The 551087-nt window shown below is 43.1% G+C and overlaps 13 protein-coding genes and 1 long non-coding RNA gene across 57 annotated transcripts; 7 read left to right on the forward strand and 7 right to left on the reverse strand.

Annotated features, from left to right (window-relative positions):
• Positions 1 to 35473: 35473 nt before the first annotated feature.
• On the forward strand, positions 35474 to 59614 carry AK2 (adenylate kinase 2). 6 transcript variants are annotated; one of them, XM_081305414.1, is made up of 7 exons: positions 35474 to 35644; positions 45017 to 45142; positions 47115 to 47225; positions 47353 to 47447; positions 52498 to 52570; positions 53702 to 53897; positions 56172 to 59614. In XM_081305414.1, the coding sequence occupies exons 1-7, from the start codon at positions 35552 to 35554 to the stop codon at positions 56174 to 56176; spliced, it is 699 nt and encodes a 232-aa protein (XP_081161540.1). In that variant the 5' UTR covers positions 35474 to 35551; the 3' UTR covers positions 56177 to 59614. The 6 variants fall into 6 exon arrangements, with proteins under 6 accessions (XP_081161540.1, XP_081161544.1, XP_081161539.1 ...); XM_081305415.1 differs by lacking the exon at positions 56172 to 59614 and adding an exon at positions 40338 to 40382 and having other exon boundaries at positions 35563 to 35644; positions 53702 to 54066; XM_081305413.1 differs by lacking the exon at positions 56172 to 59614 and having other exon boundaries at positions 35476 to 35644; positions 53702 to 54066.
• A 34866-nt stretch (positions 59615 to 94480) lies between these two features.
• Positions 94481 to 118697, forward strand: RNF19B (ring finger protein 19B). Of its 4 annotated transcripts, XR_014023417.1 has the most exons (11): positions 94482 to 95288; positions 105257 to 105462; positions 107404 to 107548; positions 109093 to 109255; positions 109703 to 109817; positions 111672 to 111812; positions 112725 to 112932; positions 115233 to 115364; positions 116054 to 116582; positions 117292 to 117406; positions 117851 to 118697. XR_014023417.1 is itself a non-coding variant. In XM_081305101.1 (9 exons), the coding sequence occupies exons 1-9, from the start codon at positions 94663 to 94665 to the stop codon at positions 116541 to 116543; spliced, it is 2226 nt and encodes a 741-aa protein (XP_081161227.1). In that variant the 5' UTR covers positions 94482 to 94662; the 3' UTR covers positions 116544 to 117237. The 4 variants fall into 4 exon arrangements, 3 of the variants coding, with proteins under 3 accessions (XP_081161229.1, XP_081161227.1, XP_081161228.1); XM_081305101.1 differs by lacking the exons at positions 117292 to 117406; positions 117851 to 118697 and having other exon boundaries at positions 116054 to 117237; XM_081305102.1 differs by lacking the exons at positions 117292 to 117406; positions 117851 to 118697 and having other exon boundaries at positions 94483 to 95288; positions 107407 to 107548; positions 116054 to 117236.
• A 25320-nt stretch (positions 118698 to 144017) lies between these two features.
• TMEM54 (transmembrane protein 54) lies at positions 144018 to 149767 on the forward strand. 2 transcript variants are annotated; one of them, XM_081307819.1, is made up of 7 exons: positions 144018 to 144188; positions 144326 to 144365; positions 146374 to 146567; positions 148559 to 148618; positions 148740 to 148928; positions 149029 to 149163; positions 149550 to 149767. In XM_081307819.1, the coding sequence occupies exons 2-7, from the start codon at positions 144344 to 144346 to the stop codon at positions 149622 to 149624; spliced, it is 675 nt and encodes a 224-aa protein (XP_081163945.1). In that variant the 5' UTR covers positions 144018 to 144188; positions 144326 to 144343; the 3' UTR covers positions 149625 to 149767. The 2 variants fall into 2 exon arrangements, with proteins under 2 accessions (XP_081163945.1, XP_081163946.1); XM_081307820.1 differs by lacking the exon at positions 144326 to 144365.
• An 818-nt stretch (positions 149768 to 150585) lies between these two features.
• HPCA (hippocalcin) lies at positions 150586 to 155612 on the reverse strand. Its single transcript, XM_081307851.1, has 3 exons — positions 155227 to 155612; positions 150849 to 150954; positions 150586 to 150725 (listed from the first exon to the last, which is right to left on the reverse strand). Exons 1-3 carry the CDS (start codon positions 155602 to 155604, stop codon positions 150628 to 150630), a joined length of 582 nt encoding a protein of 193 aa, XP_081163977.1. The 5' UTR covers positions 155605 to 155612; the 3' UTR covers positions 150586 to 150627.
• Positions 155613 to 168173: 12561 nt separating this feature from the next.
• On the forward strand, positions 168174 to 177713 carry FNDC5 (fibronectin type III domain containing 5). Of its 3 annotated transcripts, XM_081306217.1 has the most exons (7): positions 168174 to 168304; positions 169966 to 170280; positions 171806 to 171921; positions 172410 to 172608; positions 172961 to 173050; positions 175088 to 175221; positions 176144 to 177713. In XM_081306217.1, exons 2-7 carry the CDS (start codon positions 170058 to 170060, stop codon positions 176180 to 176182), a joined length of 801 nt encoding a protein of 266 aa, XP_081162343.1. In that variant the 5' UTR covers positions 168174 to 168304; positions 169966 to 170057; the 3' UTR covers positions 176183 to 177713. The 3 variants fall into 3 exon arrangements, with proteins under 3 accessions (XP_081162343.1, XP_081162344.1, XP_081162345.1); XM_081306218.1 differs by lacking the exons at positions 168174 to 168304; positions 176144 to 177713 and adding an exon at positions 175812 to 176137; XM_081306219.1 differs by lacking the exons at positions 168174 to 168304; positions 176144 to 177713 and adding an exon at positions 175588 to 176137 and having other exon boundaries at positions 169990 to 170280.
• A 5115-nt stretch (positions 177714 to 182828) lies between these two features.
• Positions 182829 to 222835, reverse strand: S100PBP (S100P binding protein). 5 transcript variants are annotated; one of them, XR_014023611.1, is made up of 8 exons: positions 222705 to 222835; positions 215266 to 215382; positions 213697 to 214550; positions 212542 to 212627; positions 211199 to 211302; positions 207345 to 207372; positions 186116 to 186176; positions 183872 to 183916 (listed from the first exon to the last, which is right to left on the reverse strand). XR_014023611.1 is itself a non-coding variant. In XM_081306909.1 (7 exons), exons 3-7 carry the CDS (start codon positions 214546 to 214548, stop codon positions 183778 to 183780), a joined length of 1242 nt encoding a protein of 413 aa, XP_081163035.1. In that variant the 5' UTR covers positions 214549 to 214550; positions 215266 to 215382; positions 222705 to 222835; the 3' UTR covers positions 182829 to 183777. The 5 variants fall into 5 exon arrangements, 4 of the variants coding, with proteins under 4 accessions (XP_081163035.1, XP_081163036.1, XP_081163038.1 ...); XM_081306909.1 differs by lacking the exon at positions 207345 to 207372 and having other exon boundaries at positions 182829 to 183916; XM_081306910.1 differs by lacking the exons at positions 207345 to 207372; positions 222705 to 222835 and adding an exon at positions 220399 to 220625 and having other exon boundaries at positions 182829 to 183916.
• On the reverse strand, positions 187743 to 188683 carry LOC308656159. Its single transcript, XR_014023612.1, has 2 exons — positions 188139 to 188683; positions 187743 to 187936 (listed from the first exon to the last, which is right to left on the reverse strand). It is a non-coding gene; the product is annotated as an uncharacterized lncRNA (long non-coding RNA).
• Positions 222836 to 223001: 166 nt separating the features above from the next.
• YARS1 (tyrosyl-tRNA synthetase 1) lies at positions 223002 to 253618 on the forward strand. The gene is made up of 13 exons (XM_081305100.1): positions 223002 to 223210; positions 226589 to 226735; positions 226884 to 227059; positions 233241 to 233370; positions 236765 to 236845; positions 239261 to 239353; positions 241789 to 241924; positions 242449 to 242534; positions 247589 to 247724; positions 248708 to 248805; positions 249688 to 249881; positions 250409 to 250550; positions 252753 to 253618. The coding sequence occupies exons 1-13, from the start codon at positions 223046 to 223048 to the stop codon at positions 252861 to 252863; spliced, it is 1695 nt and encodes a 564-aa protein (XP_081161226.1). The 5' UTR covers positions 223002 to 223045; the 3' UTR covers positions 252864 to 253618.
• On the reverse strand, positions 253085 to 295044 carry NHSL3 (NHS like 3). 5 transcript variants are annotated; one of them, XR_014023416.1, is made up of 10 exons: positions 294825 to 295044; positions 291873 to 291989; positions 283531 to 284184; positions 260670 to 260840; positions 260532 to 260587; positions 260140 to 260263; positions 259182 to 259298; positions 256550 to 259090; positions 256208 to 256287; positions 253085 to 256108 (listed from the first exon to the last, which is right to left on the reverse strand). XR_014023416.1 is itself a non-coding variant. In XM_081305096.1 (9 exons), exons 3-9 carry the CDS (start codon positions 283754 to 283756, stop codon positions 256086 to 256088), a joined length of 3258 nt encoding a protein of 1085 aa, XP_081161222.1. In that variant the 5' UTR covers positions 283757 to 284184; positions 291873 to 291989; positions 294825 to 295043; the 3' UTR covers positions 253085 to 256085. The 5 variants fall into 5 exon arrangements, 4 of the variants coding, with proteins under 4 accessions (XP_081161222.1, XP_081161223.1, XP_081161224.1 ...); XM_081305096.1 differs by lacking the exon at positions 256208 to 256287 and having other exon boundaries at positions 294825 to 295043; XM_081305097.1 differs by lacking the exons at positions 256208 to 256287; positions 291873 to 291989 and having other exon boundaries at positions 294825 to 295043.
• A 16075-nt stretch (positions 295045 to 311119) lies between these two features.
• SYNC (syncoilin, intermediate filament protein) lies at positions 311120 to 332023 on the forward strand. Of its 2 annotated transcripts, XM_081305105.1 has the most exons (5): positions 311121 to 311275; positions 316697 to 317876; positions 328960 to 329084; positions 329250 to 329326; positions 330434 to 332023. In XM_081305105.1, the coding sequence occupies exons 1-5, from the start codon at positions 311223 to 311225 to the stop codon at positions 330442 to 330444; spliced, it is 1446 nt and encodes a 481-aa protein (XP_081161231.1). In that variant the 5' UTR covers positions 311121 to 311222; the 3' UTR covers positions 330445 to 332023. The 2 variants fall into 2 exon arrangements, with proteins under 2 accessions (XP_081161230.1, XP_081161231.1); XM_081305104.1 differs by lacking the exon at positions 330434 to 332023 and having other exon boundaries at positions 311120 to 311275; positions 329250 to 329358.
• On the reverse strand, positions 330953 to 351756 carry RBBP4 (RB binding protein 4, chromatin remodeling factor). 2 transcript variants are annotated; one of them, XM_081305127.1, is made up of 12 exons: positions 351586 to 351756; positions 350858 to 351005; positions 346399 to 346544; positions 342199 to 342372; positions 341745 to 341860; positions 341473 to 341633; positions 341222 to 341348; positions 340666 to 340743; positions 338941 to 339017; positions 338658 to 338715; positions 338335 to 338445; positions 330953 to 332709 (listed from the first exon to the last, which is right to left on the reverse strand). In XM_081305127.1, exons 1-12 carry the CDS (start codon positions 351599 to 351601, stop codon positions 332644 to 332646), a joined length of 1278 nt encoding a protein of 425 aa, XP_081161253.1. In that variant the 5' UTR covers positions 351602 to 351756; the 3' UTR covers positions 330953 to 332643. The 2 variants fall into 2 exon arrangements, with proteins under 2 accessions (XP_081161253.1, XP_081161254.1); XM_081305128.1 differs by lacking the exon at positions 330953 to 332709 and adding an exon at positions 338115 to 338156.
• ZBTB8OS (zinc finger and BTB domain containing 8 opposite strand) lies at positions 351064 to 391728 on the forward strand. Of its 4 annotated transcripts, XM_081305129.1 has the most exons (8): positions 351079 to 351292; positions 352373 to 352595; positions 357931 to 357955; positions 358227 to 358348; positions 358895 to 358977; positions 361898 to 361950; positions 363885 to 363921; positions 390447 to 391728. In XM_081305129.1, exons 2-8 carry the CDS (start codon positions 352499 to 352501, stop codon positions 390546 to 390548), a joined length of 519 nt encoding a protein of 172 aa, XP_081161255.1. In that variant the 5' UTR covers positions 351079 to 351292; positions 352373 to 352498; the 3' UTR covers positions 390549 to 391728. The 4 variants fall into 4 exon arrangements, with proteins under 4 accessions (XP_081161258.1, XP_081161255.1, XP_081161257.1 ...); XM_081305131.1 differs by lacking the exons at positions 361898 to 361950; positions 390447 to 391728 and adding an exon at positions 367249 to 367898 and having other exon boundaries at positions 351094 to 351292; XM_081305130.1 differs by lacking the exons at positions 351079 to 351292; positions 390447 to 391728 and adding an exon at positions 367249 to 367898 and having other exon boundaries at positions 352380 to 352595.
• Positions 374629 to 440690, reverse strand: ZBTB8A (zinc finger and BTB domain containing 8A). Of its 20 annotated transcripts, XM_081305111.1 has the most exons (9): positions 440671 to 440684; positions 440312 to 440410; positions 435270 to 435386; positions 430575 to 430651; positions 429628 to 429731; positions 404908 to 404977; positions 403363 to 404186; positions 399836 to 400005; positions 391789 to 393678 (listed from the first exon to the last, which is right to left on the reverse strand). In XM_081305111.1, the coding sequence occupies exons 7-9, from the start codon at positions 404183 to 404185 to the stop codon at positions 393346 to 393348; spliced, it is 1326 nt and encodes a 441-aa protein (XP_081161237.1). In that variant the 5' UTR covers position 404186; positions 404908 to 404977; positions 429628 to 429731; positions 430575 to 430651; positions 435270 to 435386; positions 440312 to 440410; positions 440671 to 440684; the 3' UTR covers positions 391789 to 393345. The 20 variants fall into 20 exon arrangements, with proteins under 20 accessions (XP_081161241.1, XP_081161240.1, XP_081161239.1 ...); XM_081305124.1 differs by lacking the exons at positions 404908 to 404977; positions 440671 to 440684 and adding an exon at positions 419295 to 419389 and having other exon boundaries at positions 440312 to 440503; XM_081305123.1 differs by lacking the exons at positions 404908 to 404977; positions 440671 to 440684 and adding an exon at positions 426777 to 426916 and having other exon boundaries at positions 440312 to 440503.
• A 65935-nt stretch (positions 440691 to 506625) lies between these two features.
• ZBTB8B (zinc finger and BTB domain containing 8B) lies at positions 506626 to 527791 on the reverse strand (the record flags this gene model as incomplete). The annotated part of the gene is made up of 4 exons (XM_081308532.1): positions 506626 to 506943; positions 509100 to 509278; positions 518280 to 519298; positions 527727 to 527791. 4 exons carry the CDS (start codon positions 527789 to 527791, stop codon positions 506626 to 506628), a joined length of 1581 nt encoding a protein of 526 aa, XP_081164658.1.
• Positions 527792 to 551087: the final 23296 nt, after the last annotated feature.

Below are 551087 nucleotides of genomic sequence, written 5' to 3' on the forward strand. Positions count from 1 at the left end.
TCTCCTTATATTACTTTCAAATAAAATCTTTTTTATTAAATTGCCTCTTCCAGAGATTTTTTCTGACTCCACCAAATCGAAACCCAAGTCAAATGTGTTCAGAAAGCCTTTTTTGTGACATTCCAGGCTCAAGTGGTCCCTCCCTCCTTCACCCTCCGAATCTAGCAAACTCGTGGTCCTCAAGTGAAATGTGTCTCCTCCAAGAAGCTTTCTCTGACTTCCTCAAAACAAAGCATTTCTTGACTTCTGTACCAACAAACTCCTGCTTATTCATCAGAGTCCAGTCCAACGTCACCTCCTCTGTTGAGCCTTCCATGACTTACCTAAGGGACAATGGAACTCCCACTACTTCTGACTACCCCGAATTCCCACTCATTTGACTCTTGTTATTCTGTAACTGAAATTCCTGTTGTTACTTTCCATTTGTCTGGCAACATTTCTCAGCTAGTTTTTGAGCCCCAAGGACAGGGATCCAGAGCTTGGTTTTGCAGAGTGCTCAGCATCTGGCATATGCAGGTGGTAACAAGATGCTCTGATAGCTCGAAGGCTAATTTCAAAAGTTCATCTGGAACAGTCATTGAAGAATAGTCAACACATTCTTGCAAAAGAAGAGAGAGAATTTTCTCTACTAGATATAAAAAAAAATATTTTTATTAGGTGACAGTCTTTAAAACAGCCTGATGCTAGAGCAGGAAGAGACAACAGTAGGATAGAACAGAGTCTAGAACAGTTCTGTATACATTGGAGAACTTGATATACAATGAATGCAGCATTTACAATCAGTAGGGAAAAGATCTGGTAGTCTACCATGTGTGATCATGTCCCCATTCAGGCTATAATTTTGTCCTGCCTCAGTATCTCCCTAGGACATTCTGTGAAACCTAATCAGAACATGCTTGGTACACAGATGAGGCAGGGTAGTGACCATGGAGACAGGGAGGGCCATTTTCTGCTCCCTACTCAACCAAGCCATACAGGACAACTGAGTATCCTTGGTGAGTCACTGCCTGGACCTAGGTCACTTCTGCATGGCTAGATTCCCCGCTGTGGATTCAGACTGATTTCTCTGGGCCTTCCTGCCTGGAAACTTGGTGCTTTCCATGCATAGGAATAACCTTCCTGGAAGCAAGCAGCTTTACCGGAGGCTCAGTTGCAGGTTCCTCCTTCAAGAGATTAGTAGTTATTTACTCTATAGTATGAGAACAAGCATCTTTTTTAAAAATATATATTTTAGTTGTAGTTGAACACAAGACCTTTATTTTATTTATTTTTATGTGGTACAGAGGGTCAAACCCAGGGTCTCGCACGTGCTGGGCAAGCGTTCTACCGCTGAGCCACAATCCCAGCCCCGAGAACATTCAGCATCTTTATCCTCTCTCAATAAGAGCAAGTTCTCATGTGCACCCACAAAAATGGTATCTTAATTTATATTCCATGTATGTGTGTTAAAAATACACTCTACTGTCATGTATATGTACACAAAAAAATTTCTAAAAAGAAGAGCAAAGTCCTCCTGAGAAGACGCATCTACTGAGACTGAGTAGAACAGAACAGCCATAGCAGAAATCTCAAAATATGATATTGAGAGGAGGGGAAGGGCACCCAAACAACTTTGCCTCTACTTTTTAATCATCCTTTGAGTTGTCTGTGTTTGGATGCTATTGTCTGGCTCACCACATTTTCTCATCACCTGTTATGTAGTAGACACATAGTAGGTACATTTAGCATGTTTACTGAATGAGTCCACATAGGTAAGAAGGAACAAACAAACTGGACAGAATCCAGTCTGTCCACTTGTAATCTGTAAGAGTAGGTAATCAGAGCAGAAAAATCTACATACTGGATTGGGTAAATATAGGATGTGTCTTTATCTTTTTTTTCTACTGGACATGTTATGTCATTAAATTGCCATGAGAACCCTATGTCATAGGAGCTATAATTGTTCCATTTTATAAATAAGGAATCCGAAGCTCAGAGTAATTCAGTAGCTTGCCCAGGATCACACAGCAAGTAAGGGTGAAGCCCAGATTTAAATGCAAGTCTGGTCTGAGGGGTATGTGGCCCAATGGTAAAGTGCTTGCCTAGTGCTATAGTTCAGATCTAGAATGTGCCCCCAAGGGCTCATGTGTTGAAGGCTTGGTCTCCAATGCAGCAAAGTTCAAAGGAAAGTGATTGGATCATGAAGGCTCTGACCTCATTACGGATTAATCCATTGATGGATTCATAATTTGATGACACTATTAGGAAATAGTGAAAACTTTTATCAGGTGGGGCTAGTAAATCTTATCCCTAGCCCTTCCTCTCCCCCCACCTTCTGTACTAGGGATTAAACCCAGGAGGCCTTTACCACCCAGTCAGTCCATTCAATTAAAAAAAATTGTAGTTATACATGGACAGATTAAACCCAGGAGGCCTTTACCACCCAGTCAGTCCATTCAATTAAAAAAAATTGTAGTTATACATGGACAGAATGCCTTTATTTTATTTGTTTATTTTCATGTGGTCCTAAGGATCAAACCCAGTGCCTCATACATGCTAGGCAAGTACTCTGTCACTGAGCTACAGACCCAGCCCTCAATTGAGACAGGGTCTGGCAAGGTTGCTTAGAGCTTCACTAAATTTGAGGCTGGCCTTAAATTTGCAATCTTCCTACCTCAGCCTCCAGAGTCAATGAGATTGCAGGTGTGTGCCACCTCTCTCTCCTTCTATCCCCACCACTCTTTCCCTCCCTCCCTCCTTCCCTCCCTCCCTTCCTCTCTCCTTGTAGGCCACAAGGTGAGCTGCTCCTTTGTTTTCCTCAGGTATATTGTCACAGGGACAAAAAGCTGACTGAGAGACTTAGCATGTGTAAGACCCTGGGTTCAATCCTCAACACAGAAAAAAAAAAAGAAAATTCAAATCTGTCCTGACCCTTAACCTTTATACCTGTGACTGCCAACCAGTAGCTGAGAATTCTGGCCCCAGCTCAATAAAAGCTACCCAGTCACCCTGATAGCATTCCTCCCAAAGGTTCCTCTCCTGAAGTCTCTCATATCACTAAAATCTGACCCTCCCTGGTTGCTCTGCAGGGCCCTCAAGAACACAGAGCTAAAGCAGAACAAAGAGCCTTTGATCGTCTCATCCAATTTCAACCCATTCCTCTTAAATCAGTCATATATGAACATTGCAATAATCAAAATGCCTAAAGATGCATTGAATTGCAAAATACTTTCCTGTTCAGTGTTTATTCAGGCTTCCTAAAATTCTGCCTGTATTAATGTCCTAGGGCTCCCAGAAAGAAAGTACCAACCACAGGTGGTGTAAACCACAGAAATGTATTGTCGAGCAGTTCTGGAGGCCAGAAGTCTGCAGTCAAAGTGTTGGCAGGCTCGTGCTCTCTCTCTGCTGGCTCTAGGGAGAATCCTTCCTTGCTTCTTCCATCCTCTGGTAGTTTGCCAGCGATCTTGCGGGTCATGGTGTGTGGGTACATCACTCCAGTCACATGGCTGTCTTTTCCGCATCTGTATTCATGTCATCCTCACTGCACATGTCTGTCTCTGAATCCAAATGTCCCCTTTAAAGAAGGGTACGAGTTGTATCCTAACCCACCCTAATTATTTTATTTTAATTTGCTTACCTCTGGAGAGGGGGAAACCTCATTTCTAAATAAGATTGTATCCTGTGGTATCGGGAGCCGTCCATGGGTTGCATGTGGGTCACTGTGCATAGAAGCCTCATGGATAGAGACATCTGGTGACTGGGAATGAGCAGTGGACATTTCCTCTGGTCAATTACCCAGGGACAATGTGAATCTCTATCCCCGCTCTGCCAATGGCCCACACAGCACCTGAGATGGGTGTGACCTGCCAAGATGTCAATCAACCTGAGGACTGCAAGACATCCGGAAGTAAGACTCCATCCTTGAAACCTTATCCCTGCCTTTGATGCACCCCCTTAAATAAACCATCAGAGCCATGTTGTCTTTTGTCTACTTCTAGAACCCATGTGGACTAGATCTAGCATGGGCTTCACTTTCTGTAAATATATTTCTGAGTATTTGTGCCTTGTTATTTACTAATTATTTGAGATTCTAAGTTTTAGGGTGGCTTGGATTATCCTAGGCAGAAAGAAAGACCCTTTAATGAGACCCCCTGGACGTTGTCCCACCTCCCATATTGTAGTACTGGGGTCAGGACTTTCAACACATCTTTTTGGGAGAGGCACAATTTAGCCCATACCACAGCTGAACACTTCTTATCGAGTCATTGCCATGAAATAGATTCATGATAACATCTGGCTTCAAGGGAAGGGAGGTGGCAAGACCTAGTCTTTAGTTGGGTATATTCCTGTGCCTCCCACATTGCAATAACGTCAAAATACTAAGGAAGTATTCTTGGGTATTGTGTGGTGACTGGTAGTCTCAGCCACAAGTAGGGAAGATTACATTTCCTTTTAAATATCAATATACCAGCCAGGCACCATGATGCATGCCTGCGATGCCAACGGCTTGGGAAACTGCCGCAGTCTGGCTGGGCACAATTCAGGAGCCACTTGTCAAAAGAAACTAACTTTATTTTTTAGAACTACAAACACCAAACAAAACCGCTCCTCAGGAAAAAACCCTCAGAGCCCAACTGCCACCACCGGCTTCCCACAAGCCTCTCACCCACACACAAACCTCCCCACCTCCCACAATCCTCCTGTTCTTGAGGCTGATTGGCTGGGTCGTGTGGGCGGAGCCAAAGAAGTCCCCCAATGAGCAGCTCCGTGGAGGAGCCAATCAGCTAGATGTTGCTGGGGCCGCTGTGAGCCAATCATCAGCTGGCAGTCTGAAGGGCAGGGAAACAGCCCAATGAACATCACCGCAGAGGAGCCAATCAACTAGATGTTGCTGGAGCCGCTGTGAGCCAATCATCAGCTGGCAGTCTGAAGGGCAGGGAAACAGCCCAATGAACATCACCGCAGAGGAGCCAATCAGCTAGATGTTACTGGGGCTGCTGTGAGCCAATCATCAGCCAGCAGCTGGAAGTTTGCTGGCAGCTGGAAGTTTGCTGGGGCCCCTTTGGCTGTGGCTCTCAACATCTCCCCCTCTCTGTTTAAACAACAAGCATGTGGCTTGGGGACCGTGCCTGCCTTAGGTTGTCCAATACTACATATGGTCCTTACCCGTCTTTGGATGAGCTGACCTCAGGGCGTCAGCCTCCTGTCTTAGGTTGGTACCATTGTAATTGGATCTTACCCGTCATTGACTACCGGTCCAGTATACAGCCACACCTGTGGAGAGGTCTTTGTCATGACAAGCAGAAGGGAGGAAGATACACCAAGCCAATTGATGGCTCTTGTTGGAAAAATTGTACCACCGATGACATCATCAGTAAAAATACTCCAACACTACCACAAGTCGCTGCACCAACAGATAGTTCACAATGCATACAAGTGAGTTCACAATGCATACAAGTGACACATAGTTTAGGCAAGTTCTGCAAGCAGTTCAGTGATGGCTATTGCAGAAACTGTAGATTAGTTTTATCTTTGTCTTCACCGGCACTGGGATGAAGATAGGAATTCTAGCAATAATGGCTAAAGAAAAAATTATGTAACATTCCAGAAGGCACTAAAAGAAAACAATTTTCTTAACAATTTACATTATCTTGAAGAGAAAAGAAAACAATTTTCTTAACAATTTATATTATCTTGAAGAGAATTATTAAATATAATGAAAAGGAAAGGTGAAAGTAAACAAACAGATCTGTTAACCTTCTTTTTTGTTTACATATTAAAACAATTCTTAACAGTTATTTACCCAATTTAAATTAAACCATTTAAATCACGTGAATAAAAAAAATATTTGGATCCATTTTTTCATGAGCGCTCATCATATATGATATATGGACATACGTACATTCAAACATATAACACAAAACACAAGTGTGCACACATAATATAATACATATAACACATAACATAATAGTAAAGGCCTTATAACTTTTTACAGGTGAAATCTCCATTGCAATGTTTAAAAGCTCTATAGTCAAAAAAAAAATAGAACTGATCAGCAAAACATTAACCTAGGTCTGTATAAGCTCAAAAAACAAAATAGAACTTCATGATATGGGAAAGGGCAATAATAAAATAGATATTGAAAAAAGCATCCTGGTTCTGTCGCAGATGTAAGGATAGCCAAATTGGAGTTTTGGATATCAGCTGTTATGGATTTGAGCCAAATCATCTTCTTTTTGGTCTGTAGAAATCGCTATAGTTAATCTCTCTGGAATCCAAATCGGCTGCTGTTCTCCCTGTGGAAACACACAAACAGGCCCCCGACTCCAGACAATCACTGGGTCAGGACTTTAGTTAATCTCTCCAGAATCCAAATCGGCTGCTGTTCTTCCTGTGGAAACACACAGACACAGACCCCCAACTCCAGACAATTACTGGGTCAGGACCTTGGTTAATCTCTCTGGAATCCAAATATCCAAATATCTGGATCCCAACTATCAACTGCGGGGGTTGGGAGCCTCCTAGCATATGGAGGTGGTGCTGTTGATTGGACACTTATGCCCTCTGGTGATAGAATGGTGTTAGTAGCAATCTCCTGTTGTAACTTTTCCCCTGATGGCTTTTTCTGCTTTACACTTTCTTCCTCTGTCTGACTAGTTCGAGAGACCTTCTCTTTTACTTGAATCTTTTCCTCTTTCTGACTAACTTGAGAGACCTTCTCTTTTACTTGAATCAATATGTCTTCTCCTTCCTCTACCTTTGTCTGAATTGAAGGCTTTGGACTAAGCAAACCAGATACGAACGTCCACAATGGCAATGTGCCAACTGGCAGAGTCCCTGGGTTGTTCTTTTCTATTCTTTTTAAATCTTCACCATGATGGTTCCATTGTGATATATCTAACAACTCCTCCTTAAAAAGCCATGGGCTACATTGTTGTATTGTATCAACGTATGCCCTGACTGTTCTTGATTTTACTGAGATGCCTCCTTCCTCTAACAATTTACTTAACAGTCTTTCGGTTTGTTTTTTACTAATTTCTGTTCCCGTATTTCTACTATAATACAACCCAACAAGATAACACCAAACAAAACCGAGACAGAATGAAATAAAAATGGAACCACACAAAATCATTATATCAGCCTTTCTATCCTCCTGACACGTGCATCCGTCCTTTCTCCCTATGTGTTCCTCAGACGCAAATAGTTTTTCCTCAGATGTGAGCGGTTTTTCTTCCGTCTCACTCATCTCCAGGGACAGACAAGTTAAAACAAAAATGAAGCAAAACAAAAGAGGAAACTTAGAATGGCTATCCATCCTCTCACCCTGCCCTCAGGGGCGAGCAGTTTACTTACCCTCAGTCGCTCCCGGTGCGAGCCACCAAATGCCGCAGTCTGGCTGGGCACAATTCAGGAGCCACTTGTCAAAAGAAACTAACTTTATTTTTAGAACTACAAACCCCAAACAAAACCGCTCCTCAGGAAAAAACCCTCAGAGCCCAACTGCCACCACCTGCTTCCCACAAGCCTCTCACCCACACACAAACCTCCCCACCTCCCACAATCCTCCTGTTCTTGAGGCTGATTGGCTGGGTCGTGTGGGCGGAGCCAAAGAAGTCCCCCAATGAGCAGCTCCGTGGAGGAGCCAATCAGCTAGATGTTGCTGGGGCCGCTGTGAGCCAATCATCAGCTGGCAGTCTGAAGGGCAGGGAAACAGCCCAATGAACATCACCGCAGAGGAGCCAATCAGCTAGATGTTGCTGGGGCTGCTGTGAGCCAATCATCAGCCGGCAGCTGGAAGTTTGCTGGCAGCTGGAAGTTTGCTGGGGCCCCTTTGGCTGTGGCTCTCAACAGGAAACTGAGGCAGGAGGATCACAAGTCCAAAGCCAATCTCAGCAATTTGGTGAGGCCCTAAGCCACTTAATGAGACCCTGGCTCAAAACAATTTTTTTTAAAAAAGGTCTGGAATGTGCCTCAGGGCTGAAGCACATTTGTCAAAAATAAGAAACAAATATCAATATACTAACTTCAGATGATTATGGAAGAAGTAGATACAAGAAAATAAGCATTTATTGAGCACCATTTATTGGGCTGAATGTTTACAAACAAATGAGTGCATATAATCTTTAAGCAACCCTGCAAGATAAGCATTTTACTAGTCCCATTTTACAGATGAGAAAAATCTATTAAATCTTTTGTTAAGATTACATGGCTACTGAGTAATAGAGCAGGCACTTGACTCTGGTCTGTGTGACTTAATGCCAGTGAGATCTGCCCTGGGAATAAGGCATGAAGCCAGAACAAAAATGCTGAGAACATGGGCTGGGGTTGTGGCTCAGCGGTAGAGCGCTCGCCTAGCATGTGCGAGGCCCTGGGTCCGATCCTCAACACCACATAAAAACAAATAAAATGAAGGTATTGTGTCCAACTACATCTAAGACATAAATATTTTTTTAAAAAATTCTGAGAACAGATCAAAAGCAAAGAGCAGAAGACCTGAGCGGCAGTTGAAACTCAAAGTCAGACACAAAATGAACTGGCAGAAAGAGCTCAAACCCAAAGCCAGGACTGCAAACTCCTTGAAGGCATCAGTGAGGTGGATTCTCTGAAGCATCTAGAAACCGGGAACAACAGCCTCATTACTTTCTGAGGTTGGGGCTTCTTGCAAGGTTAAGGATGGAAACCCATATGAGTAGCCACACTTTTTGAGCTTTGGCTGTATCCCAGGCACCGTGCTATGTGCGTAATAATAGTAGCTAACATGCATAGAGTGGTTTTTATTGTGCAGAGTCATTTTAAGATTGATGTATATTACAATTTGGACACGAGGGGTCCAAAAACTCCTGTTAATGCAAGAATGAAATGATTAGGTGATGAGAATTGTAACCTACCAGCCCATCCTAGTTTAAATGGACTATGGGTAGGATATGGCCATAGGAGGTGGGTCACTGCGGGCTGCCTTGGAAGGGTGCATCTTTCCTGCGGCCCCACCCCACTCCCCCATCTCTCTGCTCTCTGACCCTGCCATGAGCTCAGCAGCTTTCCTTCTCTGGGCTTTTCCCCCATGACAGGCTGCCTCACTTGGGGCAGCTACAGGAGAGAATTTGGAACAATAGAGGCAACTGTCTGTGGATGGGGATCTCTGAAACCAACCGTGAGCCCCAATAAATTCTCCCTCCTCTAAGTGATTTTTGTTAGATATTTTCATCATGTGATGCAAAAACTGATTAAAGCAATATGTGATGCTGGGTGCAGTGGTGCACACCTGTGATTCCAACAACTCAGGAGGTTGAAGAAGGAGGATGGCAAGTTCAAGGCCAGCCTTAGCAACTTAGCAAGACTCTACCCCAAAATAAAAAATAAAAAGGACGAGATAGGGGGTCAGTGGTAAAATACCCCTGGGTTCAACCCCCAGTACCAAAAATAATAATAATAATAATAATAAAATAATACACACCATTTAACCCCACAACAATCCCATGAGGTATGTACAGCTGGTTTCAAGAAAGGAAACAAGCCTACAGAGGCCAAGTAACTTGTTCAAATCACACTGCCAACAAGTGACAACTCTACATTGAGAACAGGAGATAGAAAGGTGTTAGGCAGACAGGGTTAAGATCCCCCTCACCTGTCCCCTGCAGGAGTTTACAAACGGAGTAGACAGCTCGTGACCAGTGACTCCACTGCAGCCTAGAGGTCTTCGTCAGAGCCCTGAGCCAGTCCCTGAGGAGAAGCAGCACATGATCAACATCCTCATTGGACCGGGGCCCATGAACACCAGTGTTCCAATAAGACTGGGCTCAAAGACCCACTTCTTTTTTTGGGTTGGAGGTGGTACCAGGGATTGAACTCAGGGGCACCTGGCCACTGAGCCACATCCCCAGTTCTATTTTGTATTTTATTTAAAAAGAGGGTCTCACTGAGTTGCTTAGCACCTCACTTTTGCTGAGGCTGGCTTTGAACTCTCCATCCTCCTGCCTCAGCCTCCCGAGCCCCTGGGATTACAGGCGTATGCCACTGTGCTCAGCAAAGACCTACTTCTTTAAAATCTCTAGCCTGTGGTCTTTGAGGCCACCTAACTCCCCTCTAACATTATCATCTGAAGCCCTAGACAACAGCCACCCAGTGGCAACTCTCCCTGGGACCCCTCCCCCTGAAGGAGCTCTGCTTTCTATTACTTTAATAAATCCTATTACTTTGCTCTCACCCTCTCCATGGATCTCATTCTTCAAATTTGCAAGACAAAGAAACAACACATATCCTTGTGTTTCAATACTACATACATTTTCCCCATCATCACAACAAGCCTGTAAGACAGGAAGTACTATTCTTATTCCACCGTGGAGGAACCAGACCCAGAGAGGCTGAGTAATTTTCCCAAGATCACACAGCAGGTAAGTGGCAGAGGTTATACACTGGCGAGAAATTTGAAATGGTGCAGCCTAGGGTTATAGTGTAGAAAAGCTAAGGCCCCAACTCTTGAAACCCCATATTCTAGTTATTAGTGAGGTGTCAGTGTTCCCTGACACAGGATCAGGCAGACAGCGGTTCTGCGCCTCAGGACCTAGCCTGGTACTTGATACTGAGAAGGCAAAGTTCAAGTTCATTGACTAAACAAGGGATTGTATTCACAACCTTCCCCTACACAGACAGCCACAGTTTGGGTTTCTTTGTGTTTATTTTCACTCTCTTTTAGGATACACACAAATGTGAAAAAATAATAATGGTGTGTGACAATTAAAGAATTCACACACTTTCCTTCAAGCCAGACCTGAGTCATTTCTAACAAATGTGATGAGAAAACAACAACAATCACACACACAAAGCCACTCAGCGGAAAATTCTCACTTTCCACAGCTGCTGTCTCCAGAGCCACCTGGGCGTGAGATGGGAAAGGCTGTGGAGCACACTCTCTCCCACATTCCCTGGTAGTTCTCAGACTTGGGCAGGCATCGGGACCACCTGGAGGATTTGCTAAGGCACAGAGCGCTGGGCCCCACCCAGGTTTCTGATTCAGTAGGGCTGCCTGAGAATGTGCATTTTGGACAAATTCCCAGGTTTTGCTGATGCTGCTGGTGTGAGAATCAAACTTTGAGATCGCCCCTCGCCAAGGGAACTTGAAGCACAGCAAGCAGAGGCCAGAGATATGCCCCTTTGAAAGAAGGTATCAGGCTCTTTCCCCAAGAAGGGAGATAGGATGGGACAAAACAACCTGAGCTGGAGGGATATCCTGTCTCAAGGAACATGAATCTCAGGGAAACATAAATCCATTTAAGGGCAATCCTCACTGGCTGTGTGAACTTGGCAAAGTTACATATCTCCTGAGACCCTCACTTTATTAATCTGTGAAATGAACATAAGAGCACCTACTTCCTAGGGTTTTTTTAAGGGGGACTCTGAGCACGTTGAACCTCTGTGTAGGCAGGCACAGTGGAGCACTCCTGTAATACCAGCGACTCAGGAGACTGAGGCAGAAGGATCCTAGGTTCAAGACCATCCAACACAATTTAGTGAGACCCTGTCTCAAAATAAAAAAGTGCTGGGGATGTGGCTCACTGATAGAGCACCCCAGTTCAATCCCTAGTACTTAAAAAAAAAATTTAAAAACTCCTGCTTAGTTCCTGGCAGCGCATTAGCAAATGCATTCCAAGTTGCTATTAGTTTTATTCCCTGTGTGAGAGAATGCAGGGAACCAGAGGAGAGAATCCAGAACCATATGAGCTGGGGCAGGACGGGAGAAGCAGCCCCATAGAGAGGCTTTGGGACCTGGGCTAAGGAACATCCAGTGGGGCTCAGAGGCTTAGGAAGTGGGTCAGCACAGTGCGGGGGGTGGGTGGCCACATTCTTTCCCATTCCCCATGGGATTTGACAGGGCAGAGGTCGAGGTGCTGAGCACTGAGTCATGGGGTTCTGACCCAAGCAGGACCTCTTTCTAGTAGACATGTTCCTTCAAAAAACTGTTCACTCTCCTCAGGGAAAAGTGGGTTCAGCCAGCCATGTCCGCCACTCAAGATGCTCTGCTCCCCTCCCCCACTGATGATCTGCCCACTCTTGGTCCTCATCCCTGTGCCTGCAGGTAACTGATCTGACACAGAGACTATGGTCAGGTGCCTTGATCAGGGCTGGAGTGACTGGAATTCACTCCAGAAGGAGCCCGAGTGTTTGCTTGCCTCTGAGGCTTCCAGCCATGCTGGTGGCCCTGAGAGAACCCGGGTCCTTTCCATAAGCCCCCTTCACAGAGGCAGCATCGCAGAGTCCTCAGTCACATGGACACAAGGAGTCAGAGTGCCCTGCCTGTGAATCCTGGCCCCCTGTAACAGGGGTCCACTTCATGCTTTAAATATTAACATTGCTGCCTGACCACCGGTGGCTTATTTATTTATTTATTTATTTATCTATACCAGGGACTGAACTCAGGGGCACTTTACCACTGAGCCACATCCCAGCCCTTTTTATTTTTTATTTCAAGATAGAGTCTCACTAAGTTGCTTAGGTTTCTTGCTAAATTGCTGAGGCTGGCTTTGAACTTGTGATCCTCCTGCCTCAGCCTCCTGAGTCACTGGAATTACAGGCATGGGCCACCACATCCTGCTGGTGGCTTATTGTAAAACTGAGATTTCCCCTGCCCCCACCTTTTTCTTCCTCTTCTCCCTCTCTCCATCCCTAACTGCAGGGAAAGCAAGATTAATATTCTTCCTGTCCTAGGCTGAGTTATCAGTCCTTCTGCTCACTGACCCCAGGAATGAAGAAATCCAGACTTGGGAGCTGGTACCAACAGATCTAAGAATGGCTATCCCTCAGGGCAGCTCTCTGGATATGAATTATGACTCCTGATGGGCATACCTGGAGCATAGCCTTTGTGTTCCCCTTTTTAAAAGTCCTCTGTTCAACCTGGCGATTCGAATCACAGCCTCTGACACTGACTCTGTATTCTCATTTACTGGCAGATCAGTAAAACTCCGGACAAAGACTGAGTTTTGTATCACCACCATTCATCTGTACCTCATTGTCCTCATCTGAAGAATGAGAATAGTAAGACTACACATGTCATGGGGTTGATGTGCGTGAGATACATAAGGGACCAGGTACTATGGACTCAATGTCAATGTTCCCCAAAATGCCTGTTAGAACCTAATCCCTGCTTTAATAGAATTAAGAAGTGAGGCCCTAGGAAATGGTCCCACATGAATGGGATGAATACCTGTATAAAAGGGACACCAGGGACTGCTTTTACACCTTCTTATCATTTGACACAGCAAGAAAATACCATCTGCAGCCTGGCACAGTGGTGCACACATGCAATCCCAGTGGCTCGTGAGGCTGAGGCAAGAGGATCAAGAGTTCAAAGCCAGCCTCAGCCAAAGCCAGGCACTAAGCAACTCAGTGAGAACCTGCCTCTAAATAAAATGCAAAATAGGGCTAGGGATGTGGCTCAGTGGTCAAGTGCCCCTGAGTTCAATTCCCAGTACACACTCTCCCCCCCAAAAAAAGAAGATGACATATGCTGGGTACAGTGGTGGACACTAATACTCCTAGCCACTTGGGAGGCAGAGGCAGAATAATCATAAGTTCAAGGCCGGCCTCAGCAACTTAGTGAGACCCTGTCTCAAACTGGAAAAAAAAAAAGGCCTGGGGATGCAGCTCTGTGGTAGGGCCCCACTGGGTTCAGTCCTCAATATCATAAAAATAAAAAATAAATAATTTTTAAAAAGCAGATGCCATCTTGTTTCCCTTTTTAACAACATAATGAGATTATATTTAATATAATACTTGGCACCATGGGGTGATGTTACTTAGGTAATTAATGCAAAAGTTTTTATGTAAATCTCCATTTCAAAAACAAGGGTTTTGTTTTGGATTTTTTTTCTTTTACATTACATCCTTTCTTCATTTCAATATCAGATACGTTCATTCATTTTTCTGAACATTTTTCCCCCAGAGATAAAAGTTTCAATTTTTGGATGTTTGATCTCTAAGTACAATAGTTTTGCTTAAACTTCAGAGATTAAACAAAAATCTAATAAAAAAAAAAAAAAAACGAAGAAAAGTTTCAGTAGTGATTCAGGAGGCAGTGACTATAACAGAACAGTGGCAATTTCCGGGGATTCAGGGCAGGACCTTCCTTTTTGCTATTTCATGTGCTTTGAGGATTCTGAAGATGTGAGTTATTACTTACACAAATTTCATCCATCTTACCTCTTTGGCTCCCTTTCTAACTAGCAAGTACAAATTATAGGCTGCATTTTTTTCATTGCATTATTTGTTTCAAATAAAACATTTTTAACAACTTAACAGATATCAATTTGTTTCCATCTAATAGGAAACAATTTAGATGGTGAAACCATCTATTTATTGTTTCTTGGAACTTTCAGAGTTTTCAAAGCTCAGTTTTAGCCTTAATAAATAGCACAAAGGTTTTCAGGACAAGATTTGAGGCCCTTCAAATTTGAGGCCCTTCAGGAGGCCCTTCAAAATTACATTTGTCCATTTCTCTTTGGTGCACATGTCCCCAAGTAAGAACAAATGCTTTCAATGCTGAGCACCAGATATAATGAGAGAGCAACCATATCTCCAGTTTCTCCTATTCCAACAACAGAGAGCAAAAAAATCAATGGATGAAGATGAAGGGCAATTTGTCTTGGAATGGAAGTCATGCTGTTGAGATCTTGAGAGCTAAAGTTTCCAAACAAAGGGCATAAATATAATTCTATGGGACTTCCTGGACTCTGGATCCTGAGACTATGGTTCAAGGTGACACTGTCTTCCAGGAAGTAGCCATTACTGGAATGGCCAGAAGGTGCCATCTTTGAAGCAGAAAGCAGCCCTCACTAAACAATGGATTTGCATTGACCTTGGTTTTCCCAGCAATAAATTTCTGTTGTTTACAAATTATCTACTCCAAGAAATTTATTACAGCAGTTCAAATGGCCTGACACTCATGTAAATGGATTAAAACAGGGATGCACACGCGTAGCACCCAGTATTACCATTGTCAATATCATTCATTTATATTGGCTTGGGTGGGCTTTTGCTCCTCATGACCTGTCTTTGTTTGAGATTAGCTCAGGATATAGCCTGTGAAAGTTGCTTCACAAAATTATTGCTATTATATCGATGATCCCAGGCACCTTGAATTCAACATGTCCAAAATCTCAATCTCCAACTTGCTCCCCTTATCATTTCCCAAATCATAACCAAGCCAGATACTTTGGCATCACCCCTAATGTCTTTTTCATTCACCCCTTATCCTTCTTTTCACTCCTTGAATAGTTCTCAAGTCTACATCAGTTAGCTAGTGCTATGGAACAAATCATCCCAAATTTCAATCGCTTAAAAATTGCTTATAATTTTTATCATAGCTAACAAGTCTATGGATTTTACAGTCTCTTATGGAAAGTTTTTCTGATGATCTCATTTAGAGTCTGCAATAGTTTCAATTCTTGTATCCTCCCAAAATTCATATGTTGAAGCTTAAGGCCTAAGGTGATAGTATTAAGAGGTGGGGTCTTGGGAGGAAATTAGGCCATAAGGTTTTGGGAGCCATGGGTAAGCCGTGTGTGAGCTGGGCCATGTTCAAGCCATTAAGACAGGGAAACCAATCTTCCAGGAACTCCAAGGTGAAATTCCCTGATTCGAGAAAGTCCAGATCATGCTGGCACCCTGACCTAGCTCACAGCTCCAAGTTCAAACACAGCCGCTGGAGATGGGCATAACCTGCCAATCCACAAACAACCTGTGTATTTCCACTCTTATCGTGTTCCCCAGAAGGAGATCCCTATCCATCCCCTTTGGTCTGTACCGATATAAATAAAGCAAGCCCAGGCTTTTTCTTTGTTAGAAATCAGAACCCTTTGGTTGGCCCAACCGGTCACACTCCTTCTTTGAAAATATATATAATTCTTACCTTTTGCTCTATTTATTTCTTGATATATTACTTTCATAGCTTTTATTTCACAGCCAACCCAACCCTCTAACTGTTACCTACTTCCTTGCTCCTGAGGGACTGGTCGGAATAATGGCTGTGTGTTCATGGATAGAATTAATGCCCACATTAGGGGCTATAGAGCACTGCCCTGCCCTGTCTATCAAGGACACCTAGATGGCACCATCGATGAGGAATGGGGTTTCAACAGACACCAAATCTGCTGGTACCTTGATCTTGGACTTCCCACCCTCCAGAACTGTGAGAAATACATTTCCGATGCTTACAAATTACTCAATCTCAGGTATTTTGTTACAGTACATAACCAGACTAGGACAGGGTCTCTTGTGTAATTGTAATCAAATGTCAGGTGGGACTAGAGTCATCTAGAGGCTCAATTGGAACACAGGAATAGGGCCCTCTGTCATTCCATGTATGTTGGGCCCTCCCTATGGGGCTTCCAGATGGCCTCACAGCCAGGGAGCTGGCCTTCTTCCCTGGTGGAGCAGGGCTCTTGAGAGCTCTAAGGCAGAGCTTCTTACGTCTTTTTAAAGCTTAAGTTCAGCCTGGCATGGTGGTGCACAACAAGACCCCATAGACTCAGGTGGCTGAGGCAGGAGACTTGTAAGTTTAAGGACAGCCTGGGCAACTTAGCAAGACCCTGACTCAGAAATATTGGATATAGCTCAGTGGTAGAGTTCAATCTGAGTTCAATCCCTAATACCACGAAAGAAAAATAAAAAACAAACAAACAGGTTCAGTGCTGGCACAGTAACACTTCCTCTTCATTCTCTGGTTAACATGGGGTCACAGGACAGGGTTCCCCTAGATTCCCTGTGGGACAGAAACGCATCCCACAAAGCATAAATATTAGGAGGCAGACTTATTGGGGACCATCTTTGGAGACTGGCTGCCATGAAATCCATCCTTTCTCATGCGTCTCCTCTCTACTTGTTCACTGCTCCCACTTTAAATCATTGTCATCTGTAGCTGGGAGGTTTGCAATTATTTTCTAAATAATTCTCCTGCACTGCTCTGACCTCTGCCAGTCTAGTCTCCACATTGTCAAAATGCAAATTAAGTTGAAGTTTTGCCTGTTTAAACCCCTACAATTAATGATTTTGCTCTTGTACAACATCTCAGATCCTTAAAGCCTCTAAGCCCTCCATCCAGAACTTCTCTCTAGCCTCATCTTTGCCATCTCCTTAGCCTCTCTGCAGCCATTTTTCCCACCTTCCTTGAGCTCCCTGAACCTGCCACACTCAATTCTCTCCTGGGGCCCTTGCACTTGCTGTTCTGTCTAGAACATTTTTCTTCATTTCTTCACCTGACCAACTGCTGCTCTCCTTTTAAGCCTGAGGCTACCCTTGACACTTTGGATCAGTCAACACATTATCTATGGCAAAAACAGCTCAAACTGACTCAAGCAAAACGCCATTTGTTCCCTCATCTAACTAAGCCATTGAGGGATAAAAGTTCAGATGCCAACTAGATCCGAGTGCTTAAAACTGTCATTGGGAATCTGTTTTGCTTCAAGCCTCAGCAATGCCTTCCTCAGACTTGGCTGCTTCTTCAGACTGGCTTCTCCAACCCTGGCCCTGCCTTCTTGGCCCCGTTCCTTGATGAGCACATTCTGACAGGCTAGGCCAGGTCTTAAGCCTCCTCCAGATGGCGGATGGGACCAGCCCCACACTTACCATGGGATGAGACCGGGGAAAGGATGTTTCCCCAAAGAAAGAATAGGGTTGGTACCTGAAGAAAGGGAAATCATTCTAGGCAGGCAAAAACACCGATGAATTCCCTTTAAATATTTGCTGATATCCAGGCACTCTTTTGCCTTAAGATCAGTGTATAGCTACTTCCTCTGCCTGGAATGCTTTAAATAATAATAATAGTAATAATAATAATAACTGGGCTTAGTGGTGCACACCTGTAATCCCAGTGACCTGAGAAGCTAACGCAGGGGGATCGCAAGTTCTAGCACAGCCTGGGTAACTTAGCAAGACTTTGTCTCAAAATAAAAAATAAAGAGGGCTGGGGATACACTTGGGCTCAAGCCTCATACTGTCCCCACAAAGAAAAAAAAGAAGGGGGAGGGAGAAGGGAGGAGAAGAGGAAGAGAAGGAGAAGAAGGTTGGTAGAACTGAAGAACACTTGGAAAAATCACTTCCCTCTCTGGGTCTCCGTTCTCTCCTGTCTGACTCATGATCTCTGAGGCTCGTGGGCTTTGATATCATCTGCCAGTCTCTCTATACATTGCCCTGTGGAATTAGGGGTGATATTTGTGGTCTTTCATCAGAAAGCAGAATATGTGGCTGTTCTCCTTGTTCTTGCAAGCATAGTTTTCAAGTCTGGGGCTACTGCCTCCCCACCTCTTAGTTTGGGAACTAGACAAATGTGAATTTCTGTCTAAAGTTGCCACAACCTAGAAGTTCTATGACTTTGGCAATTTGCTTCAGCTTTCTGAGTCTTCACCGTCAACTAGGATCTGTTAGGTCTTCTTTGGGGAATTATTGAGAAGAGTGTTCTAGAACAACCCAGTCCTAGTGTATGAAGACCGGACCCCAAGTGCCATGACACTGAAGAAAGAGAGGCAGACCGCTCCAGGATTGCACAGAGTGCCATTTATCAGGGGACTTCCTAACAAAAGCATGGTCCTGGGAGGCAGCAAGACCAGTTGGATCCCTGAAATTTGGGTTGTAAAGGGGGGCACATTTATGGGTTAGGACAAAAATGACTTCACCTAGCTGGAATATACCTGGTTTATCTTAAGTTAATATCAAAGAGACAGGGCACATCCCTAGAGCTGGGATCTAGATGCAAAGCTCCTTAGATGGTTTCATCTACCTGTACTTTACTGAAAACTATACACAAAAAACCATTTAGGGTTATTCTAGGGCAATCTTGGCAGTTCCAACTCAGATGGCTACAGTTATGTCAAGAAGAATCCATACAAAGAGAAAATAAAAACACACATGCTAAGCACTTTGCATATCACCTGGCAATATAAAGTATTCCAAAAATAGCAGAATGTTACTAGCTTCTAAGCCCTGGGTAGATTCCTGCTGCAGCTGAGGACATATGGGCAGGGGCCAGGAGCATTTCTGAAGTCCTCTCTGCCCAGCCAGTGTGTGCCCAGGCCTCATGTGCCCCTATTGTGGGGCTGTTGAGTAGGCGAGGTCTGTGTCTATTTTGGAGGCACTAGTTCCTGATGTCTAGACAGAGCTCTCAGCCCCTTGTCTCTCCATCTCAGAAACTGAGCCCAGAAGTCTGAGTCACCAAAAGCACTTGAAAAACCCTGGGAAAACCATCTGAGCAAATAGCGCTTTAAATATATTTTCCCCATATGTTTAGTCTATTAAAATATTATATTATCATTTTTTGCTACATAACATATAACCCCAAAACTTATGACTTAAAAAAAAAAACATTTTTAAAGTCATCATACTATAGTGATACATGCATATCCATATTTACAGTAGCACAATTCACAATAGCAGAACTATGGAACTAGGCTAGGTGTTCATCAGGGGATGGATGGATAAAGAACGTGTGGTATATATACGTGATGGAGTTTTACTCAGCCATAAAGAAAAATGAAATCATGTCATTTGCAGGAAAATGGATGGGACTAGAGATCATGATGTTAAGTAAAATAAGTCAAACTCAGAAGGTCAAGAAACCTCTGTTTTTTCTCACATGCAAAAGCCAGAGATGAAAAAGCAAAATAAAGGTGGGGGCAGATCTCATGATAACCAAAGGGAGATTAGGAGAAATAGGAGGCAGGAGGGAGGGGAGAAGTGCTGGGGAGTGATATTGGCCAAATTATATTGTTATATCATGTACATGTACGAATACTTAACAACAAAGCCCATCATTATTTACAAAAATAATGCACCAATTAAAAATGTGGGAAACACATTTATTATCTTCCATGGTCAGGAATCTCATGAGTTTGTGTTCAAGCAGTCAGATAGGATTGCAGACATCTGAAGTCTTCACTGAGTCTAAAGGACCCACTTACAGGATATTGGCAAGAGGCTTCATGGCCTCTTGGACCTTTCTACAGGAATGTTCAACATATGGCCTTCTCCACAGTAAGTGGAGAGACAGAGAAGTGAAGAGAGGACTGTAGTATCTTCTACAACCTAATCTCAGATGTGACACCCCATCACTTCTGCCATATCCTACAGGCCAGAGACCAACCTGATAGATTATGTCGGGAAAATGATTGATGTGGTGGGGTTTTACACAAGAGCATACAGACCAGGAGGTGGGGGCCATTGGGGAGTATTCTGAAAGCTGCCTGACACATATAATTTGCATATGATGAAATTCATCTTAGGTATACAGTTTGATCAGTTTTAACTGAATATTCTGACATAACCCACACTTGTATTGAGGCTCAGACAAACTTAATGCCCCTTCCCAGTCAATCCCCTTTTATTCCAAGAAATTACTTACTTTGTTTCTATCCAATATATCCCATAGTTTTACCTGGTCTAGAATGCAATGAAACTGGAGTCATCCACTGTGTCTTCCTTCTTTCATGTTCTGTAGGACGACTTGAGATTCATCCATGTGATAGCAGTTTCAAAGGTTCATTCCTTTTATTGTTGAATTTTGCACTCCCACATTTGTGTAATCTTAACCCTTATTAAATGTACCTTATAACATGACACTTGTAAGTTAACTCCTCATGTTTTTTTTTCCTATCAGACTGAGATCAACTCAAGGACAGAAGTTGTTTTGCTTTTATTCTGGGTCCCCAACATGAGATAGTACCAGGCAGAATGTAGGTGCTAGGAATGCTCATTCTGTACTGGGACTTGGGAAAGCAGCATGCTAGGAAAGAGTGGTCAGCAGGTCGTCAGAGGCAGGCTGAGCACCAGCAGGAGCTGAGCAGCAACAAGCCCCAGGAGCTTAGGGGGATCTCCAGAAGTTCTAGGACAACAAACAGAGCAGGTGGTGAGTCCAGGGCCTTCATCTTGGGATCAGCCTTCTGGCCACTGGAAAGCTCACTGACTGAGGACAAGTCTGAAAATAAAATAAAAATCTATTCTCCTCCTCTTGTTTCTCCTCCCCTTTCACCCAAAGTGTGCATCTGAAACTAGCCCCAACTCTCAGGCAGGGTTTTTGTTTGTTTCAGTTTTTAAATTTTTTTTTCACATTTCTAATTGGTGCATTATAGTTGTACGTAATGATGGATTCGGTTGCTATATATTCATACATGCACACAATATAACAATCTAATCTGGCCAACATAATTTGGCCAATATCACTCCCCAGCACTTCCCCTTTCCCGCCCCTTGATCCCTTTCCTATACTGATCTCCCTTTGATTACCATGAGATCCGTCCTCACCTTTCTTTTCCCCTTTCCTCTCTGGCTTCTGCATATGAGAGAAAACATATGTCTCTTGACCTTCTGAGTTTAACTTATTTTGCTTAACATAATGATCTCTAGTTTCATCCATTTTCCTACAAATGACAGAGTTTCACTTTTCTTTATGGCTGAATAAAACTCTATTGTGTATATATACCACGTTTTCTTTTTTTAATTAAGTAACTTATTTATTTTACAGTAGAATGCATTTTGACATATAGCACACAAATAGAGTACAACTTCTCATTCCTCTGGCTGTACATGGTGCAGTCACTCCAGGAGTGTAATTATATATATAATAATGTCTGTCACATTGTATTGTCCTTCCCATCCCCACAACCCCAACCCCACCCCTCTCCTCATTCCCATCTACCCAAACCAAAGTTCCTTCATTCTTCCCCTATCCCTCCACCCCACTATGGATCAGCATTGCTTATCAGAGAAAACATTCAGCTTTTGGGTTTTGGGGATTAGCTTATGTCACTTAGCATAATATTCTCTAGTTCCATCCATTTACCTGCAAATGCCATAATTTTATTTTCTTTAAGGCTGAGTAATATTCCACTGTGTATATGTACCACATTTTCTTTATCCCTTCATCTGTTGAAGGGCATCTAGGTTGGTTTCATAGTTTAGCTATTGTGAATTAAACTGCTATAAACATCTGTGTGGCTGTGTCACTGTGCATGTTGATTTTAAGTCCTTTGGGTATAAACCAAGGAGTGGGATAGCTGGGTCAAATGGTGGATCCATTGCAAGTTTTCTGAGGTATCTCCATACTGTTTTCCAGAGTGGTTGCACCCATTTGCAGTCCCATCAGCAATTATATCACATTTTCTTTATCCATTCCTCCACTGGTAGACTCCTAGGTTGGTTCCATAGTTTGGCTGATGTGAATTATGCTGCTATAATCATGGGTGTGCATGTATCCTATAGTATGATAACTTTAATTCTTTAGGATAAATACCTAAAAGAGTGGCATAGCTGGGTCATATGGTGGTTCCATGCCTAGTTTTTTGAAGAGTCTCTGTACCGATTTCTATAGTGTTGTACTAATTTATGATCCCACCAACCGTGTAATAGTGTTTCTTAATCTTCACATCCTCTCTAGCATTTATTGTTATTTGTTTTCTCAATGACTGCCAGACAGGGTTTTAAGGTCCTACCTCCAGTAAGTAGCTCCCTCCTCCCCTCTCACACTGTTCACTCTGGCCTCACCCTTGGAATAACCTGAGGAAACTAGAGCTGAAGCTCCTATACTTGCAGGCTTTCTGAAATCCCAGAAAACCTAGAAGGTTGAAAAAGAGGTCAGAACTAGCATCGATTCCCTCCTCCACCACCTGGCAGCGATGGACCTTGGTCCTCTAGATCCCCTCTGTGAAATGGACTTATAATTCCTAACTAGGAAGGTAAGTGCAGGACTCCTGGAGGTGAAGGGCTAAGTACAGTGACTGACAGAGAAAGAGTGAGGTGACTTGGTGGGGTGAGATGCCAAATGGGATCTTCTCTGTTTTTCTAGAAAGGTAGGATTTGTACCAGAGTCAATAACTGAGAACAAAAGGCAAGAAGTACCCATCTTCTAAGCCCAAAGCACTGCTGGCTCTCCTCAGGGCTTGACAGGAAGAGCCACTTCAGCAGAATGAGCCTTACTCCCAGTTCTGGAAGTGTGCAGGGCTTATGAAAAGAAGCCATCTGTCCCTCCGTTCCTGAGGGGCAATGCAGAGAGCAATGCATGGGTTTTCTTCCCAGGGCCGGGCAGGTATGGCTGTATTGTGCAAAGATGGCTCTGAAATCTTTTCCATTCCGTTTATTCTTCTGCAACTTGACCTTGTCATTCCTGCATCAAGAGAACAAGTCACATTCTCCTCCCTTGGGTATGGGCTGGCCTAAGTGACTCACTCCTGACCAAAAGCATGCTGCAGAAGTTACTCTGTTTTACTTCCAAGCCCTGTTCAAAAGAAACCTTGCTACTCCTTTGAAGCTCAGTCTTTTGGAAGGTCATTTTATGGAAGCTCCCTCTTGGAACCCAACTGCCATGACTTAAAAAAAAAAAAAATCCCAGTTACGTATTCCCACCAGGTGACAGTCCCAGCTCAAGCATCATGCATGTGTGTGAAGTAACCTTCAGGTGATTTCAGCCCTCAGCCATCTGAGTGTTTCCAACTAAGCCCCACACCACAAGGAGCAGTGGATCCTTATCTATTGCTACACAATAAATTACTTTAAAATGCAACTACTGAGCTGGGTACCGTGGCACATGCCTGTAATCCAGCAGCTCAAGAGACTGAGACAGGAGGACAAGTTCGAAGCCAGCCTCAACAAAAGCAAGGAGCTAAGTAACTCAGTGAAACCGAGTCTCTAAATAAAATACAAAATAGGGCTAGGATGTGGCTCAGTGTTCGAATTCCCCTGAGTTCAATCCCCAGTACCCACCCCCACACACACTAAATGCAACTGCTTAAAACAACAAAAAAAAAAAAAAAAAAAAAAACATGTATCAACTCACACAGTTTCTGACAGACAGGAATCCAAGAGTGGCATATCTGGGTGATTCTGACTCAGGGTCTCTCGCAAAGTTTTAGTCAAGCTGTCAGCCAAGACTACAATCATCCAAGTTTTCTCCAGGGCAGAGAATCCATTTCAAGCCCATTCACATGGATTGGCAAGACGCCTCAGTTCCTCTCCAGATGGGCCTCTCTACATGTGACCATCCTCAAATGTGACAGCTGGCCTCTCCCAGAGTGAGTGATCCAAGGGGCAGAGAGTCAGAAGCCACAATATTTTTTTATAATCTAGATTCAAAAGCAACATATAGAATAATAGAAGTTTTCTATTGTTTTAATAAAATACTTGAGGCTGGATACATTTTAAAGAAAAGAGGTTATTTAGCTCATAGTCTTAAGACTGAAAGTCCCAAATAAGGCAGCCCCATCTGTTTGACTCCTGGTGAGGGTCTTAGCAGGGTGGGAAAGAGATCACATGGTGAGACCTGAAACCAAAGGGATTGAGAGTCCAGGCTTATTCTCTATAACAACTCCTTCTTGGTAGAACTCACTCAGTCCACAAGACCAGCACTAAACCCTTCTCAGGGCAATGTCCCTGTGACCTAATTACCTTCCACTAGATCCCACCTCTTAAAGGTTCCAACACCTCCACACAGGGGCCCAAGCTTCTGGCTCATGAACTTTTAGGGGATACACTCAAATAATATCAAAGCCATAGCACATAATATTACCTCCTCCATATTCTATTGGTCACACAGACCAATACAATGTGGGAGGGGACTTCATAAGGGCATGACTATCAGGAGGCAGGAGTCCTGGGAGCTATTTTGGAAGCCACCTACTGAAAACAGAGACCAGCCATCCCCCCTATGCCTAGCTAAATTCCTGACTCAGACTCTACAAGCAGGATGAACTAGAGGTTGTGTTATGCCACAAAGTTTGGGGTATCTGCTATACATCTAGATAACTTGAACAAGTCAGGTGAATTATTTATTGGGTTTGAGGAGCCACCAGAGGGCGTCTGTCTTCTCATTCCTTGCTGATGTCTGTTGAGCAACTGACTTCACCTGCCAACCTGCCTTGGTGCTACTGAAACAGAGGAAAGGGCATTGGAGAGAATGTCAAGGATGTGACCAGGTGGCAAGAGGGCAAAGCAAATAGAAAGATGGATTTCACCAGGTCCACAGGCCCCAGGGCTGGGGCTGCAGAGTAGATGCAATAGGGGTGACTGGGCCTGCTGGGGGCAGAGGTGAGCTGTGAAGGGAGAACCAGAGGAGGCTTGCCCACCGAGGACTGCTTAGCACCACGCCCTTTTTCAGCTTGGTCTGTGGGGATATCCCACCCACACCCCGATACACACACACACATACATGCTGTGTCTATAGACAATGATCCGGCAGCTGTGATGACTCAGGTCCAGAACAGTTACCTCCAAAGCTGTGAGGAGGAAGGGGTCGACCAAGGGCCAGCCAAGGACACCTAGAGAAACAAGTCCTCTTTATTTCCTTCTAGTCCCTGCCCACCAGAGGGCAGGACAGAAAGAGCAGACCACACCTACTTCCTCTCTAGCCACAAGCCCTGCCTGCTGGACTTGGAACTAAAGGGAGACTGACCTTCAAAAATGCAAAGAGTGGTAGAAAAGTTGTCAGGCACAGAGGAGGCCCTTGGTTTGATCCCCAGGGAGGAAGGAAAATGGAAAAAAAAAGAAATATAACCTGAAATAATAAGCTCCATTAGTAACTAAAACTCACTGAAAAGCTTTAGAACCCATTGGAGATGCCATCAGGGAGCCCAATGTCCAGAAAGGGGGTCTGACAGATTACGGTGGATAGAAATCTTTCAAAAAACTCTTTGATGTTTAGTTGAAAATGTTGATATTCCTTAAACTAGTTCCCAAGAATCGTCACTATCATTGTCCTTAGCTCCTCCTCTTCCACCTCATTCGTTCATTCACTCACAAGCATTTATTATATGCTGGGCATTGTGTGTGGCACTGTCCCCAGGATTATGTGGTGAGCAATACAGACTTAATCCCTGTCTTCATGGAATTTATGGCCTACTTGGGAAGGGAGATGTTAAACAGCCAGTCACATAAGCACAGAGTTTCTGTCCATGATAAAAACAGTTAATTAGAAGTATAGTCAAATGGTAGCCATGCCCTGTACATTAATATCCAAATATCTCCTAAGCCTTTGCCATTTCTCTGCCTTTGTGTCAGCCTCGATGTCTCTCATTTGGGTTGTTTCCTTAGCTCTGATTTCTTAACATCCAGCCCACTCTCCATTTTCCCCCAGGGACGGAGTTCCAAAAGGCAACTAGAATTGTCACTCCCTGAAGCATCTCAACTCAAAACCTTTCCAATGGCACCTATATCTTCAGATTAAATCCAAGCACCTAAACCCAGCACCTAAAGTCCTTCAAGATGTAGACCCTGTCAGTCTAGTTTCTCGCCTCATCTCTTGCCCCTCTTTGGTTTACACCCTATGCTTTTGGACTACAGCATTAATCTCTTCTCAGGGATTAATAACACACTCTGACCCCCACCCCAGTGTTGCTTTCCCCTGCTAAATACTCCCTTGGCTTTTTGTGCTGACTTTTCTCGTGTCTGTTATAATCTAAATTTCATGAGGACAAAGATATTCCCCCGTCTCATTTATACTAACTGTCCAGTCCCTAGCATAAGAGGAGAGCTCAATAAATAAGCAACAGATGGAATGAATGAATGAATGATGAATTAGCCATCAGGCCTCACTTATTGCAAGGTCTTAGCACCCTGTGCTCACTTGCTTTCCTGTCCCCAGCCTTTGACTGAATTCCCTGACACAGGGACCACAGAGTTCTGACTGCCAGGCAGAGTAGGCGCTCAATAAATATTTTTCTAGGAGTGCTTCCAACCCAGTGCCCTCTGCTCTGCATTGTCATTTTCCAATAGAACTTCTGGTTCCTTCTGCAAGCGTTTTCTGACAGGCCATGGCTAATTGCAACATTTCCCAACTGAATGTGTACTTGTTGTGGCAAAGAGTCTTTGCTTGGCCACATTAGTCAGGCTTCTGAATCTCATGAGGCCACCTGTGTACTTCCCTGTAAAATCCAGTTTTATTAAAGAACCTGGCTATCAGCTTATCAAAAACTCACCAGTCCTCAGTATCTGATATGATCACTCTGGCCCATCTTCAGCAAGAACCCTGTTAGGAGGGTGTAGCCAGAATCCCACTAACTGTTGTCTCCTCTTGATAGTTTTCTGTCCACTGACCCTGACACTGATCCCTATAAATTCCTACTGGTCTCTGCTGTGTTTGGCGTGGAACTCAGTCTCTCTCCCCCACTGTACGACCTCAGTGCAGGAGTCCCTACACCTGTCACAGAGGTCCTGAATAGTCTGCCTTACTGTGCTTTAACTAGTATCACTGAATAATTTTTCATTTAAAAAGAACATATTATAATAATGTCATAAGCCTTTCTCTGGAAGGCTGGCAACTTTTTATGGAAGTGAGCATTTGGCCACAATGACCTCAAAACGAAAGTGGAAAGACTTGGCTGTTTCAGGTGACTCGGCTTAGTCAGTTCCTTAGAAAACCACATCATTTTGCTGTGGTTTGGATGGCAGATGGACAATAATCATGTTATGAAGACTGGAAAGGGGTACCAAATCAGGTGGATTTGTGAACCCCTAAAATGGCACAGAAGGAGGTGAACTGACTTCCAGGTGGTAGTGAATTGGTAGTAGTGTGGGTAACTGGAACTCCAAGTCTGCAAAGCCACTGGAACTCAAAGCCTGTATCTCTACTCATCAAAGTAAGCAGATCTTGATCCACTTGGTGGAAGGCCTTTGTCTAGTCTCTAATCTGACCCTAATGAGGGATAGATAGGATGGGACAGGTTTGGTTGCTGTAAGAAACAATTATGAAAATATCAGTTAGCTTCAAACCACAAATTAAAGTCTTTGACTATACTATATGCTCATTGGAACTGACTCTGGGGCTCTGTTCAATGAAGTTTCTCAGAGACGGAGGTTGACAGAAGTTCCATCTCAACACAGGTTTCCATGACTGCAGAGGGTAGGAAAAGAAAACACATGAATCCTCACCAGGCTCTCTAAAGCTTCTGTCCTGAAGGGGCATGCATGTCACTTGCTCATGTCCCATTGGCTAAAGCAAGCCATAAGCCCTCACCTAAGTTCAACAGGACAGGAAATATAATATCCTCCCAACCAGAGAGACAGAAAACATTAGTAGAAAGCAGCACAGTCCACCAGAAAAGAAACTGCTATGTGGTGGGAGATTTCACTAGCTGTGTGATTTTAAGCAAGCCAATTGGTCCTACAGAGCCTCATTTTCCCCATGTATAAAGCAGGAAAAACAGTATTTCTGACATAGCAAGAGCATTGGGACCACTCGGTAAAACTGTATAGTAGGCTGAACACAGGTCTGGTAAATAAAATTACGGATGAGTTGCCACAAGGCAAGAGTACATGGGAGCCCTGGAGACACTCCTTCAACTGAAATTGCTCCCTTGATGCCAACTCCAAGGGGCTTTTCTCACTCCTCACCTTTGACTCCTCCACGAAGGCAGATTGTTTTTATTCTTCAATATTCACTGCTTCTCCAGCAGAGCCCCTCCTTGTGGATGAACTATTTTACTAGCCCCCATTGATATCAGTTTAGCCATGAGACTTGCTTTGGCAAATAAAATGTGAGTACATGTGGCCTGTGCTGCATCTATGACCTGTGCCTCTTCTGGGCAGAAGCTTTAAGAACCAATGCACAATCTAATCATTCTCCTTTTCCAGTGCTGTGCTGGTAAAGGTTCAACAACCAGCTCTCTAAAGGGAAAAGTATTTGCTGATATCCATAGAATAAATACTCTCACCATGACTGATTTCAAGTCACTAATGTGACATCATTGAGCATGGAGTTGGGAAGAGCTGTACACTACCGTACACTACCAAGTATCTTTTCCTTTCTCCTGAGAACAGCATTTTTCTAGATAATTGGAAGTCGCTTCTTTGGCCTGCATCCCTGATATACAGCAGAGCCATCACTGAACAGCCCTTTCTATAAACTGAGATTTGGGTGTTATTTGTCACTGCAGCATACCTTAGCTGAAACTGACTAACATACTCCTTGAAACTCTTTCTTTGGCTTTGATGACACTTCTTCTCCATCATTTCAATTACAAATATCTATCAGCACCCACTACATAGGAAAAACAACATTAGCAGAGAGGGTACCATCCAGGACAAAGAGACATACCACTAAACCTGTAGTTTGGCTCTGGCACTTACTGGTATAATATTGGACAAGTTACTTAACCTCTCAGTTCTTAAATTTGTTCATCTATAAAATGGGACTAATAATAGACCAACCTTATCAAGTTGTCATGAGGATTGTATGATTTAATATATATAAAGCACTTAACACAGTACCTGGCATCAAATAACTTTTATTATTATTACTAGCTGTCAGGTTCCAAGCTAGGGGCAGGAGATCTAGTCAGGACACCTCTGCTCTTGGGAGTTCCTTTATAGTCTGAGGCTACACACAAATATAGAGAGCAGAAAACCACAACAAATCATGATAAATGCAAGAAAAGAAGGGTAAACTTTGAGATCCAGAGTATCAGGACAACTAACTTGGAACATGAGGCTGTGGGCCTGGTGCCCAGGAAGTTTTCACAGAGATGGGATATTTTTAAAAGACTTTAAGAAATGAATAAGTTTTCCAAATGAAAAAGGGAGTGGTGGGTAAAATGAAGTTGTAGGTTTTTCCTCATGACTCTCTAATCTTTCCCTGACTCCTGTACCAGCCACCTCTTTCCACTCAAGGTTTTAATCTTCATTCTTCTCTTGTTTTTGCTTTTCATTTTGTTTCATTTTTTGTAGGACTGGGGATTGAACCCAGGAGTACTCTATCACTGAGCTACATCCTCAGGCCTTTTATTTATTTATTTTATTTTGTGATTCTAAGGATTGAACCCAGGGGAGCTCTGCCATTGAACCACATGCCACATTTTCTTTTTTTTAAATTTTAAGACATGGATTTGCTGGCCTGGAACTTGGGATTCTCCTGCCTCAGCCTCTCAAGAGGGTAGAATTATAGGTGTGTGCCACTGCACCAGACTACTTCATGGTTTTGATACAGATAGCAATGTTAACATGTATTGAGGGCTTACCATAACTAGGGCACTATGCTAAATACTTTATGTTCACTATCTAATTCTACATTTACTATGATATTCTGAGGTAAGTACCACGAATATGACTTTGCTAAGAAACATTGAGGCCCAGCAACATTAGATGACTTGCGGTGTCACATAGGTGTTTTTAACAGCAGGTACCCAAATATTCAAATAAATGTGGCTTGAATATTAGGGATTTATCTCTCATCGCAGGAAGTCTGGAAGAACCTAGGTTAATTGAACAGTTCAGTAATATCAGATCCTGAGTCTTCTCTCTTTGAGTCTCTGGCTCTCCCTTCATGGTCCCAAGATAGCTGTTGAATTCCAGACATTGCATTCTCTCTCAGCATCCAAAAGCAGGCAAGCAGGGAGTTTTTCCTCCTCAGCATTTCTCTTTTTATTGGAAAGCAAGATCTTCCCCAAATCCCATAGGAAAAATTCCCGTGGGACTCTGCCTGCCCTCCCCCCCCCCTTTTTTTTCCCCTATCCCCTCAGGTTTTAACTCCAATTAGACTGACCCTCTCCTGGCTGTATACCAATCAGGGTTCTAGGAGGCTAACCTAGGCAGTGAATGGATTTCTTGAACAATATGTGGTTTTCATGAATTCCAAACCTGAGTAGGAACCAAGAGCAATTAGGCTGAGATCATAGCCAGAGACATGGCACAGTCAGAGTCTGGCTGAACAGCCAAGACTGGCCATTGGCCACCCACAGCTGCTGGACTCTTATTTCCAGGAGAATAGGCCCGCCCCTACACCTTTCTCCTTCAAGGGTCAAAGTCCTGGGCAGGAACATTCTGCTGGCAAGCCTGGGCCTACGTTTCCATAGAGGCAGGCAGATTCTGCTCTTTCCACTTCTGCAGGGGGAAGGGTGACTCTGTTTTCTACCAGGTCCCTAGGAGTAGAGGATTTCCACAACACAAGACCCACGTTCCTCTGCCAAGTACCACACAGTTCCCTTGGCTTTCCACAGTCTCTCTTATTTCTAGGCCTTGGCACATGCTGATGTTTTTGGAATATGCTTCTTTCTCTCCTCTAGGCAAATCCTCCTTATCTTTAAGATTCCATCTCACTTATATGAAATTTCCCTCAAATCTGAGTTAGAGGCCCTCCACCGTGTTCTCTCTGAAACCTGTTCTTTCCCCAATATTGCATCCAACAATGTTTTATTTGTATTTTTCCCCACTTGAGTGCAAGTTCTCTAAGGATGAATGCCCTCCCTTTTACTAACCACTGGATCCATGGCACTAAGCACAATACTGAGCACATAATAAATATTCCTTAGAAGTATTTTGAATTAATCAATTAATGAATGAAGGAAATGAATATCAATGGCACCATCATCCCACCAGTTACCTAGCTCCAAATTCAGACATTCTTATCACCATCTGGTCTGTCCCATTCATTGTATGTCCATAGGCTAGGCCCTCATTATCTTTCTCCTAGACCTTTGCAATAGCTCCCTGTAGAGGACATCTGTTATTTCTGCCTACCCAATAGTCCTTTCTTCTGATTTTGGAAACTGCCACCATTTACTTTGGGGGAACTACTTCTCCTATTCCCTGCAGTCTTGAGGGAAGTATCAGTCAAGGTCCCTTTTGGCTTTTACCAAGGAATAAACAAATCTAAAACAAATTGATTTTGTTTTGTTTGGGTACCCAGGATTGAACGCAGGGCCTGGCCTGATAGGCAATTGCTCTATTGTTCAGCTACATTCCCAACTCCAGAAATTTGACTCTTGAATGGAATATACAAATATAGAAAATGAGAAATGACTCACAAGAAATTCTTCATTGCATTTTGGGGGTGACTTCATCAAGTTTAGAACCAAATGAAGGGGTAGTCACAGAGGTGAGGCAGAGGAAGATCAGAATATTATCTTTATTTCTGACAAAGCTGTTTTGAGATGTGTCTTTACCAGTAGACAAGTGGGCTGACTAATAGTGGACACAAAAATTAAACTTCCTCACCCAGTCCCAGGTAGTGCTAGAAAACCATAGACTTAGGCAGTCTTAGTGATGTGTATCTATAGTCTCAGCTACTGAGGAGACTATAGGCAGGAAGATCCCTCAAGCCCCAGAGTTCAAGGATAGCCTGGACAACAGAGTGAGACCCTATCTCATTTTAAAAAAAGAAAAAGAAAAAAAATTCATAGTCTTTTGTGTAAGGTCTAGGCCCTGAGAAATTTTGAACATGCAAGAGAGCAAAAACCCTGTAGTTACTGTGGGAAGAAAGATCTAAAAGGGAAAAAGAAAAAACTGAGTTGAGCTCAAGTCATTCTTCCAAAACTCACTAATCAGATATTAATTAATTATATATATATATATATATATATATATATATATATATATATATATATATATCATTCCTCCTCCTCTGGGGAATAACAGGTAGATGAAGGGAAGAGGCTAAAGTGTTACTCTAAAGGAGGTCCCAGCTGGGTAGGTGGTGCATGCCAATCATCCCAGTGTCTCAGGAGGCTAAGGCAGGAGAGTCACAAGTTCAAGGCAGTCACAAGTTCAAGTGCAGGCAACTTATTGAGACCTTATCTAAAAATTAATTAATGTATGTCAGTGGTAGAACATTCCTGGGTTCCATCTCCAGTATTGCAGGAAGAAAGAAAGGGAGGAAGGAAGGGAGGGAGGGAGGAAGGAAGGGAAGAAGATTATCTACTCTCACATGGAAAAAGCTGGGGTTGGGACTAGATGTTTCTTCAGTGCTGCTCACTTTTATTCCTGATATCTAGATTACCCAAAGTAGCCCTGGTAATTATCATTCCTGAGGCTTACAGTTGTACAGCTATATCTTCCCAATGAATTCCCTTTTTTGCTGAATGTAGCTAGAATCTGTTTTCTATTACTTGTACCCAAAGAACTTATATTAGTTTCCTACTGCTGCTCTAGTGAAACATCACAAATTTAGTGGCTTTTAGAAGACAAATTTTTCATGATATTACAGTTTTGGAGATCAGAAGTCCCCGATGGGTCTTATTCGAAGTCAGGTGTGAGCAGGGTCACATGTCCTCAGGTGTCTAGTGGAGAATCCACTTCCTTTCTTCTCCAGTTTCATTCCTTGACTTGTGACTGCCCATTCCACAGCCAGCAATCATATCACTCTGAGCTCTGCTTGTGTCATCACCGACCCTTCTCTGACTCTCCTGCCTCCCTCCTTCCCTTATGAGGACCTTCGTGATTATATTGGGCCCACCCGGATAATCCAGGATAATCTCTCCATCTCAAAATCCTTAACTTAATCACATCTGCAAAGTCCCTTTTGCCATGTAAGGTAACATGGTCATAGGTTCCGGCGATTTGGATGTGGAATTCTTTGAAGGGCTGTTATTTCTGCCTACCACAAAATATTAACAGAAATACCTTTTAAATTGCCTTGTAGCCAACTCTTTTCTCTCAAGTCCGTCCTGTAACTAATCTTTAAATAATGTGAATCTGGTCTTTATTGTCCTACCCAAGAAACCTTCCCATTCCCCACAGCCCATTGAATAAAATCCAAGCACACCTGCTCTATCCTGTTTGTGAGGGTTTGCTCTGAGAGTTCTCTCAGTCAGAGATGTCCCTCACCCCAAAGTCAAAGCCTCTTCATCCATCAAGTGCTTTCTATTTCACAAAGACTTTCATTATCATCACTCTAGCTGGAATCCAGCTGGACTGTGAGCTCCACGTCTGTTACCTGGCAGTGCTGGATCTCTGAGCTCAAATCTTTGCTCAGCCACAGGCTAGTCATTGACCCTGAGCAAGGTACAATATTTAACGTCTCTGTGGCTTAATTTTCTCTATTTTAAAAAAATGCTGATATAAAGTAGCTACCCCATACACAGGTGGCTGTGAGATTAAATGAGATGATGCATATAAATTGCTTAGCCCACTACTTGGCACATAGAACACAATAATAGGTGGATAGTAGAAGTTATTAGTTAAAATTAAATGTACTAAATGAATGAGCTACTCCCTTCTCCTGGAATGTCAATATCCTTACTATGCCTCAAAGCCTAGAACATTTTTAATTGAATGAATAAATCTTATATTTTGTGTATTTATGTGTAGTTTCAGTTGCTTTCCCTCCTGGGGGTCCATCCCTGGTCAGAATCATTGTTGGTTGAAAGGGAAATCTGTTCCTAAAACTTTGCCTAGTGCCCTGCTCACCACACACCTTAGTTTGTCTTATTGAAGTGAATTTTGGCCACATAGAAACTTCCACCAGAGAAAATGGGCTAGTTCCCCTTAGGCACTGTGCTCCTAGGAGGGGCACCAGATTGTCAAAGTCTTTATTGTAAGAATGCTACTATGAAACTCTGAACTGGTTACTGCATATCTCTAGATGTAGGTTTCCTTTCTGAAAAATGGGCATAACAATTCCTACTTTCAAGGTCACTGGGAAGATTCAATAAGATCAAGTAGGAACCCTGTGCCTCCAGTGTGGAAATGAGAAATGAACCTTAACTTCTGTGAGGTAAAGTAGAAAAGACCATAGCTGAAAGGAGAGCAAATTCACCACTAAGATGTAGTAAACGTTTGCTCTAAATCCATGGTGGAACATAACAGTTTCCTAATCACACTGTCAATAAAGATCTCAAGGGCCCTTGGGGCTGGATCAAACTTTCACACACCAAAAAAGTGTAGAAATCATTTCTGTCCAAGAGAGGGTTGTCTCTCTTGAAAAAACAAACAACAAAAAAAGGAAACTATCTTTTTCCTGACTTAAAAGTTTTTTTCTTATAAAATTAATACCGTTTAAATAAAATTCATTATAGAATTTTTGGGAAATACAATAATGCGCAAAGAAAGGGAGACGCTCCTCTAAATGACACTGGAGGTCCCCCCCCTTGCAACTGTTAAATAAAATTGGGATTACTGTAATCGCAATTTTGTATCATTTGGGTGAATATTTATTTTCCCCATATAATTAAATACGATGGGAGAAATTCCAGTACACAAATTTGTTGCAATTTATTTAACCAATCTCGAATTGTTGGACATTTGAATTGCTGCCTTATTTATTTATTAGGGCTATTGTTAAGTGAGGCAGCATCTGTTACACAAATCTTTACCCATATCCTTGATACTATCCTTTTAATTCCTGGAAGTGGAATTGCCGGACCAAAGAGTGCGTGATGCATACTGTCGACTTACTTTCTTAGAATGATTTTACCCATTTATACACCCACCGACAAGTTCAGAGGACTAAAATGGAGTAGCGGATGTCATTAACTGTCAAATACCGAACTAGAACCCCTAGCCTCGGCTCTGGTCTTCTTTCACGTTTTCCCGCCCACTCCGTACACCAGCCTCGAGCGCCACGAGCGCCCCGCCCAACTTAGTACAAGATGGCCCGCCTCTGCCCAACTCCCCCAGCGATTATGCCCAATAAGAAGCAGCAGTTATTAGTGTCGCCACACGATTGGTAAACTGAAGGGTCAGTCGTTCTCAGGGGCGGGCTAGAGAGGTCTGACGGACGTGGCGACCGGCCAGTGTGAGCGCGAGCGGGGCGTGCGTGGCGTGCGTGGCTCACTGGCCTGGTAGTTCTGGACCTGTGAGGTGTGCGGGCGGGTGGCTGCGAGAGGCTTTGGCTGACATGGCTCCCAACGCGCCGGCAGCCGAACCCGAGTGTCCTAAAGGCATCCGGGCTGTGCTGCTGGGGCCACCTGGGGCTGGCAAGGGTACGCAGGTGAGCGTCCGGACCTGGCTGGGCAGCGGAGCCCGCCAAACTCCAAGGGCAGGGCGGCCGGAGACCCGGAAGCCCTTTTCTCGCCCAGCAGCCGGCGGTGGGCTGAGGCCTGGGGGGACCCTGGCCAGGATCTCCGGTTTTGGTGGCGTGTTTAGGAGGAGGGTCCACATAGGACATCGAGGAGTTTGGGTTAGGATTAGCGTGCTTGAAGGATCCAGAATTGGCGTGTCGTGTGGGGGGAAAGGATCTCGGGGTAGTTGGATGCCTTGTGGGTTAGAGTACAGCTTTGAGGGTTGGGGTGAGCCTGGGACTCTGAATTATAGACTCAACGGAGACAAGATTCCTTGCGAGTTGGAAGTGAATTGTCCATTAGGGTCACGTTCCAGGCACTATGGGTAGGAGAACTTTTTTGATAATGATTAACGACTGCTGGTAGAGGAGCATCTCCAACACGTGAGGCAGAATGGGAGCTGGTGTGTGATTAGGAGTGCAGCTAAGAGAATGAGGTATGATAGGTGTGAGCCACGAGTTGGGGGAGGGGGTGAACACCGAACAGCTGAAGGCTGAGCAGCTCAGGATAACTTAAATGATTTTAGATGAGAGAGAACTTAAAAATTTAGCTTCATGAATCAACAGATAGGAAAACAGGCCCAGAAAAGTCAAATGACTTTCCCAAGTTAGTGAAATTGGTTTTATGGAAACTTGGGCCTCCAAAGGATTGGAGTCTGAAGTTGGCTTTTTGGCCTAACAGACTACAGGGCCTCACTTGGCATCTGAGCCCCCTCTAGATCTGGGAAATAAAGGGGCGATTGATCAGAGTTGGGATTTATGATCTCATTTAGGTTTTGGAAGCCCTTAAGTTGATTATTAATGTCCCCTTCCTGCCAGGGTTTAGCATTGCCCCACAGCACAGACCCTGGGCCTTGGATTTCAGCCCATCATTAGGCACTAAAGAGGGAATTTCTGAAAGTCTGGGCTTCTAGGTGAATGGGGACTGTTTTATGCCCACTCTTCATAGCACAAACCAAGTTTAAAAGTTTTGGCAAGCCTGGCCTGGTGACCATGCCTATAGTCCCAGCTACTTGGGAAGCTCAGACAAGAGGATCATTTTGGCCATTAGTTTGAAAACAACCAGGGACACTTTACCCAAAAACAAAACAACAACAACAAAAAAAAAACTTGGCAAACAGACTATGTCACTCATTCTTGGGACCCCTGTGGCACTCAGCCTATTACTTGACATTTATTAGGATTACTAAAAATGGATGAATGACACAGATTAATGTGGGTGATGAGGAAAAGGGAGGTCTAGAAGGCTCAAAACATTCCTGTGACTTTGCTTTCCACCTGGGTCAGGAAGGACCAAGACCACTTTCCCTTTTCTCACCATAAACTGAGCTGATTCTTCTTGGGGCCCCACCCAGTACCTAACCCCCTTGTACTCAATGATGTTGACATCTCCTTCCTGTTACCACCTCAATTATTAGGTAACCTGTAGCCTAGAGATGTTTAATCTTAGACTTTGCAGATTTTTGCTGTGAGTGACTCAGTACTAACAGTAGCTTAAATGCATCTTTGGCTCTTTTCCTTAACTTACATTGAAATTGGTAGGTTCAATAGTTGTGAAGTGCACAACCATCCTAGTGCTGAGACAAAAGCTTTATAGTCTAGCAAGCTGTGTAACTTCAGAGTCTTAGTTTTCTCACCTGAAAAATGAAAAATTCACCAGGATGCTGAACAATTATGCTTCATATATTTATAATGTGTCCAGATGTAGCTAGTGGACAACCTAGCACACTGTAGGTGTTGCATGAATATTGACTCCCTTATCTCAGTAACATATCTCCTCTCCCCCTGACTCTAATGTATTTCAGTGTAAAAGATGACTAATTCAGGACATTTGAGGAAAATAATAGTTGATTAATGTAGGTGATGAATGGCAGAAGTTGACCATGGTAGTTGATGAATGGTAGAAGAGAAGGCTTTGTGGAGAATATTAGAACTGGGACTTGAGGAAGGATTAAGATTTACACAAGTCACAATCTCTGTACAGCTTCCTTTGCATTGTGGGAACCATAGAAATACTGGTGGTTGTAGTTTCATGGAATTAAAAAAGAGTTGAGCAGGGTGTGGTGACACACACCTGTAATCCCAGTTTACTCAGGAGGCTGAGCTAGGAGATTTGCAAGTTCAGGGCCAGCCTGTGCAACTAAATGAGACCCTGTTCAAAAATAAAAAGGGCTGGGGATATAGCTCAATGGTAAAGCACCCTGGGTTCAATGCCCAGTACTGGGAAATTTTAAAAGGTAATAAACCAAAGGAAGGTAGCCAGTGGCAGTCTGTAGCAACATTTCACCTGCAGATATACTCCACACCCATACTTTTTTATTATGTTGAGTTTTTAATACATCAAACAAGACAGGATGGTGTAATGGGTCCCAGTAACCATTAGCTGGTGGTCATTGCTTCCCCACCCACTCTCCCTTCACAAAGCATCTCCCAGGTATCATAATTTATCATTTGTAAATATTTCAACGTACATCTCTAAAAGATCAATTCTTTTTTGAAAAAATATGAATACAATATCCCCTAAAAAATTAACAATTTTAATAGTAGTTAATGTTCAAATTTCCATTTGTCTCACAAATATGATAGTCTCTTTTAATTTTTTGCTCTTTATTTTTTTTAAATCCTACATTTTTGTACGGAAAACTAGTTTGTCCTGGGAGTATTATTGCTCATTTTTGAAATTTTTTATTGTGTTCCTATGGTGTGTTTAACATTTTCTTCTGTCCTATTTCCTATAAATGTTTAGTTTAACCCATATACTTAATCAGATTTAGGATCAATTTATTGGCCCAGCTACTACAGGTGATGCTCTGCTCTCCATTAACAGGCACCTACTTGATACTTTTTTATCTCTGGGTATTCACATCCATAGCTGTTCAGTGCCTAGGTCCATTAATTCCTTATGGGTAGCAAAGTTCTAATGATGTTCTAATTATATCACTCCTTTTTCATTTCTTAGCTGAACTGTCTCTGTCCTCCTTTATTTGTACCCATTAATATGGTTCATATTGAAAAAGTAAGATAATGCTTAATTTGTTCTCTTTAATTGTCAGCTTTCAAAATATTACATACTATGGAATATTTCAGTTGGGAAATTTCTCTTTAAATTCAATTTCTCTTTAAACTCAGAGCTCCAATTTATCTTAAAAAATTAGAGAGCTGGGCTGGGGATGTGGCTCAAGCGGTAGCGCGCTCGCCTGACATGCGTGCGCCCCAGGTTCGATCCTCAGCACCATATACAAACAAAGATGTTGTGTCTGCCGAAAACTAAAAAATAAATATTAAAAAAAAAATTAGAGAGTTGGGGTTGTGGCTCAGTGGTAGAGTGCTTGCCTCACATGTGTGAAGTACTAGATTCAAGCCTCAGCCCACATTAAAAATAATAATAAGGGCTGGGGATGTGGCTCAAGTGGTAGCGCACTCGCCTGGCATGCGTGAGGCACTGGGTTCAAGTCTCAGCACCACATAAAAATTTTTTAAAAATAATAATAAATAAATAAATAAAATAAAGTTATTTTTAAAAGGGGGGCGCTGCAGCTGTGGCTCAATGGTAGAGTGCTTGCCTGGCACATGTGAGGCACTGGGTTCAATTCTCAGCAACCTATATGAATAAAATAAAGGTCCATCAACAACTAAAAACATTTTTAAAAATTAAAAAAAAATATATTAGAATGTCTGGCAGCCATGGGCCTCCATTCCAGCACAGCAGTAGTCTGTTGCAACTGAGTAATATTGTTACTTTGGATGGTCAGTGTACTCTCCTGTCCTCTGCACAGTCCCCTTTGCTGCCTATTGCTTACATTAGAATCATTTCACTCATTTACATTGCCTGACTGGCCCCTATTGACAAATATTTGCCACCTTTAGTGTTAAATCCCTAACCTGGAATTAGTGCCCAGTGCCTTCTCAGAAGTTTTCTTCCTATTACTACTTCCTGCTATATCTATTATTTTAGGTATTTTATGTTGGCATGACTTAAATCTTTTTTTTAATTCCTCAATTTAAAATGGTTAACCATTTAAAAACTGTTTTTGTGTCAGTGAAAGGTTTTAAAACATCTAGAATACTTGGGTTTGTTATTTTATTTAAATAACTTTATTTCTGTCTCCCTTCTAAAGTTGGATGTTCCTCCAGTGTGACCAAAAATAAGTGTGTTTCTTTTCTTTTCCTCTGCCAGTCCCTCCTTGTTTTTCCAATGTGTCCAGCTTTGGCCAGTTATTGGAGGCCAAGTACACTTAGGCAATCACTTGCCATCTCCCAGTTCAGGTTTATTCAATTACTCTAGTGAATTTAAATTCACAGCAACTCTAAGACCCACACTCACATCCCCTCTGTTACAGTTGGAGAAATAGAATTCAATGACTTGTTCTCTTGGCTCTGGAGCAAGTAATTGGTAGAGATTATGCCTGAATGATTCCAGAGCTCTTTCTGCTGCTGTCTGCTTCCCCAAGTTAGACTTTCTCCTATGCTGTGTGACTCAGTAGAATGTAATAATTATAGCATAGTTGTAACCCTTTACTCATTATGTGACAGACCCCAAGCTAAAGATTTTGCATTCCTTATCTGATTTAATTTTTATAACCCTAGAAGATATGTTCTGTCGTTATTCATACCTTTTTTACAGAAATTGAGGCCCTAAGGCTATATCTTGCTGCAGGATACAAACACAGTAAGTAGCAAAGGCAGGATTTGAACTCATGTCTGCCTGATTCTTCATCAGTCATCATTTTGGATATGCATACAAGAAGTACACACTAGTTATCTATAAAGCACCAATTTAAAATATATAAATGAGGGCTGGGGCTGTAGCTCAGCGGCAAACTGCCTGCCTAGCATGAGTGAGGCACTGGGTTCAATCCTCAGCACCACATAAAAATAAACAAATATAGGCATTCTGTCCATCTACAACTACAAAAAATTTTTTTAAATAATTTTAAAAAATGTATAAATGAGTGGAAGGTAGAACAATAAGAATAGAAGGAGAGTAGTGGGGAGGGGAGAGGAGGGAAGGTCACCAGGGACCGAAATGGAGTAAATTAAATTCCATGCATGTATAATGTCAAAATGAACACAACTATAATGTCCGAATAAAAGAAAAAAATAAGTAAATAGAATTTTAAAAATACGTGCTAGTAGAAGTTGCCCTGTGGGAAGCATCAGATAAGTAACACTGACAAATGCCAAGTTAGTTCAGGAATAGAACAAGAACTGTAATTTGTCACAGGCCTCCTGTATATCCTCCTACCCAACCAGTGAGGTTGGTGATGATAGCCCCAGTAAGAGGCAGAGCTGAAATCTAAACACAGTTTCTATAATTTAAAAAAAAAAACAAACAAAACTTTTACATGAAAGTATAATATGTATAGGGAAAGATGCAAATACTTTTTTAAATGATGAATTTTACAGTGTTAACACAGTTTTGTATAGCTTACACCCATTATCAAGACAGAACATTGCCAGCAGTGTGAAATCTTGTGGTTGCACACACACACGCCCCTCTCATATGTACAGCTATGCTACACTAACACTCAGTTGTTTTAAGGCCATTTAGTGTCGTGGATAAGAGCTAGGCCTTTACAGTCATGGGGCCAGCTGCCAGCTCTGCTTTTACTAGTTTTGTAATCCTAGACAACTAGCCTCTGAATTTCTTCTGTAGAGAGCAGATAGAAATAGCTCATACCTCTTGGGTTTTTTATGTATTATGCATACTAAATATTGTAAATTAATGCTTGGAAAATTGCTTGGCATTTTCTTCAGAGGAAGAAGAGGTCATTGGTAAGGTTTTTTGTTGGGAGAAATGGATGCAAAATTTTACTGTAGAGAAGGATATGGCTGAGACCAGTAGAGGAAAGGAAGAGGGCATTCCTTTGTAGAGAAGAGCCTATTTTATGTGTGGGAACCATACATAACAGCGACTTGCCTGAGTGGTGCCAGGCAGGACATACATGTAGAGTACTTTCAGAAGGAAGTTTGAAGAGCTTGCCAAATGTAGGATTGATTGTGGAGGGCATTGAGTGTCAGACTAAGATATTTGTCTCAGTACTAATGTCTTAGCACTGAGATATAGAAAGCTTCTAAGTGTGTGTGTTTGTGTGGTAGGGAGAGGGTGGTATATCCTGCAGTATTGCAGGATATGATTCTTTTGTTTTGTACTGGAGATTGAACCCAGGGTGTTTTAGCACCGAGCTACCTCCCCAGTAATTTTTACTTTTTTATTTTGAGACACGTCCCACTAAGTTGCTTAGGGCCTTGCTAAATTGCTGAGGCTGCCCTTGAACCTGCCGTCTTCCTGCCTGAGTCTCCCAAGACACTGGGATTACAGATGTGCACCACCTTGCCCTGCTATGCTGAATGATTTTGCACACATACTCTCATTAAATCCCCATGGTAATTTTGAGTGAATGATAGAACCTGGTTTCCAATCCAGATGTATACCAATACAAAACTCTTGCCACTACCCCAGAGTGTCACAAACTGTGTGTGCATCAGAATCCCAAGGCTCTACATGAGAACCCCTCAATCGTAACTGTAAGGGTGGGTCTAGCATTTATACTTTAAGCAAGTGCCTCACGTGATTGCAATGATATAGTGCTCTACTTAGGATAGGGTTACTTCCAGATAAGATCCATTGTATGTTGAAAATGCATTTAGTACATATAATCTACTAAACATAGCTTAGCAACACAGTATATTGTACATTATCAGCTGTTTCCACTCATGATCTTATGACCAACTGGGAACTGGAGTCTGAGACCCAGTGTCAATTGCCTTTGCCCAGCATCACAGAAGAGTGTCATTCCACGTTTTGCTAGCCTATTGAAAGTTCAAAGCTTCAACTGAATGTATATCTCTTTAAAACCATATAAAAGCCAGGCATTGTAGCACACTCCTGTAATCCCAGTCTCTTGGTAGACTGAGGCAGGAAGATTACAAGTTCAAGGCCAGCGAGGAAATTTAGCTCAAAATAAAAAGGACTGAGATGTAGCTTAGTGGAAAAGTGCCCCAGGCTCAATCTCCAGTATCAAAAAGAAAACTGTGATAAAACCAAAATATCCTAAGTTGAACTGGGAGAAGTCAGGATCCTTCTATACTGATGTTTGAGAACTACTACGCCCCAGCATGCTGCCTCTAGTAGTTTTAGCCATTCCCATCCACTCCTCGCAAAAAAGTTCTCCACCACCCACAAGATCCTCAAAGAGGTAATGAGTATGGTACTTGGGTTCAGAAATAGTCTGGCCAACTGCAGAGTGTGATTGTGTGAATTCTAGGCTCTTCCTCTTCACAGTGTGGCCCAGTGGCCAGCCGTCCATCCAGGCTTAGAAGCTGTTTTAAAATTAAGCACTTGCTAAGCACGTGCTCAGCGCTGGACTTTTGGAATCATAATCTGCATGTAAATAGTACCCCTCCAGACAGTTTGTAGTCTGAAAAACTACTCTAAAGCATAAATTTGAAGTATGATGGGACTACAATAGTTACTTCATTAGTCTTCAAGCCCATCCACGTTCTTTGCATGAACTCCCATTCAGCCAACAAGAAGTAGTCTTTCACCATGCCTCATCTTCCTATTAGTGTGAGTTCTTCATGCAGCTGTAGAATCCAATTACCTAGAACAGTGTAGAAGAGCCTCGAAGTTTGGGAAGGATGATAGAACAATTAGGTTCTGTGCTAACAGCTTTTCTCTGTAGTGTTTTGGTTACCTTCTTCCCATGAGCAAGCCTGACCTCCAAATGATTCACCCAAGTTAATTTCAACAACCAAGGAGAGATTGAATGTATGACCACAGTGCCAGCTTGGTTTTCCACTGCCAGCCGATTCTCACTTTCACTATTTTCCCAAAGTGCAAAGTTTTTAATGCTTTCTCATATGGGTTCCATTTCATTATAAAGTAATTTCTTTGCTCCAGTTGAATCAGTCCATGAATCAAAAACCAGAATTTCCTGCATTGAGCCCCATTTACTTTGGTTGTGTTCACCTAAGAAAACTCAGAGAACAAACTGGTTTTGAACAAGTTTCCAAACTACTTAACTTCCTAAAACAACTGAACCAGAAAGCTTAGTATTAAGTTCTTTGATCCAATTCAGTTCTGTGTGAATTCTGAATTCTTTTTTGCCACTACAAAGAGCTTAGTGGAAAAATGCCCCCTGTCTGAGATCTTTTCATGTTCTAATTCTGTTCCAATTTATAGTCCACCAAACTATTAAATCTTTGAAGACAAAGTCCAAGAGTGAATATAGATCTAAGGCAGGGGTTATGCTCACTGAGGACTTACTATGTGCCAGGCCTGCATATACAGAATTCTACAGAATCTTCTCATCAACTCAGTGATAAGTAATATTACCATCTCCATTTCACTTAGAAGAAATTTGAAACCTAGAAAGGTGAAGTAACTTCTCTTTTTTTTTTTTAAACATAATATTCTTTTTTTTAATATTTATTTTTTTAGTTTTCGGCAGACACAACATCTTTGTTTGTATGTGGTGTTGAGGATCGAACCCGGGCCGCACACATGCCAGGCAAGCGCACTACTGCTTGAGCCACATCCCCAGCCCGAAGTAACTTCTCAAGTCACATGAATGTAGTGATTGGTGGACCTGGAGTCTGAAACCCAGGCAGATTGACTTTCAAGACCATGCTTTTAACCACAAGGCTATACTGCATCCAGAGCTACCATGTGGGTGCTGTTTGCCATATGCTCTGCTTCTATATCAATATAAGCCTCACAGATACCTTCTGACATGGAGCTTTTTTTTTCTCTCTCTTTTTTGCCTTCATGTTAAACAGATAAGGAAGCCAAGTCTATGAGAAGTTAAATGATTTGACCAAGGTGATGCAGCTACCTCATGACAGGAGGGGAGGAACCCCTGCTGGGAAGCAAACGTGTTCTTCACCCTGCCCTTAGCTTCCAGGCCCAGTTGTTACAGTACATGACAATAACACGTTCATTCTTGGGCAGATACTCAGCACATTATGTGCCCAGTACTATGCCACATGCTTTATATGCATGATCTTATTTAAGCTTCACAGCAGGTATGTGAAGTATTAATAATTTTGTTCTTCCCATTTGTAATAGTGAAAGTAGTGATAATAGTAGTTTACATGTTTGTCATGTATAATTATTTTCATAATCCTGTAATTTACATTAGAATATGATATGTGGTGCTTTTATCTCTTTATAAGTAAGAAAGCAGGAACTTGACTGAATTTACACAGCCAATAAGTGGTAGGATCAGGTTTATGCCCAGGCAATCTGATACCAGGGCCTGCAGGGTTAACTGTATCTTGTTTTTTGTCTTTCTTCCACAGGCCCCCAGATTGGCAGAAAACTTCTGTGTCTGCCATTTGGCCACTGGAGATATGCTGAGGGCCATGGTGGCTTCTGGCTCAGAACTGGGAAAAAAGTTGAAAGCAACTATGGATGCTGGGAAACTGGTAGGTTTGGTCGCATTAGTGAGTTGATATTCCTGAGTCTAGATCCACACTATTCAAATATAATAGCCACCAAACACATGTGGCTCTTTATATGAATTTAAAATTCAGTTGTGTGTGGCCTGGGGATATAGCTCAGTTGGTAGAATACTTGCCTTGCATGCCCAAAGGCCTGGGTTCAAACCCCAGCACCACAATCAATCAGTCAATAAATAAATAAATAAAATTCAACTGTGCTAGCTATGTTTTGGGTATTCACCAGGCAACAAAGACACAGAACATTTCCATCATCACTGAAAGTTCTTTAGGGCAGCCCTGTACTCTATTATATTACATTATATAAATTTTTAGAATAGCAAATTACTTCATATGTTCTGAATTTGTGACTCTGAATTTATTTACAATATTCTTTGGGGTTTTTGTGTGTTTTTTTTTTTTTTTTTTTTTTTTTTTTTTGGTGATGCTGAGGATTGAACCCAGCCCACGGTAGGCAAATACTTTGCCAAATGAGCTACATCCCTTATTCACAGTATTCTTGAGGTTCCTTTATGCCTAATGCTTTATTGTAATATATTAAAATTTTAGGGCCAAGACTGAAACTGCCATCCCTAAGCCAGAACTCAGGGATATTCAAAAGAAGACTCAGAAAGTCACAGATATATTTTTTAACCTCTTGCATGGCTGTGTTCTCTGTCTCTAACAAGGGAGTTAGCAATTGGAACAAAAATAATTCTACTTGGGGAATATAATGGAATTTTCTCTTGAGTTTAGACCAGTTGGCCTGATTGGACAAATACAATGTATTAGATACTAAATCTCTAATTAATGCCAGAGCTTAATTATTACTGAGTTATTCTAGAACTTGACCTTTAGAAATCACCTTCAGAAGTCATTTTGTGCTTGGTTCTCTGGTATTTTTGTGTCTGATTATGTTGGCTGGGGAAGGTACTGAGTTTTGCTTTCACCTCTGACTTCCTTTTAGGCTTGGAGTTACCCCATAGTATATGTGCCCACCTAACCATTTCTTTTCTAGCTATTCATTTATGTTAATGAGGCTTTCAGTCAAGTCAGCAGCTAGATATTTTATTTTGGACATAAGGTCTTGGCAGAAAATTCTGTACTGAGAAATTTGGGATGTGACCATAGGATTGCTTCTCTCCAACCTTCTCTTAGTCATAGAGCTGATACTTTGTCCCCGAGTTCCTAACGAGTCCTGACAAAAGACCATTAGCTACCATAATGAGAAACCTTCACTGCAACACACAGTAGGAACTTTTGTTTCTATAAAGGCTCAGCAGAAGAACCAGATTTTGAAAGTTGAGAGGGGTCCTTATTGGAGTTTCAGAGAGGTTCAGAAATGTACAGGTCCTTCAGTTCCATATTTCTGATCCAGTCTTACCAATTCAGTGAAGTTCTCTGTTGTCTTATATTCAGGATTGCCCAGATGTGTGACCAAGCACATATCTCAGTCATTATACTGTTAGCCCAATCAAAATTGTGAATCAGGAATAGTTGGTGTCTGCCTGCATTCTAATCAATCCCTTTTCTGTCCTGGTTTTCTTGGATGATATCTTAGCCATAGACCCTCACTTGTGCCTTGAAGTCAGCTGGTTGTTGATAAGCTGTTATCTGATGGTTAGGACTCTTGACTCTAATAGCAAGAGAGGCCTTCAGGAACTACCACATGGAGTTCTGGTGATCTGACAGACTATAAAATCCCCTTCCCTCACCCAGATTTTTGGAACACAAGAGAATTTCAAAGGGAAAAGAATATGTATGGCAACTACAGGAACAATGACAAAACCAGGTCTTGCAAATGGAGCCACTTGCTCTCATTTTTGCTTCTTTGGGGTCAAGAGGACTTGCCATTTAGTAATTAAGTGAAACAAATAAAAAAACTTTTGACCCTAAAGATAGACTAATGTCACCTAGTTAACAAATTTAAACCCAAGGCTGTTTTGTTCTTTACTTCCAGGTGAGTGATGAAATGGTAGTGGAGCTTATTGAGAAGAATTTGGAGACCCCATCATGCAAAAATGGCTTTCTTCTGGACGGCTTCCCTCGGACTGTGAGACAGGCAGAAATGGTGAGTTGTTTATTATTTCTGTTACCATTTCCTGAGAGCAAACTCTGGCCCTTTATCTCTTAATCCCTTTGAAGGAGATGGGTCTGACCAAGCTCTGATAACTTAGGTGGGTCACACTCTTTCACAGCTTGATGACCTCATGGAGAAGAGGAAAGAGAAGCTTGATTCTGTGATTGAATTCCGCATTCCAGACTCCCTGCTAATCCGGAGAATCACTGGAAGGTATTTGTCCCTTGAAGGTCTCTTCTTTTCATGTTTCCTCAAATCTGTCATACTATGAGAATTGCTTTTACCTAATCCCACCCATGAAGCTTAGTGCCATTTCAACAAGGATTGATCTTATTGGTCACATCCACTGAAGTGGTGACATGAGTTGATAATATAGGAAAAAGAGCAAGGGATTTAAAGTCAGCATCTCAGTCCTATCTTTTTATCTTTTACCCTAGGCACTTTTTTTAACCTCTCTCTAAGGCTGTTACCTTTTCTGTGGTATAGGGTTGATAGTACCTGCTTCAGGTCCTATTCAGATGCATGTTAGATAACAAAGTACATAGTTCAGAGCTTTGCTTATAGTAGGTGCTTAAGAAATTCCTTACAGGTGTATCTCTATTTTAGTGCTTTCTAAATCTGATTTCAGTGGAGTTTCATTGTTTGCTGTGGGCTTTTTATTAATTATAAAAAATAATATGACCATCTACACAAAATTTAGAAAATAGAGGAAATATTCGTTCATAGTGCAGAAATATGTTAGAAGTTCTCAATCATGAATGGACCCTCCAGCTGGGCGCTGTGGCACACATCTGTAATCCCAGTGGCTCAGTAGGCTGAGGCAGGAGGATGGCAAGTTTAAAGCCAGCCTCAGCATCTTAGCAAGGCCCTAAATAGCTCAATGAGGCACTAAGAAACCCAGTGAGACGTTATCTCTAAATAAAATATAAAATAGGGCTGGAGATGTGGCTCAGTATTCAAGTGTCCCTGAGTTCAATCCCTGCTACCAAAAAAAAAAAAAGGACCCTCCGTTCTTCTCTTGAATATAGGCTATACCTTTTTTTATCTTTCTCAGTTTAATGAAGTCTCAGGAAAGTGGTCATTGCACTTTGATCTATGCAGATATCTATGATCATTATTTTTTAAAAAAACATTTATTTTTTACGTATAGATGGATACAACACAATGCCTTTATTTTTATGTGGTGCTGAGGATCGAACCCGGGTCCCGCCCATGCTAGGCGAGTGCCCTACCGCTGAGCCACAATCCCAGCCCCTACGATCATTATTTTTAATTGTCACTTGAAATTTCATGTAGTAGGTAGAACATTCCTTACTTAAGTATTCCCTTATTGCTGTACATTTGTGTTCCTTTTGATTAGCCACTGTTAAATTGTTAAGTGTGATCATTATATGACATGTAAATTTTTAATTAGGAAGAAAATGTGTTCTTGTTTTAAACTATTTTGATTTTCTGAGGTTGAACATATTTTATGTATCGTCCATACCTTCAAAGAGAAAGACAGACATATAAATAGATGGCAAAGTGATAGGAGAAATGTTTTCCTAGAAGGCTGTAGGAATTAGTCAGATCTACCTTATATTAATTTTCTTTTCAAATGTCCAAGTTTCATGTTTTCAGCTGTTCCATAGGCTCCTTCATTGCAGGGACTTTTTTGTTTCTTTGGATCCCTGTTGGGTACAGAGTAGACAAAGTTCATGCAGGCCAACAAGCAGTAGGATTGACAGTTAGAAACATCACTAGGCCTGGAGTCCCTGAGGTGCAAAGCAGATGTAAACAGAACCAGGTGACACTGGGGACCTTTGACTCAATGGGTTCAGCTTCCTGAGTACCTGCTTTCTACATAGCATAGTTATTAACCCTGCTGGTGGAGGACCAGGAGAGGCTCTACATGAGGAACAGTGTAGTGATGCCCATCTCTGACCTCAAAGAGTCATATTTTTTTTTTTTAAAGAGAGAGTGAGAGAGGAGGGAGGGAGAGAGAGAGAGAGAATTTTTAATATTTATTTTTTAGTTCTCGGCGGACACAACATCTTTGTTGGTATGTGGTGCTGAGGATCGAACCCGGGCCGCACGCATGCCAGGCAAGCGCGCTACCGCTTGAGCCACATCCCCAGCCCCCTCAAAGAGTCATATATTTGAAATCTGGGCTATTCAGTAATTTAGTACAGTAGGAGGTTCAAGAACAGTCTGGAGACAGGGAGAGAAGCTGCCTAGAGGTATGATATCAGTTCAGCCTTTCTGGATGAAGAGAATTCAGTGAGTCAGACTTCTAAGAAGGGAGTAGAAGCAGGATTGAGTATGCATTGGAGAGGAATTCTACCTATGACTAGTAGCAGACTTGTCTGCTCCATAGTTGGAGGAGTACTCTGGAAATGGGGAGCAAAGTAAGTGCTTTTGGAAAGAGAAGATGGGAGTTTGATGGGAGGTCTACCAGACTGAACAGGGTGGACTTGACAAAGAGTTCAGGAGTCATGGGATGTTCTCAAGCCACTTGATGTTGGGGCAATTCTAAGAATATTACCTTGGTGTTAGCATACAAGGTAAATTGAAGAAGAAGAGCAACAAGATAAATACCCCATCTTGGAGTTTGCACATAAGCCACATGAAATGATGGAGGCCTGCAGCTAGGTGGGTGGGGATGGAGGGAGCAGACATTCTAAAGAACTAGCTGCAGTATTACAATAAAGGGTGGAAGGGGAAGACTCGGCCCCTCTTTTTGGAAATGAGTGGTTTAGTGTGACTTCCTCACTCAAAGAAGAGGACCCATTCCCTCACAGGGCATGCAAGACTAGTAAAGATGTTTTTTCAAAATTCACTGAGTAGATGAGTGGCAGAACCAGCACCAGAAACCTGCTTTCTGCTTCCTAGAATACTGCACTGATGAAGGAAGGGAGGCAGATAGTAGACCGTTCAATGTAGCTCCTGTTTAAGTCTGAGGCGATAAGGACCTCACTATAATAGATTTCTGAATTAGTTATAGCCTCACTTATGATAATTTAGTATCTTGAATGTGACAGTTTTTATTTTTCACCTACTCAGTATTGGTTTTCTAGTATCCTAATTATCTTACGAGTTGGCTCTCTGGTGTCATTATCCTAATGTCTAGTGCTAATAAAAAGAGCTGATGCCAAATGGGGTGGTGCACACCCGTAATCCCAGCAATTTGGGAGATGAGGCAGGAGGATGCAAGTTCGAGGCCAACCTCAGTAACTTGGGCCCTAAGTAACTTAGCAATAGACTGTCTCAAAATAAAAAGGGACAGAGATATAGCTCAGTGATAAAGTACTCCTGGGTTCAATCCCCAGTACCAAAAATAAATAAATAAAAATAAACAGTGTCTGTAGAATTCCAGCCTTGGTTGCTTCTCATTTTTGCCTCTATATTCAGGCCAGCCCAGTGACTCGTGGAGCTGTTTTTGTTGATACTTGAAACTAATCCCATTTTGAGAACCTGGAGACTGGGCTTGCTTTCTTTCATTTACCTTCTGGAAAACGAGCCTTGAATTTCTCTTTAAAATCAAGTTTGTGGTAGAGCGCTTGCCGACTATGCAAAAAAAAAAAAAAATGTTTGTGGATGGGGAAAGAGCATGTTGTGTGTGAGGGAATCTGGGAATTCACAAATGGTAGTATAGAGATGAGGAAAGGAGAGAGTTGTATTTGTTGCAACATGTCTGCTATGTGCCATGTGTCTTACAGGTGAAGAATACCACTGGGCCACATCTCGTGCCCCTAGCCTTTCCCATAGACATGGCAGCTGAGCCCAGCAGCCTGTGCTCTCCCTCTCCCTGGGCCTCCCAACAGATGCCATTTCTAAATAGATGAATCAAAGGACCTCTTCTAGGGACTCAAATAATGGAGAGGCCAATCTCACTGTACATGTTGCAGTCACAGTTCTCTCCTGTCCCCTTTTCTCCTTCCATTGACCTACTATCACCTTATGCCATAAATGAATCATCTCTCCCTACCCCCTCAGATATGCTGAGATTAAAATAGTGTAGTATCACATGCTGTTAATGTATGACTTCAGTAATATAAACAGGATTAGTAGAATTTCCCAACTGATGTGCTAAGATTATTAATCCCCTCAGCCATCAGAGCAACTGGATAGGCTTGGGGTGCCCATTGCTCCCAAGGAGCAAGCCCCCTGAGTGTTGTACAAATATTATTTCTGTGTATGCCAAGATGTGGAAAGTGTTGGGAAACTCTGATCTAACAGATCTTCGTAAGGAGAGCAGCCATCACTTAAATAAGCAAATTCTTGAGAAGCAGAGAATTAGGAAAGCATACAATTTAAGCAAACCCTGGCTGCTGAGCAAAATTTGAGCTGCCTTCCTCTCTACTTCGGTTTCTAGGCTTTTGTGTAGATATTCCTGGTCAGGAACATGGGCTTGTTGCCTAAGAGGTTCAGCATAGATGCAGGTACTAGCTACATAGTCCTTACCAAATAAATACCTATTCTTGGGCTATTTTGTGACATGTTTTTGTTTTAAAACAAAACATTGTTTTGTCTGATCATAGACAGGACTCAAACCTCTGGGCTCAAGTTTCCTTTCTCCTTTAGCCTCTCAAGCAGCTGGTATTATAGGAACAAACCACTGTACCACTTGGTGACTTTTTTAATATATCATTTGTCCTGAATATTGCCCTGTAATGGTTAGGCTGTGCTTTATCTATGTGATTGTAAAGGTGTGCTGCATTATCTCGTGGTATTCTTGTGCATGGAATTCTTTTTTTTTTTTTTTTTTTTTTCTGTTAGCAGCTGTTTGGTTTTGTAACCAAACTGGTTTGGAAAATGGCATTAATCCAGGTGCAGTGGCTGTTCCTCCAGTTGAGGCAGGAGGATTGTGAGTTATATGTTCCACAGTCCTTTCCCTGACTAAGCACTGCTTATGAACAGAAATCTCAACTCATTGCTTCCAACTAGTCTGAGGCTTCAACTTAAGGCCTGAATTGGACGAGGCACTATTAATGTTCATTGAATGAACTAGTGAATAGACTAGATGACTGTGTGAGATCAACACCAGAACTCCTTCTTTCAAGTCCTGAATTAAGTAGTTATGTTAGCAGCTTGCCTCTTTAAACACTCATTGTTTTTGGTCAAAATAGAAAATACACCCACCCTGCCTTTGCACAAGTCGTTATTTTCCAAATCAATAGTTACCTTTAACTGGGTTTTCTGTTGGGTTAAAGGCTTTACATCCAGCTTTTCTGTCTTTCTTGCTCATTCAGGAGACTTTTGGTGTACATTTGCTGTCTTTCAGGCTGATTCACCCCAGAAGTGGCCGGTCCTACCATGAGGAGTTCAATCCCCCAAAGCAACCCATGAAAGATGATGTACGTAAACTCAGGACAGGAAATGTTCTTTCTTCTTCTTTCTCCCTTCATTTTTTGCTCCCTCTGTGTGTGTGTCTCTCTCTCTCTCTCTCTCTCTCTCTCTCTCTCTCTCTCTCTCTTTTGTTCTTTCCATCTTCCATTTTATCAATATTACTAACTTAACCATGAAAAATAGCACTGTTAATAAATCAGATGGCTTGTGACAAATCTGTATAGTGTCTCTCTGGGTAGTTTATTGCTTGACCTCAAAGCAGCTGCTAGTGCCAGCTGTTTCCCAGTGCCTTATAATATCTTCTGTCCCAAGTAACCCTGCTCTGATATGATATGACCATAAGTGGTCCACTAATCAGAAAAAGGTTTCAGAGAAGCCCAGAACTAGGGGCTGGATGGGTAATACCGAAGAGTCTGAAGTATACTGATCAGTTCTGCTTCACAATATCCTAGTGACTGCTCTGCTGTACCCTGGAGTTTCATACATGGTCATACATGGTCACTAGATCGTTTGCAATAAGGAGTGCATGTGATCTGTTGCGTGCAGGCAACAGTCAGAATTTCCTGGGTTTATTTTTGTCATATCAGATAAGTTCATCAGGTCATCCAAGTTCTATAAATACAAATTCCAAAGCCATCATAATTTAGGCACATTTTGAAAAACTGGTAATTCTACCATTCAGAGTTCTTTCTCACTTCACTTTACACTATTAGAATGTTGATGGGTGACACTTTAGTACTTATGCTAAATACTAAAGCAACTAGGATTATAATTACTAATGCATCCCTAATTTCAGTGTATTCTTCTTGTCTCGGGGGCCTCTATCTTTCTTGCTTCTCACCCTAGAAGTGTTCATCTTGAAAAATGAATAGCCTAAGCACAGACCTGTGAGAAAAAGGTCCTCTCTTGAAGGCCTTTTCTCATGTTTCTGACGGGTTCTCTGACTTCTCTGGACCTGCTAGTCTGCTACTGGGAGTGGGAAAATTCTTTACCAGAGAGGGTCTAGATTATCTGTCTTTGTTTCTGATGAACTATGGGATCAGACAACATCCTAGACAGAATAGTCTCATCTCACATCTGACATGGATAAAGAAACCTTGCAACTAGTCCCAGCCTTTCATTCCCCTTCTTATTCTCAGATCACTGGGGAACCCTTGATCCGCCGATCAGATGATAATGAGAAGGCCTTGAAAATACGCCTGGAAGCCTACCACTCCCAGACCACCCCACTTGTGGAGTACTACAGGAAGCGGGGGATCCACTCTGCCATCAATGCATCCCAGACCCCTGATGTCGTATTTGCAAGCATCCTAGCAGCTTTCTCCAAAGCCACATGTAAAGACTTGGTTATGTTTATCTAATGTTGGGTTCAGAAAGGAATTTCTTCTTCCTATCCCTGTTAAGGGCGTGGGTAGGAATGGCAGGGCAGGCAAAGGGAAGCGTCCTTCCTCAGGCTAAAAGAATCTCTCTTGATTTACTGATTAAAAAGCACTTGCTTGATGTACCTGGTGTGTAGGCAACTCTCATCTCATCTGTGTGTCTGTGTGTGTTATCAGTATGTGGTCACTCCTACTTTCTATGTTTGGGTCTCAGTTGCTTTACCAACTATTTATTTCTTTAGCCATACTCTTGTGGGGTTTTTTTTTTTTTTTTTTTTTTTTTTTCTTCCAGTGGTGAGGTACTGGGGATTGAATTCAGGGGCACTTGACCGCTGAGTCACATTTCCCGCCCTATTTTGTATTTTATTTAGAGACAGGGTTTTATTGAGTTGCTTAGCACCTTGCTTTTGCTGAGGCTGGCTTTGAACTCACAGTCCTCCTGCCTCAGTCTCCCGAGCTGCTGGGATGACAAGCTTTCTTTAGCCATACTCTTGATTTTATTTTTTAACCAAAATAAACCATACCAGGTATCTGCCAGGTACCCAGTTCCAAAGCCTCATAGTATTTTTCCCAGCTGATAAGAAGTCCAAGGTCACATGAAGTCAGACAGTTTCTGATATAGAGAGTTGGCAGGGAATTCCACTTTTCAGTCTACAATGAAAAGCTACAAGAGTAAGCAGCTGGATAGGGATTATTAATTTCCCCCCAAATTGGGAAAATAAAAGGCACTTATATTGCAAATTCCAGAATTTACTGGGAGAAGTTATCACTATACAAAGAGCCAAGCCAGGTTGAAATATTTTTGTGATCTGTATCATGGTGCTGCTATAAGGTATGGATCCTTTGGGACTTGGGTTTGAAAACTGAATTGTTTCAAAGAATTAAACCAGGTAAAAGGTCCTTTGGAATTCAGATTGTCTTCTGAACATCCAGACTGGACAACTGAGAGCAGCCAAATCTACTTCCCCAAAGAGAGACCAGGGTAGGTTTTTTTGCTTTGTTTTTAATGTTTGCCTTTGTTTCCAAGTATTAACAAAATAGTGATTTGGGGGGGGTGATCTGTTCTTTTATTCATTTTGGTCAGAATTTATTCAAACCCAGTCCCTCTCTAGGATATAAAACCCAAATCAAATGTGTCCTTTTTAAACCCAAACCTCTCCCTCCCATCCAGTCTTTCACCCTTTATTTCATGATGGTAATAGCTACAGAACCCAAGAAAAAAAATTACCCCAAAATAAGATCACCTATGACAGTCACAAAGTTTTTGTTTATAACATTGGCTTCCCTGCTATTAAGCATTTCCTAGGGTCCATGCTGTGCCTTTTGGTCTCTGGTTTGATTGTGGCAAACAGATGAATTAATGGGTTCCTGTGAAGAGACCACAAAACCTGCAGCCTCTGGAAAAACCATTAGAAAGTCAGTGGTACATTCAGTAAGTAATTCTGCCTGCCTCAGCATAATCTGCTGCTGACTCGTTGCAATGGACTATAAAGTGCCCAGTCCCTATCTGACCTGAGCTGTCCTACTGTCTGTGAGACTCCTGGAGGGCTTGATCTCTGCCCACGTGGAAACTGGGCATGGATGTGTGGCCACCTTGTTTTCCTCTTCGCCTAGCCAAGTGAGTGAGTGCTGCCTCTGCCCTACCTTTGCTCCCCTGCTTCTAATCTAACTCTGCCCTCTTAACGGAAACCCAGTCTGGTTTGGGGTGTTTCTGGGAAGCACATGGCTTCTGGGAATGGACAAGAAAGAAGAATGAAACTAAAACTATCAGCTATGCCTGCCAAGAGTCTGACATCCTTCTCTGAATGAGGGTGAACTCATGAATCTTGGAATTGACTCATGTTTGACCAAGGATAGTTTCAGGCATTTGGTCTCAGAGTCGGGGTTCTTGAATGTTTGCTAACTGAATGTGTGTGTTCCTTTCTTAAATATTTGACATCTGTCCACAACATTTACATGTGCATACATGCACACACGTGTGCAAGTGACATTTAAATTGCAGGTGAAAACTAAATGATCACAGGAGATAATATACCTTTCTGAGGTGGTTATGATTATATTTTCGCTTCATTTAATTAAAAAATCTTAACCTCAGCAGGCATGAGAGCTTTCATGGGAGAAAAATGTCCAGTGTTTAATGCATTTGGTTGCTGGGGCGTGCATGCCAACCTTTTCTGACATTTACTTGGTTTTTAAAAATCCATTTTGTTCTGTTTCCTTTCTATTTCAGCCTAGTAAAGAAGGCCAGGCGAGACTGCACCACTGCTCATCACCCCGCGGCATGATCCCTGCTCTTTGGTGCTGGGAAGAGGGGAAGGGTGTCAGGGGAAGCATGGAGAGGGAAAGACTATTTGGAAGACCAGCAGTGTTGTAGTGAGTGGGGTTTTTTTTACATGTAGGTGGGAGTTTTAAAAATATAAACAATTAATTTTAAAAAAAATACTGTGATTGAGGGTGTGGATACAAATAGGGTGATACAGTATTATTTCTAAGCAATCGGGTTTTCATTTACTCTGAACTGGTGACAATATATTTTAAAGCCAGTGTTCTTAGACCTCAGCTTTTATCTCAGAACCTCATGGGGTGCCAGGCCAAGAATGCAGGAAATCAAACTGTGGTCCTGTGTGTTCTGTAGCTTAGAAGAGAGAGTGTTTGATTGTTAATGCTGGTGCCCTACACCATAAGATCAAAAAATCATCTCTATAGGCTAGGGATGTACCTCAGCAATAGAGCACTTGCCTAGCATGTGCAAGGACCTGGTTCAATCCCTAGCATCAATTAAAAAAAAATCATCTCCATACCTAAAAGAGATAAGGGGTGTATCATTAGAGGTGGGGCTCCACAAATCAAGTTTTCTATTGTTGGGGAAAAAAGGGGAGGTGGGTCTCTTTCCCTTCCCCTGATTCACCACTCTCATGGCTAAGCTCACGGTCTCAGCAACCACTCAGCACGTGCCACAATCTTATGCCTTCTTTCATCTGTGGTGTGTGAAAGGACCCTTTTTAATAAATGAGCAAGGGCTGGGGATGTAGCTCAGTCGTATAATGCTTGCCTGGCATGCACAAGGCCCTGAGTTTAGTCCCCAGCACCATGAAAAATAAGTAAATAAAAATAATAAAATGAACAAGTGTCCTAAGCTATATCATCCAAAGATTACCCTTTCCATCCTCATATCCTGTGAGTGGGACACTCGACAGCACTGTGATGTATTATCTTCAATGAGGTGCCTTTCTTAATTGACCAAATGCTGCCTTGTTTGACCCTAAGTCAATAAAGTATGTTAAAAATTTGTATCCCCTGTTGTGGCTTTTTCCCCCCTCCCCTAAGGGAACCTGCGCTAGAAAAATGATGTTGAATTCTGTACCTGGCCTGGAAACTTTCTCATGGTCACTAGCAGCCTTGTAGCAGGAATGTCTAAGTATGTGGTCCTAAGATGCACCTGCAGACCCTCTTAACTATCAACTCTTAGGCCTTTTCTTGATCCCTGAGACTAGGCAGCTTGATCTAGTAGAGATATCACTGTGCTTGGAGTTAAGGAAACCAAGAACAGATCCCAATGTTGGTTTCCTCTCTTTTCCTGCTTCCTCATCTGAAAAAGGCCAGTAATGCATTTTCTGAGGCACTGGTACTAAATGAAGTTTATAAGGAGAAGCTTTGGCTGGGTGCCTGACATATAACAGACGTTGTAAAAATTGTTAGTTGGATCAGAACATACACAGAAAAATACCTGCTTCCTGCCAGGCTGTGTAATTATTGAATGGACAGCTGTCCACAGCCTAGAAAGCCGCTGCTTCTAATCCTAAGCCAGTTCTTTGTCTACCTTTAAGGCTGCTGTTTTTAACACCCTCGGTTGCTTCTTTGTGTGTCCTACTTTAAATCCATTTACTCCTCAACAAAAGTGAGCTTAACTGGTTTGTCCAAACTGAAGTTCTCATGCTTTTGGAAGGCTGCCTTCTTCACCAGTGAAGTTTCCGAGAAATTACTGCTGTTCCCAGAACCAGAGGGAGCTGGTCTAGAAGCACCGCCATTCTTTAGGCATCTTGTTACTGAGAAGCAGAGTCCTCACCAGCATACTAAATCCTGCTTCCTGAGCAGCCCCTCCCTTGTCTGCTCCTCCACTTCCTCACCTCAGCAGTCATTTTCAGGTGTCAGAATGACTGATTAGCTCTGATCGTTTCATTCCCCAAGCTATTTAAACACCCCGTGAAAACCTTTCCTTGGGCATCATGTATCCAATTGGAAGGGAATGTTTGTCAAAGCAGCCTGCAAAGCAGCGTAGATTGGTTGAAAAGAATAAGATGAAGATGGCTGAGCAAGCTGTTCTTCATTTACTCCTTTGGGCCTTGGTGTCCTTGTTGCAAATCAAGATTTAATGATATGAGAATTGCCACCACTCCTGGAGGACTGACGTCACGCCAGGTACTCTCCATACTTGACTGCACATCACTCTCCCAAAACACCCTGTGCAGTTGGAACTGTCCTATTTTACAGGTGAGGAAGGCAAGGAGTCAAGTGATGTTCCTTAAGTCACATCAAAGAGGCAGAGTTAGGGCTGGGGTTGTGGCTCAGTGGTAGAGCACTTGCCTAGCATGCACCGAAGCCCTGGGTTCGATCCTCAGCACCACATAAAAATAAATAAATAAACAAAATGAAGGTATTTTGTCTAACCAAAAAAATAAATAAAGAGGGCCGGTTTTAACAGCAGCTTCTCCACCATGAGGCCTTGGGTAACTTATCTCTCCTCATCAGTGGAATGGGAATGATCCTTACACTCTGGTGTGTTAACAACTGGTCACCAAGATGCTCATATGGGTCAGAACAGCCGATACACAGCAGGTACTCAGTAAATGCTAATGGAGTTCAGAGAGAAAATGTGGATATTGGTGAGAGCTGTTGTCTTCCTGACCAGGAGAACCAGGCTAAGGATTCTTAACCCTAGGATATCCTAGAAATCATGAACCTTCAAAAATATATGCAAAATTTTTCTTTTTATATTTTCATAATTAATAACATTGGATGCTTACTGTGTAGGAGGTTCTGCATTCATTATTCTCAGTAAACCCATGGAGGTAAGTACTGTTGTAATCTGTGTGTTATGTGTGTGCATTTTGAGTCATACATGTGTGGCTCCACATCCCAGCCTCATACCATTGTGCTGGGTGATTTGACACTTTCTAGCGGAGAGGGGAAAGATGCTCAGAGGCACTTATGTTACAGAAAAGGCCACAAGTCGTGGATCATATGAAAGGAGAAATTTACCCAGTTATGCTCTGTCACAGTGAAGGATCTGAAGGGGGAACACTGTCACAGGTAAGGTCATCTTTGATTTTATTATCTCCATGACTTCCTTGCCATTAGAAGGAAGCTCTAGGAACTACCTTATTCCAGGATGGCCAGGGGGCAGGAGAGGAGCCAGTTTCCCCCACCTCTGGTTCTAGAAAGGGTGGCAGCAGGAGGGGGTGTGTATGGACTGTACTTCACAGTCATCCCTCACAGACTGCAGCTCTGTGTAGCTGTGGTCTTGAATTATTCATAACTCCAGAGGGAGCACTGTGCTTCTGAGGTCTCCAGGATGTGGCAGCTCTGTTTAGAGTTGTCTGGAGCAGTGCGATGATGAACTTCTCTCACAGATGGCCCTTTTCAGATGCTCAGACCTGGTTGAGTTGCCCCAGCTAAGTAGGTGGGAGTGGAAAGAAAAGGTATAGTAAACAAAACCAGACTTTGATCTTGTGCAGATGACCCTCAGGCCCATAGGCCAAACATACCTGCACTTTTAGGGGTAAAGTTGCTGTGGTTCGAATCATCCCCTTGTACAGTGGCCCTTAAAGAAAGACTTTTAAGACAGATTCCTCTGGGCTTGGATCTAGGAGACAGGTACGCTGTCGATTTAGGTGGTCTTCATTCTTCTAGGTGAAAGGTGCTTCATTTTCTTGTGTTTTCCTTTTGGCCCTGGCTATGAGGAGACTCAAAATTAAGTCTTATGCTCAACCGCTGTCCTTTCCTCTGCCAGGTTTCTTAATAAAATTTCTACCCCACCTCAATCTTGGTTGTTTTATGTTTAGCATTTTGGTGTTGAATGTTTGTTTTGTAAACTGCCTATAGTGTCTGTTTTGGACCTTGAGAGCTTGTTTGGAGGTTCTAGCAGGGAAGCGCAGCTACTTGTATACCCTTGACCAAAGAACGTTTCTCTATTAGGGAAGGTCATCCTCTTTGACCGAGCATGCAGCTTCAGGAGGGATACACATGGAGCAGTGAGGGAGGAAGGGGACACCCTCCTAGCCAGCCAGATTAATCGCATCAACCCTGGCAATCAGTGGGGTGATAGATGTCCCAGCCAGATAGCCCTCACATCCTAGAGTCTGTTTTGGAAGAGAAGCAGGGTGTACAGGCAAAGTTAATGAGGCAGGGTCTATAGGTCAGGGGTCCTGTGCAGAGGGAGGACACAGGCCAGCGGAGTCCACTGTATTAGGGCTGTTCTAACCTAGTAACCCACCCCATAGAAGTCTTGGGAAATCCACATCTTGTTAGAAATAGTACTTTTCAAACAAAGTACAGGAACAATAGAAGGGAAATTTTTCAGCTCATGAATAATGTCAAGATCCCAGAACAGCAAAAGACAAGGATACATACACAGAATTGATAGCCCACTCAGGTGCCATTTTTTCTCCTTCCCCACAGATACATCATAGCCTGAGCTTTGACAATGCATCAGGCTATCCTTTGCTGTGGGACTGAAAAGGGGGGAATACTTTAATTTTGTGGTCATCTCTTGTGTTTTCAGTCATGTCCCCACTGGTGTGAGCATGGGTTCTGGGAGTGACAGAAATCATATGTGGTCAGATCTGGGCACTGACTAGTTCACTATGTGCCCTGGGGGAGATGTTTAACCTCTATGCCTCAACAAACTCATTGTAAAATGAAGATCATAGCACCCCTGTAGAAGAAAGGGTGGCAGAGTTTATATGAATTGAAAAATAGCAGCTGCCTAATATCAGAATGGGTGTCTTTACCTGTTCCTATTCTGTAGTGTCTCCTTCATCCCCTTTGGAAAATGGTACCAAACTAGAACAGGTTATTTTTCATTTTTTATTGGTGTATTTCCTGGGCTGCCAGCTGTGCCCCTGGATGGAGATGGGAATCAGTTCTCTTCCCCAGAGATGGTGATTCTCCTCCAGGTTGGCAGGAGGAATGTGGTCCTGACATGGCAGCCAGATAGTGATAGTCATTTTTTTTGTTTGTTTGTTTTTGGTGGTGCTGGGAATTGAACTCATGGCCTTGTGTATGCGAGGAAAGCACTCTACCAACTGAGCTATATTGCCAGCTCAGATAGTGTTAGTCACTGAAAGTAAGACAGTCTGTAGTTGAAGATGAGAACCGGAGCCATTGCTGAAACCATACCTGGGGCTGACAGGACCCGCTCAGATCCCACAGACCTGCTGCAATGGCTGCCTGCAGGAACTGTCATCCTTGAGGCCAGAATGGAAGGGAACAGACATGCATGATGAGACAGATCTGTATGCTTCAAAGGTACATGACACCAGGGAGGTGCTGGAGTGGGTAGAAGTCTAGTGAGAATTTGTTGGCTTCTGTTTTGAGAACCTTTGAAAACTGCCCTGAAATAAGGGAATGAGAGCAGCATCTTCCTGCTGGAGAGCAGGGCAGGATGAGCTGGCGTTTATCAGGTGCTTTTGAACAGAGGCTGCTCAGCGCTCTGGAAGCCCTCTCCAGCTGGCAGCTCCAGCTCAGCCATTCCAGTTTGTCTGTGTATCCTAAGGAAATGACTGTGCAGAAAGCATTTTTTATAGCAGGATAAGAATTGGAAACAACCTAAATTTCCAGCAACAGGGGAGATTGGCTGTGATTCATTCATAGTATGTGATCCTAAAATAATGATTTCAAGACAGAAAAAATGTCATGATAAACTATTGGGTAGATAAACAGATTCTAAAACAATACAAAATGGGTTTATTTTTTAAAGTAAACTTTTTATTTTTAAATAATTCAAAGTTTATAGAAAAGTTCCAAAGATAATATATAAAGTTTCTGCCTATACTTAGCCTAGTTTCCCCTATTATTAACATCTTACAAAACTATAGTACATTTATCACAACTAAGAAATTAACACTTGCACATTATTAGAGTCTTACTATATTTGATTTTTCACCAGTTTTTCCACTAATGTCCTTTTGTTGTTTGTTCAGAGATTTACCGTGTTATGCCACATTGCATTTAGTATTTTGAGTTCTTAAAAGTTAACTTAGAAAAACATCTGGAAGGTATAAATGAAAATATTAACTGAAATCATAGCTTAGTGATAGAACTAAGATGTTTATTTTTAAAATGTTACTATGTCTTCTAATTTTTCTGTTTATTGGGTCACATGGTTACATAACATTAAAAAATGAACGTCTTTAGGGTGAGTGGGGGCCCTCTGATTACTCCTAGTCTGAATATACTATATTGTGGTTATTTATGCCTTCTCTTTAGACTGAGCTCAAGAAGAAGGACCTAGTCTGCTTGGTTCCTCTTATCACAGCACCAGGCAAGGCACCAGAGGAAGCACTGATAATGTCTGGTTGAATTAATGGGTGAAGTCAGGCAAGTTTATTGCTATCAGCTCTCAGAAGTTAACTAGTATAACACTCTTTCAGCTTAAGGAAACTCCAGGTTTATGTTTCCTGTTCAGTGTCCCCAGCAGAAGGACAGAACCTGTTTTTGAAGTTTGCAGTCTCAGGGTTAACTTGCATGCTTGTCACTGAATGAATCACTATAGCCAGGTGCACAGAATGTGCCAACTGACCCGGTTTAGGTGAGCTGACCAGGCCTTTAGATTGCTTCCCAAAGAAAAGTTAGCATTCTACTATCCAAGGGCAGAGGGATAGATGCTGAGCAGGTGAAACACAACATCAGAGCTAGCTCCCCAAAGTAGGCATCTTATCTCAATTTCTTTTCACCAGACTATAAGCTCCCTGATGAGAATATGACCATATCAGTGTATCAGTGCTGTTCATAAAGTCCCTAGCACCCGGCATAGTGCTTGACATGTAACAGGGTCTAATTATAAGTGAATAAATTCATCTCTTGATAAAATAAAAGTATTTAGATGGTGCTTGAATTAAGATACTTTGAGTTACAAATAACAACAAAAGAAAAAACCTCACTTACCAATAAAGTACATTTGTTGGCTTATGTAACTGAAGGATCTAGTGGAGCCTGCCAATGAGTCAGGCATGGTTCGATCAGAACTTCATTTCTCTCCTAGTCTCCTAATTGTCTCCTCAGTATCTTCCTCAAGCTGGCTTCTGATATGGTAGCAAAATGGCTGCATCAATTGCAGACATCACATCTGCACTTCACACACCCAGACAAGAGAGAAAATGGAGAGAATATATTCCAGAATTCCGAGCAAAAGTCATGAGATTCATGTGGACTGAATAAGGAAGGTTACATGTCCACATTTGAAACAGCCATTAGAGGTAGTGTTTATTGGCTTAACCTAGGTCATATGGTTTATCCTTGAACTGGGGGACAGGGGAGGTGGGGAATAGCATCAACTTCCCTGAAACTATGAATATCTGTTGGGAATTGAGAATTTGAGGAAGGGGAAGCAATTTGGGTCCTGAGAAGGTGACTAACAGGAATACAGCACAGTTGAATATGCTGAATTGTGCAGCATAGACGAGGACTATAGGAATCAAGAGCAAGAGTTGAACCAGTCAGAGAAGGGAAGCTTCATGGAGGAGGATGAGAGACTACATCAAACCTGGAGGAGGAAAAATATATGGCCAGTGGGAGAAAGATAGATCCCTCAAAGAGTTTTTGAGCATTTCCCACATGCTAGACATGCTGGACAACCTGTACATTATCCCAATTAATGCATACAGTCTCCATAAGTTTGGTGTCATTTCCATTTCACAGATGAGAAACTGAAACCCAGAGCTCATGCAATAAATGTTGAAGTTGAGATTTGGACCCAGCTTGTCTGGTTCTAAAGCTTGCACGGGGAACCATTGTCACCAAGAAGTTTGTGCGCTAATAAAGTGAATTCCCTGATTTCAGAAGTCATCTTAGAGGTGAAGAGTAAATGATTCATTCTCCTGCCACCTATGAGAAGGATCACTGTTATGCCTTCTTCAAGATAAATGAAGGTATAACAGTTAAGTAATTTGCAAGACCTGTAAATTTCGGTGCCCAACTTATCACCCTGGCTTCACTCTTCAGGGCCTACACTTCTAATTACCAATCCTTGTGGGCTGTTATTGTTGTCATAGTAATTATGCAGCACTAACCAGTTTTGGTTGAGAACATGCTCCAAGCTGGATTCTGCTCTGTGCACTTCAGATACAAGTTTGTTTTTTTTTTTTTAAGAGAGAGTGAGAGAGGAGAGAGAGAGAGAGAGAATTTTTAATATTTATTTTTTAGTTCTCGGCGGACACAACATCTTTGTTGGTATGTGGTGCTGAGGATCGAACCCGGGCCGTACGCATGCCAGGCGAGCACGCTACCGCTTGAGCCACATCCCCAGCCCCAGATACAAGTTTAATCAGATTCTAATCAGGTTGATGAGAAGGACTCTGTCCCAGAGCCCATAGTCCTTTAAATACTGTTCCAAGTCTTGTGTCTGAGCTGCCTATGGGGAAGTGGCCTGGCTGCTTCCCCAAATCACTGACAGCACAACCTTTGGCAGGGGCAGCCAAAGCCCCGTGCTGCTGTTGGCTGAGAGCCTGGCCAGAGGGACTGAGCCAGTATGGATTGAGCAGCTGCAGGGCCTGGGCCTCTGGAGCCTCCAGACACCCTGGCTTAATGCCTGGACACTGTTCAAGGCTATTGCAGCCAGACCTGGGGACTAAGCATCAGGACCCCTGGGTTCCAAACTCAGCTTGTTGGCCAATATTACTGTGGAAGCTTGGAAAGATCCCTTTCCTTGCTTGGGCCTCAGTTTCCTAGAAAGTAAATGAATTAGATCACCCCTTTTAGAAGTGACCTTTCTCCTAAATATGACCTCTGATAGGCTGGACATTTGGGGTACCACAAAATAATTGTCCCTGCCTAAAAGCCTGGATCCCAGGTTATTTAGAATCTTTCCTGCTGGGCACTGGGGTCACAGAGGGAAGCTAAGCTTATCCCTACTTTTAAGTGGCTCCCAGTTGGTTGGGGGCCAGGGGAACTGATGGGAAAGCCAGCAATCAGCCCAGTGTGGTAAGTACCTTGCTGCACAGAGAGAAGGGTGACAGGGGCTGTGGGACTCCAAGAGGGAGCAACCTGCTGCCTGCAGCGGCCTGGAGAGTTTCCCAGCAGGAAAAACATGGAGCCAAATTATATCTTGCATTTTCCAGGTAGAGAAGGAGTATATCCTATTGAGGGAACAACCTGTGCAAAGGCCTAGGGGCAGAAGGGACTGTCTCCTGAGGAAAGGATGAACACCACGTGGCACAGTTGGGAGAGGAGAGTGTGTATGTGTGTGTATGAAGATAGACAGGGCGACAGGGACAGCAGCAGGGGCTGACTTGAGCACCAAGTTCCGGAGCCACAACCTGAGGCTCTAAGACTGGAAAAAGCAGCGCACAGGCCTCAGGAGTCCCAACTTGGTCCACCTCACTTGCTCTCTTCCCTGGAGGCCAAAAGCTGTATTAAGCCTTCCTGTTCAGGGCACTGTGCCCTCAATCTCAGATAAAGCTCTTCACAGAGCAACCCATTCATCCCAAACTCCTCACATTCAAGGCCACACCTTCTGTCTTCTGGGTTTCTCCAGCAGTTTAGCTAGGCAGCTAAGATACAGAGAACCCAACAGTGGTACAGAAATTGTTATGGAGCTCCAATGGGCAAGGTCCCATGTTGGCCTCTACAGAGCAGGCCAGAAATGACTGGGAGCCCACAATCTGGCAGGGAATATAAATGCTAAACATGTGATCACGCCAATAATTATTTATCATTATTTGGTTTTTAGAAAAGACTTTAGCCAAGCATGGTAGTGTTCACTTGTAATTCCAGAGACTTGGAAGGCTGAGGCAGGATGATTACAAGTTCAAGGCCAGTCTCAGCAACTTAGCAAAACCTTGTCTCAAAAAGGGAGCTGGAGAGCTGGGGATATAGGGATACAGCTCAATGTAAAGTACCCCTGAGTTCAAGTCCCTGTACCTAAATAAATAGACTTTATAATGGGGAAATACTTTATAACAGAGAGCTAACTTCCCTGGGCAGACAGGGAAAGTGTCCCTAAGGAAGTGATGTTGCAGTTTGAAACTGAGGATGCTGGACCCAGCTTACTGAAGCATCAGGAAGAAGTGTCACCAAATGCACAATGACTCTTGAGGTCATCTAGTCAATGATGGGGAGATCTGGGGCCAAAACTGGTCTGTCCTGTCTTGCTCCAGGCCTGCTGCCTCAGAGATTTCCCGTTGATGTTTTTCTCCCATTATTCAAGTGTCCACAGTAGGTGAGCACTGTGATAGAGTCCTTGCCTAGCCTGCATGAGGCCCTGAGTTCCTAAAACTGCCCCAAAAAAGTCAATGATGAAGAATTTTCATCTCTTTTTCTCTTGCTGCAACTTCTCAGGGGCAAACTGAAACCTAGGAAGTCAGTGTCCACACAGTCAAGACAGGAACCCACATCTCTGGGCTGTGAGATAACCTGGTGAGATCACAGAAGAAAATCACTACTTTTCCCAGTTTTGCCTTGGGCCAAGACATCCTTGAGATGACAGACACAGTGGAACTTTACTGAGCCGGGTGGGGGAACCTTCCTGGAGAATAGAGCAGCTATCTCCAGAGACATTTAACTTGAGGACAGCCCCATTCTGAGTCTAAGAGTACCCCAGGATGCCAACCAGCTATTTTCCCAGCCTTGCTGTAGCCCAAAGCAGACACTTGGGAATGTGGTTCTTCCTGCTCCTGAGGCAAACAGGGCTGCTTTTAAATGAAAGGGAGCATAAGCCCCACTGTGAGCAGGCAGCGTGGGCCTCTCCTTTTATCTCTGATGACACCACCATCAGAGACACTGCAGGCTATAGGAAGGTCCAAGCCCTTGAGCATTGACCCTTGAGCCTTGGAATGGAAGGAGCTGTCTTTGGGCCCTAACAGTTTCCACTCCACTCAGGGACCTCTAGGTCCCAGTGGAAGTGTATTTAGGCCCTTAGGAAGAGGAGCTTTGTATTCTGACAAAGGATCGGGATGCGTAGGATCCTAAGGAGATGGTTCCAACAATAATATAACTTTTCAGCAAGATGAAACAGTTGAAGTTTTTGAGTATATCTAGGGACACACATTTGCTATGTTCATAGTTTCTTTAGTCCCTTTTATTCCCAGAGCACTTGCCCCTTGATCATCCCCAATGTTCCACACTGACTCTCAGAGCGGCCTTTTATGCAGTTAAGGAAATTGAAGATAGAGAAAAATATAGAGTTGCCCAAGGTCCCACAGAGAGGGATTCATCTATAATCAGATCCAGCCCCTTCCTACCTCCTGAGACCTGACCCTTTCTGTAGCCCCAGATTCCCCTAACTCCTGCTGAGCCAGAGACTTGAGGTCAAAGAACCAAGCCCTACTCCCCATTAGAGCTCTTTCTGAAAAAGACCTGTCCAGGGAGGTGGGATGAACTGGATAGAGGCTTTAATCCTGGCCCTGCCTCCTTCCCTGACTGCCTATAAGTTTGAGTCCATGAACCTGAAAGTGCTTCATAAACTAAAAAGATGTTGAACCAGCACAGATAGGGAAACTACCACTCTGTTGTGTACAAAGACATGGGTGATTTGGAGCCAGGCCTTCAAAGGGCTCACAGTCTTGGGGAGGTGGACACAGACCTACAACCCCAACATGGCACGAATAATGCAACAGCCAAGGAGCGCTGGGCATTGTGAGGGTAAGAAAATTCCCCAGGCAGTCAGGGAAGGCCCTGTGAAGAGTGCATGTTGGAGATGGGCCCTGAGGGAGTGCAAGAGCTCAAGGAGAAAGAGAAGAGGTGCATTTCAAAGAAGGGAAGAGCTTATGCAAAGCCAAGGGGACTGGAAAGGGAATGGTGTCCAGCCATAGTATCCAGTCAATGAGGGAATGAGTCTCAGAGAGATTGGTTAGGGCAGGGCAGAGAAGAGCCTTGAAATGCTTACAAAGAAGACTGGGAATCCATTTCGGCAAATAGTGCAAATACTAACGCAAGAAAATGGCACTTGTACTAGGAATTGTTATTTCCATTTTTTACAGGTTTCAAAATAGAGGCTGAGTGAGCAGGCAAATTGCCCAAGGTCTCTATATTAGTCAGGGAAACAGAACCAACAGGATCTATGTATAATCATATGATTACAGTGGGCTAGCAAGTCCCAAGATCTGCAGGGTGAGTCAGCAAACTGGAGACTCCGGAGAGCCAATATTTTAATTCCAGTCCGAGTCTGAAGTTATCTGGGCACCCCACTGCATAAAATTGACACATTGAATTGTACAATGGCTAAAATTAACCCTCACAGCCTCTTAACTACCAAGTGGCAGAGCTGGGGTTTGAACCCAGGTCTGTCTGATTCAAGAGCCCTTTGCTACTGCAGCACTGGGCAGAGAGCCAGGGCTCTCCTTTTCCAGCCTGGACTCCAGGGCTGAGCCAGCTGGAGAGAAGCAGCCAGTCACCAGCCAGGTTGGGCTATGTACCAGGCAGATGACCCAGCAGGGTTGGGACAGGGAGCTAACCAGCAGCCTCTCGTTTTAGGAGACTCCACAAAAAGCTTTACACTCTCTGGGGAGAAGAGGTGAGGACAAGGGGGTGGGGCTTCAAAGGAAGTGCCTTGGCAGGAGCAGGACCTCCTCCTCAGCCAGGCATCCAGAACTCTGTAATCCCATCTCCTTCTCCACCAGCTTCCCTGCCTGGGGAGCCACTGCTTTCAAGATGGTCAGAACTGGAAAATCCCCCAACCTTCCCTTCTTCAATTTCACACCATTGGGCAGGAGGCAAAACCAGGCCAGATGCCAGAGAGGGAGAGGGCCTCCCTGTGGTCATTCAGCTGCTCTAGTTCTCCAGCTATGTTTATAGGCCCTACTTTAAAGACCTACAGGTTCTACTGTGCAGGGACTTACCACATAAAGGGAGTGAAGAGGTAAGTGAGGGTCGTAGTTAGGTTACCTTGTCCCTGCCAGCCTGGGCTCCTGAGGAAAAAGACTGACCCACCTGTGTGCCTCCAGTGTCAGCATAGGGAGGAGGTAGGTGGCCATTCAACAGTGTTCCCGAGTGTTCCTTAAGGCCTAGGGTATACACATGAGGGACACAAAGGATGGGTTCTCAGAGAGACTCTTCATGGCTTGAGGTTTGTATAAATGTGGGTGAAGAGAAAAGGAACTGAGGAAGATATCCTCCAGGTTCCAAGCATCAGCCTCTAAATACGCTTGGGTATTATCTAATTTGGAGAACAGTGGAAAAGCAGATCTGAGGGGGAAGATGACAAGTATAGGAACCTTGAACTCATGAGTAAAGTTCTGGAAGTGGAAAAGTACAAGACTGTTTGAGGAAGGTTTTTGGCACATCTTAGAGAGCAGGAGGAATAAGGTAAGTGGTAGAGGGTTTTGAACAAAAGCTGAAGTTGGTCCTTGATCTTTGGGGGCATTGTAAACCCCCCAAAAGGGCTAAGAATGTTTATACATTGTTCCTCAGGGACAATTCCAAAGTTTAATTCCAGCGGGCACTATAGGTGCAGTGAACCCCAGATTCCTCAGGGAGTGAGGTGATGAGCTTGGGTTGTGTCCACATTAGTGTCCGCTTTGTTTCCTGTTCAGAAAATGTCTATCACCCGTTTGAGCTCAGAACCCTGAGAGTGGGGAGGAGTAGAAAATTCTTCGGACAAATGGAAAAACTATAACACAGAGTCACAGCTGGGAAGCACATCACAGGGCACAAGACCATTGACCCTCACCCCCCTCTGTTTTACAGAGAAGGAAGAAGGGCCCAAAGGAGAATATCCCCATTTTGCCGATGAGGAAGTGGAAACACAGAAGGATGGGTCTTCTCTATGCCACTCGGTAAGCAATGACCAAGCCCTCCAGCTGCCCTAGATGTTTTTTTTCATCTCTCCACAGGGCGGGGCCTCTCTACTGTCCAACAGCCCAGAGTTTACAAAGTAACTTGGCATGGGCATAGTATCTTGGACTCAAGATCATGCCACTGCAGAGCTAAATGCAACTTCACTGTCACCCCTCCCCAAAGAGGAGAAAGGACCTCCCATGTCACCCAACATATCAGGAACTAACTCCAAAGGCTATTTCTCTGGCCCTGAGTTTGGAGTACCAGGATAGAAGCCCAGCTGGTTGGGACTAGACTCTGAATGAGTAAATTCTCTGGAAGAGGGAGCTGAGGCCAGAGATGGCAAGTGGCTGGTCTGAGGCTCCACAAGCTCTATCTCAGCTCCCTACTAGGAACTTCCTGGTGATAATGGGGCAGGGCTCAGTGTCTGACCCACATCCCACTGTGAGAACAGGCCAGGAGCAGGGGCTTTCCAACCAGATCTCCGGGAAGTTGCTCCATCATGCTGTCTCAACCACAACCATTTCCTTCTCTAAAAACTCCTCCCTGAGGGCCTGAGTCCAGCCAGGCTCTCAGCAGAGAATACCCAGGCTGGCTTGCTAGTTGAGACCATGCGAGGCTCAGGAATGTCCAAAGGGCCTCCCATCTGACTACAAGCTGAGGGGGTATGTGGTGGGGGGGAGGGGTTGGCACCAGGAAAGGCTGAGCCTAAAGCTATTCCTCTCCCAGAGTAAGTAAAGTGCTCCCAACCCCTGCAAAGCAGTCCAGGCACAGCAGCTCCCTTAATCCTCACAGCTATTCCTGGGGGTGGAAATAGTTGTTATCCATGGCCATTTTACAGGTAAGGACACTGAAAGGGGACTGAGCTCAGAAGAACCTCACTTTTTTCTGACTGAGCTCTCTGCTCCTCCTACTGAACTACTTATATAGGTGGACTAAAAAAAAAAAGTATTATCAGGTTTTTGTTTTTGCTTTGCCTTCAGAGTTTTTCTTTTTTCTTTTCTTTCTTTCTTTTTTTTTTTTTTTTTTTTTTTTTTGTGTGTGTGTGTGTGTTTGTGGGTTTTTTGGAGGTTGCCTGGAAGAGAGTATAAGACGATTAATCGCAGTGGGGTCTGGTGATGCACACCTGTAATCCCAGCGAGGGAGGCTAAGGGAGGTCTGCAAGTTAGCAAGACCCTGTCTCAAAATAAAAAATAAAAATAACTGGGGATGTGGCTTAGTGGTTAAACGCCTCCTGGGTTCAATCCCCCATACCACCCTCTCCCCAAAAAAGTTCTAATAGTGCCAAAGTCGGAAGAGCTCTCCCGCATGGGGAAACTGAGGCCAGGGAGCAGATATATCTTAGGTACATTAACTCATTGGCTGGGGTCAGACCCAGTAACAAGAAGCACCTGCCAGAACTGGACGGGCTGCTGTCTCCCGTCCCTGAGGCCTCAGTTTCTTTGTGTGGCTGCAGACTGAGCTTGAGCAGCCGCGGTCAGAAACTGGTTGGCTGAGTCTGTGCACGGATCCTGGCCCCAGCGAGGGCTCTTCTACAGGGCTGCAAGTCTCGCTGTCTCTCCGACCCGGCCCTGCTCCTTCCACACCCTTCGCCTACTCACCTTGAAGGGCTCCGCCTCCCGACGCGCCGCGGTGAGGGGCGGGGCCTCTCCCCAGGGCGCAGCCAGAACTCCGCCCACCACCTGGTACAGCCGGAAGTGGGGCATTCTCTCCCGGTCTAGGAAAATGAGGATTGGTCTAGCGGGTGACACCTGGTGATACTCACTCACTCATCCATTCACATAATCTCCCTGAAATTCATTCATTCCTTCAATGAATTCTTATCCAATCCTTTCTCCACAATTCTTGACACCCGCACTAGGTCACGCCCTCTGTTGGACCAGTGAAGGTTGGTATAGCAGCTTTGTCTGGCACTATAACACAAAGACAGATGCAGGACAAGCAGCAGGACAGAGGGAGCGAGTAGTGTGGGAGGAGCCAAGCAGGGGAGGCTACGAAGGAGTGGCATCTGACCCGGATCGAGAAGAGTAGCAGTTAGCCAGGTGAGGAGTTCCTAACAGTAACAACCCCAAAATAAGCTCCTTGTAGGCATTCGCTATATGCCAGCTTTATTTCCATTAATTTTCATCTTTGCCACAATTTTAAGAAATAAGTATCGTCACCCTCATTTTACAGATGAAGAAACTGAGTCTCCAAGAGGAAATTAATTGTCCAACGTGATCTAACAATTAGTAAGGAAGCCAGAATTTGAACCAGTTCTGTCTGTCTTCAAATCCAGGGCTGAGTTTAGACCTAGATTTAAGTTTTTAAAAACACAATGTTAGCTATAAAGACCCAGAGCTATACCCAAACACTAGCAATTGTAGTCTCTTGGGAATGGAATTTCATTGTATATTGATGTATGTTTGAATTATAAGATAAGAGAGATCTATTTATGTTAGTATTCACAATTTTCCCTCTGGTATTTTCATCTTCTTTTTTCCAATTCTTTTTCTTCTGCCTGAAATGGAAATTGCACAAGTGTGGTTTTTCCCCCCCTTTGGTACAATGCAATATCCTTTTTTGAAAATCAATTTTAGAATGAAAATTACCAGTGAGTTTTTTTTCTTTGCATTTTCCCAACTTACTGTATCAAGCATGTATTCGGTTTATAATTCAAAAGTAGTGTTATTTTTAAAGAAATGAACTGCACACTTCAAGGACTGGTGTGTCCTGATCAATCAGAGTGTGGGCAGTTCCTGAGAAAAAGGCTGGGGGATTTTGGTTGACCTCAGACTAGAGTGACTCAGCAGGGTGAAAAGGCTGCCAAAACACCAGGCAAACAGAATCACAGTCCAAATTAGTGAAGGAACCCTCCTCTGTGCCTCAGGGCTACTCAGCCCTATTTGAGGTTCAGCAAATAGAGAAGCTGCCTTGAAACTGGAGAGAGACCTCAGCACAGCTGAGGAACCTCAGAGAAGAGAGAAAGGTCTGCACAGTGTATGCAGTTGGCATGCAGGTGTGGGCAGGGCTTGACCAGGGGCTTAACCTGCCCAGATGAATAGTGAGCTCTCTGGTACTAGAAATGTGCAGGGAGAGGCTGGAAGATGACCTCATTAAAGGGCAGTTGTGTAGGTGATGGATTACATCATCAGGCCACCCTAAATGTACAATGTTTGTAGGATATAAAGACAGAAAGATACCCAACGCAACATCACAGGGCATGTGCTGAAACCATTATACTAAACAACAGGGTTAGCAATGAGAGACATTTGTAGAGTTTTTATTGTGTGGCAGCCTCTTTAATCTTATCCCATGACACATAAATCAGTGGTTTTGAAACCTGAGCTACAGCATAATTCTCTGGAAGATGTGTTGTAACAGATGGCTAAGCTTCATGCCCAGAGTCTCTGATTCAGTATGTCAGGGGTGGAGCTAATTCATAGGTGACATTAATGTTGTTGATCTGGAGACCACAATTGAGAACCACAGTATACATTATCTTACTTATTTGTTACAATCACCTTATGATAGAGATTCTGTTATCATCCTGTTTCACAGATTAACAAACAAAACTATCACCTGAAACTCTTCAAAGAGGTAAAATGACTGTTCACAGCACAAAGCACCAGAGTGAAGGTTTGAATGCAGGCCTTTCTTTACTCTAAAGTTTAAGCTTAACCAAAACAATCAATTCTTTTTCTCACTTCAATTAAATGATAAATAAAATCAAGATTCTAGTTGTTTGGTAGCAATAAACCTTGCAAATTGTTTTTTCAAGAAATAAACTAAGGACAAAAAATATTTCAGTGGCTCAGGCTGTCATCCCAGCTACTCAGGAGGTTGAAGCAAGAGGATTCAAATCCCAGGACAGCCTGGGCAACTTAGCCAGACCTGGGCAATTTATCTCTCAAAATAAAATAACGTGGGCTGAGGAGGAGCCCTTACCTAGCATGCATGAGATCCTGGGTTCAATCCCCAGGGCCTCAAAGGAAAAAATGAAAGAACAAAAATTTTGATCCCTGGAAGAGGCTAGAGAGGTTAGAGAGTCACCAGTGTTGCAGGAAGGGCAGAGAGACAGCAATACCTTGGAGATGTCAGCTGACCCCCATGTTGAGAAGGGCTCTGGTTATATGGTACTATGTCCACGATTTCACCACTCTTACAGTTCCAAAGTCCTCAGGTTGCAGGCTCTCTGCTAGGGCAGTAGTTTTTCCCTTTTGTTATGATGCAATTCATCAAACGTGTATTGAGCACCTTGCTCTATGGAACATGGTGTGATATGCTGCAGGAAGCTGATCAATGGCCACACCAAGATAGCAAGTCCTAGCCGGGAGCCATGAGGCACACCTATAATCCCAGCTACTCTGGAGGCAGGGGCAGGAGGATCACAGGTGAGTTGGAGACCAGCTTGGGTAACTTAGCGAGATCCTGTCTCTAATAAAATTTTAAAAGTGCTGGACATGTGGCTCAGGTAGAGCACTTGCCTAACATGCACAAGGTTATATGGGTTCAACCCCCAGTGGTCCCCCTCCCCCACAATAGACATCAGGTCCTAATTCTCAAAGCCTGTGAGAGTCACTTTAGATGGCAAAAGGGATTTCACAGATATGATTAAATTAAAGATCTTAAAATATGATCATCTGGATTATTATCCAAGTGAACCTGATGTCATCACAAGGGTTCTTACAGAAGATTTAAAGATGTCAGGCTGCTATCTCTGAAGATGGAAGAGGGGACCACGAGCCAAGGAGTGCAGTTCTAGAAGCTGGAAAGGTCCAACAACGGGGTTCTCCCCTAGAGCCTCCAAAATAAATGACCCTGCCACACCTTGGTTTTAGCCCCTAAAAGGCCCATTTCAGATTTCTGAACTCCAGAACTATAATAAACTGTCTCGTTTTTCACACAGTGTGTGGGCAAATAAATACACACACACGTCCCCGTTCCTCTTCATGCTGTCTCTCACCTTGCACATGCAGGGAAGCAGGTGCACAGAGGTGAGTATGTGCCTGTGGTCTTGAGGAGTGAGCACCTGTAGCCACCCATGTACCACTTCTGATGTTATTTTCACAAGTAGGCACATGTGATTCATTCCTTCAATAAATATGTACTGAATATCTGCTCTGTGCCTGGCATAGTGCTGGCTGTGAGAACAGAGAGATGAGCCTAACAGATTCTCGTGGCATTTCTATTCTGGCAAGGGGGCAGGGGTAGGAAGGTGTACAGAAATCCAGTACTCTTTCATGCTTTTAATCACAGTGAACCCAGGGCTGGGGATGTGGCTTAGTAGTAGAATGCTTGCCTAGCATGTACCTGGCCCTGGGTTCTATCCCCAGCACCACAAAAAGCAAAACAAAATAATCATAATCATAATCATAATCACAGTGAACCCCCTCTCTGAATAAGATTGAGTTTTAGAGGCAATAGTTAGGTAAGAAGAGCATTATCATTCAAAGTTACATTTAAAAACCTTAAATTAGATATACAGAAACTAAGGGTGTAGTTCAGTAGTAGAGCACATGTTTAGCATGCACAAAGCCCTAAATTTAATCCCTATCACCAAAAAGAAAAAGAAAGAAAGAAAGAAAGAAAGAAAGAAAGAAAGAAAGAAAGAAAATAGACTATATATACTGCAAAAGAATTCTTTTTTTTTTTTTTTTTGTACTGGGGATTAAACCCAGAGGTGCTTTTTCCACTGAGCCACTCCCCATCCCTTTTATTTTGAGAGAGGTTCTCCCTAAATTACTTGTTAAGTTGCTGAGGCTGGCCTCCAACTTGTGATCCTCCTGCCTCAGCTTCCCAAATCACCAGGATTACAGGTGTGCACCACCATACCCAGCACAATAACTCTTTTGTATGTTCATGTTTGAGAAGCAGTGATCTGGGCTGAAAGAACTAACTCCAGATAAGGCTATCTCTAGATACCTGGACACTGCAACCACTCTGCCTTTAAGAAAGCAACCCCATCTCTAGGGACAAATTGAGATTGGGCAGAGAATGGGAGTGTTCCTGGAGTCTGTAGGTCTGACTCTAATCTAGTTTTATATTAAGCATTCATCATCTTAGTGTGTGTTAAAAGATTAGTTCGGTTTTATGAGGATAATACCAAATTCTGAAGTGGCATCTTTGGAGGTCAGTGGGTGGAGGATAAATTTTAAAGCTTGTATTAGTTCAACATGCCTCCAATGTGAGTCCATAAAGCAAACTGGGCCAGTGTGTTGTCCATAGAGCAAACTGGGCCAGAGCTGGTGGGGGAACTTGGAACCTCAGAAGAGGGCTTCCCAGAGAAAGTGACATTGAACTTCAATGAGGACAGCTGGGCCGTAGCCAGGTAAAACAATTGAGGGGGAGAATATTCTGGGCATACCTGTCTTCTCAGCAAGTGCCTGGAGTCAAGACCTCATCTATGCCAAAGAGTGACACCCACATTCCCCTTGCTGTCCAGAGGTATGCTAGCTAGGACTCTCTGCTTTAACCCCAAGGACCTCTGGAAGACCTACGCGCTTCTTGACTTCCTAAGAAAGGCTGGGGATTTCTTCAGACTCAGGATTTCTTGTTCATCCACTGCTTTTGCCTCAGGCACTATTTGTGTTCTGGAATGGTGTGGTGAGGCTGTGGGGAGACCAGTCCTTTTGGGGAGACCAATCTGCTCTGGGATGGACTTGCTGTTTGACTGTGGGCCAGGCACCTCTCTCTGGGACTTGACTTGTCCATCTGTAAAGTGGGAGTCAAGCCCTTGCAGCTTGCTTTGACATGCTCTGCCAGGACTGTGCAGCACCCAGTAGTGGTTAAACCCCTGGCCCTGGGTTCGAACCCTGCTTCCACCATTTATGGGATCTTGGGCAAATCATTTCTCCTCCCTGAGGCTCCATTTCCGCATCTATATACTAGTGGCCTTTGCTCCCCCCACTCTGGATTGTATGAGGATTAAATGGGATCATGGATATGAAGCATCTGAGGCTGTGCCAGGCCCAGTTAATGACAGCTGCTGTCATAAAATTTTGTAATGGATATGAAATGGAACATGTTAGCTCTGCTGATTGCCACGAGAAACACACCACCACCCTCAGGGCTTACCATCAGCACAATCTCCACAAACAGCATCAGAAGGTTTTCTGACGGGTGGCCAGGGAAACACCCAGAGCTGTGTGGCTTCGCTTTGGCAGCAACTGAGGAAACTCCCCATAGGGAAACATCTGCCGGGTAGGCGGTAACTGTGCTAACTTGTGGGTATGAGGACGATTCCCAGACTCCGGCCTGCAAGAGTAGCCTGGGATAGAGACTGGGTGGCCAGACTCCAGGGGAGGAGTGGAACTGTCTCTTGCCTTTAACTGGCAACCAGATCCGAAACAGCCTGGGGCAGGATGGACAGAACTGAGTCTTCCCTCATTGGTCAGCTGCCTGGGAGCCTCTGGCTGTGCCCCCTGTCATTCTGACCACCTACTGTCAACTCATCTTGCAACTAATACAGTCTGATTGTTCTTCCCCTCCCCCACCCCATGCTGGGGACTGAACCCAGGGCCTCACAAACGCTGGGCAAGTGCTGTACATCCCCAGCCTGGTCTGACTGCCCTTTATCCAACTGAATCCCAGAGAGAGGCAGGGATGTGTGCATGATCACATGTCAAATCAGAGCCAGAATCTAGGTCTTCAGGCCTCAGATCCACCTATCTGTCAGCACCAGGCAGCCTCTTTGATTCTGTTAAGTGAGTGGTTGGTTGTTGCCTAGCAACCAGTCACCCCAGATGTTTTCTATCTCCACATTTCCTTGGGAATCAGACCACCCAGTGACAGTTGGGCTCAGATGTCAGAGAGAAAATGTCTCTGGTCTAAGGGGCAGTATAGAAGAGGGCTGCTTGTGTTAAGTAGTGACCCAGGCAAGACACAGTCCATTCCTCTGGGTCCTGGAGCTCTTCCAGGCAGTCCAGAACCATTTATCTTTCTGGCTTAGAGACCAGATTCACATGATCCCTCTCTCCAGGCAGAGCTATGGCCTGTCATCACAGATAGCAGCAAGTGCTGGAGGAGGAAACCCTCTCTGGGCCTTTTAGTCATCATAGGAGGCACTTTGGGAGAATAATTTGAAGTCACACCCATGGCTGAACCCTGGCTCTGTCACTCATTGGCTATGTGATTTGGTCAAGCCACCCTGACTCTGAATTGGCTCCCACATCTGTAGAATGCAATTAATATCTACAGTATGCACAGAGTTTTTTTTTTAAAGAGAGAGTGAGAGAGAATTTTTTAATATTTATTTAATATTTATTTATACATCTTTGTATGTGGTGCTGAGGATCGAACCCGGGCCGCACACATGCCAGGCAAGCACGCTACAGCTTGAGCCACATCCCCAGCCCTGCACAGTTATTGAGATAATGATATAAAGTACCAGACAGAAAAAAAGAAATTACTTTATTAATATCTGTATCAGTCAGATATTTCCATTGTAAGAGACAGACTCCACTTTAGGTTGGTTACCGAAAAGAGCCAGAGGAGAAGACTGGAAAGCTATACAGCCAGGAACCATATTTCCAAAAGGCCATCCCAGTGCTGGTCCTAGAGCCCTCACTTTCCAGCACACAGCACAGATATGGCGGCCTGCAGGCTCACTTCCACCATGATAGCCCTTGTCCTCCTCTTTTCCTTTTTGGAATCTGGCTCCCATGGCTGGGCTGCACAGGGAAAGTGCATGTACATACGGTACTGCTTGGAGTGCTTGGAGAACAATATGATTATTATGCCAATGTACAGATTTGGAAACTGAGGCACAGAGCCTTTTTTCCCCCCTAATTTGTCTAAGATCACACAGCTAGTAAGTAGAATCAGAACCGGAACCCATGCAGTCTGGCTCTGTAACCTGTACTCCTAACTACTATCTCTATTTCTAATGTCCTGGACTGGAACTCCAAATGCATCCCCCTGAGAAATAGTGTTTAACATGATGGGCAGGTACTATCATAAATATGACTAAATGGACAGACAAATATGCTTAATTCATTAATTCAACTTCAAGTGCCTTCTATGGCCCAGGCTCTGTGATCAACATGGAACAAGACTACCATGGTCTTAAAGAGCACGGACTAGAAGAGAAAACAAATAAGAAATAAGCAAACACCCAAATAAATAAAATACTTAAAAATTACAATATGGACAGAAACCATGACAGAAACACAAAGCTCGGTATGAGAAGGATGGCTGTGGAATCCCTGGGGGTCCAGGGGACTCTCCCCAGCTCATTCTGTCCAGCCACACGGGCCTTCTTGCTACTCTTTGAAACCACCAACCATACTTAGAGCTGTTCCTTCTGCTTAAAAAAAAGTCTCCCCACTTACCTGTATGGCTAATCCCCTCGAATATCACCTACTCAGGGAGACCTTCCCTGATACCACTATTTGATTGTTTTTTGTAGTGCTTGGACTCAAACCCAGGGCCTTGGGCATGCTCAGCAAGCAGCTCTACCACTGAGCAGCACCCAGCCCCCAGTACTGCTACTGGAACTGCAGCCTCCTCTTCTCCTTTCTGCATGAGCACTCCTATCTGATCACCCTGCTTTATGTTTATTTTTTTCTATAGCCTTATCACTTTCTAACATTATTCATCTATTTATTTACGATTTGTCTACTTCACCTTGTAGAATAGAAGTAAATATCCAGAGAACAGAGATCCTTGATCTGTTCACTGAATGGTGAATGTGGTGAATAGTAGGTGCTCAGAAAAACTTATTTAAATGAATGTAAATCCCTTCCCTGGGATCACACAATTGGGAAGTGGCACAGCGATGATTTGAATCCAGTGTAATTTGGCTCCAAAGATACACAATTTTCTTTCTAGAGCTACTGTGGGGCTCAAAAAGGTTCCCTTCATCCACTTAGCACAGTGCCTGGTACAAACACTAAATACTGAGATGTGGTTATTAATATTTGGGGGGAGGAGCTTCTCTCCTCCTGGGTTTTTTCCCCCTAAATTCCTTAGTTTAGTCAGCAGTCAGCTCTTTGCTGTGGGACCTCAAGCCTGACTTGGCAGGAACAGTGACATGACCCTCTGGAAGGAAGACTGCTGGTGGGACAGCACAGGTAGCAGGCAGTCCTGCCCACCCATCGCACCCTCTCCACGCCCTGCCCACTTATAACTGACCTGAGTTGATCACCCACAGGGATTGCAAACACAGACTTCCTGTGTCTTGAGAAAGGGGAAATCCAGCCAGCGATTTACGGTGAGTCATTTGTTTCATGAAGGAAGCCTCAGCAGTTGGCAGAAGGTAGCAGCAGGGGAGAGCTGCCCAAGAAGAGAAAGGAGACCGGAAGCTGCGACTTCGGCTTACTACACTGAGCAGATCGCCTTCCTGGCCTTAATTTTCTCATCTGGAAAATGGGACAAGGATCTTCACCTCACAGTCTTCTCTAGATTGTTCTACTAATATTGATGAGCACCTGTGTGTGCGGCCACGTGAGAATAAGCATCGCTCAACTGGAGGGGCTTGCAATGGCCACCAAGTCCAGGTGTTAAAAGTATAAACTATACCTGGCATGATGGTGCACACCTGTAATGCCAGCTACTCAGGAGGCTGAGGCAGGAGGACGGCGATTTTGAGTGCACTTAGTGAGATCCTGTCTCAAAAAATTGAAAGGGCTGGGGATGTGACAGAGCACCCCTGGTTTCAATCCCCAGAGCTGCCAAACATAAAAGAAAAGTACACAAGACTATGAAGTCACTCAGATCTGGATTCAAATCTTGCCTAATCACTTTCTAGCTGTGTGTCCCTGGGCAGGTAATGAAACCTCTCTGTATCTTGCTTTCTTACCTATAAAATACGTCATTGGTTACTTCTGTGAAATAATAGCTTATCATAGCTGGGATCAGATGTTCTCTCAGGAATGGTGGCTATTCTTCAATCTTTGATGACCCTAGCTTGCTCACTGTCCTGTGTGTTGTTTTGTTCAGTCCTGGCCCTGCGCAGGAGAGAGCCCCTCCTGAGAGTGCTTCTAACAGACCTACCCCCACATCTCTGGCGCCACAAATAATTATTAAAATAGAGAATGACTTTACTCATTTATTTTCACTGATGACACCAGTACCAAGTTTATGGTAGAAAAAAAATTAAGCAAATATAAGTAAAAAGAAAACAAAGATTACACATCACTTCACCACCTAGAGATAACCGCTACTGACAGCTGCACTCGCCTTCCGCAGGCATTTCTTTTTAAATGCATATGTAGCAGGGTGTAAAATGCAAGTTTCCTCTCTTTTTGGCTTGGGGGCAGAGGCTAGAAGTGCCAAGGACTTCCACATCCCAAATTAAGGTGCTAGACCACCCGGGGCATGCTGAAGGAAGCAGAAACCGGTTCTACCAGCATTGAAATGCATCACCCACCGTCGCAGGCGCCCGTGTGTGTGTGTGTGTGTGTGTGTGTGTGTGTGTGTGTGTGTGTGTGTGAGAGAGAGAGAGAGAGAGAGAGAGAGAGAGAGAGAGAGGGAGAGAGAGAAAGCACTAGCATGAGAGTGAGCAGTTGAGAGGGATTTCTTTTGGAGAGAACTGCTGATTGCAGCAGTGTCTCACTGTAACACCCCTTATACCCCACACAGTATGAGGGTATTTCAGCCTCACTTTAGGGGACTGGGACTTGGAGGGATCTGTGGACCAAGGAAATAGTTGAGTCTAAAGCAATGGCCCAGGGCTGGGGAATACTCATGGTAGAGCGTTTGCCTAGCATGTTCAAGGCCCTAGGTTCCATCCCAGCACTGCAAAAACAAAAAAAATAAAATAAAATAAATATGTATAAAATAAATTAGTCCAGTAAAGCGATGACCCACTCTTCTATCAACTGCACTTCCCCAGCAGAGAGCTTGTCATGCTGAAATGTCAAAGTCCACTGAGTTGACTGCCTCCCTGACTAAAGGAGAAGCATCTTGCTGACAAGAGTCTTGGCCATGTCTCCCCTGTCCCTTGCAGAAGGCCTGTTCCAGTGAATGAAGGGAAGACTGAAGAAGTTGTGGAGTGCAAAGCAGAAAGACCAAGGATTTCAGAACCAAACAGATCTTAGTTCAATGCCACCTTTGCCATTTTCTAGCTGGGCTCCCCTTGGGGAAGTCGCATCATGTCTCTAACCTCATTTTTTGCACTTGGAAAATGAGGACAATCTGAGCATCTGATTTGCAGAGTTGTAAATGAGAGGAGATCAAGCCAGGCATGGGGGCCCTTGCCTGTAATCCCATTTGCTCAGGAGGCTGAGGCAGGAAGATTAAAACCCAGCCTCAGCAAAAGCAAGGTGCTAAGCAACTCAATGAGACCCCGTCTCTAAATAAAATACAAAAGAGGTTTTGGGATATGGCTCAGTGGTCGAGTGTCAATCCCCTATACCCGCCCCCCCAAAAAGGAGATCAAGCAGTACATAGTAGGTGTTCCATCAGTGAAGACTGAATTATGGGCTGGGGATGTGGCTCAGAGGAAAAGCTCCTGTCTAGTATGCATAAGGCCCTGGGTTCCAACCTCAGTATGGGGCGGGCTGGGGGGGGGTGGAGAGCCAGGTGTGATTACCTACACCTATAAAAATCACAGTGACTTGGGAGGTAGAGGCAGGAGGATTTCAATTTTGAGGCCAGCCCTGTCTCAAAATAAAAACTAAAAAAAGATTGGAAATGCACTTGGTGGCAAAGAGTCTCTGATTTCCACCCAGTACCAAAAAGAAAAAAAAAAAAAAAGAATGAATGAAGAGATGACACAGTGGTCTTGGAAACTGCAGGCTGGTTGGGCCTCCTATTTCCTGTCTGAGCTGATTCGGTTCTGGCATTTCTAGATTCTAGTTTCCTTCTTTGCCCTCTCCTTAGTCTCCATCATTTTCTTTATAGCAACAAAAACAGCTGCTAGTTGTATTGCAGTGTACATAAATTTGAAAGCCCAATCTATTTAAATTTCTCAATAATCCTATGAGGTCTATATTACAATCTACATTTCACAGATAAAGGAACTGAGACCCAAAGAGGCTGAGTGACTTGCCCAAGGGTACAAAGATCTGAGAGTTGAGGGTACCTCTTTTGGCTTTCCTAACAGAATTCATTTAACATGTACTTGAATCACTGGGAGAGGCCCAAGGAGTTCCCAGAGAGGAGGAACCTCAACTCGGGACAAGTAGGGTCCTTGATGTAACTATGTGATGAGAACGAATTCAACACACTGTCAGCCAGAGACACAGAGATTTATTTAGGAAAACAGAAATACATTCCAGGGAGAATGTAGGAAACTTGGTGAGAGTTAGACGTGGGAATATATGTGGGAATGCCATAGGTCTGGTGATCACAAGACAGTTTATGTGGTCTACTCATTTTCAGAGTCCTTAAGCTGATGTGATCTCCATTATCAATCAGTAGACAATATTGGAAAGTCCCGTAAATTATAGTTTTCTTAAAATATGCTATCTCCCTTTGCTTAATCTAGTCAATGGTGGGATAATTAACAGTGCACAAGGTAATTTTCTTTTTTTTTTTTTTAAAGAGTGAGAGAGGAGAGAGAGTGAGAGAGAGAATTTTTAATATTTATTTTTTTTTAGTTCTCGGCGGACACAACATCTTTGTTGGTATGTGGTGCTGAGGATCGAACCCGGGCCGCACGCATGCCAGGTGAGCGCGCTACCGCTTGAGCCACATCCCCAGCCCAAGGTAATTTTCTTAACTGGGTATGGTAACCCTAGGACTTTTGGATTTCCTAGAAATCTGGAAGTGACCAGTCTGGGAGAAGTGTACCCTGGGGATCTTTGCACCCTTGGGGAATGAAAGGCCTAGGAAAGCATGCAGAACTTCAGATTGAAATTATATTCCCTTGTCTTTCCTTTTGTCTCCTATTTTTTTATTCCTTCTATTCTATCTCATTTGCATACCTGCAATGAGCTGGGCACTGGCAATTAGTTCCTGCCCTCCAGTAAGTACAGTAGCAGGGAGGGCAGACATGCAAATCAAAACTTTCACTCTGGGGCTGGGGATGTGGCTCAAGTGGTAGCGCGCTTGCCTGGCATGCGTGTGGCCCGGGTTCGATCCTCAGCACCACATACAAACAAAGATGTTGTGTCCGCCGAAAACTAAAAATAAATAAATAAATAAATAAATATTTAAAAAAAAAACAAAACAAAACTTTCACTCTGTATGGCAAGTGCTGTCTTTGAGTAGACAAAAAGTACAATGACAATCCCAAACAAGGTGACAGTTTCTTCTGCTAAGGGCACTCCACTAGAAAGTTGATCTAATCCATTGTTTGCTAGCTCTGTGGCCTTGAGCAAGCCATTTCATCTCTTTGGGCCTTAATTTCTTCATCTGCAAAATGGGGGTTATGATAATAGTATTTCCCTCATATGATCACTGTGGGGATAATAGAGATAATGCATATAAGACATTTGGCACAGTGTCTTACACAAACCAAGCAATAACTCAAAAAGTTGTAACTGATCCTTTATACTAGCTGGGGTCTTCTAATCCCTTGAGACTTCGGGATGAGCCCAAACACCCAGTCCAAAACCTCTTTCCAAGATTACTACAAATTCCTGGCAGGCATTATTTCTCCAGGTCCAGCTCCTGCTTCAGCCTGCACCATCTCCAATCATCACTACACCAAAACAGATGGCCCTATAGCTATCTCCACAAACTGCAGTCAGGACAGCCTCTCCAAGCAAAAAAGACTTTTCTGGAGACTTCAAAGGATGGGAGACAGAGGAGATCATATCCTAGCTAATCTCAGAGTGAAACAAAACAACAACCACCACCAAATAAACCTGGTTCCCAAGACAACACAGCTGGCTTTTGTTTCCCTTCACCTTGTCCCCAGTGCCTCAGCCACGGGCCAGCTCCTGGTAACCAACATCTACATTGTTTGGCTGTTCACCTCCTCTCTGACAGATCTCCAATTCCCCTTGCAGGCACTAACCAAGTGTGTGAAGCCTTCAGGGCAGAGGTTGTTTCCCCTCCCATTTTCCCACTACCATCAGCAAGTGAAAGCACAAAGGTCCCTTTATGACCTTCATGTGGCATGCACTAGATGGGAGAAAACATTTGCTGTCATTCCTGACAGTTGACAGGATGGACAAATAGATAGCCCTAGCTGGCTTCTTGCTACCTCCCACTCCCTAGTACCCTCTGCTCCTGCCAATTTCCCAAATCCATTCCTCCAAATTCAGGCCAACCATCTGAGCCCTCCTTAACTTCTCAATATGGAGCCTCTTATTTAAAAGGTCCTTTTCGTTTGGAACCAAGAATGGTGGCATGTTCCTGTAATCCCAGCTACTTGGAAGGCTAAGGCAGGAGGACTGCAAAGTTTGAGGCCAGCCTGGGTAACTTAGTAAGACCCTGTCTCAAAAAAAAAAAAAAAAAAAAAATAGAAAGAAAAGAAAAAGGCTAGGTAGCTTAGTGGTGGAATGCCCCTGAGTTTAACGCCCAGTACTACAGAACAAAACATAAAGAAAAGAAAGAGAAATGAAATCCAGTCATTTTTGGAAGCAAATTCAAATCCAAGTCCTCGTAGTTGCCTCCACAACTGTTGCCAGCTGCCTCTCAGAGATGGAAGGCCATTCAAGGCCACACCTTCACCCTAAATAGTTTTTCCAAAGTATTTTCCTAGTGAAAACTCCTCTTCCCTAAAGAGTAGAGGTCATGCACTAAAGATCTATGAGCTGCCTAGGGCCCACAGAGGTGAACAAACATTTAGAAATTGAGAATACCCATGAAGGGCTGGGGATGTAGCTCAGTGGGAGGGTGCTTGCTTTGCATGCATGAAGCCCTGGGTTTGATCCCTAGCACACACTCCCCCCCCAAAAAAAAAAGAGATTACACACAAAAATCTGGATTTGTGGCTTTTTCTTATAAACTTCGGGAATCTGGCATCATAAGACCCACAATTTCTCCAAGGAGCTTACTGGCCTGAATGGAGAGTAGGCTCCCTGCTGTTGAGACAGGTGTTTCTTAGGCCTTTGTCCCCTGGTCTTATTTATCTGTCCTCCTGGAACTCTGTGAGCTTTCAAGTTTATAGCCTTTGCTAAAAGGCATTTTAGTGCCAGTTTCCACCCTTTGCTGCATTATTACTACTACTACTACTACTACTACTATTATTATTATTATTATTATTAAATTGGGTCTGGGGATTTGCCAGACTCACAAAAGGGAAAATGGCACCACAGGCAGAAGTACAGCAAGAGCAGTCACTGAAGTCTGCAGGTAATGGCTATTCCTGGAAAGGCAAGGTCCAGAGGGCTGGGGTCTCCAGCGCAAGCAGAGAGGGGCTGGAAAGGGTTTGGCTGGGGTTTGATTATGAAGGACCTAAATGTTCACTAATACAGCATTGGGAGCCAGTGTGGGGTTCAGATGCTATCTATCCATTTATTTATTTTTGCAGTCCTGGGGTCTTGCTAGGATGCTGGTGCTACACTCTCAGCCCCAGCAAGGGATTTAAACTTAGAGCTGTGTATGAGAAAGGTGGCTAGGGAACTCGAGAGGAAGGATAAATTGAAACCCTCCTGTTGCCCCACCTCCCACCCCGCCTGGCCTTCGCCAGAAGCCTAGAAGAAGCTGGTGCCGCGGTCCAGGGGTACCGGAGAGGCTGCAGCCCTACGCGTGGCAGAAGACGGTGGAAACCTCTGGGAGGACTGTAGGGGAGGGATTTCAGAGGCAGCAGTGCCAACGAGTGTTATGCTCGACCTTGACAGAAAACACTGGGGCGCTGCGGCTACAACCCGCTGCTCCCTCCCCCTCCCGGTGCAGCGGACTGCGGCGGAATCCCAGCCAACCCTGGCGGCTGCGGCGCGCTGGGGACAGGGGCGGGATGGCGGGGATACCGGTCTTCCCTGGAAGGCCAGGGAGGGAGAAGAGGGGAGGCTGATCACATGGCACCGCCACCAGGCGCAGCCCGATTGGCGGGTCTCGCAGCCCAGGCAGCCAGTGTGGCTCGGGTTTCCCGGCCCTGAGCAGCCCCCTCCCCGCACTGCGGCGCCGCGGGACCTGCCAGGCGGGGTAGAGCGCGACTCGGCGCCGGAACACATCCCTTTCCCTCCTCTTCGCTTCTGCTTCTCCCCTGCCTCCCCGCACCCGCCCCTCTTTCCACCGTACCTACCCGGAGGCCAGCTCTATTGGGGCTGGTTGAAGCAGGTTTCGGTGACTTGCCATATTTTTCCAGTTTAGGGCAACTCAATTTAACTTGGCTGAAGGGGGGCGATTAGAAGGGAAGTCCCCCAGACACCTCAAATCCCACACCTTCGAACTGGACCTCAAGACTTCCCCAGTTGGCGCCTCTGTTTCAAGCAAAAACCTAAACGCCATCTCCATCTTTCTACCCCCATCAAATCTGTGACCACAATCTGTTAAATTTCTCTTTAAAATATTTCTTAAACTTCATATCCAGTGTTCTCCTTCTTAGCACTAATTCTGATTTGTAACTCTGTTTACTTGTGTGATTGTGTTTATATGGGCTTCCCCATTTGATTGTAAGCCCTTGGAGAGCCTGGACTGTTTTGTTCACCGTTGTTACACCAACACATTCTTGATGTAAGGAAATGCTGATTTTTCTTTTCCCTTTGAAGGCTCCATAACTTTAGTCTAGGAAATGAACTGAAAGACAGTAGATAGATTAAAAGGAGAAAAGCCAAACAAAACTTATGTTCATGAAACTCTGGGTTTGATCCCCAACATGGCCAAAAGGAAAAGGGTGGGGGGTTGGAAATCTGCACATAGGCACAAAGAGCACAAAGTGTAAGACTTAAGGAAAGGGCCAGATGGTTGGAGTTTATGAAATATCTTGCTTTACACAAAAGGAATAGGGGTTTGGGGTTCCTGAAGGAGGGGAAGTAGTGACTGATCCAAGCCCTGGGAGTTCAGGAGAGCTGCAGGTGACCAAAGGCTGTCTCCTCCTGCCCAGACATGGGGATTGAACCCAGGGGTGCTGTACCATTGAGCTACATCCCTAGCCCTTTTTGTTTTATTTTAAGACAGAGTGTTTGTTGCTAAATTGCCCAGGCTGCCCTCAAATTTGTAATCTTCCTTCCTTAACCTCCCCAAGTATCTGGGATTACATACATGACCACAGTCAAAGTCTGTCTTTTTTATGCAGTAAGTCTCCCTGGTAGCAGCTCTCAGACCACCTGTGGTAATCTGTCTGGGCCAGGTGTCAGACTTCTAATCTCTTCTTTCTGTGAAAAGATCTTTCCTAGGCAGATATGGGGATCTCAAAGAGAAATCCTCTTTGCATCTGTTGCTTTCTTTACTAATGTAGATAGATGTAAATTTCTTTTACTCAAGAACAGATTTTCAGAGCTATTTCTGTCTGCAGTTTCTTTGAATAACCATCTCCAAATATGCCAAAAAAATATATTTAGTAGAGACATAATCTGGGGTCCCACACAGGTACACAGTAGGTGCTTAATAAAGGCTAATTGAATGCATGAATGATATAGCAAGTAATGTGCTAGGGGAGGAGAAGAAGCACACAGATTTTAAGATAAAACACAGTTTCTATCCTCAAGAAGTCATCTATAAAACAAGCATGCATTGAGGCCTTCTTTATTAGTAAGATTCCATTTCTACCCTTCCACTTCACCCCAGGGGACCAAAAATCATTAACCTAGACAACAGGCTTCTGGTATTGGAGGAACAAGTATGGAGTCCGAAGAGTCCAGGATTTAGATATCTGACTTCCCAATCTGGTTTTGCTGCCTTCTGGCTTTGGAATCACAGGTCTCCTCTCTCTGAGACTCCATCTTCTCATTTTAAAAATGGAGATAGCAAAACCATTCTCACAGGCCTGCTGAAAGACATGAATGAGACTAACACCCAGGTTTTCAATGATGTCGATTGTAGAAAGGTGACCATACCTTCCAGTTCTTCCAGCAGAAGAGTAGACACCTATTGAACCAGAGCAATTAACAGCATTCCTTTCATTCTTAAAAGCATCCTGATTTAGACAGTAAATTATGTGGTCATCACAGTAATAGACATGACATGAGTCATCTACATTGTGCTCTGGGATACAACAGAGGGAAGGAGGTAAATCTTTAGGAAAGAGGGTGGTAATCATGAAAATGAGTCTGGAATTGTGCACCAGATTACATCAAGAAGAATAGGAAGAATAGGAAGGATTTAACTAGGAAAGGGACTAGCATTTGCAAAGAAGTAAAGAAGGCTTGCAAAAAAGGCTTGACAATTCTGGACATATGTAGGTAACATTAAGAAGGCCAAATAGCTTGAGCTCAGGAGGCATGGAAGGAGATGAGGCTTTCTACGGTGCTGGCTGTAGAATGTGTTTGAGTAGGGGTAGACAGGTCTGTGGCTTTCCAGAAGAGCCCAATGAGGAGCTGGGCATAAAGTCTATGAGGAAACATAATGAAACCTGAGCCAGAGTAGGGCCTGAGGCCCAGGGAAGTAGGAGAAGGTTCCATAAGCACTTGGGAGGTAAAATGGATTGGATAGGACTTCCGTGTGGGGGTCCAATGACAGGTGGAGGATTTCCAGGTGAATGGGGAGGCCATTAATTGCAACATGTCAGAAGACCCAGGAGATAGGAGATGAGCCAGATTAGGCTGACTAAGCATTCATCACTCCTGACCCAGAAGGAAACTCTCAACAGGTAGAGTTCATTCCTGAAGCCAAAGGAAGAAGCTAGGACTCAGTCAATATTCAGATAACATCTAATTAAAATTAGCTTCTGTAGCACCTTTGAAAGGCAAGAGAAAGCTCAAAAGTAAACTCTCAAGTAAGGAAAGACGGGGTTTTATAGTCCAACTTCATTGTATGTATGGCTCTCCTTGATCAAGATGCTGCCACAATGCCCCACTCTCTCACAAAATAAAATTCAGGGGCTGGGGATGTGGTTCAGTTGATAGAGTGCTTGGCTTGCATGCACAGGGCCCTGGGTTCAATCCCCAGCACCGCAAAAAAACAAAAAAAAAAATAAAATAAAATAAAATTCAAAGGCTCCTGGTGATCTGACTCTAATTGATCTTTGGTGATCATTTTTTTTTTTTTTTAAAGAGAGAGTGAGAGAGGAGGGAGGGAGGGAGAGAGAGAGAGAGAGAGAGAGAGAGAAAATTTTTAATATTTATTTATTTATTTTTTTTAGTTCTGGGCGGACACAACATCTTTGTTGGTATGTGGTGCTGAGGATCAAACCCAGGCCGCACGCATGCCAGACGAGCGCCCTACCGCCTGAGCCACATTCCCAGCCCCTGGTGATCATTTCTTATTTCATCTGCTTAGTGTTCCCTTTCTCTCTCTCTCTCTCTCTCTCTCTCTCTCTCTCTCTCTCTCTCTCTCTGTACCAAGGACTGCACTCAGGGCACTTAACCACTGAGGCACATCCCCAGCCCAGCCTTTTTCTTTTTTTGGCATTTTATTTAGAGACAGAGTCTCACCGAGTTGCTTAGCGCCTCACTTTTGCTGAGGCTGGCTTTGAACTCGTGTGAGCTCGTGATCTTTCTGCCATAGTCCCGAGTGGCTGGGATTACAGGCATGTGCCACAACACCTGACCCCTCTCTTGAGAGCACAGCTCAGTTCCAGTTAGGAGAGAAAAGTGGTCTACAAATAGGAAGTCAGGAGAAGAGAGAGTTCTTAATAAGAGAGTTCCAGTTTGGGAAGATGAAAAAGTTCTGGAACTAGATGGTGATGATGGTTGCAGAACAATATTAAATGTACTAAATATCATTTAATGAACTGCACCTTTAAAATTGGTTAAAAAGGTGGCTGGGACTGCAGCTCTGTGGTAGGGAGCTTGCCTAGCATGCATAAGGCCTTGGGTTTGATCCCTACCACTGAAAAAAACTTGGTTAAAATAGTGGATTTTATGTCACATATAGTTTTACCACCACCACCACAATGATAACAACACTGATGATGATGATTTTTTTTTAAAAAGAAGCTGACTTGCAAAAGAAGCAAAGATGAATGAGAAGGTACAAGAACTGGTTGGTTTCTGAGATGCAGCTGGTCCATGGGCCCAGTTGCTGTAGTACCACCAGTTCATGAGTCAAAAGTCATTCTTTGGGACTAGGCTTGTTCATGCCTGGCTTCTCTTCCTTGCATCCAAGGGAGCCATAACAGAGACTTGATTCTCACTTGACTCTGTTACATCCTTTCAGACATTCTGACCTCCTGTCTCACCCTGCTGCTCACACTTCCTCAGACTGATCCTGCCTTTGCCTTCCCTCTAAACCTTTCCTCCTGGCTTCCTGTTTTAAATATCTTTTTCAATTTTTACAATCTGGACATTGGTCACTGGGAATGGTGACCAATTGTCAACTCTTACTCGTCCTTTCAGACCCAACTCAGCGGTCTTTTCTGCAGGATAGCCATCCCTAACCACCCTGAGCAGTGCTTGCCGTGTCCTCCATTGGTCTGTTGGGTTTTTGTACATGTCCTTCTAAGTATCCTAGCAATCTGCTTTTTTGTCCGTAACCTCCATAAAACCACGTGTCTCCTACTGCCTGACAGAGGACTTTGTATGTAGTAAGTGTAATGTATGTTTACTAGATTAGTAAGAATTCTTTTCTCCCTAGTGTCATTTCTTTGAGCCACTCAATTCCTATCAAGGAAAGACTGGGGAAAAAAACAGTGGGAGGAATTACTTTTGTTTCTTTCTATGATTCAGGAAGGAAGAAATCCAGTAGAACTGAAGCTATTACAAAGACCACTGGCATTTATGAGAGGTCAGTTCTCTCCCACCCCCTCTCTTTTTTGTTTCCCCTCTATAGGGGATCAAACCCAAATGCTTTACCACTGAACCACATCCCCAGCCCCCCAGGTCAACTTTCTGCCAGAACATGGTTAGTAACAGCTTTGAACTGAGGTAGACTTTGGGAGCCAATGTCAAGTCAAACAAATATTGGGGGTGCTGAGCTTTTCAGCAAGTTGAGTTTCGGACAGCTATTTGTCAGCTGCACAGGGAGAAGTACTAAAATGCATCTGGGTCTGGCTGGAATAGGAGGTCCCCATCTCCTTCAGCAAAATCTGACAGAGAAACAAGACAGCCCTCTCTCCCACTAAGGGGCTTTGCAACTAACCCGGACATTGGTCACTGGGAATGGTCAAAGATGACTCTGGTGAGCTGGGCATAGTGGCACATACCTGTAATCCCAGCAACTCAGGAGGCTGAGGCAGGAGGGTTTAAAGTTTGAGGCCAACTTAATGAGACCCTGTCTCAAACCATCAAAAGGACTGAGATTGTAACCCAGTGGAAAAGCACTCCTGTACTAGGAAGAAAAGATGACTCTAGCGAACTGTGGCAGAGATAAACTGCTTACTAAATAGCCTATGCTTTCCCCCTACATGTCCCAGCCCCAACCCCTACAGTTAGATTGGATCCATGTGACAAGTTCTGGTTAATGGTCTGTGAGCTAAAGTAATGTATATCTTGAAGTTGAAGTATTTCATTGCTGGTGCACAACCCTCTAGCTCTCTTTGTGTTATTGAGGCAATCCTGAAAGTCCTGTGCTGATATGGTGGAGCCATATCATTTCTGAATGTACCAGTGGAATGAAGGAGAACTACTGTGAAGAGTGCCCTGACCCTAGCAGGCTTTACAAGAGAGGAAAAATAAACCTTTGTTGGTTAAGCCATTAAGATATTTGGGCAGTTTGTAACTACAGCAGACTCTAACCTATTCTGACCAAATATAGACATTAATTGTTTTAATCATCTAGCATCAAACTTGCTTCCTACTTAAGGATACCCACCCATCCCTATACAGGACTCTTTGGTATTGCCAAATCCAATGGTCACTTCTCTATTCTTATCTTTTCTTGACTTCTCAGCAGCATTTGTCACAATTGACCACTCCCTCCTGGAAATAATTTATCTTAGCATCTGTGACATCATCCTTGCTTGGTTTTCCTCTTAGGTCACTGGCCCCTGATTTTCAGGTTTTTTTTTTTTCTTCTTCTTCTTTTCTTGTTGTTACCTCAAAAGTTTGGAGATCTGGGGACCTGGTTTTAAATACTGTCCTTGAAAAAGACAGCTAGATATGTTCTAGTATTCATTATGCCTTGTGTGTGCACACGTGCTCCTGCTGAGGCTCAAACCCAGGCTGCACTAGGCAAGCACTTAGCCACAGAGTTCTACCTCCAGCTCTTATTCTATATTGTTTATTAATAACAGAGCACTAGCCCAGCATAGTGGCACAAACCTGTAATCCCAAAAACTTGGGAGGCTGAGGCAGAAGGATAGCAAATCAGAGGTTATTCTCAGCAACTGGTGAGACCCTAGCAACTTAGCAAAACCCTGTCTCAAAATAAAACATAAGGGCTGAGTTAGTAGCTCAGTGGTAGAGCACTTACCCCACACATGTGAAACACTTGGTTTGGTCCTCAGCACCCCCAAAAAATAAATTAAAGTTATGGTGTTCATATACAACTAAAAATTTTTAAAAGTCCATAAATATAAATAATTAAATACAATAAAATATGAAAAGGGTTGGGGAGGTAGTTCAGTGATAGAGCACCCCTGGGTTTCATCCTCAGTGTCAAAGAAAGAAACAAACAAACAAAAGAACACAGCACTATTTTTAGCTGGACACATTGTACCCAATTAAAAAAGCCCCTACATTTTCCAGTCCCCTGGCAGCTAAGCATGGCCGTGTAATTATGTTTTGGCCAATGAAATTTAAGCAAAAATGTGCAGGATTTGCTAGGCAGTCTTCTTTAAAAGGAAAAAGACACACCTGTCTGCTCATTTTCCTTCCCTCTGTTTGGGATGTGGACCATAATGAGGTTATCTTAAAATTGTTCACCAAATGATCAGGATGGCTAAGCAACCTTCGACTGGCTAATTCTGGACTTATTTTTCATAAAAAGAGAAAGAAATTTCTATAAGTCATTTTTTTCTTCTGTTATTTGCAACTAACTCTAATCCTGATGCATTTTTATCACGGTTGACATTGTCTCCCATTAGGAAGCCTAAGGGTCCCGTCAGAGGAGTTGGGGTAGGCACTTCCACACAAGAAATTGTTGGACCTCCTTCCACAAATGGCAAAGTAACCAAGCTATCAGGAAGACAGAAAGGTAGGTGGGTCAAGGAATATAGTTCATCAGTTCACAGACAGCACTGAATGCTACATTAAGAAATTCTGACTTTATTCGGCAGATCCCTTGCAGATAGTGGACCCTGTCTATCTTATCTAGTACTGTCTTGCACTTTGTACATGCTCAATGAATGCATACATTCTCTGGTAATTAATGCTGCTTGCTTAATATCGAGTATCAACAGAAATGTTGGAAGGTAGACCAGTTGGGGCTCACCATCTCATCAACCCCTGTCTATTTTTAACAGATGAGTTAAGTGGAGTCTCATTTTAGTGGGAGGGACAATCAGGCTATCTGTAAGTAATGGCGCGCCGCCAAGTCCCCTTTGGGGTGATGGGGGTACGGGTGATGGAACTCCGGGTGGAGGCGCGGAACAGCAGTTGGCTGGTCTCACCCCGAACCTCTACAATATGGCTGCGCTGGAACCACCTGACCCGCAGGAGGCGGGGCTCTGCCCGGGTCCCGCGGTCCCGCCCGCTCGGCCCCGCCCAGCGCCCCTCGCTAGGGCTACGCGGGTTGTGAGGTGTCTCGAGACAGGCGCCTGCGCAGTGTGTCGCGGCGCGCGGGGCGGAGGCTTTATAACCACTTCGTAGCGGCTGCTCGGTTTCTATCTCCGGGAGGGCGGCCGAGGCGGCGGCGGCCGGGGCGCCGGCTGGGGGGCCCTGAGGCGGGAGCTGTGGCGGCGCTGGGCGCCCCTGGCTCCTCGACCTCTGTGGGCCATGGGCTCCGAGAAGGACTCCGAATCGCCGCGCTCCACATCCCTACACGCGGCTGCGCCCGACCCCAAGTGCCGCAGCGGCGGCCGGCGCCGGCGCCTCACCTTCCATAGCGTCTTCTCCGCCTCGGCCCGCGGCCGCCGCGCCCGGGCCAAACCGCAGGCCGAGCCGCCGCCCCCGGCTGCGCCGCCGCCCGCCCCGGCCCCAGCCGCGGCCCAGGCCCCGCCGCCCGAGGCGTTGCCCGCCGAGCCGGTGGTCGAGGCCGAGGAGGCCGCCGCGGCCGCGGGGGCCGGACTCAACGATGAAGAGGCGGCGGAGGGCGGCGGCCCGGGCGCGGAGGAGGTGGAGTGCCCACTGTGTCTAGTGCGGCTGCCGCCGGAGCGGGCCCCGCGCCTACTCAGCTGCCCGCACCGCTCGTGCCGGGACTGCCTCCGCCACTACCTGCGCCTGGAGATCAGCGAGAGCCGGGTGCCCATCAGCTGCCCCGAGTGCAGTGAGCGACTCAACCCGCACGACATCCGCCTGCTGCTCGCCGACCCACCGCTCATGCACAAGTACGAGGAGTTCATGCTGCGCCGATACCTGGCCTCGGACCCGGACTGCCGCTGGTGCCCGGCCCCAGACTGCGGGTGAGCGCGGGGGCGTGGCCGCCAGGGGCACTGGGCTGCAGCTGAGGGGCGTGGCGGGGGCTGCGGGGCCTCTCGTGTGGCCAGCAGAGAGGGGCTGCCCTGAGAGTGTATCCCTAAGCGAGGAGGAGGGTAAGGGTGACCAGCGGCAGGGAAAGAAGGGAAGCGAGTGCTGCGGGGTGGTAACCGGTAACTAACCATCTGACAAGCCCCGACAAGTGTGTTGAAGGCACCCGGCGCCCCACCCCTGCCCAGGGGCTCGAGGTGCGGACCAAGCTGTCGGTCAGGGGAAGGGAACTGTCCATTAAGTCAGAAGACAGGAGGGTTTATTGGGGCGGGGGCAGGTGAAGGCCCCTCTGCAGAAGTGGGGATATCTTTTGGTGAGAAGGGAGGGGATATTTGGCAAAGGAGGCAGTGAGAATGTCATTCTGCAGGGGCAGCGCTTTGGAGGGGTGTGTCCATTTGGCTAGGGGCACGCTTAGCAGCATTGCAGGAGAAGGCGTGTTTTTCCTGACAATCGCTGTTGAAAGTTGGAATGGAGGTGATAGGAATGGCACTTAGGGCAGAGGACAGTTCACTAGCAGAGCTCTGGGAGCACCCTGGCACTGTGTGTTCTGTGCCAAGCTTTTGGGAGGCACCCTGTGGTTCTTACCCTGCTGCCGTGGGTGGGGTGAGGGGTGGACAAACCCTTTCTTTGTCCAGAGTGTCAATGGGTCACTGAGTGGAAGAATACCCAGAGGTTGATAAGGTAGAAAAAAAATGTTTGCCAACCGATTTGATCTTGAGATCGTGATGACAGTCTTCAATGCACTAAGAATGCTTGATTTCAAAGGTCAGTGAGTTAAAATGTTATATTTGCAGAGCTGAAATACCACTAGATTTCCCTGTCTGAAGCATTCAGTGGAGATTCTCCATCCCACACCCCTTCTTTAAAAAAAAATCTGATTATTATTTTTCAGTTCATCTCATGAATGTTAGCATTCAGCCAAGAGGGGCTCATCTAAGGGGTTGGGAGGCAGACTTCCTTTACCTGCTGTGGACCTTGGACAGATAATTTTATTCTCCTGTGTTATGTTTTGGAGGCAAAAGGATTCTAGGGTGCAGGGCATAAATGTAATGCTAGTCAAAAGCTGTGTGATCCTTTGCTTCAGAGCACTTAAGGGCTTTTAATTGTATCTCTGTATATAGGCTGTTTGAGATTTTCATGATGCTGACATTTGTTTCCTTTCAAAAGGAGCCGTTTTTGAGTGTCTAGGAGAATTAAAATAGTTAACTTCGATTTTTTATTCTGCCAAACTTATTTATTTTGTTTAATTTTTTTTTTAGTTGTAGTTGGACACAATACCTTTATTTATTTTTATGTGGTGCCGAAGATCGAACCCGGGGCCTTGCACATGGTAGGCTGGTGCTGAGCCACAACCCCAGCCCCTGCAAAATTTCTTTAGAAGTGGGTGTGTTATTTAACCTCACCAAGATGGAGTTGCCAAATTACTTTGAAGTGTGTGGTCAAAGGTACCCTGTTTATGATAGATCACTTTCACTTTTGGTTAATAAGTATCAGGAAGGATTTTGTAGGCTCTTTAAAGGGTCTCCTTGCCTCAGCATCTTAGCAAGACCCTGTCTCAAAACAAAAAGGGCTGGGGATGTGGCTTAGTGGTGGTAAGCACCTCTGGGTTCAATCACCCTTGCCAACAAAACTAAACAAAAGGGTCTGCTTGTCTTACTGGCTCTATGAAGTTAATTATTTCCCCCCTAGTACTGGGGATTGAACATAGGCCCTTGCACATGCTAGGTAAGTGCTCTACCACTGAACCATATCTCCAGCCTTTATTTTTATTTTTTTAATATTTATTTTTTTAGAAGTAGTTGGACACAATACCTTTATTTATTTACTTATTTTCATGTGGTGCTGAGGATTGAACCCAGGGCCTTGCACGTGCTAGACGAGCACTCTACCACTGTGCCACAATCCCAGCCCCAATTTTTTTATTTTATTTTGAGACAGGGTCTCATTAAGTTGCCCAGGCTGGCTTAGAACTTGCAATCCTTCTTCCTCAGCCTGGCAAGCAGCTGGGATTACAGATGTGAACCATTGCACCCAGCTCTTGTGAGGTTAATTTATAAAGTATTAAAGTTTTGCAGATACTGTTGATCTATTTTCTGAACCCAAAGAATATTAAAAGAATACTATATGGTTAATTTTGGAATAGTATATTAACTCCTTTTTTTTAAAAATGTGAGTTTCCTTGAATTTAAGAAATGTGGCACCTCTGGTCCTCTTTCTGGAAAATATGTCAAAGCATAATTAAAGAAAGGGAAGAATCAAACCTCCTATGACTAGTTTCAATCCAGCCCCATTTTACATTTTTTATTTCTCTGAAGTCAATTTTATATCTTTGCTTATATCAATAAAAATGGATAGAAACTAATTTGAAAACTTGGTGGCAACTCGAAACCACTACTGATTTGAAAGGTATTAAAGAATTGTTAAAGGTCTTTGTGTGTGTGTGTGTGTGTGTGTGTGTGTGTGTGTGTTTGTGTATTATTGGGGATTGAACCCAGGGTCTTGTGCTCTTCTGTTGCACTACAACTACAGTCCTAGGGTTTTTCTTTTCATATCTCCACTCCCTGCCCCCCCACATACCTCTCTACACACACACACCTACACCTATCTGTCTGTCTGTCTGTCTGTCTGTCTATCTTCCATTTTCTTTCAAAATACTGAGGATTGAACTCAGGACACTTTACTACTGAGCTACATCCCTAATCCTTTTTATATTTTTTATTGAGACAGGCTTTCACTAAGATAATCACTAAGTTACCGAGATTGCAAGTTCTAAGCCAGCCTGGGCAATTTAGTGAGATCCTGTCTCAAAATAAAATTGAAAAATTGGGGCTGGGATTGTGGCCTCAAACTTGTTATCCTTCTGCCTCAGCCTCCCCAGTCATTGGGAGTCAGTGTGCCACTGTGCCTAGGCCATTTCTTAATTTAGCCAAGAATTGGGTTGACAGCACCCAGGTTTTTAAATTAGCAAAAACAAGTATAGCAATCATATATTTATTTTTTTCTATGTATCTATTCACTTAAAGTAAAGGAAAACAAGCAAGCTGGCATCTGAGGACCTACATGACTGGCATACATAATTTGATCCTTACAACATTGTGAGATGGATTTGATACAGTTTTACAGATGAGGAAACTGATGTTTAAAGAAATTGATTTGTTCAGGGTTATATAACTAATAGTAGTGAACTAGGCTTGGAATGCTTGTCTTAACGTTAATGAAGGTCACTCAACCTCTGTTCTAACTAGCCTCTGTTATAAAAAAGCATTGGCTTGTAAGCCTAACTCCCATTTTTGGGAATACTATTTGGACATTTTCCTTAAGGACAACATTGAGAGAGCCAGGTATTGTAGAATCTAGTTTCTTTTCTAATTCCTGTTAACAATCACTTACTTTATTTCTCTTATCTGAAATAGGCCTAATTCTTTCCTTATAGTTGAGAGTCTTAAATAATGTTTGCAAAGAATTTTGAGATATTCAGCTAAAGGTGGTTATAAAAACAGGGATTAAGTTTAAAATTCTGTCACCTCCCAAAGGAGTGTCCTGGTTTCCTTAGGGATATGGCCGCAGTTTTACTACCCATGGGTTTTTGTTTTGTTTTGTGGTATTAGGGATTTAACTTAGGAGTGCTCTACCACTGAACTACACCCCCAGTCCTTTTTAATTTTAATTTTGAAATAGGGTCTCACTAAATTGCATAGGCTGGCCTTGAATTTACAATCCTGACTCAGCCTCCCAAATTGCTGGGATTACAGGGGTGCATCCAGCTGCTGCCTATTTTTAATGCCAGGAAGAAAATAGCTTCTATGTTCTTACTGGATATTGTGGATCTTTGTTGTTGGGGTATTTTTTAAACTTTTTTTTTAAGATATGTATTTTTTTAGTTGTAGGTAGAACACATATCTTTATTTTATTTTATGTGGTGCTGAGGATTGAAGTCAGTGCCTCACATGTGCCAGGTGAGCACTCTACCAGTGAGCCACAGCCACAGCCCCTCCATTTTGTTTTTTAAGTCAAACTGTTTTATTCTTCTGGGCCTGGGGAAAATCATGGATAATACTAGAAAAGAAGCCCTAAGCTCCAGTTCTCTCTTCCCATACCTAACCATGTTTGTAACACACTGATCAAGTTCTTGCCAGCAAAATTTATCAAATCCTCACTTGGGTTTAATATATGAGTGTGCTTACACATGGGAACATGTATATGTATTTCTCAGGGTGGGGGAACATGTGAGTGAATTTACCAAGTTCTGATCATTAGTTTTATTATGATTACTCCTTATAGAACACTATATATTAAGAGATTTCATTATTTTACAAAATATCTGTAGAACAGAAAAAGAGTTTGCATAGTCTTTAATCATTTAAATACAATATTTTACTCATAAGTAAGGGAACATTCATATTGTTATTTGATATACTAATATACTAAGTACTATATTAACAAGTGTGTGTGTGGGGGGGTGTATGTGTGTATTGGGGGGTGGTACCAGAGTTTCAGCCAAGGGGCATTTAACCACTGAGCCACATCCCCAGCCCTTTTTAATCTTTTATTTTGAGACAGGGTCTCATTAAGTTGCTTAGGGCCTCACTAAGTTACTGAAGCTGGCTTTGAACTTGTTATCCTCCTGCCGCAGCCTGAGCTGCTGGAATTACAGGTGTGCAACACAATATACTTTCACAGGCTTGGTGACACAAGTTGTGAGCCTTGGCAATTTAGCAAAATTTAAAAAAGGCAAGAGATAAAGCTTGGGAGAGCTTCCCTGATTTTGATCCCCAGTGCTACAAACATAAATAAACTTTCAAATGAGATAAAATTAGCTCAAAATACAAATAACTGACATTTATGGTTATTTATAGCATAGTATTTAAGTATAATCTTATTTACATATAATTTCATTTTAGTCTCATACAAGTTGATGGTGATAAATGGATTTTGTAAAGGAGAAACCATCTCAGAGAAGAATTTGTAATCCCAGCAACTCTAGAGGTTGAGGCCAGGGGACATACATTCAAAGCCAGCCTCAGCAACTTTGTGAGGCCCTGAGCAACTTAATGAGACCCTGTCAAAAAAACAAAAAGGGCTGGGAATATGACTCAGTGGTTAAGCACTCCTGGGTTCAATCCCTGGTATTAAAAAAAGTAAATATAAATGTGGGATCTAATGTTTTGTAGCTAATAAGTGGTACAGTTGCTCTATTATCCTTTTGAATCTCTGCCTATGCATGTCTTTTCAAAAATCCCCAAATAATGAAACTTTTATGTTTTCCTCTCAGATGCTCCATTGCCAATTTTTTTTTTATGTTCAGAACATTTTTTAAATTAATTAATTAATTTTAATTAGGTATATATAACAGCAGAATGCATTTTGATTCATTGCAGCACAACTTTTCATTTCTATGGTTGTACACGATGTAGTGTGGCACCATATGTGCATTCATACATGTAATGATGTCCTGTTACTCAGCATTAAAAGAGAATAAAATTATGGCGTTTGCAGGTAAATGATCAGAGTTGGATAATATCATGCTAAATTAAGTAAGCCAAGCCCCCCAAAACCAAAGGCCAAATGTTCTCTCTGATAAGTGGATGCTGATCCATGGGGGGTGGGGTGGGGGAGGGAATGGAGGAACTTTGGGCAAAGGGGAGACAGGGGAAGGAATGGAGGCAGGAAAGATGATGAAATGAGATGGACATCATTACTCCATTGCCAATTTTAAATCCTTTCAGAATCTCTGGGAGACTGAGGGTGAGCAAAGTAGGTAATAAAATATCCTGGTATACAAGGGCAGAACTTTTATACAGTTAAATAGGAAATAAGGTTGTCCTTACCTAAATTCTTTATGCAGGTCCCCCACTCCAGCCTCTCATTGTTGCCTCTGTATCTTGCAGAGTTCCACCTCCCATCTCACACTAGGAGATAATATCAGTATTGGTCTTCCCAGACAACTGGATAGGACCATTCCCATAAACAGGAAGCTTCTGTTCATTCCCAGCACATTTATGAGGGAAGAACAAGTTCCCTGAGTGAGACAAATTTCACAGTCAATAAAGGAGAATATTAGCCATGCATAGTGGTATGCGTCTGTAATCCCAGTGGCTCAGGAGGCTGGGACAATTTAGCAAAACCCTGTCTCAAAGTGTGGATCATTAGGGAGCATGTTTTTATTTTTTCTGTTGCATCTTTAAAATTAACTATTTGCTGTTTTCCCTGTTTGCAGTTTTTGAGACTTCTTTAATAGTTATCACTCTGGCCTGCCTTGAGTGGGTGTCTTTATTTATCAGTACATCTTGTGCACTCAGAGTAGATTAAGAATTGCTTCCTCTAGGGGCTGTGCTTGTGGCACAATGATAGAGCACTTGCCTAGCATGTGTGAGGCATTGGGTTCAATCCTCAGCACCACATAAAAATAAATAAATAAAGGTATTGTGTCTATATGTAACTTTAAAAAAAAAATACTTCATCTAGAATATTTCTACTGTTTCTACAACTTCCATGTACAAACCCTTTCATTTAGGTCCTAAAAACGTGAGATCAATAGGTGAATCTTGATGAGAAAGGTACAGAGTATGAAAGCATACCTGGTTCATAAATAAGGAACTGAGATAGGAAGTGGGAAAGAATAGGATAGGTAATCATTCAGCAGACACTTTTGAAAATGATGCAGTGTTTGTTGAACACTAATTGAGGACAGGGTATAACAGAAAGGACTTAGACGCAGTCCTCTTGATAAGAAGGTTGACCTAGTAGAGAAGACAGGATGATTGATAGATAAGAAATTATAAACATAATGTGATAAGTACTAAGGAAAATACAAGTATTCTTAGATGAAAGAATAATAGGTTTTGCATGATAATATCAAAAAAAGATCTCATGGAGAAGATGGCATTTGATGTGGGCCTTCAAGAATATGAGTAGAAATTCATTCAAGATGAGGATAGAGGGGAAAAAAAGCCTCCTAAACCTGAGTGTTAGGAGCAAATGCATGGAGATATAAAATGCCAAGATACCATCCTAAATCTGGAGTTGGATTGGTTAGCCTCTGGATGCATATTGTAGGGAGCATGATCTGGGAAGTGACTAAATATCAATCTGAAAAGGTAGACTGGATTCAAGTTGATCAATGTATTTAAGCCATGTAAATAGGTTTAGGGTTGAAGGATTTTTTTTTTTTCCTTTCTCTCTCCCTCTCCCTGTCGGTATTTCTCTCCCTTCCCCCTTCCTTCTCTATTATTGTTGGAGAGGCAAGATAATTACAATATAATGTATATAATGTGTTATGATTTTGCACTGGCACAAAATAGGCAACCAGCTGCCTAAAGAGGTTAGGTAGATTTTACAGAGAATATGACATTTGAGCTGATTTTTAAATGGGTAAGTATTTACCAGGACAAGAAGAAAGGAAGAGACTTCTAGGCAAAAGAAAGAATATGCAAAGGCCAAGAAGTGTAGGGCAAAGAATGCTATGTTTTTCTTCTCTCTTTCTGTTTCTAGCTCTCTCTTTGTGTGTGTGTGTGTTGGGGGGGGCACTGGGGATTGAACTGGGATTGAAGGATTGAACCCAAGGGTATGCTACCACTGAGCTACACCTCTAACCCTTTCTAAAATTTGAATTTTGAGGGAAGGAAGTTACCAAATTGCCCAGACTAGCCTGAAACTTATGATTTTCCTTCCTCAGCATCTTAGTATCTGAGATTGCAGGTGTATACCATCATGCCCAGCTCGTGCTGTTCTCATGCCATACTTTTCAGGGCAAGATTGCAAATACAGTTTTAGAATATGTTCAGCTACACTTGAAGGTGGGAATTATCTCCCTATACCTTGATTTGAGGGGTAGAAGCTAAGGTTTGGAGATTTTAAGTAGCTTAGTGTCATGTATAATGAATCAGAGCCCAGACCAGGCACCCCAAAACAAGAATATCAAGTCTCATGCCATGAGTAATTCTGTGTCATAATAATAGATTGGGGAGTTTGGGGTTATTTTACTTCATTAGAACCAAATTACACACCTAAAATTGGTTTTTCACTGTTTGCTGTGTAAGTCCACGTCTTCTCCCTAGTATGCCTCATTGCTGTGCCTTGAAAAATTGAGGTAATCAAAGATTTTCCACTCACAGGCAAAAGGATGCCAAGTCTGTCAAAATTAAGAAAAACAAGGATAATGTGAAGTTTAAGGTTCAAAGCAGCAGATACCTTTATACCTTGGTCATCATAGACAAAGGAAGCCAGAGAAAACTGAAGCAGTCCCTGCCCCCCAGGTTTAATAGTGAAGAAACTGAAATGAACCAGACATACTGATTTGAACTGTGTTTAATTTTTTTTTAATAAAAAAGGAATCTTATTTGGAGGTGTAGTTCAGTGGTAGAGTGTGTGGTTAATGTACAGGAGGCCCTGAGTTCAGTCCCTAGCACAAAAACAAACAGAATTTTAATAAGTATTTTCTCCTCCTCTGCAAAATGGTATCAGATTATGAAGTGTTTAAGTGTTCCTGACTGGTAGTCAATTTAATGTGTATCTTCAGAACTTGGCTTATTACTCTTCTGAGGTCATCTACTGCTTTTCCCATTTAACACAAAATAGCAAGCAAGTCACTTTCTTTAGGAGGTATATTGTTTATCTTTAGTAGCTATTTTGCAGCTAGGTGGGGTAAATTTGCTCAGAGCTCCCACAGGATATGAATCATTTGCATTCACACATTAACCTATTCTCACTTTGTTCTTTCTGAGTAAAGTTTTAATGCAGCCTGTATCATATGACATAGGAGATACTGGTCATTTATAGTTTTAGTGTCATTTGCAGGATCTATGATGAACCATAGAACTTGAGTTGGTATTATGAACATCTAATGTACATTCAAATAAATGAGAAAACTGGAATAAATCCAAGAAAACCTTATTAGCCATTCACATAAGTTATTTGAGGGCTTTGGAAATTGGGAAGAGGATGGAATAGGGGACAACAAAGCACAGATGGCAACAGCTAAGCATGCAATTATTTATCTGTTTGAAAACTGTGTGGTAAACTTTTGCAGCTTTCCATTTGTTTCTCTAAATTACTTTTTTAAAGAAAAGTCTCTGATTGTTAGGGTAGTCTGAAAATTTAGTTGACATATTTAGAATTAATAAGAAAGGCTAGTAGTTGTAAATATAGTGGATTATTTATGGGAGACTAATTCTTGGCAAATGAGCATGGATTACATGAAACGATTGATGCTAGTGCTGATAATTTCTGAATTACATTTTTAAGCATATATGTCAAAAGAGAGGAGGCAAGATATGGCCTTATGTTATATTAATTATAAGAGAGGTGGTAGTATTCTTGGCTTTTGGAAGCTATCAAGAAAGAAGACATTAAAAGGTATAGAATGGAATTGAAAAAAAGAAAGGTATAAGATAAAATGAGCTTTCAGTACAACTTCACCATCTAGGGCCATTGTCTTTCAAGCTGTTGTTAGACCAACTCCATTGTAAAACTTAAAATGAAAAAGTATACTTGCTTTAGTTTTTGCTGTAGTTCTTTATTTTATAAGTATTGTCTTTTCTTGTAAACAAACTCTAATCTCTCTAAATATAATAAACCATGGAAAGGAAATTGTTTTGTACTCTTTATTTATGAAACTGGGTGGCAAACCACTGAAGCATTTTAAACTATGATTAAACAAAGGCTAGGAATTCAGGCTAAATATGATATATACCCCCATTTTTTTCAGGAAATTATTTTTGGAATATCAAGAAATCTACTTTCTCATATGGGATTAGTTATATAGTTGGTCAGGCTCATGTATGCATGTTTTCTTTGCATCTTATGTGGCTGTGGGGTGGTGGCAAACAATGTTAGCCCTGATGAATAATGTCTGTCTTGTTAGATCAATTTTAATTTTACTGGTATCTTCCTGTTTCCTTACCAGTTATGCTGTTATTGCCTATGGCTGTGCCAGCTGCCCAAAGCTAACCTGTGAGAGGGAAGGCTGCCAGACTGAGTTCTGCTACCACTGCAAGCAGATATGGCATCCAAATCAGACCTGCGATATGGCCCGGCAGCAGAGGGCACAGACTTTGAGAGTTCGGACCAAGCATACTTCAGGTCTCAGTTATGGGCAAGAATCTGGACCAGGTATAAGTTGGCATTATCTCATTGTCTCTTTATTTGATACCTCATAAAGTGAGCCCAAATCTTGAAAAGTTATCTTACTAATATAAAACTCAAGAATTCCTTGGAATCTGAGAACAGAAACTATTATTTGACTATACTTTTTTTTTTTTGTGTGTGTGTGTGTGTGTGTGTGTGTGTGATGCTGGGGATTGAACCCAGGGCCTTATGCATGCGAGGCAAGCACTCTACCAACTGAGCTAGATCCCCACCCCTGATTATACTTTTTTTTGGCGGTGCTGGGGATCAAACCCAGGGCCTCGAGCGTGTTTGATAAGTACTCTACCTATCCCTAAGCTCCATCTCCAGCACACACACCCCCACACACACCTTTTTTATTTTGAGCTGGGATCTCCAGAGCTGATTTTGAACTCTCATGTTTACATCATGTTAGCTTCTGAAGTTGCTGGGACTACATATGCACACTACCATGCCTGGCATGGTATAATAGTATAGTGGTTATACTTTCATTAATATGTTTGATATGTACCTTTTCTTCTGACCATTTATAGGTTATCCTAGGCACATAAAATTGAAATACAACAAAATTAAAATTGTATGTGTTTATGTGTGTATGTAGGTTGAACCCAGGACCTCATATCTGCTAGGCAAGTGCTGAATCATGAACTACTTCCCAAGCCCTTATTAAATTTTTTAATTTTTAAAAAATATTTATTTTTTTTGTTTTAGGTGGACACAATATCTTTATTTTTATGTGGTGCTGAGGATCGAACCCAGTGCTTCATGCATGCCAGGGCAGTGCACTACCACTTGAGCCACATCCCCAGCACCTTAATTTTTTTATTTTGAAGCAGGGTCTCATTAAATTGCCCAAGCTGGCACGTAACTTGCGATCTTCCTGCTTCAGCCTCCCCTGTAACTGGAATTAGAGCACCAGGCCCAGCCACAAAATTGAATATTTAAGCCTCTACCTTCTTAGTGATATGTCTCACATTGGAGAACAATTAGGTACCTTTGCTAGGGTTCTGCCTCATTCTTCATTTCATTGTGAGCAGAAAGACACTTAGTGTTAAACCTGTACTTGTTTGCTTTCTAGCTTCAAGCATATCACTGCTTTTAGATAAAGATTTAAGGAAAGGAAATGATACTAATATGAATTAATCATTAACCTTAAAAAGAGGAAGATTTTCAATCTCCAGAACCTTTAAAAAAAATGTCACATTCAGTTCCAACCTTGACAAGTCAGAATAAACCTATTTTAAAATGTCAGTGAATTATGTCTCCCAAATGATGTCATTTGGGAGAGGCTAATAGGAAAGATTTTGCCATTCATTTTTCTGGCATAGCACAATCTCCTGAATTGTCAAATTTATAGGATAGCTCCTAACTTGCTGTAAATATTACCAGGTATATGTTATATAGCATATCCAATTATTTTTAGATTTTGAACTTGAAAGTATCACAGGAAGAAACTGTGGGTTATGTTGACCACAAATCTCAATAATACTTGTTGAATCTGAAAAATTAGTTTTCTGAATTAACAGTTATCCAAATTTAAAGTCAATTTTAGACTGCTGACTATTTTTGAAATAGTATTCTGCTTTTAAAACCATCAGCCTATTGGCAAGTGGAAATTCCGTTTTACTTGGAACCATTGTTCTTTCTCTAGGGAAGTCTCCTTGTTCAGACTGTGACTCAAGTGCTATATAAGATGCCAATTACTGGGATAGGCAGCTCAGTATGAAACAGAATTCATTTTCTGAAAATTCCTGAGGTCTAGACATAGCCAACCTTCCAGTAAAGTGTGTTGCACAATCTGGAATCCTCAGTCAGAAGTTCTTGACTGCCCCTTCATTTCTATGTGCATTGTTAGGAATGATGAAGTCAACTAGGTTTAACAGTGGGTATTTTTCTACCCATCCTTCCTTCCTACTCCCACTCCAGCAGATGACATCAAGCCATGCCCACGATGCAGTGCTTACATTATCAAAATGAATGATGGAAGCTGTAATCACATGACCTGTGCAGTGTGTGGCTGTGAATTCTGCTGGCTTTGTATGAAAGAGATCTCAGACTTGCATTACCTCAGGTGAGATGGGAAATATGTCCATTGCTTTTGTAGTCTTATTCCCTTACTTATTTAGAAAAAAGGATGTCAAAGAGACATAGTTGTCTTCTCACTACAGAGTGTGGAATCTGTAAAAAGTTATCTCTGATCATATTTTTTTCCAGTTCAGCAACCTCTGGGCAGCAACCTTCTAATCATGTCTTACCCCCCTAACAGCTTTCCATAGCCTGGCCCTAATCTACTCCTCTAGTTATGCTATATCCCAGATAATCTGGGTTTATTGTTCCTTATGTCTCTTCTGGGATCCTGTCCCTATACTTGTTGTTTTCTTTGCCTGACATGCTTTCCAACCACATCAGCCTCCCAGTATTCCCCTTTTGTCTCAGTTTGCTCAGTTCTTATTCATTCTTGAAGAGCCACTTGAATGCCATTTCATTGATCATACCTTCCCATTTTCTGCCTCATTCTTTGTTCTTGGTAATGGGGATTGAACCCAGGGCCTCATGCATACTAGATAAGCACTCTACCACTGAGCAACTTCCCCAGCCCTTTTTATTTATTCATTTATTTTTATTTTGAGACAGGGTCTCACTAAGTTGCCCAGGCTGGCCTTGAACTTGTGACCCTTCTGCCTCAGCCTCCTGAGTAATTGGGTTCTGCCTCATTCTTCATGACATTCCTTTATCACTTTCAGTATACTTTCACTACTTTGCACTTCATGGACATGTCTAATCTTACTAAACTATGATCTCTTTACAGCTTCTTGCATATAATGAGTTCCCAAAGCATTGAGTGAATCTTAAAATAATTGTCCTAGAGGAGCTAATATTTACAGACTTCATTGTGTAGATGAAAATACCTAATTTTCAATTTAGTGAACATTTGAATACTTGCTCTGTAACAGTCACTGGGGACACAGGGTGATTAAGACATGATTTCTGCTTTCACAATTGCTTATTAAATATCAAGAAGAGAAGGTACCACAAAGGGAATGAAGAAGAAGGACCAGGTATAGAAGGACTGAGCATAAAAGTAGCCAAAGTTATCAAACTGACATTAACGATGAACATGGTTTACAGTATCTATTAGGCGTGGTAGGACACGTGCTAAGAAACTTCACAAAATGTTAATTAACTGCAGTACACAATGCATTTGGGTGAGTTATCAAATGCACAGGCTATGCAGGATCCCAAGTAGTGTCAAGAAGCTGGATCAGTTATATAAATAAATAATTAATTAAATTTAAAAAAGAAAAAGAAGAAGAAGAAGCTGGATCAGAGTTGATGGGTCTGGGAAGAGAGAGTTCAACAGAGAGAAGAAAAGGCCTTTTGTTTCTGGAGTTCTGCCTTTACAACGTAAATGATTTAATAAATAATTGAAAGAGCTCACAGCTCTACTACTCTAGCCATGTCCTCTTTCTCTCTCTCTTGTATAATATATTGGTTTCCTGAATTCTCCTTTAACTAAATCACTCCTATTGAAAAGAAAGCTATTGTTCTTATCAAGCCTTCTTGATAAGAAGCTGTGTTTGTGATATTGACATTAACTCCATGTTTCTTCTGTAGCCCCTCTGGCTGTACATTCTGGGGCAAGAAGCCATGGAGTCGGAAGAAGAAGATTCTTTGGCAGCTGGGCACATTAATTGGTGCTCCAGTGGGGATTTCTCTCATTGCTGGTATTGCCATCCCTGCCATGGTCATTGGCATTCCTGTTTACGTTGGAAGGAAGGTAAGACATGCTGGGTTCTGTGCCTGTTCCAGCTTTAGTTTTGTTGGCAAAGGTTTGAGGGAAATGGAAAGGAGCTTATATTTCAGAGCTGCCTGGAAACCAGCTGGTTCTTAGATAAAAATAACTTTAATTTCTTAAATGGATTTTTATAAACCCCCATGGGATCTCAAAGTTCTTATTAACATCCTGGCTTGGCTTGTCTCAGAGACTTAAAGGTGAATTGCTTACTTTATTCCCCTGAGTTATTTTGTCTCCTCTTGGATTAACTTTTTCTATATTAGTTTATATTTTCCAACTCTTAAATTAGGTTAAAATTTGAGAAAGATTTTTGGGGGTAAAGGGTATATTTTAATATAGATAACTTGTAAATAAATATTCACTTATTCTTTTTCTTCCTGGCAAAATATTGGTGTCCTAACCTGCTGACCTGAATTTTCTCTTTTATAGATTCACAGCAGGTATGAGGGAAGGAAAACCTCCAAACACAAGAGGAATTTAGCCATCACAGGAGGAGTGACTTTGTCAGTCATTGCATCCCCAGTGATTGCAGCAGTTAGTGTTGGTAAGCTAATCAGGTCCACAACTCCTCTGTTAGCTATACTGTTTACCACTAAGGAGATGAGTTATACCTCCTGCCCTTTTTATTTTTTATCTTGAGACACGGTTTTGCTCAATTGCTGGCCTTGAACTTGCAGTCCTCCTGCCTCAGCCTTCCCATTCGCTGGGATTACAGGCACGTGCCACCACGCCCACTCCTCTGTTAGCTTTCTGACCTCAGCAGTTTAGTCAGCTGGCCAAACATTTTATCCTGGAGACACCACATTTTATGACAAACCTGCGTTCAAGTTAACTCTATTAGGCAATGTTGTTATGATTATTTTTCAGCTACACTAAACTATCAGAATGTGTCTTAAGTTAGTGCCTAGAACTCCGTGTGACATACAGAAAAAGTTGAATTAAAGAATATTATTTTAGGGCTGGGGATGTGGCTCAAGCGGTAGCACGATCGCCTGGCGTGCGTGCGGCCCGGGTTCGATCCTCAGCACCACATACAAAGATGTTGTGTCCGCCGATAACTGAAAAATAAATATTAAAATTCTCTCTCTCTCCTCTCTTTCTCCCTCTCTCACTCTCTCTTTAAAAAAAAAAAAAAGAATATTATTTTAAACCTAGTTTTTCACCTTTCATCTTCTTCCTTCACTTGTCATGAGATTCACAAAGTAAATCAGTTTTATTTTTGACTAATGTCACAATATTTTTGGAGATATTTAGAAAAATAATCTATAACTAATATTTCATGAGTTATAATAATTAAAGCTCTACATATTCTCAACACAAATTTATAGACTAGGACAGATATAAAGGGCCACAGAACTGGTAGCCATAAGATACAATATAAATGCTGTTCAGCTGAAAGTCAAAGGAGAACACAGCCTCAGAAATTCAATGAAAATGCTGCTCTTCCATTAGGCAAGAAGCCCAATGTGGTTAGTAGAGGAAGGATATGAAGTCAAAAGACTATTCTACATATGGAAGCAGCTATCATGTGGTGTAAGGAACTCTGAACTTCATTAGAAGCAGAAATGGATTCTACTTTTTAACAGAACAGTTCTACTAATTGTTCTCTAACTCCAAGTATGCTGGTGGTAAAACATAATTCTGAGTGCTTCACACACATTGTTTCATTTAATCCTACAGCCTCAGAAAGCACCACAATTGTGACAGAAAGGTGCAGTAATTTTGCCAAAGTCACTTTGCAGATGTATGAATCAATGCAGTATGACTTCAGATCCTGTGCTCTTAATAATTAAACCATTCTACTTCACAGAGCAGTGTGACTTTGTAATTTACACTGCTGGGATACCCTAAACCCTATAGTCACTTATTTAATGTTTGATTCTTGGGTTAGCCCTTAAACAGTGAATAGGAGGGAAATGAAAGTAATATATATTTACTCTGCTAGGCACTGCACATATGTTCTCTTCTCCCTGAGAGGACAGGTCCACAGTAAGATAGTCAGTGAATTGGAGTCAAGATTGTAATCCAGATCTTTTTATTCTCTTTTGGTGGTACTGGGGATTGAACCCAGTAGCACTCTACCAATGAGCTATATCCCTAGTTCTTTATTTTTTTTGAGACAGAGTCTTGTTTGAGGGCTGACCTTGAACTTGGATATTCCTGCCTCAACCTCCAGAGTAACAGAGTTTGCAGGCAATACACCACCATACCCAGCTAATCTAGACCTTTCTGTTTGCAAGTCTGGTCATCATTCCATTATACCAGGCATCCACTTGGGGACTGTGCACTCTTTTCTTTGGCCCTTTATAAGTGGTTTGTCCATGTCAAGACTGGGAAAGAGAATTTAGGACAATTGCACCCTGATGGCCTGCTGACATATTTTCGTTTCTTCCCCTAGGTTTTGGTGTCCCCATTATGCTGGCATATGTCTATGGGGTTGTGCCCATTTCTCTCTGTCGTGGCGGTGGCTGTGGAGTTAGCACAGCCAATGGAAAGGGAGTAAAAATTGAGTTTGATGAAGATGATGGTCCAATTACAGGTAAAGGAAAGATTTTTATTTTCATTTAAATTTATGGGACATAATATAAAAATCAATAAAATTCAGCACATTCTACAGAGATTGTCATTGGATTACTTTGGATAATGAGGTTTGTAGGGGGTAATTTATTTTTAGCTTTTCATTTCTTTGTTCCAGAATTATTAGGTTAATTCCTCTGGTGCTTGCCTCTGTGTGGCAGGTACAAACTAGTAGGATTCTAAGTAACTCCAAGTATGCTGGTGGTTGAGTGATTATAATAAAGCCTTATGTCTGCACAGTACTTTACAATTTTCAGAGGACTTTACATAGTTATTATCTTCCTTTTTACAACAGCTCTCTGAAGAAGAAGGGCAGGGGCTATTATTATCCCCTTTTAAATGGGAACATATTTAAGCTTTTACTTCAGTATCTGTTAAGAGTTTTTGCAGAGCTGGGACTAAGCAAGTTTCTGACTTCTTGAACATTGTTCCCACTTCACCATCTTAACTAACCTGGGGCACAGAGTTCACCAATGGTGAATTCAGTCTTCCTATTGAAATCCACACTGACCTAAACATATTTTGAAATCTTCAGTTTAATTAAGGAGCTACAGAGTTGTGGAAATAACTTTGGACTTAGAATTGTAGTTTGGTGTGACAGTGATCTTGGATAAGTTTTAAATTTAGTTTTAAATTCTAATTTCTTCAACTAAAGTCAGAGCTGTTGATGCCTGACAATTGGGGGGATTAAATATGAACATATGTTAAAACAGATGATGTACAATGGCTGCACATAGTAGCTTTTCATTAACTGAATACCTTAGTACTTTTCTACATAAAATCCTCCACTCTGAAAAGTCATTTTAGGAATATGCCTGTTAGACTGTTTTGATGCTTTGCTGTCCTGAATTGAGATGTTTTGTTCCACCCACAGTGGCAGATGCCTGGCGAGCCCTCAAGAATCCCAGCATTGGGGAAAGCAGCATCGAAGGCCTGACTAGTGTGTTGAGCACCAGTGGAAGCCCTACAGATGGACTCAGTGTTATGCAAGGCCCTTACAGTGAAACAGCAAGCTTTGCAGCCCTCTCAGGGGGCACGCTGAGTGGTGGCATTCTCTCCAGTGGCAAAGGAAAGTACAGCAGGTAAGCAAATAGATAATTTCTAACAGTTAGAATTATAAGAAGTGATACATTAAGCCATTTCTCTGTACTATGCATCTTTCATATATCATGTCACTTTGATTTAATTGTCAGTGGTATTTTTCTCAACTTTTAGCAAACTTCAGAGTTCTTTATGCTGCACAGTAGCTACTTCCATATTCAGAATATTCTCCCTCAACTAACCACATTGGGCTTCCTGCTTAATGGAAGAACGGGCATTTTCATTGAATTCCTGAGGTTGTGCTCTCCCTTGGCTCATTTTACTGGCTTTTGGTTGAATGGCATTTATGTTGTACCATGTACAACATAAACTGGTACTATGACCCTCATATCTGTCCTATCTATGAATTTGTGTTGAGAATGCGTAAAGCTTTATGACTTTTAAAAAGATTGTGACTTGCTTGGTCATTTCACATTCAGACAACCCAGAATATATACAGAGGCACTTTATAGATATTAGATAAGAAGCAGTTTTTTGATTCTCTGAAGAGTGGCCTGGGGAGGAGCACAGGTAGAGCACAGCAGGGTAAGGAGGTAGGGAAGCTAATCGCTTTCAGATGTCTGAAAGCCTTCAGCTGGGAAAGGGATTAGACTTCTGTGACTCACGCCAAGAGGAAGATTAAAATGACTAGGCAGAAGCTAGAGGGAAACTAATTTGAATGCAATGCATAGAATATAGGAGGAAAGCTGTATAAAAACCCAAAGAAGGAAAGGACTACCTTTGCAGATACTATGCTACTTACTTCTAAAGTGTTTAATGTGGGACCAAAGGGCCTGTTGGCTATTAAAAGGATTCAAGCAACAGATGGCAGGTAGGTCAATCACCTGGGAACCTCTTAAAAATAGATTTTAGGGCCCATTTCCACGAATAATAACTAAAGTCTCCTGGAATGAGACCTAAGGATGGACTGAGTTTAAAAACAAACTTCCAAGTTGATTTTAGCATAGCCACTAAGTAAGTAAGAAAGCTACTTTGAGAAAGCTACTGCCCACAGAAAGCGAGCCTGTGGCAGAGCTGAAGCTGGAACCCATGTCTCTGACGAGTGCACTTCCCTTGCACTCTCCTCATTTTGCCAGACCGCTTCACATCCTTGAAGGGTATTTGAGGCAGAGCAGCAGAGCCAAGGTGCAGGTGGTAGGGTGGAGGCTGCTGCTGATCCCGCTGTGTCTTGTGACTATGGTGTCTCTTGTTAGGGGATCCTGCCCCCAAATGCTGGAACATTCACTGCTGTACTCTTAAAGCCAGGTCCCCTATAAATGAGCAGACACATGTAATTGGAGAGTGACTTGCTGAAACTGCAGCTTAGCCAGTCCAGCTGTTCCAGTTCTGTGAAAGCCTTTCTTTTATAGGAAGTGAATGAGTCAGATGGGTTTGACGGTGAAACCCTTTATGAGGAAATACTCAAGAGTGCAACAAAATGGTGTTTGAGCCAAGAAGGCAAATAGTTATGGGTTCCTATCTCTGAGACATCATTGGGAAAATGCTGCTCTATCAGGAGGGAGGAGGTTGGCTCCTGTGTGTCCTTCAGTGTTATAGCCCAGGGGTGATTTGATTGCTAAGTGTTTTGAGGCCCAAAGGGTAAAGTGTGAGTGAGATGTGGTCTCTTCTTTTATGAAACTCCCAGAGGGGAGAGAGAGAGAGAGAGAGAGAAAGAGAGAGAGAGATAAATTGATAAGTAGGTAGTTGCTGTGGGAGCACTTAGTTGGAAGTGACTGGTTTTCTGGGAGAAAATTGGGAAATGGTATTTCCTTTATTAAGGACCAAATATGTTTGTTGCAGAGGAAAGGAAACTTCCAGAGAGAGAGAATAGCAGGTGCAGAGTTATGGAGGTATAAAAATCTGAACTCAAAGTGATTATGATTTTGAGCCTCTAGTGAGATGGGACTGGCTTCCTGACAGATCAGGAAGACCATAAATGCCTGTTCAGCAGGAGGCAGCCAGGAGTTAAGGAATTTTAGAGAGATCAGGTCTTCATCCACTGGCACTGGTCTTGAGGTTGTCTGACTTGGACTTAGGTGCTCCTGGAGAGAGAGCCCAGGGGTAAATCCCCAAGCAGGAGATGTTGGGGGTGTGAAAGTAGTAGTAGTGGGGATAGAAAGGAGGGGACGATATCAGTAGATATTTAAGAGGGAAAATGAGTGGGCACATATTTGATCTATTTGACAATTTGGAGATGATCAGACAGTTTGCAAGAGAATAATGGAAGAGATGTGTGCCAGGAAGTAGACTGTCTCAGAATACCCAGGTCTCGTATTAACTTGAACGTCCCCTCTTTACACAGGTTAGAAGTCCAAGCCGATGTCCAAAAGGAAATTTTCCCCAAAGACACAGCCAGTCTTGGTGCAATTAGTGACAACGCAAGCACTCGTGCTATGGCCGGTTCCATAATCAGTTCCTACAACCCACAGGACAGGTATGTGAACAGTCAGATGCCCAGGAGAGGTTGCATTTTTTTTGCCCAGTACTAGGTCTTCTGAGAAGTGCAACGCCTCATGTTAGGGTTCTTATGTACCATCTAGTGGGATGTAGAGTATGCCCTGTGAATTCATTGACCAAGTTCTTGGTCCTAGGGTGTTGGCATCTCTTGATTCTTCTTGTTAGGGCTTGATGTTTAAAGAATCCTTCTCTCATTTCCCTCCTCCTCCCCTCCCCTTGGCTACTGAAACAGTGTGTAATTATTCACATGGAACTGAAAGAGCTAGACTGGTGTTCATTGATGTCTGTGAATCTACGGTTTCTGCTCACCTTTTGCTTGATGTGGTTCCCATATGCTTTCATTTTAAGCAGTGTATCTGGCTTGGTGTGATTGCAGTACTCCTTACTGTTGGGATTCTGGCTTCTTCTAATTACAGCACAGTAGGAAAGAGTTATAAATCTTTCACATTCATGTTTTGAGAAAGATAGTGTGAAGCTCTGACCCTTAGTAGAATTTTGGAAGCTTTTTCAGATGTTTAAAAGAGTGTTTGTGTAGCAAAAAGTAAGCTCAAGTCCACTGTTTACTCGTCCTTTTAAACTTCCTAATCCTAAATCCACAAACTGCTTTTATCAACAGGTATAGCATGACCCATACATGACTCAGCACAGTGGATTTTGTCTCCACAGAGAATGCAACAATATGGAAATCCAAGTGGATATTGAGGCCAAACCAAGCCAGTATCAGCTGGTGAGTGGAAGCAGCACAGAGGATTCACTCCATGTCCATGCTCAGATGGCAGAAAATGAAGAAGAAGGTGGTGGCGGTGGTGGTGGCGGTGGCGGTGATGGTGACGGTGGCGGTGGCGGCATTGAAGAGGATCCCCCTTGCAAACACCAAAGCTGTGAACAGAAAGACTGCCTGGCCAGTAAAGCTTGGGACATCAGCCTGGCCCAGCCAGAGAGCATCCGCAGTGATCTGGAGAGTTCTGACACACAGTCAGATGACGTGCCAGACATCACCTCAGATGAGTGCGGCTCTCCCCGCTCCCATACTGCAGCCTGCCCCTCAACCCCCAGAGCCCAAGGTGCACCAAGCCCAAGTGCCCATATGAACCTCTGTGCCCCAGCCGAGGGACAGACTGTCTTGAAGCCAGAAGGTGCAGAAGCCAGAGTATGAAGTGAAATGAATGCTCCTGTTCTGAGAAGCACATTTGTTGTAACTGCATCTTTTGGATTTTTTTTGGTGGGGGGGTTGGGGGGGATTTATGTATTTTATTTCAAAGATTTTCTGGTCAGGTTTTCCCCAGGGAAATTCTGAGAAATTTGCAATTTCTTACCAGATAATACATGAAAATTTTGCCCTTAGTACCCCTCCCTTCCCCCTCTTTTTTTAGTTTTAATTTATTGGTTAAACTGATGTTGGCGATCCGTGAGGTGTGTCAAAGAGTGTACATATGTATGTGTGTATATTGTATGTATGCTAACGTATTACTGAAGGACACATTTTAATAAAGATTTCTGTCGTAATTCAACTCATCTCATTTTCCTTGGCTTGGCTAGTCCTACAGAGCCAAGTGTTTGAAACAAAACACTGCATCTTTGACAATCTCTAGACCTGAGTTTTTCTTACCCCAGGGAAGGATTTTATTCAAATCCAACTACAATGGAGTCAAGTAGAAACCACTGTCTCTTTAAGCGTGACAGGGAGCAAAGCCAGGCTCAGTTTGGACTCTATAGTCAGACTGAAGAGTTATTTAGCTGAGTCAGCTGGACAGGAAAGCCATAGTTTAGAATGAACTTTGTGTGCCACCTAGAGGCAACTGCAGTTTTCCTGTTAAAGCTTTACTTACCCTTTTCTGCATTATAGTCATTGTTAGTCCTATGCTTCAGAGGAGGACAGGGTGGCAGTCCCAGTTGCTCTCAAGAGGTCTCCATGAACGTTGCAGAGTCACAAGTTGGGAACAGTATTTCTATTGGAGGAGGAAATGTACTGATTTGCACAATCACCAGCAGTGATGGAGGCATTGGCTGTATTCTCAGGTGCGTGCCCCTGTTCCAAAAGGCTTTCTGAATTTTGCCAATGTGGTTTAAGTGGGACAAAGAAATCTTGAGATTTGTAATGAAAGAGAGGATACATGCCATCAAAATCTCTGAACATATTTAACTTTTCCTGACCCTACAAATTCATCAGAATTAAACTAAGTTAATACTACTTTGAATTTTTACACTGTCTAGAATAATGTCCTTAGAAATGAAAGCTCTTACAGAGAGTAGCAAGAAAATTGAATGAAAGACTCATGAGACCCAATGCAAGATTGGCTTAATTCAGTGATGGTATGAGAAAGTTACTCCCTTATACCCCCACATTCCCCAATTCTCAAGACTGTGTTTAAAGTGACTTCTGTCACCTTAATCCTGGGCCCAGAGGAAGAATCAAATGCATCTTTCCCTAGAGACCAGATGGCTTTCTGTTTTCCTTTGCAGATGCACCTGCTCTTTGTCTTGCTACACTGAGGATGAGGAGTCTGGACAACAGCCAGCATCTTACTTCTTGGGCACTACATTCCAACTTGGCACATTTTCTTACACCTGAAATAAGATGCCATTAGTGGACTTCAGGTCTCTGGAAGAAAGCACCCTAAAGGGTGTCCCTGTGTGACAAAAGGAACCTATTGGAAGAAGAGGCGGGCAATCTGGAGACCTGAAATGCAGATTTTCCATTCAAGACTTGGAATTCTCTTGAAGCTTCCTCAAGAGAACAGTTAACTTGGATAAAATCAAAGAAGTTTGTTGGAGGGGTGTAGTTTACAGCCAAACCTGTTTTCCCCTTTCTGGGCTCTGCTTAATGCTGTGGGACTTGGGCAGTCTACTCTTGAGTCTGCTTTCACTTAACTAAAATGGGATAATAAGCCTGATTTATGGGGTTGTAAAGATTAAGTGAGATGGTTTACTGAAAACACTGTTGGTAAAGGCCAATGTTTTTTCCTCCTGTAGAGATACATAGAAATAAGTTAAAGGAGATTCTGGATATCATCTAAGAAAGGAAGCCCAGAACTCCAGACCAGGGGTAGGAAAAACTGTTTGAATCCTTTGTAACACTCCAGTCTCATCTCCCAGAAAGGCTCATCAGTACCACCTGGAGGACAACATAAGTAATGCATTGGGAAAGTTCTCTGCTGAGAAAATGGAATCAGCTTGATTCATATTCATTTTCTCTCCCTCCTTCTCCTCTCCTCTCCTCTCCTCTCTTCTCTCTCTCTCCCTCCTCCTCCTCCTCCTCCTCCTCCTCCTCCTCCTCCTCCTCCTCCTCCTCCTCCTCCGGTTCCTTCTCCTCCTCCTCCTCCTCTTCCTTCTCTTCTTCTTCCCCTCTCTCTCTCTCTCTCTCTCTCTCTCTCTCTCTCTCTCATACTGGGGATTAAAGCCAGGGGTGTTTAATCATTGAGCTACATCCTCAGCCCTTTTTAGTTTGAGACATGGTCTCACTAAGTTGCATATGGCCTTGCTAAATTGCTGAGCCTGGATTTGAACTGGGATTACAGGCATACCCATAGCTCCTGGCTAATTTTTTCTTCATATGGCCTTCATTCATTGTGAAATAATTACGCAGGATATGGGATGCAGAAATGAGGAAAACAAAATTCCTCTCTCTATGGAATTTATACTCTAGTGGGGGAAGTCAGTTGTACATAATAAGGACAGGTATGCTGAGGTAAAAACAAAGGGAAGACAGTGGTAGGTGATGTTTTAGGTGGGCAGTATGAGACCTCTTTGATCAGAGATCTTGAGATCTGAACGGAATGAGGAAATGAACTGAATAGGGGAAGAGTACAATTGACATGAGAAAGTACAAAGGCCTTGGTGGAGCATCATTGGTTTGCTTTTTTAAAAGACACAGTATAATGACCTATGTGACTGGAACAAAATAGGTTAAGGCAGGGAGAGAAGCAGATTAGCTGGGGGCAATTTTGTGTAGATTAGCAAAACGACATAGAAAACAAGAAAACTACTTTAGTAGTTGGTCTCTGAGGCCAAGAAGGTAAATAATATGCAAAGCTAGACAGATAGAGCGCTGCAGTCAGCTTTCAAAGGGGCTGAAACTAGGAGAGGATGTGTCTGTTTACAAGTCCTACTTAGGTCAATGGAAAGAGGCTGTGCCATAGCAAATGGGTTCTCATTCGGACCTAACACACCCTCTTTTTTTTTTTTTTTTTTTTTTTAAGAGAGAGTGAGAGAGGGGAGAGAGAGAGAGAGAGAGAGAATTTTTAATATTTATTTTTTAGTTCTCGGCGGACACAACATCTTTGTTGGTATGTGGTGCTGAGGATGGAACCCGGGTCGCACGCATGCGAGGCGAGCGCGCTACCGCTTGAGCCACATCCCCAGCCCAACTAACACACCCTCTTGTACTGCAGGCTGCTAGCAAGCTAAGACTTTCAGGTCTTAGATTCCCTTGAAGCCAACACTCTGAAAGTAACTTAAATTTTGCCCATTGGATGCACAAATGAGATGTGGAAGGGAGGAGCATCTGGGGGTTGTCTTTAGCTACTTGGGCTTCAAGATGTACAGACCTAGTGTCTCGTCAGTGGTATTCTACTACCCATCAATGGCTCTCATCAGTGTTGAAGGGCATCCTGATTGACAAGTAACAGCTTGTGATACGTGTTTTTGTAGTCAACCTGTGATGACCTCCTGATTCCTCATCTCCCTGGTGTGGCAGAGGTAGCAGCTCTCAGCACTGGCCAATTCTATGAATCTCCTGGAAGCCCAGCCTACAGCCCTCTTGCCAAGGCTTCCCAACTCTTCAGTAAATACCTAGTTTGCCTATATTGAATCCTTTTCTACTTAAAGTTGGTAGACATTTGTCTGCAACTATTTTTTATTTCAAAAATGGTTATAGGCAACAGACCTACTTAGATTAGTTATGATTAAGTTGGGTTTATAGGAAATGAGGATCTTGTTTCCTTTGAATACAATGAAATTATAAGCAAAGGTTGGTATCTGTGGTCACCCAAAGAAAAATGTCTCTTAGTGGAAAAGTCTAGCAGATCAAGTGGCTGCTGTGACAGACTATCACATGAGAACTGAGGGTTTAGGGGACTACACCAGAGACGTTAAAGGAAGAAAATGTAAGCCTCAGGGGCTTTTTGAGACACGGTCTTGCTAAGTTTCTTAGGGCCTTGATAAGTGGCTGAGGCTTGCTTTGAACTTTCAATCCTCCTACATCAGCCTCCCAAGTCACTGTCATTACAGGCATGTACCACAGGAGAGCCCCAGGAGAATTTTATCTTGTGCTGAGGCTGAAGTATGTGGAAATCAGGTGGAGATTTACCAGGTCTCTTCTGTGAAAGTTAGGGCATCATTTGGGAAAGTGGGACCCTGAAATGAGAAATGGGGACATTTGAGCTCTGAACCACTAATTCCACATACACGGAGCTTCTCTTAACCAACAAAAGCAGCTCTTCTTCCCCTCACTGATGTGACTGGTTCTGTTGCTTGGAGACCCTGGGGTAGTTGCCTTGAAAGAAAATACCAGTACTTCTCATGTCCAACCCACTACCTGTCATTACTACCAGATTTGTAGCTAGAGTCGGATTTCTGGGTTTTGATTGTTTGTTTGTTTGTTTGAGGGGAGGGTGTTACAGGGCATTGAACTTAGAGAGACTCAACCACTGAGCCACATCCCCAGCCCCATTGTGTATTTTATTTAGAGACAGTTGCTTAGAGCCTCAGTAAGTTTCTGAGGCTGGCTTTGAACTCACAATGCTCCTGCCTCAGCCTCCTGAGCTGCTAGAATTACAGGCGTGTGCTCTGGTAGCGCCTGGCAGATTTCTGGGTTTTCTAGAAGAAGGCAGACAGTCTGATGTGAGAAAAGACTTACAAAAGAATTACAATATTTTGCCAATTTGTATCAGCAGGAATCTGGGGAGTATGTCGTGAACTGATTCTAAAGTTGGTAGCTAGGGAAGAAAGGAAGATAAATTGATTTTCATTTTGGTTGAATTTATCGATGTAGTGTAATGGAGATCTTTGGATTTAGTATGCTTATATTTATTGGAGTTATCCACCAAAAATGGCTTTTTTGGGGGGGAAGCACTAGAGATTTAGCCCAGGGGCACTCTACTCTGAGCTTAACCCACATTCCTTTTTATTTTTTGAGAGGGCCTCACTAAGGTGCTGAGGTTGGCTTCAAACTTGTTATCTTCCTGCCTCAGCTTCCCAAGTCACTGGGGACTACAAGCGTGGGCCACAGTGCTCGGCTCTGAGAATGACTCTTAGCTAGTTGGTTAGATGAGACCTGGACTTAAAAGTAGCCTATGGGGCTGGGGATGTGGCTCAAGCGGTAGCGCGCTCGCCTGGCATGCGTGCGTCCCGGGTTCGATCCTCAGCACCACATACCAACAAAGATGTTGTGTCCGCCGAGAACTAAAAAATAATAAATATTAAAAAAATTCTCTCTCTCTCTCTCTCTCTCTCTCTCTCTCTCTCTCCTCTTAAAAAAAAAAAGTAGCCTATGCTCAAGAAATTGTGATGTTATAAATTCCTTAGTATAATTAGAAGAACCAAAAATGATGATAGAGATGTTGATTGTAGATTTATTATGTATATGATCTGCTTATCTCCTAATTTTGTCCCCCAATTTTTTAAATTTTTTTATCTTTTGCCATGCTGGGAACCCAGGACCTTACAGATTCTGGGCAAGCACTTTACCACTGAACTACAGCCCCAAACCCCTTATTTTGAATAAAAGTGCTATAGAATATATCCTCCCTAGTCTGGGAATAAGGCTAAGAGATGTTACCATTGAATCAAAATCCTTAATATCAGAGGATGGTCAGAGTGACAGGAGGGGCCAAGGGATTATACCAGGGCAACAAAGCTGGAGTGATGAAACATATTGAGAACCTACTAATGTCCTACTTTATTTATACATCAAACAAAACCTAAGGTCTGGTAAATAGAGAACTCCTTTGAGGTCCAAAATGGAGACTTTCTGGGTACAGTGGCATATGCCTGTAATTCCAGAGAGTCCAGAGGCTGAGACAGAAGGATCTCAAGTTCAAAACCAGCCTCAGCAATTTAGTGAGGTGCCCTGAGCCACAGTGAGACCCTATTTCAAAAAATAAAAAATGAACTGAAGATGTGACTCAATGGGTAAGCACCCCTGGGTTCAATCCCTAGTACAAAAAAAAAAAAGTGGACATTCAATTCTCAGAACTAAGATCCATAAATAAAGGGATGCTGGGTATCCTGGAGGAAGCACCCAGCAATACCACATAACTACATTCTAGTTTTCTCCAGGGGAATCATAAGCCATTTACCTATGCTCCTGCGCTCAGTGAGATTGGGTATTCCCAGACCTTTAAGGATTACTTGGAGACTGGTTCTATTCTAACACAAATCTCAAGAGATCTAAAAGGTTTTTGTGGTCCACTAGTTAGAATAGAAACTTTTTTTGTATTATGGATTAAATTGTGATCACTATTTTAGAGGGACAATATGTCCTAACTCCAAGTACCTCAAAATGTGACCTTTTTAGAAACAGAGTCATTGCTGATATAATTAAAACAAAATGAGGTTGTACCGGAGCAGAGTGGCCCCCTAATCTGATAGGTGTCTGTATAAAAAGGCGGAATTGAACACAGTTACACACGTAGGCTGAATACCGTGTGAAGTTGAAAGCAGAGACTGGGGTGAGCAGTGCAACAGAAGCCAAAGGAAGCAAAATGTTGCCAGAAAACTAATTCCTCTAGGAACTAGGAGGGTCTAGAACAGATTCTCCCTCACATTCCTTCAAAGGAACCAGCCCTACCAATACCTTAATCTAGAACTCCCAGACTCCAACCTGTGAGATGATAAATTTCTATCATTTAAGCAATCCAGCTTGTAATACTTTTTTTTTCACTTGACCCCCCTACATGGGGGTCAAGTGATAAAAAGGAGTTTGGGCCTGAGTCTGTCACATATGATTATTCTGTGGCTATTTCCCAGTTTCTGTAGGCACGTTGTCATAGACATGTTTGGCAACTGGTAGAAGCTTTACCTTGTCCCACAAAATAACAGCTATTGTGATGAACAGCAAAGGAAACCCTGGAATCACCATTTTCCACCAAAATCATAAGCAAAAAATAACAGTACATCCCTGAGGGAATGAGATATTAATACCACCATCAAAAATGAGATTCAGGAGTGGTGATCCCTATTGTTCCTGTTTGGCTTATGCAGGACTCAACTCATAGCTGTAATTGCAGTTGTGATCTTGTATGGCATCTCTCTTTCCTGGAACCTGAGTCATGCAACTGAACGTGAATGTTGACCTGGAATATGCAGTTTTCTCTTGTCAGAAGAGCAGAAAATAAGCCAATTTTACCTGTTGGGTCAACAGTCTCTCTCACTGCCCAACATCTGGATTATATCACCTCCCCGTGCTGTTGAACTCTAAGCCATTGACACTTATCTCGTCTCCCAGAACATCACTGAACATGTTTCTGGACCTAGTAAGCATGAAGTAGTAGATATCAAAATGCCTCCTAAAACATGCTGTGGAGAATAGGAGAAAGCCTCTAAGAGAATTTTTGGGGGTCCAGTGCATGACAGTACTCCCTTCTAAAATGAAAGGAGGGCTCTTCACTGTACACCCCACCGAGAAAAATTCTGAGCCTCCTCTGGGTCTCATGATGTTTGGTTATGTAGCACTGACTTGTTTACCAAGTAATTGGGAAGCTACCAGCTCTGAAGGCCCAGAGAAAGAATATCCACCAATTGCTACAGGCTGCAGTGGATGCAGTTTGGGGGTTTATGATCTAGCAGATCCAGTAGTGCGTGAAGGTCCCCTGGCAGATGAGGGTGCTATACACATGCTGTGCAAGCTCTCGTATAGAGCCACAGCACAGAGCCTTAAGAATTTGGAGTCAAACCATGCTATTTCTGGCAATGGCTATTCTCCTTTAGAAGCTGCTATTGGCTTGCTACTGAGCCCTGTTCTGTGCTCTGGGAGACCAGCTGGGCACTCGGCAGCAGTTGGATTACATCAGATCCCTTTCATCACAAAGAAGGAAGGGATTTGTCCCCACTGGAAAAGACATTCAAGATATGGATTGTTTCCAAGGTAGGGATTATTTTAAGCCTACAAAACATAAAATATTCACAGAATATATTTTAAATAACAAAAATTCCAATTGTTACAAAACAAAAGATATGCACCCCCTAGTTACTCTAAATTTGATTGTATGTTCACTTTGAGAAGGATGGTGGTTAAGAGGATATTTTCCAGAGCCAGAATGCCTGGGCTGGAATTCCAGCTCTACTATTTAAGTAACTTGGACAAATCATTTAACCTCTCTGTCTCAGGTTCTTCATTTAGGGTTGTGAGGATTAAGTGAATACAGATAACAGTGCCTGGCCTAGCATCATTGCCCACTGTCATGATCATCATGGTCCTTGTCTTTATCCATGAACTTATTAAATGCCTTTTATTCATTATCTGGTATTTCATCAACACAGTCTCTCAGCAAGTAAGGCACTTGACTAAGATCCAGGGGATTGTCCCAAAGCAGCTGGCCTATTCTATAGAATAGTCAAATGGCTTAATAAAGATTTATTTATGGTTCCAGCTTGGAGACATCTTGAGAAGCTCAAGTTTTGTTCTTTAGAATGAAAAAAAAAAAATAGAGACCAAGGCCAGGGGAAGGTTTTTGTTTTGTTTTGTTTTGTTTTGTTTCTGTACTGGGATTGAACTCAGGGGCTCTCTACCACTGAGCTACATCCCCAGTCCTTTTTAAATTTTGCTTTGAGGCAAAGTCTCACTAGGTTGCCCAGAGTAGCCTCAAACTTGTGATCCTCCTGCTTCAGCCTCCCAAGTCTCTGGGATTATGTGATATGGCATGTTTTAAGGAATATAATAGAGCAAGAAAGAACATGAAATGCTCACATTTCCCTCATTTCTCAGCATTTTATGAGTTACTTATATTCATAGTTTTCTTTCTCCATGCTTCATTCTTTTCCCCCAGGCAGAACCTCAGCTGGTTGAAGTTTTTATTCCTAAAGGAACTGAGCCCTTAGTGGTCTAGACTTTTAGTACTTTTACTTTGAGTTTGGCAGTACTAGAAGTAGCCCCAGTCACTCCTTCAGGTATGTCCTTCCAGCATCCCCTACCTCCCCCCACTGAGAACAGGAACCCTATGTTCCTTGATAGAACCACTCACTCCACCTAGGATACTGGTTCAGTGGAAGAGGAGACCAAAGTGGTCAGAGAACTTCCAGTTCAATGGATTTACTCTTTGCTTTGGGGGAAGTATTTCTCCTTTAAGTACTGAGACTTCTAACAAAAGACCAAAGGTACAGGCATAAGGAGCAAAAGTTTAACCACGAGGCCCTAAATTTAATCCCCAGCGCTGCCCCCTGAAAAAAGAAAAAAAATCATTTTTTTCTTTGTTCTGTACCACCACCCTCCACTTTGGTGCTAGGGGTCAAACCCAGAGCTAAGCACATGCTCTACCACGAACCCCCAACCAATCTTTTTTGTTTGTTTGTTTAATTGAGTATAATTATATAACATAAAATTCACCATTTTAAACTATACAATGCAGTAGATGTCAGTATCTTCATGAAGTTGTACAAGTATCACATCTACTTCCAGAACATTTCCATAACTCTACAGAGAAAGCTGTTAGTAATCTGTCCCAATAACCTCTTCCCCATGGTAACTACTAATCTACTTTCTGTCTCTAGGAATTTGCCTGTTCTGGATACTTTGGGTAAATGGAATCATAGCTTTGTAGTCTTTGTAGTCTTTTGTGTCTGATTTCTTTCACTTAGCATGTTTTGGTCTTTTTTGTTTTGTTTTCTGGTCCTGGGGATTGAACTCAGGTACACTCTACCACTGAACTACAATCCAATCCCTTTTTTAAATTTTTATTTTGAAACAGGGTCTCACTAAATTGCCCAGGCTGGCCTTGAACTTGGAATTCTCCTGTGTCAGCTTCCAATCTCTAGGATGATAGGCATGCATCACCACTCCCAGCTTTAGCCTGGCTTTCAAGGCTCACCCATGTTGTAGTATGTGTCAGTACTGCATTTCTTTTTATGGCTGAATAATATTTCACTGGATATTGTATAGATATTTTTTGAATATAGCATATTGTCTTTATCCGCTGGTAGACATTGACATTGTTTCCACTTTGGCACTACTGTGAAAAATGTTGCTACTATGAATATTGGTGTACAAATATCCATTTGAATCCCTGCTTTCAATTCTTTGGGGAATATGAAATGAAATTGCTGGATCCTGCTGTAATTCTATGTTTAGTTTTTGAGGAGTTGCTGTACTGTCTTCCCCAGCAGCTGTAGCGCTTTACCCACCAACAATGCACAGGGTTCCAAATTCTCCACATTCTCATCAACACTTAGTTTTGATTATATCCCCCTAATGATGAATGTTGTTGAGCATCTTTCATGTACGTTGACCATTTGTTTTTTTGGAGAAATATTTGAATCATTTGCCCATATTTAAATTGGTTTTTTGTTTTTGTTGAATTATAAGAATTCTGGGTCTATTCTGGCGCTCGCTCTCTCTCTCTCTCTCTCTCCTCTCTCACTCCCTCACTCCCTCCCTTCCTCCCTTCCTCTTTTGTGGTGATGGGAATTGAACCAAGGGCTTTGTGCATATGAGGCAAGCACTCTACCAACTGAGCTAGATCCCCAGCCCCTGGGTGTAAGTCTTTTAATAGATAGAAATTTGATATCTCTTATCCAAAATGCCTGGGGCCAGAACTATTTTGGATTTCAGATTTTTTTTCAGGTTTTAGAGCATTTATATAAACATAATGAGATTTCCTGGAGATGGGATCCAAGTCTGAACATGAAATTATTTTTTTTATTTTACATATCCTTATACACATAGACTGAAGGAAATTTTATACGATATTTTTAATGGGCCTGCATTTTGACTGACCCATCCCACAAGACCAGCTGTGGAATTTTCCACTTGTGGTATCATGGCAATACTCAAAAACTTTTGGATTTTAGAGAATTTTGAATTTCAAAATTTTAGATTGGGGATGTTCAACCTGTATATGATTTGCAAATTTTTTTTCCTTCTGTGGCTTTTCACTTGGTCTACTTTCAAAGTAACAATTATAATTAGTAGTGGCTCTTTGCCTACTAACTCATCTAACTCGTCACCTTCCTGATTGTGCCAGAGTTTGTAGCCTTTCTGGGAATTATTTCTGGAGGCTCACTCCAACAGCTCTTGCAACTATTATTTTAAGCATCTACTTTCTCCTTTTCCTAAGCCAGCTTTCAACAAGGAGAAGGCCACGTTCAGCTCAAGTGCCATGATAGAGAGGTCCAATAAGTCTGATGAGTTGAGCACATCCAAGGTATTGCTGTTGCTAGACATGAACTTGACCTTGAGGCTCAGCCACGGGAGCTGAATAGCACCACAACCAAGGAAATTGAAGTTGGTGGTGGTTGGGAAGTGAACATAATCTTTGTTTCCATTCCTCAGCTGAAATCTTTCCGGACATCCAAGTCCAGCTAGTACAAGAATCAGAGAAAAAGTTCGGCAGGAAGTATGTGGTCTTGGTTGCTCAGAGGAGAATTTTGCTTAAGCCAGTTAAAAGAAAATCCATATGAAAAATAAGCAGAAGCATCCACAGACTGACAGCTGTGCACACCACACTCCTTAAGGACTTGGTCTTCCCAAGTAAAACTGTGGGCAAGGGCATCCAAGTGAAGCTGGAAGGCAGCTGGCTTATAAAGGTTCATGTGGACACAACCCAGAACAGTGTGCAATACAAGGGGGGAATTTTTACTAGTGTCTTTAAGAAGCTTGTGGGTAAGGATGTTAATTTTGAATTCCCTTTCTGGGGCCTGGGGATATAGCTCAGTGGAGGAGCACTTGCCTAGCTCATGCAAGGCCCTGGGTTCCACCCCCAGGAGCACCACATTAAAAAAAAAAAAAAAATCCCTTTCTGATTAAAATAACTAGAGTGATTTGTTTCCCAGGACTGATCCCTAACTGATAAGCAGAATGATTTGAATCCTTAGACTGAGTTGACAGCACATCACTTTGCCAGAGCTGAAGTACAGCCAAACTATAACAACAAATTCCTAGAAAGCCAGAACTGAAAAAGCCTTTAGATCAACTGATCCAACTCCTGCATTGGACAAAGAAATAAATTAAAGAAGACACAGAAACCATGAAGCGGAGTGTCTGCAACTCCCTCAGCCTCCTCCCGAGGCCAGTGCACCTTCACTGATCCAGCTTCATGAATCACAGTGATCTAGGTCATGTAAATGCAGTGGGGCTGCCCTGTCAACTCTGCTGGAGCCGCCTGGGTGCAGGATTGGGCCCCAGCCAAGTGCTGCCATGAATAATCCAGATGTGATGGAGGCCGACCTCTGACGGTGGGAGACTGTTTGGCAAGAGAGACACACATGCAGGGGGCACACCCAGAGGGCTCAGTGCTAGAGCACAAGCCTGTCATTGTTCCTCTGCTCCAGGCACCTGCTTGGGGCTGCTGACAGCTTCCCCTGATCACCTCACTTTGTGTCCTTACCATGGTCCCCATTACTGAAAGTCGTCTGAGCCTGGATCTTGCATACCTGAAGGAGCTCATGAACATTCTCAAAGGTGGCCAGAAATTGTCTGGAGATGACACCTAGTCAGATGGAAAAACAAGCACACCACAAACCCAGCTCTAAATTCCAGACACCTTGCTCTCTGCACTCTGACATGCTGTCTCCTGCACTGAGACAGCAGGCTCCGTGGGTGAACCGTGACAACACAAGAAGACAGCTGACACTAGAAGGTTGAGTTCTGAGGCCGCAGTTGTCATCTGAGGGAGAACAAAGCAGGGGAGCTGGCCCTCATCCCAGCCTGAGCTGGAAATGCAGCTGAAGTTTGATTTGGGGGTCTGTCTGTATGCATGGATTGGAGAAAGTTCTAGATCTGGATATGGTTCCCAATGTGCCACCCCTCAGGCACCTGCCTTTGAAGAAATTCACTTATTACCCACTGGATGCAAGCAACTGCTCTTTTCCAGGCTTCATCTCTTTGGTGTTACTATAACAGAATACTTGAGACTGGATAATTTATATAGAACAGAGATTCACTTCTTACAGTTTGGAGGCGGGAAAGTCTAAGGTGGAGGGGCCAACATCTGGCAAGAGCTTTCTTTCTTCATCATTCCATGGCAGAAGGGAGAAGGACAGAAGAACATTATCATGTACTTGCATGGGGTGGGGCAGAGAAAGAGAGATCAAACTTGCACCTCCAGCCCATTCATTATCAGAGGCCTAGGCCAGAGACCTGGTTTGGGGGTTCCAACAAAGATCTGGCCATTCACCACCGCAAAACGAGCAGCAATTATAATGGTGAAAAGCAGGAAAGGAAACAATCCATATGGCCACACTGGGAAAGCAAAGTGAAATTCAGCATCTCAGCCCTATCTACCGGTTGCTGACAGGACCTTTAGGTTTAAATAGAAGAAATGGGGCAGCGGATAAGAGATATGCATAACTAAACAATCTTGATCTAACTATGGTCTGGTTGATCATCCTCTCCATTCTGGTTCTGCAAGGTAGCTCTGGTTGATCACTTGAAGGGGCAATTTCTACTTGCTACTCGGGATGTTTATCCATCAGGCCTGTGGTCCTGCAGGGGACAATTCAGTCCCCTTGACATGATTGCTCCTGTTGGAGGAAGCAGTCTCAACAGAAGACTTCTAGGCACCGCTCCAGGGTCCGAAACAGGCTGCTGCAAGTCTGTGCAAATCTGACCTCAGTCTGAAAGGACGATGAGATAGATCAGGTAAATTTAGGGCTAATAAACTTGTATTACCAGTTTGGAGATGAGCATGCCTCAAGTGATTAATGTGCCTATCTGCAGAGCTGAGCAGGAATCTGACCCAAAGTTTAATAAAGGAGACAGATGCAAAATGAAAGCAGAGATGCCAAGCTCTATCCTGTTTTGCAGTCACTCATGTGGCATCTGCATGCCTAGGTAAAGACTCCCTGCCTAGAGAAAGGCAGCCTAAGTCTCAGTTACACTTAAAAAAATGCACCCCAGTTACATTTTTTTTAAATTGGCATAATTAATCCATTCACAAGGGTGGAACCCAGGGCTGGGGTTTTAGCTCAGTGGTAGACCATTTGCCTTGCACGTGTGAGGCACTGGTTTCGATTCTCAGCACCACATAAAAAATAAACAAATAAAATAAAGGTATTGTGTCCATCTATAACTAATAAAAATATTTTTTAAAAAGATGGTGCCCACATGCACTAACTACCTCCCACTTGCTCCCCCAACACTGCTGCATTGGAGATTAAGTTCCCAACACATGCTTTTGGGGGGACACACTTGAGCTAGGGCACAGAAATTGATACCCATAGACAGGGACCCAGGTGGAGGAGCTGGAGAAATCACCCATGAAAATAAGGCACTTGAAAGCATAGGGGTGAATATGAGAAGAAATGACTTTCTCTTCTCATCAGCCTCTAAAACTAGCAGCCAGGGAAAGGGAGAAGGAGAACCCAGAAGGACCAGAATAATGGAAGCTGAGGGGGTGAGGGCTCCGGCAGGGAGGCAGGGTCATCACGGTCAGCAGACAGGTCAAGCCACTGAGGGCTGCGTTTGTCATGTGGAAAGTCATCGGTAACTTTAGAGAAGCAATCTCAGGAGATGACAGCATAGTAAACTGATTTCCTTTTGCTGAGAAGCAAGTAGGAGGTGATGAGTGGAGACAGTGGCCAACTCTACCAGGAAGTGAGTTTTTCCTTTTAGTGGAAGAGACTTCAACATGTTCAGAGATGCAGGAAAAGATAGGAAGGGGGAGGGAGAGAGTGACAGGATAAGAGGGAGAGGAAAGCATTTGGTGGGTCTTTGTCCCTAAAATGGAGGGATGATCCAGGGCACTGCAGAGGGGTTGGCCATGGTCATAAGAAGGGGCCTCTCCCCTGTCAGCTTGGAAGGAAGTAGAGGTGGCTGTTAGTGGATTGAAAATGAGAAAATATAAAATGCCTAGCACAGAACAGACTGTAGGTAAACACCAGTCCTTTCCTCCCCTCCCTTGCTGTGCAGTTTCAGTCCTCTGAGGCCACATGTGACATCACTTTGGGACAAGGCTGAAGAACATGATGGGCTGGAAAAATTAAGATCAAACCTGAATTTTGCTTTTCTGGACTTGCAGGGGAATCAAGGCTGCTTTCTCCTGGGGTTCCCAAGCTGAGAAGATGGAGGCATGGATCTTTCAGAGATCACTAGTGGACAGAGACTGCCTGACATTAGAACAGGCACAGAGCAAAGCGGAGCTGACAGGGAGGCAAGAGGCAACTACACTCTTGGACTACACCAGGTGATTTTTTTTTTTTTTGTAGTTGTAGATGGACAGAAGCCTTTATTTGTTTATTTTTATGTGGTGCTAAGGATTGAATCCAATGCCTCCCACATGCTAGACAAACACTCTGCCACCGAGATGCAGCCTGAGCCCCAGGTGATATCGTTTTAATGCTCTGATCTAACCATGCCTGAAGCCCCTAAATTTTCAGTTTATTAATCCAACAGTTTTCTTCCCCCCACCCAAAGTCCATTTCAGTTAGGACTCTGTCCTCTCTAACTAAAGAAGTTCTGACTAACACAATGAGTAGAGTGTTGCTTGTTATATATTGTCACTATAACTAAATACCTAAGGCAATTTGTATATAAAGAGAAAAGATCTTGTTTTTGCTCATGGTTCTAGAGGTTCTGGTCCAAGATCAGGCTTCCCAATCATTCTGGGCCTCTGACCAGAGTGGCACATTGTGGAGTACATGACAGCAAACTCACATCATGAGCCAGAAGCAGAGAGAGAGGTCAGCCTAGGGTCTCATAGTCCCCTCCAAGGGCCCAGCCCCAGTGAGCTGAGAACCTCCCACTTGCCTCACCTTGCAAAGGTACCACCACCTCCCAATAGCACCCCTATGGGGCCCAATGTCCTTTGACACATGACCTTTGGGGAACACTCCTCCAAATTGTGACACTAGTGATGGTCCCTAATTCTCAGACTTGGCTACATTGAGGAGGATTGAAGATCAGTGAGGAATCCCTGGTCTTGGGCCAGGAAGATAGTGGCCCTTGAGGAGCAGCTGCATAGCCAAGGTCTCCTGAAGCTCAGATCATGTCCTAACACGAATAGAAACATTAGAAGACTTGGTAGAACTAAGTCAGGAGATAATAGTATGCTCGCCATTTTCCCAAATCTTCAGTTTAGTGTCCAGAAAATGACAAATTTTACAGAGGGAACAATAAAAGCTAACATTTATGAAATATTATATGCCAGGCACTAGTCTAAGTGCTTGACACATGTTAATTCATAATAACACAAAGAAGACAACAATTAATCTTCATAATAACATAATTTATTGATATATGTTCTTTTTTTTTTAGGGGATGGGGTCCTGGGCATTGAACTCAGGGACGCTCAACCACTGAGCCACATCCCCAGCCCTATTTTGTATTTTATTTAGAGATAGGGTCTCACTGAGTTGCTTAGCATCTTGATTTTGCTGAGGTTGGCTTTGAATTCATGATCCTCCTGTCTCAGTTCCTGAGCTACCGGGATTACAGGCGTGTGCCACCACTAACACATTTGTGTGTGTGTGTGTATGTGTGTGTGTGTGTGTGTGTGTGGTGCTGGGGATTGAACCCAGGCCTTATGCATGCAAGGCAAGCATTCTACCAACTAAGCTATATCCCCAGCCCACTAACACACTTTTAAATGAAAAATACCTTTTTCCAAATTGTAAAAATTAATAAGAATGGCTTTGTTTTTACATTTTTGCCAATCTTAATGTCTATCTTAGAGAATGGCAGCTAAATTCCCATTATCTGATTGATCATTCATTTTGTAGAGATGTGGTATTTTGCCTCAAGCACATGAAGAAAATTTACTCTCACACAGATATGTAACTAGGAAAGAGAAGAGTATTTTATTATTATCATTGTATCGGGGATTGAACCCAGGAACATGCTACCACTGAGCTATGTCCCCAGCCTTTTTAATTTTTTTATTTTGAGACAAGGTCTTGCTGACTTGTCCTAACCAGTCTCAAACTTCCAATCCTCCTGCCTCAGTCTCCCTTATTTTGCACTTTGAATGCATCTTTTATCCATGCATAACTTTGTAGCATCATGTATCGGTCACTTGGCATATATGGTTTTACGGAGTTATGCAAATTTTTACAAGTGCTGACACATTTCATAATGCAACAGAAAAAATCACATTTATTAAATCTGATAGTGTCGGAAAGTTTTTAAGTAGCGGGAAACTTTCAAAGTCATGGTGATGGATACAAATTTTCCAAAATTTTAATTTTCATTCAATAGCTTTTAGCAGAAAATATTGACATTTTTCCTCTTGAAGTAATAGACTTACTTTGCTCATGTCATCAAAAATGTTTGCACCAAGCACAATGGCATACACCTGTAATCCCAGTGGCTTAGGAAGCTGAGGCAGGAAGATTGCAAGTTCAAAATCAGCCATAGGAAAAGTAAGGCACTAAGTAGCTCAGTAAGACCCTGTCTCTAAATAAAATACAGAATAGGGCTGGGAATGTGGCTTAATGGTCAAATGCCCCTGAATTCAACCCCCTTTATCCCCCACAAAAAAATGTGTACAAAATATCTGCATTTGTACAACCATAGTATGTTTTTCCATCCTTCTTTCAACTAGAAATTATGTTCCATGAGCAAAGTGTCTAATTTAGCTTGAAACTCTAACAGCTGCCCAGGGACTTTTCCTTGAGGCAACTATGGCACATAGGTATGCAGAAGAACCCTTTCTACTCTGTCACAATATTTGAAAGACAGAACTGAGGTTGTGGCTCAGTGATAGAGCACTTGCCTAGTATGCCTGAGGCACTGAGTTCAATCCCTGGACCACATAAAAATAAACAAATAAAATAAAAGTAGTGTGTCCATCTGCAACTAAAAAAAATATTTAAAAAAATATTTAAAAGAGCTGGGTGTGGGGTGCATGACTGCAATTCCAGTTCCTTGGGAGGATGAGGCAGGAGGGCTGCAAGTTTGAGGTCATCATAGGCAACTTAGTAAGACCCTTTTTCAAAAGAAAAAATAAAAAGGGCTGGAGATGTGGCTCAGTGGTAGAGTGCCTCTGGGTTTAATCCCCAGTACTGAAACAGAAAAAAAAATTAAAATATGTTGGCACAGTGGCACAGACTGTAGTCCTAGCTACTTGGGAGGCTAATGGAGAAGGATCACCTGAGTCTAGGAGTTTGAGGCCAGCTTGGAAAAAATGGCTAGACTGTCTCAAAAAAAAAAAAAAGAAAGAAAGAAAGAAAAGAAAAATAAAGAAAGAAAGAAAAGAAAAGAGGGAAAAGAAAAAGAAATATATATAGCAAGTATACTTGGGGCTGGGGATATAGCTCGTCCTTGCCTAAGATATGAGGCCCTGGAATTAACCCAACCACTGAAACAAAAGAAAGAAGAAAGAGAGGAAAGAAAAGGAAAAAAGATAAAACAGGTATACTTAAGGTTAGAGATTTAATGAAATTAAAAATCTTTGCTGTTTCATAGAATTTTTTTCTTTTTTTCTTTCTTTCTTTCTTTTTTTTTTTTTTTTGCTGGAGATTGAACTCAGAGAGACCCTACCACTGAGCCATATCCCCAGCCCTATTTTGTATTTTCTTTAGAGACAAGGTCTCACTGAGTTACTTGGCGCCTCACTTTTGCTGAGGCTGGCTTTGAACTCTTGATCCTCCTGCCTCAGCCTCCCAAGCTGCCTGGAATCATTCTTAAATGGAACTAATATCATTCTCTCTTTTGCCATGAGCACATGGCAGAGAAGAATACAACTACCAGCATGGCTTAGGGTGCTGCTTTGTTCTTTGTTAAGTGACCAACACTTATATCCACCATTTCTTTTTCAACATCAAAAAGACAAGAAAAGGGACTGGGTTGTGACTCAGTGGTAGAGCACTTGCCTAGCATGTGTGAGGCACTGAGTTCAAGTCTCAGCACCACAGATAAGTAAATGAATAAAATAAAGGTCCATCAACAACTAAAATAAATTATATATGTATATCAATACACACACACACACACACACACACACACACACATATATATATGACAAGATCTTAGTAGTATTATGCAAATAATTTGGGGGAATAAAGAGCATAAATTTGACTTCACAGACCCTCTGAAAAGGTCCTGAGGACCAGCAAGCATTCAGAGATCACATGCTGAGAAACACTCATGTAATGCTTTATTCATCAGTTAGTATTTATTAAGTGCCTACTGTTTCTCTGATGCTCTTCTAGGCACTGAGTATTGAGTGATGAATTAAAAACAAGTTTCTTAAGGTTTCTGTTTTCATAGAACCAAAATTCTTACAGTTAGAAGCAGAAAATTAATAAATGAATACGATTATTTCACCTAAAGAAAATGCCTTGGAGAAAATAAAACAGGGTAACTGAATAGAGATTGGGAGTAATTTACCTCCACTGTTCAGTATGGTATCTACCCTCCCTATAACTATTTAATATTTATTATTATTATTTTTTCGGTACGAGGGATTAAACCCAGGAGAACTTAGCCACTGAGTCACATCCCAGCCCTTTTTAATATTTTATTTAGAGACAGGGCCTTGCTAAGTTGCTGAGGCTGGCTTTGAACTCATGTTCCTCCTGCCTCAGCATCCTGAGCCACTGGGATTACAAATGTGCGCCACGGCATTTGGCTATTTAATTTTGATTAATTAAATAAGTCCATTTCTGAGTCATACTAGCCACATTTCAAATGCTCAATAATCTGTTTATACATATATATGTACATGTTTATATATACATACATATATGTGTATGTGTGTATATAGATGACATGTATATGGTACAGATAGAGAGATAGTTCCTGATGCATTGGCAGTACAAAGCCAAGGGGCCGATTGAAATCCCTGAGAAAGAGGTTACAAACAAAGAAGAGAGGGCTTTGACTGTTGACCAAATTCTCAAGTATGCCACCATGAATGGTTAACAAAATGGAGATCTCAAAAAGTCGAATTGTTGAGATGGTATTAAAGTGAGATGGAAAGACAGGAGCTGGAGTTGAGGTATAGCTCAGTGGCAGAGTTTGTGCTTAGCACTCACAAGCCTCTCCCTCCCTGCCATTCAATCCCTCCCATTGCAAAAAGATAAGAGATTGGTGTCAGGGAGCGGGGTACTGAAGTGCAAGGTCTCAGAAGTAATCCAGTTATTGATGATAATAATTGGACCAAGGCTGGTCTCAATAAAGGTCAAAGTATTAACCTTAAAAATGGGTCATTGACACTTAACTTAGGTATCTCAAGTCCATTTCTTAAGAAACCATCTGAAGAGATCAAGAAATAATGGTTACAGAAGTAGGAGGAAAATCTGAAGTGCATGGGGTCACAGAAGCAAGAGCTACTCCCCCCACCGCAATGCACAGCACAGGCAGGGTCTTGCTGGGTTGCTCAGGCTGGTCTGAACTCCTGGGCTGCCAGCCCCCAGCCTCAGCCTCCCAAGCAGCTGGGACTACAGGTGAGCACCACCCAACCTGCTCTGTCTGGTTTTAATTGGTTTGTTTATCTTTTTGCTGTTGAGTTGGAGTGTTCTGGACACTAGATCCTTGCTAGATACTGGATTTGCAAACATCTCTTCCCTCCTGTAGGGTGTCTTTTCACTTTCTTTTTTCTTTTCCCTTCCTTTCTTTTGTTTCAGTACTGGGGATTTAACCAGGGGTGCGCTACTACCACTAAGCTCTATCCCCAGCCCTTTTTATTTTATCTATCTATCTATCTACTTATTTATTTGTGGTTCTGGGGATTGAACCCAGGGCCTTTTGCATGTGAGGCAAGCACTCTACCAACTGAGCTATATCCCCAGCCCAGCCCTTTTTATTTTTTAAGACAGGATCTCACTAAGCTGCCCAGGCAGGAGGATCACAAGTTTGAGATCAGCCCTAGTAATTTAGTGAGAACCTGTCAAATAAAAATAAAAGGACTGGGAATCTAGTTCAATGGAAGATCATCCCTGGATTCAATTTTTATTACCGAAACAAAAACCAACCAGTTTTCTCATCCTCAAAGTGAGTCATCACTTTTCCAAGTCCCTGCAAGGACCGATGGTGTATGGACAAGAAACCAGCACATCTCACTCCTTCCAAGATGGCGTGGGAGGACCCGCCTTCTGTCCCCAGGGGCTCCACTCCCGTCCTCACTCTTGTAGGCCCCGACCTGCCAGCAGCAAGCCTTCTCAGGAGAGGACGTGGTTCACTGGCAAGCTTGGCATGGAAACACAATTGTTCATGCTCCACTTGTTGAAAGACTCTTCCCTTGATTCATCTTGGCACCTTTGTTGAAATTTATGTGTGTGTGTGTGTGTGTATGTGTGTGTGTCTTTATATATATATATACACACACACATATATATATAAAATATATCCCCAATCAAATATAACATACACACACACACACGCACGCACGCACGCACGCACATACACACACTTATTTCTTGTTTATTTCTGGACTCTCAATTCTACTCTGTTCATGTCTATGGCTACCCTTATTCCACTGCCACATTGTCTTGATTACCTTGTACAATTTACTTTGGAGTAAATTGAAATTGGGATGTGTGAATCCTCCAATTTGGTTTTCTATCCCCAAGATTGTTTTGGCTATTTTGAATCTTTTGCATTTCATATAAATTTTAGGATAAGTTTATCAATTTCTGCAAAAAAAAAAAAGGCAGGTTGGATTTATTTATTTATTTGGTGCTGGGACTGAACTCAGGGCCTTGCATATGCTAGGCAAGTGCTCTACCACTGAACTAGCCACTCTCAGCCCCAGGTTGGATTTTGATAGGGATTATATTGAACCTGTAGATAAATTTGGGGAGAATGGCCATCCTAATCATATTTAGTCTTCTAATCCATGAGCTTTGGATGTCTTTCCATTTATTTAAGTCTTCTTTAATTTCTTTAATGTTACTGGTTTTAAGCAAAAGAATGACATGATCTGATTTATGCTCTAGAAAGATTGCTCAGTAGTTTGGAAAAATGTTTAGGGGCCAACAGATGCCATGTGAACAGGGCAATAGTAACAGAGGAAAAGAGGAAGGCCCTTATTAGAGGAGTATTTATAATGTAAACTGGCAGGACTTGGTGATTGCCTTCATGCAGAAACAGAAAAGAATGACTCCCAGGCTTTTGTCTTGTTTGTATGGTGATGCCACCAACTGAGGCAGTTCTGTTTGGGGAAAATGATAAAATGGACCAGTTGATACATACTGAGCTCGAGGTGACTGTGAGATGCTGTGTGGAGTGACCCACCTGCGTGGGGCAGCAAGGTGATTGGCTATTTGGGTCCAGATGCTTGGGGGAGCTGCCTAGTGTGGGTTCAGTGATTGGAAAGTCATATAAAAAGGAAACCCATGAACCAACCAATGGGAATAATAAAGAAAGCAGAAAGGACGCAAAGAAAAACATATTCAAAGGTTGAGCTGCTACTGAAATGGCGACCAAGGAGGTCCCTCCAAGGAAGAGAATGAGACCTCACCTCTGCCTGTATGGCTTCTCAACTTTCACCACTGAAAAGTATTCCAGGACATGTCAAAAGCAAGACACAAGCAAAGATTTACTAAAGGACAGAAAAGGTACACACACTCCAAAGGCAGAGTTGTGGGCACCTCTCGCCACTCAGAGAAGACATTGAGCTCTCTAATTATGTCTATGATTTTCCTGGAAAGAAACGTGCATGTTCCCAGGCAAGCTCTTTTGAAAACCAAATTCCATGATAATCGGTTGATGTTTGGGGTTCAGAATGTTTCTCTTTGGTTAAGCAGTCTACCCATAAATCATTTGTAGGCACATTGTGTAAGTCTGATGACATTTAAATTAATTATGTTTTTGTTCTAGTTGATCTGTTACAAGCATATGCTGGAGGTTTTGTTCATCTAACTAAAGGGACAAGCATGACTGGTCATCCTTGTAGATTTGGGTCTCTATCAACTTAGGGTCTCTTTTTCTCTCTCTCCCCCAGGGCCGATTTCTCTCAGGGCTGATGACAAAAATTCACAAAGGAGACTGAGAAGGAAGCCCCCAGGGATGCAGGAACAAACCCTGGAAAGAAGGCAGGAGGCACAGGGGGTGGCTAATAATAATGAGTTAAGGACCCAGTGCCTGCACTGGATTCAGCAAGGTTAGAAGTCCACTGTGACCACAGCAAGGGCTCTTCCCCAGAGGACTGAGGTCACTTTCTGTGGATGAAGGAGGAATTAGGAGCTGGGAAAGTGGAGGCAGCAAGTAAGGCTAACTCATTCCAGAAGTTCCGAGGCGTCAGGGAGAGGAGATGACAAAGCAGTAACTAGAAATGCAAAGAGGGCCAAGGGGCGGTTGTACTTTTTAGGATAGAGAGACTCGAGACTGTTATGGGCTGATGGAGGGACTCAGAAGAAAGTTAGAGGAGGAGGGACAGAGTGGGGCCTTGTGGAGCTGGGGGAGCCACTGAGAGGAGTAAGGAGGTGAGGGTTGGAGCAGCGCTTTTCAGATTTTGACATGAAATCACATTTCAAATTTCCCCTCCTCTATCTCCCCCGCCATCATCCTGGCCCAAGACATCTCACTAGGCCACCTGACCTGGCCTTCAGACACTCCACTTTTGGTTTAGGCTTGATGCTACAGAGGCCAGGAGGGCACTAAACTGACTTGAAGAAGACAGAAATGGCCAGTGGCCTCTGGAAGTTGGGGATGAGGCAGTGGGAGTCAGAATGTGGGCAGCCTGCCAGAGGCCTCTGTGCCTTGATTGAGGTTGGAACCTCAGGGAGGTGTTCAAGGTGTGGCCCTGGAGAGGACAGCTGCAGTCATGAGGAAGGCCACTGGGAGGTCAAGCAGGATACTAAAGGGTCATTCACGTGGATGAGCAGGACATTAGGACAAAAATCCAAATCCTGAATGGATGAAGGAAGGCCACAAAGATGAAGATGATGAAGAGGGTGAGAGTAGAACCAGGTGGCAGGAATCTTGGAGGAGGAAAAAGTGATAAATGATATATACACATAGGAAAAACCAAACCAAACCAAAAACCCTCCAAAAAGTGAGTGGTGGGGGCTGGGGATGTGGCTCAAGCGGTAGTGTGCTCACCTGGCATGCCCGGGGCACTGGGTTCAATCCTCAGCACCACATAAAAATAAAATAAAGATGTGTCCACCAAAAACTAAAAAATAAGTATTAAAAAAAAAGTGAGTGGTGGTTATCCATGGTGGGATAAAGGATATGGGTAACTCTGATTTCTTCTTTACACTTTCCTGAGTTTTGCCACCAAGTTATCTATAGTGAGTCTTTCTTGTTTGTTTTTTAGAAATGTAAAAGAAAGAAAACCAACATAACAAATGCCCCAATTCACACTGTCCACAACTTGTGATTGTAAACATATTAGTTTAAAAAATTAGTTTAAAGGCTGGGGGTGTGGCTCAGCAGTAGAGCACTTGCCTAGCATGTGTGAGGCCCTGGGTTCGATCCTCAGCACCACATAAAAATAAATAAACAAAATAAAAGTATTGTGTCCAACTACAACTAAAAAATAAATATTTTAAAAAATTAGTTTAACCCAGGCACAATGGCACACACCTATAATCCCAGCAGCTCAGGAAGCTGAGGCAAGAGGATCATGAGTTCAACGCCAGCCTCAGCAACTTAGTGAGGCCTGGAGCAACTCAGCAAGACCCTCTCTATATATTAAAAGGGGCTAGGGATGTGGCTCAGTGGTAAGTGCCCTGGGGTTCAGTCCCTGCCACCAATAATAAATAAATAATTAGTTTAGAGAGATAACCACCCCCTCTTATCTTGGACAAGCAGGGTTAGTTGAATTTAGTTTCATGTACATGTACATACATGCATGAAATAGAACATGGTGTGGTTATGAGATGATTTTACTTACATGGGGAAAGGGTTCTTAAAATGAGGTGGGGAACTTTTTAAAGTGAGGAGGGGTTGTACACAGACTGACAGCCTGAACCCACCTCTCCAGCACAGCTCCACTGGGAAGGCCACACCTGGAAAGACCCAGCCTCCAATTTAAGTACACTGGGCCACACCTGGTCGTTAAATGTTCCAGGAAGAGAGAGGAGTGCTACTTGTGTTTCTCTGGCTGGGTTTCAACCCACTTTCACATCGCTCAAGTTATGAATGCCCCTGAAACCCAGAAAGCCCGAAAGGCAAATCGTTATCCCCAATGGACAGTTAGGAGAACTGAGGTGGGGAAGAGCAGGGAATGACCAGAATGCCACAGTAAGTTGGTGGAGAATAAGGAACTAGAGCTCTGGCCCAGGCCAGTGCATGGACAGGTGGGGCAGAGGCAAGGGCCACGGGTGGCAGGGACTGATGGACTTTGACCACCTGGCAATAAGGAAAAGAAATGGCAATAACTTCAGACTCTGAGGTTGGCTGATGGCCGGGAAATGATGTTTTGGAGAGAATCAGGTGAAACAGTTCTTCCTCTTTAGAGGCCCCATAGAATAGGCACAGTTTTGGAGGCTCTCTGCATTTCCAACATACCCTCAGAAGTTAGGACCTGCTTCAAGATCAGGCCTGGATTCAGGTCTCAGCTCTATCATTGATATATGTCATATTATCCTGGAAAAGTTATTCACTTTTCTGGGTCTCCATTTTCTCATGGATAAAATGGGGGTGTTGTTGTTGTTTTTTGTTTTGTTTTTAACACTCTAGGTATACAAAGAGAGAACCATTATCTGTGCTTCTGGAGGCAAAAGCACTCAATGTGTCCAGATGGGCTCAACGTCAAGGGGATTGTCCAACACTGATAGAGAAGCCACCTGCATGTGTATACCTGAGGTGTGACACCAGCTTTGCAGTGACCCTGGGGAGGTGGAGTTTGCCATCAGAAAGCTGTTGGTTGAGTGGTGGCAGGGTGGTGAGAGTAAAGGGCCCATTTTTTTTTAAGAGAGAGAGAGAATTTTTTTTAATATTTATTTTTTAGTTTTCGGCAGACACAACATCTTTGTTTGTATGTGGTGCTGAGGATCGAACCCGGGACGCACGCATGCCAGTCCAGCATGCTACCGCTTGAGCCACATCCCCAGCCCATAAAGGGCCCATTTTTAAAAAATAAATAGATAAACATATATTTAAATATTTATTTATTTATTAGTTGTAGGTGGACACATACCTTTATTTTATTTTTATGGGATGCTGAGGATCAAATCCAGTGCCTCATGCATGCCAGGCAAGCACTCTACCTCTAAGCCACAATCCCAGCCCAAGGGCCCATTTTCTTAAAAAAAACAAAAGCAGCATATGAACGATTATTCATTGTAAGATTCCAACACCACCAAGTGTGAAATAAAAAAGCAAAATCCTCCCCTTTCCCCCTCCCTTGGTTGGCACTTTGGTAGTTCCTTGCTGTTAGGAACAGCTGCACTGTTCATAACATTGTTCCAGACAGATGACCTGGAAGCCCATGTACTGAGGGGCTCCTAGCCTGGCCTGATGGTGGCAGTGATCTGATGATTCTCAAGCGGGTTTCCCCAGGAAAAATGGCTCCCCTCCCCCCTTTGGTGTTCGTGTGTTTCCCAAACTCCAGAAGCTCCCTGCACTGACCCAGGTGACACACTCGGTGCACAGTAAGTGACACTACAGGTGTACAGAAAAGGAACACCTAAGACATCGGGATAGCCCCTGCCATCAAGGCCACTGACCAGTGGGTGGGGTCACAGGCAGGGAATAGATGCCATCAGGTGTCAGCAAGTGCCTCCAGAGGTCTGCCTCAAAGACCTAGGGAGTCCACATAGGCAGCCACAGTACTGCCACTTTGGAGAACTTGGGCTCTGGAGACCTGGATGGGAATCCTGGCCAGGTGGCCTAGGGTGAGTGATTAGCCCTCTGAACCCAAAGGAAGGGAATCACCTGACTAACAGGGAGTCTGAGAATAGCACAAGGACCCCTCCATCCATGCTGGCACATTAAAGGGGCTCAGTAACCCACAACCAGGATTAGTAAAGCTTCTAATATGTATCCTGTCAGATCTGTGCTTTGTTCACAAAGACACTCTAGGGAGTTTCTAAGACATTTTCTTAATTTTGTATCTCATTTTGTTTCAGACAACCTCAAGGGACAGGAATTATCATCCCTGACTTTTGAAGGAGGGCACAGGAACCTGAAGACAGATGAGGAAAGCACCTTGCTCAGCGCGAAAGACTAGACTCAAAGAACATGGCTGTTCTTCATCTGGTAAAAGTAGGTCCCAGGCAGGAAAAGTCATTTGCCTGAGGTCACACAGCAGGCCAGGGACGGACTCCGGTCCCCTAGGCTGCTCTCTTTCACCACCCTCCCCATTCCCAGCCTTCCCCCGGGCGCTTTTTCCGTCCAGGTGCCCATCGGGGCACCATAACCATAGCTGACACCACTCACGCCCTGGCAGGGGCTATAGCTGCCCCTCTGAGTCTCAGTGTCCCTCCGTCAAGGGGGCATCACCGCGGAGGCTCCGGCTGAGCGCAGGGGCATGGGGTCGCCGCAGGGCGGGGCGGGGCGGTGACTCAGCCGCGCGGCCGAAGCTGCGGAGCCGGTCGGACCGGCTGGTGCGAGCGCGCCCAGGCGGCTGGGGGTGCAGGGAAGGGAGGCCGCCGGGGGACGGAGCGCGGCTCGGGCGGGAAGTGGGCGCGGCACGGCTCCGCAGCGCGCACCGGCGGCGGCGGAGAGGATGGGAGCCGAGCGCCCCGGCTGCCGGCAGCTTCTGGATCCCCGCTGACGCCGGCCGCGACGACCCGCGCTGGAGCGACATGTGTCTGCGCCTGGGTGAGCGGCGCCGGGTGGGCGCGAGAGGCCCAGACCCTGCTGTGGGGTGGGGCTCTGTAGGGAGAGCCGAACCGGGCCAGGCCCACCGCTCCGCCTCTAACTCACTTGGCGGCGTGGGCACGTTACTTTTCTTTCAGGGCTTCAGTTTCAGCGAGATGGAGGAAGGAGGGCTGCCGGGTGTGTCTTAATGTGGCCCGAAGCACCTCGGGCCCCTTGACACCATTTTCCTTTCTGAGTGGCATGAATGCTCACAGGACACCCTGGTGGCAGAAAATACGCTGGAGAGACCAGAGAGAGGGAAAGCAGGGCCCTGGGCTCTCACTTCTATACCCTTCTGTCCCCCACCACGCTTGGAGGGAACAGTGTGACAAACCATCATCACAGAGGAGAGGACTGTGTGCCCCTCCCCCCCCCTCCCTGGGCACTGCGATGCTGCTCTTAGGCAGTCCTGGGGAGTCCCCACAGGACACCTTGTGAGCCTCTTTTTTGCCTCATCTGTAAAATAGGCCAGTAGCACCCACCTCCTAGCCTTCTATGAAGATAAACTTAGCTCCAAGAGTGAAGTGTTTAGCACTGTGGACTATCACATTGCTAAATGCTCCCAGAATGGTAACTTGGAAATAAAGCCAGGAACTGCCCTGAGACTCTCAATCCAGGGTTCCAGGCCCAGTCCCGGGCTGGCACTGTGCCTCTTGTTTAACCAAAGTCTTGGTCCTGGGATGCTGTTGTTATTGAGTGCAGCCCTGAGCTGCGTGGTGTCTGGGCTGCCAGGTAGGCAGGTGGGTGGATGGGGTGAGGTGGAGCAGGCCCCCACAGTGAAGCTGCCATGCCCCTTTCTGTTTGGCTGGCCATTCTTCTTCACCAGGTCATTCCAGTTCCACGGTGCCCAGCCAGTCCATCATCGGTTCTTTACTTCCTAGACCTGCTCCAGCCCTAGAGGACTCTACAGGCTCCAGGGGTCTCAGAGGCCAGCTAGACCACCTCTTTGTCTTATACTTGGGAAATCTGGAGCCAACAGAGGGGAGGCGCCCATGCTCGGTCACAGGAGTCTGTGACTGAATGGCCCCTGCCTCCCTGTTCCCTGGTGGAGATTGCCTCTTTGCACAGGATCCCAAGCACAGCCAGCCTAGTGGTTGCTTTTTCCTTTCTTCTTTTTCTCTTTTTTAAAATATGGTTGCAGAACTCCCATATGTGAAATATGATCAACCCTCTTTGTCACACAGATGGGGAGACTGAGGTTTAGGAAGGGTCTCAAAGTCAGATCCCATTAGGAGCAGCTAAAGGAAGGGGCTGTTTAGTTCTGGGAACTGATCATAGTCTTCCAGTCTCACAGAGGAGACTGGCAGGACCAGGGAACCAACTTTATGTGTGTCCTTTAGGGCAGCGTCAGGAGCCAAGGAGGACATTGCAGAGAGCACCTCTAGAATAGCCTAAGCTGTCTGAGGAGTGGGCTTCCTGTTCCTGGGATGTGATGATAGGAGCAGCAGCCACATGGCCAAAGAGAATTTACATTTGGTCCCACCTCCCCCACAGCCCTGCCTAGTGCTACTCTGCGCCAAGAGCTTGCTTTTCCCAGAGCCCCAGAGTTTGACCCACTTTCCATCTATCTCATGTATCTCCTGCACTGAGATACCAGGGTTCTTCTTCCCATTTTACAGATGGGGAAATGGAAATTTAGGGGCTTTAGTTATTTGCCCCAGTCACTTGACTCTAGGCAGTTCAGTTCAGCAATTGTGTTGAGTACCTACTGTCTACCAAACTGAATACCGAGCAGGGCCTGATCCCTGCCGATGGCCCATGGGCTCCATGGAACCTGGACAATGACTGTCGAGCTCACCGTGGTAGCCCAGGGCCTGGCACAGTGGATAGGATGTCAATGGAAGGGTTAGGGAGCTGGAGTTAGAGATGTGAGCTTGAGCCCTGCTGCTCATGACCTAGAGTGCTAACAAGGATAACTCTCCTTTAATAAGTGCCCCCTGGGTGCTTTTCCAGCCTTACAGTCCCAGGACTCACAAATGAATCATGAACCCCTATTACAGAGGAGGAAACTGAGGCTCAGAAATGTCAAGGTACTGCCTCCGAGTCATCCAGAAATAGATTTAGGACCCAGTGTCCATCACTCCAGGGTTAGGTTTACCCCTCTGCCTAGCAGAGTAAGTCTCACCCATGTCTCTGTCCCCCACAGGTGGCCTGAGCGTGGATGACTTCCGGAAGGTGCTAATGAAGACAGGCCTGGTGCTGGTGGTGCTGGGCCACGTCAGCTTCATCATCGCCGCTGTGCTGCACGGCACAGTGCTGCGCTATGTCGCTGCCCCCCGGGATGCTGTGGCTCTTCAGTACTGCGTGGTCAACATCCTCTCAGTCACCTCTGCCATTGTGGTACGACCAGGCCGGGAGGGTGACTGGTGGGAGGGAGGGGCTTGCAAGGTCTTTGATAAGTCCCCACCACAGCTTGCAGGGATAAGCAGGTAGCCCCAGCATAGTATGCCATTTACCAAGTCACTCAAACTCTCTTTGCCTTGGATTTCTCATCTATAAAATGGGGGTGGTAAAAGTGTCCTCCTCACAGGGTCCTGGTGAGTTTTGAATAAGATCGTTCCCAGAAAGCGCTTCGTATAATGTGCCCAGCACATGGTAAGTGTGCACCACTATGAACTAGAATTGTTATTACCACCAAGAAATATTCAAATTACCCTTGGACAGAATAAAGTAATATCAGAGCAGTTTGGGAGGATCCAGGAGGACTTCACAGAAGGGTTTTGTTGGATATGTAGGAGTTTACAGATGAAATTCAATACATAACCTAGGTGTGTGGCCTGCCTGGGGCTGGCAAGTAGGAAAGGAAGCAGGATGGCATTCCCTGTACAGAATGGAAAGACACATGCAAAGACGTGGAGGTGGGCATGTCTACGATCTGTTCTGGAGACCCTGAGAAAACCAGGCTGGCAGGAGTTTATCATTAGACCTGGTTTATAGCAACTGCTCAATAAAGGGTAGCCCTGTTATGACTCAGTGACAGCCCCTGTTTGATGAATATACAAATGAAGTGGCCTGGTATTCTCAGATTTATAGAGCTCTTCTTGGCCTGTCAGCAGAGGCACCTGCGACCTTGGAGGAACATTTACACATCCTGTGGGAGCTCATCCCTGCCACTCCTGGCCGGGACCTCACTAAACCTGTCTCTGTCTGAAAATAAAGCTCAGGCAGCCTGCTGGCCTCCACACCTAGTAGACAAGGCCCAAGCAAATCAGAAGGGCTCCATCAAGTGGGACAGGCTGGGCTATGCAAATGTGGCCAGAGTTCTTGGGATTAAATTATTGTGAGGAAGGCAGAGTGGGGAGGTAATGGGCCCAGGAATGGGCTCTGGGCAGGGCCACCTCTCCTTTGCCCTCATTTCCTCAGTTAATCCTCACCAATCCAGCAACATGGGCCGTTATCATCTCCATTTTACAGAGGAGGAGACCAAGACCAAGATTCACCCCTCCTGCTGATACAAAGATGCCAAACTGAATATGAACCTTGGTGGTTCTGATACCAAAGCCAGTGCCCTTTCTGTGAGCTCATCCTGAGAGTGGGGCTTAGCACAGAGGTTGAGGCACTTAGTTCTGGTTGCACAATGAATGAAAGCCATTGCTGAATACTCATGGTACTCTGCCATTACACTGAGTGAACAGAAGGAGGAAGATTGACTGAATGGAGCCCCAAAGATCCAGAGGGCAGCTGTCGGGGTGGACAGTGCATAGGTTGTCCTGTCTTGAGACAGAGGGTGGTTGGCAAGCCTGCACAGGGAAGGATCTGCACAGTGTGGGGAGCAGGGAGGGTGTTTTGTGAGCATCAGGAGCCTTCATGTCGGTGTCCACATCCTGGGCGATGAGGGAGGACAGTGGCTCAGGGTGGGGCTGAGGAGCTGAGAGCTGGGGCCAGGTCACTGAGACCCTGAAATAATTTCAAATACTATTAGGGATTTTGAATTTTATGCCATAAAGTGTCCTGGTTTGTTTCAATATATAATTTTGGTTTTAATTCCTTGCCAATTGAGTTACTTAGTTTCTTCCAAATCTGTTCCATTTCAGGGAATTACGTCACAGGTATCCTGTGTCGTGCATACTCCTGGGCATGCCTCCTCACATGTGAGGCAGTGGGGAGTCATGGAAGGCTATAGGCAGGGTGTGATCACTCCAGGGCTAGACAAGGAGGAAATGGCTCTGCAGATAGAGGCAGTGAGGGCAAAGCTAAGCACAAGACAAGGAGGTGGAGGTTTGGAGAGCATCTTTGGTGACATTGGTGGCATCTTTATCCAAGAACAGTCCTGACTCCCCCTGCTGTCCTCCAGCACAGGGTCAGAACTGACTTGAACCCCCCCCCACCAGGTCATCACCTCCGGCATTGCAGCCATCGTGTTGTCCCGCTACCTCCCCAGCACCCCCCTGGTATGTGGCGCCTCCTGGGATGGGGCTGTAGGGTAGGGGGTGTGCCTGACCATCATGGAGGCCAGAGCTGCCCAGGGAGGCCAAGCCTGATGTCCACTGACCAGTGGCCTCCCCCATCCAGCGCTGGACAATGTTTAGCTCGAGTGTGGCCTGTGCTCTTCTCTCTTTGATCTGTGCCCTTGGCCTCTTGGCCTCGATCGCCGTGACCTTTGCCACCCAGGGCCGGGCCCTGCTGGCTGCCTGCACTTTTGGGAGCCCTGAACTACTGGCACTCACACCCGACTGTCCCTTCGACCCCACCCGCATTTACGTGAGTGCCTGAGCCTGGGATGGGGGCACCCAGGCCCTTGACAGGGGTGGGAATGGGTCTTGGCACACATCCGGCCATCTCTGTCCCCTGTGCCCTGCAGAGCTCTAGCCTGTGCCTCTGGGGCATCTCACTGGTGTTCTGTGTAGCGGAAAGTGTGTTTGCTGTGCGCTGCACCCAGCTGGCCCACCAGTTGCTGGAACTGAGGCCCTGGTGGGGGAAAAGCAGCCACCACATGGTAAGTCCCCTCCATACTCCTGACTTCCCATATTTTCCTGGAGTTCCTGCTAGGAAGTCCAGGCTGGTGTGTCCCACTCCTCTGTATGGGGTCTCTCCAAAGAGAGAGGTTTAAAGGCTCAGAGAGGCCAGATCTCCTACTAAGTCACACAACTGACGACATCTGGCTCTCCCAGGGCTCAGGACAAATGTTGAGGCAGGCTAAGGGGCATTTGGGCTTGAGTAGGGGATGCTCCAGGGGTCTATCCTTGCTCTTGCATGGGATGATGATGCTCCTTTGCCCTCCAGAGATCTGCCCCACCCTCCCTCCTCCATCCCTAGGGTGTCCTAGAGGAGGGAACCCCAGCCTTGACCCAGTAGGCCCACCAGTGACCTGTGTCTCCACAGATGCAGGAGAGTCCAGAGTCCATGGAGGGCCATGACCTGCTGAGCTGCACCAGCTCTGTGCCCTTGACCCTCTGAGAGCAGATGCCTCGCTGGAGTCCCAGTCACTGGGGGCCTGCAACGAAGCCTGAACTGTGGCCAGTGCCCAGATGACCATCAAGGCCCAGATGACTCCAGGATTCCCAGAGCCCACCCAAGAGGGCTCAGTGGGCCCTTGGGGACCTGGGAGGGGGCTTTCACCTCCTGCCCCGGCCACCCAGCCCATTGCACTGAAACAAGACTTTATTCTGAAGTTATTAAAAAGAACAGAGATGCTCCATATGGCTGCATGCAGGAGGGGACAGGGGCTCAGCCAGGGGGCCTGCGCTTCTTTCCCACGCAGGACACGGTGGAAGGACTCTGCCCGTGGCGGGGGGGGGGGGATACAGAGGGGTAGATCTGTGGTCTGTGTGTCTAGCTGTGTCCATCCAAGAGCTCAAATGTAGCCAGGGTTTATGGGACCACAGCTGCAGCTGGAATCCTGGGAGGTGTTGAGTCCCTATCACGGCCTCCAAGAACTGGGCAGGAAGGGTTGGGGCCCTCCTGCAGGGCAGAGCAACTTAAAGAATCTTCTTCCTCAAACCCCCACAACCCTGAACCCTCAACAACCCTGGAATCCTTCTCTTCCCTCCAAACTAATAGGCTCCTCATCTGGACTTGACCCCCAACTCTACCCAGTCTGAGACCTACCAGAGGGGGAGCACTTCCCAGGTCTGGAAGGGCCTGGCCTCAGAGACATGGAGGGTGGGAGATGGTGGGGCTGTCTGGCTAAGGGCGGGCTGATTCGGAGGAGCAGACCAAGCCGGAGAAGGTATCTCTGTCATCACCAAAGGGAGCTATTTCTTGGACGGTGGAATGCTAAGGGCTTGCTTACTTGGGCCCTTACTTGCAGGCTTCCCTTTTCCAGGGGCCCCCCACAGTGCAGACCCGGGGTGGGAGTCCCCAGTCTGGCCCCCAGCCTGGATAGACACAAAGGAGAGGAAGCTGAGAGCCGGGATGGGGCCGGTGAAGGCAGGGAGGAGAGGGGCCTGGCTCCTGTCGCTCAGAACTGGGAGGCGCTGCTGGGGTCGCACTGCAGGAGGCGCACGATGGACGGGTCGCTTTTGGCCCCGCGGATGAATTCCTCCAGGGACAGCTTGCCTGCGGGGCGAGGGGAGCTGTGAGGGGGAGAAGGCTGCGGCAAGCGAGGGGAGGTGGCGCGAGGGAGGGAAGCAGGGAGCGCCGCCCGCCCGCCCCGTCCACCCGCCCCGCTCCGCCCCTCACCGTCGTTGTTTGTGTCCATTTGGCGGAAGATTTTCTCAGTCCTCTTTTCCGGGGTCGATTCGTCCTCCGGCATCTTCATCACGGACGAAACCATTTTATAGATGGCCTGGGGGCGGGGGAGAGGCGGGGAGTGAGAAGAGCTGCGGGGCCGCCACCGCAGACACAGCCCCCGCTCGCTCCCACCGGCCGCGCGGGCTGGAGAGGGGTCACCGAGACTGGGGCGCTCGGGATTTGGGGAAGGAAGATCTAGGAATCTTCCGGAAGAGAGGGCTATGGGAGCGGGCACTGCCGAACTCCCTTGGAGGGCTAGGTGGGAAAGGAATTGCTGGCACCGGGAGCCGCACGAACAAAGACACCGCAGCCCGAAAGCTCCGAGAGAGCACCAAGAATTGAGGGGTGCAAGGAGTCAGGAGAGATATTAGAGAACCTGAAGGCCCAGAGGGCGAGGGGCTAGAGGGCTTAGGCGGCAGTGCCTGGGCGCAGGTTTGGGGGTAAGTACAAGGTTAGCGGGACGGCTCAGGAACCACCAGCACCCAGCAGCGGGAAGCGGACCCGGGACCCTGGGGGTGGCAGTGGGCTGCGTTGCAGTCTGTGGCCCGCAGGGGGCGCAGGACTGCGTTGAGGCAGCTGGGGCCCAGAGGGGCGGAGAAGGTTATGCAAATGAATGCAAATGAGCATCTGCCAACAGGCAGGGACAGCCTGAGCTCTGCTGGGCCGAGGGTGGCAGCTGCCACGTGCAGGAGCTCCCGAGGCGAAGCGAAGGAGGGTTTTTGTGCTCAATGTACAGAGCACAGAGTGCGCAGCCTGTGGCATGGGCTGGGTTCCTGCGACCCAGAGCTCAAGCACCCGCTGGTCGCCTCAATCTTCTAGATTGACACCTCCTCCCATAAGCCCCCCTTCTTCTCCCATCCCATAAACTTCCCCTCAGGTTCAGCTTCAGGTTCAGCGTCTACCTCCACGCTGCTTTTCTGGCCTCTTTCCCTGGTGTCTGACCCCACATTGCCTCTGAAAGCTCTTTCCAAACACAAATCTACACTACCATGTCCTCATTCCCCAGACCACCCCCTCCGTTCCCTCACACACACAGGCCTCTCTCCAAGACCTCGGTGCACCCTGCTCCTAGTTGCTGCCCTGCCCTCCTTCTGCTGCCTCCCACTCCTTAGGGCTCAGATTATACGATGCTTTCTTAGCGAGTCCTTCTCTGACCCAGGCTGAGTTGGGGCATAAGCGTCCCAGAGCCTCCTGGGCTTTTTCCTTTGAGGACACTTCTCGGGAAGTAACTGTACCTTTGTTGGGTTGTTCCTAATTCCCTCCGTACAGATAAGGACCACCAGCATCTAGTTAGTACCCAGATCCTCTGGACCTAATGCAGTGCCTGACACCTGGCTGGCACTCCCCTGTTTAGAGACCATCAACACCTCCCACTGCCTTTTTTCCAAGTCCAAACTATTTGGCCTTTGGCATTCAAGACACTTCACAGCCTGCCTGCTGCCGACCTCTCTAGAAGGGTAACTCCACCACAGCTCCCAGCTGAACATCCCTGAGCCTCCGAGATTCCCCAGCATATTCGGACTCTGCCTTGAGCAACATACTAGCTACCATTTATTAGGCAACCACTACATGCCAAGTCCCTTACATGCATTATTCCTAGACTTCTCAATAGCCCTGAAAGACAGGAATCATCATCTCCCTTTTCCAGAAGAGAAACCAAGGCTCGAGAAGGGAATGGATGGCAGAGACCAATTGACTTGAGCCTGCCACCTCTTAGCTGCTGGGTGGATACTTGGACAGTCTGGGATGGTGACCAGCAGCAGGGCTTTGAAGTAATATCAACTCGGAAGTGGCTACTTATTTGCCGTGTAGCCTTGGACAAGGGCTTAACCTCTGTGACCCTCAGTTTCCATTTGTAAAATGGGATTAATTTTATCTCCCTCATTAGGATTGCCTAGTGGATTAAATGAGATAGAACAATCAGAAGAGTGGCTGGCTAGAGTCAGTGGTCACCAAATAGCAGCTTGCATGATAGTCATCATTCATCCACCGTGTTGCCAGGTTTTCCCCTGTAGCTCAGTCCCCTGGGATCCTAAATGTCACTTTTATACTCCTGTCACTACACTGATCCGGGTGATGTACACATTGATCTCTCCCACCAGAGTGGGATCCCTCCAGAGGAACAGTCTCTTCCCTCCCATCATGCCCATCATCTGGCACCAGGCTGAATCCTGAGGAGGACTAAGCAGTGTCTTAGAGAGTAACCACTCCCTTTGTGACGGCCCTCCTCCTGGGTCTCCTAATGAATTGGAGTTGCTGCTCATAGTTTCACTGGAGCCTATTTGTCATTAATCAGGCACCAGGGTTTCTAGATCTCTGTCTGCACCCCTGTCTGGGGCCTCTGAGCCGCTATAAAGGAAGCCAGGGCCTAGAAAGCAGAGGCCAGCCAGAAAGTTCTAATGTACAAGTGGCATTAGCTCCAGCAGGACTCAGATTTACCAGCACAGGCTGGCGTGACCACATTAAGCAGAACACGAATCCCTCTGGATTGGCTGGTTTCCAGCTGATCCCTGAGTGATTCTCCACTGCCCTGTCTACTGTGATCCTTCCATCAGGAACTCCACCACACAGAAACTGGCCCAGGAGCTGGGGACATGGAAGAACTAGGTCTCCACTGGACAGCAACACCTCCCGAGGCAGCCACTCTGCTCCAGCTAGAGAGCACAGAGCCAGACCCATAGCAAGAGAAGCCAATGAGTGGGCAGATGAGTTGGGAGGGAGAATGGTTCACAGAGCTGAGGGACCCAAAGGGAGAGTGTTCAGAGATGCTGAAGGGAAGGGGATAATGGCTTGTGCAAGTCTGTGCCACAGCATTACTCCAGGCATCTCAGAGATGTTAAAAAGGCCATTTTGACTAGAGAAGAAGATATGCAGATCCAAAAAAAAAAAAAAAATGATCGACAGTCACTAACATTTACTGAGTACTGAATATATGCAGCACCCTGTGCTAGAACCACCATCCCAATTTATCCCTGCCAGAGCCTGGGAAGCGGGGGCTTAATACCCCCCAACACACCTTTTACAGATGGAGAAAGCTGGGGGAAGTGAGCAAGGAACTGGATAGGTAAAACAGAACAGGCCCTGACCACCTTCAGTGCTGGGCTAAGGGAGTGGGTGCCGACATGGATGAGCTAACACATAACACACTTAAATTTGTACTCAGAAAGGCTCTCATATCAGATCCCTAAATCTTCTGAGGTCAGCATCACCATGCCCATTTTACAAATGAGCGACCTAAGAGTTAAGGCCGACTCCAGAACCGGAAGCCAGATCTCCTGGCTAGGAGCCCAGATCCCACACAAAGGGCAGCTCTGAGTAGTGGACAGCTGAGCTTGACTTCATTTATGTACTGTGGGACTTCAGGCAAAGCACTCTACCTCTCGGAGCCTCATGGGAGTATAGTAAGGATGCACTCAGCATATGGGTATAAGCACCTCACAGTACCACCGAGGACACACTACAGGCACACCTGTAGAAGACAGCAGAGGGCCATGATTGGGCTACAGGTGTATTTTTTAGTGGGAAGTCATGTGGGAGGCAAAAAGGGGGCAGAAGCTAGGAGGAAGGAAAAGAGGTCCAAGTACTGTGCCCTTGGTGGTCCCTCTATCAATTAGTTGGAAAATGGCCAAGTATCCAGTTAGAATGTGACTGTTGGAGTCAGGTGCCCCCTCAGGCTGTGTGGCCTCCAGAAAGTGCCTTGACCTCTCTAAGCATGTTTCCTCCCTGAGTAAATGAGGATCAATAAAATACAACTGGCCTGTACTCTACAGAAATGTCAAGTCATGAAACACAAAGAAAGGCTAAGGAACTATTCCAGACAACAGGCGACTAAAGAGACAACCAAATGCAAGGCATCTTCCTAGACCAGGGCAAAAAAAAAAAAAAAAAAAAAAAAAAAAAATGCTACAGAGAACATTATGAAGACAGTTGGCAAAATTGGAATATGGTCTGTCAATTAGATAATAGCATCGTTTCTATATTAAATGTCCTGACTTGGATAATCATATTATGGGTTATGTAAGAGAATATCCTTATTCTTAGGAAATACATCCTTTACCTACGGGTAAGGGTCAGCATTCAAAACAAGAAAATATTGCATTCATATAAAAATGAAGCAAAATATTAATTGGTGAATCTGGGCCCAGTGGACTTGGGAGTTTTCTCAGTGTTTCTTTAAATCAGCAATTCATTATTTCCTACGAGAGAATTCCATCAATGGGGTCGTAAGAATAGCACCTGTCACCACTTGCCTACCAGCTCTGTTGAGGAGCTAGGAAGGGGTGGCCAGGGCATGCCACCTGGCCTGGCATTCTCGGCCCGGGCCCACCTGCACGATCTCCAGCATCTCCTCCCGACTGATGTAGCCGTTACCATCCAGGTCGTACATGCTGAAGGCCCACATGAGCTTCTGCTCCAGGCGGCCCCTCGAGGTCACGCTCAGAGCAATGATGAACTCCCGGAAGTCGATGGTGCCATCGCTGTTGGTGTCGAAGGTACGGAAGACGTGCTCCGCGAACTTGGAGGCGTCGCCATAGGGAAAGAAGTTGGCATAGATCTTCTTGAATTCGTCCACGTTGAGGATGCCTGTGGGGCAGTCCTTGAGGAAGCCCTTGTACCACTCCTGCAGCTCCAGCTCTGAGAACTCCGTGTTCTCCCGCAGGTCCTGCAGCATCTCTGGCCGCAGCTTGCTGTTCTGCTTGCCCATGGCCAAAGAGCCAAGTCCCACCTGGGTCCCCAAGGGGGTCAAGGGGCAGAGAAGAATGGTCAGGACCTCCTGGTCACCTGTAACCATTCCAGAAGGGCCCCCAGACACCAGCCACCTCAACCCCTCCTTCGACCCAACGAGAGAGAGGAACTGGCCCAAGGTCACACAGCCTGCATCCAGGCTTGTGGCCTCTGTGACATGCTCCACACTGTTTCCCTAGACCTTACACTTCTCTAGGAACAGAGCTGGAGAGGGAGGAAGGAAAGGGGGCTCATATTGACACAGACCCTTCTTGGTGCCTTCAAGAGTGCACATCTTTTCACCCTCCTGAAGGGAAGTCAGAATTTGCCCCATTTTTCAGATGAGAAGGCAGGTTCATTGAAGGGAGGTCACCTGTTTCATGTCACACAGCCATGACACGATAGATCCAACTCTTAGACTTGCCCAGGGAGGTGCAGAAGGACCTCTGGTCCTTCCTCCTAGCCTCTGCCAGCTCTTTGCCTCCCACATGACTTCCCATCAAAAAATTACACCTGGAGCCCAATCACGGCCCTCTGCTCTCTTCTACAGGTGTGCCTGTAAGAGGCAGCACAGGATAGGTGTTCATCTGGTCTCCAACTCAGATCACCTGGGTTTGAATCCCAACTCTGCCTCTTACCAGCTATGTGACTGGGTCAATTCCTTAAACTCTCTGCCTCAAGTAAAGTGGGGGTAAGCATTTACCTCCTGGGATTGTTGGAGGGGATTAAATTAGTTAATGCACGGAAAACACTTAAAACCATGCCTGCATAGACAGGTGCTACATAAGTGTTAGATAAATAAAAATGATTTGTATTACCTAGATGTCACCAAAGTGTGCACAATAATATGCAAGTAAATGTGCACTGACACATCTTCTGCTACACGGCTCACCACCCCCTGGGGCCCATGCCACTCACATACCAGCCCACACCACCCGTGGTCATCATGCCTCCACACACAGCATTCCCTCTGCTCCACACTCGCATGCACTGACACCCAGCACCATGCACAACTCCTATGCCCTGTGCATCAACACACCAGCCCACGACCCCACATGTCTCACACATGCCATCACATGTCAACTCGAATGCCAGCACCTCTCACATGGCCAGCTGCACGTGGGACCTTCAGGCACCCTTGTTATTTTTCTTTATTTTCCCAGGGATGCTGCCAGGTCCCAGGAGATGGAGCTGCAGCCCTTCCCACGGGGGCTCCTTTCCTGGGAAACCCCTGGCCCATCCAACCTCCCCCAGCATTCACCTTTAATCTCCTGGGGGCAGGGGCTTGAGGGTGAGGCTGAAGGCAATGGAGAGGAGACAGCCAGACAGTTCAGGACAGGGATGTGTGCAGGTGACCCCCCTCCCTCTGAGCTTGGGGATGAGAGTGAGACAGGGTGAGGGAGGTTCCTTGTGTGTTCGAATGCACAAAGCTCTGTGCACATGTGGGCGGTGCATGTGTGAGAATACATGTGCTCATGCATGATGTGTGCCCTGGGTTCTGCATGCATTTATCTCCTGGTGTGTTTCCGTCCATGTCTGTGCATGTGCATTATATGTGCATGTGACCAGGTATGCACCTGTCACAATGTGAAGCGAATGTGCCTGTGTGGCCATTTAGGGAGACCTGTGTGTCTCTTCAGCAGCGTGTCACATGTATGTTTCTGTAAGTTGGTAGCCCCTCCTTTCTATATCAGTCTTTTCTGCCCCAAGCTGAGGACCCCCAAAACAAGTGTGTGGGAAGGGACTGAGGAAATGCGCAGGGCTGAGCAGGGGAATGTGTCCCTTACTCCCCTCCTGAAGGTCCAAGGAACTGGGTCACCCAGGCGGGGGCATAAAGATGCGCTGGGCAGGAGAGCTCCTTCAGTGCCCCCTCTTCCCTGACACCCTCAAAGCTGCCTCTCCCAGTTGGAAGAAGATTCCGTTGTCCCCGCAAACACCCCCAATTCCCCAAATGGGAAGAACCTTGCAGCTCGACCTGAGAAACCCACCCTGGGTCCCCTCTACAAACCTCCCCGCCGCTCTGGCCCTCGGACCACGTCTCAATCCTTACAGCACACGCGCTCGTGACCCCTCCTGGAGGGGGCGCTCCGGGGCGACCGAAACCCTACTCCTCGGGGCTGGCCGCTCGGCGGTCAGGACCCTGGAGAGCGCCGCGTGTTTCCCGGGGATCGCCGCTTTCCGCGCTCCAGGTGGGAAGAATCCCAGGAGGCACGGAGAGTCGCGGGGTTGGGGAGCCCTGGACGTGGCCCCTAACTACGGGGATCCCTCCCCGCATCCCCGGGGCCCGGCCGGAGCGCCCCCACTCACCCAGCGACGCCGAGACACCGACTGCGCAGGGAAGGCGGCGCTGCTGCGGCGCGCGGCGGCAGAGGCGGCCGGAGGGGCGGGCGGGACTGCGAGGGAGACGCCCCGCAGCGCTCGCCCCGAGCCCCTCCCCTGGGGGGTCCCCTCCAGCCCCGGGTAGGGGGAGCGGTGCGCTAGGCTCCGCCCCCGCCCCGAGAGGGAGGGGGACGCCCCCACCGCCCTGCTCCAGCTCTCGAGGGAGCACCCCTCCAGGGGAGGAGAACCGGGGTCCCCATCTCAGCATCTCGACTCAGGGAGCCTGAATGGAGGAGCGGGTCAGTGCCGAGAGCCCTCTTTCCCAAGCAGGGGACAATCCTTGGCCACGCCACCACCTTCTTCCCTCATCCCTACCTGGGCGCTGGGCTGCACGTCGCTCCGAGGGCGGAATCCGGATCCTGGGCGGTTCGCTAGGCACCCTCCCTGCTTCCTCGCCTCAACTCCAGATCCAACCGAACTAGGGTCTCTTCGGGGAACGGGGAGCGCCCATTCCTTCAGTCCCGAGGTCTTAGGAGGGTTAGACACACCCCCTGCCCACCTCCACTTTATAGAGCCCGCCCCCACTCCTGCCTACTACTCTCGATCTCATCCCCCACCCCCTCTCAGAATTAATCCCACCTCCCAACAGCGATGCCGCGTACACTCCAGCCTCTCTGCCGGTGCAGGCTCGTGACCTGTGAGAACAGGAGAACAGTCTCCAGCTCCCAGGTTCTGAGATGCACAGGCCTCTGACTGCACGGTGGACAGTTCCTCTCCGGAGTTGTTGACCACCTTACAGCTCCTCCTGCCGGTATGGGGGCTGCATCTTCCTTCCTCTGATCTTGGCAACAATTCCCACATGCTGGGAATTGTTAAATTTTGTCCTTTTCCATCTCTAGAATATGATCCTTGTTCTCCACTTTACAGATCAGGACACTGATGCTTGGTGGGGGTTAAATAGGTCAAATTTTCCAATGTCTCAGCTAGTGAGCAAGGGCTTGGGCTTGAATCCACATGCCCTCATTCATTCATTCTACAAATATTAATCAAGCCCTAGTTCTGCATCCAGCACTGTCCTAGGCAGTGAGGTTACAGGTGTGGAAAAGAAGTGATGTGTGTTATAACATACAAGTCACGTCTACAGTGTATTAGATAAGTTATTTGGGACAAGGTTGGGAGGGTGGCAGATCAAGAGCTGTGGGGTCCATATTGAAGCCTTAAGATTGATTGCATTACAGATGAAATGGGAAGTCCTTGGGACTTTGAGCAGTACAGGGTCTGACCTTCATGTCCACAGCTCACCTGGGTCATTATGTCAAGAATGGATGTTAAGGAGTGGGAGGCAAGGGAAGGAGCAGGGGGGACATTTCAGGGTAAGAGATGATCAGAGTGGCAGTGGTGAGTCTTGTTTCTGGACCTCCTTAGGAGGTGGAGCTGACAGCCCTTACCAGGTACCCAGACTCCTCCTAGCCATATTCTCTCAGTATCTGCAGATTAGACCCTCCCAGCTCCCCAGAGCTCAGACCAAAGTTCCCATCTAGGCTGCCAGGCTGAGCCTCACCGGTCATTGGATTGTGCCTTAGTCCCTCCTGCTTGGGGGTGAACTCTTCTCCACCAGAAGAGCTAGGGAATCAGACTGGGGTAGAGGGACAGCTGGGCCCTCGGGAACACTGGCTCCACTATATGCCTTGGCTCTGGTGTTGGGACCCCCAGTGGAGGCGTGAGAGACGCCAGACGTACGTGGGTGGTTCCCAGCTGCCTCCTGTATGAGGACCTGGGTGGGGGGAGCAAAGAGCTGCTCAGTCCCCACCCTAAGCCACTCCAGTGACAACCTCCCTCACCTCTCCTCGGTGGGCCAGCGGGCCTGTCATGCCTGGGACAGGGAGAGGGGCCCAATTTGCAGTCACCCTCTCAGCCTTTCCTTCCCCCAAGACTCCCTTCTCTCTCTCTCTCCTGCCTGAAGCTGGCGTCTTCTCAGCCTGGTCTGAATCCTCCTCTCCATCCTGGGGGTGGGGGGATTCAGTTTACCCTAATTTCCTGCTTCCTCTGGGTTTTCTTCTCTGTGAGAGTGACTGGAGCCTGCCCTCAGACCTTCAGTCTGCATCCTGTCTCCCCACTAGATGGGGGCTTCTGAAAGTGGGACCATGTCTTCTCTTCACCATGGGCACCCCACTTTCTTTGTTCCTGCATCTAGAATGAGTAGGGTCCCTGAGGAGGCAGGGCTCGGGCCCTAGTGGGCTCTGCTGGCTCAATCCATCAGCCACCTCTACCCTCCCAGGGGCCTAGGAAGCCCTGGGAGGCCCCCCTGAGCCGAAGGAGAAGCTGAGGTGTTCCCACACTGTGTATTTGCCCTTGAGCCAAGACTTCTGTCTTCAGGCAGAACTCAGAAAAAGCAGGGCAGAGGGCTGCAAGTCAGAAGGCCTGAGTCCCTCACTTCTGGAAGGAGCAAGTCTTTCCCCTTCCTAAACAGAGAGGCTAAACAGATGACGTGAACAGAGATGGCTGAGGCAGCAGTGACACTGGAGCCCGCAGTTTGCTTCTTTGAAGGCTAGCTTGGTGGGGGAGTGTCCTTGTTTGTGATGCCCAGTCCCCTCCCACCTAAGATTGAGGCACCCAGGAGGGAGGGAGAGGCCCAGCTGAGAGCAGAAATGCAGGTGGATGACCAAGAGGACAGAGCAGCAGGCAAGGTCCCCTGGAGAGCGAACAAGTCCCAGGATCTGAGAAGGGAGGCAAGTGGTTGAGAAAGCAGCAGCAGCTGCCCTCTCTCCCACCAAAGAGGCAGGCCAGCTTCCAGGACGCCAAGAAGCACGTGGGGACAAAGGGAAAGGGGACCACAGCTTGCAGAGTGCTCTACATGGGCCGCTTTATTTCATCCTCTGTGATTCTGACAGTTTACAGATGTGGCCCAGAGAATTGAAGTCCCCACCTGAGGTGCTACGGCAAGAAAGTGGCAGTGTCAGAAATTCAACCCCAGCTCTGTGTGACTCAGAAGCCCAGACCCTTCCTGGAAGCCTCTCAGTGAAGTAGGTGGAGCTGGCCCCTCCCCAGCCCCCTCAGAGGCCCAGCCCACCCCCACTCGGGTGCCTCTTGGGTCCCAAACGGTTTGGAAAATCCTGATGGGAGCAGATGGTGGGGACAGATGGAGGGAAAAGCATCTCGAGGCTGAATTACACAAACAAACATTGATAAAGTGATTAAAACCTCCAGCCACCCCTTTCCCAAAGCCCTGCCCACCCAGCTTGGAGCACACAGAGCTGAGAAGCGGGGGCTCGGGGGTCTCCGGAGGCCCTCCTCTCGCTGCACCCAGCCCAGCTTCTGCTTGCCTCCCTCTCCGCCAGGGACCACCCCCGGACCAGAGCCCAGGGTGGCAGAGCTGCCAGGAGCACAGCGCGGGAGGGGGCGGGGCAGGCCTGGCTGTTCCCAGGGGAGGTGGCCAGGAGGAGCAGAATGGCTGGGGAGGGAAGAAAATGTCCTGAGAGCTAGACTTGCAGACCTGAAGCCAGGGCCGTAGGGTAGCGGGGTTCGGGGGTCTCTGCAGAGGCCTCACTTTCTATGTGGGGGCTCCGAGAGCTGTCGTTCCTGTCCAGGTCCCACAGCCCCATCGCTGCCCCACGGAGCAAAGCTGAACCTGCAGTGGAAACGATGGCGCTGCCCTGGGAGGCTTCTGTGGGGACTGGGGAAGAGGGTGTCCATGAAGAGTCTGGCGCTAGGTGCCCACAGTCAGCACCCAGGCAGTGTGGGCTGGCAGGAGGCCTGCGGCTCTGGGTGGCGGATGGGGAAGCCCTGGTGTTGTGAGACCAGGGCTGGTTGGAAGGTGTCCCTTAGGGAACAGAGACGTGGGCTTGAAGAACCTGCTGGCCATGCCCCAGTGCTACTGAGCTCTGCAGCAGGTGAGTGGAGGACACGGCCGCAGTACCCCTACTCCCCGGGAAAGGCAGCTGAGCCCAAAGTCAGGACTCCAACCAACAAAGTGCTGCTATCTACCTGGCTCCTCGGACTTGAGTTCAAGTCCTCACATGGCCTTTCTCCAGCTTTGGCAAAGTTGGCAAAAACAACCTCTCTGACCTTCTGGTTCCTTCTCTGTAAAACCCGCATTTCCAGTTGCTTCCTGGACATGCTCTCAGAAGCCCACAGACACCCCCGACTCAAGCCAGCCAATAGCCAGCTCACCACCTTCCACCCCCAGCCTGCCTTGCCCCTGGGTCCTCTTCAACCACAGAACAAGCTAGAGGTGCCACCCCACCCAGGACCCACTCCTCCACCTCACCTCTGCACCCGCCCCTTCCCAGTCCAGTCCAGGCTGCCAGAGGAGGCCTCAGCCCGCCCTCCCCTCCCCTCCCCCAGGAACCGTGGTCAGATCTGCCTTCTATGTCTGCTCTGCCCTTCTTACAGCCCCCCCTGCTGGGATCAGTTTCTCTAAATCTGATGATCTTCCTCTCTGCTTAATAATCTTCCATGACTCCCCACTGCCTACCAGAGTAAATAGAAACCTGAGGCTCTCCAATAACATCCCCACTTTCGCCTCCCACCTTTTTATGCTTTTTTTTTTTTTTTGGGTACTGGCTATTGAACCCATAGGTGCTTAACCACTGAGCCACATCCCCACATCCCCAGCCTTTTTTGCATTTTATTTAGAGATAGGGTCTTGCTGAGTTGCTAGGACCTTGCTACTCAGTTGCTGAGGCTGGCTTTGAACTCGCAATCCTCCTGCCTCAGCCTCCTGAGCCACTGGGATTATAGGCATGTGCCACCACGCCCGGCTTCACCTTTCCACCTTCTGCACCCACCAGTCTGGCACCTTCTGAACCAGATGACCATGGTCCCAGCCCTAACCTCTCCACATGGGACTGGACCTAGACGGGGGGAGGGGTGTGTGCCAGAGAAATGACTCTGTCAGCTAGGGTCACATCCCAGCCAATACTTGCTCTTTCCTCTACTGGGGGAAGTGACTTTTAGCTGGAAGGGTCCCAACAGTGGGCCAGAGAGGGATAGTCACTTGCCTTAGGTAACCCAGCTAGGTCCGCCCTTTTGCCTCATACATATGAACATTCCGATCTTCCTCACGTAGTTCATGGCTGGGGAGTTCCATCTCTCAGCTCCTCTTGATTTTTCTCACCTACCTCAAACTTTGGGGTCGCTGCAAAGGCAAAGGTCACCTCTTAAGTGGAGTGTGTCAGGAGGCTGAATTAGCACTTGTAACTTGATACACAGTTCTATCCAAGTGCATCACAATCTGCACAAAGGACATTTGAGACTTGAATCAAAGTCTAAAGTGCCAAGATTTTAAAGAGAAAATCCTTCCTGAACTGGGTGAGCCTGGGTGGCCAGGCTGACTCCCTTCTTCGCCTGTTCTTCACAATCCCAAAATGTGCTTGAAATCTCCAATTGCCTCAGAGGCGTGGCCATGGGCTGAGGGACTGCACTTGTGGGACAGGGCTTGGGGGTGTAGACATGGCCCCACAACTGGCCAGCGTTACCTCCCAGAGTCTGAGTCCTTGTGAAGTGCCTCCTTTCCAGAGCTGCGAGGAGCCCATGGACACTGCTGGGTGACACTTCAGGGCCCAGAGATATATACTCAGATAGCCCTAGAGGACGGTGCCCCCAGAGAAAGAAAGGTCACACTCCATCCAGTTCTAAGCATCTGAAGTCACCTGCTATTTCCTCCATTACATAGAAGAAGAAACTGAGGCCCAAAAGGACCACAATCCCATTTGGATTTGTGCTTGGAATTAGACCAGAGCTGAGGTGGGATGAGCTCCATCTCTGAGCTCTTTGCAGTGTGTCAGGCTGCCATGGAGAAGCGAGGACTTCCTAGAGGGCCCAGGGTACCCAGAGCTCCGGAATCCACTCCCAGAGGCCGAGGTTGCTCTATCCCAGGGGACTCCCAATCTGTCTCTCTTCCTGGGAAGATCGGGCCAGCTCTCATTCCTGGCACCTCAGGTTCTCCCGAGAATGGGGATTGCCTCAGTGTTTCCATAGTAACAGTGAACACAGGGGCCTCCCGAATCGGTGCAGGGATACTGCAGCAATACCTGCAAGTATGCATGTGCCCGGAGAACCCTTGGGTACATGCACACATGCACGTTCATATCCTTGCACACACATGCACACCCAATGCTTGTGTGTGCACACCCTTGCCCCTTATGAACGCACGTGCATACCATTGCACGTGCAGGCACGTGCAGGCATATGCACAATGCTCCAGGCCCTGGCCCACTAACCCACAAGTGTGTCAAGACATCTCCCTGCCTGACCTGACCCACTCCTAGAGCCACCCTGGTCCATTTAGATGCAGAGAAGGTCTTGGGGAAAGGAGGAACTTCAACTTTATAATAACACCCACTGCAACATTTATAGATGTTTACCATGATCCAGGGACTGCATTTTCCTATTCACATGTGGCATCTCCTGCCGTCCTTGCAATGCCACTCTGCAATAGGTGCCAGATGAGGAAACAGGCTCAGAGAGGTGGAGTGATTTGCCTGAGGCTACACAGTAGACATGGGCCATGTCAAGGTTTGAGTCCAGGACTATTTGGCTCCAAGCCTTAGGCTCTTGCCCTCATCACTGGACCCCTCGATACCAGACCCAGGGGCACTCCCTTGGCACACATAGGTGGGCGTGTCTTCAGACATGGGACCAGAGCTGAGGACTCACAACCAGAATAGCAGGGTTTCTGGTCTTTAGCTTGGGGTCATCAGATTCCCTATCAGGTACCCAGCCATTCCCAGGGTGGAGGAGTAAGGAGGGGGCCAGGGGATCACAGGGACTTTCCTTCCACTGACTTCTTCCTAGTAGTCTTAAAAGGAACTTTGAATAACAAAAGCAAGACCCACTGAGAATCCGTGAGCGAGGTCGCTGGGGGCACCCATCAGCTCTCTTCTCTTCCGCAGTAAAGGCAGGAATCCAGCTGTGAGGGTCTGACTTGTGCACAGAGCCAAGGCAGCAAGACTCTGGCTCTGCCTGGCTGCTGAGTCTGTGGTCTGCTCCTCTCGGAGCAGAGCAGGAGGCAGGGCAGCTCTCCCAGCTGGGGCTCCAGCTCCCTGGGGTCTTCCTGCTCTGGCCAACTCTGGCTTCCTCCAGCCCACGGGGACGCCCTCTACTGGCAGCATCCTGTCTCTGCAAAGCCGTGTTCTGCCAGGGGGAGAGGCCCTGAGTACTTGCCTCACAGGAAGTGAGGGACCCTGTAGCCTCAGACATTCACTTGGGATCACCTCCACTTTGCCAATGAAAACAAGGCCTAAGGTCAACCAGCCAGTAAGGGACTGAGCCAAGAAGTGAGGCTAAAGGCCTTTCTCCTCTCCCTGTTAGGCAAGGGGTCTTATCCCAGGTGCCCCCAACTCAGAGCCCCAGAAAATAGCTCTACCACTCTTGAGAGATCTGTGGTGTGCAGCTGATGATCTATTTTTAAAGGCAAAGCCAGGGTCAGGAATCTGAGTATGGAGCTGCCACAGGCTGGCTTTGTGATATTGAGCAAGATTCTCAACCTCTCTGAGTGTTGTCAGATGGAAACCTTCCTTTGTAGACCAAAGAGCTGAAGATGTTGAGGAGGTCTCCTTTCCCTAATTAGAAGGCCCCCAACCTTCCACCTCCTCCTTCCTTTCCTTCTTATTCCTCTCCACCCACCCACCATCACCTCCACCACTCGGTGGTGTGGATACTATTATTATCTTTTCAAAAGGAGGCATTGAAGGATCAGAGAGGTGGAGTTACTGACCCAGGATCACTCAGCCAGGTGTTTCTGGCCTCAGAAGCTGGACTTTGGAAAGCTGACCCTGCCCTGATTCTCCCACTCTTCTCTTCTCATGCCTGTGAATCTCATCCAGATCTTCCCTCAACTTCTCTCCCTGTCTCTTGCGAGCACCTAAGTCAAGATCCCATCATTTCTGACCCTGCAGCACCAGCAGCCTCCTTGCCTCCTCCCAGGTCGCCCCCCACCCCGGTTCTCTGCAGTCTGGCTGGCACACACATAGTCAAGTGAGCCTTTTAACACGTAATGCTTCACACAAGGTCCTGCTTCTTGAGGCTTCCCTTGCCTGCGGAATCACTTGAGCCTCTCTCCCACAGCCCTGCGGCCCCTGCTGCCCGGTTCCAGCTGCTCTCCTTCCCGTCTTGCTCACAAGCTCCAGCCTCTCTGGCTTTTTTCAGTTTCCCAAACACAACAGCTTGCTGCTGCCTGGCGCTTGCTTTGCGCTTGGCTGCCCCTGCCTTCTGGGAAGTTCTACCTGCTTCCTCTTCCTTCTTCAGGCCTTGGTTCAGACGGCCTTCCTCACACCACACCACTGACCATCATCCCACCCAGCCGTCTCCTCCATTTTTCTCATTTTTCTCTCAGTCTGAAGACACTCTGTCATGTTGACCTGCTTAGGGTTTGTCTCTCCACTGGAATGGGAGGCCCTCAGGGAAACTCATCTTATTCATCTGTGTCCCCAGGTCCAGACCCAGGGCCTGGCACTTAGGATGTGCTCATATTTGTTCAATAAAAATAAGACCTTCCTAGCCCCAAGTTCTCTTGTAAACTCAGAAAGGTCTTTTAATTATTATATTCCAAAGCAAACTCCTGACTCCTGATTTCCCTGTGATTTGGAGAAGGGTGTGTATCTAGGGGTACCCTGGACATAGATCATGGCCATTCCAGATTTTTAAGAGGAGCCTTTTTGCCAGGATGGTGGAGCAGACCCACAATCCTAGCTATCCGGGAGGCTGAGGCAGGGGAGGGGGGTCACAAGTTTGAGGTCAGCCTCAGCGACTCAGTAAGACCCTATATTAAAATAAAATGGCCCGGTGTGGTGGCGCATACCTGTAATCCCAGAGGCTCATGAGGCTGAGATAGGAGGATCGCAAGTTCAAATCCAGCCTCAGCAAAAGTGAGGCACCAAGCAACTCAAGGAGACCCTGTCTCTAAATAAAACACAAAATAGGGCTGGGGATGCAGCTCAGTGGCTGAGTTCCCCTGAGTTCAATCCCCAGTACCAAAAAAAAAAAAAAAAAAAAAAGCAAGAAAGATTGGGGATGGGGATGGACTTGTGGCTCAGTGGTACAGTGCTTGCCTGGCATGTGTGAGGCCCTGGGTTTGACTCTCAACACTGCATATAAATAAATAAAAACAAGATTCCCTCAACAACTAAAAGAAATTATATATATATATATATATATATATATATATATATATATGATGTAGCTCAGTGGTAGGGAGTCTGGGTTCCCCAGAACTGCAAAACACAAAACAAAGCAAAAAGAGGGGCCTGCCTATTCTACATGGTTTCCTGGGATCTGGCTTGGGCACCTGCAGTCTGAGTTAGGTGCTAAGACTTCAGACAGCTCTTAACACCTAGAAGGTTCCAAATGCTAGTGGCCCCATCAGGTGCCAATGTGTAAGTGACCAGCCAACCCCCAGACTTCACAAATATCTGTGAAGTTCTCTAATCCAAATGGAGGTCAGTGAGTGTACCTTAGGAGGACAGAGGCCCCCCAGATTCCCATTCATGTGTTCATTCATCCTTTAACTGCTGTATTTACAGACTGTTGCCCAGAACCTGGCATATAATAGCTGCTCAGTAGATGTATGTTAGAATAATTAATTTATTCTATACAAGCAACATTTACTGAGCACCTACTGCATGTTAGGTCCTGTATTAAGAGATGGAGGACAGATGGTGTACATAAAGCAACTGGAGCTGTAAGCCCCCTTCCAGGCTCACTAGGATGCCTCTAAACCCTCCCAACTCAGCTCCCACTGGCTGCCAGGCTCCAGGCCCAGGGCTTCTTTCAGAATTGAGGTGTGGCCCAAGAACCCCATGCCCCATAAGACCTTAGATGGCTGCATCCCACAGCTACAACTCCCCAGATCCTACCAGTCCTACACACCCGCTCCTTCAGCCTCCTTTCCTCCTCCCTCCCAAACCCTCAGACACCGCCATCTCCCCCTCCCAATGCCCTACATCTGCCTGAGGTTTTACCAGGAGAAGCCAGCAGATGGCGCTGAGGCACCCCTTTCCCTAGCGCTGGACCAGAGGCCAGACCCCACCAGGACCCTCTCCCTCCCTCTTTTCTCTCCAGCAAGGCCAAGAGTGGATTCTGTGACCTCCAAATAACCCCTTTCCTCCCTGCTGGCTCCTATGATGGAGAAATGAGGAGGCTCCAGTTGCTCCTGCAGGCCCTCTGGCTTTCTGGGGGGGAAGGGAGAAAGGTCCCTAGGGGCCAAGCTGCAGCTGGTGGGGCGGGGCAGGCAGGGCAGGGCAGGCAGCAACTGGCAAGACAGAAAGAGAGAAAGAGAGAAAGGAGAGAGAAGGTGCTCTGGCTCCCAGCTTCTATCCCAAACGGGTCGACTTCCCAGCTGAGGCTTACCCCCAGGACAAGAGGTACGTGGGGGGAAGGGGGCTTGGGGTATGGAGGGACTGGGTAGTGAGATTCTACAGCTCAGTGAGAACCCCTGAGTCCCCTCCCATCTCAAAGTGACCACGTAGAAACTTGGGGGGCAAGGGAAGAAGTCCTGAGTGGGGCATCAGGAGGGGAGGGTTGTTCCATTGCTGCTCTGATTCATTGTGTGAATTTACACCAAGCTCTTCCATCTCTGAGCTTCAGTTTCTTATCTACAACCAAAAAGGTGGGGGAAAGACCCCGAAGACTTTCTGTGAGATAACTGTACGAAGAGTCCCCTTTCCAAAGAGGGTAGCTCTTCCAGGGCCTCTGGAAAACTCCTAAGATAGAGGAACGCCCTCCCAATAGTAGAAATTAGTGCGGGTAGGGAATTTGTTTGGACAGATGGGTGGTCTTTCCATGTCAGGGACCCTGGGACACTGGTCCCTAACTTGTTTTTTTGACTGGTACTTGAGGTGGAGAATGTCAGGATTGAAGGGGTGGGGGGAATCTCTTGCTGCCTGGTACTCCAGAGGTCCTCTTATTAGGGAGAGGGTCATGAGTGCAGGACAAGGACACCTCTTTGCCCCCAAGATCAGAAAAGGAGTGGGTTGGCCAGGAGGGTGTGTGCTGGCAGAAGCAGGCCTATTGATGCTCACAGGGTTATGAAGCAAGGGTCATCCAAGCCCTTTCATTAGCTGTGGCTGCCTGCTATGTCTCCAAAGCCCTGAGCACTTTAAAGCCATTAGCTCAATCACTGCTTACACATTCAGTCAGGCCAAAATGGGTGTGGGGGGCTGGCCTAGAGCTGCCCCCACCCCCACCCACACACACTGCTCTTAAAGAGAGATTGTTCCAGATGTTTCCTGGTTGCAAAGGCCCTACCACACTACCTACCACAGGAAGCTTCTAGAATATCAGGGATCCTGGGTATTACTCTGAAGTCAGTCTGGAGGGAGAGACAGTTGAGTAAAGGCCAACTTTGGGAATCAGAGCAGCCTAGTTTCAAATTCTGACTGCTGTGGAGCCTTGCAGGAGCCGAGTAGCCTGTCCAAGTTGCAGTCTCCACCTGTGCAAAAGACACACAATAGAGTAGCACCTTATGGAGCTGCAGTGAGAATTAGGCCCCCCAAATGCAAGTAAAGACCAGCACAGCAGGGTGTCTGGTACCTAGCAGATGCCCATTATTGCTCATTAGGGAGATTAAAAAGGCAAAGGACTGGTCTGGGGTTCCAGCTAGACTAGACCTCCAGTGAGCCAGAGTACTGCCTTCTGGGTCCCACAGTAAACACTTTGCACTTGCTGTGGTCACCCCCGTCCCAATTATGAGTACTCCTCTCTGCTCACTCCTGCACCAGGTAGCAAGACCGCGGGTATGGGGGGAAGCTCAGGGTGGAAACCCCAGGCCACTTTGGGGTGGGGTGGAGGCACAAAGGAGCATTTCAGTGGCTCTGTCCTCCCTTCCCCTTGGGAAAGGGCAGGGATGGGGGGCTAGGTCAGGTCTGGGCCGGGGCTGACCACCGTGTGGACACCGGGAACCCTGCTGCTCCAGCACCCGCGAGAGTGAGCCACGGGGCCGCCAGTCCGGTAAGTCCCAGGGGCGCGGGGGCAGCAGTCGGGGCGCCCTCGGCCCCTCACCCCGCCCACGCGCCTCTCCCCGCAGCGGGGGCGCCCCGCCCCCCGGGCGCCCGACGTGGACGCGGCCGCCGCCGCCGCCGCCGCCGCCGCGCGGGAGTCGCTGTCCGCGGAGCCGACATGCAGGCGGCGCGGGGCGGCGCGGGGCGGCCGGGCCGGGCGGGCCGCGGGCCAGAGCGGGAGCGCGAGCGGCCGCCGGGCACCGGAGCCGCGTCCCCCTGCGCCGCCCCGGGCCGGCCGGCCGGAGGAGCCGCTATGCACCCGGGGCCGCCGTGCGCCTGGCCGCCCCGCGCCGCGCTCCGCCTGTGGCTGGGCTGCGTCTGCTTCGCGCTGGTGCAGGCGGGTAAGGGGGCCCCGGGCGGGGGGCCGGGGGCAGGGCGGCGGGGCAGCCTCCCCTCCAGGTCCTACCACCTGGGAGTCCTCGGTTCCCTTCCTGCTCCCGAGGGACCTCCTGACTCACCTGCTCACTGCTCCCTAACCCGACCCCCGCGCTTCCCTACCTTCGTGACCCCAGACTCGTCCTTCAGCCTCCAAACCCTGCCCATGACCTCAGCCCTGGGTTTTTAGAGTCTTGTGACCCCTGATATCTTAATCCCATCCCCTGAACCCAGGTCTTTGCCTCAGGTTCTCTTTTTCTGGCCCAGGGAGCAGCTGAGGACACCAGTCCTCCCAGTTTGGGCCTCCTTCCCTGTCCTCAAAGACCTCTCAAAGCCCCACAGGACAACTCCACACATTCCTTGTGCAAGAGAATGAGTGATGGGAATGGAGACTGGCACCTGGGGGTGCAGGGTGGGTGAGGGTGGCCCCCAAGCCTGGTGCAGTGGCTGGCTCAGCCCCTGGGGCCCAGCCTCTCCTGACAGGTCTCTGTCCCTTCTGGTTGCGGCTGCCTCTGCCCATCTATCTGTCCATGGCTCAGCGCACTTGCTCTGCGGTCTCTGTCTGTTTCTAACCTTCCACTTGTCTGCTCTCTTGTTGTTCTGTGTCTGCCGCCACCTGTCTGTGTCCTTCTGTCCCTCTCCATCTTCATGTCTGGCCTAGCTCCTGGGTCTCAAGTCCGTTCATCTGTGGGGTGAAGGGTACTGCTTAGGCCCATGTCTTCCTCTTGCAGCAGCTACCTCTTCGGAGATGGACTTGTATGACTCCACTCCCCTCTTCTGGAAGGTTCTTCCTGACCTGACCCCCAATCCCCAACGTTCTCCCTCTTGCTCTCTTGACTGATAACCCATTCATCCTCTCACCCAGAAGGCCTTGCCCTGTCCTCTCTTCACTGAAGGGCTCTGCTCTGAGTGCTCCATATTCTCCAGCTCTTTCCCTCCCACCCGCTCCTTAGGGGGTTGGTGGAGTGTGGAGAAGAGACTCATGAAGACCCCTTCCCAAGTTGCATGCTGCCCAATTCATCACCACAATTCTGGGGGTTTCCTCTGTTGCCCCTCCCTCCCATCCCAGAGTTCAGGCCACCAGGCTCTTCTCAACCTCTGGGTCTTTCTCCTTCTCTCAAGGTCACTCACTTGACAGTGCAGGACTATAGAAAGAGCACTGGACTAGGAGTCCTTTTGACTGCTTTTCATCAAACTGATCTTCAGCTTCTGCAACCCTAGTCATTTGTCCCCTCCATGCCTGTCCCCCAGACTTTAACCATCCATGCATTAAATCTGACCCTGGCCCAGGCCCATTAATTTTTTAAGTGGGCCCCTAGTGGGGCTGGCCTAGGGTCAACAGGGGCTTTCATCCTATACACAAAGAGCCTGGAACTGCTTCCTTTCCCCTACGGCATGGCCTTCCCCAGGATCCCCCTTCTCACTTATGAAACTGGGACTAGGCAACACACGCAGGGGACACTCAGGCTCACGTGCCTCCCTGCCCTGCAGATAGCCCCTCAGCCCCAGTGAATGTCACCGTCAGACATCTCAAAGCCAATTCTGCAGTTGTCAGCTGGGACGTCCTGGAAGATGAGGTTGTCATCGGGTTTGCCATCTCTCAGCAGGTAACCCTTGAAGGTCCTTGGGAGGGAAGGACACATCAAGATAATGACTACTAGAAATGGAGGATGGTGGGGTAAAGAAATAGAAAGGAAAAAGAAATGCAGGGCCAGAGAGACTGGCAGCACATACGTTGCACATGTGACAGGAAGTTGGGGCCCTGAGGGAATTTGTTAGTGGAGAAGGGTTCAGGAGCTTTCAGCTGGGACATGGAATTCAGAGCATGGATCTGATCTCAGAACCACCAGTGTTTAGGACCTGGCTCCAATTTTCACTAGGTGTATGGTCTTGGGCAACTTCTCTAATCTCTCTGAAGATGTTTCCTTAAATATACAATGGATTTTGTGAGAGAAGGGGTCTGGTCAGAGCCCCCCAACGTTACCTGAAGTGACAGGATGATTGTGTTAAGTATAGGATTTGTCACTACTGGGAGGTAGACAGAAACAAGGTTGGTGTCTGGGCATTGACAGATGGCCGGTGCTCACTTTTGCAGAAGAAAGACGTGCGGATGCTGCGCTTCATCCAGGAAGTGAACACCACCACTCGCTCCTGTGCCCTTTGGGACCTAGAGGAAGATACCGAGTACATCGTGCATGTGCAGGCCATCTCCATCCAGGGCCAGAGCCCGGCTAGTGAGCCTGTGCTCTTCAAGACTCCAAGAGAGGCTGAGAAGATGGCCTCCAAGAACAAAGGCAGGCCTGGGGCATGCTGGAGGAGCAGGGTGGGGGCAACTGGGGCCAGCACAGCAAGTGGCATGAGGAAAGCACCCTCTCCCCAGTCCTCTCCTTGTCCCTGTCACCAAGTAAAGCAGCATCTGAGAGGGAGAAGGTTCACTCTAGTTCTCCAGGACACTGGGTACATAAACTCTCAGCTTTGGATAAAGCCTTATTGCTGCCAACCCAAGCAGACATCAGTGTGTCTCCAGGTCTCTCTATGTTAGGTGTGAGGGCACCTATACACATAAGCACTCATTGTCAAGGTCTTGGCCCTAGAGGAGTGATTGGGGGAGGGAGGAGCCCCAGACTAGTGTCTCTTTCTCTACAGATGAGGTGACCATGAAAGAGATGGGGAGGAACCAACAGCTGAGGACAGGCGAGGTGCTGATCATCGTCGTGGTCCTGTTCATGTGGGCAGGTAAGTCAGGCCTCCAAGCCTTTCTTATCTTTGGGATATCTGGGGGTTGTAACCAGATCCCTTCTCTCACAAAACCAGGGGTAAAGGGCTTGGAGAGATCTAAGAAAAGAGTGAAAAGTTTCTTGCATCCTGCCTGGGATAGCTCTGGGGGCCAAATCTGACCCCTTCTCTAATCCACTTACCCAAAACAGCACATTACTAGCTGCCTTCTAGCTCCTGTACATTTGGGGCATGGCTGTAGCCTCTCCTTCCTCTTCTGAGTAGTTGGGCCTCCAGGGGCTTCAGGCCTGGTCAGCACAGGGGAAGCACTGCCCAGCCTCAGGCTTGAGACCCTCTCCTCACCTGCCTGGTTGCATTAAATCTGACCCTGGCTGTCCTTCTAGACCCAGCTCTGGGCCTGCCACTATGGAAACTCCCCTATCCACCCACTGGATGGCCTCCTGCCCTTGTGCTACTGCATACTGTCCTCCCCTTTGACCCTCCTTATGTTGGGCTCAAGGCTCTCTCTTCCCCACCTGATGCTGGTCTATGAGCTCCCTAAGGGTAAAGTCCAAGTGTCCTTCATCTTTTTTTTCTCCTTTCTTCTTCTTCTTCTTCTTTTTTTTTTTTTCTTTGTGTGTGTGTGTGTGTGTGTTTGTGGTGCTGGGGAATGAACCCAGGGCCTTGTGCATGCAAGGCAAGCACTCTACCAACTGAGCCATATCCCCAGCCCAAAGTGTCCTTCATCTTTGAAATCAACTCATCTGACATTTAACTGACCGAACACCCCATTCCAAAGAGTAGTGTTACAGTCAGAACCAAGAAGAGCTCTGTGCTTGCAAAGAACTCAGTCTGGGAGAAGCCAGGCCCAAACTTAACTATAATTCAATGTGTGATGAGTGCAACAATAATACCAAGGATGGGGGCAGAGGAGAGGGTGTTAATTCTGGAGCTAGGAGTAGAAATCAAGAAAAACAGAGCGGAGATAACATTGGAGTTGAACTTTGAAGGAAGAACAGGTGCTCACCAGGCAGCCAGAAGAGAAAGGGAGTTCTGGGCATGATGTAGTCAAGAAACAAATTAAGCTCAGTCTGGCCCACTGTGGCTGTGACCTAGGAGAGAAGGCAGAGTGTGGGGGAGTAAAGCTCAGTGAGTCTTTGGAGTCTTCTGAGAAATTTGAACACATTGCTAAAGCCTGAATTACATGGTAGTTGAGAGGGCATGCTCTGTTGAGAAAGCATTGGGGGGAAAAATGATCCTCAGGGCACGTAGAGGACAGGCACTTGGGACAAAAAGCAGGAAAAACAAAGGGTCGTACAAAAGAGGAGGTTTGCTTGTAGCACATTATTAGATTTGGCACCCATAGTATTTACATAATCATAACTCCATAAGCATAGTGAATTAACCCAGAATTGTGGTGTAATTCTGTTAGGAGATGGAGAAGGAAACAGAGGGAGTTATTAGGCTTAATCTACTATGATGGGAAGTCAATGGATATTTAAAATAGATCATGAAATAACACTATAAATTCAGAGGTAAAAATGGGGAAAACATCTAGGATTAGAGTTGGTTGCCTTAATACTATCTTTCAAAAACTAGTGTTCACATATTTCTGACTTGATGAAACTAGACATTTAACAGGCCCTGGAGTTCCTCTCCCAGATGCACCGTGGTGTGATAATAATAGGTATCCTTGAGTTGTAAGGACTAAGTGAAGCTGCATGTGTCTGTACACAGCACAGGGCCAGGCACGTGCTCAACAAGTGCTGTTATTGTTTTGTTTTCCCCTAAAGGAAAAGGGAGCTACCAGAGGTTTACAGGAAGGGCGGGGAGGAGGCCAGATCAGGTACATGCTGTAGGAAGATCTGCCCAACAGCAGCGAGAGGGACGGCTGGTGAGAGAAAGGTGGAAACAGGAGCTGGAAGCTGGAGGCAGGCTCCAGCAGTGGAGCAGGGGAGGCCATCTGGAACAATGTTGGCAAGCCCTGATGAGGATGAAGCACGAGGCATGGCAAGTACTCAGCTCTGGCCTCTGACGGCTCCCGCGTGTCCTCCCTAGGTGTCATTGCCCTCTTCTGCCGCCAGTATGATATTATTAAGGACAACGAACCAAATAACAACAAAGAAAAAACCAAGAGTGCGTCAGAAACCAGCACACCAGAGCACCAGGGCGGGGGTCTCCTCCGCAGCAAGGTGAGGGCCAGTCCTGGGTGGCTGGGAGGGTGGCTCCATGCCTTGTGCGCTGGTCATCCCTGGACTGCAAAAGGGGTCAGCTCAGGGCCTGGCATGGCTGCAGCTGGGCAGAGCCAAGCTTGGCCACTGCCTGTGTGACACGGGACACTGCAAATTGATTTTGGATCCTCTCCTTTTGCAGGATGCCAGGCACCAGTAGTGATTAAAAAATAAAAAAAGAAAGAAAGAAAAGGCAGTGGCGGGTGGAGTTCCTGGTTGGTGTGGGGCCGTGAGGGTAGGAGTGCTGTACTCATTTCCATTCCTGCCATGCTACGTGTCTTGGCAGGTGTTTACCGCTGTACTTTCATTTCCTCTTCTGTAAAACAGATATGAAACCTTTTCAGTGCTTGCTCTGAGCAGCTCAGAAGAAAGACATTAGAGAATGTGAGAGGATTTCATGGTTCTGACGATGATTAGCCAACAAACATCTGGCCCTCTCTGCATCTCCTTCTTCTTCCATCTCCTTGTATCCTCGGGCTTACTGTCCTCTCTCTTGGCTTCTCTCTTTCTGGCGCCTTTTCCTGAAGCCTCTTATTAACTCCCATCTCCAGAAGCACCTCAACAATGTCCGTGGCTGAGGCTGTGCCCAGAGGCAGATCTGCAGGATGTGAGAGAACCCGCCAGAGGCATGACTCTGCTGGGGCAGACTGGGTACCAGGGCAAGAGGCCCAGGATTCAGTCTTGGCCACTCAGCTGAGTTTGAAAAGGCAGAGAAACAAGACTTACAGGCAGGGCTACTCTTTTCTTTCCACAAGGGACAAGAGCCTGATTTTTTAGGCTGTAACCCTGCTACTCCATTCCTCCTTCTGTCCTCTCTGTTTCCCACCTTTCAAGAAGTGTATTCAATCAGTTTTGGCCGCTTCTCTCATTTTTTCCCTCCCAGTTTCCAAACAAGTCCTCAGTGAACATCATCGAAGCATGACTGCCTGTCTGCAGGGAGAAGGATTTCATTTTTCTTCTCTGCTGGTCCCTGGGTCCTGGGCACAGAGAGAGAACTGACCGCAGCAAGGGAGGAGGCACAGTTCTTCCTCTTCCCCATCTTAGTCTGATGACAGAGGCTGAACTACAAACCCAAATTCTGCAAAAAAATAAATAAAATAAATAATAATAAATAAATAAATAATAAGCCACAAAACTAAAAGGCCTGGCCCCATCCTGGGAAAGGAAAAACTGCATGAGACACAGCCTTCTGCCTCCTCTCCTCTCCTGGACTGGCTTCCTCTTTGAGAAAATGCACAAAACCCTGGGAGATGACAAGTACCAAGACTGACTCAAGCTGTGTCTTTCAGACCAAGGCGCATCAGGGAAGCCATAGGGCTGCCATCAAGCCTTTTCTGGATCCAGCCATCAAGGACTTGTTTGGTGTGATGCACACCCTTGTGAGTGTGTATAAGAGGTCACCTGCTAGGTCTCTTTTGGAAAAAAAAAAAAATCAAAAAGTGGAGGGCACCACTCCAGAGGGCAGAGGTTTCTCCCAAGGTCCGAGCTCGTTGCCTGCATCCTGTTTTCTTTGACCCTTCCTTTGATGGTAAGATCATCAGCTGGGGTCTGAAGAAGACCTGGAAGGTACTTACTGACCCTGTCTTTTTTAGCAAGCATCTCTTGGGAGTTTCAGCAGTGCTGGCTTGGACAACTGAAAAAGCACATCCACGTCCTGCATCCTGGGGGCTGCTGAGCCACCCACTGTAGAATGGTAGCTGCTAGAAGACAGGCATGAGCCATTCACCACAGACAGAAAGAGCAGCCTGGCTGTCACTACTGGCCTCTGGGGTCTTCATATCTTGCCATCTCATCCAAGGTTCTGTGAAAGTTACCCAGGGTCCTCATGTCCTTCCCTAGAGCCTGAGTGGTGTAAGGTGACAGGTCTCTCCACTGCCCCTTACTGGTTTAAAAAAAAAAATGGTGCTTGATGAGGGAACCAGACTCTTCCCTGGGACTGACACATTATGGCTGCCAAATGCTTGCATAGGAAGAGGCGAACTGTGCATCTTCCGCTGGTGGCCAAGGCAGGGATGTGGAAGGTTGTGCCTAACACAAGCCTGACACACAGCAAGTACTCAGTAAAAATATGTTGCACTGACTGGTAAGAGCACTGGCCTCCTCCAAGCCAGAGAGCTGAAAGCCATCACCCAGTGACCACCTCTTCCTTTCAGTCTACAAGAGCTCTCAAGGCTGGGTCAGCCAGCACTCTGCTTTGGAGTGTGGCAGCACAGGAGTGGAGAGACAGGAGAATGGGCAGATGTCAGCAATACTAAGGGCTTCCTCCTGGGAGGGCATGGGGCTCCACTCATTGTCTTGTGACTTCCATCCCTGCTGAGTGGGGAGCAAGGCTCCTTAAGGGAGAGGTCCTTACCTCTGATCCAGTTAGAGCAATAATCACTTTTTAAATGTAAAATAAAAAGACAAATGAAAAGGCACATCCTTGTCTTCTGGTAAATGCCCAAATGTTGCCCTCTTTTTCTGGCAATTGGCAGCAAGTCAGGATGTGTGGAGGAGGGAATCAGTTCTCTCTTCCATTTTGGCCTGCAGCTTCTTAGGGACATGCCTGCCAGCCAAGCTGGAGTTGGAAGGGAATTCTTGAACAGATGGGGGTGCACGTGTAGGAGAAGAAAATAGCTGCTCTATCATCCTCTTTCTGAGGCTCCCCCAAGCCCAGCTTGGGCTGCCTCACTGCATAGGTATGCAGGCTGGTGCTCTGTTTTAAAAAACAAAGGACTTTTCTCACTGGACCAGGCTGGGTGCTTTCCCTGGCTAAAGGAATGCAGTTCTTATCTCCCCAGGGTAGGGAAGGAGGGAAGAGGATTTGCAAAGGCTGCTTTCAGAGGTTCAGTATTCACAGCTGCTGTTCTGGGCTGTTAAAGGAACATCAATGTGATCCCAACAGCAAGCTGAAAGGCAGAGAGTAATGATGCCATTAGCCAATGAGCAAACCACTAAGTGGGGCACCTCAAAAATTCCTGTTCAGAGCCAGGGAAAGCTTGGATAGAAAATGTCAGATGAGCAGGGCTTGGAGTAGGCTATTCAGAAAGTTCTGAAAGCAGAGGGAAGATAGGTCTCAGAGACTAGGCGGGGAGGGAGGACAGGAAATAAAGAGCACACAGAATTCTAAGCCAGCCTCAGAAAGGTACTCAGGCCCTCTGTACCCATCTAGTGTCAAATGATTAAAAAAAAAAAAAAGCCTCAAGTCAGTATTATGTACAGTGGGGCTCAGGGAGCTCTATTAATGGGGGCTTCCTGTCTTCAAATTCATCTGTGCCTCTGATACATAAAAAGGGTATGAGGGAAGAACAAACAAGCTCTCAGTTTAAGTAAAATTCCATCCCTTTCCATTGCCTCCCTAAACAACTACTGGTGCTTTTCCTGAATCAACTGTATTTGCATAGTCAAACCCCTGCAGGTAATGAACATGGTCCTTTCACCTCTCACATAGATCCCACACTTGGGAAAGGCTCTGACAGCCCTTTGGAGACCAAAAGACCTTATTTGCAAACCACAGTAGCCTGTAGGAGGAATGCTGGTCCCAGAGGCAGGGGACACTGCCTGGTAACCAACCAACACTTCAGGCAATCACTTTTCTGAGGATATCTTTGGTTTCCGTTTTACCAAAAATGGTTAAGAAGAGAGAGGATTCTCAGAGATTCTTACAGTAGGGACCAAGGGGGCAGTCTCCCAGAAACGAGGGGAACCCAGGGCCTCAGGGGAGGGAGACAGACTGGTGGATGTTTCTGTGGGCAGGAGTCCTTCTCTCCTCCAACTCCTCTCCTTTTAACCCCTAACTTCTTTGTATGGGCTTCCTCTAGAATCCTTTAAAAAAATTTCTAATTCAACTTTTTACAGAAATCTGCAGCATCTTGTCAATCCATTTTTGGGGGGGGGCAGGGGGTACCATTGACTGGTACTTGACCACTTGAGCCACATCCCCAGCCCTATTTTTTTTTTTTTTTGAAACAGAGTCTCCCTGAGTTGCTTAGCACCTCGCTTTTGCTGAGACTGGCTTCGAACTCCTCATCCTCCTGCCTCAGCCTCCCTAGCCGCTGGGATTAGAGGCGTGCACCATTGTGCCCAGCAGTTGCCAATGCATTTATGTTTCAGATTTCTTCTTTCTCACCCTCTTTAAACTTATTTGGCAATTTTTGAATTATGCTTTTAAGAAGTAGCCCCCAAGAACAAATTACTTCTATAAATGGACACTGCCTCCTCCAGCTCCAGCCGTACCAATAAAAAAATATTCCTAAGCATGCAAATGTGGCTTGAAGCTAAATTGAAGATCTTTGTATACAAATGGTTCCTTAGTGATAACAACATTCCAAGATTATCATTTGTACTGCATTCAAAATTACCCAAAGATCACATTCCACTTCCTTCTCAGTGGGTGCTGGGGAAGGCTAGATTATCTGTCTATGGCATGTTCCAGTTGTTATAAGAAGAGAGCAGGTGGGAAGGAATGACAAGGCAGGAGCTTGTTCATTAAGGAATTCCAAAAGTGACCAACTGACACTTCCTGGTGACAAGTGGAAATTTTTTCCTGACAGGTGCTCTAGCATACAAAGCAAGCATACCCTGGACTCAGCTTAGGAATAATTCTGTTCTCTCTTAGAAAAGAGGACAAAAACGGGAAAGAACACTATGAAAAACAGGGAATTCAGCTTCCTAGTTTTAGGTGGTTAGTTTCCCTTTCTGTGAAAGCTCAAAAGGGATCTTGTTAGAGAATGAGTCCATTCCTAAGTCTTAGACAAGGTCCATTTCTCCTTTTTCCATAACCAATGAACTGAGGGTAAGGAGCACCACCATTTCAGATAATTCATTCTGTTCTCTGAAACCTTTGCCGCCTACAGAGTAACACATTGCTAAAAAGGAAATAATTACCAAAGGATATCAACACCTGACAAGAACACAATGGGTATGTGTAGGTCCAGTACCTCAGACTGAGACAAAGAGTATCCAGTAGCTAAATACTTAACACATTTATATTAAGCCTCTTGCCTGGACTCTCTTGGTTTAGAATATATGCACTTACATAACTTACAGAACAGCATTCAAGTGAGCCTGTCCAAATATATTGCTCTCTATTTTCTAAGCATGAGTTGAGATTTTAAAAGCATTGGCTAATATAGGTGACCAGCTATTATTCCGTGATCTTTTATCTTTGCTCCTGGGGGTAAGTCTAAAATTCAGGATCTAAGGAAAACTATCTCTCCCACATCTATCCACACTCATCCAACCTTTACCACAGGTTCTTAGAGCAGAAGTTTCTAGAAAAGTTGGGTTAAGAACACTCATCAAGGGGCTAGGGTTGTGGCTTAGTGGTAGAGTGCTTGTCTGGCATGTGTGAGGCACTGGGTTTGATTCTTGGCAACACATATAAAAAAATAGATAAAGGTCCATCAATAATATATATATATATATATATATATATATGAAGAACACTCATCAATTTTGTACTATTGATTCTGGTTTCTCACATCTTCAAAGGGAGACTGTCATGGAGTAGTATGGCTTCTTCATTAACCAGTGCCAGCTCTGGAAAAGCAGAGCTATACCAGCTAGCCACACAGCCATGGGAAATGAGCAAGGCATCCTGCCTGCCTGATGAGGGCTGAGCCATCTTCCCCTTCTGCAAAAACAGCAGCACAGTGATATTTCAGGCTCTCCCTATGTCAGGCTCCTGACATGCATCATACGTAGCTGCAAATCCCAATCATTTTCAACATTTCTTAACTGCTGGGACACCTTTTTCAACACTGTAATTTACCCTCAAGAGAAAAAGGAGCAAAGCACCCTTGCCTTCCCAGAACCATATTCTATTAAATGCCACCCCCTTCCCATATCCCACTAATCTACCTACGCAAAAAAGGAAAGCAAATAACCCTCCTCCAAAGCCCGCAACAGACGGCCACAGTACATATGCCACTGACAAGAACTTTTATTTCTTTTTAATGACATTAAACACAACTGCTACAGGGAAAAAACATGATACAGAGGAGGCACCAAAACTTCAGTTTCATAATTGATCCTGACAACAATGCAAGTAAATCAGGGCCTGTATTAGATGCAGAACTACAGGTTATTTCAGGCTCCTTACTTATAAGTAAACTATTTAAACAGCACATTTTTACTCTGCTTTGTCAAGACCCCCTGTGGTGATAATGTCATCATGGATGAAGAAAGTTAGGTAGGCAGTTAAATGCACATAAAGATTACTCAAACTTAAAAATACAGCAGGAATTCCACCTGAAATACTAGACTTAGAGGGCAACACCAAATACAAGAGATTTGTAGCTCTGAAAAGATTAAAACTCCAGATTCTACCCACTACCATCTTTAAGGCAAATATGCCAGATAATGAGTTTTCTTTGGCTTTTTTTATCTTAAAGAATACCATGTTAACCACTAGAAAACAACTCTCTCCTCCCCCAGTCCAAAAGATTTAATTAAGCTGCTAAAGCTTTGGAAAAACAGAATTATATGAGCTAAGAGGAAATGTGATTGTCACATTGTCTAGTTAACCTGTCACTCATTTAATTTGGCAAAGGCAATGCTCCTATTACACATTCAGTCGTAAACCCTCCAGTACCAGGACAGGAATATGAATCTTAGAGTTCTGCCTAAGCAAAAATGCTGTCTTTTCACTCCTGGGTTGTTTGTGGGAACTAGACTGCTACAATGCTAGCTATTCCAGCTACATTTAATTTTAACTACACTTTGGTCTCAAAGGTGGGTTTGGCATGTCTCACTCCATTAGGCTAATTTAGAACATCCTGGAGAAGTGACCAGTTAAGTAAATGCCAATTATGCCAACTGAAATACAGATTTAGACTACTGCCTTTAAATGGAATTTCTTCATTGCATTTTACTTCCAGAATCTAAAACAAACATCCAAGGAAAAGAGAGTCCTTGATTGGTTAAAAACAGTAAACACTTAGGGATATCTATCCAAATTTATTGGAGGCTTGAATGACTAGTCTTCTCCCAAGTCCATTTCTAAAGTGGGTAGAATGTTTAAGATGGGTTACTCACATACAAATATAGGGCTGATAAAACAATACAACCAGAGAGGCTACAGCAACTATGAACAACTTTCACAGAGTGAACAGCAGCAGCATGAATGCCAGACTGCAAAACTTCCTAAAATAATGTCTAGAGCTGTCTGTAAAGAGAGAATAGCAAATTTCTAAGATGTTCATTAAGACAGATGCACAAAGTCTGTCAGCTTTGGTTAGAACACCAAACCTTATGATCAGGTAATGCTTTTGTGCACATGCTCAATCACAATACCATTAGACCCACTTGAATAGTTATGTGAAGGTATACATCCAGGCCTGAAAAAAGAGGAGATGGTAATATTCAGGGTCTAAAGGCACCTGTTAACCAATAATGGAAACGAGTAATAATTCCAAAGTATCTCCCACAGGAGGAAGGCTCCTTGGCTAGTACTCATAAAGTTAGGATTCAGCAGATGAAACTAAAGACCAACTGACATCTCAATGACATTGGGCAGCTCTTCAATAAAGAGAGCAAGGAGGCCGTTCAAAAGAGGCATAACCATGTCAAAAAGGATATATAAATACTGCTTTAAGAACCCTAGAGAGCAGAGTGGCCACTGGGGGTGGGGGACAAAAAAAAAAAAAAAATCCTTGAAGGAGGACAGAAGACAGTCACAAGACCACAAGGTATTTAACAGAGGTTAGTCAGCAGTATTCTGTCAGAGTTAAGATGTATAAGATTTGTAAACACTATGTGCAAAATAAGTTTAACAGAATGAAAAATCAAAAAATAATAATAAAAACTGGGCTGGGGCTGTAGCTCAGTGGTAGAGTGCTTGCCTAGCATGTGCAAAGCCCTGGGTTCTATCCCCGACACCCCAACATGGGAAGGAGAAGAGTAGCTAATAGGTACAGAAAGGAAAGGATTTACATTTTCAATTTATCCTTTAACAGGATTTTTCTCCTATTCTATTCTACTTAGAATGTCCTGAATTGCCAACTTTAAAATACTGACAGGTATTCAGAGATTCAAATTTAAAAAGAGGGATTGTAAAAAGTGACATATATCCATTCACAAGTCATCAACAATAATTAACACTGGCACATAGCCTGGTAAAGAACCTATTCCTTACAGTAGATTAAAAGATTGACTTCTTTGGGGCACCAGAAGTAGACTTCACCTCTGCCTGTATACAGGTGGGTGTTTTATTGAGCCTGGGTATTTTAGCTTCATGTTGGCTTTCAGGAGGCAGCCACCTTCAACTTAAATAAAAAATTAAAAAAATATATATCACCTTAACACTGCTTATACACAATACACAGACAGGCACACAAAATCAGGAGTGTCTTCATACCAAAAAAAAAAAAAAAAAAAAAAAAAAAAAAAAAAAATTCAAGTCAGCAACAAGTATTTCCGAAAGGTGACAAGTTCTTTAAATAAAAATCTTGTGAAAAATAAATTCAAAATATATGAAGCAAAAAACAGCAGAAGAAAATGAGATGCTGCTCTGGACAGGACCCTGGATAGGGACTTTCATTGCTGATGTGATGAGACAAATGGACTGTACAAGTCAGGGAGACGTTGGAACCGATGGTGGCTTCGTTTGTTCCTGTCAACCCACTGATTCAGACTGTATCTTTGCAGAGGTTTCTGTCGGAACCGGGCGTAATTTCTACCAAGAGAGAATAAAAACAGGAAGAATATTTTAGCTGAAATGGCTACATATAAAAAAAGCCAGCACAACTATTTTAAGAATATTTTAACTTCATCAGAAATTAATTTTATATTTTGATTCTCATAATTTTAGAGATTTTATACTATTTTAATTATATAAAAGCCACATCATAAGTACTATTTCCTTCCAACTTTCAAAGCTACCTAATTCCCACATAGGTATTGTGGTGGGATGTGCCACATACATAATGTTCCAAGGAAAACTAATATATAATAGTGTTTAAAAAATTTACTTCCTTCAGAAGTATTTCATTGCTTACATCAGACCTGTACCTCTAACAGGATCTCACTGTCACATAGCTCAAGGTTGCAAGGTTGCTCAGGACACAGCAGTTAAAATTAGAATAAAATTCCCAGAGAAGGTAAGTCATAATGTGAGTTTTACATCTCAAGTTTAGAGACTGAATAACTACAAGCACAGACTCAAAATTTCTTTCTTTCTTCTTCCAGTACTGGAGACTGAATCCAGTGGCACTTTACCATTTAGCCACATCCTCAACCCTTTTAATTTTTATTTTTAGACAGGGACTTGTTAAATTGTTGAGGCTGGCCTCAAACTTGCAATCCTTTTGTCTCAGCCTACAAAGGGAGATTGGAGCCACTACACCCACTTCACAGTAAAGTTTTCTGAGAGTCTCCTTTAGTCATGTGCTGGGTGAGGATTCTAAGACTGAGATAATCTGACCCCAATCTCAACTCCAAAACTGTACTAATAACCACCTAGCAAATGATTTAAAAAGATGTAAATTCTTAACCCTTCTTTCCTCAACTTAATGACTTAGAATCCTTGGAGTCATGACCTAAACATCTATACCTGATGTTTACCTGTCACTATATGCAAGTACTTGCTGAATTCTTTAAATACCTCATTTCACTGAATGCTACTGAAATCCTCTGGGAAAGTATTCTCATTTAATTCCCGTACAAGTAAGGAAATTAAGCCTCATGTTAAGTTGTGCAAGGTCATATAGCACGGTAAAGAAAAGAGCTTGGATCTGAATTCACATCTGACTCCAAAATTTATTTAGTAACAAGTACACTGCATATATTTTTGGTGTTGTTGTTTTGCCCCAGCACATGCTAAGCAAGGCCCTGCACATGCTAAGCAAGCACTCTATCACTTGAGCTACACCTTGAGCCCAACACTGCCTTGATTTTTGAGAAACGCTATGATTTTGACAACTATAGAGGAAACATGAGTATAAAGGCCCTGAAGGGAAAACATTTCTGACATTTAAAAACAAAAAGGAAGCAGTGTAATCAGAACAGAGTGAGCAACAGCAAGAGTAGTAGGTGATGAGGTTGGAGAGCTTAGGCCAAAGCACACAGGCCTTTGGAGAGGACTGTGAGGATGGGAAGATAGAATACGAGAAGTTATCAAGCAAAGCAGAGAATTTTATTCATACTCTCTGGCTGCTGAGTTTGAGAACAGTAGACAGGCAAGGGCAGAAGAAGGGAAATTTTATTTTATCTTATTTGGGTACCAGGGATTGAACTCAGGGACCTCTGAGCCACATCCCTAGCTCGATTTTGTATTTTATTAGAGACAGGGTCTCACTGAGTTGCTTATGCCTCACTAAATTGCTGAGGTTGGCTTTGAACTCAGTGATCCTCCTGCCTCAGCCTCCGAGCCACTGAGATTACAGATGTGTTGCTACTGTGCCCGGGTAAAAAGGGAAATATTTAGGATTCTTGCAATAATCCAGGTGAAATGGTCAGATTTTCGATATGTACATAGAGCCAATAGGATTTGCTAATGGATTTAATATGGGAAGAAATAGGAGTCAAAGATGACTCTAAGGTTTGTGAGTGACTGAAATCAATCTGTAAAGCTGCACTGCATCAAGAATCCAGATTTTGGAACTAGAAAGATCTTTTGACATCAATTAGTCCAACATCTACTGATGACTAAAGAAGTGAAGTGACTTGTTCAAAATCACACGGCTAGTTAAATATTGCTAAGCTAGTATTAGAACCCAGGTTCCCTGAAATTCAGTATAGTTCTTATTTCATTCTACTGCAAGGTTTCATTTTCCACCTCTGAAATTACAACCCCAACAATTACAACCCCAGCTCCCCACCACATTCCCCTTGCAGCCAAGTTTTACCCTTTTCTTCCCTCTAATTACCCACTCACCGCATGGTGAGATCCGAAGGATGCTGCCGATTCATCAAAGCATACAGCTCCCCCGAGGTACCTGTGATACAGAGGGATCATGGTTAGGAACTACTATGTCAGCCTAGGTCAAAGTAATTATTTTTAGGGAGAGAAAACAGGCACCAGTCCCAATAATATCTCCTTGTGATTATCACAAGCAGTTGGCACAAAAGCTACAAGCCAGAGTAGGGAGCTTGCTCTTAGATGATGATGGTGAAGCAGCAATGGCAGCCACTATTCATTCATTCAATACTTATTACCTCCTGCAATACATAAGGAATTGGTCCATAGGAATATGGCATGAACAAGACACTGTACCTGCCTTCAGTGAAGTTTATACAGGAGACAGGTGATTCTAAAACAGTGTGATAAATAAAATGATAGAAGAAATATAGGCTGCTACTGAGACTGGGAAGTGGGGATAAGGGAAAGCCTATCCAAGGGAAGTAAACCGTAACAGGGATCTGAAGGATGTATAGAAATTAGTGAGGTAAAGAGTAGGAGGTTGGGTATCAAAAGAAAGAGCTAATACAAGGTCCAGAGACAAAAAGATAGCAAAAAACATTCAAGTAACAAGAGGAGTTTAGAACAGATGGAGGTGGGTGCTCCTTGCTAACAAGAAAAATTGCTAGAGACAATTTCTAAAATACCTGGGAGTCTGGCATGTACTAGGCACATTTATAAACTTATTATATTAAAATTAAAAATGTAAAAAAAATCTTACATAGAGATGTTATTAACATCATTTCAGAGATGGGAAGTTGTGGTTCAGGGAGATATATTAGCCATAAATGCTTACTCATTCGACTAGCTCCCATGTGACATCGTGTTCTTGCCAATATGTGATAATGCTAGTTTTGCACTTAAGGGCTAAGACTTAGTATTTTATTTCTGCTTGTTGAGATTTTAGCCTAATTTCTCTAGACCAATGACTCTCAAATTTTAATATGACTTATATCAAATTGGATGGATTTTAAGACAGATTGATGGTATATATCCATTTTTGATTATGTAGATCTGGGATAGGGCCTAAGGATACACATTCCTGAAATATTCTCAGAGTTGCTGATACTACTGGTCTGAGAACCCCACTCTGAAAACCACCATCCTAGACAATGAAGACCTTCTTTCAACTAGTTTACATATTTCTCATTATCTTTGCTATTACTCTTTCAGGTACCAAGAGCAATTTAGGCTACAGACTATCTTCTCAAATTCTAGTAAAGATAAAATTTAACTTTTAGGATCAGTATATTTGAAATTTCAAGCAAAGCTCTGTAGAAAAAATATATACTTTGAAATTAGGCAGACTTGAGTTAAAAAATTCTTTTTTTTTTTTTTTTGGTACGAGGGATTGAACTCAGGGGCGCTTGACTTGACCACTGAGCAACATCATCCCCAGCCATATTTTGTATTTAGAGACGGGGTCTCACTGAGTTTCTTAGAACCTCACTTTTTGCTGAGGCTGGTTTTGAGCTATAGATCCTCCTGTCTCGGCCTCCAGAGCTACTGGGGATCACAGGTGTGCACCACCGCACCAGCTTGAGTTAAAATTCTAATCCAACCACTAACTAGCTTTGTGACTCTAAGCAAATCATTTTATTTCTTCTTCTTCTTTTATTTTTGGTGGTGCTAGGGATTGAACCAGGGCCTTGTGAATGCTAGGCAAGCACTCAACCAACGGAATTATACCCCAGAACCATTTTACTTCTTTGAGCCTCACTTTACTCATTTACCAAAAGCAGACAATAATACTATTTAGTTTGAAGTTGAGTACTGAGAATACTGTACATAAAAGACCTAGCACAGGGCTGGGGATGTGGCTCAAGTGGTAGCGCGCTCGCCTGGCATGCGTGCGGCCCGGGTTCGATCCTCAGCACCACATACCAACAAAGATGTTGTGTCCGCCGAGAACTAAAAAATAAATAAATATTTAAAAAATTCTCTCTCTCTCTCTCTCTCTCTTCTCTCACTCTCTCTTTAAAAAAAAAAAAAAAAAGACCTAGCACAGCTGGGGATGTAGCTTAGTGGTAAAGAACTTGACTGGCTTGCCAACTATTGTTATGGAGTTAGAACCTCAGGCTTATGTTAACTTGCACAGATTCTTCAAACCCTTTGATAATCATCTTCTATTTATAAGGAAAAATGTTTATTAAATGGACCCATCTACATGTGAACTATATGATATGCTTTATAACACCAGAAATTTTTTCTAACCATATGAGATAGTATTTTTCAGAAAAAAAATTTATAAACTTATTACATTAAAATTAAAAGTTTCTGTGCAGCAATGTAGTAAAACATTACCATGGTACCTCACTAATATGTAAAATTTTATTTATTTATATGCAGTGCTAAGAATCGAACCAGTGCCTCACACATGCTAGGCAAGTACGCCCCTACTGAGCTACAACCCCAGTCCTGTAATTTTTATGTGTCAGGTGGGCCTGATGGCATACACCTGTAATCCTCATGACTGGGGAGGCTGAGTAGGAGGATCTTAAGTTGGAGTCCAGCTTATGTAACTTAGTAAAACCCTCTCTCAAAAAAAAAAAAAATTTTTTTTTGGTGCTTGGGGATTTGAACCCAGGGCCTCAAGCATACTAGGCAAGCACTTTACACTGAGCCACATCCCCAGCCTCCTTCTCTCAAAAAAAAAAAAAAGGAACTGGGGATGTAGCTCAGTGGTAGAGTGCTCCTGGTACAAGGAAAAAATAAATAAAGTTTCTGTGGTGCTTAAAAAAAAAAAGCATAATCAATGGTGAAAGATAATTTACAAAATGAAAAATACTGGGAAGAAAACATTTGGTTCAAGTTTAGTGTCCTTTCTATTCAAAGATAAGTCTTCACTAAAAAAAGAGATTTAAGGGCTGGGGATATAGCTCAGTTGGTAGAGTGTTTGTCTTGCATGCACAAGGCCCTGAGTTCAATCCCCAGTAACACACACACACACACACACACACACACACACACACACACACACACACACAAAAGATTTAGGACATGAATAGACTTCTCAAGTAATGCAAATAATCAATAAACACACTGACAAGACTATTTAACCTAAAAATGGAAAGAAAACATTACTCTTACTCCTTAAAGGAATATAAATCCAAAATGAGTTTTCCCTTTAAAAGAAGTGACAGATTAGGAAATGCCTTGCCAGAGCTCGGGGCAGTGGGGCATGCCTATAGTTTTACTAGGAAAGCTGAGACAAGATCACTTGAGCCTGGGATTCCAGGCCAGCTTCAACAAACAGCAAGACTCTCTTCAAAACTTTTAAAATTTCCTTGCCTGCTGGATTTGTTGAGCTAAAACCCAAAGTCTCAATTCAAATTGCCTTTCTTATACCCTACTCTCACATTGCTAGCACCTCTAATCTTCCAAAAAGGACATTTCAGTGGGAATGGGAAAAAATCAGTTTTGTAAAAATTTCAAGACATTTTTCCTGTCAAAGCACCACCAAATGAGGGCTGGCAACAGAAATTCTGTGTCCATCAAAATGAAAACACAGATTATTTGTAGACCATGTCCTTCAGCTCACTCATCTCTAACATCTGGATTCTACAAGACTGCCCAGGCAGTGGAGACAAGGTATACTATAAACTTGCTATAAAGAAACAAATTTATATTCAACAATGAAAAGACTAGCCCATTTGGCCACAGGAGTCTGCTATTTAAATATTCAACTGCTAGGAGTCAATGTCAAGCAATAGCAATTTATACCTATTTACCACATATCAGGCATTTTCCTGTGTGCTTTACATATTTTTTTTCATTAACTTTTTTTTCCCAACAATCTTGTTTCCCCATCTCACAGACAAAACTGTTAAAAATTATAAATAGAGGGCTTGGGCTGGGGCTCTACGGTAGAGCGTCTGCCTCACATGCGTGAGGCATTGGGTTCAATCCCCAGCATCACAAAAACAAACAAACAAATAAATAGATAATAGGCAGAGAAAAAGGAGGCTGAGGCTGGAAGACTGCAAGTTCAAAGCCAGCCTCAGCAATTTAACAAGGTTCTAAAAGCAACTTAACAAGACCTAGTCTCAAATTAAAAAGGATTGGATGTGGCTCTGTGGCTAAGCACCCCTGGTACCGAAGAAAGAAAAAGAAACTGGGGATGTAATTCAGTGGTTAGTGAAGTACTCCTGGGTTCAATTCCCAATTAAAAAAAAAAAAAAAAAAGAAAAAGAAAAAGAAATGTTAGGTTTTTTTTTTTTTCATTTGCACTAAGAGCTTACTGTTAAGACTATAGTAACCCTTATATTAATAAGACATAATGATCTAGAGATGATGGGCTAATATATTAAGTACTTCTTATATGTCAGGCTCTGCTAAATGCTTTACAGATATTCTATTACTGAATTCTAACAACCATAGTGTTTTTTTAAAAATATTTTTTTAGTTCTAGGTGGACACAATATCTTTATTTTGTTTTTATGTGGTGCTGAGAATCGAAGCCAGTGGCTCATGCATGCTAGGCGAGCGCACTACCACTTGAGCCACATCCCCCCATAGTGATTTTAAAAAATACAATTTTATTGTTGTTGTTTTAGTTGTAGTTGGACACAATACCTTTATTTTATTTATTTATTTTTATATGGTGCTGAGGATCGAACCCATAGAGCAAGTGCTCTACTGCTGGGGCACAACCGCACCTCCATCCATGGTGTTTTTTTTTTTTTTTAATTTTTTTCCTATTCATGAGTAAACCATAAAGTTTAGAAAACATAATCATCTATCACTAGGAAATGGTAAAGCCAGAATTCAAACCCAGGTAGGGGTGAAAATCCAAAAGCCTCATTTAAGCTCATAGCTTCAACCTCTTCTTCCTCCAAATTTAGAGATGCTAACAAGAATGGGAACATTTAAATTTTCTCTTCACAGTCTCTTAACAGATGGGCTTTCTTGGACCAACAATCAGTATCATGTGTTTATTTTAAGTTGCAGCTAAAAGGTACTGAAAACTGTCCTTTGTTTTGTGCCTAAGAATAAAAATTAAGATGACTACCCCCAACATTTTAGGAATGAGATCAGTAATTCATACAAGTCTTAATCTATAATTATAAAGTTGACTGGTTTAAGGGAAAAGTCAATTTAATAATTGTTCTTAATAAATTAAAAAGTGAATTACTATATCATAAGGAGAGGAGAATGGATAATCCTGAGTGTCTGCTATTACAAATGTGACAAGTTTTATAGGCTGGCATACTTTGTACCACGACTCCAGTTAGTGAAGTGTGGTACATGATCAAAGAACAGAGTATCTCTCAACTGCTAATGACTAGAAGGTGGCCTGGCACAACAGGTCATTAAATGAATCAGACACTCTCCTTTGGAATGTCAGCTTTAGTAAAGAGGATGAAAGAGCAGGAGAGAAAGAATAGCACCCAGGATTCTAGGAGAGGAGTCCCTACAGATAGCTAATAGAGCAGCAGAGGCTCTGTCCATAGAGACAAATTAGGGAAAATATGAATAGAAAAGAGAGTCACCCATTTCTGAGGGGACAAGGAGTTTGGCTCTATGGCTGATTCCTTTCACTATGAGGCCTGTCCATGCTGTTGAGAGTCTTTTTTTTTTTTTTTTTTTTTTGTAAATCTTTCTAACTCAGTAATTTAAAAGTAATTATAATATTTCTACTTCATGTAATCTAAAATACCTAATACAGAAAAGGGAACAAAAGGGAATGAAGAAGGAAAGAGAAAAAATTTGATCCAGGGGCATAGACTACTGCTTTTATAAATAGAAAGCAAAATAGGAGGAATAAAAAGAAAAAAAATAGTAGAAAGCAGGAATGCAAACATGTCAACTCTACCTCAATAAAACTAATGATACAAATCTTGACTGGTTTTCTTTGCACACAAAGCAAAAAGTAAAAAACCAAACAAACAAACAAAAAAAACAACAAAAAACAAAAACCTATTATACAGCTCATTGCTGAAGTGCTATATTACAGAGGGGATACTGAATGATATACAATGTCCTCAGAAATCCTGGCAAATGCAGAATCAGAATTTATATAACCACTGCTGCTTATGATCTTCAATAAAAATCAAAACAAGACTTCCACTTCTAGTCAAAATGAATGGGCGATTTAACCACCCACTGTAAGAAACTAGAAACTGGGCAAAATATATAAAACAATTTTGTTAAATCTATTCAGAGCTGGATGTGGTGGCACACATCTATAATCCCTGCTTCTCAAGAGGCCGAGGAGAGGATCAAAAATTACAGGTTGGCCTGGGTAACTTAGCAAGACCCTTGTCTCATAATAAAATAAAAAGCACCAGAGGTGCATTTAGTGGTAGAGCACTTACTAGCATAAACAAGGCCCTGGGTTCAATCCCCAGTACCACAAAAAACAAACACAAAATAACAATAAAAAATCCTATTCAGAATGTGATCCCTGAGGGATCAATTGGGATGAGTGAAACTTTACAGTTTGTAAAATAAATACTTTTTTTTTTTTTCCGTGCTAGGGATCAAACCCAAGGTCTTCCACATTCGAGGCAAGCAGTCTTACCACTGAGCTACATCCCCAGCCCCCAAAACAAACACTACCCTCCCCCCCCCCCCCCCCCCCGTTTTTTGGTACTGGGGATTGAACCCAGGGGCATTCTGTCACTGAGCTACATTCCCAGTCCTTTTTATTTGAGACAAGGTCTCACTAAATTGCTAATGCTGGCCTGGAATTGATAGTTGCTGGGATTACAGGCTTGCACCACTGCCCCAGCAACACTTCTAAATACAAGAAAGCAGAGACTATACCACCCATAGACCTGCGCGCGCGCACACACACACACACACACACACACACACCCCAAAAAATTAAAGGAACTCCACAAGCAAAAGGAAAATAATACTAGATGGAAATTTGAGTCTATAGAAAAGGGATCAAAAGCACTGGAAATGGTAAATTTGTGAGCAAATACAGTGGACTATTCCCATTTTAAAAAGTTTTTAAAAGCCAGACAAGGTAACACACACCTGTAATCCCAGTGACTTGGAGACTGAGGCAGGAGGATTACAAGTTTGAGGCCATTCTCAGCAATTCAGCAAGGCCCTAAACAACTTACTGAGATCATATCTCAAAATAAAAATTAAAAAGTGCTATGAATATAGCTCAGGGGTAAATACCCCTGGTTAAATCCATAGAATGTATGTGTGTATGTATGTATATATAAATAAATAAAATAGTCTTTAAGCCAGGCGTGGTGATGTGTACCTGTATTCCAAGCTACTTAGGAGGCTGAGGCAAGGCAAGAGGATGGCTTGAGCACAGGAGTTTTGAGGCCCAATCTGGGTATCATAGAGAGATGTCATCTCAAAAAAACCCAAAAAGTCCTTAATGAATGCCACTATCATATATAGGTGTAATACAATAATAAAACATTAAAAGATAATTGATTATGGCAAAAAATATTGAAGAGCTGTATAATATATGTATAAAAAGTGTATAAAAACAATAGCACATACACAAAAAAGTAAGCTTGGAAGTATCTTCTCAGGACCTTAAATTATATGTTAAGTAATTTTAAAGAGAGACTATGATAAGTCAAAGATGCATACTGCAAACACAGAGCAACAGTCAAATGTGTCCAAATATCCCTGGGATCCCAAGACCCTTCTGAGGATTCAAAAGGTCAAAATTATTTTCATAACAAAACTAAGATGTTATTTGTCTCTTCCATTTGCATTATCTCACAAGTGTATGGTAGCATTTTCCAGAGGCTATACGATATATTAGGGAATGCACAATCTGCACAATCATATAGAAAAAATCTGCAGTCTCGTGAAGTCAGACATTAAAGATACTTGAAAATTTTCTTATGTAATCTCCCTAAATGGGCCGGCTTTGAACTTGCAATCCTCCTGCCTAACCTCCCAAGCCACTGGGATCACAGATGCGCCACCGCAAGTAGCTATGGAAAGTGTTGTTGTTGTTGTTGTTTTTAATAATCCTAAACCTTTACTTAGTTATATTATATCCCATTGAGATCACAGTCATCTTAAAAACAAAAATTAATCTTTTGGTGTACAACCAGAGATGTGAAAAATTGTGCTCTATATAAATTGTAATGCAAAAATATTTAACAATTATTTAAAATATTTTCAAAAATTAAAAAAAGGAAAATTTATTTTTTTTAAAAGAGAGAGAGAGAGAGAGAGAGAATTTTTTTTTTTTTTCTGAGAGAGTATTTAGTTAGTTAGTTTTCGGCGGACACAACATCTTTGTTTGTATGTGGTGCTGAGAATCGAACTCGGGCCGCACACATGCCAGGCGAACATGCTATCACTTGAGCCACATCCCCAGCCCCCCCAAAAAAGGAAAATTAAAACAAAAATTGATCTTTTGGGGCTGAGGTTGTGGCTCAGTGGTATAGCACTTGCCTCACCATGCGTGGGGCACTGGGTTCGATCCTCAGTACCACATAAATAGACAAAATAAAGATATTGTGTCCATGTACAACATTAAAAAAATAAAAAGGTTGGTACATTCTGTGTGTATTTTAAAAATGGATTTTTTGAACACAACTTTAATGAGTTCAAGTCTAGCCTATTTTGGAGTCATTCTAACATGGAATAACATAAGAGGCAGAGCCTTATCTCAGGTAAGGTGAGGATCTTGACAAATAACACGACACAACATTACATCAATTGAACAAAGGCTAAGAAAGCTTTTTAGGGAGAGGTTTTTTGGTTTTTGTTTTTTAAATAAAATCACATATATTAACATGAAGTGGGCCTATTGTTATTTTAAAATGCACTAATATTTTAATAATTTATTAATTCTAATTTTAATATGGTTATGTAAAGATATTATCCACCTAAACCAAAATAAAATACTCTTGATATCTTCAATCCAAAAGCTTTTCTCTACTACCTAAGAACAACCACTACAATTACAACAAAGAGGTATAGGTAATAAGGGAAATGTGGAGATAAAATGGAATCCTCAAAAATAAAAAGAGCTAGGAAATGATGAAATAAAATATAAAGAATACACAGAAAAAAAAATGTAGCAAGATGGTAGTTTTAATACCAACCACATTAGATAACCACTAAATGTGGACAGACTAAAATTCAGTTAAAAAACTGAGATTGTAATATTTTAAAAGATAACAGACCCAGCTATAAACTGTGTATAAGCTATGCTTAAAGGCACAGGGTAAAATGATGAAAACACATATCATGCAAACGTTAATCAAAAGAAAGCAGGAATGGCTATGTTAATTTCAATGTAGACTATCAAACAATGAATAAGACAGAGGTAAAAAGAAATAGTTCATCATAATAAAGGGATCAATTTATCAAGACCATGTAAGTGTTCTAAATGTATATGCATCCAATAGCAGAGTTTCAAATACATGAGGAGGAGCTGGAGGTGCAGCTCAGAGGCAGAATGCTTGCCTGGCATGTACAAGGCCCTGGGTTCCATCCCCAGCACTGGGGGTGGGGGTGGGGGTGGGGTAGGAAGGTGGGGACTGGCAGAACTAAAAGAAGATACAAAGCCACAATTAGTATCAAAGATATGAACACCCCTCTTTTATTACATATTATAGGGTTGGGTACAGTGGCACACACATGTAATGCCCAGCAGCTCAGGAGGCTGAGGTAGGAGGATCACAGGTTCAAAGCCAGCCTCAGCAACTTAGTGAAGACCTAAGCAACTTACTGAGACCCTGTCTCTAAAGAAAAAATAAAAGGGCTGGGGATGTGGCTCAGTGATTAAAGCCCCTGGGTTTAATCCCTGGTACCAAAAAATAAAAAGCCAGAATTAACATAACACTTAAAGCAGACAAAAACTAAAGACCAATGCTCCTCAAAATCAATAACAAAACTCCTTTTATAAAAACTATTAGCAAGCCAGGCATGGTGGTACATGCCTGTAATCCCAGCTAACAGGAAGTTGAGGCAAGAGGATTGGAAGTTGAAGGTTAGCTTGAACAATTTAGCCAAGTCCCCACATCTCAAAACAAAAAAATAAAAAGGATAGGGGATGTAGCTCAGTGGTAGAACATCCCTGAGTTTAATTCCTAGTACTGAAATGTATGAATGAATGAACGAACGAACAAACAAACAAACAGAAAGTATTAGCAAAGTGAATTCAGGACAATTCATTAAAACCAAGTGAGTTCTGGGCACAGTAGTGCATGCCTGTAATCCCAGCGGCTCAGAAGGCTGAGGCAGGAGGATTGAGAGTTCAAAGCCAACTTCAGCAATGGTGAGATGCTAAGCAACTCAGTGAGACCCTGTCTTTAAATAAAATACAGGGGCTGGGGATGTGGCTCAAGCGGTAGCGCGCTCGCCTAGCGTGCGTGCGGCCTGGGTTCGATCCTCAGCACCACATACAAACGAAGATGTTGTGTCCCCCGAGAACTAAGAAAAAATAAATAAATATTAAAATTATCTCTCTGCCCCCCCCTCTCTCACTCTCTCTTAAAAATAAAGAAAGAAAGAAAGAAAGAAAGAAAGCACAAAATAGGGCTGGGGATGTGGCTCAGTGGTCAAGTACCCCTAAATTAAATCCCCAGTACCCCCCCAAAAAAAACACTTGAGTTAATCCCACGAATGCAAGTTAGCCTAATAATTAAAAACTCAAAAATTGTAAGGTACACAGAATAAAGGAAAAACATTATTATGACCTTCTAAATAAATGCAGAAAAAAATGTACCTGACAAAATTAACCACTCATTCTTGATAAAAAAAATCACAAATAAAAATTCTACAAATAGGGCTGGAGTTGTTGGCTCAGTGGCAGAGTGCTTGCCTTGCACATGTGAAGCACTGGGTTTACTCCTCAACACCACATAAAAATAAACAAAGATGTATTAAAACAAACAAACAAGCTCTACAAACAGAAGGGTAGAAAGGGGTTTCCTCAACCCAATAAAGGGCACTTATAATAAACTTATAGCTAATATCATGCTTAATGTACTAGAGATTCTAGCCAATACAATAAGACAAGAAAAAAGGCATATAAACTAGAAAGAGAGAACTACCTTTATTTATAGATAATATACCAATGTTATAGGTAACATACCAAATGCTGAAAAATCTCTTAAAAGTAGAAGGAAAATTTAGTACGATTTGTATAATATAAAGTAAAAAAAATCAATTAAATTTCTGTATACTAGCAATAATCAACTGGAAATAGAAATTTTAAAAAATATTATTTACAGGGGCTAGGGCTCAATGGTAGGGCACTTGCCTAGCATGAGTGATGCACTGGGTTTCAGTGATTCTCAGCACCACATACAAAACAAATAATACTCATGAATAAATTTAGCAAGACACATGTTAAGACCTGTTCAACACTGCTAAGAGAAATTAAGTGCAGCGGGGGAGGGGGCATGGGGGTAGGAGAAAGATGGTGGACTGGGATGAACATCATTACCCTTGGTACACGTATGATTGCACAAATGGGGTTGAACCCTACTTTGGGTAAAATCAGAGAAGTCAAAAATTGTGCTCCGTTTGTGTACAATGAACAGAAGATCATTCTGCTGTTATGTATATAACTGATTAGAATAAATAAAATTAAAAATTAAATGCATGCATAAATGGAGAAATATATCTCGTTCACAGTTCAATATTGTTATGTCAATTCTCCCAAAACTGACTTACAGATTCACAACAATAGCAATGAAATACCCAGTATTTCAAACAAAACGATGAGCGGATTCGTAACAAGAATGGAAATCCAAAGGACTAAAACAATTTCAAGATTTACTATGAAGTTCTGGTAATCAAGAGTGTGATACTAGCAAAAGAACAGGCATATGTATCAATGGAACAGAACAGATAATTCAGATATAAACCTATGAAAAGGATAGGTTTTTGTTTTTGTTTGTATCAGGGATTGAACTCAGGGACACTCAACCACTCAGTCTTTTTTTGTATTTATTTAGAGAGAGGGTCTCACTGAGTTGTTTAGGGCCTTGCAAAGTTGCTGAGGTTGGCTTTAAACTTGAAATCCCCCTGCCTCAGCCTCCCCAAACACTTGGGATTACACACATGCACCACCACACCCGGTGTACCAGGCATTTAACCAAGAGGTACTTTACCAATGAGCTACATGCCCAGTCTTTTTTATTTTTTATCTTGAGAAAGAGTCAGTAAGTTGCTGAGGGCCTTGCTAATTTGCTGAAGCTGGCCTCAAATTTGTGATATTCTTGTTTCAGCCTCCCAAATTACTGGGATTACAGGCATTTGCTACTGAGCCCAGCTAAAAAAAGGATAATTTTTTTTTTTTTTTTAGTACCAGGTATTGAACCCAGGGGTGCTTAATCACTGAGCCAACCTTTGTTATTTATTTTATTTATACCTTTGTTATTTATTTTATTTATTCCCCAACCCTTTTTATTTATTATTTTGAGACAGGGTCTCACTAAATTGCTTAGGGCCTCACTAAATTGCTGAGGCTGGCTTTGAATTTGCAATCTTCCTGCCTCAGCCTCTGGAGCCACTGGGATTATAGGTCTGTGCCACAATGTTTTGAAGATTATTCTTTTAATAAATGGTCTAGGACAACTGGATATCCATATGCCAAAAAAGAAAAGAAACAAAATGTACCCTAAGTCTTTATAAAAGTCACAAAAATTTGTATAAAACAACTTTGAAAAAATTGTTTAGCAGTTCTTGTAAAATGAAACTATATATGAATTAGTAATTCTAATTATTTAACTTAAGAAATGAAAACACACGTAGACACGAAAACTCATGTAGGAATGTTCATAGATTCTTTATTAATAATAGCCAAACACAACTAACACAAATATTCATCAACATGTAACCAGATTAAACTGTGGCACATTAAAACAGGAAAATAGAAAATTCAGCAGTAAAAGTAAAGAACCACTAGACTGGGGGTATAGTTCAGTGATAGAGGACTTGGTTTGCATGCTTGAGGCTCTAGGTTCCATCCCCAGCAATGGAAAAACAAACATGGATAAATCTCAAAAACATTGTCCCAAGTAAGATAAACCAGACACAAAAGAAAACTTACTGTATGATCCCATTTATATAAAATTCTAGAAAAGACAAATCTAAACTATAGGGGAACAAAGGAAAAAAAAAATCAATGTTTTCCCAGTGCTAGGGTGGAGACAGGGACCAGAGTGATAAACTTGGAGAACACAGGAAATTTCAGGGAGAATAGGGAGGCAACATTCTACCAATCTTGATTATTGTGGTTAACTTCACAGGTGCATACATGTGTCAAAACTTACCAAAATGTACACTTAAAATGGGTGCATTTATTTCATGTAAAGTATACCTTAATAAACTTGATTTAAAAAAAAAAAAGTCAAGGCAAACTTTCAGATATACAAAGCAGGTGGACTTTTTGATTTTAGTTCCTCTTGCTCCTAATATCCCTCACTAAATCAGAAGTCTCAAATCAATAACCTCAGCAACCATCTAAAGAAATTAGAAAAAGAAGAGCAAATGAAACCCAAAGTAAGCAGAAGAAAGGAAATAATAAACATCAGAATAGTGGGCTGGGGTGCAGCATTTGCCCTGAATGCATGAGACCCTGGGTTCAAACCCCAGCACCACAAATAAAAAACAAAAATAAAATAAAAATCAGAATAGAAATCAAAGAAATAGAGCTGGCACAACACTGTAACACACCTGTAATCCCAGCTATTCAGGAAGCTGAAGCATGAGAATCACAAGTTTGAGGGCAGCTTGGGTACCTCAGCAAGACTCTGTGCCAAAATATACTCTTTTTAATACTTGAGACATAGCTGCATGGTAGAGCACTTATCTAATATATACAAAAGTGCAAGGTCCTAGGTGGGACTCCCAGTACCCCCCCCCCACACACACACACAAAAAAAAAAAAAAAAAAAAAAAAAAAAATCCAAGAGAAACCTATAGGCCACAAGAGTTAATGGGGAAAGACTCAATATTTTTCAAAGACAAGGTAACAATCTCATTACTTGTATTCAGCATTGTAGTGGAGTGCAGTAAGACAAGAAAAGCAAATGATATGCAAGTTAGATAGAAACAAGTAAAAATGTATTTATTTTGCAGACAACAAATCATCTATGTAGAAAATCTGAGGGAATCTATAAAAAATTAGTAAAACTAATAGGTGAATTTAGGTAAGATTGCAGAATTCACAATCAATAGTCAAAACTCAATTAAATTTCTATTTCTTTTTGGTAATGGGTACTGCACCCAGAGGCGCTCTACCATTGAGCTATATCTCCAGCCCTTTTTAATTTTTGAGACAGGATATAACTAAAATGCTGAGGCTGGCCTTAAATTTAAGAACCTCTTGCCACAGCTTCCCAAGTCATTAATATAATGCATGCACAACACCAGCTAAAATCATATTTATTTATTTACTTATTTCTATGGACTTGGGGATAGAACCTAGAGGTGCTTTATCACTAAGCTACCTACTTTCCAAGTCCCTTTTATTTTTCAATATTCAGACAGGGTCTCACTAGGTTGTTAATGCTGGCCTCAAACTTACAATTCTCCTTATTCAGCCTTACAATTCTCCTTATTCAGAGTTGCTGGCATTACAGATGTGTGTCACTGCTCAGTTAAAACTTCTGTTCTTTAAAAGACACTGTTAAGAGGGGCTGTAGTTGTGGCTCAGCGGTAGAGCACTTGCTTGGCACGGGCAAGGCCCTGGGTTCAATCCTCAGTACCACACAAAAATAAAATAAAGGTAATTGTGTCCAACTACAACTAAAACAAAATATTTTAAATTAAAAAAAAAAAAAAAGACACTGTTAAAGAGAAGAAAGAAGGGGCTGGGACTGTAGCTCAGTGGTATAGCACTTGCCTCACAGGTGTGAGGCACTGGGTTTGATCCTCAGCATCATATAAAGAGGATCACAAGTTCAAAGACAGCCTCGATAACTTAGTGGAGGCCTAAGCAACTTAGGGAGACTGTCTCAAAATAAAAAGGGCCGAGGATGTGGCTCAGTGGTGAAATGCCATAAATTCAATACTGGTACCAAAAAAAAAAAAAAAAAAAAAGACAAGCCACAGACTGGGAGGAAATGGGCAAAAGATCTCTAACCAAGGAAGATACACAAATGGCAAATAAGTACATGAACAGGTACCTAACATAGTCAGTCCTTAGGGAAATGCTAATTAAAACCACAATGCAGTGGGAAGCTGGAGGAAGATTCCAAATTCAAGGTCAACCTCCACAAGTTAGTGAGGCCATAAAAAACTTAGCAAGACTCTGGCTCAAAATAAAAAATATAAGGACTAGGATCCAGCTCATTGGTAAAGCATTCTTTGGTTCAATCCTCAGTACGAAATAAAAGTAACAAATGTTGGCAAGGATGTGGAAAAATTGGGACCTTTGTGCATTGGCGGAAATATAAAATGGTGCAGCTGCTGTGGATAAACAGTTTGGCAGTTCCTCAAAAAATTAAAAATAGGGCTGGGATATAGCTCAGGTTTAGAGTACTTGCCTAGCATGCAAGAGGCTCTCGGTTTGATCCCCAACACCACTCATACACACACACAAATTAAAAATAGAATTACCATGTGATACAGCTGTATACATAAGAATTGAAAGCAGGGTGTCAAAGAGATATTTGTAGACCCAGATATGTAGCAGCAATGTTCATAATAGCTAAAAGTTAAAAGCAACTCAAGTGTCCAAATGATAGATGAATGGATATTAAAAATGTGATATTACATATCCTGAAATACTATTCAGTCTTAAAATTTTGATATGTGCTACAACATGGATGAACCTTGAGGTCATTATGCTTAGAGAAAGCCAGTCATAAAATGAAAAATACTGTATCATTAGTCTTACACGAGGTACCTAGAATTGTCAAAATTCATAAAGACAAAGGGTACTTGCAAGAACCTGAGGGAAGCAGGGATGAAGACCTATGGTTTAATAAATATAGACAGAGCTTAACATTTGCAAGACAAAAAAGTTCTTGAGATGTGATGATAGGTGCACAATAATATGAAGATACTTAATACTATTGGACGATAGAGCTTACAATGGCAAAAAAAAAAAAGGCAGGGGAGTAAAAAATGAAGGTCAATATGTATGCTGTGTCTATTTTTCTACAACAAAAAAAATTAGGAAAAAAATACTGTTTCAAGTGTTTCTAAGGATGGGAGCAACTGGAATGCATACAATGCTGGTAGGAATATAAAATGATACATTCATTCTGGAAAACATTTTGGTAGTATCTTAAAAAGCTGAGCACACACTTACCATATGATCCATTGATTTTTTTTTTTTTAACTTAAAACTCAGTACTTATAAACTTCAAAATAATTATGCTGGGCTGTGAATGTAGCTTAGTGATAGAGCACTTGACAAGCGTGCTCAATGAAAAAATAAAAAATGCTATGAGAAGGAAGCCAGGCTCAGAGAAGAAGAGGTACACATTGTATGATTCCATTTTTTTTTTAACAAAACTCTAGAAAATATAATTTATGGTGACAGCAGATCAATGGTTGCCTGGAATTGGGAGGGGGCAGGGAAAAAGGTAGAAGGGAAGAATTATAAAGGTACATGAAGGAATTTTGGGGTCTGAATCTTAAATTTAATGGTAATTTCATGGGTGTATACATCAAAACTTGAAAAACTATATACTTAAAGCATGTAAAGTATGGGATGAAATTGTAACTCAGTGTTAGAGCACTTGCCTAGCATGCATGAAGCCCCTGGATTCAATCCCTACTATCACAAAAAAAGAAAAAGAAATCATTAATGTAGATGTAGAAATGAACAAGATGAAAAGGTTGAGAAAATAGTCTATCAAGTCTAATAAAGACAGAGGAAGAACAAGAAAAAAAAAAAAAAGGAACTTAGAAGATCAGTCCTCGAAGTCTCAATATTTAACAGGAGAAGGAGAGAACAGATAATATAGAGAGGAAACAATGACCCAAAACATGCAAGTAGACAGGCATGATAGCGCACGCCTGTAATCCCAGCTACTCCAGAGGCTGAGGCAGGAGGGTTGCAAGTTCAAGGCCAGCTTCAGCAACTTAGCAAGAGACCCTGTTTTAAAATAAAATGAAGAAGGGCGGGGGATGTAGCTCAGTGGTTGAACACTTGTCTCCTATGTTATAGGCCTTGGGTTCTATCCTCAGTAACACACACACACAAAAAAACAACTCAGAATTGAAGGATACATATCCCACATTAAAAGATCCAATGAGTAGCATAAGGAATGTGAGGGGAAAACAAGAACCAAAAAAGAAAGAAAGAAAAAACAAAACAACAACAACAAAAAACCCTCAGCGGGCTGGAGACGTGGCTCAAGCGGTAGCGCGCTCGCCTGGCATGCGTGCGGCCCTGGTACGATCCTCAGCACCACATACCAACAAAGATGTTGTGTCCGCCGAAAACTAAAAAATAAATGAATAAATAAATATTTGGGCTGGGGATGTGGCTCAAGCGGTAGCGCGCTCGCCTGGCATGCATGCGGCCCGGGTTCAATCCTCAGCACCACATACAAACAAAGATGTTGTGTCCGCCGAGAACTAAAAAATAAATATTAAAAAAAAAAAAAGAAGAAAAAAAAAAACCCTCAGCATCAAGATATCTCAATAATCAGTACAAAATTTTAGAATACAATGGATAAAAAGAAGATCTTGGGGCTGGGGTTGTGGCTCAGTGGTTAGAATGCTTGCTTAGCATGTGTGAGGCACTGGGTCAATCCCCAGCACCACATTAAAAAAATAAACAAAATAAAGGTATTGTATCCATCTATAATTAAAAAAAATATCTTAAGAACTTCTAGAGAAAAAAGCAGTAGGTCACACACAAGGAAATAATTAACAACAGACTTTTAAACAGTAATGCGTGCATGTACATCTTTAAATTTCCAAGGAAAAATGACTTACAACATAGTGTTCTATACCAAACTATCAATCAAGTATTGGGATAAAATAATTTTTCGATGTGTAAGGACCTAAAAAAAATTTTAATCTCCTATGCTCCCTTTATTAGAAATTCCCTTCTTATCAATTCTTACCAAATTTTTGGTACTAAAACTAATTCTAATTCCAAATCTCTGGTACTAAAACCAAAGATTAAGAAAGAGAAAAACAAAGGATCTAGGAAACATAATTCAATCTAGGAGGGCAGCAAAGGCAAATCCTAGATGACAGCTCTGTAGCAGGGCTAAGAAACAAACAATGCAGATTTGAATAACAGAGTATTCTGAGAAGGAGAACTCCAGAAAAAAGAAAATTAGGAGTTGGTAGATAGATTACTGGTATGTTTGAGTATTTATGGAGAGAGAAGGGTAACATTGATTAGAACATAAGTTCATTAAATTCATATTCATTTTTTAAAAATAAGGATATATTCATATATACTCTTAAAAATAATGAGGCAATTAACAACTCCAGAAAAAGGAATGATTTAAGAAAATGGAACTGTAAGACACTACTTGGCTTTGCAATGAACAATATTTACTTATTTGTAACACAAACAATAAACACTACCTTTACACCCATTAAGATAACTGCTACTAAAAAAACAAAAAACAAGTGTTGCAAAGATGGGGAAACATACTCTTCTTGTACAATGCTGTTGGGACTATAAAATGATACAACTGCCTTACAAACACAGTATGGAGGTTACTAAAAATACATACATACATAAAACTAACATATGATCCAGCAATCCCACTTCTGGATATATATCCAAAAAGAATATAAAGCAAGGTCTCAGAGATATCTGTAGACCCATGTTCACAGCAGTTCTGTTCTTAAGAGCCAAGAGGTGGAAGTAACATGAATGTTACTTCCAGATCAATGGATAAACAAGATGTGGTATACATATAAAAATGGAATAGCCTTAAAAGAGAAGAAATTCCTGCATATATGCCACAATATGAATGAATCTTGTAGACATTAAGTGATATAAACTAGTACACACACACACACACACACACACACACACACACACACACACACACAAATAAATAAATAAATAAATAAATAAATAAGAAATCCAAATACTGTATGATTCCACTTACACAAGGGATAAGGGAGGAGTGTAATTTTTGTATAATGGATATGGAATTTCAGATTTGCAAGATGAAAAAGTTTTGCAGATCTGTTTCACAACAATGTGCACATATGTAATACTACTGAACTGTAGTGTTACATATTTAACCCTTTAAAGCTGGTTAAGATGAAGCAGAGTGCTGGGCATGGTGGCACACACCTGTAATCCCAGTGGCTCGGGAGTTTAAGGCAGGAGGATGGAGAGTTCAAAGCCAGCCTCAGCAAAAGCAAGGCTCTAAGCAACTCAGTGAGACCTTGTCTCTAAATAAACTACAAAATAGGGCTGGGGATGTGGCTCAGTGGTTGAGGGCCCCTGAGTACAATCCCCAGTACAAAAAAAAAAGAGCAGGGTGTGGTGGTGCCTAAGTCTACTCCCAACTACTTAGGAGGCTGAGGCAAGAGGATCTGAAGTTTGAGGCCAACCTGGGAAACTCAGCAAGAACCTGTGTCAGAATGTTTACATAGTTTGGGTTCAAACTCCAAAACCATAAAAAAAGCAATAAAAACCCAATGTGGCAAATTTTGCCAGATGTAGTGGTGCATGCCTATAGTTCTAGCAGCTTGGGATGCTGAAGCAGGAGGATTGAGAGTTCAAAGCCAGCCTCAGCAACTTAGTGGGGCCCTAGGCAACTCAGTGAGACCCTGTCTCTAAATAAAATAGAAAAAAGGGCTGGGGATGTGACTCAGTGGTTGAGCGCTCCTGGGTTTAATTCCTGGTACCAAAAAAAAAAAAAAAAAAAAAAAAGATGGCAAATTTTATGTTATCATTTTTAACAATTAAAAAAAAAAAGGCATCATGAGAACAGAGCCAGTTTGAAATAAAATGAACATCAAAAAAAAAAACTATAATTGATTATAATAATTTTAAAAATCCATGAGCACTGGAGATATAGTTCAGAGCTAGAATACATATTTAGCATGTGAAAGTCCCTAGGTTTAGTCCATGACCCAAGTAAGTTATTAAAAAAGAAAAAAAAAATCCATGAGTTCACAGTGATATCTTAAAAAAAAAAAAAAAGTAGAATTAGGCCTGGTGGCACACACCTATAATCCCAGTGGCTTGGGAGGCTAAAGCAGGAAGATCGTGGGTTCAAAGCCAGCCCCAGCAACTTAGTGAGACCTTGTCTCAAAATTTTAAAAAAGGGCTAGGGATGTGGCTCAGTGGTTGAGAATTACTGGATTCAATCCCTAGTACCAAAAAAAAAAAAAAAAAAAAAAAAAAAAAAATCCTTATCCAGGATAGTACAGCACAGCTACCTGGGAGGCTAAGTCAGGAAGATGGCTTAAGCACAGGAGTTTAAGGCCAGTCTGGGCAACATAGTAATACTTCATTATATCAGAAAAAGGAGGGAAGGGAGGGAAAGAAGGATGGAGGCAGGCAGGCTGATAACTGTACAAGAAATGATATATTTAGAAAATAGCATTTTCTATGCAACACCCAGTATAGTAGCTCATTCAGGCAAAGATCATCAATGAATGCTCAAATCATTAGGTAAATAGTTTGCTGGAAACAGGATATTCATATGGTACCAAAATATCACCCCACAAATGACTAATTTACAAAGAGGAAAAATGTAATTTACATTGGAATGACATGGCAATTAATGACCTCAACAATATTATTATTAATATTAGTGGAACAACCTGTCATTAGCGCCTCCTAATTTGATATAAGATGAATACCTAACAGCAGTTCTGAACTATTTCAATCCAACATCTTAATCTGAATCTAATTCTGTTACTAGACCCAACTTCTAGTTTACAGAAGTACAGGGAATGGAGGAACAAATTAAACACCACCAAGGGAACAATCAGACAAAATTTTAAATGTGGGACAATCTACAAAACAAATGACCTAAATTAAAAGAAATTAAGCAGACAAAAACTAAACATGGGAACCTTGATTAGATACTATTTGAACAAAGTTACAAAAAGACATTTTGGGACAAATGTGAAAACTGGAATATGGACTAGATATTAGATGATTTTAAGAAATAATGATTAAAAATAAACTGTCAATTAACATAAAAATGTTTAACCTTACTAATTATTAAAACAAAATGTTAAAATTTGCCTATCAATACTGGTGACAGTAAAAATTAATACAAATTTTTTGGGGCAGGACAATCTGGTAACATGTAACAAAAGTTTTTAAAATGTTTATATACTTTACCCAGCAATTCCACTTCTAGGCATTCATCCTATAGAAATAAGAGTTGTACATAAACATTTATTGACCAGAATATTTACTACAGCAGTACTAATGAAAATGGATACAACCTAATTATCCAAGATGGAATAAATTATGTAACAGAACTCTTTGTAATCATTAAAAATCTTAATGTGGAATATTCAATGTGTAAATGTCCTTAAAATGCATTGAGTATAAAGAAAGCGATTACAAAATAAGTTAATTTCCCTGTATATATTCTACCTTATAGGAAACATAATTATCAAAATGTTAACTTTATAGAATGAATTGGTAAGTGATTTTAATTTTTTTCTTTGTAGGAGAGAGATCACTGTTTCTAATAACTGAAAGAATAAAAAAATGGAAGAGCAAAGTTGTTTTTTTTTAATAATCCTAGACAGCAAACTAAGAACTACCACCTGAAATTACAGGGAAGCCAAGTCTGATCCACTATAAGGAATCTTTCCAATAATTAAGAGTTTTCAAAGCAATAAATAGCCTACCTCATGATAATGGGTTATGTATATAAGAACTTCGATCAAAGGCTGAATGGTCATTTGGCAAAGATATACAGAACAGATTTATGTGTTAGGAGATTAAAGAGAAGATCTTAATGATCCTTCCAACTAGAACTGATAATTTCATATAAAGTTTTTCACTAGTAGCAGAGATGCTAGGAAGGAATTTATATTTTTATTTTGTAGATGGGTTATTAAAACCCCATATGGCACTAAATTAAACAAAAGAAAGTATGCCTACATTAGAATGATGGAGTTAAATGATGATTTATTACATTCTGTGTCAATAATATACGCATTATTGATAAAGTAAAAGATGACTAACCCAATGGAAAGAATTCAGAACGAATTAACAAGAACTACCTTTCAATTTGCCCCCTACTAGTTTTCTGTGTCTAATAAGAATCTGAAGAATTAAACTTTTCCAAGGTAAAACAGCTCTAAATATCTCAAAAGAAACACAAGAGGTACTGTACTACCTTTTTTTTTTTTTTTTTTAATTTTGGATGCCCTTAATCATATATAAACAGAGGAAAGATGAAGAATAAGCCATTCCCCCTTTTTAATATGTGTACAAAATTTTAAGACTTTAGATATATGACTACTGGGCAGTAGAAAGTGACACAAAAATTTAGTATCTGATGGGCATGGGGGTGCACGCCTGTAATCTCAGCTACATGGTACGCTGAGGAAGGATAATTACAAAGTCAAGGCCAGCCTGGGCAACTTAACAAGACCCTCAAAATAAAAAATAAAAAGGGGACCAGACTCAGTGATAGACTGCCTTGCCAATAACCTTTGTATTGAGTAACTCAGTGGTAGAAGCCTGGGATTCAATCCTCAGCAAAACACACACACACACACACACACACACACACACACAGTATCATCCTGGATTCCTGGAAGACAGATGGACATGCTAGAAGCCTATGAAAATTTTAGAATGTCTGTGATGCTGAAAATCATTAGACGTCAGAAGAAATTCCCTAAAAAATCTAATTTTAATTTTTAAAAATTAATTAACTAATTTATATATTTTTGTGGTACTGGATATTGAATCCAGGGGCGCTCTTACCACTGAACTACATCCCCAGCTCTTTTTGAGACAGATTCTTACTAAGTTGCCAAGGTAGCCTTGAAATTTTAATCCTCCTGCCTCAGCCTCCAGAGTAGCTGGGATTACAGGTGTGTGCCACCACACCTAGCTAAAGATGTAATTTTTAAAAATAAAAATATTCTTTTAATATGTAAATGTTCTAACTATACAAAAGTATAGTATAATGAAGACCCAGGCACCTATCACTCAGCTTCTTCTAGCTACATTTTGTTAAAGTATAACATTTCATTTTCCAGGTTTGGGTTTTTTAATTTTCTTTTGAGATTTCAATACCAGATATCACACTATTTTACCTATAAAAACTTCAGTATGAAAAGATGAACTTTCTTGTTAACAATAAGTATTCAATAAATGCTGGTTACCAGGACTAGGTATTATTCTATGAATTAAATTTGCACTTATACATATAATCTCACAAGCTAAGCCTCATTATTCTCATTTGACAACTGAGTTTATAATGGGTCATAAGAACTTCGAAAAAAATAAGCAGTGGTGCCAAAATATGAACCTAGACTAGATTTTATTTTTTCAACCACTAAGGTCTGCTGCCTTTCCACATAGTTCTTCTAGCTGCACCTTGGACATATGTACAGGAGAGGGACTGGTAAATGAGGAAGAGGATGGAATGGAAAATATTCTATAATATGAGCAGTTGCTCCTTGCTTTTCCTGTGAAATTTTCTTTAAATGGGCCAAATGAGAAAAGCAAAATGTAAGTAGGTATCAGTACCAACCACCTAAGGAGGAGGAAAGTCACCTCACAGAAAGAAAAGTAATGATAAGGCCTTTTCCACAGAACTTGAATATAAACAAATCTAATTTGTCCCTCCCCACAATATGGGTGGAAAGGTGTCTTTACTTCCACCAGATATAAAAAAAAACAGTTTAAGAAAAAAAAAAAAAAATCTCACAAGCAGAGGGTTGAAAAATCAGAATTCTTTCTCCATTGCACTTTTATTTGAATGTAATATGATTGCTTAACAAAATCGTGAGTAGAAACTACGAGGACCTGGAATAAAAATGTCTTCTGATGGATAATTTGGGAGTTTCACTACAGGCTTATAAAACAAACGACTAATACAAAGTCTTTTAAAAAGAAAGGGGGGTGTCTTCTGCTGAAGGAATGACAATCCCCCTAAAACCTTCCCTAGCAACTTACAATAATCTTAAGAGTAATTACTCATGTCTTTCTCTAGAACTTACCTAGGACATCCTCCTTCCTCATCTTCCACTCTTCCCAAATGCAATCAGGTGAATCCTTCATAGCTTCTACTGTATTTTTTAAATGCAACTCTTGGGAGAACTAACCAATAGTGCTTTTTCCTTCCCTGAACTATGAATTTCCAGAGGGCCAAGATCCTCTATAACTTCTCTTTACATTTCCAATTTATAATCTTCAGACCTAGCACCGCTGAAAGTAACCAAGAAAGGTTTACTGAATGAATAGGAAAAGAAGCCAAAGATGGCAGAATTTCGAGTGATCTGTAGGAGAAAGAGTTCTTTTTATCAGTGTAAAACCACCCTAATTTCTGTACCTTCAATTCTGCCCACAAGTTTCCCTTTAGGAATTTCCCCATTAACCAAAAGTTCAAGCTGAATGGTAACATGAAATATACTCTTGAGAGTTGGAGAAAGATTCAAACCACTTTGGTCTGCAATAGCCTATAATGAAATACGGAAAAATTAGCTTAAAGAATTTTGAAAATAATCAAATCTTTTATACAGAAAAAATAGCTTGAAGAATCTTGAAAATAGTCAAACCTTTCAGAAGCTTTCATTCAGAAGCCAGGATACAGGATGGTGTTTGAAATGCTTGCTTTTTTTACATATAAATGCTAAAGTCAACAGGAAAAATAAATAATTTCAAATTAACTAGTAAGGTCATCGAATTCTACTACTTTTCAGGCAAAAATAATTCCTAGCAAAAAAAGTAGAGGCCTGAGCTACAGCCCTCAGCCATGAGGGGTGCACTCTTCATATATGGTAGTAATATGAGTCTGCTTAGACCTTTCCCTAATACCATTAGCCAAAGCACTTTGGGTGATTATCTGGCTAGGCAATCCCTTGAATCTTTGGGTAAGGAAGTATCTTTGTCACCAATTTAAGAAAAGTTTAAACAATCTCCCAATTTAAGATGCATTACACTTGAAAGAAAAAGTCCCATTACATGTTTTATATGCCATTCTTTCGTTACCATGTTACCTTGGTTAGAGTCCCCTGGATCTTCTATATGATCAAAGACACTCCTGAGATAAATTTGCTTCTGCTGTTCTAGATCTGATTGTGAAAACGTCGAAACATTAGTCCTTGAATAAAGCAAACCAGGAGGAAAAACAGTCCATTAGAACCATGAATATACTGCTCTGTAAAGAAAAGTCACAAAGTGCTAACTGTTAGAACAACCAAATTTCCAGAAGCAAAATTCTCTTTTAAGATCTAGTGACAGAAGACAGCATTAGTCATATATGAAGCAGAAATCGGGTATGAAACAAAGAGTAAAATGAAAAGAAGAAATAGATACAACCTCCTAATAAGGGATAGGAAGGTAAAGATTACCTAGTCCCTAGAGAAAGAAAGCTTTTGTTGAATAATTCAAGGTTAGTCAGGAAATAGCTAACTTCACAGAACCACAGAAAAGTTGAATGAGATAAAGACTGAACAGAACAAGCTAAATCTGGCAAGTAGGGCAATGGTGACCACAGCAAGAGCAATTTCTGGCCCTTGCTCATACTGACTGCACTGTATTAAAGCCAGTGGATGAAAAAGTCAGTGGATGAGATTATAAATTTATTACTGTTCCAAGTAATGTGATTTGTGTTCCTTTGGTATAATTTCCATTGTAAGCAATTCATAAGATTTCCCTCAATTATGCAAACAAAACAGAAAACTAGGATTGGGGAGGCAGTCAAAGGGGACTATATTTGTAATATTTAAAAATTTTAATGCAGAATAAATATAATATATAATCAATGTGTGAAATTTTTTTTTTTAAATTTCACCATAAGAAAAGTCAACCTGATTTCAACAACAACAAAAAAAAAGTTTTTCTAGTACATTCAATGAAAAGGCCCATGTACAGACACTGCCATCTCCTGGCAATAAGAAAATCAACTGAAAAGGCGACCCAAATATCTGCAACCCCTGACTAGAATTTTTCCCCAAGGACCTGTGTACAAGTTGGCAGAGCTGACTGAGGAATTTTCTACATATTTACATGTTAACATTTTTGTTACTCTCAATGCTCCTATCATACATGTTACCAGGCTTCTACACAAGAGATCTTGCATTTACATTTACTTCTGTTTTTTAACCTTAAAAATAACCCTATGAGGTAGCAGAGAAGGTATCATGTTTTATTTTTAACTGACATAAAAAAACCAAGATGAGAGATTATTTGACTTGCTCAGGATGACACAATCAATAATACCAGAACTTCCAGTTTGCTTACTCCCATGTAGGGTCTTCTCCCATAATAAGGATATTGGGGAGGGGAAAAAAATAAAAAAGAACCAACAGAAACCAGAATATTTACACTGTTACATTACCTGGTTTTGGTTTGTAGAACAGGAATGACTTTGCCTAGTCTTCTTTCACGGACTTTCATTTCCCCAGAATCCTTGTCAAGAACATCCTAGTTTTTTTTTGTTTGTTTTTTTCAGAGCAGAAGGAATGCAAAAGGAAGACAGTTTTTAGTTATAAGTTCTTTTCCTTCATTTAAGTTTCAGCTATAACATATAACTGAAAATAACACTTTATGGAAATATTTTTTAATTAAAGGTTAGAACTGAATAGCCTTGAACACTATTGTATAACACACACTATAGTAGTGCTTTAAATGAAACAGCAACTATAATCTTAAAAATAAATAAGCAAATCATATGAGGTAGGAATTATTATATATTATCCATTTGGCAGAAAGAAAATCAGTTAGGAAAATTGTCCAAAACTTTTTTTTTTCCAGTTCTTCAGTGGCTGACTCAGCACTGGTACTATACTGAATAAGGATAGCAACCAAAGATTGAGACTTATAAAATAATCATTGTCTTAGCAATAATAATTAGTAATTTGAAATGATGTACTAGGTACTATAAATACATCATTTCACTAATCCTCTCTCTACCTAAAAAATATTATTTGTGCAAGCATGGTTGTGCACTCCTGTAATTCTAGTGGCTCCAGAGGCTGAGGCAGGAGGATTACAAGTTCAAAGACAGTCTCAGCAGTTTAACAAGGTCCTAAGCAACTTAGGAAGACCCTGTCTCAAAATAAAAAAAATTAAAAGGCTGGGGATGTGGCTCAGTGGTTAAGCGTTCCTGAGTTCAATCCCTAGTACCAGAAAAAGAAATATTATTTACTCAAATTTACAGATAAAGGTGGGGGAGGGGTTAGTGGTATAGCATAAGCACAAGGCCCTGGATTTCACTCCAGCACCAAAAAATAAATAAAAACAAAAGGAAAAAAAGAAAGAAAAAAAAAAATAGGGAAACTAGCCCAGAGTCACAGGGCTAGTCAGGATTTAAATCCCCATTTGTCTAAACACAAAGCTGGGCTAGACTATAACAAATGCACCACTGTGGTATATAATGACCATTATAGGGGAGGCTGTACATGTATGTGGACAGGGATATAAGGGAGCTCTTCTGTATAGCTTCTGAATGAAAATAATTTTTTTTTTTTTTACCTTGAAAAAATGTACTTACTCTGTTTGATGAACTGGAAACAACAGGAAACCTCATTTCACAACTTGATTTATGTGATCCACCATTTTTCCAGGACGACCCCATATTTGGAGTCTCTGAATGCTCTGAGATCTGAGAGAACACAGGTGTAGATTTCTTACTGTCAGGTGTATTTTTATCAGAGACAGTTTGTTGAAAGTTATTGTTCAAAGGAGAAGAGAACAGGGACCCATCCCAAGCAGAGTTATTGGGGCTGATCTCTTCAGATTCAGTGCAAAGTTCACTCTCATTAGGGTTAACACCATCTTCTCTCATCCCTTCCTCAAGGGAAGAGGGTTTTTCAGTATCTTTGGATGAATCAATCTTGTCCTTATCAAGCACAGGATCACAAACTGATGGATTAAATGGTGCAACAACAGTTACTTTTATAAGATTCTTTTCTAGTACAAATCGTCTGTTTAACGGTTTAGTAGGAATTGGTCCATGACCAACTGATGTACTTAGCTGAGGTAGTTTGAAGAGGCCAGGAGTCTCAGCTACTGGTCTCAAGTTGTGCAATGAATTTTTTTCTTGGGGAGTTTCAAGTAGAACTTGACTCCCTTTCCCTCCATTTTCAACATGCCTGCCATCATCTTTACACAATCTTTCTTCCAAAGAAAAGTGCTCATCTGATGGGTCATCATCCTTCAAAAGCTCATCAATCTCTTCCTCAGTGTAATTGAAATTGTCATCATCTTCTTCTCCATCAGACAGCTCCAGCAAGGAATCATCCAATTCATCCTCATCCAAGGAACCCCAAGAAAATGGGGCAGTGTCTTTAGGCAAGAAAGAGGTACCAGAAGACTGTTCTGAAGGTACTAGTGAGCACGTCATATCTGGAAAAATAAAAGTAAGTCTCACTAAGGAATAGGAAATTCTTCAAACCAACTTTAACCCACTATATATCAGAGTGGCATCGTAATATTTCAATTTCTTTGCCCTGAGACTTATAACAAGATAACTAATTTTAAGATATTTAACCTTACCAGAATTGTGGAAATACATATTAGAATATTTTTTCTTATCAAATGGTAAAAATAAAGAACAGGATACTCTGGATTGATGAAGATGTGAAGAAACAAGCACTCACACACTATCACTAAGAGTATAAATTAGCACAATAATTTGTGAAGAGTAATTTGGTAATACCATTTGACCGAGCAATTTCACTTCTGGACATTTATTTTACAGAAGCACCTATTACAAATGCACATGAAAACATATACAAGGCTATTCAAAGTAGTGTTTTTCAAAGTAGCCAAGTTTGGAGGTAACTTTAATGTCCATCAACAGAAACATTCAGTAAAACCATGGGCATTCACACTAGAATATTTTTCAACTATTTAAAGACACATGAAGTAAACCATTATGTATCATCATGGAAAGATATCTATAAGATACAAACAATACATATATATATATATATATATATATATATATATATATATGATGTTTGAACATTCAATTTATACTTTAAAAAAAAAAGTATTACTCTTAAAATTTAAAAAAGGGGGGGGGGGACATAATTAGATAAATAACTGTCTTCCATACTGTGTGGAGCTGCTGGAGCAATCTCTGCCTCTGCCACGAGACCAAATGGAAAAAGGTTTCAGCTCCTGCTAGCTGTTCCTTTCAGGAGACTTGTCAAAATGATTGACTCCCACCTTCCTGCAGGCACAAAGAAAATTAAAGGATCTTCTCATCACTTTCAACTCTGCTAATTACGAAGTCAACTGTATTATGCTTCAAGGTGTTCCATCTATTAATTTTGATCTTGATTTTTTTTAAATACCACAAAGTTGAATTTTTTTTGAGTCAAGAACATCAAAGAAAAACCTTTAGAGAAAAAAATTATGCAACTAAGAACTAGTTTTGTTCCTCCCAACAATTTGCACTTTCTTAAGACTATGATTTGCTTTAGTAGGATGAATACTGGCTTGGGAATCCAAAGACCTGGATTATAGTACTGGTCCTGTCATTAACCAGATCCAACCAATTAGCCATTTAACCATTTTGATTATAAAATGGGAAGGGATGGAGAAAGGGGTACGAGGCAATGTCTAAGAGTCCACCAAACTCTAATATAATCACAACCCCCCAAAAACTAATAAACTAATTTTCATTATATATAAAATACAAAGAAAAGATCTGCAAACACAAAATCAATGACCATTATAACCTGCAGAAAGAGGTAAGTTAAGTGAAGTCTTCTGTCTGTATCATTTTTACAACTCTACTTGAATATTTATTTGTATAATTAAAACCTAGTTTACAAACAGCTCACGATAGACTTAATCTGTAATTGTCCAGGTTGGAAAGGTGACTAAAACGCTGGTATTTTAAGAAGAAATGCTCAACAATGAACTCAATAATTAGAAATTCCTTGTAGCTTTTTGGGGGTGGGGGGGGCAGTACTAGGGATTGCACTCAGGGCACTCAACCACTGAGCCATGTCCCCAGGCCTATTTTGTAGTTTATTTAGAGACAGGGTCTCATTGAGTTGCTTAGCGCCTTGCTTTTGCTAAGACTGGCTTTGAAATCATGATCCTCCTGCCTCAGCCTCTCGAGCCACTGGGATTACAGGTGTGCACCACCAGGCTGGCCCTTACAGCTTTTTAACTATAAAGTTTCCTCTATTCCACTACCCTCCCTAACCACACCTTGAGTTTTAGCTTCAGTTCATACATTGTTTCAGAAAACATTGTCTGAGCTTCAGTCATCACATAGCACTGAGTTACATGGTATATCTTTATGTGATTTCCAAGAAATAAAGTTATGGTTCCCACCCTCCAGAAATTTATATAATCTATGCTACAGAGACAGCACTAAAAATTAAGCACCATTATCAGACTACAAAATGGTATGAACAATAAAGTACTAGAAAGAGGTAGAAAAAGAGTACAGAAACAAATTTTCTCATGTATTTAAACTTAGAGCCACTTATACTTTTTATTTTACCAATATCGCAGCATTTGTGGATAGGTGGGGTATAGCTCAATGGTAGAGCTCACATTTACTAGGTCCTGGGTTCAATCCCTAGCACCAAAACAAAAGCAAAAACAAAACCCAACAATTATTGTGACAAGAGTTCCAGGCACTAATCCCCCCAAAACCAAAGGCCAAATATTCTCTCTGATACGCAGATGCTAACACACAATAAGGAAGGGGGAATAGAAGTTCCCTGGATTAGACAAAAGGGGGGGGGTATGGGAATAGGGAAGACAGAATGAGTTGGACATACCTTTTCTAGGTTCATATATGAATACATTACCAGTGTAACTCCACATTATGTACAACCACAAGAATTGGAAGTTATATTCCATGTACCTATGTCAAAATACCTTCTACTGTCATGTATAACTAAAAAGAAAAAATAAGAGTTCCAGGCATTTAAAACAGGTACCTCTATGAAGAAAAAAGTTAAATTTCTTGATCTAATAACTTATTTTATAAAGTAATTTATTTTGGCAGCACTATGAAAAGTTTATTTTTAGAAAAATTTTAAAGAAACTTCATGATTAGCAATAAAAAGCATAATACACACTAGAATAACCAAGGGAACTATAATTTATTTGTCCTTGTTCAGTGTTAAATTTTGTTGAAAATTAACTTTCTTTTTTTTTAATATTTTAAATTGTTGATAGATCTTTATTTTATTTATTTATATGTGGTGCTGAGAATTGAACCCAGTGCCTCACACATACCAGGTGAGTGCGCTACTGCTGAGCCCCAGCCCCCAAAATTAACTTTCTAAATTGAAAAACTGAATAAACTTTTTAACTGTAATACAAAGAAACATTGTAAAAGAAACAATCAGAACATAAGAGCATTGCATTAAGAGGTTTCTTTGTTTTGTTTGGCACTGTGGATCGAACTCATGAGCACTTTACCAATGAGCTACATCCCGAAACCTTTTCATTTTATTTATTTATTTTTATTTTTTGAGGTATGGTCTAAATTGCTGAGGTTCTCACCAAATTGCTGAGGCTAGCCCAAATTGCCATCCTCCAGCTTCAGCCTCCCAACTGCTGGGATTATAGGCATGTGCCACTGCACCCAGCTATTAAGTAATTTAAAAACAAGTTTCCTGAATGTATGGGGGAGTAAAGTAACAAGTTTTAATAAACAACTCTTAAGTAAAATAACAACATCAAAAAAAAAACTTTGTGATTGTCAAGCACAAATATTACTGGGATTAAGTAGCTACATTTCTTAGAAGCCCTTTCTGAGCCACTCATCTCAACCCCTCCAAAAAGTCTACTCCAAGTGCTTGTTTGGCCAAGTGGAGTGTTCCATAGATTTTCACTCTTGGAATGAAAGTTCAGAGGCATTAAGTAATTTAACCAACTATGCATTGTCAATAAAGCTAGAACACGGATCTAACTAAGGTCTAATTCCACAGGCAATGTTTTTTTCTACCACTTCATGATAAGACTTGCCAAGGATCTATCAGCAAATAGATAGGATCTTCTAAATTCAGTAGACTTTTTATCCTCCTGCCTCAGTCTCCTGAGCCATTGAGATTATAGGTATACGCCACCACGCATAGCTAAATTCAGTAAACTCTCTAATAAAACTATGGAATATGTGAAAACTGAAGAGGGCTTTTGGCTTTCTAAAAAAAATAAGATGCCTTATCAGATGAAATGGAAGAACAAGACACTGCCAAACATCACTGCCAAGTACTGTAATTATCAGTTCCTATGTCACACAACATCCAAAGGCACAGAGCTGGCTCTTCAGAACTTTTCACAGAATGTTACAAACAGCAAAACAATGCAAAACAATGCCATATATACACATGAAGAGATTTTTTTTTCTTCTTTGTGGTACTAAGGATTGAACACTGGGGTGCTCTGCCACTGAGCTACATCCTTATCCTCACCCCACCTTTTTAAAAAATGTTTTAAGTTTTTAGATAGTTACTTCCATAGTAGTGTTTTTGAGACAGGGTCTCTAAGTTTTGAGTCTGGCCTCAAGTTGCAATCCTCCTGCCTCAGCCTCCAGAGCAGCTGGGATTATAGGTGTGCACCAACCATGAGAGATAATTTTTAACTTGCACAAATCATTCTCTTCAAAACTTTATTTGTTCATTTACCAAAATTATTATTACTGAAAATTTAAAACATATATACAAGTAACATAATGAACTCCCACATATCCATCACAGTCCCAGTAGTTATTAACCAAAGGTAATCATGTCCTATCTACTTCCCCCCTTTACCAGATTACTCTGAATTAAATCCCAGGCATCACATCATTCCATCTATAAACAAGAAGTCCTTATAAAGTATCTGGTTCAAATTTCCAATTATCCTCATCATATTTTTCTAAAATTGGTGGGGGTGGGGTGGGAGGAAGCTGGGCACGGTAGCACATGCCAAATAATCCAAGCAGCTCTGGAGGTAGGATGATCTCAAGTTCAAAGCCAGCCTCAGCAACTTAGTGAGGCCCTATCTCTAAAACATAAAAAAGGGCTGGGGATAGGGCTCAGTGGCTAAGCACCTCTGAGTTCAATCTCTGATACAAAACAAAACATCAGCATCCAAATAAGGTCTTCACAATGCAACTGACCGAGTATTTTAATTTATAGATTCCCCTTCTTTTTCTCCCTTCAATTTATTTGCTAAAGAAATACTACATGTGCATGAATGCATACACGTATCAAAAAATTATAAAAATATGGATGGGAATAAGAAACACCAAATTCAGCATAGTGTTTATCTCTGGTGGTGGGGAAGGAGGAGGAAAGGCAAGGTGAGATGAGCAGCTTCAGTTCTATCACTAATGCTTCGCTTTTAAAAAGAGAATTAAAAAGCCAGGCACAGTGATATATACCTATAGTCCCAACTACTAGCGAGGATAAGGCAGGAGGATTGCCAAGTTCAAAGCCAACTTGGGCAACCTGGCAAATTAAAAATTAAAAAGGGCTGGAGATGTAGTTTGGTGGTAGAGTTTCTATGGGTTCAATCTCCAGTACAACAAAGGGGGAAAAAAAAAAAAACAGTAACAAGGGCTGAGGATGTGGTTCAGTGGTAAAGTGCTTGCTTAACAGACAGGCCTAGGCTTGATCCCTAGCATCAAAAAACAATAACAAGAGCCTGGCCCACACACACCTGTAATCCCAGTGGCTAAGAAGACTGAGGCAGGAGGATTTTAAGTTCAACGCCAACCTCAGCAAAAGTGAGGTGTTAAGCAACTCAATGAGATCCTGTCTCTAAATAAAATACAAAAAAGGTCTGTACATGTGACATAGTGGTCAAATGCCCTGAGTTAAGTCCATAGTACCTCCTTCCCCCAAACAGAAAGACCTGAAACAAATATAGCAATATAAGATAAAGCTGGATGGTGAGCATAATGGTATTCATTATTATGTTACTTCCTGTTTTTATATGCTTAAAGTATTTAATTAAAAGCTTTTTAAAAAATATAAAAAAGGGCTGGGGATAGGGCTCAGTGGCTGGGCATGATGGGGCAAGCCTGTAATCCCAGCTATCCAGGAGCATCACAAATTCAAGGGAAGCCTAGGTAACTTTGCAAAACCCTGTCTCAGACAAATAAAATTCTAAAAAGGGCTGGGGATATAGCTCAGTGATAGAGCATTTGCTTAGTAAAAGAGGTCCTAGATTTGATCCCCATTACCACAAAAATAAACAAATAAATATTTCACATTATAAAACCTACCTCAAAGGATTATTGCAAGAATTAGATGAGATGCAAACATAAAGCACTTAGCACACTACAGGCACAATCTAAGAGATAAATAAATGGTGGTTATCATTTCATCCCACCACCATCTCCCTTGAAAAGATTAAAGAAAAGCATAGGAATGGTAAGAAAAAGAGTACTACATTGATAATGAAAAGGCCTGGAGATAAGTCCCCTAGACCCTGCTGATTTAGAAATTATCAGTATTATCTATTAACCCAGCATTCAAACCATATTACCACTAAAGACCAGACAGAATGGAGATCTGAAATATAAGGCAAGTTCTGCGAATTAATGGTCACTGAAATACATCATATAGGGGTATGGACTAAATATTCAGAGACTTCAGCATCTCTCAATATCTCTGAACCTAAATATAGATGAACACTTGAAAAAAAGGGATATTCACTGTTAACAAGGATCAACTTCATCCTTGAAGATCAACTGAAGGGATGTTTACAAAAGCACTTTAAAATCTAAAAACCTCATGCCAATGAAAGTTGACTTCAATGAATCTGCAAGGGAGGAAACCCTCAGATAAAACTGAAGCTCTTAAGGTGAAGTTCCACAAGATAGCTTTATACTTCTGCCTGCCATTCTACCACCTTTCTTACTATCTTCCTGGTAACCTCCACTTAAAATATAGGGGCTCCTTTATTTTTTTAAAGTAAAGAATATTTTTCCCATTTCCCAAATCTATCTTTTAATTCTGCTCCCCATCCCTGTGTGACCCTATTCTGTCCTTCCACATCTCTCTCACCTGTCCACCCCCTTCTTCACACTTCAGTGTACCACCCCCTCTCTCTGTTCTGTAACCTCCTGGTAGCAACCTCAGAAACTGGTTCCCTATCTATTTTTACCTTACCTCAGAAAACCTATTGCCTTCGAGCACAAAGCCTTCTTCAGGCCACTAAAACTGCAACCAGATGCAACCCCACATCCTCTTTCAAGGCTCTAAAACCAAAACCATTACCAAACTGTGTCTGACAGGCAGGGCCAAAACTAAGAATTATTTCCAAAGAAGAGGACTTCCCATTATTTAGCCTTTGATTTGCAACCTGTACTAAATGCAATACACGTGAAACACAAGGCACAAAAGGCTTTTTTATCACTCATAAAACGGGCCCAATATTTTTTTAAAAATCAAAGAGAACTGAAATTATCTGTAAGAATTCTGCAATTCCCTTTGAGATAACTAGAAACACTGTAGAATGGACAAACCACCCAGGGCTGGAAACTTCTGCTTCAGGTAACATTTCACTACATCAGGATGCCAAGACTCTCCTCCAAAATGGGCATAGAAAGCAGGGACTACTAACTGTAGCAACGGGTTTCTATTTAAGAAGAAAAATGTTTTTTAAAACAATTTTTAAACAGGTGTGCTAAAGCTTGGAGCCCCTAACAAATACACAAAAACAATGCAGATCAGCTTAGGGAAGCTAGCAGGCAACTCAGTGATTTCTTGGTCCTCTCCAGAGCTCACTCTGCAATGCCAACTGCTTTCCCTCTACCTATTCACTGAAGACCAGGAGGAAGAATGGCACAAGTCTACCTTTCCGAGGATATAGCCTGGCCTCCCCCCGCCGCCCCCGGCTCTCCAGAAATCTCATCGGCCGCGAGGCGGCGCCGCGCTACCGGTTGGGCTTTTACGCTTCCCTCTCCCCTACCCAAAGGAGTCGAAGAATTCCCGCCTCCCCGTGGAAGGAGGGAGAAACGCGGGCTTTCTCCCCGCCCTTCCCCCAGCAGGGGCAAAATCAGCCCCTCCGCAGGCCGGGGCGGTGCACCTTCTCTCCCTAGGGACCACCGCCCATAGCCACACCTCGGCTGACCTCAGTCCCTTCTCCCGGAGGAGTGGGTAATCCTCTTCCTCCCGCACCCGCCCCGCGCCTCCGAAAGTCCGCGATCCTCTATCTCCAGAGTAACACCCTCCCGCCGGGCGGGCAAGGGGCAGAGGCATCCCCCACCCATCTCCACGCCACTGCCCCCTCCCCCACCGGGCAGGGACAGCGGACACCGCTCATGCCTCTCAGCTGACCAGAAAGCCTCCCTTTTCCCCAGCAGGGTGAGGGGCGTCGCTCGCCCACCAACGTGGAGGTGGGGGGCAGGGATATTCTCCCGCCACCACCTCAGGAGCGAGAACTAGCCCTTCTCCCAGCAGAGCGAGGGCCTCCCTGTCCTTCAAGGGGGCGGGCAGTGTGCGCGACCCCCTGGAGAAGCAACAGGCGCCCCCAACCCCCGCCCAGCCGACGAACGGCCGACCCTTCGTCCCTCCCGCTCTTCACCTCCGGAAGCCGGGCCAAAGCCTGGGCGAACGACTGCGCCTCACTCCGCCCCCTGCGCCATTTTATCGCCCCCTCCCCGACCTCCCCCACCCCGAGGCTGCCTGGCCAACGCCAGGGGGAGGGCAAATAAGCAGTGATTGGCAAGAAACCGCCCCGCCTCTGAGAGGGTTGCGCTCCGCGCAAACGCCGCAATCCCGCCCTCCGCACCTCCTACCCTCCCTGCTGGCTCCGCCCCTTCCCGTTTCATCGACTCACTCGACTCTCCTTTGCTCCAGACTCTCCCGGATAAGGCTAGGCGGAGAAGGGGCCAGGCCGAGAAAGCCGAGCGACGAGCTCAGCTGATGCAACCTGGCGGGACTCTCGTGACGGTTCCCGGCACGCGGCCGCGGAAGCGACGAAGGAAAAGACGCGGGTGCCTGCCGAGCACGGGAAGCAGGGGTGACGGAGCCATGGGGGACGCTCCAAGTCCTGAAGAAAAGCTGCATCTGATCACCCGGAACCTGCAGGTCAGGCCTCGGGGTTGGAATGCGCAGTCCTGGGTCCAGTTATCCTGAGCCCCACTGTAGGGTAGGCTAGTAACTGTGTGGGGCAGGGAATCTCCGTACCGCGGCAACCCTGAGTAGCTACAGCCCTCGCTAATGATCGGTCCGGCAGTCAAGTAGCCATTCTCTGGATGCCACTGAAATCGCCGTGGACTCATCTCTTGGGTGTTGGAGCTGGGCTTTGAATCCTAGATTCCCATCGCACCCACGCTATTATGTGCCAGGCGTGGTGCTACGAGCCAGGAATATGTTAGGGCACTGCCCTCCAGAGCTGGCCTGGAAAGATCGGACCTTAATGACCCATAACCTAAACCATTACAGTTTGGAGTACTGAAAGCACTGGGTTATTACACTAAGAAAAGGGAAGGCTTCAAACGAGAAAGTGACCTTTAAACTCCCCCTGAAGGAGTGGATCACTCCTTAATTCCACAAATGTTCCTACTTTCACAGGAACTCTAGGGATAGGACTTAAACAGAAGAAGAATGGAAAAATGGGGAGAAAAGCATTTCAGATGGAAGAGTATTGTCAAGATCCGGAAGAGGGGCTGGGGTTGTGGCTCAGCAGTAGTGCGCTCTCCTAGCACATGTGAGGTCCAGGGTTCAATCCTCAGCACCACATAAAAATAAGTAAATAAAATAAAGGTATTGTGTCCAACTGCAACTAAAAAATAAATATTAAAAAAATGTTAAAAACAAAAAAGTTCCAGAGGAGAGAAAGAACCTTGTGGTTCAGAGAGAAAACTAATTTGGCTGAAGTGAACAAAGTGCTGCTCAGAACACTTAATATTTATGTTATTCATTTTCTTGCCTTCCTTCAGGCCTCTGACTATTGTCACCTTATTAGAAAAGCCTTTCTTTGCGGGGCAGGGTATTTGGAATTGAACCCAAGGCCTTGGGCTTGCCAGGCAAGTGAATTACCACTGAGTTGCACCCTTAACCCTTTTTAAATTTTACTTTGAGACAGGGTCTTGCTAAATTGCCCAGACTGGTCTTGAACTTGTGATCATCCTGCCTCAGCATCTGGAGTATCTGGGCCACCTGCCCCAGCTAGGAAGGCCTTTTTTGAGCACTTAATTGAAATAATAATTTCCTTGCCACCAGAACTGTCTCCCCTATCTGCAGATTTTCAGTTATTATTCCTAGATAGCATTTACGACCATCTGATATACATTTTATGTTTATTTATTTAGGAGAAGTAGGCAGGTACCAATTCATGAGGGTTTTGTAAGCTTTATTCTGCAAACCCAGTTTAAAACTGGGCTTTGGGATGAGGCTGTAGCTCAGTAGTAGAGTGCTTGCCTTGTACATAGGGTTCAATCCCCAGCACCATTAAAAAAAAAATAATCATGGGCACTAAGTGCAGTGGTATATCATAGCTTGTTTTTTCTTTTTAATCCTTTTTATGATACAATTCAAATACTATAAAAGTTGCCCCTTTACAGTGTACAATTCAGTGCATTTTTGTTGTGTACCATGACCACTATCTAATTGCAGAACTTTTCATATTCCCACTAGGGAATATGAAAACTTGTACCATTGGGAGCTGGGGTGGTGGCTCAGTGGTAGTGTGCTTGTCTAGCATGTGTGAGGCACTGGGTTTGATTCTCAGGACCACATATAAATAAATAAAGGTCCATTGACAACTAAAAACTATTTTAAAAAAAACTTGTACCAATAGCAATCACCACTATCATCCCTCCCTCCAGCTCTAAAGGAAACACTGATCTACTTTCTGTTCCTACGTATTTGTATATTCTGGACATTTCTTTTAACTGAAATTTGTGCTTCTTTCATTTAGCATAGGTTTGTCCAAGTTGTTATATCTATCAGAACTTCACTCCTTTTATTACTGAATTTACACTGTATGGACATACCAGATTGTGTTTAGCCATTCATCAGTTGATAGGCATTTGGATTGTTTTGTGCACAACTTGAACTTGACTCAAGATTTTTGCATGCTTCCCCTTGCCAAATCCTATGTTTCTTAACCTCTCTTCATAAAAGAGTGCTTGTTAGGGACATAAGATACACAAAGCCTATGGAATTGACTCTCTCAGGTTGTACAGGCCAATTGAAACCTTTCCTTGGGTGATGAGAATCCTCCAAGTGTCTAGATAGTCAGGAGCTCCGGAGGATGCAGGATCAGCTGCCAACTGACAGCTTGGAGCACAGGATTTTAACAGTTCCTAGTAATAGATGATTTAAACTAGCAAAACAGTTTTTGTCTCTTACAGTCGTGTTTCTTCCCTGCCCCCATACTGGGGATTAAGCCCAGTGGTGCTTTACCACTGGCTACATCCCCAGCCCTTTTTATTTCTCATTTTGGGACAGGGTCTTGATGAATTGCAGAAGCTGTCCTGAAACTTGCAGTCCTCCTGCCTCAGCCTCCCAAGTCACTGGGATTACAGGCCACCACACCCAGCTGTCTGTCATGGTTTCTGACAGTCTCCCCAAACCTTCCCTTGAGAAACACTGAAAACTCTTTAATCTGGGGCATACTGGCATATTAGGATTTTACCAGTATTGTTTAGGGCAAAAGAAAATCAAGGTTTTAAACAAAGCTAAGCATAGTGGCAGGCAACTGTAGTCTTAACTACTTGGGAGGTTTGGGAGTTGTTAGCTCATGAGTAGTAATTGAAACAACTAAAGGGGATAAACTAGGGGGAATGTAGAGTAAGAAAGAAAAGACTAGAGCCTCAAGGATTGTTAATATTTAATGATTAGGAAGAAGAGGATCATCCAGAAAAGATGGAAACTAAGAAAATAAAATAAGGAAGTCAAAAGTATAAAGTGTTGCAGGGAGGGAGTGGAGACTGAAAAGTATTCATTGAAGTTAAGAGACCTGGAGGGGTCTAGGGTGTGGCTCAGAGGTAGAGCGTTTGCCTAGCATGAGTGAAGCACTGGGTTCGATCCTCAGCACCACATAAAAATAAAAAAATAAAGGTATTGTGTCCACCTACAATTAAAAAGTAAATGTTTTAAAAAATAAAAAAGAGACCTGGAGGTCCTCTGTGATCTTTGCAAGAGTATGTGTAATACAGTATGAAACTTGCATGGGAATGGGAGATGAAGAAGGGGAGACCAAAATAGAACTACTTTAAGAAGTTGGCTATGAAAGGAAGGAGAGTAAGTTAGAAGTAGCTGGAGGGGGAGATGTAGAGACATGCTCCCACCCCCTCGTATCAATGTTATTTCATAGGAGAGCCACTAATAACAGAACCTATTTAGGGTGGCTCTCAGCTGGGCCTCCCGGGACACATGTCTTTGCTTTCCTTGTCTCAGAAAACGATGAGCAAGGCCAAGCACCAGCATTAAATCAGTTCTTTCTTGCTTCCACAACAGGAGGTTCTGGGGGAAGAGAAGCTGAAGGAGATACTGAAGGAGCGAGAACTTAAAGTTTATTGGGGAACAGCAACGACAGGCAAGCCACATGTAGCTTATTTTGTGCCCATGTCGAAGATTGCTGACTTCTTAAAGGCTGGATGTGAGGTAAGAATCCATGGTATCAGCTAAGTAGTTTCCCTCAGGGAATGATAAAAAGAGATTAACAAGAATGAGGGAGGGGAAGGTGGGAGGAGATGGTTTGGAGATAATGGACAAAAATCACATTTTGGTGATCCTTATGCTTTATGGCTAGGTAACAATTCTGTTTGCGGACCTTCACGCATACCTGGATAACATGAAAGCCCCATGGGAACTTCTAGAACTCCGAACTGGTTACTATGAGAATGTGATCAAGGCAATGCTGGAGAGCATTGGCGTGCCCTTGGAGAAGCTCAAGTTTGTCAAAGGCACTGATTACCAACTCAGCAAGTAAGTGCTTAATTACTCATGCTCCTCCTGGCTCTGGTGCTTCTAGCTAATTACAGACCTGTGGAGTCTAGGCATTCTGTAAGTTTGGATTAGAAGCTATATGGTAGTACCTGTTAAGAACCATTAAAAAAAAAAATGTCGGGCTAGGGATGTGGCTCAAGCGGTAACGCGCTCACCTGGCATGCGCGAGGTGCTGGGTTCGATCCTCAGCACCATATAAAAATAAAATAAAGATGTTGTGTCCGCCGAAAACTGAAAAATGAATATTAAAAAAATTCTCTCTCTCTTTAAAAAACAAACAAAAAAAATGTGTGTTCTTTGTCCTCTTAATTCATCCATCAAAAATGAGCCAACTAGCTGTGCATGCCTGTGATCCTAGGGGCTTGGGAGGCTAAGACAGGAGGATCTTGAATTCAAAGCCAGCCTCAGCAACATCAGGGTGCTAAGCAACTCAGTGAGATCCTGTCTCTAAATAAGCTACAAAATAAGGCTGGGGATGTGGCTCAGGGGTTGAGTGCCCTGAGTTCAATCCCCAGTACAACATAGTGAGACCCTATCTCAAAATATTTAAAAAGTAGGTGATGGTGAGCTAGGGTTGTAGCCCATTGGTAAAGCACCCTTGTGTTCAATCCCCCTGTAAAATAAATAAACGAATGAATAAATAAATAACCTGGGTTCAGCCCTCCCCGCAATAAAACAAATAAATAAGAGAAAGGAAGGAAGAATGAACCAACAAACCAGTAAATACCTGGGTACTGTTCTCCTTGCTGGAGATACAAATGTAACATAACAAAGTTGCAGAACTTACAGCATGTGGAAGAGGGATAGTAAGTGATCATCTTCCCTTTCTCATCCAGCCTCAGCAAATAATGATAAAAAGCAATGTGAAAGAGATTGCACACATTTCTCACCTCCCCAACCATTCTTATTGCTTGTTTGTCAATTATATTCATATTTGGGCTGGGGTTGTAGCTCAGTGATAGAGCGCTTGCCTAGCATGTGTAAGGTACTGGGTTCAATTCTTACCACCACATAAAAAAATAAATAAGATATTGTGTCCATCTACAGCTAAAATATTTTTTAATTATATTTGTGATATTAGCATATATATAATTTTGTATGTTTTTTGTTTGTTTTCTGGGGATTGAACTGAGTGAGGGTCTCACACATGCTAGGCAAGCACTCTACCACTGAGCTACGTCTCCAGCCCCATAATTTAAAATGTCTAAGACCTCTAAAATAAGTCTTTATAATCTACATAGCATAGGTCACTCTGCTAGGCATATTTGCATTGAAACTCTCAAAACAACCTTTTAAGGTAAGCATACTATTACTATTATCAGTGAAATAGATTCAGATTTAACTTTCCCAAGTTTACACACATAATAAGTAAATGAGTTAGGATGTGAACCCAGATCTTTTGCTTACTTGTAGTTTATCATTTTTAAATTTACCATTTCTTGCTTACTTGTAAATTATCATTTTACTTCTTCTAATATATAATTTTCTTTATTATTTTCCACTGTTGGATATTTAGAGTTTTGAAAAAAGAATATAAACACCTTCATATAAACAGATCTTTAATCCTCTAGTCTCTGTAAAGTGCCTGAGATTTAATTCTTGTTTTGTTTTTTGTAGTACTGGGGATTGAACTTGGGTCTTACCACTGAAATATACACACACACAAACAGAGAGAGCAAGAGATCAAGTGTGTTTATATATGTGTATATATGTATATAAATTGTGTTTGTGTAGATGGTGATAGGTGCTAAAAGCAGGCAACAGGGCTGGGGATGTGGCTCAACTGGTAGCGCACTCGCCTGGCATGCGTGCGGCCGGGGTTCGATCCTCAGCACCACATACCAACAAAGATGTTGTGTCCGCCGAGAACTAAAAAATAAATATTAAAAATAAAATTCTCTTCTCTCTCTCTCTTAAAAAAAAATTAAAATAAAATTAAAAAAAAAAATAAAAATAAAAGCAGGCAACAGCCACTACCCACTAGTTCTTGGACAGTAGGAGTTACTTTCTTTTTAAGTAGAACAGCTAGGGGAAACCACTCTGAAAATATTAGGCAGAAACCTGAAGAAGATAAGGGAACAAATCATAGAAATATGTATTAAGTTCATACCATCAGGGCTGGGGATGTGGCTCAAGCGGTAGCGCGCTCGCCTGGCATGCATGCGGCCCGGGTTCGATCCTCAGCACCACATACAAACAAAGATGTTGTGTCCGCCGAGAACTAAAAAAATAAATAAATATTAAAATTCTCTCTCCCTCTCTGTCTCTCTGTTTCTCTCTCTCTTTAAAAAAAAAAAAAAAAAAAAAAAAGTTCATACCATCTGCCAAACTCTATTCTAGACCCTGAAGTTATAACCATGATTAACACAGCCAAGGTTTTTATTCTCCTAAGACTTAATAAAATTTGGGTATGGGAAGGTAGGATAAATAAATAAGCTATCTTGTTTCAAGTCACTTGATCTTTTTTTATGTACAAAAGTGACTTTAAAGAAAGATGGCTTTGTAGTACACACTTTGATACACTTCTGTTCCAAGCACAGCAGTGATAGATGAAAGGACATAGCCCAGTTCAAAAACCAACTAAACATTTCCGTGGGAAGAGAAACAAAACTGAAATGTAAATTGGTGAGTTGGATTGAAGTTACAGGTCTGCCTGTGTTCCATTTCACAAACTAGCATTGTTTATAAGCCCAGCAGTGAGGGCAAACCAAGCTTACTGTGTGAACCAGAGAATAGAGTAGGGCTTTTCCCCTTTTTCCATTCCCATACCTACCTTCAAGGAAGGTAGAACCTGGAATAGGAGCATCACTAGCAACTCACCTGGGTCTTTAGGAATTTCCATCAAGTTTCAGGCCTATGGAGATTTGACATACCAAGAATTAAACCAAGCTGCCCACCATTTATGTGTTATGTCCTAATATTACCAAAATGACAAGCTCTAACATATCAAGAAATAGTATCTACTTAAAAAGAAAAGAAATTTATTATAAGACAGATGCAGGAATGAAACATGAATATATAAATATAAAAAGAATCATTTAGGGGCTGGGGTTTGTGGCTCAGTGGTAGACCGCTCACCTAGTGTGTGGGAGGCCCTGGGTTTGATCCTCAGCACCACATAAAATAAATAAATAAAAACAGAGGTATAAAAAAGATTTGTTTAAAAAAAAAGAACCATTTAGAAACCTCAATTTAGTCTTTAGAGAACTTGAAATATACAGGATCAACTGTAGACTTAATTAATGAGTAAATCTGTGAAGTTCACACAGAATGCATCCCAGAGACATGGGCAGGAAAAAAAATACATAGAGTGATTAAGATGCAAATAAGGACTTTCTTTTCTAGCAGTCTTGTAGACCAATTACTATGACCTACCTTTCTGCCAAAAACACCTAAAAATGCCAGACAACCTGGGGGGCGGGGGGCGGCTACCAGGGATTGAACTCAGGGGCACTTGACCACTGAGCAATATCCCCAGCCCTGTTTTGTATTTTATTTAGAGATAGTGAATCACTGAGTTACTTGATGCCTCGCTGTTGCTAAGGCTGGCTTTAAACTCATGATCCTCCTGCCTCAACCTCCAGAGAACAAGCAAAAGTGAGAATACAAAGAGATACTGTACTTCAGTTGACCATACAGTCAGCCCTTCAGGTCCACAAATTCAGCCAACCTCAGATCCAAAGTAGGCTTTTGTTCTTGTCATTATTGCCTGACTGATATATTTTGACAACTACTTCTGTAGCATTTACATTGTACAGTCATCCCTCAGTGTCTGCAGGTAATTGGTTGTAGAACTTCCCCTGGATACCAAAGTCTACAAATGCTTAAATCCTTTATATAAAATGATACATGTAACCAAGGCACATCCTCCTGTATACTTTAAATCATTTCTAAACTGATTATAATATCTAATACAAGGAAATGCCATATAAATACTTGTTATATGATATTGTTTAGGGAGTGATGACAGAAAAATAAAAGTACATGTTCAATAAAAAAGCAGTATTTTTTTCCAAATATATTTGATTTGCAGTTGATCAAGTACACAGATGTGAGACCCATGGATTTGGAGGGCTGACTATATTAGATATTATAAGTAATTTACAAATGGCTTAAACTTTATGAGTGAATGTGCAGAGGTTATATGCAGATATTATGCCATTTTGTATCAGGGAGGGACTTGAGCATCTGTGCCTTTGGTATCCACAGGAGTCAAGAGACCTGTCCCCTGCAACAGTTACCCAGGAACAAAATAACTATTAACTAGTGTATAACATGCCATTGTTTATAAGGTAATCTAAATTGCAAAGGTGTTAAATGTTTTTTAAAAAAATACCTCTTAGCCAGATGTGGTGGTACACACCTATAATCCCAGTGATTCTGGATGCTGAAGCAGGAGGATTGTAAATTTGAGGACAGCCTCAAGTACGTGAGGCCCTACGCAACTTAGCAAGACCCTGTCTCAAAATTTAAAAAGGGGGCTCAGTGGTTAAGCATTCTTGGGTTCAATCTCAAGTGCAAAAAAAAAAAAAGTCTTTTAGAATCTCAACTGATAAGTACTCACATCTTGAGAGAGCGCTTATGATCTCAGGACCGGAATACTTAAGACACTCGATAATGCCAGGCACAGTTACCCATACCTTGTAATGTAAGCAATTTGGGAGGATTACAGGTTGAAGGGCAGCCTCAGCAACTTAGTATGACCCTATCTCAAAATAAAAAATAAAAAGGATTCAGTGGTCAAGTGCTTTAGTACCAAAAAGTCAAGTCACAGGCTGGGAAGTGTGGCTCAGTGGTAGAGTGTGCTTTTTGCATGCATGAGGCACTGGGTTCAAAACCAAGCACCAAAAAAAAAAAAAGAGAGAGAGAGAGAGAGAGAAAGTTAAGCTACAAACTAGGACAAGATATAACACAGATAATATCCAATATTATGTTTCAAATTTACAGTCAGTTGTTTTTAAAAATGTGTCAATCCAGTAGAAAAAGACTTAAGTAGGCATTTGTTTCTCAGATGTTAATGCTCAATAAGCATATGCAAAGAATAATAACTTCCTTGGATATTACTCAAAGAAATGTCGATTAAAACTGTAGTAAGAAATCATTCCATACTCACCAATTAGCAAAGATTTAAAATAATGATGATATTAAACTGAAATTGATAAAAACCACATGGGAAATAGTTTGGCATTAGCCCACTGAAGTTCAAGGTGCAAATTTCCTGTGATAGAGATTCTAGGGCATATATATAAAACTTCTACATGTATACTGGAATACACAGACAAGGATATTTATAACACATTGTTTAGCGATATAAATGGAAAACTAGAAAGAAACACCAAGTTCAGGATAATGGTTACTCTGAAGAAGGAGGAGGAGGAGAAAGATTCTAAAGAGTGCTCAATAGCTTCAGAAGTAATTGTTAGATCTTTTTGCTTAAGTTTGTGTTTTGTTTTGTTTTGTTTGTTTGTACCAGGGATTGAACCCAGGGTCACTTAACCACTGAGCCACATCCCCAGCCCTATTTTGTATTTTATTTAGAGACAGGGTCTCACTGAGTTACTCAGGGCCTTGCTGAATTGCTGAGACTAGTCTTGTGATCCTCCTGCCTCAGCCTCCCAAGCCATTGGGATTTCAGGTGTGCACCACCATGCCCAGCTTTAGATCACTTTGTTTAAACTGGATGTTGTTTGTATTGTTCAAAAAGGCATGGGAGAAAGAATTCCAGAAGAAAGGTAGAGGGGAATGGCAGAGAAACAGTATGTCATGGATAATAACAATGTTTTCTGGAGGCAAAGTAAAAATTAAAGCCGTTTTTTCAAAAGGAAAAACAAGCTGGTGTAGTGGCAGAAGCCTGAAATCCCAGTGACTCAGGAGGCTAAGACAGGAGGATCTCAAGTTTGAGGCCAGCCTGGGCAATTTAGTAAGATCCTGCCTCAAAATTAAATAAGAAGGGCTGGTCTTGAGTTTAATCTCCGGTCCTAGGGAGTGGAAGACAGGAAAAACGTAACAATAAAGTAATGTTTTGGATGAGCAGGCAATCTCTTACATTTTAGAAACTACCCAGTAGAGCTCTCTTCAAATAGCTTAAGATTAAGAGAGATATCCTGGGAAACTGAGACCTACGTTCAGTTTTATGATTGTCCCCTCTTTTCCTCTTCAGAGAGTACACATTGGATGTGTACAGACTGTCCTCTGTGGTCACACAGCATGATGCCAAGAAAGCTGGAGCTGAGGTCGTAAAGCAGGTGGAGCATCCTTTGCTGAGTGGTCTGTTGTACCCTGGACTACAGGTACTTAAGAGAAATAGAGTGGCCCCAGTGATCTTTCTGCTCTCTTTCTTTCTTTCTTTCTTTTTTTTTTTTTTAAAGAGAGAGAGAGAATTTTAATATTTATTATTATTATTTTTTTTTTTTTTTAGTTATTGGCGGGCACAACATCTTTGTTTGTATGTGGTGCTGAGGATCGAGCCCAGGCCGCACGCATGCCAGGCGAGCTCGCTACCGCTTGAGCCACATCCCCAGCCCCTCTCTTTCTTTCTTTTGAAGCTGGGTATTGAACTCATGTCCTTATTTATACATGATAGGCAAGTGCTGTACCTCTCCCAGCTACTTTATGCTCTGTTTCTAATGATGAACACCAACTTCTATCAACATCAGTAAACCAGTGAACTTGTTCACCAACTTCTGGGACTTCCTTCTTGTCTGTCCCCCTCCCCACATCGCTGGCTTCCTGGAACATTCTTTTACTTCTTCAGTTGTAAGTCCTCTTCCTGTCTGTCCTATAAGACATTGCTTATCTCACACATCATCTTTATCTCTTAATCAGAGCAAAAAAAGTTCAGAGAGATGTGTGAAAATAAATTTTAGACATGATCCTATTTTTCAGTAAAGAAAACAATTACATCACATTTCATGGGTGTGTGTATATCTATGAGTTAGGAGAAAGATAGAAAAATACACCAAGCAAGCAGTTGATACTGTTTATCTCAGCAAGGTGGGATAAAAATTAAAATATACTTAACTATATCTCTGGGAAAAGAAAATGAAGTCTCCTCTTGTCATCTCATACAGTTCTTTGTCAGCATTAAATCTGAAGACATACTATATATCAGCCCTATCTAATATGGTAACCTCTAGTCTTAGTTACATGGGGCTATTAAAATTAAGTTACTTAAACTAAAGTTTTATCCAGGTGAGGTGGCATACACCCCTGTAGTCCCAGCTATTCAGGAAGCTGACATAGGAGGGTCACTTGAGTTCAGGAGGTTGAGGGTATCCTGGGCAACACAGTAAGTCTTCGTCACAAAAAAAATAGTTAAAATTTGTTCTTTAGTTACATTGATGTATGCTGTACATTCAGTGTATATTCCTTAAAGAGGAAAGAAGGGATAGCCATAGACTATCCTGGACAATTCTGGAAGCCACATGTGGCTGTTGGCCTATCTCAGCTCAGATATGGAACATATTCATCATCCTGAAGGTTCTATTGGACAGTACTGTTTTAGATTGTCCCTGTTTATTCCAACCTTCTTTTACTCTCTCTTCCTTTCTATCCTCAGCCTGTCATGCACCAAATTTTATTAGTTCTGCTTCTTAAAAACTCTTAAATTAGGGACTGGAGTTGTGGCTCAGTGGCAGAGTGCTCACCTAGTATAGGTGAGGCACTGGATTTGAGCCTCAGCTCCATATAAAAATAAATAAATGAAAATAAAGTCATTGTGCCCACCTACAACTAAAAAATATCCCCAAAAATAAAAATAAAAACTTAAATTAGCTGGGTGTAATGGCACACACACATGAAATCCCAATGGTTTGGGAGGCTGAGGCAGGAGGATCGTGAGTTCAAAGCCAGCCTCAGCAACTTAGCAAGACCCTGTCTCAAAAAATAAAATGGGCTGGGGAAATGGCTCAGTGGTTAAATGCTCCTGGGTTTAATCCCTAGTAACAAAAGAAAAAGAAAGAAACCCTCTTAAGTTCATTCTTGCTACAGGTGTGATCTTTTTACTGATCTGGTCATGTTTTTCTTCACCCTGAAACCATTCAGTGGCCAGTTAGCACTAAGCACGGTAGCATGACACTTCAAGGTCCTTACCTACTTTTCTAACCTCTTCACTCACTATTTCCCACATTCCTTGAAGTGCGTTTGCAGACTGAATCATTCACAATTTCCCCTGAAACTTCACACCTATGCCTTCTTGCACATTCTGTTTCCTCTTCATGGTAAAAAACATCTATGTGTTTTTTAAAGCCAAGCTCAGCCCACGTCTGATTCTAGGAAGCTTTCCCCACACCCGTTTGAGAGAGGTGATGGTGCCTTCCTTTGTGTTGGCACTGCTCCCACATGAACATCTAGGCTAGCTCTTAAACGCTGAAGTGGTTGTTTACAAGTCTCTCCCCAAGTGGGTAATTGGCCTTCTTGAAAGGAGTCTGGTTCTGATTCTTCTCTGCATTTGCAGAGCTGGCACCAAGCCTATAATATTTTAACAGTCATTGTTCCTTTTTTTCCTTTTTTTTTTTTTTTTTACTTATTTATTTATTGTAGTTGTAGATGGACAGCATGCCTTTATTTTATTTATTTATTTTATGCAGTGCTGAGGATTGAACCCAGTACCTTGTACATGCTAGGCTAGCACGCTGCCACTAAGCTACAGCCCCAGCCCAACTATTCCTTTAATAGTACAGTCTTAAGTATTTTCCAAGCTCTTACAGGATTTTTTTTTTTTTTTTTTTTTTTGGTGTGTGTTCTGGAGATTGAGACCAGGGCCAGGGCCTCTTGTATGTTAAGCACACACTACCACTGAGCTACATGCCCAGCCCAAGGACTCTTCTTGCCAGGAGAGGCAGTATTGGATTTGAACCCAGGGATGCTCTACTCCTCAGCTACATCCCCAGCCCTTTTTATTTTTATTTTGAGACAGGGTCTTGCTTATTTGCCCAGGCTGGACTCTTTACCATCCTTTCACCTCTCCAGTTTGGGGATTACAGGTACGTACCACCACATGGCTGGACTTTTTTTTTTTTTTTTTTTTGCTATAGATGAACACAATACCTTTTTTTTTTTTTTGCTATAGATGAACACAGTACCTTTATTTTTTTATTTTTTTTTTTTTTTAATGTGGTGCCTCACACATGCTAGACCAGTGTTCCACCACTAAGCTATAGCCCCAGCCTCTGGCTGGATTGATTGATTGATTGATTGATTTAAATATTTTTTTAGTTGTAGATGGACACAATGTCTTTATGTTATTTATTTTTATGTGGTGCTGAGAATCGAACCCAGTGCCTCATGTGTGCAAGGCAAGCGCCATACCACTGAGCCACAACCCCAGCCCCGGACTTATTTATGCCACTTATTTGACATGTGTCACAGGCTGCCTTATTTAATGAGTTACCTTTGACATGGCTGTGGTTTGCCTTTTCTTCCCTCCCTTTCCACTGGATTAGGAGCATCCTGAGAGCAGAGACTACTCTTCTCGTTTTTGTCACATGACATCCACGTGGACTTATGTTTTCCTCTAGTGCTTAGCAATTGTTGATGCAGCTCTTGCCCACTGCTGTTCCCCACTCCCAACCCCTGTCCTAGCTCTGCTTTCTGAGAAACCTAGTGATTCTACAGTTTCTGATTTCTCAGACTCACAGGGAAGAAATACCATAGGTGTTGATGCTCATTTTTTTCTTTCCCCAGGCTTTGGATGAAGAGTATTTAAAAGTAGATGCTCAATTTGGAGGTGTTGATCAGAGAAAAATTTTCACCTTTGCAGAAAAGGTTAGTGTCCTTTTTCCTGTATTTTTTATTTGAGCCTCAGAAGTATACAATTGAAATTAATTGAATTGCCATGTGCCACTCCCACCAGTCATACTCACATTGTATGGTAGATAATATTCTCCTTATTCTGCAGATGAGAACACAATAGAAGAAAACCAAAGCCATTTAGTGTCATAGTAACTGAGCTGGCAGTTGGTACCAGTTTCCTAGAAGCCCGTGTTTTGCTACCCCCAGAAAGCTGCCCAGGACCTATTGAACTTGTTTTCTTCCTAATGCCTCAGTTTCCAGGAAGAGGTACCAGTCAGAACTACTGTTCTTTCCCTGAGCATTTGGTCCACACTGCCTTGGATCTTGTATAAACTGCTCAAGATAAGGTTTAAAAGGATTTAGCAGGAAATCAGCACAAACCCATGATACTTTTTTTGTGCAAAAGAACTTGATTAAGTTGAAAAGAACAATTTCAAAGGGGTTGGTATTTTTGAAAGCTTCTCAAAACCTCATATTGGAAAGCATATGGAGAAAACAGTGCTAGTAGAAATGTAAATTCTTGGAAGATGATTTGACAACCCTAAAATGTTTTTATCCTTTGACCTAATAATTCTGTTTCTAGAAATTTGTCCTAAGGAAATGAGAAAAAGTACAGTTTTTGTATAAGAGTAATTAGTACATTTGTCAATTTAAAGCAAAAATTTGGATATAAACATTTCCAGTGACAAGGGATTGGTTAAATAAATACATGATGAAAAATCCTCACGGTGGAGTATTATGTAATATTTAAGTACTGGTTTGGAGTTATATTTAATAAATGAGTAAATGCTTAAAATCTAAATCCTTTGATTAGTCAATTATTTCTTATTTTGTCTGCTCTGTTAACATTTTAGTGGAACCGTTTAGTAATCTCCAAAGGTTCAATTCACAGCTTGTTTTTGTATGATTCACAAGCTAAGAATGATTTTTACATTTTTAAAGGACAATTTTTAAAAGTTGAAGAATATGCAGTACAGACCATATACAGCCCACAAAGCTGAAAATCCTTATTATCTGGCCATTTACAAAAAAAGTTTTGCCTCCCCTGCCCTATAGATCATAACATGTATCCTTGTAACTTATTACAGTTGAAGTTAAATGTTTTCACAAATTCTCAACAGTGCAAGAACCTTCACTTAACCCATTATATTCCATCATCCTATTTATAGGCCACCTATAAATTTGCTCAATTTAACTTTCTGTAGGTACCCTACTTATAGGATAATGGAACATAATGGGTTAACTCCCTCCTGCCCTTTTTGCCTTTATTGTCATGATTTTACGTTTTACGTGTATTTTAAATATCAAAGACTTTATATTTTAATGTTTTTATTAGTGCATTATATTATACATAAACCCTTTGATACCCTGGATTCCTTCCTACAGTCCTTGCTTCTAATGCTTCCATGTGAGTTCATTTTCCTGCATCCTGGAGAGGCCCCTTAGTATTCTGTGCTTATAGTACAGGTCTTTCAGCAATGAATGAGTTCTTTCAGCTTTCTTTTGTCTGAAAAACACCTTTTTAAAAAAAAAATTGTACCAGGGATTGACCCTCAGGGGCCAGCCACATCCCCAGCCCTATTTTGTATTTTATTTAGAGACAGGGTCTCACCGAGTTGCTTAGTGCCTCCCTTTTGCTAAGGTAGGTTTTGAACTCAAGATCCTCCAGGAGGAGGATTCAAGCTAAAATCTTGGGGTATTCACCTATCCCTCTTTACTTTGATTGAACCTACACTTCAGCCTATCTTTCAAGTTCTCTGCATCATCTAAATCTCAGCAAGGGTCTCCAGTCTCCCAGAGCCTATTATCTGCCAGGCTTCCTGAAATCTCACCATGTGCATGAGAGCTATTAGTCAGCTAAGAAATCAGTGGGGAATTTTGACCTAAGATTTTTTTCAGGGCATCAGAGTCCTTCTCTCTAGAATCCATCCCAAATCCTAGCTTCTCTACAGCCTGAACTCCAGTACCTGTGTCCTCTGCCTAGACCGTAGCTGCCACCTGGATCTCTTTTTCTCAGCATCTAGCTTGGAAAACGTTCTCAGGTAGAAAGCTGGGTGAACTTCCTTATCTCAAGTCTTATAACCCCACATTGCTTGCTGTCCAATGCCTGCAATTGAAATTTTTATGTATTTCCAGCTGTTACAGTTGTTTATGATAGGAGGATAAATTCAGTAGCCTCATAATGTAATATAATAAAAAAGCACTAGGGGAAAAAAACTGTTCACATTATGATCACTATTGGAAACTCTTAAATATTGAAGAAGGAAAAAAACATTTAAAAAGAATGTAGCAACCTGTTAAGTTTCTGGACAAGTTAGATGAAATCAGGGCACTGAGGAGGAATTTATACTAATATCTGCTTTTGTGTATTCCTTTCTAATCTCTCAGTACCTCCCTGCACTTGGCTACTCAAAACGGGTTCATCTGATGAATCCAATGGTCCCTGGATTAACTGGGAGTAAAATGAGTTCTTCAGAAGAGGTAAATTTCCAACTTTTGTTTGTTTTGTTTTTTTAGTTGTAGATAGACATAATATCTTTATTTTACTTGTTTGTTTATTATATGATGCTGAGGATCAAATCCAACGCCTCACATGTGCTAGGCAAGTACTCTACCACTGAGCTACAACCCCAGCCCACCAACTATTACTTGAGTCTAGAAATCTTCAACAAGAAATGGAGAGATTGAGGACTCAAAAATCAGTAACCTGGCTGACTAGAGCATTCATATATTTTGCTGTGATAGACCTTCTGATAAAACCACAAGCAAGTTATTTCTTCATTAATAAAACTGATAAAATTAAGCCTTATTCATGAGAAGGCCTTGATTACGTTACATCAACAAGCATTTTGATTCAAAGAGTTTGATAGAAGTGATATTATATCTCTTAACCTTTAAAAGTCCTACTAGGATAAAGTACACTTTTGTTCTGATCATTTGGTATACAAAATATAGGAATTAATGGAATACAAAGATGTGAAACGTTGTTCTAGGTTCCCAAATTTGACTGTCCTTTAGAATTCTGATAAATGGGGCTGGGGGTGTGGCTCAAGCGGTAGCGCGCTCGCCTGGCATGCGTGCGGCCCAGGTTCGATCCTCAGCACCACATACAAACAAAGATGTTGTGTCCGCCGAAAACTAAAAAATAAATATTTTTTTAAAAAAAGAATTCTGCGCGCTCGCCTGGCATGCGTGCGGCCTGGGTTTGATCCTCAGCACCACATACCAACAAAGATGTGTCCGCCGAGAACTAAAAAATAAAAATATTAAAAATTCTCTCTCTCTCTCTCTCTCTCCTCTCTCACTCAATTCTCTCTCTAAAAAAAAAAAAAAAAAAAAAAAAAAAGAATTCTGATAAATGGTTCTGGGAGGGACTCGGGAATGTTGTTTTTGGTTTTTTGTTTGTTTTTCCTTTAAAATCATTCCAGTTTTTTGTTTGTTTGTTTGTTTGTTTGTTTGTTTGTTTGTTTGAAGTACTGGAGATCAAACCCAAGTCTGTACTCCCAGCCAAAGCCTGAGAACTTTTTAAAAATACACATTCCTGACCCAACCTCAAGACACTTTGATTCGTTAGGTTTGGGTGGAGTCCAGTATTTTATATTTTTTATATACTCAGGTGATTCATATACTGTCACATGGGATTTGGGTAACCACTGAATTCAAATGACTATAAACTCATATTCTAAAACAAAAAACAAAACTTATTATTAAAAAAGGAAAAATGGCTATAGATAAAACATCATACCCTGTATCTACCTCCATTTTATGTGGTCAACAGAATACTTTTTTTAAAAAGTATTTTTTAGTTGTTGATGGACCTTTATTTTATTTGTATTTTTGTGGTGCTGAGAATCAAACCCAATGCCTCACATGTGCTAGGCATGCACTCTTCTGAGTTACAACCCCAGCACAACAGAATACTTTTGAGACAGGGCCTTGCTAAGTTGCTAATACTAGACTTGAACTTGGGATTCTCCTGCCTCAGCTCCCTTTGTCTGGGATTATAGGCATACGCCACCACACCTAACTTCCATTAATTAACCCACACGTGGATTAATCCATTAATTTACAAATAAGTTAATTCATTCATGAAGGCAAAAGCTCCCATGACCAGTCACCTCCCAAAAGTCCTGCCTTAAATACCATTAACATATGACTTTGAGTGTTAAGTTTCCAACATATGAATTCTGGGAGGCAAATTTTCATACCCTAGCACCTGCTGTTGGTGAGTGCTATGAAATAGGTATCCTCATACATTACTGATATACCTTCAAGAAAACAATCTTGAACCCAGCAATTTTAGGTAGTTTAAGAATATAATCCTAGAGAAGACAAACAACCTCTGTAAAGATGTTCAATATAGCATTATATATAATTTGTAAAAATTAGGACATAATCATAACAAGTTATGATGCCACTAATAACTGGGAATATAATACAGCATAAAAATTCTAAATAAAGACAAGGTAGCCCCTCAGATATACTTAAGACATTGTCTCATATGAAGAAGCAAGGTAGACATTTCTTCTCTAGGTATAAATATATAACGATTCTGTATGCTATAGACAAAGTCTGGGAAGAACATAGAAAAAATTAGTTTATTCTGCCCAATGTCAAAATTCAAGTGAATACCTTGATTAATTATGCTTTTGTGCTATTTGTTTAATGTTAAAATCTTTTTTTATGTTTATTTTTTAAACAAATAAACAAAATGCCTTTATTTTGTTTATTTGTTGTTTTATGTGGTGCTGAGGATTGAACCCAGAGCCTCGCACATGCTAGGCAAGCACTCTACCGCTGAGCCACAGCCCCAGCCCCATGTTAAAATCTTTATAAAATTAAAAATAAATAAATAAATATAAGATTAGTTCTCATTTCCAACCACAAGAGGTCCTCTTCTCCTCCATGGTTTGTAGGAATCCAAGATTGATCTCCTTGATCGGAAGGAGGATGTCAAGAAAAAATTGAAGAAAGCCTTCTGTGAACCAGGCAACGTAGAGAACAACGGTGTTCTGTCCTTCATCAAGCACGTGCTCTTCCCCCTCAAGTCAGGTAAGATACTTCCGCTGTGGTTATACTTGTGATTTGTCATAGATTCTTCCTCCAGAGACTGGTTGCCCTGAATTTCTACTCTAATTTCATGTATATATTTGTACTAATGAGGGTAGGATATCATTTAATTATCTAGGGTTCATTACCAGACTAGGTTCTGAGGGGGTATCAGGTTAGGCAGGGGTCTTTGAAATGAGAGTGGAGGCAGACATGCTAAATTAGAGAAATACAAAAGAATTCTAAGTCTTAATCCTTCCCTTTAAGGACCTGGGATGCTAGCTGGGTACACAATATTGCCATTCATCATTCAGTTTAAGAACAATAGGGGTGGTGGTGTAGCTCAGTGGGAGATCACAGCTTAATGTGTGAGGCCCTAAGATTGATCCTATCACCAAAAAAATAAGAAAATAAATGTCATATGATAAAGTTCAAAATACATAACTACACATACCTATGCATTTGGGCTAGGAATGCTTACTACTATTACTAGTTGAGCTTGTTGATGTAGAACCTTTTTCTTATAGAGTTTGTGATCCTTCGAGATGAGAAATGGGGTGGAAACAAAACCTATACTGCTTACCTGGATCTGGAAAAGGACTTTGCTGATGAGGTAATACTAGAGAAATACTAATCCCCAATAACTCCGACAACCTCTCCCTCTTGGCCTAGCAAGGTTTGTGATTGTGTGCCACAGGCCTCCATCTTTATGCTATCCAGGGCTGTGTATTTTGTTAATGACTTAGATGAAGATTCAGATGGTTCACAGATTAAATGGGCAAATGGCACAAAGTTAATACATTGATGTCTTCCTCCTTTCCAGAGGACCTGACAAGCTGGAATAAAGGTTCAACAAGAGGAAGTATTCAGAGACAAATGAAAAATAATGTACAAAAAAGAACAACAGGGGCCAGGCACAGTGGTGTACACTTATTTATTTATTTTTTTAAATATTTATTTATTTTTTTTAGTTCTCAGCCAACACAACATCTTTGTTTGTATGTGGTGCTGAGGATCGAACCCGGGCTGCACGCATGCCAGGCGAGCGCGCTACCACTTGAGCCACATCCCCAGCCCCAAGTGGTGTACACTTATAATCCCAGCAGCTCGGGAGGCTGAGGCAGGAGGATCACAAGTTCAAAGCTGGCATCAGCAACTTAGCAAGAATTTGTCTCTGTATAAAATATAAAAAGGGCTAGAAATGTGACTCAGAACAACTATTGTGACAACTATTTATGTAGTATTCATATTGTATTAATATTACAGATAATTTAAAGACTATGTAAATTATACAGAAGGATATATGTAGGTTATATGCAAATACTATGCCAGTTTATATAAGGGGATCAAGCATCTGCCAGTTTTGGACTGCTATACGTGGTCCAGATGTAAAACAGGAGGAAGTAACTAACTGGCTTGTGGAGAGGACAATATCTGAGCACTGTTTTGCTTGAAGAATAGGAAATCATGAGAAAATTTGTGAGGGAATTAATTGTGTAAAAAGTTGGTAAGATGAGAAATTACACATGATTTAGTCTACTAGAGGTGAGGTAGGGCGTTGTAGGAAGATAGGCAGGGGAAGGTCACAAAGAGAAGACAGACGTAATAATAGCAAATAGGAAATAAAATGGGGTTTTGATCCATTGTGAACTTAGGTTAAATCAACAGTTTGATGGGCTGTTAGAAATATAAACAAGCCTAGGTGTGGTGACACATACCTGTAATCCCAGCAACTCTGGAGGCTGAGACAGGAGAATTGCAAGTTGGGGGGCAGACTTGGCAACTTACTGGGACCCTGCCTCAAAATAAAAATTAAAAAGGGCTTGGAGGGGCTGAGGCTGTAGCTCAGTGGAAAAGTGCTTGCCTCACATGTGTGAGGAACTGAGTTCAATCCTCAGCAACACATAAAAATAAATAAAGATATTGTGTGTTCATCTGCAACTAAATAAAAAAGGTGGGGGGGGGGCACTTGGAGTATAGCTCAGTGGTAGAGTGCCATTGGGTTCAATCCTCAGTACCACACCAAAAAAGTCAAGGGGACGGAGGTTGTAACTCAGTTGTAGAGCACTTTCTTGGCATGCAGTCCCTGGGTTCAATCCCTAGTACCACCAAAAAAAAAAAAAAAAGGAAAGAAATGTTTACATTGACTCTTGGGCTGCGTCCAGAAATATTCAGTCCAAGCTGGTGTGGTGCACATGCCTTTAATCCCAGAGACTCAGGAGGAGGCTGAAGTGAGAGGATCACAAGTTCAGGGCCAACCTGAGCAATTCAGTAAGACCCTCTCTCAAAATTAAAAAGGATTGTGAATACAGCTCTATGCTAAAGCACCTCTAGGTTCTATCTTGAGTACCAAGAAGAAAAAAAAAGAAATGTTGAATCTAGAACCAGGGAAGTGAGCCCTTCTGTTCACTGTTCTGAGTGTGATGTTATTGTCCTGGACTTCAAGCTGGGACATGTTGGTTGGGGAAGGAGGAATGTCATGACAGAATAATCTCAAAACCATGTCACAAGATGTAGGTGAAGCACCTAAGAGCTAAAGCAGGACTGTGGGTGAGGACCACAGCAAGATGTGATGTTGGGGATGGAAGGGCTTCCTCATTTAACCTTGGCTTCCCCTTCACTGGAAGTGAGCAAGAAGCAGCTAGAGAACCACTTGGAGGCAATGGTGAATGCCTGATTGAGCATTAAATAGAGGGAAAGACTTGACCTGAGGTCTGGAGGCCTGTCTGGCCCATTTTTTGATGTTTTACAGCAATTACTCTGAAACCCTTCCTTCTGCCATCTGAGGCAGGCCACAGAAGCCACACTCCTCTCCTCAACTCTGTGTATTGTCCTTTATGAAATACTGAAAAGGAATACATGAAACGCCTCTAAGAAAAGGTCAGCAGCCAAGTTATCCCATAGCAATTTCTGTGGTATGGGTATGTTCTTTCTGCACTGCCTGAGACAGAAACCATTGGCCTCATACAGCTGTTGGGCACTTAGAGTGTGGCTAGGGAAACTCAGGAGCTACATTTTAATTTACAAATTTTAAATGTCCACAAAAGTCTTAGTGGCTACCATATTGGATGGTGGCCAAATTAAAGTGTTGGCGATACTGTATTATAGATATTCATACCCAAGAAAAAAAATCCTTTCAGGCCAGATTTAAGGTATAAAAAGATAGCCATGGGACACAGGAAGAAAAATTGAATTTATAGCTGGGCACTATTTTATCTGTAAATAAAATACAAAATAGGGCTGAGGATATGGCTCAGTGTTTGAGTGCCCCTGAGTTTAATACCCTGTACCCCAAAAAAAGAAAAATTGTATTTCTCAACTAGATTGAGTTTCTCTTATCTGAAATATTTGGAACTGGGAGAGGTTTAGATCTAAGATTTTTTCAGATTCATTTATTTTTAATTTTTGGGGGGTTTTCAATGGACTTTTATTTTCATTTATTTATATGTGGTGCTGAGAATTGAACCCAGTGCCTCACACATGCTAGGCAAGTGCTCTGCCACTGAGCTACAACCCCAAGGTTATTTTTGCTTGTTTTGTTACCAGGAATTGAACCAACCCAGGGGTGCTTAGCCACTGAACCACATCCCCAGCCCTATTTATTTTTTATTTTGAGACAGGGTCTTGTCTAAGTCGTTTAGGGCCTCTCTAAATTGCTGACCTCGAACTTTCTATCCTCTTGCCTCAGCCTCCTGAATTGCTGAGATTACAGGCATGTGCCACCACACCTGGCTATATATTTAATTTTTTTTGCAGTACTGGGGATCAAAAACAGTGGCACTGTACCATTGAGCAACATCCTCAACTCTTTATTTTGAGACAGGGTCTTATGAAGTTGCCCAGGTTATCCTCAAACTTGTGATTCTCCTGCCTCAGTCTCCAGAGTAGCTGGGATTATAAGCACATGCTACTGTGCCCAGCCAGATTTTGGAATATTTGCATATACTTAATGGGGGATGGGACCCAAATCTAAATAAGAAATTAATTTGTTTCATGTATACTTATGTGCATAGCCCAAAGGTGATTTTATGCAATGTTTTTTTTTAGTGTGCCTATTTTTGACTGGAAACCATCATATGAGGTCAGATGTGGATTTTTTTTCCCTTGTGTCATCCTGCTAAGATTTTTTTTTTTTTAAAGAGAGAGTGAGAGAGGAGAGAGAGAGAGAATTTTTAATATTTATTTTTTAGTTCTCGGCGGACACAACATCTTTGTTGGTATGTGGTGCTGAGGATCGAACCCGGGCCGCACGCATCCCAGGCGAGCGTGCTACCGCTTGAGCCACATTCCCAGCCCCAAGATTTTTTTTTAATATTTATTTTTTAGTCATATTTGGACACAATACCTTTCTTTCTTTATTAGCTACACATGACATTACAATGATCTTGGCATTTCTTTTTCTCCTCACAACATCAAACATGTATTCTTTATAACGATGAGGGTCTCCTTCCATCTTCCGTGCAACTCCCCTTCTCCCTCCTTTTCCCTCCCACCTCTCTTCCCTATTTAGTGGTAATCTTCTTCTCCTGCTCTTCCTCCCTATCCCATTTTGAGTCACCCATATTTATTTATTTTTATGTGGTGCTGAGGATTGAACCCAGGGCCTCACACATGCTAGGGGAGCACTCTACCACTGAGCCACAACCCTAGCCCCTGCTAAGATTTTAGAGTATTTTGAATTTCAAGTTTGCATGTCAGGGATGCTCAATCTAGCCAGGTATAGTGGTGCACATGTGCAATCACAGCTACTTGTGAGGCTGAGGTAAGAGGATCAAAAGTTCAAGGCTAGCCTGGGCAACTTTGTGAGGCACTGTCTCTGAAAAAAATTAAAAAGGCCAGGGATGTAGGTCAGTGGTAGAGGGCTTGCTTAGGATATGTGAGGCCCCAGGTACAATCCCCAGTCCTGGGCTGGGGATGTGGCTCAAGCGGTAGCGTGCTCGCCTGGCATGCGTGCGGCCCGGGTTCGATCCTCGGCACCACATACAAACAAAGATGTTGTGTCCGCCGATAACTAAAAAATAAAATATTAAAATTCTCTCTCTCTATCTCTCTCGCTCTCTCTTTAAAAAAAAAAAAAAAAAAAAAAATCCCCAGTCCTACTGCCAAAAAAAGTTTTAAAAAGAGGGATGTTTAACCAGTACTAACAGACCAACACTGCTCTCGCCATTTTATCCACATTATATGATTTTATTTTCATTCTGAATATGAGAAACAGCTATTGTTATCCTCATTTTATAAGAAGTTGAAAGTTAGGGGTGGGTAAGTGCCTTGTTCAGTGTCACATACCTATCTGGAAGTCTAACCTAGGTCTATCTCCTAAGCCCTTTTTCTTCCTTCTGTCTTAGTCATTCTTCAGTGTTTTGGGTTACCCATGTAAATATTTTCCTGCCTATGAGCAGCATGTGGTTTTTGCCACTGCTCTAAGCATAAATGAAGGTGGTAGAAGAATTAGACTAATAAATACATTCAGCCTCTAAAAGCCCTCAAATTCATATGGAGCTCAAAATCAAAAGACCTGGATTTCAGACAAGTTAGCCTTTCTAAATCTATTTCCCCTTTTCTGCTGGGAAAACACTCCCTTCATTCTATATGCACATTTTTAGTAGATTCTGGTGTCCTCTGTCCTGTTCCAGTCCTCATCTCATCAGGTCTTATTTACTTCTGCAGGTCGTACACCCTGGAGACCTAAAGAATTCAGTTGAAGTCGCCCTGAACAAGTTGCTAGATCCCATTCGGGAAAAGTTTAATACCCCTGCCCTGAAGAAGTTGGCCAGTGCTGCCTACCCTGATCCCTCAAAGCAGAGTAAGGCCCACTGGGGTCGGGAAGGGTCAGGAAACAGGTTACAGTTTCAGAAAAGAGCCTGTCAATGGGTCTTAGAAACATGTCTATCTTAAATGGAGGACCCAAGAATCCAGTTTCAAGTGCAAAACTGTCTTATTGCACTAACTCCTGGATTAAGATTTGATTTGTTTTGATTGGGTTTGGTAGATTCCATAAAGTGATTATGTCCTACTGCATCTTAATTAAAAGAGGCAGATGGGAGACATGTACTTAGATCCTTCTAGTCTGTGTTCACTAAATCTGCTGCTTCAGTAGGAGAGTGATTGGGTTAAATAAACCTGGTACACCTAATCAGTATGTAGGGTGAAAAGCTGTTATAGAGCCTGCAGAGCCTCTTACAAGAGCTCAATTTTAGCTGGGTGTAGTGGCACACACCTGTGATCCCAGCAATTCAGGAGGTTGAGGCAGGAGGGTCACAAGTTGCCTCAGCAACTTAGTGAAACCCTAAGCAACTTAGTGAGACCCTGTCTCAAAGTAAAAAGGGCTGGGGATGTAGCTCAGTGGTAAAGTGCCCCTGAATTAAATCCCTTGTACCCTCCACCAAAAAAACAAAAATACTTCATCTTTAGGATCTCCCTGGCTTCTTCTGGCTCTTAGTCCACCGTTCACTTGAGATATTGGCACTGACAATTTTATGTGACCTTTCCAGAAAAGACTCGGTAAATCCTATGTGGAATGCATGAATGGAAACACCCAAAGGTGGCAAAGCTTTACAGTCCCCTCACTTCCAACCTATCAACTGAGGGAAAGAGTAGATGAAAATCTGGCATGTCATTTCTGAAAGACTGCCAACCCTGTTTTAAAGCATAAGTTAGTGGGTAGGTTCTGGGAATTCTCTACTATATCTTGCCTAATCTTGTGTTCTCATCTGGTGAGATTAGCAGCTGACCTTCCATGGGACCAGGGAGTGGATCTTGACCCCATGGTGTTCTTCTCATTCACAGAGGCCATTGCCAAAGGCCCTGCCAAGAATTCAGAACCAGAGGAAGTTATCCCATCCCGGCTGGATATCCGCGTGGGGAAAATCATCAGTATAGAGAAGGTACTCATTTTTCACCACATTCCAGAGAAGCAGAGATGGGGGTCAGGTTTGTCTGTTTCCTTCTGGAAGAAACCTGGTCTAGAGAGGGCAAGTAACATCTCTGAGGTCATGTTGCAAGTCAGAACCCCAGTGTCTCCTTCCAGGCATCAGGCTTTCCATAGCCATTTGCTGCCCCTGGACCTTACACAACCAAACATAGCCAGGAACTGAACGCAGGAGGCAGATGTCAGAGGGAACTTGTTTACCTGTTAAAACTGACCTGATGGGCTTTCCTGTCTGTAGCAGCTTGCCTGGACTAGTTGCAAGCCTTATCTTGGATTAGCCACATTGCCTGCCCCTCAGACAGTGGTAGAGAGAAGATGATTCACTTTTTCCCAGAGACAGAAGGTCACAAAGTCAGCTGCTGGGGACCATCTTGACCTTTTCACCCTCCCTCCAACCTCTGCATGCCCCAGACACCCCCCACCCCACCCTCTGCTCCCAGCATTGACTTGGTTTTCACACACTACCTTAAAATGACTGTTGATGCTCCTGCCTCAGATGATGAAGCCAACACTTACCTTCCCACCTCCCAGTCACTTGGGACACACTGGTGTAGCATGTGTGCCATAGTGGTAGCCACTAACAGTTCAGTTCATTTAATCTCTGATAGAAATTCTTCCAGAAGCAATTATATTCATTTTCTCAAATTTGGCCTCTTGGTTGGGAGTAGAATATACCTTCAAGGCCTCTGCTATCTGGGGATCTGGAAATAGTTACCTCTAAAGGGTCCCTCCATGGGACTCTGTAAGGAGCAGATATCCCTTTTTGGAGACAAGAGTTCACTGGGCCCCCGATCTGCTCTACTGGGATACTCTCCTACCTGATATCTCTTGCTGGCAGCACCCAGAGGCAGACAGCCTGTATGTGGAGAAGATTGATGTGGGGGAAGCTGAACCACGGACTGTGGTGAGCGGCCTGGTACAATTTGTGCCCAAGGAGGAACTACAGAACAGGCTTGTGGTGGTGCTGTGCAACCTGAAACCCCAGAAGATGAGAGGAGTTGAGTCCCAAGGCATGCTTCTGTGTGCCTCCATGTGAGTAAGGACTAGATGGGGCTCAGGATCTGGGGAGGCCAAGAGCGGGGAGCTGGACCCTATGATGCCCGGTGGGAGCCCTGAGAAAACACACCTCATTGATGCCAAAAAAGTGATGTCTGAAAGAGTTATTCAAGTATCATGAATGAGACACTACCCAAGTTAATTTTGTTAAAACAGAAATGGAGGTGTGCACTTGCCCATGCCTTACTATCAGTTAAGAGCTGGAGGCAAGATTCAAACCAGGTTCTGATTGGCTGTAAAGTCTTTACTGCATTATTTCATACTTCCTCTGGAGATCCAGATTTGGTTATCTCTTCTAACATAGGAATTTAATAGCCCCATTTAATCTAAACTGGTGATGTCCAAAGATGTGCTAAAGTAATGACGACCTCCTGGGGCCATGGCTTTGAAGATGTTCTAAATCCCATTAGGGCCCTTTGGAAAGGCCCAGATCACTTTGGCTTCCACAGCCCTGGGAAGCCATCTGTAGCCTCACCCTTCCTTTGTCCTGTGTGTCTTCGCAGAGAAGGGGAAAGCCGCCAGGTTGAACCTCTGGACCCTCCTGCAGGCTCTGCTCCTGGTGAGCGAGTGTTTGTTAAGGGCTATGAGAAGGGCCAACCAGATGAAGAACTTAAGCCCAAGAAGAAAGTTTTCGAAAAGTTACAGGTAAATGCTGCATTGTTCCCTTTTGCCTGCTACTGGGCCCTGTCCCTACTCTTCTTTGTTAGTGAATCCACAGCTGTCTCAGTCCCAACTGGGACTTCGGCTTTCTTCATCCCAGACCTTCCTGTAAGTGAGATGTCTGAGGGGCCTGGAGGTCTCAGAAGGACCTCTCATGTACCGAGCTTTGACAGGCTATTTGAGGCACTGTGTAAGAAACTTCAGACACTTCTTATTTATCTCCAGGCTATGACAGGAGATGGAGATTTTACCTGGCAGGATATCTGCCAAAGCCAAAAGTGATGGAGCCAAGGGCTGGTGCTGCATCTCAGTGGTAGAGTGTTTGCCTAGCCTGCAAGAGGCCCCGGGTTCCATCCCCATCACAAACGAGAAGAAGAAAAAGTAAAAAATGGAGCCAGAATCAAAACCCTCCTAAGGCCAGGCATGGTGGCTCACACCTATAATCGCAGCAACTGGGAAGGCTTAAGCAGGAGGACCACAAGTTCGAGGACAGCCTCAGCAATTTAGCAAGACCCTGAGCAACTTAGTGAGACCCTGTCAGAAATTTTTAAAAAATTAAAAGAGCTTGGGGATATAGCTCAGTGGTAAAGCATCCCTGAGTTCAGTCCCTTGTGCCAATAAATAAATAAACAAACAAAAACCCTTGTAGGGTCCCTCTCCCCACCTTGACCCTTGGATACTCATTCTCTCCTTGCCTTCTGGACACTAACTCACATATGGTCTGCCCCAGTGATCTCTGAATTCATTCATTCACTCATTTAGCAAATGTCAAATCCATTATATGTAACAGGCACTATTCTAGGAGCTTGGGCTATATCACTGAACAAAACAGCAAAAATTGCCTCTCATGGAACTAACACCCCTGTGTGCCTTTTTCAATACCTGTTTCCTCAAAATGCTTCTGGAGGTGTTTAAACAGTGTGTGTCTCCTGTATGTAGCAAATGGGTTTTTATGGTGACTATGAATCACTTATTTTTTTCTGGCTATAAAATAAAATTTTCGTAGTAGAAAAGGTCTAAAATATAGATGGGGGTAATGAAGAAAATAAAATATCCAGCCAGACACCATGGTGCATGCCTGAATCCCAGTGTCTTGCAGGCTGAGGCAGGAGAGTTGCAAGTTCAAGGCCAGCCTCAGCAACTTAGTGAGACCATTTCAAAATTTAAAATGGCTACAGATGTAGCCCTGTGGTAAAGAAGCCTAGGTTCATTTTTTTTTTAAAGAAGGGGAGAGAGAGAGAATTTTAATATTTATTTTTTAGTTCTTGGCGGACACAACATCTTAGTTTGTATGTGGTGCTGAGGATCGAACCCGGGCCGCGCGCATGCTAGGCGAGTGCGCTACCGCTTGAGCCACATCCCCAGCCCAGAAGCCTAGGTTCAATCTCAAGTATTATAAAATAAATAATCAAGATAAGATATCCATAGTCCTGCCAAAGAGAAACTAAAAAAATGAAATTATTATTTCCTTTTGGTCCTTTGCTCTGCATAAAATGGATTTACAGTTTGATTCATACTGAAAGTTTTCTGTTTTAGTCAGATGTGGTGGCACACACCTATAATCCCAGTGACTTCAGAGGCTGAAGCAGGAGGATCCCAAGTTCCAGGCTAGCCATGGCAGTTTAGCAAGACTGTGTCTCAAAATGAAAAAGGAAAAAAAAAAAAAAGTCTGGGATAATAGGGATATAGCTGAGTGGTAAAAGTCTATGGTTCAATCCCCAGTACTGAATTTTTTTTCTACTTTATGCTCCCAGACTTTCTATATCTTAAATACTGAGGTCACACTACACAGCAGTTTATGACAATTATCATAATTTAATTTAAGACTTTACTAGCCATTGAGGGTGTTCTCATTGTTTCACTATTAGAATGTTACAGTGGGCTGGGTTGTCAGTCAGTGGTAGAGGATGCATGAGGCACTGGGTTCTATCCCCAACACCACACCACACACACAAAAAGAATGTTATGCTGGATGTCTTATACAGAGATCTTTGTACTTAATTTTTTATGATTATTTTCTTAAACTAAATCTCTAAAATGAACTTACCTGAGACAAAAGATATGAACATGGAAGCTTTGACAAATTATTCTTAGAAAAGCTGAGCCAGGTTACACTAGAGTAGTATAAGTTTCCTTGGGATCTCAACCACCAGTGTTAACAACTTTTTTTTCCTCTATCTTAATCAGATTGACTTTAAGATTTCTGATGAGTACATTGCACAGTGGAAGCAAACCAACTTCATGACCAAGCTGGGAAACATTTCCTGTAAAACACTGAAAGGAGGGAATATCAGCTAGCCAGCCCAGCATCTTCCCGACTTCCACCGTCCTGAGTCTTCTGCTGTCTCAGTTTGTTCCATTTTTTGTCACCTGTTTGCCCATCTCTAAGGACATTAATGCAGCAGGTCTTGGACTCTTTCTTAGGTGCAAAACTGGGTAAGGGGCAGCATATCTCCCCAGAATCTGAACTCATCCCATCTGGTACAGTGAGACTGAAACACCCCCCTGCCCCCGGGTGGTAAGTGGGGCTAGGCAGCGGTAGGGAACCCAGTTTTACCAGCTTCCTTTGGCAGCTGACTCAAGAATTCTGGTTTCAATATAACTCAGAAAAAATTTATGCCACAATCCTTGTAATTAGAAAAACATTGGTTCCCAGGTTTTTTGGAGTTATCCCAGCAGCTGTGCCTCTAGCTGGAATCTGGTGCCTGGACTGGGCTAATTACAGTTTCTTCCCCAAAAGGAAATTGTGGGATTTGAAAAGCAAAGAGAAGGGAAAACAGAGAACCTAGTGGTCTATCAAGTGGTTGGCAGCTTTCACACTGCCTGCCTACTCTGGGGCTTGGTGTTGGTGGGAGACAGGGCCTGCCCCAGGGCTCCTGGAATTTCCCTTGATCCAGCCAGACTGAGACACTCCCTAAACCAGCTGTGTTGTTAGTTAGCATGGATGGCATGGCGTGTGTCTTCAGAGAGGGTGAGGTCATTTCTCTATAAGGCGAGAAAATTGAATCACTAATCATCACTGTCAAATTCAAATAAAATGGTCTGAACATGTATGTCTGGATGGGGACTGTCTGTAAGTGTGAAGCAGCTGCTGGGTCCCTCTCCCAGCCTGGGGTTGCTTGTATCTTGTAAGTTTGGCATTGTAATGGGACAGTTGGGGGAACTGGTGGATGGCAGATACCTTTGGTTTCCCTTTGGTAGTGCTAAGCGCAGCAAACAGAACATTTTCCCTTCTAAATATTGGCAGAGACCACTGCCCTGCCCTGCTCCACCCCCATTTAGCAGCAGCCGCCAAATCCTTTTGTGGTTGATTAGTGTGGTGACTGAGTTTTCACACTAGTGTGTCAGGAGAGCTTTCCTCACACCTAGTTACCAGTGTTACCCATTGAGAACATATTGCCCATTTGATGTGGAGGGTCGGGAAGCAGCAGTCACAGCCAAGTTTCAATCATTTAATTAATTAATTAACACCTTTTAAATGAAACAGAGCTTTTTCACCCCTCAAGCTTCAGGGCAGAGGGAATGGATTGTTTGTATAGACATATCAAAGACTCGAAAATTTAAAGAAATATATATATATATATACTTCTCTCTTCTAACATTTTTATGCAAATTAAAAATCAGAGGCTTTTGGTCTCTCCATTTGCACGAGGTCAAGCTCATTCACCCCAGAGAACAAAGGAGAGTTGCCTCTTCTAGATTCCCCCCTCTCCTTTGTGCTCTGGTCCACCAGGTGGGGGAACAAACTCAGAAAATCCTAACTGAGGATAAGAGCTCCAGTAACATAAAGAGGAGTCAGGCTCCCTCCACCTCCAGCAGTTCTGAAGGCCTAGTTTCATGGGGCTTTGACTGCTCCTGGGTTCTGGGTCCTGGGGTGGGGTGGATCAGAAGCTCCAAGCAGAAGAGTACTTACTGATTGCCTTCCCCTACTCACTGGACAGGTGCAACATATACCAGCAACAGCTCCCCATTATCCATGGGGCAAGGGAAAGATGTTGGTTTGTAGCCACTGGGAGAAGACAACAGTGGCAAACCAAAGAAACCCCAGAGCGGCAGCCAGAGGAACCCAGGCCCACACACCCCCATTCCCAGGGGTAGGTGGCATGGGCCAGTGTGTCACTGTAGTAGTGGAGAAGCTAAAAGTAAGGTTCCTTGCCAGGCTCAAGGCTGAGTCACTGCTGAGAAAAGAGGATCAAGAAGGGGATGGCCCTGGGGAGCAGCCACACTGCTGTGCATGGAGGTACTGGAGGCACCCCTCTGGAGCCAAGGGGACCAATGAGGAAGCCACCTGACCTAGATAGATCACACAAGCTAAAAACAGAAAGGTCATTAAAACTCCTGGAGGAGCTATCAGTAGCAGAGGCTGACATGTAGGAAGAGCCACCTAGCTCCCTCTGATAAGGGAAGGTTTTGGAGTAAGACTGCACCTCTGGCTTCCCATTCTTGCCACTCAAATCAGCTCCCCCTGTGGAATCACCCATACTGAATGGCAGGAAGGACATGCACCAAAGAGTAGAGAAAGGTCAGAAAATAAGGTGCAAGGGCCAGACCTGGGCTGCTGCCCAAATAAGCTCCCCTGCCAGATCTCCCCTCCTGTCTCAGTACTCCCTGTGAAGCTGAAAAGGACACAGCCCATGTGACCTGCCTCTGAAACTGTGCCTGCTGGATCAATCAAACAAGGGGCAGATGCCTGGCATGCCAAGGACCTGCTGAGATGACCTGCTACTGTGATTTGCTTGTGAGGACAGAGCCTGCGAACCTGCCCTCTCCTTCCTCCCCACACCCATTTAGAGCCTGGGAGTCCCCTAATTCTTGTCCCCTGCATGAAGCACCTGGCAGAGCTGGAAGGCAGGAGGTTGGTGGTAAACTGAGGCACAGGAAGGCTACCCCCACTGCACCTTTTGTGCTTTGGAATTCCACAGCCCCATTCCTGCCCCCAGCCTTGAGGAGCCTTTGGGAATGTGACTTGCCCACCTCCAAGAACTAAAAAAGGAGCGAACTGGATTGGGGAGGAGGGACAGTTTGGTCCCAGCTCTGGGCTGGTACCCAGGGATTGATGCTGCCACCATGTAAACAGACCCTTGGAACGTGGCTTCACAAGCCCTGGAGGATGGACATGCAGCCACTTCACAAAAGTGCTTTGATTCTGGACTACAATATGTGCATGATTTGGACTGGGGGGGGGGGGACGACACATGAAGTGTTCTGCTCCCGTCTCTGTGGCCTCAGGGCCAGCAGGGGGCGCAGTCACCCACTCCCACCAGCTACCTCCTTCATGATGAGGCTAAGGCCAAGGCTGAAGGGGCAGCTGCTGGAGGCGAGTCCTTTGAGGGGAAAGGCATGAGAGCTGGGTGATCTGGAGGACGGGCGACACCAGGCTTGCATAAATATCGAAGGCTGTGGAGGTTAAGGCTGCAGGCATCCTCTCTTAGGTTGTGTCTGCTGTCCTCTCGTCCTTGGAGCTGCTCAGGTCCCTGAGAGATTGTATTCCTGGGATGGGTCAGCAGTGCCAGTGCATGGTCAGACCAGCTCTTTCTGTGGGTCTGTGAGAGAAAAAGGAACATTTAGTAAGGGGCGCCCAGTTTGGTTCAGACACTGAGAGCCCAAGCACACTTTCACCCAGCCTTTCCCTAAACTCTCACTTGACAGACACCAGTGACAGCAGCTGGAAACTTGACTCAGACACTGTAAAGTAGGTGTCACTGTCCCACACTTCATAGCACTAGGATAAGACAAAATGATAAGGTTGGAATACACCTGGTAGGTCTGAGGTCAAAGCCCCACCCCCATGTTCCTTTTCCTGTAGTTAGAGTGACAATTCACCTGTCCCAGGCCTCCTAAATCCAGTTATTTTTGTTTTGTTCCCTTTTGTTATAAAAATTAACCATCTCAAAGACCCAAAAGCAAATGCCCAGTGGTAGGACTTCAAATATTTATTTCCTACCATCAGTGACAGGACCCACACCCACCACTGCGCACTATACCTGAGTCTGGGGGACCCATCTTCTCCTCTGGGCCCACCAGCTGCACAACATCTCCGTTCTCTGCCAGCTCCCCCTTAGTCCTGTCCTCAGCATGAGGGAGCCCATTGGTAGGAGGAACAGTTATGGGTTCAGCCCGAGGAAAACTGGGAGAAGCAGGTAAGGGGACTCCCACCGAGGGCTTGCGGGCCACAGGTGGGGGAGCCTTCGGTGGCTTCTTCAGGGACTGGGATGGCCGCTGCTCCGAAATGCTCCTAAGTTCAGCCACCAGATTCCGCTGGAGGTCAGCCTGGGCCTCAGGGGACACTGGCCGTTCAAGCTGTAGCTTCTTAGTGCCCTTGGAGAAGATGAAGCTGGCTGTTGAGGCAGGAGACTGGGGAGACTGTGGCCGGGCCTCCGGTGGTCCATTGGGCTGGGCACTTCCAAGGCCCTCACTGGCAGCCAGGCTGGAGGCCTTGAGTAGGACGGCAGCATGGAGCCCGGAAGAGGGGACAGGCACAGGGCTAGCCCGACCTGACAGGGCCCTTCGCAGCGGCTTCTGGGGGGCTGATAGCCCTGATGCAGAGGCTGGAGCACCTGTGGGAGCGACCACAGAGCGCAGCCGCACCATCTGCAGGAGTGAAGGGGTGACCAGGGGCACACCAGCTTCGTCCCTAGAAGCCCCATTGCTCTTGTTGCAGCCTACTGGCTCCTTCCGAGGGAGTCTGACCAGCTCCGGGACAGAACTAGTTGCGGGTGGGGCTGGTGGGGCTGGAGGAGGGTCTGGGGTCCCCTGGGGCTGGCTCTGGGAGGCAGCCAGGGAGCTGACAGGCCCAGGGGCTACTGCAGACTCAGGGCTAGCCACAGAGAAAAAGGCCTCCTCAGGTGGGGGGAAGTCAGCCATGGACAGATCCTGCTCCTCAGGTGTAGGGGGTGGGGGTGGGGGCCAGTTGGGGTCTGGGAGGGGCTCCTCAGTCTCTAGGGCAGTTGGGGCCTCCTCAACCACCTCTAGTTTCTTACTAGGTGGTGGGGGTGGATGGTAAGATGGGGGTGGGGATGGTGGGGGTGACTGATCTTTGGAGACAACAGGAGACTCCTGGGGTGGGACCAGAGATATCTGGGGAGTGGGAAGAGACTCAGGACTAGTATCAATGGTAGAGACAGGCCCAGGAACCACAGCAGGAGTGGCCAAAGTAGGGGCAGCTTTTTTAAGGCTCTTGGGCTTAGAAGGAGGAGGAGGAGAGAAGGGGGCAGGCACCTTGGGGTGAGGAGGTATGACAAACCTATCACTCAGGGGGATGGACATGTGTGGACCAGAGCGGTCTGAGGGAGTAGGATCAGAGGAGGAGGAGCACAGAGACGTGAGGGAAGAGGAGACAGAGACACCAGGAGACTGAAGGGAAGTGACCCTCTCTGGTTTAGGAGGCTGGGCCTTGCCTGGGGAAGCAGGGGCACCTGCCAGACCCTTGGGAGGTAGGGTCGGGGTACCACTTTGGCTCGAGTATCCACTGGAGGGTGAAAGTGTCCGTTCTGGGGATCGTGGGGGGTGCCGGGTGCCACCAGGAGACAAGCCAGGCACCCAGCTACTACCTGCCGAGGTGGGTGGACAAGGTGCTGCACCCACCCCTTCTGACCCACCTGTGGTGGGTGGCCGGGGAAGCTGCGGCTGCTGCTTCCGCTCAGGCTTAGGTGGCAACCCTAAGGGCCCATCGGGTGCCTCGGAGCCCCGCTGATGGAGGGAGTAGGTCCGGCGAGGAGGTGGAGGAGGCCGTTTCAGCTTCCGCAGGGAAACACTCCGGCCAGACAACTGCCCACTGCTCCGAATGCTGACTGTGTCTGAGGCCTCGGCAGTGCTGCCCCCACTAGGGGAACCCCTCCCACTGCCCCCCTGGGGAGCTGGTGCCATGCTACTGCTGGCCACAGAGCCCTCTGGCTGACCCTCAGAACCCCCCTTTGAGGAGAGGGTGGAACCGTCAGACACAACAGTCTCAGAAGACTGAGAGTGGCTCCAGGTATCACTGGAAGAGGAAGGATGGCGGCTGCGGGGCTGGGGGCTGGAGACAGAGGAAAAGCGACCCAGAGAGCGGACCGAGGCCGGGCTAGCAGAGAGCAAGCTGCAGCGGCTCAACGTGCGCAGGCTGCAGCGGCCCAGGGCTACCACGTCCACAGTGGGTGGCAGCACAGCGTGTGGGATCAGCTTTGACAAGTAGGTAGCCTGGGGCGAGATGGACATGGCTGGACTCAAAGGCTCTGGAGGCCCTGCCCCTCCTGTCAGTCCAGGAACTGCTAGAGACATGGGCCGGGTCAATGGAGGGGGCCGGGCCCCTGAGGACCGACCAACAAGGGTGTCATCCCGGTAGACGCGGTCAATGTGGCGCTGCAACACGGCCTCTGTATCAGCGTCAGCCTCTGCCTCTGCCTCTGCCTCCAGTGCCTGCAGAGATACTCGGACCCCAGTCCCTAAGGCCATGCCAGCTGGGCGACCATCTACCGTGGGGATTCGGACAGCATCCCGTGGACCAGGAGGCCGAGGAGTACCTGGTGCCTCACGCTCATTCCGCAGGCCTGGAATGGATGAGGAGCAGGTGGCAGTCAGCAAAGAGGGGCTGGCCAGCTCCCCACCCACCACCACTTCCCACCTAAACCCAGGGCTCACCAAGTTCCTTCTGCACATGCTGAGGCAGACCCAGCACAGTGCTCCGTCGCTCCCGCCGTCGCCTCCCTGACCGTCCAGAAGATTTGGGAAATGAGTCATGGGGTCGGAAAGTGGAGCCTGAGGGCCAATTCAGGGGGAAAAAAAACGTTAGAGCAGAAGGTCTCCACATGTCCTGCAGAGCACTACTTTTGTGAAGTGCTAGTAATAGCCTTGGGATAAAAGATTTCTGCAGTCAAATAGATATGGGTAAAACTAGAGGCTTCTTTTCTATAAGACTATGGAAGGCTAAGTCAAAATGATCATTGCCATTTAGTGAGTACTTATTTAGTGAACACATTATTATGTCCACATGCTAATGTTCAGCATTCATTCCAATAAGGTAAACGCTATTATTATCTACTGATTTTTATAAAACATCAAACGTAAGTTCATGGATGTTAAGGATTTGCCTAAGGTCACATGGCTGCTCAGTTAGCAACATCAAGCCAAAACCCAAATTTCCACCTTTTTTTTAAGGGGGCAGAGGGTACTACAGATTGAACCCAGGGGCACTTAACCAGTGAGCCACATCCCCAGCCCTTTTTTTAAGACAGGGTCTCAACAAGTTGCTTAGGCCCTCGATAAATTGCTGCCTCAGTCTCCCCAAGCTGCTGTGATTACAGGCATGCACCACCAGGCCCAACCCCGACTCTTAATTTTACAGTTAAGATTCATTTGCTTGGGGCTGGGGACAAGGCTCAGTGGCTCACTGAGCAATTGGCTAGCATACTCAAAGGCCTGGGTTCAATCCCTAGCACCTCTCTCCAAGAGGACACAGTGTACTATCTCCTGAATTAACTGAATCACAAAGCCTGAGAAGACACAATTAGGAGGAGAAAGGGAAACTGCGGGTGCTAAAACAAGATGGTGCCCACCACCCCTCTCCCCTGCCCAGGAATTCTGGCCAGTGAGGAGACACCTTTGCGCTGGATCATCTCTGAGCGGATGGAGAGTGCATCCTCTGCCGTGGAGCTCTCAGCCGTGTAGGATGTGGTCTGGCTGCAGAAGGAGATGCTGTCTTCATCTGGCGCAGTCCGGGAGGACTGTAGGGAGAAGATGATTAGTCCCTGGCCTCTGTGAGCTGCCTGCTCAGAACGCCTCAATGGAACTTTTGATTTACAGACCCCCCCGAGGGTCACCCAGCACAGAGCCAGCATCACTGGAGCAAGCCCACACTAGCCCAGAAGGGTCGGTCAGTCCAGCCCTTTGAGATACAGGAAGGAAAAAGACCCAGAAGGTCTAAAGCCATGCTTGCCACAGGTCAAGAAAGGAGGGGAGAGCAGTCAGGACTGAGCTAGGGGCAGGGCTCACCTGGATGCTCTGGGTGTCTCCATGGTCCCAGCCACCCTTGTTCAGTTTCTGTTTTTCTGGAAGACACCAGAAGAGAGTGTTGGGCTAGGCTCCTGACCTCAGGAGCTGAGAGAGTAGAGGGAGGGTGAGAAGGGTTACCTTGGTGCTGTAGGGAGCGGAGCCCCTCCTGGGCCTGTGTGTGCAGCTCTTCCAGATGAGGCGGTCGCCCACTCGGGAAGAAGACATTGTCCTGGTGCTCATCCACTACAGACCCTAGCCCCTGGCCAGGCCCTGCACTCTGACGTTTGTCACTCTCAGCCTTGGCAGAACCTAGTGGGATGGAGGAGGAATGGAGGTAAGACCCAAAGGAATGTGGGTCCTCAACATGCATAGGTACCGTGACAAAGGCACCCCAGTCCCCAGACTGCCCATGGTCCCTACACACACATGCAAATGCCCGTTTTCCCCAGTGCAGACATACAACCCATAATACTGGGGTAAACATTCAATACACACAGCCCCCAAATACATACACAAACTATGCCCAAAGGTGCATATATCTGAGTACTCACATCACACAAATGGACACACAAGGCACGATGCACAGGACACAGAGACTCACTGTCTATGCACACAAGTTTCATACAAACAGCACCCAAGTATGAACCCATATAAGTATCCACACCCAGCCTCCACCTATCCACACAACACCCACAGTTCCCATTCTGTACACATGTAAACAGTATCTAAGTATACACACAACTGTGTATACACATGTCACTCAGGGCCCCATGCAAAACAACCCTGTATACACATATCCCATAGCAAATACAATGCTCACCTCCAGACCCCAAGCCCTACTTTAAAGCCCTTTTCATACAGTGCCTTGGCCCAAGTCCAGGGAGAAGATACTATGGGAAACCAAGAAGGAGGAGGAGCTGGAAGGGGTCATAACCAGAGTCCCAGAAAACACTGGGGAACAGGGAAAAACAGGCCAAGAATATAATCTCCTGGGCCCCCTACTCACCCATAGGACTACCCCTTCGCAGAAGAATGGATAGGGAAGGGGAGAAAAGAGACCCAGGCACTCCTATCCCCAGTCAAGAGAGTTCAACCTCTCCAGGGAGAAGAGTCCCGGTATGGAGGCCCTAGCCCAGGCCCCTGATGCATGGAGCCAGAGATCCATTACAGAAGATCCTGTTACAGGCTACGCCCACAGGGAGGCTGGTCATCTAATCCTGGGGATGGGGGAGCTGTGTCAGCACTTTGCAGCCCTAGCCCCTCTTTAAATGAAACCCACAACATAAGCAAAAGCAGTGGAGGGTCATGTGACCTTGGCAGTACCTTGTAGAGGGGCAGGAACAAAACAAGGCCTTTAAAAGGACACACCCCAGGAACAGGGTGGCCCATTCAGATACCTGCCATTCACCCTTCCTCAGCCTATTCTTCAAAGGGCCAGGGCTCCTGCCCCAGGAAAGCCAGGAGGTCAGAGGTAGGAGGTACCCCAGCAGGTAGTGGATATCTCCCTCAGACCCTCATTTTACCAGTGGGGAAACGGGTTCAAAGGGGAAAGGCCTCGCCTAAGGTCACCCAGCAAATGGGAGTCAATCAGCTGGAACTAAATCCAAGTTCCCAGAGGGGACTCCTGGATCACACTCAGACTGAGAACCTCTGGTTTCCAAAAGTCCAAGAAGCTGTGGCCCCTACAGTCTGAGTCCAGGCCTGAAAGCCTAGCTACTAGGAGAAAGAAGGGGTATAAGTCCCTGCCTCTAAACATGGTTCCACAACTTCCAATGGCACTTTTCTCTGCAGCTCCCCCACATCCCATACTCCTCTACCTTTGGGATGACTCCAAAGGGGGCTGTCCCTTCACTCTGAACTAGGTTGGAGGCTGCACCCAGTAAATTGTGGGTACCCTTGCAGGAAGGCAGTCTGGCCCGAGGGCGGCAGGCTTCAAGGTCAGAAGATGCGGGTCCATCCTCCCAAGCATAAGCAGGCCCAGACAAAGGCAGCAACAAAGCAGCTGGACAAAGGCACGCCGCGGACAGAGGACTCCGGCCTCCTTAATAGCCCTGGCCCCAACCCCACTGCTCCTCCCTGGCCTAGATCCCCCAGTCTAGGGAAGAGTCTGGCTAAGGGAGCTGTGGGGATCCCTTCCCATCCCCCTCCAAGCCACACCCACTCACTCACCCTTCTTCTTAAAGAGCTCAAGAAGCGCAGGGAGGTGGCGGCCAAGGAACACCACCATGACTGCGGGCGCCACTCGGGGATGTCCCCTACTCTAACCTCCTCCATGCGCCCAGAGGCGCCTTCACCACAGCCCAGCACTAAGCCCACCTGCCTGGTGCCCGCCAGCGAACCCACCGCGGCACCCGCTGCAGGCAGAGGAAGGGGAGGGGCTTTTCCAGGTCTTCCTCCCACCTTCGCCACTGGTCCCGCCTACTCTCCGACCCCGCCCCCTGTGCAGGGACGCCGAGACGCGAGGAAACTGAGGCGGAAAGTCTGCAGGTGCTCTGCTCTACTAAAGGGTATGACTAGGGGGGTGGATGACTAGGATTCCTGCAGGGATCACTAACACTGCCACCAAGTCCTGTCTAAACATTCAGGAGTCAGAGCGAAGCGAAGGGCCCAGCTAGCTGCCAGATGATAGGTGTAAGGGCTACCAGACCAGACTTGGCATGGTGCCCACCCCCACGCCCTCCTGGCTGATGGGATAATTCCTTGGGGAAAGAGCTCAGTTCATGGAGCAGTCAGGCAGGAGCCCAGGGCTGCCTTGTGGGAGTGGCAAGGCTGTGGGCAGAGGCCCCTGGAGGGGTACAATCTGGCCCAGGACACAATACATACTGGGAAGCCAGGGAAAGGCCCAGAGCAGAACCACAGTGGCTGTTGGTAACAACCCCCTCCTCATATGTGTGTTCAACCCCACACTTTCTTCCCACTGTGGCAGTGTGTCATCAGAGGCCCAGAACAGCTCAGAGAACTTCCAAGGTTACACAGCAGAGGCAGGATTTAAACACAGACCTCCAGCTCCCTGAGTCTAGGATTCTTCCCGCTGGCCCTACTTGGTCTAACTGATTGTGTGCTGGATCACCAGACAGGGAGAACACATTAGCAAAAAAGAGCCCATAGGCAAAGTCAGTAAAATAGTCAAGAGGTAGGAAGGATGGAGAGAGGAGAGGTACTAAGAGACAAGTCAAGTCCATGTTCAAATCTACCTCCATCACACAAAAGTCAAGACTATGTATGAAAACATGGCTGGGCTGGGTGCAGTGGCACACAACTGTAATCTCAGCAGTTTGGGAGGCTGAGGCAGGAGGATCACAAGTTTGAAGTTAGCCTAAGCAAGTTAGCAAGGCCCTAAACAACTTAGTGAGACCCTGTCTCTAAATAAAGTATTTTAAAAAATGGGCTGGGGATGTGGCTCAAGCGGTAGCGCGCTCGCCTGGCATGCGTGTGGCCCGGGTTCGATCCTCAGCACCACATACCAACAAAGATGTTGTGTCTGCTGAGAACTAAAAAATAAATATTAAAAATTCTCTCTCTCTCTCTCTCTCTCTCTCTTTAAAAAAAAAAGGGGCTGGGGATGTGGCTCAGTGGTTGAGCACCCCTGTTTCAATCCTTGGAACCAAAAAGAAGAAGAAAAAGAAAAAGAAAAAAGGGCCAACAACTCCTCTTTATAAGATGCTATATCCATTCATTTGATTAGTAAATATTAAGCTGGTACTTAGGGATACGGCCAAAGGATAACTTTATCTTGTTCACTAGAACATCCCCAGAGCCTAAATCAGTGCCTAATACACACTATGAGTTCAGTAAATACTTGAGGAATACATGAATGAGGTAGGCTAATATAACTTAGGTAGTAAAAACTAATGAGTGCCAGGTGCGGTGGCACACACCTGTAATCCCATGATTCGGGAGGCTGAGGCAGCCTCAGCAACTTATCAAGGCCCCAAGCAACTTAGAGAGACCCTGGATCAACATAAAAAATAAAAAGGGCTGGGGATGTAGCTCAGTGGTAAAGTGCTCCTGGGTTCAATCCCCAATACAAATAATAAAAACAATAATAAATAAATAAGGGCTGGGGATGTAGCTCAATGGTGAAGCACCCCTGGGTTTAAGTGCCAGTACCAAAAAAATAAAAAAATTAAAAATAAACCGAAACAAAACAAAACTGAGGAGCTGTGATTGGAGGTGGTAACCCTCTAAGAAAAGGATATTGGATCTGAAACCCGAAAAATGAGGAGCCAGCCAAGGCAGATATGGAGGTGGAGCCTTCCAGACAAGCACAGCAAATGTAAAGGCCTTGAGGAGGAGTGGGACTTCCACAAACAGAAAGGAGGGTAGTGCAGAGAAACTGGCAGGAGATGCGAGCAGAGGAGGGCAGCAGCCAGGTCAGGTGGGGCTCCTAGGCCTGAGCAGACTCCAGGTTACATTCCAAAAGCCTGGGAAGTCAGTCAATGAGAGTTTCGACTGGGTAGAGACACTTACAAAAAGGATCCTCCTGGAAACTCTAGAGCAGCTGAGACTCTGAAAGAGAAGTTCTGTGAACTATAATGTGCTCTTTCCCAAACTCGCCAAGGATACCCCTCCCTCCCTGCCCTCTTTTGGACTCCTTAGAGGTCTAAGACCCCTCTGGAGCTCCTTTCCCATTTGCTCGCCTCTAAGACCATTCAAGCCCACGGCTAAGCCCTTACCCTCTGGAGAGCAAATATTTGTGGAGCTGGATAGTAGATATGTTACATCACTGAACTCTAAGTAACAGTCCCAAGAAGTAGGCACCTTTATTTCCATTTTACAGAGGAAGACCTGGAGACCAGCAGGGGCAAACACCCATAAAGCTCCCACTCTGGGCTTCATTGCACAAATGATATCAGCACTTCACTCAGAGAACCTGAATCCAAAAGCCATGCTGTCTACTATGCCAGCTACAAACCTGATCTCCCCAAAGAAGGGGTCCAGGAACTCCATCATTTCTACTAATTGGAGGTTTCTTGACTACTTGCTTCCCCCACATGCCCCCTCTTAGACCAGACCCAACTCACTTATCAGTCTTACACAAACAGAAAAGAGCAGCAGACCGACACTTGCTGGGTGATTAATCCCTGCCAGGCATGGTGCCAGGTACTGGTGGAAAGCAAAACCCTGTCTATGCCCTCATGGATCCTTTTTCCTTTTTTTTTTTGTTTTTGTTTTTGTTTTTGGTATTGGGGATTGAACCCAGGAGTGTCCTTCCTGTGCACCAAATTACCCTTTTCCTAGTTTTGAGACAGGGTCTCACTAAGTTGCCCAGGCTGGCCCTGAAACTTGTGATCCTCCTTCCTCAGATTCCCAAATAGCTGGAATTGGGAGCCACTGTGTCCATCTGTCTGTCCTGCTGGATCTTAGGGCAGCCCTTCAAGGCAGTTACTTGAAGGTACATGAAGCTCCTAGTAGCTGATGGCAGATCTGTAAGGCTCAGAGACCTAGGTGACTTCCCAAACTCTGGCTGGCTCTAAAACTGTAGCCTTTCGCTGAGCAGGGCAGTCACCCCCAGCTTCCCTCTCAATAGGGAAACAAAGAGCTGAGCTCTGGCTAAGCTGGGACTGGGGGAACATTAGCCCTTAGAAGTCCAAGGCCCACATATGTCAGTCAGGGCCACAGCTGCAAATTCCACAGCCAGATCCAAGGCTCTCACATTTGATAACATCTGGTTGCTCCAGCAACGTCCCTCCCCCTCCCAACCCACAGCCTGGTCAGAGCCTGCTGCCTCTCTTAGCCACCCCAGGCACCAGTCTACACACCTGTGCTTGCTTAGGAAGGTGCTCAGTGACTTGAATCTCGGGTGGGGGAGGGGACCTCACAAACTTGATGTCCAAAGAATGGAAGGACCTGGCCCAAGGCCACATGGCTTTCTGCTTTGGTACAGTCCAGGAGTGCTGGCTGAGGTTAAGGCTTTGACAGAAGTTCACCAAGCAACCTCTGCCCCCACATCTGCCTGAGGAAGAAGGCTTCCCAGTGCTGAGAAGGCACTCTACTTGTGGCCAACCCCCAACGCACCAGGCATACCAAGGAGCACCCAGGCAAGCTCCTGAGATCATATACAGTCCCTGAGCGGGTATGGGGGTGTGCACCTCTAATGTCCCACTGGGGCCACCTCCAAAGATGGAGCTCAGAAATACACCCACAAAGCACACCCAGGCTACACCCTTTTCATCCACTTAGGCAACTGCATAGACACCCACAGGGCCCAAGTGGCTGTACGTACAGGAAGACAAGCATGTGTACCCACCACCCAGGGGCTTTCCTGAGCCTAGGGACAGGGAGCAATCAGAGATGGAGCCCCTGTGTCCCTCACCCCACACACACCAGCCGCATGCGCATGCGTACACACAGTCTTGGCAACATCCTCCATGGGGTGAGGCCTCAACCTGCCCCATTCCAAAGCTCAGGGTGGGGGAGGCGCACCCACAGGCAGGCCAGCCTGACTCAGGGGAGAAGAATGAGGGGGGAGGGCATAACTGTCCTGGTGGCCTTGCTCAGGAGCTGGGACCCTCATGGCCAACTTGCCAGCACCAGGCCCGGTCTTTACTGCCCCAGGCCAGCCCTCCAGCCAAAAGTCAGAATGCTCAGAGGCTTTTACGCTCAACCCCTTACTATACTGGTGGACACATGAAAGCCAAGGGTTTCCTTCCACATGAAGGCCAGGGTTTCCTCAGGTCACACATTCTAGAGGAAACCCTGAACAAAACCAAGAGCATCCATGGGTTTTACTCCCCCTGAGGCAAGGCAAAGGCAAATGAGCGTAAGAAACTCTCAGGTAGAAGGGGCACTTTCTCTTCTACTATCCCAAAGGTATAAGTGAAGTTTCCTTTTTACAAAGGAGCACCAAGAGAAAGTGACTGGCTTGCTCAAGGTCACCTAACCAGGAAGTGGCGGATCCCACATTCAACCCTGAGTCTCGCTCCAAATGCCTTAGTTGTCTTGAGTCTAAGAAAGTGAATGGGTAAAGGGGGCCACAGCCTCAGTCTCCTCCCTGGCATAAGAAGGGGAAGCCCTGAACCCCACTTCTACATCAGGGGAATCCCCCTCCCCTCCCTTGTCCAGCTCCACCCATCGGGGGCAGAGCTGACAGGCCAGGCCGGTTCTAAGGTAAATATTGGGGGGCAGGGAGTGCCTGGAGCAGGGAGCGGAGGATCCCATCCCACAGGGTGCCCTGAGGGAAACAGCAGTAGTGCAGGGTGGAATTAGCTATAATAATATTAATAAATGTGGTAATGAGTTTCCAGGCCAGCATCTGCTCCCAACAATGACAATTCTGATTTTCCAAAGCCCTTTCTTTTGTTCCTTCAAGGCATGATTATTCCCATTCTATGGATGCCAGAGAGGCAGCCACCATGAAGTTAGGAGAGGAAGGGCTGGGACTCAGGAGATGTGGACTCCAAGCCTTAATAAATCAGCCTCTCTCGGCCACAGTTATCTCATGAACACCGACCTCACAGAGTGCCTGAAAAAGCTAAAGAAAACCCTACAACCAAGAGCAAGTTCAAAGTGTTCTATCAGAGTGAGCCTCTGCCGGTCCAGGGAATGAAGGCAGGAAAAAGACCTTTCCACTTAACAACACAGCAACAACAAACTGGCGTCTCCAGAAAACCAACTGAGAGACACAGATGGTCTCATTCAATGGCCCTCATCATACAGAGGCACTCCCAAAGGGTCAGTGATTTATCCAAAGTCACTAGACTAGTAATGGCAGAGTCAGGATTTGAGCCCAGTTCTAACTGGCTGCAAAACCATGTTCTTCCAGTGCCACCTGTGGCCCCACTCCCGCCCACTTCCAGAGTGCTTCTCCAATCTCAAGTGGAGTTAAGGACCATTAAGATAAAGGCCTGATAAAGGACACTCAACAGCAGTTCCCTATCTTCCCTTAGTGACCTCACCTAATCTGGCAGTCTTGACCCTGTTTGGGAAGGAAGGAATTCTAGGTCCAGACCAGACAAATCTCACAGCCCTGGGAATCACAAGACCTAGTTTGAGCTCACTGCCTTTTTGATTCTGGGGATTGAATCCAGGGGCTCTTTACTACTGAGCTAGATTCCCAGTCCTGTTTTTTTTGTTTGTTTGTTTGTTTTTTATTTTGAGACAGGGTCTCACTAAATTGCCCCAGCTGGCCTCCAACTTGCAATCCTCTAGCTTCCGCCTCCCAAGTAGCTGGGATTACAGCCGTGTGCCACAGCATCCAGTTTATTTTCATTTTTTAATTTGTTTCTGGGGGGCTGGGGATGTGGCTCAAGCGGTAGCGCGCTCGCCTGGCATGCGTGCGGCCCGGGTTCGATCCTCAGCACCACATACCAACAAAGATGTTGTGTCCGCCGAGAACTAAAAATAAATATTAAAATTCTCTCTCTCTCTCCCTCTCTCTCTCTCTCTTTAAAAAAAAAAAATTGTTTCTGGGACTGGGGATTGAACCCACAGCTACACAAGCACTCTATCACTGACTATGTCCCCAGTCTGTTTTTTTATTTTGAAACAGAGTCTCACTAAGTTGCCCAGGCTGTTCTTGAACTTGTACTGCTACTACTTCATCCTGCACCCACCTCTCACTGCCTCTAATTAGAGTTTGACCCTGAGCCAGGTAATGTCCTTTTCTGGCCCTCGGTTTCTCCACCTGTGTTGTAGAAGGCTTTTAGAGAGATAAATGCCAAAGAGCCCTCTGCATATATAACTGTTTCTAGAAGGAGGGCTATGGTTCCCCACTTACAGTCAGGGGCTGGGGCAGCAATGGAGTTCAACTTATCACTGATTACTCAGTTCAAAGAGAGCTAAGCTCCTTATCTGGAAGCCCAGGGCTCCCACAAGCAAGCCCTGATATCACACACATCTGGTCACAAGTCTCCCCCAAGGAAGAGGAAGAGACATTGGGGTTCGAGAGATAGGACCTTCTCTCAGCTGTGAAACCTACCAAAGCCTAAGGCCCTCCAGGTCTAGATGCAGGGTGAAAGATGGGAAAAAATCCAAAGAGGCTGACTTTACCAGTCCCTTTCCTCAGCCTTCCCATCTGCAAGATGGGAACATAAATTCAACTAGGAGAAAGGCCCTGTGGGTAAACCTCTAGTACAATGCACAGGAATTGTGATATCAGGGTGACTCTCCTTGGGTTCCCAATTCATATCCTCCACCATTTCCCCAACCTGCCTAGGACCAAGTGCCCAGCTGACGGGGGGGGGGGGGGGGGGGGGGGGGGGGGAGCTGGGTTGGACTCCTGAGAACCACGGCCAAACAACCCTAGCAGGTCACAGTGTCTTTCTAGCAAAGGGGAAGTACTCACCTCATCCACCCTGACCCTTCTTTCCCCTCCCAGAGCACTGGATCAGGGGAGGAGTCAACCCTTCCTAGGATCTTGGTTTATTTCCCCTCCCACTAGTTCCCTGTCTAAGCCCTTGAAGGCTTCAGAGTTTTAGACTCCAGTTCTCTCCCACTGTGCTTGACACTTGGGTGCTCCTCAGGGCTCAAATGCCCCGGTCTCAGGCTTTCTTTGCCCAGAGGATCTACAGGCTGAGAAATCACAACATGAAATCATCGATCCCTAAACTGGCTAGAGGCACAGGCTTTATAATATGACAAGCTTGGATTTGAATCACAGTTCTGCCATCTCCTTGCTGTGTGTCCTTGAGCAAGTAACTTTACTTCCCTGCGCTCTAGCTTCCTCATCTGTAAAATGAGGAGAATAATAGCTTTTCACTTGTTAAACTATTTGAAGACAAATGAATTAATGAAAAGGGTTAGCATGGAGCCTTTTATTTTTATTGGGGGGGAGTCACTATTGAGGATTGAACCTAGGGGTGCTCTAACACTCCAGCCCTCACCCCCCCTTTTTTTTCAATTTTGAGATAGGGTCTCATTAAATTGCTCAGGCAAGACTCAATTTTGTATTCCCCCGCCTCAGCCTCCTGAACAGCTGGGACTACAGGAATGTGCCACTGCGTCAAGCTACCCAGGGCCTTATTTTTATCTCTGCAGTAACAACTCTGCTACCACCCCCAGCCAAGCAATCTTGAGTACAGAGCCTTCACAGCCCCCTCTGGTCTTTACTCCCAACATCTGATTAACCCCAAATCCTGAAAAATTCTGCGGCATCCTCCAAAGTGTCTCTGCAGCTGCCCCTCTTCTCTGCTCCCATAGTCCTCCACCCCAGGCCCCAGATCAGCCCTTTCTTCATCACCTCTCCCTTGGATTACTGCAAGAGGCTCTGAGCTTCCACCCCCACTTCAGGATAGCCTGCCTGCACCTGCCCCCGCCCTGGAGCCATCTTCCTAACACACCACTTTTGTAGGCTCCACCCTTGCTCAAACACCTTCACTAGCTCCCTATGGCTGTACACTACAGCCCTCTCTAGCTGCCTAACACGTCTCTCTCCTCCACTCACAGATTAATCAAATGAATAAGTAATCAAGCTCCAATCCTATGGGTTTATGGCAGCAGAATCTGAAGCTAGGGAAGCCTTAGAATCCTCAACACAAGTAAAATCAAAGGGACTGAAGTTTACATTAACAATGGAGACTCTTCTCCTCCCAGGACAAGGAATATGCCTCAACTACTTTCCTCTCCAATCTCCATACTCAGTCCCAATTCCCTGACTTTTCTCAAGACCATACCCTGCAGCTACAAGGAATCCCCCATGTTCTCTCCTTCAATCAACAATACAATCCTGCAGTTACTTAAAAACCAGATTAAGATCACGAAATCAGTTTTGTAAACTGATCCCAACCCAGCAACTTTTAAAATATAGCCTGGAATATTCATTCCCCAGCTCCTACCCTTCTATGTTGCCTTGACAATGCTTTCTAGTTTTTTTAGGAACACATGAAAACCAAGTTGACCCCTGAGTTGCAGCAGGGGCTGGAGGTGCACAAGGGTGGCTGGAAATTCCTGGTTTCTTCCTCAAGGGCAGCAGGTAGAAGACTGCAAATACACCTTCTTTTTCTCTCTCTCCCCCTTGACAAATGGTCACAAGTCTGGCCCACAATTGATTCTCAGAAAATCATCAGATCAGAGCAGCCATCACAGCACAGATGAAAAGCCCAGCCCCAGCTCTGCCAGCTCAGTGCAGATTCAGGAAGCAGAGACAGGTGGGCACAGCTAGGACTTTGGGGTTGCCAGGGAAGGGAACTCCTGCAGCCTATCAACACCCACCTTCTGAGGACTCTTCAGAGAGCCTACCTCAACTTAATTAACCCTTTTCCTGTTAGTTTGGTCATCATTCCTTGTGCTCAAATCACCTTATACAAATGACCTTGAACAAGACCCTCTTTTCTAGACTTGGTCCCTTCATCCATGAAATGGCTAGTCATAACTGCAAGAGACCCACAAAGTCATCTATGCTAAGGCTCCCTAATTTCAGGAACAGAGGAGTCAGGAAAGTCCAGAAAGGTGAAAGGAATCTGTCCAAGGTCATCAGACCCTATGCCAGAGCCACACTGAGAGCAGGCTCTTTCCATTGCCCCCTATGTCCAGGGCTGATGGAGGGGTGAGATCATCAGGCTCAGTTGCTGGACCTCTAGGAATGTGGGCCAGCCTGGGAATATGTGGGTGGATTCTCCCACGACATCAAGGGTCCCTTCACTCTACCTCCTCTCAGAATCTCTTTCTCCTCCTCAGACCAGCAGGTACCTCTATGTAACCTGCCTCTGTTAAAGCTCATATCTTGAAGGGGTAAGGTTTTGGATCCCCCACTTTGCCCTTCCCCCATCTCTGGATTCACAAGATGAGAAAACAAGCACCCTGTATGGCCCCTCCTCCAGGACCCTTTGGGATTCTCAGGAATACCCCAAATTGTTCTTTGTTGGAAAACAAGAATGTCATCTCCCATTTAGGGGTTGGAAGCCTTCCCCATTACCTATCCCCCACCCCTGGAGGTTGGAATGTGACCCGCGGAGGGATCCCGCAGCACACTGGCCGAAGAGGACTGCTGCGTTCCAGCTCAGTGGCTGCATTGAAAGGGGGGAGATGCGGCGGCGACCTCGGGGACTGCGGGAGTTGGGGGACAGGGAGAGGCCGCGGTGACGCGGTGGGGGTAGGGAGGGAGCCAAGAGAACCAGTCCGACTCCCGATCGCGCCAGATGGAGGCGGTCCCGAGCCTGCAGCCCCTGGTTTCCTGCTTCGCCCCTCCACCTTTGTCTCCCCACCCTCCTGCAAACTTTCAGCCTGTTGGGGGCTAAGGTCTGCGGGACAAGTGTGTAGTGCCCTGGGGTCTGCCTGTGAGCCCGAGGGAGTCTGGTCGGTTGTGCAACTGTGAATCTGCGTGAAGCTGGGCAACTGTACCTACATGACTGATTTATGTGCCCGTGTGTCTCAATCTGCGCGTGGGTGTAGTTCGTGTGGCCATGTAAACCGTATGCATAGGTATATGTACCTGTGTCTCAAGATCTGTCTCCTACCGCGATAAAGCGCGGGTGGGTGTGTGATTGTTTTTCGTCCCTGCATGCCCATACATCAGAGTGTGTGTGTGCGACCATGAAAAATGTGAACACGTACGTGTGCCCGCCGGTAGGTATCACTGTATACATGTCTCCGAGTACATGTAAGGGGTGGGGTCTGCGCGGGGGTTCCCGGCCCCCCACTCAAGCTCACCAGGCCCCAGGAGGGGGCAGCAGCGGTGGCGACCGCTGCAGCAAAGACCCTCCTCCCCGCCAGCCCCGCCCCCACCCCCTACCTGCGGGCCGCTTAGCCGACCTCCCGAACCGCCAGAAGCTGCGGGCCCGGGGGCCGCTGGGGGCCTTCCTCTTGTGGTGCGAGTTACCCATGGTGGGCGCGGGAGCCGGCGCGGGAACCCGAGCGCGGCCCAGCCAGCCCGGCGGCCGGGCCCGCAGCCCCGGGAGGGAGGCAGCGAGACGCGCGGGCTGCCACTCGGGCGCCCCCAGCCCCAGCTCAGCCACGCCCCCGAGCTCTGCGGCCAATGGCCAGGACGGGGGCGGGCCTGCAGGAGGGGCGGGGCCTGGCGCGCGTCCCGTCAGCTCCGCCCCTCCCGGTACCTGGGAGACCTGCTGATCCGCCCCGCCCTGAACGCTCCGGGAAAGAATCGGCAGGTCCAGTTGGGGCAGGTGGATAGCCAGCTCTCCCAACCCGAGGGCCGCCTCTTCGGGGACTGCACTGGAGCTGGGAGAACTAGCAGGCGGGGTCCAGAGCCCTTCTGCTACTAAGGCCCACCAGCCACCAACCCGTGAGTGTTGCATGCATGAGTGTACAAATATATCCAATTGTGTCTCAGTGGTTGTATTCAAAATAATAGCAGCATCCTTTTAATGTTCACTGTGTGCCAGGCACTGTTACCTACTTGTATGCACTACTTTTATGTCATCCAAAAACCAATTCCGTAAGGTGGATACTTTTATCATATCCATTTTACTGGTGGGGAAACTGAGGCTCCTTGAAGTCATTAAGCTACAAGGCCAGAATTCAAACCCAGACTGACTCCAATACCCACTGCTCCAGGCTGTCACCTCTCACCTCATTTATGTCTCTACACCACCCTGGAGGAGAGCAGTAATGACATTTTTGTGTAATTGTGTGCTTGAATGTGATGTGGTCATACATCTGTGACCCTGAACATGAGGGTACATCTCTAATCATCTATGAATATATCCATGTAATGGAGCCTTTTTTCATGTCTTACATAAGTGACTATCTCTCTCATGGTGGCTGCAGATGACTGACTTTTGTGTATTTAAGTAACAATCTGCCTGTGTGTGTACGTTATAAATGTGTTATAAATATGCTTTTGTATATCGGTATGACTGTGCAATTGTGTTCGTTATGTGTATGCCCAGATATACAGTTGGCTTGTTTGTGTAACACAGCTTACAGGTAAACATGAGTGAAATCACCCGTCTCTGCATGCATCTGTGGAGCTGTGTGCCCCTCACTCATCTCCCTTTATACAAGTCTGTTTTTCAAAACCCAGACAAAGCCTTACCTCTTCTAAAAGCCTTCCAGGCTACCTAAGGCTCCCACCTGTCTTCACAAGTGCCCTTCTGCTGGGGAACCTATTTAAGGCCTCATAGCCTAGTCAGAGACTCTCCTTTTCCATCACTATGCTCAGTCTCTCTAACTAGGGGCAGCATGGTGTAACAGAGAATGCTGGACTGAGTTCTAGCCCCTGTATGGTTCTAGTCCCTACATGGTTCATACTTTCTGCCAGTTGGGCAAGCCCCTCCATTATACCATGCTGCCTCTTATGCCCAGGGGCTCCATAATACTCTGTTCCCTCCCTGCAAAATGGAAGAGTCAAAGTTGACCCCAACTCTCCCTGAAGCCTCTTGCTAAAAGTCTGAGGTTGACAACAGTGCAGTCCCTCAAGGGCTGGCATTTAATTATCCAAGGAAAATACCAGAGCTGGGGATGTGGCTCAAGTGGTAGCGCGCTCGCCTGGCATGCGTGCTGCCCGGGTTCGATCCTCAGCAACACATACAAAGATGTTGTGTCCACTGAAAACTAAAAAATAAATATTCTTTCTCTCTCTCTCTCTCTCTCTCTCTCTCTCTCTCTCTCTTAAAAAAAAATACCATACACAGGGTACCACGGTGTGAGCATTTATCTCTTCAACTTGCATAGAAAAAAGGGGTTCCATAAGCTGGGGTTGTGGCTCAGCGGTAGAGCGCTTGCCTAGCATGTGCGAGGCCCTGGGTTTGATCCTCAGCACCACATAAAAATAAACAAACAAAATAAAGGTATTGTGTCCAACTACAACTAAAAAATAAATATTTTTAAAAGGGGTTCCAGTATCAAAGATGGGGGAGACTTTACAGATCTGCTAGTTCAATTATCTTTGTTTATAGATAGGGAAACTGAGGCCCTTAAAGGGACAGGTGGTATGGGAGAACAGAGGAAACACCCAAGGGCAAAGTACAAATCCCTTTGCATGAATTGAGTGAAAACAGATAAGCAAAGAGCCTTGAAAGCTATTTAGAATGTAGCAGGTGTGTTGGCCACCAGAAGCCTTGCAGGAGCTTGCCCCTACCCACCAACTCTGCATCATCACTAACCATACTGTCCTCATTCTCAGAACTCCAACCACACAAAACTGTTTACCACTCTCTAGGGTACACCTGCTGTCTCCTCTTGTACCTTTGCCTGGAAGATGCCTTTTCATCCTCATGGCCCTGCTTGACACTCTCCCCCATGCACTCCTCTCCCCTGGCTGCATTCCCTATGCTCCTGCACCCATTAGTGCTGTCCTCTGATGCAGTATTGATCAGACCTCTATGACACCACCCCAGCCTTTGCCTCAAGACTTCAGTTTATTTTGGTATCTGCCTTTCCAACCAGAAGAGTTTCCTTATAGACAAGGATTAGCTCGCTCCTTAGTGATCAGCACATAGTAGGTATGTCTTGAGAGTTGCCTAGAAGCTGAAAGAAGTGAAATGATAGGATTTGTATACTAGGTATAGAAGCAATAGTGGCACTTGCATAATGGTGGAGGTGGTAAAGATGGCACATAAGTACTTTCACTGCAAAGGCAGTGCCTGCCCCAGATCCTGAAGATGGAGTACTGCCCATGGCCCAGGGCATGGGACAGGCTGTATAGGGAGCCTCTTGATGAGGCTCAGATGCCTTGTGATCCTCTTGGGATTGGTGGTAATGGTCTAACAGCTTCTCTCATTTTCTTTCTTTCGTTTTTTTTTTTTTTTTTTTTTTTTTTTTTTGGTACTGGGGATTGATCTCAGAGGCACTTCAGCACTAAGCTACATCGCCAGTCCTTTTTAATGTTTGAGACAGGGTCTCCTAAGTTGCTCAGACTGGCCTTGATCCTCTTGCCTCAGCCTCCCAAGTCACTGAGGTTAGAGGCCTGAACCGCCTCCCACCTCACTACTTAAGCAGTGAGGAGGCCTGACTTGGTCATCTGAAATGACCAAGGGATCATGCACTTTGCCACAATATTTGGCCTTAAAACCCTGAATAAGCTAAGCTGTCTCTATTGCCCTTCCACACCAAGCAGAGCTGGGGACCCCTGAGTGGCACTGACAGTCCATTGATGAACCAGCCCCTAGGGTCAGCGGAACACAAGGAACACAAAGTAGAGTGAGGATAACAATGCGGGAGGAGGACTGAGATTTCACTCCTTCTATCTGAGGAAACTGCTTCCCACCTAGTTTTTTCCCCAGGTCTACCAAGGAGCTGGAAGTGGCCTGGGGGTCTGCACATAGAAGGTGTGTGTACCCGCTCTCCCCACCCTACCATGTTCACTGGGGCCCAAACAATATACAATGCCTCCTCTCATTAGTTTTCTTCAGCATGTGACAGGCCAAGAGCAGCTGAGAGGGCTTTGAGGGTTTGGGAAGAGGGGATTTCCAAGGGGCAGAGGTAAGGGGAGGCTCTGCCCGGCTGCCTGCTGACAACAGGGTGTAGATTTTTCTGGCCACAGGGTTTGGCCACCCTAGTTCAGCAAACCCTGCTGGCAACCCTGCTGTGGAGACTTGCAGGGTGTGGGGGACAGTGGAGTAGAGCACACTGAGGGGATTTCCAGAAGAGAGCTGGAGTGCAGAGGAAGAAAACTGAACAAGGCCCCAAGGTATCTGGGGGTGGGGCTGGCCTCCACTTCAGGCTCTTCCCACCCCTGGCAGAGGCACCTCTCTGGGAAGGGCTCTTCTGTTTGAAGTTTGAACAAAGGAGAGAGGAAGCTGAAATCACCTGGCAGCTGTGAGCTCCTGTTTCACCTCTAAGGCTGGACACTGTGACCTTGAGCAAGTCATTCCCTCCTCTGGCCTCAATGACATGAACTTTCAGCATCCAGGATCCACAGATGACCTTACTCTGGAAGCCCATATTAGATCACCCACCTATCGCCCAAAGCCACTTAAGTGCCAGGTCCTGTGCTGAGCAGGGGCGAGTGAAGAGCCAACTCCAGCCTTCAGGATATCCAGATAGTGAAGATGGAGATCCCTGTGCCCACAGCACGGCGGACAGCCAGCCAGCCCCCTGACCCCATGGGCCACTTGCCTGATTCTAGTGCTGCAGGTCTCTGGACTCCAGCTTCCCTTCATCCTTCAACTCTATCTTGTATCACTGCTGCAGGGTAGCCATCTCTGTGCTTCCTCTTTGGTCATACTTTTTGACCCTTAAGTACTTGTTCAGTATCTCAAATTGTGAGGTACGTGAGGACTGGGACCTTGTCTCTCTTATTCATCCCCAGAATAGTACTTGACACATAGTGGGCCCTTAGTATTTATGAAATGAATAAGGTTCCCTCTCCTGTCTGGATCTAAGGCAGACCTGTCTCATGGGGCCAGGAGGAGATGGGCAGAATAGCCTCCCTGTCACATTCTTGTTGAGGAACCCCAGACTCTTCTATGGAAGCTACTCTACTATTGGATGTGTTCTATAGCAAAGGTAACCCTGCCCTCATTACACTGATCCAAGCCTCAGGCTAAGATACTGAGATATCCCTACTCAAGAAGGTGGTGACCACAAAAAACAATACTGCCCAACCCCAAATTTTATTTTATTTTATTTTATTTTTTTTTATGGTACAAGAGATTGAACCTGAGGGCACTGTACCACTGAACTACATTGCAACATCCTCTAGCACCCTGTTTTTTATTGTTAAATAAAAGATATTATTGGGTTTTTTTTAGTTGTAGTTGAACACAATACCTTTATTTCACTTATTTATTTTTATGTGATCGAACTCAGTGCCTCACGCATGCCAGGCGAGTGTGCTATCACTTGAGCCACATACCCAGCCCCAAGATATTCTTATTAAAACATGGTCTCATTAAGTTTCCCAGGTTGGCCTCAAACTTGTGGTCCTCCTGCCTCAGCATCCCAAGTTGCTGGGATTGCAGGCATGACCTACCAAACCCAGCTCCAACTCCAAATCTCTTTAAGCACCCTGCTCTAGATTCTGAGGGCAGTAATTTCCCTAGTAGTATCACAGACATGAGGACACTGGAGCTGGGCCTCGAGGAATTAGTAGTTCACTGGACAGAGAAGCTAGACACCATGGTGCACACTTATAGTCCCAGCAACTTGGGAGGCAGGATTATGAGTTCAAAGCCAACCTTGGCAATTTAGCGAGACCCTGTCTCAAAATAGGTAGAGTGCCCCTGAACCCAGTACCACAATAATAAATAGGATAATAGCACATGCAAAGGCACAGAATGTGAAAATACAGTGTTTATTGAAAGGTAATCAGATACCATCTGACCTCAGACAAAGTGCCCCTTACTCAAAGTGACTTTAGATCTTCACTTTGCTTCAGAGTTATATAGGCACTTGTTTTTGCTAGACTCTCCTTACCCACCTTCCTATGACATCCAGGCCACCTCCTGTCTGGCTGGCCAAGACAGGCTCTCCTTTCCCAGATACAGCTCCCACCCCCTAACTCACCCCTATGAGCTTGCTCCTCCAGCTTACTCTCAACCCCAGATATTCCAAGAACTACAAGGAGTCTCAGAGGCCCTTAAACTCCATCCATGTCAAGATAGGGCCAAGGCATGTCTGGCTGGGAATGGGGTAGGCTTGTCCAAGGTCAAACAGCAGAGCAGAACTCAGACTTGGCTCTTTTCAAAATTCCATGTCAAGGACAGTGATCCCCCAGTGAATGGCCAGAGGGAACTTGGGGAGGCTTAAGTAAGTTCATGGGCTTAAGTCTGCTGGGCCTGACAAGGTGGCTCCTGAATTCTCAATATCAGAGCCATCCGCATTCCCATCCCTCAGCCACTGCCCAAGAGGAACACTTGAGAGGGACACACCCCTTCCCCAAAGCTGGTCCTGTTCAAGTTCCACAGTCAAAAACTCATCTAATCCTCCCGCGCCCCAGTCCTGGGGATTGAACCCAAGGATGCTTTAACCACTGAGCTACATCCCCAGCCCTTTTCATTTTTTGAGACAGGGTCTTGCTAAGTTGCCCAGGCTAGCCTCAAACTTGGGAACCTCCTGCCCCAGCCTCCCAAGTCACTGGGATCATCTAACATCATATTATTTTGTTTGGGCAATGTGGCCTTTGGAGACAAAAAGACTTGTCATTGTCATGCTGCACACCACTTCCACAGGGGCAAAGACCTTGCTTGTCTTGTCCTCAGGTAGTCTCATCTCCTTGATCAATGTCTGACAATGCAAAATGAAGAATACTATGTTTTTTCAAATACACAAAGTTGAGTGAACTTGAGCAACTTTCTTGCATCCTCTGAGGATTGCTTAATTCCCAGGTTGTTGTGAGGATAAGGGAAGACTGTTAAGGAAAATGTCTGGCCTCTGTCTGGCATGGAACGGCCTTCCTATTACTTCTCTTCCCCTACAGATTAGCTTTCTTCCACACCCTGCTCACCTCCTCCAGAAAGCCTCCTCTGGATTATCTGCTGGGCCCCAGTCCTGGCACCAGTCCCAGAAACACTTCCTCCCCACACACTTGTCTAGTGTCCAGGTGATATTTCTGGAAAATATGGATTCCCGTGTATTTGTTTTTAACTTTTTATTATGTCCAAGTCTTCCAGAAGAACGAAGATAAGACTTCACCTTCTGTGATTCCGCCTTAGTAATAACCATCACCAGGGTATCTGAGGTATAACCAAGTGAGTTATTTTCCAAACATGGACCAGGATGAGCTTAACTAATGCTCGGGTCCTCAGCACCAGAACAGTGGAAAACTGCTACCATCTGGATCATAATCTATAGTTTACAAAGCACTTCCATGTCTGTAATCTAACTGGATCCTTGAAACACCCAATAAAGCAGGATTTATTATCCCTACTTTACAAATAAGATGAGGTTTGGAGGGAGGAATAACTTGCCAGTGTCAAGTAGTTGAGAGGGACAGCAGAATTGTTCTTGTCAGCTTCAGCAACCACGACTTCAATCGGTTCTTAGAGCTCAGGTGACTAAACTTACACCCTATAAAAGCAAACTTAAACACAAAAATAGCAAACCCTTGCATTTCTACAATGACTTTCATATAATTTTCATATCTTCTCCTGAGATAATCTGGGAAAGATAAAAAGGTCACAGACCCATCAAGACACTGTCCAGAGGATCACCCCTAGGAGAAAGTCCTCTCTCTTCCCCATGAGACAGTAATGGAATCAGAGTTCACAGAGAAGTTGCTTGTCCAGTGTCATGGGACGCTAGGACAATGTCAACATCCTAGTAGCTGAGCCAAAATTTTAAACTCGCATTTGTCTGATTCTGATACCCTCCCACTCTATCAACTTCCTTCACTTTTCTCTGGGCTGTTTCTCATCTACTCATCTACAGAATGAATTGGAAAAGAAGATCCTTGAGTCTTACTCCTGCTCTAGGTTCTTGAGAGAGTCATGCAAATCGTAGCAGTTTTGGAGGCAGATGATTTGGGTTTAAATCTCAGTTTGATCAAATCACTCACTTACTGTCCCTGAGCCTCAGTTTTTCCACCTACAAATGGGATCTCAAGAGATAATGGAGGGACTGGGGATATAGCTCAGTTGGTAGAGTGCTTGCCTTGCATAAACAAGGCCCTGGGTTCAATCCCCAACACCACAAAAAAGAGAAGAGATAATGGATGCCAGGTGCTGTAGCGCACACCTGTAATCTCAGTGGCTCAGAGGCTGAGGCAGGAAGATCTCGAGTTCAAAGCCAGCCTCAGAAACTCAGGCCCTAAGCAATTCAGTGAGACCCTGTTTCTAAATAACCCAAGGGCTGAGGGTGTGCCTCAGTAGTTAACAGCCCCTGGGTTCAAACCCTAGTACCAAAACAAAAAAGGAGAAATAATGGAGAAAAGGCTCCTGACAAATCAGAATAATCAATAAGTATCAGACAGATTTCCTCTTTTCTAGCTGAGAGTGGTGGTGCACACGTGTAATCCCAGCAACTCAGAATGCTAAGGCAGAAAGATTACAAATTCAAGGCCAGCCTCAGCAACTCGGCAAGGTCCTAAGCAACTGTGAAAGAACTGTTTCAAAATAAAAAGGATTGGAGTTGTAGCTCAATGGTTGGTTAAGCACCTGGGGTGGGGGGGGAAGGGAGGGGGAGGGAGAGAGAGGAAGAGAGCGAGGAAGGAAGGAAAGAAGGAAAGAAGGAAAGAAGGGAGGGAGGGAGGGGAAAATGCCCTTGATTTCTGACATCCTGGGGGTCTTCGTGTGTCCCTGCTTCTCACCTCTCCCAATCAATCTCTATTCTGAACTTTCTCACTGAAAGAGTTAAGACTTCTTCAGGCTTCCCCTTCCTGGCCAGGGGTGCCAGTGGAGATTAGAGAGATCGGATTTTTTTCTCTTAATAAACAGAAAAGAAGCTGGGCCAGGAAAGTGACAAGGAAACAATTGGAATAATAGGAGGCTGGAGCAAAAGGGAAAGGGACTTCCCTCAGCCATACCTGGGGCACGCCTCCAGACCTGGGGAAACAACAGCTAAGGGCAGAGGGTGTGGCCCCTGCACGTGGACTCAGTCAGGCTGACCTGCTGCCCAGAAAGCCCAGAGCCACCTGATACCAAACACAAGGCAGAGGGAGGCTGGCCATTGACCCAATGACCCCCAAACTCAGACTCAGCATTTCCAGCCCCCTGCCTCCAGCCTAGCCTCCTAGTCCACTGTCCTGTGTATACCACTAGTGCACTAACCATCTGCCTGCCAGTCCCAACCATCTGAACACAATCCATGCAGCTGCTGCAATTCTGACCCCTGTCCTTTTAAGTGAAATGACTTCATGCTGAATCCCAGTGAGGCAACACTGGGATAGACCCCCTCCTGTTAGGGCTGCAGAGGAAACATCCATCAGTCACCCAAACCTTCCCTCAGGGCTTGGCCCAGCCATCCCAGCCCCAGTGCCCTGGCTTCTATTTGTGGTTGGGCCGCAGGGGAGCAGGGCCCTTATCCAAAAGAAAGATCAGGCCGGATGCAATCATACAAGAGGCTTTCCACCCTCTTCCTGACCCCTAAAGTGTTCCTTCTAATTCTCCTCCAAAGGAGGTAGTTAAAGGACATTGGGAGGGTACACAGAAGAATGGAATGGGCCCAAACACCCCGCCATTTCCTCACCCCAGCACTAAAGCAAGAGTATAGGAAAGGTAGACTTTCAAGGATGACAAGCCCCAAGGGAGCCCCACCCTCTTGCACAGACTGAAACACTCCCCCTCAAATGTAAGACAGAACTGGGGGAAGGAGGAAAGAACAAGTAAAGGCCAAAAATAAAGTGACCCTAGCAGGGATGGGCCAGGCCAGTTCTCCCTTCTCTCTGTTGCCCATACATAAGTCCCGAGGGGGAGCCCAGGGGCTCAAACTCAGAAAGATTGGGAAATAGCTTTTGTATCTTAAGCACACACCCCAGACCTGGTATACCTCTCAGGTACAGCCTGAGCTTGGGCCTCAGTTTCCCTGATATGGAAGCTCACTTTCAACACTAGCAAGTCGCTACCTGGGCAGGGGGAAGGAGTGATGGGGAGGGGCCGCAGGTTCCCAGATGGTGAGCTCACCACCCCGGGAGGTGGATGTTTGCGGTTTGGCCCAGGTGAGGGTGGGAAGGGGGAGGGTGCGCGGGAGGAAAAAGCTAAGACTGTTAACAACCTAAGGCATGCTAGGCTCCAAGCTGGGTCCCACGGGTTTAGAAATCCAGATCCACCTGGAGGGCAGACACTTTCCTTTAGCTTACAGCCAACCTTCCAGACCCAGAGGGACCCCGCCTGAGACCCAAGGCCACCTGCCTCTCCCGCTGGCTTCAGGCCAAAGTCAAGTCTCTGACCCCCTGACTCAGCAGAGGACAGAACCTGGGTGAGCCTGCGGGAGGGGGAATTGCCTCTCCGCCCGGAGCCGGGCTGCCAGCACTTCCTGCTTAAATCAGGGGATCCCTGCCCCAGTCGCTGATGGTGGTGGGGACGGGGGTTCCTCTCCCCTCAGAGGCGGCAGTTCGAGTGGAGAGCGGCGCAGGACTGGGGCAGTGGCCTGAGCCTTGGACTCTCCGCTCCCCCAGCACCAATGTCTAGGCGGTCACCCCCTCCAACACACCGCGGACCCCAGCAGAGCCACCCGGCCGCACGCTCCGCGCCTCCCGGTGCTCAGCCCAGGTGCCCGGCCGCCTTACCTCGGCCTTTGCCCTTGGCCCTCTTGGCCTTGTCGTCCGCCTTCTTGGCCCGAGAGACTGCCGGCTCGGCGCCCTCCGCCCCCGCCGCCTTCTTCTTGCGCCGCTTGCCCCGCAGCCAGCTGAAGGCGCGGCGGAGGCCGGAGCGGGACTTCTTCCTGCGCGGGGGGCCGCCCGGGCCCCCCGGCTCCTCGGCCGCAGGTGCGGCTGGGGGCGCGCGGGCCGCCATGGCGCGGGTGGCGGACCTGGCGGGGGGTCAGGCCCCCTGCGGCGCTGCGCCCATGCGCGGGGGCGGCGGCCGGGGAGACGCGCCCGGAGAAAAGTTTGGGCGGCGGAGGCGAGCGAGCGCGGCGGGAGCGGGCGGCGCGGGAGGGGCCGGCCGGGCGGCGGGCGGGGCGCGGAGCGGCCGGGAGGGAAGAGCCGAGGAGGGAGCGGCCGCGGGGCGGGAGCGGCTGCCGGTGCCCCTCCCCGCCACCGCGGGGCCCGGGAGGGTGAGGTCCGGTCCGGAGAGGAGGTGGTCCCCAGAGCCCCGAGTGCAGCGCTCCGCGGGGGCCCGGGAGGGCGGGGTCGCGGGGCGGGTCCCAGAGGGGGCGGAACTGAGGGTCTGTCCCGGAGGCGGCCTGAAGGGTGCTGGGTTCCGAACAGGGTGGTGCGGACCTGCGGATGAGGGGGAAGGGCTCAGGGAACTGGAAGCGAAATGCGGGGGTTGGACCCAGGAGAGCCTAGAATTCCGAGTTTGGTTCGGAAGAGATGGGCACCCAGGAGATTTCCCCTTTCTCCCTCACCACACCTTCCCCCAGGCTCCAACAATCCTCAGTCTTCTGGGTTCTAATTTCACTCTTGGGTGGCTAGGATGAGGATGATACTTCCTCAGTTTACCCTTCCTCTGGGCTTTGATTTCCCAGGACACCAGCGCCTGGGTTACGATTTCCCGTGAAATGCTCAGCACTGATTAATTAAGGTGGATCTTGCGACAGGTGAGAATTGTGACTGGAGAAGCTGGTGGGAAAGAAAAGCCTTTAAGAATCATGAAAATGCTGTGCTCATTTCCTCCAGGCCTCTGGCTCTCTAGTCTAGCTGACCAAGCCCTTTTTTGTCCACCGATTCCACAAATGAGCTCTGCAGGAAGCAGAGTGTTACCCTTTAGTACAGAAGGGAAATTGAGGCCAGGAGGAGACAGTGATTGCCCAAAAACTCAGAGGTGGTCAGCCTAAGAGGTGCATAGGGCTAGCTATAGGTTTGGCACCCTAGGACCCCTTCCCTGAGCTCTCAGAAGGACTTTATGATCACTCCACGATTAGAGTTTGTCTGCATCACCAACTTGACCATAGCCACACATCCTTCTCCTGGTGCTGGCTCCATAGGGCAGGGGCCTCTTGGCTGTAGACATTGTAGAATGATCAGCAGGCAAACCATGACTTCTGTAACCGTGTTAGCCCCTGAGTGTTCCTAGAGGTTCCACACTGCTGAACCTAGGCCATCACTGACACTCTTTTCACCTGGGAGCCTGGGGCAGAACACTGACTATCCTCCATGGGCCCCAGTTTCCTGTTAACCAATAAGTTGATCTGAATGGTCCCAGAGCACCTCTTCCTGGTAGGTGCTAGACCCTGCCCTCATGGTGTTCTTGGCTCAACCTAGCCTTAACCTGAAGGACCCTATGTCTTCCTCTTTTAGTTAGTATAAAAGAAAAAGTGTTACAGGTAGAACTGAGACTTGTAGAGAGAGTGATGTGCAGGGCTTTGGCCTGATGCATGAAATCTGATTACCTGGGGTAGGGAGGAGAGAGAAGGGCAAACACACTGGCTTTTGGAAGAAGTCAGCAGAGGAATGTTGATTAATCTTGCCCTGCACCAACTCTTTCAGCATTTCTGCCCAGTGGCCTGGATTGGCTACATAATTTGCAGGGCCTTAATTTAAAAATCATTAATATCCACAAAATTGGGGCTGGGATATAGTTCAGTGATAAAGTACTTGCCTACCATGTTGCAGACCCTGAATTGATCTCCAGCACTGAAAAAAATAATTATTAAGAATTTTATGAGCCGGGCACAGTAGTGCATTCCTGTAATCCCAGCAGCTCAGGAGGCTGAGGCAGGAGGATCAAGAGTTCAAAGCCAGCCTCAGTCAAAGCAAGGCACTAAGCAACTCAGTGAGACCTTGTCTCTAAATAAAATACAAAATGGGGCTGGGGATATGGTTTAGTGGTCAAATGGCCCTAAATTCAATCCCTGGTACTCAAAAAAAAAAAAAAAAAAAAGGAATTTTATGCCAGGTATGGTAGTGCACACCTGTAATCTCAGTGGCTGTGAAGGCTGAGGCAGGATGATCATCACAGGTTCAAAGCCAGCCTCAGGAATTTAGTGAGGCTCTCGGTAACTTAGACCCTGTCTCAAAAAAAAAAAAAAAGGGCTAGAGGTATGGCTCAGTAGTTAAGCACCCCGGGTTCAATCCCTAGTAACAAAAAAAAAAAAAAAAAAAAAAAGAATTTCATGTATTGAGCCAAGCATGGTGGTGCATGCTTGTAATTCCAGTGATTTAGGAGGCTGAGGCAGGAGGACCAAAGTTTGAGGACAGCCTCAGCAACTGAGTGAGACCCTAACTCAGAAGGACTGGAGATATGGCTCAGTGGCAGAGCACCCCTTGATTCAATCCCAGGAAGAATTGGAGGGAAGGAGGGAAAGGAAGGAAGGAAAAAGAATTTCAAGAGGAGCCCAGGTATGGTGGTGCATGCCTGTGCTCCCACCTACTTAGGAAACCGAGACAAGAGGATTGTGAGTTTGAGGTCAGCTTGAGCAACATAGCAAGACCCTGCTGCAAACAAACAAATAAAATTTTAAAATATTTTTTCAAGAGAACAACAGCAAAATCCTCAACCAAGCACAGGGCCTTTCTGAGTTCGGGGCTATGTGCGACTGCACAGTTCACATGCTTATGAAGTTGATTTGGAGGGGAGAGGGATTGTATCCCTTCACTACTCCAACACCCAGGCATCTTCACCTCCCATCCCCAGTATGAACCACTTCAGAACAGCAGCCCCAGCTTTCCCATTGTCCCCTGGCCTAGTGGGCAGACTGCTTCAGGGACATGCATTCTTGGGAGGACTAACCTGTGTTTAGCTGCAGCTGAATCCTGCCCCTGGGATTAATGATTGCTCAGCTCAGCTACCATTCTTCACTGGCTATATAGGCAGCTAAGGAAGCTGACTTCCCAGCAGTCCCTATCACCCAGGCCCAAAGTCCAACTTAGAGCCAGGTTGTTACCTAATCCAGCAGGAAGTTGCCAACCTGTCCCTGGGGAGGAACCAGCAATAACCAGGCTTGGGCAGCAGCCTAAGGGCCCTCCAACTTTGTCCCACTACTTTTAGAAAGCCCAGGATCATACCAATTTTGTTCTCACATACCCCAAACTGCTTGGAAGACCAGCTTCCAACAGATGCCAGCTTCATCCCCTGCTGGGCCTGGCCTTCTTCAGCATAGACTCCTCACTCCAGGCTGGGAAGCCAGGCCAAGGTGTGGCTGGGCCTCCCTCACTTCACAGGGAAGACCACAAAGGGAAGGGGAGCCTAACATAAGGATCCCTGTGGCTTCCCTCCATCCTTAGGCAATTGGAGGGGCTAGAATAGTAGTGGAGGGAGGGGGAGTCCTGCCAAGAACCCCCAGGAAACCTTGGGGAGGAGGAACCCTACAGGTTCCATCCCAGGGCCAACATTCCTGTGTCCCCTAATCCGTGATGCCTGGCATTTGTGGCTGCTGTGTTAACATTTCAAACAACCTCCTGCTGAGGTCGTCTTTGATCCTCACAGTATCTCTTCAAATCAGGCCCCAAAACTAATTCCACGGATCCCCCCAACCTCCTGCTGGGTTGAGAGGTGAAATAACTTGCCCAGGGTGTTAGTGGTGTGTGGCAGGGTGGAGGTACAGTCGTTAGTGACAGATTCTAGGAAGCTAAGGGAGAGAATTTGAGAAAGAGGAAGAGAGATGAGGGAGTAGGAAAGAAGAGAGAGATGGAGGAGAAAAGAAGGGCACCTGTTGCTACAGATTGTGTTGGGGGTTGTGTTTCTCTTCATTCTTTCAACAAATATCACCTAAGTACAACTTCTGTGTTCCAGACTTTAACAGATTTGCCACAGATAATCAGGAATCAGATTGTCATTCTCTTAGCTGTGGGCAATATAGCAAAGTGGTTTCCAAATTCTTTCTCTCTTTTTTAAAAAATTGTTTTAGTTGTCATTGGATCTTTGTTTATTATATGTGGTGCTAAGAATCGAACCCTGTGCCTCTCACATGCTAGGCAAGTGCTCTACCACTGAGCCGCGACCTCAGCCCCTCCAAGTTCTCTTAACCTGTCTGTGTGTGCCTATAGTTCAGCTAGTTGCAAGGCTGGGACAGAGAATCCTTTGAGCCCTGGGAGTTCAGAGTCAGCCTGGGCAACATATTGAGACCAGATTTCAAAATAAACACTTTTTCTACTGGGTGTAATAGTACACACCTATAATCCCAGCAACTCAGGAGGCAGAAGCAGGAGGATCACAAATTTGAGGCTAGCCTTAGCAATTTAGCAAGGCCCTAAGTAATTTAGTAAAATAAAAAGGGCTGGGGGTGTAGCTCAGTAGTAGAGCACTTGCCTAGCACATGTGAGGCATTAGGTTTGATCCTCAGCACCACATAAAAATAAATAAAGGTATTGTGTCAACCTATAACTATTAAAAAAAAGTTGGGGATGTGGCTCAGTAGTTAAGTGCCCCTGGGTTCAGTCCCTAGTACCATTAAAAAAAAAAAATCACTGTTAGCAGAGGAACTTTTTTCCTTCCTCAAACAAAATCAACACCAAATTTTGACATTTAAAATGAATAAAAGGGCTGGGGGTGGGGCTCAGTGGTACAGCACTCACCTAGCATGAGCGAGGCCCTGGATTTGATCCTCAGCACCACATAAAAATAAGTAAATAAAATAAAGGTATTGTGTCCAACTACAACTAAAATATAAACATTAAAAAATGAATAAAAGCTGTATTTTATATGAATAAATTTATTTTGTAAATCAAAACATATAACCTTTACTTACCACAATGTAAATTAATGAGATCATGATTACGTTTTGATGGACTAAAAATTTGAAACCCTGAGTGATGGTTTTAACTAAGTGCCAGGATTCAATTGATTTTTGCAGCAGTTTGTTTTAGTTAGTAGGCAATTAGAAATTAGTCCCATAGACAAGCAGAAGCAAATGGTAAAAGTTTTAACAACTTATAGAAATATCAGAAGTCTTATTTTGAGGTATGCACAAAAATAAGTTATCTAGCCAACCCAATTTAATGTCTTCTCAAAAGCACAGACCCTTGCATGGTGTGGTATACATGTAATCTCAGCAACTTGGGAGGCTGAGATAGGAGGATTGGGAGTTTGAGGCCAGCATCAGTAACTTAGCAAGACCTTGTCTCAAGATAAAAAGTGAAAAGGGCTGGGGAGATAGCTCAGTGGCAAAGCACCCCAGGGTTTCATCTCTAGTAAGTTCCCCCATCCCCAGAAAAAAAAAGAAAAAATGTGTGTGGAAGTATTTGAGCATGTTGGGGTGTGGAGGGGCAGTACACACATGCAGAAGCCTCATGAACTCATCCTAACCAATCACCCCCATCCCAGCACTGGGCCCAGAAAGGGCCCCAGGAAACCACTGAGCTGCCCAAGTTAGAAGGCTGAGGCGGGTTGTCATGGAGATGTGCTTTGTTTCCCCAACTCTCTGGCGGCATCTGACAGGCACAGAACGCTCAGCCAGATGGACACTGACCTAGACCAACAGAGCAGGGATTTCCTGACCCTGAGCTTCAGAAGACTCCCTGCTTATAGAGGAGAGGGGCTCAATTCTCAGGAAACAGGGAGATGGCCAGCCTGGCTTGCCAGTTGGAAAGACTTCCTGTAGGGGGCTTTTGGGAGGGGCCCTCTCTAGGTGTTTGCAGACACCCACTCTACCACTCCTGGGCAGCAGAGGTGGCCCTGTGCCCAAGGGCAGGGCTAGGAGGGAAACACCCACACTCAGGGTTCTCTGGAAGGTGGAAGAGGGATCAAAAAGTGGGGACAGAGCTCCCTGCCCATAATCAGAAGGAAACAGCTGGATGTGGATTCTCAGAGACACCCACCCCAACATCCCATCTACACAGGAACATACACAAACACACCAATTCACACTGGCACATCCATATATATAGCTACTAACAGATCCAGATACACATGGGCACATTTAGGTAGCCATTAAATACTCAGGAAAGCTGAAACAGACTGACATCCAAACACCCATAAACAGACATAGAAATACACTGAAACACAAACTCAGAGGCACACACATGCACATATACTGCTAACACACCCAAACAGGTCCAATGACACAGGCACACACTGGTACACAACTGTATGCATTCCCAGATGCACAGATATTAATTGATACCAAAACAGAATTCACACAGACACTCAGCAGCCCATAAACCATGGAAAGAGATATACACAGAGTGGTTACACAAACATAGATACACAAAAACAAACCGTTACAAGTAAAAACACAGATCCAGGCAACAGCCAGAGAAGGGATGGGAACTAATAAGTGAGGAGGGCCAATTCTGCAGCAGGCAGCATGAAAGGAAGTTTATCTGTCGGATCTTTTTAAAATCCTTCCAATAGTCTATGAGGTTGGTAGCACTAGTCACGCTTTGCACAAATGTGATTATGGAAAATATACAAGCTTGGGCCAGGGATGTAGCTCAGTGATAGAATGCTTGCCTAGCATGCAAAAGGCCCTGGTTTCAATCCCCAGCATTGGGGGGGGGGGGGGATCATGTGTGTGCTGGAGATGTGGCTCAAGTGGTACCGTGCTCGCCTGGCATGCGTGCGGCCTGGGTTCGATCCTCAGCACCACATACAAATAAAGATGTTGTGTCCGCCGAAAACTAAAAATAAATAAATAAATAATAAAAATTCTCTCTCTCTCTTAAAAAAAAGCATATGTATGTTATGCATATATATGCATATACATACACCTACACACACATACATACACATGCTTATATAAGGCCCAAATAATACAGAAATAAATAGGGTAAAATGTGAATCTTCACACACACTTTTCTCCACCTTACCCAAGCCACTACTAACCCTAGTGAGTGGTATATATCCTTCCAGACTTTTTCTGTACATTTGCACAAAAACACACATAGATACAATTTGAACGTTTTGCACAAAATTGATTCAATAAAAAAAAAAAAAACTGATGCAATAAGAAACCTGGCCAAAATCATACAGCTAGTTAGTGGAACCGGGATTTGGATTTAGCTCTGGCTCACTCCAAAATGCTCTTTCTGCTGCCTCAGCCCGCAGACAACCGCAGAGACAGATTCACAAAGGGGAGGCTCAGGGGCAGGGGGAGGGGTGGCACCTCTGGGCTGCAAAGGAAAGGAAGTTCCATCCACCACCAGCTCTGCCTACCTGATCCTTCTGGGGCCCAAGTCACAGTCCTGTGGGTGGCTCCTCTGGCCACAGGTATTGTCCCTGTCAATTCCCATTAAGAGGTAGACATATTCCTGGGACAGGAATCCTGGAATCATTGACTCGTAGGTGAGCTTCCAGCAGGTGACCAAGTGAGGACGCACAAGGCTCCAGTCCCTGAGGCCTTCCTACAAGCTTCTCCCATCTCCTACTTCCTCTCTCCCCCTAAACTCCTTCCTGTTATCTCTAGGATAAACCTGAGTCTCCTGCACACAAAGGGGCCTTCGCTATTTGGCCCCATCCTCATCTTCTCATTTTTTCATTGGCAAAGCATTTCTCATCCTTTAGGCCTCGGCTCTTGTGAAGCCTTTCAATTTCAGTGGAGATCCTGTATGGAGACATCATTGCTTCCCTTAATCTTCATAATAGCCCCAAGAGATCAGAACTATTATTCCCATTTTATGGATGGTTAAGTAGAGGCACAAAGAGCTTAAGTCATTTCTTCAAATACTGTTTGTCTCAAAAGTCGATCCTTGGCCAAGCCACATATAATTACAATTAGTGAACATCTTTTTCATTGCTCTCTCCTGGCCACAGCACAGGCCCTAAGATCAAGGATGGGCCTCCATCTCTGCATCAAGGGTACGTACCAGCACAGACTTGGTGCAATGGTGAGGGCCCAGAGAATGGTTGTTAAGGTGGAGTACTGGTCCACTTACTATTCCCCTGAGTGGCAGGATGAGAGAGGACAATAGAGACATGCTGGATGGCTGGAGTACCCCTGCTAGCTGGGATCCTCCCAGGGAGTCACTGAAGGCAAGCGTCCCTTAGGATCTGGCTGTGGCCCCTGGATCCCAGAAATGGCTGTGCAGACCTTGCCAGGGAAGTGGGTGTCCTCTGGCTCCTCCACATCTCCCTTCAGCTTGGATCTCTCGCCAATCTGTCATTAAATATTTACTAGTTCCCACTCTGCTCAGCTTGGTGCTAGGCCCTGGAGGAGGGGACAGGAGAGAAAGGGACAGGAAACTGTCTATAATAATGATCACTTAGCAGGTACCACAGAATTCTCCCAAATAGTTCTGCAGGTTGAGTTCATAGCTTTGTTTTGTACTTGAGGAAGTGTGGTTCAGAGGGGAAAGACACTGACACAGGTCACACAGCCACGGAACCAGGAGCCAGGGTCAGGTGTGTGTGCATCCTTCCCCTGCACCCCACCCCACCCCCCAGCCCCAGAGGATGTGGACCTAGCTTGGAGGAGGCTCAGGGAGGCCATTTTTGAGGTGGGGCTGTGGCTGGAACACAGCCTACCCTGGTGGATTCTCTACAATAACAACAGCTTGCGTTTATCTAGCACTTTCCCTTCCATTAGCTCATTCAGCCCTCCCCAGCATCCCCATGAGTACCTATTATTATCTCCATTGACAGATGAGAGATGGAAGCTCAGTGAGGTTAAGTGACTTTCCCAAGGTTACACAGCCCATGTATGGTACAGCAGGAGTAAAATTTTGGACCCTAATGTTACCCTGGGGGGCTGGGGCTGTAGTTCAGTCATAGAGTGCTTGCCTAGTGTGCATAAGGCCCTGGGTTTGCCACTCTGGATCCCACACATTCTCTCCCCCCACACCTGCCTCCACTCTGTTGCCTCTACTTTCTTCTGCCCTCTCTGACATCCTCCATACTGCCCCTAGGGAGCTCTCTAAAATCCAAAAGTGAAAAGTTGGAGCTGGTCATGGTGGCACATGCCTGTAGTCCCAGCTATTTGGGAGGCTGAGCCAGGAGAATCACTTGAACCCACACATTAGAGACCAGCCTGGGTGACATAGGGAGAGAGTCACAAAAACAACAAACAAAAGTTGGCTACAGTCTCTGCCCTCTCATACCTCACACTGTCACACATTCACCTGTGGCTGACTGCATGGCTCTCCCTGACTCATCCCCCTTTCAGACTCCTACACAGCCTACAGAAGTCAACACAACTGCTACCACCTCTAGGAAGACTCCCAGGATTGACCTAACAAGATTTGTGCATTCTTTCTGAGTGCATAATGTCCTCCATGTAAACCTCTATCAGAGCAATTGTTTTATTTTAAATAGGCAGATGTTTTACTTTACTTTATTTTTAGTGGTGCTAGGGATTGAACCCAGGGGCACTTTATCACTAAGCTACATTCCCAGCCTTTTTAAATTTTTTTTTTTTTTAATTTTGAGACTGGGTCTTGTTAAGTTGCTGAGGCTGTAGGGCTGGGGATGTGGCTCAAGCGGTAGTGCACTCGCCTGGCATGCGTGCGGCCCGGGTTCGATCCTCCAGCACCACATACAAACAAAGATGTTGTGTCCGCCAATAACTAATAAATAAATAAATATTAAAAAAATAAAATTTTAAAAAAAAAGTTGCTGAGGCTGGCTTTAAACTTGAGATCCTCCTGCCTCAGCCTATAGGGTTGCTGAGATTACAGTTGTGTGCCACTGTGCCCAGCTATTAATTTATTTACTTTGATACTTTCGAACTAGGGTAGAGGGGTACTCTACCACTGAACTGCATCCTCAACACCTTTTATATTTTATTTTGAGATAGGGTCTCACTAAATTGCCAAGACAAAATTGCAATCCTCCTGCCTCAATTTCCCGAGTTACTGGGATTACAGGTATGCATCACACCACCATGCTCAGTTTACATTGTCCCATCTGTTCCCCAGGAGGTAGGTAATATCAGACCTTTTTTTTTTTTTTTTTTTTAAAGAGAGAGTGAGAGAGGAGAGAGAGCGTGAGAGAGGAGAGAGAGCGTGAGAGAGGAGAGAGAGCGTGAGAGAGAGAATTTTTAATATTTATTTTTTAGTTCTCGGCGGACACAACATCTTTGTTTGTATGTGGTGCTGAGGATTGAACCCGGGCCGCACGCATGCCAGGCGAGCACGCTACCGCTTGAGCCACATCCCCAGCCCCAATATCAGACCATTTGATGGAGGAAGAAACTGAGGCTCAGAGAAGTAAACTAATTTACCCAAGATTACACAGCTAGAAAAGATAGACAGGATTTAAACCCAGGTCTATAAACTAACAACATCCATGCACCTAATCCCTCCTCCATATGATAGACTAGAAAGGACTGAATTACAGAAAATACCTCTAAGAAAGAGAGTGGGGCTGGGTATGATGTCACATGCCTGTAATCCCAAAGACTCAGGAGGCTGAGGCAGGAAGACTGCAAATTTGAGAACAGCCTGGGCAACTTAGCAAGATCCTGTCTCAAAAAATAAAAAGCTCAGTGATAGAGTGCCACTGGACACAATCCCCAGTCCTCCCCACCACCACCACCAAAAAAAAAAAAAAAAAAGTGAGTAGGGAGAAGCTATCTGTTCAAGAGATAGAAGGGAAAACAGCAGAGTGACGGTTAAGGCCAAGAACAGAACTCCAAGAAGGGTCAGGTCAGAGGTGCTTATTGTCCCTGAGAGATGAGGTTGGGCTGGGTGAGGGATTTGGCCATTAGGAGGGAAGCTACCAGACAGCAGTCTCCAGGCGCCTGGAGCAATAGTAACAGGCCTGCAGAGAGGGAGGTGAGCAAGTGGACATGGTTTGCTGGAGAGCGGAGGAGAGAAAAGGGAACGAGGGGAGCACCCTGAGTCTGCAGGCCCAGGAGGATTGGGATATGAACAGGTGGGAGGAAGACAGGATGAGCATCTGAGCACTTCAGGTTGAGGAAGTAGACAAGGACACCCTCACCCTCCCACCATGCCCACCTTGCAGGCCACGCCACACTATCCTCATTCTTCCTCCCCTGTTTCCTCCCCATGGCTCCCCTGAGGTCATCAGGAAGAGCCCCCCTCACCTCGGTCTGCTGTCTCACCCTCCGGCCCAGCCCAGCCCAATGAGGCAGACAGGGAGGAGTTTCCAGGCAGGAAAGCGCTGAGTCACCCAGCGGCACATCTGGTCTCAGATCTTGATACCCAGCTGGAAGGGGCAGGAAGGAAGAGGGAACCTCCCCCACCGGCTCTCCTGGCCAGTCCTGGCCATTGCCAACTGTGTGGGGCAGCCTGGGACAGGAGCTTCTGTCATGTTAGCAACCAGCCCCTGCCAGGCTGCTTCCATTGGAGTGCAAGTAGGGTTGACTGACTCCAGTTCACAGGTCACACAACTCAGGGACTTACCCAAGTTCACCCAGCTTTGGAAAGCTGGCCCACTGTTGTCCCCATTCCATGTTCTGGGCACACAGGAAGGAGCCGTATTTAGAGACAATGGATGAAAGCTTGGAGGACCTCAGGCACAGCTGTGGGACTTAACTGCAAAAACTGGACAGCAAGAGACACTGGGCCCATGCTCCTGCCTAAATAGCCCCTTCCCAAAGTCACAGTGGAGGGAGGGCTGTCCTTCCACACACACCCGCTACTGCCCCGCCCTTCCCTGCTGGCTCTGCTCTGAGACCCCTTTCCTTAGCCTCTCCCCATCCCTCTCAGCATGACCTTCATGGCAGGAGGTGACCTGCCATCCTGCACCCTGCCAGAGCACAGTATTCCCATTGTCCTGAGCAGAGAGCCGTGTCCAGGTCCTGGGGAGGGGCACAGATCATGCCAGGGCCTCTGATTTCTCTCCAGACTACTCAGCAGCCTTCTCTGAGGCATAGGCTGTTTTTTCACGCATCTAGTATGACACTGGGCAATCACTTCCCTCTCCCCAGTATGTGGCATCCACATATATCATACAGAAAAGCCTGAAAATTTTTACTTGAACTTGTAACTCTCCTGACTCAGCCTTCCAAATAGTTGGAACTACAGGTAAGTGCCACCACGTCCCAACTGATGTTAACTTTTTTTTTTTTTTTCTTTTTTGGTATCGAGGATTGAACTCGTGGCCACTTCTTTACCACTGCGCTACAGCCCCCGCCCTTTCTATTTTTTATTTTTATTTTATTTAATCTCTAAGTTGATGAGGGTCTTTGCTAATTTGCTGAGGCTGGCTTCAAACTTATGATTCTCCTGCCTCAGTCTCCTGAGTAGCTGAGATTACAGGCCATCACACCTACTTTTTTGGGGGGGGCAGGGGGGGTTACCAGGGATTGAACTCAAGGGCACTGGACCTCTGAGCCATATCCCCAGCCCGATTTTATATTTTATTTAGAGACAGGGTCTTGAGTTGCTAAGTACCTCACTTTTGCTGAGGCTGGCTTTGAACTTGCTATCCTTCTGCCTCAGCCTCCCAGGCAGCTGGGATTACAGGCGTGCACCACCATACCTGGCACCACACGGCTTCTGATGTTAACTTTTTATTTATTTTTTTTGGGGGGGTACCAGGCATTGAACTCAGAGCTCTCAACACTGAGCCACATCCCCAGCTCTATTTTGTATTTATTTAGAGACAGGGTCTCACTGTGTGCTTAGCACCTTGTTTTTGCTGAGGCTGGCTTTGAACTCATGATTTTCCTATTTTAGCCTCCCAAGCCACTGGGATTACAGGCATGCACCACTGTGCTCTGCTAGATGTTGACGATATATATATATATATATGTGTGTGTGTGTGTGTGTGTGTATATATATATATATATATATATATATATATATATATATATAATGACTTTATTTTATTTATTTTTTATGTGGTGCAGAGGATCAAAAACCCAGTGCCTCACCATGCTAGGCAAGCACTCTACCACTGAGCTACAGTCCCAGCCCAGATGTTAACTTTTTTTTTTTTTTTTTTAAAGAGAGAGAGAGAGAGGGGGAGGAGAGAGAAAGAATTTTTAATATATATATTTTTTTAATTCTCGGCGGACACAACATCTTTGTTTGTATGTGGTGCTGAGGATCGAACCCGGGCCGCACGCATGCCAGTCGAGCGCGCTACCGCTTGAGCCACATCCCCAGCCCTGTTAACTTTTTTTTAATATTTATTTTTTATTTGTACACAATATATTTATTTTGTTTATTTATTTTTATGTGGTGCTGAGGATCGAACCCAGGACCTCACACATGCTAGGCAAGCACTCTATCGCTGAGCCACAACCCCAGCCCCCAGATGTTAACTTTTGACTGATTAAATTATATATAATGTGGGCTAGTGTCACAACTGCCACTTGGTGGCATTGGAATATATATCTGAGATTTTCCTGAGTCTTGGTTTCAGGAAATTTGAATTGGGAATGATGGTTGCTGTCCACATTCTCCACCAAAAAATTAAATGAACAAACAAAAACTAAAATAAAATGGCAATAACAATAATATTTCATTCTCAGAGTAGTTGTCAGGATTGATGTAGATAATGCCTAAAGCAGGTTTTTTTTTGGGGGGTGTGTGGGGGTGGGGGTGGTGGTGCTGGGGATCAAACCCAGGGCCTTGTGCATGCATCCCCATCCCCAGAAGTATCCTTTTGCAATGATATTTTAACAAAGTAGAATTACCCTTTCTCACCAGGGGAATAACCCATGTGTTTCCAGGGGACAGAGCCTCTCTGGGCCTCTGTTTCTCTGTCTGGAAAGGAAAAGGTTGAACTAATGATGGAAGACAAATCAACTTAATCTTACATGCCTGGCTGGGAATGTAGCTCAGTGGTGAGCGCTTGTCTAGACTGCATAAGGCCCTGGGTTCCACACCCAGCACTGAGAAAAAAAAAAATTAGTTATAATTTCACATGCCACCTGCTGTCTTGAATGAAGTGGCTCTGGATTTATAGGGAAGGTATCATGATCAATTAGTTATGTCTGCCACAAATGCAGGAAGTAGTGGTAGTGGTAGTATACATATGCTATGTAGCCTCCATATACAGTCTAAGAAACCCTAACCTAAGTACCACTTCAGTTTCAAATTTCTAAGAACTTTTCCTCTCTTGTACTCCCTATTCTAAATCATTGCTTTATCTGGGGATTGGAAAGGAAAACTTTTTTTTTTTTTTTGGTGGTGCAAGGGAATGAACCCAGGGCCTCAGGCATACTAGGAAAGTGCTCTACCACTGAGCTACATCCCTAGTGGGAAGGAGATTCTTACATCTTCTCTCACCCTAGTCCTGTCCTCAGCATATTTCTGAGATCTAGAACCTAAACTAGATACCAATAGGATGTGGCCCCATTTCACATTCTGCACTGTTGAACTTCCTCTGCAGAGTTCAACCAAGGCTCTCAGCAAGTGGGACTCAAAAGAGAATTGACCTTGTTGGGCACAGTGGCACACACCTATAATCCCAGTGACTTGAGAGACTGAGGTAGGAATATTGCAAGTTCAAAGCCAGATTCTGCAATTTAGTGAGACCCTGACCAATAGCAAGACCCTATTTCAAAATTTATTTTTTATTTATTTTTAAATTTTTTTAAAGAGAGAGAGAGAGAGAGAGAATTTTTTAATATTTATTTTTTAGTTCTCAGCGGACACAACATCTTTGTTTGTATGTGGTGCTGAGGATCGAACCTGGGGCCTCGCGCATACCAGGCGAGCGCGCTACCGCTTGAGCCACATCCCCAGCCCCCTGTTTCAAAATTTAAAACATTAAAAAAAAAAAAAAGGCCAGGGATGCGGCTCAGTGGTTAAGTGCCCCTGAGTTCAATTCCCAGTGTCCCACACCAAAAAATAAAATTAAGAGAGAGAGAGAGAAGGGATGTATGCAAATAGCATGCATTGGAGCCATTCCTCACCAGCCCAGGCTTGGAGTTTTGAATATTAAATAATCCTATGCAAATGAATGCACATGAACTGTTGTTTGGGCAATAGGGACTCTGCCCAGCCAGAATAAATGGGGCCAGTGTCCAGACAGCCCTTCCTGCAGGTGAGACAGGGAAGCAGTACCTAAACATGGCAATTGAAGAATGGTTCCAGTTCTAATATCAGGGCTCTCTCGGTTGAGGGGACCTGGGCTCAGTAAGAAGTGGAGATTAGCTGGGGTCTCTGGGGTTTGAGGTGGGCTTCATTATTGGTAAAAGAGAGGGGGATTTAGGCATGAAGAAGGTGCTAGGAAATAGTCCACGGGAGGAGGAGAAGCCACAGGGTCAAGTCTTGTAGTTATATATGTTGTCTTTTTTTTTTTTTTTTCTCATCTGTTATTGAGGATTGAACCCAGGGTGCTCTACCATTGAGCTACACGCACAGCCCTTTTTATTTTGAGACAGTTTCCCAGGCTGACCTCAAATTTGTAATCCTCCTGCCTTAGCCTCCTGCATTGCTAGGATTACTGGTGGTGCTTGGCTCTTGCCTTGTCCCAGGGATCTGAGATGTGGACCCACTGCTCCCAGTCCTGAGGCATGCCAAGGGATTTAACCTGAGGGTGTGGTGGAGCATCCCTGAGGTCCAGGAGGGGGCCCCCCTTGTGCCCAAGATTCCAAATGCTTTCCTGGAAGCTGCCTCCAGCCTCCAGGAAACCAGAGATAAGAGGAACCTTTAGATAAACAAGAAAACCTGGGAGGCTGGGGATGTGGTTCAGAGGTAGAGCCCTTGCCTAGCTGCATGAAGCCCTGGGTTCTGTCCAGCACCAAAAAAGAAAAAAACCTGGGAAAGGCTTTGTTGCAGTCCCAGGTCCCTGGGCCAGGTGTCCCTGACCTTTAGGGCTCACTCCCAGTCCTGGTCCCTAGTCCTTAAGGCCTCATAGTTTGATGCTCAGGACCATTTGGTGCAGTCTATCAGGTCCCTCCCCAACAGACACAGTCTACAGATTCCATGCAGCTGTTCAGAGGAGTGTCTGACACCAACGTGGCCAGCCACATCAAACTGGGTCAAGTCAGGGGTAGCCTCTGGGACTTTAGCTGGAGTAGGAGGGTTCATAAAGGCTCAAGAGACTTGCCTACTTCAAGCTCTCACTGAGCCCTCGTTCCTTCCCCCAGTCCCATCCTGCACTCAGCCCTACCCACTAACTGCACTCCAATCCTGTCCCTGAGCCCCATCCCCTCACTGGCTCCCTGTATCCTCAAATAAGCTTTGTTGATATTAACCTCCAGTTCCCAGACGGGACATTTTGAAGGACAGCCCTGGTGCCAAGAAGTTCATGGAGTCTCTTCCATACCATGCCAGCCACACCCTTGCCTTCATCATGGTCCTGGGTACAGGCCCTAAGATGGAAGAACTAGAGGCCAAGGGATCAATAAGCCCTGGAGGAGAGCCCAGCTGAAGGCTGTCCGGCAGATTCCATGGCTCCCTGGCTGCTCTGCTAGAGACCTGCAGCTGAGATGATGCTGCAGGCAGAGGCCCTTCCCTCTGTCCTGCCAAGACTGGACCCAGGAGCTAGAGTCCAGAGTAGGCCTGGCCCCACCCTGGTCCCTGAACAGGAGCTGCACTGTGCACACCCTCCACCCCCACCCCACCCTTCAGGCCACACCAGGGTCAGGCAAGGCCACCCATGGAGCTGGAAACAGGACACCCAGGCAATAAGGGAGCAAGGGAGAGAGGCTGTGACACAGGGTCAGGGATGTTGCAACAGACCTGCTGGAAGGGAGGCTGTGTGTTTTCACCCCTGAGTCTTGGGTGGCACCAGAGAGCTTCAAGTGCCCCTGAAGTCTCCAAGACACAGAAGCAGATCCATGTGAAGGACACAAGCTTACGCACAGAAGTGTGGAGGTATAGACTGATGGTGAACCTGGAGCACCCCAATCAAGAATGCAGAAATCAGAGGCCCCACTGCAAGCCCATGACCTTGCAGAGCCCCAGGGCTCCTGGCTGACTTCATTCTATCAACAGCCTCCGGGGCTGGAAATGTGGCTCAGTGGTAGAGTACTTGCCTAGCATGTGCAAGTCTCTGGATTTGATCTCCCATACTGCCAAACAAAAAGCCTCTAAAACTCCATCCTGCTAGCCCTGTGTTGGGCACTGGAGCAAAGGTACTGTCCCCACCCTCATGGAAGCAGCTGAAATCAGGGTCTGAATTTGAGGAATGGGTTGTGTCTTTGGTGCCTGCCTCATCCACATCCTTTCTGAGGGTTTCCCAGGTCACCGTATTCTGAACACAGTAATCTAGTTTCCCTGTGCAAGCTAGGCAAGTGCTCTAGAACTGAGCTACTCCCCTGCCTGCCAGCCCTAGTCTTGTTCAGAGAAGTGAGGCTGCTCACCTAGGGTCACACACTAAGAAGTAGCTGAGCTGGGATTTGAACCCAGGCCTCTCTGGCTCCAAAGCTCATTGTACTAAGAGCAACAGTAGAGGGTAAAGGGTAGAGGCCCAGTTCAGGGATGACTGGCTTCTAGTACCAGAGTGAGGGGAGGAAAGCATAATGAAATATGGGAGAAGTGGGAAGAGAGGCCAGAGCTGAGGTGACACAGTCTCATGTGAGCCCCAACAGCAGGACTTCCTGTTCTATCCAGAGTCCAGCTCCCTGCCATGCCCCACCCTCCAGACTAAAGCGGCTGGGCTGGATGAAAACATGACCCAGACTTGAGCACCTGCCCCACTGGCTGGTCATAAGGGTCTAAGATTCCACCATCCTCCCGACCTCTATATGGCTTAGAACTCCTGGTTCCCAGCTCTCTTCTGGGATAGGGATGGAAGCAGGGACAGTGGGACAAGGGGCCAGTAGGCAGTGTGAATGGCAGGTCCCTGGGGAAGGCTAGAACCTATTCTCACCCATTGCCTTGTTTTATTCTCCCAAAGCTTCTACAGGAGACATTTCTCCCTTATTTCTGATGAGGAAACTGAGACTCTGAGAAGCAGGTATGCAGCAAAAGCAGGCCTTGGATCTTGTCTTTGAACTTTGAGTCCGGGGCTCTCGTTACCATGTGTGGTTTCCTCTGGCTCTTGGGGTTGGTTTTGGCTGGTGGAGGAGCCCAGAGAGACAGGGATGTGTGAAGCAGGATTCATTTGGCTCTTGTGGGTGGTGAGATGCAGAGAAACACTTGCCCAGGGCTGAGGTTACAGAGTACTTACCCAGTACCTCAGGGACTTGTTCCAAGGCAACATGGGAAGGTAAGAAAGACAGGGATGGTGCCCCTTGCCTCCAGGCCCTCACGGGTGGTCAGGAAACAGAACAGCTCCGACGGTGCTGGCGTTCTTTGCCTTAGCTGCAAGCGTCTGATGCTCCCGACTCTGAAGTCACAGAATCTGTGGTGCAGAGTCTTTGCTGGTTCTTCCTAAGGATGCTGCCTGTCTGGGGTCCTCTGCCTGTGGCGCCTGCTGCCAAGATTGGTTCAGTGAATCTGATTTCTAGAGGGCAACCTCAAGCCAGACCATTTCATGGGCCACCAGCCAGCTGAGAGAGAAAGGTCCAGGTTCCCAGAGCCCTGCCCTGGGCCACTGATGGGTCTGGACAAGGCCTGGGGTCCTGCCATGAACTTTAAGAGCCATGGAATCAACATGCATGACCACCATGTGACCTGCAGTAGGTGTCTGTGCCTTCTATTTTCATCTGTCTACTGAAGGCACAAAGGAACATGCTAACATTAGGCCCCTTCCCTGCTCAAAGATGGTTGCCTGAACCTCCCCTTGGGTGAAGAGAGATCAAGCTGGGCAAGAGAGAGATTGCTTTTGTGTGTGTGTGTGTGCCAGGAATCAAACCCAGTGACACATGCATGCCGGGTAAGAACCTTATCACTGAGCCACATCCCCAGTTGAAGAGGGACTGCTTTTTACAACAGGAAACTCTGGAGGTGCCCAGGAAGCAGTGAATCACCAGGCACCAGGACTGGGCTTCTCTCTCTCTCTCTCTCTCTCTCGCTCTCTTTCTTTTTTTTTTTTTTTTTTGGTCTGGGGATTGAACCCAGAGGCCCTTTACTAGGCTCTTTACAAAGGCCCCAACCCTTTTTATTTTTTAAGACAGGTCTCACTAAATTGCTTAGAGCCTCACCAAATTGCTGAGGCTGCCTGGAACTTGTGATCCTCCTGCCTCAGCCTCACCCCCACCCCCAGTAGCTGGAATCACAGGTGTGTGCCACCACATCTGCCTTCATGTCTGTCCACAGGAAGGCACATGCTGACATGCTTGTTCACCACACTCCCATATACTGTATCTACACAGACCAGCGAGAAACAAAAACACACACACTGGTAGTCTCAAATCCATTTTCACAAACCTTCATACTCCTGCATACCCAGGGATGTCTGCTCCCACACAGGGACACATACAGAGAAGTACACAGGCATTCATGTATTCTTTTTTTTTTCTTTTTTTGTACTAGGGATTGAGTCCAGAGGCACTTAACCACTGAGCTACATCTCCAGCCCTTTTAAAATATATTTTATTAGAGACAGGGTCTGACTGAATTGCTTAGGGCCTTGCTAGGTTGCCAAGGCTGGCTTTGAACTCAGGATCCTCCTGCCTCAGTCTCCAGAGCCTCTGGGATTACAGTCATGCACCACTGCACCTCACACTCCTGTACATTCCGGAACCTTTGTGGACACACTGACACACACACAGGGGCCAGCTGGGTCAGTTCCCTCAATGATCAACAGCAATCACTGGCTCCGCTGGGAGCTCCAGCCAACCTGACTGCCTCTTTCTCCCCACCCACTTCCCACCAGCCTCTCTGCCTGCTGGGGCCTCCCTCCAGTACTGGGGGAGGGGACAGGGCGGGTCTCACCTTGCCCATGTGGCAACACAGCTCACCTGGAGCCAGGGCCACACCCTGCACTGGGAAAGGCTTAAAGGAACAGGACTCCCAGGTCCCTTTCTTTCTCAGATGGGGAAAGTGAGACCTAGAGAGGGGTCAGATGGTGACTGGGACTTGTACTCAGGACTCCAAGGCTCTTTCCTGGAACCTGAAGCCTGGAATCCAGGCCCACCTCCTGCTGGTCCTGGCTGGCTGCCATGGAACCTGCTGCTCCTCTCGGTTCCCAATCTCCCTAGCAGGCGCCCCCACCCTCTGCCAGTCCTTTAGTCAGGAGCCAGCACCATCTGGGCTCCATGCCAGAGACCTGGGCGTCCCCCTCCACACCTCTCCACTCCTTCTCTCCCTGGGTCCCAAGTATTTCTCAAAGCCTGGTGGGAGGTGGCGGCACAGGGGACAGCCCAGCTCTGCTACTTCCTAGCCACGTGACTTAGGGCAAGCCACTTTTAACGGGCTTCCTTCCGTTTCTTCTCCATAAATGAGTTGATGAACACACCTACTTCACAGGATGGGTGAATTAAATGACATAACAGTGGTACAGTGCAACAGACCAGGCCCAGGGGCTCCAGTTGGGCTTGGTGAGGGAATCTAAGGATTGCTGGAACATGCTGGGATAGGCCAGGCCACCCCTCCTGGAGCCCCTTGGGTCCTGCCACCTTCTCGGGGTCCCACAGAGCAAGGCTCTTACAGTGTTCGTTGCTGCTTCCAAAGCTGTGGCAGCCCAACCCAATCACTGTGCCATGGTGGGTGGATGATCTGGGTGGTGGGTTGTGGGTGGAGAAGGAGACATAGCTATGCCCATGGGAGCCACCAGTATGACAGGGGAGATCTAACTGAGCTTTATTTCCAGAGTACCTGGCTCTTTTCATTTTCATTTTTATTTTTATTTTTTGAGGGAATGAACCCAGGGACTTGCAAATTCTAGGTAAACGCTTGATCACTCAGCTACACCTCTAACCTGAGCACCTGGCTTATTCAGGAAGAACAATTCTGTCCTGAGGCTCCAGGGCTAGTGAGCCAGAGGGATGCAACCATATTACAAGGGCTCCATGTATGATGCAGGTGATAGTCTCACCAAAGAATCCTGGACTACAAGGGAGATACTCCTAGACACAGCCCCCCCCCCAACTAGTTGGGGGAGATAACACTTCCCTTGGGATTTCTAGTCTGACAGGAGCAATTCACCCTTCCCTCGGGACCCCCATGCTGGAAAAAGAGACACAGCTCTTATTCTCAGGGACCCCTGAGTTACAAAGAAGAGAAAAAACACATAACACCACACAAAGGTACCAAGATACATGCAAGTAGTGAACACAGATGAATTCAGATTTGTGCATGTGCCTTTTGTGTGTGACCATTTGTGACTCAAGTGTGCCTGTGTTGACTCTGTATGCTTCTGTTTATACTTGTATCTTTCAGCTGAGGCCATCAGGAAGGAATGATGAATGCACATGGATCCGTTGTGTCTTAGTCTATTTTCTCTTGCTATAACTGAATACCATAGACTGGGTAATTTATAAAGAAAAGAGGTTCTGGCTGGGTATGGTCATACACATCTATAATCCCAGCCATTCGGGAGGCTGAGGCAAGAGGATCACAAGTTTGAGACAAGCCTGGACAACTTAGCAAGACCCTGTCTCAAAAAATAAATGTGGCTCAGTGGTAGAGTGCCCCTGGGTTCAATTTCCAGTATCAAAATAAAAAGAAGGAGAAGGGGAGGAAGAAGAGGAGGAGGAAGAGAAGGAGTAGAGGAGAAAGAGGAAGAATAAGCATAGGGCTGGGGTTGTAGCTCTGCGGTAGAACGCTTGCCTTGCATGTGTGAGACACTGGGTTCGATCCCCAGCACCACAAAAAAATAAATAAATAAAATAAAGGTATTGTGTCCATCTACAACTAAAAATATATAAATAAATAGATAAACAAAATAAATGTCCATCAACAATCAAAGAAAGTATTAAAAAAAAAAAAAGAATAGGAGCTGAGGTTGTGGCTTAGTGGTAGAGTGCTCGCCTAGCTTGCATGAGGCACTGGGTTTAATCCTCAGCACCACATAAAAATAAAAAATGAAGATATTGTGATCATCTGAAACTAAAAAAATAAATATTTAAAAAAATTAAAAAAGAATAAGCATAAAGGTTCTGGAGGTGAGGAAGTTGAAGAGCACGGCACGGGCCGCTGGGGCGGTCTGCTTGCTGCATGATCATGCGGTGGAGGGGATCACATGGTGAGATTGAGTAAGCAAGTGTACCATGTTTCCAGCACATGAACGTTTGGGTGATTCACTCAAACCACACAATAGATATAAACAGTTATCCACTGGACATTAATTTGTTGAATATTCTTTCTGTTCCAGTTACTGGAACAGACCATAGGTATAGCATCAGCAGATGAGATACCTGTTCTCAGGGGCCATAAGTATGTAATGGGGGAAGATTTATCATGAACAAGAAGTCCCTGATGCTGCCAGTGGTTTAGAGGAAGCAGAGGGACTGTAAAAACAAAGGAGAAGCCAGGCATGGTGGTGCATGCCTGTAATCTCAGCCTCTCAGGAGGCTGAGGCAGGAGGATGGCAAATTCAAGGCCAGCCTCGGCAATTTAGTGAGCCCTCAGCAACTTAGTGAGACCCTAAAAATAAAAAAAATAAATAAAATAAAAAGGGCTGGGATGTGGCTCAGTGGTTAAGAGCACCTGTGTTGCATCCCTGGTACCAAAAACAAAGGCGAGGGGAGGGAGTTCCTAGAGGTGATGATACATAAGCTGTGTCCTGAGTCACAGGCTGGGAAAAGGCTGTTTCAGGTAGAGGGAACAGCACATGCAAAGACCATGGACCTGGGGAGAGAACAACCAGGAAACGTTTCACAGAAAAGGTGACTGAGCAGGGTTTTGCAGGAGGTGGTTAGTTAGACACAAGGAAGGAGCGGAGCTTTAGTTTAAGAAGTAGAGTGGGAGGGACCAGAGGAAGTTTGCAGGCCTGAGCTTGCATTTGGGAACGGAGGGACAGTGCCTACAAGAGCCTGAGGGTCTGAAAGTGACCCAGCAACTCCAGAGAGAGTGAGGAAGCTGCAGAGTAGAGGGCTTAGGAGCTGAGCTCCTGAACTGGTTTCTGGGCTTTGCTAGGTGACAGAAACTCATGGAAGTCCCTGAAGCCTGGGGAAAGGCCCCAGGGAGCAGGTGAGAATTACAACAAACTGCACTTCCAAGTTGCTCTCTGGGAGATCATTTATTTCTCTCAAGAACTCTATTGTTGTATTGCCCAAGCACCCCAGCCCCCCTACCCCCCACTCCCCTACACACAGGAAATTGACCCCAGGGCCTCACACATGCCAGGTAAGTGCTCTCCGTTTGAGCCACATCCCCCCACCCCCTTTTTATTTTATTTTGAAATAGAGTCTAGCTAAGTTACCTAGGCTGGCCTCTGAACTTTTGATGCTCCTGCCTCAGCCTCCTTGCCTCCACCTTCCGAGTAGCTGGGATCACAGTGTGTACCCTGCTCCCGGAGACTGTATTTCCCATTTTAAAGCTGGATTCCAATCTCGGTCTGAGTTTCAGTCTTGGCTCCTTCCCTTGAACCCCACAGTTCGCGGAATGCACCTTTTAACCGGTGGATCTGGTGCTGTTACTATTATTTGTTCATTATTAATAATCCCCGTGATGCTGAAGAACATCTTGGACTCAGCTCTAGGCCCTGCCCTTCCCGCTGTCCGCCCGCTGTTGGTCCTGAAAACGCAGGGCCCAGGCGGCCCCGCGCGGCCTTGTCTGGAACGACAACCCCCAGGGGTTCAGGGTCGGCATGGCGGCGCCCCTAGGAGGCTGAGATTGGCACTGCGGGTGAGCCCAAACTGCGGCGCCCCGGGTGGTCAGCACTGGTGCAAGCGATGGCCTCAGAGAGCAGTTCCAGAGGGTGAGAGGAAATAAAGAGAATAACACTTATCTAGTGTCTATGATATGCTGGGTAAGGTACTGCGCATTTCCTCCTCATTTTCCTGTTTTCTTTTTCTTTTGTGGTACGGGGATTAAACCCATGCTAAGCAAGCACTTAACCACTAAATTAAACCCCCGGCCATTTTTAGTTTTTATTTTGAATAGGGTCTCCCATAAATTGTCCAGGCTGGCCTCCAATTTGAGATCCTCCCGAGTAGCTGGGATTATAGGGATGTGCCACTGTGCAAGGCTCCACATTTTCTCATTTAAAGTTTACTTAGCTGGGCACGATGGTGCACTACTGTAATCCCAGTGGCTCAGGAGACTGAGGCAGGAGGATCGTGAGTTCAAAGCCAGGCTTAGCAAAAGCGAGGCACTGAACAACCTAGTGAGACCCTATCTCTAAATAAAATATAATAGGGCTGGGGATGTGGCTCAGTGGTTGAGGGCCCCTGAGTCCAATCCCAGGTTCAATAAATAAATAGATAAAGAGAGAAGCTTACAGGAATGGCCACCTTGGGGTGATGAACAGTGTGCTGGAATCACCACCATATTGGGTCTGAAGGAACAAGGAGGGGGAGGCTTGTTAGTGAACTTGGTGAGAGCTACACTCATAGGTACAGGTCACCTAATAGAAGCTGTGGCTTCTGGTAGAGGAGTATAGTAATTGCCAACATCACAGAGGGAGGCAGGGAGGGAGGCATAATAAATATCCTGATCATAGTCTTCCCCTCCCTCTGGTCTCCTATTAGCCAAGCCCCACCGGAAGCCAGAAGACAAGGGGCCATGAAACTGTCAGTTGGAGTCAGCCCCAGGACACCACAGGGCAGCAGAGAAGCATGAAGAATGGAGGGGAGGCAGGGAATAGCCAGCCCTGGCTGTCCTCTTCCCTGATTTGACTTTGTGCAGGGGATGACTTGTTTTTGAAAGCACAATCTGCGCCTGACTCTGAAGCACCCTTTCCCTTCCTTCCAGGCCCAGGTTACCCTGTCCAAGGGCAGTCATAGTCCTGGAGTTAATCTCTCCCACCCCTGGCCTCCCTGGTTTTCAGTGCCTGTCAACACATCATTCAGCCTAGTGATCTGGCATCACCCTCTGCGCAGGCTTGTCTCCCCAGGAGACGGTTCTAGCCTCTTGTACACAGTGAGCTTCTTGCAGACTTGGACTAAATAAAGCCATTTGCTGACACAGGCTCAATAGACCAAGAGCTAATGTGTGCCAACTGATCTGACCTATGATCTCACATACCTCACCCTACCTAGGTGGACACAATCTGGGCACATTTGTGTGTTTGTCTTCTGGAGTAGACAAGGGCTTTCTTGGTATTGGGTGCTCATGCCTAGCATACAACAGGCATCCAAATGTTGCCTGAATAAGAACATTCTTCTTTCCTTCCTTCATTTACAACATACTTTTCTACTGTGTGCTAGACCTTGTGCTAGTCCCTGAAGCCACAGTAATAAACAATACACACAAAGTCCTTGTCCTCCTGGGGTTTCCATTCTAGTGGGGGAAGCAGGTCAGGAAGGAATGGAAAATAAACCATATTGTTGCAGGTTGTGAGAAGGGCTGCACAGAAAATAAACAGGGTGATGGGATAAACAGTCAATGGGTACACATCACAGGCTGCATGCTTTTGATGAGATGACATATGAGCTGGGTGGAAGCTGGGATGTGAAGATCTGGAAAGGGTATTCTAGACAGAGGGAACGCTCAGAGGGAAAGGTATTTCTGGAACCCTAGGGGGATTCAGTGTTTTAGTCTAAAGAAGGGCTTAGGTACATGCCTGTAATCCCAAGTACTTGGGATGCTGAGGCAGGAGGATCACGAGTTCAAAGCCAGCTTCAGCAAAAGTGAGGTGCTAAGCAACTCAGTGAGACCCTGTCTCTAAATAAAATACAAAATAGGGCTGGGGATGTGGCTCAGTGGTTGAGTGCCCCTGAATTCAATCCGCAGTACTCCCACCCCCCCAAAAAAAAAGCTTAGGGGAAGGTTGGGGGAGGTTAAGGAATTCAGTCTTGGGGGACTGCCCAGGGCCAGCTCCTGGGCAAGGGGCTGAAGGGAAAGGGACAGCAGTCCTTCTGAATGCTGCCCTTGCCACCTGTTGCCTAGCACCCACAGCAAACAGCACCCCGGCTGGCAGGCCTTGAGCTTGCTTCCCCTGCTCCCCTCTGACTGGCAGCAGCTGTCAAACAACCAGCCACTAAGGCGTTGCCAACCTCCTCCCCTGGAATATTTCAGGGGTAAGTCAGAAAATGGCCAGCCTCCTCCAAAACCTGACTTTTTCTCATGCATACCTTAAAAGGGTATATTGGACTGCCCTGGGTGTTAATCTTCCACCCCCTCACCATAGACAGAGAACTATAAATATACAGATAGCAGATGAATGAACACATACATACCCAGTCACAGAGGACGCTCCACACATCTGCTTCTGTGTACAACCCCCCTGCTGCCACTGCAATCACACAGATTAGCCCCAGTCAGGGACACAATCACAGTCTCATACAGGACCATATGCACACCCCAGTCACTGCAGCCAGCTCCCCATCCCCCACAGCCCACAAAGAACACATGAGGACAGACATAATCGCCACACAATTGATCCTGTGATCATAGTCACACATCCACATACCCACATATGGGCACACAACCCCCACAATCTTGCACTCCACACACAAATCCAGGCCCCACCACTGTGGGTACCTTCATCACAATGCCCAAGCCCACACTCATTCAATACAATCAAATGATTTTGCAACCCCCCCCCCTGCAAGCCCTGGTAATTGTTCTTCTGGTAATTGAGACCCAGGTCTGGAAGGCCCGCAGCAGCTTTGTGTGTGTGTGTGTGTGTGTGTGTGTGTGTGTGTGTGTGTATGGTGCTGGGGATTGAACCCAGGGTCTTGTACATGGGAGGCAAGCACTCTACTAACTGAGCTATGTCCCCAGTTCCCTGCAGCAGCTTTTTCCTCGGGGTGGGGTGGGGTGGGGATGAGTTCAGTGTTGAAGTTTGACCCTGACACTAATAGGGCAAGAACTAATAGGGCAAGAACTGAGTGGGGGTGACAGAGAACACTGGGATACCCCAGGACGGAAAGCGATGTTAAACACAGGCTCAACCATAGCCTTAAACCCCTTGACAGTCCTCCCACAGTCCTTCTCTAACCCCAGCCAAGGGCTCCTAAGCCCCGGGCTGTCCCCAGAGGCAAGGGGTGTGGCCGTTAACCCTCCTCCCCCAGCCCGCACCCTACCCCACCCCCTCACGACAGCTGCGGGGCACTCGAAAGAGGTTGCGCTCCAATCCTCTGCGCTGGTTGGTTTCTGAGGGCGTCAACACTCCTAGACACAAACCTGATGGGGGTGCTGGGTCCCTCTGAGCACCCCTTCCCCAAACCTTGGTCCCCCACCCCGCGGGGCAGCAGAAGTTCTCTCCTGGGATGGTAGAGCCCTCCCCTTGACTCCCCCTATAACCCGGACCCCAGGAAGGGAAGATGGAGAGAAGGAAGGTTCAGGAAGATCTCGGGGCTGGCTGGTTTTGGAAAGGCCACTAGCCGCCCCTCATCCCTATCCCACGCCATCCCACCCCAACCGGCCTCTCCGGGAAGGGGCGGCCTCTCCCCGCCCCCAGGGCCGCGGCCCGCTCCCTCCTCCCGCAGGCTGGAGCCTGGGCCAAGTGGGCGCGCCCGGCCCGGGGCGGCCGGGATCCGGTGTCGGCTGCAGCTGGCAGTGCGGCGGGCGCGAGCGCCTGAGCAGCGGCCGGCGGGGCCGGCTATTAATAACGCGCCCGCTGAGCCCGGGGTCGCGCAGCCATGGCCAGCCCGGAGCTCCGGCGCGGCGGGGACGGCGCCGCCCAGGCCGCGAGGTAGGACAGTCCAGGCTTGTGTCGCCTCCCCTTTGGGGAGGGGGTGTTGGACGTATTCCCTTCCCCCACCCGCAGCCCCTTCACCAGGCGGGGGGTAGTGGTCCAGCCGGGGTGGGGCACGGGGCAGAGCCACTCATCCAGGCGAGATGGGGAGCTCTGGCTCGGGGTCAACGGACCTTCCTTGATCAGTGGCTTTTTATAATCCCCCTCCCCCTCCCAAGGGCGCGTGAGAATTAACCCTTTCGGGCTATAATCTGCTCAAAATCAAGTTGCCCATCTATCCAAAGACAATACTCGTTTTCTGTCATTCCTCAACTCCAAAAGTCAACTGGGAATGTCAACTGGGGCAACCAGTTGTGAATTTGCTGGGTGAAGCCACTTGGTGCAAGGTTGGGCATTTGCCAATTTGAAGTTAAAAGTCTGGTCGGCAGCTTGTTCTCGCCTGTCTAATTGGGATGGGGGTGGGGAGGGTCTATTTGCCCTGGAGCAGCAGGAGGGTTCTGGCTGGGCAGGGACTAGAAGGGACAGCTGCTACTCTGCCACATTGTTTGCTTACCACTGGTTAGGGGAAGGGACCTGTGGCCAAGGGATTTGGGAATGAGTGGGGAGTATTTTTGCTCCACCTCAGGCTGTAGCCCTGGGATTTTCCAGTGTACCAAGAAGGTGGAGGTACAAATACATACTCTTGACATCCCTCCACAGTCACATTCCTCATGTGGATCACGTTCAATCGCCTGTACTGCTATGTACACATAGAGGTGTACACAGAGTCAAATAGATGTAATCTTGCCTGCACAGTGTCACACACACACTCCCAGCCAAATCCCTGAGTAACAGACAGTGTTAGGGAGCTGCTGGAGTCATCTGGGAACAGGGATAGAGTGGTAGAAGCAGACTGCCTGGGCTCAAGAAAGCCTGAGGTCAGGGGTCCTGGCCAAACTCATCCCTCTCCCCTTAGTCTCCCATAATGTGCTTCTTGCCCTGCTTGGTAGAGGCAGCTGTGTGAGCACAGCATCTGGTGCCCTGGGTGGAGTGACAGCATGGCCTAAGAGTCAGGAAGCCTGGGTTCTACTCCAGCTTTACCACTTGACCTTGGGTAAGTTTCCCTCTGAAGATCAGTCATTTCTTCTTGCCTTCCTTTTAAGGACCCCAACCCTGGGAAGGAGAATATAATTGTTTTTAGGAAATTCACTATCAGTGAGACAGACACATGAGCTTCTGTAATGCAAAGAACTGCGCGCAAGATGAGCTGCATTCAGTGTTGTGAGGACCTTAGGTGGATCTTGTTTGGGAAATAACTTCCCAGAGGAGATAAGAGTTTGAGCAAGTCTTGAAAGATGAAAAGAAATTTCAGTAAATAGAAAGCTTTTTTTTTTTTTTTCCTTTTTGGTGCTGGGAATCCAACCCAGAGCGTCAATGCATGCTAGGCAAGCACTCTAGCCACACCCTAGCCCTAAGATAGTAGTTTTTGACCACTATGTTCCAAGCTCTATTATATGTGCCATGCCACATTTACTTCTTCCAGACATCACACCTATGCTAGGCAGAGAGTGGTAAGTACTGTGGCCTTCTTTAGGCCTGTCTGCCACTTGTATGAGTTGTGGAACTTCCAGTGAGTTCCTCATTTTCTTTGTGCTTCAGCTTCTTCATCTATACAATGGGGATAATAGAGGAATATTCTATAAGAAAGTATCCACGGGGCTAAGGTTGTGGCTCAGAGGTACAGCGCTCTCCTAGTATGCGTGAGGCACTGGGTTCAATCCTCAGCACCACATAAAAATAAAATAATAAAGATATTATGTCCAGGGCTGGGATTGTGGCTCAGAGGTACAGCGCTCTCCTAGTATGCGTGAGGCACTGGGTTCAATCCTCAGTACCACATAAATGTAAAATAGAGATATTATGTCCACCTAAAAACTAAAAAAAAATGGATGTTTAAAAAAAGATATTATGTCCACCTACAACTAAAAAAAATGTTTTTTTGTTTGTTTGTTTGTTTTTAAAGAAAGTACTCATGTAAAATGCTTAGAATAGTACCTTGAATGTGGTTAAATCATTCCAAGATGGAGGCCTCAGCAGGCGCTTGATGGGAGGGCCATTGGCTGGGAAAGCAGGTCTCTGTTGAGTAGCAGAGTGGGCCTGGCTGACTGAGCAGGTGTGTCTTACTGGCACCAGGAGCTTGACCTTTCTGTGTAGTACAGGGCTGTTCTCTAGGCAGGTGGTGTTCGAGAAGCTGCATTTCTCAGCCATTGGATCCTTCAGTCATTGTGGGCTCAGAGTGGGAAGTGTGAAAAGTTAACACATGTTCTGGGTTGTCAGGCATGGGGTGGGTTGCAGGAGTAATGTGAGCTGAGGCTATAAAAGGTAAGTTGGAGCCACATGAAATTGTGAAGTGGAACAACACTGGGGTGTAGCAAGTGAACTGTGGCCCTGTAGAGAATACATTGGGTGAGGACAGGGAAGAAGCCATTAGAAGGTTGGTACAGCTGAGTGTGGTGGCACATGCCTGTAATCCCAGCAAGTAGGGCAGCTGAGGCAGGAGGATTGCAAAGTCACAGCCAGTCTATCAATTTAGCAAGACCCTGTCTAAAAATAAAAAGGGTTGGGGATGTAACTCAGTGGTGAAACACCCTGGGTTCAATCCCCAGTACCAGAGGTGGGGACAGGGGGAATATGATGGAGCTGCCCTATATTCTAAGGAAATCTTGGCTGCCTCAATAGGATTTTAGTGTCTATGGACTTCTGTTTTTTTTTTTTTTTTTTTTGTATAGGGGATCAAATCCAGGGATGCTCAACCACTAAACTGCATCCCCAATCCTTTTTAAAATATTTTATTTAGAGACAGGGGTCTTTCTTAGTTGTTTAGGGCCTAAGTTGCTGAGGCTAGCTTGGAACTCCCAATCCTCCTACCTCAGCCTCCCAAACCACTGGGATTATAGGTGAGTGCCACCGCATCCGGCCACACCTACTGATTTTAATACTCATCCTCAAGGGATAGTGACAATATGGAGCCTGGTCAGAGGAAGTGATTCAAATAAGGAGGACAGAGGAAACTTTGGCATGTATGCAGTAATTGAAAGGTAAATTAGTTATCTTTTTATTTTTTGGTGTTAGGGATTGAACCTATGGGGCTTTGTGCATGCCAAGTATATGCTTGACCACTGGGCTATCTCCCTAGCCTCTGAGTTAGTTATCTTTAAGTGTTCAAAGAACATACATGGAAAAGCATAATTGTCTGATTCTAAAGGGAGAATCAAGTCCAGCAAGCAAGTATTGCAAGAAAGAAGTTTCTACTTCAACATTAGAATTTTACTCTACTATGAAGCACATAGTAGAGGCTCAGGTGTAAGTTTCTTATCCTTGAAATTATGTAAACAGATGAGACAGTGACTTTGAGGGGGTGCTTTTAGGGAATCAAAACAATGGACTGTGTGTGCAGAGGCACCAGATCAATACAGGAAAAGGAGCCTTGATTTGAGAATCTGCTGGAGTCTATGTCTTTGGTTTCTGTGTTATTCTATCAGGAATATTGGTCTTTAGTTTTCTTTCCTTGATGCGACTTAGTCTGGTTTTAATACCTGGATTATACTGGCTTCATACTTGTTTTTAGGACTGTGCCCTCCTTTTTTATTTCCAAGTACTTTGAGGAAGACTGGTGTTAGTTCTTCTTTAAAAATCTGGTAGATCTCAGGGTTGGGGCTGTGGCTCAGTGGTAAAGCACTTGCCTAGCATGTGTGAGGCACTGGGTTTCATCCTTAGCACCACATAAATAAATAAAATAAATGTATTGTGGGGCTGGGATTGTGGCTCAGCAGTAGAGTGCTTGCCTAGCACCGGCAGAATCCGGGTTCGATCCTCAGCACCACATAAAAATAAAGGCATTGTGTTGAGTCCATCTACACCTAAGAAATATTTTTTAAAAAATAAATGTATTGTGTCCATCTGCAACTAAAACAATATATATTTTTTTAAAAATCTAGTAGATCTCAGCTGAGAATCCATCTTGTCCTGGGCTTCTCTTTGTTGGAAGACTTTGTTTTCAAATATTTTTTTTACTTGTATATGGATACACAGCTTTATTTGATTGATTTATTTTTATATGTGGTGCTGAGGATCAAATCCAGTGCCTCACACATGCTAGGCAGGTGCTGTACCAGCCCCAGCCCTGGAAGACTTTTTTTTTTTTTTAAGTTACAGGTGAACCCAATATCTTTATTTTATTTTTATGTGGCGCTGAGGATCAAACTCAGTGCCTCATGCATGTAGGTGAGTGCTCTACCTCTGAGCCACAACTTTTAATTGCTGCTCCAATCTCATTTGATATTGATCTGTTTAGGTTTTCTCTATTTTCCTGATTCAATCTGAGCAGCTCATATTTGTCTAAAGATTTGTCAATGTCTTATAGATTTTCCAATTTATTGGCGTATAAATTTTCAAAATGATTTCTAATGATCTTCTGGATTACAGAAGTGTCTGTGGTGATATCTCCCTTTTTCATCTCTAATTTGTTGATTTGGGTCTTCTCTCTTTTGGTTAGTTTGGCTAAGGATTTATCAATCTTAGTATCAATTATAGTAGAGGCTCAAGTGTGAGTTTCCTCTCCTTTAAATTATGTAAACAGAGATGAGATAGTGACTTTGAGGGGGTACTATGAGGGGATCAAAACAATGGACCCTGTGTGTGGAGGGGGTAGATCAATAGAGGGAAGGGACCAGATAAGGAAATTTATCGTTTCACAGAACTAACCCTTTGTTGCACTGATTCTTTGTATTATTTTTTTATTCTCAATTTCATTAATTTTGGCTCTGATCTCCATTATTTCCTGTCTTCTACTGTATATATATGAATGTACCACAGTGAATTTCATCTTTATGTATATCTATAAAGCAGCAATTAAAAGAACAAAAAATAAATACAAGGAAGACCAGTAAAGGAAGGGGAATAGGGAGAGGGAGGAGGGGAGGGAAAGAGGAAGCACTGGGGACTCAAATGGAGCAAATTATATTTCATGCATGTATGATAATGTCAAAATGAATCCCACTACTATGTATATTATAATGCACTAATAAAAACATTAAAAAATTGACCCGTGGCTGATGGTTCTGTCAAAAACCATCCTACCATAGTTGGAACCCTTTCACTTTATTAATTAATTTATTTGTGGTGCTGGGGATTAAATGCAGGGCCTTGTGCATGCGAGGCAAGCACTCTACCAACTGACTATATCCCCAGCCCTCACTTTATTTTTATTTATTTATTTTAAAAATATTTTTTAGTTGTAGATAGTCACAATACCTTTATTTTATTTATTTTTATGTGGTGCTGAGGATCAAACCTAGTGTCTCACATGTTCTAGGCAAGCACTCTACCATTGAGCTATAACTACAGCTCCCCTTTCACTTTAAATAATTTATTTTGCAGAGAAACAAGAGCAGAGTCCAGTTCTCCTCTTCAAGAAGAGAATCCTGAAACCTGGAATGAGTCCAAGACTGTGAACCCAGAAGTTACACTATCTTCGGAGGGAACTGTGAACCTAGAAGACATTCTTTACCTTGATGACACAGGAGACTTTGAAGAGACACCGCTCTACGTAGAAGAGACAGAGAAGCCAGAGGAGACACTTTATATTGAGGAGCCCAGGCAGCCAGAGGAGGCACTGTATGTGGAAGAGCTTGCAAGTCCAGAAGAGTATGTGGAAGAGACTGTGAAGCCAGATGAGATACAGTTTGTGGAGCAGACTGCAGAGCCAGCAAAGAGTCCCAGCCCAGGGCTGATTGTTTGTGATGGAGAGATGGTGGCAAAAGAAGAGAAATGTTGCCCTGAGGAGAGCCTCAGAGCAGGGTTAAGCCCCAGCACAGAGGACAACCTAAGCATGGCAGACCTGGAACTGCTAGAGGGCCGTTTCCAGCAGTGTGTGCAAGCAGTGGCCCAGCTGGAAGAGGAGCGGGATCAGCTCATCCATGAACTTGTGCTGCTCCGTGAACCAGCTCTGCAGGAGGTACAGCAAGTCCATCAGGACATCCAGGCTGCCTACAAGCTGCATGCCCAGGCAGAGCTGGAGAGGGATGGGCTCAGGGAGGAGATCAGGCTGGTCAAACAGAAGTTGTTCAAGGTGACCAAGGAATGTGTGGCCTACCAGTACCAGCTGGAGTGCCGCCAGCAGGATGTGGCTCAGTTTGCTGATTTCCGGGAAGTGCTAACTACTAGGGCAGCCCAGCTCTCGGAGGAACTGGCCCAACTCCGGGATGCCTATCAGAAGCAGAAGGAGCAGTTAAAGCAACAACTAGAAGCACCCCCAAACCAAAGGGATGGGCACTTTATCCAAGAAAGCCGCCGGCTGTCTGCCCAGTTTGAAAATCTCATGGCAGAGAACCGCCAGGGCCTGGAGGAGGAGTATGAACCTCAGCTGCTGCGGCTCCTGGAGAGGAAAGAAGCAGGGACCAAAGCTCTGCAGAAAACCCAGGCTGAGATCCAGGAGATGAAGGAGGCTCTGAGACCCCTGCAAGCAGAGGCCCGGCAGCTCCACCTGCAAAACAGGAACCTGGAGGACCAGATCACACTTGTGAGGCAAAAACGAGATGAAGAAGTGCAGCAGTACAAGGTAGGCCCACTGGTTGTGAAAGAGAGGTCTTCTACCAAGAAGGAGAGGGTGGTCAGAATCTAATGTCTTTGGGCTTGGAGGATACTATCCTGTGTCGGAAGAACAATGCATTCTCTGGGGCCATTCACTCATGTCTTGACTCCATTCTTCATTCACCTCCTTCAGTCGGGCCTGTGTTAGGAGCTGAAATTACTTGCACTCTTTTAGTTCACACAGCATTTTCACACCAACTGTCTCATTTGATCTTTACATTAATACTACAAGCATTCTCATCTTTTAGAAGAGGAGACTGATGCTGTATTTGAACCAACCCAACCCAACCCCAAGTATTTCAGTGCTCCTTCCTAGGTATCGGTCTCTAATTCTAACTGAATAGTGAGTGAGTCACACTTGGGTATGTGGAGAGCTGGAGGGAAGGAGGCCAGATGGAATGAATTCATCCCTCTTCTCCACCCTTAAGTCCCATCCATCCAACTCTACCTTAAAGCTGTTCAGTCTTTAGACTGGGATGAAATCTATAAATCTCTATTCCTTTTTTTCCTTTTTTGTGCATGTCACCGTCTCCCTCGTATTCAAGTTATTTCTGATTAAGTGTGAGCCAGTTCTAATCCCTTTTTAGAACAGTGGAATATAAATACTAAGTGAATAAACAATTACGTCTGCCTTTCCCATAGACTGTGGGCTTTGGGAAGGTAGCCATAGTGTTTAACTTACCTCTACATTGTCTGCTACTCGGGGCTCAGGACACATCAGGTAAGTGTTGAGTTAGGTGTTGCTGAGCACTATGAGACTTTGTTGTGGGACTTTGTATTTATTTTGAAGAGGCAAGGTCTTGCTGAATTTCTCAGGCTGGCTTCTAATTTGGCATTCACCTGCCTCATCTTCCCAAATAGCTGGGATTATAGGGATCTGCAACTGTGCCCAGCTGTGTGGGGCTTTTGCAATTTTTCTTTTGGTACTGGGGATTGAACCCATGCAGGGATGCTTTACTCCTGAACTACATTCCCAGTTCTCCCCTCCCCTGCTTTTTTTCCCCCAAAGACATAAACAAGAAACTTTATTTAAAAAAAAATTGTACTGGGAGGGCTGGGGATGTGGCTCAAGCGGTAGCGCGCTCGCCTGGCATGCGTGCGGCCCGGGTTCGATCCTCAGCACCACATACCAACAAAGATGTTGTGTCTGCCGATAACTAAAAAATAAATATTAAAAAATTCTCTCTCTCTCACTCTCTCTCTTTTTTTTTTTAATATTTATTTATTTTTTCTTAGTTCTCGGCGGACACAACATCTTTGTTTGTATGTGGTGCTGAGGATCGAACCCGGGCCGCACGCATGCCAGGCGAGCGCGCTACCGCTTGAGCCACATCCCCAGCCCTCACTCTCTCTTTAAAAAAAAAAAAATTGTACTGGGAATTGAATCCAGGGGTAGGAATGCTTTATCACTGAGTTATAGTTGGTCAGTTGTAGTTGTTTTGTTCAGTCTATAGACTGGGATGAAATCTATAAATCTCTATTCCTTGTTTTCCTTTTCTGTGCGTGTCACCATCTCCCTTGTATTCAAGTTATTTCTGATTAAATATGAGCCATTCTAATCCAGTTCTAATTTGAGACAGGGTCTCACTAAGTTGCTTAGGGCCTTACTAAATTGCTGAGGCTGGCCTCAAACTTGTTATCGTCCTGCCTCCTCCTCCTGAGTTGCTACAATTATAGGCATGCATCACCACATTACAACTTAGAGGTTTATTTAGGAAAGCAGAGGGTACTTCTAGGGTAAATATGGGCTGTGAGGTGGTTTTGGGTAAAGCAAGGAATATACATTCAAGGGAGAATGTGGGCCAACTCCAGAGGGAGAAACAGCCCCAAGTCATTTTTGTTAATTTTGAGATAGGGTCTTGCTAAATTGCTGCAGATAGCATTGAACTTGTGATTCCTCTGTTACAACCTCCCAAGTCACTGTTAGGATTATAGACATGTGACACTGTGGCTGGCTGTATGGGGTCTTTCAGAGCAGTATTTTTTTTTTCATATTTAACAACATTTTATTATATAGTTTACAGAAAATTACATCAAATTTTATTTCACCAGTAATCTCAATTTTCCAGTCAGAGCAGTATTTTTGTCTCTTGAAATATGCACTTCTTTGAATAAACTTTATGCCAGGTATGGAGGCATATACCTACAAACCCAGTGATTCTGGAGGCTGAGGCAGGAGAACCACATGTTTCAGGCCAGCCTGAGCCATTTAGGGAGACCCTGTCTCAAAATAAAGTTATTATTATTTTTTTTAAGGTACTGGGGATTGAACTCAAGACTGCTGTACCACTGAGCCACATACCCAGCCCCTATTTTGTATTTTATTTAGAGACAGGGTCTCACTGTGTTGCTTTGTGCCTCACTTTTGCTGAGGCTAGTTTTGAACTTGTGACCCTCCTGCCTCAGCCTCCCAAGTTGCTGGGATTACAGGTGTGTGCCATTGCAACTGGCTCAAAATAAATGAAAAGAACTATGATACATTTCAGTGGCAGAACACTTTGCCTATGTGTGAGGTCCTGGGTTCAACCCCCAGACTGCCAAACCAAAGCCAAACACTTTATGCCTTCCTGGAGATTTTGGTGTATCCTTAAGGGAACATGTCCTCTATTAAAAATGGCTGCACTCACTTGATTAAATATTTTGTCCAGGTTTCTGTTTCTGTATTATGAAAACAATGGGGTTTGGTCATGCATGGGTATATTCCTTTCTTTGTGGGGGGTGGGGTACTAGGGTTTGAACCGGAGTGATTTACCATTGAGCTACATCCCCAGCCCTTCTTATTTTTGAGACAGAGTTTACTAAGTTGCTGAGGCTCACCTCAAACTTGCAATCCTCCTGCCTCAGTCTCCCCCAGTCGCTGGGATTATAGGTGTGTGTCACTGTACCCAGATGGATGTTTTAAAATTATTCATCAAACACTCACTCACTCACCCAATATCCACATTGATTTTTTTTTTTTAAGGAAGGGGGGTGGGAAGAGGGTGAGGAGAGAGAGAAAGAGGGGGAGAGAGGGGAAGAGGGAGGGAGGAGGACAGAGGGGGAGAGAGAGAAGTTGATTTTTTTTATTGGTTCACAATGCTAGTGAAAGGGCAATTATTTATTCAGTACTTTATTAAGTACTGTCCTTAACAACTAAAACTCAAGTAGATATTATGTTAATAATTGTAACTCAGGATAAAAAGTAATGGATATAAGAGATGTGCAAGTAAGAGGGCTATGGGATATTTTTAGCTACAGGGTTAAATCAGAGAACTCATCATGGAAAAAGGTGGAATTTGAGCTATGAATTGTAGGAAGAATTTAGACCTGTGTTGTCCAGTGGAAATATAATGTAAATCACATATATATTTTAAATTTCCAGTAACTATATTAAAAAAGAAAAATAGGTGAAAGAAGTTTAAAAATTGTGTGTGTGTGTGTGTACAAATACTTACACACACTTTTTGGAGGTAAAAGGCAGGGGGCTACTGGGGGGTTGAACTTAGGGACACTTTATCACTGAGCCACATCCCCAGACCTTTTTTTTAGGTATTTTATTAGAGACAGTGTCTCACTGAGTGGCTTAGTGCCTTGCTTTTGCTGAGGCTGGCTTTGAACTTGGCGATCCTCCTGCCTCAGCCTCCTGAGCTGCTGGGATTACAGGGGTGCGCTACCCAGTCCTTTTTTGAGACATAGTCTCTCGAGGTTGTCCAGGCTTGCCTTGATCTTGTGATCTTCCTAACTCAGTCTTTTGAGTTGCTGGGATTACAGGCATAAATCACTGAGCCTGGAAGTTTTAACATTTTATCTAACCCTAAATATCCAAAATATAGTATCTTGGCTGCAGGTAAAAGGTGAAAAGCCGTTGTTAAGGTGAATTGTGAAGGTACCTTGAAGTTTATTTAAAAAAATTTTATGGTACTGGGGATTGAACCCAGGGGTGCTCTACCACCAAATTATATCCCCAGTTCTCTCTCTCTCTTTTTTTTTTTTTAAGTTGTAAATGGATCATTTATTTATTTATATGCAGTGCTGAGGATTGAACCCAGGGTCTCACATATGCCAGGCAAGTGCTCTACCGCTGAGTCACAACTCCAGCTCCCCGTCCTCTTTTTTTGATACAGGCCTCAAACTTGCCATCCTCCTGCCTCAGCCTCCCAAACTGCTGGTACAGGACTCTGAAACCCAAACTAATCATCTGGATTTTATTCAGTAGCCAGTTGCATAATTAAAGACTTTTATTTATTTTTTAATTAAAGGCTTTTAATTAGGAGTAACATATATCATTCTCTACTATTAGAAAGTACTGGTGGCAGTGTGAAAATGGGCCAGACCAAGGGCAAAGGAGGCTACTTAAGAAGTTATTGTAGGGCTGGGGATCTAGCTTAGTTGGTAGAGTGCTTGCCTTGCATGCAGAAGGCCCTGGGTTCAATCCTCAGCAACACACACACACACACACACACACACACACACACAATAATAATAAAGTCTTAAAAAAAAAAAAAGCTAGCTGTAATCCCAGTGGTGAGGCACTAAGTAACTCAGTGAAACCCTGTCTCTAAATAAAATACAAGGGCTGGGGATGTGGCTCAAGCGGTAGCGTGCTCGCCTGGCATGCGTGCGGCCCGGGTTCAATCCTCAGCACCACATACAAACAAAGATGTTGTGCCCGCCGAAGACTAAAAAATAAATATTAAAAAAATTCTCTCTCTCTCTCTCTCACTCTCTCTTTAAAAAAAAATAAAAACAAATAAATAAAATACAAAGTAGGGGTGAGGATGGGGCTCAGTGGTCGAGTATTTCCCTGAGTTCAATTCCCAGTACCAAAAAAAAGGAAGCTATTCTAGGTGAGATTATAACCAATGGTGCAATGGTGGTGGGACTAAAAGGGGGTTTCCAGAACAACTATAGCTAGGCACCTGTAATCCCACCAATCCCAGTGACTTGGTGGCTGAAGCAGGAAGATCACAAGTTTTAGGCTAAACTGGGCAATTTAGTGAGACCCTGTCACAAAATAAAAAGGACTGGGGGTGTGGCTCAGTGTAGAGCACCCTTGAATTCAATCCTCAGTACCAATAAATAACAATTGCCAAATAAACTTGGTGATTTGATGAGACGTCAAAGAGGAGGCTAAAATTTCAAGCAAGGATAACTAAGATGGTGATGCCATAAAATGGGAATTTTCTTCTTTAGTTTTTTGACATAGCACCAGTTATTTTCCCCAGTGATTTCCAACACTTTACTGGGTTTGTTTCATATCTCATGATCTGTTCAGCTTTCTAAGGAGAGTTAAATGACACACACCCTTGATGTGAGTTTCTGCTATCACTTATACCATAAGTTAAACAGGAATCAGGGTTTGAAGGACCTAATTCTTCTTTTTGAAATGGCTTTCTAAAATGTATTTGTCAAAGTTTTTCCTATTTTCATCTGATTACTTTTCAAGGGTGCCCCTTTAATTCTTAGACTGTGCTCTTAGAATTTGCAGTTCATGAGGGATACCAGATAAAAGTAATACATTTCATAAAACCTAAGCATTAATTTCAAGATGTTAAAATGTGAAAGTCTTGGAAGCACTTTCCTGAAATCCCAAAGTTTTGGAAGGCTGAGGCAGGAGGATGGCAAAATCAAGTCCAACCTGAGAAACTTAATAAGGTCATCTCAAAATGAAAAAAAAAAAAAAAAAGAGCAGGGAATGTTGCTCAGTGGTAAAAGTGCCTTTGAGTTCCATCATCAGTACCAGAAGAAAAAAAAAAGTGAAAATCTTAGTGAAATCAATGAAATGATGCACTTCAATGTGACAAACAGTGTTAACTGTTGTAGGAATAAAGCGCTTTATCAATGACAACAGGTATGCTTACTCCTGCCTGTGGAAAAAAGGAGAAATTTTACAGAGGATTAGTAATAGCCAATCATTCACTTATACCTCTATTAGGGAGATGTGAAGTATTTGGAAAATTATAAAATGGAGGGGACACTGAAGTCCTTTGTCCAGGGTTATTCAGCTTGTGAGTGAGGCAGTGAGGATGTAACCCTGAGCAATTTGGCCCAAGTCCACACTCAATGAATTCTTCAGAGCTGTGCCTTGAAGAAGTCATTGAGAAGGTAGGGAACGGTATTCTAGACAGAGGGAACAGTTTATACAAAAGCAAAGAGATGCAAAAGGACACTTCATTTTGGGAAGTGAGCTCAGTGTGGCTGAATCACAAAGAAATCAAGTAGTAGGCATGAAGCTGGGGAGGCAGACTGGGACCAGAGTGTAAAAAGATTTTCTCTGAAGGCAGACCCTTTCAAAAAACAAATTTTACTAGGTAAGCACTCTTATCATTGAGCTACTCCCCCAGCACTTTATTTTATACACAATAGGTGAAAGAGTAGCAAGGGCACTTGTTTGGCCCCTGCCTGGCCTTCCACCAACAGTTTTTCTGTAGAAAGAGCCTGCCATCTCTGAATGACAAAAATGGAGTTGCAGGAGTATGAACTCTTAAGTTAACAGCAAATCCTGGCTCAATAACTAACTGGGAAACTTAGATGCTTAAGCTGTGTGGTTCAGCTCCCTCACATATAAAATGGGATTAATCTATCAAATCACAAGGTTGCAAGGAGTGAGCTAATAAGTTAGTATCTACAAAGCTCTTGCACAGCTATATGCACTCCTGAGGCAGCACTTTGGATGGTAAGTTGAGAGTGTGGAAAGACCACTTAGATCTTATGAGAGAATATGGAGGTTTTTGAGGTCAAACTGGTAGGATTTGGTGACAGCTTGCAGTAGGTGGGATGAGAGATTTGCTGAGGATGATATCAAAGTTTTTAGTTTAATCACTGCTTTAATGTGGAATATATTTACCATCGGCATATTTCATACCAATAAACGTAGGGCACTAGATGTGGTAAGACATAAGAACCTACAATCAGATTTGGGAGTTACACATGGGTTACCAAAAAAAGAAAAAAAAAAAAGAAAAGAAAGGCAATGTAATAAGGGGGCAGATGCTAAAAGCCATGGCCACATTTTCTTTCACCCTCTCACAACCAACTTGTGTTTTAGCCATCCCTAAATCACCTGCAGTTCCAGTGAGACACCACATTTCCCACAATTTCATGCCTGGTACCTTTTTTTTTTTTTTTTTTTTTTTGGTGGTAGTGGTACAAGGGATTGAACACTGGGCTATATCCCCTGGCTTTTCTTTTTCAATTTTGAGTCAGGGTCTTGCCAACTTGTGAGGCTGACATCAAACTTGCAATCCTCCTGCCTTAGCCTATTCATTACCTAATTCTTTTTGGATCCTTATTTACTTTTTATATGCAGTGCTGAGATCAAACCCAGTGCTTCACACATGCCAGCCCCTATTACCCAATTCTTACTCTTCTTTAAGCCCTTGTCTGATTCGTCCTGTTTTCCCTAATATTTTTTTTTTGTAGTTGTAGATGGACAGCATGCCTTTAATTTGCTTTTATGTGGTGTTGAAGATCAAACCCAGTGCCTCACATGTACAAGGCAAGCACTCTGCCATTGAGCTACGGCCTCAAACCCTCCCCAATAATTGTTTTTTAAATATTTATTTTTTTAATTATTTTTTTAAAAGAGAGAGTGAGAGGAGAGAGAGAAAATTTTTTAATATTTATTTTTTAGTTCTCGGCGGACACAACATCTTTGTTGGTATGTGGTGCTCAGGATGGAACCCGGGCCGTGCGCATGCCAGGCGAGCGCACTACCGCTTGAGCCACATCCCCAGCCCCTATTTTTTTTGTTTTAGGTGGACACAATATCTTTATTTATTTTTATGTGGTGCTGAGGATTGAACCCAGTACCTCGCACATGCCAGGCCAGCGCGCTACTACTTGAGCCACAACCCCAGCCCCACAATACCTTCATTTTATTTATTAATTATTAATGGACCTTTGTTTTATTTGTTTATATGTGGTGCTAAGAATCGAACCCAGTGACTCACACATGGTAGGCAAGTGCTCTGCCAATGAGTCACAATCCCAACCCAATACCTTTATTTTTATGTGGGGCTGAGGATCGAACCCGGGCCCTGCCCGTGATAGGCAAGAGCTCTACCGCTGAGCCACAATCTCAGTCCCCTAATAATTCTTATTGTGCAACAGATGCCCTTTTTTAAAAAACATATTTTTTTAAATTTTAGGTGGACACAATATTTTTATGTGGTGCCGAGAATCGAACCCAGTGCCTCATGCATGCTAGGCAAGTGTGTTACCACTTGAGCCACATCCCCAGCCCTGCCCTTCTTGTTTTCGAAGCACCTATTACATGTTACCATTGTTCTATCCATGCCCCTCTCCTGAGATAGTTTCTACGTAGGTACTTTATTAGGAATACTGCCAAAAGAAAGTACACCTTTGTCAGATTTGGTTTGGGGGCTACTATAGACTAATCCTCAGATAATGGGTAAAGTGTAGGCAGGGGAAGGCAGAGAATGAGTCGAGCTGTCTTGGTGATAAGTAGGAAGGAGCAAAGGCATTACCAACTTAACTGACATGCAAACTATAGTGTCATTTTTTCTAATGGCCACATTAAAAATGTAAGAAACATGTGAAGCCAAATATGGTGGCTCACACATTCAATCTCAGCAACATGGGAGGTTGAGGCAAAATAATAAGTTCGGGGCAAGACTCAGCAACTCATATGAAAAGATCCTGTCTCAAACTAAAAAATAAAAAAGGCGGTAGGGTATAACCAGGTGAGGGGATGCATACCTGTAATCCCAGTGGCGCAGGAGAAACTTGGATTCAAAGCCAGCCTGAGCAACTTAGCGAGGTCCTAAGCAACTCAGCAAGACCCTGTCTCTAAAATATAAAAAAAGGGCTGAGGATGTGGCTCAGTGGTAAAGCACTCCTGGAACCAAAAAAAGGGGGGGGGGCTAGAATGCAACTCAGTAACAAAACGCCCTTGGGGTTCAATCCCCAGTATCCCCCCTACCCCGAAAAAAGATGAAATTAATCCAACATAAAAATATACTTACTTCAACATAAATATTTTACTATTATTCCTAGAAATATGTTTTATTTACATCCACAGCACAGCTCAATTCAGACTAGCTATATTTCAAATACTCAACCACATATTAGTGGCTTCCTATTGGACAGCTCAAGATGAGAGAAAAATATTCTCATGGAAGAATGGATCCAGGAGATTACAGGTGTGCCCCACCACACCCAGCTATGTTGGAGGCTGGGGCAACAGGATTACAAAATCTAAGCCCAGCTTTGGTAATTTATACCCCCCCCCCAAAAAAAAAAAAAAGTAATGTAGGTTCAAACCAAAGGGTCTGAATGCCCCTAAATAAAATGGAAAGCTTTAGGATTTTGAGATAAAACAATTTTTATTTAATTTTGGACAGGGTTCTCTCACTAATTTGCTGAGGCTGGCCTTGAACTTGCATTCTACCTCAGCCCCCCTTTGCTGGGATTACAGGTATGCACCACCATGCCCAGCTAGCAGCATACTACATAGGATTAAAACTGAAGACAGTCCTCACTGCCACTATATGGATTCATTTCAGTGAGGCTGTTCCAGTCTGTTAGAGCTAATTTCTGATGGTACAGACTGCTTTCACAACCACATATTTCTGTCTCACCAATAGATTTGCTAGGTAATGAGGCGTGGTAAATCAGGGCAGCAGTGTAAAGATGGCTCCCTTCAGATGACACTTGGTTGGTAAGGTTGCATCTTTTTAGAGTTGTGCCCAGGCATGGTGGGGTGCTAAAAGAAATAGCCTTTGATAGTGCTGACAAAAGCTGAGATTCAGCAAAATAATCAAATGAAAATTCATGTACCGTAGGTGCAGTATTCAAGGCTATCTCAGAAGAGTTTATTTAGATCCCTCTAATAATAGCATGTGCCCCAACTGGATTCCTATTTAGTATTCTTCAGTCTGCCCCTTTACAATATACCTTTCCATGTCAACACCCTTTCCCTCCCCCAGGGCTTTAAGGTTCCAAGCCAGTTACCAGCTAAGCCAAAGACTTATTTGCCTGACATCTGCCTTACTGCCTTTCCAGGCATTAATCTGAGGCAGGGACAATTTACAGAAATGCACCTCAGACTGTTCTTGGCAGAAAAGGAAGTGGACACTTATCTTGAGGGCTGAAGGGACTCCTCCTAGGCATAGTATCACATTTTCCAACTTAGAACTTTTTTTCCATTACTCTGGATCAAACCCAGGGGTGCTTAACCTGAGTTAAAGTAGGACCAGCTCCTACTTTTTCTTAATTAAGAAAAAACAACAACAAAAAAGATCCTTTAAGACAGGATCTTGCTAAGTTCTCAGGCTGGCCTTAAACTTGGGATCTTCTGAGTATCTATATTACAGGCATGTGCCACCACAGCTGGCCCAGCTTAGAACTTTTGAACAAGGCTGGAGATGTAGCTAAGAGCTATAGCACTTACCTAGCATGTGCAAGGCCCTGGGTTTGATCCCCAGAACTACCCTTTTTATTTTAAGACAGGGTCCAAGTTGCTTAGAACCTTGCTAAATTGCTGAGGCCGACTCTTGAACTTGCTCCTTCTACCTCTGGGTTTTACAGGTATGTGCTGCCATGCAAGGCCCCAGCATTACATTAAAAAAAAAAAAAAAATCTACACACACATTACTTTTTCCTCATACAAATGTTGAATTTGGTTTCAGTATTGAAATAATCTTTAAAACCTGAAGTCTGGTAAACAATTTATGAAGGAAGTACAGATAAATCCTTAATGTCCTTTAAGCCTTTACAAAGATAAAAATAAACTTTAATAGGTTCCTAAAAGGAAAAAATTTTAAGAATGTCAGCCAGTTGCTGGGGCCTTGAATTCTTAATCCTTCTGCCTCACCTCCTGAGGGGCTGGGGATTACAGTCAAGCCACCATTTTCAAAAGCAGTTCACTATGTTAAAATACAACCTGTTTGATCTTAAGTTGCCTAACTTTTACTATCAAGACGATACAAGTCTCAACACTGCTGTGAAGATTAAACAATGTACAAGAAAAGAAAGTGATTTATAAACTATGATGAGTAACATCAAATTTTTGTTGGCTCATTAGAAATATTCTTGGCCTTTCCATGCAGGAACAGCTGGAGGAAATGGAAGAACGACAGAGGCAGTTAAGAAGTGGAGTGCAACTCCAGCAACAGAAGAACAAAGAGATGGAGCAGCTAAGGATCAGTCTTGCTGAAGAGCTCTCAACTTATAAGTCAGTTTTTGCTGCCACTCAAATCTCATCTAACATTAGTTGAGGGGAGGGGGAAGGCTCAGGAAAAATCTCACTTCACAGTAGAAAACAAAAAATGATTTGGGAAATGATTTTCAAATTGTGCTCATCCAGGAACAGATGGAAAATGGCTCTCTCTTTTTAAAGGGCTATGCTTCCCAAGAGCCTGGAACAGGCTGATGCTCCCACTTCTCAGGCAGGTGGAATCGAGACACAGTCTCAAGGTGATCTTTGTGGGTAATAGTGTGGTATTGTTTCTGCTTTTCTAACAATACTAATTATTGTCTTTTTACCCCCACCCCTAATACGACCTAATTACCATTAGGAAATCTGTAAACAGATAAAACACCTAGGCTCTGAGCATTCTCAGTTCTTTACCCTACCCCACCCACACCTCCTGTTCAGTTTCCTCAGTATAAATCAGAAGGCAGCTGTGCTATCAAATTCAGATCATGACAAAGGTGGCCAACAAGAGGGCTAAATTAAGTAAGTCATAAAGCTGTATTTCACAGACTTAACTTAGGGCCTAGCAAAACTTAAAGTATTTTTCTTAATAATGAATTATTCCAGACCCCTGGTATAACATGTCCTTAAAGTCTAAATTCCCTTAAAAAGTCTGTCAGTTGTGTACTGTTATCAATGCCCATTTCTTCCATTTATTTCCTACTTAAACTTACATCTTGGATACAAAATCACAAGTAACTATTGGAGCCAATGCTCTTCTTTACTTTCTAGGACTTTCTTTTACTGTGTCTTATCTAGATATAATTTATTATGCTTATTGTTGGATTAACTACAAATTGGGGGCAATGATCTGTCAAATACCTCTGTATGAACAGGAAAAGAAAGACAATGCTCATTTCTAAAGAAATGAAAGTGGCCAGGTACAGTGGCATGTGCCTGTAATCCCAGCGGCTCAGGAGGCTGAAGTAGGAGTTAGGAGTATCCAAAGTTTGAGGCCAGTCTCAGCAATGTACTAATAAGGCCCTGTCTCAAAATAAGGCCAGGGATGTGGCTTAGTGGTAAAAGCCCCTCTTGAGTTCAATTCCCCAGGAGTGGGAAGAGGGGGGAAAAATACTCATGTTAAGTATTCCTGAGAGAAATTTTAACTACCCCAGTCTTCACCATCATATAGATAACCATTCGCTGTTTTGCAAATATGAGGCTTCTAAATATTTGCTAGGGCAACGTCCTCACCCCTGATCATATGTAAATTATATTTCTCAACATAGCCTGTATAAACTAACTTTAGAAGTTCAATATTTCTAATGGTAGCATTTCAAGTTGTAGAAAGTATAAACTTATTCTTTTTCTTTTCTTTAACCTTACAGGGGCTGTTTAGAAATGTATGGCCAAATCTGTAATCCAGAAACAAAAAAAACTTATTAGCAAAGGATCACTGAATACCCTTGTGACACACTTCTTCCCAAACCGACGAGAGTACCAGAATTTGATGAGCAATTCACCTGTGGAAATTGCAAATATTGGCTGAACTGTATAAAAAGATTTTAGGAGTGGCTGGAAGCAGAACACCAGTCAACTTTTAGCTGGATCCTACTTTGTAGGCTGCTGATACTGATCTCAATACACTGAGGAATGGAAAAATGCCTTTTATCTGCCAGCAGCAACCCTCACATGCAGAGTAAATGATGAATGTATGGACACATCTTGAAGTATTACGAAAAATGTATTTTGCCTTATGTTTACCCAAACCAAAAACATGTTTGGAACAAAACTGGGGTCAAAAAGGCAACTGTTAGAATTCTTTTGTGCCATGAGTGTTAGATTTTAAATGAATCCTCTTATAGAGTTTACTTTTTCTTAAGGGCTATACATATTCACATGGTATATTCTTTTTTTTTTTTTTTTTTAGAGAGAGAACTTTTAATGTTTATTTTTTAGTTATTGGTGGACACAACATCTTTGTTTGTATGTGGTGCTGAAGATCGAACCCAGGCCGCACGCATGCCAGGCGAGCGCGCTACGGCTTGAGCCACATTCCCAGTCCTCACATGGTATATTCTTAAAAATTGTGTCAAATTAATTTTCACTATACTCTGAAATAACTGACTTGGAGAAAAGGAACCCATCCGGATTTGAACCTCATGGTGTAAGATTTCAGATTTCCCAAAGACCTTTAGAGTTTTGGGGTCTATTCCGCCAAAACAAAACTAAGTGACTGGAAAGAATCAGGTATGTTATCTTGTTTTGGCATTTGGTGATAAAGGATTTTAGAACCTGTTGTTTCTAACCTCTAAGTACAAACTCCAGTGAAAAACATACTAGGGAGAGGCAACCCTGTGAGACAAGCCTTAAACACCTTTCCCAAATTTAAATTCTGCCTTAAACACACTGCCTTTGAAAAATGTTTAAAGAGTCTGTGTTGTTCTCTGGGGTCAGAATTCAAAAAGATGTCATTTTATTGCACATTAGTCTGTATATCTCTAGTTCTGTGTTTTATGTCTTGCACTTTTCCCTAGGAAGGAGTAAAGCTCTTTTCTATAGCTCTTGGCCTATTATATTTAATTCTACTCTTGATAGCCAGGGGATGGGTGTTTGATGGATGTTATATACTAAATAAAACCCATTGGCATAGGGCTATGTAGAAAAGCAATTTATTCCATTATAAGCACTTACATAGTTAGTCATGGGAGTAATAGGCCTGCTGATAAAACAGGTCACCCAAAATGCAGATGGTATCAAACTAGTGGTCAAGGACCAACTCCTAAAAAAAAAAAAAAAAAAAGCAACTCTTATCAAGGATTAATTTAATTTTAAAAACATACAAGCTATCAATTCACTCTTCTCCACTTGACAGTATACCCGTGGTACAACTGTCAGGTAAAAACATACATCTTTACAACTTGGTGGTCCCAAGTTAAAAAAAAAAAAAAAAAAAAAAAGAACAAAAAAACCAAAAACCATTTCACATAAAGGTAAGGAATAATATGAAAACAGCTCAAGAAATACACTAACAAGCAAAAATATATGGGAAAGGAGGAACATGTAGTTTTGACTTAACTGTAGAAATCAAGAGGAGACTGGTCTACATAGGAAAATGTGCATCCTGGAAAGTCAGGTGTGAAGATTTTAGAGTAGGAATCTATATGACTTGAATCTCCCCTAATTCCTGAATAAAAATGACATCTTGCGGTATTTATACTTCATGGCTCAGACACCTACCTCACTTGGCTCTATTCCTTACTCACTCTAGCTTTTACTTAAATGAGTCCAAAAAACTTGGGGATATAGCTTAAGAAGAAAAATAACCACACATAATATTCCCCGTTCTGTAGCTACTTTAGACCCGGGTTTGTTACTAGAAAATTCCTGAAGAAAATTTAAATAAGTCTGGCTTTGCTGAATAAAGTATCCCAGTTAATATTTAGAAAACACCCACTGTTTGGGCTAATAGCAATTGTTGGTGGTACCTATATAGAGGGATAGCTGAACAAAGTCTGTGTCTCAAAACCAGTGTTAAATCAATCTCAGGGTTGAGAGGGGAAAAAAGGGGAGTCTAAAATCGCAAGTGCAGACACATCTAGGATCCTTGTCCTTCAGGATCCACACTTCCTTCAGGATCTTCATCATTATAGATGTTCTCTGCCTGCCAAAAACAAGAAAAAACGGATATTTAGTAAACACGAAGGCTATTCTTTCTCTTTCTTTCTTTCTTTTGGTGGTGCTGGTGATTGAACCCATGGCCTTGTGCATTCGAGGCAAACACTCTACCAACTGAGGTATATCCCCAGCCCAAGGCTATTATTTCAAGTCAAGATTTCTAATTATTTGACTCTGCCATTGCTGGATAACTGCAGCTCTAAAGAATCTGTAATGTAATCAAAGAGTGGGTATGGCTGCATTCCTCTAAAATAGGCAGCTGGTCAAAGGTCCCTGGATTAGGACATTCCCACAAAAAGAGTTTGGATACTGCTTATCTTAATAACCAACATTCTTGAGTCCTCTCATCAGATATTAATAGCCCCAAAGTAAATACAAGCCAAGTGTCCACCAAATGATGAATGGAAAAATTATGTATCTTTAAAATAGAATATTACTTGACAATAAAAAGCCACTCACATTGTATGACCCCATTTTTAATATGTTCCAAATAGCCTAATTCATATAGTAAACGGATTGGTGGCTTCAGGCAAATTGTGTGAGAACTATGGAAATGTAGAAGCGATGGCTTATGGGTATAGGGTTTCTTTTTGGGTTGATGAAAATGTTATAAAATTGGTTGTGGTGATGGATGCACAACTCTTTAGTGTAGCAAAAACCACTAATAAACCTGTAGACAAATAAAAAAAAAATTCACCTAAAAAGATCTTATGTCCAAATCTTGATTCGTTTTTAAAAAACTGCTCTTACACAAAACACTTGATATTGCCGGAGGCATAATTTAAAATACAGAAACAACTTTTTTTTTTTTTTTTTTTTTTTTTTTAAGAGAGAGGACAGAGAGAGAGAGAATTTTTAATATTTATTTTTTAGTTCTCGGCAGACACAACATCTTTGTTGGTATGTGGTGCTGAGGATCGAACCCGGGCCGCACGCATGCCAGGCGAGTGCGCTACTGCTTGAGCCCCATCTCCAGCCCCAGAAACAACTTTCATTTGGGCAAAATGCATTGTTCTTAGAGAATAGACTGTACCCAAATTGCTAGGCTTGATGCTGCAGACGATGGGATAGTCTTTTACCTTCAGAATCTTGTGATGTGATTGCAGAGAAAAGGAATACATATCATTCCTAATACAAAATATGCTGTCTTTTTTCCTGACACCGAGTAGGCAAAACTCAATCCAATTCTAATACTAACTATCCAAGGTTAGCATCACTCAACAGGCTTAAGGTTCAGTCCCATAAGACTGTCCTGTTCTCAAATAAAAAAAAAAGTTTTGCATGACACCCACATACATGGTTTGATAATTTGCTAGAATGATTCACAGAACCCAGAGTTTGTTATTTTTCTCCCTAGTGCGGGGGATGAAACTCAGGGCCTCATGCATACTAGGGCTGATGTATAGCCCCAGTTCCACTTTTGCTTTGTATCAGTGTTTATTATAAAGCACTTAACAGGGAACCAAATGTGCGGAGTAGGCTCAAAAATTCCATTAAGTCCCTGGGCATGCCACTCTCCCAGCACGTCAATATATTTACTAACCTGGAAACTCATCAAATTACGAGTTCAATCTCCAGATTTCCCTAGTCCCCTGGCTAGTAAGCGGGGGCTAAAAAGTTCCAAATACTTAATCTACTGTTTGGTCTTTCTGATGACTAGCTCACGAGGATATTTAGAGGCTCCACCAACCTCACCTTTACATCACAAACCCAGGTGTGGTCTAAAGGTTGTCTTGTTAAAATACTTGTTATTCAGTGTCTTGAGCAAAAAGACAGTTACCACTTTGAATATTCTAAGCATTTCTTAGGAATTATGCCAAGAAATGAGACAAAGATGAAATATTTACTTAGTATTATATCACATTTCTAAAAAGGTAATTAAAGTAACATTTGAGAATGGAAGACGTTCTAGGCCTTGGAGGAGATGTAGTTCTATCTCCTAAACATTTCCCCAACTACTACCAATATACCTTCAAATGATAGTCTACCCACGGCAACCCATTTCACTTTCCCACCAGAACTCTTTACAGTTTTTATGTTAATTTTGAATGGATGTATTACAAAGAGATTAAGGTAGATTTTGGTGATACATTTCAAACATCCTTATTGTAAAAAATACAATATAGAAACGTATGAAAAAAAAAATCAAGTACTGCCTAACTCGATATATTGAACATATGTTAGCAATCTTGGCGGGATGTGTGTGTGTGCTGAGGATTGAACCCAGGAGGGTTTTACCACTGAGCTACATCCTCAACCATTTTTATTTTTTTAATGCTTTTTAAAAAAATACCTTTATTTACTTTTATGGTGCTGAGGATGGAACCCAGGGCCTCATATGTGCTAGGTGAGCGCTCTACCGCTGAGCAACAACCCCAGCCCCTAGTTTTGAGAGAAGGCCTTGATAAGTTGCTGAGGCTGGCCTTGAATGTGGGCCTGCTTCAGCCTCCCACGCTACTGAAATTACAGTTGGGTACTACCATACCCAGTGGAAACAGCCTCCTAAACAGAGTTGTCTCTTAGTATCCTGAGGGGGATTGCTTCCAGAACAGCCATCCCCGACAGGCTGCCAAAATATCTCGGTGCTTAAATCATTTATATAAAATGGCATAATATTAGCATATAACCTACGCACATCTACCTGTAGATCTTAAGCCTTCTCTAGATTACAATTTCTAATATAAAGGCTGTGCATACAGAGATTATTATGTTATTTAGGGAATAATGACAAAGAAAAAATTTTGTACATGTTCAGTACATACACAATTTTTAAAAAAATATTTTAAATCCATGGCTGTTTTAATTCACCAATATGGAGGGGGCAGCCGTAGTTATATACAATTAAACACAGAACTAGAGACACAAAATATTAATATGAAGGATACTATCATGTGGTTCTTTGATCTGCCTTTTTCCTATTTAACCTTATTTCTTTTTTTTTTTTTTTAGAAAGTGAGATGGAGAGGGAGAGAGAGAGACAGAGAGAGAGAGAATTTTTAATATTTATTTTTTAGTTCTCGGCGGACACAACATCTTTGTTGGTATGTGGGGCTGAGGATCGAACCCGGGCCGCACGCATGCAAGGCGAGCGCGCTACCGCTTGAGCCACATCCCCAGTCCCAACCTTATTTCTTTTTGATACACAATATTCACAAGTACAGAGGTAGTACAATTTAATTTCAAAGGCCATAAACACTATTTCATATCTTTAATAGTACTATCCATTTTAAGCAAGTTCTGCTTATTAAAATGTTCTTTCTCGTGGTTGATTGAAAAACTTTCCTCTAACCCAGCTATCCCAACTCCTTAGTTTATACCCAAAGGACATAAAATCAGCACACCACAGTGATGCAGCCACATCTATATTTATAGCAGCTCAATTCACAATAGCTAAACTATGGAACCAATCTAGATGCCCTTCAACAGATCAATGGATAAAGAAAATGTGCTACATATACATAATGGAATATTACTCAGTCTTAAAAGAAGAATGAAATCATGGCATTTGCAGAGAAATGGATGGAACTACAGAATATTGTGCTAAGTGGAATAAGCCAGTCCCCCCCAAAACAAATGCCAAATGTTTCCTTTGATAAGTGCATGATGATCCATAGTGGGGGTGGGTAGAGAAGAATGAAGGAACTTTGGATTTTCAGAGGGGAGCAAGGGGAGGGGTGGGGCTGTGGGGATGGGAAAGATGGTAGAATGAGATACACATTATTCCCCTATACACATTATACACTTTATATATAGTGTATACTCTATATACACTACTGGTTTGACTCTGTACCATGTACAGCCAGTGGAATAAGAAGTTGTTCCATTTATGTATAAGGTGTCAAAATGCATTCTACTGTCATGTACAACTTATTGGAACAAATGTAAAAATAAATAAATAAAAAAGAAAAACAAAAATAACAAATGACTTTACTTCCAATCCAGAGTTCATCCTACCATATTTTACCAAATAGCAAAGTAAATGGAATGGGGTTGAGTTTGGAATGATGGACTAAATTGGAGACTATGTAAACAAGCCAAAATAAAAACTGTGTACTCTGATAAAAGAACAATAAAAACTTTTTCCTCTAGAGTTTCTTCCTAGCTCTAGATCTACCTAGACACAAAAAGACTCTTGGAATTGATTTCATTTATCATACTTCCATTAAAAAAAAAAAAAGATAAAAAAGTGGTAAAATACATAAACAAAATTATCATCTTAGTTTTTTTAAATACTTTTTTAGTTGTGGTTGACACTACCTTTATTTACTTATTTATTTTTTATATGGTGCTGAGAATTGAACCCAGGGCCTCGCATGTGCGAGGCGAGCACTCTACCGCTGAGCCACAACCCCAGCCCCTTAGTTGTTTTATTTGTATAGTTCAGTGGCATGAAGAACACAATGTTGTATAACCATCCAGAATGTATTTTTTTCCCTTTAGTGGGGTGGGGAGATTAAACTCGGGTGTTCTATTAGTCTTTTTGAGACCCAGTTCCACTAAATTGCCCAGACTGATCTCCAAATTGTGATCCTCCTGCCCTAGTCTCCACAAGTACTGGGACTATAGATTTGAGATACCATGCCCAGGAAGAATGTGACAATTTCTTTTACTACTACTATATTTAGACATTAGTCATTATTTATTTATTTGGTAGTACTGGGAATCAAACCCAGGGGTTCTCTTACCACTGAGCCACATCCCTAGCTCTTTTTATTTTATTTTTTAAACTTTGAGAAAGGGTCTTGCCTAGGCTGGCCTCAAACTTACAATCCTTCTGCCTCAGCATCCCGAGAAGTTGGGATTACAGGTATGTGCCATGAATTCAGCTATCATATTTTTAGTGCTGGGACTGAACCAGTGCCTTACGTTAAGCATATGTTCTACCACCGAGTTACACCCCAAACATGAATTTTTTTTTTTTAAACCACTGGGTCCTGGGGACTGAACCCAGGGCCTTATGCACACTGATTATTTTTTATTAAATTAAGTGCTCTGAAATTTCAAAGGGTGACTGCCTAAAATTGGGGTATTTTTATAGTCTAGATGGGTTTCAGAGAAATCAGGTAGCACTTCAAGCTGTGATATACCTCCTATGGGCATACATATTTGTATTCATAAGACGACAGAAGGGAGAAGCATTGCTGAAATAGTATGAAATCTGTTAAGTAAACTAGACTGACAGGTGAAAAGATGAAGACTCCTAGGATTTAAGTCTGGTTAGCTGAACAAGATATGGACACTAGTCAGAAAAAAGGATTGAGGAGGAGGAAAGGGGACTAAGGAGAGTGAAGAAAAGATCAGTTTTATTTGGTTGAGTTTAAAAATAACCAGTAGGGCAATCAGATGAAGGCAGGTAAAGAATAGTTAAGAGGGGCTGAAGCTGTGGCTCAGCAGTAGAGCGCTTGCCTAGTACGTTAGGCCCTGGGTTTGATCCTCAGCACCACATAAAAATAAAACAAAGGTATTAAAAAAATTAGTTATGAAAAGGACAATGTGCATATAATCACTAACATCACATTGGGAGTAAACCAAACAGATGGCAGTCACATTAAGAATAAAATATGAAATAGTATTTATCTAAATTCCCCCCCTCAAAAGACCAAACACTTACCATTTGCCACACTTGCATGATATTGTCTTCTGATACAGAACAAATCACCCAAGGTTCATTGGGATTCCAGGAGAAATCAGATATCTTGGCAGTGTGACCACCATGAATAAACTATAAATAGGGAAGAAAACAGATATGAAATGAGAAAGAAGACATTAAATTACAAACGATTAAAAGTTACAGGCTGGGGTCGTGGCTCAGTGGTAGACTGCTTACCCAGCACATGTGAGGCACTGAGTTCAGTTCTCAGAACCACATAAAAATAAAGTTATTAAAAAAGAAGTTACAGATTATTTCAATATTGTTTACTGGTTATAACATACCAATAATTCTGGTGGGCCATCTTCTGCATCTTCTGGGGATTGTTCTTCTCCAATTTTACTAGCACAAAAAGATAATTTTAGAAGTTAAAAAAAGATTTTCCCCAAGTAACTACCTTGGGAAAGTGTAAATATAACTTCACAAAGACTAGAAAAATGAGAAATTATATCCCATCTGATTCAAATGTATGATATGTCAAGATCATTGTACTGTCATGTGTAACTAAGTAAAACAAAAAACAAACAAAAAAAACTTCACAAAGAGAGTAACTAATACAAGACTTACCTTAAATCCCAGACATTCAGTCTACGATCAGTACCACTAGAAGCCAGAATAGTCTCATTGTGAGGTGACCATTGAACCTATACACAAGAATGAAGGAAACAGAAAAGACATGAATTAGGAAAACACACACACACTCATTCTAAAGTTATAGTTACCAATTTAAAGATTTTATAAAAAGGAATCAAAAGTATTAAACATTATAGTTAAAATTGACAGATCTAATTTTTTATTAAAATACATTACTAGACCTAAGACATCAACTTCTCTTCTATTTCATGTTATATTTTTATTTTTAGTTGTAGATGAACGCAATACCTGTTTTTATAGTTTTTTGTTTTTTAAAATGTGGTGGTGGGGAAAAAACCCCAGTGCCTCGTGCATGCAAGGCAAGAGAGCGCTCTACCACTGAGTCACAACCCCATACCCCCATTTCATGTTATACTTTTGAAGATCACACCTCCTTCCCTCCCTCCCTTCCTTTAGTATTGGGGATTGAATTCAGGGGCACTTTACCACTGAGCCACATACCTAGTCCTTTTTATTTTGAGATAGGATCTTGCTCAGTTGCGGAGGGTCTCACTAAATTGGTGAGGTTGGCCTGGAACTTTTGATCCTCCCATTTCAGCCCTCCACGTCTTTGGGATTATGGGTATATGCTACTGTGCTTGGCTAAATATATTGGCCATACTTCAACCACAGTATCTAATTCTGGCCTCTAGTCAAATGTAACCCACTTCTGACCTAAGTACTAAAATAACAGATGACACACATACAAAAATTACTTTCTTAAGTACTCATATGGAACTCTGTGGTACACATAAATAAGGCTGATGACAACAATAAAAATTCCTTATAATAATGATCTTAAGTGAAGACTTAAGACAAAATTCAACTAAATACATGCAACAATCACATATTATTTATTACTGGTTGGTAAGAAAGGTGCTGGCTCATGTTACAGAAAAGATGACATTACCGTAAACAAAGAATTTGGATAATCTTCATGCAATAACACCATTTTAAGCAAAGAACAAAGAGGGCAAAGTCAAAATATTCTTTGGGATAAAAAGTAAGGTTAAGAGACAAGGTGTACAGAACTATGCCTCACCTAAAACCCAATTAAGATGCCAGCCACATTTATCCATTAGAATTAATCTGACTGCCCTCAGGTCCTTAACACAACAATATTTTATTATAATTTCAAAATAGGCCTTTCTTGCTATAAAAATTTAAGCCCTACAATTTAACTAAAAACTATGTAACTATACCTGTAACATATTTTTCACAAAGCCTTACCAAAAGCTTTGAACATAATGCAACAACAAACATTTTTTTTTAGGGGTGGGGATTAAATCCACAGGTGCTCTTACCACTGAGCTATATCTCCAGTCCCTTTTTATTTTGAGAAAGGGTCTCACTAAACTGCTGAGGTTGGCCTCAAACTTGTGATTCTTACTGTCTCAGTCTCCTGAGTGGCTGGGATTATAGGCATGCAGCACCATGTCTGGCCACTAGTTTTCCTAACAACCCTGAAATACATAGGTGGCCAACGAGTGAGCAGTTTGAAAAAATAAACAAAGGAAAAACAATCCCAGTTCCCACAGAGAACAGTATATGCATATGGAATATTACTTTTGGTAAAAGAAAAAACACAAATGTGCCTACTTACACTCCCAAGTTTTCCTTTAACATCAACAAAAATTAAGCAGCAATGGCTTCTCTTACCTGAAATATTTCATCCTTATGCGATTCAAAGGAATGCAATTTAAGTTTCAGATTTCTCAGATCCCACAAGGCAACAGTCTACATGCAAAAAGAAAAGGAAAGCAAGACCAATTTATATTTTGTTTTGTTGTTTGTGGCAGTGGGGAGTGAACTCTGAGGCACTCTACCACTGAGCTACACCATGAGCCCTTTTCATTTTATTTTTGAGATAGGGTCTCACCAAGTTGCCCAGGCTAGCCTTGAACTTGCAATCTTCCTGTCTCGGCATCCTAAACAGATTGAACTAAGAGGCGTTTATCATTGTACCCAACAAATGTTTTATTTTTTTTTTAAAAGAAAGGAAAACCCATTAACTCAAACTAACTCTGCACATTTAAAATGTAAAGAGATTCACAAATGTATTCTCTTTTTAAAAAATTGTTATTTATTTATTTATTTATTTTTGGTGGTGCTGGGGATTGATCCCAGGGCCTTGTGCATGGGAGGCAAGGACTCTACCAACTGAGCTATATCACCAGCCCAACGAATTTATTCTCTTAGAACAAGTCAAACTTACCTTATCAGCTGATCCTGTGGCAAGTATGAACTCACTATAAGGATTGAAAGAGAGGCAGTTCACTTCAGCAGTGTGAGCATCTACTGAGTGGCTTGGTTTGGAAGTATTGTTTGAACGAGTATCCCAACTTTAGTGGAAGGGGGGAAAAAAAGCAAAGAAAAAAGCTTTTGAAAAAGCTTACTAAATATAAAAAATAAGATAAAATATAAGAATAAAACAACAACAAAAAAAAAACAATGGGTTCTACTCACATCATAAGTTTCTGATCGTCAGCAACTGACCCAAACAGGGACTCATGGAGCAGATGCCAGGAAACATCTTCTACTACTGCTGTATGCCCTGTAAAGATGGTCTTCGCATCGACCACTTTTCCTTCCTTTGGGACGGCACTGATATCCCATAGGCAGATGGTCTTAAATGTAAAATTAACCATTATGTAAGAGTCTCACCTTCCCACAAATCCCAAAAAAGAAACCAACTGGTAACTAGCCCAGATTTGCTTCAAAATTGGAAGGATACGCACATGGTCATCTGAAGCACTAAGTAAGTGCCCACTGAGATTTGGGTTCCAAGAAAGCCCATACCCTTCCTTCTGATGTCCACGGAGACGCAAGTCTGGGTTGCACTCTCCAGAAGGGTCTGCAAAGTAAAAGACACATGAAGATGACTAAGTTCACTGTTACTATGGGTTTACTAAACAAAATGAAATGTTGAGCATGATGCCTAAACCTCCTAACATTTATAAAAAATACAGTAATCATTACGACCAAAGATAAAATGCTTAAGCTTCACTATCATCATTCTGTTTATTCTATTTTAAAAAGGATTTTTTCCACTAAAGGAAAAAGTGTGAAGGAAAATACCCACACGTATTATCACTATAAATTACAGGATGTTAAATTATACAGATGACAAGAAATTAAAACCCTGAACAAGCAGAATCTGTGTATTTGAAGAGAAAAGGGGAGGTACCTGACCTGGTTTAGAAGGATGTTTTGTATAGTCAAAAACAAGAACATCACTGGATGGAGTCTTTGTTGCAATGATGCAAGGGTTCTGGGGCATATAACGAGCCCTATTTACTTCACCTTCATGGTTGATCTTGATTTCTATTTCAATTTTCCCACTAACTGAGCCAAAACCTCCAAATTCTGTAAATAAGAATAAATTGCAAGTAAGGGTGAGACACAAAACATTCTGCTTGGGTTACACAGAATATGAAGACATAGTATATTAGACATTTGTTAGCAATATACAGTGTTTTCATTCTCATCTGACATCAGATATGTTGTTAAATGCCTAATAAGAATTACATTGCTAGGCGTGGTGGCACACACCTTTATTCCCAGCAATGCAGGAGGCTAAGGCCTGAGGATTCCCACATTCGAGACTGGCCTCAACAACTTAGTAAGAAATCAGAAATAAAGAAAATCAGAAATAAAGGCCTGAGATGAAGTAACATGCATCTGCTACAGGGTTTACTCTCAGTAGAACAAAAACACCACCCTGGCCCAAAACAAACAAGTATTTTATTAGTATTTGAAGTTAAGAGAAACTTTCACCTCAAAAGGAGGTTCTTCATAAACACTTTTTAAATATCATTTAAAGTACAAATAAGGGGGCTGGGATCGTGGCTCAGTTGGAGAACACTTGCCTCGCACGCATAAGGCACTGGGTTTGATCCACAGCACCACATAAAAATTAATAAAAAATAAAGATATTGTGTCCATCTACAAATAAAATATCATTAAAAATTACTTTAAAAAATACAAATACGACAGGTGTGTAAGACTAAGTAATCCCACTGATTTGGGAGACTGAGGCAGAAGTCTGAGGCTAGCCTCAGCAACTTGGCTAAGGATGTGGCTCCATGGTTAACTGTCCCTGAGTTCAACCCTGACACCAATACAAAAAAGTATGCTGAATAAACTTGGTACTATTTTTTAAAAATATTTTTAGTTGTAGATAAACACAATATCTTTCTTTATTTTCATGTGGTGTTGAACCCAGTGCCTCACACCTGTTAGGCAAGCATTCTACCACTGAGCCACAACCCCAGCCCTAGTTAATTTTATTTATTTGGGGACAGGATCCAAGTTGCACAGACTGGCCTCAAACTTGCTATTCCCCTGCTTCGGATGAATCACTGGAATTATAGGTGTGTGCAACTACAACAGGCTAATAGTTCCATTATCTTTGTTTTTGGTACTGGGGATTGAACTGGGGGTGTTTAAACACTGAGACACATGCCTAACCCTTTTCTGCATTTTATTTAGACAGGGTTTCGCTGAGTTGCTTAGGACCTTGCTAAGTTGCTAAGTCTGGCTTTGAAATCACAGTTTACCTGCCTCAGTCTCCCAAGCTGCTGGATAACAGGTGTGCGCCACTGCGCCCAGCTCCATTTTCTTAACTCCTATTTGCCTTCAATTTTTCAGAACCTCAAATATCCATAAAACAAAGAAGACGTAAAAGTAATAGATGAGGGGCTGGGGACATAGCCCAGTTGGTAGAGTGCTTGCCTCACATGCATAAGGCCCTGGGTTCAATCCCCAGGCACTACCATAAATAAATAAATAAATTAGTAATAGATGAACCAGGTGAAATGGCACACACCTGTAACCCCAGCGGCTGGGGAGGCTGAGACAGGAGGATCACAAGTTCAAAGCCAGCCTCAGCAATAGGGAGGCGCTAAGCAATTTAGTGACTCTGTCTCTAATAAAATTCAAAATAGGACTGGGGAGCTGGCTCAGTGCTTTAGTGCCCCCAAGTTCAACCCCTGGTACCAAAAAAAAAAAAAAAAAAAAAAAAAGTAATAGATGAAACTGCTGTCAATAATATTGCTACACAGGTGTTACTCTTGTTTTTTTTTTTTTAAAGAGAGAGTGGGGGGGGGGGGAGAGAGAGAATTTTTTTAACATTTATTTTTTAGTTATCGGCGGACACAACATCTTTGTTGGTATGTGGTGCTGAGGATCGAACCCGGGCCGCACGCATGCCAGGCGAGCGCGCTACCGCTTGAGCCACATCCCCAGCCCCCAGGTGTTACTCTTTGAAGGACAAAAGCTTCTCAGAAAGCAAAGATGTAAATGGGTAACATTGTTGGCCTTAGATAACTTTCAGCTTCAAAATAACTTTTGTAAGTTTAGAGCATATGTTTCAAAACAAGGTTAAAAGCCCAATAATAAAAGTTTAAAGACTACAGGAGAAGAAAAAAATACATTAACTAATTTTATTCCAAAAACTTGTAACAAAAAGGAAGGCAAAATAAGGTGTGTCATCATAAGAAACTTTCAGTCTAAGCACACAGTGGTTAAGTACATAACTGTAGAGAATTACCACTACCAAAAAAATATATAATTAAAAAAATAGCATAATTGTCAGAAAAGTGGCACCATTCAGGGAAAAGGAAGAGCTGGCAGCATAGAGCCCATAGAACAAGGGTTATTTCAGGATTGGACATATATGGGCCTCACTATAAAACAGTAGCAAGAATTCAGCTTAGAGAATTCAAAATTTGTATTTTGTTTCTTGGTACTGGAGATTGAACATGGGGTGCTTAAACACCGAGCTATGTCCCCAGCTCCTTTTTCTATTTTGAAATAGGGCCTAGCTATGTTGCTGAGGTTGGTTTTGAATGTGTATTCCTCCAGCCTCAGCCTCTAGAGCCCACTAGGAGTACAGGTGTGAACCACCACACTCAGTTCAAAATTGAGTTTTAAAGGTCTAGGATTCAACTGGGTATGGTGGTACGCACCTATAATCCTAGCAGCTCAGGAGGCTGAGGCAGAAGGATTGCAAATTCATGGCCACCCTCATTAACTCAGGAGGCTCTAAGCAACATAGTGAGACTCTTTCTCAAAATAAAAAATAACAAGGGTTAGGGACATAGCTCAGTGGAACAGCACCTGTGTTTAATTCCAGGTATGAAAACCCTCCCTTCCAAACAAAACAACCACCCTCCCCACCCATCCCCCAAAAAACCCTAGTGTTTTTTTTTTTTTTTTTTTTTTAGTGTAGTGCTAGTAATTGAATCCAGGGCCTTGCACATGCTAAGAAAGCACTCTACCAATGAGCTACATCCCCAGCCCTATGTATTTAATGTGATTAGAGAAACAAAAGGATCACCAGTTTGAGGCCTGCTCCAGCAATTTAGCAACATCCTATCTTGAATAAATAAAAACTAGGGGTTCCTAGGTTTATCCGCATAAGGATCAGTTGATTTATATGGGGTTTACTGTATATATTACTGGCTCTTTCTCTCTCTTTTTTTTTAACCTGTTCTTCAAATATGAAGTCTTAGAGGATAAGGTCTCTTCAAAACAAAAGGAAATTTGATGCCACTCAAAGGGAATGTAAGCTGCAAATGCTGTGTCCACCTGTAATCTCAAAGGCTCAGGAGGCTGAGAGGAGAATTACAAATTCAAGGCCAGCCTCAGCAACTTAGAGAGGACCTGTATCAAAATAAAGAGAGCTGGGGATGTATCTTGGTGATAAAGTGCCCAGTACTTAAAAAACAGATACGAGTGTTCTGCTAATCACGAGAAATCTAAGAAACATCTAATATTTATTAAAGTGTTCTATCACTAAGCTACATTCCCAGCCCACTTAAAAAAAAATTTTTTTTTGAGATAAGGTCTAAGTTGCCCAGGCTGGTCTCAAATTTAAGGATCCCTCAGCTGCAGCCTACCAAGTAGCTGGGATTAGAGCACGCCACTATGCCCAGTATCAACTTGTTTTTCACTGTTGCCTAGCTACAAAACCTTAAAGACAATTTTTCCCGTACCTGATGAATATGTAATACCACAAATATCCAATGTCTGAATATGTGCTAAGTACTTTATATATTCAATGAGCAATTTACACTCACCCAAACCCATGAACCATTTTTTATCTGCTTAGAATATCTCCCCTGATGAGAATGCACAGAAATAACGTTGGTAGATTTTTGGTTCTTTCAATGGTAGAAATTCCCTCATTACCAGTTTAGTAGTGGGAAGTTTACAGAAAAGATACAGAACGAGTATGCGTTGAGTAGTTCTTCTATACTGCAAACTTAGCTCTCCCAAGCATAAATCTTATTTCTAACTTGAGGCTACTTTATCAAATTGGTATCCTTTTACAATAACTCAAAGATATGAAAGATAACCATGTCATAAATTCTTGTTTAAGATTCCTACCTCCTTTCTCACTGTCGTAGTGTGATGCATCAAATTGAGCATCATCATTAGGGAGCTGTACACTGGCTATCACAAGGTGGTTTTGCTCATCTGATGTGTGTGTCCCCAAGACAAGTCGATGAATGCTGAAATCTTTTCCTTCTGGTCTGTAACAGCAATAAACAGTCAATATTCAAATTAGTACCATCAAGAGAGACTACAAACAGTTATGGAGACCCACTTTCTACATTTACTGCATCTTCCATAAGGTGAAACACAGAGAACAATATAGTTCCTAATTTATTTTATTTGTATGTTTTTCTAATGTGGTGCTGAGGATTAAACCCAGTGTCTCCCACGTCCAACACAAGTGCTCTGCCATTGACCTACAGCCCCAGCCCCCAATTTTTTAAAAAACTATTTTTAGTTGTTGATGGACCTTAATTTAATTTATTTATATGCACTGTTGAGAACTGAACCCAGTGCCTTACGTGCTAGGCAATCGCTCCACCACTGAGCCATACTCCAAGTCCTAGCACCTAATTTTATAAGCATCTCTAACTTGTTTTAAAATTTAGAATTACTCTGGAGAAAAAGTTTAAAAGAATAAAAAATGAACTATGTACTCTTTACAATGGGCTAAAAGGAGAGAAAACAGGGGTTGGATACTCTAATAATTTATTAAAACCTTTGTTTAAAAGGAGGGGCTGAGCACAATGACATGCCTGTAATCTCAGCTAGAATGATCACAAAGAAAATCCAGGTGTGGTAGTGCCCACCTGTTACTCCCAGAGACTTGGGATGCTAAGGCAGGATGATTACAAACTCAAAAACAGCCTCAGCAAATCATCAAAACCCTGTCTCAAAACAAAACAAAATGTAGCCCAGTGACAAAGTACTCATGGGTTCAATAAACCCCCACTACACACCCCCACCAAAAAAAAAAAAAAAAAGATAGGAAAGGAGTAGCTTGGGTATAGCTCAGTGGAAGACCTTAGCATATGCAAGGTCCTGGGATCAATCTTCAGCACCTCAGACCCACCCTAAAAAAGGTAAACTAGGGATGGGGCTGGGGCCCAGTGGCAAAACACTTGCCTTGCACGTGTGAGGCACTGGGTTCAATCCTCAGCACCACATAAAAATAAACAAACAAAATAAAGCCATTGTGTCCACCTACAACTAAAAAGGAATTAAAAAAAAAAAAAAAGCCAGGTGTGATGGTTCATGCCTGTAATTCCAACAACTGAGAGGCTAAGGTCCTAAGGAATTTAGCAAAAACTTGTCTCCCCCCCACCAAAAAAAAAAAAAAAAAAAAAAGGGGGGGGGGCGTGCTGGGGTTGTGGCTCAGTGATAGAGCGCTCACCACACACGTGTGCAAGGCCCTGGGTTTGATCCTCAGCACTACATAAAAATAAATAAAATAAAGGCTCAAATACAACTATGTTCAAGTACAACAAAAAAATAAATATTAAAAAATAAAACTTTTAAAAAAAGAACTATGGATGTGACTTAATGGTTAAGCATCCTTGGGTTCAATCCCCAGTACCAAACAAACAAAACAAAAACCTGGAGGCAATTAGGCAGTCATGTACACAAATAACTAAATATTAGGCAATATATACTATATGAAAGGCACACAAAAATATGGGAGTTTAAGCTGGGAATGGACGCAATCTCCCAAAATCTCAGTTACTCAGGATGCTGAGGCAGGAAGATTCCAAGTTTGATGTCAGCTTTGGCAACACAGAGACACTCAAAGTAAAAATTAAAAAATGGCTGGAGTGGTAGAGTGCTTCTGGGTTAAATTTCCAGTACCACCCAAAAAAGTAAAGAAACAAAATATGCAGCAATCTAGATTATAAGGAAGCATTTTGGAAGAGACACTAAGATTACAGATACCATGTTAGCCATTTTACATACAAAATTTAAACACCATAATAATACTATGAATATTATTCCAACTTGAAAACAAAGATATCTGACATTGAGGAAAATTGAGCAATCTCTAAGATCACACAACTACCAAGTTAACAACTGGGATAAAATTTCAAATGAAAAGCACAATGGGAGAGAAACCTATAAAGTAGATAAAAACCAGAATCTTTATTGTTTTGAGTGTCAGTTTTAAGGAATTCTAAATTCCATACTGTAGGGAACAAGAAATCATGGAAAGTTTCTAAGCAGTGACATAACAATATCATTTGTTTCCTCAGAAGGATTAATTTAACAATGTAAAACAGAGGTTCTTAAAAGTATAGTACTAAGGCCAATAGAACCAGCATCAGCATCACCTGGGAACTTGTTAGAAATGCAAATTCTCAAATCTACTCCAGATCAAATAAATCAGATATTCTGGAAGGTGGGACACAACTGTTTTCTAAGACCTTCAGCTGATTATGCTGCATATTACAATATAAAAACTCCTGGTCTCAATGAGACAGATGCAACACAATTAGGATTTATGAGGGCTTATAAATGACTCCCTGTCAACTGGGTAAACAAAACATAAATGTCAAAAAGTCAAATATGGCCAGGCACGGTGGCACATGCCTGTAATCCCAGCGATTTGGGAGGCTGAGACAGGAGGACCGCAAGTTCAAAGCCAGCCAGCCTCAGCAAAAGCAAGGTGGTAAGCAACTCAGTGAAACCCGGTCTGTAGATAAATGAATTATTCTGTTCAGAACATGTCAAACTGAAGAAATCAATAAATAAGATACTTGAGGCACCAGTAGGAAGCCAAATAACACAAAACATCTGAAAGGGCTCAAAAATTAGATTAAGATACACACACACACATATATATGTATACATACGTATATACATATATATATATAGGACCACTGAATCCCAGATATTATACAATTTAGCACATGAATATAGTAAATATGACAATACTATTCAAAATTTTTCTCACCAAGTTTTTAAAACTCCGGACAGAAATGACTACTTATCTTGAACTCCAAATACTTCCAACAATCATTGATCAACTGAATGTGGGAATGCCCAATCAGGATAAAGAAGCTTCAAATTCTAAATTTCTATATAGATACTAAGGTTTTTTATAATATCTCTAGCATACATTTCCCCATTTTTCCTTATGCCACTGTAAAGAAAGCAGCTTCATTCTTGAAAGAATATGGTTATTTAATACAAAATAATTTTTGAATGTTATTCTGAAAAGTGAAGCAATTATAACAGGCACTTTTTTTTTTTTTTTTGATGGTACTGAGGACTGATCTCAGGGACATTCTATTGTTGAGCTGTACTCCATCATTTTTATTTTTTTGAGACAGCATCTCATATTCCCAGACTGACCTAAAATTTGTGATCCTCCTGCATTAGCCTCCAGAGCCCCTGGGATTACAGGCATGTGCCATGGTGTCCAGGTAGGTACAGCACATACCAATCATCTATATCCACCATACCTTTGCACTGTTACTTCCTTCTAAAAATCAGTCCCGACACTCCAAACTTGAGGTATATTTTTCTTGCTCTGATCACATCTGTGCCACTCTTGTCATAATTCTGATTTATCTGTGTCCATTGATATGTGGACCCTAGCAGAGCCTCAATAAATGCAAGCCAAACTAAATGATATGCTATCCCCTATATCAGAGGCAAGCTACCTGGGTAAGAAATATATGTGAGGGCTGGGGACATAGCTCAGTGGTAGAGCATCCCCGAGTTCAATCTATAGTACTAGCGGAGAAAAAATGAATGTATGTGATTAGTCTCATAATCCTCACTATGCCCAACACCCAACTTCCTTTTATGAAAACCATATTATGGGGCCTGGGCCTGTAGCTTAATGGCAGAGCGCTTGCCTAGCATGCATGAAGCACTGGGTTCAATCCTCAGCACCACATATAAATAAACAAAATAAGGGCATTCTACAACTACAAAAATTAAAAGAAAGAAAGAAAAGAAGGAAGGAAGGAAACAAACCATACTATGACACCTCCAGGTATTTTTTTGTTTAGTGTCCTAGGTCATTAAGGATCCAGCCCAGGGTTTTGCTGGATGTGATCTACCAATTAAGTATTTATCTCCAGCCTCCATCAAGGATGTTTTCTAAGTATCCTAATTATCTTTCTATAATTGTTCTCATTCTACATCGCTATAATTACCAGTTGACCAGACCACGTATTGTTTATAGGTAGGTCCCATATTCCTCTTTGCATTAAGCAGCTATGGACTGTGAAAATTCATTCGGTTTGTTGAAGGCATTGAGCTTAGACTGCTTACTGAAAGTTATCAAGTTTTGTAATTTGGTCAACTACAGTTGTAATACGGCTATTCAATTCAGTATCACAAAAAGAAAATACCAACATATTTTTCTCTCTCCAGGTAAATTCCAAAATAATTTACATTTTGCCATATTTTTCCCCATAGATCAAAAAACGTCACTAATAGGCTTTGATCACGTGCCCTCTTCAAGGGACTGGAGAAATCAAAGTAACGTTCAAGAGATTCATGTCACCTGGTTACATCTGGAAGCCACTGTGCTGTTAGGCTGGGCCACTCCAGAGCATGGGTCATCACCAAATCATAAAGAAAAGGGGTGTTCTTTTTCCAGATTTTGTACTCCTCGTTGATCACACGTTCTTCCACTGCGTCGTCAAAGGCTGCTAAAATTTTTAAAACAAATTAAGTTAGAGAACAGAAACGGAAAACAAGTAAACCTCTCCAAAGCTACCAGCGGCTTCTTCCCTCCAGACCCTGGAAAGGAGGGTTGTGTCCGGTGTTCCCAGGAGCAGTCACCAAACAACGCCGCCCTCTACCTCCGCGGGCCGGAAGTCCCGGCTATCCGAACCAGCACTCCGTTACCCATTCGAGGCGACGGCGCAAGGCCTTCGAAGCACGCTTGCGCGAATAGTCTGGAAGACCGGCGAGGAGGCGCGTCACCGGGCCTTGGGTAGGGATCGAGGCAGGCGGGCCCGGGAAATAGGCTGAGTGGCCGACAGGGAGTGTGAGGAGGGACGCACACCCCTAGGCCTCCCACTGCCAGCTTCGCTCCGCGGTGACGGGCTTCGGCTCCTGAGAAACTGGAGCGCCGTTAGCCCGCCCCGCGGGGAGCTCCCTCCTCACGCCAGCGTTGCTGGAGCTTCGCTCGGCACCATTGGGCCTGTCGCCGATGTTAGGCCGTATGGCGGCCGCAACGTAGCCCAGACACCCGCCGCCCTCACGGGGAGTCTCAGGCACCCTCACCTTCCTTGTCGGCCATGGCGGCAGGAGAGCCGGGGGTATCCCGGGGTCGAGCGTTGCGGGAGGGGCGGGGAGCCTGCGAGCGATAGCTCCGCGCGCTCGGCCTCTATTGTTTCCTGCGGCCCCTGCGTGAGGGTCGACTCGCGCACCTTCGCGCCAACGTCGGCCAATCGGAGTGCATCCAACAGCGGGGTGGGCGGGGCAATCCCATTCTCGGCCTATCCCGACGCACGGAGTCTCTTTCCGCGGGTCCGATGAGCGCGCTCCGCCCCATCTGTCCCCACACCGCGGGAGCGGACTTCCACTGATTGCGCGCGCGCCCGGGCTGATGGGATTGTGCCCGTTCTGGTCACGTGAGAAGTTTAGTCCACACATTCCCGGAGGCAGCCATTTTCTTACGGGCTGTTATGCTCACGTTCAGAATATTGATGTCTGGAATGCTTCAGGTTCTAATTATCAACTCTGGGTGCCAGGCGGAAAAACAAGGTCTCACCACTCAGACCCAGAGTTGTCTAATTTAAGGTGTTCTTCAACTTGCTTAGTCTTTAGAAATAACTAGTGATAGGCTGGGGTTGTGGCTCAGTGGTAGAGCGCTAGCTTAGCATGTGGGAGGCACTGGGTTCGAACCTCAGCACCACATAAAATAAAAGTAAAGGTCCATCAACAACTAAAAAATATTTTAAAAAATAACTAGTGATAAACACAGAAGGTGGGGCCTTGTTTTTTAACCATGTGATCCAAGCGTCAAGTCCTAGAATGGAAGTCTCAGGGGTTAACGTCCTTCCGCAAGCTCCGAGAATGGAGTCATGGGGCCTTTAAGAGGCGTGCCAAGGGGCGGGGTTTACGGCGGAAGCAGTAGCGCCCGGCCGAAGTCCGGCAGAGGAAGGGCGGAAGTAGAGTGTACACTCCTGCGATCATGGCGCAGGAAAGCGAAGATGTTAGAGATTACAATTTGACTGAGGAGCAGAAGGCGATCAAGGCCAAGTATCCTCCAGTCAATCGGAAGTACGAATGTGAGTAGATGGCTCACTTCTGTATTCAAATATGGGCACAGGGACATGCCTGATTCCTTACCTGCAGCTTCCTTCCTCACCTCTACTTTGCCCCTAGGTGCTCGGGCATCAACTCTTTGTGCCCTGTGTGCGCCCTGTATTGTATTTTTGTATTTGTCCTAGAGGGTTCTAAAGTAAAAGGCCACCTGGCTTAGGAGTCAGGAAACCTGAGTTTCCACATTTACAGTCTCTTAACTTCCTCAAGCGCCTGATCACATTTATGAGTTTTACTAGTGCGCCAATTATAAAAGTAATTGGGTTTTCAAGAGTTTCGTGTTTGACTTCATATCTAGTAACAATGGGACAGTTAAAGAGTGTGGCAAATGTAGAGAACTGGGAAAACTAAGATGGGCAATTGTAACTTGGTGTTTTACCTCTTTTTTTTTTTTTTTTTTTTTTTTGTAACCAGGAATTGAACTCAAGAGGCCTACTGAGCCACGCCCTTTTTAATGTTTTAAGTAAAGACAAGGTCTTTCTAAATTGCTTAGGGCCTCACTAAGTTGTCCGAGGCTGACTTTGAGCTTGTGATCCTCCTGCCTCAGCCTTCCAAGCCTTAGCCTTCCTAGCTGGCTGGGATTAAAGGCATGTACCAGAGACCCAGAATTTACCTGCATCGTGTTATAAAAGAACCTGGTTTTGCCATTTATTAGTGACTTTAAGCAAATTATATTGCCTATCTTTATGTCTCAGTTCCTTCATCTAAGGAATAATGTGAACTGGAGGTGTAGTGTGCTTTATGGCATGCAGAAGACCTTGGGTTCAGTCTTCAGCACCACAAAAATAAGGAAAGTGAAAGGATAGTTTAGTCTCTTAAATTCTGTATTAGCTGTTATCCTACAGGTGGCTATGGTGGGGAGCGCAAATTTAATTCATTTATCTTCTTAAAATCTTTTCTTTTTTCGGGCGGCACCCACTGCTACTCCCAGTGACTGGGGAGGCTGAGGCAGGAGAAACTCAAGTTCCTAGGCTAGCCTTAGCAATTTCGTGAGGCCCTAAGCAATTTAGGGAAACCTGTCTCTAAATAATAAGGTCTGGGGATCTGTGGTAAACGCCCATGGGTTAAATCCCCAGTGCAATCAATAAGTAAATAGAGGAGTAGGAAGTGTAGGTCAGTGGTAGAGCACCCCAGGATTAAATCCTCAGTGCTGCAGTAAATAAAAAATGTACAACTACCACATCATTTTTGCATCTGTGCATTCTTAACCCAGCATATCTCCCTTGCTCTTGCCCTTTTCTCACTTAAAAACAATTTAAAATACTATATGATTAAAAAAGTGGTCACTACTTCGGAGACTGAGGCAGGAGAAACACATGAGTCCTCCAAGTTCCAGATGACCTGGGTAACAAAGACCAAAAAACACACACAAAAAAACCCCAACAATAACAAAAAGCTGGTATGCAGTGAAAAATAAGTCTTGTAGCTCTGATCCCATGTTTTAGTCCCTGTTTCTAGAGCAACCCTGGTCACTTTGCATACACAAATGTTCTAGCATTTTCTCTGTTTAACCAATTTCTAGTTGGCAGACATTTAGGATATTTCTATGCTTTTCCATTTTTGTACTGGGGCTTGAACCCAGGAGTGCTTAGCCACTGAGCCACATCCCCATCCCCAGTCCCCTTTCCTTTTATTTTGAGATGGGATCTCACTAAGTTGCTTAGGGCCTCACTAAATTGCTGCAGCTGGTCTCAAACTTGTTATACTGCCTCAGCCTCCCTGTAGCTGGAATTACAGTCTTGTGTGGCCAAGTCTGGCTGAGCCTTTTTAAATAGTCTGTTAAAAATGGAGAATGTAAATGATGGGAGGGAAGGGGAGGAGTAGGGGAGATAGGAAGGACAATAGAATAGAATAGACATTATGATTGCTGTATGTATATAGGTGGCTCTATGACCAGTGTGATTTTGCAATCTGTACATTTAGAAAAATGAGAAATTATACCCCAGTGATTCAAATGTATGAATTGCCAAGATCATTGTAATGTCATGTGTAGCTAATAAAAAAAAAAAAAAAATTAAATTAAAAAAAATGGAGAATGTGCGGGCTGGGATTGTGGCTCAGCGGTAGGGCGCTCGCCTAGCATGTGTGAGGCCCTGGGTTCAATCCTCAGAACCGCATAATAAATAAATAAATAATTTCAAAGATGGAAAATATGCATAAAGTGTTTCTGCTGTGTATCAAGGTATTGATGTTCATCTTGATGAAAAGAACATGTGTAATTGTGAGGTTTTGTCGAAGAACACAATTCTTCATTGTAAGAATGACTACGACAAGCTGTTGTTATTCAGACTTGGGTATTTGACATGAATTTTCTTTAAAATGAACAAAGCAATCTGTCACATCAAGGCAAAAAACTATTATTGGTAATGATAAAATTTAGGCTTTCAAGTTATATTAAAATCTTAGGGGGCTGGGGATGTGGCTCAAGCGGTAGTGCGCTCGCCCGGCATGCGTGCGGCCCGGGTTCGATCCTCAGCACCACATACCAACAAAGATGTTGTGTCCGCCGAGAACTAAAAATAAAAATATTAAAAATTCTCTTCTCTCTCTCTCTCTCCTCTCTCACTCTCTCTTAAAAAAAAAAAAAAATCTTAGAAAACTTGTGTCTATCCCCATGAGCTTCCCAGTACTTAGAAACTTTTCTGGAGGCTGAGGCAGGAGGATTACAGGTTCAAGGCCAGCCTCAGCAAGTTTGAAGCCAGCCTTGCTGACTTCCTGAAACCCTGTATCAAATAAAAAGAGCAAAAGGACTGGAGATGTAGCTGAGCGGTAAAGAGCCCCTGGGTTCGATCCCCCTTACCAAAAATAAATAAATGAATTAATAATAAAAAGGTTTTTTTTTTAAGTTCTCTATATGGTTGGGGATGTGGCATAGCAGTAGAGGGCTTTCCTGGCATGTACAATGCCTGGGATTTGATCTGCAACACTATCCAAAAAACAAAGCAATGTCCTATGTAGTTAAATACGTCAATGTTATCTGTGTAACAATGAACTAGTATTTTCTAAATTACTAATGCTTGATATTACGCCATCGGATATGGATAAGACCCATTGTGAATGTACAACAGATCAATGGATTTTAATGCTACAGAGTATTTTCATACAGAGAACTTTTCAAAGTTTCAGTTCTTTGTATATATAGCCTCAGATTCTACATTGAACTAATATTTAAAAAACGACCACATTTTCCATTTTGGTATAAAATTTAAAAGACTGTTCATTCTTGTTTGAAAAAACTATTAAAATCTCCTCTGGGGCTGGGGTACATAGCTCAGTGATGGAGTGCTTGCCCCAGGGAGGCTCTGGGTTCTATCCCCAGCACTACAAACAAAAATTCTTTTTCTTTTGCATATCTGTGGTGCTAGGGGTAGAACCCAAAGCAGGGTCTCCCATGCTAGGCAAGCACTCATCATTGAGTTACATCCTCAAATCAAGGCTGGGTTATATTCATGCATTCAAACTAAATGAACATACCACAACACATTAAAAATATTTGAACTGGAGGTGGTGGTGCATACCTATGTTCCCAGTGACTATGGTGGCTGAGGCAGGAGAATTGCATTTAATGAGGCCCTAAACAATTTAGTGAGACCCTGTTTCAAAATCAAAAGGACGGGGATGTGGCTCAGTGGTAAAGCTGGTATTTAACCTTGGGTTAAATACCATAAATAAATAAACAAAATAAAAAAATAAAAGTATTTGGAAAAATATGCAAAACAGTGTTGCCTCAGCCTTTCATGTTGCTGGGATTACAGGCATGTTCCATTTCACCCAGCAATGTCATTGTCTTTGTAAACTGATTGTTTTTTTTTTTTTTTTTTTTTTTGTACCTGGGATTGAACTCGGGGGCCCTTGACCACTGAGCCACATCCCCAGCCCTGTTTTGTGTTTTACTTAGAGACAGGGTCTCACTGAGTTGCTTAGCACCTCACTTTTGCTGAGGCTGGCTTTGAACTCAGGATCCTCCTGCCTCAACCTCCTGAACTGCTGGGATTATAGGCATGCACCACCATGCCTGGCTTGTAAACTGATTTTTTAAAAATTGAAGTATAATTTAATATCACAATGGAGTAAAGTGCTTAGACCTTAAAATGTAAAGTCAATGAGTTTTGCTAAACACAGACCTCTGTGTAACCAGCACTCCAATCAAACTAATTTCATCACCCTAGAAAGTTCTATCCTGCTTTTTTTAATCCCTTACCTTGAGGCAAATACATATTTTCCCCACTTCTAATGGAGATTGACCACAGGGACACTCTATCAGTAAGTTACATCCCTAGCCCTCTTAATTTTTAAAAAAGTTGAGACTAGGTCACATTAAGTTGCCCGGGCTGGTTTCAAACTTGCAATTATTTTGCTTCAGGGCCTTGAATAGCGGGGATTACAAGGTAGTTGGACTACAGGTACACACCACTATGCCTTGTTCACATTGTGGTTTCTACCCCATAGCTTAATTTTTTTCTTTTTTTTTTGGGGGGGTAGGGTGGGGGGAGTTGAACCCCAGCCTCACACACACTAGGCAAGCACTCTACACTGAGCTACATCCCCAGCCCTTTTTTAAAAAGTTTAAAAAAAAAAAGTTTTTTTGGCAGGATTTTGCATTCCTCAAATTTATAATCTTCCTGTCTCAGCCTTCCAAGTGGACTTAGATTACCAGCTATATCTGCTAGCTAACAGTTACGGAATTTTTGAATCTATCCTCCCACAGAACCTGGGGGACAGAGCCCTACCAGGAGATTACATTTCAAAGGAATGTCTCTAAGGTCCTTGAAAAAGATACTTTTAAGTTGTGAGAGATATATATTTATAATTGTAAGCCCTTTTTAGTACTTGCTCTAAGAAGGGAAGGTTGGGGGCCTATGTCAGGTTTTAGCTAGAATGAACAGAAAAATCTGCCTGTTAAGCTTTTTTTCTCGCAGGGATGATAACTTAGGCTGCTAAAAGCAGCCATGCTAGAGTTTGGTCAAGTGCAGGGGTTCATATGAAGTTCTTAAAGTGCTGAGAGTTTGCAGTTCTTACTTAACAGTGTTTTTAGATTCATATTAATGCCTGTTATCAGTAGTTGATGATTTTTATTGCTGAGTAGTGGTCAAGTGCCCCTGAGTTCAATTCCCAATACTCTCCCCTCAAAAAAGCACTTAACTTTGTTGAGTAGATAGAAAAAGCTCTGGGCTTCCTCAGTTTTCTTGTTCTTCAAAGGGTAATGTTCTTAATAATTAATAATAATGAGCTCTAGTTTTTTTCTTATGGTTTTAGGGTCAAGATTAGTAACTTTTAAATGTTTTTACCTTTTTCCCTCAGATTTGGATCATACAGCAGATGTCCAGTGAGTATAGCAGGAGTTTGTTCTTTTGAAATCATGTATCAAAATATGAAGGCTGAATATTTTAATCTGTGTGTTCCTATCTTATTTTTCTACTCTGTTTATTCGTAACATAAAAATGGTGATTTAAAAGCACTCAGGATGCCATTATTGAGGTCATTAGTTTTGTACTTGTCAAGCTGATTTTATTTGACTTTGCTATTGAGGTTTTTTATTTTTTATTTTTTGGTGCAGTGAAATATATTACACAGAGAGCATGAATGTATTTCTTTAGGTTACATGCATGGGGAGATACTCTGGAGGAAGCATTTGAGCAGTGTGCAATGGCCATGTTTGGTTACATGACAGATACTGGGACTGTGGAGCCCCTCCAAACAATAGAAGTAGAAACCCAAGGTAACTAACACATTCACAGGGAAAAAATTGTTATATAGATATGCAGTGTTTTACATAATCTGAGTGTATTTTCACAATAAGAATAACAAATTGGGCTGGGATGTAGCTCATTGGCAAAATGTCTGCCTTGCATTTGCAAAGCCCTGGGTTCAACTCCCAGTTCCAAAAAAAAAAAAAAAAAAGAATAAACTGCTGAGCATGGTGGCGCATGCAAGTAATCCCAGGGACCTAAGAGACTGAGGGGCAGGAGGATTGAAAGTTCAAAGCCTGCCCTAGCAACTTAGTGAGGCCCTAAGCAATTTAGTGAAACCCTGTCTCTAAATATTAAAAAAGGGCTGGGGATGTGACTTGGTGATTACGTGCCCCTGGGTTCAATCCCTAGTACCCGCCCCCTCCATAAAAACCCTAAACAATAAAATAATTATGAGCTCAAATTTCCTCTTTCAGCTAACCTAAGAAATTCATTACACTTTTAAATTGGAACAAGATTTTAGATTCCAGAATTATTAAACTCATACTATTATGGTCCTTTTTGATCCTGTGTAGGAGATGACTTACAATCTCTTCTGTTTCACTTTTTGGATGAGTGGCTTTATAAGTTCAGTGCTGATGAATTCTTCATACCCCGGGTAAGCAGGGTTTTTCTTTTTCTTTCTTGTTTTTTTTTTTTTTTAATTGATCAAATGGTTTCTTAGTTCATATTTTAAATTGAACAATTGATTTAAAATAGAGCATGTGCCAGGCATGGTAGCACATGCCTGTAACCCCAGTTACTTGGGAGGCTGAGGCAGGAGTATCACAAGATGGTTACCAGCCTCAGCAACTTAATGAGATCCTGTCTCAAAATTTTAAAAAATAGAAAGGGCTGGGGATATAGCTCAGTAGTAAAGCACTGTTGGGTTCAATCCCAGTGCCAATAAAATTAACAGGGGTGGTGCATTCCTATAATCCCAGATGCTCAGGACACTGAGGCAGGAGGATCTCAAGTTCAAAGCCAACCTCAACAACTTAGTGAGACCGTTTTATAATAAAAAAGGACTGGAGATGTAACTCAGTGGTAAAGTAGCCCTAGGTTTAATCCCCAGTAGCCCCCTCCCCCACCAAAAAAAAAAAAAAAGCCCACCAAAAAAAAAAAAAAAAGAAAACCTGTGATGCAAAACTAATCCATATAGATATTAAAAAGTATTGGGGGCTGGGGATGTGGCTCAAGCGGTAGCGCTCTCGCCTGGCATGCGTGTGGCCCGGGTTCGATCCTCAGCACCACATATAAACAAAGATGTTGTGTCCACCGGAAAAAAAAATTTATTCTTTTTTTAGTTAAGAGAGAGAGAGAGGGGCTGGGGATGTGGCTCAAGCGGTAGCGCGCTCGCCTGGCATGCGTGCGGCCCGGGTTCGATCCTCAGCACCACATACCAACAAAGATGTTGTGTCCGCCGAGAACTAAGAAAAAATAAATAAATATTAAAAAAAAAAAAAAAGAGAGAGAGAGAGAGAGAATTTTAGTATTTATTTTTTAGTTCTCGGCGGACACAACATCTTTGTTGGTATGTGGTGCTGAGGATCGAACCCGGGCCGCACGCATGCCAGGCGAGCGCGCTACCGCTTGAGCCACATCCCCAGCCCCAAGATTAAATGTTTAAAAAAAAAAAAAGTATTGGGCTGGGGGTGCTGGGGTTGTGGCTCAGAGATAGAGCACTTGCCTAGCATGGATGAGGCACTGGGTTCAATTCTCAGTACCACATAAAGTAAAATAAAGACATTATGTTCACCTATAACTAAAAAATATTTTTTTTTTTTTTTTAAGAGTGGGGCTGAGGATATAGCTCAGTTGGTAGAGTGCTTGTCTTGCATGCATAAGGTCCTGGGCTTGATCCCCAGCACCACAAAAAAAAAAAAATTGATTTATATAAATTATAGACACTTCTTTGTTTACCTCAGTTTGCTTTGGAACATACATTTTGTTCTCATGTTCTTTCTCTCTTTAATACTGGGGATTGAACCCTGCAGTGCTTTATCATTTAGCTACATATCCAGTCTTTTTCACATTTTACTTTGAGATAGGGTCTTCCTGAATTGGTGAGGCAGGCCTCAAATTTGCATTCTTCCTGCCTTAGCCTATCAAGTCTCTGGGATTACAGGCATGTGGCACTGTTCCCGAATGTATTTAAATCTCTGATCATGTACTTGTCATTAATAGGATTGTATGATAAGCTTAAACCTAAAGTCTTCATCTGTATTCTGTGTCTCCCAAGTTTGAGCTGTGTTTATGTCTATACATATGTTCCTTTTGTTCCATTTGAAGTTTAGCAGCTCTGATACTTTGGTCTAAGTTCAACAATTGCTGCTTTTAGTTTTTCTTAATGTAAAAAAAAGAAAAGCCATATGGAGATTGCTTGCAGCAGTCAGCCTTTAGAAGGAACACCTCTCCAAATCATTGTTACTTATTATTACATGGCCCTCCCTGCTTCCTTAATTCCTCCATTATCTTCTTTAAAGTCTCCATCCATATTCTACCAACTGAGCCACTCTTTCTACAGAATTCAAGTGCCAAAAGTATCATAAAAATAGACTGAGAAAAGGAAAAGGGGAAATAAAAAAGGTTGAGAGTGACTGAAATCTTATCCTCCTTCTCTACCATGTATCTTACAGAGATTTTTTTTTAATTTTAATATTTATTTTTTAGTTATTGGCGGACACAACATCTTTGTTTGTATGTGGTGCTGAGGATCGCATGCCAGGCGAGCGCGCTACCGCTTGAGCCACATCCCCAGCCCCTCTTACAGAGATGTTCTTTTGACTCTTCTTTACTCTTCTTTTTTTTTTTGATGCCGTGCCGGGGATTGAATTCAGGGCCTCGCAGTTACTAAGTGCATACTCTACTACTGAGCTATACCTTAACCCCTTGAATCATTTTTTAAATGTCTTTTTGTTGTTGTTGTTGTTGTAGTTTTATTTATTTTTATGTGGTGCTGAGGATCAAACCCAGTGCCTCACCCTTGTACTGGGGTTATGACTCAGCAAAAAATAGAGCGCTCACCTAGCATGTGTGAGGCCCTGGGTTTGATCCTCAGCACCACATAAAAATAAATAAATAAAATGAAGGTATTGTGTTCCACTACAACTAAAAAATAAATATTAAAAAAAAGAATATCATCCTTGTGCCAGGGCGGTGGCATATGGCTATAATCCCAGTGGCTTGGGAGGCTGAGTCAGGAGCATCTCGAGTTCAAAGCCAGCCTCAGCAACAATGAGGTGCTAAGTAACTCGGTGAGACCCTATCACTAAATAAAATACAAAATAGGGCTGGGTAAGTGCTCTTAAGTTCAGTCCTCATTACCAGGAGGAAAAAAAAAAAAAAGAATATTGCCCTTGAATATGTTAAGAAAAACCTTATTTCCTTGAAATGCATTTAGTTTGTTCTGTTTTAATTTTCTTTGCTTCAGAGAAGTTGTTTGCCATTATTTTCTAGAAAAAGTAGTAACCTAGACATGTTTTAGTAGATAGTTTAGTATAAACTTTTTTTTTAATTTAAATCTCTCTTTTCTTTAGGAAGTGAAAGTACTTAATATTGATCAAAGAAATTTTAAATTACGGTCAATTGGGTAAGTTTTAAACTTTTCTAAAAGTAGCAGATCATGAAGGATGTTGGTTATATTCTTCATTGTACTCAGTGGGCAGAAAGACAAATAGAAATGTTAAGTTAGGGGACCACTTAGACTGGGCAGGATGTTGCATATTGAGATTGTGAGAGAGATACCAAGGAGTAAGAACCTCATCTGAACTTTGGAGGATCACAAGTTTGTCAGAATAAAGTTAATTCTGTTTATTAAGCTTGATTCCAAATTTGTTGATTAAGGGGGGAAAAAGTGTGAGTGTGTGTATAGCTTGTTTATACATACATATATATGTATATATGAATAAAATTGCTAAATGTCACTGCTTAAACCCCCAACTTGGTGGATGAGAAACACTGACACATCTTTTGACATAGCTCATAACTTCTAGACCCACTCAAATCAGTTTCTTCTATACAAATTATACTTTTCTTCTTTTATTTTCCTTCCAGAGTTTGTAAACAGTCGATTAGGTGACTTTAACTGGACTTGTTTCTTTAGTCACTTAATTATATCTTTTAGATTATCTATATATAGTTTAACATTACCATTTCATATTGAATCTTATTAGTTTCTTTTTATAAAATGAGGTCTTGTATTATCTTCTCCTTTTTCTTTTATCCCTACAACACATTTTATTGCTCACACATAAGCATATGTACATATGAAATGGTGGAATATTGCATACATTAGGCTAATTGACTTTTTTTGGGGGGGGTGGTACTGGGGATTGAACCCAGAGGCCTTTTACCACAGAGCTACATACCCAGCCCTTTTTATTTTTTATTTTGAGACAGCTTCTCACTAAGTTGTTAGGCTGGTCTCGAACTTGCAATCCTCCTGCCTCAGCCTCTTGAGTCTCTGAGATTATAGGTGTGTGCCACTGAGCCTGGCAGGCAAATTTTCATTTAACTCTTAACATTATGTTAAAATTACCTTTACAGGGGCTGGGGATGTGGCTCAAGCTGTAGTGCGCTCGCCTGGCATGCGTGCGGCCCGGGTTCGATCCTCAGCACCACGTACCAACAAAGATGTTGTGTCCGCCGAGAACTAAAAAATAAATATTAAAAATTCTCTCTCTCTCTCCTCTCTAACTCTCTCCTCTCTCACTCTCTCTTTAAAAAAAGAAAAAAAAAAGAAAAAAAATTACCTTTACTGTTATGATGTTTTCTCAACATCATGTGTGAAAGATATATATTATTCGTAGTAGAAAAAGTAGTAACCTAGACATGTTCTAGTAGATAGTCTAGTAGAAATGTAATGGTGAGTATTTGTATATATTTATGGTATCCTCTTAAAAAAAAAACTGGTTCAAAATTATTTAGCTAGGAAGTAGATGAATAGAATTTCAAGATTTGCTTGTTTCTGCTGTACCATGTTGTGATATTTAGCCTCATTAGTGTCAAAGGTAGATAAGAAAATTCTCTCAAGTTCTAGGAGAGTATCTTTCTAGGGCTTTCTGTATACAGACTGTAGATATTTTGGGAAAAGTTATAAAATGCAAATCAAGCTCAGACTATATTGCAGAATCAAGTATTTTGTGTTTGTGGTACTCAGACCTGCTTTCTCCGTGAAAGATATTATTTAATTGGTTCTATAGCTCTAAGTGCAGTGGAAATTTTCAACATGGCACCCTATTATAAAATATTCACTAGTCAGTATTTATTGAGAATCTACCTATAAGCGCACTATACTGGGGCTTTTTGGGGATGGGCAGCTTTCAAGCTTGAGAGCAACAAGTCCTTCCACACCTGTATTTGCTGGCAAATCAAAGTGAAATCTGTTTAGCTTCCCTACCCCTTCCCTCTTCTTTTGGATCTCTACTATCTGAACCATGTTTATAAGGCTTATTTTAAAATATGTAAAGAGAACAAATGTAAAACTTTGGAAATCTTAATCATGTTTTAATTTTACTTCTCAAGGTGGGGAGAAGAATTTTCATTGTCCAAGCACCCTCAGGTATGTTTTAAAGTCTACCATTGAAAACTTCATGCTTCCTTATCATAAAATCTGTAAACGTGACAATAATCTTCAACTAATTCTAATAATTGTTCTGATGTGATAAGGTTTTCTTAAACTTTCTGACCTCTGGATATGTTAAAGCACTGTGATTTTACACATCTGATTAGATAAGTGTTAGGATTAAGCTTTGGGCTCGGGCCAGGTTTGTTACAGAATGTTGTGGGACTTAAAAGTTCATTTGCCTTTTTGAGCAGTAGTTTCTTCTGCAATGAAGGTATAGGACTAGATTGTTCTTAAAGTGCTTTCTACCTCTTATATTTTCCAACCTGTATACACTTACTCTGTAATAGTTAAACCTCTGGGAACAGGAATTGGGAATTTTTTTTCTGTAAATGTATTAAGATTTGTAGGCCAAACTGGGCATGGTGGTGCACACCTGTAATCCCCCTGGCTCAGGAGGCTAAGACAGGAGGATCGAGAGAGTTGAAAGCCAGCCTCAGCAATGGCGAGGCGCTAAGCAACTCAGTGAGACCCTGTCGTTAAATAAAATACAAAATAGGTCTGAGGATGTGGCTCAGTGGTTGAGTGCCCCTTCATTCAAAATTACCAAAAAAAAAAAGGATTTGTAGGCCAAGAGCAATGGAAGAGCAACCACTGAACTCTTCTGTTATAGCACTGAAGAAATCAAGAAGATACATAAATTAGTGTATCTGTGTTGCATTAAAACTTTACTTATAGAAATTTATTTATTTGTTTATTTATTTTTTAAAGAGAGAGTGAGAGAGAGGGGGACAGAGAGAGAGAATTTTAACATTTATTTATTTTTTCTTAGTTCTCGGCGGACACAACATCTTTGTTGGTATGTGGTGCTGAGGCTCGAACCCGGGCCGCACGCATGCCAGGCGAGCGCGCTACCGCTTGAGCCACATCCCCAGCCCCTACTTATAGAAATTTAAATTTAAATTTCATATCACTTTCTAATGTCATGATTTTTTTTTTTTTTTTTTTTTTTTTTTTTTTTTTTTTTGCTGAGGTACTAGGGATTGAACCTAGGAGTGCTTAACCACTGACCCACATCCCCAGCCCTTTTTTGTATTTTAGAGATAAGTTTTCACTGTGTTTCTTAAGGCTTTGCTAACTAAGTTGACTAGGCTGGCTTTGAATTTATAATCCTCCTACCTCAGCCTCCTGAGTCACTGGGATTATAGGTATGCACCACCAGGTCCAGATTCCTCAGCCCTTTTGATTTTTATTTTGAGACAGGGTCTCTAAGTTGCGTAGGGCCTTACTAAGTTGCTGAGGCTGGCCCACAACTCTGGATCCTTCTGTCTCAGCCTTAAAAGTGTCTGGGATTACAGGCGTGCACCACTGTGACTGGCTTTAACTTAGAGATTTAAAACCGTTGTTATTTTGTGAGATTATACAAAAATACATGGCAGGCCACATTTGACCAATGGGCTGTAGTTTGCTGACCCTTGTGTTTAGGCCAAGAAAGCCTAAATTAGTTCCAGATGACTGGAAAATCCTGGTTGCTTCCAGTAATCATGGTATCATTTTTTCAACTGCTGTATGATGAAATGAATTCTGATGAGGAACTTGTGTTATAGTAGCTGTTTCAACAAGGTTGAAAGGAAAGAGAAGCATAAAAAGAAGAGAAACCAAGCAGGTGCAATGGTGCACAACAACAATCTCAGTAACTTGGGAGGTTGAGGCAGGAGGATCACAAGTTTGAGGCCAGCCTAGGCAATTATAGGGACCTGTTCTAAAATTAAAAAATAAAAATGGTTAGGGTAGCTCAGTGGTAAAGCACCCCTGGGGTTCAATTCCCAGTTCGGGGGAAAAAAAAAAGAGGGAGAGAGAGAATCCAGTAGAGAAGGGCAGTGAATTGAAAATGTATTTATAATAATAGAAACATCACACTGGATTTTTCCAAAGTAAACTTGTATATTCAGGACATAGCATGACATTTTAAGGAGACCTAAGAGGGGCCAACCATCACATATCCCTTGGGGCCCCTTTTAGAAGGGGAATACTGCCACGAATGGGGCGATAATATGTTCTAGCATGGTAGTTTTGTTCTCTAAAGTTATTAGAATATGCCTGTAATCCCAGTGGCTTGGAGGCTGAAACAGAAGGATCATGAGTTCAAAGCCAGCCTCAACCTCAGCAAAAGCAAGGCACTAAACAACTCAATGAGACTCTGTGTCTAAATAAAGTACAAAAATGAGCTGGGGATGTGGCTCAGTGGTGGAGTGCCCCTGAGTTCAATGACTGATACCACCCCCCACCCCCGCCAAAAATACAAAATTTTTAAAAAGGGCTGGGGAATGTTGCTCAGTAGCTAAGTGCCCCTGCATTAAATCATCAATACAAAAAAAAAAAAAAAGAAGAAGAAGAAGAGAATGAATGCTGGAGAAGATGTGAAGTAATTTTCTGAGTGAAGGGGACAAAGGGAACTTAGCAATAAGTGGTCAGTACTGAATGCCTGTTTGAGATTTGCAGATATACATAGAGGGTATTACTAGTCAGCCTGGTATGTGCTGCCTTATGATAGAAAATGAAATTTGATGTAGGTGGTGATTTCTCCAGGTACTTATGGCAGAAGAGAAAATGCAAAAGTAATGCCACTCATACCCTATGAAATCTTTGAATTTATTATGTGCTGTTAAGCTAGCAAATGACGGAAGTCAAAGTACATTTTGTGATACACAGAACCATTATAGATTCTTTTTAGAGCTGGAAGGAACTTGAGAGAATATCTAATCTTGTGGTTCTAAACTGGGGCAAGGTGAGGGGAGTATCATGTATCAGAATCATGTGGAGAATTTTCACCTGAAAAGCTGTATCTCACTTTCCAGCTAGACTTGAAGAGAAGTACAAAGGTAAAGTGAATATTGGCAGCTGAGGAGAAGACAATACATTGACATTCTAGGGCACAAGTTGGAGAATGGGGGAGGGGTAGTTAGGGACTAGGAGAAATCCTAGCTAAAGAGTGGAAAAGCTTGTGTTCTTTGATTAAACCCATGTTTAAGTGAAAAAATGGATGTCCAGACAGGTCAGGCACCTTCCTTGCCCAAGTGGAATCACAACCTGGAGTGGAGTTCCATCTCCTAACTCCAGGTCAGTACTCCTTCAGCTGTGTACATTTTCCCTCTCCTTTTTATTGGATCAGTATATAATATTGTCTTAATTTGATAACTAGTTGTTTTATGTGGGTTTTAAATTTTTCAGAATAGTATTAAATTTTTGACTTTCTGACAGTTGTTGCTGAAGTTAATAATTCTGATTCTTTTTTTCCTATTTTTTCTCTAACCCCATCTTCAGGGAACAGAAGTCAAAGCAATAACATATTCAGCAATGCAGGTCTATAATGAAGAGAAGCCAGAAGTTTTTGTGATAGTTGACATTTAAGATGCAAAAAAATGAAAGAAAGAAAAGGAAGGACGGACATACTCCTATGAAGACCTTTGTTTTTTCAGAAATCCTCCTTTTGAGAAGATCAGTGATTTGATCTCTATGGTATCTTGATGAATGGACATTGATACATCAGAAAGTTTTAACTTAAAGTGTGACTTTCAGAAATGGGAAAATCAGAGCATACCCTTGGTCTGTGTTCCCTACATATTCAAACTTTAAAGAATTCTTCAGTGCTTGAGGGCATTTATGTTCTGTTTGTTAATTCCCTGTTATGTCAGCAAGTACCCCAGATTCTTCTAATGGAATGAGAGTCATCCAGCTTGGTCCCAGAAAGAATCACTGGTATAAGTAGCAGTTGGGATGGAATCTAATTTGGAAAAAAGAATAATTTGAGAAAATAACATTTCTATAACTAGAATTGTGCTTTTCGTCTAAATTTGTTAAGACACATATTCTGTACGTATGTACCTAAGGCATATCATGTCTTACATTGCTATGGGACAGTTACCCTGTATTCTAGTTGGTTTTAGAAAAGAACTGACCAGAAGATTTCTATAGACGGAGTCCTGATTTTTTTCTTTTTTCTTTTTTTTTTTTTTTAAGAGAGAGTGAGAGAGGAGAGAGAGAGAATTTTTAATATTTATTTTTTAGTTCTCGGCGGACACAACATCTTTGTTGGTATGTGGTACTGAGGATCGAACCCGGGCCGCACACATGCCAGGCGAGCACGCTACCGCTTGAGCCACATCCCCAGCCCCCAGAGTCCTGATTTTTTCCTGTTGTACTCTTAATTTTTATTAAGCAGAGATAATGGATGGCACTTATCTATTTTCTCATAAGAAGAACCTGATAGTAGCTGGGTGCATTGACACACACCTGTAATTTCAGCAACTCGAGAACCTGAGAATTGCAAATTTGAGGCCAGCCTCAGCAACTTAGGGAGACCCTAAGCAACTTAGCAAGACCCTGTCTCAAAGTAAAAAATACAAAGGGCTGAGGATGTGGCTCAGTGGTAAAGTGCCCCTGTTTAAAATCCCCAGTACCAAAAAAAAAAAAAAGAAGAATCTGATGGTATATCTTGCTTGTCTTTTTTTTTTTTTTTTGCAGGGGTGGTGTACTGGGGATTTTAGTATTATCCCACCATGCCCAGCTTACACTTTTTATTATTTATTTGTTTATTTGGGGTACTGGGGATTGAACAGGGGTGCTTAACCACTGAGTCACACCCCCAGCCCCCCCCTTTTATATATTTATTTTTTAGTTGTAGGTGGACACAATATCTTTATTTATTTATTTTTAAATTTTTTAATTTTTTTTTTAATGTGGTGCTGAGGATCTAACCCAGTGCCTCACACTTGCTAGGTGAGCACTCTACCACTGAGCCACAACCCCAGGCCCCAAGCCCTTTTCCTTTTTATTTTTTATTTTGAGACATGGTCTCTAAGTTGCTTTTTTTTTTTTTTTTTTTTTTTTAATTTTTAATATTTATTTATTTTTTTAGTTCTCAGCGGACACAACATCTTTGTTGGTATGTGGTGCTGAGGATCGAACCCGGGCCGCACGCATGCCAGGCGAGCGCGCTACCGCTTGAGCCACATCCCCAGCCCCTCTAAGTTGCTTTGTGCTTCACTAATTTGCTGAGGCTGGCTTTGAACTTGTGATCCTCCTGCTTCAGTAGCTCTGCCAACTCTAGTGATTGGGATGACAGGTATATGCCACCTTGCTTGGCTCTTTGCTGTAAAAAGTTCATAAGGGACAGGAGACTGGGGAAACAACTTTAAAGTTATCTGGAGTTTAAAGATTTAACTCAATGGCAAAGTGATTGCCTAGCATGCACAGGGACCTGAGTTTGGTCCTTGGCTTTGAAAAAGAAAAAAAAAAGATCAAATCCAGGGCCTCTGGAATGTTATACAAACACTCTAACTCTGAACTATGTCCCCAGCTCTTCTCTGATTTTTTTTTCTTCTTCTTCTTCTTTATGGTACTGGGGATTGAGGGACATTGAGCTATGCCCTTTTCTTTTTTCTTTTTTTTTTCTTTTTTGGTACCAGGGATTGAACTCAGGGGTACTTGACCACTGAGCCACATCTCCAGCCCTGTTTTGTATTTTACTTAGAGACAAGGTCTCACTGAGTTGCTTAGTGCCTTGCCATTGCTGAAGCTGGCTTTTGGACTTTTGATCCTCCTGTCTCAGCCTCTAGAGCCTCTGGGATTACAGGCGTCTGCCACCACACCCAGCAGCCCTTTTTTATTCTTTATTTTGAGATAGGGTCTCAGTAAGTTGCCAAGGCTAGCCTCAAATTTGTGATCCTCCTGGCTCAGCCTCCAGAGATGCTGGTATTATAAGAGTTTGCCACCACTCTGGGCTCTTATCTAAACTTTTTTTTTTTTTTAGTCGTAGATGGACACGGTACCTTTATCTAATAGTTTATTTTTATGTGGTGCTGAGGATCGAACCCTGTGCTTCACACATTTGAGGCAAAGCGCTGTGCCACTGAGCTATAGCTCCAGCCCTTATCTGAACTTTTTAAAGTAGATTATTTGCAACAAGTTGATTTACAACTTTATAGTTTCTGTGGTATTCTCTCATACCATAAGATTGCCACCTGGTGGTGCCAAATGTCAATATAGGGTGCTGAACTTGAACTCAAAGGAAGGGATTATCTATGTGCTTTCTAAATGTTCTCTAAGCCTTGTATTTTTTCCTCTGGATGTATAACAAAATAGGGCTCATGAAGATGAGGCCAAGAGTCAGAGATTTGAAAAGCAGCTCTTCAAATGAATGTATAACAGGATCACTAGGGTAGTGTGTGTTTGTTTGTTTGTTTGTTTGTTTTTGGTATTGGGGGTTAAACTCAGGGTCACTTTACCACTGAGCCACATCCTCAGCCCTATTTTGTATTTTATTTAGATAAGGGGTCTCACTGAGTTGCTTAGCCCCTCATCATTGCTAAGGCTGTCTTTGAACTCATAATTCTCCTGCCTCAGCCTCCTAAACCGCTGGGATTACAGATATGCATCACCTCACCCGGATGGGTATTATTTCTTAACCTTCTTTGTACTCAGGCATATTTTCTCAGTCTGAAGTGTAACTCTCAAAGCAGGAAAAAGAAGACTCCTTTTCTTACAGCAGTTTTTCAGACTGAGATGGGCCCCTTTTTACTGTGGACCCCTTTTCATAATATCACCTGATTGAGGCTTGAGACAATGATCAATGATATTTGAAGGCAATGAAAATCAAATTCAGAATAAGAAAAACTCAGGAGCGTGACTGTGGTAAAACCAGGTGGGATGTAGTCTTGCCTAGAAAAAAAGTTGAGTTAGCCATCTCTCTCACTAGTGCTATGTAACAAAATTCATTAAGAACAAGTCAGGGGCTGAGGATGTGGCTCAAGCCGTAGCGCGCTCGCCTGGCATGCGTGTGGCCCGGGTTCCATCCTCAGCACCACATACAAACAAAGATGTTGTGTCCACCGATAACTAAAAAATAAATATTAAAAAAATTTTCTCTCTCTCTCCCCCCCCTTCTCTCACTCTCTCTTTAAAAAAAAAAAAAAAGAACAAGTCAGGACAGGTGCGATGGTGCATATCTATAATGGCTCAGGAGGCCAAGTTGGGAGGATCACAAGTTTAAAGCCCTAAGAAGCTCAGTAAGACCCTGTCTCAAAAAAATATATAAATCAGACCCAGGATGTAGCTCAGTGGTTAAGCGCTCCTGGGTTCAATTCCCTATACCAGAAGGGGAAAAAAAAAAAAAGGCACAGTGGCACACACTTATAATTTCACCTGTTTGGGAATGTGAGGGAGGAGGGTAGCTAGTTCAAGGCCAGCCTGGGCAACTCAGACTGAAATATAAATATAAAAAATAGCTCAGTTGGAAGAATCCCAGCTTAACATGGGTAAAGCCCAGTAAAAATCAAAATGAAATGGGAAATACTGTAAGTCTTTATCAAGGAAAAGAATTTAGGAAGACATATATTTTCCTACTTAGTGCTTAAAACAAACTATACTTTTTTTTCCCTTTCTGTTGTTGGGGGTAGGGGACAGGACAATCTCCTTTCTAATGTCCTGTCCTATCCCCTGCCCAGTTCCTGCAGGCATTCTGAGGTAGTAGGTGGGCTTTAAATAGCATTCAGAAGTACATTTTTTTGTAATGACAATTTTCAAGACAAAGACAGTTGCCTTTAGTTCCTATAACATGGGTTTTGTAGCTCCAGTGGTCTTGCCTGTCCATAAGATTGTGTTATCTCTTTTTCTTTTGAGATTGCATTATTCTTTCTTTGATCTTTTTTTTTTTTTTTTTTTTTTTTTTTTTTTTTAAATACTGGGGATGGATCTCGAGGCCTTAGACATGGCTGACAAATGCCCTACTACTGAGGAACACCATCAGTTCTTTTTCTTTCTTTCTTTTTGCATTCTTGGGAATTGAATGCAGGGTCTCAGGCTAGACCAAATTCTTTCCCACTGAGCTACACCTCCCAGCCCCTAATTTTATTCTTTCACATGTCTTTGTGTATCAGGGTGCAGCTGTTTGCCTCAGATGGAAATCAAAAGATTACTGTTATGAATTTAGAGTGGATTGTCTTTGAAAGTCAATAAACTTTCTCCTTTTTGAGTGTGTAGCTCAGTTTTTAGATCTCAAGAACAGATGAAACAAATACACTGTTCTACAAAGAAAAATCAAAATTGTAAGTCAAAGTCAGATTAATTAGCTTGGGCCCTTGCATTTGGAGGTTTTGACCTTGGAGGTCTGGACTAGGAGGGTACATTCTATATATGTTATTAAGAACTATATATGGAAGCATGTATGAGAGAAGGAGAGATAAATATTGTTTTTTGGTATTGCTGGTGAAGGACATCCCTTCCTACTGAAATCTTTAAATTCTGTGTAGGAAAAGGCAGGAGAAAATCACAATTCTTCCAGTGACTTTTTAGCTTCAAATAATCAGCATACCTGTTGGGCATATTTTGAGATGACATGTCCTAAACTCCTTGAGTGCAAAAGGTATCTGAATTTATGGATCCTTTTATACCAGTTCTTTATCCTCCCTAGTTGGTTTTGTTTTTGTTTTTGTAGTTAAATGTCACATAGGACTGTGTTACTGAGTGTTAGAGCATTTGCCTAGCATGCTCAGAGGCCCTGAGTTTGATCCCTACCCCTAGCAATGCCAAAAATAAAAAACCTGCCAGGCCTGGTGACACACACCTATAATTTTGTTGACAGTTCTTGTCCTCAATGCCAATGCAATAATGAGGACAAGGTTTTGATAAAAAGGAAGAAGTTTTGTTGCTTTGCTAACAAGAGACAAGGGATTCCTGTCCCAGAGACTGTGATTCTGCCCATTAGAGTTAGAAATGAGCTTTTTTTTTTTTTTAAGAGAGAATTTTAATATATATTTTTTAGTTATCGGCAGACACAACATCTTTGTATGTGGTGCTGAGGATCGAACTTGGGCCGCACGCATGCCAGGCGAGCACACTACCGCTAGAGCCACATCCCCAGCCCTAGAGATGAGCTTTTTTTAAAAAGATGATTTAGAGGAATCCTGTTTTCTGAGATTAGGAAGAGAACAAATATGTTAGTTTTAGAGGAACAAGTACTACATTCAAAGCATAAAGTGGACCAGTATTAAATTTTCCTACTGTCTTATTTCTACATTTCCGTTTCCATGGGAAAATGGTGGTTGACATCTGAAGCTGCTTCTTTCTGAGAAAGGTCATAGTTGGGGGAGGTGACCCAAAGTTCTTGTTCTCTGTTAGGTGGGGCATGGACAGTTAAGTATATCCAACATCACACATAGTGGCAGTTGGTGGGTGTTTGGACAAGGCAGACATAGGGTAGATATCATGCAAAGACAAAAATAATTTAGCAAAGCATTAATTTTTTTTAAACAATCACAAAAGCAATTAATATTACAGCCAGTCTCTGGAAAACACAAAGATAGTAACTCAAAATCATACAGATCAAGTTATCTATGTGGGAGGTTAGGAAAAATGTGTAGGTCTATGGGATCAGGCTCAAATTGACTTAGGACAAATTTGTGACTTTAGAATCCTTTGTGATCATTATTATTAGGCACACAAGAACCCTTCCTGTATAGCCTCTAAACTTACTTAATTTGGGTTAGGGCATCTTAAGTTACATTAAAAAAAATCTTTTGTTTTAAATGTTCTTGTATGACTATGCTTTGGTCATACTCTTCTGCCAGGTGTTTTAAGGCCAAGTTGGTCAAAATTGACCTTGTTCTTATCTGTACTTAGGGTCAGCTGGGAATCCTCAGAGGTTGATCTTGGGAATGTGTGAGAAACCTCCTGGCTTCTTTAGCTTTCCTCTACCAGTCATGCCATCTGTCAGGATTGGTCAGGGTCTTGCTGACCATACATGGCTTCCTTTTGAAGTATCAGGGACATTTCCCTGTCCAGTGACCTTCCTCTTTGTATTATGTGCACTGTTCTCTGGCTTCCTGCTCTCTAGTATCCTCTTGATCCCCCTGGTTGGGTGACTCACCAGAGTTGCAGGCCCTTAGCAGGGTCCAGTCATTCTCTAGGTCCTAGCTGACCTTAGAGAGCAAGGGCCCTTGGCCCTTTTACTTCCTTGACTTTGATTTCCAAGTTTTTGGTTTTAAACATTCAGCAAGCCAATTTCACCAGTCTTAAAGTGGGAGTAACAGTTTATAACTGCAATATCTATAATTTTGCAGTTACCCTTTTCATTTAGTTGGGGTCAGTATTAGTCCTAGAAGTCAGAATTATATTCTATCTGTCCTGTGTGTGATGATTTATTATCTTAAATTAGAGCAGGTTAATTTTTTTAAAACCTCTATTACAAACCTAAGTACTTTTTACAATTAACCTTTTACTTGTGTTTTGTATTATATATCCTGTTTGAGATCACACTAATCGTCACCCCCCTGCAAAAAAACACTATCTTTTTTTTAAATTTTTTTTTTGGTCTTAAAAAGGGGAGACCATGTAGAGAGACAGCATGCCTTTATTTTATTTGTTTATTTTTATGTGGTGCTGAGGTTTGAACCCAGTGCCTCGCACATGCAAGGCAAGATCTCTGCCACTGAGCTATAGCCTCAGCCCGCAAAAAACTATCTTTTGATCACAATTTTTTTTTTTTAAAGAGAGAGTGAGAGAGAGAGAGAGAATTTTTAATATTTATTTTTTAGTTCTCGGCGGACACAACATCTTTGTTGGTATGTGGTGCTGAGGATCGAACCCGGGCCGCACGCATGCCAGGCGAGCGCGCTACCGCTTGAGCCACATCCCCAGCCCCACAAATTTATTTTTATTTTTGGTACTAGGGATTGAACTCAATGGTACTTGACCACTGAGCCACATTCCTAGTCCAATTTAGAGACAGGGCCTCACTGAGTTGTTTAGTGCCTCACCGTTGCCTAGGCTGGCTTTGAACTCACAATTCTCCTATCTTTTCCTGAGCTGCTGGGATTACATGTGTGTGCCACCATGCCCGGCTTGAACACAACTTTAAGTAAGCTTAATTCTAGCCAACCTCAGAGCCATCTCTTTTTAAAAAATATTTATTTTTTTAAAGTATTTATTTTTTTAGTTGTAGTTAGACACAATGCCTTTATTTTATTTATTTTATGTGGTGCTGAGGATTGAACCCAGGGCCTCATATGCAAGGCGAATGTTCTACTGCTGAGCCACAACCTCAGCACTCAGAGCCATCTTAATATGGAAAAGGATGAGAGGCAGAGCCTCAACTGAGGTGAGACTGACCTCTTAACAAATCTTTAAAAAGTATTTTACTTCTGAATCTGATCTTTGCCCCTCTTAAAAATATTATTCTACGAAGTTCTCAAATATTATTTCCTGAGTATCTGAATATCAGTTAACATAATACAACATTCATCTGAAATACAGTCAAATTCTAAGAGTTCTTAACCCATTTTGTAGGGAAAAAAAATGACAATGTTTTCATGTTCCACATTGTCAGCCTTTGAACAAACCAAGTTTTCCATTTTATTCATTTATGTATTTCAAAAATACATTTGATTTCCCATTCCAGTGAAAGGGGTAACACAAAATTTTATACATAACTTATTGACAAGAGGTTACCTTTATCCCTGGAGAGAGTTGGATAATCTGACATACACGAGAAACTGTGCCTTAATATTTTCTTCTCCCAGGTTGCATTCCAGGGGGTGGAGTACAGGAAATTTTTTAGCCTGAACTGTTTCCCTTATTATCACAATGCTATCAACTTTAAATGAGTTCCTCACTGCTGGTTGTACCCAGGGGCTCCTTTGGGGCCTTTTCTTTCATTAGACATATTGATATTCAGTGGGGGAGGCCCTTTCTATCCTTTTCTTTAGGCTTCCTTGAAGATCCCTTTTCAGAGGTAACCAACAAAACAGATTTGCTTTAGTTTCTGGATTTGTTTATTTACTTTTCTGGGTTCAGTAATTTATCCTGCCGGCATTTAATTTGATGGGATACTGTACAGCAAGAATTGTTCTTCCCCAGTGATAACGTGTTCCCTGGCCAGATTAGATGTCCTGTCAGATCTTAAAAAGGGGAGACCATTCCTGTCTTCAGGTCATACACTAACAGTGCTGGGATGTACTGCCAGCAGCCTCCACACACCCGACCCCATGGGCAAAAGGACTGGAAGGCCAGGCACAGGCCAGGTTTTCTTTGCCTATTTTTCTACAAACCAGGCAGCTTTCCTGGGATTTTTTCCCTTTAGCCCAGAGCTTGTGTCTCTGCTCCACAACAAGATGCTCTGCAGCTTCCTGGGCCAGGATGAGAAACAGTGCTGTACTGGGTTGAAAGGATTTAAATCTTTTTAAAACCCTTTCTTGTATAATAATTCAGAAAAAAACATTTAAAGGCCACATTGTATTACAGGAAAACATCTTCCTCTTAGGCTTATATGTATAGGTGGCCCATATAGCCAAGCTCCCTTCCCAAAAGAATACAGGTAAGATTAATGTAGCATGGCCCATGTCTTAAAGGACCAGTAACAGGGAAAAAACAAACAACAACAACAAACCACAGAGACAACCAGAAAGGAAACCCCCAAACCATGATCAACACCCTTTTGTGTGTTGGGGGGGGAGGTGCGGTGGGTACCAAGGATTGAACCTACGGGCATTTAATCACTGAGTCACATCCTCAGCCCTTTTTATATTTTATTTTGACATAGGTTCTCAGTTGCTTAGGGCCTTGCTAAATTGCTGAGGTTGGCTTTGAACTTGCAATACTCCTCCCTCAGTCTCTTGAGCTGTTGGGATTACAGGCATGAGCCATTGTACCCAGGTTATAGAAACCTTTAAATTAATACAAACCTGCATATTCAGAATTTCTTCTTGCTTTACCTCTGACAGACCAACTCCAACTGCAAGATAATATTGTATAATTCAGAAAGCCGTTCAAGGGTCAGATAATTATAGTAGAACATTTTCTTTTTCATAGGTTTATACATATAGGTGGCCCTTTCTTCCACTTTACCTCTCACAGACCAACTCCAACTGCAAGATTGTACAAAAAAGAAACAGGTGACCAGAGGGGATACCCTAAACCATGGCCATTAGACCTTTAAACAGAACAGCCAAGATCTTTCCCAGGAGACTTCCTATAGGATCAGCACAGCACTGCCCATGTCTTAAAATGAGCAGTCACATATGCAAACAAAAGCAGACAACCAGAAGGAATTCCCAAACGCAAGGCCAACAAACAAACCTAGAATAGACCAGAATAGAGTAAAAAAAAAAAAAAAATTCTTGGTGTGTATATTACTGGAAATCAAACCCAGGACCGTATGCATGCAAGGCAAGCACTCTACCAACTGAGCTATATCCCCAGCCCTCTCTGTTTTTGAATCCTGCTTACCCATGGTTCCTACATCAGTGGTACCACAGATGTTCCCACAAAGACATACCAGATGTATGGAATCAAGAGTCTGGGTGTGCACATGTGGGGACTTAACAGATGGCCAAGGGTGTGTTCAGTTTCCTTTTTCTCAAAGTGGACCAAGATGGAGCAACCTATACCATACAGGGGGAGAAGGTGGGATTTCCCCAAAGGGGCTTTGACAGCTGCTGGGATAGTTCCTCAGTTCCTCCCTCTACTCATAGGAATAGCTTCTCTGGTTCAAACTGAGGCAAACTCACGTGTCCCGTAATTCTCAACAAGTTGGCTAGCCAATTTGCATCCTCAACATGAAAGTGAGTTTGCTTGGAGTGCCAGACCTGCTCAAGAAAGCCAGGGCAGGGGCTGCTGTCAAATCCTACCTGGGGTGCTAAATTTGTTACCAAAAGCTCAGTCCTTGTCCCCAATCCCAATTCAATAATGAGGACATGGTTTTGAGAAAGGGAAAAAGAAGTTTTGTTGTTTTGCTAGAAAAGGAAAAAGAAGTTTTGTTGTTTTGCTAGAAAAGGAAAAACGGGATTCCTGTCCCAGAAGCTATGATTCTGCCCATCAGAGACTTTAGAGAGCTGTGAATCAAGCCAGGTGCAATGGTACATGCCTGTAATCCCAGCAGCTCAAGAGGCTGAAGCCAGAGGATTACAAGTTCAAAGCCAATTTAGCAAGACCCTAAGCAACTTGGTGAGACCCTGTCTCAAAAAAAAAAAAAAAAAAAAAAAATTAAAGGGCTGGAGAAGTGGCTCCATGGTTAAGCACCCCTGGGTTCAATCCCTGGTTACCCCCAAACTCCCAAAAATCCTCCTGAGCTTAGAGAAGAGAGGTTAAGAAGGAGAAGACCAGGGAGAAGAAGATCAGGGATGAGAAGATTAGGAATGAGCAACTACATATCAGTTTTAGAGCAGTAAAGCTTAAAGTGGACCACTGTCAGCAACTTGGGAGGCTGAGGCAGAATAATTACAAATTTCAGCAATTTAATAAGACCCTGTCTCAAAATAAAAATTAAAAAGTGCTGGGGATGGGCTGGGGATGTGGCTCAAGCGGTAGTGCGCTTGCCTGGCATGCGTGCGGCCCGGGTTCGATCCTCAGCACCACATACCAACAAAGATGTTGTGTCCGCCGAGAACTAAAAAATAAATATTAAAAATTCTCTCTCTCTCTCTCTCCTCTCTCACTTTCTAAAAAAAAAAAAAAAAAAGTGCTGGGGATGAAGCTCAGTGGTAAACTGCCCCTGAGTTCAATCACCAGTACAGTTTTTTTTAAAATATTTTTTTAGTTGTCAATGGACTTTATTTATTTATATGGGTGCTGAGAAGTGAACCCAGTGCCTCACACATGCTAGGCAAGCGCTCTACCACTGATCCACAACCCCAGCCCACCAGCACAATTTAATAAAAAAATGATAATAAAAAGGCTAATGATGTAACTCAGTACTAGTATCCCCTGAGTTCAATCTCTAGTACTGTAAGACAAACAAATGTAATTATACAATACAAATTATATTTCTTTTTTATTTATATTTTATTGTGTTTTAATGTAAACTTCAGAATTTAATTTGTTTTAAAATATAATGAAGATATTAAATACAAGGAAAATGTGTATGTCAGCCTTTTAATGTGGAGTTGGCATTCTTTATTTACTTTTTTTTTTTTTTTTTTTTTTAGAAATTTTTTTTTTAATATTTATTTTTTAGTTTTCGGCGGACACAACATCTTTGTTTGTATGTGGTGCTGAGGGTCGAACCCAGGCCGCACGCATTCGAGGCGAGCGCGCTACCGCTTGAGCCACATCCCCAGCCCCTACTTTTCTTTTTAAAGAGAGAGTGAGAGAGGAGAGAGAGAGAAAGAATTTTTAATATTTATTTTATTTTTTTAGTTCTCGGGGGACACAACATCTTTGTTGGTATGTGGTGCTGAGGATCGAACCCGGGCCGCACGCATGCCAGGCGAGCGCGCTACCGCTGGAGCCACATCCCCAGCCCTACTTTTTTTTTTTTTTTTTTTTGCTGTACTGTAAATTGAACCCAAGGGCACTCTACCACTGAGGTATATCCCCATCCCTTTTTATATTGAAACAGGGTATCACTAAATAGTTGAGGCTGGCCTCAAACTTGGAATCCTATTGCCTCAGCCTCTAGCGTTATGGGGATTACAGGTGCCACTATACCTGGCTAGAGTCAACTTTCTCAACCCAGCAACAGCAATGAACATTTTGATTATTTTTAGTTTACTTATTGAAATGGTTATATTGGTTCTTTTTTTTTTTAAAGAGAGAGTGAGAGAGAGAATTTTTAATATTTATTTTTTAGTTCTCGGCGGACACAACATCTTTGTTGGTATGTGGTACTGAGGATTGAACCCGGGCCGCACGCATGCCAGGCGAGCGCGCTACCGCTTGAGCCACATCCCCAGCCCAAAATGGTTATATTGGTTCTTATCAAACTCTTCTGCTAATTTTGGATGCATGTCTTAGCCTAGAGAACAGATTTTCCCTCATTGCAAAGCTTATTGCTTGAATGGGAACTGAACCTTATTCTCACATGAATACCCTAATTAGAAATATCTCCACATTTTTTCTCACCCTATGACATACCACTTTGCTAATCAGCTTTCCATTGCTGTGACAAAATGCCTGAGAAAATCAGCTTAAAGGAGGAAAGGTTTATTTTGGCTCACTATTTCGGAGTTTTCATTTCGTGGTTATTTGGCTCAGTTGTTTCTGGGCCTAGTGAGGCGGAACATGATGGTGGGAAGCATGTGGTGGAACAAAGCTGCTCACCTCATGGCAACAAGGAAGCAAAGAGAGGCAGAGGAGCTGGGGATACAGCTCAGTTGATAGAGTGCTTGCCTAGTATGCACAAGGCCCTAGGCTCAATGCCCAGCACAAAAACAAAAACAAAAACAAAAACAAACAAACAAAAAAAACCTAGCAAAAACAGGCAGAGTATGCTATACCATAATTTTTAAGGTGACCTAGTTCCTCCCACTAGGTCCTACCTCCTAAAGTTTCTACCACCTTTCATTAGTGCCACAAGCTAGGGACCAACCCTTCCACATGTAAACGTTTAGAGGACATTCCAGATCCAAACTCCAACAACTCTGATCTTGACTTCCCTGTCCTTATTGACTTCTGAGCTGCCTTTCTCATTCCTCATAAAGTAGGAGTAGTAAACCCACCGCTGAGGAAGCTGCAGGGATGGGCTTGGCTGTGAGTGTTGAGCAGAGGGCTTATGTGGTGCCTATGGGGGCAGCTGCCTCAGCTCTAGCCCTTTATGGTAGTTTAAAAACAAGACAAGTGCTGCAGTTTTTCAAAACATCCCAGAAATCTCAGATTTGGCTGGGGCGATACTGGGCATTGAACTCAGGGGGCACTTAACCACTGGGCCACATCCCCAGCCCTATTTTGTATTTTATTTAGAGACAGGGTCTCACTGAGTTGCTTAGCGCCTCGCTTTTGCTGAGGCTGACTCTGAACTCAGGATCCTCCTGTCTCAGCCTCCAGAGTCATTGGGATTACAGGTATGTGCCACTGTGCCTAACTAGTTTTTTTTTTTGGTTTTTTTTTTTTTTTGTTTTTTTTTTTGAAGGTGAAAGCTTCTAGGGCTGGGGCTGTAGCTCAGTGGTAAAGTTCTTGCCTCACATGTATGAGGCACTGGGTTCAATCCTCAGCACCCATAAAAATAAATAAAGATCCTGTGTGTGTTCATCTACAACTAAATATATTTTTTTAAAAAAAAAGATGAAAGCTTCCAATATTTTGGAGAAAAACACCATGGGTCATCACAGTGAGGGGCAACCAAATCATGTGTGAACTAAATCAGGTCTACTGGGAAGCCTCGCTAAACATTTCAGCCAGTAGTGTTTCTCTAAATTATTCCTGTCTAGTTAGCGTTAAAGATTTGCCATCTTTCTCAATTTTATAATTATTGAATGTTTGCTTGTTTTGTCCTTCTGAACAGAAAGAAAACTCCCAGATGGCATATAACAAATGGTTATTGACTACTTCATGATCGATGGGTTTGAACATTTTAGGACCATGTAAAACTCTCGAGGCAGAGACTAAAGATCAACTTCTGGAGCAAATCTCAAGATCATAAGAATCTCAAGTTACAAGCCACAGTTTCTGACCTTGCTATGCTAAAGCTGGACTTACCTCCTTAACTACTTGTATATGGGTATTAGTGATTTCTTTGTAACTATACAGGTATACATATCTCTGATCCAGTCATATGCTTTTCTGATTGAGATGGTGGTCTCACTATGTGGCCCAAACTGGTCTCAAACTCCTTGGCTAAAATAAAGTTCCCATCTCAGCTTCCTGAATAGCTAAGCCTAGAAGTAATATTTTTTGAACAGCTTAGCTTGCTGAAAAAGACAGGATTCCCCCCCGCCCCCCGCAAGAATTGAATTCAGGGCCACTCAACCACTGAGCCACATCCCCAGCCCGATTTTGTATTTTATTAGAAATGGGGTCTCTCACTGAGTTGCTTAGCACCTTGCCTTTGCTGAGGCTGACTTTGAACTCATGATCCTCCTTTCTCAGCCTCCCAGGCTGCTGGGATTACAGGTGTGCACTACTGCACATAGCAAGATGGAATTTTTTTGTTGTAACAGTTGATAGTTTGTTTAGTCTAAATGATCCAAGTCATACCTTCTGGCTCTGCACACCTGTTCTAAAATTATAGCTATTGCCATGTTATACATGTGTACCATATAAAATGATAGCATGATTTTTATAGAAAGTAATAATAGTGGTATTTATCCCCTAAGTAGCTGTGTGTTCTCTCTTACCAATTCTCTTTCTACTGGGGCTTTGGAAATGGAATGTTCCAAGAGAGCAGATCTACCCTCCTTAAGGTGGGAGAAAGTTATTTTGAACTAAGAATGGGCTTATCTCCCTGATTCTGTCCAATAAAAGCCCTGAATGACACCGGGCATGGTGGTGCACACTTGTAATCCCAAAGGCTCTGGAGGCTGAGATTGGATGATGGCAAGTTCAAAGCCAGTCTTGGTAACTCAGCAAGCCCTACTCAACTTAGTGAGACCCTGTCTCTAAATAAAAAAAAAAAAAAAAAAAAAAAAAGGCTGGGGATGTGGCTTAGAGGTTAAGCCCCTGAGTTTAATGCCCAATTAAAAAAAAAAAAAAAAAAAAAGCCCTGAATGGTATCAACAGTACCAACTTTGCCTCAGTGAGACTATGAGACTGAGAATTTAGTATCCTCGCCTGAGAAACCTAGAAGTTGGAAAAAATAGCCTCTTAAGCTCCTTCCAAAGCAAACATATTTGGTTGGTTGTTTCTGGGTACTGGGTATTGAACCCAGGGACATTCAACCAAAGCTATAACCCCAGCCCTTCTTATTTTTTGTCCTGAGACAGGGTCTCACTAAGTTGCTGAGGTTGGCTTTTAGACCCCGAAACTCAGGAAGATTAGGATAATTCCTCCTAACCATAAAATCTGTAAGAATTTGTGGTTAAGAATCCAATTAGAACCAGTCAGCATGCTGTCCCTCTCTCTGACAGGATCCACTTTTTCCCTTGAGAGTGTCCCCTTTCCCTTTTCCTATCCCTCCAACAAAATCATACTTGTTATTCTGAAGATATGTCAAAAATCTTCTGACTTGATTGCAAAAATCGGGGGGGGGGGGCGGTGTCTTTGCATTGCCTCAGTCTTCCAAAAGCCCCCAGCCCTGTAACCCACACTTTAGACTTCTGGATAGATTGCCGCATGCAATTTTGTAAGTCCATGCCTGTAGTCACAATTCCCATTCTGAGTTCCAGGAACCCTAAGGCATAAAGGAACTGGCTTCAGGTTATTTTACATACCTTCTTTGAGCCTTCCGGCTTCAGTGGTCTGTTTCAGTGACACTTAACCCAGGTCTTCCTTCTTCCAAAGCCCTTGCCAATATATTCCTTAGGGAGATGATACTTTATGTTTTAATGTCTATGTTCCATGTTACTCATATCTGGCATTAGCACCCTTTTATTTGCTACTTTCCCCCCACCCCACAACAAAAACTCCTGGGCTCAAGTGATCTTCCTGTTTCAGCTCTCTGACGAGTTTTTCTTAATTACACTGATCAAATCCCCCTATGCATTGTTATACTAGTCTAATTAGATGTATTTTCCACTCTTCAAGGCATACCAGAAAAATTTTAAAAATTAAATATATTTTTTAAAAAATCATCAGTTATTGGGCTGGGGATATAGTTCAGTTGGTAAAGTGTTTGCCTCACATGCACAAGGCCCTGGGTTCAATCCTAAGCACCACAAAAATATAAATAAATAAATAAATTTTAAATATCAGGAGTTCTTTGCATGCTGTGTTCACTTTTTTCCTCTTTATGTTTTTATAGCTGTAAATGGATACAATACCTTTATTTTATTTATTTGTCTTTATATGGTGCTAAGGTTCGAACCAGGGCCTCACACATGCTAGGAAAGCGCTCTACCACTGAGCTACACCCCCAGCCTCTATGTTCACTTTTGTATGAACATAAAGTTAACAAATGTTACACAGTCCCTGCCCAAATTATTTGAATTCCATGCAGGGATCTGGGTGCCTGGAGGTTGATACCAATAGTGGACACTAGGTTATTTGTGGAATGAACAATGGAGATATTTGGTACTTTCTATGGTATACAGACCCAGCTGGAATATAAAAGTTCCTCCAGGACTTCATTTCATTCCTCTGCTAAACATGTGGTAGGGATTCCAAAACTAGGTGTACAAGCCTCACATTCCAACAGGTGGGTATTGACATGTGTGTTCCATATAAAGGTAGGAACTAGAGCCTCTGTTTGCGGTTCTATTTTTTTAATACTTATTTTTTTTTGTTTTAGGTGGACACAATATTTTTATATTTATGTGGTGCTGAGAATCAAACTCAGTACCTCATTCATGCTAGGTGAGAACTCTATCACTGTGCTACAACCTCAGGCCCTGCTTGTGGTTCTTTCCTGTAAAGAACCACAAGCAGGTGGTGGCACATGCCTGTAATCCCAGCGGGTTGGGAGGCTGAGGCAGGAGGATCAAAGCTAGCCTCAACAAAAGCGAGGCCCTAAGCAATTCAGTAAATAAAATACAAAACATAGGACTGGGGATGTGGTTCAGTGGTCGAGTGCCCCTGAGTTCAATCCCTGCTACCTCTCTCAACCCCCTCAAAAAGAGTGTGACCCCAAAAAGGAAAGGGAGAGAGACGGGGGGTGGGTGCAGGGGAGGAAAGAAAGAAACAGAGCAAAGGCAGGCATTCTGAGTAAACTCAAAGATAGTCGAAGAGCTGGCCCTGCCCAAGTCCGCAAGCAAAGGGATGGAAGCCCTAGAGTCCGGCTGGGCAGGGAATCTCGCGGCTCCTATTGGCTGGACTGGAGACTTAATTGCTCTTAATTGGCCATTGCCGGGAAGCGTCGCAGGCTGTGGATCGGGTTTCTGCTGTACTGGGGGATTCCTGGGAGCAAGTGACCGAGTAGTGTCACACAGCTCGCAACAGCACGACCTAACATATCACCAAATAGCTTTTAAAGCGCAGGAAGAGCTAAGCGAGGCTAGCTAGCTCTCCGCAGGAGAGGGCTGCTAGGCACCAGCCACCTTGTCCGAGGTCCCTGACGACCAAGTCGTTGGCGTGGTTTGTGGGACAGTCGTTAACTTCTCAAGCCTCCGCTTCTCCTGTTTTATTATTGTTTCAATTTTATTGATTGGTAATGAGGTGGAACACAGGAGCGCTTTATTACTGAGTACATCCCCAGTCTTTTTTAAATTTTGAGGCAGGGTCTTGCTAAATTTCTGAGGCTGGCCTCAATTTTGCAATCCTCCCGCTTTAGACTCCGAAGTCGCCAGGATTACAGGCGTTAGACACGGCGCCTTACTTCACCAGTTCTAAAAAGGAGACGGCGCTGAAGTCTAATCTGTAGCTTATAAACATGGGCTTTTTATTAGAGGAACCCAAGAAAAATTTCTCTTCCCCACCCCAAACCGAGATTTAGGGGTGTCTGGTAGGCCGCAGGCCTGCTGGACTGTGCGTGAATTTCCAGGAAAACTAGTTGTGGGGGAGAGCAAGACTGAAAGGTTCCTGTCGTTCTTCTGGTGGAGTATTCGCTGGAAATAAGACATCAAGCTGTGCTGGCTGGTCACTCGCCCTAGCTACGGGTTGGGGGTTGCGGGGACAGATTTTCACTTCATTAGCATGGACCCAAAATATTGGACGGTCTGGTGCGAAAGTTTCATAGTGTATCTTCCACTGCCCGCGCTTGTTATGGGTCTCCTCCCTCCCGACAGAGAAAAAAGTTTAAGTCAAATCAATACACAATAAAAGGCACGGTATCTGTATTTTATTTCAGCATTTTTGAATTATGCAAGAAAGTCCCATTTCGTCATTGGAATTATTATTATTATTATTTTTGTAGGAGACTCAATGAATACACTTGTCATGTATGGCCTGCAAATGTAGTTCTTAAATGATTATGGTCATGTTTTAAGTTATTTTGAAAGCTTTATTTAAAAAAAATATTTTTAGTTGTAGATGAGCACAATATCATTATTTATTTGTTTAAATGTGGTGCTGAGGATGGAACCCAGAGCCTCACATACGTGCTAGGTAAGCGCTCTACCGCTGAGCCACAACCCCAACCCTTTTTTTAAGGGTGATAACTGAAGTAAAGGGAAGAAGAAAATGGCTTTTGTTTCCAAAGTTTTCTATAGGCTTTTAAAAATAACACAGCTTTTTTTAAAATAGTAAATCTAAGAAGACATCTTTAGAATTTTTATTTATACCTTTATTCCATTCAATTATTTTTATATGGTGCTGAGAATCGAACTCAGGGCCCCACACATGCTAGGCAAGCGCACTACAGCTGAGCCACAATCCCAGCCCTAAAATAACATCTCTTTTTGCAGAGCACGGTGGTGCATACCTGTAATTCCAGAGACTTAAGGCTTAGACACTGGGACATCAAACTGACCTTGGCAACCTGGTGAGACCCTGACTCAAGCCAAAAAACTGGGGATGTAGCTCAGTGGTAAACCTTCAGTTTCAAACAAAACAGAACAAAACAAATAAAAAATTAAATTAAAAAGCATATCTTAATATTGTCCTATCTTTCTAGTACTTCTTTTTTTTTTTTTTTTTTGTATTGGAGATTGAGCCCAGGGGTGCTTAACCTCTGAGCAACACCCCCAGTCCTCTTTATTTTTTGAGATAGGGTTTTGCTAAATTGTTGAGGCTGAACTTGAACTTGGGATTCTCTTGCTTCAGCCTCCCCAGTCGCTGGGATTGCAGGTATTCACCACCGCAGGCAGCTAGTATTACACTTTACTGGAATAAAATTGATTCAGTGCATTATTTTACGGAATGCTAATGTGTATCAATTGAGCTTCATGGTGCTTGAAGAGTGTTCTGCTTCCTTTCTTTTAAAAGAAACTAAAGCAAATTTCAGATATTGTATTTCAACCACATACTCATAATATAGTTCTTTTATTAGTTTTAAGTGAATTCCCAGAGTGTGACACCCATGATTAAATAAAATGCAAATATATTCCCGAGTAAAAATGGGCCACTTTTAGATGTCCTACTAGAATGTTGATTATCTGATCCTCTTAATAACTCAGAGAACATACACAGTGGCTTGAAATGTCACAAAAATTATATGTATTTTATTACTATTATTTTCTTTTTGCAGTACTGGAGATGGACCCAGTGAATGCCAGGCAAGCATTGTACCACTAAAAAACACTCCCAGCCTGCATTTTGTATTTTATTTTTTGGCTTGAACCCAAGGGACTTTACTGCAGAACATCCCCTGACCTTTTCTTTTCTTTTTTTTCTTTAACTTGAGGCAGGGTCTACTTAGTTACTGAGGGCCTAAATTGCTGAGGCTAGCCTTGAACTTGACATTGTTCTGCCTCAGTTTGGGATTACAGGCATGTGTCACTGTGCCAGGCCCATGCATCTGTGTTTTTTATTTTATTTTTATAATTTTAATATTTATTTATTTTTAGTTTTCGGCGGATACAACATCTTTGTTGGTATATGGTGCTGAGGATCGAACCTGGGCCGCACGCATGCCAGGCGAGCGCGCTACCTCTTGAGCCACATCCCCAGCCCTCATCTGTGTTTTTTAAATATTCCCTTATGTGATAGGATTGAGACCCTGTGGACAGGAAGAATCAGATGGTCCTACTGCCCCTCCCTGGCATATGTATGGGGAGGACAGAGGAAAATCTTGACTAGAGGGCCTATTTTGCATGTAAGAAACACTGGGGTGCTTTTGAGAAAACACTGATGCCCAGGCCCAACATGCTAGAAATTTTAATTTGCCTAAGCTTTGTATTTTACTTTTTTGGTTGTGGTGGAAATCAAAGCCAGGCCCCTGAACACGACAGACAACCAACTCATATCACTGAACTACACTTCCAGCCCGGCATCTATATTTTTTAAACCTTTGCAAATGACTTTAATGTGTAGCCAAGGTTAAGAACCCTTGGTATAGAAACAAATATCGTTCCATTTTTCCCCCTTATAGGCTGAATAAAAATGTAAATCCTTAATAAAGGAATTAAGTAGCAGTATGTAATATCAATAAGGAATTAAAAGATTTTCTCTGGGCTGAGGATATAGCTCATTGATAGAGTGCTTGCCTAGTATGGGTAATGCCCTGAGCTGGATCCCCAGCACTAGGAGTGGGAGTGGGGGTTAGAAAGATAAAAGGAAAAGGGCATATCTAGTGGAATAAAGAAACTATATAATGTGAGAGAGGCAGGGGGATTGCCAGTTCACAGCTAGCCCAGACAACTAAGGGAGACCCTGTCTCAAAATTAAAAACAAACAACAACAACAACAACACAACAAATTAAAAGGAATAGGGCTGTGGCTTAATAGTAAAGTGCCCCTGGGCTCAATTCCCAGTACCCAAAACAAAAACAAACAAGAAACCTCAACTGTATAGTAGAATGTTTATCTAGAAATTTGAAAGAGGGGGCTGGGGATGTGGCTCAAGCGGTAGCGCGCTCGCCTGGCATGCGTGCGGCCCGGGTTCGAGCCTCAGCACCACATACCAACAAAGATGTTGAGTCCGCCGAAAACTAAAAATTAAATAAATAGTTAAAAAAAAAAAATCTTGGATGTACTTTCTAAGCCATTCAATAGAATCAAACTTGCAAAAGATCTAATCAAGTCCAAAGGTAAAGAGGCAACTGGACTTCAGTTTCCTATTTAAAAATGATGAGTGGCCTGGGAGCAGGATGCACACATATAATCCTAGAAGCTTGGGAGGCTGAGGCAGGAGGATCACAAGTTCAAAGCCAGCCTCAGCAATTTAGCAAGACTCTGTCTCAAAATAAAAAATAAAAAGGGCTGGGGATGTAGCTCAGTGGTAAAGCACTTCAGGTCCAATATCTGATACCAAATTTTTTTTTTTAATTTAAAATAAATAAAAATGATGAGCAGGGCATAGTGGTGAACACCTGTAATCCTAGCTACTCAGGAGACTGAGGCAGGAGGATTGCAAATTCAAGGCCAGCCTGGGCAACTTATCAAGACCTCCTCTCAAAAAAAAAAAAAAAAAAAAAAAAAAAAAAAAAAAAAAAAGAAAAGAAAAGAAAAGAAAAGAAAGGGCTAGGGATGTAGCTCAAAGGCAAAACATCCCTGCGTTCAATCCTCATTATTTAAAAAAAATAATTAAACATTATGTCTTTAAGAGTCCCTTTGCTTCTCTTGCTTTGTATGGCTTATACTTATTAATATTATACTTAAATATTTGACTTCTTGGTGGCATTAATACAGTTCTGTGGGGAGAAAGCCGATGTTAAAAAATAAAGTTTATAGAACATCTGTTGATTTCATCTTTCTGGCCCATTCATGGTTCCATTGGCATGGATAGTCAAGAAACTCCTGTATCAAAATACAATATTAATTATACTTCACAATGTATGAAACACTGGCTAAACACTGCCATTCCTGATAACCTGAATTTTATCACTTAAACTTTCATAACTAAAGCCGCAATTTTTTTTAATATTTATTTTTTAGGTGTAGATGGACACAACACAATACCTTTATTTTTATGTGGTGCTGAGAATGGAACCCAGGCCCCTCCCGTGCTAGGAGAGCGCTCTACCACTGAGCCACAATCCCAGTCCCTAAAATCACATTCTTTATGTAGCATTTATTCTGTATAGGATTTATCCACATACAATGACTAAACAACTTTAAAACAATGGACTGTTACTTGTATAAAATCACCTTATAAAAGAGAATGATACATAATACACCTGTGAGTAAGTTGATATTCTAGGATTCAGAAAACCTGATCATTCTAACCCTATTTTTTGCCATTGATTCACTGGCTGTTTTAAATAGGCTGCTTTACTGTTCTGTGCCTCAATTTCTTTACCTTTCATGTGGGATAACTGTCCTACTTCATAGAAATGTAAAGAAAAACAAAAATTATTAAATAATTTTCAGATATAAAATGCTATATAAATGATAAATAGTAATACTGATACACTCTAATATAAAATAACATAAAAATTTTCATGTATAGAGTTTGGTCCTCCTGTACCTGTTTACTATCACCATTCTCAATTACATACGTCTTTTTATGCCATAGTGATTTTAGTGATTTTCTACACTACTAATTTCAGACTGAAAATACATTTAAAAAAACTAATATGAGTAGAAATTTCAATATATCTTAGCATGACTTAGCAAAATAATTTTAATGAATTGAGTTCTGAGCTCATATATAACCGGAACACCAAGTTTTTTTCATCCACTAAGCAGTAACTTGGCCACATAGGAAGCAATAACTATGTTTTGATTGTATTACTCAAAAACATAATATTGAAAAATATTAAAACTTTTGTTCTTAAAGTTTTAAGATCTCATGATCATACAAGGAACATCAAATGCTAAAGATGTGATCTGCTCACTAAGACATCCTATCTTAGTTACCTGCTTATAAATACAGTCAATAATAGTAGTAATGAAATGAGCTTTTGATACTCAAGGGGAATACAAGAAGTTGTCTAGCTCCATGATTTTCAATTCTGAGTTCTGCAGAGGCGCCTGGGAAGAGGCACAGGGAAGATGTGCCACAGCAGCTTGATTTTAGAGCTTCTTCCTCCAATGTTGAACTTCTTTATGAAACAATTCATTTGAAGTTTCTTGGGTTAAAAATTTTTTTTTAAACTGATGCTGGTTTGTTTTTCTTCTTCCAGACACTAGGCATGACTGCAGTAGTGGTTTATTTTTGTAAAACTTCGTCCCTTCAACTGGACACTCTTGAGAACAATAAAGTGAGAAGGACATCCAGAAGATAATAAACAGCATATCTGCAAAAGCAAACTTTGGCCTAATCAATTCCCATTATTTTCTTGATGTTGAAGAAAAAAGAAAAAAAAATCCTTGGCATAAATAAAGCTTATTTATACAAATTATATCCCTGTGTAGCATTTTCCCACATTTAAAAGCTAAAGAATTCAATTTTCTCAGAAATCATTAATAGATAGTTTCATTCTAGAAAATAATTTTCTCTAAAGTCTTACATACATATGATATGATAACTGGAGTCATTATTTACAACTTGCAAGCATTCTTAAATGTTCTTCTTTTATGCTGCTAAAATGATAGAATAGATGTTTTGTCTGCTGAATCTGACAGCTGTTTGGTGGGTACTGTTTGATGCTTGATATAAACAGTTATGAAAAAGCATTCTTTCTGAAAAAGGCAATTAAAGTGCTGGTAATACTGTGTTCAGTGGACATTGCTGAAGTTCATGCTGATGTGTGTGAAGTTTGCATGCAGAAGATAATAGCATAAAAGAACATTTAGGTCATAGACTAAAGTGCGTTAGGGTATACACATGCAAGCGCTACTTCATTTCTATGAATAAAGCTCAAATCAGTCATTTTTCCTATTGGCCCCAACAACTAAAAATCAGGTTACAATTTGGAAAGGTGTTAGTATCACTCTGGTGAGACTAGAGAATGGCAGGCAATGCCTCCCTCTTCAGATATTACTTAGTAGTTAAGAATCCTGATTTAGGAATGGTCATGTTGGGAGAACCAATGAACTCAATACACACAGGTAGTCTTGAGCCAACTGGAAATTTGCCATCAGGGCAATCTTGGAAAAGACTCAGAATTAAGTATCATGAAACAAAGTAGTTATTTATCTATTTTAAAAAAATTTTTAAAGGATATTAAGTCTTATGGCACACAAATTGGTATCAAGGACAATCATTAACTAAAGAATAAGGAAATAATAACAAAAATATCATCTTGAGGTATGTCATGGCATTTAAAAATACAGTATAATACATGGAGCCTCACTATATACCATAATTACATTATATTAAGCTTCACTATGGTAACTTGCAGAGACCCCTCTTTTGTGTGTGTGTGTATGGTACTGGGGACTGAGCCCAGGGGTGCTTTACCACTGAATTACATCCACAGCCCTTTTAATTTTTTGAGACAGGGCCTCCCAAAGTTGCCCAGGCTGGCCTCAAATTTGCAATCCTCCTGCCTTAGCCTCCTTTGTAGCTAAGACTACAGGCATGTGCCTCTGTGCCCAGCACAAAGAACTTTATGAAGTACCATTGTTCTGATATTTATATTTTATCCTTAGAACTAAAAACAATGCTTCTTCAATTTTGCTGTGATGTTGGAATGTCTCATAATTCACACTGGGGAGAAGTTTAAGCTTTGTATCCTAGGATAAAAATTTGTTGTGAAAAATATAAACAAGATATGCAAAAATGCTCAAAGCATTTAAGACAATAATTTGTTCAAATAGTTTTGTTTTAAATTTACATATAAATAACCCAACAAAAATGTCAGAATGTATTTTAGGGACATTACTTAACACTATTTGAATAACTTAACATAAAGATATAGGTTGCTGAAAGTGACTAAATTCTTCTTTCATACATTCTAATTCTTTGTGTGTGTGTGCTGAGGATTGAACCCAGGGCCAAGTGCTAGGCAAGCACTCTACCACTGAGCTATATCCACCCATGTATTTTCTAATCCTGATTCTCATAATGTGTTTTTTAATTCTAAATCTGACTTTTATCATTACTGCAGGCCTGTAAGGTTTGATTTCAATTCTCTGTCATTTCAGGAGACATATTAGGAGAGACTGATAAAAGAGGATTACTTAAAACCACAGTCTGTCCAATCATCAGTTGTACCACTCATATTTTCTGACCTTAATTTCCTCAGAGGTACTATCTCCTTTACTAAATAGTGAGAAAATATGTGATAGAGCACTTTAAAGTAATATATAGCACTAGATAAACGTTAGAAATTATTCTTAAGAACTGGAGAGAACCTTCTAACATATTTTTTAAACTTTTTATTCATTTTTTTCCTTTAGAGAAGAAGAAAACTGTTATTGACAGATCTTTTTTTACAAACTAACTACCTTTACTTTTAGGCAGTGTGTTTCCTATTTTGAAAAAACGATGTCTGTATATAATCTTTGGTCAGCCTCTATGTTAGTTTTTTCTTTCAAATAATACTGACTATATAAAAGTCATTTTTTAAGGACAAAAATTTTAAATATGAACGAACTCAAGCATTTTTTTATTAGTCTTCAGTCATTAATCCTAATCATTTAGAATACTAGAAAGTGATTGGTTGCTTCAGATCTGAAATTAACAGCAAGGTGAGTTGCCAGACCCTTAAATGTGCTCTTACCCGTTTTCCCTGTGAAACTTAATATTGGTAGTGTATTTGTCTTTGAAACACCTTAAAATTGTCTTATATAAAGCTTGGCTATGATAAATTTATTTAAAATATTTTCTTTGAAGAAAATTTGCTAAGTATATCTTCCAATATTAAAAGAAAGAACGTATCTGTAATAAAGAGGGTAACTGTTCATCCATCATGCCAACTCAAGCTAGGTCTTTCTTTCCAGTGCAGCAACATATTTTAGGGCAACAAAGTTCAGAATGGATACAATGGCCTGTTCAGAAAGCATGCAAGTTATTTCAGGTCATTTCTTTTAAGTCAGTATGATAAATTTGTTAACCAGACTCTGACCATGGAAAGGAGAGACACAGGAAGTGAATGGAAATTGCAGACATGCCAGCTCTGTTGGTTCATATTATAGCTACCTAATGTTGGGCTTTATTTCTTTTTCTTCTTCTTCTTCACTATCATCAACCTGTTGTATGACCAGATCGGCAGACCCATCCTCTACAATCTCCACATAGGATCTATTCTCATCTTCACTCAAGTGCCATCGGGAATGTTTATCTCCATCTGATGGGGACATAAGATGTTGCTCAGCTTCCAAATCAATGGGGAGGCTGTCTATGCCAACTTCTGCAAGACACTCATTACACAGTCTGTAGCGCCTGGTTCCTTCCTGTACCACTTGCCCTGTTAGGTCAGTCACATGGCGTTTGCATTTTCTGCAGATTAGTTTGCATGCCTGGTGAATCTGTGTAGAGATTTAAATAGTGATAAAAATGATTTTTCAAAAGCAGGACAGTTTGATATTTTAGGTATCAGTTCATAAATTTGAGATGTCCAAAGCCATGCATTAGACTCAAATTAACATCTAATCATTAGAAAAGGTTTGGGGGATAAATTGATGTCATAGAAATATTAAATATCATTTTCTCTAAATGATAGTGGTTTTATTATTTTTTAAAAGTTTGTATTAATTATTGATGGACCTTTATTTATTTGTTTATATGTGGTGCTGAGAATTGAACCCAGAGCCTCACGTATGCTAGGCAAGCACTCTATCACTGAGCCAAAACTCCAGCTCCAGTGGTTTTATTTTTAATGTTACATACTGAATAATTTCATATATCCTTTAACCCAACAGTATTTTGATATCTAAGGTAAAAAGGGACACCTTCCTAGCATAAAAATAATTGCAAACACTATGTGCCATGTATTGTATTATATTGGGTTTTTTTTTTTTAATATTTCTTGAGTTGTCAATGGACCTTTATTTTATTTATTGATACATGGTGCTAAGGATCGAACTCAGGGCCTCACGCATGCTAGGCAAATACTCTACCACTGAGCCACAACCCTAGCCCCCCATGTATTGTTTTTAAAGACTTTACTTTTTTTTTTGGCAGTACAGAATGGAATCCGGGGTGTTCTAACAATCAGCTTTGGCCCTGACCTTTTTTTAAGACAGTGTCCTGCTAAATTGCTGAAGGTGGCCTCAAACTTGAGATACTCCTGTCTCACTCAGCCTCCCAGATTGCTAGGGTTACAGGGCACACCACCACACTCAATTCCCTTTTTATTTTGAGTCAGGTTCTAGCTAAGTTTCCCAGGCTGGCCTCAAACTTTGTGATTCTCCTGTCTTAGCCTGCCAAGTAGGTGGGATATAGGTATGTGCCACTGCACCTAGCAGGACTCGATATATTTTAATTCAGAGAGGAAAAAACCTTTTGTTTATGTGTTATTATTTTTTTTGTTATTTAACCAAAGAAAAAAAAATATTATCCCAAATATATATATGTATGTGTGTATATATACACACACACACAAATATATATATATATATATAATTTTTTAATATTTATTTTTTAGTTTTAGGTGGACACAATATCTTATTTTTATTTTTTTATGTGGTGCTGATAATCAAACCCAGTGCCTCACACATGCTAGGCGAGCATGCCTCCACTTGAGCCACAACCCCAGCCCCTATTAACTTTTTTTTTAAACCAGGGATTTAACCCAGGGGCACTGAACCACTGAGCCACATCCCCAGCACTTTTTATATTTTATTTTGAGACAGGTTCTTTCTAAGTTGCTTAGGGCCTTGCTAAATTGCTGAGGTTGGTTTTTAACTCACAATCCTCCTGCCTCAGCCTCTGGAGCCACTAGGATTACAGGCATGTGCCACTGTGTCTGGCCCCAAATATAAATTAATCAATATTTTTGGATAGAAGGATTATTAGCTGTCTTTATTAATAAAAGAACTGGTAGAAATAGGATCACACTAGGAATCAGAAGGCTTGTGTTCTAGTCCTAATTTTGTCATTTTTCTATCTTTGTCAATTACTAACCTTGAACCTTGGAGCAAGTAATTTTAAACATTATCATTCTGCTTTCAAGGTGATAGTCAAAATATGTAACTGTATGATATGGCCACTCTCACTGGCCCCACCCCCAGGAAGATGGGAAGCCTGACTAGTCCAAATGGGCACTGGTCACAAACAACCTATAGGTCTTTTTTTTACACATCAACCTATTATTATCCCAGCCTAATTCTTTTTTTTTTTTTTTTTTTTTTTTTTTTTTGTAGTGCTGGGGATTGAATTTAGCACCTTGTACATGCAAGGCAAGCACTCTACCAAATGAACTATATCCCCAGCCCCACCCTGATTCTTTATTGTTAATAGGCACACTACTCATGGGGTTGATGTGAGAACCGAATGGGTTAATAGGTGTGGAATGCTTTGGTTAAAAAGTTGTAACTGATGAATGATTATAAATCATTTTAGTTAGTAATAAATAATTTTGTTCAATAGCTGTTAAGAGAAGTAGATTATGGGTTCTACTATAAAAATTATGAGAATTAATTGTATAATGATGGATTAATATTTATGAAATACTCATTTAGAGAAAGGCAGAAAAGTATGAAAACCAAACAATAAAATAAAATTTAAAAAAACTAATTTAGTTTGGTAAAGTATTTACGAGTACGTATAGAACATCATTCAGGACAGTTATTATCTTCTGCTTAACTGTTGACATTAAATAGCAAATATTAAAAGTGTACAGTTGAAAAGAATACTTATTTTCCTGAGAGAATAATATTATGGGTATCACATGTGGTGGTGTTTTTCTTAACAGAGTATTGACAAAGATTCATGAATTCCAATATAATTATGATGTCAAAGAAATTAAGTGAAACACTACAATGTTTAAATTGAAAATATCAACATGAACTCATAATTTTTTAAAATATATATGTATATATTAAAATGTATATATGTGTCCACTGAAATAATTTAAAAAGAAATGATGGGGGCTGGGGATGTAGCGCGCTCGCCTGGCATGCGTGCGGCCCAGGTTCGATCCTCAGCACCACATACAAACAAAGATGTTGTGTCCGCCGAAAACTAAAAAATAAAAAAAAATAAAAAAAAAAAAGAAATGATGGGCCAGGCGAGATGGTGCAGGGCTCTAATCTCAGCAGCTGGGGAGGCTGAGACAGGAGGATGGAGAATTCAAAGCCAATCTCAGCAATAGTGTGGTGCTAAGCAACTCAGTGAGACCCTGTCTCTAAATAAAATACAAAATAGGGCTGGGGATGTGACTCAGTAGTTGATGTGTCCCTGAGTTCAATCCCCAGTATCCCCCTACCCCCGCCAAAAAAAAAAAAAAAAAAGAAATGACAGGTTGGGATGTAGTTTAGTGGTAGAGGGCTTGCCTAGCATGTGCAAAGCCCTGGGTTCCATCCCTAGCATTGCCAAAAAAAAAAAAAAAAAAAAAGACACATGGCAACTCCATAACAGGGGGTACCCAAATTCTGGTCTCTAATTTCACCCCTCCTGAAAGGAACCAACGTCCTTCGAGAAGTGGCTGATTCCACTTCTGTGGTAGGGAAAATATGAGGTGAGTGTAGGCCTCTTTTGGGTCCAATGAATGAGGATACTTTCAAATGTAATGGGATGTGTCCAAAGGTCACAAGAGCCACTTTAAGGTAGAGAATGGTCTGGATATAACTCTGAAATGTATCAAGAAGCACAATGAACCGATGAAAATTCCTAATACTCTATGGTATCTAAAACAGCAAAGCCTGAGAAAGCTCATATAATGTCACTGAGGCTGCTATTAAATCAATTCTTCACTTTGAAAATTGATTTAAGAGAAAGAAACAAATGTTTATCCTCCTTCTCCTATAGGATTTGGATTTCAAAATAACCAAATAGCTCCAGATGATAAAGGGAAATTTTGCTTCATAGAATTCCAGCTAATACTGTAGAAGAAATTATAAATTGGTAAATCATTCCACAACTCTAAGTAAAATCATTAACTGGTGTTTTTGTTTTTGTTTTTTTGGTGGTAGTGGTGAGGACTGAAACAAGGGCCTTGTGCATGCAAGGCAAGCACTCTGTCAACTGAGATGTGTCCCCAGCCCCCTAAAATTATAACTTCTTACATATTATCAATCACTGATAATATCATTGAATGAAGAGTTGATGGGGAAAGGGGTCATTCTTGGATGCCAAAATTCTTTCACAAAAATTCCTTTCTTGTTACAAGGCAGCACCTTGATGTATACAATGGTGGAATTACATTATCATTACCCACAGAGAGAGATCTATCTTAACATCACAAATGATGGGCTGGGGATGTGGCTCAAGCGGTAGCATGCTTGCCTGGCATGCATGTGGCCGGGGTTCGATCTTCAGGACCATATACAAACAAAGATGTTATGTCTGCCGAAAACTAAAAAATAAATATTAAAATTCTATCTAAAAAAAAAAAAATCACAAATGATAGGTCCACCAGACGTGTCTCTCCTAATGTAACAGAACATGAAATGTACAACTTTGCCCTTGATGTGTTCTAATTGAAAGTGTTTAACTTGAATCCACTGGGACTTTAGATAAAACTAGTTTATAGAAAATGCAAGGAGAATAATGGAACAAACTGAATGACACCATATGGAAGCAAGCAGACAAACCAGAGGTAGGGTGCTTTGAAGAACCACTGGCTGTCTTCAATAAGTCAGTGTTGGGGTAAGGGAGGGGTATGTGGGTGGGAAACTGTGCTAGATTAAAAATATACTTGAGGTGGAGCAAAGGTACAGTCAGTGGTAATAAAGCACATACTTAGGATGCGCTAGGCCCTGGGTGTGATCCCCAGCTACGACAAATAAAAGAAAAATATATTTAAGGGATTTAGCAGAGAGATGATACATGGTCTTAGACTGGATTCTGGCTTGGACAAACCAGCTCTATTTTGTTTTTTTATGAGACATTTTAAGTGCTTGCCTTGCATGCACAAGGCCCTGGGTTCAATCCCCAGCAGCGAAAAAAACAAACAAACAAATAAAAAAAAAAACCCAAAACACAAATAAACGACGATTATTCACTAAAGAAAACAGGTTACAAAACAGCATGTACGATATGATCTCATTCGAAGCTAAAAAACAATTATATCCATAGAAGAAATTGTGGAAGACTATATAATAGAACTGTTAAGAATATTAAGAATAGTAACATTGGAGTGATAAAACATTTTTTGTTGTTGTTGTTTTCTTTTCTTTTTTTTGGGGGGGTGGAGTTATGGGGATTGAACTCAGTGGCACTGGACCACTGAGCCACATCCCATCCCTATTTTGTATTTTATTTAGAGACAGGGTCTCAATGAGTTGCTTAGCGCCTCACTTTTGCTGAGGCTGGCTTTGAACTCACGATCATCCTGCCTCACTGCTGGATCATAGGGATGCGACATCACGCCCGACTAGTTTCTTATTTTTTTATAATACATACTTATTGCTTTTGTAGTAATGAAAGATTGTTTATTATTATTATTATTTTCTTAAGTAACAGAGAATGAACCCAGCGGTGCTTGATGACTGAGCCACACATCCCCAGTCGATTTTTATTTTTTATTTTGAGACAGGTCTCACTGAGTTGCTTAGGGACTTGCTAAGTTGCTGAGGTTGGTGTTGAACTTGTAATCCTCCTGCCTCAGGATTACAGGCATTAGCCACCAAAAGCTTTTTAGTTTTTAAAACTCTAGTTCCACAAGGTTAACAAAGACAGAGATTTTGCCTGTATTTCTCATTGCTAGCACTTAGAAAAGGAACTGGCATATACAGTGCTCTAAACATATTTGTTGAATAAATAATTATAAAGCAATGCATGATGCAATCACTGTAAGTGACCCATTGTCTTTTAAATTTAAAAAGAACGCTTGTAAATGGAACAGAAGCAAAAGTGACAGAACACATATTTCAGAAGAAAACTGTGTTGCCAAGATGAAGGGCAGAACAATTTCAATGTCACTATCTTATGAAACCCCCAGGGCATCAAAGAACAAATTCTCTGAATATTTTTTGACTGCTAACAGTCAATCCCTGACTGGAAGTGGCTTCCTTCCTTTAGAAGACTGGAGAGAAGCTGAAGGGAGACTAGAAAGGGGATGTAGTGGAGAGAGGTCGGCAACTAGACCAAGATACTACCAGACAGGATTCAGGAATCACTGGTAGATGCCAAATATGTGAAGTGGTGATTCTGACCTAGACATTTAAAACACTTGTACAGTTTGCATTATCTTTGTCTCTGAACACATCAACATATAAAAATATATTTGGTGTGAATTAAAAGAACTGTACTTAGAGGTCTCAAAGGAGACTAAAAGTCTCTCTCTCTCTCTCTCTCTCTCTCTCTCTCTCTCTATATATATATATATATATATATATATATACATACATACATACACACACACACACACACATACATAAAATTATTATTTTGTGCATGATTTTGAATAATTTTTCCTATGGTAGAGTTATAAGAAAAGATATGCCCCTAAACTGGATTATCCTAAAGCAGATAAATGCACATTGTCTCAAGAAGTAAAATGATGGAAGATCATATACATACTGTTCGGAAATGGCTACTTAGGTGGTCTAGCCTGCTAAACCTTTTTCCACAAGCTTGACATGGATACGGCCTTTCTCCTGTATGACAGCGCAGGTGTCGCTTGAGGTCTGCTTTCCGCTTTACCACATGTGTGCAGTACGGGCACTTGAATCGCATCCTGGGCAGGTCATCTGTCACAAGACAGTTTTATTAAATCATTAGAGAGAGCATAACAATTCTATGAACATAAAGAATCCAAAAGGACTTGGTGAGTTCAACTGTGGAAAGGTAAAAGGAAGGAGGAAGACATTCTATTAATACCAGAATTGTCAATGTATTCCTATATAGAACTATAACTTTAGTATTTGATATATTTACAAAGTCCAGGTAAATTTAGACTATTACACATATGTCTTCATTTAACATACTACAGTCATTACATTTAAAAAAAATTTTTTTGTAGTTGTAAATGGATAGAATGCCTTTATTTGTTTATTTTTATGTGATGCTAGGGATTGAACCCAGTGCCCTGCACATGCTAGGCAAGTGCTCTGCCACTGAGTCACAGCCCCAACCCCAGTCATTACATTTTTAAATGTAAAAAGGTAGTACTGTATTCTTTTTTTGGTACTAGGGATTGAACTCAGAGGTGCTTAACCACTGGGCCACATCCCCCACATCTCCAGCCCTTTCTATATTTTACTTTTTCTAAGACAGGGTCTCACTAAGTTGCTTAGGGTCTCCCTAAAATGCTGAGGCTGGTCTTGAAGTTGCAATCCTCTTACCTCAGCCTCCTGAGTTGCTGGGATTACAGGCATGTGCCACTATGCCCTGCTAATACTGGATTTTAACACTATAAACAATGCAAAATTAAAACATTTAATATTCAGATTTGTTTGGTTGGTTGGTTTTTGTTTTTTTAGTAGTGGGGAATTACCTCAGGGGTGCTTAGCCACTGAGCCACATCTCCAGCCCTTTTTTTTTTTTTTCCAGCCCTTTTTATATTTGATTTTGAGACAAGGTCTTACTAAGTTGCTTCTGGCCTTGTTAAGTTGCTGAGGCTGGCTTTGAATTCCTGTCAGCCTCCTGAGCTGCTGGGATCACAGGTGTGTGCCACCAAACCCAGCTAATATTCAAGTTTTTAAGCAATTTGTTTTATTTATGTTTTTTATCACCTTGCCTTTACTTATCATGTACTTGTAGAATTACAAGGATCTTTAATATTTGTTTTTTTTTTTAAAGAGAGAGTGAGAGAGAGAGAGAGAGAGAATTTTTAATATTTATTTTTTAGTTCTCGGCGGACACAACATCTTTGTTGGTATGTGGTGCTGAGGATCGAACCTGGGCCGCACGCATGCCAGTCGAGCGCGCTACCGCTTGAGCCACATCCCCAGCCCCATTAATATTTGGTTTTAAAGTACACATATAGTTATCTACAAAATGTTAGTTGTGGCCAGACACAATGATACATGCCTGTATTCCCAGTGACCCAGAAGAGTGAGGCAAGAGGATTGCAAATTCAAGGCTAGCCTCAGCAACTTCGAAAGACTCTAGCCAAAAATCAAAACAAAAAAGGCCTGGGATATAGCTTAGTGGTAAAGCATTCATGGGTTCAATCCTTAGTACCAAAAAAAAAAAAAAAAGAAAAGAAAAAAGAAAAGAAAATTATTAGTTATAACTGGAGGCAAACCTCAAAAATTTTTTTGTGGTGCTTTGGATGGAACTCAGGGTCTCACACATGCTAGGTAAGTGCTCTGCTACTGGGCTACACCTCTAGCCCCAGACATTATTTCCAGGAAACACCCCTTTACCACCACCAGATACAAATCCACAGGTGCTCAAGAGACCTTAATAGAAATAATGTAGTATTTGCATATAATCTAAGCACATCCTCCCATACACTTTAAAACATCTCCATTATTTATAATACCTAATGTTATTTATATTTATATAATATAAATGTTATATAAATAGTTGTGATACCATATTGTTAAGGAAATACAATGATAAGGAAAAAAGTGTACACATTCAGGCCACACACAAACTTGTTTCAAAGATACTTTCAAATTTTTCTAAAATAAACATTTAAAATATATGTAATAGACCCTGTAATCCTCAGGGACTTCTTTTTATTAAAATTTTGTTTGGAATTCACATATAAACAATTAAGCAAATTTGTTAACTAGTTCATTGGGGAAGAAGACTGGATGATATATATTTCTAATCCTTCTTTATTTCAGCCATATGGGAATAAGGGTAGTATACATACTCTATTTCTATATTTTATTACTATCATTAAAAAAAAACACACACACAGCTGGGTGTGGTGGTGCATTCCTTTAATCCCAGGGACTTGAGAGGCTGGGGCAGAAGGACCAAAAATGTGAGGCCACCCTGGGCAATTTAGCAATAATCTGTCTCAAAATTAAGAGAGAGAGGGATCTTTGTCTTGTCTTTTTTTTTTTTTTTTTTTTCTTTTGGTACTGGGGATTAAACCCAGAGCCACATTCCTAGCCCTTTTTATTTTTTATTTTGAGTCAGGGTCTCAGTAAGTTGCTTAGAACCTCACTTATTTGCTAATGCTGGCCTCAAACTTGTAATCCTCCTGACTCAGCCTCCAGAGTCACTGGGATTACAGGCATATACCACCACACCTAGTGAGAAAGATATTTTATGTTGTTGCACACTGGTTCACTGAAGAATCACAGTATAAATTTTATGAGTTGTGTGTTACAAATTTAAAAAAAGAAAAGTATCTGGCTTAGTGGTAGAGCCTTTGCCTAGCAAGTTCAAGGCCCTGGGTTCCATCCTCAGCACCACACATACACAATTATATACTTATATGTTGATAAATACTCCTCCTGAGTGAAGACATTGGGTGGGGGAGGAACTATGTAAAATTAAAATACATATCTTAGAGATTGAACCATTTAGAAAAGACTTTAAACATTTAATAGTAATCCAAACATCCAGATATAGGTTTGGAAAATTATGTGATTTTTGTTGTTGTTGTTGTTTTAATATTTTTAGTTGTAGATGGACACAATACCTTTATTTTGTTGTTATTTTTTTTTCTTTTTTTAAATATTTATTTATTTTTTTTAGTTTTCGGTGGACACAACATCTTTGTTTGTATGTGGTGCTGAGGATCGAACCCGGGCCGGTGAGCGCGCTACCACTTGAGCCACATCCCCAGCCCCCTTTATTTTGTTTATTTAGTTTTATGTGGTGCTGAGGATTGAACACAGGGCCTCACACATGCTAGGTAAGCGACCTACCATTGAGCCGGCCACAACCCCAGCCCCAGAGAATTATGTTTTGACCATCAGTATTCTACTGACTGTCATTGAATGTATCCAATATTATTTTGAGTTAAACATTTTAAATTCATGTTTTATAAAATCCATTTCATTATAAAAGTATGACTTTAAAAAAAATCACTTGGTTTAACTGCCTATGACACACCTAAAATTAGGGCATGTTGAGAAAGGATTTATATATAATAGCAGTTTGGAACCTGGTTGGGGAGTCATGCTCCTTTTGAGTACCTGAAAAACTTCGGGACGTGACCTCAGATCCTTGACCATACTGATAGCCAACAGAAGCAGAGTCCATTTCTGTGTCAATTTGCGCTTGTTCTTCAGCCTGGGAAACATGGCTGGAAGAATCAGACGCACGTGCTTCTCGTTTGCTTGACTTGTACTGAGCAGCTTCAGGAGGCTGTGACAGTCGCAGATGCTTGGTCTTTTTAATGGAATCTTTCCTCTGCTCCTGCTTGGCCCCAGGGAGCTGAGTGCTCCGTTGGGAGGCCGGAGGGTAACTATACTTACCCCACGACTTTCCACTTATTATACCTGCTCCTTGATCTGGGCTGAGGTGAGAGTGTGGGGAACTGCTTTCTTCTTGCCAGCTGCCACCATAAAAAGCAGAACGCTCTATGCCATTAGAACTGGCATCCTTATCCGAGAGACTGAAGTAGCGATCTTTTTCCTTCTCACTAATGTCCAAGGAAGATTTGATAAAAGTCTTACATACACTAATGACATCAGTCATCTGAAGGAAGCTTGCAGCGGACATCACTTCTATGACATTCTGCCCAGTAAGAGAGAGTTTGCCTGAATAGACAAAGTCCAGGATAACTGTGAAAGTGTCCGGAGAGAAAGCCTGAAATGTAGCTGTGGTTGGCTGACTTGTCTCCTTGGAATTCTGAGAAAGAAGCATTTTGAAGTAGCCACTACTAGCAAATAATACATTTCGATGAGCTTTGAAGACCTTCCCTTCAATTAGAATACTGCAATCACAGAACACATCTTGCCTGCGCTGCTCATTTAGTTGTTGCAGGAGATGAGACTGATGGGTGGAAATCTCCATCCTGCAGGGAGAAGACACAGGAGGTTACCAAGAGTGGGACAGCAACCCCTTCTAGCATGAGTGCACTGAAATCAGGACCAGAAGTCTCTTTTTCCAACAAAACCACTTTTCTTCTTGAAGAATATAGTCCCAAGACATAGAAAATAATAAGCTTTGACATACTACTTAATACTATACTACGTTATTAGATTTTTAGAAATTTTGTTTCACTGGGTGCAGTATCACACACCTATTATCCCAGTGGCTTGGGAGGCTAATGCAGGAGAATTAGCCTCAGCAACTTAGTGAGGCCCTCAGTGACTCAGTGAGACCCTATCTCAAAATAAAAAGCCAAAAGGCTGGGGGTGTAGTTCAGTGGTAAAGCACCCCTGGGTTAAATCTCCAGCATCAAAAAAAAAAAAAAATCATCTTAAAAAAAATAAAATTTTTGTTTCATCAGCAAACTTCACTAGGTCTTCTATCTATATGCTAAACTAAACACATTTGAATCCTACCCTCACATAGTTTTCAGTCTAGAAGAAGAATCAGGCATGAAGTAGTCAGAGGAAGTTCAATGGAAAGTCAAGTGCTTAAGGAAGGGTGCTATAAGTTATATAAAGGTTACACTAGTTTAGACTGGATGGAAAAGGTTAGGAAATACCTCCCTGAGAAGTGACACTTAAGCTGGGATCTCAAATGTGACCAGAGGGGCTGGGGTTGTGGCTCAGCAGTAGAGCGCTTACCTAGCATGTGTGAGGCCCTGGGTTCGATCCTCAGCACCACATAAAATAAAGATAATGTGTCCATCTACAACTAAAAAAAAAAAAAAAAAAAAAAGTGACCAGGAATCAGCTAGCTGAAGAGCGAAGGGAAAGATTCCAGTTCCAACAAATGGTGGTGGAGAAAGTGCAGATGTTTCTCTGGCACAAATCCCTGAAGACGCTGACTAAAATATAACCCAAATTTGTTAAATGTGTTATGGTCGAGCTTGCAGGAAAGAATAAGAAATCCCCAGATGCCAGCAAAGAGGGAGCGGAGCCAGAGCAATAAGCATAGGAGTGAGGGCCAGGAAGGACCATGAGCTCAGCTGGTTTTTTTGTTTTGGTTTGTGGTGCTAGGGATTTAACTCAGGGAAGCTCTACCACTGAGACACCCCCGGCACCTTTTTTATATTTTTTTAAAAATTTATTTATTTTTTAGTTGTAGCTGGACACAATATCTTTATTTTATTTTTATGTGGGGCTGAGGATCGAACCCAGGGCCTCACACGTGCTAAGCAAGCACTTTGCTGCTGAGCCACAGTCCCTGCCCCCCTTTTTTATATATTTGAGTCACTAAGATGCTGAGACTAGGCTTGATCTTGTAACCCTCCTGCCTCTGCCTCCCAAGTGGCTGGGATTTCAGGTGTGTACTAGCTTACCTGGCTCAGTTGGTTTTATCAGTAACAAACCCAATGTATGAGGTAGGAAGTTAGAACCCTCCCAGGAGTGCAACCTTTGTGAAAAGGGACTTAGTGAAAAGTTTTGTCCATAGTCTGGGGAAAAGAACAACAAAGTTTGTCTTTGTAGGGCCTTAAGTGGAAAAAAAAAAAAAAACCAAGATATTTATATCTAAGATTGTACCTTATCTGATTCTAAAGTCCAAATTTATTTTACCTGCTTAGTGTGGGAAATCTCAACCTGAAGAATTAACACAAAAATTAGCTCTGAGCTGGTGGGGCCCTGGGGCATCTTGCAAACAAATGGAAAATTGCTCAGGACTTATGCTCACAGAATTCAAGCCAGGCAGGAAGTTCTGAGTAAGCCGAACTCAAAATCATTTCCCCTTTTTAAGTGGATCATTTTTAATGCTGTATAAACATGACATCTAATATTTCCTCTTTTTTGTATAACTTTATTTTTTTTAAAGAGAGGAGAGAGAGAGAGAGAGAGAGAGAGAGAGAGAGAGAGAGAGAGAGAGAATTTTTTATTATTTATTTTTAGTTATTGGCGGACACTACATCTTTGTTGGTATGTGGTGCTGAGGATCGAACCCGGGCCGCACGCATGCCAGGCAAGCGCGCTATCACTTGAGCCACATCCTCAGCCCTAATATTTCCTCTTACAAGCAAGCAAGCAAACAAAAACCTCCCCTTGATTTCACATCTACCTCTGCCTACTACCCCATTTCTCTGCTCCTATATACAAAATTCATTGGAAGAATTTTATTTTGTTATTTGTATCTGCTGTCTTTACTTCTGTTCTCCCTTGAACCCATTCCAATCAGGTTTTCATCCCATCCATCAAAACCATTCTTTGTTTTTGTGTTTATTTTTATTGAGACAGGGTTTTGCTAACTTCCCCAGGCTGGCCTCAAACTTGCAATCCTATCCTCCTGCCTCCTGAGTAGCTGAGATTACAGGCATTTGCCACTGCATCCGGCTTTAAAATAATTCTTTTTAAGGTCATTAGTAACTTGCCTATGGTCAAATACAACGGTCATTTCTTTGCCTCATTTTACCAACACAGTTGATCACTTTCTTTATCCTAAAACACTTTTTGTCACTTGACTGCCAAAACACAATTCCTTCATGATCCTCTTACCTTCCTGGTCACTCCTACAGTCTCCTTTGCTAATTTTTCTCCATTTTCCTAATTTCTAAGTGATGGAACACTCCAGGCCTCAGACATTTTCTCTAGGGAATGACAGAGGTAGAGAAGATCCCTTGGGATCCCATTCAGTTTCATAATTTTAAATTCCACCTTTGAGTTTATGATTCCCAGATTGGGCTGGGGATGTGGCTCAAGTGGTAGCGCGCTCGCCTGGTATGCATGCGGCCTGGGTTCAATCCTCAGCACCACATACAAACAAAGACATTGTGTCTGCCGAAAACTAAAAAATAAATATTAAGATTCTCTCTCTCTCTCTCTCTTAAAAAAAAAAAAAAAAAAAAAAAAAAGAGATTCCCAGATTTACATATCCAGCTCCTGGCTTCATCCCTGAACTTCAGACTTAGGACTCATATATCTGTTTACCAGCAATTCCACTTAAGATGTTTAATAGGCCTCTTAGCTTAACATGTCCCAAAACACTCTGTACACCCCTGACCAGCCTGCCTTCCCTATAGTCTTAACCATTTCAGGAAATGGGTATCCCCACCCTACCACTTCGTCTGTTACTTTACCTTCAAAACAGATGGAAAATACCACCACTTCTCTCCATGACTGCTACTACCACCTGGGGCACTTGGATTCAATCCCAATACCCCCCCCCCCAAAAAAAAAAGTGCAAGTGTGTAAGTATACAAGATGTTGCTAAGTTACCTTGGCACAAATCTGTGAATGTGTTTTCTAAGAACTTCTAAGGCTAAATTAATTGATACAGGTGCAGTTACCAGAAATTCTGGACTTAATGTGTCAGTATGGGCACTTGGGAATGGCTCTAAAATTTTTTCACTGGCTGACTGAAACATGAAATGAAGGGTAGGCCATCTTTAATGAGGTCCAGACGCCTGAACTTCTGGCATGACATGGAGGAAGAAACCACAGGACCTAGATGCCATTATGAGAGATGATACCCCAAGAGATTAGGTGCTGTTCCATAGGATGTGATATATGTATTTAAAAGCCCTGACCAAAACATGATGCTACTTTTTTCCCCTGTAGTTAGAAATTAAGGGACTTGCAAGTGGTGATGGGGCTGAGGGTGGCTCAGTGGCAGAGCACATACTTAGCATTTATGAGGCCCTTAGTTCAATTCCTCAATCCCCAGCACCAAAAAATGAATGAGGGTCTCACTGTATGAGAGGTGAGCCTTTGACAATCACATAAGTCTAGAGCTGAAAAGGATATGTTCAGTAAATGAGAAAGCTCACTTGAAATAATGCTAAAACAGAATAAAATCTGACAAAACTATTTATTTGTTGGTACTGGGGAATGAACCCAGGGACACTTTACCATTGAACTATATTCCCATCCTTACTTTTTTATTATTTTTTAAAAATATTTATGTTTTAGTTTTAGGTGGACACAATATCTTTATTTTATATTTATGTGGTGCTGACGATCAAACCCAGTGCTTCATGCATGCTAGGCGAGCACTTACCACTGAGCCACAATCTCAGCTCCTATTTTTTTTATTTTGAGACAAGTTTTTTTTAAATTGCTGGCCTCAAATTTGTGATCCTCCTGCCTTAACTTTCTAAGTCACTGACAAAACTATTTATACAATGTCCTGATGCTATTCTTTTCTTTTCCTTTCCTTTTTTGGTGGCACTAGGGACTGAACTCAGGGGCATTATATCACTGAACTACATCCCAGCCCTTTTTTATGTTTTGAGACAGGGTCTTGCTAAATTACCCAAGCTGGCCTCAGACATGTGCCACTCCTGCCTCACAGTCTTCTCAGTTGCTGGAATTTTAGATGAGTGCCACTGTGCCTGCCCCTGATAATATCATTTCAAATCCTGGATCCAGTTATCCCTGAAGCCAGTGTTGTCACCAGATTTTTAGTTACATGAACCAATGAATTTCCTTTGATGCTTAAATTTAAGCTGAATTTTTATCATTTGTGGCCAATAGTCACATGCTGCTAATATGTGACCCCATACATGGTCCCAACTCACAGCCGATTCAAGAATACTCTTAAGTCTTCAGTTCTTTCATAGTTGTGTCAGATAGTACTCCTCTTGAGTGCATAGCAGAATTTAGAGAGAATGTGAGGAAGACCAACAATTTTTTAGCTTTTCTTGCCAATGTTCAGAAAGCTTTTACCACTATGGTTTATAATTAATGTATAAATAGTATATAAAAACTATTGGATTTTTTTTTCTGTCATGTCTTTTTTTTTTTCTGTTTATTTATTTATTTATTTATTTATTTTTAATTATTTTATTGTTGGTTGTTCATAACATTACATAGTTCTTAACATACCATATTTCACAGATTGATTCAAGTGGGTTATGAACTCCCATTTTTACCCCGTATACAGATTGCTGTGTCACATCAGTTACATTTCCATTGATTTACAAATTGCCTTTCTAGTGACTGATGTATTCTGCTGTCTATCCCATTCTCCACTGTCCCCTCACCCCTCCCCTCCCCTCCCCTCCCCTACTCTCTCTCCATCCCCTCTACTATAAATCGTTTCTTCCACTTATATAATTTTCCTTGTCATGTCTTTTTATAAAAGAATGCCCATATGGGGCTGGGGTTGTGGCTCAATGGTAGAGCGCTCGCCAAGCATGGGTTCCATCCCCAGCACGAGGCACTGGGTTCGATCCTCAGCACCACATAAATGTAAAATAAAGATATTGTGTCCACCTAAAAAATTATATATATATATATATATATATATAATTATTTTAAAGAATGCCCATCCATTGTCTGGCTATTAAAAAAAAATATTTGGGGCTGGGGTTGTGGCTCAGTGGTAGCGCACTTGCCTAGCATGTGTGAGGCACTGAGTTCAATTATCAGTAACGCATATGAATAAGTAAAATAAAGGTCTATGAACAACTTTTAAAATAAAAAATCTTAAAAAAAATTCTACTTAGCAGGGAAAACAATTTTTATGAGGAAACATTGATGGAATCAGTGCAATCAAGTTTATCATATCACTAAATAGTAGTTCTAATATTGGTATAATGGCAGTTTTTTTCCCCTTTATATGCCCTAAAGTCCTGGAAGGCTTCCAGAAATTTCTTTCACCCATGTTCATTTTTAGTTGTGAGTCATTTCTTCCCAGGCTAAATAATTTTTTATGATACCTTTCATGATGTCAGAAGCTTTCCACCAATCTCTAATTAACAGCCAGCCAGTTTTATGAAGGTATTTTTCACAATCCATTGTAAAATATCCATTTTAACATCTAAAGTAAGATTTCTGTGTAGCAGTTTTGCAGTAACTTTAATACTTCACACTCTGTGGTAAGTCATTGTGGATCAAAATTATTCAGCAGAACATGGAATTTAGCAGAAAGTGAGACCGTGGCCTATAAATATGAATCGATTTTGAGGACCCTTAATTTTCAGCAATATACAGTCTGTTAAGCCTGCTCTCATTAGTGCTAACCATACCAAAGTGGCTGAGAGGTTATGTTAAAAATACATTAACCACAATTCAGTACTATATCAATTTTTTTATTTGTGAGTTTATTAAAAAAAAATGTTTAACTCCAGTGGAAAAATTGAGCATTCATTGGCCAGGAATCAAACCCAGGTCTCTCGCAGGGCAGGAAAGAATTCTACCCCTGAACTACCAATGGTAGTACTATATCAAATTTATAAATACAAACATATACAGAGATGAAGAACAGTAAAATAAATTAGTGCTCAAGAACTTATGTCTATAATACAGCTTATTCCACATTTGATGTAATTGAGGTTCTAGCTAATAGTGGGTTTCAAAATCACAAACCTCTCCAAACTTATTACATAAAATAGACTGAGGCGGATTGGGGTTGGGGCTCAGAGGTAGAGTGCTCACCTAGAACACGCAAGGCCCTTGGTTTGATCCTTAGCATCATGTAAAAATAAAATTAAGGTATTGTGTCCACCTACAACATATATATATATATATATATATATATACGATTTTAAAAAAGATTGAGTCCCTTGGATAGAGGTTAGGGACTTCACATATTCATTATATGCCCAAAGACCAGGATTTGCTGAGTCTCCAGAATGCAGACAAACTAGGCATTCTAGGCCAATGGAGGCAGAATTATTCAGGACCATGTCAGACAACTGCAGAAACAAGACACCTGGGAATATTACTGGAGAAGCACCAAATCAATACCCAGTCTTTCACTTTCATATCCTATCAGAGGAAATCTAATCATTTGTCTGTTCTCATTTGAAATGAGGTAGGTGGGTCGTGACTTTACAATTTTTATTTTTTTAATTAAATTTATTTATTTATGTTTTGTGATGCTGGGGATTGCACCTAGGTTCTGGCACATGCTAGGCAAGCTAGGCAAGCATTCTATCACTGAGATATGACCTTGGCCCATAATTTTTTGATTTTATAAATAATGTTGTAACAAATACTTCCGCACATAGATCCCTGAGCATTTGTGAAATAGACTCCTAGAGGTAGAGTTTCTAATTGGATACTGCCAGATTATCTTCTCCAATCATTAGATCCACCAATACCATTTGATAGTGTCCTTTCTCCCAACACAATCCTGACTATTATCTGTTTATTTATTTAGTCATTTTTTATTTTTTGGTACTGGAGATTTAACCCAGGGGCGTTTTACCACTGAGCTACACTCCAGGCTCCCCTATACCCCCGATTTTTTTTTGAGACAGGGTCTCATTAAGTTGCTTAGGGCCTTGCTAAGTTGCTGAGGCTGGCTTTAAACTTGCAATTCTCCTGCCTTAGCCTCCCAAAAGATTACAGGTGAGCCACTGTGCCTGGCTATTTACTTATTTATTTTGCAGTGCTGGGGATTGAATCTGGGATCTTACAGTGATAGGCAAGTGTTCTACTACTGAGCCACATCCTCACCCCACTATTATCTTTTAAAAATGTTTTTCTGCTGTCTACAGTGGTATATACTTATAATTCCAGTGGCTGTGGAGGCTGAAATAGAAGGATTTCAAGTCCAAGATTTCAAGTCTCATTAAGTTGATTAGGGCCTTGCTAAGTTGCTGAGGCTGGCCTTAAACTTGCAATTCTCTTGCCTTAGCCTCCCAAAAGATTAAAGGTATGAGCCACCATGCCTGGCTATTTATTTATTTATTTTGCAGTGCTGGGGATTGAACCTGGGATATTACACATGATAGGCAAATGCTCTACCACTGAACCACATCCTCACCCCACTATTATCTTTTAAAAATGTTTTTCTGCTGGCCACAGTGGTATACACTTATAATTCCAGTGGCTGTAGAGGCTGAAATAGAAGGATTTCAAGTCCAAGACCAGTCTAGGCAACTAAGTAAAATCCTGTCTCAAAATATAAAAAGGTCTAGGATGTAGCTCAATGGTACAGTGCCCCTGGGTTCAATCCTTAGTACTGCAAGAAAATAAATAAATAAAATGATTTCCTGCTGGGCGTGATGGTGCATGCCTATAATCCCAGCAGCTCAGGAGGCTGAGACAGAAAGATTGTGAGTTCAAAGCCAGCCTCAGTAAAAAGCGAGGCACTGAGCAACTCAGTGAGACCCTGTCTCTAAATAAGAAACAAAAAAGGGTTGGGTTTATGGCTCAGTGATTGAGTGCCCCTGATACCCAAAACAAAAACAAAAGATTTCTCATCTACCCTTAGTGGAAAATACTAGGAAAACATCAATACTTTTATTTAACATTATGCTGAAAAATCTAGCCAATGAATTAGACAAGGAAATTAAATATGAATATTGAAAAGGATAAAGCAATTATTGCAATTGATATTGTATACCTTTAAAATGCAAAAATAAGTTAGAAAACTGTTAAAGTAAGTTTCATGGGCCTTTGACATAATATTAGACTTGGTATTTATTCTACTATTAAAAAACTAGAAAACTGGGTAAAATACATGAAAAAATGTTTTTGGCAATGAAAAGGGAGTGTAACTGAGATCCCTAAGAGAAAGAAATCAAGTGGGGTAAGTCCCACCATCACTTTGGCTTCCTGAATTGGGTTACAAAAAGGGAAAATCAAACTGGACTTATCAGACAGCAATTATTATTCAGGAAGATGACGCCCAGAAGTTATAGGGCAGAATACCAGAAAGGAGACAATGATGTAGGCAAAGAGATCAATAAATTTGCACAGGAGCTGGGCATAATGGCGCATGCCTGTAAACCCAGTGGCTTGGGAGGCTGAGGCTGGAAGATCTTGAGTTCAAAGCCAGCCTCAGCAATAGCTAAGCAACTCAGTGAGACCCCTTCTCTAAATAAAATACAAAATGGGGCTGGGGATGTGGCTCAGTGGTCAAGTGCCCCTGAGCCAAAAAGAAAAAAAAAAAAAAAAACTCTGCACAGGAGTCCCCTAGAGCCTGTGCTGAACACAACCTATATACACGCAGGGTAAAACGGCAAGAGTCCTGGTGTATTAGTCCTTTCTCCCAACACAATCCTGACTAGTCAGCTTTGCATTGCTGTGACAAAATAACCTGAGATAAACAATTTAAAAGGAGGAAAGATTTATTTTGGCTTGTAGTTTAAGAGGTTTCAAAAGTCCATGGTCACTTGGCCCTGTGGCTTTAAGCCTGTGGCAAGGCAGGAAACACATGGTAGAGCAAAGCTGCTTACCTCAGATGACCAGGAAGCAGAGAGAGAGAGGAAGGGGTGGGAGTACTCTAATTCCCTTCAAGGGCACACTCTAATGACTTAACTTCCTTCCACGAGGCCTCACCTCTTAAAGGGTGCACCATCTCCCAACACCAACACAAGCTCTGCCATTGTAGCAAAAAAAATCCTGCCATAAATGACATGCAATGAATGATCGTTGGCTGTGTTCCAATAAAACTTCATTTACAAAAGCATAAAGTGATCCATATTTAGCCTATAGGCTGTGAGTTGCCAGACCTACTACATGTGAAGCTATATAACATGTGATGTGTGACGAGTTATATGCATATTATAAGGAGGGAAAGTGTATATTATAACCCCTTGAGCAAGCACTAAAAGTACAATAGATTAAGCAGATGAGCTCATGGTGGAGACCAAATACTAAGAAATGCTCAATATTCTTTTACTGAAGTAGGGTATGGAAAAAAGGGAAAAGGAAGAAAAAAACTAATGGCAAAAGTACAAAACAAATAGTAAGATAATACTTTTATCCCACTATATTAATACTTACTTTAAATGAAAATAGTCTAAACTCCATTTAAATAAATTATTAGGGGCTGGGACATAGCTTAGTGGTACAGTACGCATACTTAGCATGTGTAAGTTCCTAGGTTCAGTCCCCAGCCCACATGCAAACACACACATACGAGGTAACTGAAAAAGGAAGACTCAAATATTAAAAATATCAAATATCAAAAATTCAGAAGTATACTATGAACACACTAATTGTAAGTGAACTAGGATGGCTGGTAATATTAATATCAGACGAAGCAGGCTTAAGAAAGAAATATTACCAGCCCTAAAAGATATAATTATGAAAGGATTGATTCATCAAGAAGATATAACAAAAAAAGGTATTTATGTATAAAATAACAAAGCTTCAAAAACTAGTAGAAGTGAAAAAGAAAACAAGGAATTTCACAATTATAGTTTTGTATTTCAACACTCCTCTTTAAGTAACTAATAGAAAGAGAAGTTGGAAAATCAATAAGATTATAAAACATTTGAGCAATACTATCAACCAACTTGACTAAATTGACATTTAGAATATACACTACAGCAAAATATACATTTTTAAAAAATGAACAGCAATCATTCACCAAGATAAATCATGTTAGGCCATAAAACAAGTTTTAAATTAAAAAAACTAGGGATGAAGCCAGGTAGCAGAGTGCCCTTGGGATTCAATCCTCAGTACTACAAAAAAAAAAAAAAAAAAAAAAAAAAAAAAAAAAAAATCCAATGAGTTAAGTTTCAACCTAAGAGGGGCTGGGGTTGTGGCTCAGAGGGAGAGCGCTTGTCCGGCATGTGTGAGACACTGGGTTTGATCCTCAGCACCACTTAAAAATCAATAAATAAAATAAAGGTAATGTGTCCATCTATAATTAAAAAAATATATAAAAAAAGTTTCAACCTAAGAAGCTAGAAAAAAAGGAGGTAAACTCAATGCAAGCAGTGGGGAAGAAATAATAAAGACAAGATCAAAAATGAATGAAATGGAAATTGAACAAATGCTAGAGAAAAACTGATGAAACCCAAAACTGGTTTTCTATATCATTACCAATAAATTAATCACCATCAATAAAACTGATCAATCTCTAGCAAGATCAATCAAGAAAAAAAGAAAGAGACATAAATTATCAATATCAGGGATAAAAGAGGGAAAACAGATCCTACATTAAAAGAATAAGAACTAGGGCTGGGGTTGTGGCTCAGGGGTAGAGCGCTCACCTCACACGCGCACCACCCTGGGTTCAATCCTCAGCACCACATATAAATAAATAAATAAAGGTACTGTGTGTCAACTACAACTAAAAAAATTATTTAAAAAAAAATAAGAAGAAGAACAAGCCAGGTACAGTGGTTCATGCCTGTAATCCTGAGGCAAGACGATCACAAGTTCAAAGCCAGCCTCAGCAATTTAGTGAGGTGAGGACCTAAGGAATTTAGTGAGACTCTATCTAAAACTAAAAAGAACTAGGGATGTAGTTCAGTGGTAAAGCACCCCTGGGTTAAATCCTCAATATCAAAAAGAAAAGAAAAAAAATAAAATATTATAACCAAAAGAAAATAAACTTAATGAATTAAATGAAATGTAAAAATTCCTTAAGCAAGATAATGATCAAAATACACGCTAGAAAAAAATGGAAAATCTGAACTGCTATGTAAATTATGGAAATCAAAGATATAATATTAAAAGAAATAAAAAATATAATTTATTTTAGCAGCGCTGGGGATTGAACCAGGGATGCTCTACAACTGAGCTACATCCCACCCCTTTTTATTTTTAGACAGAGTCTCACTAAATTGCTGAGGCTGGCCTCAAACTTGCAATCCTGCCTCAGCCTCCTGACTAGCTGGGATTACAGGTGTGCACAACTTTATCTGGCTGAAAATGTTAAGTTTTAAAACTTTCCACAAAGATACTCCAGGCCCAAATGGCTTCAATGTTGACTTTTTTGGTGTGGGGGAGAGCAGAGCAGCACTGGGGACGGCGGAACCCAGGGGCACTGGACCACCAAGCTGCATTCCTAGCCCTTCTTGTTTTTTATTTAGAGATATAGAGTCTCTCATTAAATTGCTGAGTTGGCCTAGAACTTGTCATCCTCCTACCTCAACCTCCAGAGTCCCAAGGGTGTGTCACTGTGCCCACTTCAGTGTTGAACTCTGTCAAACCCTAAAAGAAGAGATAATACTAGTCTCCACTGTGATAATTTGAGAGGTGGTAGGTAGGACCTTCAGCAGGTAGAGCCTGAAGTGGGAAGTCATTAGGTCTCACTTGGGGTTGCTGCCCTGGGAAGAGATTAAAGTAGTTCTATGGCACTCCAGATGCAATTGCAAAAATGAATTGTTATAAAAGATCTCCTTTCTGCTCTCTGGTTTCCTGTTTCACCATGTGATCTCTCCCTATTGCTCGTGTTCCCATCATGGTGCCATCTGCCAAGACACGATGCAGTCAAGGGGCCCTCAACAGAACTGGTGCTACACTGTCTGGACTTTCTAGTCTCCAAAACCATAATTGAAATAAACTTCTTTTCCTTATAAAGTTCCCAGCCTCAGGTATTTTTTTATAGTAATGGAAAATGAACTAATACAACCATATACAAAATTTAACTTGAAATGAATCATAGAACTAAATGTAAAAGTTAAATTTCTAGAAGAAAACAGGAGAAAAATCTCTGGTTTGCTTAGGGTAAGCAAAGTTGTTTTGTTTGTTTGTTTTTGGTATTAGGAATTGAACCCAGGGGCACTTTACCACTAAGCTACATCTCCCTATAGCTTCAGACATCTGAGACAAACATTCTACCACTGAGGTACCTCTAGCCCCTATAAAATATTTCTTTTCTTTTCTTTTTGGTACAGGGAATTGAACTGAGGGGCATTAACCAATGAACCACATCCCCAGCCCTTTTTTGTATTTTATTTAGTGACAGGGTCTCACTGAGTTGCTTAGCACCTCACTACATTGCTGAGGCTGGCTTTGAATACTCGATCCTCCTGCCTCAGCCTCCTCAGCCACTGGGATTACAGGTGTGTGCTAAAATATACATACATACATATATATATATATATATATATATATATATATATTTTTTTTTTTTAGTTGTTGATGGACCTTTATTTTATTTATTTGTATGCGGTTCTGAGAAACAAATCCAGTGTCCTACACAGGGTAGGCAAGTGCTCTGCCACTGAGCCACATCCCCAGTCCAAAATATATTTCTTAATGAGGATTTTGGTAAAAGAAAAAAAAAAAAAACTTTTTGAGAAACACTAGTTAAGCCATTCAACAACAGAATTGTCCCCTTTGCAAAGTGGCAAATTCTATGCCACTATTGTATCAGAGGTAGACTGTCACCAACTTAGGGTGAATGCATTTGGCAGGAGGTAGGACTATGTGATCTGTGCAAAGTCTTCCAACTTCAATACTTTTAAATTATTTTGTTGTAGTTAAATATTATACTACATATGTTCATGCTTCTTACAATAAGAACTAAAATAGGGCTGGGGATGTGGCTCAAGCGGTAGCGCGCTCGCCTGGCATGCGTGCAGCCCGGGTTCGATCCTCAGCACCACATACAAACAAAGATGTTTTGTCTGCCGAAAACTAAAAAATAAATATTAAAAAATTCTCTCTCTTTAAAAAAAAATGCTTTTAAAAAAAAAGAACTAAAATAATCAATTTATATTGTAAGATGCCAGTACAAGTTGCTAGGTTAGGTTTAGTATATTTGTTTTGCTTTCTTGGTATTGGGGATTGAACCCAGGGATGCTTAATCACTAAGTTACACCCCCAACTTCTTTATATTTTATTTTAAGACAGGTCTCACTCAATTGCCCAGGCTGGCCTCAAACTTGTGATTCTCCTGCTTTAACCTCCCAGGGGTTATAGGCATAGGCCACTGAATCTGGCAGTGGTTGGGTTTTGTTTTGTTTTAAAGGAATGAAGTTCCTATTTATTTATTTATTTATTTATTTATTTATTTATTTTAATTTCAGTTGTAGATGGACACAATACCTTTATTTATTTATTTTTATGTGGTGCTAAGGATCAAATCCAGTGCTTCACACATTAGGCAAGCGCTCTGCCACAGAGCTACAGCCCCAGCCCCACGTTTTGGGTTTTTTTTTTTTTTTTTTAAAGTCCTCAAAACAACGGAAACTATTGGTTCCACAATGTATATTAATTGTTTTAGATATATTTTAATGTTGAGTATGTGTACTTATAATATTCAGTATTTTCTGGATGAGGACAGATAAACAAATCCATTCTCCTAAAGAGATATTGGTCAAAGGCCTGGTTGGGGGAGAATTTGTCAGACGTACATGGAAAAGAGCAGATAGGGAATTCCATCCTGCTTCTTTGTAATTCTGTCAAAAACAGGCAATTTGCTTCAATTACTCAAGACATTTATGTTACATCACCACTCAGCTAATACAGCCCCAGATATAAAGTGGCCAGAGTATTACAACACAGTTCACCAGAACATTTTTTTTCTAGTACTGGGGATTAAACCCAGGGACTCCTGCTTTCTAGGCAATTGTTCTACCACTGAGCTACACCCCTCCCCACTAAAAATTCTAATGTATCAATCAGTGAAGAACTTGGTACTGGAATGGAATAAAGATAGTAAAATACCATTTATCTAGAATTCCCAGGGATAAGTCATTCTGGTGGCACTTTTTTTTTTTTTTTTTTTTAGGGATTAAGAACTATGCAAAGTAACTAAGGCCCTTGTGGCTCTGAACTACAGAAGTCATAGGAATCTGTGCTGTCACTCAATGCCATTCAAACCCTGCAGTGTCTTCAGGACAGTGCAAGTGTGCAGTCTGCTCACTGTGCCCATGGCTTCAAATTAGCAAATGCAAAACTGAGATAAAGAATTTTGTACAATGTCAGAACATGGAACTGGTATCAGCTGAGCACGGTGGTGTATGCCTACTCAGAAAGCTGAGGCAAGTGGATTGCAAGTTCAAAGCCAGCATGTGAAACTTAGTGAGACCTGTCGCAAAATAAAAAATAAAAAGGATGGGGGATGTATCTCAGTGGTTAGCGTGCTTGTCTATCACATAAGAGGCTCTGGGTTCAATCTCTAAACTAATAAAATAAAACAAAACAAAACAAAATTAACAGATATCTTATAAGAATTTTTTCTTTTGCATGCTGGGCAAGTGCTCTACCACTGAGTTACAACCCAGTCCTGTAAGGATGTTAAAGAATGAGGTAGTCAGTGGAGAATGAAATAAACAAATTATATGGTTATACTGTGTGCATATGCAAATTTCTAACAATGAATCTCACTATTATATATAATTATAATGCACCAATAAACACACACACACACTCACACACAAATAATATAGTTAGTCTACCTGCTTTAAAAGTGTATCCTGTTGGGGCTGGAGTTGTAGGTCAGTGGTAGAGCACCTGCCTAGCATGTGTGAGGAACTGGGTTTGACTCTCAGTACTGCATATAAATAAATAAAATAAAGGTTCACGGACAACTTAAAAAATTTTTAAACTGTATCTTGTTGGATATGAAACCTAAATGCAGTACATAACTCTCTAGGCATGTCTCAAAACACAAATTATTTACATCATGAAACACCAAATAACTATTTATACCTAAAAACATTTCAGTACTTTAAAAACAGCCTGGGATTCAAGTATACCAGAATCCTGGAACACTAAAACCTTGTACTAAATTACATGCAATTCCAAACACTATCTGTATACTAAAAATCCCATATTATTCACGTCCACCATAGCCATTAACATACACCCAGGTGCCTCCTGGAGCACTCCACTTGCATTCATTCAATTAGTAACATACGCGCAATTTAAGAGGCTCTGGGCATCCTGACATGACTGAGACAAGTTCCCATTCTAAAAAAGGAAAACAAAGTTAAAACAAGTTGGTGCAACATTATGAATGGCACAGCTGAAGTGTTTAGGGGGCACAAAGAAGGGAAAGGGCAGAAAAGGTGTGGGTTGAATTGTAACCCCAGAAATGATATGCAAAAGTCCTAACCCCTGACACCTAAGAATATGAACTTATTTGTAAGTAAAGTCTCTGCAAATACAATCAAGTTCAGCTGGGTGCAGGGGTGCACACCTGTAATCCCAGCAGCTTGGGAGGCTGAGGCAGGAGGATTGCAAGTTAAAGCTAGCCTCGGCAATTTAGCGAGGACCTACGCAACTCAGCAAGACCCTGTCTCTAAATAAAATACAAAATAAGGCTGGGGATGTGGCTCAGTGGTCTAGTGCCCCTGAGTTCAATCCCGGGTAACAACAACAACATATATATATATGAAATCAAGTTCATATGGAACTCAATTAAGGTGGGCCACTAAAGCCACCAACTAGGTCTTGGAGACATGAAGACATAAAGACAACGGAGGGAGATGGCCGAATAAGACAGAAGCAGAGATTGGAGTGACACAGTAGAAAGGCAAGGAGCGTCAAGAACAGCTGACAGCCACAGAAGCAGGCAGAGGCCGAGAGTCTCCCCAGAGCCCTCAGAAGGAGCACGGCCCCTGCTGACCCCTTGATTTCACACTTCTAGCCTCCAGAACTGAAGAAAAAATAAACTGATATTGTTTTAATCCATCTAGTTTGTGATAATTTGTTACAGCAGCACTAGGAAACTAATACAGAAAGCTTCTAGGTGAGGTGAGCCTGGAGTTGAAGCTGGAAAGGCAAGCAGGTTTTCACCAAGAGAAAGGAAGGACATTCTAGGCAGAGGAGATCATTTAGCAAAGGTGAGCAGCCATCAAACAGATGGGCGTGTTCAGAAAACAAAGTATGCTGCTCAGTGTGGCCAGGGCACCCAGTGCAAGAGATGGAGAAAGTGGAGGTGATACAGTGTGTTTGCCTTGTTACAGAGTTTGGACTTAACCCTATTCATGCTGGGGGCCATTAAATGGTTTTTGTATAGAGGAGAGAGGCAACTTGGTATTTGATCAGACAGCAGAGGAGTCAGAACACAGCAGTAAGACCCGGAAGAAGGCAGCTGTAATGCAGGTGAGAAAGGGAGGGTAGAAAGGAGTCAAGGAGGCAGAATGAGCAGGGCTTGGAAGTAATAGAAATAACAATGGGGCTGGGGATGTGGCTCAAGCGGTAGCGTGCTCGCCTCGCATGCGTGCGGCCCGGGTTCGATCCTCAGCACCACATACAAAGATGTTGTGTCCGCCGAAAACTAAAAAATAAATAAATATTAAAATTCTCTCTCTCTCTCTCTCTCTCTCTCTCTCCCTGTCTCACTCTCTTTAAAAAAAAAAAAATAACAATGGACAAACAACAGGGGATATGAGATCAAATTAGTGGATTTAAACCCTGCTCTGCTGCAGTGTATACTACCATCTCCTCACTGGCAAGTAAGAGAGCTAAAACTACTGCACCTGAGGGGACTAGAAAGACTCAAGGAGAAACTGCAACTGCAAATAGGGAACAGGCACCTGGTTTAATGTAGTTGCCTGTGAGCTGCTGCCATTATTATGGATCACCAAAAGATGCAGAAGATATTTCAAACTCAATGTGTTCCTAACTTAGTATTGCTAAACATATTATTGCTGCCTTTTCTGATCCCTGAAATGACTTCTTCATATTTTTTTGTTTGTTTGTTTGTTTTGGTATTGGGAATTAAACCCAGAGGCACTTCACCACAGAGCTATATCCAACCAACCCTTTTATATTTTGAGACAAGGGCTAAATTGCTGAGCTTCTCAGCTAAATTGCCCAGGCTAGACTCAAACTTGTAATCTCCAACCTCAATCTCCTAAATGCTGGGATTACAGATGTGTACCACCACGCCCAGCAGCTCAAAATATTTTATTTTGGGACTGGGGATGTGGCTCAAGCGGTAGTTCGCTCGCCTGGCATGCATACGGCGGCACGGGTTCAATCCTCAGCACCACATACAAACAAAGATGCTGTGTCCACCGATAACTAAAATAAATAAATAAATATTTAAAAAAATATTTTATTTTATTTTTTAAAAATCTTTTTAGTTATCGATGGACCTTTATTTATTTATTTATATGTGGTGCTGAGAATTAAACCCAGGGCCTCATATGCACCAGGCAAGCACTCTGCCACTGAGCCACAACGCCAGCCCCTCAAAAGATTTTAATAAGTGATAATCTATATGATTTGTCATGAGCTTTGTAATGTTGTGAACATCCAATTAAAAAAAAAAATAAAATAAAAAAAATAAAAGTGATAGTGACATTTCAAAAAAATAAATAAATAAATAAGTGATAATCTGAGTTTGGTGAGACAGCATTATCCTACAGCTAATAAGGAAGGGTGTAGTTGTTATATATCTAGAAGTTGTTTTGGTATTCCCATTTAAAGATCTATAAAAAATATTTAATCCTTGGTCCAATACTTCTAATTCTGGGAAATTATTTTAAGAAAACAGAAAGGCAGTCAAAGTATGTTTATTATAAAGTTACCTATAATCTCAAAAGTTAGGGAAATTCTGAATATTTATTGGGCATATACTTTTTTAAAAAATATTTATTTTTTAGTTATAGGTGGACACAATATTTTTATTTTATATTTATGTGGTGCTGAGGATCGAACCCAATGCCTCATACAGGCTAGGCGAGCGCTCTTCCTCTGAGCCACACCTCAGCCCCTGGGCATATACTTTTTAAAAATTTTTTTTTTTAAATTATAGATGGACACAATACCTTTATTTTATTATTTTTATGCAGCACTTAGGATCGAACCCAGTGCCTCACATGTGCTAGGCAAGCGCTCTACCACTGAGCCACATCCCCAGCTATTGGGCATATACTTAAGCACTTTAAGTAATCCCCACAATTCTCCCTACAACTATGAAGTACAGAGTAAGAATATCCCCATTTTTTAAAAAGAATTTTTTTAGTTGTAGATGGACACAATATCTTTATTTTATTTGTTAATTTTTTATGTGGTGTTGAGGATCGAACCCAGTGCCTCACATGTACGAGGCATGCGCTCTACCACTGAGCTACAACCCCAGCCCACAATATCCCCAATTTTACAGATGAAGAAGCAAAAGTTCAGAGGGTAAACTTGTCGGAGGACATCCAACCAACAGATAGTGAAGAAAAGATCCGAACCCAGGCAGTTTGACACCAGAACCTCACTATTTTTTCTTTCTTTCCTTTTTGCAGTACTGGGGATTAAATCCAGAGTCACTTTACCTCTTAGCTACAAACTCAGTTCCTCTTCTTCTTTTTCTTTTTTTTTTTTTTTTTTGATACCAGGGATTGAACCCAGGGATGCTTAACCACTGAGTCACATCCCAGCCCTTTTTTGTATTTTATTTAAAGACAAGGTCTTGTTGAGTTGCTAAATTGCTGAGGTCGTCTTTGAACTTGTAATCCTTCTGCCTCAGACTCCTGAACCTCTGGGATTACAGATGTATGCCACTGCGGCCAGTTCTTATAAGCATTTTAAAGGCAGAAACAGTCACACTTACTTTATGTACTTATTTATTTATTTTTGCCATACTAGGGATTGAACCCAGGGACATATTCTCATTGAGCTACAACCCTACCCTTTTTCAGTTTTTGAGATAGGGTCTTGCTACATTGCCCAGGGCTGGTCTCCAACTTCTGATCCTCCTGCCTCAGTTTCTGAGTAGCTAGGATTACAGGAGTGTGGCACTGCAACCAGATCATTTTAATTTTTAGATATTTACTCTAGGATATAGAATCTGTCTACAATCTGTTCTGAATAAAAGCTCATTGGTGATAAAACATGTCTATCTCAGCCCAAAGTCCAGCATCCTAATAGAAGCATTCCTAGTAAAGTCAGCAACAAGACAAGGAGGCCCACTGTCACCTATGCAGCACATTAGCCAACAGAATCAGGATAGAGAGAGAAACTGGAAAAAGGACCACTGGAAAGTAGATGGTACCATTATCATCATATACAGATAATAACAACAGACACCTGGACAATATCAAAGAATAAACTGCAAAACTATCACAACAAGAAGACAATTCCCAAGAATAAAGTTATATAGTATTAGAAATCAATAATTTTCATATACACAAAACCAGTACTAGATATAATGGGATAAAGGACTCCCATTTATAGCAGCATCGACAATATGAAATGAGGTCTGGGGACATGGCTTAAGTGCCCCTGGGTTCAATGCCATCCCCCCAGAAATCAATATATTAAAAAAAAGTGGCTGGGCATGGTGGCTCACACCTGTAATCCCATCAGCTCAGAAGGCTAAGACAGGAGGATTGACTTCAAAGCCAGCTTCGGCAACAGTGAGACACTAAGCAACTCAGTGAAACCCTGTCTATAAATAAAATACAAAATAAGGCTGGGGATGTGGCTCACTGGCCAAGTACCCCTGAGTTCAATCCCTGGTACCCCCCCCAAAAAAAAGTGTGCGTGCGCGCGCACACACACACACACACACATGTATGTATGTATATATATATATATATATATATATATATATATATATATATATATTATATATATATATATATATATATATAATGAGGTGAACAGGATATAATTAAGGGATAGAACACATGCTTAGCACACATGAAAAGTACTCAATCCCTAGCACCCCCACAAATATATGTATATAATTATAATATAAATATATGTATCTATACCACACACATATACATACCATGAATAAATTTATATAATAATAATTAAAAAAAAAAGAAGTATTTGGGGCTTGAGGTTATTCACCTTCATGAAAGGATTAATGCCCAGACTGGTTAATTCTCTCAGAAGTGAGTGAGTTTTGCTCTCATTTTTGAAAATGAGTTTGGCTTCCTCAGTTCTCCCTTGCTTTCTCTCTCTCTACGTGACCTTCTACCTTTCTGTTATGTTATGACACAGAATAGGACCCTCACCACATGCCCTTTGACTTCCCAGACTCCAGAACTGTGAGTCAAAATTAACTTCTATTGTTCGTAAATCATCTAGTCTCAGGTATTCTGTTACAGCAACAGAAAATAGACTAAGGCATGTTAGAACAATTTTTAGCCTTCTGGGGAAAAAAAGTATGCTTTATTTGCATGGCCAACCTCATAACAAGATAAATTCCATATGGCTCAAAGACTTAAGTATGAAAAAAAAACCCACAAAAGTTCTCAAAGAAAATATGGAAGAATTTATAAACTTAGAGTATAAAAGGCCTTCATAAACCTGACTCAAAATACAGAAGATATAAAAGAAAGATATATATACACATATATTTGATTACAAAAAGATGAAACTTCTACAGGGTGGAAATTACCATAAGCAAAGGCAAAAGATAAATGACAAAATGCAAAAATGCAAGACAAGAGGGTAATCTATATAATATATATCAAGCTTTTAAGAAATTGATAAGAAAAATAATAATAATCTTAAAAAATAGGACAAAGTACAGTTTGCAGAAAAAAATACAAATGTCTCTTAATCATATTATTAAAGGATGCTCAACCTCCCTCTTAAAAATATAAACACAAATTAAAACTACACTGATGGGTCATTTTCCCTCTATTCATTAAACATCTGAAAATTTGGCTGGGAAGAGAGCACTACTTGCCTAGCATGCATGCAGCTCTGGGTTTGATCCCCAGAAGTGCAAACAAACAAAACCCAAAATTTGATAATATTGACAAAGCTTTAGGAAAACACTCAGTCATTGCTCTCTTTTTTTTTTTTTAAAGAGAGAGAGAGAGAGAATTTTATTTTATTTTATTAGTTTTCGGTGGACACAACATCTTTGTTTTTGTATGTGGTGCTGAGGATTGAATCCGGGCCGCACGCATGCCAGGTGAGCACGCTACCGATTGAGCCACATCCCCAGCCCCTCAGTCACTGCTCTCTATCTCTGGCGCTCTCAGTCACTGATGTGGAAATACAAAGTGGTACAAGCCCAAGGAGAGCAATTTGGCAATAACTCTCAAAATTACAAATGCACATAATCTCTGACCCAGCAATTTCACTTCTGGGAATTTGTCTCTACAAGTATGCTACCACATGATCAAAATGACATATGAATATGGTTATTCACTGCAGCACTGTTTGTAATACCAAAACATCCATCAAGCTGGGCATGGTGGCACATGCCTGTAATCCTAGTGGCTAGTGGCTAAGAAAGATCACAGATTTGAGGCCAGCTTCAGCAACCTGTCTCAAAAACAACAACAACAACAAAAAGAAAGGGCTAGGGATGTAGCTCAGCGATAAAGCACCCCTGGTGCTTTCAATTTCTTGTACTGTGAAAAAAAAAAAAGTGTCCATCAAAAGAGGATAATTAAAACAATTATGCTACATCCATATGATGAAATATTAACAACTCTAAGTAAGGATAAAAAACACTACTGATATAGAAAGATGGCTATGATACATAATCTTTAAAAAGGCAAAGTATAAAACAATACATGTGTCTATGTATGTGTAAAATAAGGTTAAAAAAAATTGGGAGCTAGGGCTATAGCTCAGTGGCAGAGTGCTTATCTAGCATGTGTGAGGCATTCAGTTTGATCCTCAGCACCACATAAAAATAAAGAACAAATAAAATAAAGGCCTTCTGTCCATCTACAACTACAAAAAAATATTAAAAAAAAAATTTTTTTTAATTGTCCAAAAAACCCAAAATAGTAGCTGACTGTTGGGGTCTGGGAAACAGGAGATAAGAATAGGATAGAGACTTTATGCATTATTTTTTAAATATTTTTTGAGTTCTGAATCATATGAATATATTCAGAAATAAACTATTTTATGTTTGTCAAATAAATCAGTGAAGTATTAACTATCAGTCTCATACTTAACCAGATTCAGCCTACAATGCAAGATTAAAATATGTTACCAGCCATAACGGTGCATACCTGTAATCCCAGCAAATTCGGAGGATGAGGCAGGAGGATGGAAAATTCCAGCCCTGCCTCAGCAACTTATCGAGGCCCCATCTTAAAATAAAATGAAGTAAATAAATAAAGGTCTGGGGATGTAGCTCAATGTTAAAGTGCTGCTGGGTTCAATCCACAGTACCCAAAAGAAAAAAGAAAAAAAATTATTAAAATATCCTGTGAGCTCCCAGAGTGATACAAGTCTGTTTCTTTACTTAAATCAAGATTCATGCACTACATGAAAACAAGCTGACCTTCAGTTGTGAAAAGTAAAGAAGCTGTATTCCTATTGAGAGAGAGAGAGAGTAATGGGGTGGGGTCACAAGCAATGCGGGAGAACTATTTCCAGCTAAATAGCTCTTTTATTTTCTAGTGTGATTATCAGTCTGGTTAATGGCCTGATGGTAGGCATGGAAAGGAAGAAGAGTCACAAACAGTCAATGGTAAATAAATCCATGGGCTTTGATGGCTGGTTGGCTGTGGAAGGCTAAACAGATATAAAAAGACAATAGGGGCCAGGCATGGTGGTGAACACCTGTAATCCCAGCAGCCTGGGGAGGCTGAGGCAGGGAATTTCGAGTTCAAAGCCAGCCTCAGCAATATCGAGGTGCTAAGCAACTCAGGAAGGCCCTGTCTCTAAATAAAATACAAAACAGAGTTGGGGATGTGGCTCAGTGGTTGAGTGCCCCTGAGATCAATCCTCAGTGCCAAAAAAAAAAAAAAAAAAGACAACAGGGGCTGTGGCTGTAGCTCAGTAGTAGAGTGCTTGCCTAGCACAGGTGAGGCACTGGGTTCCACCCTTAGCACCACATAAAAAACAAATAAAACAAGTCATTGTCTGAAATCTTGGACAATTAAAAAAAAAGACAACAGTATCATTTAAAGCCTAGGTGTTCAGTGGTAGCACTAAAAATCGGAAAGTCCAGAAGAAGAAATGGCTTAGAGGAAAAGCAATGCCGGTTTTAAGTGCATTTGAGGTGAGAGGAAAATCAGTTTGAGGTGGCTAGAAAGCCACTGGAAATGCTGATCTGAAATTCAGAGGGACAGTCAGACTTGAAGACAGGTGCAAGAGACATCTACAGATAGCGATTGGGCTGTTAGCGGGGATGAGGGGGCTGAGTGGAAACAAGCACTAAGATGAGAAACTGGAGGATCGCCCACGGCCATGGAGTCGGATGGGCAGGAGAAGCCAGCATCACAGAGAATTATAGAATTAGGAGAGCTTTGTGACATGTTAGTGAGGGGTGGGAGTTTTAAGAAAGACACAGTGTAAGGGTTAAAGGATTGAGGGACAATAAAAACAGTAGCAGTGTTCATGGTCTCATTTAATCCTCACATATAGCAATGAGTCAGGTAGATGGTATTATTACCCCCCTATTTTACAGAACGGGACATTAACCCAGACAATGACTCCAAAGTTGCATGACATAACTTTGGGAGATCAGAATTCTGTTGCTATTTCGCTATTTTTTACACTAACTTAGCTATATGTCTGTAAGGCAAGTAACTGCCTTTTAAGGCTTCATTTCCTTCCTGGCATATTGAAAGGATTGGTGTAGATCATATTCAGTTCTTTGCAATGTGAGTCTTGGATTAAGACAGAATGAAAGAAGTTCATACACAAGAGAGAGACCATGAATTAAAAATCTAGCCCACATTCAGAAAAATATGCTACTTTTTTTTTGGGAGGGGGGGGACAGGTACTAGGGATTGAACACAGGTGCACTTAACCATTGAGCCACACCCCCAGCCCTTTTTATTTTTTATTTTCAGATAGGGTCTTGCGAAAATTGCTTAGGGCCTTGATACGTTGCTGAGGCTGGCTTTGAATTCACAATCCTCTTGCCCTAGCCTCCAAGCCTCTGGAATTATGGGTATAAACCATGAGGCCCAACATTATGCTACATTTCTTTTAAGAGATCAGTGACGGGCTGGGGATGTAGCTCAGTGGTAGAGCGCTTGTCCAGCATGCATAAACTCTGAGTTCAATTCCCAGTACCTGCCCCCACTCACTAAAAAAAGAAAGGAGGTTTATCAAACTGGGTTCAGGAAGCTGAAGCAGGAGGACTTCGAATTCAAGTCCAACCTGGAAAACTTAGCAAGACCCTGTCTCAAGAAAAAAAAAGTCCAGAGAACAGGGGAGCTGGTAGTGAAGGCTAGCAGGTATTAGGCCTTGGGTGCATCCCCAGACCCATAAGAAGAGATATAAGAAGGGGCTGGGTTTGTGGCTCAGCGGCAGAGACTCGCCTAGCATGGGCAGGACCCGTGTTCAATCCTTAGAACCACATAAAATAAAGGCATTGTTTTGTGTCCATCTACACTTAATATATATATATATATATATATATATATATATATTTTTTTTTTTAAAAAGAGATATAAGACATTAGTCAAGATACATTATCCTTAAAACATTTTTTAACAATAAAATCAGCTTAGATTTTATTGTTAAATAAATCTGAATGATAAATATTCTAAGTTTTTTCTTCTTTTTTTGAGACAAAGTCTTGCCTAGTCTGTCTCAAACTTCCTGCCTCCACTGCCTGAGTAGCTGAGACTACAAGCATGCACCATCCCCCTGCTAGAATGCTGAATGTCTGATCCAGTGTATTTCCAAGCAATAAATTCATTTATATCTATAGTTACAAAAAAGTTGTGTATGTGTGTGAGGTGTAATATTTAAGTGAGGTATAATAACAAGAATTATAAATTTTCATTTGTGGGTTGAAAATGCTGCAGCATGTCCTTAGCATACTCAAGACCTTGGGTTCAATTCCCAGCACCAAAAATTTATTTATATATATCTTTCTATATATATTTTCCCACATACCTGGAAATTTATGAATGCTGTTGTTGAACCCTGTTAAATCAGTCGAATGAAGTAAAAAAAGTAAAGATTCCAAGTGAAACAAAGTCTGTATGTGGAGAACTGTCCTGTAGAGAGAGAAAAGAGCTAGTTATAATGTACTTTTATAATAAGAGAAACACCTATTAAAATACATATTTATTTAAATAAATTATATGGGAGCATCTATGAGATATCATTTTTCAGCATGTAAAAATAGATAATCTGGCATAGATAATTATTGGAAAATCATTTGGTCATCAATTTGTTCATTGAGATTAAACATATATATGTATGTGTATATTTAACCTCAATATTGAAGTGTACAAAAGAGATATATACAATATTGAATAAATTATGACAAATTGAAAGCAAACACTTTTTTTCTTTTTTTTTAGTTGTCGATGGACACAAAACTTTGTTTTATTTATTTATTTACTTACTTATTTATTTTATGTGGTGCTGAGGATCGAACCTAGTGCCTCCTGCATGCAAGTCAAGCACTCAACCACTGGGCTACAAACCCAGCCCCTAAAGCAAACACACTTTTTAACTTTTACAATAAAATAAACTTTTTAAGATGACAGACTTTTCAAAGGCAGGACAGCAGACACCACCAAAACAAAACATAAGTCCTCTTGCCCTTTTCCTTCAAGTGGCATCTGCATGATTTACAAGAGAACAGAATACAATAGCTTTAAGGATTCAACTTGAAAAATTCAACATATCTTAAAAGCAGTATAATTCTGAGGGAAGTAGGAAAAAAAAGTTCTATTGTATATGGTTCAGAATGTCTACTAGTCACTCAGATCTTTCATATAACTCTTTTAATTTGCCAGACTGTACCTGAGTGTACCACGTTTTGCAACTACAGATATGATAAGTAATGTTGTTTTAGAAAGCAGTTTCACCCAGGAAGGAGTTGTACACACCTGTTATCCCAGTGACTCCAGAGGCTGAGGCAGGAGGGCTGTAAATTTGAGGCCAGCCTGGGCAAATAAGCAAGGTTCTGTCTCAAAATAAAATAAAAAAGGATAGGGTATAGCTGAGTGGTAGAGCTCCCCTGGGTTCTATCCAAACCTTTCCATAACAAAGAAAAAACATTCTACTTTTTGCATGGATCATTATGGTTTTGTTAATGTAGAGTTCTTTATTTCCATAAGCACTGGAAAAATGAATTTGATGTAAACCAATTATTAAGCTAAGAATTCTCACCAAAATAATGTTGACTGAATTCATGGAATCACCTTTTTTGTTGTTGTTTTTTGGTGGTAGGGAATGAACCCATGGTGTTATACCAGTGAAAAACATCCTCTCCCTTTTTAAATTTTGAGACAGGATCTCACCAAGTTTCTGGGTTGGCCTCAAACTTAACGGTCCTCCTGCCTTCGCTTCCTGAGTCACTGGGATTACAGGTATCACTTTTTTTTTAATACTTTTAATTAGTTGTAGTTGAACAAAATACCTTTATTTTATTTATTTTTTTAATGTGCTGAGGATCAAACTCAGCACCTCACACATGCTAGGAAAGTGCTCTACTGCTGAGCCACAACCCCCAGCCCCCAGGTATAACTTTTTATAATAATTTTTTCAAATTACAAAAATATTATGTGCTTATAAAAATACAGTCAAGTATTTAAAAAGCCAGTTGAAAATTTAAAATTTTTTGAAATTTTTAAATAAACAATTTATTTTTATTTTATTTTATTTTTGGTACCAGAGATTGAATCCAGGGGTGCTTAATCTCTGTGCCACATCCCTCAGCCCTGTTTTTTATTTTGGGACAGGGTCTCACTAAGTTGCAAAGGGCTTCACTAAGTTGCTTAGGGCCTTGCTAAATTGCTGAGGCTGGCTTTGAATTTGCAATTTTCCTGTGTCAGTTTGCTAAGCCCCTGGAATTACAAGCATGTGCCACTGTATCTGGTTGAAATAAACAATTTATAATGATAATTTAAAAATAATTTTACAAATAATTTATTACTTTATAATTTATAATTAGTTATAATTATTATTTATGGGGTATAAACTGATGTTATGTTTTTGCAATCACAGTTGTAACAAGTATTATTATTTCAAAAAGCAGTTTCAGGGCCAGGGTTGTGGCTCAGTGGAAGAGTGCTTGCCTAGCATGTGTGAGGCACTGGGTTCAATTCTCAGCACCACATACAAACAAACAAATAAATAAATAAAGGTCCATCAATAACTAAAAAATAAAATAAAATGAAATAAAATAAAAAGGAGTTTCAGCTAGGAAGGAGTTGTGGTGCATGCCTATAATCCCAGTGACTGGGAAGGATGAGGCAGGAAGGATGAGGCTAGTTCTGAACTTGCAATCTTCTTGTCTCAGTCTCCCTGATTGCTGGATTCCAGAGGTGCATCACCATGCCCCACAGAATCTGCCCCCCTTCTTTTTTTTAGTACCAAGGATTGAACTCAGGGGCAACTGAACCACATCCCCAGCCCTTTTTTGTATTTTATTTAGAGACAGGGTCTCACTAAGTTGCTTAGGACCTCACTAAATTGCTGAGGCTGGCTTTGAACTTCAATCCTCCTGCCTCAGCCTCTTGAGCCACTGAGATTACAGGTGTGCACCACCATGCCCAGCCATTTCCCTCTTTTCAAAGGCTAAATAATATTTCATTGTGTACTCAATATCACACATTCTTTTTTTTTTAAATACAAAGTTGTTTTTTTTTTTTTTGAGGAGAGAGAGAGAGAGAGAGAGAGAGAGAGAGAGAGAGAGAGAGAGAATTTTTAACATTTTATTTCCCAGTTTTCGGCAGACACAACATCTTTGTATGTGGTGCTGAGGATCGAACCCAGGCCGCATGCATGCCAGATGGGCGCGCTACCGCTTGAGCCACATCCCCAGCCCCAATATCACACGTTCTTTATCCATTCAACTTTGATGGGCACTCAGGCCAACATGGGAATGCATGAAATGACTTTTAATTGAGATCCTGAAAATACCACCAGAGAAAAGTAGAACTATTCAAATATTTTTTCATCTACTTTCTCTAATAAAAACAAAGACACCAATTACCTATTCCTGAGGGAGTCTGAATTCTGGCAACTCAAAACTGTTCAAAACACTGCTGACACAGAGGTTTGGGAAACAATTTCTAAGTATCAACCAATAGAGAAAGTAGACAAGATGATCAGAGCATTCCATAAAACGTAATGGGATTTCTTCTTGGATTGGCAAAGGTTATTAGAGGAAAACAAACTAACAAAAACTCCATCGATGTCTCTACAGCTGGGAATAATATGAGAAACAAAATGAATCTTTTTTAAAATTTAGTGCTGGGGCCGAACTCAGTGCTCGAACCCAGTACCTGCTAGGCAAGCACTATGACACAGAGCTACATTCCAGCCCCCAAAAGAACTTTAAATAAAAAGTCAAAAACAGAGGGCTGGGGATATAGCTCAGTTGGTAGAGTGCTTGCCTCACAGCACAAGGCCCTGGGTTCAATCTCCAACACCCTCAAGAAAGGGTTGAAGGGGCTGAGGTTGTGCCTTAGAGGTAGAGCACTGGCCTAGCATGCCTGAGGCACTAGGTTCCATCCTCAACACCACATAAATATAAAATAAAGATATTGTGTCCACCTATCACTAAAAAATAAATATTAAAAAAAAGGGTTGAGAGGGCTGGGGTTGTGGCTGAGTAGTAAGTAGAGTACTTGCTTAGTGTGAGGCACTGGGTTCGATCCTCAGAACACATAAAATAAATAAAGTTAAAAAAAAAAAAGCAGGCTGAGAGCAAAAGGTGGCAGAGGTGAGAAGCAACAAACCTCGGACATGGATTATCTACTGTGACATCAAGGTACAATAAGAAATAGAATTGGCTATGAAAGGGATTTTAGGAAGTGCCAACAATTAAAACAGCAGGATTCAATTTAAGGATAAACTAGGATTCTGCGTTTGAGGGGAACAAAATTAATGTGTTTTTTTGGTGGTTGTTGTTCTGGGTTTTTGTTTTGGTTCCAGGGATTGAACCCAGGTGTCCTTAACCACCAAGCCACATTCCCAGCCCTTTTTAATATTTTATTAGAGACAGGGTCTGAGTTGCTTAGGGCCTTGTTAAGATGCTGAGGCTGGGTTTGAACTCGTGATTCTCTAGCCTCAGCTTCCCTAATAGCTGGGATTACAGGCCACACCTTGCCATGCCAAAAGTTCATCTTCCTAATGAGGCAAGAGGGCACTCAGAGAATGGTGTTACTTTGACAGCTCCACAACTTTGACAGTGTCACTTAAGAGCATATTAACTAGTTCGGTACTGGGTCTGCATGGTGGCCAGCAAAAACTAATTCTGTACCTTTTTAAGAGAACTGGTTGGGATTATGCGTGCTAGGCCCTGGGCTCAATCCCCAGCACGGGATGGTGGGGTGCAGAACTGGTTGTTGAACATTGTCTGTGCCCTTGACAGCTTTTACATGCTGGTGAAATTTCATTTTTAGGAATAATCACCAAGTTCTGCCCTGGAGGACATCAGAGTACCTTTGTGAATTCACACTACATCCTTTCTAATTTCCTGTGGAAAGCTAAAAAGTACATTTCCCAGACTCCTTTGCAGTTAAGTTTTCCCATGTGAAATAGGGCCCATCAAGAAGAGTTATTCTGTTGCGATTTAGAAGACAAAAAAACTAGGCAGGAACCATCTTTCCACAGTTGGGGCTGTCACTGCCAGCAAGCACATTTATGGAAATTTCCTTGTCAAGAATTCCTTGGTTGTGAGGAGACAACTGTGACGAAGATGGCAATCACTATTTGGTGGGTGTTGAGGGGCAGCTGAGCAGTAGTAGCTGATCCTCAACTGTTAGCAATGTCACTGACAGCATCCCGATTCCCTCCCTGGTGGGCCCATTAGGCAGTGTTGTTCTGGGATCATTTCTGAAGGCTTAACCTGGAGCCCCCTCCACACCAGGTCTTCTGATGATGTTATAAGCATCTAATTCTCTTTATAAAGTCCTCTTCTACTTAAGATACTAGAGTGGTTTCTGTTTTCTGCAGCTAGATCTAGCATTACATTGGTATATCATCTACCTCAAAATTTAAGCAGGGGGGTGAGCAGTGTCTGTGAGCTGCCCGTCAGGTAGCATACTCTGAGGTACACTTGGAATGAGACTGCCTGTGTGCAGATTCTGGCTCTCTAAACACTAAAGGGGTGACCTGGAAGTTAGCTTTCCTGTGCCTTAGTTTCTTCATCTGTAAAATGGGGACAACTCAGAGATCTGTGAGAGTAAATAAGAAGATAATCTAAATATAGTGCTTACAACAGTGCCCTGTTTATAATAAGCCCTAAACAAATGTTGGCTATTATCATCAGCATTATTATTATTAAATAAGCAAGCCACTTTAAAACACTGCTTTTACTTGGTAGAAAAGGCAAGCATTTTAGCATTTAATCCCCACAAATTCCTTTTAGCTTTCAGAATGCTAATTTATACAGCTGAGCACAGTAGCCTGCACCTGTAATCCCGCTAGTCAGGAAGTTGAGGCAGGAGGATGGAAAGTTCAAGGCCTGGATTGGTTTGCCAAAGTGTGTTCTGTTGATGAAAGGAAAACTGCAGATTCTGGAATAAAACTTTCCCCAACTATCCCGAAATTATAAGGATTTCATGTTGTACCTTATCCAACAGTGCCAGCAAGCAGGGGGATCTGAAGGTGACACAAAGCCTCTGCCAAACCCTCCATACTTCACATATGCAGCTGAGAGCCACAGAACTCAAAGCAGCAGGGATTTTCTGGAGATCGAGAAAAACAATTACAAAAAACCTATTTCATCTTTTGATTCAATAATTAATTTACACTGTTCCAAACTCCATACAGTTATACCCAATTTCTTTTCCTGTATTTTTTTAAAGGAAAAAACTGTTTATTCTATTTTTATGATGAGGACAGATATCCAAACTGAAAGGTGAGATACATTCATTCAATTTGTATTTATTGCCCAGCGTGGTGATGCACACCTGTAGTCCCAGTGACTCTGGAGATTGAGGCAGGAGGGCTATAATTTGAGTCCAGTCTCAGCAATTTAGTGAGTCCTTAAGCAAATTAGTAAGACTCTGTCTCACATTTTAAAAATAAATAAATAAAAAAGAGTAAGGGGTGTAGATCAATGGTAAAGTACCCCTGGGTTCAACCTCCTAGTACCCCCCCCCAAAATCAAGTATTTATTGGCTAGTGCACTGGTGCACGCCTGTAATCTCAGTTAATTAGGAGACTGAGGCAGAAAGTTCAATGCCAGCCTCAACTACTTAGTGAGATAATGCCTTAAAATAAAAAATAAAAAGGGATGGGGATGTAACTCAGTGGTAGAGCACCCCTAAATTCAATCCCCAGTACCACACACACGTACATAAGTGGTTTCCACCACTTATTTATTTATTGTACTGGGGATTGAACCCTGGGGTACCAGAATACTCTAAACTGTTCACTTTTAAAGGCTGAGTTGTATAGTATGTGAGTTAGATCTCAAAATAAATAGCTAAGCTCTTGACACTCATTATCTTACTTCAATCCTCACAATGGCCTCATGAGGTAAACACTGCTGCGATTCCCCCTGTACAGGTAAAGAAATTAAGGCAGAGAAGATTAAAATGACATCTTCAAAACTACATAATGAGTAAGTGAGCAGACTAGAATACAGGGAGACTGCCCTAAAGTCAACAAGCCTAAGTCTCCATCTCCTCTGCCCACCATAACACGTGCAAACACCCCGCACACTGCCTGCCATGTAGTTAGGGCTCAATGAATCATAGGTATCACTGAAATGATAATCCACCTTGCACACCCAAAAGGATCTGAGAAATATGGGAGGATGGAACCAGGGGGAGAGGCAAGGACAAGAAATACCAACATATATATGTGTGTGTGTGTGTGTGTGTGTGTGTGTGTGTGTGTGTGTGTGTTTCCGCTGTCATTTTTTTTTAATCAATTAAAAAAATAAAGAAATACCAACTTAAAGCCTAACGCAATTGTTGAAACAAGCAATGGTGAGGAATTTACTAAGACAATGGCAGTGAAGGCAGGAAGGTGCAAAAAGTAGGAAATAAAAAAAAAATGAAGTGTCCTCTACATCGGGGTCAGTTACAACATTCAGATCTACTGGACTTTAACATAACTTAGATGCATCAAGAAAAGCTGATTTTCAAGGCTGGGGTTGCGGCTCAGTGGTAGACCACTTGCTAGCATGTGTAAGGCCCTGGGTTCAATCCTTAGCGCCACATAAAAATAAATAAAATAAAGGAATCATGGGGGCTGGGGATGTGGCTCAAGCGGTAACACGCTCGCCTGGTGTGCGCGGGACACTGGGTTCAATCCTCAGCACCACATAAAAAATAAGATAAAGATGTTGGGTCCTGGGGCTGGGGATGTGGCTCAAGCGGTAGCGCGCTCACCTGGCATGTGTGCAGCCCGGGTTCGATCCTCAGAACCACATACAAACAAAGATGTTGTGTCTGCCGAAAACTAAAAAATAAATACTAAAAATTCTCTCTGTCTCTCAAAAAAAAAAAAAAAAAGATGTTGGGTCCACCAAAAACTGAAAAATAAATATTAAAATAAATAAATAAATAAAGGAATCATGTTATTAAAAAAAGAAAGAGAGGCTTATTTTCAGAATACTTGACAGTCACAGAAATGGGTAATACATTTCAGATTTTGTTTCAGTTGATTTTATAAGTTGAAACAGCAAGTTAGACTAATTCATGTAAGACATCCGAAAGTCCAATGGAAACACTTTAAAGATCTCTAAGAGTTAAATATCCATTATAGATTTAAGAATATTACATAATTTAAGATTCCCATTAAGTTCAATAACCTTTAAAAAGGTGGTTGCAAAAAACAATTACATATTTTAGGAACCATTAAGTTTGAAGGTCTTTGGAATGGAAAGCAAAGACATGTTCTTCTCTGAGTAAACTGAAGAATTAAGTCTAGAAGACCACCTGTTTTTAGATAGACAGCATTAATTTAGAACTTACTGTGTCCCATCAGAGTCACTGAAATGAATCTCATTAGCCTCCTTAGCAAAAATTCCTGGATCAAAACTTTAGCTAATTGGAGCGGTCATTGTATTCTCTGGTGGATGAACATCTTTTGTAACTGGGAAAATTTAGAATTAAGTACTAAAACACTTAATAGCTATAGTTTACAAAATTCACATTACAATTTACTCCTCAGTACAAAGGTATTGAGGAGCCTTTAGAAGGTTGTTAAGTCCTGCGGGGTGCCCTCATGGAGAGGCAGAATACCCTAATGAAAGGACTCAAGGACTCAGGAGTTAATTTGTCCCTTTTCATCCCTTCCCTCCCTTCTGCTATGTAAGGACACGGTATTCATCCTCTCTCGGAGAATGGAACAACAAGGTACCATTTTTGGAAGCAGAGAGCAGTCTTCACCTGACACAGATAGCACTGCCAAGGGCCTTGATCTTGAACTTCTGGGCATCCACAGCTGTTAAGTAATAAATTTCTCTTCCTTATAAATTACCTAGACTCAGGCATTTTATTGTAGCTGCACAAATGGACTAAGACAGGAAAGATCTAGAATTAAGTATAAAAACATTTAAAGGAATCAAAACCATAACTGGGAAAGCCTCATTGAGATATTTGTCCAAAGCAGGTAACAGAGTCTCATGTGGGTGTCTGAGTGAAAAGTATTTCAAGCAAATGGAATAGCAAATGCAAAGGCCCTGAGGTGAACAGGCAGTAGGTGTTGAACATCAAAGGAGGGATGGGGAGAGCAATGGGAGATGGAGCCAGAAGGTGAGGGCAGATTATCAGAGGGTAGGACATGGTACAACCAGTTCCTGTAGGGCCTTAGAAACTATTAATGGGTCTTTGGCTTAGTATGCATAAGATGGGGAGCAAATACTCAGTTTTGACCAGAGAAGTAACAAAAACTTCCTTCCAGAGTTCAAAAAATTTATATCCAACCCTTTAAACATTAACGTACAATTATGTCACTGAAAGCATTAAACCTGCTAGAAACTGTTCTATCTGGGGTGGCACAAACCTGTAACCCACTTGGGAGGCTGAGTCTGGAGGATTGCAACTTTAAGACCGGTCTAACAAACTGGCAAGACCTGCCTCAAAATAAAAATTGCAGGGCTGGGGCTGTAGCTAAGTGGCAGAGTACTTGCCTAGCATGTGTGAGGCACTGGGTTCGATCCTTAGCACCACATAAAAAGAAATAAAATAAAGGTATGCTGTTCATATACAACTGCAAAAAAATTTTTTTTAATGAAAAATAAAAAATAGTGAAAAATTTAAAAAGGGACAGTGGTAAGAGTGTTTGCTTAGCATGTTGGAGGCCCACGGGTTCAATGCCCAGAATTGGGGGGAAAGTTTTATCTTAAAATAAGATTTGAATGATAAAAATTAGTTGAGGTTTTTAGAGCCTGGGGAGAATGCTCCTCGAAATGCACAGCACTAACAGGAGGCCTGGGGAGGCTCAGCTCCTGGCCTAGGGGTGAATCTCCACCCTTAGCATATATTTCTTCCCCAAATAGAATAACCAATAGCCTGATTGGGTCGTTGTTTTATGTGAAATTAAATGTAGATTCCGTATATGTGAAAGCACTTCGTTTACTACATAAAGTTCTGCAAATATAAAGGTTTATTAGGAATAGAGGTGATATTGGCGCGTGTGGTTTGGAGCCCACTAGGTGTGAATCCAATTCCAAACACGTCTTGGAAAGGTGTGGAATATGGCCACTGGTACAAAGATAAATAAGCACATCTGAACGGGAAGGGGGCCAAACCGCTAATTTACAAAAGAGGCGGTCTCCCCAGGTGGGAGACGCGTGGGTTCGGTTCAGTCACGACACAAATACTCGGGGCTCTGTACTTGGGAGGTGTTGTGTTCTCCCTTCGGTTCTAAGCCCAGAACTGTCGTATGATGATATAAAACCACAGAATGGAGGACGCACGGAGAAACTCGGGCTGCCGCCCTGGCAGCTCTCTCCCGGGGCAGCGCCCCGCCCGGCGGCCGCCCGTCGCTGCGCCGGCAGCCGGAGCCCGGCCGCCGCCGACCCTCCGAGTGCGCGGCGCCCGACGGTTCCAGACACGCCCGGCACCGTCCCCCGCCGGCTTCCCGCCGCCGCCGCCGCCAGGAGGCTCCGCGCGCCTTCCCGCCTTTCCCCCGGGGCCGGGCCAGGCCGAGCCGGTCGGCGGGGCGGGCGCGGGCGGCGACGGTGCGGCCATTGTCCCGCAGCCCCTCCCGGGGGCGCGGGCGGGGGCCGGCCGGCGGGCGGGAGGCGCGGGTGGGCGCGGGCAGGGGCGACTCGGAGCCGGTGCCCGCCGCCGCCGCCGCCGCCGCCCGCCGCCCCTCGCGGGCCGGCCGGCCTCAGGCCGGGGCCGCCGCCGCCGCCGCCCGCGCCTCCTTTGTGACGGTCCCCAGCCCTCGGAGCCGGCGCGCCACCGCCGCGCTGCGCCCTGGGCTGCAAATGGCGCCCGCTCGCCTCTGCGCCTCCCGCCGCTCTCGGGCCGGCGACGCCTGCGGGCTACGCGCCCGGGGCCGCGTCCCTGCGCCGCCCGCCGGCGGCCGGGCCGTCCCAGCCCGCGCTGCCGCCGCCCGCGCCGCCGCCCGCAGCCAGGCTCGCGGGCCGGTCCGGCAGCCCCGACGCCCCGCCCGCCCTCCGCCCGCGCCGCGCGCAGCCACTTACCGCGGACCGCGGCGCACCGGCCGGTCGCGCGCGCGGGCGGGGAAGGTTCCTGGTTCTCGGCGGGGGAAAGACCCCCTTCCGAAGCCGTTCCTTTGCGCCCTAAAACAAGTAGCCCCAACGTGAGAGAAACAAAAGGTATTTGCTGACGTGGGCGTTGGACAGAAACGCCCGAGGGCTGGGGACACAATTAAAGGGGCAACGCACAGATTTCAGGCACCAACCAGCAGCTTCGCCCACTCCCCCTGCCCTTGCCCACACCCCGCTGCACCCTCCAGAGGCTCTGGGGTGCCCAGATTCCCAGGCAATTGGCTGCGGATCATTATTTTAGACAAGAGCTTAATTTTAAAATTGTACTTTACGTTGGGAAAGGCGCCTCCGGAGGGCAGAAGGGCTGGATTTCTAGGATGTGGGGAAATTGGTTTAGGAAAGAGGGAGGGACTTAGGCGTGCCTACAATTACTGAATAAGTGCATGTGACATTATTGTGCTTAAGTTTAGCAACGTCAAATGTAAGAAATTTCCACAGAATTTTCCCCGTTTATTGAAGCAGTTATGTTTGTCGGGGCTAACCTGTTCTAAACCTCTACAGCTCATGAGCATTTCTTTTGAACAGGAAAACCAGAGAGAGAGGCTGAGATAAAGAGAACATAATTCTTAATTAATTTAAAATTAGTAGCAACAACAGATTTTGTATTTCCAAATACAAAAATTCATTGTACATCAAGCTTCTCTTTTGACATGTCTCTAATATTTAGAGTACCAACATCACGTACATTTGAAAATAGTAAATCACCAAATTTTCTTTTACACAAACAAAAATTCTATAAACTAAGTTTTTAGCTCCTTATGCTAGGGTCAGTTACTAAAAAGTACTGTATTTTAGTAAAACTAAAGAAAAAAAGATTCATTTTCAAAACCTACACTTAATTTTTTAATGGATTCCTCTCCCGGGTCTTTAGCCAGTCATGTTAGACAAAGTTTATTACTTTGGTTTCATCAATAATTAGCTGTGCACTTTGAATATCACACTCTGTGAGAAGGATACAAAATATTTGCACTGTCTTTTTCTGTCCCTTCTATATTATTCCAGAGGTGCTTTGCTATTCATTTGTTTCCTGGAATTCTGAATAGGTAAATGGAAATACGTTGAAAACCACTAAGAATCAGTATCATTGAATGCGCTCAGCTGATCTGCTAGCACATTGAAGATTCCCTCAGAAAGATCTGGACATTGTTATAGCAGAAGTTTTGTTTGTTTTTGTGACAATTTCTGTGTTGACAATTTCAGGCTGGCCACTAACTTCCTGGGCTCAAGCCATCCTCAGACTCCCAAGCAGCTAGAACTATAGGCATTGGCACAAAAGGTTTTACTTTAGCCTAAGTGAAATAAAACATGCAAAAGAGTTCCACAAGTATGTTCTTCAAGAGAGTATACCAGGTTGGTGATAAACATTACTTTTTTTTTCAATGAAGAAGTAATGGGAATTTTTTCCCTGACCTTCATCCTCCTAGCTTCAGGAGTTGGTGCTTCTCAACGCTGTTGCCCCTCTCTTAACCAGCAATTATTCTTTTAAACTCTGGGGTTATCTTTGAGGGAAATTGGAGAATCATTTCCAGTTCATATTCTTTTTTGGTGGTGTTAGAGACTGAACCCATTCTGTCTCGGTTTTGTTTGGCGTCATCTTGTTGGGTTGTATTATAGTAGAAATACAGGATCAGAAATTAGTAAAAAACAAACCGAAAGACTGTTAAGTAAATTGTTAGAGGAAGGAGGCATCTCAGTAAAATCAAGAGCAGTCAGGGCATATTGATACGATACAAAAATGTAGCCCATGGCTTTTTAAGGAGGAGTTGTTAAATATATCACAATGGAACCATCATGGTGAAGATTTAAAAAGAATAGAAAAGAACAACCCAGGGACTCTGCCAGTTGGCACATTGCCATTGTGGACGTTCGTTTCTGGTTTGCTTAGTCCAAAGCCTTCAATTCAGACAATGGTAGAGGAAGGAGAAGACATATTGATTCAAGTAAAAGAGAAGGTCTCTCAAGTTAGTCAGACAGAGGAAAAGATTCAAGTAAAAGAGAAGGTCTCTCAAGTTAGTCAGACAGAGGAAAAGATTCAAGTAAAAGAGAAGGTCTATCGAACTAGTCAGACAGAGGAAGAAAGTGTAAAGCAGAAAAAGCCATCAGGGGAAAAGGTACAACAGGAGACTGCTACTAACGCCTTTCTATCAGAGGGCGTAAGTGTCCAACCAACAGCACCACCTCTACAGGAGACTGCTACTAACACCATTCTATCACCAGAGGGCATAAGTGTCCAATCAACAGCACCACCTCCATATGCTAGGAGGCTCCCAACCCCCGCAGTTGATAGTTGGGATCTTGAGACAAGATCTCAAGTATTAACATGCCCTGTATTTGAGGTAGGAGGGCAGCGAATTTACCATGCTTTAAATTTCAAAACAGTGAAGCAGCTAAAAGAGGCTGTAACAACCTATGGTCCTCAAGCACCCTTCACTGTAAGCTTGGTCGAATGCATTAACAACTTGAACATGACGCCAGCAGATTGGGCTAATATGTGTAAAGCTGTGCTAAATGGAGGACAATACCTGTTATGGAAGGTTGCCAATGAGGAATTTTGCAAGGAGATGGCTAGGCGAAATGCAGCAGCTGGTTATCCTCAGAGAAATCTAGATATGTTGTTAGGAAAGGGACATTATGAGGATCAGCAGCAACAAATTGCATATGATCCTGGTGTATACTCACAAATTGCTATAGAGGCGATTAGGGCATGGAAGACTTTACAAGGACGTGGAGGTTTACAAGGTCATTTATCTAAGGTAATACAAGGAGCTAATGAACCTTACGCTGAATTTGTAGATAGGCTTATTCAAACAGCTACCAGAGTTTTTGGGAATACAGAACAAGCAATGCCATTAATAAAACAACTGGCTTATGACCAAGCGAATCATTGGTGCAGAGATATCATTAGACCATGGAAACATGAAGATTTAAACACATATATTAAATTATGTAGAGACATTAATGAACAAGAGCAAGTCATGGCAGCTGCAGTAAAACAGGCTTTAGATGCCAGAGACATTAATGAACAAGGGCAAATTGTGGCAGCTGCAGTAAAACAGGCTTTAGATTCCAGGCCAAGAACATGCTACAATTGTGAACAAACAGGACATTTTAAAAGGAATTGTCCCATAGGAGGAGGGTTTATCAAAACTCGGTATCAAAGGAGTAGAATACCGGGTATTTGCCCACGATGCCGTAGAGGGAGACATTGGGCTAATGAATGCCGTTCTCAAACCACCATAGAGGGTACTCCATTACATTTGGCTAATGAATGCCGTTCTCAAACCACCATAGAGGGTACTCCATTATCAAAAAAACAAAAAAAGGACCAGGTGTTTATCCACGATATCGTGGAGAAAGGCATCGGGCTCCATTGCCAAACAATGGACAGGGGAGCCCAATGTTCCAGGGCCCAAAACCACAAATATACGGAGCACTGGAGGAAGCCAGCAACCCCATCAGGGTAGTGCCCAGGACACATTGTCCATCAGATCCCTCATCAGACAAACCAGAGGGAGCGCAGGGTTGGACATCTGTGCCTCCGCCAGATCAGTATAACTCCAGAGATGGGAGTTCAAATCATTCCCACAGGGGTGAAAGGACCTCTTCCCAAAGGAACAGTAGGCTTATTATTGGGACGCAGCTCTTCTACTCTAAAAGGACTTATGATAAGTCCTGGGGGAATTGATCCCGATTATGAAGGTGAAATAAAAATTATAGCCAGTTCTCCAAAGGGTATATCAGTAATTTCACCAGGAGATAGAATAGCACAGTTACTAATAATACCAAGCCTACATGATAAATTTTCCAGTCATGCTGTAGAAAGAGGTTCCAAGGGATTAGGCTCCACAGGTGTAGATTGTGCTATGCTTTCTTTAAATTTAGATTCTCACCCCATGCTAAAACTAAATATTCAAGGACATGAATTTAATGGGCTACTGGATACAGGTGCAGACCTTAGCATCATCTCTCGTCAAGAATGGCCAAAACATTGGCCTTTACAACAAGCCACTCAAACACTTCGAGGCCTAGGAGTGGCGACTAATCCCCATAGAAGTGCAATGGTATTAGATTGGAAGGATCCTGAAGGATGTGAAGGAACTACACAGCCATATGTATTGGATCATCTTCCCGTAAATTCATGGGGATGAGATGTCCTAGATCAATTAGGTTTGACAATAACAAATAATATCAATCAAAATGCACCCACTATTATGGCTAGACAAGGTTTTAGGAAAGGAAAAAGATTAGAAAAACAGGAACAAGGTATAGCAGCACCAATACAAATAGATCAAGGAACAGACAGACATGGGTTGGGTTTTCAGAAAGGGCCACTGAGACGATAAAAACTATTTGCAGGGGCTGGGGATGTGGCTCAAGCGGTAGCGTGCTCGCCTGGCATGCGTGCGGCCCGGGTTCGATCCTCAGCACCACATATCAACAAAGATGTTGTGTCCGCCGAGAACTAAAAAATAAATATTAAAAAATTCTCTCTCTCTCTCTCTCTCTCTCTCTCTCTCTCTCTCCTCTCTCACTCTCTCTTTAAAAAAAAAAAAAAAACTACTTGGAAATCAGAAAGACCAGTATGGGTTCCTCAGTGGCCCCTGACTAAAGAAAAGATACAAGCAGCCCATCATCTGGTCAAACAACAATTAGCAGAAGGACATATACAACCTTCTGTATTTCCCCATAATACTCCCATTTTTGTCATCAAAAAGAAATCTGGTAAATGGAGATTATTGCAAGATTTAAGAGCCATTAATAATGAGATGGTTATTATGGGACCTGCTCAATCAGGGATTCCTCAATTGTCTGCTTTGCCAAAAACTTGGTATGTTTTAGTTATAGATATTAAAGATTGTTTTTTTTCAATTCCAATTCATCCTGAGGATAGTCCACGTTTTGCATTTACTATCCCTGCACTGAATCATGAAGGTCCTGATCAGAGATATGAATGGAAAGTACTCCCTCAAGGGATGACTAACAGCCCAACTATGTGTCAAATTTATGTTAACAAAGTAATCCAGCCACTTAGAAATCAAAATCCTGAACTACAAATATTTCACTATATGGATGATGTATTATTAGCACACAAGGCTAAAAACACATTGCTGGAATGTTATGCCACACTTACAAACTTATTAAAAAATTATAATCTAGAGATAGCAATAGATAAGGTACAATTAAATTTTCCAATTAATTATTTAGGAGTTCTATTATCCTCAACCATGGTCCGTCCACCAAGAATTCAAATACGAGTAGATCAACTCAAATCACTTAACGACTTTCAAAAGTTATTAGGAGACATAAATTGGATAAGGCCTTATCTAGGTATACCTACAGGAGAGTTGGGACCTTTATTTGATATCCTAAAAGGTCCATCAGATCCAAATTCACCCCGAATGTTAATGCCTGAAGCAAGAAAGGCATTAAAAATCATTGAAACATATATGGAAAATATGCATTTGGATAGAATTGATATGTTTGCCTTTATTATTTATTGTACTACCAACAAAAAATATTCCTATAGGAGTATTTTGGCAAGAAGGTCCATTATTATGGATACATTTATCTTATTCTCCTAACACTATTCTTACTAGGTATCCTGAGGCTGTAGGACAATTAATACTCAAAGGAATAAAAGCAGAAAAGGGAGTGTTTGGAATTTCTCCCAATAAAATTATTACTCCATATACTATGAATCAAATTGATGAATTAGCTAATGAGTTAAATACTTGGGCAATAATCATGTGCAAATCTAATGTTTCATTTGATAACCACTTACCATCTAATCCTTTATTGTCTTTTTGGTCATCGCATCCTGTAATTTTTCCAAAAATGACAAGAAAAACACCTATCATGAATGCTCCAAATATATTCACTGATGGGTCAAATAATGGTACAGCAGCAATAGTTACACCTGATCAAACTTTTACATTTTTAGTACCCAAACAATCAGCTCAAAAGGTAGAGCTTAGGGGCTGGGGATGTGGCTCAAGCGGTAGCGCGCTCGCCTGGCATGCGTGCGGCCCGGGTTCGATCCTCAGCACCACATACCAACAAAGATGTTGTGTCCGCTGAGAACTAAAAAAAAAATAAATATTAAAAATTCTCTCTCTCTCTCTCTCTCTCTCTCTCTCTCTCTCCCCCTCTCTCACTCTCTCTTTAAAAAAAAAAAGGTAGAGCTTAATGCAGTATTACAAGCTTTTGTGATGTTTAAAGATTCTGTATTTAATTTATTTTCCAGGGCTGGGGATGTGGCTCAAGCGGTAGCGCGCTTGCCTGGCATGCGTGTGGCCCGGGTTCGATCCTCAGCACCACATACCAACAAAGATGTTGTGTCTGCCGAGAACTAGAAAATAAATATTAAAAAAAATAATAATTTATTTTCCAATAGTCAGTATATAGTTAACGCTATAGTATCCCTTGAAGATGCTGGTAGGATTTCCCCTTCTTCTACTGTTTTCTCTCTTTTTTTTTTTTTTAAAGACAGAGAGAGAGAGAGAGAGAGAATTTTTTTTAATATTTATTTTTTAGTTTTCAGTGGACACAACATCTTTTCTGTATGTGGTGCTGAGGATCGAACCCGGGCCGCACGCATGCCAGGCAAGTGCGCTACCGCTTGAGCCACATCCCCAGCCCCTCTACTGTTTTCTCTTTGTATTCCACTATACAAAGTCTAATCTGGGACAGAAAAGATCCATTCTTTATAGGACATATTAGGGCACATACAGGATTGCCTGGAGCCCTTAGTTTGGGCAATGATTTAGCAGATAAAACTACACATGACATACATATTTTCTCTACACTAGAAGAAGCTATAAATTTTCATAAAAGGTTCCATGTCAATGCTAATACTTTACAAAAGCGTTTTAAAATAACTAAGGAACAAGCTAGACAAATAATAAAACAATGTCAAAATTGTGTGACCTTTTTACCACAAGTTAATCTTGGAATCAATCCTAGAGGATTGATACCTAACCATATTTGGCAGATGGACGTCACACACTTGCCAGAATTTGGAAAATTAAAATATTTGCATGTTATAGTTGATACTTCTTCTGGATTTTTGATGGGCTCCCTTCATGCCGGAGAAAAAACTAAAGATGTTATAGCTCATTGCTTACAAAATTTTGCCACTGAGGGAGTTCTAAAACAGTTAAAAACAGATAATACCCCTGGTTATACTTCTACCTCTTTTAAACAATTTTGCTCATCATTTGGCATTACTCATATAACAGGAATCCCATACAATCCACAGGGACAAGGCATAGTTGAAAGAGCTCATCAAACTATTAAAATGTACTTATTAAAGCAAAAAGATGGAATTGGGAAGAGGTATATATTCCCCAAAGATAAACTTAAAATAACCCTTTTTACTCTAAACTTTTTAAATTTGGATTCATCAGGACTTAGTGCTGCGGAAAGGCATATGTGTCCAAAAAATGTACATAAGCCCAAGGTACTTTGGAAAGATATTCTAACAGGACAATGGAAAGGTCCTGACCCAGTAATTGTCTGGAGTCGGGGGTCTGTTTGTGTGTTTCCACAGGAAGAACAGCAGCCGATTTGGATTCCGGAGAGATTAACTAAAGTCCTGACCCAGTGATTGTCTGGAGTCGGAGGCCTGTTTGTGTGTTTCCACAGGAAGAACAGCAGCCGATTTGGATTCCGGAGAGATTAACTAAAGCGATTTCTACAGACCAAAAAGAAGATGATTTGGCTCAAATCCATAACAGCTGATATCCAAAACTCCAGTTTGACTATTCTTACATCTTCAATAGAACCAGGATGCTTTTTTCAATATCTATTTTATTATTGCCCTTTCCCATATCATGAAGTTCTATTTTGTTTTTTGAGCTCATAGAGACCTAGGTTAATGTTTTGCTGATCAGTTCTATTTTTTGACTATAGAGTTTTTAAACATTGCAATGGAGATTTCACCTGTAAAAAGTTATAAGGCCTTTACTATTATGTTATGTGTTGTATGTATTATATTATGTGTGCATACTTGTGTTTTGTGTTATATGTTTGAATGTACGTATGTCCATATAGCATATATGATGAGCGCTCATGAAAAAATGGATCCAAATTTTTTTTTCACGTGATTTAAATGGTTTAATTTAAATTGGGTAAACAACTGTTGAGGATTGTTTTAATATGTGAAAAAAAAAGGAGGTTAACAGATTTGTTTGTTTACTTTCACCTTTCCTTTTCATTATATTTAATAATTCTCTTCAAGATAATGTAAATTGTTAAGAAAATTGTTTTCTTTTAGTGCCTTCTGGAATGTTACACAATTTTTTCTTTAGCCATTATTGCCAGAATTCCTATCTTCATCCCAGTGCTGGTGAAGACAAAGATAAAACCAATCTACAGCTTCTGCAATAGCCATCACTGAACTGCTTGCAGAACTTGCCTAGACTATGTGTCACTTGTATGCATTGTGAACTCACTTGTATGCATTGTGAACTATCTGTTGGTGCAGCGACTTGTGGTAGTGTTGGGGTATTTTTGCTGATGATGTCATCGGTGGTACAAATTTTCCAAAAGGAGCCGTCAATTGGCTTGGTGTATCTTCCTCTCTTCTGCTTGTCATGATCGTTCAGCTAAAATTTGGGGGCCAACAGAGGTGAGGCAAAGAACCTCACCCCCCCCCCCCGCTGGTACCTCTCCACAGGTGTGGCTGTATACTGGACGGGTAGTCAGTGACGGGTAAGATCCAATTACAATGGTACCAACCTAAGACAGGAGGCTGACGCCTTGAGGTCAGCTCATCCGATAACGGGTAAGGACCATATGTACTATTGGACAACCTAGGGCAGGCACGGTCCCTAAGCCACATGCTTGTTGTTTAAACAGAAAGGGGGAAATGTTGAGAGCCACAGCCAAAGGGGCCCCAGCAAACTTCCAGCTGCCAGCAAACTTTCAGACTGCCAGCTGATGATTGGCTCACAGCGGCCCCAGCAACATCTAGCTGATTGGCTCCTCTGTGGTGATGCTCATTGGAGATGCTCATTGAGCTGTTTCCCCGCCCTTTCAGACTGCCAGCTGATGATTGGCTCACAGCGGCCCCAGCAACATCTAGCTGATTGGCTCCTCTGCGGTGATGCTCATTGGGCTGTTTCCCTGCCCTTTCAGACCACGGAGCTGCTCATTGGGGGACTTCTTTGGCTCCACCCACACGACCCAGCCAATCAGCCTCAAGAGCAGGAGGATTGTGGGAGTGGGGGAGGCTTGTGTTTGTGTGTGAGAGGCTTGTGGGAAGCCGGTGGTGGCAGTTGGGCTCTGAGGGTTTTTCTTGAGGAGCTATTTTGTTTGGCCTGTGTGGTTCTAAAAATAAAGTTAGTTTCTTTTGACAAGTGGCTCCTGAATTGTGCCCAGCCAGACTGCGGCAAGTTCATATTCTTTTTTGGTGGTGTTGGAGATTGAACCCAGAGCCTTTCACATGCTAAACATGTGCTCTACTACTGAGCTCTGCCCTGGGCCCCTTCAGTTCAAATTCTTTTTTTTTTTTTTTTTTTTTTTTTTGGCGATGCTGGGGATAGAACCCAGGGCCTTGTGCATGCAAGGCAAGCACTCTACCAGCTGAGCTATATCCCCAGCCCCTCAGTTCAAATTCTTAAGGGAGAGAATTCACTTCGATTTTATTTCAGCACTCATTTCGGGTAAGGTGTTTGCTCTAGGTTCATGGAATGCAATGGTGATCTAAAAATCCATCTGACCCCTGCCTTCATGGAACTTGAGTCTAGTTGGGAGATAGATGGTAATCAAATAAACATATAATTTGATCCCAGCTGCTTGGGAGGCTGAAAGCAAGAAGATCACAAGTTCCAGGTCAGCCTAGGCAGGGAGACCTGTCTCAAAAATTTGAAAAGGAATGGGGACAGGGATATAGCTCTGTGGTAAAGTGTCCCTGGGTTCAATACCCAATACCCCTCTTCCATACATTGAAAGTATGATTCACAAATTGGATAAACCTGAAGAAAAGGTACCTAGTGCTATGGGAACATAGATGAAGTAGAGATCTGTCTTATGAGGGGACCTGTTTTGGTGAAGGCTTCCTGGAAGAAGTTATGTTGACTAGAAATCTGGTGTAGAAATAACTAGGCAGAGGCATGAGTGGTCAGGAGCATTCTGTCTAGAAGGAACAAAATGTACAAGAGTGCTTGGTGGAAAGGTATGTAGCATAAAAGGCTGACAATACCAGAATGAGAGGGAGGGAAGGTGTCAGAGGATGAGGTGGGAGAAGTAAATAGGGAGCAAACCATCATGGCTTTGTGGGCCATGTTAAGAACTTTGGAAGCCATTAATGTGTTTTAAGCTTGGCAGGGTGCATGTGACATGACGAGGTAAAGCATTTTGAAAAGATGACTGTGTGGAGAATAAATTGGAAGGAAAAATGGATTACAGTGGTCCAGCTAAGAGATGATGGAATCTTGAACTATAGTGAAGACAGAGAAGATGAGGAGAGATGAAGAGATCAAGAGAAGTAGAGAGAGAACTATGAGAGATAATAAATAGGTTGACTGTGGGGAATGATGATGAGGGCGGTCAAAGACAACCCCTAGCCCTTTGGCTTATGGAACCTGATGGATGATGGCTCTGTTCACTGAGAAGACCAGAAGAGGATCAGATTTTTAAAAAAGAATAGAAAAGCAACAAAGAAAATAAAACCAGGGGCTGGGGATGTGGCTCAAGCGGTAGCGCGCTCGCCTGGCATGCGTGCGGCCCGGGTTCGATCCTCAGCACCACATACCAACAAAGATGTTGTGTCCGCCGAGAACTAAAAATAAATATTAAAAATTCTCTCTCTCTCTCTCTCTCTCTCTCTTCTCTCACTCTCTCTTTAAAAAAATGTACTGAGTAGAAAGAGCAATACTATTCTGACTATTCTTTCTGTGGTTACATTCCAGCTTCGGTTATCAGAGGCCCTATTCTTAAAAAATAAATAAATAAATAAATGAATTAATAAATAAATAAATCCAGCTGGGACATGTGCGATTGAGGTGTTCTTGGGCTACAGATTGGACATCTTCATTCTTTTTTATGCATGTCATCTGAATCTCATTTATATGTTTGGAGAATTCCTTAACCTTATGATTAATTGGTGGGAGGTAGTATCTGCCTTCTGCAGTAGAGTGTAAAAATGCCAATGACCCGCTTTCCCAGAGTCCCTTGCAGCTACAGACAAGAGCCACGGTCTCCACTTTGACAATCAAAGATTTTTTTTTTTTTTTTTTTGTGATGCTGGGATTGAACCCAGGACTTTGTGCATGCAAGTACTCTACTGACTGAGCTACATCCCCAGCCTGACAAAGAATCTTTTCTGGCAATAGTGGTGCAAGATAATATCCAGGTGCCAGGATGCCAGGCTTCTAGTGGCAGTATCCACTGTTTAGCTCCAACACTTTGGGATACAATCTTATGTTATGTTCTCAACACTGGGGAAAACAGTGTTGATTTTCCTCAATAGGCCAATTCTGTGATGTGCCTTTGGATACTCTTTCTGGTTGCTTGGCACAGTTTCCAACCCTTGTGCTCTGCCTCTTCCTGTGATTCTATGAACTTTTGTTTTGTTTTGTTTTGTTTTTGGTATCGAGGATTGAACTCAGGGGCACTCAGCCACTGAGCCACATCCCCAGCCCAATTTGTATTTTATTTAGAGACAGGGTCTCTCTGGTTGCTTATTGCCTTGCTTTTGCTGAGGCTGGCTTTGAACTTTCAATCCTCCTGCCTTAGCCTCCTGAGCCACTAGGATTATAGGCGTGTACCACTGTGCCCACCCTGTGAATTTTTTTTTGTGTGTGTGTGGTTGTAGATGAACATAATGCCTTTACTTTGTTTATTTTTATATGGTGCTGAGGATCAAACCTAGTGCCTCACGCATGCCAGGTGAGCGCTCTGCCATTGAGCTACAGCCCCAGCCCCTGTGAACTTTTTTTAAAAATATATTTTCAGTTGGTGATAGACCTTTATTTATTCTTTTATTTATATGTGGTGCTGAGAATTGAATCCAGTGCCTCTCACATAAGAGGCAAGCACTCTACCACTGAGCCACAACCCCAGCCCCAGCCCTCCTGTGAACTTTTAATATATGCGTTTCTGCTTAAATCAGCCAAGGCCATCTGTGCACCTAAAAACCCTCATAAATACAAAATGGTAAGAAGGCAGATGAAAATATAGCTTGAAGCTTAATCAATAAAATTGTTTGAAGTAGTCTCTTTCTGCTTCCAGGCTGTCATGAACTGAACAGTTTTCCTCACCATATCCTTCTGCCATGATGTTCTGTCTCACCTTGGGCCCAGAGCTCTAGAGTTGGCCAATCATGGATTGAACCTCTGAAACCATGAGACAAACTTTTCCTCCCCTAAAAATATTGCTTGAGATAAAAATTTGTCACTGATATCAAGTAAATGATAAATTGCATAAATGGCAGTAGGACTATGGATATGGACAGAAACTATAAAGTGAGGAGATATAGGCTGTAGATCAAGCTGTGAGCAAGTCTACTGTTTAGTGCCTGGATAGAGGAAGGTGAAATTGCAAATGAACCTGAGAAGTGACTAAGAGTAAAGAAGAGAGGTAATGTGGTATCATAGAAGAGAAGAGAGTAATTCAAGAAGAAAAAATTGGACAGAAGAATTGTTAAATACAGCTAAAATAACAAGTCCAAGAGAAAATATCTATTAGACTCAACAACTTAAAGATCGTTGGCTTCAGAGAACATTACTAAGTTTGAAAGATGTGGGGAGTGGGGTCTGAGGATACAGTAAACAAACTCAGTTTCTTCTAAACACTTAACAACACAGAAGACTTCTAGGACCAGGTGTGTGTGGGATTTTACTCACACTAGCAGATTCCAACTAGGTGTCCTCAACTCTGACACTATCAATCTTACCCTATCTGCTTGGAGATGGCATTAGATCCCACAGGTTGAGGGCTTAGTCCCAAGACTGTGCCCCCCCTTCAGATGCCAACTGCAAGCACCAGTTTGGTTTAATTGTACATCTCACCTACTGGTTAAAAAATCAGGCTTCCCATACACCCTCCTATTAAGATTCAATTAATTTACTAGCTGGGCTCAGAGAACTTGGGGAAATACTTCAGTTTATTGATCCATTATGAAGGGTATTACAAAGGATACTGAGAAGCAGCAGATTAAGATGTGGCTAAGGTATGGAGGAAGAGGCACAGAGTTTCCATGTCCTCTGGGTACACCACCTTCCAGGAACCTTCTTGTATTTGTAATGGGTTCACTTGATGCTTTGACTATATCCCTTGTGGCTTTGAAATTTACATGTGTTTTTTTTTTCTTTTTCCCAATCTTCTCCCTGATTTTCTCCTCCCTGATCTTTTCCCTGAACTTTTCCCTGATCATCTCTGATCTTCTTTTCCCCAACCTTCTCCTCCTTGATCTTCTTTTCCCTGATCTTCTCCTTCCTGATCTCTCCTCCCTAATCTAATTTTCTCTGAATCACCTCTATAAAAGTTCTATGTTCCTGCTGATGGGCAGAATCATAGCCTTTGGAATTGGAGTCCCCTGTGTTTCTCCTTTACTAGTGAAGCAATAAACCTTCTTTTTCCTTTTTTTTTTTTCCAAACTGTGTCCTTATTATTGGATTGGCATCCAGGACAAGGACTAAGCTTTTGACAACATGTTCAGTTAGCTATTGGGAACTCTTTAGAAACCTGTCCTATTGGTTTGTTTTAGATGGACACAGTACCTTTATCTATTTGTTTGTGGTGCTGAGGATCGAACCCAGTATCTCACAAGTACTAAGCAAGCACTCTACCACTAAGCTATACCCCAGCCCCTCCTATTGCATTTTTATGGAGGGTTTCATTAAATAAGTATGATTATCATTGACCAATATAACCTGGAGATTAGGGGATAAGTCTGAAAGTCCCAACTTTCTCACCTGCTATGGTCTTTCTGGTGACCAGCACTCTTCCTGAAGCTATCTAGGGGCTGCCAGCCATCAGTCATGCTATTAGCATACAAAAATATTCTTATCACTTTGAAGATTCCAAGAATTTTACATCAGGAAACGGATCAAGATATATGTGTTTCACAGTATCACAGGGGGAAATTTATAATAGAGGAATATGCAGGGGATAAGAGACACTGCCTCAAAATAAAAAATAAAAAGGGTTGAGGGTTGGGATTGTAGCTCAGCAGTAGAGCTTTCACCTAGTATGTGCAAGGCCCTGGGTTCGATCCTCAGCACCACATAAAAATAAATAAATAAAATAAAGGCATTGTGTCCATCACAGTCTATGATGAAATAAAGAGTGTGGCTATAAAGACCCTATCTAAATAAAATACAAAAAATGGGGCTGAGGATGTGGCTGAGTTCAATCCCTGGTACAAAGAAAAAAAAAAAAAGATGGAAGTTTTTTTTGCTGTTGTTTTTAATGTAAAAATCTAGAGGTATATGCTCCTGCACTGATATTGTAGCTCCATTCTACAAAGCCCTCAGGGAATCAGAGGACCACTTGGTAAGCTGTTACCAACTCTCTTCTCTGTCATGCTTAAGGTGTGACTCTCACAATTCTATTCTCCAATGGACCTCCAACCACACATCCCAAGCAGAAGGATAGACAAAGGAGAAGAGGGGAAAAGGGACATGTGTCTGCTGCCTCTTACAGAAGGTTATTGGAATCCACCACAGTAGACTTTTATTATGTCATTTTGGTCAGAACTTCATCATTTGACCACATCTAGCCACAAGAAAATCTGAGAAATATCATCTTTATACAAGGGGATCATGTGCGTAGCTAAAAATTCTGTTACTGAGTGAAAGCCCTGTCCCAGGAGGAGCAGTGGCAGAAAGGCAGTCTGGTAGGCTGGAGTGCAGGCAGCTGCTCAGAGCCCACCAAGCTGGCGCAGGCCTGAGGCACAGTCAGCCAGCCGGAGCCCAGGCAAACCAGGGTACACTCACTGTTGCACTGTGGCCCCCTGGCCCAGCCAGTGAGAAGGCTTGCTCCACATAGCATCACAGTTCTGAACCTCAAGCATCCATGATCTACTGACCTCAACCTCCTGGGAAGCTGGAACTGCAGGTCAGAAGCTGGAAATGGAAGTGGGGCAGACCTGAGTGGCAACTCAGACTCGAGGGTTAACCAATAGTGTTAGTATTTTTCCAAACCCTAATTAGCATAAATGTGCATCAATAGCATTGACCCCAGTGCTATATAATCCCTAGAATAGCACACTCAGAGGAAGGACTTTATTGGGTCCTCTCTGGCCCAACAGGAGTTCTGTTTCTATTCACACTTGAATACTCCTATTCTTAAACTCACTCATCCTTGTCTGTGGATTTCATTCTTTGAATTCACAAGACAAGATCCCAGAAAGAAGAAGTTGGCGGCGAGCTTCTGGGGTCTGCTGCAACACTGGAGAGCATAACCAATCCTTAAGAACTACAACATACCACTCGATGGTAGTGGGGACAAATCAGGCTTTTCCCACTGTGACTCTCAGAGCTGACAGGAGCAGGCATCACCGCTGCCTTGGTTAGTTGCTAACACTACAACAGACGTTTTTGGCGGTAGAGGCCTGAAGTATATCTAGACTCCACCCGCCAGCAGAAGCAGAGAATCTAGTTTCATCTCAAACTCTGGTTTCATTACTATGAAACAAGGAGAGAAGAAATATTGAGGGACAGCTAACATTCTTCTATAGTCAATGTAGTTATTTTGAACCAGACTCCAGAACTGTAAGAAATTAATTTTTTTAAAATATTTTTTTAGTTGTTGATGAACCTTTATTTAATTTATGTATTTATATGTGTTGCTGAGAATCGAACCCAGCGTCTCATACATGCTAGGCAGGTGCTCTACCATTTGAGCTACAACCCCAGCTCGAGAAATTAATCTCTGTTGTTTAAAACTAATAGAGAGGAGCTGGGGTGGTGGCTCAGAGGAAAAGCACTCGCCTAGCATGCATGAGGCACTGAATTCGATCCTCAGCACCACATAAAAGTTAAATAAATATATTGTGTCCACCTACAATTAAAGAATAAATGTTAAAAAAAAAAAAAAACTAATAGAGGGGCTGGGGTTGTTTCTCAGTGGTAGAACATATGCCTACCATGTGTAGGGTGCTGGGTTTAATTCTCAGCACCACATATAAATGAATGAATAAAGTAAAGAGGTCCATCAACAACTAAATATAAAATTAAAAAATTATTTAAAACTAATAGAGCTGGGCGCCCTAGTGCACACCTATAATTCTAGCTGCTCAGGAGGCTAAGACAGGAGGATTGCAAGTTCAAGACCAATTTCAGCAATTTAGAGAGACTCTAAGGACTTAGCAAAACCCTGTCTCAAAACAAAACACAAAAAAAAGGGCCAAGGATGTGGTTCAGTTTTAATGATCCTGGGTCTGGTCCTTGGTCTCAAAAATAATATTAATAATAGAGCCGAATACAATGGTATACATTTGTAATTCCAGGGACTTGGGAGACTGAGTTTTAGACCAGTTTGGGCAACTTAGCAGGACTCTATCTCAAAAAATTTTTTTTTAATATTTATTTTTTAGTTATTGGCGGACACAACATCTTTGTTTGTATGTGGTGCTGAGAATCGAACCCGGGCCTCACGCATGCCAGGCGAGCACGCTACCGCTTGAGCCACATCCCCAGTCCCTCTATCTCAAAATTTTAAAAATAAATAAATAAATAAGAAAGTATATAGAGTAAGCCAATACATACTATATGCTACAGTCCATCATTTTGTAAATTATTAATCCATATGACCCTCTTCTCATATTTAAAAACAAAACCAAAACAAACAAACAAACAACAACAAAAAAAAAACACAGCAGCAACAAAACATGCCTATATTTTGAAGCTACTGCAATTCTTATTTCTGAAACTGGAAAAACAGTATCTGCTCATAAGGAAACTGTTGGCATTTATCATTTCCTTCCTCTGTTCCTCATTTTATGTTCCATACTATCTTTTGTCTTGATCTATTTTTTATTTTTATTTATTTACTTATTTGGGTGCTGGGGATTGAACTTAGGGGCACTTGACCACTGAGCCACATCTCCAGCCCTTTTATGCATTTTATTCAAAGACAGGGTCTCACTAAGTTGCTTAGTGCCTTGCTTTTGGTGAGGCTGGCTTTGAACTATTGATCTTTCTGCCTCAGCCTCCTAAGCTACTGGGATCACAGATGTGTGCCACCACACCCAGCTCTATTTTTTTATTTTAAATTCCATTTTACTAAATATCAATATTGATTATAATCTTTTGGATTCTTTTCCCTGTATGTTTGGTGTAGCTTTTCCTATTTTCAAGTTTTCAGTTCTTATTGCTTTTTTTTTATTGTAGTTTTTATTTTATTTATTTATTTTTATGTGGTGCTAAGAATTCAACCCAGGTCCCAGGACCTCGCATGTGCTAGGCAAGCGCTCCACTGCTGAGCCACAACCCCAGCCCTGTTTCTTATTGTTTTAAATAAGTTTTGATTAGTTATCTTTGGAATTTAAAAAAATCTAGTATGTGACTGTGAATGTAGCTCAATGGTAGAACACTCACCTAGCGTTCATGAGACTTTGAGTTCCATCCCCAGCACTGTGAAAATATATAATTCATTAACTTAAAAAATTAGAAATCTGGTCGGGTATGGTGACACATGACTGTAATCCCAGCAGCTCAGGAGAGAAGGTAGGAGGATCCTGAGTTTAAAGACAGGCTTAGCAATTTAGGGAGGCCCTGAGCAACTCAGAAAGACCCTGTCTGTAATAAAATATAAAAAAGGGCTAGGAATGTGGCTCAGTGGTTAAGTGCCCCTGGGTTCATACCACAAGGGGAAAAAAAAAAAAAAAGGAAAGAAATCTTATCTGAGAGTCTTTGCCTTTTAATTTTGAATTTAACTCAGCTGATTTTATTATATTTACAATTAAGATTTACTTCTGTGTATTATTTTATATTTTTAAGTGGTTGTTTATCCCTATAGTCCATTGTTTACATTGTGTTTTTTTCTGTTTTATGTTATGGTTTGTTTTTGGTGATGCTGGGAATTGAACCAGGGCCTTGTGCATGCAAGGCAAACACTCTACCAACTGAGCTATATCCCAGCCCTGTTATGTGTATATTTTTAAAAATAATTTTAGTTGTTGTTGGACACAATACCTTTATTTTATTTATTTATTTTTATGTGGTGCTAAGGATGGAACCCAGTGCCTCACACTGTAAGGGACTAGCGAAACGTCGGAGGAAGAGACCACAAGAGACTGGCTTCATGCAATAGGCATAAGGGGATTTTTATTGAGGATCCTGATTCAGCATGCTGAGGCTCCAGGCTCACTCAGGAAGGGAAAGCACCCCAGAGCCCAGAGCAGGGGTTGAACAATGCTTAAGTACACTTTTTGGGGAGGGCGGGGGCTTTGCATACATCATAGTCTCCTTTAACAAATCACCTTACACCGCAGGAAAATCAAACAACAATTCTTAGACTTGATTAATACATTCATTGGCGGGAACAGGGCTGGCTGGAGTGATAGGTCTTTCCTAAGGAGGGGGTTAAATTTAAACTGATTGGTTCGGGCCCTGAATGTCTACGCGACAAGCAGCACAGGGTCTTGAATGCTTATGTGAGGAGTTACACAGGATCCCAGGCCATAAATCAACTAAATGGCCAGTAGGGCCTTGTCTTAACTGCCTCAGGAATTTAACCCATGCTTTGCAGTTTAGAAGCAGGTTTACAATGCCTGGTCCTTTACATTTTAACTCAGGCTTTGTAGCTTAGAAACTTTACCCTTTCAACACGTGCCAGGCAAGTGCCCTGCCACTGAGTCACAACCCCAGCCCCTTGCCTGCTATATATTTATACTTTGTTCTTATTGTGGTTGCCCATATTCTCATGTTTTTTGCTCCTATGGATATAATAAATATTATTAATATATATTTCTTCCCCTTAATAAGAATACACTTACATATACCCTCTTTCTTTTCCACCCCCTCCAATATTGATATTATTCATTATGGATGTATTTTCTCTGATGTAAACCTTTTTCTGTAAAGACAAAGGTAGACTTTACAAAGGTAAAGTCTACAAATACTAGGGCATTTGGACATTTCTCTCCCCTATCTCTTGTAGCATCTCCTGGATTTGTTTCTCATCTTGAGTTCTTTTGAAGCCAGAATTAGACTGGCAGTCAGCATAGATAGGTAAATTGAGTCAGAGTGGATCAAGGAGGCCTGTTTTGAGTGAGTCCAGCAAGTTGGAGACTGTCCCCTGAGGGACTGAAATGTTAATCCCTTCAGAGCCCTTCCTCCACCCTTATCAAGAATCTCTGCTTGCTCCTACCCTTTGCTAAGGTAATCTGTCACAGGAATTGCCCCTCCCTACAGGAAGCTATAAGGTTGTTAATGAATGAGTCCTGGGCTGCTCCATCCTGCCCTCCCCAGTTCAACCCACCTGTTACCCACCTTTTGGCCATCCCGCTGAGCATTCCTAGGCCTAGTCAAATGCCTAGTCACCTACACAGGAAGGAGAAAGATAAGGGAAGAGGGCAGGAGAACAAAGGAAGCCTAGGACATATAAAAGGGCAGAACACCTCACTTCTTGGGATACCAGGATACCAACTATGGCCGCCTTCTCCCTCCTGGGAGATGTCTGTGTTACCTCTTTTTAAATAAATCCTGCTTTACATGCTTGCCTCAGTGGGCTTCTCTAATGTTCAAACTTCAACATGTGAGGAAGCAGGACTCCTCACCCATAACCCGAAGTATCACTTTCTAAAGATGTTTTCAGAGCTGGGGATGTGGCTCAAGCGGTAGCGCGCTCGCCTGCCATGCGTGCGGCCCGGGTTCGATCCTCAGCACCACATACCAACAAAGATGTTGTGTCCACCGATACTTGAAAAATAAATATTAAAAAATTCTCTCTTTCTCTGAAAGGAAAGTGACCACAACACTTGGAGTGACCAAAAGATCTTTATTGCAGCAGTGCAACAAAGAGAAAAGAAGGAAGGAGAGAGAGAGAGAGAGAGAGAGAGAGAGAAGCCATTCTGACACGTGATTGGGTGACTCCCGTTAAGGGCCTGAGGCGCTTTGGCTATGTCGAAGCTTTCCCGACCCTTTCCTGATGAGAGAGCCCATCCGTGTGGGGGTGTGCCTGACCACTGACCCCGGGGACCCAATCACTGACTCTGACCTTGGAGTGCAGCCCCCACTCAACCTTCATTGGATGGAATTCTCCCCTGAATCTCTTGTTCCCCAATAAAAGGCTCTCTCTCCTGCCAGCCCTGAGTAATCCTTGCTGCCCTGCTGGGCGGTTAGAGGAGGGAACCAGAGAGGGGAGCCGTCTCGGACCTAGCAATAGAAATAAGGTAACTGAGTCTGTGTGTTTTATTTCGATCTCTTCTAACTAACTTTATGCCTAGAACCTCATTAATGAAACCATTGCGCAGGCCGCGTGGTAGAAGAGAGAAAGAAGAGAAGAGATGAACAGGGAGAGAGCAAGAGCAAGAGAGAGACAGAGAGCGTGCGCAAGAAAGGTAAAGAGAGCAAGAGAGAGAGAGAGAGAGAGAGAGAGAGAGAGAGCAAGAGAGAAAGAGCAAGAGAGAGAGGGGCCTGGCAGGAGGGAGTTTTTATAGCCCAAATCTAATGGAGCCTCTGGGTCTGCAAGCTGCCTTGTTGGCCCAAGGGGGGTTGAGTGCTCAGCCTTGAGCAGGGTTGAATGTTCAGACTTGACACAAACAGGTGATAAAGGACCAGATAGAGGGGGGTTTGAGTGCGTGGGCTATCTTGCAGCCAACATCTATTCAGCCTGCCCTGCAGACAACACAGTTCAGCCTGCTCTGCACCCAACATTCCTCCCTTTTTGTTTTTCTAAGTGACATGGGGGATGGCATAAAGTCCCCTGGCTACTTCGTGCTTAATGGTGGGCAGCGTTAGACCTAGAAGAGGAATGTTCAGGGGACAGGTCTGAGAACACCAGGGCAGCCAGAAATAACACTCAGTGGCTACAGACAACTACTGTGGTAGGGGTAAAGTCCATAAAAGTTTCTTGAAGCCACAAGTCCTCGATGGCATCAAACCAGTCCTGGACGGAGGAGATTCTTGGTATCAGCCACTGGTCCTGTAGCAGGGACTCTAGGAAGTATTGGAGGTGGCTTGGTTGAATCCAGTAATGTTAAGGGTGACAGACTGATTGCAGCCAGTGGAAGGGCACTCGCCTTGACCCATAAACTGGGAGTGGGTGGTGTCATCCTGGTGTCATGTCGCTTGGATGTAGAAGCAGTATCTGTGGTTTGAGATAAAAACTTGAGAGAGAATAATGATTAGTAAAAGAAGAAGAGGGTTTTAGATGGGCACAGAGTCTCTGGAGCCAGAGGAGTTGGTCATGAGTCGTAGGTGTCCATCTTGGGCATCAGGGCTGGTAGTCTTAAAGAAGTAGTTGATTGACCAGCTTGTTGGTGAATTTGTGTATCTGATCTTGCAGGAACTTCTGTAGGCAATTTAATAGACATGGTCCTATTAGGAGAAACATAGAGAGGACTAATAGGGGTCCTGTGAGGGGGATGTTAAGTTAAGGCCATACTTAACTGAACATTCCCCATGGAGCCTGTTGGCTTAGTTGCTGTCTCCTCTTTTTTAGCTGTTCTTTTCCTTTATTACTCCCAGGAATGACTGTGTTTTAGCTTAACTGTTTTTGGTAGGTGTTTAAGATCAAGTTGGTCAAAATTGACTTTATTTCTATCTATTGTTAAGAGTCAGCCGAGTTCCCATAGGGGTCACTCGTGGGGGAACTTGAGAGCAGCTTCTTAGTTCTGCTAGTGCCATCTGCACTAGGGTGGGTCCAGGTCTTGCTTGACCATGTGGCTTCCCTTGGAAGCATCAGGGATGTCTCCTGTCTCCAATGACCCTCCTATTCACAGCAAGTGCACTGATTGGCTTTCCATTCTCCAGTGGTCTCATTAATCTCCCTGATCAGGAGGTTATGTGGCCCAGAGTTGCAAAGCTCTTTAGAGAAGTTCCCTGTTCCCTGGATTCAGACTGACTCAGAGGGCCAGAGCCAAATATTGGTTTTCTTGGCCATTTTAATTTAACTTTAAGTCTTGATCTCAAACATCCAGCAAAGTCAGTTTCACCCTAAATTAAGAATATTGGGCTTTAGCTGAAGTCTGGCCTACTTTGGAGTCATTCTGACATGTAGTAAGATGGGAGGAATAGCCTTATCTCAGGTAAGCCAGGGCTCTTTATAAATCTTAGGTAAAGTGTTCTAGTATTGAAGCTGATCTTTTTTTTTTAAAAAAAATATTATTTTATAAAGTTTACATATATGTTGTTGCTTGATGTCACATGAATACTAGGTAATACAGTATATTACATTTAAATTGTTCCCAGTGTATAGAACTTTATATTAATCTTATTGATAACAGGTCCAGTTATAGAACATTAAATTATATAAATAAATCTCCAATAAGTTATTTTTATAAGCCTAAAATAACCATGCAACCTTTTGGAGAACACTAGCTTGATATAATTTTTTTAAAGCTTCTATCTTAATGACTTATATACCTGGAAAATATGAACACATTTAATATACAGAGAAGAGTAATAGTACCACAATTATTATTGATGTTTTTATATTAATCAAGTTTAGCTTTTAAAGAAATAACATATTACAATATTGCAAAATAACAGTTGTTTAACCATAGTTGTATACACAGACCTTCTTTAGCACTTACTTAAACTCTCTTATTTACTTAATAGACTCTCTTATCCAGAAACACATTTTCCTTCTATTAAACCCATACCTAGAACCTTCTAATTTCTCTTTCCTATCTGTTAACACTTTTTTTTTCATACTTTGAAACAATCCTTGTAAATTTCTGAATTTAGGCAAATTATTCCATTTTAATAAGAGATATTTTGTTATTTGCAACACACAATTAATCACATCTGTTGACCATTTCATGAAAACATGAACAATGTTTAGGTATATAGAATTGTAGGGACAGACAAGGCAAGGCACCTAAGATAGCACTGAAGATAGGGAAACAGTTTTATTTAGTTGCAGCCAGATTCAGAGCGCACTGGTTCTGTTGTAATCAATTAATCCCCTGAACCCCAAGTTTAGGTTGTTTCAGAATTTTGTACCCAACATGTAAGGGAAGGGGCTCAGAAGTTCACAGTCTGCAGAAGTTCACAAAAAGCAGTTTTTTTTCCCCTCTGTTCTGGGCAAGTTAACCCTTCAAGGACACTTGGGAGGGGGAGAGCTTTTTCTTCCCTTTCTCTCCTCTTCCTCTCACCCTCCCCACCTCCTGCCAGCTGTTATCATGGAGCCCAGTTGGTAACTTTCTTATCTTAGACATGTAGCCTTCTCTGTGAAGCCCCAGCTCAAGGCCAGAGGCCTTGTTCACATATTTTGTGGAAAAACTAGTAAGGAGGTGTCTAGCTTTTTGAGTGATGATTTTTCCAGTGACCAAGTAAAATAGGGCAACATGAAAATAGGAAGTTTATCTACATTCAACTTTTTTTGTAGAGATTCTTTTGCTGAAAGTCCTAAAATCAGCCATGGTGAAGATTTCTGGAGAAGATCAGTTAAGACTTTTCTGTGGGCCTGGGTAGGGAGGGAAAGACAGGAAGGTGGGGCTGAGAGCAGCTTGGTGGATCTGAGAATGAGGAAGGAGTGATGTAAAAGAATAGGATTTTCCCTAGCAAGGAAAACTTGAGCAGTAGAACAGGTAGAGCAGAAGGGAGGATGGGAGTGAATATCCCAAAAAGCCTGTAAGGGACAATTCTTAGTAACCTGTTTTCAGTGATGACAAAACAACTTTAAAGGCCATTTTCACCAGATCTCTGATAGGGGTCCAAGGGCTCTCCTCAGCCGGTTTGAGCTTTGGGTTAGCTGGTAAGAGGACCTGGTGGGACCTGGTGTGGGCACTGACAGAAGAAGAGAGGAGTGAGTGGGTGAAGGGATTCCTTCAGTACCTGCTACCTCAGGAAAGAGGCAATGGTTTGAGGAAAGGCAGTTGTTTAGTTTTTGATCTAGTGAGTGGAGAGGAGAAGTCAGGTTGTTCAGGTGGGGGAGACAGTGGAGGGGCTGGGGCAGAAGGTTGAGGGTGAGGACCTATTTGAGCCGGGCGATAGGGTGGAAATTCATCAGTAGGGTCAAAAGTAGTGGATGAGTCTGGAGGAGGAGAAGATTGGGGATCAGTGGTTGTGGGTGTTGGTTTGCAAGCTAGAAAAATTTGCAGAGGTCTGCAAGAGGTGCAGAGAGCACAAGCAAGAAGAAAGCTTTGATGTAGCAGCGTTTTACCCATTTTTTCGAATGCTCACAGTAATTGTAGAGATCCCTTAGAATGGAGGGATCCAGGGACCCAAAAGGGGGGCCATCTGCTTTGGTTGTCTAAGGGATAAGTGGGCCAGGCCTGGGTGCTATATTTGATCAATTTGGGGGGTTTGATGTCTGGTGTCAAGGAGAGAGTTTTGAGGTTATCCAAAAGGCATTGTAGGGGAGAATCGACTGGCAGAGAGGATACATTACCCATGTCGCAAAATAGTATAAGGAGGAGGGAAGGGGATGCAAACTTGGTATACAGGAGAAGGAAGGAGATGCTGAAAGACCCTCAGACCCTCAAATCCCCCGTCCAAAAGAGAACTAGTGTCACACTGGCTGCAAAAGCAAGAGGCAAGTTTATTAATACACAGGCGCCTGCGGGTGCACAGCAAAACCTCAGCCGAAGCTTTGGTGAACTGGCACACCAGGCTTTGGGGTACAGATCTTTTATAGGGAAAAAGGAGTTGTTTCCCGCCTAGCACAGTAACAGGTGTCTCATTGGTCCCTTTGAATTCAGCGTACAGGTCACTTAAAGGGTAAACTTGTTCTTCATTATGATAAACTTGTTTTTCACTATAGGTTCCCGAAAAACTCATAAATCTCACAGGTTTACAATTTGTTTCCTCCCTGTTCCCGCTCATCGATCCCAGTTTGCTCAAGTATGTCCTGTGATGTGGGTAGGGTGCCCTTTCTCAACTGGTTATGTGGTGAGCTCATCCTGTTTACTGCATACTTTCTACTTTTCATAATCGGGCCTTAGGTTATGGGGTGGGGTCCTTCATTCCCCCCTTTTTCTGTTTCATGGATATAATCTTATATCCATTGTTCTGCCTGTTCAGATTCTTGGACTAAGTTTGTGGGTGACCCTGTCTGTTGTTGGAGTAGCTGATATTGTTGAGTGAGAACCATAGTTTGAATTACAGAAAGTCTTTCTTTCATGAACTGTACTAGTCTGTTAAGTATGCAGGGCCCAAACCTCAGAATTAACAGTAAAATAACTAAAGGACCCGCTAAGGTGGATAGCAAAGTAGTCAGCCATGGGGATTTGTTAAACCACTGTTCGAACCATCCTTGTTGTGCTTCAAATTCTTTCTGCCTTTTTGCTAACCTTTCAGTAACTTTTTCCATAGTTTCGCGGACTACCGCCGTATGGTCTGCGAAAAAGCAACATTGTTCTTTTAAAGCCACACAAAGACCTCTTTTTTACTTATTAACATTAGTGTCACTAAAGTTGACATACAACCCCCCACTGCTAAACCTGACTGGCTTTATTTTCCCCCCTAATTTGGGAACTCCTTACTGCTGTGAGGAAGGGGGACGAAGAGAATCTTTCTGGCTTCTTCAGGCTGAAAAGGGACGGCGTGGGGCAAGCAGTTTGGAGTCCCCCTTAAAAATATCGGGTCTATCGAGTGGTCCATGATAAAAGTCCAATTGAGAAGTAATAGGCTGGAGGGCCATTCGAATGATAGGTGGTCTATAAGAGAAACAAGAACTCATTAGTACTGGAACCATATTGATGCAGTAATAAATGCCACAGCACAGGAATATGCCAATGAGTATAATGACCAAGACAAAGATTAACAATGTTTTCCCTCAGGCAGTACCAAGAACTAGGAGCTAAGATATTGTTTTCACGACAAAGTTGTTGAGGACATGGCTTCCATCTGAGCATGTAAATCTTTAAGGATATTTGTCACATTGTCAGAAATGTCGGGGATTTAAACACAACAACTAACATTTAGGGTTACAGATGTCCTTTTTCTTAAGATATAGTCTAATAATCTAATGCCATCTGATCCTGCAAAATCCTTTTACTAGTATGACCTGTGTCTAATAGAAATTTTTAATTTTGTTACCTAGGGCTGGATACTCATACTAGCAAACACCAAGCCTACCTGTGTAGGTTAGGAATATCTGTGGGCCTTAAACTAGAAACTATTCTGGCAGTTTCTTTTGATAGTTATCAGGCATTCCTGTCTGAGAATCTCTTTTGTAGCCTTCAGTTTACTTATTTATGGAAGTTTTATTTAACTATCATTATTATTAAAATGTCCAGGAATAGCTGTGCTTTGGCTTTGACTGTCTTTGCTAAGTGTTTAAGATGAAGCAAGTCAAACTGACTTTTGTTTCAATCTATTGTTAACAGTCAGCTGAGTTACTTTGGGAGTCCTCGGGAACTTCACAGCAGCTTCTCAGTTCTGCTAGTGCCATTTGCGCTAGGATGGGTCCAGGCCTTGCTTGACCATGTGGCTTCCTTCGGAAGCATCAGGGATGTCTCCTTTTTCTAATGACCCTCCTCTTCATAGCAAATGCACTGACTGGCTTCCTGTCCTCCACTGGTCTCATTAATCTCCCTGATCGGGAGGTTATGTGGCCTAGAGTTGCAGAGCCCTTTGAAGAAATCCCCTATTCCTTGATTCAGACTGACTCAGAGGGCAAGAGCCAAATTTTTAAAAACTTAATCTTAAACATCCAGCAAAATAAGCCAACAGCCTTATATTAAGGGTACTGGGCTTTAATGTCTATCTCTCTATCCTGTAGGTGATAACTTCTTGTCTTAAATTAACCCAGGTTGTGTGTTCTTAAATCAGTATCTCTGCAAAACATTAACAGGCAATCTTAAATCATTTATAAGAAAACTACAAGATAAAATTATCAAGAGTAAAAAAACATTTAGTTCATATAATTGTATATCCCCTGTTTGAGATCCTGGCAATCGTGACAAAAACCAACTTTTGGACACAATTTTAAATGTACTGAAATCTAGCTTACTTCTTTCATAGTCACTTTCACATGAGATGGGACATAGAGCCTTATCTCAAGCAAGGTGGGGCTCTTCATAAATCTTAATTCTGAAGCTGATCTTTGTTTTTTTTTTTAAACATCATTTTACAAAGTTTACATGAATTGTTGCTCAAGTTCACATGAATGTTAGCTAACACAACATAATATCACATCTAAAACATGAATTAAAGAAAGGCTGAAAGCTTTTAACCTTTTGTAGAAAAGTAGCAAAGTACTTTTGTGTTTTGCAATAAAACCTTTACATAGATTAGGCTCTCGTTAACTTAAAAATACATTTAAATTGTATCTCAGTGTAAAAAGTAACATGGAACTTTACATAACTGATTGGTAATAAGTACAGTTATAGAACACAAGTGATATAAATAAATTTCCAACATGTTTTTCTTTTAAGCCTAAAATTACCATACACTTCTAGAATACCAGCTTGATATAATGTTCTTTTTAAAGCTTCAACCTTACAGACTTGTATACCTGGAAGATATGAACACATTAATGGCACCAATTACATTGATGTTTTTATATTAACCAAGTTTAACTTTTAAAGAAATAACATAGCACAATTTTCTAAAACGATGGCACTTGTTTAACCAGCTGCTTAATGTCTTTAAGATTACTTGCTCAAAAACTTACACAGACCCTTTTTTTATATCATTTACTTAAACCCTCTTAATTACTTAATCATATAGACTCTTATCCAGAAATCTAGAACCTTTTTAGTTTCTCTTTTTATCTGTTAACCTCCTTCTGTTCACATTTTGAAACAAAGAAGTGATAAAGAAGTCCTTCCTGCCCGGATGACTTCTTTGGCCCACCGGTGTCCCAACCCCTCCCACCTACATTCCATCACCAAAACTATAAAAAGGGGAAACAACCGCACTTCCACGGATTCCACCTCTTGGGTCCCCTTCTTCCTCCGGGAGAAGTCTTTTCTGCTGTCCTTTAATAAACTTCTACTTTCTACTCTGACCTTGCCTCGGCGTGCTTCTTTGATGTTATTCTTCAACATCGGGGGAAGCAAGGACTCCGTCACCGGTCAACAGCGGTAACACTGAGACAGGAGAATCACGAGTTCAAAGCCAGCCTTAGCAAAAGTGAGGTGCTAAGCAACTCAGTGAGACAAAATAGGGTTGGGGATGTGGCTTAGGTTGAGTGCCCCTGAGTTCAATCCCTGGTGCCAAAATAAAAAAGAAAAGGTTCAAGGACTGAGTCCCTGAGCCACTGGAATTCAAGCCACTGTGCTTGGCTTGAACCATCTTTTGACATTGTGTGCTGGGAAGGGGTGTTGGTCAGATGGCATACTATGTTAGTCTATCCAACCATTGCCTTCCTTCACTTCAATAGGATTCCACATTCCAAGCCCACTGCCATGTGACTTTCAGTGCTTTTGTGTAGAGTGCTATTCCCAGTCTCATTATCTGACTTGGTCTTGTGACTTGCTTGGGTCAATGAAATGTAAGCAGTGGCAGCATTCCAGTTCTGAGGAGGAGCTTGAAGAGGCATCATTCATTTCTATAAGTTTTCTTGTTATTTTCTGGTGCAAGAACAATGTAACCCAGGTAGGGGTTGCTCCTGCAACACATCACTCATGACCTATCTAGGACATGAGTGAGTCACAGAAGCTGACCTGTGATCACCAGCATGTAATGTGAGCAAGAACTCTATGTTGATTTTTGTAATCAAGGGTTGGCAAATTACAGATTATGAGCCAAATCCAGCTCCTTGTCTGTTTTCTAACGTCCATGAGCTGAAAATGTTTTTTGTTCTGTTATTGCATTTTTGAAGGATTTTTTTTTAATTATTTTCTTTTTTTTTTTTTAATATTTATTTTTTAGTTCTCGGCGGACACAACATCTTTGTTGGTATGTGGTGCTGAGGCAAGCGCGCTACCGCTTGAGCCACATCCCCAGCCCACATTTTTGAAGGATTGAAAAGTAATCAAAAGAAAAATTACTATCTTGTGTCATGTGAAAAATACATGGAATTCAAATTTTTGTGCTCATTTATTTACATATTGTCTATGGCTGCTTCCATGCTACAGTGACACAGCTGAGTGGTTGCAAGGGAAACCATAGGCTCTGAAAAACCAGCCTCTACCTCAGACAAAGCCTGTCCAAGGAAGGGGGTGTGACCCTTGTCCTTGGAAAGACCCACAGAGCACTCCTAGGCACATACCCTGCTGAGTTGTTTATCTACAAATAACAGGAGAGATCTTAGGAGCCAGGTGTCCCTGACTCAGTCAGGCTAGATGAGAACCCATAGAACCCCCTAGCAACCACCAATCAGCATGACAATGGGGGCAGATACCTGGGATGCCAGATGACCCTCCCAGTAGTTTATGGTGGTTGATAACATGTTGGGAAACCATGTAATTTAGCATGTACACCCCTCATGGCTTAAACCAATCAGTTCAAAGGAATCCCCCTCTTGTACTAGCCAATCACCCTTACCCAATTTGTTCCCACCAGTGAATGTGCTAATCATGTTTTAGAGTTGTTTTATGATTTTCCCGAGGTGTGTGATGATTTGCTAAGAGATGCTATGATGTATGTGAAGTCCCTGCCTTCCTCAAAGAGTGTATAAAATTGTTGCAAACCCTGGGCTCAGGCCTCTCAGCATCACCAGTTGCTGCGTGTGCAGAGGACCCAGCTAGCTCGCAATAAACACCTCTTTGCTCCTTATGAAAAACCAGCCTCTATCTCAGAGCAAAGCCTGTCCAAGGAAGCAGTTTATGGTGGTTGATAACAAGTTGGGAAACCATGTAGTTCAGCATGTACACTCCTCTTGGCTTAAACCAATCAGTTCAAATGAATACCCCGTTTGTACTAACCAATCACCCTACCCAACTTGTTCCCGCCAGTGAATGTGCTAATCATGTTTGAGAGTTGTTATTTGATTTTCCCACGGTGTGTGATGATTTGCTATGATGTATGTGAAGTCCCTGCCCTCTCCAAAGAATGTATAAAACTGCTGCAAACCCTGGGCTCGGGGCCTCTCAGCGTCACCAGTTGCTGTGTGTGTGCGCGCGGAGGACCTAGCTACCTCGCAATAAACACCTCTTTGCTGCATACATTGCTCTTGGTCTCTGGTGGTCTTTTGGGGGTCCCGAATTCGAGCATAACAGCCCATCCCTCAGAGCCCAAGATATTTACTACCTGGCCCTTTACAGAAAAGATTTGCTGGCCTCAGAGGTTTTGAGGTTGGTTGTTACCTTGGCAAAGATGACTAACATAGTCAAGATGAGGTCAGGAAGAGAGGGAGTAGACCCGGGGAAAGGAGTGCCAGGCACCACGAACCCTCTGGGTCTCCCCCATGTGCTGTCACTGTGCAGAGGCTAGGGCCTTGCAACTCTTAGGAAGAGGCAGCATCAGGAGAAGGCGTGATTCCTTGGCCTCAGATTCTGGAGAAACTGCCAGAGCGAAGTCCACCTGCCCACCCCCACTTCCATCCTGCAGCAGAACTTGGCATTTCCTGATTTTCTTTGGTCAGTGCTGGCTTTACTGGGCTTTTAAATCCTGGGCTTCACTCCCTCCGTCCCTTTGTTTCTTCCTCTTCCTCCTCCTCCTCCTTCTTTTTAGTTGTAGTTGGACACAATACCTTTATTTTTTTATATTTGTGTGGTGCTGAGGACTGAACCCCGGGCCTTGCAGTTGCTAGGCGAGTGCTCTACCACTGAGCCACAACCCCAGCCCTCTCTTTCCTTCTTTCTTTCTTGCTTTTTTCCATTGTAGAAAAATTTATATAACATAAAATTTACCATCTTAACCATGTTCAGGTGTACCATTCGGTGGCATTAAGTACCTTTACAATATTTTGTAACCAACACCACTATTCACTTCCAGAACCCTTTCATTGTCAGAAGGATGAAACACAAAGTCTATACCCATTAAAGAGTAACCCACCCCCCAACCCTGGCTGTCAACCAATCTCTTTGTTTTTGAATTTGCCTATTCTAATCATTTCCTCAGGCCCTTTAGAATTAGTGTGTGTGTGTGTGTGTGTGTGTGTGTGTGGTGCTGGGGATTGAACCCAGGGCCTCATGCCAATTACATCTCAATCCTTTTTTTTAATTGTATTTTGAGTTAGGGTCTTGTGTCTGGCTTTTAATTTAATTTAATTTAATTTTTTTCCCTCTTTCTGGTATTGGGAGTTGAACCCAGGGTGCCTTATCAGTGATCCACATCCCCAGTCCTTTTTTTTTTTTTTTTTTTTTTGAGATGGAGTCTTGCTAAATTGCTGAGGCTAGTCTTGGACCTTCGATTCTCCTGCCTCAGACTCCTGAAGCACGCATCATGTACCTGACTTTTAAACCTATGCTTTGTATATTTATTATTCTAGTGACCATAGCTCCCTCATGCCACAATTCAAAACACATCACCTAACAGTGAACTACTTTCCAATTTTGGATTTACTTTTCACAAAAACATTTACAAAGGGAATCAAAATTAACTCTAAATTTCATTTAATGTTTCTTTACTTAAAAGAATGTCTTACTAAAAGTTACTGGTTAATTTAATATTAAGCTAGAATTGCCACAATCATTCTGTTTTCCTACCACATTGGTTAAAAATGTTACCCAGAACTATCATGTTTCTATTGAATTATTTTTGCTATTTAATTACATAAGTAATATTTGAAAAGCAATCTTATAAAAGATTTAAGCAATGCAGAAGTACTCATCATTAAAAGTCAAAGTCCTCATTTATTGCAACTAATTATGCTAGCCCCAAATTATCCATGTCCTTCAATTAGCTCGATGGTCTTTTCTTCCTGGAATTGAAGGCTTGCCAGAATGGACTGGTAGTAAGTACATTCCTCTAGGCCGTAAGGAGGCTTGTTTGCCAAGCTCCTAGGGGCATCAGTTATATTGTTCTGGTGCCTCATCACTTTGTCAGGAGGGTTCATTGTAGGGGGCCACTCTCAATCCACAAGTTGGTCACAGGCATGACCCACTCTTTCCTCTAGATCTGTTGTTGCTCAAGCACAACATTCTGCAAGACCCACTCAGCACTCACGCCTGCCAGGCTGGCTGGTCAGGCTGATTCCAGAAATGTGGGGGAGTTGATGTCTTTGGGGGAGTATTTTGTATCTTAGTCTGTTTCATGTTGCTATAATAATTAGTTGGGGCTGGGATATTCATGAAGAAAAGAATTTTAAGCCAGGTGTGGTGGAGGCCCTGGGTTCGATCTGCAGCACCACATAAAAATAAATAAACAATGATATTGTGTCCAACTAAAAAAATAAATAAGGGGGCTGGGGATGTGGCTCAAGCGGTAGCGCGCTCGCCTGGCATGCGTGCGGCCCGGGTTCGATCCTCAGCACCACATACCAACAAAGATGTTGTGTCCGCCAAGAACTAAGAAAAAATAAATAAATATTAAAAATTCAAAAAAAAAAATAAAATAAAATAAAATGGGCTGGGGATGTAGCTCAGTGGTGAAGTGCCCCACAGTTAGATACCTAATGTCTCTCTCTCTCTCTCACACACACACACACACACACACACACCGAAGTTTATTAGGTTCACAATTCTGGTGGTTGGATGGTTCCAACAGCATGGTGCCTGTGGGAGACCCCTGGCTGCATCACAACATGATGTGAAAAAAGAAGCTAAGGGATGCTTGCAGAAGGGGGCAAGCATGTTGCATGGCCTGGCTTTATAACAATGTGAAAGCAAACGCCTGTGAGATCAAGCATACTCCTCAAGACCAGCATTAATCCATTCATAAGGATGGAGCCCCTACAACCTAGAGAGAGAGAGAGACAGAGACAGAGATACAGACAGAGGCAGAGGCAAAGAAAGAGACAGACAGACACTGGGATTTGAACCCAGGGCCACTCTACCACTGAGCTATATTTCCAGCCCTTTAAATTTTTTTGTTTTGAAATATGGTCAAGTTGTCCAGGCTGGCCTCAAGCTTTGATCCTCCTCCTCAGTCTTCCATGTAGCTTGGACTACAGGTGTGTAACACCACACCCAGTTTCACTTAATACTTTTATAACCTTTCTTAATGTTTAGAACTCTGATCCATTTAAATTTTTATTTTTAAGTGTAGCTTGGTAGCCAAGCCTTTAACATATGGACCTTTGGGAGACATTTATTTATTTATGTATTTATTTATTTTAGAGAATTTTTAATATTTCTTAGTTCTTGGCGGACACAACATCTTTGTTGGTATGTGGTGCTGAGGATCGAACCCGGGCCGCACGCATGCCAGGCGAGCGCGCTACCGCCTGAGCCACATCCCCAGCCCCGAGACATTTATATTCAAAATATAGCACCTCTAATTCCATTCTTTTCAACAGTGGTTGCCATTGTTATCAGTCTAATATGTATCCTCTATTAATTTATTCACATTGGTAAGATTTTTGTTATATCCATAATAGCATACTCTATCTTTTTTCCTCCAGGCCCATTTTTGTTGTTGTTGTTAACGGGGATTGAAGTCAGGGGTACTCACTGAGCCACATCCCCAGTCCTATTTTGTATTTTATTTAGAGACAGGGTCTCACTGAGTTGCTTAGTGCCTTGCCATTGGCTGAGGCTGGCTTTGAACTCTGGATCCTCCTGTCTCCTCCTCCCAAGCCTCCAGGATTACAGGCATGCACCACTGGGCCCTGCTCCGAGGATATCTCTCCATGTCAGTACACACAACATCAATCTATTATTTTCCCCAAATATTTTATTATAAAGATTTCCAATCCTACAAGAAGTTGAAACAATTTTGCAGTGTTAAATACACAGCGGACACCTGTATCCTCAGCATCTAAACGCTTTGATTACTATTTTACTAGACTTGCTTTAGCTCATATCTATCTATCCCTCTGATTATTCATCCATTCATTTTCCTTTTGATGCTTTCCAGGGTAAATTGCAGGCATCAATACACTTTCTCCTAAAAAAAAATCAGCATATAAATCATTGTTTGAAGTTCATGTTGTATATTTTTTGTTTCGGGGTAAAATTTATATACAATGAAAGGTAAAAATCTTTTTTTTTTTTTTGTTTTTTGTTCCAGGGGTTGAATTCAGGGCCATGCGACCACTGAGCCACATCCCTAGCCCTATTCTGTATTTTATTTAAAGACAGGGTCTCACTGAGTTAGCTTAGTACCTCACTTCTTAAAGCTGGCTTTGAACTCAGGATCCTCCTGCCTCAGCCTCCTGAGCCACTAAATGCATTGGTCTGGACATGGGGCCCTGGATTCTGCAAGAGGGCATAGCAGCAGTGAAAACTGATGAGGTTCTAGCCCATCCTGTGGGATCCCAGGTCATGCTTGAGGGTTCCAGGTGCTCTGATCTGCCCACTTGCATCCATTATCCCTTCTTCTTTTCCTGCCTGCATTTCTGCAGAAGAGATTTGCAGAAATAGAAATGCTATTTCTATTTGACATATTGACCAATTGCCCTTCAAAATTTGACGTACTGACCAATTGTCCTTCAAAAAGGCTACAAACTGGGCTGGGGATGTGGCTCAAGCGGTAGCGCGCTCGCCTGGCATGCGTCCGGCCCAGGTTCGATCCTCAGCACCACATACAAACAAAAATGTTGTGTCCGCCGAAAACTAAAAAATAAATAAAGAGTAAAAAAAAAAAAAGGCTACAAATTTGGGCTGGGGATATAGTTCATCTGGTAGAGTGCCTGCCTCACATGCACAAGGCCCTGGGTTCAATCCCCAACACCACAAAAAAACAAACAAACAAAAAAAAACTACAAATTTGCATCAGGTTTGAGATCAGACTGCACAACTTTGCAAGACTCTGCCTCGAAATAAAAAATAAAAGAAGGCTGAACCCTAGCGAGGTGGTGCATACCTGTAATCCCAGCAACTTGGGAGGCTGAAGCAGAAGGATCACAAGTTCAAAGCCAGCCTCAGCAATAGTGAGGTGCTAAGCAACTCAGTGAGACCCTGTTTCTAAATAAACATACAAAATAGGGCTGGGGATGTGGTTCAGTGATTTCAATCCCCAGTACCAAAAAGAGAAAAAAAATAGGGGAAGCTCAGCTGAGTATGTAGTCAATGATAGAGTACCCCTGGGTTCAATCACCAGTAGGAGAAAAAAAAAAAAGCATGAAGTTATTTATTTTCCCAAAACCTCATCAAAACTGCACATAATGAATCATTTTAATTGTTGCCAATTTAATTCTTTAAAAAAATAATAATTATCTTTCTTTTTTTGATTTGTTTGTCTGCTGACCATCTTACCACGAGGCTGAACATCTTTTTTTTAAATCTTGTTTTTAGGGCTGGGGATGTGGCTCAAGCAGTAGCATGCTCCAGGCGTGCGGTCCGGGTTCGATCCTCAGCACCACATACAAACAAAGATGTTGTGTCTGCCGAAAAAAAAAAAAAGAAAACTAAAAATAAATAAATATTAAAAGAAAATTAAATCTTGTTTTTAGTTGTAGATGGGCACAATACCTTTATTTTATTTATTTATGCTGTGCTGAGGATGAAACCCAGTGTCCCACGCATGCAAGACAAGTGCTCCATTACTGAGCCCCAACCCCAGCCTGAGGCTGAACATCTTTGTTATTAGATGTTATATTTCTTCAGGTAAAATATTTCTGTCCCCCGCCTCACATTCTAATGAGACATTCATATATTTTATTTTCCTTCTTTCCTTCCTTTCTTTCTTTCTTTCTTTCTTTCTTTCTTTCTTTCTTTCTTTCTTTCTTTCTTTCTTCATATGGGGAAATTGAACCAGGGCAAATTAATCAGTGAGCCACATCCCCAGCCCTTTTTGTATTTTATTTTGAGACAGGGTCTCTCTAAGTTGCTTAGTGCTTCACTAAATTATTGAGGCTGGCTTTGAACGTGAGATCCTACTGTATCAGCCTCCTGAGCCCCTGGTATTACAGGTGTGCTCCATGGAGCCTGGTATGGACTTTTTCTTAAGAAGTTCTTTTATATATATATATTTATTTTTTTAGCTTTAGGTAGACACAATATCATTATTTTATTTTTATGCGGTGCTGAGAATCAAACCCAGTGCATGCTAGGTGAACGCGCTACCACTTGAGCCACATCCCCAGCCCAAGAAGTTCTTTTTTTTTTTTTTTTTTTTTTTTTTTTTAGAGAGAGAGAGAATTTTTAATATTTATTTTTTTAGTTCTCGGCGGACACAACATCTTTGTTGTTATGTGGTGCTGAGGATCGAACCCAGGCCACACGCATGCCAGGTGAGCGCGCTACCGCTTGAGCCACATCCCCAGCCCCTAAAATGCATAATTTCATCAAAGTAATTTTATGCAAAAGCACCTAGAAAATATTTACAGTTGTCTTCATTTCATGCAGTCAATCAGTTTGGTTCTTGAAGCAATTGTATGGGCTTTTCATACTAAGTCTCCCTGAATGAGTTTAAGACTAAAGTTCCTTGTCACTTGTTGGGGTTTTTTAGGAAGCAGAAGTTGACATAGATTTAGGAGTGTATAAGTATTGTTACCTAAAGCTCGGTCCTTATTGCCCATGCCAATTCATGCCAATTTAATAAGGAGGACATGGTTTTGAGAAAAAGGAAAAAGAAGCTTTATTGCTTTGCTAGCAAAGGAGATGCAGAGGGGAAACTCCTGTTCCAGAGGCTGTGATTCTACTATTAGGGAAAACAGGGTTTTTAGAGAAGCTATTCAAAGCCTGCATTCCAGATGTGCCCTCATGGGGTTCCCAGGTGTTCCCTAATTGTATGTCACTTGTTAATTTGGGAGGTACTCACTTCCTAGACTTTCACATCTCCTTCCTGTGACGGGGGTGTACACCAGGACAGAGGAGGTAATCTTTTCCCCCACCCCCAGGTTAGGGAAGGGGAGAGGTAGAAGAGGAAAAGGAAAACATACCTCTTTTAAAATAAGCACTGGGGGCTGTGTTCAAAAGGTAAAGTGGAGGGGCTGGGGATGTGGCTCAAGCGGTAGCGCGCTCGCCTCGCATGCGTGCGGCCCGGGTTCGATCCTCAGCACCACATACCAACAAAGATGTTGTGTCTGCCGAGAACTAAAAAATAATTTTTTTTTTGAAATTTTTTTTTAAAAAAGAGTCAGAGAGAGGAGAGAGAGAGAATTTTTAATATTTATTTATTTATTTATTTTTAGTTCTTGGCGGACACAACATCTTTGTTGGTATGTGGTGCTGAGGCTCGAACCCGGGCCGCACGCATGCCAGGCGAGCGCGCTACTGCTTGAGCCACATCCCCAGCCCTAAAAAATAAATATTAAAAATTCTCTCTCTCTCTCTCTCTCTCCTCTCTCACTCTCTCTTTAAAAAAAAAAAAAAAAAGGTGAAGTGGACCACTGTTGCAGTATTAATGGGAGGAACATCTGTGAAGGAAAAGAGGAGGAAGCAGGATTGAGCAAGAACATCAGACCCTCTCTGCCAGTCCCTTGGGAAACTCCAGAGCAAACACTGCCAAAGAGAGGTGCCTCACCTTTTGGCTCGGCTTCTGGAAAGCCAAAGAGGCTGGAGGCAATAACAGATAGAGGTCAAGGGCAAGTTTTTTCCATGCCAGGCCTAACCCCATTAGTCTTATCAACTCATAGTGGTGAACACAGTGAAGTCTCTTGGTCATTCAACAAATGTTTATTAACTGATTAATGTTTTGACCACAGCCCAGTTGTGCCAGGGCAGTGGGGCCAAAAAGGGTGCCCAGCAACAGCATGGGAGACATAGGTTTATCAGATGAAAGCTTTTAAATTTCTAGACAGGGTCTTGCTTCAAGAAGAGTGCCCCTGCCGGTCATGGTGGCCGCACCCCTGTAATCCCAGCAGCTCTGGAGGCTGAGGCAGGATGATTGAGTTCAAAGTCAGCCTCAGCAATTTAGCAAGGCTCTAAGCAACTCAATGAGACCCTGGCTCTAAATAAAATATAAAAAGGACTGGGGATGTGGTTCAGTGCTTGAGTGCCCTAAATTCAATCTCTGGTACCAAGGGAAAAAAAAAAAAAGAGTGCCCTGGTGACAGGCTGACAGACAGCACCTCCATCCCTCTAGGTGTTTTGCAAAGCAGTGGCCCCTCCTCCTCACTGTGTTTTCCAGTGGCAGCCGGCTGCAAGAATGACACATATCCTTTTGCACAGTGCCCTCAGTTCTCCTGAGGGTTTTATATGTTGGGCTAGAGAAGCCGTGACACCATCGCATTAGTTTGCTTCTCTGACCAGCATTGCAAGAAGCAACTGTCCTGGAGTATATGCAAGGAAGTAACTTTCTACAGATGACACTTACTTGCCCCGTCGTCCCTTACACTTTCCCTAGTTCCCAGTGTGTACAAGAGCCAGAGTCCTTCAAGATCATATGTGTCCTGACTTTCCAGCCCAAAGCTGCTGCTGAGAGTTTTGATTATTTTCCCTTAACTCAGTTAGGTTTTGGGGAATAGAAAGGCAGGGACATGGTGTTTCACTGTCCCCCTTTTCTTTAGGGATGATACAATTTTTTTATTTAGTGGAGGCAATACTGGTGATTGAACTCAGGGGCACTCTACCATGAGCTCCCTAACCCTTTTTAAAAAAATTTCCAGACAGGGTCTTGCTAAGTTGCTGAGGCTGACCTTGAATTTGTGATCCTCCTGCCTCAGCCTCCCAAATTGCTGGGATTACAGTCATGTTCTGCTCTACCAGGCTGTACAAACATTTATTAAGCATCTCTTATATCCCAAATATTAGGGCTACAAAGTTGACTGGAATATTTTCAGTAAGTTCTTTTTCTCAGATGAGACTCATCCTCTTAGAGGTGGGATAGAAGCTCACCATTCAGTGGCAGAAAAAGCAAGCGTTACCTGTGGGGTATTTTTAAAATCCATGAACTTCTATGTACCATATTTTAAGGTAAAATGTACTAAATGCAAAAGATTCAAAAGTGCAACACCTAGAGGAGGATTGAGCGAATAGTAGGCACTGAGTAAGTATTGTAGACTGAAAGAATTCAGAGACAGGGAAAATAATTTTGTTCCGGGAAGCCGATTTGTTTGTCATTAAAATGTCTAGATATCAGTTACAATCTATTCAGCTGATATAAGAATTCAAATAAGACTGGCAAGTTTTTCTAGTTCTTCCATCCTCCTGCCTTTTTCAAGTCCCCCCCCAAAAAATTTTTTCTTTCCTTCTTCCCAAATTAAAACATTTTGTATAGTTTTTTTTTTGGGGGGGGGGATACCAGGGGCACTGGACCACTGAGCCACATCCTCAGCCCTTTTCTTTTTTTTTTTTTTTTTTTTTTAAAGAGAGAGTGAGAGGGGGGAGAGAGAGAGAGAGAATTTTTAATATTTATTTTTTAGTTTTTGGTGGACACAACATCTTTGTTTGTATGTGGTGCTGAGGATCGAACCTGGGCTGCACGCATGCCAGGCGAGCGCGCTACCGCTTGAGCCACATCCCCAGCCCCCCTTTTCTGTATTTTATTTAGAGACAAGGTCTCACTGAGTTGCTGAGGCTGGCTTTGAACTCATGATTCTCCTGCCTCAGCCTCCAGAGCCACTGGGGTTATAGGCATGTGCCACCGTACCTGGCTTTATAGGTATTTTTTATTTGTTCTTTTTAGATATACATGACAGTAGAGTGTACTTTGGCATGTTATACATACATGGAGTAAAACTTATTCTAATTAGGATCCTATCCTTGTGGCTGAACATGCTGTAGAGTTAACCTGGTTGTGTATTCAAATACAAGGATAGGAAAGTTATGTCTGATTAATTATACTGTCCTTCCTATTCCCCTCTCCTCCAATTAAAATTTTCATCACCTAAAATTCTACAGGTGTCAGTCTGATTACTTTCCTATAATGCTTCACACCAACTTAAGAATGCCTTTGCTGCAAATTTATTTGCATTTTAGCGGGACATGGTGGCCCACGCCTGTAGTCCCAGCGGCTGGGGAGGCTGAGACAGGAGGATTGCCACGTTCAAAGCCAGCCTCAGCAAAAAGCAAGGAGCTAAGCAACTCAGTGAGACCCTGTCTCTAAATAAAATACAAAACAGGGCTGGGGTGTGGCTCAATAGTCGAGTGCCCCCTAAATTCAATCCCTGGTTAAAAAAAAAAAATTATTTGCATTTTAAAAGAGGATGTGCTGGGCACTGTGGCACATGCCTGTAATCCCAGCAGTTTGGGAGGCTGAGACAGGAGAGGTGTGAGTTCAAAGCCAGCCTCAGCAGGCACTAAGTAACTCACTGAGACCCTGTCTCTAAATAAAATACAAAATAGGGCTGGGGATGTGGCTCAGAGGTTGTGTATCCTGAGTTCAATCCCTAGTACCCCCCAAAATAAATAACTAACTAAATAATAATAAAAAAAGAGGGGCTGGGGATGTGGCTCAAGCGGTAATGCGCTCGCCTGGCATGTGTGGGGCTCATGGTTCGATCTTCAGCACCACATAAAATAAAGATGTTGTGTCCACTGAAAACTGAGAAATAAATATTAAAAAAAAAATCTCTCCTCTCTCTCTCTCTTTACAAAAAAAAAAAAAAAAAAAGGATGTATTTAAACCCAAATCATTGTAATTAGTAAAAAGTTTTGGATTTGGTTGCTGGGATGATTTTGGATTTGGGTGCTGGATTTGGGTGCCCAGGAACCCAGGCATACTAAGTATGCACTCTTCCACTAAGCTATAGCCCAGCCTTCGGAAGTGTTTTTGAGGAGCAGGATCGTGTTCTTTATTATTTTCTTTTATTTTTTTGGTACTGGGGATTGAACCCGGGTGCTTTACCACTGAGCTACATCACCAGCCCTTTTTATTTTATTTTATTTTTTTATTTTGAGACAGGGTCTAGATAAATTGCTGAGAGTCTCCTAAAATGCGGAGGTTGACCTTCAACTTGTGATCCTCCCAAATCTCTGGGATTAAAGGTGTGTGACCTTGAAAGAGTAGTACTCTTGCTCACCACCAGAAACATTAGTTTCTCAACTCTTCAGAAACACCCTTTTTTTCCTAGAAGATAGAAATAAAGTATGCACAATTAGCTTTGCAGCCTCATCTCCTTGCTTCTCCTCATTTAAAGGAAAACAAAAAACAAAACCTCAGAAGAACATTGGAAGTACCACATCCTTGGCTCTTGGGGTTTGCAGCTACTGATTTCTGTGTACATTTTTGTGACTCAGGCTTCCCTGGGGAGTGACAGAACAGGCTGCCCAGGGACCTGGCTCCCTGATACTGCTACTTTGGGAGAATTGTCTCTTTGGAGTAGCACAGAAAAGGGTTTCCAATGGCGGATCCTACTGGGGAGTTTTCATGAGACTGCTGGGGACACAGCCCCCAGGACTATAGTAGTAGATTTCTATATTAGAACTTCTGTGATCACTAGGAGGGAAATCTCTAGTGAGAGTGATCTCTCTTCTTGTGATCATAGATGTTAGACACCTCTCTTTCCTCCACTTAAGTACCCCTCAATAAAACTGTCCATTTTAATTTTTTGGCTGGTGAAACCGAGTGTACACTTCTTCAGATTTTTTTGAAAAGGAAAGCAATAGGGCCTACCTCAGGGGTTATGCAGAGGAAGTTGACTTCCCCAGCGCTAGGTCTGCTTCCCGTGTAGGTGCCACAGAGCGCTCTGCTTTGGCATTTAGCAATCAGTGTGAAAATGCCTGTAAGTCTGGGGGCCCTAGCAGACCATTGGATGATTGGAAACAGGGCTGTATCCCACTCCCCCAGGTTCTCCTCGCACCCAGAGGTACTTAATAAACAGTAGAAGAAATATCAGTGTGCGGTGAGGGGGCCTTGGTTCCTGCCCTCAGGGGCGCGGGGATCTGGGGAAAGCACTGAGACTGGGTCATAAAGGGGAAGTAAGCTCTCACCAGGGTGAAGGGGTGTTCAGGGCATATGGAGGGAGGGAGAGATAGGAGAGCAGAAGAAAGTGAGGCCAGAGGCAACGTAAAAGGGAATGGCTTTTCAGGGAGTGTTCTAGAAGAACAGGGAAGGGGCGAGGCCACCTTTGAAGATGATGCCAGTTGGCAAGAAGACGCCTCCCTTGAGTGAATTCTTGTACAACTTTTCATTATGATTGAAAATTCTTTTAGACTGATCATTTTAAGGAGTATGTTCTACTCGGTGCAAACATTCTGTTGACTTGATGGTGGCTGCTCTAGGCTGGAAACACCTTATTATTTTCTTTTTTAACTTTTTTTTTAGTTGTAGATGGACACAATAGCTTTATTTATTTTTATGTGGCACTGAGGATTGAACCCAGTGCCTCCCAGCGTGAGGCAAGTGCTCCACCACTGAGCAACAGCCCCAGCCACACCTTACTTTTTTCTCAGATCATGATATATCTGAAGTGTCTGTTGGGCAGTCTGCAGCTGCATGTGACTACTGAGCACTTGAAATGTGGCTAGTGCAAATGAAGAGTGTCCTAGAAGTATACCATACACACCAATTCTCTACATTAGGACAAAGGAATAGAGTTGTGTAACCAGTGCTACAATCAAGATATGGAACAGCTGGGTGCGATGGCGCATTCCTGTAATCCCAGAAGTTTGGGAGGCTGAGGCAGGAGGATCATGACTTCAAAGCCAGGCTCAGCAACTTAGGAAGGCCCTAAGCAACTCAGTGAGACCCTGTCTCTAAATAAAATATTTTTAAAAAGGGCTGGGGATGTGGCTCAGAGGTTTAGCACCCATGGGTTCAATCCCTAGTACCAAAAAATTAAAAATAAATGAATAAATAAATAAAAATTTAAAAAATAAAAAATAGAGAAGAATCCTCTCACCTTCCCCCCAATCAGTCTCACTTGTACTGAACCTTCATAGTCAACCTTCATACTCCCCACTGGCAAGCACTGATCTGTTCTCTGCTTCTGCTGTTTTGCTTTTCCCAGAATGACATACAAATGGAGTTCTATATATACATAGTATTTGTTTTTATTGTGATCAAGTAAATATAGCATAATATTTGCCATTTTAAGCACTAGCCGAGAGTCTTTTGAGTTTGGTTTCTCTCACTGAACATAATGTATTGAAGATTCATCCATGTTGTTGCATATAACTATAGTTCTTTCCTTTTTTATTGCTGTGTAATATTCCCCCATATGGTTATACTATTCCTTCATCTGTTCACCAGTTAAAGAATATTAAGTTGTTTCCAATTAGGAGAATTTATGCAAAAAGCTGCAGTAAACATTCATATATAGATTTTTGTGTGAACTTAAGTTTTCATTTCTCTTGAGCAAACAGGAATGTCTGGGTCATCTGCTAAGTATGTTTTTAAATTTATAAGGTGCCAGAAGTTTCCCAAGAAACCATACCAATTGCATTCCTTCCAGCAACCTGTGAGATTCCATTGCTCTGAATCCTGGCTGTGCATGGTACTGTCTGGTTAAGTTTTTTTTTTTTTTTTTTTGTCTCTAAGTCTTTCTTTTTTAGCTTTTCTAACATGTGTGTGGTAGTTTACTCCATGGTTTCAATTTGCATTTCCCTATTGATTGATTCTTTTTTTTTTTTTTTTTTGTGGTACTAAGGATTGAACCCAGTAAAAAGGGAAGCACTCTACTGACTGAGCTATTGATTAATTCTACTGAACATTTTTTTTTGTGTGCTTATTTGCCATCCATATTTTTTTTAATGAAGTCCAAAGTTTTTACTTGTTTTTTTAAGTTGAGGTATTTTTTTTTAAATGAGTTTCCAAGATTTTTTTAACTATTTTTTGTTTTTAAAGAGAGAGTGAGAGAGAATTTTTTTTAAACATTTATTTTTTAGTTTTCGGTGGACACAACATCTTTGTTTGTATGTGGTGCTGAGGATCGAACCCAGGCCGCACGCATGCCACCCAGGCCGCACGCATGCCAGGCGAGCGAGCGCGCTACCGTTGGAGCCATATCCCCAGCCCTGAGCCTGGCTTTGAACTCAAGATCATTCTGCCTCAGCCTCCTGAGCCTCTGGGATTACAGGCGTGCACCACCGCACCCGGCTAAGATTATTTTTTTTAAAGATAGCTTTAGTCCTGCCCTCAGTATCTCATTCCATAATGAAAAACCAGCCTCTATCTCAGAGCAAAGCCTGTCCAAGGAAGGGACATGCCTGTGTCCTTGGAAAAACCCACAGAGCACTCCTGGGCACATTACCACCCTGCTAAGTTGTTTATCTACAAATAACAGGAGAGATCTGCTGCACCAGGTGTCCCTGACTCAGTCAGGCTAGGTGGGGATCCCTAGCAGCCACCAATCAGCATGAGACAGGGAAATACCTGGGATGCCAGATGACCCTCCCAGTATTTTATGGTGGTTGATAACAAGTTGGGAAACCATGTAGTTCAGCATGTACACTCCTCTTGGCTTAAACCAATCAGTTCAAATGAATACCCCGTTTGTACTGACCAATCACCCCTACCCAACTTGTTCCCGCCAGTGAATGTGCTAATCATGTTTTAGAGTTGTTATTTGATTTTCCCACGGTGTGTGATGATTTGCTATGATGTATGTGAAGTCCCTGCCCTCTCCAAAGAATGTATAAAACTGCTGCAAACCCTGGGCTCGGGACCTCTCAGTGTCACCAGTTGCTGTGTGTGTGCTCGGAGGACCGAGCTAGCTCGAAATAAACACTTTTTTGTTGCTTACATTGATCTTGGGTCTCTGGTGGTCTTTGGGTGTCCCGAATTCGAGCATAACAATTCCGTGTTGAGATGTCATAGACATTGCCATCTTTTGTGTTCTAAAGCATGTAAGGGTCTGCTGTCAATCAACATCACAGAATTCCTACAATCCAGATATTCACCAGAAGTTGTTTTTTAATTAATTGGCTGATGACAAGCCCTTGCCCAAATCCTGATTGATATGATGGTTCAAAGGGTCAAAAGAATGTGCGAACCATTCTTTCCTCTAGATTTTACAAGTTCTCTTCCTAAATCAAAGTGGATTATCTAAAAGTCACATCCTCAGCACTGCAAATAAAAAAAAGATTACTTTCAGAGTTTAGTGCCAGAAAAAAAAAAGTTTCTTTCTGATAGACATGTTTCCTATGATTTTGCAGTGAGTTTTTACATTTAGCCATCTTTTTTTGTTTTTCCTTTCTTTCTTGAAACGGAGTTTCACTGTTTTGCCCAGGTTGACCTCAAATTCCTAGGTTCAAGTGATTCTCCTGCCTTAGCCTCTCCAGTAGCTGGGACTACAGGTGTAAACCACCACACCCAGAAGAGTTAGCAATCTTTTTGCTTATACTTTTGCCTGTCAGAGAGCTCAAAACTTTACAGATGGTCTCCCACTGAATGCTTTTTCAACTTTAGTGAAAGGTGCACCCATACAGCCATTCTGGTTTTTACTTTCAGTGTAGTACTTAATAAGTCACAGGAGATCTTCAAGAATTTGTCACAGGCTTGGTGTTAGATGATTTTGCCCAACTGTAGGCTAATGTAAGTGTTCTGAGCACATTTAAGGTAAGCCCGGCTAAGCTATGTTGTTCTGTAGGTTAGGGGCATTAAGTGCTTATGTTTTTTATTTACCGTGGGTTTAATCAGGACACAACTCCATCAAAAGTCAGAGCATCTATATTTAATATTTAGTTATATTAACTACTGTTATGCTCGAATTCGGGTCCCCCAAAAGACCACCAGAGACTGAGATTGATGTAAGTAGCAAAGAGGTGTTTATTGCGAGCTAGCTCGGTCCTCCTCGTGCACATAGCAACTGGTGACGCTGAGAGGCTCCGAGCCCAGGGTTTGCAGCAGTTTTATACATTCTTTGGGGAAGGCAGGGATCCCCATATACATCATAGTATCTATTAGCAAGTCATCACACACCGAGGGAAAATCAAATAACAACTCTAAAACATGATTAGCACATTCACTGGCGGGACAAGTTGGGTAAGGGTGATTGGTTAGTACCAGAGGGGTATTCATTTGAACTGATTGGTTTAAGCCAAGAGGAGTGTACATGCTGAACTACATGGTTTCCCAACACCATAAACTACTGGGAGGGTCATCTGGCATCCCAGGTATTTCCCTGTCTCATGCTGATTGGGACTGCTGGGGGTTGGTATGGGTCCCCACCTAGCCTGAGTCAGGGACACCTGGCGCAGCAGATCTCTCCTGTTATTTGTAGATAAACCACTTAGCAGGGTGGGAATGTGCCTAGGAGTGCTCTGTGTTTTCTTTCTTTCTTTTTTTTTTTAAGAGAGAGTGAGAGAGGAGAGAGAGAGAGAGAGAATTTTTAATATTTATTTTTTAGTTCTCGGCGGACACAACATCTTTGTTTGTATGAGGTGCTGAGGATGGAACCCGGGCCGCACGCATGCCAGGCGAGCGCGCTACCGCTTGAGCCACATCCCCAGCCCTCTGTGTTTTTTTTTTTCAAGGACAAAGGTCATGTCCCTTCCTTGGACAGGCTTTGCTCTGAGGTAGAGGCTGGTTTTTCACTACTTTTAGTCTTAATTATCCCTTCATTCTCCAGGCCTTTTATTATTACTTTTTTGGGGGAGGAGGGGTACCAAGGATTGAACTCTACCACTGAGCCATGTCCCCAGCCCTATTTTGTATTTTATTTAGAGACAGGGTCTCACTGAGTGCCGCAGTCCGGCTGGGCAAATAACCGGGAGGTGACAAGCAACTTGAAGGTTGAAGCGGGAATTGCTTTATTGTAGGGAAAACTGAGCGGAAACTGAGCGAGAACTCAAGGTAGTGGAACCCAAGGTAGCAGGAGCCGCCTTATTGCAAAACAGCAGAGGTATATAGACCTAACTGATTACACACAGCTAGACTCAATTAGCATCATCCAGTTATGGCAATCAGCCAATAAGGAATCTCCACCAACTTAATGGCACGGTAGCATTGCTTCACAAACCACTCCTCCTGGCAAACTGCCAGGCGCCATCTTGACTTGATCTTCGGTCCCCAACAACTGAGTGCTTGGTGCCTTGCTTTTGCTGAGGCTGGCTTTGAACTCACCATCTTCCTGCCACAGCCTCCCAAGCTGCTGGGATTACAGGCGTGCTCCACCTGGCCCGGCCTGAGGTTTATTTTATTTTTTATTTTTAGTTGTAGATGGACACAATACCTTCATTTAGTTTAGCTTTTTTATGTGGTTTTGGGGATCGAACCCAGTGCCTCACATGTGCTAGGCAAGCACTCTACTGAAAGACCTTCAGACCCTCAAATCCCCCATCCAAAAGAACTAGCATCACACTGGCTGCAAAAGCAAGAGGCAAGTTTATTAATACACAGGCGCCTGCGGGTGCACAGCAAAACCTCAGCCGAAGCTTTGGTGAACTGGCACACCGGGCTTTGGGGTACAGATCTTTTATAGGGAAAAAGGAGTTGTTTTCCACCTAGCACAATAACAGGTGTTTTTGAATCCAGCATACATGTCACTTAAAGGGTAAACTTGTTTTTCACTATGATAAACCTGTTTTTCACTATGATAAACTTGTTTTTCATTATAGGTTCCCGAAAAACTCATAAATCTCACAGGTTTACATTTTGTTTCCTCCCTGTTCCCGCTTATGCTCCCAGTTTGCTCAAGCATGTCCTGTGATGTGGGCAGGGTGCCCTTTCTAACAGGTCATGTGGTGAGCTCACCTGTTTACTGCATACTTTCTACTTTTCATAATCGGGCCTTAGGTTATGGGGCTGGGGTCCTTCACTACCACTGAGCCACAAAATGGCTCCCAAAAAAGGAATATTCTGCTGGGCCCAGTGGCACATACTTGTAATCCCAGCAGCTCCGAATGCTGAGGCAGGAGGAGTTCAAAGCCAGCCTCAGCAATTTAGCAAGGCCCTGTCTCTAAATAAAATATATATTAAAAAAAAAAAAAAGGTTGGGAATGTGGCTCAGTGGTTAAGTGACCTTGGGTTCAGTTCCTGGTACCAATCCCCCCCCAAATATAAGTAAATACATACAAACATAAAAGGGACATTCTTTCCTTTTCTCCCTCTCCTCCCATCTAATCTGCCCCTGCCCCACTCCCCCACTCCCACAGGCAGGGCAGGGTGCAAGATTAACCTGAATTTTCTATGCTCCACAGGAAGGAGATGTCCGCCAGAGGATCTAGGAAGTGACAATTAATTAACAAGTGAATCTCAAAACACCCTGGGCTCCCTTGAAGAGCTCCTTTAAAATCTCCCTGCTCCTCCTGGTGGGGAGAGGTGCAGCCTTTGGGACAGGAATCCCTTGTGTTTCTCTTTTGCTAGCAAAGCAATAAAACTTCTTTTTCTTTTTTCTCAAAACCATGTCTTCATTAATTGGCACTGGGGACAGGGACGGAGCTTTTGGTTAAGACTCTATCATTTCTATCTATCTACCTACCTACCTACTGTTACCGCTGTTGACCTTGCTTCCCCGATGTTGAAGAATAACACCAGAAAAGCACGCCGAGGCAAGGTCAGAGTAGAGATTAGAAGTTTATTAAAGGACAGCAGAAAAGACTTCTCCCGGAGGAAGAAGGGGACCCAAGAGGTGGAATCTGTGGAAGTGCGGTTGTCTCTCCATTTAAGTTTCTTTCAGTGATGGAATGTAGGTGTGAAGGCCCCAGGGGTGGGACACAGGTGGGCCAAAGAAGTAGTCTGAGCAAGAAGGACTTCATTAACACTTCTTTGGGATGGACTTTGGCCTAGGGCCTTTTCAGGACTTCATTAACATTCCATGAGTTGTCCTGCGTTTCCTGGAATCATTCTCAGCATGGCCTCCATTTTAGATTTCACTGGATATTAGACCCGATTTACCTAACTACACTGACTACCTAACTTTAAATCTGGCTTCACTACTACCTACCTATCTACCTACAAATGAAAAGTGTCTACTGAGAGGCCCTGAAAGCAGCCACACGTCAAAAGCAAGGAGCACTCCTGGTATCCAGATCTTGGTTTCTAAATTAACCACTTTCTATTAAATAGAACCAGGGCTCCTCGGAGAAGTAACTGATTTCAGGGCTGGACAAGAAAAAATAAAAGATGATCCTTGAGACACTGTGTATCAGGAAGGAAGGAAGTATTCGGAAAACCACAGGGACAAGTGAAATGGACACAAAAGTTGGCTTGAATGGGCTTTTGTGGGCCAGACCTGTGACGACAATTCAAGCATTAAAATAAAGGGCAGCAATGGATTACAAGCCAATGAATAAAACCATGAGTCCACATGATGTAAAAAATAAATAAATGAATACAATTTTTAACGTTTGATGAAGAACAAAATTCATGTACAAAATACTTTTTAATTGCCAAGGGGAAAGGTGTTATTTTACAGTCTAGAAGGCTGGCAGACTTTCTTTCTTTCTTTCTTTCTTTCTTTCTTTCTTTCTTTCTTTCTTTCTTTCTTTCTTTCTTTCTCTCTCTCTCTCTCTTCCTCTTTCTTTCTTTCTCTCTCTCTCCTCTCTCTCTCTTCCTTCCTTCCTTCCTTCCTTCCTTTTTGTACCAGGGATTGAACCAGGGGGCGCTTGACCACTGAGTCACATTCTCAGCCCTTTTTATTTTTATCAGGGTCTCTCTAAGTTGCTTAGGGTCTCGCTAAATGGCTGAGGCTGGATTTGAACTTGTGATCCTCCTGCCTCAGCTTTCGGAGTTGCTAGGATTCCAGGCGAGCGCCACCGCTCCCGGCTCAGACGTCATCTTCATGGCGTGGGGGCGGGGGGGAAGCGAGCCATCAGCAATGAGATGAAATGACAGATTGAAATTGCGCGCCACCTGACACGGTGCGTTTCGAAGCCCGCAGCATCATTTCTGCGATAGTTCGGTCTGAGATGCAGAACCCGATCTACCCCAGACCAACGCGACCAACGCAAGGAGATGCTATAAACTAGCTGACGCCCCGCGCCCAGACTGCAGCCCGAGCCCGGCCGCCGCCGACCCTTGGAGTGCGCGGCGCCCGACGGCTCCAGACACGCCCCGCGCGGTGCACCGTTCCCCGATGCTGGCGCCGTCGCAGCCCTGAGGCTCCACGTGCCTTCCCGCCTTTCCCAGGTCATGGCCCCGTAGCTCCTCGCCGGCGTGGGCCGGGCCGTCCCAGAACCGGTGCCCGCCGCCGCCCGCGCCTTCTTTGTGACCGTCCCCAGCCCTTGGAGCCAGCGCGCCATCGCCACGCTACGCCCTCAGTTGCAAATGGCGCCCGCTGTCTTCTTCGCCTCCCGCGGCTCTCGAGCCGGCGACGCCTGAGAGCGCGTGTCAGGACAGCTACTGATATATACCTGCCACCCTCCTGGGTCCTGCGGGAGTCCCGCCACCAAGAGCTGGATCACCGCGCTCCCGTGGTATTGGAGAACCCAGGGGCGTTTTGCCACTGAGCTACCCTGTCAGCCCTTTTTATTTTTTTTTATTTTGAGACAGGCTCTTGTTCAGTCACCCAGGCTGGTTACAATTTGCCATCCTTCTGCCTCAGGTTCCGGAGTAGTTGGGATTACATTCGTGTGCGCCTCCGTGCGCCGCAAGACTTTTCCCCCCTTAATGTGGTGAAATATGTATTCCCTAAAATTTTATCATTTTGAAGTATTCATTGGCATTAAATACATTCATAGTCTTGAGCAACCACAAACACTATCTAGTTCCTTTTCAACACTCAAAGGGAAACTGTTACCCACTAGCAGTCATTCTGTCGCAGGAAGGGGTCCAGGAGGTCACCTTTCTAGGGGGTTTTATAGAGGGGATCTCAGCTCAGGAGAATGGGGTCCTTGACAGGTGTAGGAAAATAATTTTAGCACGCGTCAGATATTGAGGTACAGATTTATTTAGGAAATTGAGGAGTGTGCATTCACCAGAAGTAAGGAGCATGCCACATCCAGAGTGAGATATGTTTTCGGAGTTTTCAGGCTGTTTTTTGAAGGGGAATTTGGTGAGGGGCAGGCATGTGAGGATGGCGTCAGTCTGGCCAAGACTAGATGGTTTGTGGTTTGACAGTTCTCAGGCTCCTTAGGTTGACTTCTGGGTATTATGAGCAATAGGTAAAATTAGGAAAGTGCTTTATATAACAGATTTCATACCTCCTTTGCTTAATCTACTCGAAAAATACATGTATTAGAGGGTTAATTAACAGTGCATAGAACAAATTTTCTTAAGCAAATGAAGTTTTAGTGACTTTAAGATTATGAGTGAAGATTTATAGACTTCCCAGAAATTTGTGGTAGGCAGGCCTGGGAAAGGGAACTGACTTGGGGAGGGAAGGTATAAGAAACTTTAACACAAGATTTTCATTTTCAAGTTACAGTTTCCTTTTCTTTTGTCTCCTTTCTACCTATCTTTTTTTATATATATATATTTCTTCCATTTTATCTATTCCACAGTCTCTTCTCCCCTAGCTCCTAGTAGTCACCACTATGCTTTTTTTTTTTTTTTGGTGGGGGGGTACTGGGGATTGAACTCAGGGGTACACAACCACTGAGCCACATCCTCAGCCCTATTTTGTATCTTATTTAGAGACAGGGTCTCACTGAGCTGCTTAGTGCCTCGAAGTTGCTGAGGCTGGCTTTGAACTAGCCATCCTCCTGCCTTAACCTCCCACTGTGCCTGGCTACCACTCTGCTTCTTGTTTCTATGAACTTGCTTATTCTGGATATTTCATATAAATGGAAATAAACAATATATGGCCCTTTGAAAGCAGTTTCTTTCACATGAAACTTAGTTCATCTGTGAGGTACTGTTGTATCAGCATTTCATTCTTTTGTTGACTGAATAATATTTCACCGTATGCATACATGACATTGGGTTTATCCATCCATCAGTTGATGGACATTGGGTTGTTTCACTTTTTAGCTCTTGTGAATAAAACTACTTTGGATTGTTTGCAGTATCCTGTTACCCTGCCTTGGTCTTGTACAGTCTGGGTGACCTCGCTGAATTTTTACCCTGCCCTAATCTTTCTTGTCTTTGAGGACAAGATGCCTCAAGGCCAGAAGTTCCTTTTCAGGTGGACAAATTGGAACTAGTGTGTCTAAGATTGCTGCCAGGTGACCTCCAGACCATCTTTAACTTCATTAAAATAAAAGATATGAATATTCCTCCCCTTTATTATCCCATCCCTCCCTGCTCATTTCTTTTCCTTGTATTTCTAACCTTCTGACCTTCAAGGAGTGAGACATTGATCTGTGAGTTTACCTTCCATTTCTCCTATTCCTGGCCAAGAATAAAAATTCTCCTTCACTGCACTGCTCATTTGATGCTTGGGTCATGCCTAGAGGGAAAAAGAACCCAGTCTTTGAAGCCCAGCCAGTGGCACATGCCTGGAATTCCATCCCAGCAGCTCAGGAGGTAGAGGCAGGAGAATCAGGAGTTCAAAGCCAGCCTCAGCAATATAGCTGGGCACTAAGCAGTGGCCCTGAATTCAATCCCTGGTACCCAAACAGACAAAAACCAGTCTTTGAGCTCTAAAATAAATATCTGCTGTGGCCCCCAAAACACGCTGCTTGCCATAATTTTCTTGATCTAGGCAACATAAAGGTCAACATTCTTGTCTCCTCCAGGCTCCTGCTCAGGGGACATATCCACCAACTGCTCTACTCAGCTCCAATTTCCAAGAATGCCCTGCTCCCCATTTAGAGCCCCCAGCTGCCCGACCCAAGTGTGCTGTGTGATCTGAGAGAACCTCTTCTTTTTTTAGGCAGAGATTAAGCTGTTTTCCTTTGGAAGATTTATTTTTTATTTTTTTGTAGTTGAAGATTTACAGCATACCTTTATTTTATTTGTTTATTTTTATGTGGTGCTGAGGATTGAACCCAGTGCCTCACACATGCTAAGCAAGCACTCTGTCACTGAGCCCCAGCCCCAGCCCCTCCCCTGGAAGAGTTTAACTGAAGGACTGGGCAGTGGTCACATCAGGGCTGGGGCAGTCATTTGGAGCTGGTAAATGGGCAGAACCAAGCCAGTCTAAGAGACGCATGAAAAGCAGACAAGGAAACTGGACAAAGAATATGACCCACCAGGAGCAGCCTTAGTCCTTCCTTTATTAATTTCAGATGATCTGGGATTTCCTGAGAAATTCATCAAGTTATGAATTTTTTTTTTTTTTAGTTGTTGATAGGCCTTTATGTATTTATATGGGATGCTGAGAATCGAACCCAGTGCCTCACACATGGTAGGCAATGCACTACCGCTGAGCCCCAGCCCCAGCCCAAGTTATGCATTTTTTAAAAAATATTTTTTAGTTGTAGTTGGACACAATACCTTTATTTTGTTTATTTATTTTTATGTGGTGCTGAGGATCGAACCCAGGGCCTCACATGCGCTAGGCGAGCACTAGGCAAGAGCTCTACTGCTGAGCCACAACTCCAACCCCCAATTTAAATTAAATGCATTTTAATTTAAAATGAATCCTCATAAAACTCCTCTCAAGGCGCTGGGGTTGTAGCTCAGAGGTAGAGTGCTTGCCTAGCATGTGTGAGGCACTGGGTTCAATCCTCAGCACCATATATAAATAAATACAATACAGGTATTGTGTCCAGCTTTTCTCTCTCTTTTTTTTCTAATTGCTCTCAAACTTTAGTTTGCCTCGGCATCCCCCAAGATGACACTGATGCTATTGATTCTGAGACCACACTTGGAGATCCGTTGCCTCCAGCTTACTTTTGAGTGTCTGTTCCTGACAGCTGAAAGTGCCCCCACCAAGACAGGTGCTCTGGAGTCCCTCAGGATGTCTGCTGCTGAGATGGAGGTGTCTGGGAAAGCTGAGAGCCTAGGTGTCTCCAGTATTAGAGCTCCTCCAGCTGACTCGCCCTCCCTGCCACTGCCTGTGAGCCACAGGAGCACTGAGAAGGCACACAGAACGTGTAGTGTTGGGAAGTGCAGCAGAGCGCCCCTAACCTCCTACCATTTTGAACCATCAGGTATTCAAAGCTGTGGTGTTTGATTATATAGGTCATGTTCTTTCATTCTCTGCCTGTAGCTCTCACATTGAAAGCTCAGGTACGCTTCCTTGGAACAAAATCAAGTGACCATCCTTGTCCCAGCCAGATATTCCCAGCAACTTCCCCCCCAAAATTTTAAACAGATCAGCAGTACCCTCCACTGACCCTCAAACCTACATACCAGGCATGCTTAAATCCTAGTGAAGCTCACAGATTGGTCCAAAGTAGAAAACTACTTTACCTGCGAGTTCCTAGAGGAGTAACAGATCCCCTGTCCTTACCAACATCTGGATCACAGGTGGGCAAACTCTTTTTAAGTAACATTTTAGTGAACATTTCAGGCTTTGTGTATAATAGATATCTGTCACAGTCACAGAACTCTGTCACTGCAATGTGAAAACTGGCACAGATGATGTGCCTGTTTTCCAATAAAACTTTATTTACAAAAAAAAAAAAACCAAAAACAGGCATTAAGTATAATTTGGTCTAATCCCTGTTCTAGTTAGTAACTTTTTTTTTCTATTACTAAATGAAGTTAATGAGTCTTTAAACAGATGGAAAGTGTATTTAGTGTTAGCAGTTTTATATTGTTATGGGGAATCTTTTTTAAAAAAAATATACATGCTATAAATGTTTTTCTCAACAGCAGGCAGTAAGCCCAGATAATCTTAAATAAACTCAGTCTCAACGTTTTAAAAATGTAAAATTATATCAATTGCTTTGCTGAAACTGAACCAACTTTTCCATCTTCAAAAGAGAAATATTTGAACCTGTTGTTTAAGCAGTAATAACTTTTTTAAAAAGTACACGGATGTTTTAAAGGCCGGGTGTGGTGGTGCATGCCTGTAATCCTAGTGGCTTGGGAGGATGAGTCAGGAGTATCCTGAGTTCAAAGCCAGCCTCAGCAACAGCAAGGTGCTGAGCAACTCAGTGAAACGCTGTCTCTAAATAAAATACAAAAAAAGGACTGAGGATGTGGCTCAGTGGTGAGTGACCCTGAGTTCAGTCCCTGGTACCAAAAAAAAAAAAAAAAAAAAAAAAAAAAAAGCATGTTTTAAAGATTTCTATTAAAAATGGAGTTTAATTTAAATTTATATTATATACACAAATTTATTACTTTATTCTTTCTCAATTTTAATATGTGTGTGTGTATATATATATACACACACATACATACAGCAAAACAACCTACAACCTTGTCAGCACTGGACTATATAAACAGACCTGGTACATAACTACTTGAATATGAAGACCAATTCAGTTCTAAAAAGCATAATATTTTCCACTTCTTAAAAAAAGTATTGGGGGGGGCTGGGGATGTGGCTCAAGCGGTAGCGCGCTCGCCTGGCATGCGTGGGGCCCGGGTTCGATCCTCAACACCACATACAGACAAAGATGCTGTATCCGCCAAATACTGAAAAATAAATATTAAAGTTCTCTCTCTCTCTCCCTCTTTCTCACTGTCTCTCACTCTTTCTTTAAAAAAAAAAAAAGTATTGGGGGGCTGGGGATGTGGCTCAAGCGGTAGCGCACTCGCCTGGCATGTGCCGCGCGCTGGGTTCCATCCTCAGCACCACATAAAAATAAAAGATGTTGTGTCCACTGAAATACTAAAAAATATTTAAACATTAAAAAAAAAGCATTGGTATTATTGCCAATAATCTTGGCTTCTCTCTCTTTTTTATTTTTTTTTAGTTGTAGATACACACAATACCTTTATTCTATTTATTCTGTTTTTATGTGGTGCTGAGGATCAAACCGAGTGCCTCACAAATACTAGGCAAGCACTCTATCACTGAGCCACACTCCCAGCCCATCTCCTCTTGTTTTAATAGCAGTTATGACAGGCGCCTTTATAAGGTGAACTGATCCATTTGGAAACTTGGCAGATCAGCTCCATCTCTGTTTTCCTTTTAAGAGTTGTTGGAAACCAGCTGTAGAAGTCAGAATAGAATGGTTGCACCTACTGTGACTTTTGTGTTATCTGTCTTACCTTCCTTATGTTGTGTCCCACACTATCTATTATTCCTCAAGCAGTGGTCATCTTCCTGCACAGAATCTAAAATGTGCCAGTTAGGATATTCTGCCCAGAAACTTGTACAAAGAGAGTTGGTTGGTCCTAACACAGTGGAACAGAGGTGGGAGGTAATATTTGAGCTCTATTTAACAGTTCTCTTTATTTTGTGAGTTTTTTTCCCCCTTCACTAAAATCTTGTCCATAAAATTCCTCTTTAAGATTTCATGTAGGGGCTGGGGATGTGGCTCAAGCGGTAGCGCGCTCGCCTGGCATGCGTGCGGCCCGGGTTCGATCCTCAGCACCACATACCAACAAAGATGTTGTGTCCGCCGAGAACTAAAAAATAAATATTAAAAAAAAAAATTTAAAAAAAAAAAAAAAAAAGATTTCATGTAAAGTATTTGACCTGAGAAAAAGTTAAATTAGAAAGCATTAACAACTCATTCATGTGAAAAGATCAAACCTTAATTCCCTATTTTCATTCACTCTGCAGAAACTGGTATATGTGTTTTGACCCTCCTCAAATTTGCAATTATTTAACTCAGGTCAGTTTCAAATTCTGGAAGGTCAGAAAATTCCTTTGTTTTTGAGGGCAACATGAGAAATAAAGGAACAAAAGACTTCTTCTTGAATCTGGCTGACACTGTTCCATTCTGAACTTGTCTCAATCTGGTCTTATACAAATCAAGATGAAAATTTAGCTAAAGACTATTTCCTGTTTATCCCCAGATTGATTTACCCAAATTAGAAATGATTCGAATCTTTGATGACCCTAAATTAATTTTAATTTCAAACTTGATAAATATTTCATTAATAGCCAGCAGCACTACTTCTAGGTATTTTTAGATTGGTTAAGTGGCTAATCTATTTTGCTGATAACTGTTGTATATCATTGCAGATCTTTAACGAAATGAGTTTTTACAGATTTATTAAAATTAATTGAGTCAAGACATACTTAAAATATGTTGTCACTCAATACCAAAAATAATATATGGGCTGCTGAACTAAAGATATGTGGTTTTGTTTCAAATAAGATTGTTCCTTGTTGAATTCCCAAAATCATGCACAAATTATGTTTCAAAAATCAGTTATAAACATAGCCTGTAATCCCAGCATTTCAGGAGGTTCAGGCAGAAGGATTGCTAGTTCAAAGCCAGCTTCAGCAAATGTGAGGCACTAAGCAACTCAGTGAGACGCTGTTTCTAAATAAAATACAAAATAAGGCTAGGGATATGGCTCAGTGGTTGAGTATCCTTGAGTTTAATCCCTGTTATACCAAAAATCTTTTTTTTTTTAGTATTTATTTTTTAGTTGTAGTTGTACACAATACCTTTATTTTATTTATTTATTTTTATGTGGTGCTGAGGATGGAACCCAGGGCCTCACATTTGCTAATCGGCAAGCACTCTACCACTGAGCCACAACCCCAGTGCCCCCCAATTTTTTTTAAAAAGCAAAAAGACTGGAAATGTAGTTCATTGGTAAAGCACCCCTGGTTCAATCTTCAGTACCAGAATAAAATAAAATATAGAGATGTTGGGAAAAGTAATTTCAAGAAAATGCTGGATAGTTTTACTTTTGAAAGTTTTTACAAATAAAGCAAATACATTAAAATCAAATGATATATGTTAAAAAATAACCGGACAATGGAAATTTCCATTTGCATTATTTGTATGTTCATATTCTGGTTATATTGTTGTAGATACTCGTGGGTATTATAGAACAAAAATATTAGATTAACTATCCTATGTTCTACTTAAGACTCCCCCCTCCCTGTCTAAGCATCACAAGAATGCAGGCCCTGATCACACAAGGCATATTTGATCATATCAGGCCCAAACAGCATTTTTGTCTAATAGGTAACCAAAGAAAAAGTGCTGTGTGTCGATGTTCTCTCTTGTCTGTCCTGACATGCCTGCTATTGGCTTTGGCCTGTCAGGACCTGGTTTCTGATCTTCATCAGGTGTGTAGGGACTAGAAACTAGTCATTTCATCTCCAGAGTAAAATGGAGTTGCACGAGACCATCTCTAGGGTCCCTTCCAGCCCTCAGATCCTGTGACTGAATGGTCCTGTCCTACATCTATCCTGAGTTCTGCAGTATCAGCTAGTTCACAGCCAACCAAGACCCAATCCACCGGGCTCTCTCCACGTGTCACAGCAATAATGCTTTTGTTTTATTACACTAGATCAATATAATGGAAAGTTATTTGTTGTTTTAATTTTATTTTTAATTGACAAATAATATATATACACACATTATAGATAGTTTTTTGAAATAAGAAAGCAATAGCATCTGGCGCATATGTTCTAAAGACTAGAGATATTCTGAAATGTGTATACAATTTTTATACATCTGAATAAAACAGGTTATTTAAACACTATTAATGTCCAAAGCCACCATGTTTAGAAAAGGCAGGGTATTTCAAAAACTGTTTAAATTGCTTATAAATAGAAGTTTATGAAATGGGTTGATCACAACAGCAGCAGCTTAGATAAGAAAGCCGTCTCCAAGCCTGTGAGACTGGGCTAGGAGTTCTAGGTGTCACGCCCCACATTACATTGTAACTGCTTACCTGCTGGGCTCCTGATGGCACGCTGCAAGTTCCTTCCAGGCAGGGATTGGGCAGGCTCATTAAAGACACCATAGTGAATGGCCCACGGTTAGGACTCTATAAATAATTGTGGATAACTGTTGAATAAATAAACAGCTGTCCTCACTTATTGATGTGCCAGGAGCAATTGAAGGAGCCAAGAGTAGCAATATATGATGCAGCAGTGAGGGGGACCGTGACCTGGAGCCCAGTGCTTGCTGGTTCCTGGCAGGGCATGGATTCCCCTCAAAGTATGACTGATGTAACCCTCAGAAATTTCCATTAAATCATGTCCCTATAGTATGACATACTGTACTTGCCAACTACAAATAGCACCAAGGGATATATGACATTTTGATGGGGCCATTTTGACTGTTTAGCCAACTCTTCCACCTACCTCAGTAAAATTTATAAACAGTATATTAATCATAAACAGCTAAGCACAAAGAATGAATATTATTCAAATGAAGAAAAATGTTGGCTGCATTCTCATAGGAAACTCCTCTGGCTCCATTTTATAAGAATTAGGTGGAGGAGCCGGATGCAGTGGTGCACGCCTATAATCCCAGCAGCTCCGGAGGCTGAGGCAGGAGGATTTCGAATTGAAAGCCAGCCTCAGCATCAGCAAGGCCCTAAACAATTCAGTGAGACCCTGTCTCTAAATAAAATGCAAAATGGGGCTGAGGTGTGACTCCCTGAGTTTAATTCCCAGTCCCCTCTCCCCTCTGCAAAAAAAGAATTACTTGGACGATTGGGGTTGTGTTTCATCGATAGAGTGCTCACCTAGCACGTGTGGGGCCCTGGGTTGGATCCTCAGCACCATATAAAAATTAATTAATTAATTAATTAACTAACTGGATGTTTGGAACACTGGGACCTGTTATATTAAAAAAAAAAAGATTAGGTGGAATATCTTTGTGCAGTTGCTTCACATACTGTTAGGTAAGGATTAACAAAGTCTATTCCCCTTTTGCTGAGTTTTTGACCTTTGGTTAAATTTTCTAGCTCTGTTCGCCTGGCAACATAATAGAGTCATCTATCAACTATGTTTCCAGGCAACATTACATATAGGAGAATGACCCCTATGCAGTAAATTGCATCTGGGCTGGGAGAACTAGAACAAGCCACAGCTTTGGGCTTCCCCAACTGGTGACTCTTGGAACAAGCTTGGAGACCCAGGAGGCTATGTCTAAGACATCTATGTTGTTCTAAGAGATAATTGCTCCCATGGGACAAGAAACTTCTAAGCTAGGGCAGCCTCCACGTTAATACCTGATCTGTCTCCCTGCACATGAGCTGTGCCACATGGACAGCTGCAGGGACTCCCATAGAATGACAACAGCTGGTCTGCCCTGCTGCCAAGCTGTACTTCCCACTCTATAGCCTTCTACGTGACACTGACGCCAAGGGTGGCAGCTTATGAGTCTGAATGTTTCTAAACATTCAGCTGAGCCTCAGTAGGCACTGAGCCTAGAAGGCACTGCATGACCATTTGCTTGGCTTCCTGGTAGAGTAGATGTTCCACAGGAGCTACAGACAATAGTAAAAGATGTGCAACTATCTGGTAGTTGTTTTCTGCTTCCAACGAAAATCCTGACCATACCCTTCACAGACTGCACGACATAATCCATCTCCATATCAAGTCACCAAGACATGTATCTCAAATGGATACTTCCCCTAAAAATCCCCAAGCTTGACACTTCTAAACCTTCTTCCTCAAAGCACACAATCCCCACCATAACTTTCACTGACTTTACTTTTCTGACAAAGGTCCAAAAATTGAATGATGGGTATAAAAAGTACTTCCCTAAAACCACAGCTGTTAATGAAGAATTGGTAGTAGCAAAATTATCTCCCTGGAGGGTCAAAATGGATGTCCTCTTTCAGTAGTAATGATTCTATGTCATCTAATCATGATGTGAGTTACTGTCACCTTTTAAAATAGAGACATTTTAGAAATCAACCAAACTACTCCTATCCACCCACCCCCCACCAAAAGTTTCATTTTTCTCTACAGAAGCATCTTTAGAAGAAAACAATTCAAATTTCCAGCACTACAATGAAAGGTTTGAGAAACAGAGTAATACAGGGTAGAAAGATAGACCTATAAAGGAGCAAAAGTCAACAAAATATTGTTCATTATAAGCAACCAAATAAAGGGCCCCTTTTTGGATCAGAAGATCATGTGAGCAATCGCATGAAAGCACAAGGCAAGCCACACAGACCAATGACAACAGGAAGTACAGCAGCAATGCTCAAAACAGTGTGACAGGGACTTCTTACCCACCCAACCCTCTGCCCCTCCCTAGCCCCTTATGCTAGACTTCACATAGATAATTCTATTCTCAATGCACAAGGGAGACACAAGCAAACCTAGAGAAGCTAATGAAAGTATGAATCCGTGGACCAAAGGCCACTGCAGTCTTGCTACTACTTTCAGAATTGGTGCACGTAGCCCCACCCATTGCCTTCCTCGAAGTGGAGTTTGTCGCAACATCAATTAACAACAAAAAAACCCATCACAGTACCCTGAATCACCAGAACACTCAATTCCACAACATTCTGTAGATTGCTAGGTCAGCAGTTTCCTTAAAGAATCTGCAGAGACTAGTGGCCACCAAAATATTTACATCCTTTTGCCAAATGATCAGAACCTATGATGTGCAGTGTCATTTCCTAATTATTATAGTTACAGGCCTTATTTACACTCTTTCCCAATACTTGGCAAGGGGGACTCCCATCTCTCAAGAGAAACAGCTTCCTAAGAACACCAATTTTGAATTCCATTATAAGAATCCTGTTCCCATTCATGCAATGTATCTATTGTGAGACAAAAATATCCCTTTGTGAACTTAAACTGAATGTGCCAGAAGGATGCCGGAATATAAACAAAATTACTAATAATCTGTTTGGGGCCCAACTATGAATTTACTTTTTATAAAAATATCACCGTGGGCTGGGGATGTGGTTCAGTGGCAGAGAACTGGCCTAGAACGTGTGAGGCACTAGGTTCCATCCCCAGTCCTGCAGAAAGGAAAAAAAAATCACCAATTCCATGAATGAAACCTCAAATTCATTACGTTAATAAATACTGACCATCAAATATGATATAAATTTAACTGACAACCTGTTTATGATCTGATGATCCAAAGGAAGTATCTCCTTTAAAAGTGAAAAAATTCAGCAATCCAGTTATACCCAGTGACTGGTCATATCGTGTATCACACACAAACTCCAGACAGTCGACCAGGAATGTCACAACCTGAGATATCATGGAAGAAAGAAAATCTTTTCCATATTAAGCTTCACATTCTGTTTTGCTCCTAATGATTCTGCTACTTTAAAATTTAACAAAAATGAACAGAGACAATTGTTCCGGGTATAGGAATCAGAGTCAGGATTTCTAAGTTTCTGCATCATAAATCTAAACCAAGCTGTGAACCATCTGGCCTCAGTAACTGAACAAAAATTAAGTTCACACATTAAAGGTCATTTAAAAAAAATCTTACCATATCTTACAGAAGGGTGTTACGGCTTGGATCTGAAATGTCCCCCAAACGCTGGTGTGTTGAAGGCTTGGTCCCCAAGGCAAAGTGTTCAGAAGTGGGACCTTTGGAAGGTGATTGGATCGAACTACCTTAATTAGTTAATCCACTTGATGGATTCTGGGCTGTTGGGAAGTGGTTAAAAAAAAAAAACCCTAGGAGGTGGGGCCTAATTGGAGGAAGTAGGTCCTGGGGCAGGGGCATGCCCTTAAAGGCTATGTTTTTGTCCCCTGTACCTTCCTCTTCTCTTTGCTTCCTGGCAGCCCTGAGGTGAACAGTTTTGCTTCACTACACCCTCCCCACCACAACATTCTACCTAAACCCAGGCCCAGAAACAACGGAGCCAAGTGACCATGAACTAAAATCTCCAAATGTGAGCCAAGATAAATCTTTCCTCCTTTTAAGTTTTTTTCTCAGGCATTGTATCACAGCAACAGCAAGCTGTCAAATACCCACAGTTTTTCAACCATGGTACTACTGATGTCTTGAACTATATGATTCTTTGCTGTGAGGCCACTGTCCTACATATTGTAGAATGTTTATTAGCATTCCTAGTCTTTTATCTATTAGATGCCAGCAGCACCCTGCCCCATGTCATAACAACTGAAAACAACTCCAGACATTGCCAAATGTCCTCTGTGGGGCAAAATCACTCTAAATTGAAAATCAATGTCTTACAATGAAACTTTACCCAATGATATGAATAGGTTACAGGATCACTGAAGAGAATCAAGGCTCTCCCAGAAGAGGCAGACAGAAGTTGAACTGTGAGGTAGAAAAGTAGTATTTCTTTAATACATTTATTTTATTTATTTATATGTGGTGCTGGGGATCGAACCCAGGGCGTCACATGTGCTAAGCAAGTGCTCTACCGCTGAGCCATAACCCCAGCCCAGAAAAGTAGTATTAAAACATTAGAAATTGCCAGGCATGTTGGCACATGCCTGTAATCCCAGCAGCTCAGGAGGCTGAGACAGGAGTATCCCGAGTTCAAAGCCAGCCTTAGCAAAAGTGAGGTGCTAAGTAACTCAGTGAGACCCTGTCTCTAAATACAATACAAAATAGGGCTGGGGATGCGGCTCAGTGGCCAGGTGCCCTTGAGTTCAATCCCCAGTACCCTCCAACAACAACAACAAAACATTAGAAATAAACTGGGTGTGATAGTTTTTTGGGAGGCTAAGGCTGGAGGGTCCTGAGTTCAATGCCAGCCTGGATAAGATAGTGAGACCACCCCCATCTAAAAAGAAAAAAATCAGAAATAAATTAAAAATAAAATAAAAATATTAAATAAAAGTCCTTATAAAACAAGTCTAAACCCCCATCTAAGTTTTCTTTTGCGGTTCTGGGACTATGGCTCAGCGGTAGAGCGCTCCCCCAGCACAGGCGGGACCCAGGTTCGATCCTCAGCACCACATAAAAATAAAGGCATTGTGTTGTGTCCATCTACACCTAAAAAAAAGTTTTCTTTTGCTAAAATCCCTTTTTTGAGGAGCTGGGGTTGTGGCTCAGTGGTAGACTGCTTACCTAGCATGTATGAGGCACTGGGTTGGATTCTCAGCACTGCATATAAATAAATGAATAAAATAAAGGCCCATCAACGTCTAAAAAATAAAAATAATCAATTTTTTGAAATTATAGCTAATATTTCCATTTCATGTAAGAAGTATTTCTGGTCTCTGATAATTTTCAATGTATAACTCTTGATTTAGAATAACTATTTTTCTGACAGTTTGTGGTGAGAGACCAATTTTTAAATTTCCAATCTTCTGCATGGCCTAGTATCCAGTCTTTGTACAGTATGGCTCACAGCTGGCCATGCCTGAGCTGGCCCATACCCGGTTGAAGAATAGGCCACTGATCACATGTGTGGCTGTCACAAGACCAAAGTGTTATAAAAGTTTCTAACCGGGCATGGAGGTGCACATTTATAATCCCAGCAACTTGGAAGGCTGAGGCAGAAGGTTTTTTTGTGTGAGTTCAAAGCCAACATAAGCAATTTATCGAGGCCCTAAGAAAATTAACAAGACCCTGTCTCAAAATAAAATATAAAAAGGGCTGGGGATGTGGCTCAGTGGTAAAGCACCCTGGGTTCAATCCCAGAACCAAAAAAAAAATATATATATATTTTTTTTTTTCTTTATACTCTTAATTCCTGACTGTCCTGTCTGGTAGAGTGCTTGTTTAGCATGCAGGAGGCCCTGGATTCAATGCTCAGCACCACAAACAAACAAACAAGGACAATAAAAAAGCCCTCTTTAACCCTTCAAGAACCAGACCAACACCTACAAGCCAATTTACAATTTACACTTGCTCTTGATTTTTTTTGTTTTTGTTCAAGAGGCAGAAAGAAAAGTTGATTTTACATCCTTTTGAAACACACTGTATGAAAATTAAAGGCAAAGGGATTTTTTTAAAAAATCCATTTTGGATACATTAAGACAAAGGAATTTTTTAAAAATCCATTTTGGATACTTTAAGACAAAGGGATTTTTTTAAAAAATTCTTTTTGGATACTTTAAGACAAAATTTGAAAGTGCATTCAAGTACATCCTTTGTCCCTAATTTCTCCTAAAGAGTATGCTCTTTAACCCTTTAAAGACGTTCAGCCTCTTTTGTTAGAATGATCATACAGCTGCAGTGTAGATAAAAAGCAGATTGGCTTCAAAACCTGTTCAGTTAATTTTCTGTTTCCTTTGAGAGGGTCTTTTAAAAGGTAAATGAGGGGCTGGGATGTGGCTCAAGCAGTAGCATGCTCGCCTGGCATACGTGCGGCCTGGGTTCTATCCTCAGCACCACATACAAACAAAGATGTTGTGTCCGCCAAAATATTTTTTAAAATAAATAAATATTACAATTCTCTCTCTCTCTAAAAAAAAAAAAAAAAGGTAAATGAGGACTGGGGCTGAGGCTCAGTGTAGCACACTTGCCTGGCATGTGTAAGGCCCTGGGTTCGTTTCTCAGCATATAAGTAAATTTAAAAAAAAGATAAATGATTCAGAAATAGAACTTGTTTAGATGGGCTTATAATTTCCTTCCAATTAAAGTTCTGGGCATAGACAAAGTTAAAGAATGAAAGAAATGTCATGGGTGGCTTCATTTCTGTGTTACATAGAGATGTCCTTTGGAAATGGCTGGAACAAGTAGGGCAACAATTTGAGTTTTACCCAAGTAACTTGCTTTATGATCTCAGAACAGGTTATTTGTGTGTTTAGAATTGCTGAATACCAAACCAGACAGGGAAACCACCCAGCCCTGGCTCACGGCTCCCTTCTTGGGAATTATAAAATATTATAAAATATAATTCAACTGGGCAAGTGGGATGCCCTAATGAACCTTTCAGTTCATTTCCAGGCTTTTCTGCACATAAATACTCCCAGTCTTTAAGACTATAGTTTTGGAGTACCTTTTATGATCATTCAGTCAGTCTTTTTTATATCAAAGAAACATTCCCTTTAATACATTGCCAGAAAATTAAAATGTGGAAATCTTTAGGACAGGCTTGACAAAGGGAAGACTGATCCCAAGACTTAATGTAGTCTTGCCTACTGGAGAAAAAGGATGTTAAAAAAGGGATGCAGAGGATTGGGACAATGTGAAAACAAGCATCTGGATTTTCTTATCTTCCTCTTAACCAGAGGTTGGATGCACAGCAGGAAAAACAGGAAAACTTTGGGCTACCCTCAATTCACTCAGAATTAAGGAGTGGTCAGCAAAGCCCTCAGAAATGGAGGGTACCACACTAAAAAGTTATCAGTCTTGGGCTGGGGTTGTGGCTTAGTGGTAGAGCACTTGCCTCAAATATGTGAGGTACTGGGTTCAATTCTTAGCACCACATATAAATAAATGAATAAAATAAAAATACATTTTTTAAAGTTATCAGTCTTTTTTTTTAAAGAGAGAGTGAGAGAGGGGAGAGAGAGAGAGAGAGAGAGAGAGAGAATTTTTAATATTTATTTTTTAGTTCTTGGCGGACACAACATCTTTGTTGGTATGTGGTGCTGAGGATCGAACCCGGGCCGCACGCATGCCAGGCGAGCGCGCTACCGCTTGAGCCACATCCCCAGCCCAAAAGTTATCAGTCTTAAATAAAAAAATTTGGCCTCTACAGGGCAGCCTAACAAAAATGCAATTATAATCACAATGAAAAAACAAAAAAGTTCCTCCCAGGGTTGCACAATATTGAACCAATGGGGGCTTTTGCCGCAGAATGAGCAAGAATGCATTCTAAGATGTCTTCCCCACCCATTTATTGCTATGTCAGTGTCTCCCGCTCTGATGCATTGGATAGAATTTGTGGTTTGTCATCAGAATCTTCTCCGGTGGGGTCGTTCTCCTCGCCAGACTCCACATAGATTGGCCAGTCATTGTCTGTGTCACTCTTCTCTTGGCTTTCAGATGACGCCTCCACAAGGCTAAGGTTGATGGGCATCAAATCATCATCGTCATCATGAGTGTCTGTAACACAGGTGCAGCTGTCACACAACCCGAAGCGCCGCAGCCCCTGAGAAAGGTGGCTAGTGAAGGTTCTTCTGCAGCCCTTGCAGATGATTGGGCGGTTAGATCTGTGTACCTATGATCACAAAAAGACACAGTAAATATCACAGAAAAGGGGTTGAGCCACGGTCCACAGGCTTCATGTGATCTGGCCCCTGCCTGACCTCCACCCTCACTTCATGTCCTCTCCCCCTTGCTTTCTCTGCAGAGTCTCAGTCTCACCGAGGTCCTTTCCACCCCAGGACCACTGGATGTGTGTGGAGTGTTCCCCCTTCCCATCTCCAGCTCCTCGCTCTTCTCTAATGCCTTTCAAGAAAGTTGTCCCTGATGCTCTGAGCCAGCTTAGGGTCCCCAACTATATATTCTCACCTATGCTTCTTCCTTTGTTGTATGCCTCATAAATCATTGACAAAATTCAGTAGTCTATAGGCTCTAAGGGGCAAGGACAGAAGCTATCTCATTCATTACTGAATTCCTAGTTCTTGGCACATAAAGGGCATTCAATGAACTGATTAGGATTGATGCTAGGGATTGAACTCAGGGACTTGCATGTACTGGGCAAACACTCCATCACTGAGCTGAACCCTTGGCTCTTTTTATTTATCTTTTAAAAATTTGAGACAGGGTCTTGCTAAGTTGCTCAGGGTGGCATTGAATTTTCCACCCTCCTGCCTCAGCTTCCTGAGGAGCTGGGATTACAGGTATGTGTCACTCCCTTTGTATAAGGAAATATCTTTTTTTTTTTTTGGGGGGGTGCTGAGGATTGAACCCAGGGCTTGTACATTCGAGGCAAGCACTCTGCCAACTGAAGTATATCCCCAGCCCCAGGTAATGTCTTTCTAATGTGTGCACTCTATAGGGACTCCAGGGTACAGCAGCTCTGAGAACCAGGATACATACAAGAGAGAGGGACAAGAAAGACTGATAAAGACAACCAACAATGATAGCATCTAGTGGGTGTAAAGTAGCATCTCACGTTGGCTTTGATTTGCATTTACCCTATAAGTAATAATGGTGAGCATCTTTACAGGTGCTCATTGGCCATTTGCATGTCTTTTTATTAGAGAAATACCTACTCAAATTCTTTGACCATGTTTAACTAAATTATGCCTTTTTTATTGTTTCATTGTAAGAGTTCTTTAAATTTTTCAGACCCTTACCAAACATGTGTCTTGCAGAGATTTTATCTCATTCTATGGGTTTTTACATTCTTTTTTTTTTGGGGGGGGGCGGGGGTACCAGGGATTGAATGCAGGAGCACCCGACCACTGAGCCACATCCCCAGACCTATTTTGTATAATTTTTAGAGACAGGGTCTCACTGAGTTGCTTTAGCACCTCACCATTGCTGAAGCTGGCTTTGAACTCGAGATTCTCCCGTCTCAGCCTCCAAACTCGCTAGGATTACAGGTGTGCACCACTGCACTCGGCTCACATTCTTTTTTTTTTTTTTTTTTTTGGTTGGGGGGCAGTGCGGGGGATGGAATGCAGGGCCTTGTACATGCTAGGCAAGCGTTCTACCACTGAGCTACATTCCCTGGCCTTATTTTGGCTTTTCCAAAGATTAACTACCTTGCTCAGAGATGACCATAAATGCAGAGTCTTTCTAAATGGCTGGAAGGTTCTGTGGCTGATGGGAATCACCAGCTCACATGAAAATAGAATCCTAGGGGCAGCTAGATAGAAGAGAGGTAACTTTGGGTTGAAGCCCTCTTTGCTGCCTACAGGTAGCCTTATACATGGTAACACACCCCTCCTCTACCCCCAGGGGAAACTGAGGATGCAGGTTATCTCTGGGATCACACCAGTGGGAAGATCCCCACTTCCCTGTCCAAGCCCTGTTGTTCTCTGCCTTTTGACAACCATTCCTAAGCAGGATCTAAAAGTCCTTTACTCTCTCTCTGTAGAAAACTAGTCTGTGTGGCAAGGCCCTAATGGGGATGTGGCTCAATGACAAAGTGCCCTTAGGTTCAGTTCCCAGCAGAAAGGGGTCTGGGAGGCGCGGGAGAGTGAAAGAAAGAGGAGGAAGGAAAGAAAACCAGTCTGTAATCATCTGTGTTTTAGTTTTCTCTAAGTGCTACCAGCCCAGCTTTAATTCAGTAGGAGAAATATGTTCAAAATTCTCTGACAATACCTCAGAGGACAGAGAAGGGAAAGACAAGCTGCTTTACCCTTACATTACGTAATATCAGGAGCTGTCCCTGCCAGAAGAGCCCTGGGGCGGGGCACTTACGCTCAGGGCGTGGCTCCGCAGGTGCTCCTGCCTGGTGAACCTCTTCCCGCAGGTCTCGCACGGGTAGGGCCGCTCGCCAGTGTGCGAGCGGATGTGCCGCTTGAGGATGCCCTTCTGTTTGGCAGTGTAAGGGCAGAAAGGACACTTGTGCAGCTTGATGGGGACGACCAACACGTCACCTGAAGAACCCAATGGATTGATTTAGCGGTACTGTAAGCCGTGGAAACCCTGGCCACCCTCTGATGGATGGGATCCGGAGCTGGGGGATTCCACCAGCCCAGACACACAGGGAGGGTATCAAAACACCAACCTAACTCCAGCTCTGGCTCCCAATGAGCTAGACGTAAAATGGGCTTCTGACACTAGGTTGCAGGAACCGCCACAGACACAGCTCTCACACTTCTCTGTGACTCACAGTCAGAAATACATCCCAGGACACAGGTATCTTCACGTGGAGAGCTGGAGATGCTTCCTGAAACATACTCCCTCTGGTGTGTCTATTCTGTTTGATTTCATTTTGAGATGGTGAGACCTTGTTAGGTACTGTACCGTGTCCCCCCACAAATTCATACCTTAAAGGCTTAACCCCTAAGCTGACTGTATTTGGAGATAAGGCCTTTAAGGAGGTAATTCATGCTAAAAGAGCTCATAAGAGTGGTGCTTAAATGATAGGTCTGGAGGCCCTATAAGAGAAGACACTAGAAATGACTGCTCTTTCAGTCTCTCTCTCCCCCTTATTCTGGTCTCCCCTCCCTACCCTAGAGCACACACAAGCCCGTGTGAGGACACTGTGGGAACTACCATCTGCAAACCAAGAAGAGAGGCCTCACCAGAAACCAACCTTGCCTGCACCTCCACCTTGGACTTCAAGCCTTCCAACTGTGAGAAAATACATTTCTGTTGTTTATGCCACCTGGTCCCTTATACTTTGTTATAATAGCTTGAGAAGAAGACAGACTCTGAATTATCTCATTATCTTCAAAACTGAAAAAATCCTAAGGAGGAACAGACTTCTGGATCAGAATTCATGCCCGGACAACAGTTCCTAAGAATATCTTCCAGGAATATGGACAACAGTTCCTAAGGATATCTTCCAGGAATATGTAGAAGAGGTCTGCTATAATGCAGACCTTAAATTGTTTGAAATTCATATTAACTCAATATATCTGAAATCATCAAATACCCCAGAATACACTTAAGCCTTGCTCCTACATTTTTTCCCCACCTTGCTTATACAACCAGTAAGGTGATGTCATGGTTGTCACACATATAAAAACGGTTCCTCTCAGGTCTTCTGAGTTGCACTTACTGCAGTATTCTGAGATTTGTTCCTTCTATTTGTGCCCTTCAGGATTCACAACTTTGGTTATCATATCCATGGGGACATGGGGACTCAAACGTTTTGGGTAGAGAAAGCTGGGTTTAAGTCCTGGTTCTATCAACTATTGGCTGTGTGCCCTTGGACTTCTCACTCAACTTCTCTGTGCCTTACTTTCCTCATCTGTAAAACAGGTTATGACTATCATTCCCACCTCATTGGATTGTGATAAGAATGAAATGAAATTTAACACCTAAAGTGCAGCACCTGGTACATAGCAAGCACTCATAAATATTAGCCATTTTGCCATCATCATCATTTCTTTTTCTTAATAATTTTTATACCTTTATTTTATTTATTTATTTTTATGTGGTGCTGAGGATCGAACCCAGGGCCTCGCACGTGCTAGGCGAGCACTTTACCGCTGAGCCACAACCCCAGCCCTATCATCATCATTTCTTTGGCTCTTGTGGTCTCTCTCAACACTGTAGTAACTCTGTCTCTGGGACCACCTCAGGACACCTAACTCTTCTCCAGCTGCCGCAAAAATATAGCACGGGAATTCTAAGGGAGAGCCCAACATCTTTTGGTGGAGGGGTGGATATATTCTCTTCAGTTTCTGGTTCCCACCCTGATAATGCCTAACATTTTGCAAACTATATGGGGACTCTAAAAATATGTTTCCTAAGATAAAGCAGCACCTCATAGCTCAACACCAAACATAGGGTGGACTACGATCTTTCTTACTGATTACACTGTAGGTCCTGAGATACCCATGCAATAGGAGTGATAATCTGTTTCCTGGGATAAAAGCAGCAGCTCATAGTTCATCTTCCTGCCAAATGCCTTTGGCGTTGTGCAGACCCCCTCAGCTTGGTCTTGGACTATACCCTTGATTATCTACAGGAACATAAAGTAAAATGGGCCCAGCATAAGTCCTGGGGGTGGGATAGGAAACTGTTAACCATTTCTTCATCAGAAAGGTATGAATTATCTCATTACTTTCCATTCTCGTTCATAATCTAACTTCCCAGTGCAACAACAGTTCCCTTGAATGCATATTACGTCCTAGGTACCATGTTTCCAGACATGTGAATATACCTATACAATACCATGTAACACACGTAAAGTTCAAAGTGTTGAAGAAATATAGATAAGAAAGTCATGATTTTCTCTAGGAATTCAGAGGTGATTCCAGAGAAGAGGTGACCTTTGAGCAAGGTTTTGAAGAATGAATGAGTTCACCAGAAGTTCCAGATAAAGGGATCCCAGGTAGAGGAAGAACACATGCTCAAGCATAGAGATTAATGATCATATGGAGTATGAGAAGGGGAATTAGGAATGAGGCTGAGGAAGAGGCAAGAGCCAGACTGTGATGGTTTCATTCATTTGTTTATTCAGCAAATTTACACTGAGCACCAACTATGTGTAAGGCTTTGTCTTAGGCCCTGGGGACACAACAGTGAACATTAAGAGACAAAACTACCTGTCCTGGTGGAGCTGACAGGTTAAGGAACTGGAACTTTGCTCTATAAACATCTATGATTTTAGGCAGGGCAGGTATATGATCAGATTTTTCATGGTCAGATTTGACTTTTTTTTTTTTTTTTTTTTTTTGGAATTGAACCCAGGGACACTCAACCACTGAACCACATCCCCAGACCGTTTTTTATATTTGATTTAGAGACAGGGTTTCACTGAGTTGCTTAGGGCCTTGCTAAGTTCCTGATACTGGCTTTGAATTTGCAATCCTCCTGCCTCAGCCTCTGGAGCTGCTGGGATTACAGGCATAGGACACTGCATCTGGCCAGGTTTAATTTTAAAAGATCCCTCTGGAGACAATTCAGAGGAAAGATTTAAGAGAGGCAAGATTAAAGGTAGGGGGGCTGGGGATGTGGCTCAAGCGGTAGCGCGCTCGCCTGGCATGCGTGCGGCCCGGGTTCGATCCTCAGCACCACATACCAACAAAGATGTTGTGTCTGCCGAGAACTAAAAAATAAATATTAAAAATTCTCTCTCTCTCTCTCACTCACTCTCTCTTTAAAAAAAAAAAAAAAAAAGATTAAAGGTAGGAATTCCAAGTAGGAGGGGATGCAGGTCTGCATGAGAGATGCCATGAACTAAAACAGTGGTCCTGGGGTGGACAACTGAGGAGAAGGAAAACCAGCAGCCCTGATGACCACCTTGCAGGTGGGGACCAGGGAAAGAAAAGGCTCTAAATTATGACACAGATTGTGGGTTGGCGACTTGGTGGAGGATGGCGGAGTTGGCAGGGAACACGGGAGGAGAGCAGGTGCAGGAAGAAGCGTCTGCTTGGATTTCACTGTTTGAGGTGTGTGCAGAGTGCCCACATGGGGATGCCCAGGTCAGACAGGTAAATCTGGAGCTGGGGGGAGGGGAAGGACACAGGTTGGAGAGTCCTCCATGGACTGGAATGGCTGCCTGGGCTGAGTCCATGCTCCCCGCTGAGCACCTGCTGCCCCTGGGTCAGAGGCGGGGAGGGGCCTCCTGTGCTTCACTGCCCTTTTCACACTGTCTCTGCCTCCTTCCTTAAGCCCTGAGACCTCTGAAACTCTTGTCATCAGATGATCCCATTTCTGCCCCTCTCTTAGGGTCACCCAGCCCTAGGCTATCCCATCCTTTAAAGTTGCAAACACCCGGCCTTCAGCAACTCTCGGTTTAATCCTTGGCGCGAATACTGAAAACCACCCTTATAATACCCTGGCCTTTCTGTCCCTTGACTTCATCTCCTCTTCTCCAGACCTTTGTTCTCTACCCAACTCAGCGCCCTGATCCTAGACAACCAACAGATCCCAGGATACAACTTACCTACATATCAGAATTACCTGGAACACTTAAAAATATACTGATGTCCAGGGGCTAGGGCTGGGGCTAGGACTCAGCAGTAGAGCACTTGCCTCACAGGTGAGGTACTGGGTTCGATCCTCAGCACCACATAAAAATAAATAAACAAACAAAATAAAGGTATTGTGTCCATTTACAACTAAACAAAATATTTATATGTGTGTGTGTGTGTGTGTGTTGCTAGAGATCAAACCCAGAGTTCACAGATGCTAGGCAAGTGCTCTACTATTGAGCTACAAGTCCAGCATCCTTTTTGGGGATGGGGGGTAGTGGGAATTGAATCCAGGGGTACTTAACCACTGAACTACATCCCCAGGTCTTTTTATTTTTTGATACGGGGCCTCACTAAGTTGCTAAGCCTGGCTGGCCCCAAACTTGCAATCCCCTGCCTCACCACCACCCCAAGTCACTGGGATCACAGGCTTGCACCACTGAGCCTGACTAGCATCATATTTTTAAAGTGCCCCTCCAAATCTAATGCACAGTCAGTGATGAGAATCATGACCCCAGTGCTTTCTAGCTAGTCCATACCTGAAACAAGGCAACTTAACACCAACAGAGAAAAATATACAACTGTGTGTTCTGATCTCATTTTTTGTTGTTGTTGATTTGTTTGTTTTGTGGTACTGGGGATTGAATCCAGAGCCTATTGCAAGCAAGTGCTCTACCATGAACTACATCACCAACCCCTTTTTAAATTTTGAGGTAGCTTCTTGCTAAATTGCCAAGGCTGGCCTCAAACTTGCCATCCTCCTGTCTCAGCCTCCTAAGTAGCTGGGATTACAGGACTGGGCCATCCCTCCCACTTCTGATCTCATTTTAAATCCATGACCACTAAACTCATAAGATCCATTGGTTCTGCCCAGGCATCCTAACTGTCTCCCTGGTTCATTCACTCTTCCACTTTTCTCAGTGACTATTTTAATCCTTCCCTTTGCTCAAAACTCAAACCCCAACTCCTACTCCTCAATTTCAGCAGCTGTTCTTACTTCTTAACTCATTGAGAAAAAGAGACATCAAAAGAGAACCTCCTGCCAGGCATGGTGGCACTGGCTCCCAGCAAACGGGAGTCTGAGACAAGAGGATCACAAGTTCAAAGTCAGCCTCAGCAACTTAAATGAGGCAACTAAGCAACTCAGCAGACCCTGTCTCCAAAGAAAGATTAAGAGCCTGGGGATGTGGCTTAGTGCTTAAGCCCCTCTGGGTTCAATCCCTGGTACAAAAAAAAAAAATCTAAAGGACTTCCCATGGCCTGCAAAGCCTGACCTGGTCGACCCTCACCCGGCCTCCTCATCTCTCTACACTCTCAGCCTTGCTCAGCCCACTAAAGCCACTCCAGAATCTGTGCTGTCCCTTTTGTTCACTCACAAGCATGATCATACACATGGACCTTTGCACTTTGCTCTCCCTGTCTGGAACATTCCCCGATACCTATACAATTTCTAATCACTACATCTTCTTTCCAATTTACTTCCTAGGGTGTCCTATCTTCACTAGGAAGCAAAACAATGCAGGCAACCAATGTAGGTGAACTTTCCAAGAAGAGGTGGGACATGCTGGAGCTGGGGTTGAAGAGTCTGGAGGAGATGAGATGACAGGAGGACCTTAGCTTTGACAGCGTCTGCTATGTCAGGGATGAACAATGCATATTTGTGATTATTGCAGCAACCTCCCAGGGTCCCTGCCCTGTCTCATGCCATCTCGTGTTGAGGCCAAATTAATCTCCCTGAAGCATATATCTGGTCTATTCCAAGCTCACAAATTACCTAAAACTCCTCTGTCCTGTAGATAAAGCCTCACTAAGCATTGAGGATTTCCTGCAGTCTGACTCAAATCAATTTTTCCCTGTCTCCTTCTCTTACTCTGGAATGCCATGTCTGTGGAATCTCCCAGGATTCCCAGTAAGAAATCATTCTCTTGGTAGACCACTATGAACACAGAACTCTCTCTCTTAGTGCCAGGAAGAGATGACGTCATTTCTAAACATGTCTTATCTTCTCTAAAGACACCACTGGGCCAGGTGTGGTGGCATACACCTATAATTCCAATGGCTCAGGAGGCTGAGGCCAAGAGTATCGAGAGTTCAAAGCCAGCTTCAGGAACTGCAAGGTACTGAGCAACTCTGCGAGACTCTGTCTATAAATAAAATACAAAACAGGGCTGGGGATGTGGCTCAGTGGTCAAGTACCCCTGAGTTCAATCCCTGGTACCTCTGCCCCCACAAAAAGACACCATTAGTTCTTTGAGGGCTGCATCCATGTGTGACAGCTTTGTGCCTTCACAAGGAAAGAGCTCAAATATTGGAGTAAATAAATGAATAACCAAACAAATCAATCCTACTATGTGCCTTGGCACTTGGAATAAATTTACTCTGGAGCTATGTTAATGAAATCAATACTTGGGTGACAACAGGCACTGCTGAGGCCCAGGTAGCTCCTCGCCATAATACCCTGCAGTTATAAACCTGACTTTCCATACTGGTCAAGACCAGACTTGAATAAAGGTGGTGCAGAGCCAAGTTACTATTTCTAGATACTCTTTGAGCTTATGGAAAGAGGGGCTAAAGGACAAAAAATCATGACACTGAAATTCTCTATCCCCTCAAGCCACCTTCTCAGTCACTTTAGTAAGTGGAATAAAACCAGCCCAGGTTTCTTTTTTTCTTTTTTTTTTTTTTTTTTTTTGGTACTGGGGATTGAACTCAAGGGCACTCTACCATTAAGCTACTCCCCAGCCCTATTTTGTAGTTTATTTAGAGACAGGGTCTCACTGAGTTGTTTAGCTCCTTGCTTTTGCTGAGACTGGCTTTGAACTCAAGATCCTCCTGCCTCAGCCTCCTGAGCCCCGGGATTACAGGCATGCACCACGGCACCCAGAGCCAACCCAGGTTTCTAGTTGAAGCTCTGATACTTGATTATGGATTCTGCGTTTGGAAAGTTCACTAAACCCTTCCCAGTCTCTGTTTCCCCATATTTCCTCTGCCAAATTCATGGGGGATTATGAGGGTCTCGTGGATGGTGAAATGCTATTTTTAATACTTAAAATCATGTTAATAGTTGTAGGATGAACAAATGGTATTTGGTGGTATTGGGGACTGAACCCAGGGTCTTATATATGCTAGACAAGCACTGTACCACGGAGCTATACCCCCAGCCCGTGAAATGCTATTATCACGAAGAAACGGGAATTCCAACAAGTCCCCACAGTATATTCACTGAAACAGCCCGTCTTAAACAAATGCTGGTTAAGCCAGAGACTTGGAAGACAAGAGCAGCATTTTCAAGTTTTTGAAGTCTAGTTTTAATCAGACATGGTATTCTTGCTTTAAAAAAAAATAAAAAGAGGGGCTGGGGATGTGGCTCAATTGGTAGCGCGCTCGCCTGGTATGCGTGGGGAACTGGGTTCAATCCTCAGCACCACATAAAAATAATAATAATAAAGATATTGTGTCCACCTAGAACTAAAATGAAATAAAATAAAATAAATAATAATGTTTTAAAAAATAAAATAAAAAAATAAAAAGAAAGAAAGAAATTAACAAGTATCAAAATGGTCATTTAATAAGGAATAAATGTAATTGATTTCCTCTTTTTTTTTTTTTTTTTGGTACCAGGGATTGAACTCAGGGGCACTTGACCACTGAGCCACATCCCCAGCCTTATTTTGTATTTTATTTAGAGACAGGGTCTCACTGAGTTGCTTAGCACCTCACTTTTGCTGAGGCTGGCTTTGAACTTGCAATTCTCCTGCCTCAGCCTCCCAACCTGCTGGGGTTACAGGTATGCGCCACTGTGCCTGGCCTGATTTCCTCTTATTTAAAAGATTTTCATTGTTTAATACTGAAGGTGGAACTAGAAGGTGATTCATTACTTCTTGAGGTTCTGAAGTCACCTTTCATCAGTAAAGTAGAAGCCCAGTTGATTCTGTCTCCCATAAGCTGGCTTGTGATTGTTCTACCTGTTAAGAAGAGTTAAACATGTGAACTCATTTTTCAAAATTGCTCAAGAAAACAACCAAATTCTCTTAAAGCACAAATGGCCTGGGGCTGGGGATGCAGCTCAGTAAGCATGAGGCCCTGGGGTTCCAGCACCAGCACCGAAACACAGACACACCTACTAAAGGATGTGAGAAATTAACTCCCATGGAGCTAAACACTAGTTTTAAAATATTCTCAAGTAGACAGCACTTCAACCACTCATATATACTGAGTGCCTACTATGTGCCAGGCACCATATAAATCTCCTTTGCAACAGAACACAGTATCCTTCGTCAGGAAAAAATACTGACAACCTTGTCTTCTGATCCTCACAATAACCTTGTGGGAAAGATAGGGTAGGAACGGTTCTTTCCAACTCAAATATGGCAAAACAGGCTCAGAGATTCAGTGATTTAACTAAGATCCCATTGCTGGAGAGTGAAAAAGAGGGGCTTCTTTCCGTATCTACAAATTGCCCTCAACATGCCCTCATTATCCATGAATTCAACCAATCATGAACTGAAAATATTTGGGAAGAAAGTGACTGAACAAGTGCAGATTTTTTCATTGTTTTGTCATTGTTCCCCAAACAATGTAGTATAACAACTATTCACATAGCATTTGCATTGTATTAGATATTATTCATAATCTGGACATGATTTAAAGTATATAGGAGGATGTTTATAGGTGACAGGCAAATACTGCATCATTTTACATAAGGGACTTGAGCACCGGGTACTTATTATCTGAGGGAATCCTGGAACCAATCCCTCATGTATACCAAAAGAGGACTGTACTCTGGCTGTAGAGGTAAAACACAGATACCTGAAGAAACGATGTCCTGAATGGAGCAGGTGGTGGTGGTAGTGGCAGCAGTGATGGTGGTGCTGGTGGTGATGGTGACAGATGTTGGCAGTGACAAACGACAATGGTGATGGTGACCACGATGATGGAAGAACACAAGGCACAGACGGTGCATGCTAAATGACCAGCAGAGACGACGAATGTTAATGGAGCTCACCTGAGTCCTCTCCATACCAGTCAGTCTGGACGTCCATCATGGAACTCATAGCTACCCCTGCACCTTCCGGTCTTCCCTCCAAGCCCCGAGGGAAGTGATGGTCTGCCTCGTCTTTGCTCGGGACAGCACCGTTGCGCAAGAGCGCCTCTAGGAACTGCTTCACGTGGTAGTTACTGTAAGCCAAGTCCATGGCCTGGCCGCTGGGCAAGGCTTCCTCCATGTGGGCCGGACTCAGGGGGGCGGCATACTGCTGCAGCTGTTCACCCACCTCCACCTCCACTTCAGCGGCATCGAATTCTACCTTGGGCTCTACCCGTTTGGGCAGAGTGGTGAAGTCACTATCAGTCGAGCCTCCACTCTGGCTGTCTTTCACCACCAGTTCCAAGGGGTGGCAGTCCCCGCAGTCATCGCAAGGGGATTCTCTCGGGTCCACACTCTCTTCTCCCTTGGCTGGAGAGGACACCAAGCTCTTGGTGCCACAGGAGGTCCCCTCCTTGCCTGAACTGGGGCTCTCACTGTCGACCTGATGAGCTGCTGCTGCTGCTGCCGCTGCGGCTGCGGCCACCGCTGCAGCCACAGCGGCCTCCTTCTCCATCTTTCGGCAAATATCAAGGGACGACCGGATATATGTCTTGCAGAAGTTCACCACGTCGTTCATCTGCAGGTAGCTGGCGGCTGACATGACTTCAATCACATTCTCCCCACACAAATCCAACTTCCCGGAATAAAGGAAATCTAAAATGGTGGAGAAGGCGTCGGAGGTGACGATGTCCAAGGAGGCGGTGCTGTGCCGCCCGCTGTCCTGGATATAGTGAATGAGCAGGGCTCGGAAGTAGCCGCTGTTGGCAAACAAGATGTTCCTGTGGGCCTTGAAGATGCGCCCTTCCACGATGATGCTGCAGTCACAGAAAAAGTCTCTCTTCCGCTGTTCATTCAGCTCCCCCAAGAGCTTGGCATAATAGGACTGCATCTCCATTTCGCCACCAGCTGCTGCGGCTGCTCTGAAGTGGCCTGTATCTCTGCCAAGATTTTTGTTTAAGTTAACTCATAAACTCCAACCTTACAAATAAGATGCTTACTATGTTTTGGCAGTCTGGGGAATGGAACCCAGGAACTCTCTACCACTGAGCTACATCCTCAACCATTTTTATTTATTTTTTTATTTTGAGGCAGGGTCTTGCTAAGTTGCCCAGGTTGGACTGGAACTTGCGATCTGCCTGCCCCAGTCTTCCAAACAGCTGGCATTATAGGTGTGTACCACCACACCCGGCAAAATGCTCATTAAAAACATAAAATAAAATTCTTATAGTTCATCATGATGGTGCATGCCTGTAATCCCAGCAACTCAGGAGGTTAAGGCAAGGGAAACACAAATTCAATGCCAGCCTCAGCAACTTGGTGAGGCCCTGAGAACTTAGTAAGACCCTGTCTTGAAATAAAAAAATAAAAAGGGATAGGGATGTGGCTCAGTGGTTGATTGAACCTCTAGGTTCAATCCCTGGATCATCATCATCAACAACAAAAACACAACTTCTAAAATCACTGGTTCAATAGTGTCTTTATGACATGAATTATTTGGGATCTAATAAAAATCAGAGGTTATCCATGGGGCTAAGGTTGTGGCTCAGCGGTAGAGTGCTTGCCTCACATGTGCAAGATCCTGGGTTCAATCCTCAGCACCACATACATAAATAAATAAATAAGTAAACAAGTGAAAAAAAATAATTAAAAAAAAATCAGAGGTTATCCAGTTAGGCTAATTGATAAAAGAAGAACAAAAATAACTATAGCTAACTGCAAGTGAGCATGATACTTAAGTGTTTTACGTGGATATTTTCTAAAAATTTTTATAAAAACCCTGTGAGTAAATACTGACATTGTCCCCATTTTTCCCACAAGATAGTTGAGGACAGGAGATGCCCTAGCTATAACAAAGACAGGACCCAGAACTGGGTCTATGGTCCTCCAGAGTCAACGTTCTTATGCCCTACGTTCTCCTTTCTTTCTTTTTTCTTTATTTAATTTTTTTTTTTTTTTTTTGGCAGGGGCTACTGGGGATTGAACTCAGGGGTACTGGACCACTGAGCCACATCCCCAGCCCTATTTTGTATTTTATTTAGAGACGATGTCATTGAGTTGCTTAGTGCCTTCCTGTTGCTGAGGCTGACTTTGAACTTGTGATCCTCCTGACTCAGCCTCCCAAACCTCTTTGATTACAGGCGTGCACCACTGAGCCCCCCACATTCTCCTTTCTTTAAGGCTCAAATTACAGAAAATATCCAAATTTATCTGGACACGATGCACACAGCTGAAATCGCAGCGTCTCAGGAGGCTTAGGCAAGAGGATTCCAAGTTTGAGGCCAGCCTCACCAATGCAATTAAGGAAGGGCTGGGATTGTAGTTCTGTGGTAGCTGGATTCAATCCCAAGCACCACACATGAAAAACTACCCCAAACCTAAAAAGAACTATTCAGTCTCTAGTGTCTCAATATGGATTTTGAGATTGACAAGTACAATCACAGCTCACATCTTTTATCACCACTTTGTGGAAACATCTGGTGGCTTCCTGGGCAAGTCAGTATATGCTACCTATTCTAATAGTTCTGGTGTGGTTATAGGCTCCTGGGGAACCATCCTTTCCCTGTTCTTGGCCAATGTGCTTTGCATAAAGATGGTGCTATCCCCGGGCTCCAGGTGTGTAAGATGCAATGCGGGCTGCTATGATCACTGCATCCCACCCTCTGATCAGAGTGGTTGACTCAGAGATGGCCATAAGGCTTGGCCAGAGCCAATGAAAAGAAATAAAACATTTGCTGGTTTTTTTGGAGGGGGGAAAAAAGAGCACTCTGCTCTGTGAGCATACAGGATGTAAAAGACACTGCTACCATACCACCAGGGGAACCAGCCTGACAAAGACCACAGCCCAGTCAGCTGATGGAACCTGGGGACACCATCTGAGCCCCAGCTCAAGCTGTGCCAAGAGCCAATTAAGTCTCTTTTTGCTTTAGCTAGTCTGAGTTCGATTTTCTATTGCTTGCAACAAAAAGACTCATAATTGACAGAACTCCACTACCTTTGGTTGACTCGTTCCTATTCTTTCTTTCTTTCCTGGCCCTTCTCTGTCAGTGGAATACAAGCCCTTTGAAGGCATGTGCATGTCTCACTCACCGTGACAGCCCCTCAGCACCTGGCATAGTGTTTTGGTTACAGTATGTTTGCTAAGTTAAAAGGAACTTAACTGCTTAGTAGAACACGTATAAATCAAGTTTTAAGTCCACCTGGTAATGAAGACAGAGATGCTGGCCCTCTTCCCCCAGCTCTCCCCTTCATCTTCTCTCATCACACAAACCACAGAACCACCATAACTGCCCCTTTACCCACTGACCCTCCAAGCTCAGAGAAGTTCCTACAACCAAGTACAGTCAGTCCTCTGTATCTGTGGGTCCTGCATCCATGTGTTCAACCAATTGCAGATTGAAAATATTCAGGGTGGGAGGGAGTTATGTCTGTACTGAACATGTTCAGACCTTTTTCTTGTCAATATTCCCTAGACAATACCGTATAGCAATTATTTACACAGAATATACATTGACGATTTAACGGATGTGCATAGGTTATAGGCAAATGTTAGGCCTTTTTTTTTTTTTTTTTTTTTGATACCGGGGATTGAACTTGGGGGCATGTGAACACTGAGCCACATTCCCAGCCCTATTTTGAATTTTATTTAGAGACAGGGTCTCACTGAGTTGCTTAGTATCTCTTCATTGCTGAGGCTGGCTTTGAACTCATGATCCTCCTGCCTCAGCCTCCCAAGTCACTGGGATTACAGGCCATTTTATAGAAGGGATTTGGTATCCTTTGGGGTCCTGGGACCAATTCCCTATACATGCTAAGGGACAACTGTATATCATCTCCCTTTACTGGAGTCACAAAAGGCTACCTAGATCTGCTAACAACTCTTCAACCACACTACCTTTCTACAAATAGAGCTCAAAGTTTTTGTCCCCCAACCCAAAGACAAGGCAATCCCTTCTTTCCAAAAAGGTCTCTCCACCTGCAAATTAGGTCCCCTGAGGCCTACACATTAACTGCACAGACTTTACTCATAAAGACCCATCGAAACCTTCTTGAATAGCAATCTATATCTACTTTATGCATATTTACAACAAGGGATGTAATAAATTTAGAAACCAGAGAACCAATTAGGAAGGTAATGGAGAGGAACTTCTATAAACAGATCAACTGACAAACTTAAAAGTGAGAACTAACAGGGAAAATTCAAAAAGTTACAAAAAGTTGAACAAGGAATATTTTTAAAATATCAGCCTAAGGCCATTTAGCTAAAGGTATTAACGGATCCTACACACTCAAAATGGCCTAAGGACATCAATAACTTATAGCCCAAGGCTATAATTGATGGACTTAAGGCATCAAGAAGATTCTCCTTTTTATATTCATTCTAAACTCAAAGAAATTATACCAAAATTTTGATAATTTTTTCATCCAAAGTAGTTAATGTTAACATCTTGGTTCAAAAACAAAAACAAAAAAAGGAAGAAAACTCTCAGATAGATGAAAAATTCTACTGTTCCCAAATAAATCAACCCTGAAAGTTGTCACAGGATGCAGGGTCATTCTCACCTTTTCAAATGACCCAACCAGGCATTCTTAGCAGTTCTTGCTATTGCCTTTAACAATTAAAATATTAAGGTAAAAATCAAGATACAAAAAAACACCATATTTAAATACTATATTTTATTCTTGCTCAGAACCGAGAAAAAACATTTCGGATTGATAAAAACCACATTTTTCAATGTGCTAATTCCCAGTGTTGGTGAGGATATAATTTGGAGCATCATTTCAGAAAGGGATTTGGAAATATTTTTTAAAATCTTAAATGAAAGCTGGGCCAGGTGTGCTGGCACACACCAGTAATCCCAGCAACTGGGAGGCTGAGGCAGGAGGATCACAAGTTACAGAATAGGCTAGGGAACTTGAGACTCTGTCTCAAAATAAAATAATAATAAAAAAGGCTGGGATGTAGCTCGGTGGTAGAGGGTTCAATCCCCAATACTTGTCAAAGAAAAAAAAAATGCAAGCTGGGGTGTTAGTGAGGGCCTATAGTTCCATCAACTCAGGAGGCTGAGACAGGATGATCACTTAAGCCCAGCAGTTCAAGGCTAGCCTGGACAACATAACAAGGCCAGTCTCAAAGAAAAAGAAGAAAGGAAAAAAAAAATCCTTAAAATACATACACTTTTTATCACAGCAAGTTCATTGCTACAAATTTACCTGTTGAGATGTAGTCACCAAAATACATCAAATCATATATTCAGAGTTTTACGTATTATCACATTTTTGTACTATCACAAAAGTAGAAATAATTTGAACCTGCATTATTAGGAGAGAAGTTAAATCACTGATATTATAGTCACACCACAGAATAGTAAGCAACTGTGAAATCTGACAGAATCAAAGTGGAGTCTTTGTGTGTGGGGGTGGGTGTATTAGTGGAGACTGAACCCAGAGGCGCTCAATCACTGAGCCACATCCCCAGTCCTTTCTTTTCTTTCCTTTCTTTCTTTCTTTTTTTTTTTTTAAGAAAAGTTCTCACTAAATTGCAGAGGCTGACTTCAAACTTGCAATCCACTTATCTCAGACTCCTGAGTCATTGGGATTTCAGATATGTACCACCATACCTGGCAAAGTTGAGTTAAACCTTAGCAAAATTAAATTAAATCAAAGTATGCCAGGAGAGTATGAAAGAGGGGATCTCCTGCTAATTTCTGATAACAAGAATTATCTCAAAGACTTCCAGAACCACAATCTTGCACAAAGGTCACTGCTACCTTCCCCCAAAATGCCACAAGGACACATGCCCAACAACTGCCTGTTTAATATTAGACCAATGCAATCCTTGCAGCCAAGAATTATTGTTTCAAAATATGTAATTCTTCTCATTTTGTCTTTAAAAACTTCCCTTTGACTAATCTCATTGGTTATATCAAGTTTACTATGGCATGTACTTTGCCATTGCTATGCTATTCTATTCCCAAATAAACTTAATTAATCTCTAAAGAATCTCTCTCGGATGGCTATTTAGGTTGACACAATCATATAAGAACTATCTACATTTATATGAAAAGATCATCAAAATAAATTAAGAGATAAAAAATCAAAAACAAAATGTATAGTTTATGCACATGTGTATATATACACAAATACACATATATGTATATTTGCATTTTCTAGCATACATGTAATTTTTTTCTGGAAAGTTATATGAGAAAGAGTTAAGAATGGATACCCTTGGGGAGAAGAACTAGGGATAAAAAGTGTGTCTGGCTGGGCTTGGTGGCGCACACCTGTAATCTCAGTAACTCAGGAGGTTGAGGCAGGACAATTGCAAGTTTGAGGCCAGCCTCAGCAATACAGCAACTTAGTGAGACCCTGTCTCAATATAAAAACTATAAAGAGATAGTGATATGGCTTAGTGGTTAAGTGCTCCTGGTTCAATTATTAGTACAGGAAAGAAAAAAAGGAGAGAAGGAAAGTGGGAGGGAGAAAAGAGGGAGGGAGGGAGGGAAGAATGAATGAATGAATGTGGTCAGGGGACCTTCACTTTTCATTTTAAATCTTCTTGACTGGGGGTGTGTGGTGTGCAGGCCTGTAGTCTCAGCTGCTAGAGAGGCTGAGGCAGAAGGATTACTTGAGACCAGTCTGGCAACATAAAGAGACCCCCATCTCAAAATACAAAGCAAATCTTGAAGGGTGGTGGCACATGCGTTAATCCTAGTGACTTGAGAGGCTGAAGCAGGAGGATCCCAAGTTGTAGGCCAGCTTCCACAACTTACCAAGATCTTATCTCAAAAAAAGAACAAAAGCAATACATACAACATTGTAGAACATTCCAAATGTTCTACATTCCAAATGCACAGAAAGGTTTGTTTTGTTTTGTTTTGTTTTGGTACTGGGGATTGAACCCAGGGGTGCTCTACCACTAAGCAACTTCCCTAGCCCTTTTTATTTTTTATTTTGAGACAGGGTCTCACTAAGTTACTAAGATTGGCCTCAAACTTGCATCCCTCCTGCCTCAGCCTCCCAAATTGATGGGATTACAGAAGTGTCCCACCATGACCAGATTCATTCTTTTTTAAAATTAAAAAAAGGGGGGTGGTATGCTGGGGCTATGGCTCAGTGGTAGAGCGCTTGCCTAGCATGGGTGAGGCACCTGGGTTCCATCTTTGGTACCACCTAAAAAAATAAGTTAATTTATTTAAAAAAATAGGAAGAATGGGTATAGGGATAAGAAGTTGGCAATCCTGGGAGCTAAATATGTAAGTATATACAGACTCTTTTTCCCCCAGGACCTTATACATGGTAGGCAAGCATACTATCTCTGGGCTACATTCCACCATTTTTTTTTTTTTTTTTTTTGAGACAGGGTCTTGCTAAATTGCCCAGGCTGGCCTCAAACTTACATTCCTTCTGCCTCAGCCTCCCAAGTAGCTAGGATTATAAGCATGCACCACCACACCAAGTTTACAATACTTGTTGTTGTGTTTTTGGTTTTTTTTTTTTTTTTTTTTTGGTATCAGGGATTGGACCCACAGGCATTTAACCACTAAGTCACATACCCAGCCCTTTTTTACCTTTTTTTTTTTTTTTTTTTTTGAGACAGGGTCTCACTAAGTTGCTGAGTTTGGCCTTGAACTTGCAATCCTTCTGCCTCAGCTTCCCAATTCACTGGGATTACAGTTGTGCACCACTACTATAATACTTCTTAATTTGCAGAACAGTCTGATCTACAGGACTCCTTCCCAGAGTACTTCCTTCTTTCACTGGAAGATGCTCCTTTCAGAGTATCCCAAACCCATTTCTTTTGGCTTTCTTACTGTAAATATTCTTGATTTTTTTTCAAGACATTCAAATACTCCATGACTTTCAGAAAGACTAGTCACATATTTTTCCAAAAATTTCCCCAATTCTGCATTTGGTATGTACTTATGAAATATTTATTTATATCAACCCCACTTGCTCTGCGTCCTTGGGACATGCTGAAGATCACCACTTCCCTGGGTAAAGCAGGTAAGGGTAGACTTCTCATTGACCACACTCTTAGAAGCACATTTACCCACACTCTGGCAGGGACCTTTCTAACCTTCTTTTTGATTTTTTTTTAATATTTATTTTTTAGTTTTCGGTGGACACAACATCTTTGTATGTGGTGCTGAGGATCAAACCCTGGCGGCACACATGCCAGGCGAGCACGCTACTGCTTCAGCCACATCCCCAGCCCCTTTCTAACCTTCTCAAGGTTCCAGTTCAACAGTTACTAGCCACGGGTACACTGCCTGACATAAGGATGACGTCAGGAATAGAAAAATTAATCAAGTAAAGTGCCTGTGCTCCATATCACCACCTGCAACACAAACTCCCATATGCCCTTGAGGGAATCCTAACCAGACACACATCTATCTTTGATCAGAGGCTAAAGCAACCTTGAATTCCAGCCCACTCCTGACAATACTCCTCCCGTCTCAGCAACCTGAGAATAATAAAAACTTAAGTTGTTAGCATTTACTGTAAAGTGTTCAGTACAAAACATGATACCACTACTTTATAAGCATATTAATCTTAACCTCATAATAATCCAGTACAGTAGATGTTATCATTACATCCTCTTTCTCAGAGAAGGAAATTGAGGTTCAAAGATACAGATAACACGTCCACGCTAGGAGGAACCCAAAAACCTGGAATCAATTGAATCTAGAATTGACATCCTTAACCACTATGTTAACCGATCTCCCCCAAATCCTCCTGGATATCCTGTGCTGGGTTGGGAAAGTCACTCCTTTCTCCGACCCATGGAAAGGATGGGAACCACAGAGAAGAGTTTTCATTTGCACAGGAAGAATTTCAGGGCCAACTGCATCTTTAATTTACAGGCTAAATTACTCCAAGATAGGAGGACCCTCCCCTATCCAGAGCCTGACCGGTGGAGACCTCCGGAACCAGCTACTGGGCAGTCCAGGGCTCCCGAGGGTGGGGCCTCGAGGCCTTGCCCCTCCCGCAGCCTCCCCGACAAAGTGACCATCGCAGCGGCGGACACTGCCCCAGCCGGGCCAAGCATCATTCATCATCGTAATGAGTGGACGCCAGGACCCCGGCTGGACGACGCGAGGGACAGCCCAATGCCAAGGAGTGGGGTGACTGTGCCGCCGCGCCCGCCTCTCCCCACGCTGAAGGAGGGAGGGGATCGCCCACTGAGTGCCGGTTCGCGCCGCCGGGGTCCCAGGAGTTGCCAGGGCCAGGCGCTCGGAAGGAGGCTGACTGGATGGGAGCAACCCTGCCTGCAACCCACCCACAGAACTGGCCTCCCGGGGAGCCCCCAATGTTCCCCAAACCAATGACTGAGGCAGCGCGAACCTGCTTCTCGGCTCTCACCTTCCACCGGGTTCCAGCAGCGCCGCCACCACCAAGCTACGCGCACCGACACGCCCCCCTTTCATTCACCTGGCGCCCCCTCCGGTGAGAGGCGGGGCAGCTGGCCAATCGTACAGGCTATTGGGCTCAGGAAGGCGGGCCTTCGGCCAGCAGGTTCGTCAATAGCGCTGGCGCCCGCTCCAGAGGATGCGCTCTGAAGGCTCCAGTGCTCGCGGAGTGATGGGAGTTGTGGTCTCAGCTCTTGCTTTTCGGGGGAAGATATAGTGGACAAAACTACAAGTACCAAGATGCCAAAAGGGGCAAGAACCAGTGGTTGTAACAAGCTGTCTCGGTTCTGTCTTCTGAGTCCCACTTGAGAGATCTGCCAAGTATCAGTCTCTTTGTCCCGAGATCTGAAAGCACGTCGTGGATAGTAAGGCAGCCTGGAGAATTAGAGCTTTGTCTTATCAGTCCGCTCTCATTTTACTTAGGGCGCTCTCCGCAGAATTCCAGAAATGAGGGAAATGGTTTAATTTACTCAACAGGTTTTTCTTGCACACCCGCCATCCACCTTCACCGAGTAGTAGTTACAAAAGATAAAGATACAACTCCTTTCGCTATTTCGACTTTCAGATTCCTATACACTAGTGAAACAGCCGTACAAGGTGGTACTGGCACGTTCTGGGACAACTGTGAACAAGACAAGACCGGTTACATATCTCAGGAGCTTAGTTCTAATGCGCGGCGCGGGGCGGGGTGGCATATTAGCTTGAGGGCTACTTGGAACGAGGTACCACCAATTGGATGGTGTAAAGAGAAACGTATTGTCTCACGATTCTACAAGTCTGAAATCGAGGTAGCCGGGTTTGTTTGCTCCTTCTGAAGGCGGTATGGGAAGCATCTGTTCCAAGGGCTATGTCCTTGGCTTGTAGATGATCATCTACATATTCATACAGCATTTTCCTTCACTGTCCAAATAAGGATACCAGTCATATTGGATTAGGGGTTCACTCTAAAACAATGTGAAGCCAGGCGTAGCAGCGCATGCCTCTAGTCTCAGCTACTTTGGAGGCTGCGGCAAGAGAATCCAGAGTTTCAGGTCAATCTGGGGCAACATATTGAGACCCTGTCTCAAGGAAGAGAGAGAGCGCCAAACAGAAATTGGCGCTGGGGTTGTAGCTCAGTGGTAGAGCATTTAGGTAAAACTTCCAAGACTGTGTGTTCAATCCCCACTACCAAAAAGAAAAAAAAGCTTTAATCCAATGTGACTCATACTAACTAATTACATCTGCAATGACCTTATTTCCAAATAAGGTCACATTCTGAGAAACAGGATTCAACATAAGAATTTTGGTGGAGACACAATTTGAGCATAATAGGGGGGAATGGCCAATAATTCAACACAACGAAATAAGTAAATAGATGAAGTGCATGGCAAAGTATTAAAACAAGTAACAACGGGGCTGGGATGTGGCTCAAGTGGTAGAGCTCTTGCCTGGGATGCACAGGGAGCTGGGTTCGATCTTCAGCACCACATAAAAATAAAATAAAAAGATGTTGTGTCTGCTGAGTACTACAAAATAAATATTTAAAAAAAAACAAGCAACAACAAAGAGTGATTCAATGGCTACTTTAGGTTGAGGGTCAGGGATGGCAGAGACCCTGATGAGGAGTAAGTCAGGCTCACATGAAACAGAAGAGCATCCCAGGCAGAAGGAGAGCTAAAACAAGCCAGGTGTGGTGGTGAATGCCTTTAATCTGAGTAACTAGGGAGGCTGAAGCAGGAGGATCAAAAGTTCAAGGCCAGCACTTAGCAACTTAGTGAGACACTGTCTCAAAATAAAAAATAAAAAGGGCTGAAGATATAGCTGAAGGGTAAAGCATTCCTGAGTTCAATCCCCAGTACCACAGCAGCAACAAAAAGGCTGAGGATGTAACTCAATAGTAGTCACCCTGGGTTCAATCCCCAATAGTAAGAACAAACAAGCATAAAACAAAGGCTCTAAAACAGATTGGAAAATGTCTAAGAAACAGAAGAGTGATTCTGAGGTGAGGGAGTGGATGACATGCAGCCACATAGGGCCCCAGAAAGAGGCCATGGTTAAATATTGTACCATTGACCTCTTGCAATTCTTAACACTTTTTGAACAAGAAATCTTGAATTTTCATTTTGCACTAAGCCCACAAATTATGTAGCCAGACCAGGTAACAGGAAATATGAATAGATAGTCCCCAGTTACATAGGGATTTGAGACCAAGTTAAGTTTGGATTTTGTTTCTTAAGTACAATTGAATAGCTTTGAAGAATGTTAATCAGCAGAGAGATATGATGTGACTGTAGTGGTTTCACTCACTAAAAGTTACTGTTAGCTGGGGTTAGGATAGAGATGGTAGAGATGGAGAAGGCTGGTCTAGGTTATATTTTATGTATGTATTTATTTATTTATTTTTTTAAGTTTGTAGATGAACACAATACCTTTCTTTTGTTTATTTATTTTTATGTGGTGTTGAGCATTGAACCCAGGCCTCACACGTGCTACGCAAGTGTTCTACCACTGAGCTACTGTTGTAGGGACAGATGAGGCAAGGCACCGAAGATAGCAGGAAATAGTCTTATTTGACTGCAGCCAGGTTCAGAGGGTACAGCTTTTGTTGTATCAATTAATCCCCTGAACCCAAAGTTCAGGTAGTTTTAGAATTTAATACCTAGCATGTAAAGGGAGGAGCTCAGAAGTTCACAGTCTGCAGTTCACATAAAAGCACCTTTTTCTTTCACTGTTCTAGTCAAGTTACTCCTTCAAGGACAGCACCTGAGAAGGGGAGAGCATCTTCTCCCTTTTTTTTCCTCTCCCTGCCAGCTCTTAGCATGGAGCCCAATTGGTAACTTCTCTTATCTTAGAAATGTAGACATCTCTGTGACGCTCCAGCTCAAGGCCAGAGGCCTTGTTAAAGGATCTATCTTATATATATTACATATTGCATTTGCAAACACACTTCTACAAACTACTATACTGGATAAATGTTTGTTGAACACTAGTAAAGGAGTGTTCAACACCTGGAATACTGATTTCTTCCAGGCCAGTGGCCAAGTAAAATAAAGCAACAGGAAAATAGGAAGTTTACCTACACTGAACTCTTTTGTAGAGACTCTTTTGCTGATAGTCCTAAAATCAATTATGGTGAAGATTTCTGGAGAAGGTTAGTTAAGATTTTCTGTGGAGGAGAGGGGCCACTACACTACAACCCCAGCCTATGATATATTTTAAAGCACGTCAGAAGCTCAACAGCAACATGTAACTCCATAGTAGAATGCTTAGCATGCATGAAGCTCTGGATTCAATCCCCAGAATGAAAAAGAGAGGGTGAGAGGGAATGGGGGAAGAAGAGAAAACAAAAACATAGCAAAAAATTTGCACTTGGAGTTAGGGGTATAGCTCAGTAATAGAACACTTGCCTCCTATACACAAGACCCCAGATTTGATTCCCAGCACAGTAATAACAACAAAAAAAGAAGAAAGAGGAAGAAAATAAACTCCAATTCACTATAAAGATAGCTTATTAATTTTAGGTGGCAAAATGTCAGCCAAACACCACTGTACTATTCCTTTAAAAACGAGCAGCTTACTTATATCTTGCCAAACCAGATACCTAGAAAGAGACAGTAGCAGTTATATCTGCTATTTCAGTGTGGCTCTCCGGCCACACAGTTTCCAAAGGCTAGCTCAGTTCTCAAGACTTGTGGATCGTCAGAGCAGCAGAAAAGTCATCAGAAGTAAGAAACAATAAGCCTTTTGTATCTTCTAACCTGGGAAGTCATGTCATTGGGGCTTTTGTCTGAATTACAACAATACGTAGTATTAATTCCACACCTCCTACATCCAGGATCCAAATTTCAGGTAACAAATTTTATGGCTATAGGACTTGAGTCTTGTTCTGGAAGACTCAGTAACATTCCAGATTGCTAAAGAAAAGGGGCATTTTGGAGTGGCCTGAAGAGGCGATGCCCCTGGCAACTAGGCATAGAGGATATCTAGGGATCATAGGATCCCTCAATCTGATTTGGTCTGTTATGGGGTTTATTATCTCCACCTAGACAAACAAAACCTGAAGTGCTGAACTTCAGTATTTTCAAGATTCAGTTGTAATAAGACACAACAACTACAATAAAACAAAATGAAACAAACAAACAAAAAAATCATCCTGGCTAGTTTCAACAAAAAAGCATTCACATTAGAAATGAGGTTATGGCACTAGAGTTGTGGCTCAGTGGTGGAGCACTCTCCTAGCATGTGCAAGGCCCTGGGTTCGAGCCTCAGCACCATATAATTATAAATAAAATAAAGAGGTATTGTGTCTAACTGTAACTAAAAAATAAAATATTTAAAAAGAGAAAAGAAAATAAATGATGTTATATACATTATCATGAGCTGGGAGAGGGTGACCCTGAAGGAATGACTTCAAACAGTCCTACCAGGGTGGTACTATCTCTTCTGCAGTCAGGAAGGTGAGAAGTCAGGAAACTGTCACTGTACCTGATGAACTCAACAATAACACTGCTGAGACTATTATCCCTGAGTCAGGAAGTCACTGCTCTGAAAGATCCTCTGAACCCTGAGACTAGTGACCAGATCCTGGAATCCTACTACAGAAATTCTCCTCTCCTCTCCTCTCCTCTCCTCTCCTCTCCTCTCCTCTCCTCTCCTCTCCTCTCCTCTCCTCTCCTCTCCTCTCCTCTTCTCCAGAGGTTGTGCTTGCCATCAGCTGCAAGCAGTGGGAAAATGACCTCCTCTCACTTCTGCCTTCCAGTCTTGGCCATGGCATTTCCAGTTTCTGCAGTATAGAGAGGGATACTAGAAGGTGGGAATGGAAGCTGAGCATCAATCAACAATATCCAGCACACTCAGCCCATGAATGGCATAGCACTGTGACATTGAATCTAAAACCTAGGAGCTCCACAGAAAAAAGAAGTAAAAACACACAAGGGATGATTTCCTATATTCCCAAGGGGAATGAAAAACCATTGCAGCAGGCACCATTGAAACAGGTTTCCCTTGCATGTTCCTTAATCATTTTGATTAAAACCATCAGAGAGGTTGGGGATGTAGCTCAGTTATAGGGCTCTTGCCTAGCTTGCACAAGGCCCTGGGTTCCATCCCTAGCATCAGGAGTGCAGGACACAATGACCTCCCTCTGGAATGTAAAAATTATATATATATATATGGTAATGGATGGCTAGGGACAAATTGTGAATACCCATGAACCCATGAAGTGGCTTTTGCTCTATAATAAAGAAACACTGAGGGGCTAGGTTTGTGGCTCAGTGGTAGAGCGCTTGCCTGGCATGTGTGAGGCACTGGGTTCAATCCTCAGCACCAAATAAATAAATAAAGATATGTGTCCACCTATAACCAAAAATATTTTAATAATAATAAAAAAAACCCATGGAATTCCCTACCCCTAACTGTGGGAAGCCATTCTAACATGTGATTGGGTGACTCCCGTTAAGGGCCTGAGGCGCTTTGGCTCTGTCGAAGCTTTCCCGACCCTTTCCCGATGAGAGAGCCCATCCGTGTGGGGGTGTGCCTGACCACTGACCCCAGGGACCCAATCACTGACCCTGACCTTGGAGTGCAGCCCCCCTCAAACTTCATTGGATGGAATTCTCCCCTGAATCTCTTGTTCCCCAATAAAGGGCTACTCCCAGGCGTGTTCGCTCTCTCTCTCTCTCCTGCTAGCCCAGAGTAATCCTCGCTGCCCTGCTGGGCGGCTAGAGGTGGGAACCAGAGAGGTGAGCCGTCTCGGACCTAGCAATAGAAATAAGGTAACTGAGTCTGTGTGTTTTATTTCGATCTCTTCTAACTAACTTTATGCCTAGAACCTCATTAATGAAACCACTGCGCAGGCCGCGTGGTAGACCTAACATCACAGGACATATTCAGGCCTGATGATGTCCTTAGAAACACTTGCTGCCATGGGTAAAGCAACAGTGTCAATGATGCTGGCTGGCTCTAAGTTCCTAGTGGTACAACTACTTGACCCAGGATAGGACATTGTAGACTTAGTCTTCACCAAACAACAAATATATACACAGGGCTAAGATAACTAGGATGGGTTCCAAGTAGGGCGAGGAGCACACTCCTTCTCAAGGCCTGGCAATGCCTCGCATTAAAACACAGTAGGAAAGAAATGTGTGAGGCCCATGGGCATTCCTCAGGTGATGCCTCCTTAGGAGCTAACAGCTAATAAAAACATGGTTTTTCCATCTTAGGTGGCCCAATCCATAGGCTGTAAGAAAGAAGTCTCTAGGAAGGAATGTAAGGGTGACATCCTGTGATGATATCGTTCAGGCTTCTCCCATGGGTCCATTCCATTGCACTGTCTTCTGTGTGGGTGATGCACTTTTAAGATGATCAGTTTCCCAACTTGGTGCCATAAGGATTGTGCATAGAAATGCATAGGTGACATTTGTATTAGGGCTTGGATCTGAAACGTTCTCCAAAAGCTCATGTGTAGAAAAGTTGGTCCCAATGTCCAGAAGTGGGGCTTTGGGAAGTGAGTGAATCATGAGAGCTCCCACTTCATCAATGGATTAATCCATTTGAATGATTAATAATCTGAATGGATTACTAGGAGTAGGTAGAAACTTTGGGCAGGTGTTGGGGAACCTGGGGGTGTGACCTTGGGGATTATCTCTTTGTCCCTGGCCCCTTCCTTGTTCTCTCTTTCTCTGCTTCTCAGCTGCCATGAGACGAGCAGCTTATCTCCACCACACCCTTCCGCCACTGTGTTTCTGTCTTGGAGTCAACCAACCATGGACAGCAACCTCTGAAACCGTGAGCCAAAATAAATCTTTCCTCCTCTAAGTTGTTTTCTCCAGTATCCGTCACAGTGAGGAAAGGCTGTCTAGTATAATCAGTACCCCCAGAGTTCGGGTACAATGAAATCATTGAACAGAGTAGTCACAGGGCAATATATATGCCCCCCCAGACTAAATAAGGAATGACAACCATGCTGCATGTTCAGGGTCATGGAGCACATACAGACATGCCCAGCTACCAGATTGTATATGTTAGACCCAACCTGATCTTTTCTTAAAATTAGGAGCCATCTCGCCACAAAGCCATGAAAAGATAATTTCGGCTTTACTATAAATTACTGCAAATTCTGAACCTGCTTGGAATGCCTGCCCGTGCCTTGAACTCACCCATGCCTGGCTCTCTGACCAGATAGCAGCCCTCTCTGAAACTTTAGTGATGCCTCACAAATCTTGGCCTTCCCTGGCCAGATAAGGACCCTCTCTGAGGCTCTAATGACCTTCATAAATTCTGATGTCGGGGCCAGCAAAAATGTAAACTACCAATAGTGTTATGCTCCTCAGAGTTCTGTTATCTGTAATCCCCCTTTGTGTAACTTTCTGGGCTATAAAGCTGGGCTTCAGGAAAGCTGCAGGTGCTGTCTTGTTCCTGCAGTTTTGGGTGACAGAGGCAGCCCGGCCGGTTGAAATAATAAGCTTGTTTTAATTTGATTTTAATTGGAGTCAGTGGTCTTTTCTTGCGTCCTGGTCTAACAGTATACATTAGCTATGTATGATTTCTGACTGGGCAAGATAGAAAAAGTTCATGCCCTTCACTAAGATTGTCTGTATTGTTCTCCAGGGAAGGAGGGGCCAGACAATTGCAAATATGTCACACCTATAACCATCCTAGAACGTTACAGAGCATGTTCTGAAGTCAGGAAGAGGCCACCAATAAAACGTCTCTAGTCAGTATTTAGGCAGCCTTGGCAATGGACAAAATCTAAGAACATTCAGGGTCTCACCAGGGAGCCAGACTATGGATGCCCCCAGGATTTGGCATGTGGATGGCCTGCTACAGGGCCAATTATGAGAAGATGGTCATTGCAGATGCTATAGTGTTAAAGCCATAAGTGTATTTTTTTTTCCTAGCATAAGTTCTGCTTTAACATGGCTAGTCACTGCCAACATCTGACCTAGTAAGAGGCACCTGGAACAAGAGTGCCACTTGGGCTGGGGAGGTGGCTCAGCGGTACAGAGTATGCTTTGCACATGCAAGGCCCTGGGTTCAATCTCCAGCACCACCAACAAAACCGCAAACAAGCAAACAAAAAAGAATGCCTCTTGAGGAACTACAGACAATTCCCATTTTCCAGGGATCCTCTAAGGTTTCATTGAGAGTTGATGTGGGAGATAGTAGAGCCAGGAGCAATTGAAAACTTCTCAATAAAAAACAAGAATAGAAGTTGCACATCTGGTCAAGAGGTGCCAATGTCTTGGCTGGGCACAAGATCACGAGCCACCACACACCTTGTAGATTCAAACAGCAATTCTTTATTCCCGAACTCACACCGGCCTCTACACACACGTTCTGGGGAAATCTCAGTTCTGCTGCCACCCAATTCACTTACTCCACGAGGCTTTTTTCCAATATCCCATTTGAATCTCACGAGAACTCAACGGGAACAAGCAGCAGGAACACCCTAATCCTGGCAGCAATAATCTTCAACCTCCAACTTCCCTAAAACCCCTATTGTCTTAAACCGGGAACGCCCTAAACCCAAGGACCGGGATACTTCCTCAAACCTGATCAGCTCTAAACCCGGATCCGCCTTGGTCCTTGAGCAAGGTCACCTTACATGCAATGTCAATAGCGAAATCCATTTAACATGGGGTACTCTAGCAAGGAAATTTTGATGCGTCATTCCTACTTGGCAATGGCCCTCAGCAAAGAGGTATCTGATTTCTCAAGAGTAGTATGCTGGAGTATAGATAGCTTGTGCTGCTACAGATCCATGCTCCACTTGACACCCCCCATCCAAAAAGGAGCTGTAATGATACCAAGAGCAAGGCCATCCCCTCTGCACCTTCTAGTTTGGGTTGTTTCGTTTGTTTATTTATTTATTTATTTATTTATTTATTTATTTATGTATTTTTACCAGGGATTGAACCCAGTGGTACTTTACCACCAAACTAAATCCCTAGTTCTTTTTATCTTTTATTTTGAGAGAAGGTCTGGCTAAATTGAGGAGACTAGCCTTGAACTTTTCATCCTCCTGCCTCAGCCTCCGGAAGTACTGGGATTACAGGCCTGTATCACCACACCCAGCACTTTCCATTTTGGACAACCATTTCTCCTCTCCTTGGAGCAATCATGAATTACTTACCACCAAACATGTTGCTCCTCAGTGGAAGCCAGTCTTTATTTAATTATTTTTTGTTTTGTTTTGTCTTGTTTTTGTGGTGTTGGGTATTGAACTCAGGGCCTTGTGCAGGGCCTGTCTTTTGTTTCTTAGTGTCAATTTAACCCAAAGTCAACTCTTGGTTGGACCTGCCAATATGGGAAGTTGGCTTTATTTTTAGGTAAACACATATTCCCCTGTCTAAATACTGCCTTCTGGGTCACATTCCAAAATGCCCTTCAGTCTATATTTTACTCCCAGTTGAAACTCTGACCTAGTCAGGCCCTGTTGCTCATACCTGAAATCCCAGCAACTCTGGAGGCCAGCCTCAGCAATTTAGTAAGACCCTGTCTCAAATTAAAAAATAAAAAAGGACCAGGGATATACCTCAATGGTAAAGCACTGGGTTAAATCTTCAGTATCAAAATAAAGGAAATACGAACAGAAACAGCCTTTCTGATGAGGTCACAGATGACAGTGAAGAACAAAGTAGTGGAAACTGGAGGAAAGGCCATCCTTGTTAGGAAGTAACTGGCTGAGTTGTCTGTTCTAGGACTGTTCTAGAAACCAGAACTTATAAACAGTAAAATAGATTTTTTGTTGTTATTGCTTTAAAAAAAAAAAAAAGTTCTTTATTACTGTTTTCTAAACTTTTTCTAAAACATTTTTTTATTACTAACTGACATAGGAATTATATATATCTGTGGGGTGCAGAGTGACTACATGTATATAATCTGTAATGATCAAATCAGGGTAACTGGCACATATATCGTCTCAAACATTTATTATTTCTATGTGTTGGGAACAACAAAAATCCTCTCTACTAGGTATTTTTTAAATGTTCAATTGATTGTCAACTATAATTATTCTATTGTGCTACAGAATATTAGGAGTTATTCCTCTTGGGGTTGGGGTTGCAGCTCAGTGGTGGAGCGCTTGCCTCACATGTGTGGGGTACTGGGTTCCATCCTCAGCACCACATAAAAATAAATAAGGCTATTGTGTCCATCTACAACTAAAAAAACTTTTTTTAAAGTTATTCCTCTTATCCAACTGTACCTCTGTACTCATTAACCATCCTCTCTTCATCTTTCCCTCTCCCACACCCTACCCAGGTTCTAATAACCTCTGTTCTCACATGAGATCGACATTTTAACTTTCACATGTAAGTCAGAACATGCAGTATTTCTCTTTCTGTGCCTGACACAGTCCACTTAACATAATATACCCCCAATTTCATCCATGTTGCTGGATATGACAAAATTTCATTCTTTTTTTTTTAAAGGGGAAGGGAGAAGATAGATGGACTATGGTTGGTTTGCTCTTATATTTATTTATTTATTTATTTTTAAATTTTCGTCGGACATAACATCTTTGTTTGTATGTGGTGCTGAGGATTGAACCCAGGCTGCACGCATGCCAGGCGAGCGCGCTACCGCTTGAGCCACATCCCCAGCCCCAGAATTTCATTCTTTAATGGCTAAATAATATAGTATACCTTATATAAGGAGATACATATATAGTGTGAGATTATATATGTACTTAAATATGTATGATATACATTCTCTCTCCATATATATATCATATATATATGCTCATATATATGGGCCATATTTTTTCTATAAATTCATCTATTGATGGACACCTAAGTTGATTCCATATCTTGGCTACTGTGAATAGAGCCTCCATAAACATATGAATACAAACTGGGTGTGATGGCGCATGTCTATAATCTCAGAGGCTTGAGAGGCTAAGGCAGGAGGATGCAAGTTCAAAGTCAGCCTCCACAATTTAGCGAAACCCTGTCTCTAAATAAAATATAAAAAAGGGGATATGGCTCAGTGGTTGAGCGTCCTGGATTCATTCAATCCCCAGTATAAAAGTACACACACACACACACACACACACAGCAGCAGCAGCACAGATGTTTCTTCAACATACTGACTTAATTTCCTTTGAATATGTATCCAGTAATGGGACTGCTGGATCATATCATAGTTTCATTTCTAATTTTTTTAGGACCCTCCATACTGTTTTCCATAATAGCTGTACTCATTTGTGTTCCCATCAACAGTGTGTGAGAGTTTCCCCTTCACCCATACTTGCCAGCATTTATCTTATTTTTTTAATATTATCCATTCTAACTAGGACAAGATGTTATTCCATCGTCATTTTGATTTTCACTTCCCTGATAATTAGTGATATTTTTCATGTACTTGCTGGCCCTTTGTCTATTTCATTTATTTATCTGTTTAAGAAATATTAAAAAAAAAAAGAAATATTGATTCAGGTCATTTGCCCCCTTTTATATTTTATTTTTTTGCAGCACTGGGGATTGAACCCAGGGCTTCACACATGCTAGACAAGTGCTCTACCCCCTATACATTTGCCCCCCCCTTTTTTTCATGTTCTCAGAAATTTATTAGGTGGAGATTGGGCAGGAGAAAACCCTGACACCATTGCCCATCTGGTTCAGGACAACTGGAATAGAGGAATTTTTACTTGGAGATGGGCTTTCCCTGAAGTGGAAGCAGATCTTAGATTTTTAAAAGGGAGCTGACAGGCTAAACATCTCTGAGAGCAGATTTTTTTTAAGTGGTCAGCCAGAAGGCAGCAAGTTTCTAGGGATAGGACCAGACCAGAAGAAGCCCCTGATCTACATGAAAACAGACAAGACCCAGGTTTACGCTGGGCAGCAGGATCATCCCTGCTATTCCCAGATCAAGATTCCCTGGAATAAGAGCATGACAAAGGACAAAAGGACCAGTCTTTCAAAAACAGGTATAAAGTAATTGTAAGTTGAAGAAAACTCAAATAATGGTTACAAGGGAGTGAGATAAGTCAGGATTCTTCATTGGTATCTGACCCCATTACACAATGTGCCTTGAACCAGTCCTTCCAGTGGCTGTCCCTAGCACCCCATGGGGTAGGGGACCCTGTGGGAGGCCTGAAGGCATCAGACTTGCAGGAGTCTTACTTGGCTACAGTGAAAAGGGGTCTGAATGGGGAGAGTAGAGTTGGCTGCCTTCAGCAGCTATACCCCCACTCCCTGGGCTTCTCTCACATTTACAAATTCACACATGAATTCACTACACACAATAGTGAGTCTGGGAACTCCCCACTGAGGCTCAGCTGACTTGTCTCAGGAATTCTAGGGAAAGGTACCGGGCTCCCAGAAATGTGCTGCAAGTGTTCTCTCCTGTATAGGGGAAGCCCTACCACAAAGCCCACCCCTCTCTTAGGGGTCTAGTTTGTCCAGTATGGAGAGTTGCCATAAGTGGGTTTGGAGGGTTGAGACTTGGGCTGCAGGGAGCTGGGCTGGCTGCATTGACTTGAACCACTCTGGGTGTCCTGGGGTGGTGCAGCAGCTGTGAGTGAAGCTACTGGTGGGCTGGCAGGATGTACAGGAATGGCGGGGAGTATAGCCAGGGGCTGCTCCAGGGGCCGTGGTCCCACTGGAGCCCAAGGCCAAGGGCAGGCTGAAAGGTGGAAGGGTCCCTGTATGAAATCCCTGCTTGTCGAAAGTGTGTTTTGACTGGGGCTGTAGCTCAGTGGCAGAGCGCTTGCCTGATATGTGCACCATATACAAAAAAAAATAAAATAAAGGCATTATGTCTATCTACAACTACAAAAAAAAAAAAAAAAGTCTGTGTTTTGTAGACAGAACCAGTCATACCAAGCAGGCCAGTGATACTTAAATACACTGATACTCCTTTCCCAGGCCCAGAACCTACAGACTTGTTTGGTGCCTGTGATGACCCACCTTAGCTGTCCTTGGTGTAGTCTCCTCCTGCTGTCCCCTGGGTCAGGTCATTATAACCTGTGCTGTAGCTATTAGATATGGAAAAACTCCCAAAATAGTGAGACCCGGGAAAGGGGGAGTGAGAAGGAAAGCCATATACTGAGAGCATTGATCCTTTCCTAATACATTCTTTCCCAGTGATAAAACAAACCCTGGGGAAGAGGTGTCCATCAAATCTGGAAAGGCAGTCTCTGGGAAGAGGCCAAAGCATTAATCCTTCCCTAAGTAAATCCTTTCCAGATACCAACCACTGACCCCAGGCCCTCCAGTAAGATAAATCCCAGACACTGACTGCTGACCCTAGACTCCCTCCCATTTTGCGCAGTAAAACAGACCCCAAATTCCTGAAGGCCCAAGCTGACATGCTCATTAATTAAGTCATCTCTCAGTATAGCCTACATAAGCCCAGTCCCTTTCTTTTTCAGTGGCTCATTTTCCACCAGGAAAGTGGGTCCATTCTCACAGGTGTACTCCTGTTCCTGAATAAAGGCTGAGATGATCTGTTAAGTTTGCGTCCAGCCTGGTCTCTTTGTTCTAACAGAAACTGTGCTGGCCATAATCACTGGCCTGTTGGAAAGCCATTTGCCCATTTTTAAAAAATATATTTTTAGTTGTAAATGGACACAATGTCTTTAATTGGTTTATTTATTTAATTTATGTGGTGCTGAAGATCAAACTCAGTGCCTCATACATGCTAGGCAAGCGCTCTACTGCTGAGCCACAACTCCAGCCCAGCCATTTGCCCATTTTTTTTTTTTAAAGAGAGAGTGAGAGAGGAGAGAGAGAGAGAGAATTTTTAATATTTATTTTTTTTTAGTTCTCGACGGACACAACATCTTTGTTGGTATGTGGTGCTGAGGATCGAACCCGGGCCGCACGCATGCCAGGCGAGCGCGCTACCGCTTGAGCCACATCCCCAGCCCCATTTGCCCATTTTTAAGTTGATTTTTTTTTTCCTACTATTGACTTGTTGTACTCCTCATATAGTTGGGATATTAACTCCTTGTCAGATGAACAGCTTGCAAATATTTTCTCCCATTCTATAGGTTGTCTCTTTACTCATTGATTATTTCTTTTTCTTTTTCTTTCTCTTTCTTTCTTTCTTTTTTTTTTTTTCCACTGGAGATTGAACCCAAGGGTGCTTAACCACTGAGCCATATCCCAGCCCTTTTAAAATTTTTATTTAGAGACAGGGTCTCACTGAGTTACTAAGTGCCTCGCTAAGTTGCTGAGGCTTGCTTTGAACTCACAGTCCTCCTGCCTCAGCCTCCCCAGCTGCTGGGATTACAGGGATGTGTCACTGAACCTGACTGATTATTTTTCTTTACTGTGTGGAAATTTGCTAATATGATGTAATTCCAGTTGTCAACTTTTGTTTTTGTTACCTGTGTTTTGGGAGTTGTATCTCAAACAGTCTTTGCCTAAACTAATGTCTTCAAGTGTTTTCCTTGTGTTTTCTTCCATTATTTCATAATATAGTATCTTTTTAAAATATTGTTGTAGTTGGACACAATACCTTTATTTCACTTATTTATTTTTATGTGGTGCTGAGGATCAAACCCAGGGTCTCACAAGGGCAAGGCGAGCGCTCTACCACTGAGCCACAACCCCAGCCCCATAATATGGTGTCTTACATTTAAGTCTTTGATCAATTTTGAGTAGAATTTTTGTATGTGGCAAGAGACAGGGGTCCAGTATCTTTCCTCTGCTTATTGAATATCCAGTTTTCCAAGCACCATTTATTGAAGAAACTTGCCTTTCTCCAATGCCTTTGTTAAAATCAATTGGCTGTAAATGCACAGATTTCTTTTTTTCTTTTTAATTTATTTTTCAGTTTTCACTGGTGGATACAACATCTTTATTTTATTTTATATGGTGCTGAGGATCGAATCCAGCGTCCTGCCGCATGCCAGGTGAGCGCATTACTGCTTGAGCCACATCCCCACCCCCATGGATTTATTTCTGGGTTCTCTAGTCTGTTCCACTTATTTCTGTTGGTTTTTATGCCAGTATTATGCTGTTTTGGTTGTTCTAGCTTTGTATTATGATTTAAATGAGGTATTGTAATACCTCCAATTCTATTTATTCTTTTTTAAAAAATATTTTTTAGTTATAGGTGGACACAATCTTTATTTTATATTTATGCGGTGCTGAGGATCAAACCCAGTGCCTCACACATGCTAGGCGAGCGCTCTACCTCTGAATCATAACCCAGCCCCTATTTATTCTTTTTAAAATAAAAAAATTTTTTTAGATGTTGATGGACTTTTTTTTTATTCATTTATTTATATGTGGTGCTTAGAATCTAACCGAGTGTCTCACACATGCTAGGCAAGTGCTCTACCACTGAGCCTCAACTCTAGCCCCTCCAGCTTTATTCTTTTTGCTCAGGATTGCTTTGGCTATTGGGGTCTTTTGTGATTTAATATAAATTTTAGAAGTGTTCTTTTATGGGGTAAGGGTTATAGCTCAGTGGTAGAGCACTTGCCTTGGGTGAAGCACTGGGCACTACATAAACAGAAATAAATAAAATAAAGGTATTGTGCCATCTACAACTATAAGTTAAAAAAAAAAGTTTTTTTTTTTCCATAAAGAATGTCATTGTTGGGGTTGGGGTTGTGGCTCAGTGGTAGAGCACTCGCCTAGCATGTGTGAGGCCCTGGGTTCGATCCTCAGCACCACATATGAATAAACAAAGTTAAGAATCCATTGGCCGGGAAGGAAGGGGGCATGCATGGGGTTATTAATGATGGTGGAATGTGATGATCATTATTATCCAAAGTACAGGTATGAAGACATAAATTGGTGTGAATACACTATGTATACAACCAGAGATATGAAAAATTGTGCTCTATATGTATAATAAGAATTGTAATGCATTCCGCTGTCATATAAAGTCATATAAATGGGGGGCCGTCGGTGGGCGGGGAGTGGCACACACCAGCGACTCACAGAGGAGGCTGAGGCAGGAGGCTTGCAGGTTCAAAACCAATCTCAGCAACTTAGTGAGGCCCTAAGCAATTTATGAAGATCCTGTCTGAAAATAAAAAATAAAAAGAGCTGAGGGTGTGGCTCAATGTTGAACTCTTTAGGTTCAATCCTCTGTACAAAAAAAAAAAAAGAATTCATTGTTTTTGTTTGCATTTGCTTGTTTTTTGTTTGTTTGTTTATTTATTTTATTTTGTGGTACTGGGAAATTAACCCAGGGGTGCTCTGCTCTGCCACTGACTACACCCAAAGCTCTTTTAAAAATTTCATTTGAGTTTCTGAGGCAGGCCTCTAATATGTGATCTTCCTGCCTCAGCCTCCCAAGTCTCTGAGATTACAGGTGTGCCCTACCACATCCAGCTGTCATTGATGGAAATTGTGTTGAATCTGCAGATAATTTTGGGTAGAATGGATATTTTAACAATATTAGTTCTTCCAATATATGAACGTGGGTTTTTCTATATGTGAAATCATGCCATCTAAAAACAGGGATAATTTGGTCTTCTACTTTTTGCAACTGTATTTATTAGGGATATTGGTCTGCAGTTTTCGTTTTTGTTGTGTCCTTGTCTGGTTTTGGTGTAGGGATAATGCTGGCCTGGGTAGAGGAAGTTTGGAAGGGTTCTGTCCCTTGCCATTCTTTGTTGCCTTGTTTTTTCATGCTACCCTGATACTTCTGCATCTGGTGAATCCATGGCCTCTACCGACTTTATAGGGTAACTTTGTAGTAAGACCTTCTCCTGGCAATGCACCCTAGGGTGTTAGATGGATAGACTGTATTGGCTTTGGTTCTAGGTGGCATGTTTGTGAGTTTCTTCAGCTGTCATCAACATGTGCAACGTCTGTGGGTGTGTCGGTGGTCTGTAAGACCCAAGCTATGGGACTGCAGCCTGGGATGCAGCTCTCTTACATGGAACAAGTTCATTGGCAACTCAGTATGGTACGCCCAGATGCAGGTTTGAGATGCCAGCAGTTTATGCAGGTTGTTGTGAGGGTGGGGCCCTCTGGCAGGCCCATGCAGGTGAGGCCTAGAGGCACAGCACAGAGGCATGGCTCTCGTCAGTTTCTGAGGACCAGTGGAAGTGGGGGTCACTCTGGTAGACCCAGGTGGGTGAGGAGCAACATGCCCTGGAGTGGGTGGGACACTGTTCAGTTCCTGAGGCCCACATGAAGACAGGCCATATTTCTGCTTCACAGGCCTCAGCAAGGCAAGTCATGGAGGGCAGACTGTTCTGCTGCTTCTGAGCAGTAAGTGGAAAGGAACAGCCACCCATTTGCCTTGCAGGGTGTGGATGGGTGAGCAGGGCCACCTGGCTGTTTCCACCATCCCTAGCTGACTGAGTTGCTGAGAGCTTGGGAGGTAGTGGGAGGAAGGGTAGGGGCTGCCTGCTGCTTCCTTGGGGCCTTGGTGGGCTGAGCCACTCAGCTGTTTGCTGAGGTGGCAGGTGTATGGGCAGGCTGCCCTTTGATTCCCAGGGCCCCTGTGGCCCAAGCTGCTCAGGGCTGGCTGCCAGGCTGTTTCCGGAATGAAGGTTGGTGGGTAAGACCTCCTTTCTGCTTCCTGGTAAGTCAAACCACTTAGAGAAGCCTGCCCTAATGCTGCTCTAGAAGGGTGGGGAAGGTCACCCAGCTTTTCCCAGAACTAGTCTGTTGAGGAAAGTGGAAGGAAGGGCTACCCATCTATCTGATTTGCTTTGCAGGGTGTGGATAGGTGAGCATCTTTCACAAGACCCCAGATGGGGGATGTTGGGTGCAGAGCAGGCTGAACTGTGTTGTCTGCAGGGCAGGCTGAACAGATGTAGGCTGCAAGATAGCCCACGCACTCAAACCCCACTCTATCTGGTCCTTTATCACCTGTTTGCCTCAAGTCTGAACATTCAACCCTGCTCAAGGCTGAATACTTAACCCCCCCTTGGGCCAACAAGGGAGCTTGCAGACCCAGAGGCCCCATTAGATTTGGGCTATAAAAACTCCCTCCTGCCAGGCCCCCCCTCTCTTACTCTCTCTCTCTTGCTCTCTTTGTCTTTCTTGCGTGCGCTCTCTGTCTCTCTCTTGCTCTCTCCCTCTTCATCTCTCCTCTTTTCTCTCTCTCTCTCTCTCTCTCTCTCTCTCTCTCTCTCTCTCTCTCTCTCTCTCTCTCTCTCCTCTCCTTCTTTCTTTTCTCTTTGTGCACTGCTGCAATAAAGATCTTTTGGTTGCTCCAAGTGTTATGGTCACTTTTCTTTCGGGGGAGTCTCAAGACAGCACTGCACATGCAGCAAGAACCCAGGGGGGTGGGGGTACAGCGTGGGTTGGGCTCCTTCTGCGGGGCAATGCAGTGTGGTAACCCAGCAGCTCCCCAAACTGGGCTCAGGGCCTGTGAGGACTTCAGGCTTCTCCAGCAGTAAATGTGCAAGTGTCCACGGTGTGAATGGAGACTGCTGGGAGCTTCCTGCTTACCTTTTCCCACCAGAGTCATTCATGGCTCAAGGTTGATCTCAAAGATGGGATGGTAGATGCTGTGTGCTTTGTTTACCCCCACCTTGTTTGTTTGTTTGTTTGTTTGTTTGTTTGTTTGTTTTGCTTTGTGGTGCTAGGGACTGGACCCAGGGCCTCTTGTATGCTAAGCAACCACTGTACCACGGATCTCCACCCCAGCCTTAGTTCCTTTCTGTATCTCATTACATCCTCACTGTGCTCTGGTGCTCTGCCTCAAACACTCCAGTGAAATTGCTGCTGTTGCCTCTTTCTTTTGGCCTCTTGTTATGGGGGAAGAGCACCAGGTACCTCTAGATAACCATCTTGTTCAAATTAAGATATTTGGCAGAGGAAATTTCTAAGCAGCAGTGGTTAGAATGCTGCATGGCTTTTCTGGACGGCTTATGGTAAAATGTGAGAAGAGGGGCCAATTTAAGGTGGAATTTATAATTAAAAGGGAAGCAGAAAGTAAAGGTTCTCAGCCTGGACATGTAAAGAATAAAAAAGCATGTTCAGAACTGGGTGGGGTGCATGCCTGTAATCCCAGCAACTTGGCTGGCTGAGGCAGGAGGATGGGAAGTTGGAGGCCAGCCTCAGCAACTTAGCAAGACCCTGTCTCCAAATGAAAAATAAAAGGTTGGTGATGTAGCTTGGTGGTTGGGGTTCCATCCCCAGTGCTGGAAAAGAAAAAGAAATCACATTTAGGAGAAAAAAATTAGAGGTATGACCAAATGGCACCCTTGACAGGGAGATTCGTGTGGCTAGAAGGAAGCCAAGGTGCTCTTCATCAAGACAATGGGAAAATGACCCCCAAAGTATTTAGGAGATATTGGGGCAGGGGGTGGGCAATGGGAGGGAATGGCTACCATGCCCATCACAGGCCCAAAGTTCTAGGGTCTCAGGGGCAATGGTTTTCCAGAAGGGGCTCTGGGCACCCATGGACCTTGGGGATCACGGCAGAGGGCTACTTTGGGTCTTTGCTCCCATGTTCTGGAGCAATGGTCCTCACCCACCCCAACTGTGGTTCAAGTGGGCAGCCAGGGACATCTCTCTGAAGCGCACAAGTAGGGAGTCTTGGCGGCCTCTGTGTGGTACTAATTCCACTGATGTCCAAGAGGTTTAGAGGCGTGGCTACCTCCACCTAGATTTCAAAGGACGCTTCAGACAGCCTGGGGACTCATCTGGAGACCTGTAGTAGGAGCAGGGCTGCTGCAGAGTCCTCACGAGGGCAATGTCCAGCAGAACTGCAGGGTCAGGGCCACCAAAGAGAACCTCCACCAGGGCAATGCTTAGTGGAGAAAGAAGGGGCAGTCATGGGGGCAGACACCAACGTGCAGCACCAGTCTGGAAGAGTGGCAGGCACCCAGCTCCAACCACAAGAGCCAAAGCTCCACTCCCAGCAAGGCCATGGGGTAGAGCTGCCAGAAGCCATGCCCCACTCTGTCGGGATAGTAGAACATCAAAGGATACTCTCCAGCCTTAAGATGTAATGTCTGTCTGCCAGGCAAGTTGGTGCACACCTGTAATCTCAGTGGCTCCAGAGGCTGAGGCAGGAGGATCACAAGTTCAAAACCAGCCTCAGCATAAGTGAGACCCTATCTCTAAATAAAATACAAAAAGGGCTGGGGATGTGACTCAGTGGTTGAGAGCCTCTGAGTTCAATCCCCAGTAGCGCACCCCCCCCAAAAAAAAAAAAGATGTAATGTCATTTGTCCTGTTGCATTTTGGACTTCCTTTAGACAAGTTAGTCCTTTCTTCTTTCCTCTTTCTCCCATGTGGACTGGGAGTCTCTATCCTGTGCATGTCTTACCATGGCATTTTGGAGGCACATATCTTATTTGATTTCAGTCTGACCGTGGGCGGGAAATTTGCCTCAGGAAGAATCATACCTTGAATCGCACCCAATATGGTGTTTGGATGAGACTTTGGGCTTAGATTTTAACGCTAAGATGCATGGGGTTTAGAGTGGAATGAATATATTTTGCATGTGAGAGGGACTGAATTTTGGGAAGCCAGAGCATAATGATATGGTTTGAATATTTTGTCCCCTTCAGAATTCATGTTGAAGGGCTGAAGTCATAGCTCAGTGGTAGAGCACACGCTTAGCACGTGAGAGATCCTGGATTTGATCCCCAACACTGAAACCAAAGCAACAATGACAACAAGATTCATATTCAAACTTAGCCTTCGATGCAACAGTATTGAGTGGCTTTGGGGAGGTGACTGAATCATGAGTGAGATTAGGTGCCCTACTAAAAGGGGTCGATGGAGGGAGTCTGTCCCTTCATTCCCTCTGCCTCAGCCATGTAAGGACACAGCACTCCTCCCCTCAGGAGGGGCCATCTTGAAATCCTAGACTGGGCCCTCACCAGACAACTGAACCTGCTGGTACCTTCATCCTGGACCTCCCAATCTCCAGAACCCTTAGAAATACATCTGTTCCTTACAAATTACCCAGTCAGTGCTATTCTATTATAGCAGCACAAAACAGACTAAGACAGTACATTTACTATAAATACCCTGCATGAGATTAAAACGCTCCCTTGTGGGAAGGATAGCCCTGGCAGAAGGCCTGCAACCTCGTCCCTCTTTTTCCTGGGGCCTGAGAAAAAAGAAATCACTCTGTTCAAATCTTGTGAACACACTACTAACTATGCTTTTGATAAACACATGTTTGAACAATGAAAAACCAGAGCTCCTTATTAAAACATGATCGAGAGTTACAGCTGAGCAACAGCGGAGCATTCAACCAAATGCAGGCCCCTCTGAGTAAGGGCCATGTGGCTGCACGGCTGCAAGCCCACAAAGCTGGACTGCCTGTGGTCCACCCCCTCGCCTCAGTAGCATCCCTGTTTCATAGACATGTTCCAATCTGTTTTAGAGCTTTGATATTAGCTCTTCCTTTGCCTGAATGCTTTTCTGTTTCATCTGAGTGTGGCTCACTCCTTATTAGAGCCTCAGCTGAGAGGTCACTGCTACCATTTAGGTCTTTAATGCCCCTCAAAGACCACCTGGTGAAGGCTTGATCCCCAACCTGTGGCATACCGGGAGGCAGTGGCAGTGGAGCTTTTGGAAAGTGAGGCCCTAGTGGCAGAAAGTTAAATCACTGGGGGTATGCCTTTGCAGGAGAAATTGGAATCCTGGCCCCTTCCTTCCTCTCTTTGTTTCCTGGCCACCATGGGGTGAAGAGGCCTTTTTAACCACATGCTCCTGCTATGATACACTATGCCACTACAAGCCTAAAACAACAGGGCCAAATGACCAGGGACTGAAAACTCTGAAACCAGGAGCCAAAATAAACCCTTCAATTCTTTGCTATGTGTATTTTTTTTTTAAGAGAGAGAGAGAATTTTTTTAATATTTATTTTTTAGTTTTCGGCAGACATAACATCTTTGTTTGTATGTGGTGCTGAGGATCGAACCTGGGCCGCATGCATGCCAGGCGAGCGCCCTACCGCTTGAGCCACATCCCCAGACCCCCTTCAATTCTTTTAAGTTGATTATCTCAGGTGTTTTGTCATAGTAGCAGAAAGCTGACGACTAATACTCAAGTCTCTGCCACTGTCCATTTCTTCCCAAATATAAAACATAATTTCCTTCTCCCTGAGAGACAATCTAAGGTCCCATAACTCAAAATCTCTATGATGTACATCTTCACCAACTTTAGATCTGGCAAAGTTTTATCTACTTATGATTCAATATTTCCAATATACAATGATAGAGAAGAAACGGGATAACTGTAATCATAAAACTATCATTCACTGGGGCTGGGATTATGGCTTAGAGGGAGAGCACTCGTTTCTCATGCGTAAGGCACTGGGTTCAATCTTCAGCACCACATAAAAATAAAATGAAGATATTGTGTCCACCTATAAATAAAGAAGAGATGTAAAAAAAAAAACTATCATTCACAAAACAAAGATTGTGACACTCCATAAATCATTATCCATGGCAGTTATCAAACATCTAGGACAGAAATAGCAAGGATTCTCTGTCCAGGTGGGACTGGGCCCAGAACTTCACACCCTACCACTGAGCTACACCCCAAAACCCAGGATTGTAAATTCTTGATTAGCCAATTGGCCAGCCCTGATGTCTCTGCTCAGCTTGGTGATTCAGAGCTCCACTCCAGAAACCATGATGCTGTTCGCAGCTGCCAAGGGAGGACACAAGAGAGAAGCTGCCGAGCTGGAGGAGGGAGGAGGGCACCCTTCTTCCCACCTACTTCCCATTCCTGTCCTTACCACCTCAGCAATGGCGCCCACCCTGTCAGCTGCAGCTTGGTCCAGTGTCCACGGGTGATTTGGGTTTGTCCTTCCTACCATTCATGAAGTGAATTTTGCAGTGGCCCCTCAGAGACACCTGTCACCACCAAGCAGCCTCCTCTCCTCAGGTGAGTGCAGCTGGGATCGTCAGATTCCACAAAGGAAAACAAGGGACACCAGGAAACTTGACTTTCAGGTAAACAATGAATGAAGAGTCTTTAAAGGTATAGCCATGTGGGCTGGGGTGGTGGCTCAGTGGTAGAGCGCTTGCCTAGCATGTGTGAAGCACTGGGTTTGATTCTCAGCACCTCATATAAGTAAGTAAAATAAAGGTCCATTGACAACTAAAAATATTTTTTAAAAAAGTATAGGCATGTTCCAAATATCCTATCATGCATACTAAAATTTATTCATAGTTTATCTGAAATTCACACTTAAGGGGTGTCCTGTATTTTACCTGACAAATCTAATTCTAGCTTTTAAACTGAAATAATTTCACTCTTTCCTTTCCTCCCATTGGGGTGGCAGCTAATTTTTTTTTTAGTTGTATACAATACCTTTGTTTTATTTATTTTTATGTGGTACCTGAGGAACGAACCCAGGGCCTTGCATGAACTACACGAGTGGTCTACCACTGAGCCACAACCCCAGCCCAGCTACTTTTATTTTTGGTAC

The sequence above is a fragment of the Spermophilus citellus genome, assembly GCF_964194105.1.
Source record: "Spermophilus citellus genome assembly, chromosome: 9".
Lineage (NCBI taxonomy): Eukaryota > Metazoa > Chordata > Mammalia > Rodentia > Sciuridae > Spermophilus > Spermophilus citellus.

Excerpts from the sequence above, each read along its gene's own strand:
- AK2 (XM_081305413.1), top strand. The coding sequence starts at position 35,552 with ATGGCTCCCAACGCGCCGGCAGCCGAACCCGAGTGTCCTAAAGGCATC. Across the intron at positions 35,645-45,016 it reads GGGCTGGCAAGGGTACGCAG|GCCCCCAGATTGGCAGAAAA; the intron begins GTGAGCGTCCGG and ends TTTCTTCCACAG. Across the intron at positions 47,448-52,497 it reads ATCCGGAGAATCACTGGAAG|GCTGATTCACCCCAGAAGTG; the intron begins GTATTTGTCCCT and ends GCTGTCTTTCAG.
- RNF19B (XM_081305101.1), top strand. The coding sequence starts at position 94,663 with ATGGGCTCCGAGAAGGACTCCGAATCGCCGCGCTCCACATCCCTACAC. Across the intron at positions 112,933-115,232 it reads GGCAAAGGAAAGTACAGCAG|GTTAGAAGTCCAAGCCGATG; the intron begins GTAAGCAAATAG and ends CTCTTTACACAG. Across the intron at positions 115,365-116,053 it reads TCCTACAACCCACAGGACAG|AGAATGCAACAATATGGAAA; the intron begins GTATGTGAACAG and ends TTGTCTCCACAG.
- TMEM54 (XM_081307819.1), top strand. The coding sequence starts at position 144,344 with ATGGAGGAAGGAGGGCTGCCGG. Across the intron at positions 146,568-148,558 it reads CAGTCACCTCTGCCATTGTG|GTCATCACCTCCGGCATTGC; the intron begins GTACGACCAGGC and ends CCCCCCCACCAG. Across the intron at positions 148,619-148,739 it reads ACCTCCCCAGCACCCCCCTG|CGCTGGACAATGTTTAGCTC; the intron begins GTATGTGGCGCC and ends TCCCCCATCCAG.
- HPCA (XM_081307851.1), bottom strand. The coding sequence starts at position 155,604 with ATGGGCAAGCAGAACAGCAAGCTGCGGCCAGAGATGCTGCAGGACCTG. Across the intron at positions 150,955-155,226 it reads AGATGCTGGAGATCGTGCAG|GCCATCTATAAAATGGTTTC; the intron begins GTGGGCCCGGGC and ends CCCCGCCCCCAG. Across the intron at positions 150,726-150,848 it reads AATGGACACAAACAACGACG|GCAAGCTGTCCCTGGAGGAA; the intron begins GTGAGGGGCGGA and ends CTCGCCCCGCAG.
- FNDC5 (XM_081306217.1), top strand. The coding sequence starts at position 170,058 with ATGCAGGCGGCGCGGGGCGGCGCGGGGCGGCCGGGCCGGGCGGGCCGC. Across the intron at positions 170,281-171,805 it reads CTTCGCGCTGGTGCAGGCGG|ATAGCCCCTCAGCCCCAGTG; the intron begins GTAAGGGGGCCC and ends CCTGCCCTGCAG. Across the intron at positions 172,609-172,960 it reads GATGGCCTCCAAGAACAAAG|ATGAGGTGACCATGAAAGAG; the intron begins GCAGGCCTGGGG and ends CTTTCTCTACAG.
- S100PBP (XM_081306909.1), bottom strand. The coding sequence starts at position 214,548 with ATGACGTGCTCACTAGTACCTTCAGAACAGTCTTCTGGTACCTCTTTC. Across the intron at positions 212,628-213,696 it reads TTTCCAGTTCATCAAACAGA|GATGTTCTTGACAAGGATTC; the intron begins GTAAGTACATTT and ends AAAAAAAACTAG. Across the intron at positions 183,917-186,115 it reads CCTTCGGATCTCACCATGCG|AAATTACGCCCGGTTCCGAC; the intron begins GTGAGTGGGTAA and ends CTCTCTTGGTAG.
- YARS1 (XM_081305100.1), top strand. The coding sequence starts at position 223,046 with ATGCAACCTGGCGGGACTCTCGTGACGGTTCCCGGCACGCGGCCGCGG. Across the intron at positions 233,371-236,764 it reads TGTTGTACCCTGGACTACAG|GCTTTGGATGAAGAGTATTT; the intron begins GTACTTAAGAGA and ends TTCTTTCCCCAG. Across the intron at positions 249,882-250,408 it reads ATGCTTCTGTGTGCCTCCAT|AGAAGGGGAAAGCCGCCAGG; the intron begins GTGAGTAAGGAC and ends GTGTCTTCGCAG.
- NHSL3 (XM_081305097.1), bottom strand. The coding sequence starts at position 283,756 with ATGGCGGCCCGCGCGCCCCCAGCCGCACCTGCGGCCGAGGAGCCGGGG. Across the intron at positions 260,588-260,669 it reads CCGCTCCCTACAGCACCAAG|AAAAACAGAAACTGAACAAG; the intron begins GTAACCCTTCTC and ends GGTGTCTTCCAG. Across the intron at positions 259,299-260,139 it reads AGAGATGATCCAGCGCAAAG|GCTCCACTTTCCGACCCCAT; the intron begins GTGTCTCCTCAC and ends ATTGGCCCTCAG.
- SYNC (XM_081305104.1), top strand. The coding sequence starts at position 311,223 with ATGGCCAGCCCGGAGCTCCGGCGCGGCGGGGACGGCGCCGCCCAGGCC. Across the intron at positions 311,276-316,696 it reads GGCGCCGCCCAGGCCGCGAG|AGAAACAAGAGCAGAGTCCA; the intron begins GTAGGACAGTCC and ends TTTATTTTGCAG. Across the intron at positions 329,085-329,249 it reads GAAGAGCTCTCAACTTATAA|GGCTATGCTTCCCAAGAGCC; the intron begins GTCAGTTTTTGC and ends CTCTTTTTAAAG.
- RBBP4 (XM_081305127.1), bottom strand. Across the intron at positions 341,861-342,198 it reads AAAACATCCTTCTAAACCAG|ACCCTTCTGGAGAGTGCAAC; the intron begins GTCAGGTACCTC and ends TTTACTTTGCAG. Across the intron at positions 332,710-338,334 it reads TCATGCAAGTGTGGCAAATG|GCAGAGAACATCTATAATGA; the intron begins GTAAGTGTTTGG and ends TGTTTTTGGCAG.
- ZBTB8OS (XM_081305129.1), top strand. The coding sequence starts at position 352,499 with ATGGCGCAGGAAAGCGAAGATGTTAGAGATTACAATTTGACTGAGGAG. Across the intron at positions 361,951-363,884 it reads TTTAAATTACGGTCAATTGG|GTGGGGAGAAGAATTTTCAT; the intron begins GTAAGTTTTAAA and ends TTACTTCTCAAG. Across the intron at positions 363,922-390,446 it reads CATTGTCCAAGCACCCTCAG|ACACTAGGCATGACTGCAGT; the intron begins GTATGTTTTAAA and ends TTCTTCTTCCAG.
- ZBTB8A (XM_081305119.1), bottom strand. The coding sequence starts at position 404,185 with ATGGAGATTTCCACCCATCAGTCTCATCTCCTGCAACAACTAAATGAG. Across the intron at positions 400,006-403,362 it reads CACGTCCCGAAGTTTTTCAG|ATGACCTGCCCAGGATGCGA; the intron begins GTACTCAAAAGG and ends GTCTTGTGACAG. Across the intron at positions 393,679-399,835 it reads TAAGTAGCCATTTCCGAACA|ATTCACCAGGCATGCAAACT; the intron begins GTATGTATATGA and ends ATCTCTACACAG.